Source organism: Perognathus longimembris, chromosome 17 (assembly GCF_023159225.1).
Source record: "Perognathus longimembris pacificus isolate PPM17 chromosome 17, ASM2315922v1, whole genome shotgun sequence".
Lineage (NCBI taxonomy): Eukaryota > Metazoa > Chordata > Mammalia > Rodentia > Heteromyidae > Perognathus > Perognathus longimembris.
Genome location: NC_063177.1, coordinates 45,846,501 through 46,311,183, shown reverse-complemented (window position 1 = coordinate 46,311,183; position 464,683 = coordinate 45,846,501). Strand labels below are relative to the sequence as shown.

The following is a 464,683-nucleotide window of genomic DNA, read 5'->3' as shown; positions in this document are numbered from 1 at the left end:
CCCACCCCCAGCCTCCCCGGCGGCGGCGTGCGTGCAGCGCCGTTGCCGTGGTAACGCCCCCAGCCCCACGGCTCTGGCGTCAATCATCTATCCCGCAGGTTGCCGCTCTGTGCTCTGTGGGTCCAGGTTGCGTCTTCTCTGTTAACCGCCGTTGTCTGGGCGCTGCAGTTCTCTGGCATCCTGAACAGGGAGTAAGTAGCTTGTGAACCCCTTAGGGGCCTGAGAGGCGGGGAAAGTAAGCGCAAAGAAAATGGAATTGCTGGAGAATATTCACAGAAAGATGTGACCATTAAATGGATAGGCATCACAGCGGAATGAGTCTAAAAGAGAATTAAAAATTTACCCCGGATATTTTTACACCCTAAAGGTGAATGGAGGATGTTATACAAACAAATGAGCACTATCTTTTTGTTTTGTTTTGCACCAACAGACTAAGTTCTGAAGGTCTTAAAATACAATATTCACTAATTCTGTTAAGAAATGTGACATCAAATGGAAAATGTGAGGGTTTTTTGTTGTTTTGTTTTCTCTTTTGCTCTTCCCAGGAAGTCTCATCCACAGCACTGCAGATATTGCCCTGTTCTTCGGCCTTCTTTTACATACCTAAAAGCTCCAAGCTATATATCTTTAAACACCAGGCAGAAACAAAATTTAAATTGTAAAAAGGCTTACTCTAAATCAAATTCAGCTTACCACTGTTTTTCATCTAAATTCACAACAGGACTCCATGTGCGGAATCTTTGCAATATGCACAATGTGATGCCAAACCTAACATTGAGCACAGCTTGAAGTTCCTTTTCAATTTTCCATAAAGAAAATAGAAGGTTAGTTCATTTGTAATAGTTACTCTCAAGTTTCCAAAAATAAGTCTACTTTTTTTCAAGGTGTTATTTTTTTTCTTTGTTTCCACCTCCTTCTCCCTGAAAGTAAACACCACTTGTTTCTCATTGTTTTGGAGAAAAATAAATCATACAGTCTGCTCTTTTTTTTTTCTTTGCCAGTCCTAGGGCTTGAACTCAGGGCCTGAGCACTGTCCCTGGCTTCTTTTTGCTCAAGGCTAGCACTCTACCTCTTGAGCCACAGGACCATTTCCAGCTTTTCCTGTTTATGTGATGCTGAGGATTCGAACCCAGGACTTCATGTATACGAGGCAAGCACTCTACCACTAGGCCACATTCCCAGCCCCAGTGTGCTTTTTTTAATGTCCAGTTTTCAAAAACATATTTGAAGCCAGGCACCAGTGGCTCATGCCTGTCATCTAGTTATGCAGGAGGCTGAGCTCTGAGGATCATGTTTTGAAGCCAGTTAGGGCAGGAAAGCCCATGAGACACTTATCTCCAGTTATGCAACAAAAGAGCCACAAGTGGAGCTGTGGTTCAAGGGGTAGAGTGCTAGCCTTGAGATAAAAATCTAAGTTCAAGCCCCAGACATTTGAATATGTTTATAGCAAAGGACTGATCCATAACCCAGATCATTTGCACTGAGAATCAAAGATACCATTGCAGGAATGTGATACTCAGTGAATACATTCTTCACAGGAGGTTATTTTTCTTCTGCAATGAATCTCTCTCCATCTCCCTTTGCCTCCTCCTCCACCCCCAACTTCTCCTCCCCTCCTTTTATAGGTGGTGGAACTGGGGCTTGAATTCTACATTTTGCACTTACTAGACAGACACTCTATCATTTAAACCACACTTTCAGCCATTTTTCATATTGATGATTTTTTATGGGGTCTTGTTTTATGCCTTGGTCAGCCTGAGCCTTGAGCCTTTTACTTTTGCTTCCCCATGTCACTGGTGATACTAGCCACATACCACTGCACCTAGCTATTGTGCTTCTTCACTATCTGGGATAACAGATATGTGCCACTGCATCCAGCCATTGGTTGAGATGGAATCCAATAAAATTGTATGCCCAGGTTGGCCTTAAATCAGAATTTCTTGACCTCCACTTCCCAAGTGGCTAGAATGACAAGTTTAAGGCACCACACCCAGCATGTATTTATTTGGCTTTGTTCATTTTTAAAGAATTTGACTTGAGATTGACGTAGATTTTCATATTTTTAAATTGTTTCAAAACTACCAGTTCCTCTGTACACAGTACGTATGCACAAAGCCAATAATATACATAATCTAATTTTATTCAATGACTCACCATTTTGCATTATTAAGCATTCTCATTATTATAACGAAATACTTGAATGATTTAGCTATCTAGACGAGAAACAATTTATAAATACCAAAAATTATTACTGATTATATAAACACATTAAAGATAAATATCAGAAGAATTCCCTAACTAGTAAATTCCTTAAATTGGATGGTAAATGACTCAGAACTTTCTATTTAGAGAACAAAAAAGTACAAATTAACTAGGCCCAGTGACTCACAACTGTAATCCTAGCTATTCAGGACCCTGATATCATAAGGATTGAAGTTATCCCAAGCAAAAAGAGTTCATGAGCCATGCACCAGAGGCTCATACCTGTAATACTAGCTATTCAGGAGGTTGAGATCTGAGGATTAAGGTTTGAAGCCAGTCCAGGCAGAAAAGCCTCTGTGAGGCTCTTTTCTTCAATTAACCACTCAAAAACTGGAAGTAGTGCTGTAACTCAGGTGGAAGAGCACTAGCCTTGAGCACAAAGAGGCTCATGGAGAACACCTAGGCCCTGAGTTCAAGCCTCACAGCAAAAACAAAAAAAGTTAATGAGACCCCCTATTTAGACTAATTCAATATGGGCACAGTGGCACATTCCTGCCATCCCAGCTATACAGCAAAGTATAAATATGAAGATCAGCTGGGTGCTCGTGGCTCACGCCTATAATCCAGCTGCTCAGGAGACTGAGATCTAAGGATATCGGTTCAAAGCCAGCCTGGGCAGGAAAGTCCATGAGACTCTTATCTCCAATGAACCACCAGAAAATTAAAAGTGGTGCTGTGGCTCAAATTGGTAGAGCACTATCCTTGAGATGAAGAGCTAAGGGACAGTGCCCAGGCCCAGAGTTCAAGTCCCACGGCCAATAAATAAACAAACAAACAATTAGGAAGGTCATGGGCCAGGACAGCCTAAACCAAACGTGAGATACTTTTTGAAAATTTTAATACAAGCAAAAAGGCTGGGAGTGTGGCTTAAGTGGTAGAGCATCTGCCTATCTAGTCCCAGTACATGAACTCAAGACCATGAGTTCAAGACCAAATATCAAAAAAAGAAAAGAATATAAGTTATAGTACAAATAGAAATAGATTCAATATAAACAGAGTAGAAACCAGTTTGGGAGGCATATTTTCTTCATTAATGAAAAAACAAAGTTACTGCCTTTCACATAAGGATTCTATATTCCTTCCTTATGCCTAGTTCTTCTGTTCATTCTACCTGCTTGGAGCAGGTAGAATGATAAAAATCTACTAACATAAACTCTTCCTCTCACTTCCTCAATAATACACAGATTGCCCTAGACAATGTCCATACAAACTAGCAACCAATTAATTATCTTAGTAATTCCAAATATCATATATATAATTATTTTTCTTACCAACCTGCTCCAGAACTAGGATGTAAAATTCCAACTTTGTACAGTGATTTCCAGGAAATTACTGAACAAGTCATAGCCTACCTAGAAGTACAAGAATGGTTCAGGCACCAGTGGCTCATATCTGTAATCCTAGCTACTCCAGGGGCTGAGATTCACAGAACTGAGGCTCAAGAACAGACCAGACAGGAAGGCCCATGAGATTCCATCTGAAAAATAACCAGCAAAATGCCAAGCTGGAGACACGACTTAAGTGGTAGAGCATCAGCCAAATCAAGCAAACAGACTAAGCATGAAGTCCTGAGTTCAAAGTCTGGTACCAGCAAAAGAGGAGGATACAAAAGACAGTTCTGAAGTCTGGATAATTGGTTCTGTCACCTATTAACTGTGGTCCAGATCAATAAAATTTCATATTTCTTTTATTTTCTTATGAAACTACTGGGAAGTATTGTATATGGAAAACATTTTTCCCATATTCATTCACAAGGACATTTCAATATGAGATATTTTTTGGCTCTCTTTTCTTGTTTTTGCAGTACTGGAGCGTAAACTGAGCCTTGAACTTGCTAGACACACACACACACACACACACACACACACACACACACACACAGACACTGGCACACAGCTTTATTTCTTCGCATTCTTTTTGTTTGTTTGTTGAGATCGGGTCTCAGGAATTTTGCCCATGCCAGCATTAGCAACAGTTCTGGTTAACTCATTATTTATGATCTGCAGTGTGTTTCCTTGCCCTTAACTTCATGAAAATCTGCCTCCCCAAAAGCAAATAGTACCCTCAAACCAAGGTGAAAGGATAATCTTTCCAGGCCCCCCCAAAGAGCATGTAATGTACACCAATTAAGTGACAGAGTAAAAATTTTGGATGTTGAAGAGCAAAACATCTTCAGAAGAAGCTTTATAGCATTGTAGGAAGAAATAATCAAGCATCTGCAGTAGTCAGGACAAAGATCATGAAATAAGATATTTTTGTGAGATGTATTAATGTGTACAACATTCTTTGTGACAGCACTATAGGCTATAAATTTGGTTTCAAATATGGATGCCAAGACCTACTGTATGTATATGTACATGTAGTCCAAGCAAAATTGAGTAAATTGGAGTATGAATCTGGACATTTATGTTTGTTTTTATCTCAGTGATATCCTTGGAATCATATTCTGACATTAAGGATCTATTGTAACTACTCACTACCCGAAGCTGCCAACAAAAATTCTCCTATCTTTACTCTTTCACAGTTCTATCTATGGTCAGCTTCATTAGTTTCCAGGTGGCTCAAGGAGGCAGATAAAGTCTTGGGTGAATCTAGCCAGCGGGTACCACAGGGAAAAAGAAGAGGGATGTTTTTCAACATACACAAAGGAGTGAGGTCAGTGATGGATCCTGGAACATCAGCAGATAAGGAAAGATTTGGGGAGGGGGCGGGGCATCATGTAGACACAACCCCAAGGACTCCAGTTTAGTTCTACTTCCTTGGAAATCCATACGTATTTCATTATGAAGATGTTCTCAAACTTAAGGAAGCATGAATTAGGAAGTTGGAACTGGGCTAGTCAGCTAATTGTCTACACTGTCCATGTTATAGCCATGAAGCGGTGATACAAATATTTGAGAGTATTTTTTAACCATATAACATAGCTAAAAACCATGTCATCATAAGAAGCAATGCTGTCATGGTAAAGGCAATGAATTTGGTAATTTTATTCTTCTTTCATTGGATTCATTGGCCAGAGACAAAAAAAAAAACAAAACACCCCAGGATGTTTAATTTTGAGTCTGAAGATCCTCTGAGCATGGTTTTACATCCCATGCGTCTGTTTTCCAGAAAGCCAGAGAACTGTGTTCTGTTAAGAGAGATAGAGAGAAAAAAACAATTAATTCAGTTTTAATTTTCTTTTTGCTGATCCTAGAGCTTGAATTTAGGGCTTGGACACTATCTCTTAGCTTCTTTTGCTCAAGGCTAGCTCTCTATCACTTGAGCCACAAATCAACTTCCAACTTTTTGGTGATTAATTAGAGGTAAGAGTCTCACAGACTTTCCTACTCAGGCTAACTTTGAACCAGATCTCAGCTTCTTGAGTGGCTAGGATTCCAGTCACAAGCCACCAGCACCCAGTGGGATAAGCATATTAAGAGTAACAGTCATGGGCTGGAGATATAGCCTAGTGGCAAGAGTGCCTGCCTCGGATACACGAGGCCCTAGGTTCGATTCCCCAGCACCACATATACAGAAAACGGCCAGAAGCGGCGCTGTGGCTCAAGTGGCAGAGTGCTAGCCTTGAGCGGGAAGAAGCCAGGGATGGTGCTCAGGCCCTGAGTCCAAGGCCCAGGACTGGCCAAAAAAAAAAAAAAAAAAAAAAGAGTAACAGTCATGTCTTAAATTTGTTAAATAACTAAGCCAAACCAAACACATTTTACAAATGTGTATAATAAATTTCATGATATAAAAGAAACTATTTAGAGTGAGGATTAAGTGAAGAGAGAAAATATATGTGCAATGATAAGACGCTCATTTCCAGGAAAGAAAAATGAAAGGTTTTGCATAACTCTGACAGTCAAGATTAAAAGGGAAAGGACTGTGATCAGCCCTTTACTTATTCTCTAGTACACCCACAGTGTTGCATCTGGCTGAACACCATAAGAAAGAGAAATACATCAACAGAGCTCTGGATTTTGTTTTCTTTTTTAATTATCTTCCTCTAATATTTTTCCTATTGGTTTGTACCAGTCTTATTTCATTTTGTCAGTTTTAGTATTTAACAGCTCACCAGGGTTCTGCTCTCTGCTGAGCAAGAACAATGTATTCAATATGGTTCTAACTCTGCATAAGTTATAATATTATTGGTTGAGTCTTTATTCCACATCACACATAACATTTCTAATACTCAAACCAGCCCCGTGAGGTGGGGATGGCTAAGCGGTTCTAGTTTCCTTCTTTCTCTACCTGGCCACTACTCAGACCTTTCCTCCTGTTAGCAACATCTGCTCTCAATTCTCCTCTTCCCAGATATGGAGCCCACAGCATTCCTGAAACATTTGCACACCTACATCCAACAATAGCCCCAGACTCTGGCTGTTTCTTTCTTCATAATAGAAAGATCCTGAAACCTTACATAGCATTTAGTTTGTAAATGCTAGCCATTGCACACTTGTATATACCCCCATTCATCCACAGTATCATCTTCCTTGTGATAGATTGCTCTAAAAATGCTTTGCACTAAAGAAAATTTTCAAATTAGACATTGCCAAAGGCAGGAAAAAAATCAATGAGAGATCTACAAAAACAGTTGCCACCCCTTATGAGTGCTTTATAGCTTGGATACAAGAGATGGTGGTTTATAATTCTTCATTATTACTTGGAATTAACTTGGAATCACCAAAGGTGGTGTAAATCACCTCAACATCCATTGAATGAAATGACAACTCCGAATTGTCAGGAAAATATTTGTGCAAATAGAGAGATTACAGGCACACCTTGCTTTGCTGGAGTTGATCATTTCTCTCCATCACTGTTTTGTAATGGCTTCTTACAGTCATTATGTAACCAAGTGCTCATTATGGTGAAGGACAAACAGAAGACCTAACTACACTTCCTAGTGTAGACTTACCCTTGAAACATTTGGGGATTTCGATGGTGCCATCTACGCACTGGGTCTCCTCTGTATAGCTACATTTCTTTTCCTTATTTTTGCAAAAGAAAGAAACCCTGTCACCATGCATCATTCCATTCTTAAATTGTTCTTGGAGCTTTACTCTCGCACCTTGGTAGAGCACAGTGGCTTTTCTAACAGATAATTTACAAGACGCTGAAAGAGAAAACATTTGTAGTCAAGACTTAAGAGTTCAATGAATCTTTCTCAAATAGAAAATAGCTTAGGCTAGTCACAGCAGAGGATCACAAGAGCCCAATAGCTATACCCTTATGAACACAAAAGATGATGCTAAGTGAAATGAACTCCATGTTATGGAAATGACTGTTATATCACTGTTGTAATTACTTTCAACATGCGATGTGAAACCGTAGCCTCTATTGTTGATGATCCTCTTGTATCCCCTTTCTGTGGTTGTACCTGCACGATCTCTGTATCTTATCTGAGTACATTGGAAACCATGTATACAGATATTAGAACTAGGAAACTGAAAGAGAATACCAAAATCAAGAGACACAGGGTAAAAAACACAAAAGATTACAAAAGCAATACTTGCAAAACTGTTTATCTGTAAATCTACTGAACAACTCATGGGGGGAAATGGAAAGGGGAAGGGGGGAGGGGGAATGAGGGAGGAGGTAACAAACAGTACAAGAAATGTATCCAATGCCTAATGTATGAAACTGTAACCGTTCTGTATATCAGTTTGACATAAAAAAAAGAAAAGAAAATAGATTCTGAGCCAGTAGCGGAGCACACCTGAAACAAATGGGTCAAGACAAGAAGATTCCAGGGATGTACCCAGTGAGCAGTCAGTATTGATGTGATTGCTAATGGTGCCAATCACTCCTGGCTTTGAGAAGACCTTTCCTTCCCTTACAGAAGACCACATAAGGTCACAGCAGAAACTCCAGATTCTCGCTTCAATGAAAAAGAATTTCTTTACTCAGACCTACACTGCTCCATCTAGATCTCATTGCTGGAGCTGGTGCATCACAGCTCAGGAGTTGTCCTTTCTGGAAACCTTGCCTTCACCCACAATGTGAGCCACTTCTCCCAGAGGTTTATGCAAACCTACCCAACCCTAACGCTGTTCTCAGAATTGGGAAGAGAAGAGCCCACAACCAGTGACAAGCAAACAGGGTGCCAGTTCTCCTAGACTCTTGCTAGTATTGACTCTGGGGGGATACTTCATGCTCCTAGAATTAAAATAAAGCCATACTGTGGCTAATGCCACAATCCCATTTAAAACGTAATCCACAAACCAGAAGCATTAGTACCAAATGTGGTCCAAAGGTAAATTCCAGCTCCTATCTCAGATCTATTAACCAGGAACTGATAGAAGAGCCAAGAAATCTATTTTAACACATCCTCTAGAAGATGCAAAGAACAGACACCAGGTAGTGAATCCTTTTTTTTTTTCTTGACAGTTCTGGGCCTTGAACTCAGGGCCTGGGCACTGTCCCTGGCTTCCTTTTGCTCAAGGCTAGCACTCTACCTCTTGAGCCACAGCACCACTTCCAGCTTTTCCTGTGTATGTGGTGCTGAGGAATCGAACCCAGGACTACATACATGCCAGGCAAGCACTCTACCACTAGGCCACATTCCCAGCCCAGCTAGTGAATCCTTTAGCTGTGAGGTCCTGGTATAAACTCAATCCAAGTAAGCAGAGAGAAACCAAGATGGAAGTAGTCATAGGCAGGGAGAAAACTAGCTGAAATTCCAACTTCCTGTTGCAGCCATCAGGAGAATCAATTGTATGTCATTTCTTCATCTCCCTATGTGCTTATATCTTTTTTATATAATAAGCACTGTTTCAACTCAAACTTACTTGAATGTGTGGCCAAGTTTTGTAACAAGAGTCTATACTAGACAGCAGAAAAACAAAGTTGCTTCTATAAAGATTTGAAAGCACATACAGAGATCCCACATGAACTTCCGCATCATTGGTGCTTAAGAAGGTGATGGCTTCTTCTAGGCGAGGGCCCACCAAGCTGGCTAAGCAGGAGGCTTCCCATGTACCAGTGAGACCTAGAGCCTTTGACATGCCAGCAAATGTGAAACAACTCTGAGCAACAAGTCAAAAATGAATACAACAAGAAATTGGCAAGTAACATTCACCCACTGGGTACATTTTGAAACCTTGTAGGACTTTACCCTGATTTCCATACCTTTACAACTCGGCTGGGCAGACCAGGTTCCCAGCTTCGTGCATTCAACTTCCTCTGGGCCATCCAGCGCATAGGTATCATGGCAACCATATGTGGCTTTATCCTTGTAAAGAAGGACTTGTTTTGCAGGATAGTTCACAAATCCATTGTCTGGTCTTGATGGAAATGGGCATTTTACTTCTAAAAGTTGATCCAATGAGACATATTAGCAATAATCAGCAGAACTTGGTAGTTAAGTTGTGAAAAGTTTACACGGTCATCTCCATTAAGCCATTGGGTCACCTGTGTCACTGTGAACCGAATGCAATTTCTGGGTATCTGTGCTTAATTCTGTGCCCATTCTTTTACACATTTATACATCTTTTATACATCCTAGATGTTTAAAAAAACAAAACAATGAAGTTCAGATACGTAAGAGATGTTTGCGACAAAGCCAGGCACTAGTGGCTCATTCACTCTGAAAACTGAGATCTGAGGTCTGCAGTTTAAAGCCAGACTGGGCAGGAGAGTCTATGAGACACTTTTCTCCAATTAAGCACAAAAAGCCAGAAAGAGAGGCATGGCTCAAGTGGTAGAGGACCAGTCTTGAGTGAAAAAAAAAAGCTAAATGACAGTACCCAGGTCCTGAATTCAAGCCCCAGTAATAGCACACAAAAAAGTTATCATTTATCACAAATTTTCACAATCTAAGATGTTGAAGAGGATCAAAGTCTTATTTTAGTCAACAAGCTATGATGTTAAAAATCCCAAGACTGTACTTCTTCTCATGACCACTTATTAGCATTAATTAGCTTTGAAATATTTGAACCTAATTATTCTTATTTTCCTTAGACTATGCAAAAAGGAAGCATGAAACATGTCCAAGAAAACCAGTGTTGCCTCCTAGTCTCTTGAAAATCCTTAACATTAAAAACCCACACTCATACCCCAAGCTACCCCAGGAGGGAGTCAGGAGCCAACAATACAAAGTCCTGGGAGGGTCATGTTTTAAGATAGCTAAGAGTTTAGACTCCAGAGTTTTCCTGCTTGGTTCAGTTTGGGTTCTGCCACACGTTGAGTGACAAAGAACTCATGGATCTATAATAATATTGAAAAGCAAGTAGATAAAAGGAAAGCTGCTCTCTGGTAAGCTAGCTAGTAAATGTAAATTTTAAAAAGGACTGAGAAAGTCTCCATTCTGTAACAACTAATGTCATAAGTGGTATCAAGGATCATCAGTGAATTCTAAAATGGTTGCCATAGAGCGGATTCTTGCATAGTCTCCAAGTTATCACTCACAGGGTGCTGGCTACTATGAAAGAAAAAGAGGTGCCTCAACCAAGAGATAATCTAGCACATCCCAGCGGGTAAAAGGATTGCATTAAGCATGAATAATAGTAGAGCAGCTGGTATATGTGTCTACTGATGTGACCAAAAGTTTGTTTCTTTTAAAAATCTATACCAGGGCTTGAAGTCATGGCTTTGAGTTCATTAAGCTTGTTTGTTCATGCTTTTTGCACAACCACTTGAGCTACAGCTTCAGCCCAGCTTTTTGCTGATTAATTGGAACTGGAATCTTGAGAATTTTTCTGCCAAGGCTGGCTACACTGAAATCCTCTGTCCTTAGCCTCGTGAGTAGCTGGGATTGCAGGTATAAGCCACCAGAGCCCAGCTCAGAATGTATTTTTAGCAAAAAATATTTTATTTGAATCAACAAATTCATTTATTATAATGTGATAATAAAAATAGCACCTACTCTTCAAAAATGTCAATGACAGATAAAAGCATGGAATCATAAGGACTAAGGAGGATAATTACATAGAAGGTATATTAATTGAACCTTGCATAGAATAAAATAACATATAAGTTTCTATCTTTCTGAATCCACTGGGAAAAACTATATCTGAACTAAACTGTTCATGATATTGTTATTCATCATTTTATTATGATGGTATAAATTATCATTAATAGTTCAAATGTGTTCAATTGGCTTGGGTACAGTGATACTGTATAATATCCTTGTTCTTAATATATCCATGCCTTATAGCTTGGCTGGGAAGACCATGGGGATGTATTTCTTGGTATCATGTTGCATATAGTTTCTTTTCACATGATTCATAGACAAGAAAAGTATCTGTCTATGGAGAGAGACAATGTCACATATGTTAACAACTGATATACTCAAGAGAACAGAGGATAACAAGAAGAAAAATAGAACCTGCTCTTTAAGATTGTGGGGACTTAAATGAGATGACACTTAAATGAGATGACAGCAAGAAAGCAGTGCCTGTCCCACAACAGTGCAAGTTATAGTTATTGATAGTTCGTCCATGTTCAAAGCCACGAATGTTTTGAATCACTCAATAGATTGAAATGGACACCAGTGTCTTACACCTATAATCTTAGCTACTCAGGAGGCTGAGATGTGAGGAACATGGTTAAAGCCAGTCTGAACAGACAAATCTGCAAGATTCTTATTTCCAATTACCAGTAAAAAGCTGAAAGTGGGGGTGTGAGTCAAGTGGTAGGGATCCAGCCAAGTGTGAAATCACAAGGTCATTGACTTCAAGCCACAGTATTGGCACAAACACACTAAAAAAATTGAAATAACTACCATTGAAATATCCACCACCCTTAGATGAACACTTTTGAGTACATGATGAACTCTATAACTTGTCTACTTGTTATGCAGTTGACGAACTCAAAGACAGTAATGACACATCAACTTGGAGAAGGACCATGAACATGTCGTGTTCATCTGGTTTTCTCCATGCCAAGCACACTGCCTAGTACATAGTATACATGCTCATTAATCATTTGTTGGAGGAGGTAATTTTAAGTATACCATAATTGTTGGGCTATTTGATATTTTTAAAAAATGAGTAACATAATTATTTTGTTCCACATCATTCACCTACCCCTGCATTCAGGTAATTCAGTCCAATTTCCATGTTCTGTGCAAGTAATGGTGTCATTTCCAAACATAGCACGATGTGGCAAGCATTCGAAGACTGCTGTATCCCTGTACAGGGAGTTGTTTCCAGCCGATGGCTTGTAAACCCGAAGTGTTGCAAACTTAGGTGTTGGTGGTGGAGGGCAGGACATGGCTGGAAATAAAAACACCTGTCATTTCTATCAAAAAATAATAGCTTCAAATATTCTCTTTTCAGAAAGAAAACAAATACAAATAAATTGTGATAAAAAAATGTGAATTTTGATGCAATAGAAAGGTTTACAAAAAATAGTCAATTATACAGAACAAATAGAAAAATGTGATCCCAAATCAGGTGTGTTGACTTATTAAAATCTAAAAAAATAAAATAAATGAAGTCTTGCCACAGTGGATTTGCCTTTTACCACTTTTACAACAGCACAGTGGTTGGGTTTCCACTCCACAGAGTCCTAACATTTGACTCCACTGTTAGTTCAGTTTGTTGCTTCTAGAGTACCTCCTGCCTTTGAACCCTGTGTGTATGGGGCTTACACACAGAGCTTTGTTGCACATCTGTGTCCCATGCCTGCAATGCTAACAACTCCGGAGGCTGAGATCTGAGGATCATGGTTCAAAGTCAGCCTGGATAGGAAAATCCATGAGACTCTTATCTCCAATATCACAAAGCTTGAAGTGGAGGTATGGCTTAAGTGCTACAATATTCACTTTGAGTAAAAAAAAAAATGTCAGGAATAGTGCCCAAGCCCCAAGTACACAAAAAATTAAATTAAACTAAAAACAAACATAGCTTCAAGGACCCAGAGATACACAGTAGTGGCTTATCTCCCTGCCCTGACACATAGGAATCTTGATAATTTCAGGGAAGGTATACTAATGTAAGATAGTGCTGACCAACATGTGATTTAACTTGAATTATCTGCATTCTTACTTCTCAATGTATGGTCCCTGGACTCGTAGCCTGAGCATTGCCTGGGGGCTGGTTAGACTCACAAAAATCAGAACCACCTCAGATGCATGAATCAGAATCCAGAGTTTAACAAGATGCTCAAGTGATTCATGTACACACTAACGTATAAAACAGGCTCATTCAGATTAGGTGGAAGCAAAAGTACCCTTTTTGTTAGTAACTGAAAAGGTGAATTAACAAAATTCGTATAAAGCTTCTTAAAAAGGAAAGTACAGGAACCATGACGATTCTTAGGGCTGGGTGAAAAACTCTACTTAATGAATCCTTAGGAAACTTTTGGGGGGACCAGGCATGCTAATGCATGCCCGTAATCCTTGCTAGGGAGGTAGAGGTAGGAGGATACTGGTCCAGTGATAATCTGGACCAAAGTGAGAAATTATACCTGAGAAATAAACTAAAAGGCAAAAGGACTTGGGCATGACTCAAGTGGTCAAGGCAAGTGTGAGGCTTGAGTTCATTCTCTAGGATCACAAGGAAAAAAGTCTGGAGCCGTTTGACTTTTCTGTTTGCTTTCATTAAGAAAGGAAGCTTTTAAGAACCATCGCTATTACTATGATGCATGGGCTTAAATAAACCACAAGTTAGGAAACAGGAGCACACCCCTCCCTAGGGAAGCAGACCCTGGGCATCTCCTGACTGCTTGAATAAACCACTAGAGGAATCTGTCAGAAGAGAGGATACAAGGCCCCTGTGTGGCCTTTTAACTTACTGTGAAGAGAACTTTCCTTGTCTCCATCCCTAGAACCATTCGTCTTCTAGCCTCTCTGTGAGAGAAGGGTCTGGCTGATGCTCAACTCATGATTATTAAAGAAAGGTATGTATGTATGTATGTATGAATGAATGAATGAATGAATGAATGAGGTCCTGGAGTGGAAGATTTTCATCCCACTGCTTACATAAATTCTCCTAGCCAAGGATGAGGAGATAGCTAGCATTCAATGGTAGAGCATTTGCCTAGGTTGCTTGAGGTCTAAGTTATAATCCTAGTGAAATTGTGGCAAATTCCTGTTCCATACAACAACCACAGATATACTTAAGCACTCGCCTAACCACCAACGGAATCTTGTAGTTAAACCCAGCAGTGATGGGCTCCAGCAGGTAGAGGACATAAAACGTGCTCATGAGTAAAATGCTCTGTGGTTTCAGAGTGGGTTGTTTCATCTTCCAAAATAGGATGTCTTGAGGATGAACCTTCTCCAAGAAGGCGATGAACCCCATGAATCCAGCACTGAAGGCTTTATGGGATTGCGCAGTTTCTGGGATGTGGGGCTTTTAGTGCTAACACCAGGAATTTCAAGACAAACAAACTGGCCATCCAATCCAGAATTGGGACCCATAGACTCACGAACACAGACAGGAAGTTCCGGACTCCATTTCCCTTCCTCGGTGCATTTAGCAGAATTCGTGCCATTCAGGTAAAACCTGCAAAAGGAAATTTTAACCTATCAAGCAGTAAAATAATCTATCATTGGCATCTCAAATGTACTAGGGAATGGAATCTAGGGGCTTGTGTGTGCTGAACATGAGCTCTACCATGAGCTCTACCACTACCACAGCTATACCCCAGCATCTACTGCTTTTTTTTGAGAGAGAGAGAGAGAGATGACACTATACTGTAAGACTGAACTTGAACTCTTGACCTTAAAGATTCTCTTTATGAGATCCTCTTCATGAGTAAATTGATGTCTTTGTTTGTTTGTTTGTTTTTGCCAGACCTGGGCTTGAACTCAAGGCCTGGGCACTGTTCCTGGCTTCTTTTTGCTCAAGGCAAGCACTTTACCACTTGAGCCACAGTGCCGCTTCTGGCCTTTTCTGTGTATGTTGTGCTGAGGAATCGAACCCAGGGCTTCATGCATACAAGGTGAGCACTCTACCACTGAGCCATAAATCCAGCCCCTAAACTGATGTTTGTGGCAAAAGCTTCTCTCTCTCTCTCTCTCTCTCTCCCTCTCTCTCTCCCATCTCTCTTTTTCTTTTCCCCTCTTCTTTTCCTCTCTCTTACTTTTTGACTCAAATCTTCATTCCAAAACAAGGATTTCCAGTCAAATGGTGGCCCAATGGACAACCAACATACTATTTACAATGTCTCAGTAGTGTCTTTTTATTCAGGGGCCAACCATAAGCACTTCCTTCCTGGAAATGTTGTACTGCATTGAGGGTTAAAAGAACTGTGTTCTACATCAAAACATTCCCTACATTTTCTACAGAATCTGCTTCTAAAGGCTACTAAGTTGTTCAATCTAGTTACCCTCATAACTAAAACCCAAGTCTTAGTTCTACAGTGTTTTAATCCTATGTCATGGTCTGGCCCCTGGATGGTAAAGAGATTTTGTCCAAGTCAATATGCCTCCATTTTAGTGGATCCCCTCAGATAATTAATTAATGAGGTGCATAAAGATTAGAGTGATTATTTCACATTGCATTTTAGATTTCTGTTTCTTTAGTTTTCCACTTCTTTCCCTACCCTCAATACCCCCAAGAAAACATATTCAAAGCAAGGCTAAAATTTGTACCCAACCTCTAAAAACTATAAATAAAACAGAGGCCAATCTTGAGAATTATCTTAGAGATACTGAAATGTGTTCTGTCAGCTGCTTCATCTCACAAGAAACCTTACCCTGGGTTACAAGTAAAGCTGATTGTGTTGGGATATTCAAAAGTTGTATAGCGTACAGATCCATGTTCTAGGATTCCAGCAAAGGGACACACTCTGGCTGTGATTTAAAGAGAAAAAGGTAAATTTCTACTGGCAGAATATCCCATGTACATAAGCCTATGTAAACATATGCTACCCTTTGATGCAATAATTATTAAGTAACTCTTCCGAGAAAGAAATTCAAAGCCACACAAATGATGGATGCATCAAGGAAATCATTACATTGGTATTGCTAGGAACAGAAGTTGAATATTCTAAATATTCACCAACAATGGATTGTTTTAATTAGACAAAGTAAATTGACCATTTAACTGTTATGTAGCCAATAAAATATGAATTACAAAGAGCATAATCAGTGTTTGTGATATGCTAATGAAAATAGAGAAACATTGAATTCTGCATACAGTGTGCATTACTGCAAAAATATACAGTTGAAAATTACTTGAAAATGTTCCAGAATTATTGCTAATATAAAGCAAAAACCTTCCTAGTGAGACTATACAGAATTTTCATTAAAAAGTATGTTTATAGGAAGGGGCAAAGCCCAGGCAGTGGTAGAACACATGCTTAGTAGGTGCAAGGTACTGGATTCAATCCCTGGCAATAACAATAATAAATTTTAAAGTTTAACTTTAGAATAAAAAAGCACACTGGCCATGTGCTAGTGGCTTATTCCTTTAATCTTAGCTAATCGGGAGGTTGAGATCTGAGGATCTCAGTTCAAAGTCATCCCAGGTAGACAAATCTGGGCACTGTTACTTCCATTAACTAGAAAATTGCTGGAACTGGAGGCATTGCCCAAATGGTAGAGGGCCAGTCACGAGTGAACAAGCCTAATGAGAATGCAAGGTCCAGAGTACAAGCTCCCATACCTAGCACACATGCGTGTGTGCACGCCTGTGCACGTACAAACACACACACACACCTACACTAAGATTACTTGCATGAACATATGTAATTGTGATAAAGGTCTTGCATGTCTATGTAATACAAATATTTAGAGATTAAATAAATCCATACAGCTATTTTTACTGCTTGACTTCTACATATAATTGTCAAATTTTAATCTGTGTGATTACTTAATATTTGATTATAAAACATAAGGTTTTATAAAAATGAACTCCATGAAATGGAAACAAGAGAGTTGTTTCTTTTCTTTTTTTTTTTTTTGCTTTTTGGTTTTTCTCCTCCTCTATCACTGTTTCTGATTTCTATTCTTTTTGTTTATAAGTTTATCTTTTGGGTGAAGGTAAGGGGGAGCACAGAAATTATGGGACAAAGAGTGAAAAAGTGCAGCACTGACACTAGACACTATGTTGAAAATGAACTACACAACTTGCTGGGGTTGGGGGGCTGGGTGGGAAAAATGGGAGAAAACAAGGGAAGAGATGACACTGTTCAAAAAGGAATGTACTCGTTACCTGATCTATGTAACTGTTACCCCTCTGTAAGCCACCTTTACAATATAAATAAATCAATTAATAAATATGGTTTTCATAGAACCATGTTCTGAGGAATAAACAAAGGCAACCACTTATTATAAAACAGTAGTGAAATGTATCGTTCATATTTTAATTTAGTATATGACATTTTAATATAAATTTGTGCATAAATATGTAATTTAGATGAAAAATATATTCATTTCAGTGACAATTAAATCTGCTTTCATTCTGAGGCAAAGCCCAAAGATACGATAGTCTCCCAAGTTTTGTTTGTTTAGGTGTTTTGGGCATCAATTTATAGTTCAGAATATCTCATTTGTCTATTAACATCTATAAATATTTCTCTCCCCTTTAATTAGTCCAGGTCTCTTTTTTAAGCTTCTTGAGTTCCAGGCTACAAACTTCTTTTTTCTACATAGCAACTATTGCACTTACTCTCCTCTCCCATGGAGAAATTTCCAGGATCTTTTTTTTTTCCACAGCCCCCAGTCCCTGCTGGCCCTCTGCACCCTGAGCATGATAAACTAGGTTACCCCCCAAAATGTCCCAGACGAAGGGAAAGCATAGGAGAGAAGATGCTGACTTACGTGTGCATTTCAGAGTGTTGATTGGCCACATTCCTGAGAGAGGACAAGTAAACCGTCTCATCCCTCCTCGAGACACATAGCCTGGCTTACAGGAGTACACTATCTGCTCTCCTGGGAGGTAGAATGTTTTGAATGGGACGACTTCAGCAAATGGCAACTCTTCAGGCTGGGGACAGGCTGAAAGTGAGCACAAAGTAGATAGTGAAGAAAACCAACCCAAGGTGGTGCATCTTTATAATCCTAGTATTTGGGAGGCTGAGGCAGGGGGATAGTGAGTTTGAGGCCAACCTAAGATATACAGTGGGGCAAAGAAAGGAGAGAGAGAAAAGGAGGGAGGGAGGGAGGAAGGAAGGAAGGAGTAAAAGGGGAAAAGAGAGAAGAAGAGAGGGAGATATTTATTGCCAGCAACAATACCATATGTGATACCTCATCTCATCTCAAGGACCACTTGAAGTAGGTATTATTACAATCCGCATATTATAAGTCAGTACACCAAGGCCTAAATTGCCTTAATGTAGAGTTAAGCATAGCGCTACTAGAGACTATTTTTGCAGTCTCTCCAGCACCCGCTTTGAATTTAAAGCTATCATCATTAATCACTGACATAGACTAGAGGGTTGTATATATTATTTTTTTCCAAAAGCAAAGGCACTTACTCCGTCCTGCATTCGCAACATGGCAGAGAAAACCGGAGAGCAAGATAAGCACTGGAGAAATCATTGTGGACGGTTCTCACTGGCACCACCAAAGTGGGTTTCCTCTGATAAAAAAAAAAAGAGCAGAAAATATAAAAAGAGTTTAAACATTAAACCATTTTGGTGGGGGTGTACTTTTATCTTTGTAAACAGAAGATAAAGTGTCATGACTGGGAAGGAACCCGGTGATCTTTAATCATTTACTCCACTTCTGTGAGATGTTGTGAAATTTTTGGTAAGTGATTCTCCTTTGATACTGCTTAATGGTACTTGTTATTGCCACTGGAAAAATTCTGGAAGCTGCCAAATTGCCCGGACCAATCATTCACCATTATTCTTCTATGTTATAAATGGATCACCAACTGGTTGGAGCTCCTATAGAAACTCAGAACAATCACCTGCTCTCTGTGTCTCAGTCCCCACCTTCCCGCATGCTCAAGTTTCTACTCACAGGATGTGAAAGAACATCTTTAAGGACACATTGGTAATGCCCAGAAAACTGGTTAGTAACAAGATCCTCTAGAAAGCTCCAGGAGAGAACTTGTAATTCTCTGTAAATCCTCAATTTTCTCTCATGTCAAATCCACACGTTAACATGCTCACAAAGTCCTGCTCAAGCAGCCACATCTGTCTAGACAGATTTTTAAGTCTGTGTTGGGGATTGGAAAGTTGATTTGAGACCACACACTAGAACTCAAAGCCAACAAGTTGAGTGGAAAGAGACAGAATGGGCTGACACTGATGATGTTGTGTAGGAGTGTTTTAATGGGACCTTCTAGAGTCCAGAGTTCTCACATCAGTCACTCAAAGGAATGAAACACACAATAGACAATGGTCAGGCCATATGTGAACACTGTGGCTCACAATCTCTGTAGAAATCAAGGTAGAAAGCCAAATGACAATCTTTGTAACAACTGACCCAACAAAAGAAAGTCCAACATGTTCCTCTAACCAATACTATAAAATGCCCTATCTCTAGTTAGCCTGCTTCCATTTTACTCCTGTCAACAACCAATCAAGGCATGGTGACATCCTGCCTGTTTTCTATTTTAAAGTTTTCCTATTCCCCTGCCTCATTTTGAATCTCTGCTAAACACAAGTGTTTCTGGGTCACTTCCTTGTTGTAGCAAGCTCTGAATAAATGACCTCTGCTTGTTCTTGTCGGGTAGACTTGGTTTATATCCATAGGTCTAAAGTTCCTTGAAATATATCACTTAAAAAAAGTTCATGTCAGGCAGTGGTTCTTAAATTATGCCACTAATGAACACTGTGTTCCCTGATAAGTGTGCTGCTGCAAACAGAAAATAATGGTAATGGGGGTCCTTTTCCTTTCGTCCTTCTAAGGAGAAAGATGCTCATTGGCTGGAAAAATCCCAGCTTCTGCTTTATTGTGAAGAATTCCCTCTGTGGGTGCGGAACAGAGAAAAGTAACGTTGTCAGATAGGCCATTATGCTCTACATAACACAAAGATGGAGAGGGGAACTAAGCATGCTCATCTTCAGGAAGAGAAGAGTTGAGAAAATGAAGGTTGAAATGGAGAAAAGAATGTTTTAGCAGAAGCTATAAATACAGTGATCAACATTAAGCAGAAAGCGGATGGGAAAAGGAGATTTTAATGTCATTTGCTAATAGGTATGTTCCCTTGCATAAGGGAATTTTCTAGAAGGGTAGAAATATGCTCCATTTTATTTTAGGTGGTTGTACTTGGATAGTTGCAGTGATCAAAGTTCATAGAAGTAAACATTTAACATCTATGTAAATAGTTACATATTAATTAAAATGTATTCTTTCCTCCTAACAAATACAGAGTTTAGAAGGTTCCTCTTCACGGGAAGATACCAACGAATTAATAAAGTAAGAATTAAAAGTTGTGAATTTGAAGTCATCATAAATCATTTAAAATGAGAACTATAATAATAAGAGAAGTAGAGGTAGGAGAAAAGGAGAGGAATGAAAGGGGAGGTAAGTAAAGAGAAGGGGAGGGAAAAAGAGGAAAGGAGAAGAAGAAAAGAAGTGAAGGAAGGGTATTGTACACACCTAAAGATTCCTAAAGACCTTGAGCAAAATGGCAGGGCCTGTAATCTTCACAAAGGCAAAATCTATAAAGGGCAAAAGGAAAGACTGAGGGAATTTAGAGAGACATAATAATTATTTTGCTATAAAACCCTGAGGGAGACATTTGGTAGATTTTGATTGAGGAAAATCTCTGGGTTAAGAATATATAGAAGTTTTTTTGTCCATCTCTGCAACTTTTCTATAAGTTTTGCATTAAAATCATTTGGAAATACAACTGAAAGAGAAAGCTATGTTCCATTTCTGTTTTACTTGAGTGTATTTCCAATGAGCTATGTTTATTTGATTTAATTTGGGTGTTGGAGATTGAACCCAGGGCCTTTTGTGTGCTGCGAGATTGCTCTGCCATTGAACTACATCCCCAGCCTTAAAGTATTCATAAATGGTACCTTCTGAGGCCTCATTCCATTGGTATCACACCCTAACAACCAATACAACCAGGATTGTTTCACTTTTTCCAAAGAGGTGCTCCTTCCCTCCTCACCTTACTCTCTTCCCTTCTTCTCTTCCTCTCTCCTCTTCCTCTCTGTGTCTCCCTGTCTGTCGTCTGTCTGTCTGTCTGTCTCTCTGTGTCTCTCTCTCTCTTAACATTGACACCTTGCTCTTACTTGCCAGCTACTAAACTTTGGAAAAGAATCCAAAATAATAGCAGGAGCATGAAGAAACAAGCAGATAAAAACAGACTGACAGGGAGTCACATGCACTTGTGGCTACCGTTCTTTTTGTTTTTCTGGCTGTTTCCTACAATTAAATTTTAAGATGATGGAAAATAATTCACACAGTTCATAAGGCAAGATGATTCTTAATCCTGAGTCTTTGCCACTTGAATATGTGAACTATACACTGTTCTCAGAACCTTTCCAAAGTCACTTATGGGCCCAGTGAAAGCCTTTTGCGGAGATGAGATAAATTGTACTTTTGAATTATATCCATCTTCTGGTTTGATACGCATGGGACCATTTTTTGTTGACTTTGCCATCTTCACATATTTCAACTCACATTCCAAAATCTGACCTAGGATAATAATCTACCCATTGATTGGTAATCAGTGGGTGTCAGGTGACATTTTCAAGACACATTTAAATGTACCATTGAAGGTTAATTTGGCAGAGCAAGTGGAAAAACTGGTAAGAAAAATGCAAAGAATCTTGGCAGATAAGTAGCTGGTTTGTATTGCTGGGGTTTACACTCATTGGAAAAGATTTGCAGCTCTTTTATTTAACACTCACCTTTTATGTTACATGTTATGTTATAGCACTAAGCAACCTGCTTAGGACTTAGATACATAGACATGCAAATACTTTGTTGAAGAACACATAGCAACATTTGTCTTACAAGAAACAGAAATTTGTGCATGAACCTCTTCATGATTTTATATTCTCTTCTTCCATAATTTTTTGAATTATGGTATGCAGAGATAGACTTCAGAGTCCAAGGTTCTGTATTCCTGAACCCACATTGCTTCATACTTTCAAAAACTTTCTTATTTACTTTACAAACATAGACGTTGACCACACCATTAAGCATTTAGCAACAGCTTAGATTTTAAAATAAATGCTTTCAATATTGTTTCTTTCTGGATTTAAATTCTAGCCAACATCTACTACCATATGCAAATATATTTGTTCCTACAATAATAAAAATCTGTTATTGATAATGCACTTGCAGAGAGGTAAGGAATATATCCCAGGGCTCACCAAAATGGTTAAACATGTCTAGAAAGACATAGTCAGCTGAACTCCTCTATGTGGATACTGGGTTTCTCTACACATAAATAGCTTTTACCTTAAAAAACAACTACTACTTGTACCCTGAAATTTCTAATTCCTTAATTTTCTAGTTTTCTTAATGTTGGTTGCACATTAGAATCTCCCAATTATTTTATTCTGTTTGAAAAACAAAGCATCAAGATGTAGGGCTCTAGTTTAGAAAAACTGGAATCATTTCTGGGAGTAAGACTATTTCTTTTCTTATTTATTGTCAAAGTGATGTACAGAGAGGTTACAAGTACGACTATTTTAAATTTAAAATCCCCCAGGTCATTAAGACTGCACTGACCATCCAGTCAATGTTTACCTAAGTCAAGTTCAAGATTTCACCACACACTCCTCTCTTGCCAAAGAAACATGATTTGTGTTACACAATGTCTGATCTCTTGTGAATTCCACACCCCTACTAAGCCCCTACCGAGCAGTAGTTTGTAGTGAATACTGGAATTTCAGAAATAAACAAGACCTCACTGTTACCTATAAGGAATTCATAATTTACTAAAACTGAGATACAAGACTATGAGTAAAGTAATAGCAGAAAATGTTAAGAACTTGTGTTCCCTGTCGAGTGAGGATGTAATGGTAAAGCTGGGAATTCTCCTTGTCAAAGCCAGGAGGCATAAATAGCTTGATGTACCCAACAGATACAAATAGTTGAGTATTTGCAGACCCTTTTAGATAAGGAATAGCCAGAAATGGGAGAGGGTTTTGAACTAGATGGCCTAGGATCTTGTATGCCACGTTCAGAAGATAGAACTCACCTTGAAAGCAATAGAGACAGGTACAAGGTCAGGTTTATATCTTTGAAAGAGTATTGACAGAAGTATAGAGCATTGGGGTGAGAGGGTAACAGGATAAGAGATCAATTGGAAGCAAGAAAACCAGAGTATCTCCCTGTGTAAATGAATGTTTCATTCATCACGGTGTGAACTGTATTCTCTGAACCAATGGTGCTTTCTGTGGTGCTGGTGCATGGCAGACATTTCTGTGAAATGTGCGATGGGAAATCAGCTACGTGTACATCCAACCATAGTGAATCAGAACCTACTCTACTGTCCTGAAGCACATGTTGAAAAGAAGGATCCCTCTCCCCCCCCCCCCCGGCCCAAACCATGACCTGGTGTGACAGAACAATGCAATCCTAGAAAAAAACTAAAGACAGAGACTGGAGGGAATTTTGCTAGGCAGAATCACCATTCCAGATTTTTAGATCTTAAATTACAATTAGAGAGAGGTGCCCAGATACACTGATGTCAAGCTATGGGGAAGAAAGTAGATGAAGTATACAAAGGACCATAACGTCCGATTTTTCATAGGATTATTACTAGAACTAGAAATGATGTAGGGAGGAGACTTCCAAAGGAGAGGAGAGCACCACCTAGCCTGGGTACCAAGTCTGTAATGTTACAAAACAAGAATTTTAGAACACATCAAGGCATTGACAAAGAAAGATTGTTAGTAAAAGCAAAGAAAGAAGAGTCCGCAATCCAGAAATGGATACAGGCCTATATGATAACAGTATAATAAGTGCTCTAACACCAGTAGTATTTATGGTGAAAGAAGAAAGAGTTGTATTCCATTCTCTATGCACAGTGTCAGTAGATGTTGTTCTAGGCAGGCAAAGATGGAGAGCTCCAATCTCTTCTCTTTTTCTAGTATGTTGGACTTGTTTTATTTTTCTCTTTACTTAAAAAATGTTATCAATAGATACACCAAAAAAATAAATTTCCTCATTTGAGGTTTGGCTCAAAACTGGCAAGGAATAAGTGCCCCTTTTGTTCTGGATTCTATGCCATTAACACTGTTTTATAGATTGGGCTCAGGGATGTGAAGGTTGGTCTGTTCATTACATTTGGGTCATTATGACACAGATGTTCAGCCATCCCTCTAAAAAAAGAATAGTTTCTGCTGGATGCCCCCTGCAAGACAGGTGTCCATCCTTGAGATCCATATTTTCCTTTGCAAACACTTTAGTAATCAGAGGAGTCATGTTCTCCAATATTTTGTTCCCAAAACAAGTGTCTTTCCTTAAGATCTCCTTGCTCCGTCCCCAGAGTGCACTAATTATTTGAACAAAGTGAGTAAGGTCAGAGGACAAAGCTGATCTTTTCCTTTATTAGTTTTCAAGCTTTCTTTTTTTTTGTTTGTTTTTTTGCCATGCCACGACGTGTGTTATTTTTATTAATCATACAAATAATTATCTATAGCATCCCAGGGCAAACCGAGAATTTGGCATCTAATGCGGGGGAGTGGCGTCCCCTCAGAGACCCACGGAGTGCCTGGGGTTCACAGTGCAGGCTGGTGGCTCGTGTCCACTTTACAGGTGACTTTTCCTCCACATCACGAGGAGTCTCCGAGATGACAGGAGGGGGGGGATGGGGGACCCTCTAGGTTCCCTCTGCTTTGCCTGTTCAATGGTCTCTTTGGTCGGCAGTGTGTTCTTCTTCTGTGTCTCGGTTTTCTTCAGTGTGGCCTTATCGAAGCTGGCGATTTCCCCCACGTCGAGCGTGTCTGCCATTTTCTTGGAACAGTTGGCATCCTCTGGCTCCGAGCCTGAGCTCTGGGTCTCCCACTCGGGGTGCAGCAACAAGAGACCTAGTTTTCAGTCTTTCTACTAAATGGTGTGGCTTTCTAAGGGAGTAAGGGGCCAAAGCAAAGAAAACAGTGTGTGTGTGTGTGTGTGTGTGTGTGTGTGTGTGTGTGTGTGTGTATGTGTGTGTGTACTTTGATTCAAGCTAGCTATTTATCCATGTCGGGTTTATCTCTGAATTTCTGAATGTTAGCTGTCATTTCTCTGATTTATCTTGCTTAAAGTCCATCCAAAAAAAGGAGACAAGTCCATCAGCAAGGAGGTAGTTAATGGTGCTATGGCTAAGAACAGAGATTTTTAACTATGGTGCACTTGTGTTAGAAACTTGGCTGTCTCTTACTAGCCCTGTCATCATGAGCAACTAACATGTGTATGGTTAAATATTTTCTCCAAAGTGTGGACCAAATAGGCTTTCAATGGTTGTCAGGACTAAGTTACCACACGCATACACATACACACACACAAACACACACTCAGAATTTTAACATGCCTGGCTCATAGGGAATGTTGGTTGAAATTTAGCTTTAAATTTTATTCTTCATACTAATATAAATGTTTCAGATACCTTATATAAAAGTAGTTGCTGGGGCTGGGGATATAGCCTAGTGGCAAGAGTGCCGGCCTCGGATACACGAGGCCCTAGGTTCGATTCCCCAGCACCACATATACAGAAAACGGCCAGAAGCGGCGCTGTGGCTCAAGTGGCAGAGTGCTAGCCTTGAGCAGGAAGAAGCCAGGGACAGTGCTCAGGCCCTGAGTCCAAGGCCCAGGACTGGCCAAAAAAAAAAAAAAAAAAAAAAAAAGTAGTTGAAATGCCTACACAAACCATTAAAGCTAATAGATCTGAATGAGACTCAGTGAGTTGGTACTCATTAGGAGAAAACACAACAGAACAAAAGGCTAAAGAAAGAGCTATGTGCCATTCTCTACTGCCAAGTATAAGTGGTGTTACACTAAGCAGTCAAATAGGGAGAGTTTAACTCTTTTCTTTCAGTAGGTTGGATTTTTGTTTTATTTTATTTGTACTGGTTTCTAAAACTGGTAACATTCGTGGAGAAAATAAGATAGGCCTGTATGAAAATCCACAGCATGAAGAAGACACGTAGTTGATGTGTGTTAAATGGCAATTACTTAATGCAGCTGCTTACCCAGCCTCTGCCCCAAAGGGCAGACAAATCACAGAAACTGACACTTCCTGTAACTCAATAGTGCCATTATCTCATCCAACCAACAGCCAAGTGATCATCAGAAATCCCAACCAATTCCTCATGATCCAGCTATTCATTCCCCAGCCACATTTCTCAACTCTACCCAGTCCTCATGTACAGATCTGGGGTCAGAACCCCTTCTCCTTCTTCCTATTTCATGTGAGGTCCAAGTTAGGCATAATGTTCAAACAAGACAACTGTGTCACTTTGGAAGAGAAGAAAGAGAACACTAGGATCTTTTACTCTGACATCATACTAGAAAAACAATGAGCAGGGCCAGGGGGAGCAGAACTGTAATTCCAGCACTTGGGAAGCTGAGGCAAGAGGACTGCAGTTTTGAGGCCTCCTAGATTGTATAGTGATAGCGTGACTCAAAAAAATTACAAAGGAAAGAAGGAGGAAAGAAAAAAGGAAAGGAAGGAAAGACAAAAGGAAAGGAAGGAGGGAAGAAGGGATGGGTGGAGGGGTGAGGGAGGGTAGGAGGGAAGAACATTTGAGAGAAACTGAAGAAAAAGATTGGTATGATCTTATCACTAAGATTCTTAAAGGGAATGAGGCCTGACAGATGAGAATAGAGTACTGAGAATGCATTTAGTAATGATCTGATACACACAAGAATGAGGAGGCAGCTAAAAAACCCAATGTGAAAAATAAAAAAAGACCATGTGTTTTAAAAAAATGATGGAGGAAGAAAACTATTATATGAAAGGACTTCAAAGTGCAACATGAACCAAATCCACAAAAAGTCAGGGAACTCTGCTGACTAAACTAAATCCAGGATGAGATAAAGATTGCAAAAGATGTCATGACAAGCAAGTGGTAGGGATCAGAAAGGAAAGAGAAGATGGCATTGTACTTTATAAAGAAGGGGCTCACACATATGGGAATTGTGTTTTTCTCTCAATACTCTATCATGTAAATCAATCTTAAGCTGGGCATGGTGGTATACGCCTGTAATCCCAGATATAAGGGAAGGAGAAGTAGGAGGACCACAGCCTGATGCCTGTCCTGGGTATAAAAATGAGACCTTACTGAACAACAATAACAACAACAACAAAAACTACAGCAAAAAATGGGTGGGGGCATGGATCACATGATAAGAGTAAGGACATGAGTTTAAACCCCAACACTATTTTTTAAATGTATAAGAATATATATATATAATATATATGCATATATATTATAGTTGCCTTCTTGAAAGGTTAAGCAAATATGTTTCTCCTTTGTAAAATAGGAAGGTTTCAACATAAAATGTTAGCAGCTGAAAAATACCCCAATCATTTACTTTTTTGTTCTAGCTTATCCAGTAAAAGAAATTATACTCACACTGAGAGGAGAAAATGGACACAAGGATGGAATAGAAGCTCAACCAGAAAATACTAAGACCATTGAATTGTCCAGAATGAATTTGGATCTGACTATCCAGGAAAGTATAATTCATGTAGCAAAAGCTTGGAACTGTGACCCTATGAACATTCCTGTCAGCAATCTTTACAGTACAGGATGGTAATAACATGTAAATTTTATCTGAAAAATATGTACAGCTACATTATGATCTATTAAGAACATGTATAGAAACAAATGCTGGCAAAATATTAAAAGTAGTTAAGTTGGGAGAAGTTTTCTTCTTGTTTTCCTCTATTTCTAAATCACATGTGTGTTTTTGGTGACAATTTTGTGGTGGGAAAAAATGGAATTTTCAAAACCAATAAACCAGAGAGATGCCTGAGCACACAGGAAGAAAAGCAATAGATCCTGACACTGAACACCAGCAAGTTCCACATAAATCTACAGCCTAATATCAAAACTGCTACCAGATACCTTCTGAATGTTTAGGTGAATGCAAGTGATCACTGACAAACAACACTGCCTCCCTCACTTGGGTAGAAGGTTATACTAAATTAATCCTTATTCTGTGTTTGACATAATTAGTAGGATCATAGATAAGAAGGAATGCTCTCATTTTAATCTCTAATCTCTCTCTCTCTCTCTCTCTCTCTCTCTCTCTCTCTCTCTCTCTCTCTCTCTCTCTCTCTCTCTCTCTCTCTGGTGCTGGTCTTGGGACTGGAACTCAGGGGACCTGGGAACTGTTCTCCAGCTTTTCTGCTCAAGGTTAGCACTCTACCACTGAAGCCACACCTTCACTTCCAACTTTCTTGGAAGTTCATTGAAGAGAAAAGTCCCACAGACTTTCCCACCTGTGCTGGCTTAGAAGCACAATCATCAGATCTCAGCCTTCCAAGTAGAGTTGCTAGGATTACAGGCATGAGCCACTGGTGTCCCACGGTATGTCTCGCTTTTAATACAGCACTTAATAGCCTATCTATTGGTATCCTTCAAGGCAAAATACTAGGTGTGTCCTAGAATGTAATACTACTGGTAGATCTGGAAGCTTTTGTATAAACTGTATGGTGAAAGTCACTTAATAATAGGAAACAACCAAACTCCATGGGGTTTTAGAAATACTACCTGGTATTAACATATAAAAGTAAAAAACTTGGATAATAATATGCTATCTTTTAAGGAAACCGAGGCCACAAATATCACCTCTGATCTAGTGTTTCTTGTGTTAAATTTAAATTTTTAAATGAAGTTTAAAAAGTGGGCCTGGTGGTTAATGTCTGTGTGGTCTAGCTACTCATGAGGCTTAGATATGAGGATCAATGTTCAAGGCCAGCTCACGCAAAAAATAGTCTAAGAGATTCTATCTCTAACTAACCAGCAAAAGAATGTTGAACTAGAGTAGTAGAAGAACCCAGCCACATGGGTGAATAAGAACTTGAGGCACTGAGTTCAAGCCCCAAAGCCCTTCAGGGTTGTTACTTGCTGTATCCCTGGTACCTCAAACAGTACCTGACACAAGCCAGGGCACCCATAAGTGACTGTCAGCTGACAGACTAAGTGAAGCAAGGCTAAAGTAGCAGGTCTACTCAAGGCCATTTCCCTGGCAACAGCTGACCATGAATATCCATCGCCACTCATAAATTTCTCTTTGGAAATTACAACTGCTTCCTGCCTCTTTCATATGGTATGAAATGAATCCATTCATTTAACCAGATCGTCTATGCAACAAAGCAGCACTCACGAAATCAGCATGGAGATTGAAATGGGCTGTAACTTCAAGTGAAGAGTGGGGACCAGAGGCTTAGATGGCACTGACATGGAGTCAGAGGGTAGAATGAGGACCGATGTGACTTGCTCAAAGAGAGGAAGAGCAGAAATGGGAAAGATGGAGAAAGGATTGGGTACGGGATATGTAAACCCCAAACAGGGCTTTAGGAGAGTGGAATCCAGATGAAGCCTGTTAGGATATGAATTCCTGTAAGCTGATTATTTTGAGAAGCTACAGACCCAAATGTTGCTAGCTCTGGAACACTTTCTTGGTGGGGAAATTTTTGCCTATAAAAGCTGTATTGATAAGAGCCTCTCCTTTTTGCCCCATCAAGGGCAGCCTAACTTCCCCACTGGAGATTATTAAAAGATGAAGAAGGCATGGACTAAATCTAAGTAACAAGCAGAACGCTGGCTTCTTAATGCCTTTCCAGCTTCTCTAGCTTGGCTTTTCCCTCCACATACTTCTGTATTGAAACCTGAAGTTAAAGTGTTTCTTTAATGTTTACTTACAAATATATTTGCTTATCTGGGGTTATTCCTCCCATTATATGTGCTTATAAACTTTTGTTTTTCTCTTATGCATCTGATGAAAGAATCCCAATTAAGAACAAAGAAAAGTAGAGAGAAATTTATTTTTTCGTCCCCTAAATGGCCAAATCTAATTTTATGGTCCTCTGTCTCTTGAGGCCTCAATTGAAGTTGTGAGTTAAACCTGAATAAACAGGTCAGGACTACACTGACTAGCATTTCTTAACCTTACAAGCTATGATTTTAAGCACATCAATGCAGTTTCTCATTTAGTGTTCCTCTTCAGCTAATAGCAAGACAGAAGAGCTTCATGAATTGAGGGGCAAGGAGAAATTACTTTAACCTCTCCTTTCTTCTGCATGTAGATGTTCATCCTTAAAATGTATTTATCAAACTCTTCATTTGTTACAAACATAAAACTCTTATGTCCTCATTTCACATTATTTGACTACTCTAGCAGGACTAAATTTAGATTAGAGCAGGAAACAAAATTTTATTTTGAAGTGACTATATTTTAAGTGTGGCCATATGATAGTATCTACCAAAAATAAAATCAACCTAGCAAGAACAAGGAAAATTGTATCTATTTGGGGATAATTAAGCTTGCAATCTGGGAAAGCACAGATTCAAGCAGTCTTAAAATTGTGCTCTGCAGTTTTGCAAAATGCCAGTTGTATTCATAGACTTAAACTAAAAAGGGAGTTGGAAACAGCATTGTTAGGATTTAGGATGGATGCTGGGGAAAAGTAAGCTTTCTTATAAAAAGGGCTGGAGTGCAGTCTCAGACTGTATTTTGGGGGAAAGGGCCCAGTATACCGAAGGTCAGCAGAGGTTAACAGTACCTCAAACGTGAACTTGCATGGTCTGTGGCTCAGTTTTAAGATTTAGCTGCTTATGTGCCTAGGATCAGACTAACAGTGGCCTCTGGGCTCCATTTTAACTGTCTGGAATCAATATTACTCCAGTTGGACTTTTCTTTCCTTGATACTGTTTGTTGGAGCTTTGCCCTCACCTGCTTACTGCTGGGTTGGTTTGCTTTTGCCCTACTTGTGAAAAACAAGGAGAATACAGCATACATAGTCCTGTCAGTAGAAACATTCTTGGATGTCTTTATTTTCAAATAACAATGCTCTACTTCTATTGAAATGCAAGCCTTCCAGAATACAAATTCCTCCCAAATTTCACCCACAGACATTAAAAACACTACTGTTTAAGAATCTTAACCTTCTCCAGAACTAAATTTTTGTTAGCAGTTACTTTACTGCTGATCCAATTCCAACGCAACCTCTATGGTTCAGTCCATGTATTTCCAAACTGTCCCATTTTCTTTACTAGCTGGAGGAGGAGGGAAGGGGGGGGGGCTGTGGATGAGCTGGGATTGTAGCTCAAGGGGTAGAGTGTTTGCCTCGCAGGTGTGATCCTGGGTTAAATACCCTGTACCACACACAAAAGGAAGTGTAAAATGTTACACGAGTATTCTAGTCAACTACGATTTAGAATCTCAGAATAATACAAGTGTTCAAATTTTGAACAGGTAAGATGCACATTAAAAATTATTCCCAGTTGGGCACCAGTGGCTAATGCCTGTAATCCTAGCTACTTAGGAGACTGAGATGCAAAGGACTTAAAAAAATAGTCCAAGAAACTCTATCTCCAATTAGTCAGAAAAAAGTAGGACTGGAGGCATAGTTCAAGTAATAGAATGGCAGCAAGCAATAAAGCTGAGCAAGCACGGGACTCTGAGTTTGAACCCTAGTACTGCTCTTCCAAGGAAGTATTCCCACATTATGCAATATAAATAATGGAGCTTAGTATATTTGCTTTTGTTCTCAAACAGCCACACTGTATCCTGTTACATGGGTATATACACAGTTTATTTATTCTTCTGTTACAGTCACCTGCTAAGACCATGCTCCTCTTTCATCTCTTCCTTCTCCTCTTCTTCCTCCTCCTCATTCTCTTTCTCCTTCTTTTCCTCTTCTTTGAAGCTGGAAACCCAAGATTTTGTGGCTACTAGGCAATTGCTTTATCATTCAGCCTTGTTCTAGCCCAATATATATTGTTAGATGCATTTCTCTGTGTATGTATGTATATATATATATGTGTGTGTATACATATATAGACATGTATATACATATATACACATGTGTGAGATAAATTCATCAAAACATAATGACTAGACTAAGGTATGTGCATTATTCACTTTTATATGTATTTCAAACATCCTTCCCTTAGAATCTGGCAAAGATTCTGGGATTGACTTTCACTGAGAGTGTAACAACTTCACACCTACCCATTGCTAAAAATGTCTAAGGGAAACACTGTAACTCATAATACCTCCTGGACATTTCCTTCAGTGAACACCAGAGGGCAGAGCAGACCCTAATATGTGACTTGCTGGTAAACTGAAGACTTGAAAACTCATTTGGTTATGTAGCTTCAGTAAATGAATTTGGCAAATGAGCATTAATGAATCTCTCTAGGTAAATGTTCAATTCATCATTGGTAGCAGATGGCTCCTGCTATTTTCCCTCTTTCACTTGAAGACACAGTAAAAAGATCTGCTTTGTAATTCTTATCTCCTGAAGCACTACCTTTTCTTCAGTGGAACAAAAAATGTGTGAGCAATATAGTGAACATAAATGAGCCATAAAAACTCTTGGAGTTGCTTTTATGTGTGAAAGTGACTTATTTAGTTCCATGTTGCTACAACAAGGAAATGTATGAACATATGTATGTCACAGAAGAATATTTCTTCAAGCAAATAAGAATGAATAATTAAAGTTGATGTATTTACTGTGATAAGGCTTCCATTTGGCAGAACACCAGCAAACCAATCTCACAGCAGAAAGACTTTTTTTTTTCTTGGAGAATGTCTCATTTGAACAGAATAAATATAATTAGAGTTGTACCTGCTTTGCAACTTATAATTATACTTTTCGCTGCAAGTGTAGACAGCTGCTCATACAGCCTATAGACACTCAGTGGAGAAAGGGCTCTTGATTTGTATAAGCTCACCTGCAAAACTCTTTCCTGTCTGCAGGATTCACCATTGTCTCCAAAGGCAAAAGGTTAATGAAACTGGCTCTTTATAGGGGCAGTATTGGCTCCCTCTTATGGTGCCTTCTGTTACTCTTCAACAGAAAGAAAATACCTTCTTTTTTGCAACTTTTTTTTTTTTTTTTTTTTTTGGCCAGTCCTGGGCCTTGGACTCAGGGCCTGAGCACTGTCCCTGGTTTCTTCCCGCTCAAGGCTAGCACTCTGCCACTTGAGCCACAGCGCCGCTTCTGGCCGTTTTCTGTATATGTGGTGCTGGGGAATCGAACCTAGGGCCTCGTGTATCCGAGGCAGGCACTCTTGCCACTAGGCTATATCCCCAGCCCGAAAATACCTTCTTGAAAGCACATAAGATAAGATATGCACAATTTTAGGGACAAAAGAATCCAATTGCTATATTTTGAGGAGACACTAAAAGTCCCAAAGCTAAACAGAAAAAAAAAATTCCTCTTCTGTCTTGATGAGTGATATACTGAGATTTATAAGGATCTATTAAGTGTTAGATTTTCTTCCAAATATTACATTTACTGTTTACTCTGCTTGCGGGGGGCAGGGGCACTACTGAGGCTTGAACTCTGGGCAAGGGCTTTGTCCCTTAGCCTTTTCACTCGACTGGAGCTCTACCACTTGAGCCATAGCTCTTCTTCCAACTTTTTGCTGGTTAATTGGAGATACAATTCTCATAGATGTTTCCCCCTAGGCTGGCTTTGAACTGTTATCCTCAAATATCAACCTCCTGTGCAGCTAGAATTGTAGCCTTGAGCCACTCATGCCCAGCTTGCTTACTATATACTTACGAGGCAGAAGTTAGTATGCTTGTGCTTCAGATAAGAAAACTATGGCTCTGGAAATGAAATGATCCCCAGATTAACAGAGCTACTGAATAGCTTAGTGGGATTTGGATTGTCTTTTAGATGAGTGGTTCTTAGCATCATAACAGGGAGGTTCTTTAAAAAACAAAATTCTTTGGACTCAACCTGTACCTATTGAGTCAGAAACTCTAGGAGAGGGACTGAACAGCCTGAATTTAATAAGTCCTTTCCTCCACCCCAGAAATTCAGATGCAAGTCTGAGAACCACTTCCCTAAACACATTTTCCACAACATCCTAATACATAGGAAAGACACAGAGAGAAAGGGAGGGATTCCATATGTGAGCATTTGAACTAGGCCTCATTATGAACCATGAGTCTTTTTTTTCTTGTGGTACTGATGATTGAATTGGTGAAGGCTCTGTCCCTGCTAGGCAAATGCTCTATCATTGAAGTGATGCTCTCAGTCCTTTTTTTTTTCTTTATTTTCACATAGGGTCTTTTGCTTTTGCCTGGACAGCCAGGATTATAGGTACATGCCATCATACCTAGTCCAGTGTGATTCTTTAAACCTTCACAACAGCACTACAGTTAGGGGTGTTTAAATTATTGTTTTATATTAAGAAAACCCCCAAAACCAAAACGGAGAAAAATGAAGTCATTTGTGGAAACCCCCAATACCAATAAAAAGCAATTTACACTTGAATCTACCTGATACCACAGCCTAAACTTCCATAATGCACTCTAAAGTTCTATCCTAAAAGCCATATCGATTAGCTAAGTATGCGTTTTTCCTGAGGGTACTCTCCATATACAATTGCAATAAGCTAGACCGTAGTTTCCCAGCCTAAATCCTGACGAATGATAACAAATGAGAGGGCTGCTGCTAGGAGATTAGAGAGAGAGAGAAAAGTAACAAAAGCCAAGAAAATAGTGTAGAAGGAGATAGTAAAAGCTATTAAAAAGGTAATAACTTTTTTTAACATTCTAAGGTTGTTTCTTTTCAGAGATTTTTGTAGCCAGAAGTGGCACTGTGCTCAAGTGGTAGAGTGCTAGCCTTGAGCAAAAGAAGCTCAGGGACAGTGCCCAGGCCCAGAGTTCAAGCCTCAGGATTGGCAAACATAAATAAATAAATATTTTTTAAAGCAGTAAAAGTTATGAAAACAAAAATAAAACAGGTTGGAAGTCTAGAGCTATTGTGTATAAAGATCAGCACTTTCATGATTCTTGAACCTCTATCATGGAGACAATGAATATGATAATGATGATCATGAAATCCACTGACAACAGATTGAGTTCACCGTACCAGCTGTATGAAGTGCATTCCAAAAGATCTACATGAAAAATAATGAGAACTAGCCATACGCTGGTGTTTATATCTGTAATGCTAGCTACTCAGGAGACTGCGATCTGAAGATTACATTTCAAAGCCATCCCAGGCTAGACAGTCTGTAAGACTCTTATCTTTAATTAACCAGAAAAAAAAATCCAGAAAGGGACAGCACTCAGGACATGAGTTTAAGCCCCAGTACCAGAAAAAAGAAAAGGAGAGAGGTAGGAGGGGGGTAATATATTGGCTTTTGATTCAAGATCTTACTTTTACTTTTTTTCATGCATAAAATTGCACGGGGGGGGGTGAGAATTTTGAAGGGGGAGATACTGATCAAGATGCCTTGTCTTCATGAACTGCTCTGTTAAATGGCACCTCCTTTGTGCAACTACTTAAAGACAATTTTAAAACATTTTTAAAAATTGTATCTACCAGGGCTTCCATTGCCTCAAACCACATTAGTCTTGGTTTCTTACTTTTTCCTGCTATCGGAAGTTTGTTCCAAAATTCATGTTAAAACTTAATGCCCCATGTAATAGTGCTAAAAGATGGAATCTTCATGGGCAATTAGCCCATGTGGCCTCTGCTTTCATGGAGAGGATTAGTGCTCTTGTAAAAAGCATTGAGAGAGACAGAGACAGAGACAGAGAGAGAATCTGGCTCCTTTTTCCCTTACCACCACCAGAAGATGGAGCACCAATGTACCGTCTTGGAATCAGAACACAAGTCCTCACTGGACATGGATATTGCTGCCACCTTGATCTTCCCAATCTCCAGAACTGTGAGAAATAAACTTTTATTGATTATAAGTTTACCCAAGCAGTGGTATTTCTGTTATAGCACTTCCCTTATTAAAGAACCTCTGCTGCATGCAGCTCTGAAGTTTGGAACTTACAGGTGGGAAATGGACAGTCTAGGGCTCTGAGCACAACCCATTTTCAGGAAGAAAATGTGAAGGTTAGATTTAAGTTATCAAGACTGCTAAAATAACAGACAAGAATTTGACCAGTCCCTTTATCCTTCTAAGGACTGTTCTAGAAGGGTGTTCGAAGATCATCACCTACAGTAGCAACAATGGCTGGGTTTAATCTCCTATCAAAGAAAATTTTTGTTTGTTTGTTCTAATGGCATTCCAGAATATTTTTCCCATGTGATACAAGGCTTTGAGTTTTACAAATGAAAAGTAAAGTTAGCCAATTACCAGTTTGGGATGTCTAAACTCAGACCCTCCAGCGAAGTGGTGCCACAGACATTCCAGAAGCCTGAGTGAGGTGGAGCAGGAAGGACCTCAGCATCTCTGGGCACAAGCTGCAAGTAGCTGGCATAGCCACCAACATGATCTCCACCATTCAGTGCTGCTACTGCATCCTACCTGGGTAGTCGATGAAGTCTCACCTGGGAAAGCAAAGGCTGTTCCTTTCTGCACCAGGCTGGAGTTATTACAGGCTTCTCTAGAGTTGAACGGAAGCAACAGGAGAGCAGCTTTGAGATAGCTGACTTAAAGTTCATCGAGGTGGGCTGCTGAGTAGCCACAGTAGCATGAAATTCAAGGGAACTCCTCAAATGGCTCCACCAGCAAGGGAGGATTTCGGGCTTTATAACAGTGTCAACCAAATGAATCCTGTAGCAAGTGAAGATCATAAGGCAGTACCATTTCCCGTGGTGACTGACATGTGGAGTGAGAAAGAGGGAGGTGTGGAATATATAACCATGCTTGAAGTCTACTTGGCCCCTAGTCTACAAGTTACTCTCAGCCTCTCCTCCCAGCTCTGGCTCACTTTGATCTATTTATTAACATTGTATGGAGTTCATGCTGTGTGTAAGGAGCTGTGCTAAGTGCTTCCCTATTTTATGGTATGTAATTCTCACAATTCTAGGATGTAGGTACCATCGTTTCTCCTTTTCTCACATATAGAAACAGAGGCTCCTGGTAATTAAGCCTCTTGCCTAAGTCATGCAACTTTTGAGCCAGCATTCAAACTCAGACATTCAGATTCCAGAATCTGCTTCCTGGATTCCTTGTCCTTTGGTCCCTTGTTCAAAGTAAGGATCTGAGGACAGGCAGATGTCCGTGTCAGCCATTGCCTGGGAGCTTGCTGGAAATGCAGAATAACCTGGTTCATCTGTAGAAATAGAGAGGAGAGTAGTGGTTACTGGAAGCTGTTGAGCTGAGTGGGAGGAAGAGAGGGGGAATTTGTTAAAATGGTACAATGTTTTAGGTTGGAAGAATAGTTTTAGTGTACTATTACACAGTAGGGTGACTGGTTTACCCTACTGCATTATATATTTCAAAACAACTAAAAAATTCTGAACGTCCTCACCATGAAGCATAAATGAGGTACTGGATAAGATAATACTCTGATTTGGTTCTTGATTATTATTCTCCTATGTATATACAAATCAGAATATCATACTATCTCCCATGCACTATGCATAATTGTTATTTTTTGATTGAGCAAAACAAAATTTAAAAAATTAGAATGCTGAATCTCCTGTCCCTCTGCCCTGCCCACAACTGGAGGAGAGTCTTGATTCCATGCTTATGAAAGCTAGAGTGGGAGGGATCCGGAACCACATTCACTTCCCACTGCTGCCCTCTTCCCACACCTAACTAAGCCCAGACACATCCACAGGCTGGAAGCTAAGTGCCTGGGCCTGTGGGGACCTGCGGATGCTGAAGGGTAGGGTGGGGATGGAATGGATGTACAACTACAGGGTGAGGCTAGTATCCTAGGAGCGGTGGGTCTACAGGGCCTCTGATCTGTGGCCCATTATTTCTGTGAATCTGGAGATGAGTTGTATTACTACTTCCTGAGCCTGGCAATGTTTCCTGATGTTAATGGGCTAAAGTGCTTGCTTAAGATGATTCTCTCTTCAATGCTGTAGTTATCATCAAGATACAGCCACCAACCACAGATCTGTTTCTCAGAAAATCTCAGTAGTGCGTAGAGTACCTCTCCTAATGAGCTGGAATTTAAATTCTGCCTGAGAATGACTGCCCATCCCTTACATTCCAAGGGATCTTGTATTGGGGGAGGAGGGATTAGCTGCCTTTTGATCTAGTGGCTCCTAACCCAGGAGTACACCCCAGGTTTCCAAAGGCTCCCCACAAAATATATCCCCTGGGTTCCTTTTAGATCCAGTAAATCAGATGGTGGTGGTGGTGTTGGTGGTGTGTAATCAGTTGGCATTTTTTGTTTTAATTTTCCAGGCACTGGGGTTCTGTCTTAGTGCTTGCCTAACATAAACCAAGCACTGGTATAAATCCCCAGCATCACACAACAAAGAAAAAAATATGTTTTTCAGGTACACAATCTCAGGTCTAGCAATAGAAAACAGGTTCCTTGTCCGTCTGCATCATCTGCGCCTCCCACCCTCTGTGGATTCCAAACCCCATGTATGCGCAAGTCTTTTTATTAAGATGATCTGGTATTTACATATAAACCCTGTGATCATCCCATATCCCTTACATCAGGTCTAGAGTCCTTATAATACCTGATAGTATGTCAATGCAGCATACATAGTTGTTACATTATATTGTTTAGGAAATAATAACAAGGAAAAGTTTTCCCATGTTCAGTACAGACATAATACTGGTTTTGTTCCATGATTGATTGAATTTCTGCAGATGTGGAACCTAAGTTCCACAGAATATCTATTCCACCTTCTCTTCAACCCCAACCCAGATTGCAGGGACTATGAGAAATCACCCTTCACACTCTCCAGCTTGTGTCTGGTCACTTCCAGGGATAAGGAACTCACTCCCTTGTGAGTTAGATAAGAAGACCTCTGTTTCTTTGGGGTCAGCTACAATGAGAAGATTCTTTTTTTTCTGGTCCAGTAGATTCGGTGGGGTTTGAACATATTTCTCCTGGTATGTTTACTGGTCATCTCATTGGTTTCTCTGGCTTGTATGATTTGAATCTTAAATCTCCCCGAAAGACCATGTATTGAAAATGTTTGATCACTTCCCTGTAATACTATTGGGAGGTAGTGAAAGCATTAAGAGTCAAGGCCTAGTAAGAGGAAATTAATTACTGGGGATATACACTTGCATAATGTAGCCACTTCCCTTCCTTCCCTCTGCTCCCCTTTCTTTCCTTCTCTTCCTTCTCTCCCCTCTCCCCCTTTCCCCACTCTTTGGCTTGGCTGGGGACATGGCACAAATGGTAGAGCATCAGCCTAGCAAGCATAAAGCCCTGAGCTTAAACCTTAGTATAACAGAACAAAATCTCTCTGTTTCCCAGCCACCATGAGGTGAGCAGCTGTACTCCAGCATAGATTCTCCACCATGACCCTCTGCCATACCACAAGGCCCCCAGACAAGAGAATCAGCCAACACAGACAACTAAAACCCCTGATCCCACAGTCAAAGTAAACCTTCCCCCTCGCAGATTGTTTATCTCAGATATTGTATCACAGTAGTGCAAGAAAATATGCTTAAATTTTTCTCCTGACTGTCATTCCTTTGAATATTTGGAGACAAAATAGGAGAGGAAGGAATATGGTTTAGAAACATGTTAAAACTGGGTTCCTGCAGGCAACTCTGTCTGGGGTAGAACAGCTGTATGTATGGGGACGACATTATGGTAAACAAAGCTAGTATGGAAAGGACAAACATCATTTGATTCCACTTACAGGAGTGGGCAGGTTCAGAAAGACAGGAAGCAGCAGCAGCTACTGTTGAAAGGGCAGGTTTCTGTTCCTGGTGAGAACAAGGTTTGGGAACTGGATTGTAGTGATGGACACACAACATGATAAGTTTGCTTAATGCCACTGAAGTTTCCTGGTAAAAATGGATACATTTGGTTGTGTATATATTACCACAATAGGAAGTTTTAATGTACAGCTCTGTCATTTACTCATTGGGTCATTTTTTCCACGATATAATTTCCTCATCTGTAAAATGGGTGAATAATATCTACCATGCTGTTGTGAGGATCTGACCACTTCAGCCAGATAGAAGATCCTATATGTCTCTTCACAGAAGCCTGGAGAGTAGAAATGCGCAGCTGGAGTGAGTAATGGGAAAGGTGAGTTGATAATATTTGATTTGTTATCAAATGAGCTGCCAGGCAGGCTCTGATGTCCAGGATGTGAATGGCTCAGTAACAGAGACTTGATTTGGGCTTCCTCATTATACTTCTCACTTGTCCCAGTCCTGAGGCTTTGCTCCCTTGGGTCAGATCCAAAATAAACTCCTGACTCTGAGCCTCTGGTTCTGTCTTTAGGCAGTCTAGATTCTGATGTAAAAGATAATCATTGAAATCTATTCATGTACCTGTTGTTTCAGGCCTCAGGGAGAAGGAACTTATGGTACCTACACCTTCTATAAAGACAGACAGGGACTGTTGCCCAATGCTCTGATGTAAAATAGAATAAGACAAATAATAAAAGCATTTTTAAAAATGGGGCTGGGAATGTGGTTTAGTGGTAGAGTGCTTGCCTAGCATGCATGAAGCCCTGGGTTCCATTCTCAGTACCACATACACAGAAAAAGCTGGAAGTGGGGCTGTGGCTCAAGTAGCCTTAAGCAAAAGAAGCTCAGGGACAGTGTCCAGGCCCTGAGTTCAAGCTCTAAGACTGGTACAAAAAGTTGATGCCCATATGTGGAGAAAGAAGACTGGCCTGGTCAATGTATACTATATTAACAGGAACCCCCTGCCCTTTTCCTGTTTAGTTCTCACCCAGCCCCCAAAAGTTGGGGTTGGAAGAGAGGCTGGTAGTTTGCCCAGAGTTACTTAGAAAATGCCCAAGTTGGCAGTCAGCTTCAACTTGAACATCTGTCTTTGTTTCATCTCTTTCTGCCCTCTTGCAGTACTTACTCCTCCCAGCAAAACAGTAATTCTCTAATGGCATCAAAGTGAGAATATCTCTTTGGCTCCATATCTTCCTGCAAATGAAGCCAATGCTGTTTTAATTCCAGCAAACTTTCCATTCCTGGCAAATGCTTGGCTCCTCTCACTGTCCCTGGATAGAACATCATTTCCATCTGCTTTCCAGCAATTGTTGGTTGAACACAGTTTCTTCATCCTCGGTGCAGTGCCTTCAACACAGTCCTTCAGAGCGAGGGTCATCTCTGTGGAAGAGGAACGTCCAAATAAGGAAGCAAGGCTTGGGTAGTAACTGTTTCAACCCATTCCTCAGTTAAAACTTAGCATGAGGGGCTGGGGCAAGAGTGCCTGCCTCGGATACACGAGGCCCTAGGTTCGATTCCCCAGCACCACATATACAGAAAACGGCCAGAAGCGGCGCTGTGGCTCAAGTGGCAGAGTGCTAGCCTTGAGCGGGAAGAAGCCAGGGACAGTGCTCAGGCCCTGAGTCCAAGGCCCAGGACTGGCCAAAAAAAAAAAAAACAAAAAAAAACTTAGCATGAGCCAGGCTTGATGGCTCATGCCTATAATCCTAGCTACTCAGGAGGCTGAGATCTGGGGATTGCAGTTCAAAGCCAACCTTGGCAGGAAAGTCCAGGAGACTCTTATCTCCAATTAACTACCAGAAAACTGGAAGTAGCACTGTGGCTCAAAGTAGTAGAGCACTAGCCTTGAGCTCGGGGACAGCGGTCAGGCCCAGAGTTCAAGCTCCATGACCAATAAAAACAAAAAACAAAACAAAACAAAAAACAACACCTAAGCATGACTTGGTAACAAACTCTAAGAACTCAGCCCCACCAGCAACCTATGGGATACTCCTGGGGCTGTAGATTATAAAGTCACTCAACTTATGGGCTTTAGAGTAGATGACTCACCCCATTTAAATGCCTTCTGGGGCAAAGTACCTTGAGATATATTATAAATGGAAAAAATAACTAGGTTTCAATAACAATGGGGAAAAGTTAAAAGTATCAGTATTTGATGGAAATATTGACTGGTGCCACAAATCTGAGTTTGAGTCCAGGCTCTGTTACTTTCCAGCTATAGAAGTTGGAAGAAATCAATTAACCTCTCTAAATCTCTCCGACTAAATGATGGAGGGTGTGTGTGTGTGTGTGTGTGTGTGTGTGTGTGTGTGTGTGTGTGTGTGTGTGTGTGTCAGTCCTGGGGCTTAAACTCAGGGTCTGGGCCCTGTCCCTGAGGTTTTGTGGTTGTTGTTTGTTTGTTTCCCTCAATGCTAGCACTCTACCACTTAGGCCACAGTTCTACTTCTGGCTTTTTTGGTGGTTAATTGGAGATAAGCCAGGCAGACTTCCAACCCCCTATCCCCAGATCTCAGCCCCTTGGAGTGAGCCACCTGCATCCAGTGCCAAAGGAGGTTTTGATGCAGATCAAAGAAAACAATGCTTTGAAAGTTTTGTACAATGTTAGCTTTATTATTACTGCTTCTGTAAATTAGGGCCACATGTATATGTTATATGTATATGTATGTGAACAGCAGGCTGATATCTGAAATGTGAGGGGAAATTAGTAATAGTAAAACATTACTAAATGTTGTAAAACATTTTTTTCAAAAGTCTAAGCATTGTGATAGATGAGATGGCAGGGCCTGAACAGGAAAGATAAAGGGAACCCAAGAACACCAAGTATGACAATTAGCTAAGTGCCTGTGACTCACACCTTTAATCCTATCTACTCCAGAGGCTGAAATCTAGAGAATCACGATTCAAAGCCAGCATGGTTAGCACAGTCCAAAAGACTTCATCTCCCAAGTAACCAGTAAAAACACAAGGCTGGCGGTGTGACTCAAGTGGTAGATTAGTAGCTAAGCAAGCAAACTAAATACATGAGAGGCCCTGAGTTCAAACCCTGGTCCTGGGGGGCGGGGGAGGGGCAGGAATTAGAGCTTAAATGCTATAAAATGGTGGGTCTCAAAATCTGGGTCCAAGAACAGCCATAGCAACCTAATCTGAGAACTTGTTCAGATTATAGACTCTCAGCCTCCCTTTCGCCTGACAGAACTATTCAATCAGGAGCTCCAGGGAGAGCCCTGAAATCTGTCCCTCATCCTCCTCAGATGGCTGAAATGTGAGAACCTCCCCTTCAAATTCACTTCGGTTAGTCCTAATGGGTATGCTTTATTATTTCCATCTTGTACTCCAGAAAAAGGAGGCTCCTAAGAGAAACCAAATGCTCCCCAAGTCTAAAGAATGTGTTTGATTTGCCAGTGGCCCTCCATTTCACTGCAGATTGCCTTTCAGAGGAATCACCTGGCTAGGACTGTCATTCTAGTAGATGATCGGGTAGGCTGGCACAAACTTCCCTGGCTGGCCAGTGGAGTGACCACAAGCTGTCAGTAAGTCGTGTCACTAAGAAAACAAAACCCGTAGAGCCCTACGTTATGCCCCAGTGACTCACCAAAGCCCCAGGCTCAGGCTCTGACTACGAGTGTTCCCTAGTGACCTTTAGTGCTTTGTGGATCTTTTCCTACTTGGCTCCGCTCCACACCCAACACTGGGTTCTATGCTGCCCCACCCGCTCCTGCCCTGCCTGGCTCCCTGGTGGAGCCTGCTCCCTAGCCTTGCCTCGGGATTGGGGATGACTGATCTTACAGGGAGCTCCAGGCACAACAGCAACCTGGTCATTTCTATCTTGCTTTAGCTAAGATATCTCTTTGCAGCCTGGCTCATGCTGGTGCCTGGGATGGTAAGGGTCTACCCTCCTCTTCCCCTTGCCCCAACCCCCAAAGCTCTGGACCACCCAGAGTCATTCCCAAGGCCCCATCGGGAGATTGTAGCCACCCAAATGAACTTGATGTCCCTTCCCAGGGACCCTGGAAGCTAGAGCAACCACCACCACATCCTTAACCTCCCAGGACATAGGAAGACACTAAGCTCAGCTGTGTTCGGGGTAAAGAGAGGATTTCATTAAGACGGAATTCCTGTACATCCTAGAGACAAATTTCCTTAGTGGTCTCAGGTCTCCAAGGCCCTACTTGGGTAAACAAAGAGCCCATATTGGAGTCAGGGTTCCATTCTGGCAAGCAAAGGGCAGGTGACCTGCTAGGCTGCCCTTGTCTCTTCAGCCTCTCTCTCACTGGCCTCTTCCACTGCAATGAAGGCTTCAGAGGGAATGAATTACCTCCACAAGACAGCAGCAAGGATGAAGGGGGAATGGAGTTGAGTGAACAGGAAGTATGCTCATGAGCTGGGGTCCCAGAGAGCTACAGGAAAAGCCAGTTTCAAGATAATTTTGAGGTTAGCCATGTTCTTATCATGAAGACCAGGAAAAGCTCCTATGATTTGGACATGAAGAGGTTATGCGTGACCTTTGAAAGGACAGGCTCAGTAGAGCCTTGGGTTGGGAATGAGTGTGGCGGAAAGCACTGAGCAGGGCTAAACAGTGAGAGAGAGAGGCGAGAAGGTGGAGGCACAGGAGCCCAGATTTCTCCACATCAGCAGTGTCTCTGTGGAGAGGGAGAGGCAAGGAGAGAGGAGAGTGAAAAGGAGAAGGAGGAGGAAGAGGAGGAGGAGGAGGAGGAAGAGATTGGAAATTCACTCATCACTCTCAACTTTTATTGGAACTGCTTCTTTTCTTTCCCTAGCTCATCTCCCTGCAAGAGTCGCTAACAGCAAAATCGACTGGCCTGAACTTGGTTTTTCTCTCTCCCTCTCTCTCTCCTTCTTCCTAGGCAAGGTGCTAATGAGGAATGAAATGGCCAAAAGCTGAACCACAGGAGGGGAGGAGAAAGGAAGCCCTTGAACCTGTGCCAGCTGAGTATTTGAGCACTGAGAATTTTTTCTACACCAAAAAGCATTTTGTCAAGTTTATGACTGCTTTTCCCTCTGGTCCTTGCTGTTCTATTCCTTGGCTTCTTTTTATTCTTTTGTCGTCTTCTCTCCCATCTTTGGTATACATTTTGTGGGTATGGATTTTACTTACTGTGCATCTACTATGTGCCAAGGAGACTGGACTTGGGACCAGCAGCCTTGGTGGTCATTGAGGAAAATGAAGCTAAGGTTAAACAGTACACACACCAAGGGCACAGTACTAAGTGGACTGCTGCAGGGAACTGCACCTAGATAGCTGTAGACTCCAAAACTCTTCCTCTCTGCTTAATTTCTTTTAAGGATATAAACAGTGGTAGCCAGGAGCTACAAAAATGTCCATTACTTTCTTGACTCCAAACTCACATGACAACTACGGTCTTGCAAAGAAAGGGCAGATCTTTCTAAATCAGCTGCTCCTTGGCTGTGGTAGAATTCCTTGCAGAATCCTCATGCTGTGCTCTCTGTCTAAGTCTCCTGTGGGCCTGTGCAGGCAAGTGGACACTCCATCAGCCCCTCCAGGGTCAGTCCAGCCACCTGTCCACAGAGACAGTGAGCGGCAGCCAAGACTCACATGTCTGTTTATAGAATCCCTCAGACAATGCCAAGAGAGTAGAAACTTTCATAACAACTTAGCATTGATAGAGTTTTTAATATACTTGGACATTTCCTACCATTATTGCTGTGATTCTTTTTGTTAAAAGTAGAAGAGGATTTGAGCCCTGCTCTGTATGAGGATGACAAGTATGATGACAACATCTGGAATGGATCTACTTAGAACTTTCCTTCAAAATCTCTCCTTCTTTGTAAGAGTGTTTTTGCAAAGGTATCTTACAGGCATGGTGGCTTGTGCCTGTAATAGTTACTCAAGAGGCTAAGATTTGAGGATTGTGGGTCAAAGCCAGCCCAGAAAGGAAAGTCAATGAGATGCTTATCTCCAATTAATCATAGAAAGAGCCAGAAGTAGAGCTGTGACTCAAGTGGTAGAGCATTAGCCTTGAGCAAAAAGAAGCTCAGAGACAGTGCACAAGCCCTGAGTTCAAGCTCCAAGACTAGCACCAAAAAACCCCAAAGCATATTTTATGCAACAAAGGAAGCCCAAAGTAATGGGTTCATGCTTTTTTGCTATTTTCTTTTTTAGTAATAGAAAACCAAATGCAGCCTATTTGTCAAACATTTATCAATCACTTCCCAGGCTGAATAAATGTTAAAAGACATTATTTGAGCTGGATACTGGTGGCTCATGCCTGCAATCTTAGCTACTCAAGAAGCTGAGATCTGAGGATTGCCATTCAAAGGCAGCTTTAGAAAGTCTGTGAGACTCTTATCTCTAATTAACCGGCAAAAAGCCGGCAGAGGAACTGTGGCTCAAGTGTTAGAGCATTACCCTTGAGCAACAATGCTGGGCGGGGAGGGACAGTGCCCAGGCCTTGAGTTTAAATCCTCAGTACCCATATGAGCATGTGTACACGTGTGCGTGCAACACACACACACAGAAAGTAAATAAAAGAGAAAAAAATCATGGAGTAAAGCACTAGTGGCTCACACCTATAACCCTTCTTAACGGATAGCTGAGCATGGTGACGTTGCCCATCATCCTAAGGCATTTTGAAGGCTGAGATTGGGAAGATCATGGTTCTAAGCTAGCTTTGGTAGAAAAGTCCACGAGACAACTATGTTTACCAAGGGAAGCTGAATGTGGTGGTGTGAGCCTGTTATCCCAACTACGATGAGAAGATGAAAATAGGTGGATTGAGGGTCCCCCACTTCAAAATGAGCCAATGACTAAAGGGGCTTGAGTATGGCTCAGGAATAGAGAGCCTGCCTAGCAAGCAGGAAACCCTGAGGCCAAACCCTAGTACTGGCAATATATATATATATATATATATATATATATATATACATATATATATAATATGAACTATATAAACAAAATGTAATATATAATATAATGTATTATCTACTATATTACATTTTTACAAATATATTTAATATTGTATATGTAACTTACAAATATCTAAGTATATAATTTGTATAAATATACTTTTATATAAATGTACTATATTTTGTATTAAATATTATTATATATTAACTATCAGCCAATAAAAAGCTGTATACAGTGGCTCATACCTGTCACCCCAGCTACACAGGAAGAGTAAATATGAGGATCGAATACAGATGGATGGTGTGAGGGGTGCAGGGTGGGGGGGAGCAAGGGTATATTTTAAAAACAACAAAAATAAAAAGGGATGAGGGTATGGTTTGAGTGAGAGAGCATGTGCCTGGCAAGGGCAAGGCCCTGAGTTCAAATCTCAGTACCACCTATACTTATCTAATGTACAACAGGGAGCTGGACAGCATATGAGAGTTTACCACCACAAAGCAAACATTTACTAGTTCTAAACTAGTAAACATAGAGGAATTCTTTTTTTTTAATGTGTTGTGTTTTTTTTTACAGTGTTACGAATTGAACCCAAGCCTTCACAAATGCCAGGCAAACTCCCTATCACCAAGCCACACCTCAGCCCAAGAAAATACTCTTCACTCATAGTTTCGTGGTACTCAAGATGCTTTTGGGTTAAAATCTCCTGGGGTGGCAAAATGATCAAATACTGTGAGTCCTCATTTTTATCACCAGGGCCCATCCTACTGTGCTGAGGTAAATTACACATTGTATGGACTAAGGAAAGGCAAGCAGCTAGCTGCCAACTTGAAATGGGCAGGAAGACTTACCTTACTTGTTTGGGGCTACACAGACGAGGTGGCTTTGTTCCCACTCTTCCAATATGTACATCCCATCTGCAGTGGCTTTACTTCCCCGCCAGATCTCCTCAACTGGACAAAAAGAAACATTTCCTTTTTCCTGAGAGGAAAACTTGGGAGAATTCTTCCTGTCAGAACACAGAGGTTCTGGATGAAAGATGAGAAGGACGCCAGCCAAGTATGGTGAGCCAGTCAGTAGATGGATGTAGGGCTTGGCTGTGTATCAGGCTGTAGGGCTCAACTCTCCTCTGAGGGTGGTGCACACTTGTAATCTCAGCTACTCAGAGGGTGGAGGACTCCATGTGAGACAAGGCCTGGGCAAAATCATGAGACCCTGCCTGAGAAACGAACTAAAAGCTAAAGGACTGAGGGTGTGACTTAAGTCAGAGTGAGTACAAGGCCCCACATTCAAATTCCATTACCTAGGCTAGTTACCAGTTGATTGAGTGGTCTTAAGATGGGCTAAGCAAGCTAATTATACCCCAATTTTCTTACCATATAAGCACCTACCATATATGTGGTAACGGTTGAATGAGTTAAAAACCTACCAATCAAGTGCTTAAAATAATTCTTAGAACGTAGTAAAAAAAAATTCAATAAATACTACATGTTTTATGATATTTTTTCTCTTGTTAAACTCAGTAAATAATGTAGTTACATGAGCTATAGAGGACGAAATCTGGTGTTCACCAGATTGCAGACAGTGTTTACACATTTGAAAACAGTGTATTACTGGTTTAAATGAGCAAAGAAACAGCACTGTCAGGCCTCTGTCTCTACCTCTGCCTCCCCCAACTCTACCTGTGCCAGCCTTCCCTGAGCACCACCACTTCTGAAGAAAAGAGTTCTCAACAAATAATGTGCTGTCTAGCTCCACTTGGTGTGCTTCTTTAAAATATCTCAATTTTTTCCTCTAAGGCCATGGAGCAAGTTAATAGGACAGATGTTTTTCTCTAAGATTAGATTTCTGTACAGTGTGTGTGTGTGTGTGTGTGTGTGTGTGTGTGTGTGTGTGTGTGTGTGTACTGGTACAGTAGCTTGAATGTTAGCACCTTGCACTAGTTTAGCTTGCTTGCTCACAGCTGGTGCTCCACTACTTGAAACATACTTCCAACCTAGCTTTTTGTTGGTTCATTGGATATGGAGTCCCATGGACTTTTCTGCCCAGGCTGGCTTTGAATCTCAATCCTCTAAGATTAGTCACCATGAGAGGCTAGAATTATAGGCATGAATGATGAGCAGCCAGCATCTCTGCTTACCTTTTTAGCTTAAAACTATTTTTTAATCACTGACACTCAAACAGTACAAAAAGCACTCAGTTTCCAAGGTTATGAATCTACTTTTAGTTCAAGTTTACTCTGACTAAGTGTTTGATATCTGCAGGCTCCAGATCTTGTTTAAGGGCAGGAAAAAAATGCATATACTGGCATAATTATAGGACAAAATTATAGGAAACTGTTCATGTGGATTTTAATGTCCCTGAGTGTTATTTTTCTCATGGTTTTGTTTTGCAAGAGAAGCATTTAATCTGGTTTGACAGTGCATGTCTGCCATCTCAGAATTTGGAATTCTGAGGCAGTAGTAGCATGAATTTGAGACCAGTGTAGGTCTGTAAGTTCTAGCCAGGTGAGTTTAATAGCAAGACTGTGTGTGTGTGTGTGTGTGTGTGTGTGTGTGTGTGAGAGAGAGAGAGAGAGAGAGAGAGAGAGAGAGAGAGAGCGTGAGATTGAAAGCTTGAATTAAAGATTTAAAACATATTGCTTCCTTAAGTCTTACGGTTCAGTTTGCAAATTGTATTCTACTTATAAATCACTTTAGAGATGTTTGAGCACAATAATAACAAACAACAATAAACCTTCAATTGTCTGGCAAAGATTTCCTTGTTAAGACTTCAAACTTAGCCACAAAGAAAAATAAAATCTTGTCATCCACTGCAAAATGGATAGAGCCAGAGAACATTATGTTAAGTAAAATAAGCCAGACACAGACAAGAACTGCATGTTCTTTGTCATAGGAAGAAGCTACAAACCAGTTGGCCTGAATGTAAAATGGTAGTAATGAGAGGTTGGGAAGAGAGGAAGAAGAGGAGGGTGGATAAAGAGAGATTGGATTTGATCCATGCATGTTGTGTGTACACGTGGGGATATCACATTGAGCCCCACTAATATATACAATTAAGTCATGCTAATTTTTTTTAAACTGATGACAGCTGGGCATGGTGGCACATGTCTATAATCTCAGCAATCAGGAAGTTGAGGCAAGAGGATCAGAAGTCTGAGGCCAGCCTGGCTATAATAGAGATACTCTATATCACTCCCCCACCTCCCCAAAAGAGCCTTTGGTAAAGCTTACATTAGTGGCATTTGAAATAAAAATTATTCTGTTTTATTTTTCTTAGCAGTACTGAGACTAGATCCCAGGGTCTGGCATATGCTAGGCAATTGCTTTACCACTGAACTACACCCAGAGCAATAAAATAATTCTAAGTGGAAGATCGCAAATAAAAGGAAAGCAGTTCAAAGTTAAACTGCTATTGGACAGAAACATTTTTATGTCTTTTAATTACTGTCAGATATGGCTTCAAAAGGCCATATAAAAACAAATATATTCTCTCGCTCTGTCTCTCTTTCTTAGATTTCCTAAATCTAAGGACTTTAACTTATAATGCTAGTGAACTGATGTGTTTTAATAATATTCATGGTATCTGTACCGCCCCAACTTAAAATATCCGTTTAAATTCAGTTCCCCATTTTAAATTCGAGTCAGAAATTTAATCTGCTAAAAACCTAATCTGCCAATGTCTCTTAAACACAAGTAGACATGTTTTGTTTGCAAATTTACCTCCCAAATACAGACATGGTAGGTTTAATTTAGTTTGCCATCTGGATAGCTCCGGGATATCACTGGAGAAGGAACGATGCTGCGTTGGGAGCCGGGCAGGCCGCCCCTCACTGGGGACAGCTAGCTAGCTGACTTCCGGCCTCAGGGAGGCCACTTCGGTGAGGCTCTAACAGAAGGGAATGCAGTCGGGGCTGTGACACCCCAGGTGACTTTCCCTGTGAGTGCTTGTTGGGGTTGGGCCCTTTTTTGACAGTTGCTCTGCTACAGATTTCAAACTATAGACAGCATAAAAATTATTTTAAGCTGAAGGCGTGTAAGAGTCAACAGATGTGGGAAGAGGATTTTTTTTTCCTTCTTCTGAATTTCCCTTATCTGTCTGAAAGCAGGTGCTCTCTAAAGAACTCTGCTACCCTAAATCCCCGGCACAGGAGTTACAGGACCAGGAAAGATGGTTCTTATCACTGGAGATCAGTCAGCACTGGGATAAGAGATGGCCTACAAAGACTTACCCAAGACCAGCTTATCCTGTCTTCTATCACCCTTCCAAAGAATCCATTTCTGCTTTTCTCTTTCTTTCTTTCTTTCTTTCTTTCTTTCTTTCTTTCTTTCTTTCTTTCTTTCTTTCTTTCTTTCTTTCTTCTTTCTTTCTTTCTTTCTTTCTTTCTTTCTTTCTTTCTTTCTTTCTTTCTTTCTTTCTTTCTTTCTTTCTTTCTTTCTTTCTTTCTTTCTTTCTTTCTTTCTTTCTTTCTTTCTTTCTTTCTTTCTTTCTTTCTTTCTTTCTTTCTTTCTTTGATAACAAGCTAGCCCCACCACACTCAGACATGTTGAGATGGAGTTTCAGGAAGTTTTATGCCCAGGCTAGCCTCAAATTGCGGTTTCTTGGTCTCTGCCTCCATGGAGCTAAGATTACAGTCTTGAGTCACCATGCTTGACTAGGGAACTATTTCCTTTTCTTAAGAGTAGTAGCTTGTGGGGCCGGGAATGTGGCCTAGTGGTAGAGTGCTCACCTCATATACATGAAGCCCTGGGTTCGATTCCTCCTCAGCACCACACGTATAGAAAAAGCCACAAGTGGAACTGTGGCTCAAGTGGTAGAGTGCTAGCCTTGAGCAAAAAGAAGCCAGGGACAGTGCTCAGGCCCTGAGTCCAAGTCCCAGGACTGGCAAAAACAAAAACAAAACAAACAAAAAGCCCCAGGACTGGCAAAAAAAAAAAAAAAGAGAGTAGCCTGTGAAGCTGTGGCTCAGCATAGTAGAGCCTATAATCCCAGCTACATGGTAGACATAGGATGGAGGATCTGAGGACATCTTTGGGAGGGGGGAGAATTTATCTGAAAAATAACTAAAAGCAAAAAGGGATGGAGTGTGGCTCAAGTAGCAGAGCACTCGCATCACAAAAGTGAAAACTTGAGTTCAAAACCCCTGTACTGGGCTGGGAATGTGGCCTAGTGGTAGAGAGCTTGTCTAGCATGCATGAAGCCCTGGGTCCATTCCTTAGCACCACAAAAAAACAGAAAAAGCTGGAAGTGGCACTGTGGCTCAAGTGGTCGAGTGCTAGCCTTGAGCAAAAAGAAGCTCAGGGACAGTGCCCAGGCTCTGAGTTCAAGCCCCAGGACTGGCAAAAAACAAAAACAAAACAATCAAAAAACCAAACCAAACCAAACCAAAAAAAATCTGTACCACTAAAACAACATCCAAGTTCTACCTACTTCTATGAATCAATTTGTTTTATGTACTTTTACATGTACACATGAAAAAAAGTGTCTTTTCTCAAGGTATCAGCCTTGTGTTAGTTTAATTCAGAGGCTTCCATCCAATTCCTGAGCCTTAGTAAGGTAGAAAGAAAACTTTCTTCCTCTCTGACTCACATCAACCACGCTTAACTATTTAACATATCTATTCAGTGCTCTTTTCCCTTCTATAGTCATTCCCAGTTTCATACAAACATGCTTTTATTTTCCTATTAAGATTTATTTTGTGCTCACTGGCCACCCTACTCTGCTTTTGGCAACCACATTCTGGCATCTTCAATACCGATCTCTCTCTTTCCTTTCCACCTTAAATGCCTTCCCTATCAGCTTTGACCCTGCCATCCCCTGATTACCCATGGAAACTACTCTGATCACCCTTCATCTCCAGTACCTATCTATAACAATGCCTGGGTGGGCTATAAAATGCTCATTTGTTATTTATTAAATAAGCCATGCTTCTGCAGACTTTTTAAAAATTCTTTTTACTTGTTAGAATTGTTTCTATAGACATTTGAATGGCATTCAAATGGGTTCTAGGGCTTTTGGGGGGTGTTCTTATTCTGGTCCTGAGGCTAGGCTAACCACAGACACAATTGCAGATGGTAGAGAATGCCAGATAATATTATGCATGCATTGTAAGCAACCAGGAGGTCGCCACTGCAGAACATTGTGAAATTGCTCCACGGAAGGGTATTATTTCATGCTACCCATTTATCTGTATGAAGCTCATTGGACATAATGTGCAAGTGGCCACCGCAGGACGACGGTGGTCAGATCTTTGATATGCAAAGTACATGCACACACCATGCTTATCAGAGAGGGGGATGGAAAGAATGTCTTACTTCTGAATTCTTTCACTTATTGGCATACTATAGACTTCTTTCAATATAATATGTCTAATAGAGTTCTACAGTCTTTGGTTTTTGAAGACTTCATACACACACACACACACACACACATTCTCTGACACTAGACACACATTTTCAAAGATACAACCACACAGGACATAAATCATCCTCCATTACTTTTTCCCAATCACTCACTTGTACTCCCTGGGCAACCAGTATTCTTTATGCAATGTGAATTTTCTGATTTGGGGGTAGGGAGGGGATGATAGGGATTGAATTAGGGCCTCCCACACATGCACTCTACTGAAAAGCTGTGTTACCATCCCCCAGATTTTAATATAATGTATAACTCCAGAAAGGGGGTACACACTTCCTTATCCCTCTGCCTTTTCTTTGCTTCTCGTTTCTTTATGTCTGAGAATTGAGCCTGGGGCCTTGTACATGTTAGGTATATGATCAACTACTGATATACATTCCTCCCCATATAGGTGGTGGTGGTTGTTTTTTAAATAAGGCTTTCACATACACACATCTGCATTTTGCTTTTTCACTCACATATGTGGAAGATATTTCTATCTCACTTTATGTAATTGATCCCATTTTGAAAATAGCTGAGATGATTCTAGCATATGAATGTATCATAATTGGTCTAGCTAGTCTCTATGACTAGACATTTAGCAATTATTTGTCATTAAAATCAATTTGGCCTATACGTACATCTTTCTGTCCATGTTCAGATTTTCATTTAGGATACATTCAAGAAGTCTACTATGTCAGTGTTTGATACATTTTAAATTCCAGTAGTTAGCTGCCAAATTGTTATGTCTGTGACAATTTTCAGTCTCACCAATGACACATGAAACTGTTTTCTTGTTCCTGCAGTGAAACAGTGTGCCCCACCCACTTTTAATCACAATAGGATTTAGTATGCTTTCTACATTTATCTTATTATGAGTCAGGTTGAGGATCTTACTTTAAGTACTACTTGTATTTCCTCTTCTGAAAGCTAGTTTTGTGGAGTTTTTTGCTTGCTTTGTTTTGCCAATCCTGGGGCTTGAATTCAGGGCCTGGGCACTGTCTCTGTGGTTGTTTTGCTCAAGACTACCACCACTTGAGCCACAGCACCACTCCCGGCTTTTTCTACATATGTGGTGCTGAGGAATTGAACCCAGGGCTTCATGCATGCTAGCCAAGCACCCTACCAGTAAGCCACATTCCTGGCCCTGAAATCTAGTTTGGATTTCTTTCTTTCTTTCTCTTCTTTTCGTTCCTTCCCTTCTCTTTTCTCACTCTTTCTCCCTCCCTCCCTTTTTCTTTCTTTCCTTCTCTCCCTCTCTCCCTCCCTCCCTCCCTCCTCTTTCTTCCCTCCCTTCCCCTCCTTCCCTCCCTCCCTTCCTCTCTCTCTCTTTCTTTCCCCTTGCCTCAACCTCCTCAGTTCTGGCATTTGACATATGCTACCAAATTCAGTTTATCTTTCTACTAGGCTTGTTATGCTTTTAATTCTTGATTCACATCTGGTAGGATATTTAGCCCTTTGTGGTTTGTTTTTTTTTCATTTGTACTTTTGAATTTTTAGCCTACTCTTAGTCTGTTTTAAGTAGCTGTTGAAAAAAAAAATACCAGAGGTCAAAATATTTATAAAGAAAACTGGTTTATTTGCCCTACATTTTTGGATGTTGAAAATCCAAGGTCAGATTCCATCTGTTCAGCTTCTGGTGAGGGTCTTCTTGATGAGTCAGGTGGAAAAGGAAAAGGGAAACCATCATGTGTGAAGGGGCTACACACCGGGATGGCCTTGGTTGGGAACAACTTTCTCAGTACTGATGCAGGAGTGCAGGTGATCACTGGGTAGTACCCTATGACTTTGTCTTTACCTTCCACTAAGCCATACCTCTTAAAGGTCCCATTTCCTTTCAACATTGGCCACTGAAGCAAACTCTTGGGAGTCAAACCACGCTACCACAATAAAAAAAAATCCATTTTTATCAGGCCATGTTACATGTACAGTTTAAGGAAAAGTAACATTGCAGTGTTTCCTCCTATATAAGGCATGCCTTTGCATTTATTCAAGATATGAAGTGGATTTAAGCAGGTATATTTTACAAAGGTAGTGATTTGGAGAAAGGGGGCAAGAACAGGAGCAGTGACCCAATGAAGTAGTTCTGCAGTGGCCCGGGAAAGCACTGGTGAGAGTGGAAGCCATGGCAGATGTGGGATCTGTCCAGGTTGTGGAGCAAGCATGAATGCATGAGGGAGGAAGATAAAGGGAAAAATCAGATGATGCCTGAGTTTTCCACGTTGAGCCACTGGGTGGCTAGTGATGCATGAGACAAAGGACGAGAAACTCCTGGAAGAATGGCTTGCCTAGAAGGCAGACCTCAAACCCCAGGGAGACTGTCTGCAGAAGCGCTTTCTAGAAAGATGTCACAGACTAGAACCAACTGTGTTTATTAAGGTACCTTTTGTGAATTTGAAAATGGTGCCTCTCGGGGAAGGACAAGAGTGCATGGCTTGTTGAAGAGTGACATAGATTTTTAGCTTCTTTCAGTATCCTAACTGGGCATTCTTTTGCTGTGAACAACTTGTGTGACTGTACCTGGAGACCTGAAACTCATTCATCTCTGACTGTGGCTTCTGGCTCACCAAGTCCTATGAAGTATTATCCTGCTGTTTAAGCTCAGTCAACAATGGCCCCTGTTTCTCAAGTCTATTTATTTCAAGATCTACCAGTCACTTTGAGTGTAACTATCTGCTGCCTGGTTAATTACACATTGGAGTAGTTTCCCAAAACTTTGACTTTAATTCATAGAAAGATGTCTTTAAAACCATCTTAGATACTATATACCTGAGAATCAGATATCAAGTTGAAAATGGCCTGGTCTATCTGAAAATAAACTAGTTGTATAAGACAAGTTTTATCTTCAAGATTATTCATCTTAAGCGAACTATGTGGGCTCTAAATAATTAGTTTGGTGTCTCAACTTTGATGCTATCCCCCAAGCCTCTGGAGGTCCCTTTGGTCTAAGTGACACTTCTCTAAAGAACCACAAACTTACTCTTCAAATGTAGGTGCTACAGCCTGGATTCTGATGAATTCTGTGTTCAGTCCTCCACTCCCTGTTCATATCCTGTACCTTCCCCATGAAACAACAGACTCAAAAATTACTAATGTTCAGGACTTCCCCAACCCCAGAGATTCGTACCTCCTTAATCTTTGCCACCATGGGACTTCTCAGGTAGGCTCCATGAATGAAGAGTGGTCCACCATTCCCATCAGTCCTTGGCAACTGACAATCCCCTACTCCAGGGTATACCCCTCCCTCCTTACTCAGTGAGCTTAGAGGTGGGTGATGGATGTATTCATGCCCAACCCAACTATCCATCAACCAACTCAGCTATTTCTCTCCATCCCACCCAGGAACAGTTATATCTGAAGCAGGGAGGCAAAGCCACAACCTCTCATAGCTTCTCATAGCTTCTCATAGCTTCTCATAGACCTTCTCATAGCTAGGAACAATCCCTTCACTCCACTGGAGAGAGCAGGCTGATGTCCTACCAGTCTGGTTCTTGTATTCCCTGCTTGCTCAGGGACTCATTCATCAGTATTCCTGCCTAGTCTCTCTCCCCCATCTCTCCAATCAGTGCCTTAAGGGATCAGATAGAACTTGTCTTCCTAAAATGTGCAGGGACCTCTATTTCAGGTAAAGAAGACTCAAAGGGAAAAGTTGTATTTCCACCATTTTACTTCATTTGAACCACAGTTATTAAGTAATAAACAGCACTCTAGATGCCTATTGTGTTTTTAAGAAATCGATCTATCTTTCCAGCATGCCTTGCTCTCCAGCATTCTTTGCTCTCCCATCTCTTCCCTTTTTTCCCAGTTGGCCTGGAAGGACCACAGTGAGTGATGAAATTTCTGAGCAGTTAGAATATTATCAAGCAGCTGCAATCGCTTTGTTTTTGTTTTTCTTCCCAGTACTGGGCCTTGAACTCAGGGCCTGGGCGTTGTCCCTTAGCTTCTTTTGCTCAAGGCTAGCACTGTCCCACTTGAGCCACAGCACCACTTCCGGCCTTTTCTGTTTCTGTAGAACTGAGGAACCCAGGGACTTCATGATTGCTAGGCTAGCATTCTACTGCTAAGCCACATTCCCAGCCCAGGTGCAATCTCTTAAAGCACCAACACTATTGCCCTAAGAGATTGTAAATGGGTCAATCAAGTGCAGGGTCCAGGAATGGGCAATCCATAGCTTATGCTCCCAATCCTTTAAAAAAAAATAGCCCTACGTGGTTTATATAGTTCAAATAGAAATCTAAGTATCTTAGAGAAGTCTTCTTTTAAAAAAATTCTTGAGATTAAACAGGTATTCTGTGTTCTCTTTCTTGGTGTCTTTAGTTCATGACATTGTTTTGTGAACTTGGTCAACCTGGCAATAAAATAAAGACAATAATAAAAGCGGGGAGGATGGCAGTTTCCCTTCCCTGGTCGCTTAGAATCCTGGAGGCAGATCTAATAAATATTCAGCAAGTGATTAGTTTGTCCATCCTCAGCGAGTCCCTTGCTATCCACTGCCAGCTTACTCTGTCACAGGCCGTTTTACTTGGTAATTTACAAATGTTCTGGCTGCACTCTGCACCTGCCAGCCTTGCAGCAATTAGCTGGAGGACGCAACATGATTTCTAAATTAAGGTCCTGGACTTGTAAAATCAAGAAAGCCGGATCATCAACACCGGAGCTCTGATGGCCAAAGAATACTGAGATAAATAACTAGGAGGAGTCCAATAAGTACCCTGCGTGGTGGCGATAGTACCTGACCTACAAACTGGATCTCTAATCAACACGCCATGTGTAGGTCAAAGATCGAAGGTGGGCAGGAAGTTAAAGACATTCAGGATCGCTCCTTCTCCAGCCGCCTGCACCAAGTGGGGAAGGCCTAAGGCTGAAAAATTACTGGCCCATCCTCGCCTAGTGCTCACCTTAGCCAGGTGAAACCTCAGGCAGGTGCGGGCTAATAAAACGTGGGCATCCACCGTGCCCTGCAATTACCCGTGAGTCCCGGAAGCCCGGGACGGGGCCACCTGCTGAGCGTGAGGAAGGGGAGGAGGAGGAGGAGAGCACCTGGGACGCGCGATCCAGGGGTCTCATTCCGGGGCTGGGGCTCCTTTGGGGTGAGCCCACGTGGCTCAGAACTTGGATCCCTGGAAGGAGAGAGAGAGTGGAGCGAGGAGGTGAACTGCTAACAGCCGGAGAGGGCAGGAGAGGGAGGAGGAAGATGGGGAGAGGAGGAGGCCCAGCAGAGGAGCGGAAGAGGAGAGGGGGGAAAAAAAAGAGGGAGCAGAGCGGGAAGGAGGAAGGGGAGGAAAAGGGAGGAAAGAAAAAGGCCGTTGGAGGAGGACAGACCCGCCCTGCCGGCTTCCTCCTCCGCTCCTAAACTCACGCTGGCCCGCGCCGTACTCTCGCTCCTTTCGAAAAGCGCTGGGGCATCGGCCACCCCGCCCCCCGCCCCCGAGTCCTCTGCACCCTCATTCCACCCACCTGCGCTGCTCAGCCCAGCCCGGCGCAGCGCAGCCGGGCCGCAACCCAGCTCCGCTCACGGGCAGCTGGCCTCGCGCGCGCCCCCGCCCCGGACGCGCCCCCGCGCCGCGCGCGGCCGCCTCGCCCCTCCAGCGCGCGCGCCCTCGCACTCCGAGCATGCGCGGTGGGCGGCGCCGCTCGGGGCCGCCTCGCCGCCCAGAGTAGGAAGCGCTAGCGCCGGGCTGTCAGTGAGCGTGAGGCTAGCGAGCGAGCGAGCGAGCAAGCGAGCGGCTCCGGCTCGGCTCCGGCTCCAGCTCCGCTCCGCGCCCACCCGACTCTCCCCGGCCGCCGCCGCTCCCGCCACCGCCGTGGGTGCGCTTCCTCTCGGCCACCTCGGCCACCGGCCCGCGGCTGTCGCCCGGGGGTCGCCCGCGGCCCCGCGGCCCTTCCGCTCCCGCCCGCCCCCGCCCACCCCGGCCCTCCCCGGCCGCTGCTCCCCGGCGGAGGCAAGAGGTGGTTGGGGGGGACCATGGCTGACGTTTTCCCCCGCCAACGACTCCACGGCGTCTCAGGACGTGGCCAACCGCTTCGCCCGCAAAGGGGCGCTGAGGCAGAAGAACGTGCACGAGGTGAAGGACCACAAATTCATCGCGCGCTTCTTCAAGCAGCCCACCTTCTGCAGCCACTGCACCGACTTCATCTGGTAGGTGCGCGCGGGCCGGGCGCGCCCTCCCGCCCGGCGGGGACCCCGGCGGCCCCGCGCCTCGCCCCCCTCCCCCCGGGGGTGGGGGGCCACGACGGCCGAGGCTCCAGCCCACCTCCAGTCCCGGCGCGTCCACTCCCAGGCTGACTCACTCGGAGAACTTGGAGAGCCGGCGCGAGTCACCCAACCAACTCTTGCCCGGAATGACACGCGGCGCGCGCGTCCGGCCGCCCGGGCCCCTGGCACACGCGCGGGCAGGACTCCCCGGGAAGTCGCCGCCCCGCCACACACCCCCCCCCTCCAGCCGCCGGAGGGGGCTGGCCCGGCTCCCCGGGGATGATGGGGTCCCTTCACGGGGCCAGGACCTCCCCTTTTCCTGCCTTTCCAGGCGCGCATCCCTCCCCCACCCTCCGTGTATACAGTGGCGGATCCTTTAGCCCCGGTGTAGGCAAAAAGAGAAAGAAAAAGAGGAGAGCCCAGAGGATCTGAGAGTTTCCTGGAGAAACACGCCCTGGAGTAACGGGGGAGCGGCGGCGGCGGCGGCGGCGCTGCCCGCGAGCCGTCCAAGTTGCCCGCGAGCCAGGCTGGGCGCGTTCTGGGGAGTGTTTGTGTTTCTCATCGGGCTGGGACGCCGCTGGAACCTTGGGGCCCTGCCTACTGTAGGCTGTATCTGCTGGGCAAGCAGACTTTCTCTTTTCTGTATGAGCCTCGGGAAAGAGAGAGACAGACAGACAGAGGGGAGGGGAGGAGAGAGAGAAGAGAGAGAAGAGAAGAGAGAGAGAGAAGAGAAGAGGAGAGCGAGCGAGAGAGACAGCAAACTGTTGAAAGATTGTCATGGGGGAGGGGGACCCAAAACCGAGCAGGCAAATGGCAGAAGGGCAGAGGGAGTCATTTAAAATAGACCCTGTCAACACGAGATTAGACCTGTAACCCTGCTGATGAGGACAGAGGGCTTATTTAAGAAAAATACTGTAATGGCAAATGGTGCCAGAGTTCAGGTGATTTCCAGCGAACGCCAGCATAGTTAACTCCAGGAGCTTGTGGGGGACTGGTAGCTGGAAAAGACTTAAGGGGTCTGCGAACCCTGACACACTAGGTGAAATTGTGTTCGTGCACAATTCTCTCTCACCTTCGCCTCCCGCCCCGCCCTCCCGCCCGTGAAAGAATCATAGCTTTCATCTAATTGTGTAAAGGTCACTGACCCCACCCCTTTCTCCTCCCCCAAAGGAAAAAAGTTTAGAAATCTGAAAGTAATGGAACTCTGGGTCCTTAGTTTGCATAGCAGAATCCTCCCCCCGCCCCCCCTTCCCTTAGGGCACCGTGTCCCTTCTCTTATTTGTGGGAATAGGAAGCTCCTTAAAGGACGAGCTATGGCCTTTTTTTTTTTTTTTTTTTTTTGGACAGTAGGAAAATTAACTCCCCTGGCAGCGGAGTCGCAGATGGTGACAGTGCTGCAAAGTGTACCCTGACAACAGCGATGTGGCACGTGTATTTTGGCTGAAAAAAGGATGGAGAGTTCTGTCTGATCTATCCCATCTGGAGAAAGGCATCTCCAACATAGAGTCCCGGGAACTCAGTACTAAGAAAGTGCTTATTTTTTCCTTTCCCATTCAAAAGCACACTTTTATGAAAAGTCCAACTCCCTCTAGGAGTGATTTCCACTGTGCAGTCAGCATTTGAAGCCATTGTGCTCAAGGAGTGGGCAGGTAATTGTAGATAAGGCTATTTAAAATGAGATTTTTTTCTTTTGAGCATCAATGCAAAGAGGATATTGCATTTTGCCAAGGAGAGGTCTTCAGCCTCCCCTGTCAGCCAGGAGACTGACTTCTGATTGCTTTTTCCTGCAGTAGGAAAGTTAGAAACAGGGCATGTAGTGTTGCCCAGGCTGACTAATGCTTGGCCACTATGTTTGCCCTGACAAACAGAGGAGGCCCGCAGCAGGTGTAGAGTAAAGAGGAAGATAGAGGTTTCATCTCTCCCTCCTCACTGAGCAGCCCCCATAGCTCTGCTCCCTTTAATATTAAAGCCAATGCTTCACAGTTCCCAGGGTTTCTCCACCAATAATATAGACTTGCAGTTTCATTTTTCTTTCAGTATTGCTTCTATGAGTTCTTGATTTACAGTTTTGTTTCAGTGTTTCAGCAATGACACTTTAAAGCTAAATATTTAGATTTAAGTCTAGATTTTGGGGGGAGGGGGGAAAGTAAAACAACTCTAAGTGATAGTATTTGAAGTGCTTTGCAAATTTCAAATGGTATGTAAAGCAAGAGTTATGACAACCAGAGAAAATTTTAATGCAGTTCATTCTGGTGGAACAATGTTTGCAATAGAATATCCACATCAAGGTTTTCTGCCTATGGAGTAAGCTCTGTAAAGCCATTTACAAGAACAAAATAGCCTCTGTATGCACTTCAGATGCTATTGGGTCTCAGTAAAAATTAGATCCTGATAATCACAAATGCAAACAGCAAGGATATTTCATAAAATCTGACTCCTTATGCCAAAATTAAATGTTAAAATATTACTATTTGGCAGTTTTTAGAGACATATAATTCTTTTTTGTAGATCTTGGGGCTTGAACTCTGGGCCCTGATGCTCTCCCGGAGCTCTTCACCTCCAGACTAGTGTTCTACCACTTGAGTCACAGTGCACTTCCTGTTTCTGGTGGTTAACTGGAGATAAGAGTCTTACGGACTTTTCTGCTTTGGCTGGGGCTGGCTTTGAACTGTCATACTCAATTGAAACCTCTTGAGTAGCTAAGATTACAGGTGTGAGCCACTGATGCCCGGCTCATATAATGTGTTTTAGACATGTAATTTTTAGTCATTTAATTTTGTGTGTGTTTGTAAGTGTGTGTGTGCGCATGTGCACACAATTGGTTTAGTGCTCTACTACTTGAATTACATCTCCACTTCCAGCTTTTTGTTGGTTAACTGGATATAAGAGTATCACAGACTTTCCTGTCTGGGTTGTCTTCCAACCTCAATCCTCAGATCTCGGCTTCCTGGGTAGCTGGAATTACAGGTGTGAGCCACTATAGCAAGCCACGTTTTAGTTATCATTAGAAAGACAAAAAATTCACTTTTTAGGAACAAAATTATACTATTGCCTTAGTTTAAAAAACTAAAAACCTATAAGCTCTTCATTTCAGTATTATAGCCAACAACTTTGAATATGCAGTCATATTCTTATTTTGGGTTTAAGTATCAATAGCAATGTAAAAAAAATTAGAAGGTTAGTGTGTTGTAATAGTTAAGTGGTCCATGATGGACAAGATACTTTTTCAAAGTTGAATTAGCACTGTAATCTAACAAAATACTTAGGGATAGCTTTCCTGTGAAGCCATTGGATTTCATGTTGAAAACCTTTAACACTGTAAAATGCTTGGTCATATGATTTGCTTTCAATGTCTTATCAACACAAAATATGCTAAGATGTTTGTTCTTGTTTCTGTTTTCCAGGGGGTTTGGGAAACAAGGCTTCCAGTGCCAAGGTAAGCTGCCTCCATGGGCTTCATTTTCACATACCTCATGACACAAGTGTAACCAACAGGAGTATTTCTAGTCATCCTTTCTTTGTGATCTACAACATGTGCTGTTTAGATAACATTTTCTAAATATGAGGTGTGTAAATTTAGGCCTTTACAAAACTCACATGCATTGCCTAGTAATCTGTATACAGAACTGCCTTTTTCTCAAAGAAAGGGGGGGAAACCCTATCCTGTAATTTTACTTTTGTCGAGAACATTCTTGTCAAAAATTGGCGTCTTTGTGTGGGTGTTAAGAAGAAAATGGAATCACTCTATATTCATTTGGCATTTCTTTCTAGCTCTTCATTTTTGTTGTTTTTTTTCATCTCTTTTAGGCTGTCCATCCGTGCTAGTATGGTTTTGCTTAGGTTACTGCCAGAACAAAGTTTGCATGTTTTAAGGTGATGCCAGTTGTGTGAGAATGACTGACAGCTCCAGTACTGATGCGTTATGCACTTTTTCTTTCACTTCAGTATCCAACATCACATATCCATAACACCCAGAAGGAAATCCATTCCTTTTCCTCTGATCTGTAGTTGCGTTTTTTTTGACATCATGTGTCTTAACTTTTTATACTCCCCAGTTTATTTGTATAACTACAGAAACATTTTATAGTTTGCAAAGGCATCGCAGGTTCATTAGGTTACTGTTTTGCTCCTCTGCTCATTGTCTATAGTATGTTTATTTAGTTCTGGTTACATTCCCCATCTGGGCATAGGTTTATTATTAGGGCAAGTGGAAAGTACATTCTAGCCTGGAAAATATTATCTTAACACTGTTTAAAATTAAGTGCATTAGAGAAAAGGAGCAGGGGCCAGTGTGTACTTTTATAACTGAAGTTGTTCTAGTTAGCTGGTTATCTTTTAAAACATTCCTGAAATTGGTGAGGCTTTTTCTCATACATATGTTAGATGGGGTCGGGGCATTTTGTGGTGATGATCACCAGTCTGCTACATTTCTTGCTTCCAGGGTGTACCCAAAGTCCTTGTTGAATAAATAATTTTGAGAGTTACATTGGGAAATAAGGAACATTCAATTTATTTATTTATTTATTTATTTATTTATTTATTTATTCTTATTTTATTTTTTGTTCTGGGGCTTGAATTCAGCCTTTACTGTTGCTTGGCTTTTTCTACTCAACTCTGGCACTCTACCTCTTGAGCCACTCCTCTACTTCCTACTTGTGGCTGGTTAATTGGAAACAAGAGTCTCTCAAATTTATCTACCTGGGCTGGTTTGCAACTGTGATCCTCAGATCTTAGCCTCCTGAGTAGCTGGGATTATAGGCATCTGACTAAGAACACTCCTTTTAAAAAGTGAGAAGAAAGGCATGCCGCACCAGTCTCTGTAAAAGATGAAAGGCAGATATTCTCCTTTTTAGGCCGTTGGGCCTGGAGCAAAAAACTGGTGGAGAGTGAGGGAAGGGATGCATAATCCAAAAAGAAATGTACTCATTACCTGACTTATGTAACTGTAACTCCTCTGTATATCACCTCTATAATAACAAAAGCTTAAAAAATAGTTATGGGCCTGAAGTTTATAAGTGAGATTTGGACCGAGAATTTAAGATGATTTAGGAGGTTGAAAGATGTAAATCTCTGGGCCAATGATACATAGTTGGACATTTGTGGAAACTTACAAGAAAGATATTTACTGAATTTACTTAAATATTACTTTCTCAGGAAAATATGGGCATATTGGTTTTATTGTACCATTTATTTTATGAGATAATTTACAGTAGGGTAGCTTTCTTTTAGAGCCACTGACCTGAGAAGGTTTTGTTGATAAAAACAGAGAGGCCGCAGTAGTAGGTTATGGGGCTGAACTGTGGCTTCGTCCGGAGAACAGGTTAATAGTCTCATATCAGCATAACTCCCTTTTTAAATTATATTTAAGAAATGATATTCAAAAATACTTGAAACTGTATAAAATTAAAAGTGAAACTGTATTCCCTTTTCTCTTCCTACTCCCAGGGATAACTTCTGTTCAAGACATCCATTCAGCTGGGTGTGGTGGCATATGTTTGTAATCCCAGCACTCGGGATGCTGAGGCAAGAGGATCTCAAGTTCAAGGCCAGCCTGGGGCTTCCATAGAAAGTTTGAGCCTAGCCTGAGCAACTTAGCAAGACTCTGAGTCAAAAAAAAAAGTTGGAGGCATAGCTCAAGTGGTAGAGTATCTGTATAGGATATCAGAACCCCTGAGTTCAAATCCTAGTATAACAACAACAACAAAAAAATCCAGTTCTTCAATTATTTACAAAATACTTTGGTGTTTTTTTTAAGAGAGAAGATTTTTCCATCACATTGGAATTTGCTTTTTTTTTTTTTAGTTAGTATAGTTGCATGTCAAAATATCAGTTCTTTCTTATTCTATTTAGTGGTTTATGGGGCCGTTAATTCACCCAAACTTCCACTGATGGGCATTTCAATTGTTACTGAGTTTGTTCTAGTACAAACATGACCACAGAGAGCATCCTCAGACACTAGGTATTTCTACCATAGATCTTGAGAAGTGTTTATATCTACATTTAAAATTTTAATGAGCATTGTGGAGTTGCTCTCTTGAAGGGTTCCAGTTTACATCTTCAGTATTAATGTGAGATTGTGTTTGTTCCTTTCCCTACATTTTTGCTAGTGAGGATATTGAACACCGTAAGTCTTACATTTTTGCCAACCTAAAGCTAGAAAAGACCTCTCATTTCAGTTTCTACCTCCTGGGTTATTGGTAAGGATGGACATAAAAAAAATATACTTATAGTCATTTGTATCTATTCTGTGAACTGCTTTACTTTACCTAATATTTAAAATTCAAGACTTACAAACTGGACAAATAAGAGAAGGGAGTATAAGTTTTTATACTGTTCTTTGCTTTGGTGAAGGATTTAACCTCAGCTTTCTTTAAATAATAAAAATCAGTTTATTTGTAACATGCTGTCTGCTTGTTACATTTTGTTTGGCATGTATCATCTGTATTTGACTCCTAATGGGCATATGCTAATCCATTACATCTGATTATCTGTTGTAACTTCATTAAGGATACTTTAACTGCTCAAATTCCATAATACAGTTATCCAGTATTTTCTGTTTTGACTGCTTTCTTCAGATCAATCTTTCTCTTAACATCTGATTATTTTAGAATATTTATATTTCTCTCTTAATGTTTCCTTCATTTTTCTCTGTGGTTCTGTTTAATAGAGTGTTATTCAGAACTACACTCATTCCTATTCATACTACCCTACCCCGTGGAGTTGAAGTTTGAAACTTTTTATATTTCTCCTATATCAGAGTTTTCTCAACCAGACAAAGCAGAATTTTGTAGCTACTGAGATAGGATGTTGCTTTGGTCAGTAGACAATATTGTAGCAAGTCTAATTTTTATCTTTTCTTTCTCTTCCCCTCTTATTCCCCCTTTCATTCTTTTTCCGTCTTTTCTCCCTCCCTTCCTCCCTTCCACTCTCACTTTTTCTTTCTTATTTCTATATTGTCCAAACATGAGTCACATGCTCATGTAGTAAGCGATGTGGCTTTAGCTCACAAGTTTGTCAGCATTTTTCCCAGAGAATAATAAGAAGTAGAAGAAAATAATAAATTAATTCTTAACCATTAGAACCAAATTTGTAATGTGTATAATTAAGAAAACATTATATTTTATAGGCAGGTGAATTACTAAGATTCTTTCTTGATTCTTCCCTTTGATTCAACACAAATGAATGCAGGAAACTTTTCTGGAGAAGTGCTTATTGGGCTATTCCCACTTTCCCTTAGTGGGTGCTGTGCCATTCTTATTGATATTGGAATGTAGGTATCTAATCCTGAAAACTGGTATTACCGAGGCAAATAATCGAGGAGGATCCTGTTGTAAGAACTTACTACCTGAAATGATGACACCCAGGGCCTTCAAGAAAGAGAAATAACAAAATATTTTTGTTAAGGATCCTTAGAGATAAACAAGTTTGCCCCTTGGTAGCTCTGAAATGACTCTAGTTACATGGATCAGATTTGCCTTTTGATTTCTGCTTACTGTTGGTTTTGCTTGAGGTACTCTATTTTATCTCTTTGAGACTAGCAGAGTGCTGGAATCCTTGCTCCACTTATTTATTTATTTATTTTCCACAGAAAGGGAAGTAGACTCGAGTGTTGTAGACATTGATAAAGTTGAGCTTAGGTCTAGAAGGCTGCTTTTCAGGCAGTCATGTCTGTCCTACACAGGCTGCTTCCAAAAGCAGTCATTATGGGTCATCTTGCCCTCTCCTACTGCTCACATGTTCCTGTCCTCTGGGGCAGTGGAGCTGAAACAGTTATCTGCTGCTTTTACTACTGGAAAAGGGAATGAGCCAACTCGATTGTTTTCCTTCCTCAGAGTCAGCAACACCCATGTGCTTCTCTAATTACAGTGGTAGAATCAGCCTCTGAAAATGTGACCTGCTTATTTGAAGCGCCAAGCAGTTACTTGCATACTTTGTTACATCTGGCTCTCCTCCCCATGTTTTCCTTACTTTTTTCTGGCCCTGCTCTTTGGTTTAACATCACAAATTGAAATGAGCTACTAGCCCAGGCTCTTTGGTTAAGATACCCCTAAAAGAAAGCAACCTAAGTAAGCCCTGCCAGTAACGACTGTCACCTAGAGCCTGTGTCTCTGACTGGCCTGCACTGGATTCTGCAAGGGTCTTCAGGGAATGAATTCCCATTTGTCTGCTTCTGTGATCACACTGTAGGGCAGCTGTGAATCTTTTCATTATTATGCTAAGAACATATCACATGTATTTTTTACCTGTGATTCCAGCCTAAAGGTCTGAATTTTTCAGTAGTGAAGGGCTAGAAAAACAGCTTCTCTTCTTTGCTTGTGACATTTTATTTTTTAACTATAATTTTATTGTTACTATTAAAGTATTATGTGGTGGAGGGGGTTGCCATTTCATAGGTCAGGTAATGAGTACAGTTCTTTTTGGATGATGTCACCCTTTCCTTCACTTTTCCCCCAGTTTTCCTTTTCCATCCCTGCTGACAAGTTGCATAGTTCATGTTCCACATAGGGTATACTGAACACCATGACTGTATTCTTCACCTTTCCTCCCTTCATTTCTGCACCCCACCTCTTCTGCCCCTATTAAAAGACAAGAACCCCCCCCAAATAAAACAACCACCACCACCACCAACAACAAAAATCTCCCATGTTTCCATTTCTCGTTTTAGGGTAGGTGCTGCCATTAGACCATGTGAATAGGGTAGATTTTGCTTTCTTAGAGGAAAATGAAAATTGATATTTGGGGGAGGAGGCAGAAAAGAAAAAGATTGCTCCTGAGTGTGAATGGAAGGAAATGAGACTGACTTAAGTGAGGGCAACCTTTAAACAGAAACAGGGCAATGGAAGTCGGGTTCATATTCTTTTAGGAAGCTGATGTCTAAGTGTTCTTATCTGTCACGAAGTGTGGGCATCAGGTGAGGTACAGGTTGGGCAGAATCGTGAGGATTGCCAGAGTGTTTATTCTTCCCAGGTGTCTTTTATCTGTCCATCTGTCTCTCTGTCCATCCACCCATGCACCCATTTGTCTAAGCATTGGATGGGTAATTTTCCAGGCTATATAAATGTTTGATGGAGGCACTGCTCACCCAATGCCATGAAGACACCCAGTCATCATGCTTGTGAACCAGAAGAGTATCCAACCACTTTTGAAGTCTCAGTGATCGCCACCTCCTAGTTGTCCACTGGGTTTGAAGTTAGTGCCTGGATTTTCCATCATCTTCTATCTTCAAAGCAGGGATTTAGAATTTGGTACCTTATTTCTGATTGTTTATCCACTGCCAAATTAAGAGTTCTTTTAACTATAGATAATCCCTTTGGAGCCATAGTTCCCAAAAGACAAAATCCATGCTGGAGTAGATACAACTTGAAACCCTGAGGGCTTTGCAAAAATGTCAGGCCAAAATATGGTGTTAGTCTCAAAATTGCCAAGAATGCGGGCTGGGGATATAGCCTAGTGGCAAGAGTGCCTGCCTCGGATACACGAGGCCCTAGGTTCGATTCCCCAGCACCACATATACAGAAAACGGCCAGAAGCGGCGCTGTGGCTCAAGTGGCAGAGTGCTAGCCTTGAGCGGGAAGAAGCCAGGGACAGTGCTCAGGCCCTGAGTCCAAGGCCCAGGACTGGCCAAAAAAAAAAAAAAAAAAAAAAAAAAAAAATTGCCAAGAATGTCTGAAGCTCAGAGAAAAGTGGAGTGGAGGTAGTGGGCAGGTACAACTTGTTTTCTTCTCAATGTCCCCTTTCTCATATAAATGCAATAATGCATGTTAAAAGTAGAGCTACTTAAGCTGGGCATTGGTAGCTCTTAATCTTAACTACTCAGGTGGCTAAGATATGAGCATTGTGGTTTGAAGCCAGCTCCAGTAGGCAAATCTGTGAGACTTATCTTCAATCAGCCACCAATGAAAAGCCAGAAGTGGAGCTATGGCTTCACTGTGGCTCCGTTTTTGCCTACTTAAGCAAAAATGCTCAGGGACAGTGTGTAGGCCCTGAGTTCAGGCTCCAGAACACACACACACACACACACACACACACACACACACACACACACATACACACACACGCCTACACATATAGCTGTTTGTCTAGTACTATTGTCAGATATTCCCATTCAGTACTCTGGACTTATTCTGAAAAAAAATTCTGATTACAGGCTGTGCAGTGGTTATTCATCCAGTGGAACCTATTTAAAGTTTTCTTTGGTAGATAAATCTCACATATATGATTACTTCTTTTGCTAGGATTGGGGCTTGAACTCAGTGCTTTGTGCAGTCAACTTGGCTTTTTTGCTCAATGTGGGTGTTCTATTTGAGGCACACCTCCATTTGTGGCTTTTCCCCCCTAGTTAATTGGAGAAAAGAATCTCATGAACTTTTTTTTGCCTCAGGTGCCTTTGAACTATTATCCTTAGATCTCAGCCTCCTATGTATCTAGGATTACATGTGTGAGCACCAGCATTCAGCTTTGTTTCCTTTTCTCTATCTTCATGATGAAGGGATTTCCTGCCCTCTAATGAGCATTTCTCTCTTCTAGATATTACTATTTGAGTTTACATTTGTAGACATCATAACTCTTTTAGCTTGTGGGTATGCTTTCCTTCACACAGAATCAGAGCAGTCTCTTTGTAAAGTATTATTAAGTTCAGAGTTGCCCATCCTGATGAATTAATTTCAACTCCTTAATGGGACATTCACAAGCTCCTGCCTCCTGTTCTGTTTCTTCAGGTTTACCTAAGGAGACTTTCCTTCTTATAGTTCTCTGGCTATTTTCAGTTTTGGTAGACTAGGAATGTTTCCTTCATTTTCCTTAAGCCATTTGCAAGTGACACCTGATTCATGTGCAAGTCTTACCCCCTAGTTTAGCCCATGCCTTTCCTGAGCTTCCTGCCATTTGGGACATGCTTCCTATCCTAATACCTTCCAGCCATGACCTCTTTACTTCAATGTTTCCCCTGCCGGCCCAATTGCAAAGAACTAGCCTTCTTTCTTTTTGTGTCCCCAGAGTTTAGTGCAGTTTTTGGACCCCATAGCCACTATATAAATATTTGTTGAGTATGTGATTGTGTAAATATTGCAACAAATATGATATGGATGCCATAACCAGCAAAACTGTAACTTCTGCTCAAGCACTATTCTTCCTCCTTCCAATTAGTTTATAGTCTAGAATTATGGCAACTAGAATAGATTTTTAGATGTTTTTTTAAATGGTATTCACTAAAGCTAAAAGAGATATCAGAAAGTTTCAAATTGTATTCTATAAATCTTGTGTAATGATGAACCTATAAATGAATACAGTGGGAATAGGCCACTTAGGTTCCTTGTTTCTATCTTTAGAAAAGTCTCCAGGCATCAGGAATGAATCTTACTGCCACAAATAAACAGGAACACACTGTGGGCTGTAGCAAGAAGGAGATGTCATGAGTACAGGGTGAAATATTCAAACCAGTTGCTAGTACATGTGTTTAGTACAGTCGTTTAGATGGTTTATTTTACTTTGAGATTGTTAACAGTTGGAGCCAAATTGTCATGCTCTAGGGGGAGAAGCAAATCAACTTTACTGATTCTTTTATTGTTGTTATTATTGTGTTGTTGTTTTTCAGAGGTTTGACATCAGAGCCTTGCCCTTGCTAGGCACTCTACCAGTTGAGCTATGTGCTTAGTCCTTTTTGCATTGATTGTTTTTCAATAAAGATTTCACGTTATGCTCCCAGCTGGCCTGGATGGTGTTCCACCTATTTGTACTTTGCCTGTCGCTGAGGTGCCATTGCACCTATCCACTGGTTGATGGAATCTCATGGAGTTTCCCCACCTCCCCTGCCAAGCTGGCCTTGGTCTGTGATCCTCCAGAGCTCCATCTCCCAAGTAGCTAAGACCACAGGCTTGAGCCACTATACCCAGAAATTCTGTTATTGTAAAACTTGTACCTGACAAGATTTTATATGATAAACTGGGGATGAGAATGGTGGCCAGTACTGGAGTAGAAGTGTCCTAATTGAATTATAATTCCTTTAAAGGTTTTTATTCCATTGGAAGGAAAGAAAAGCTTCATGAGCTCCCATTCCAAAAGCACCCCTTAAACTATGGGGACTCATCTTTGTTTTAGGAAGGAGACAGTTGAATTTCACTAGGCTGGAGGGGATGGAACTTTTGGGTTCAGGCTTTAACGGTTTTGTAGCAAATGTTCTTCAGAGCCAAGTGGAAACCTCTGCCTTACCCCCATGTACACACTTCAGAAGTTTGGGTTTCTACTAGGAGAGGAAAAAATGAAGCCATTAGGGGAAACACTGAACATTTCTTGGTGACCAGAAATTACTAAGCCTTTACTGTCCTCATCTGTGTCTCAGAATTTCCATGGCAAACCCTGTATTTCAAAGCTTGTTTTCCACTGAACTGTGAAGCCTTGTGTTAGATTTTAACCAAAGGCATGAACAGGATGGCATAGTATTAATAGTCAAATCTAGTCAAAATTGCTAAAAATCAATTTTAAAAAACCTCTATTAAATTGTACAAAGTAGGGAAATGATTTCTGGAAATAGTTTTCTATCAAGAATGGAATAAAGGCAAATGATTTGATTGTCAGCACAAGGTCAGAATTATTTAAGAGCATGCCTATAAAGTAAGATTAGCAAAAGGGCAGTTCATCTTTCCTGCCATCACTTTCTCTTCCTGCCTCCTGCCCCCCACCCAAGATCTATATATTTCTATTTGTGATATTTTGAGGGATATAAGATCCAGCTCATTTGTCTGGGGCAACTCTAATGACAGCTTAGGAAGTAACTAATTTGGGGTGGAACTATGAGATATGTTAAAAACAGTTTAGATCTGACTTAGGCAAAGTTGAATGAAGAGCTAAATAGGAGGGGAATCGAGCTCATAGCTGAAATCTGAGAACAAAATTCTGTTAGAAATTGAATTAATTATCCTCTTGGAGAAATTATGACTTTTTAGTTTTCCTGTGCAAAGGATGAAACTCAGGGCCTCACATATACTATGCACATTCTGCTAAATAGTATCCCAGCACACATACACACACACACACACACACACACACACACACACACTGCATAATAACTCATATTTGGTGGTGTTCAAGTCTTACAGAGTAGGGTTTAATTGTATTTGAAGCACAATAACCAACACCCATGTAGTACTCTCTGTTAGGCACTGTTTGAAGCGCCTTTAATTAATGCATTTGATCCTCAGTTAGCTTCAACGGTTCTGAAGAGGTAAGTAGAGTTCCTATGTTACAGATGAGGAAATAGGCACTGGGAGGTTTAGGGACTTGTCTTTGGCTACCAAGTTAGAGAATGATAGACTGGGATGCAAACTCCGGTCCAGTTTGCCAGAATATTAAACCCTGATAGCTCTACTGCCTCTCACAATTTCCTGTTTGTTCTGCTTTATTGTGGAGACCTTGAATGGTGAAGAGTGATTCTATTTGGTGGCATTTAGGGGCTACCTAACAGTAGGAGATAATGCTGGGTAGAGGACCTCCTATATATCATTCCAGACAGACCCTGCAGAGGAGCTCTGACTGGTTAATACTCCATCTAGAATTTTGTAGTATTCTAGTCTGAGTGAAATACTTGTTGAAGCAAGTGGGCAGGAAGGAAACATTGTTTGGGTTCATTATAATGTTGCTTTTGATTTGGGCTTTAGAGAATGCATATAATTTTCTTTGGTTGGGAAAATGGGAATATACCCTAAAATGAGGAAATAGCACAGTCAGCAGAGAAGAATGAGAGTGACTTGTGTGTTCTGGGAGCAGTGTAGGCCAGACAGAAGTCCTACTATTTAAGGTGTTGCTGGCCAGAATCCCCCAAAGGAAGAGCAGGTTAAAATGTGGGGGCTATTCTGCACTGCATACATTGTTTCCTCTTGTATCTTCTTGGTTTTCATTATGTTATATTCATGTTTCAGAAAAATGTCTTATACAGGAGATAAAGCAGTGTCTCCATGTGAAAGATAAATTGTATGGAATCTTGAAAAAAAATCTCACCTTTAGAAAGTGTGCTCCAAGCATCTGTGTATTCTGTGGAATCTGTTGGTACAGGTTGCAATGTCTTCTTGGGAGTCTAGATCTTAATACATGGAAATGATGACGGCATATGAGGTGCTCAGTTAACCTAGGTATGCCCATATACCATGTTAAGGGAAAAAATAAAGAATGAAAACATTTACGTTTAAAATCAGCAATATTATTTTAGGAACTGCCTATAACTTTCTTGGTCAGACTTTTTGGTTCATTATCGATAGTTCTTTTTTCTTTCCCTATAGGTTAATCTCTCTCTCTCTCTCTCTCTCTCTCTCTCTCTGTCTCTCTCACACACACACACACACACACACGTGCACGCATGCACACACATTGTGCTGGTACTGGGGTTTGAATTCAGAGCCTTGAGCTCTTTCTCAGCTGGCTTGCTCATGGTTAGGGCTCTACCACTTGACACTTGAACCATGCCTACAGCCTGCCGTATTGCTTGTGTAGGAGTTGGAGTTTGGGAATCTTGAATGATTTTTTTTCCCCTGGGTGGCCTTTCAACCTTGATCTGCCTGGTCACAGCCTCCTTAATAGCTATAATTACAGGCATGAACCACTGGCATCTGGCTCAAATTGATATAGTTTAACCATATCAGTGTATCAGAAATCTTTGCAAAGCAGGGATAGAAGTGTGGTGCAAGTGGTTGGGTACCTGTCTAGCAAGTGTGAGGCTCTGAGTCCAAACCCCAATACTGTACCTTTCTTCTTCTTCTTCTTCTTCTTCTTCTTCTTCTTCTTCTTCTTCTTCTTCTTCTTCTTCTTCTTCTTCTTCTTCTTCTTTTCTTCTTCTCTTCTTCTTCTTCTTCTTCTTTTTTTTTGGCCAGTCCTGGGACTTGGGATTCAGGAGCTGTCCCTGAGCTTCTTTTTGCTCAAGGCTAGCACTCTACCTCTTGAACCACAGCGCCACTTCTGGGTTTTTCCGTTTCTGTGGTGCTGAGGAATCGAACCCAGGGCTTCATGCATGTGAGGCAAGTACTTTACTGCTAATGCTACATTCCTGGCCCTGCATCAGTCTTTTGAGAATGGAGGTATTTTCAACTGGTAGAATACTCTTGTAACAACTAAGAGGCCTTGAGTTCAATGCACCACTACCACCAATAATATTAATAAGAACAAAAGCAATAATAATGATGATGATGCTCCTTTGCAAGGAAAACAGAGAACCCTGGCTAAGTGTTGGGTCTCTGGGTTGGAATGTAAGATGGTCTTTTATCTGGTCATGCTAGATATAAGTGGCACTGTTACCATGCTGATAGATGATCACAATGTGTTACTACCCTATGGGGAGCTGGCATTGCTGTCCCCACTTGCCCTACAGAGATACTGGAGCATAGATAAGTTAAATGGCTTGCCCTTGGGTCACTCTGGAAGTGAGTGGTGGAGCTGTGATTAGAAATGGTAAATGTATGTTTCATTGCAGTAGTTTTAGTATCGGAAGCTGTACATATATGTACAAATGGTTTGACTCTTCCCTCTTTCCACTTGACTTCTTGCCTTCAAGTTTTCTTTTTTTTTTTTTTTTTGTGCCAGTCCTGGGCCTTGGACTCAGGGCCTGAGCACTGTCCCTGGCTTCTTCCTGCTCAAGGCTAGCACTCTGCCACTTGAGTCACAGCACCACTTCTGGCCATTTTCTGTATATGTGGTGCTGGGGAATCGAACCCAGGGCTTCAAGTATACGAGGCAAGCGCTCTTGCCACTAGGCCATATCCCCAACCCACCTTCAAGTTTTCTAATAAAGCATTATTTGTGGTATTCTGTGTAGTAATTAGAGTAGTCAGGAACTCAAGAAAGCTTGGCTCACCCTTGTAAAGGGCTGCCTTAGTTCTCATCTGGAATTGTCTTAGGGCTAGAGGTGTGGCCTCGTGGCAGAGCACTTACCTAGCAAACATCTCTCCCTCCATACAAAAAGTTGTCTTGAAGTTAAATGGGCATAGATTAACTTAATATATTTTTTCATTCATTCTCACAACTGTGAATGAAGTATCATGTGAAAATAAAAGATTACTTATTTTATAATTTAAATACTTCAACTCCAGCCTTATCTACAGTGTAGAATATTGTTCAAAACACACTTATTTTCTTGTGTTCTGAATATGAAAGATTTTTATTAAGTCAATTGTTAAACTCACAAAATGGAAGGTCTTGTTCATGGAAGATTTAAAATCTGATGGGTGTATTTAAAATAAACTGATCATATTGAGTCATTTATCTAACAATTTTGAAATTTTCTTTTGAGTACTCTAGTTTTTTTATGAGGCTAAATTTGATCAGGGAAATGATTTTTATTGCTTAGTTTTACAATGATTTCCTCCATCTGGATGACTCCTTAATGCATACGATTGGCTTTGATTTAAAAATGAGGCTTTAATTTTAGTTTATCTCTGTGTAATGCCTATCTGTGACTTTGAAAATCAAGCGCTCATTAATTATACACAGCTTGGAAACATGCTTAACTTGTTTTGGGGTTTAAACTGAAGCTATGGATAAGAGCTGATAGATGTCCTGTTTTTATTTTCATCTTTTGCTTCATTGTGCAACTAGGCACCCTAGCCCCTGCTGAAACTGAGCTGCATGTGATGTAAATGAACTTGTAAAATCATATGTGATAAACTTTAATTATTAGGCTTGAGCAGGAATAGTTGGTATGGATAAGACACGGTGGTGGTCCTAAACAAATCTATTGAAATGCTGCGGAATAGCAATGTAGAGGCTCTGGGTTCTGTAGTGAAGGTTTCCAGTTAACATGATAATTTGAGGTGTATTGTGAGTGCTTTTCTGGGTGTTTTATTTTTCATTTGAACTCTAGAAAAAATAAAGCATCCATGATACTAATTTTGATAGTATCAAGGATGTTTTTGGTTGACTGGCCCATTGATAGAAAACTAGAAGGTTCAAGTTTTATTTCAAGTAGTACATCATTCATTAGCTAGCTTTTGGTGCATTTCCCATATATCCTTTTAAGTTGCTTTATGTTTAATATTCTTTAAGTGTTGTTCTACTAGTCTGAAACAGTATAAGGACATTGTCTTAAAATTTCAAAGAGGTAGAATACATTTATGTTGAATAGGCAAGCCTTTGGTCACTGGGAAGAACTAGGTAGTTCTCTTAGAAACTGCTGTGTTTTAATATTCTTGAATATGATAAAATTATGCTGATGTGTCTATACACTTCTAAGTACTGACTTTTTAAATTATTGGGTGAATCCCATAGTCACAGGGCCACGAGGAGCCGTTTTCTTAGAATCTGAGTTTAAGAAAGGACCATGGGGGTGGGGGTGGGGGGAAGAAAGGACCATGGAAACGTCTAGCCCAGGTTTTTGAATACAACTGTGAAATCCTGCAGTGACCAGGATCCCAGTAGCTACTTTCATCTACAATTCCCCACCTCCATCAGGGCCTTTGTATCCATTGTCACATTGTCCTATGTCCTGACAGCTGGGGAGCCATTGTACAAAAATAAAAATTTTTGTCATTGTACATTTAGCTGTGCTTACCTGTACTTTGGAGTTCTAAATGATTTTTAGTGGTCACTACATTTGTCAACCAACAGCCTCTATTACAGAACCAACAAGCAGGCATGAAGGGTATCTACAAACAAAGCAGGCACCTGACTTTTGCTGTTTTCTTTGAAAACTGGCAATACCTTCTAGGGACAAACATTATGCATTGTCCTTACCTCCAGGACTTTTGCTGAATAAATCGGAACTATGTTTTGCTTTTTAAAAAAATTTATAATGTAATGGCCTGGAAAAAATATATAAAGACTATTTAAGTATGATAAAATACCTGAGACTTTTGAATTTATACTGATGAAAATTCATGAACTCTTTTTTGAAATTATTTATTTTTTCTAAGACCATGGTCTAATTTTAGCTCTTACTATGATTTTTTGAAGATAGGCAACAGTTCTTGTGCTTCTTAATCTACTACTGGTCTTACCTTGATTTTATACCAGAACTGATTTTGCATTTTATCACCTAAAATATATACAGACAAATAGATTATTGCTTGGTTGATATGAACATGTGCATAGTTTTAGTAGTTTCCCAAGTAAAACTCAAAGGATGGGTTCATTTAGTCACAGAGTTTGTGTTTGGTAGGTTTGCCTTTGTTAGTACAAATAACTCCATCCTTATACTTCTGGACAATGGTATAAGCCAAATACAAAATTAAGTGTTTGTTTCATCTAATTTCAGTGTTGACTCAAGGTTCTGATCTTGGAAATATGGATGCAGATAATATATACACATAATGACCCATCTGATGATCAGAAAATAAGCATGAACATTATGAAAATTTTCAATATTTACTTTTCTAGCTATGAAAATCTTAACACTGTTCTTCAGAAAATTTCCTCCATAAGCTTGATTTTTAAGTTGCTTTAAAAAGTATTCCCAAATGATGGTTCTTTCATTTTTCTTGGTAAGTTTCCTTGGTATATGCTTGGACATTATTGGTCTAAGAGCCTTTAAGCCATGTTCTAAATTAGAAACTGGGGACAGTTATTCTGAGGGTAGTCTGAAGACAGTTATTGTCACATGATTAGATGTGCCTTAATGATTTTGAAATATTTTGATAGGACCTAAAGTGCCAATGGCAGACAGTTTCTATGTCATCTCCTTTAGTTCTCTGTCATCCTTCCCAAAGGGAAGTTAGTGAGTCTTTTGAATGATGGACTTCTTTTTCAGATAATCCAGCTGACTTTTATGAAGGAAATCTTTTTTGGCTCTGTGGTAGAGAAGATTTGTAGTCATTCTGTGGAATCTAATTTATGACAACCTGATGTGGCCAGGTTATACGCTGCCTCCAACTGGAATTCCTTCCTGTTAAATTTCCCTTCCTCTTTCTTCTCCTCTTTTTTTAACTTTAGAAAAAATAGATTTCTTTCCCCAAAATAATTTATCTTGAGCTAATTTAGACACAAAAAGTTAAAATAAAAGGCACATAGAATTTCTACATGTCTAAAGTTAACATCATACAGAGACCTAGTACACTGGTAAGGAAGAGGAACTGAGTGTCCACACAGAATTAGAACTGCAAACCTAACTGAATTCTGTCACTTTTTCTATCAATATCTGTTCTCTGTTCTAGGATCTTATCCAGGGTCCCATTGTGGATTGGTTGTTTGTTTGTTTTTTCCTTAGTCTTTGAGGCTTAACACTCTTATACTCTACTGAGCTTGTCAGACGACTGGGAAGTAGTAGATTTTGTGTTCAAGTTGTGTGGGTGTGGTACATCTAAAGCATGCATCAGTATTATCAGATTTCTCAATCCATGACTAATCAGACCCCCACCCCTTCCCACTATTCATTGCATTTGAGTAATGTTATTCGGTGTGAGGTCAGCTATGTCAGTGTGGTTGCTAGGTGGCTGTCTCTATGAGCTAACATTGCTACTCATTGACAAGAATTCTTTATATAAGCCAGATTAATAGGAATGGAAGCCACTGAAGGGCAAGGGTCTGTATTTTTGGGTCATAGGAGGGATGAAGAATTCATGGGGTTTCAGAGATCTGGAAAGTTGGCTGTACCTGGACTAGCACTGAAAACTCTACAAAAAGAATTTTGTGTCATTGAAATCTTTAATCTGCATTATGTAGCTTGGCCATTGGTATCCTCTGGCTATTAAGCACTTCAAATATGCAACTGCATTTTTTATTACTTAATTTTAATTCATTAGAGTTTAAAGTTAAATGGCTACATGTGTATCAGAAAGCTCCGCTTTAGGGTTTCCTTCAGGAGTCAAATTGGATCATATTTTAAAAACTTTTCATTGTAAAAGAAAACAGATATGCAGAAGACCACATAAAACAAATGTATGGTTTAATGGATGATCATAAAGCCAATATTCCTGTAACCACCATCCAGACCAAGTAGAAGAACTTGGGCAGTGTGCCATGAACCTGACCCCTCTTATGAAAGTCACAACTATTGTAGCTTTTAGACCCATTGCTCTGTCACCATCATTCTTATTATTATTTCAGTTTTATAACTCAAGTGCTATCCCTATGCATTATAGTTTAATCTTTCACTTTTAAAAATAATTGGAAATGTCCCTAAATCTCTTTTAATTGACAACTTCCTCCTTCAATTCCTTCTTTTGCTTTATTTGGGAAGCTCCTCAATTTTTGGACCTGTAGACTTTCCCATTGTCAAAGTTCTGAAAATTGCACACTCCTGGTAGAGTTGTGAGATTCTTGTGCTATTCCTTTGTATTTTCTTTAGGTTGGGAACTTGATCCAGAGGTTTAATTGACTGGACCCAGATCAATCTGGGTCATACAATTTACTAAGATACTTTTAAAACCCTACCTACTTGTTAGTTATATGCCTATTTTTAGTGTAGGTAGAACACTAATGGTCTGTGTTCTATCAAATAAAGTATCTCAAATTGGGAGCAGTTCATGTAAATAAGTAAGCTTATGTTAAATTTTGCAGTGCATAATCCATAACATGGAAGTGTCTGCTGCTCATGCTGCTCATGGCTTGTGGAAAATGATACCATCAGAGCTCTTTCTTAATATATTTAAATATATTCACTTGTCTTCTCTGCAAACTTTAGTCTTTATCAAGTACTTCTGTGGATAAGAGGTGTGTCTATGCGTGTGGGTGTATGTCTATCTTTTGAGGGTGGTAAGAAAGATTGTAGATGAGTTACTTGTTTAAACTTCACCCACATGACTATATAGACTGTCTTTTATGTTCTGGTCTTTTACTTTCCAACAAGAGATCAAAATTTATTTTAGAGTTATTTTTGTGCACTGAAGCATCTAGGAATAAGTGTGTGAGAGGGGAGGTGGATGTGATCTTGTGAAGAAGCAGAGGCTCAACAGCTCTTGGGTCAACTGTGTATAGAACCATCCTTGAGCTGTTGATGTGAAGGAGAAAGGTTTTCCTAAGAAGTAGAAGTCTAGGTGTTCTTATCACAGCATTTCAAATGTAACTGGATAACTGTGACTCAGACATAACACCAAAGAGTGTTTTTAGAAGGAAGCATGTCAGCACATATATGTTAATGTACTAAAATAAAGACCTTCTAATGTGATAAATGAGCTCTTGACTGAGAATTAGGTCATCTTGGCCCAAATCCAGGTTAGGCCTCTGTCCTCATATTTGTAGTAGAGGAGTTGGACTCAATTACGGGTAGCAACTATGTGATTTTCTTGCCAGCTCTCATGACAGATAACACTAATTAGCCACGCTTCTTGATCAACTTCAGAATTCTTCCCATCGCAGTGTTCCAATTCGATCTGTCATTCTTGGGTATAGACTTTCCAAGTTTCCTCTTGGCTCTTGCTCTTCTTGGAGGATGAAGAAGGTCCTTGGAAGCTCTAAATTAGTTTCCTAGTAGTATCTACATGCCATGGCCCTCCCACCTAGAATCCATTATAGAGACGCCCCAAACCTTAAAGAAAATCTGTACGGGGAATAATAAAATAATTAGGAGGAGTAGATCTTTGTGTTGTAGGAACCCTAAAGGGCAGAGTAATGCTATCCTCACTTCAGGAGTGCGTGATAAACATGGAGCTATGGGCTATTGTATCGTAAATGATGGGAATGTAGCTCAATGGCAGAATGTGAACTTAGCATGTGTGGAGCCCTGAGTTTAGGCCCTGTGAGTATATGTATATGTGTTTGTATGTATAAGGCATGTTGGAAACAAGTCCGGGTGCCAGTGTTCCTAAAACTGTTTTGAGTGCAGGGAGGGAGGAAAATTTTTCAGAGGTGGGTAGTATGATTTATTGAAAGCTCGCTTACAATCCCTTGAGCTAGCTAGAGAGCCCAGGATTACTTTGAGTTTATAAGACTGCATGCTTTTGCATGAACAAATCCTATTTGTGCAAATTTGACCTTTAAAATTATTTCCATTTCTGTCTCTCATCCCTCTCTCTCCTCTACCTCCCACCCCTTTTAAAGCTGGCTTTTTGCAAGAAGTTTTAGGCTTGATTTAGGGTCCCCAAGATCTCCATTTATTTGTGGTGGCTACTACCTATCCACATACCTAGTAATTCACATATTATCCACCAGGCACTATGAATTACTGGAAGTAATTATCGCACCTAACATTTATTGAGAACCCTCTCTGTGTATGGCTCAGCGTTAAGTACTTTACATGCATTTTTCTTCCTTTTTAATCTTTATAACCACATGGATAGGGCTCAAAGAAGGTGAATGGGCTTGAATCTTATAGCTAAGTGATTGGGTTAGTATTTGAAGGTAGGTTTTTTTTTTTTTTTTTTTTTTTTTTTTTTTTTTTTTTTTTTTTTTAGGCCAAGGTGTACTATGTAGTCCAAGCTGTTCTTAAACTCTGGATCTAATGTCTTAGCCTCCTGAGTGGTGAGATAACAAACACCAATCACCATGCTTGGCATATGGACAGAATTTTTTTTTTTTTTTGGTGGGGCGAGGAGTAAAACCCAGAGTCTCGTGCATACTACCAAGTTCTCTACCAGTAAAGGTAGACATTGATCACAGATTTCTTCTGTCTTCTAAATTTATGGCATTTTGTTGCATTTCATAAAAAAATCATTTTAAATGGTAAACTTGTCTTGGATTTGTACATTTTTTAAACAGCAAATCTTCCATCTTATCAACTTAGGTCTGAATGTTGTCTTCCCTACAGCTCTGTCCTCTGTTGCTCATTATAAAATATGGAAATATATCTGTAAAAACATGCTTTTTAATTTCCTGTCCTATATTCTGGTGATATATGGTGATGTTATAAAACAAGTGCAGTCAAGCCTGGAAAATGTTAGATGGAGGACATTTCAAAAGTATGGAGAAGGGGCTTACAGTTAATCAAAGGTGAATTCAATCCTATAACTTGGCTTTTCTGCATCCCTATCTGAGGTTGTAAGCTGCCAGGAGTTCCCAGAAATAGCTTTGTATTTCATGCTTGCTGTGCTTCTACTCTGTCTTTTCTTCTTGAGCTGCTAAGATCAACTATGTTGAACTTACCCAGAGTAGGGTACAATCTTGGCCATCACAAACACAGCTTGTCTTAGAATTGCAAGTGTACTTACATCTCATATGTCCACTAGATTTATATGTTGAAGCTTACTTATTAACTAGCTGTTTCATCTGTGAGAATTGATAAATTCTTAACATTATAAAGTCAGATACAATATAAGGGATATTTGATGAAAAAGGTTTCAAACAGTTGTTTTGTTCTTGATAATCAAGCAATTAAAAATATTCCTAGGGTCACAGGCAGTATTTCATACCTGTAATTTCAGTTATTGGGTAAGTAGAGGTCAAGAGTACAAAGGATTAGAGTTGGCAGCTCAGTTGGTAGAGTGTTCGCCAATGAGTGAAAGCAGTACCAAGTTTGAGTCCCAGTCTTAAAGGAAAAAGAAAAAGAGTACAAGGGATCGAAGTTTGAGGCCATCCTGGGCTGGGTGTGATGGTATGTGCCTATAATCCCAGCTATTACAGGGGGAGTGGTTAAGAGTATCTCAGTGTGAGGCTATATTAGCCCCTATGCAAAAAGCAGGAGACCCTATCCAAAAACAAACAAACAACAACAACAAAAACACTCATCATACACACTCACACTACCCGTAACTTAAGCTAAATAGCTGAAGGCATGACTCAAGTGGTCAGGTGCTTTTTGCTTACTAAACATGAAGCCTTGAGTTCAGACTCCAGTACTGTGAAACAACAAGAACAGTAACAAAAATCCTGGATGTTTCTATCATCTTCTACTTCAGTAACCTCTAGATAACTAAAGTCAGTGCTATAAACGTATGCTCCTTTACCCACATGACTCTTGTTCTTTTTTTTTTTTTTAATTCAGTGCCTTATACTCTTGCTTAGCTGTCTTGCTCATGGCTGGTACTCTACCACTTGAACCATGCCTTCTGCTCCACATTTTGCTAGCTAATTGGAGATGGAATCTCAGACTTTTCTTTCTGACCTAGCTTCAACCTGTGATCTTTGAGGTCTCAGCTGCCCTAGTAGCTAGGATTATAAGCACGAACCACTGATGTCTGGCATGATTTCATTCTTTTTTTTTATTGTCAAGATGAACTACAGATGGGTAACAGTTACATACTTAAGGTAGTGAGTACATTTCTTGTCATACTTGTTACCTTCTTCCTCGTTTTTCTCCCAACTTAACTCCTTCCACCACACCCCCTTGCATTCATCATTGTTTTTTACCTTCTCAAGGATGGACATTGTCATTGTCTAAAAAGCTTATGAACTATATGAACATTAACAATAAGACAGTTTCACATGTGCACATCTGAAGGAAGACGGGAGGAAGGCACAGAATGAGTGGAAAGCAGGCGGAAAAAGAATACAGTAGAGAGGGCCCAACAGCTGCAGTGGTTATTCTTTTTTTAATTTATCCTTCCTACTCTATACTTATCTCTGTTTGCATCTCTCATCTTTTTGGAATTCAGACTTATTAGATAGCTTTTATTTAAGTATAAGTATGACAAGGTTGGAGGAGCATTACTTTATATAAAGAAGTCTAAAATCCAGGTGATTGTTCATCAGTTTTTCTTAACATTGCCCTCTCTACCAGGTACTGAGACTGACTCTGGAGGAGGAGGGCAGAGCTGACAAACAGCAAAAGGTGGCATGTGGTCTTCCAAGGGGAAGAGCCCTGGGAACTAGCTGAGGCAGGTCACGACACTCTCCTGAGAGGACAGTATTAGAATGCACTTTAAAGGGTGAGAAGTTAAAACACTGGTGAGGAAGAGGAGATGGGTAGAGCAGCCAGCACAGACAGTGTTCATGACAGGGAGAGATTGAAAGATGCTCTGCTGATGGGTTGTTTGGAGTGTGGGTGGGCAGACCACATCGAAGCTATAGCAGTTTTTCAGAGGACTTTGATCAAAGGGATGATGTGATCAGAATTTTCCTGGAAGGGATAATATTGGTTATTTCTGATCAGAAATGGTCAGGAATGGATGTGGCTCTCCACTGGGATGCCATTTCTTGCTCTTCTGAGGGATCCAGTTCCCGAAACCATAGAGGCATTGGTAGAGAAACACTTATAAAAACAAGATCTGTTTAGGAGGTGAAATGAACTGGGTGAACAGGCTAAAGGAAGGAGGGAGGGAGGGGTGAAAAGTCAAGACAGTGGGGCCACTCACTATTGGGTAAAGTGTTAAATGAGAGGAACTTTAACAGTCCCAGAGGAAAGGGGTGATGCCAGGAAGGAAGCTAGATTTAGGAGTTGGAACTGAGAAGAGCAGCCAGGGTTGAACCAAATGAATAGCAAGGAATAGAGAACATGGGCAGAAGGCACAGAGAGAGCAGGAGGTTGAGAGGGCCGCGGCAGGCAGCATAGAGGCCCCACATTTGTCAGTGATGCCAATGACAGTGAGCCTGAAGAAGGAGAGGGTAGGGGGTAGCTATGTAAGCATGCATGAAACCAGAGCTTGTAGAAAGGCAAGGGAGGACAGAGGTTTAAGCAGGTGATACCTATTACTGCAGTTGGTTGGGATAGGGAGATGGGAGTTGTTTTGGTGACCTGTTAGTGTGGGAGCTTGCTTGTAACAGGGCACAGAGTGATGGAAATGGAGACAGCAACTCTGAGCAATAATTCCCTGAGGGTTGTTGAATTAATCAGATCACAGTGCTCTTCAGACTTCTCCCTTTCCACGCACTGTCTCTGGTGCTCTGGCTCCCTCCAAGGTCTACTTCTTTGAAAGGGGTGTTACCTAGCATTCTCTTTTTTTTAGAGCAAAAGAGGCAATATAGACCTTTGTTCTTTTCTTTCTGTTTTCTCCTGCATTTAACCCCCAGGCCTCACTGAGTTGTTCTTAGTCCACCTCTTCTCTCTGTGTCTTTAGATTATTGCTAGAGAAGGAACCAGATAGGCCATCTTCCCAGAGAAAATTGACATGCGTGTGATATGGAGAGATACCAGCATAGCCATAGTCCCTCTGTTTCCTCAGATACCACATCTATGTCATCAGTCAAAGAATTCCTTAATGACTTTTTTTTTTAGTTATACAGCTATAACATCTATTCACCCTAACAGAAGAGATAAAAGGGATAAAATGGTAAGCATGAAAGCATTTGTCGGTGTTTGAGAGATTTTATTAAGCTAGAATATTGTATTAGAGACTCAATTCCATTTTCAAGTATTTTGTTAAGAGGGTCTCAGGATGATTGTACAGAAAAAGGGATATTTGGCAGTCATGTCCCTTGAAATTGACTAGATTACAGAAATTAATAAATTAAGAGAGACTTTAAAATAGCATCAGGAGAAGCAATTCTGGACTGTCAGGGAATGTGGGTAAGGCTGTCAGTGATGGACTGAGGGCTTCCTATGTGGTAGCATTGGGGAGGAACAGAGCAGTACCCGCCTGCCTGTTTCCTTCTTTCTGCTCTTGGCCTGGTTATTTTTCTTCTAGTCTCATTCAGTGAGAATTTTGCTTGTATTGGTAACTGCTTTATGGATTTAATCCCGAGAGGGACTCCATGTATTAACAAGGAAGTGTGTATAAGACGATGCTAACAGGCCTCAAGCATGTTTAAAATTGATTATTTATTTATTTATTTTCAGTGCTCTTGGGAGTAATGTGTAGATCTAAATGTCAGAAAGAACGATGTGGAATCTTAACTCCACGGGTGCAGGTTTTTCAAGGAAGGGGTTAGGTTTCTGATGGCAGTCTTGGCAGTCAGTATTGGCAGTCAGGATTGAAAGACTGTGCATCCCACACTCGCTTCTTGTCCTTATAATTTCTCACTTAATCTCATTTTCCCAGTTAACTACGAACAGGTCCCTTTTGCACCTGTTTCTTTTTAACCCCCAAACACACTGATATGCATGCTAGCTTCTCCCATGGTAATTGGTACTACTTGATGAATTTAAGATCTTTACACATTTGTTCTGTTGTGATTCACAAAGTTCTATGGCAACGCATGAACACCCCCCCCCCCTTTCCAACCTTAAAGGTTTGACAATAGTGGTTGTGTTTGTGGTACCAGTCAGTGCACGACATCTTTTCCACACAGATCTGAAGGATTTTAGGGACTAGAGCCTGACCAAATCACTGTGGAGCCAGAGATAGTAAAGACCAGAGGGTTGGCCATGGGCTCTTCAGCTCAGAAATGACAGTTCTGCTTGAAGCTCATTGGCTGAGGCAAGTAACCTCCTAAAGGGAAGACCTGGATCATACTTGGAAGAACAGGAATATTTGAGGAGTGTTCCTATCTCTGTCATCTCCTATTATGTTCATTTCTATCATTTCTGACAGTGTTGTGGTTAGCATAGCTTCCCAGTTATCTTGAAATGAGCTTGATGATCTTGAAGATACACATAAGCTATACATAATCTCCTGTTAAAGCACTTACTTGTCTCTCTTACGGTTGAAGGTTTGATCAGTATTTTGCTTTTGAATCCAGTGGGGGCATATTAATTATTTTAATGACAATATATTGGGACCAAAGAAAGTAACTTTTGCCCCATCTGTAACTATATAAAATCAAGACACTGCTTGGAATAGGTTGTTGTAATTCTAATGATAAGTTGGTGTTCTTTTAATTTATTATCTATTTTTTATTTTTGTGCTACTAGCTATAGAAGTGAAGGTCTTACGTATGCCTGGCAAACACTCTACCTCTGAGCCAAGGTTCCAAGGCATGTGGTTGTGTGGTCATTCAGTTCTATTTTTTTTTTCTGTCCTGTCCTGGGGCTTGAACTCTGGACCTGGGCACTGTCCCTGATCTTCTTTTGTTCATGGCTATCAATCTACCACTTGAGCCACAGCACCACTTCTGGCTTTTTTGAGTAGACTTTTCTGCCTGGGCTGGCTTTGAACCTCAATCCTCAGATCTCAGTCTCTTGAGTAGCTTGGATTATACACGTGAGCCACTGGCTCCTGGCTATCAGTTGTCTTTTATGTAATTCTTTGATAGTTATTGATAAGTTTGTTCCCTCTGAGCTAGTTTTCAAGTTAGCGTGAGAGAGGAATGGAGAGAGAGAGAGAGAGAGAGAGATCCTTTCCTAAACGTTGTACTTGTTTGTATGTGGGGAGGAAGAAGCCTGGGCCCTTTCCATAGGTGCAGTGAGTGGGAGGAAAGGGGACAGAGCCCTGGTCATGATGAGCTATTCTGTGTCAGCATTCCCTAAAGACCCTCCCAGGGCTTCTGGACCACATCATGTGCTGGGCCCTGACAGGTAAGACAAGCAAGCCTGTAGGCCTTCCAGGGGCTCTTTACCATGAGGCTCTCAAGTGAAAAATATTTCAAAGTCTCACAACCTTGTCTTTGTGTTTGGGTTGAGGTTTAGCTCTGCTCCCCCCTGAAGAGTTGCCAATGAAGTGTAAAAAAAGTCTTTTAAGTCACACATGATTTTCTTATTAAGAAGGCCATTTATACTCCCTGCCTAGTAGGCATGTATGTGTTAAAAATATTCTTTGGATTCTGTCTTTGTCACATAAGAATATACTGTGACAAACAACTTGATGAAAAAACTTGGTAAAGGATCTGAGTAGCCATTTCTCCAAGGAAAGTATACAAATAGTCACAAGCACATGAAAAGGGGTCCTGTATCACTGAGCATTAGGGAAATGCAGATCCAGACCACAGTAAAATACCTTTCACACTCAGGAATGTGGCTGTTATAAAAGAAAAAAGAAAGTAGAAAAACAACGTATGAAACTGTAACCTCTCTGTACATCAGTTTGATAATAAAAATTTGAGAAAAAAAAAGAAAGTAGAAAAAAAGACAACAAAAACCAAAACCAACTAAATAATAACAAAGATTGATGCAATGTAAAGGGGCAGGACCTCTTAGGCTACTTGATAGGGATTCTTCGGAAATTTAAGCATATGAATAGCATATGATCCAGCAATTTCACTTCTGGGATATACCCAAAAGAACTGAAAACAGAGACTTTCACTCAACACCTATATTTATAGCAGCATTATTAATAGTAACTGAAATGCAGAAGCTAAAAGTTCAAATTTGAGTACTACCCAAAAGAAAGTTCCATAAGCCAAACAATGGTATATCAATGTTATATGTCTATTTTATTGTTCTTTCATTGTTGCTATTGTTTGTTCTTGAGGTTTGAGTGATTGATTCAAGGCCTTGTGCCTACTAAGCATATATTCTACAATGTGACCTCTACTCCTTTATTAAAACTGTTAATATTAGCAGTGTAATTGCTAGGTTCTTCTACCTCTTATCTATGCTTATTAGAGGCTTACTCTGGAAAAATGCAAGATTTCCTTTGGGTACTTGAGTAGGAGCAGGGGTTTGAGTACTTATTACTCTTCCTTTGTGGATTGACTCTGCTGATACATGTGCCCCTTTAAAGTTGATATAAATTAGTTTTATCAGAATAGTTCCTTCTTTTTTTTTTTTTTTTTGTCTTGCGGTTTGAACTCTTGGCCTAGATGCTGTTCCTGAGCTCCTTTTGCTCAAGGATAGCACTCTACCACTTGACCCACAGGGCTACTTCTGGCTTTTTTTCTGTGATTAAATAAATATAAGAGTTTGACATACTTTCCTGCCCTGGCTCTCTTTGAATTGTGATCTTCAGATCTCAGCTTCCTGAGTCACTAGGATTATGGGCATGAGCCACTGGTTCTCAGACCTTTTACTTTTCATACAGAGTAACACTCAGAATCCCGGAAGATAGGAAAGAGAGGTAGAGGAGGTTTCCCTGAGGGAACCCCAGGGAGCCCTAAGATGTGTCGGTGCTTGGAAAGCATAAAAGATGGAAGATTGAGAAAAGCTCAGTAACTATTGTCTATTCCCTGACACCATATGACTTATCTCTCAATCATTAAAATTTTACCATTTTCTCCTACTTTACAGTTGGAGAAATCAAGTTTTGGAGAGGTAGATAATATTTGTGTTGGACTCCAATTTTAAATCTGGTTGAGCAAATAGATCTGTCTGCTGTTTTTCTTTTTTCAAGGAAGTACCAAAAAACTTAATCCTGGCCTTTTGACTTTGTGTTGAGAGGGCTCAATTCAGTGGAGTTCTTGAAGAGTCTTCAATGGTGATATTTTTAGCCCAGGCTGATTAAATATTTTGTGCTTTTCAAAAGAGACAATTTCTTCTTTAGTTTTTGTTGCTAAAATTTGTGATCAGTATGCAGATTTGTTTGCTATATATTTTTAAAACTTGAGATTCTTTCGTTCTTTCCTCTTTTCCTTTCTTTATTCCCTCTCTCCCTCCTCCTTTCCTTTCCCTTCCTTTCCTTTCCTTTCCTTGCCTTGCCTTGCCTTGCTTTTCCTTCCTTTTTGCTTCTGTTTAAATTCCCAGCTGAGCAGTGGCTTATTATTCTGGAAAGGGGATTTTAGCCCTGTAAATTTCCCCAGCAGGCTGTCCAGTTCTCCTGTATTATTTCATAAGACTTTTTGGAAATTCTCTTGCAAATGCTTTCTAACTTGGTCTCACACATACTTTATCTTTCTTCTGTTCTGGGAGTGTATGGATTTGATACCATCCTCAAAGCTACCCGTCACAGCTCCAATTACCAGAAGACACAGACTTTCTTTGGTCATTTTGACTAAGCTTGTCACTTTTCATTCCTGTTGGCTCTAGAAGGAAAGTTTCAGCCCAGTTTTCACAATTGCCTGATTTGACTTACTCTGCCAAGGGGGGGAAAAAAGAAAAGGAAAGAAAGAGAAAAAGGAAAAAAGATCCTACTTTGGCTGTGAGCCACACTCTCCGTATCAGCACAAGCAGCTAACATCTAATGCTGCCTCCCTAAGTGGTTATTGTGGAGAAGTGATGGACAAGGCTGGCACAGGAGGTGGCCACAAGAACTTTTCCCACTGCATTAATTTTTCCTGGCTTCCAGGATAAATTTCCTTACACAGCTCTTCAATAAAGCAAATTTGGTTTGTAAAGGGCATAACATTTCCCTCACTAATTTTAAGCACATTTTTTTTGGGGGGGGGGTTGGGAGGGAGCTCTTAAAAACGGTTTAAGATTCTGCAGCTATCTCTGGTCTTTGGCCATGCTCAAAGAGGCTACATGGGGAAAGAGAGAGAGACAGAGAGAGAGAGAGAGAGAGAGAGAGAGAGAGAGAGAGAGAGAGAGAGAGAGAGAGAGAACAGTTTGTGGCAAAGGACTATAACCAACAAATAGTTTCTTTTTGCAATTTTAACTGGCTCTTCCTGGCAAAAGTCTTATACAGCTGTTCCTCTGAGACACTGACAGCTAATTATGATAAGAGATTTTGGTAGATGGCAACAAATTTCACAAGGTATTGCAATCCCTCCATTTTCATTTGTATTTCCTGATCTCAAGGTAATGGAAGAAATGACAAGAAGACACTGGCGAACATCATTCTGGGCTTTCTTGTCTCACTGGTTTTCTATTTTATCCTTTTCTTTATAAAATATTCACAGTTGCCACACTGAATCATCTGGTATTCCGTAGACATTTATTGAGGAGGCTGTGCAACTGTGTTGGGCAAAGAGATAAGTTGAAGAGTGGACAAAAACTTTGATTAGGACCATTCTTTGTGATGTGAAGGAATGGAGTGGAGAGTTCTGTGCTCTGCTCTCTGAACAGCATCCTGGGTGGTAGGTTTTTGCTTTGACTGGTAACACTTTAGTAGTTTAAATTTGAATTCCATAGTGTTACAAAGTTTCCAACTGGATATTTTTCACTTCTTTGTCTCAGAAAGCCAGCTCTGTGAGTTGGCTATTTATTTGTTCTGGAATTTAATCTATCTTTCTTTTAAAGTGAGGCCTTCTGAACACCCAGAGAAAGTTGAATTCTCTTGTGAAATTTCAAACAATTTTTTTGCTTAATGAATGACTTGGAATTTAAGTTCAATTTTAATAAATGCAGGTTTTTTTCTTACGTGACGCCTACAGTTTTCTAGCATTATTTGGAAAAAAAAAACTGTTCCCATAAAGGAAGAATTTTTTCGTCTTCAGTTTAGGTCCTTAATAATCGTTTGTCATTGCTACTTGAGAGGAACTTAAAATGAAAGAAATAAAACAGCTGTTCTGGTGCACACTGAGAGAATCACAGATTCTCCAATGTCTTGTTTGTTTCATGGCTCCTTTCTCTGTTGAAGACCTTTAAATGGAAGCTGTTTCCTTTTGCTGCATTAACCCCAAACCCTATCTGATTTTTTTCCAGTTGCTGAGCAGAGTGGCAATTGTTTCCAAAGGCCACCAACAAGGACCAGCGAGTTTTATGAAAATACCATCAGAATAACCCAGTATTAATAGCCCATCTCAAAGTCTGACAATTACGAGAATGCAAACCTAATCAGATTTTAAAATGTTTGTGTTTTAAATAAAATTATATAATAATGGTGAAAGTGAAAGCTCTAAATTATAACTTTTATGACATAACTTAAAAAGTGTAAGCCTCACCATTTGACATGCACTTTATTAATTCCAGGCTTAACAGTAAGGATCACAAATGTAAAATGATGTGGATTAGTTCTTTGTTGAACATGCCGTCATCTCATTTGTGTATTGCATTAAGCTCTCAGAGGGGACAGATCAAGAGGACATTTAAACCTTACAAAGAAGCTACAAATGTTTGTTTCAGGCATTGTCCAGTTAAACGCAATGGACTTTTGCTGGAAGATAATCTCAGTAATGGGAAACAAGTACTCAGGCTCTAGGGAACTAGGTTTTGAAAAGATAGATTAACCCTGGGCAGGGGACAAGGAAATATTGGTATCAGAACTGGCAGATTTTTTTTTTTTAATGGGACCCTATTTGGTTTAGGTTTCAGATATTCAGGAAGTTCTCAAAGCAGAAAAGGTCATCAGGAACTTAGTGATTCTGCTGTGTAAACAGTGATATCTTCTCAAATGATTAATTTGGCCTAATTGTGGCCTCATCAAGTTTCTTTAAGATTGAAAGAGCATAAATTATATTAATATACTCAATGGAGAGCAAAGAAAAAAATGTCAATGGGGTGCTGTGTGTGTTCTAAGCAAGTAGAGGCTGATGTGAATTAGGAAATCCCTTATGTAGAAGTGATTCACATTTAGCACTGATACACACAAACACACACACACAACTATTGACTTTCAGAAGCAATGATTTTGGTAAAATTACTTTGATAATTAAGAAGGTAAGGGAGCCAGTCAAAATCCTGTAAGGTCAAGATGGAACTTAGAAGTGAGTTCTTGTTAAATGAGGCACATGGTAAGAGTGAGGGAAGCCAGAAGAGTTCTTTGGGGACTAGAGAGATATGCAGAGTCCTCGTGTCCTCTATGTCTGCAAATTGGTTAGATATATTTTTACAGATCTGAAAATCACTTGTATAACCCTAGTAATCTCAATATATCTCTGTCTCTCTCTCCACGTATCTCTGTCTAGGAACCTGCTAGTTTCCTACTTAGTAGGAATCTTGGGATACTGCAAGACAATAAATAATCAGTAAGATCTTCAAATTAGGTCACATTACATCAAAACATGATAATGTTTTGCCCCTGCATTTAATTTCTAAGGTGTAAATTCTGCTGAATATTTTATTTAAAAAGTATATAATATCCTGATCTCTCTTTTTTTACTGTTTATTTATTTTTTCTTTTTTATACTTATATATTGTCAAAGTGATGTACAGAGAGGTTACAGTTTCATACATTAGGTCTTAGGTACATTTCTTGTACTATTTGTTACCCTCATTCCTCCCTCCCCCTCCCCCTTTCCCCCTCCCCCCATGAATTGTTCAGTTGTTTTACACGAAATGGTTTTGCAAGTATTGCTTTTGGAGTCATTTGTCTTTTTATCCTTTGTCTCTCGATTTTGATATTCCCTTTTACTTCCCTAGTATCCTTTGAGGGAGGGGGTGTAAAATAAAATGAGGTTTGGTTTTTTGTTTTTTTTTTTTTGCAATGTGTACATGGGTTTACTGCATGCAATTCTAGGGAGAATTACCTTGCATTGTGGATACTTGCAAGTTCTGAATATTTTACCTTGAAAGAAGTTTTCTGAAAGGTAAAAACACTTTTAAATAATACTACTGTTTTGAATTTTTGAATAGTTGTCAAACAAAAGGAACTATTTTGATAAGATAAATAATTAACTAAGTACTTTACCATGCCAGTATGATCCCAGTACAATGTATTAGTAGCTTACAGTTTAAATTTGAATCAGTTATCTTTGAATAATGTTAGTTTCTCTTATTTTAGAGTTTATCACATGTTGATCTAAACATTTATCATTGAAAATATACCTTGCAGGTTTTTGTTGTTGTAATTTACCAAGCAAAAATATAAATATGAGGCAATGTGTGAAATTGTGATAAAGATTACAAGTGAATTATGTGCTTACAGCTATTGTACAAGGAGTTCAAGATTTTGTATTATTTTAAAATGGGCTACAGATGTACTGAATGTGGCTTCAGAGGTTGCAAGCTATTTTGACTCTGTTTTGCAGTTATAAATTCAACCACTCAGCAAAGCTTTTTGGAGCACCTGGTACCCACAGACACTGAGGATGTGGCAGAAACTAAATTTGTTGTGCTCCGTATTTTGAGGCTGTGTTGAAATCTGTCCAATTTAAACCTGAATTAAAATAAGAAATTCAGAAATGGAGAACTGTGGGAGGCAGGGTGAATGTCCCAATCTATAGATGTGCAGGTAGAACTAATGGTAACTAACTGAGGGAAGTAAGGGAACAGGGCAGAATGTGAGAGTTACAAATCTAGGTACTGTAAAAATGAATAAAAGTCTAATCTGCCCTTACTTCCTTTCCTTTCCTCTCCTCTCCTCTCTCTTTCCCTCCTTCCCTCCCTTCCCTCCCTCCCTCCCCCCTCCCTCCCTCCCTCTCTTCCTTCCTCCCTTCCTCCCTCACTCCCTCCCTTCCTATATTTTTCTCTTTTTCTTTTGTGCCAATACTGGGGCTTGAACTCAGGGTCAGGGTTCTGTCCCTTAGCTTTTTCACTCAGGCTGGTACTTTACCACTTGAGCCACAGCTCTACTTTTATGTTTATTGATGGTTACTTGGAAATAAGAGTCTCACAGACTTCCTGGACTGGTTTTGAACTTTGAGCCTCAGATCTCAGCCTCCAAAGTGGCTAGATGTGAGTCACAAGTACCTAACTGTTTATTTGAAGTGCTGGGGATCAAATTCCAGAACTCAATGTCTTCTGCATGCTAGGCAACCACTCTGCTGCTGTGCTAATACATCCAGACCCAACACCTTTTAATCTTAAATTTCTTTAGTTTTATTTTGCTAGAGTCAAGAATATTCAAGCTCTATAAAAAGCAAAAATGGCAGGTGGAATAGGATCCCATTTTCATAAAAGTACTTAATTTCTACCTATGCCCATCTACCTACCTCTGTGAAAGATACCTAGGATGTCTTTTGCTTAATTTTAGTAGTATTCCTGCATGTTGCCACTTGAACTGGCTTATTTTTACATTGGCTTTTCTACTCTGTCTTGTAGAAATCCTTTAAAATATTTTATTCTTTTAAAATGGTACAGACATATAAAGATGAAAAAGAGATAATTTTATTTGTTGAGAATATGAATAATTTTGGGGGTACTTTGAATTTCCAAAATTAGAGGTTAGACAAAGGGGAAATCATTGTTTACTGTGTTGAGTGCTAGCCAAACATGTTTTGCGCATGTGTTGAGTGCTAGCCAAACATGTTTTACACACAGACCTGTTTTCTTTAGTAACTGGAAGGCCATGAAGGGGCTGGTGATTATGTTGGTATACAGGACATCTGTTCTTTGACATGCTTTTTTCCACAATACTTTTTTCTCCTCTGACTTGTTCCAGAGCTGTGTCACTTGGTTATCAATTATAGAATGGTGTAACTTTCCTTCAGTGGGAAAATCTTCCTCTGGTGTGTTGTTTTCTTGGTAAGCTACTGAAGTGATACAAATGGGTGCTGGGTGGTAGGTAGAAGGTGGCTCAATATGATTATTTTTAGGAGCTCATTTTAGCCTGCGATGCAGAGGTTCACATTGGAGAGTGGCTGGGGTGACCATAAATCTACCTGTTAGATGTGACTGACTCAGTGCTGCTATGGTTAGTGGCAACTTGGACAGTGGAGGTGGAGGCTGACTGAAGAGGCTGTGCTTGAGAAGTGGAAAGACTTCATGGGAAACCAGCTCTGTAGGGGGACTGAAAGGGGGTTCAGGATGACTCCTAGGTTCAGAGCTTACACAGCAGGGTGAATGGTGCTGTAATTTGCTGATACAAAATGGAAGAGGAGCTTGACATTCCTACATCTGAATCATGAGGCTGGGCTGGGTGACCTTGGGCTTCATATCAAAATCAATAGCACTGTAATGTTTAACATCCTATGTCTTTAGATGGGGCTTATGAAATGGGTTTTTGTGCCCTAACCCTCCATAATCTTTGGTTTATTTATTTTAGTTTCACATCAGCATTTCCTGGGGAGAGGTTCCTTTGCTATCTTTCAGGGAGAGCCATGACTCAAGAAAGGTTAAGAACCACTGACTAAAGCATGTTTCATCACAAGGACCGCTCAATAAATACTTGTCATGGACTCCTGAAACCCAAGAACAACACTGATGAGTGGAAATTTCCTATTCAGCTTTGCAAAAAGGAGACTGAACAAGACATCTTCCCCTACCACCTAGGACCAAAGTAATTTTTGTTCTTCTAGCAATTATTATGCACATGTTATTTCTTGCCATTATTATTATTACTATTATTATTTAAAGCTTAGTCTTCCTAGTACAAATAGTTAACAATATTAGCTCTTCCCATGCTAGGTAGTAGGTAATTATCTTGGTGAGATTAGTGTTGGCATTTTCATGTTACAGATGAGGAAACTGCGATTTGTAAATGGTAGCTAGCAAATGAGCAGAACTGGTATTTGAATCTAGTATATTAGATTCCAGTCACACTGCTTTCCCTAGTTGACAGAAGTTGATAGCAGAAGTCACTCCTGCCCTTTCTATCTTCCATTGTGCTCAGACATTTACTGAAAGGATGCAGGTACTGAGGTATGGTCAAGCCTGTTGTATGCACTGGCCTTCTGTATGCCTGAAATAAAAGTGTCCTTTGCTTTTCTCATTTGGCTCTTGTTCCTTTTATAAGCAAAATGCCCCACCCCCACCCCCATAGCTCAATTTTCTTAGGAACTCTTCTACTCTGTGTTGCTTTGGAAACAGTCAAGTCCACAGAATTGCAGAATTACTATGTCTAAGACACAGATTTGAGATTGATTTGTGTGTAACCACTTTTACCTCCACCAGTTTTCTAGGCTGTTCTTGATATATTTTCGTGTGTGTGTGTTTGTGTGTGGTTTTTTGTTTTTGAACTCAGAGCCTATTACTTGCTAGGCAGATACTTTTACCACTTTAGCCACAACCTTAGCTCTTTTTACTTTGGTTATTTTTGGGATAGAGTATCATGTTTATGTCTTGGCTATCCTGGACTCTGACCCTCTTATTTGTACTTCTCATGCATCTGGGGTGACAGAGCATGTGCTAACACATTATTGGTGGACTTTTTGCCAGGGCTGGCCTTGGACTTCAATCCTCCTCCTAATCTTAGCCCTTCAAGTAGCTAGGATTACAGATTGCACCAAGTTAGGCAGTTTTTATTGCATATGATGGTACTGTGGTGTGTGTGTGTGTGTGTGTGTGTGTGCGCGTGTGCGCGCGCGCACGTGCGCGTGCACGCACTTGAAAGTTGAGATTGAATTAAAAAACCTAGTTAGGAAGTTGAATTTCTGAAGTAGTCATTTATGTTCAGTCTGTGTAACTAACGGACAATTATCTTTCAGTTTGCTCTGGAAGTTGCTTTAATGATTTTCAGAGTAGTGTTTATGTATGCCATCATTTGCCTAATTAGCTTTATAAGGAAATCCATGAAGCCTCTTGTCATATTGCCAATAGGGACGACTTTCACTTCTTTGGCGCTTCCTTGAGGTTGGTTTCAGGGACCCCTTTCTGATCCTGGATGCTAGCTTTCCAAGTATGTGTGTGTCGGGGGGCAGGGGGGCTGGGGGTCTTCTTTTATCCTGGAAGCAAAGAGCAAGTGTGTGCCACTATCCTGACTGTTGCTGGATTTCTTACTATGAAAGTTTAGTTATTTTTGTCACAAGTAGTGGAAAGGGAAAATGAACTAGGCAGTAGTCTTCAAAGTTAAGATGAAGAGGGGCTGGGGATATAGCCTAGTGGCAAGAGTGCCTGCCTCGGATACATGAGGCCCTAGGTTCGATTCCCCAGCACCACATATACAGAAAACAGCCAGAAGCGGCGCTGTGGCTCAAGTGGCAGAGTGCTAGCCTTAAGCGGGAAGAAGCCAGGGACAGTGCTCAGGCCCTGAGTCCAAGGCCCAGGACTGGCCAAAAAAAAAAAAAAAAAAAGTTAAGATGAAGAAATCTCTCTGAACTTCAAGGAAATTTTTAATTGAGTAAAAAATTTAAGAGCACATGAAAATAGAATTCAGAGCTGTGGTAAAAAGTTCAAAAGTAGATATAGATAGCAACATTTTAACTCTGAAGAGGAGGCCAAGCACTCTGCCTGGCATGGCACAGATAGTTAGTTGATTTTATTGAATGGATATATAAGTAGGTGGGTGGATTAAAAACTCCTGAAATTTAATGTTTCTTACTGGCAAAGTTTCTGACTCTCTAACAACATCTAGAAGGGGCTAACTATGACTTGATGACTGATAAATACCATTAGAAGAAGCTATTCAACTAGTTTAGCATAAAAACTGTAGACCCTAAGAGATGATCCCTAGGAATAAGAGCAAGGCACAGTATGCATTTCATTTAAAACATACTATTTTGTTCCTCCAGTGCCTGGGATCAGCCCCTGGGGTCTTGGGCATCCTAGGCAAGTGCTCTACCACTGAGTCACATTTTCAGCCCACAGCATTATCTTTAAAAAGCCAAACTTGTTAGGAATATTATTTATGTCCTGTAATATCAGAAACCCACTTTTATTTGGATATACTAAATCAAAAGTGGACATTAAATTTTTTGGATACTAATAAAATTAAGCCAGTGATTCTCAAATCTTTCAGGTCTAGGATACTTCCATATAGCAAAATAATTATTTGGAGCTGAGCACTGGTAGCTCACGTTGCTCGCAAGGCTAAGACCTAAAGATAATGAGGCTGAGCTCTCAGGATTCTGGTTTGTAGTCAGCTCTGATGAACAAATTATATCTTCAATTAATGAGCAAAAAGGGCTGGGGATATGGCCTAGTGGCAAGCGTGCTTGCCTTGTATACATGAGGCCCTGGGTTCAATTCCCCAGCACCACATATACAGAAAATGGCCAGAGGTGGCACTGTGACTCGAGTGGTAGAGTGCTAGCTTTGAGCAGGAAGAAGCCAGGGATGGTGCTCAGGCCCTGAGTCCAAGTCTCAGGACTGCCAAAAAAAAAAAAAAAAAAAAAAAGACCAAAAAGTTGGACTTAGAGTTCAGACTCAAGTGGCATAGTACTAGCCATGAGTGAAAAAGCCTGAGAGTACAAGGTCCTGAGTTCAAGCCCCTCAGCACGTGCACGTGCTCACACACACACACACGCACACACACACACACAAACACACACAGATTCTAAAGAGTTTATATGAATTTTCATATCCCAGTATTTACTATATTGGAAATTTTGAAAATATTAATGGTAGTCCCTTTATATGTTAATGCAAGTTATGTAATTTTTGGTAAAAATACATTTTTTGAGAATTAATGAGAGTGGTATATCTTTCATCTCTCATGTCTGCCTTAAAGCACACTTGTGCTCTCAGCTGCTGTTAATTTCAAACTGCTGAGATACATTTGGAAATCCACGTGTAGCATAGATAGGTAATTGGAAAGACGAAGAGGCTTCCCATAGCCTTTTCAGATCCTAGATGATTGTCTTTGATAGTGACAGTTGGCAGCTGCTGGTTCTTAGGTTTACTTGTAATGTTGGTTGAGGAACCCTATCTGTTACCGTTGGTCTGTCCAGCATGTTGAGAGACTCTTTTACATATGTATGTAACCCCATTTTCTGGTTGTTTGGAAAACACTATTTCACTGAGTTCTGCAAGTCTCCTAAATGTTGACACAAGTCATATTATGTCTTACAAAAAACCCCACATGTTAATATCACCACCGGTCTCATTAAAAGAAAACACACAAAAAACCTGTAAATATTATGCAGTTATCAAGCTGACGGCAGAGGCAAGTTTTATAAAATTCTATTTTGCACTTGAAAGCTTAGGTTTATCATCAACAATAAATAGTCAGTGAAGTGAGAAGGTCCCTTCATTCATTTTCAAGAAAGCATCTACCTGATATCCAAGTGTGAAGAACCATCCCTTATCTTCTGATTGTTCTTTCCATGAAGAAGTAACTGTTCAGCTCAGGACAGCAATCATACTGGAATGTTTTATGTGTTTCACAAGCAGTAATATAAAATTGATATGTTATAAGTGCCTCATTGGGACCTTATGTGCAAGTGGCATTTTAAAAAAGGCTTGGGAGTTGCTGGTAGGAGAATTTAATACCTGTTATTGCAAGCTTGCCTTAATTGCTGTGAAAGCTTCTGCTGCTTGTTTTTGGTGTGCCAAAAGACAAATGTCAGCTAGGGAAAAGGCAAGTAATTGCTTAATATTATCCTGAAGGTAGCCAGATCATGAGCAATCTCATGGGTCTGTGAAGCATACTTGGACACCCACCTTGCCACCTTGTTTGTTTGTTTTCTCCTCTATTTATTTTGTGGTACTGGCAATCAAACCCTGGCATGTTAGATAGGTACTTTCTATTAGTGAGCCACATCTTCGGGTCCTTGAGAGACAGTGTAATTTAAGGAGTCAGAAACATCACATTAAAGTTCCTAATAATAAGCTGAATGTCAAGGGTTCAACTACTCAGGAGGCTAAGATGCAGAAAAGTCTTGGGGTCTCCATTCCACGTAATCAGCAAAAGAGAAACAGGGCTGGAACATGGCTCAAGTAGTATAGCACCAGTCTAGCAAGCAAATCAGGTAAGTACAAGAGCCTATGTTCAAAGACTCCATTTCCAATTAACCAACAAAATACAGGACTAGAAGCATGGCTTGAGTGATAGGGCACCAAGCTAGCAATCAAGCTGTGTTCAAATCTTGGTGCTGTAAAAAAATAAAATAATATTAAGGTAAAGCTGTGTTACCAGTTGCTCAAAATGAGAGAATAATTAATTCTAGTCAAGTATTTGTCTTGAGAAATCCATCCAAGGCTATCAACTACCTCATTTCCTTACAGTGTATGAAAATTGGATTGCATGACATACTTTAGTCTGTAATGGTAGGCAGTTGCAATGTTCTCAGGGAACTGATTGAACAGTGGAGGGGGAGGGATGATCTAACAAATGAGTCATCTACATGTGGATAATAGAGTTGTAAAATTACTCTCATCTTTCATCAGACTACTTGAAAAGTAACAAAAGTATATAGTTAAAAATTATAAGTCTCAGGGGCTGGGGATATAGCCTAGTGGCAAGAGTGCCTGCCTCGGATACACGAGGTCCTAGGTTCGATTCCCCAGCACTACATATACAGACAACGGCCAGAAGCGGAGCTGTGGCTCAAGTGGCAGAGTGCTAGCCTTGAGCAGGAAGAAACCAGGGACAGTGCTCAGGCCCTGAGTCCAAGGCCCAGGACTGGCAAAAAAAAAAAAAAAATTATAAGTCTCAAAAATGGTACTTTATGAGAACTTTCAATATGTCATTTAGCTGAGAATGTATCCAGGGTTTGGGTAATGGTTTTCACAAATACTTCTGTTCTGGAATGCAACTTTGTTAAGAGCTTCAGCATTTCCCTTACAAAGTGTTCAGAACTTACCAGACTCAGAACACAAAGAAATAAGGTCAGCTTGCAGTTTCAGGGAGTGTTCATTCTGCTTTTAATTTGAAAGTCCTTCTGACTTGAAGTGGACAGTCATCAAATAAAAAGATATTATTTTATACCTATGCCAGAAGGCATAGAGCAACTATTTTACTTTTGCCTCGAGGTTGGAAATAATTTGTGTTGAGATTTTTATGGTATAGAGAAAGGTTAGAATTCTTAACAGTTTCTGCCTCCATCTTATGAGGCTAAGTATGCTGGTACAGTTGGCAGGGTTAGACTTCTTAAGAATGGGAATGGAAAACCAGTAGCTGACCTGAGCCCAGACCCTGTCACATGGACCTGTCTCAGGAAATACAGAGCTGTTCTGCAGCGAAACTTTGCTAAGAACCTGGTTTCCATCTCCTGGCTTTTCATGGTTCTTTTGGCATGATGGAGGAGACAACAAATGACTTCCAGACAGCTTTGACACCACACAGAGAGTATGCTTGGGCCTCTCAGTCTGTCCATTTTGGTGCCTTCCTGTTGTCCCTACCTCCTGTTCTCTGCCTTCTTCAGGCTGCTGTCTGTACACACACCAAACTCATTCTCCAATGGAAAAATGTCTGGCCAGACTCCCCCAAACTGCTAATGCTCTTCTTGCCACCATGTGGCTTTGATTGAGTGTTAGGTATCCCTTTGGCTATCTCCAGCGCCTCTTATTAGGGCCTTCGTTAATGTCTTCTCTGTGTGAAACATGAAAATTGAGCCAGGGCTTCTGGAATTGGAAACTTTGGGTTTTTAGGCCACTTGTCCCTTATCACATGGCCCCATCAAGTTCTTTAGTTACACAGGTTAAAAAAAAAATCCACCCTAGAGGCCTAGTAGGTGGGTGTGGGGAAGAAGAGAGAGTAGCTGCCCACTGATGGGCAGTGAAACAAGATATTGTAACTAAAACTCTGGCCAGTGTCCTCAGGGTGATGGCCTTTCAGGTGCTGGTGAGACTCTGCTTACAGCAGGGGGTGTGTGTGTGTGTGTGTGTGTGTGTGTGTGTGTGTGTGTGTGTGTGTGTGTGTTCCTCTTTCCTTTGGGACTGGCACAGCGAAGTGGTCCTAGGGAAAAAGGTTGGATGCCCATTTGGTGACATGCATTTGAAAGAAAGACTCTGGGGCACAACCAAGAATCACCCAGGCAGGGAGCTGGGCTCCTTCCAGGGTATCTTTGGGCCTATAGGTGACAGAGAGGAGGGGCTTGATTACAGGGATGACTGTGTCTCTATTTCCCAAAAGAAACAGAACCATGAGGTGTGAATTCCTTTAAAACTCCTTTGGAGCATTAGTATTTGTGGCCCCTTCTTTGATAGCCCCTAGGGTCAAATGAGAGTAGGTAGGTAACTTCACAGTGGGTCTGGAGGTCCTTTTGTCCTCTTCCCTCCCAGGGTGTGGAACTTGACAGCTTTCTTTCTCTGCAATTTGTCAATCTGCCTGTTTCTTCTCTCTCCCTGTCATAGACCGTGGCTCTAAGTGTTTATCAGTTTCCTTTCTCTTACTAAATTGTAAAGGTTTGATGGGAAGACTGTGGTTGTCACCATTGCATGGATACCTGAGTGGGTGCAGCCAAATTTCTGGCCTTGAAAAGCATGAGGCACCAGCACTACACTGGTTTAATTTGCCTTTAAGGTTAGTTGGTGGGTGCCAACTAACAGGACAGAGGTGGTGACTACCAAGGACTGTGTCTTACCTAAATGCCAGCCTGGTTCTGGTGCCCCTGGTTCTGAGCCTAGTATGAGTTTCTTGGTTCCTTTGCCATATGCTTCATGCCTGTGAGACCCCTCCTAACTGGGATGATTTGAAAGTAAAACCTTTCCCCCATGGTTGTTAGATTTTATAGGCATCACTTAGGATTGGGAGACCATTTACATGAATACTTACTGAGCTGCCCCCATACATGTGTCTGGATTTAGAAAAGACTGTGGGAACCATAAAATAGACTTCGAAATCGGAAACAAATATATTTTAGTACATGCTGCTAAAGAAATATGTATTATAAGCTATTCCACTGGGGTTCGAAATCATTAGATCGTAGCTTGCGAATGATTTTAGCTTAAGATTATATCCTATTGCTTACAAATATAAATGCCTACTAAAACTAGCTGAAGCTATGAAGGCAGAATTCATGTAAGGACGCACAGGGCAGTTCACGGGGACAAGGTAGGAAGTACTCTCTGGCTGGGGCAATCTGGTAACACAAGGCCAAGGTATGACTCTCTATTGGCCTCAGTGAGGCCCCAGCTGCTCCTGAGTGTCATCTTGTTCTTCCCCATAGCAGCCACTGGGCTTCCTCTGCTTTCCTGCTTTTAGAGTCTCAAAGGGTAGCATCAGATCCCTAGAATACTGACTTCAAGTTTATATACTAAGTCTCAGTTCAGGTTTGTTCCTGAGAGATTTTGGATGGCCAAGACTGATCAGATGCTGACCCTACTCCTGTGAACTTGGCCCATGGGAAGAAGGCAGAGTCCTGGACATGGCTTAGGGGCTGAAGTGAAATCCCACAGTCCAGAAGACATTTCAAGGTTCTGAAAATAGTCTTCCAGGGCTACAAGACTCAGCTAGCCATAAGGCCCTATTGTATTACCTTGTATTTTCTTTCCCACAATTTCCCAGTTTCATGCAGTCCTTGAGAAGAACACAGTCTCTAGAGAAGACCCAGAAGTCTCTGCCACAGGGATGTCTAGATAGCAAGTCTATCAAAGTGGTAGGATTTCTATGGCCAGCCCAAGAACAAATGAAAGGGAAATTAAAGGGAACACTGCTTCATGTTCTTTCTGAGCTGTTTTGTTTCGGAGGCTTGGGATAGAAGAAAGAGGAAGAAAATGGTCTATGGGTTTGCTCTTGATGTTTCTCTCTCAGATGAAATAGTTTTACTCAACCACTTATGTCTCAATATTACATCATTTTTTTTCAGAACAAGGTATTGGTTACTATTAGCCCAGGCCTAGAATTTATGAACTTTCTGTCATAGGTTTTTTAGTGCTTGGGTTATAAGTATAATGCATGGCTCGAAAGAATTTCTTCTTCCTTCCTTCCTCCTTCCTCCTTTCTCTCTCCTTCCTTCCTTCCTCCCTTCCATCCTCCTTCCTTCCCTCCCTCCCTCCTTCCCTCCCCCTCTCTCTTTCTTTCTTTTCTCTCCATTCTTCTCTTTCTTCCCTCCCTCTCTTCTTTCCTTTGTTCTTCTGTCCCTTCTCCCTTTCCTTGCCTCCCTGCCTGCCTGCCTGCCTCCTTCCCTCCCCCCTCCCTCCTTCCCTCCTTCCTTTCTTTTTCTTTGTTAAGAAAAGGACTTACCATGTTGATCAATCTAGCTCAAACCCAGCTTTATATTATAGCCATGTACTACCATACCTAGCTTCAAAACTTTGCATTTGTGGCCCTTCAGTGATTTCTTTTTAATGTCCTGTGAGACATTTTATTCTGAAAAATATTATAGCTCATTGTCAGCTACCTGGCTGCAGCGAAGACTTCTGTTTGTGCTGTGCTCCCAAGAGATCTGTCCAACAGCTGGGTGCTTTGATTGCATTAAACTAACAAAATTCCTGGTTAAAGGGGTATGTCCTAGATTTCACATTGGAAATCCTTTCCATTAAGTATAGTACAAGCAGATCTTTCTGGACATTTTGTTGGAGCTTAAATTTTTGATGACTCACTTTGATTGTCATCTTAATTTTAATTTTTCTGATTGCTTTGGTAACCTTCTGCACAATGGCTATAATCTGATCATTTGACTCAGAAAGGGAGTTTTCTTTTCTTCTTAGCTCCTGAAAAGCACTGAGGAATTCCCCCATAGAAACAGAGCATGGAAAATTTGGGGAATGAAAGATTTAAGGCAGTGTCAGGTCCTTGTGGCTCAATCAGCGTTTTGTATCCCTGCTAGATGGTTTCAAGAATCTCAGAATAGAGTTAGGATATCACTTTATCCCTAGAACTGCCCCTGGTATTTAAGCCAATGCTGCCTTTACAGCTTCTAGAATTGGCTTTCTTTTGTCTTGAGTTAGCAACCTACAAAATCAAATAGAAATAGGCTCCTTACTTCTTGGCTAGTAAAAATCACCATTGGACATGTTGCACCAGCTACCTTGAAGTCCTCTTATATTTTAGGCATCAGATTTCTTCAAATAAATCTATCTTGACTGTTTTCTGGAAAGAGTTCTTAGCTGGGATTGTGTACTTAAGCACTGCTTACTAACTTGTATTCATGTTACTTTTTTTTTTTTGGCCAGTCCTAGGCCGTGAACTCAGGGCCTGAGCACTGTCCCTGGCTTCTTTTTTGCTCAAGGCTAGCACTCTGCCACTTGAGCCACAGCGCCACTTCTGGCCATTTTCTGTATATGTGGTGCTGAGGAATCGAACCCAGGGCCTCAAGTATACGAGGCAAGCACTCTTGCCACTAGGCCATATCCCCAGCCCCAACTTGTATTCATGTTAGTTAGTATGCATCTCTAGAGTTGGGAGCTGTCTCTGCACAATGGAAGTGTTGGTCTTTTTCAGTGATCTCCAAGATAATTCTATTGCAACATACCAGGATTTCAAGATTGAGAAATTTGATTCTTGTTTTGTTATGAGTCCCTTACATTTAGGGTTCTAACTAGGCAGAATAGTGAATTTCATCAACGGAACCTCCTGCAGGCAGTCTTTGCTCTCCAGGCTGTGATTTACCCACTGCCTAATATGGTCCCTACTCACTAATTAGTGTTGATTTTGTCCATGAGCTGAATAGATGAGGTGGCTTTGTAGGATGGAGCTGTGTTTTGAGACAGCATATGTCTGATGTCTGTCATTTGGAGTGGAAGATTAAAAGCCTTCCTATAAATTGTAAACTGCATGTCCTGGACAGGGCGTTTGGGTTTCTTCCTCTGCAGGACATTGCCTATAGGAGCCAGGGCTGTTTCTGTTTCTGTCATATTTGCCCTAGGAGTGCCTACTTGACTAATCAGTTTAAGCTCTTCCCTCTTAGGCCACTAATCCTATTTCTCCAGCCGAGAAGCAGCGGGATAATAGTAATGTGTCCCATAGCTATTAAAAGATGATATTGCCTTGCATATAAATAAAGTACTTATCTTTTTTCCTGCAAAAGGATGATTAAGCAGAAATTTAATTTTCATTTATGATTTTTTTGCCTTTCTATGATATTTCTTTATCTCTTCTAGTTTAGTCAAAGGAGAAACAATTTTTATTGTTGTTGTCATTGCTGATTAGATTCTACTTATTTTTTGCATTGTAACACTGGATGTTTTTCTTCTCCATGAGTACATTTTACTAGCCCATTATTAACTGTTGGTGATATGTGATGATTTTTTTGAAAAGAAAATAAACTGATTTATTTGAAATAAGCATATTTCAATGGTATTTGTTAGCCACAATGGTCTCCAAATTCCTGTAGGCAAAATTTCACATTCAGTACTTTTGTTTGTTTTTTTCTTCAGTGTATATGTGTAGATTAGGCCCAACCAAAACCAAAGTCATTCTAATTCAGTCGTGAACCAGCAGCCCACCCAGAAGCTTCTTAAACACTGCTGTATTTGCTAATGGGAACCTAGGGAGGTACTAATGAGAGGCTAGAGGGAGACTCTTCTTCCTGCCTGGAGGTTTACCCACAACCTTCTCAGGCTCTTCAGAATTCCATATACCAACTGCTTGTCCAGCAGTGTTGTTCCTCATAGGCTCTGACATTTGCTGATAGGGTATGGATTTCCACTATTCAATTTCAGTCTGCTTGTGGTGGGTGGGTATGTGGTGTATCTTCTGTCATTCTCTGGACTTTTTGTGTATCTGAAATGGTTTGTCATCCTTGTGCTCATGGTGCTCTCTATCAATTTTTCTTCTGTCCCAGAAAAATCTGCTCTTAGAAGCAGACCTAAGGAAGTACTCTTAAGAATGGAGATACATTTTTGCCCAGTAAGCCTATTTGTTGCATATGATTTACTTACAATAGCAAAAATATTGCATATAAACCTCATTTATGCCCAGTTTTAGGGGAAATGATTCGATGATGACAAACAGGTCATTTCCATGTATAATACAGCCTATTTAGACATTCTTCAGAATAACTACTTAAAGTGAATCTGGAAAAATGTTCATTAAAGTATCCTGTCACTTGTAACAAAGATAGTAAATTATAACATTGTTATAATTATGACTATTAAAATAGTCTTTGTCTTCAGAAATACTTGAGAGCCATGGTAATGAACTATAAGAGGATGGGAGACTTTTTGCTATTTTTTTCTAATTTTCTATATTGTCCAGTCTTTAAAAAGAACCCACATGGTTATATGTTTTAAAGTAAACAGAACTTGCCAAGCACCTGGAAATTATTGCCGTGGCAATAAAAATCATGGTTTAAATGAGCTCTTTAAGTGTAGAACCCCTGGCTTTTTTTTGCTCAAGGCTAGCACTTTACCTTTTGAGCCACAGTGTCACTGCCGGTGTATGTGGTGCTAAGGAATCGAACCCAGGGCTTCACGCATGCTAGGCAAGCACCCTACCGCTAAGCCACATTCCCTGCCCCTCTTGCAGAGTTTCCTTATGAAAAAAGAAAAAAAAAGTACTTTTCTCATAAGGGTTTGTGCTTATTAAATCAGATAATACATTAGACAGTAGATAATTATTATGGCGAACTACTTGTGGAGTAAATAGTATGCTTATTATTTTTTTTTTTGCCTGTCCTGGAGCTTAAACTTAGGCCTTGAGTGCTTGCTATTCCTGAGCTTTTTTGCTAAAAGCTAGCACTCTACCACCTGATCCCATAGTTCCATTTCTGGCTCATTTGGTGGTTATTTGGAGATAAGAATTTCACAGACTTTCTTGCCTGGGCTGGCTTTGAACTGTGGTCCTCAGATCTCAGCCTCCTGAGTAGCCAGGATTATAGGTGTTAGCATGGTGCCTGTCATAGATAGTGTTATTTAAAATAGTATTATTTAAAAATTCTTGATGCTAGATTATGAAGAACATAGTCTGAATTGTTCTAACTTGGAAAAGAAACACAGTCCAGCACATGGTACGTGGAAAGGGCAAATGGATAGGAGAATGATTGGAGATGAATTGCCTGATAAGCCATTCTTTCTGGTGAACATGAACACTGAGAAAAGGATAAAAAAATTATAGAGCATGACATCAATTAGAATTATATGACAATTACAACCTAATTGTCTTTTGTTTTATTCTTCTTCATTTAATGTTTTACAATTTATAATCATTTGAGCATTTTGCAAAGAAATTCAGGAAAAAGGTATTTGTTGATGTCAAGTATTGATCCATTTTATTGACTCTTCATCCTTCCCCTCTACATACATATCTCCCGCCCCCCCCACCCCCACCAGGGCCTTGTAAGTGCCAGGCAAATACTCTACCACTGAGCTATATCTCCCATGTTAAGGTAAAAAATTTATTAGTCTTGGGTTGGGATTTGTTGCACTGTTTTCCCTGTACAAGAAACATATAGTACTGTAATATTTTTCTGAGTATTGATCACACGCATTTCTTCCCAGGAGGTCAAAGAAAGTCTTCATAATTGAGTCATCTTTGGGTATTAGTTGGACTGATCACTTAACCAACAGTTTATGCCAATTGCTGAAAAATGTGTACATTCTTTGAGTCAGTGTCTAGATTCATTCATGTTTTGTCTATACTAGAATCTAGAATATTCTTGCAAATAGTAACAAATGGATGGTAATATATTCTAGTCTTCTCAATTTCTTAATGTTTCAAGACTAAAAGTAATGTAATACACCAACAACCCCCTTCTTTATATCACAGCAGGAACCTTAACAATTCATAGTACCACATTCAATGGTCAGCGTACAAAAGAATTTTTACTTATTCTCTCTTTCAGCAACGGGGAGCAAAAACCCATTTCTTATTCTTTGTTTTGCTCAAATTATTTCAAGGTCTCTTCATCATCGATTCATTTAATGATTATGATCCCAACAGTCCTAACTCCTACAAAGAAAAGTGGCTCGTATTTTCATACTAACAAGCCTGTTCTTCTGCTTGATTTCCATAGTTACTACATTGTGTCATTTTGAAGAGTTAGCAAGAAATTTAACAGGTTATTAGCATGAGAGTACCTTTAGCATACACACACACACACACACACACACACACACACACACACACACACACCATCTGTTAAGGAAGTATTTCAGTTTGGTGTATCAGGAAAGAAATCTAAATTTTTCCATAGATTAATGACGTTTAGCATAGTAATCATCATTGTATGCTTCCTTGTTTGGTTTCTTTGTTCCTCTTGGTTGACTTCGTCTCAAAATGAAAATGAAGTGATTTGGAAATTTAGTGTAAATATTAAAAAAAAATACCACTCCCCAAACAGTTCTGGTAAGAGCCATGTAAATGTATAAATGTGAATTTAGATGTAACAAAGAAATTTAGAGAACATTCTTGAGTGGCAGCAACTTTCACCCCCTAACAGTCAAAGCTTCTCTTTTAATTACTTGAAAACCTACAAGTTTATAAATGATTTTGGAATCTGTTATATGCTTATTTAACAAATGTTATTAAGGTTTCTGAGTATATTCATGAAGTGGATTTGATACACACAAAAGTTTTTCCTTTGCCTCCTGAGGACCTATCATAATGACATCTGTTATATCCCCAAAGAGATTAAGAATTGACCATATTAAAGCCTTGTCTGATTCCTAAATTGGCCATATGGGTCTCAAACTCTGGAGAGCTGTCACCTCTTCTGAAGCTCATTGTCACCTAAGAAAAGGTTTGGTGGTTTTATTTGTTAGAACACCTAAGGTGTTTGGTGTGTACAAATTATGATCAGAGTAAGTGGAAGGATGGTGATGTTGCAACTTAGTAAATTTTGTCTCAAATAGGAATAACAAGTCATTTGGGATGAGCACGAAAATGTTTCAGAATTTTTGAAGGCATCCTTTAATTAGTTGGAAACAGTAAAAGAAAATAGAAATATAGTATTGTGCATATAGTTGCCTATAAATTGAAACCACTTTAAAGAAGCTTGTTGCAAGTATTCTTTTTGGAGAGCTGGAATAATTATTTCTTGATGCATTTGACTGTTTAACTCCAGCTAACCTATGCCCATCATTTAAATGTCTTTTAATTAGCTCACTTTTTCCATGCCTTAAATTGAATCTCTACACTAAAACAGCAGCAATGGACAGGACAGCTTTTGAATAGTTAGATAATGAGGGGAGTTTATAGTGATATATCGGTTAGGAATATTCTGTATCACTCTGACAGCACAGACACCATTTTGTTTTTATTAATTAGTATATATTAAGTTGTACAGAGGTTTAGTTGTGACATTTCTATTCATGCACACAATGTGCCTTGAACAAATGCACTATTACTCTTCCTTAGTCCTCTATTCCCTTTATTTTTTATAATTTTTGTTTGTTACATATATTTAATAAATGGGTTTATTAAAAATTAATATGCATATTAAAACATTGGTATACATGCATATGCTTTCATCAGACTCACTTCCTTTGTTATATAGTCTTCTAGCACCCTTTCTTTTCCCCCATTTAAAATAAAACAGTATTTAGTGATTTTCATTACATTATCTTTATATGTGTCTGTGTGTCTGTGTATGTGTATAATGTAGTTTAATTATGTTTGTACATGAGCAACCTCTTCTCTCTCCCTTTGTCCTCACACTGGTCCCCCCCGCAGGACTCCCCCAACATCAGACAGATCCCCTTTGTTATTCATAACCCACCACCACTATCATCATCATCATTGTTATTTTAGGTCTAGAGTCCACATATGCATAAAGCATTAAATATTGGAGTTAAGCTTTTCTCACCTAGCAAGATGCCTTCTAGTTCCACCAATTTTTGTACAAATGGAAAATTTTCATTCTTTATTATGGATGAATAAATTCCACTGTGCATGTATACACCTTACATTTTCTTTATCCATTCATTGTCAAGCACTTAACCGATTCCACAGCTTGGCTATAGTGTGCAATGCTGTGATAAACATGGCTGTGCAGGTATATCTCTATTGTATGTTATTTTATAATTCTTTGGATAGATGTCCTAGAGGACATTTACATTTACATAGTGGTTGTACTATTTTATATTCCCACTCAGCAGTATATATGAGTGATCCTATCCCCCCAATATCCTCCCCAGAATTTCTTGATTGTTTTCCTGATGACCACAATTCTGACTGGGGTGAGTGAGAATCTCAGTGTCATTTTGATTTGCATTTTCTTTCAGTTGAGAATATTGAACATTTCTTCATGCTTTTAATAGGTCATCGTTATGAGAACTGTCTGTTTAATGCATTCCTCCATTTATTAATTGCATTATTTATTGTTTTAATGTTTTTGAGTTCTTTGTATATTCTGTGTATTCATCCTTCATCCTGTGAATAGCTTGCAAAGATTTTCTCCCGTTTTGTGAATTGTCTCTTCATTCTGGAAATAGTTTCCTCCAGATGAGCACAAGATTTTTAATTTGGTACACTCCTGTATGTCATTGCTTTTCATTTCCTGAGCAATTGGAGTCCTATTTAGAATATAATTTCCTATGCTTGTATCTTCAAGTGTTTTCCTGTAGGAGTTTCAAATTTTCATGTCTTACATTAAGAACGTTTATTTTCAGTCTCTTCACTACACACAAAATACGGAAGATGTGTAAACCCATATTCATCATCTCCATGATGCAATTTCTTGACTTCCCTGGCAACAGGTTGAATCCAAGTGTCATGTACAGCTGAATTGCTGGAAGGGCAGTCCCTAAGTGATATTTAGAGGAGAAAAAGTCTCAGTGATGAGGAAAATTTAGAGAATGAGTTTGAATGGGTGGTCTGTTCTTTATTATTTCTTCTTTTTTTATTTTGTAATTGGCCAAAGATTTTAATATATAGTGGATTTGTTTGTTTGATATGAATCTTATTATATAGTCCAGCTTCATTATTTGCAAGCCTCAGCCTCCCCATTACTAGGATTACAAGTACTCGCCACTATGCTCAGCTAAGATACACTGTTTATCTGTTCTTTTGTTCTGCTTTCCTTTTCATTTATTAAAATAAGAAAGAAAAGGAGACAAAGTTAGGCTTCTAGCTCTCAGTGACTGGTGACCATTGTGTTTTCACTGAAGATTATTTAGATGACTGATAGGCCTTGAACACTGCTTGGCTGGTTCAGGGCCGTTGATAGGATGGATGTTCCCAAAGGGCTTCAAATATCTGTGTGAACTTGTTCTTGTATACACTGGTAACAAATGTGAACAAAACCAAACATCTACAGGCTATTTGTTATGAAGCATGCTTTTTGGGTTTTGAATCTTCACAACTGAAAGGATCATCCTTGTTCTTTATCCTTCTCTTCAGAGGTGCATTCATTGGAATTGCCCCCCACCCAAGGGCATTGACTCGGCCCCTTTTCCTTGTTCTACTTTTCAATGGGTTGTCTTTTATTGAAGTTGGTCACTGTTGTTTTAATGTGTACAAAGATTTACTATGATTCCCATTAAGAAATCAAGTAAGTCTTGTACTTGTCTTAATAGAGTCATTCAGATAATCACAGTGCTAGTGTGTTTTCTGAGTCATGCATCAGCTCAGTCCCACTATACCTCTGTGGAATCTGGTTGACAGTGAACAATGTGAGATAATGTTTCCCACTGTAGAGGCCATGGCTTTGTCTGACCATTTCTACCTCAGACTCTGCTCAGTCACTTGCATGCTCTAGGTAAGCTGGGCTTTTAATGCTTTCATGCTCTCTGACTTTTGTGTCACTTTTGAGTTGAATGTCCCATACTTTATGCCTACCTAACAGCATTTGACTCTTCAGCTTGGATGTTCTTCTTACCTCTGCCCTGCCGTTCCATCATCTCAGTGTTTCTCTTGAGGGCCTGTGTTACAGTGGCCTGGTGTTGGTTCCCTATCTTCTCTGCATCCTGAGCTCTTTAAGGAGAAATCAAGCATCAACCCCGTCTCTCAAGATGGCATATAATAGATAATAGATAATGTCTGTTGACTTGTTGACCCTGACCTGATGGGAATCTTTTGTTTTTAATCTCTGCATCACCTAGAATGGTGCCTTGCATGTTTTTAGGTATCTCCATTTTTTTTCTTGTGATAGCATTCTAAAGATTTTAGAGATGCTTGGAATCTTACATGTTGAAGAATAGTCCTCAAGTGTTCAATAATAGACTGGGATCTTGTTCAGAGTATTGGGAATGTTCTTGAGTTCAATCCCAGTACCCCTCAGCAAAGTGCCCTGCAATTTATGTGTTTTTTCACTCCCACTAAAATTCATCCTGGTTTGCAGATATGTACATATGTATTAAGAAGCATTGTAAAATTTAGCACCAGATAGCACAAGATGTACAGTCTGTGTCATAATAATTCTTGTGTGTTTTATTGTGTAGTCATTCAACCCTGGTACTATTCTTCTATAAATTTGTTTGCAAGAGATATTTCTTTCTCATTACCTTTGTTCATGAATTTGCTAATCCTAGAAGAAAGAATGGCTGAGTAATACTAGTGTGAAATCAGAAAAAGGAAGCAATTGCATCATGCTCTTACTGGAATCTGTCCATTACGCTTGGTCAAGCAAACTAGCTACCTGAATGTAAAGGCAGCTCCTTACTTTCCATAAGTAATAAGTCATGACTTCTTAATGAGGAAATTTGTCTATTATTTAGTGAAGTCATAGTATTTGTTACAAGCAAATTCATTAAGTGAAAGCAGTGTTCCAATAAAGCAAAGTCAGTTTCTCAGACAATTAAGGAGTACATCTTTTCTGTACCCTGCACTGTGCTAGCCCCAAGGATAGGACAGAAAGAAATAAACTAGGAATAAGCTTTCTAAAGGTTATATTTTCATGGCCGCAGCAGACAAGGGATTATCTTCTAGTCAAAGGAAATCATGATCAACGTTGCCAGAGATGTAAAACCAAAGTGGTTTGGAGCCAAAGAACAGGAATTAAGGAAGAGATATTGAGTTTGGTTTTAAAGGAAGGAAACATTTTTATAGGTAGCAGTATAAGTGTATAAGTGCATCCTGAGAGGAGATGGACACGTGAGAGCAAAGTACACAGACATAGCTTGGAAGATGCCACATCAACCAGAAGAATAGCAAGAAATCTATGGAGTTCGAAGACAGGAAATACACGAACAGGGAGGATCTGGTGGCTCCCTGCTAGCCAGGATATGTTGAGGGGTTGTTTTTCTCTGATTGAGAATTTCCAGTTCTCCATAGCTATTGGTTGCTGTCCTTGTATCCTTGTTCTTTTCTTCACTTGGCCGATGATTATTCTGATTTCTCTCTCATGTCCCATCACAGCCAATTTCTAATTTTAGGCCAATTGGTGTGATTTTTGTTCTGCCTGGGTGCCTCAGTGAACATTTTCAAATAATATTTGCTGGCTTATGGGCTATTTCAGAACTGAAAAATGTTAATATCTAACTGCACCAGGTTTTTTGAGAAATAGTGGTTTCAATTGTATGTGTTAATTACTCCTTAGAGGTCTATCTATAAGAGTCTTTTATAAAAAATACATCCTGAATGTGAAGAGAGAAGAGAAAGGAATTTAACATTTTTAAAGCGGTATTTATCTTTGCATCTTCATGTTCCTAGAATAGACTCTTGCCTTTACATGCAAAGTTTTCTTGAGGCTTTTGGGGGAGGATCAACTGAACTAGGAGGATAGATTTTTTTTGGAAAGTCCCCCAAATCAGCCTTCTGTTGGATTTCTAGTATCTGCTGAGCAAGTATTGTGGGCTGCTAAGTCTTAGCATTTCGCAAAGGGGAAAAGGAATGGTTTATGAGTCTTGCTGGCTTCCTAAAACCTGATGCAAGAGGAGGAAAGAGAAACCGTATGAGTAGATGACTCTAGCCCTGGATTAAGTGCTTTATATGTGTGAGCTCATTTAATTCCAGTTCATCACTGAGGACTGTGCATTTCAACAGAAGATTGTGCTCTTAACCACTAACCTGCCCTCTTCAGTAGTGATTTTACTCTGCCCTTGTCTTCTAGCTATTTTCAAACTGTGGTATTTATTTCCCCCATGTGTAGATTCCAGAGCAAGTCACATGTCACTTTGAATGCTACATAAATGTTCTGTAAAGGAAGATGATTCTTCTTGATGGTTAATTGATTTTATTCAGTGATCTTATATCCCCAGAGAAAATAGATTTCTGTTTAATACTCTCTGATGATCACACACTCTTATTTAAACAGAAGTATAAAATTCATGACAAAGCTTAACATAAATGATTTATTATGCACCATTTAATGCTTTTTGAACTATGTTTTTTCCTTGTTGTTATAAATTGAGCACTGACAACGATACAACATTCATTTCCTTTTTTATTTGTATGAGAATAGGTGAATTATTGTCTTTTTTGAATGCCCAGAAAATGTGAATGGGGATATTTTTGTTATTAATATGCATCCAGGATATTCTGTACTTTGGAGATTTTTTCTATTTTTAACATTGTGGTAGCTACAAATCTGCCAGTTGAACTATGCCCACAGACTTTTTTTATCTTCCTAGTATAAAAAGCTCCATTTCTGTTTCTTTACTTACAGCATTTAAGATAGCTATCACAAAGATGACCTTTTAGAAGTCAAACAGATGACCTTTATTTTATGCATGATGCAACTTATAACACTTAAAAAAATTCCTCCCAAAGCCAAAAGTTTTATAAGATCTTCAGTAAATATAAACATTGATACTGGTGTGACCACACCTTAAGGAAAACTTAATCACCCCACCCTTCCTCCTTTCTTCCTTTCCTTCCTTACCTTCCTTTTGTTTCCCTACCTCCTTTCCCTTCTCCCCCTCTCTCCTTTAGAGATTAGGCCCAGGGCCTAATTTATTGAAAATACATTACCAGGGTGGGTAATGTAGTGTGGTAGTCTAGTAGGAACTAGACTCCTGGTTGGATCCTTAGTAAAGCAAAAAGAAGTGAACTAAGAACAAATTTAAAAATTGTATTTATGTGGTTATTTTCAGGGCCTGATACTGAAGGACAGTTGCTGAGTGGGTACTTTTTTTTTCTACTCTTAGGCATTTATTACAAAAAACAATATATCCACACATTGAGTTTTGTTTATAGAAATCTTGCCACTAATAGCAGTAATCTAGAAACTACAACAAAAGTACAACAAAGTTCCAACAAGAAAACCAGCCCATTAACTAGTGAAATAAAAAGAGTAAATTGTGTCATATTCCTGTAATGAAATACCACACAATAATACAGAATGGAATAGTGATGCAGTTATTAGCATATAACATATCTCCAAAACTTTATGATTTATTGAGTTAATGGACACATATCTTGTTATGCAGCCATTACATGAAATACTTGATTGGGTCCCTTTATATAAATAAAGTAAATAGGATAATGAGAGAATTCTGAAGAGATTTGAGTTGATTCATCAACTGTGCTGAGCATTTGAATGAGTTGTAGGAAGTTTGTCAAAGCTGAATAGGAAGGGAGATTTTGCAGTGGGGAGGCCTTGAGACCAGAAGGGAAAGGGAAGAGGAAAGATAGAAGGATCCCTCCTTGGGCAAGTTGTTCTTCTGTCTGGAGCTGGCTTGCTCTGTTGGCTGAATTCTTTGGGGAAAAAAAAAAGGGTGGACTTTTATTCAAGAAAATATCACACGTGTCCCGTGCGGATTATAAGATCAAAATAATTTAAGATCAAAACAAAACATACCTACCAATTATCAAAATCAGTCTTTCAAAAAGCACTTTATAGTGAGCAAAATTTTAAGTCAATTATTACCTAAATTATTAAATGATTTGGACAGGCCCATTTGGGGCTTTTATGCCAAGCTGGCCTTTATGTAACAATAATTTTCATGTCAAAGTGATGTTTCCAAATTTCTCTCTTCCCCTCCCCTACCTGTTTTCAGATAATTACATTGTCAGGGCAAAAGCAAAATCTTTTGAAAACACTGCGTTCAGGTGCCAGAAGCAGAGCTCTCATAGCGGCCTACAATTTGCAAACAAATTGGGAGTTTGATTAAGTTTTCACCAGGACCACGATGAGTTCATAGAATCTGGTTTGTTTGAAGGAAACAAAAAAGGTCCCAGTGTTCTCCGTAAAAATCTGCTATAGGGAAAAAGAAAGAAACCTGCTGTTCAGTCTCTGAGAATTAAGTGCCTGGGCCACTGGCCAGGAGTTCTCCACTGGGAACCTGAGCTAAGCCCCTGCTTGTGCTGGTGGATAAAAGACAGGTGAAAAATTAATGTCTGGAAGCCAGAATCTGTGAAATAGGTCTACAAGGGTGAGGTAGGTATCTAGAAAAGCCACTGTGTATCCCTACCAGAACAGTTAAAAATAAGTTTAAAATTTGAAGAATAGGCAAATATAATCACAATATTCAATGTACATGTGAAAATGGAACCAGGTAACTTGAGGGGATGGGAGGGGCTAGGAGATATCCAGAATGATGGAATGGGTGACACTGATCAAGATGCATTGTACTCACAAACTGACACATTGAATTGAAACCCTCTTGTACAACTTCTTAAAGAAAATTAAATGAAAAGATATAATTCTGAAAAAAATGAAGTTATAGAAATCTGAGGCTTTGCTCTTTCCGAATTTCTGTGGAGTCCTTAGATACTCTTAATAGTATGGTCTCTTGATCTGTCGGGTCTTGGGAAAAATAGATCAATAAGTTAGACAAAAGCAATCTTCAGTGGTCAACATAACTAATATCTGAACTCTGAAGACCTAGTTTGAATTACACTGTGTTCTGCTGGCCTTATGATATGGCCAATTTTCACTGTTTGTTGTGTGTGTGTGTGTGTGCGCACGCGCACGCGCGCATGCATGTGCGTGTGCACGTGTGTCAACTGTGGGGTTTGAACTCAGGGCCTGGGTACTATCCTTAAGCTTTTTTGCTATACCACTTGAGCCACAGCTCCACTCCTGGCTTTTTTTGGAGATAAGAATCTCAAGGACTTTCCTGCTTGGACTGGCTTCAAACTATGATCCTGAGATCTCAGACTCCCCAGGAGCTAGGATTATAGACATGAGACACCAACACTAGGCAGACTCTTTAAGTTTTTTAGTTTTTTGAAAAATATTGCATCGTTTGGTAGAAGTGGGAACAATAATAATTTTCAGTAGAGTACTCTTAGATATGCAGTGACATACACTAGAAAACTAGGAGCTTCTATGAAACAGTGCTGGATAAACTTTGCTGCAATCTACCCTAAGCAAATGCTTGAAAGGATCACTTGGCGATGAATGCTCATGTTTATAAAGCCCCTAGTAGCTGTGACTCCTTATACAGAGAGTAACTTGAGTGACTGGATACTATGACACTGTACTGAGGGGTATTGGTAAGTTGTCCAGACTGTATTGTAAATAATATTATAAACCCAGAAATGCAGCCATGGTATCCAGCCACTGGTATTTCGGCCAGAATGTCTGTCCTACAGTTTTAATTTAAATTACTGTAGCAGGATATAATTTGAATATTTTGGCTTAAGAGTTGGTTATTCCTGTGACTTATTACTTGGAGAAAACCTCAGTATGTGTCCATTTAGTGTTTCTCATTCATAATCTAAGGATAGAAAAAGGGTACACCTGGAAGATACCCATAAACACAGTTACAAAGTTAATTAAGCTTCACCCAAATGCAAAACTTTGTGATTCCAGTTTTAGAATAAAGGGGCAGGCAGAAATCTGAATCTTGTTCCTTTGGCTGGCCCAAATCATCTGACTCAGGAAAAGTTTCAACACTTCTAAGTTTTCGTTTCTTAATCCATTAGTTGAATGGGTTTGTTTCTGTGACTGTCTGAGCCCTGTCTTCACCATATCCCACTCTAGTCTATTCCATTCTCCTGTGACTGGTACCTGCCCCCTGAGTTAAGAAGAGGCATTTTCCAGGCATCTGGTCAGAAGTTGGTGTTACCAGTAACTCAAGGTGTATTGATTAGTACACCAGAAATTTTTCCTGAGGGGAAGCCGTAGTGAACAGTCTGACTGTGTTAAAGAACCTCTATGGTTTGGCCTCTTTTTCATGAGCTTCAGAGACTACACTGACCTCGTGAGGTCTGAGATGCTGTGGCACTTCCGTAGGATAGTAAATGAAAGTGGGCCCAAAGTTTCCTCACAGAGTAGAGTAGCAGAAGTATCTGGGGTGGGGTGAAAGAGAGACCTGGGAGAGTAAAGCCCAGAACAGGGCAGGTGATCTCTTCCCATCCTCTGACCAGAATTAATTCTCTGAAACTGACTAGTTCATGGCAATCATATTACAATAGTGGATGAAACTAGAAAGTTTTTAACTTGGGGGATTTGAGATATTTATTCACTCTTTTGTTTTTTACCTCTACCCTAAATATTCTAGTAAGATTTGTGAAATAATCTAACCATAAACACAATGCCAGGTCCTTTTTTTCTCTTCTTTTTCTTTTACTGTCGGGTATGGCTCTGTCCATTGTTTTCTGGGAGGGCACAGGGGATGAGTGGAGTGACCACCCCCAAATGATGGAGATGTTGACTTCTCCATCCTCTGAGTTTTCTGTGACCCAATCCTCAGCATCCTATACCCTATCCTTTAGGTCTTGCTGAGCTGCAGATGTTCTCCCAGATACCCTTCCTGCCCTCCACATGTAGAAGGGACTCCATCCCCACCCCCACCCCCACCCCACCATGGTCTGAGCAGTCTGTCTGCATCACTGTTGCTAGATGATCAGCTCTTGCCAGGAGCTACAGTCAGCCTCCCTCCTCCCACATGTGGCTTTTCACTAGGGTGAACATGTAATTTATCATCCATTCAGCCCAGGACCCTTTTAAGAGTGAAGGGAGGAGAGCCATTAATAATTAAGCTGGGACAACAGGCGTAAACCGGGACTGATGGGGATAAACATAGACATGTGGCTGCCTTGCTTGTCCCCCTGCCCCCCACTGAAGGCTCCTTGGTGGGTAAGGACAGTCCTTGTATAACTCTTTGGTCTCCACTGTGGCACAGATGTAATTAGTTTATTGAATGAGGCAATGAATAAAGCAGAATCATTTCAATAGGCTTTAACTAGGAACAGAGATGGTAGATAATCAGAGCGAGAACACTTTCTGAGTAGTGAGGTGCAATGTGTCAGAGAGGCACTTCATATGATTATATAATCCTTACAGTAACTCTCAAGGTTACTTTTTTTTAAAAGAAGATATTGATATTGATACTTAGAGATTTAGATAATTTGTCTGAGGGCAAATGTTAAGCCACTGAGCCAAGGGCTGAAACCCAGAGTTGAAGCTGACAGGTCCTGCTTCTCACAGATAGTGGCAGGATGAAGAGGAGGGATGCAGATCTTAGGGTAGGAGAGTAAGGTGTGTTCGAGGTCACTAAGGATTATATATAAGGCTATAGGCATTTGTGCCTTGTGAGTCTCAGAAAGAAATTGCTTCCTGTTTATTTCCACTAAGAAGAGCAAATTCATGAATTTATATTACTATAGTATAGCCAATAAAAGATACAGTGATTGCATTTATTTAGGTAGTTATTCTTTCCAAGTTCCCTCATCTTTGGCCCAAATGTAGGCTGAAGTGTAATCATTTGGCATGAGCAATAAAGCCAGAACTCTCCTCTCTTGATTCTCAGCAGTCTGATCTCACCTTGCAGTCACTGAGGAGGTAGAGAGTTGCTTACAATGAAGAGAATTGCTTGTTAGCTGTCCTGGAGTCCAGACCTACAAAGATCATTTTGAAAAGTATCTTCCTGAGTGAAAACAGGGGTGAACTTTACACCTAGCAGAAAACTGTCTGTCCTGGTGGTAAAGAGGCCTAGACTCGAAAATTAAAGTCAGCTCTGCCATTTTTAACTCTGCAACTTCAGGCAAGCCATAGATCTTGCCTTGCTCCCAGTTTTTCTCTCTAAGTCATGAGTAATAACGGCTCTAGCACAGGGGATTGTCCTGGGAGTTAAATCAAGCATGGTAAGTAAAGTCCTAGCACAAGGCCTGCCACAACCAACAGGGGAACTGGTAGATATAGCTCTACTTATCAGTTTGGGGCCACTGGATGACTTGAGCAAAGAGAGTTTACCATCTAATGACTCAACTCTGTAGTATCTGGTAGGATTACTCAAAAATTCTTCCTTAAAAGTGGTTCTTAGGGCTCAGGGTCTCCTTCATGTTCCCTGCCATAAGCCTAACATGTAAAAGGTATCTGTGAGTTTTGCTTGCCTCCCTCTCCCTCTCCTTCTCCCTCTCCCTGTTCCTCTCTACTTCTCCCTCCCCTTCCCTCTTTATTCTAGACCCTTCCCTCTTCACTTCTCCCCTTCCCCTTCCTTCTCTTTTCCCTTTCCCTCTCCCCTTCTCTATACTCTTTTCCTCTCTATCCCTCTGTCTCTCCATCTCTCTCTGTCTCTCCATCTCCATTGAGAGTTTAGTGCCTAAAATAAATATAGAAAAGTAAGAAGCTGTACCCAGGGGCTGAATTTGGAAAGATTAAATATGGAGAGAGACTTTGGGGGTGATAGAGATAGTGGGAAATCAGTATTTATGTATGAAGATAGTTCCTGCTGCACTTCCCTGTGTGTAACGATTGGAAAGGTATGTCCTCAGCATTGGATACTCCTTTTCAGTAGGCCTACATGAAGTGTTGGAATCCTCATTGGCCTGGGGGGGGGGGGGGCGGGACGCGGGACTGTGGTTCATGGACCATCCTTACAGTTTTCAGTCCAGCATGTTGAACACATACGAACTCACAACAATAATAAGATTAGAAATGTAAGTGCGACTACTTGAAAATTAGGGAAAAAACTTACTAAAACCTAAAGGGCAAGAAGAAGAGGGAGGATAAGGTGTGGCCCACACATATAGTAGCCTCAAAAGCCACAAACCAGGAAAAGTTAGGATTATATTTGTTGTCAGGGAAAAAGATTGGTATATAGTTAAGTGGACAAGCATGTTAAAGAGCATTGTTGTGAATGTGTAATAATAAAGCTGTATTTAGTGCTTTCTGCATGACAGGCACTTGGAATACACAATCTCATTTTACCCTTCAATGTAAGCTAGGAGTTGGAAATGTTATTGTTCCTGTTTTCTTTAGAGGGACATGTAACCTGGAGATTGAAAGTGAGTGACTTTCTGAGAGTCGTGAAGCCTTTGAGTCCCCCAAGTCTTTATGCTTCAACTATTATGCAAGATTCCGCTTGCCTTGCTGGCTTCATACTTCTTTTTTTCAATGAACTAAAGGATACACTCTAATATATGCACTATGTTTATCCAAATGTTAAGAACTTGCTGATTTTATTTTTTTTCTTCTTGCTTCCCTTAATTTTCTCACTTTTCTCCCAACCATCAGTTACTATTTAAGAAAACCAAGAAATGATCCTAATGGCTTTCTAAGTGTTGAAAGTTGGTATTGCTAATTACCACTTCCATGGGGACAAAGAGAAGCTAAATTAGCAGTGTGGGAAAGGTACCATGAAAATTCTTCCTCCTGTTTACGCTGTCTCCAGTCTATGGACATGGTACTTTTTTTTTTTTTTTTTTTTGCCAGTCCTGGGCCTTGGACTCAGGGCCTGAGCACTGTCCCTGGCTTCTTCCCGCTCAAGGCTAGCACTCTGCCACTTGAGCCACAGTGCCGCTTCTGGCCGTTTTCTGTATATGTGGTGCTGGGGAATCGAACCTAGGGCCTCGTGTATCCGAGGCAGGCACTCTTGCCACTAGGCTATATCCCCAGCCCCGACATGGTACTTTTATCTCTGGGTTTGGGTCATATCAAGAACTCAGAGTGTGGGCTGGGGATATGGCCTAGTGGCAAGAGTGCTTGCCTTGTATACATGAAGCCCTGGGTTCAATTCCCCAGCACCACATATATAGAAAATGGCCAGAAGTGGCGCTGTGGCTCAAGAGGCAGAGTGCTAGCCTTGAGCAAAAAGAAGCCAGGGACAGTGCTCAGGCCCTGAGTCCAAGCCCCAGGACTGACCAAAAAAAAAAAAAAAAAAAAAAAAAAGAACTCAGAGTGTGGGGTTCCACCAGAGCTCAGATTAAAGGTCCTTAGGATTTTAACATCTCATCAGTTAATCCCAGTTTGTAGGCTACCTTTCGAGTCCATAGACAAAGTGGCCTGTTGGTAGTGACTTTGTTTACAGAAGTGAGATCCATCCTTCTAGGCAGATGTCCTCCTGAGGAATGGTGACAACCCCTGGCTGGTGGCATAGGCCACTCTTTGGAGAAGGGAGGACTTTGCAGGGAGGACTTTGCCTGTGACACCTGTTTGGTGATGCCCGCCTCTTCCTGCTCAGGGCTTTCTCAGGGACTCCATTTCAACAGCACCCTAGCTCCCACTCAACCTCACCACCTCACCCTGAATGTCCACCTCTTCACTGGCTCTTCAAAGCACTGGGTGACACAGGGTGCTGGGTGACCCTGCCCTCATGTCCATATTGGATCAGGGCTGAGGTATTACCCTGAGACACTGTTTACTGAGGGCCTGCTACCCACTCGTGAGGTTGCTGCTAGTAAGGTGGTACTGGTGTTGTCTCATCTCTGGTGTTCACCTGGCCTCTTGCTCACTGGTTGCCATGGCACTAGCCTAGCCTAGAGGAGACTCCACTATCTAATTTCCTCTCTCATCTTCCAGCCCCCTCTGCTTCTCAGCCCCCTGAATTAATTAAGCAAGCAGGCAAACAAGTCTTGGTTGACCTTGTTAAAGGGCAGAGGGATTCCTGGTCTGTGGGGAGCCCCAAGGGAGGGCTGTAATGACATAATTACAACTGCTACTTTTCCAAGCGTCTGCCAAGTGCCCAGCACCTGCCATGTGCTCTGTTTTTTTTCTGTCCAATTTTCATCCCTCTGAGGGGTATGTGGTCTCATGGAGAAAGAGCTTAATGGAGGTGCTTATTGTCTAATGGGAGAATTCAAATTTCACCTGTGGAAGATTGCTACTCAGTGGAAGATATGGGAGGATTAAGCAAACAAGGGGAGAGAATGTGCAGAGCTGAGTTAGAAATCAGTCCAGTTGTAGGTTGATCATTTGAGGAAAATAAAGTCCCTTAACCTGGTTGAATATTTACTGCTGGCTCTATGGCACCCCACAAGGCCCTAAAGACTTGAAAGCATCAGCTTTACACCATAGTCGTTTTTGCATTAGATTTTCTGGAGTTAGGTCAGGATTCAGAGGCCATCCAGTGAGGGATGGTTTACACTTTCTTGGTTGGCTATTTTGAGAAATGGAATTAATGGTGCTTCTTGCTCAACTCTTTCCCTCTGAATTTTGTCTTGGCAAAGCCAGCTTAGGTTTGGAAGAAGCATCCTGCACAAACTGAAGTCCACCTGCTTTGTGTAAGCTGCCCTGGGGCAGTTCCTCAGGGTAGCAGGGATGGGTATATGTCTTTTCTGCCCTATCTAAAGTAGCAGTGTTTCCTTTGGGCTTCTTTCACCATTCATGTCATGTAGTGGGAAAACATTAAACTTAAAGGAAACATGCAATGCAGAGATAAAGATAGAGAGGCTCTGAGCCTGGTGGCTCAAGCTAGCCCTGAACATAAGAAACATATATACGGATGGGACACGTTGCTTCATTCTTGTAAGCCGGGTCCCCAGGAGAGTGGCAGAGGTGTGCTACTTGCCTAGCTGAGCTGTGAAGATCAGCTGAGGTCACGGGTAATGAAGTACTAGGCTCTTGTAAAGCATGATTTATGATTTGAGCAAAGACTCCATGGTTTATTCAATGCACATTTATTGATTTCCTTCAGTATGCTGGGTTCAGCGTTACTACCGCCTCCCCTCAGGGTGCAATCTCAGATAAGCAGCTCTGGCCTGATGGAAGGCAGGGTTGTAGGCCACCCTTTAACCTCAGTGTTGGAGAAGCATCTCTACCCTGTGCCCTCACCTAAGGATTTGGTACCTTAGATTTTGTGTTCCAGATGCTTAGTGAATGGTCCCAGGCAACTGGGACAGGGAAGATGGGGTCCACTTGCGAATCTTTATTTCAGGTTGTAGCATCACAACCCGGCTGTGGTAGAAAGCAGACTGAATTCTGGCTACACTTGGGAAAGGGGAAGGTCAGGCCTCTAATCTACAGACCTCACACAGCACCTGCAGGGGACAAGCCTCACTTGCCCAAGAAAACTGGTTTGGGAACTGTGACTGCAGGCCAGCTCTGAGGCTTAGCTCTGCCTCTGCAGAGTCTAAAGCCTCAGGAGTTGAGGCCAAGAAACCAGAATTTCCTCATCCCATTGGAATGAAGGAAAACCCAGGGATTTCTGTTATGGTTTGCTGTGGATGGATGAAAAACACGGTTAAGAATCACTGGTGGACAGGCTAAATCATACCTACCTGATATAAACACTGTTCTAGTTATTGATTTTTTTTTACTCTGCTATATGTGCATTTTTAACATATACCACTTCCTGCTTACAATTTCCTAAGCAGGTGCTCTTTCCACTTGAAGCACGTACCCAGCCCTTTTTTGCTTTAGTTATTTTTCAGATAGGATCTCAGCTTTTTTCCCAGGTGCTTTTAGAACCTAAGCCCTTAGACTATGAATTTACTACCCACAACTCCAGCGTAGCTGAACTTATAGATATGAAGCACATTGCCTAGCTTGTTCTTTGCAGTAGGGTCTTGTTAACTTCTTTGGCCCGGACTGGCCTTGAACTGTGATTCTCCTGATCTCTGCCTCTCGAGTAAGTGGGGTAGATGTGACCCACCATGCCTGGCCATATACCACTTTTTAAAGTAACAGATTTAAAAGGTAAGTCACATATCAGGTGGTCTTTAGAATATTCACACAACTGTGGAACTATTTACGCCTTCTAATTTTAGAGCAGTTTCATCATCACTCTAGAAGTTATCCTGTACCTAGAGAGAATCATGTCCCATTCTTTCCTCCCTCCAGCCCCTAATAACAAGGAACCTACTTTCTGTCTATGTGATTTTCCTTCTCTGGATATTTCATACAAATGTAATTACACAGTGTGAGTCTCTCTCTCTCTCTCTCTCTCTCTCTCTTTTTTTGCCAGTCCTAGGCCGTGAACTCAGGGCCTGAGCACTGTCCCTGGCTTCTTTTTTGCTCAAGGCTAGCACTCTGCCACTTGAGCCACAGCACCACTTCTGGCCATTTTCTGTATATGTGGTGGAGGAATGGAACCCAGGGCCTCATGTATATGAGGCAAGCACTCTTGCCACTAGTATCTAGCTTCTTTTTAATTGACATAATATTTTCATCATATTGTAGCAAGAGTTACCACTTCAATATATGGTTTGGTAATATCCTGTTGTACGGGTATACTACACTTAGTTTATCCATTTGTCAGTTTGTAAAGTCACGAGTTTCCATTTTGACTATTAAGAATTTTTGCTGCTGTGAAGGTTCGTTTGTGTACAAGTTTGTTTGCTTTTTGGTAATGTCTATTGAGTTTAGGCCTGGGTTTGACATTACTGATTTTGTTACCTCCATGTTTAACATTTTGAGGAATTGCCAGCTATTTGTTAAAGAGTCTGCCTCATTTTACAATATAGTATTGTAATTATTTTTTTCCATTCTGAAGGTTGTTTTCTCAAGTGTTTTCTAAGTGATGCTCTCTGAAACACAAAAATGTACATTTTGGTTACAGTCTTTTTTTTTTTTGCCAGTCCTGGGCCTTGGACTCAGGGCCTGAGCACTGTCCCTGGCTTCTTTTTACTCAAGGCTAGCACTCTGCCACTTGAGCCACAGCACCACTCCTGGCCATTTTCTGTATATATGGTGCTGGGGAATTGAACCAAGGGCTTCAAGCACTCTTGACACTAGGCCATATTCCCAGCCCTTGGTTACAGTCTTAATTGATCAATTTTCTTTACCATATATACTTTTCTTTTCATATCTAAGAAATTATGTGCAAACATAAGGTCATAACAATTTATTATTGTTTCTAAGAATTTTATAGAAATCCTTCAAAATTAAACTTAGACATTATTCTTAGAAATTGTGCTGTCAATTATAATCAAATTTGTGATCCATACTGATTAATTTTGAGATCCTTCTAATTTTTATTATCAAAAGTAATTTTTGGTTAGAGCTATTCAGGTTTAAAAGCAAATAAAAATCGCTTTGAGTTTATAAAGGGGATTATGATATTTACTTCTGTCCTGTTGTTGAAATTCCTAGTCACAAGATACCAAAATTATAGGTTGCATGTCTTCAGGGAACAAATAAATGCCGCTTCTACCTAATTTTATTCTGAAATTGAGCTGACTACTAAGATAACGCCAACTTTGGAAGTGTGTTTGACATTGCCCTCAGGAAACTATTCTAGAAGCAAGGAACTAAAAAATAAGAATGTGAACACTCTTGCACCCTTAGAGGGAATTTTTCAAGTATCATACTTAATATGAGAAACACTCAAAAGTGTGTGACTTGGATGTCTGCTTGCACTTGGCGGATTTTCATGGGTAAATAGAGTCTGTATAGCTTTACTGAGGGCATAAGTTAATTTTTTCTTAATTTCCTGTTTTGTTTTTCGTGCTGGTCTTGAGGCTTGAACCCGAGCTCTGGGTGCTGTCATTGAGCTTTTATGCTCAAGGCCAGTGTACTACCATTTGGGCTGCAGTTCCACTTCTGTCTTTTTTGGTAGTTAATTGGGGGGTAAGATTTTTTTTTCCCCCCAGGCTGGCTCTGAGTCATAATCCTCAGATCTCAGCCTCCTGAGGTAGTAGTATGTACTTCATGGGACCTTGTGAGAATTACATGAGTAGATATATATGTATGTATCTCTTTCTGTCTTTTTCTCTATGTGTCATTGATCTATCTGAAGCCTAGACTACAGCCTGATAGGAAATACTCATTAAGTGCTTATTATTAAATATTCTATATTTTTCTTATATTTCTAGGATGCATTTGAGCTACCAGCATAGTCAGTACTTCTCTCCTGATATTACTACTGTATATATTATTCTATAAATATATGTCAATTGATGACATATAATAGTAATAATTTACTAAAGGAACAATTCTGTTTTCATTTTATTACTTATTAATTAATTTATCTTGTACTGCTGAGGATTGAATCCAGGTTCTTGTACATGCTAGGTGAGTACTCTGATGGTGAGTGAATACTCACCAACTCGTGTGTGTGTGTGTGTGTGTGTGTGTGTGTGTGTGTTTAGGCAGGGTCCCACTATGTGGTATAGCTGAACTGGAAATCTAAATCCTTGTGCCTCAGTCTCCTGATTATTGAGATTACAGGCCTATATCACCATCATTAATATTTTGCAACATAACTCTCATTTAGTTGTAATAAGTTAGACTTAGAAAATGAATTACAGGACTAGCTGACAGAATAGGTTGGTATGTCTAGTCACTTGTCCTTAGTCAGAACAAGATTGAACTTTGTTGGGTCTTTGGTGAATGGCACACATGAAAATCAAAAGTAAAACCACAAGGGCAAAACATATAGTCCAGTATGAAAATTATCTTTGTTACTTATAAAGGGTTGCTAGGAATGAATTCACTCAGATATATGCTTCCTCTTCCCGACAAAATAGGGGAATGTTTCTGAACATTTTAGAGTCTCAAGGACTTTCTGTAAAAAGCTTTATTCAGGCCATTCATAAGTCAGTGTCTCTAGCTTGGGATTCTGCCTCTGTCCCCAAAGTGGGTTCCAGCTACAGGTTAGCAAGGAGAGCTTGTATGAGTAAATGAGCTGGGAATGTAATGAATTCAGCTGGTGATTAAGAATAAGAACCCTGTTGGCCTCTAGGTATAACTATCCAGTAGGCAGCCTCCGGAGGCCATGAAGCAGACACTTGAGGTTTCCAGCAGTCAGGTTGTCGGAGTAGCTTAAGGCCAGTATGTTTATTCTACATCTTGCTTTATTCTGCAGTCAACCAGAGGGATTTGTCACTGCACTTACTTAGCATAGAGCAGCAAAATAGATATCCATTTACGACCATATTGTGCCTTATAGTTTTAACATTTTTACTTCTGAGCTTATTGGAGTCTGAAAAATAGTTTAATTTGTTTTTATACCATTTTTTTTGAATTTTTCTCTAACTCTCTCTGGCCTGTAGTTTCCAAAGCAACAGCATTTGACCAATCAACATACTACTTTCTTCTTTGTGGAGCTCCATTTGAAATGGCCACTGGTGGCACAATGAGACATTTCATGTTTTCTTAGTCGTGAATAAAAGGCTCCAAAAACATGACAGCACATTACCAGAGGTTATAAAGGAGATGATGTTTTTTTCAGTTCCTTGATTAATCTCCCTATGGAAAACTCCATGTGGGTTAGTTTTGGGGGAAGGGAGCAGTACCAGAAAGGCACTCTTGGAAGAGCTGCCTCAGTGGAGATGTGATGTCATCTCAAGTCTTGGTTGTCAGGGTCAACAAAGCAATGAACCTCGCTTCTCCAAGAGGGATTTCTTTGTCTTGTGTGTTTGACCATGGTGGGAGACTGAAGAATTTCAGCTTTGACTTAAGATTTTGTCATTCAGTGCTGGCTTCTGTGATTACCACTTGCTTTTTAGTTTGAAGATGAAATTTAAGTACATAATAACAACAAAAGAGAAAGTAGAAGAAGAAAAACGTAGCTGAAGTCTAGTAGTTCTCAACCAGAGCGACTTTATCTCTAACCCTCAGGGGGCTTTTGGCAATGTCTAGAGATACTTCTTACGTGACTAGAGCTGGGGTATTACTGGCATCACTGAATAAGGTTAGGGTGCTGGTCAGCATCCTCCATTACTAGGCAGGAAGAATGGTTCAGCCCAAAAGGCTGGTAGTACTGAGGTTGAGAAATCTCACCCTAGCACAACAGCCCAACTTCTAATTGTGTTATGATGTTGATGTATTCCATTGGTTTTGATGTATAGTATACATAATTGTGTGCATAGTTTTCATATTGAGATCTCTTTATCAAGTACTCAATTCTTTTAAAAAGGGTCATTGTATAATCCTTAAAACGTTGCATCCTTTGTTTCTGCCCTATATTATTATTATTCCAATTTACTGCTATTACAGATGATGAACAAGTTTATGCATTTGGCCCTTTCTGAATTCCTAAGTATTTCTTGGGTGTAGGATCTGTAAGTGTTCATGTTATTATTATTTTTAATTTCTTCTCAAAGTGATGTACAGAGGGGTTACAGTTTCATACGTAAGACAGTGAGTACATTTCTCATGTTATTATTTTTAAGGAAAGGTAATTTTTTTATATTTCTTGGCAGATATTTCCGAGTTGTTTCCCAAAGGCACAGTACTAATTTCATAGTGTCAACAAGCAATGCACACACTCCCTGTTTGCCTGTGTTCTTGCCAGCACAAAGCATTAATGTTATAATGGGAAAAACACCTTTTATTTCTAATTCAATAGGCAAAAAATGGTGTGTCTTTGATCAGTAATGTTTTTCTGTGGGAGAAAAATTGTCCTTATAATTTTCATCAGAAGCCATTATAAAATGGTATCTTTCTATTCAACAAGGGTTTTTAAAAGAGTAATTTTCTATCGGTAGAATGATGCCTCTGCTACTTGCAAAGTATTTTATTAGGCAAATAAATCCCAGTTTCACCTTTCTAGGAGGGCTTTTAAAAGGGCCAGAATCATTCAAACCATCATGGAAAAGCCAAGTTAAATCCTAAGAAAGTAAGTAAACAGAACCCATCCAGGTTACAATTAAAATTTCTTTAGATTTAAGTGGGAACTCCATTGCACTTTATAGTTTTTATGAGTTATTTGTATAATTTATGGAGCACTTAGCAGTTTTCAGTGTTTCATATATACTGTATGCATCTGTTGACACAGGAAGCAGGCAGTAAATGTGTATGACATACGAATGAATAAATGTATATCTAGTGCATGGAGCATACAGTAAAGGTCACAAAGGGTTATAGCTAAATATTAATTGCCTTTTGATGTATCATTAGTCTTGGTTATAATTTACTTGTCACCGAAGCCTTGATTGAGGCCCCTTCCCCTAATAATATTGCTTTTTCAGTGCCAAGCCTACTTTATGGCATAATGATTATCTTCACTTTTCTTCTGTGGAAGATGATGATGATGGTGATGATGATGATGATGATGATGATGATGATGATGATGATGATAGGTAACCATTCAGCAACCACTAGCTCTACTTATATCTGTCTTTGCCTTTGCTGAAGTCTTAAGTGTAGTTGCTCTACACTAACATTGCAACAAGTTGCTCTTCCACTAATGATCAATCTATAGGTCCCTAAAAAATAGTTGTTTCTTTTTTCTTTTCTAGTTAGTAAATTCCCTCATTACTTCCTTCTACTTATCTATATGTTCAATCTTAGTATATAATGGCACATTGTATCAAATATTGATGTGAAAATAAGTTCATCATGTAGCTTCCTCATGGAAGGTATTCTGTAGATTCTCAATGGTCATTGATTGCCCTGTGCTTGAAATTTTCTCCCTTATTTCAACCATGTGCCCAGACTAACAGAGTAAAGGTTACTTCCTGCATGTTTAATGTTGCTTGACATTTGCATATGGGCAGGTACATCCTGCTTGATGAACACTGTTGAAAACCATCCGGATGATTGATACCAACTTGTAGTCAAACAGGAAAACATTCCTAGATTAATTTTCCCTTTCACTGGGCAGGGTTAGAGGGCAGATGAAAGTGAAATGTGAGGCCACAGTTAGAGGAGATGTCTTGAGCTGATGAATAATAGTTTAGCGGCTGTGTGGGCAGAAAAATTGAGGTTTCTGCAAGCAGTACCTGGGTAGGCAGGCTCTATTATAGGGTCAAATCATGTCTAATTTCTTGGCCATCCACACTGCAAAGGAAAATTGGAAGAAGAGAGAAATGAGCAGTAGGCAGCTGAGGGGTTCTTCACAAAGTGGAGGCAGGGCCCAGCATCCTAGAGTTCGTGACACCTCTCTTGCCTCCTGACAGCTCAATGAAAGGAGCCTATCCTTGTGACCTACCATAGGCCTGATGGTCACTGGAAATATGGCTTGAGAAGAGAACAGAGCTGTTAGGCTGGGCACTCACTCTCTCTGGCTTTGCAGCTTCTTAGTTTTTAATTATCCTCAGCATCTTCCCGGAGATCTCCTTTGCTCTAAACTGTGGAGCTCCCAGCTGAATTCCTGCCTGCTCCCCAGGAGAGCTCCACAACCATTTCACCAGCTCATTGAAAGGAATCCTAGGAACAAAGTGGCATCTAGAGAAAGCTCCAGTGTAGCAACTACACTGGGCCAGCCTGTGTTCCAGATATTCCAGATTGCTGCCACTTCACCTAGGGTCTGCACTCTCCTTGCATGACACTTAGCCCTCTTGTGTGACTCTGGCTCCTTTCCCAACTATTCCTATTTTAAAATGTCTAGAACCTTTGCTTCCTTCCCATCCTTCTTTTATTGGTGTGGGATGATAGCCTCCTTTGAGACAGGTATACCATCTTTAAGAAAGCAGAGCAAAAAAAACATATATGTGCTTGAGGAGGGGGAGGAAACCATGGAGTGGAGGTCAGTGCACATTTACTTGAGATCCCTGGACCTGGGTGAAAGCCCCCAACTCTAACTTCCTGGGTAGATTCGCAACATAAAGCAGGTAGAGGAAAAGTTTTCAGCTTTCCTCAAAATCACAGATGTGCTTTCATTGTTTTGTAGACACAAAGAATTCTAGAGACAGTTTGGATTTAGAGATAATCTGAATCAGCCAATATTTACTTTATATTGTATTGGTCCCAGTTCTCTTGGAGCAATTGGAAAAGGTAATTTCCTTTTTCCCAGAAAAATGTCCACACAAAAACCAGGCATTATCGGAGTGCTAGTGGCTCATGCCTGTAATCCTAGCTACTCAGTAGAATAAGTTGCTTGGAAAAATATAAGATTATGAATGGTGGATCATTTTAATTACATACACACATTTCTTGTACTCTGGGATATTTTTAATGATACCACAGATGTTTATGTTGATAGCTTTATAAATTTCTGGTCTCCTTTATGTTAGCCAAAACTGGGCTATATATTCCCCTTACAAATATATACAAATAGGAGGAGAAAAAGGAAGAATATTGGCTCCCATTCCACTTTTGGGTATTTTTAAGGGACACTGATATTTTTTCTTTAGAATTTCATTCTTTAAAATACTCATTTATCTTTGATTTAAAAAATTATTTTTAGATAGTTATACACTGGGTTTCAATGTGCCGCATCAGTTTATGTGTACATTGCATCAGTTGCCAATCAGGAAGGATATGGGCTGCACCATTCTATCTAGTGAGTCTTATCTCGGTAACCTTCAAACATGAGCACCAGGTCTGGGTAGCAAAGGGAACTGGACAAACTTGGTGCTTCAGGCAGGACATCAGACTCCACTAAGGGTTTTCAGTAGAATCTACTCCTGGGGTAAAATGTAACTTCCTACTTGATAGATCAAATGTACTGATGTTCACTAATGGGGCCTCTAGAATCTTCCACTCCCCTCCCTGTGAGTCCTAACCAGGGCTGCTCATGATCCCGCATCAGTCACCTGCCTGGTTCCACTCCTTTGGGAGTTTTGGAAGGAAGAGCAAATCATCACTCCCTTCTTGTTTTGCTGGTGTTGTTTCACCCATGTTCACATGCTTTGTGATTTGTTCTTGTGTTCCACAAATATGTACTTACAACATGTCTCTTTGTTCCGTCCTCTTCCTCCAAGAATAAATAGCTCCAGATGTGAATGGTGTCACTACTGTAGTTATCTGTGGCTTCCTGTGAGCCACGGGATCCTGGGGGCAGGTTGGAGGCTGTTGCACTGGCTGTGCCATCACAGCATCTGGTGGCAGAGCTTAATTACTTGGTGGAAGAAAATCTCTATGGTTCAGTTTTCTTTATCCTTAAGCATTCTTTTAGTAACAACACCAATAACAACAAGACAGTCCTTTGCTCTATTGAGCAATTGATAATTGAGCATGTATTGTAAAATTTCACTTAAGAATTTTTATTTTATTTAGGAACTTGCAAACTGACGTGAAAAATTGAAGTTTAGTGCAGGGAATACTCACATTTTCCTGTTCGCAGTGTGCCAGCTGATAACTTGGCACATTTACTTTACTATCTCTCCTCTCTGCGTGTGTTCATGCCCAGGTGCGTGCATGTGCTCACATAACATGTGCACATATACACTCGTACTCCTAAACTTAACTAAACCATCCTTAAATAAGCACGGCACCTCCTAGATTTTTCATTGTTAACAATAATTCAGCTAGGCCACTGGAAAGTGTCATTGTGGAAGTAATGCAGTGTGTTTGGCATATGGAGCAGGAAGAAATGACTTTTCAACAGGTTGGGCATTGGAAATGGCTTCTTGGAGAAGGTAATACCTGTAACACCTTAGCTGATTCATAAGCATAGACATGAGTTTGCAGTATCCACATCTGTGATGTCATTTACTGTCTTCTTGACAGATCATTCAACTTGTAATTCAACATTCAGTCTTAAAAGAGCTTTTCCTTTAAGATTCTTCTGTGGTTTCATACCAACCGCACTTCTTTCTTAGCCTCTTAGGGGCTGTCTCAAAAAACTGCCTTTAATTTTGCTTGCATTCACTGGCAGATTTATTAGTGTGTGTGTGGAGGGAGATTGTGGGCTAGGGATGTGTTTAGTCAGCAGGGTCTCCTAGCCCTACAAAATGCTTGTCAATAATTCGGGTTGGCTTTTCAAGCAGGACACTGGGGAAGCAAGGAATGAGAGGAGATGCCATCTTCTAGCCTGCTGCAACAGGCTCTTTGCCGAAGGAATGTAGAGTCCCATGGTGTGCATGTTTGGTGCAGTGGGTAATAAAAGCCAGTTTGGCTTTTCAGCGGGCCTGCTCAAGAGTAGCAGTGTAGAGAGGGACAAGAGACTCTAAGGGGGTAAGCAGCTCTAGAAAAGAGGAACCCTAGCATAGCATTTTGCCAGGAACATAATTCTTAGACATCCCAGATGGAACTGGAACTAGGACTCATCCCATATTCAGCAGTCTTATTCTGGGACTCACAGGGAGAGCATGTGGGCAGTTCATTAGGGATCAAAATGAATTTTTAAGGAAATATTCATCTCCAAGGTATTGAGATGGAAGGGAGCTGGCCCATATTGGGTGACAGTCACTAATGTTGGGTTAGCCATTTATTTATGCATAACCTAAGCATGGCAACAGGCATTTATGCTGGGTTCTAGGTGTAGAGTATTTAGCAGTGTTTCTGGCAGTTAATTTTTGTTTTAATGGGTCTTCTGTTCAATGAATGGGGAGATATGGTATATAATTAAAAGTAGGGCAATTTCAGATGGTGGCAGTTGCTCAAGAAAATATACACTTATGTTTGGAATCCTAGTTACTCAGGAGGCTGAGGTCTGAGGATCACAGTCAAAGATGCATGGATGGGAAAATGTAAGACTCTTATCTCCAATTAGCTAGCATAAAAACAGAAGTAGTGCAATGGCTCAAGTGGTAGAGCACCAGCCTTAAGCAAAAAAGCTAAAGGTCAGTTCCCAGGCCCTCAGTTCAAGCCTCAGTACTGACAGAGAGAGAGAGAGAGAGAGAGAGAGAGAGAAGAGAAGAGAGAAGAGAGAGACAAAGTATGATGCTTTTGAGCAGTGGGATTGAGTAGGGTTATAACACAAGATGCATGTAATCTAAAAATTTCTGAATACCATGATATAAAAAGAAAAGCAAGGGCTGGGGATATGGCCTAGTGGCAAGAGAGGTTGCCTCGTATACATGAGGCCCTGGGTTCGATTCCCCAGCACCACATATACAGAAAACGGCCAGAAGGGGCGCTGTGGCTCAAGTGGCAGAGTGCTAGCCTTGAGCAAAAGGAAGCCAGGGACAGTGCTCAGGCCCTGAGTCCAAGGCCCAGGACTGGCCAAAAAAAAAAAAAAAAAAATTAAAAAGAAAAGCAAGGGAAACCAATTTAAATAATATATTTTAATATAATCTAGTATGTCATAGTGTTATAATATGCAATCAGTAGTAAATTGAGTTGCTTTGCATATATTGACATGAGTCTTCTAAATCTGGTTTGCAGTTTCACTTAGTATAATCTCATTTTGGTTTAGGTATATTTCATTTACTCCTGAGACATACTTGTCTAGTGGTTTTTGAACAGTGTAGGCATAGCAAGTGGAGGGAGTATGAATGGAAAAATGGTCAAAATTGTCTATTTGGGATGAGGTGTCCTCTCTTAAAGCTCCCTCAGTTAGCTGGGTGATTATGGCTCCTATCTTCAGTTAATCACCAAAAAGCCAGAAGTGGAGATGTGGTAGGGCTCCAGCCTTGAGCAAAACAGCTAAGGGACATCTAAGGGACTGAGTTTAAGTCCCAGTTCCAGCACACACATAAAAAAACTTCCCTCAATCAGGGGCCATTCCTACCACTAATATATTTAGTCTTTTATTGGTTGCTGATTTGCTCATACATCATGTTAAATTATTATTACAATATCAACCTTTATTAGCTTAGGGGCTTAAGGGGTAGAGTTCAGGGGTAGAGTACTTTCTTATCATTCCTAAGCCCTTGGATTCTATCCCTAGCACCATGAAAAGAAACAAAATCATGTTCTTGTATCACCTTCTTGTGATTGTCTCTACACTATCTCTGTAATCTTATCTGAGTATATTGGAAACTGTGTATACTGGTATTAGAATTAGGAAATTGAAAGGGAATACCAAAATTGAGAGACAAAGGGTAAAATAAGAGAAACAACAACAAAAGCAATACTTGCAAAACTGTTTGGTGTAAGTGAACTGAACACCTGGGGGGGGGGGGGAAAGGGAGAGGTATGAGGGACAAGGTAACAAACAGTACAAGAAATGTATCCAATGCCTAACGTATGAAACTGTAACCTCTCTGTACATCAGTTTTATAATAAAAACTAAAAAAAAAAGAAACAAAATCAAGATGTTTCCTCCTCACTTCATTGACAACACTGCCCTTTTGTTTTATATTTATTTATTATTTTGTTGGTTGGGGCTTGAACTCAGGGCCTGGGCACTGTCTCTTAGCTCTTTTGCTCAAGGCTAGGATTCTACTGCTTAGAACCACAGTGCCACTTCTGGTTTTCTGGTGGTTAATTGGAGAGAAGAATCTCATGGACTTTGCTGCTCAGGCTGGCTTTGAACCATGATCCTCAGATCTCAGCCTCTTGAGTAGCTAGGATTACAGGTGTGAGCCACCAGTGCCGGGTTTGTTCATTTGTTGTTGTTTTTTTGTTTTGTTTTGTTTTGTTTTGTTTTTACAGTCTTGCTATGGGTAGTGTTAAATGGGATTCCCAAGGGACAGGCTGTAAGAAGAGCTAACAGTGGAAAAATTGCCATAAGCCTATAATCTTGAAGTGAATGTTTTAGGTGGGGTCTCTGGAGTGACACAAGTGACCTCGTTTCCTGTCCAGGAGTGTTGGTAGTGTGTATAAATTCTTCTTTCCAGTCCTTTTTCTGCACCTCAGCAAACAAACTCACCAACTGTGTGTTGAACCTGAAGTTTCCCACTGGGAAAAATAATTGGCACAGGCAGCCTGGTTATTTTTAGCATTATTTCAATAGAGGTTTAATGTATTTTATTGAATATAGTAACTATTAAGTTTAAAGGTAAGAATATGGTTAGAAGTATAGTACTCCTCCCACCTACTCTGATTCTTGTGCTTGTGTAAAATAGAATGAGAGTCATTTCCATTTCAGTTTTTCAGGTTCAGCTGCAAATCCAGGGGTTGCTATAGAGTCAATTGATGAAGGAGTCTTGGAACTGGAGTGTTTTGCATGTATGTGTGTAGAGGGAGAGGGGGATAAAAATCAGTGTTCTGGGAAGGGGTATGACAGAAACAGCTTGCAATCATAAACTGTTTTTCTTTTTCTTTCAAATTTTTATTATCAAACTGATGTACAGAGAGGTTACAGTTTCATACGTTAGGCAATGGATACATTTCTTGTACTGTTTGTTACCCTGTCCCTCATACCCCCCTCCCATAAACCGTTTTTCAACATCACTTTCTCTTGCCCTTGAGTGTAAAAGTAATGTATGGTTTTGGAGCCAATTTGGAAAATAAGAAAGGAAATCATCTGAAATCTCCTTTCTTTTCCTGGTACTTCTAGATATCTATTTTTATGATGCTATTTTTATGCAGATTTACCCTCTTCATTCACTCTTAAGAATATTTTCTCATGTTTTTATATATTTTCAAGAACATAATTTAAAAATGACTTGTGTAATAGTTTTTTTTTTCCTTATTGACATGGGTCTTGTTCTATTATCCAGGTTGGACTTTGTGGGCTTGTGATGGTCCTGCTTTAGTTTCCTGGATAGTTAGGGTTATAGATGTGTGAGTCATCAGGCCCATTTTTTTTCTGTCAATTGTTTAACCTTTGTGTGTGTGTGTGTGTGTGTGTGTGTGTGTGTGTGTGTGTGTGTGTGTGTGTGTGAGAGAGAGAGAGAGAGAGAGAGAGAGAGAGAGAGAGAGAGAGAGAGAGATAGGGTTTGAAATCAGGGCCTAGACAGTACTTAGGCTAGAACTCTACCACTGGATCACAGTTCCATTTCTAGCTTTGTGGGAGATAATTGGACATGAGTCTCAAGGACTTTCCAGCCTAGGCTGGGTTCAAACTGCCATTCTTAGATCTCAGCCTCTTGAGTGGCTAGGATTCTAAGTATGAGCCCCTGGTGCCTGCCTACTTAACCTTTAATTGACCTTCTGTTGTTGTTTTCTACCCCTTATTATTACAAATAATTCTGAAATGAGCACACTTCTCTATAAATATTCATATAAACATCTTCTGATTGCAATAGAAATTCCTAGAAGTAAAATTATTGGTTCTAATAAGATAGATATTTTTCAGAGCCCTAAGTATGTGCTGCCAAATTACTGTTCGTAAATGTAGTCCAGGTTTAATTCTCACTCTCAGCATGTGAGTGCTTTTTCTTCAAAGCAGATATTTTTCTCAGTGAAATTGAAGGATGCTGGATATGCAGGTCGCAGGTAGATTTCATCCCTCTTCTCCATACCTCTCCCCTCCCTTCCCTTGCCCCTTCCTATTCCTTCTTCCTCTCCCCTCTTTTGTCATCTGAGCCAAGTTGAGTACTATGTTGGTAACTGGTAACTACTTTGAAGACTTAAATCCATCAGAGTACCCCAAAGCTTCATGGTAACTTCAAGACATGTAATCTATTATACATTGTCAAGGGAGTGTGACTCCCTAGAAAGAAGGGTTATTCTTGTTAGCTATTCATGATGCAAAGCTGATGCTTACATCCCAGACACCACTGGAGTCTGCTTTTTGAGACATTCTTGTGGCCTGTGCGCAAGTGGGGAGCTCTTAGGGAGCTTAGGGAGCTTCTCAGAATAAGACACTGTGACATTGTTCAAACTTCCTCAAGGAGCTGTTCCCTACCATCACTGAAGTTTTTTTAGTTTAACTCTGTACCAGAGTGCAGACCTTGGTGCTTTCCTTTCATGATTAATTCTAGTGTCAACATAGGTGGCAAGTACTATTATTTTCTTCACTTTATTGATGATACAATTAAAGCTTAGTGTAGAAATATATTTTTCCTTAGAGTGGGGGAATAAATAGAGCTAGGAAGTGAATTGTGTCTAGAGCTGGAGTTCAAAAAGCCAAACTCAGTGTTCTTGAAAAGTGGAGGGACATGAAACAGATTAAAGGTAGAAGAACCCTTAAAACTACTGTAATTTCAGCTCATAGAGCACCGTATCTGCTGCGAGCAGACGACTTATACCCACAGAGGGAAGCTGAAGAAATGAGATGGTCATACAGAAATCTTGAACTTTGACCACATCTTCTTCAAGCCAGTAGTGTCTTAGATTGCCTTTAAGATGTCATGGGAGAAAAATCAAAGTTGATAAGTTGATGTTGGGTGCGTTTGAAAGATTTACTGAAAAAGATAAGTGCATATGAAATCAGAACTGTTTGGAATGAGGAAGGAATTTGGGAGTGGAGAACCATAAGAAGGAAAGTTCCCTGAGACAGTACAGGATTAGAAGCTGGAAGTCACATGTCTTAATCAGGCAATTTGAAAGCAAGACACAGAGGGAACATTCCCCATTGGGAAGGTATGTGTTAGTATTCAGGGTAGCCAAGAAGAAAAGCAGAAGCATATGTAATTAGCCAACAGGGAAGGCAGATGGATGATGGGGAGGTGGGTGACGTCACACTACTTGTATGGTCTTTTAATAAGTAAAATTATAGCATAATTTCATCCACTCATTGAAAACAAGGTTATACAATTAGGGTCCTGCTGCTGTTAAAAGCTTCTAGAGATTTTAGTGCACTGGGCAGACTGAATTATGATGTTTACTTTTTTAAAAAATCAAACTTGTTCTCTTTCCAGAGACTTAATTTTATTTAATGCTCATTTTTGTGTTTACTGGTTCTGCATTTTTTATGTAGATTAAGATCCAATTTAGAGATGAATATATGGGTGGTTTGGCTGGGGTGAGCATAGAGGGTGGTGGTGTGGGCACTGAGGAGCTGCTGTTGGACAGCGTTTTCCTGGGATTGTCTTGAGATTTTTATAAAAATTGTATTTCAATATCTCTGGATCATAATTTCTCTGAAGTAGTAAATGAAGTATTAGGTGCTCCTTCAAATTGTTTCAAAATTTCCAATCTATAGTTTTGTTTTTGGGGGGGATGTGGTAAAAGACAATGAACACAATATTTGCCACTCACTTTAGTAGTGTTTGTACTCAGTGTAGTAGTGTTAAATATACTCACATTTTTGTGAAACAGACCTCCAGAACTTTCTCAGGTTGCAAAACTGAAACTCCATGGACTTCAGACAAGTTCCCATTCGCCCATTCTTCCAGCCCAGGAAGCCACAACTCTACTTTCTGTTTCTGTCAATTTAACTTTAAATACTTCACGCAAGTGAGATCCTACAGTGGGCCTAACTGGCTTATTTCACTTTTCTTACTTTCTCCCAAGCTCATTCTTGGCATGGGGTGACAGAATTTCTTTCTCTTTTAAGTGCTGAATTGCATTCCCTTATGAATATGCTATAGTTTGTTTACATGTCTACTGATGGGCATTTGGTTCCTTCTAGCTCTTGGCTGTTTTGAGTAGCATTGCTATGGACCTGGGTATGCAAATATCTCTTTGTTTTCAACTTGGGTATATACTACAAATGGGGACTCTGTTTGAGTTTTTGAGGAGCCTCTGTGTTGTTTTCCATTGTGGTTGTGCCATTTTGAAATCCCACCAATAGTGCACACAACTTTCAGTTTCTTTACATCCTTCCCAATACTTGTCACTTTTTGACAATAGTCGCCTTAGTGGTTATGAGGGTAAACTTATGTTTCTTACATACTGCATCAAACTTTGCCTTGTGGTTACAGACAACTATTAAAATATTATGATTTGAGATTTATCTACTTTTGTTGTTTTAATACCTAAAAGGAGGATGATTAAAACACTACAGATAAAAGAGAAGTAGTGATTTAAACAATAACATACATCACACTTTTGTTGATGACTTGTGCTGAGAAATATTACCCTAGGGTTACACTGATGTCATTGCAACATGGTTTAATATTACCTGCTTTAAAACTCAAGAAGCTCATCCTATCCTCTGAAAGATGCCCACACTTCAATTAATCCCACAAAAGAGACATTATTCCTCACCTTGAAAGGGTAGGGGAAATGCCAAGATGCCTGAATCAGATGATTTATTGCTCTGTATACAACATATAGAGTACAGCTATAGGGACTCAGCTCTGTAGTATATGCAAGTTATAAATGAGCAAGCATTTAAAGTTAAATTTAAAAGTCATATTACATCATAGCTCAAATAAGGTGCTAGCACTATTTATTTATGAATTTACCCTGTGGATGAGAATTCACATCCTTGGCCAATCAAATAGAAAAATAAATCACTGGGAGTAGTATTTTACTTAGAAACCATTAAAGCAATTTAAGTGAAAGTTTTTCCAGGTATACAGACCCAACTGACAGCGGGAGGGTAAATGTAGATGTAGATGTGGGAATACCTTTATGAATGTGCCGGGTGAGATTGGGGGTGGGTGCATACAATACAGCCTTTCAGAGAACCCAGCAGCTGCCCTAAATCCATTTATGAGCAATTCAAGTAATAGAGCATTGCAGCATAATGTTAGTTTTCAATAATGGTGTTATTTAAAAGAAATCAGAGGTTTAAATGAAAGGCATGAAGAAATGGGGCATTATGAATTTGAATACGTAAGCCTCGCTTTTTAGTGGGTCCAGCAGAGTCCCTTATTATTTTACTTTTTTTCCATGATGCATTTCAGTTATTCAAATAAGAAAGAAGACATAGTCCAGGGAAGAGTCCTTTTCTTATGCTATATGGCTTAAGGCCTGTTGCACTTTCCTTCAACCTCCCTTTGCCTCACGATGCTGGGGTAACAGAAAAGTTCCCTGTCAGCTGCTGTTTGTTTTGTGTTTTAAGAAGTAGGACTGCAGGCAAGCACCAGACTAGCTACTCACCCAGGTCCTCAGCTCAAGCTCCTCAGTCTCTGCCCCACTGCATGCAGGGTGTCTGGAAGGACATCACTTTACTCAGAGACTGCATCTTATGCAGGAGATCTTATGCATCTTATGCTAGGAGATGCCCAAGAAATGTTCCTTGGTAGTCTTTACTTAGTCACTTTGGGAAAAGCATGATTCTCTTTCTCTCAATGTCTGTTTTGTCTGTTTTGTTTGTCATGGGGCTTGAACTCAAGGGCCTGGGCACTGTCCCTGAGCTCTTCAGCTCTAGGCTAGCATTCTACCACTTTGAGCCATAGCACCACTTCTGGCTTTCTGGCGATTAATTGGAAATAAGAGTCTCACAGACTTTCCTGCCCAGGCTGGCTTTGAACTGTGATCTTAGCCTCCTAGGTAGCTAGAATTACAGGCATGAGCCACCAGTGCCCAGCACTCCATGTAGACATAGGAACATTGAAGCAGGACTCAAACCAGCAGTGTTAACTCTGCTTTTCTTGGATTTACCCCCTCATTATCCACTCCACTTCTGAGATGCTTTCTGGATCAGATCCAGCTGTGGCTTCATATGCAAAACATCTACCTATATATCATGTCACCACTGGACCTGTTTCTTTATGTTCATTAATATTAGGGGGAACCCCTGCTCCCACCCCTCTATGTAGTTGCATTTGAATTTCACAGGTAGAGAAGAAATTTAAAGATTTAGCTGGCGTTAAAAATCTAAATTTAGAAGTTCTTTGTAGGCAAAGCATTATTTCTCCATGGGTTCGTAATCCAATAATCCAATCCCTGTTTCCTTCCATGTAAAATGAATCCTTCCCAATAGGTACTAATGCCTGAATGGAGTAAGCTGCAAGCCCTTGGCAGATGGCTCTCTGTGCTCTTCATTAGTAATGAAAAAGTCAAGCATTTGGGTAGGAGAATGTGCTTTGCTGGGTGCTGCCAGGTTTCCTGTGGCTATGTTCCTAGTAGCGGGCTTCAGGGGCTTCCTGTGGGCAATTATTACAGTGGCTGTGAGGAAGAATGGAATACATTATTCTCACCTCTTCATAAAAAAGAAAAAACGAGTGTGGCTTCCTTCCCTCCTCTCCTCTCCAGCCAGCTGTCAGATTTGAATGCCTGCCCCAGTTTTCTCTGTCATACATTGAGTTCGTAGGTTGAGTGATGAGAGCTGGCATCGGCCCAGTAGAATGATTGCCAATTGCCGAACATAACCAAAAACTTTTGCTACGAATGTCTAAGAAAACAGGATAGTAGATATTTGCCTCTGGGAGAATTTCTTGCTCATTTTAGCTATAATTTTTCCATTGAAAAAGGAGAAAAAGAAGCTTTGCATTAAAAAAGAATGTGATTTCCATATAGGTCTAGTCTCTTTACTAAGATGACTTGGTCTAAAAGAAAGTTTCGCGCGCACACACGCGTGCGCACGTGTATGTAAAAAATCCATTGTACAGATTCCAGTGACCAGTGACCTATGTCCAGTTCACAAGAGGGTATAGTTGAAATCCAAAACTACTTCCCAAGTAGCTAGTGACCAGTTTTGTAATGTCCAGAAAACGTGCACAAGCCCACACAGCAGGGCAGAAAATGCTGCCCAAGCAACTTCACAGACTGTTTTAGAACGTTCTTGGGTTTCTCAGTGTTAGAGAAAAGATGTGGCTCAAGGTGTGATCTGGCACTTGGGGCATAAAATTTAAGACCAGGTATCTAGTTCCTTGGGCTTGTGACTTTAGGTGGTTCCTTGACACCAAGGGAGTCAGAGCAAAGGGCCAGCAACCTTTCTTTCCTTTTTTTTTTTTTTTTTGATTTCTATATCATTTAATAGCTGCACAGACTTCATCCCTCATTTATGACACTGCTTCCTCCACTTCTCTGGGGTCAGGGTTTTCAGCTCAAAGGCATGGATGCACTGGAGCTCCTTCGCTAGGCACTCATTCACCAGCCGGTGTCTCTGAAGCAGTGGCTTCCCCTCAAACTTCGCCGACACGATGAGGACTCGGAAGCTGGTGGCGCAACGGTTGAAAGTCCTGTCCTCCGCTTCCTACGAGGCAGGAGAACGGGGTCGCTGCGGGCCCGCCCCCAGGAGCCCTCAGCCCGCCGGCCAGCAACCTTTCGTCTTCACTTATTGGCCATCTTTTACTGGATGGATGAGGGATATGAGGATGCATGCGTTTGTCATGCATGGAAAAGGAAGAACACGTGTCTACTTGCAGTGGACTGTGACTCTTGGGCCACTTTTTCATCTGTAGAGGACACTTCATTTTCAGGAAATCACTCTGAACATTATTTCATTTGTGAAAGTCTTTCCCAAGTGACTTCTAGTCAGTCATTGATACTTTGGAAGCAAAGCCTGGTCTTCATGTTTTTATATATTTTTCTCTTTATTGTCAAAGTGTGGTACAGAGGGGTTGCAGATTCATATGAAAGGCAGTGAGTACATTTCTTGTTCTACTTGTTACCTCCTCCCTCATTTTCCCCCCTCCCCCTCCTCTTTCCCTCTCCCCCAAGAGTTGTACAGTTGGTTTACACCAAATGGTTTTGTAAGTGTTGCTTTTTGAATGGTTTTTGTCTTTTATATTTTATACTTGTCCAGTCAGTATCTTGATTAGAGTAGTAATTATTTATGAAGTGTGATCTTCTTTTGTCTTTTTATTCATTCATTTATTTTATATATCCATCTATTCTTTATTTATTTGGTCCCAGGCATATGTTAGGAACTGTGTTAGATGAAAGCAGTATAGTTTGCATATTCACATTTGATGTTTGTACAGTTTTGCTGCTCTGAACCATGTTTTTCATTTCTTGGAGGGAAAAATAAGTAGATTTCTTCTTTCTTATGGTGAAATTGGCATATCAGTAAAACTGCAAAACATTGTGTTATTTTATGGTGCATTAACAGAATTTTACAGTTTCTCAGCTCTGGGTGAGTAAGCATTCACCCAAGTGGGGAAGTCCAGACCCATCATCTGTAACTTACATTTGCATTTTTACATTTATATAACTTTACAAAATTTGATATTAGTTTTATCATATCCATCTTTAGTGAAATTATTCATTTCATTTTATTTAAGCTAACAATTAGGGATGAGAAAGAGAAGATCAAGTACAAATCTTTTGTTTCTGGTAGCTTAATGACATGAAAATGATGACTGGAAGGAGTTTTTAAAGCCTCACGAAGTTTGCTCATGAAATACGGAACAAGCAGGGATGGGGTCCAGTGGGATCTGGTGAGGAGGTGGGTAATAAAATCGTTAAGGGCGTGCCTTCTCTTCCTCCTCAAAGGGAAGTCTTGGCTGTTTGCACTAGGTGTTAGTGGGCACCATGTGCGTCTTGTGTCTACTATATTGCACACAATGTAGGCAATACCCTTTTTGTCTTGGAATCTTAGGTGCAGGGCCTGTTCCATTGGTGAATTATAATTGATGTAAAGATTCTTCATTTTCTAGGAGAATGGCACTTAGGACACTGTCAGCTTTTGTATATCAGTAGCTCTGTACAATGAATTCTCTTACTCTCTCACATGTACTGTGGATATTAGAAGTGATTGGCATCTTAAAAAATCAATATTTGTATTTAGTCCTTTAGTGTATTTAAAATAGATAAAATTAGAACTCCTCAAGGTTCATTGATAGATTCTACTGATCTGTCTACCATTGTTGAGTTTGTTCCCTCCCTCCCTCTCTTCCTCTTTCTTTCCTTCTCTCCCACTGCTACCAGGTACTCGGTACACCTGGTGTCAGGCGCAGTATTAGGCTGGAGTGAGTGTGAGTACTGGCGAGCGCTTCCATAATTCCTTTCACAAACTTTTATAAAATTACCATAACGAATTCTGTGCCTTGGGTGTCTGGTTATTTCTTGTGATGCTAGTGAGTAAACCCAGCTTGTTAGGCAAGCATTCTACCATTGAGCTATTCATCTTTAAAAGGCATTCTTTTTGTATTACTGAAAATCATTTCTGTCGCCATCATTTCTTGGGGATGCTTTGTTGTTGTATGAGGGATACCTGTATATCATGTGTACTCTAAACACTGCAAAAGCTTCTGTGTATAATTCAATAATTCATTGTGAATGAACTCACAATGGGAACCCAGTTGTGGCTAGTCTGAGTTGCTTATCACAGAAAACTGTACTAAATTGTTAGTTTTTCTGGTATGAGGGATAGTTTATAGTTGTAAGAATTGCTAAATAAATATGCAAGCATGAGAAAAGTGCACCTGAGCCTTTGAAAGTGGTAAATGTTGCTTCTGGTTTTTGAAAACAGCTCTATAAGTTTGGTTCCAGTTCACAGACATTGTTAAGTAGCTGAACTCTTGAACTTCACAGCTAATGACTTCCTTAGATGAGAGCTTTTGACCGGAGGTTTGCTTGTCCTCTGGCTTTCCATCTTTCACCAAGCCAAACTTTGCATAGAATTAGTGTTGTGTTTATTATTTGAGAACTCTTTAATCTTCAAAAGCCTGAGCACTTTTTGTCTTCTTATAGCCCTTTAAATATTTTAAGAGTATCCACTGTAAAACCGTGAGAACCCATTCCGAAGTTATGTTAGTTCTTTTGTTCTCTAAAACCTGTGGTTCTCAAAGTGTGGTCTGTGGAACACTGGAGGTCTATGTTCACAACAATACCAAGGTAGATTTTCCCCCCCTTTTCATGGTGTTGACATTTACTCTATTGATGCAAGAGCCTTAGTGGGCACAGCTGTTGGTGCTTTGGTGAACGTCAAGGCGATGATAGCTCCTGTCTGCTCCGACAGCTACTGGCAGTGTTGAAATCTTCACCTCTCCAACCACTTACAGAAGTAAGGGGCAAAGCCAGTATGGCCCATATTAAGCCTTGACTCTTGAATCACATGGGTTTTGATATTTTTAACAAGCCAGTATGTGTATGTGAAGCAGGTATCGCTCTGCCTTCCATCCTCTTCCTCTTCCTCTTCCTCTTCCTTCCTTAGGAGCTTCTCATCCATCCCCATCTACCACTCTGATCAAGATGACTAGTAGATCAGGTTCTTCAGACTTGGGCATTAGTTAGATGTTTTCTTTATAATGAGCTTAGCTCATCATTTCAAGGAAAATAACTGGTAGTCTTTGGCTGGAGCTCAAAGTGTGAATGTCACTGCTCTAGGAATGTGAGTGAGGTTCCCAGGAGAAGGCAGGAGACCCAGACCCTTTTACTCTGCATCCCTGAGGGTGGAATTCTGTCTCCTTTATGAATTTCCCCAAGAACTTCTTACTTACTAGCAAGGTTGATGTGCTCGGAGTCTGGCTTCACTATTTCTTTCCTCTGCCTTTTGTCTGTAATACAGAGGGCCAGAAAAAAAGTCTTCCTACTCTCTTAATTCAGAATGCTTCACTTCTAGTCACCAAAACATGTAAGGATTTCTCTACGTCAACCATCACCAGTTCTTCAGGGAGAGTGGGAGATTCTAACCAATCATTAGAGACGGGAAAAAGCAGTGTTTTTCCTGTTCTTAAGTACCATCCAGCACCGTGTGTGTGTGTGTGTGTGTGTGTGTGTGTGTGTGTGTGTGTGTGTGTGTGTGTGTGTGAGTGTGTGTGTCTGTGTGTCTGTGTGTCTGTGTTTGTTTCCCATGCCCTTCACTGGGCAGGCACCCTCTGATTCTCTTTAGTTCTGACATTGCGTACTAGGAGGTAGTGTAAGATTAGGGCTCAGTTCCATAAGACCATCCTCCTATGCCCCTGTAATTCTCACCTGCCAACTGTAAATTGGGGTTCCAACAACCCTTACCTGGAAATTTGCTAAAGCAGCACACAGGCTTCAAGGATATATTGTTAGGACTACTGACTTGTTCTGAAGCCTATGGTAAGAAGCAGATCAATGGCCAGGTAGAAGAGAGGCACTGGGCAATATGTGTAGGAAAGGGATGGAGCTCTCATACCTTCGCTGGGTGTGCCCCTCCCCTTCAATGTGTTCTCTAATCCTGTCCCTTGGGATTATGGGAGGCCTCATTATGTAGACTTGATAGATTACATCATTGGCCCTTAGTGATGGGCTCTGCCTTCACCTCTTCTCTGCTCTTAGACGTCAGAGGGTGGGGTTGGAACGTCCTATCTCTAATCAGATGGCTATTTCTTTGGCAACCAGTTTCCATCCTGAGGCATGTCCTGTAGCCCTCAGAGAGTGACCTTAGTAGAACAGAAGATGCTCTTCTCAACCATGAAATTCCTAGGTATTTCAGAGCTCTGCATCAGGAGCTGGGGTTAAAGGCCAAATATTAGCATAGAAGATTCTCATAACATCCTTGTCTATAGGGATGTTAGGGCTCTATGTTAAGAAATGTAGGCAGACACCAAATATATATTTCTCTATGTGTGTCTGTGTGTGTATGTATGTCTATGTGTGTGTGTCTGTGTGTGTATGCCATTACTGGGGCTTGAACCCAGGGCCTATGCTCTTTGTTAAGCTAGTATTCTACCACTTGAGCCACTTCCAGCTTTTTGATGGTTAATTGGAGATAAGAGTCTCAGATACTTTTATGCCCAGGATGGCTTTGAATTGTAATCCTCAGATCTCAGCCTCAGATCTTAATCCTCAGATCTCAGTCCCATGAGTTGCTAGGATTATAGATTTGAGTTTGTCCCAATATCACAGCTTCTTCACAGGTGCCTAATCAGGAGGTTTGTGCTTATGTCACATAACCAGCTTGGTAGTGGGTCTTTCTGAATTTTTGCCACTTACTCTGGTTTCTGCTTATGTGTGTGACCATCTGGTTCAGGCAGATATGGAAGCTCATGGGCAGCAGGAATTGTAGTAAAGGAAACAGAAAATGTTCATGGACAAGGGAGGTTGATTAATTCATCCTGGTCTCCTGGCACAAGACTGATCATGTAAATACCAGAAAATGTGTTTTCAAAGACTAGTTTGTGACATAGTAATGTTAAGAAAAATGAAGGATACAAATGTCTATAACTAGAGTACAGTGGGAATATATTTAAATACCCCCAGCAAACAGGGCTGGAAGGAAGCACATCAACAGAGTGTTAAGTATTTGTAGATGCTGGCATAATTAATGGGTCATTTTAAAAATTACTATATTCTCCCACATTTTCCAAGTTTCCTAAAATAGGTTTTGCTCTCTTTTATAATTAGTAACTCAGACTTTTTTTTTAGCCAGGTATGATAGCCTATGTGGCTGAGATGAGGACAATCATAGCTTGAGGCCAGCTGGGGCAAAACGTTTGTGAGATCACATCTCCACTAATAAAAAGCTGTGCGTAGTGGCTCATCTCTGTCCTTCAGCTATGTGGGAAGCATTAGTATGAGAATGGAGACATGTGGTTTTATTGGCTCCAGAGGTAAATAATCCTCAAAAAAATAGTCCTTAGCAATCAGGTGGTAGAGCACTTGCCTAGCAGGTGCAAGGTCCTGAGTTCAAATACCTGTACTGCCAAGAAAAACTCCTTTTTAAAGAGGACAGTCTCTGCTGACCTCAAATTCACCAATATTATATATCTGACTATGATTGAGATATGTGCTGGGGCTGTGAATATGGCCTAGTGGTAAAGTGCTCGCCTTGTATACATGAAGCCCTGGGTTCGATTCCTCAGCACCACATATATAGAAAAAAGCCAGAAGTGGCGCTGTGGCTCAAGTGGCAGAGTGCTAGCCTTGAGCAAAAAGAAGCCAGGGACAGTGCTCAGGCCCTGAGTCCAAGCCCCAGGACTGGCCAAAAAAAAAAAAAAAAAAAAGAGATATGTGCTGTTTTTTAAAAAAAAATTCATTCACATTATTTATTGCCAAAGAACATTTATAAAGCCCTTTGTGTATACAAAAAAAATCCCCTACATTCTAAAATAAAGACATGCACCATTAAATTTCTAATTTTCGACCCTCTGCCAAGAACACATCAGGACCTAAAGACAAAAAGCATTCTGTCCTGTCTTGTTTCATTCATCCCTTTCAAGTAATCTCAATTGTATTTTGAATCCTAATTCTAATCAGCAGATCAGCAATTGCCCAGGATGAACACATAGGAGCCATGATGGTTAAAAAAATATACATGTTAGGTGCTGGTTTTGAACTTTAATTTTACAACATTCATTTAGACAATAACTAGGTAATAATAATAATAATAATAATAATAATAATAATAATAATACAAACAAGAAAATAAGTAACAGAGGACTTCCTCTAAATGTTCTTCTTCAGAGAGAAATCTATATTAAGTGTGCATTGGGTGGAGCTGGAGGGAGGGTAGTTTTTTTTTTTTTTCTCGAATTTTTATTATCAAACTGATGTAAGGGAGGGTAGTTTTGAGGTGACCCACACCTGAAGTGAATGCCCTTTGTAAGTTCACAGTGTTCAGGAGAGCTTGAAAGCTTGCTACAAACTGGTAGTTTCCCTTCAGTTGCTCAGATGTGAATTATTAACTTTCTGTCCAGTGGTAGCCCTGAAAGTCCTGAGCTATTCATTCAGAAATACCACAGCAGAGTCCAGAGGCTTTAAACCCACAGGGCCAGCTCCCAAGAGCGTTCTGGAAGCATTGTTTCTACTGATCAAAGATTTCCTTAAATTGATGTTAGAGAGACGTAAAAAGTTTATCTTCAAGGAAAAAAGGTTGTAAGCTTTCGGGTCCTTTCCTAGTCCAAAATATCTCCATGTCACTGAGTTTGGGGGAAAGGTCAGGTGATGGGGATTTTGCCAGGATAATATAAATGACAAGCCAGCTGTGCTCCCCAACTGTGTGTTACCATATTATTCTCCATGGTTCCCTGGGAATTCTGGCATATGCCTGGTACACAGTGAGCATTTCATTAAGGTTGGTTCAGTGGATGATGAATGATACTCTTCCCACAGCATGTTTTTTTTTTCTTTTTTTCCCCTCTCTGTTTTTTGCCTTACTAGAATTTGAACTCAGGGCCTCATACTTGCTAGACAGGTATTCTACTACCACATGAGTCACATTCTCCCTTTTGTTTTGTTTATGTTGGAGATAAGGTCTTGCTTTTTGCCCAAACCATGCTGGACCACAGTCTTCCTACTTTCTACTTATCCCTATAGCTACCATGACAGGCATGTACCAACAGAAAAAAATGGTTGTGGTGACTTCATATAGTCTTGGTTGGTTTTTTGCAGGATGGACACTTAGAAAAGGGCTAGGGATAGGGCCTTGCTGAAACGTGGAGCAAGAAGGCCCAAGATCCCTGTCCCAATGGGCTGGGGCAGGGAAGAGAAGATGACAGGAAGATGACAGGCAGAGATAGGTAGCCTGGGCACTGGGGAAACTACAGTGCTTAGCTGTCAGTTGTAGAGACCTCTTGCCCCCTCTTGCATCCTCACTTCCTGAGGGACATTGCCTTGTGTAAGCACTGCCCATTCTGGTGCTAGAAACTTCCTTGTGGCATATCTGTGTGGGATCTCTTCTGTCTGAATGTCACACTATCATAGTGAATCACTCTTCCCCTCCCTAATTTTGTTTTCTTACAAAGCTAATAAAAGATTAACTCATGAAGTCCACAGTACAGTTTACTATGCCACTAAAGTCTATCTGTTGTGGCTCCAATACCATAAAATAGACTGGCTAGATGGTGAACTTTGGTCCCTTAGGAACTGGTGCCTTCCCCTGGCCAGGTGCGGTGAAGGAGCTTTTCCTGCAGGAGTTATTCTCTTTCCCCTGCCTTGAATGCATCTGTGGCCTATCCATTTTGCAGCTGCATGCTGGCCCCTAGCCACTCCCACTGGTGGAGACTGGAGCTCTTTCTGTAATGGCTGTGCACCCGGGTTTTCAGTCCAGTAAGCACACAGCAAATGCACTTAGAATTTCTGCTGCTTTTCCGCTGCACACCCTCCCTGGTAAGGAAGGTCCTCATGCCTCCAGTGTCACCCTAGTGACGGCCATTTATTTCTCATTACTCAGGTACAAGTCTAAGACTTGGCTGCTTGTCAGGTGGTAGAGGTGAAAACCACAAATTGTTCTGCTAGGAATATATACTCATCTACTGAAGTTTGATTTAAATATTGTGGTCTCTTCGGCAAAATATAAATAAAATCTAGGAAGGAAACTTGGGAGGCTTCTTGTCTTATAGTTCTCAGGATGCAGGAGGCTTAGATTTTCTTTTTTAATGACTTAGTTTTTCTAGTTAAACTCTCGTTAGCTACTTAGCCTCTCACATTAGGAATACAAAACATGTTAACTTGCAAACAGCCTTACACACTGTGTATACACATTTTGTTGTTGCTTCTAATTTAACCATGTTGGGGTATAGTCTTTACAGAAACCACAGATTGTTCAGCACACCTTCTAGGAACTTCCTGGGAGCTGGGATCCTCTTTCAGATCTCTGTCCTTCCACTTGAAGGAAGACAAGGAATTTAAAAACTTGATGTAGAGGGGCTGGGGATATAGCCTAGCGGCAAGAGTGCCTGCCTCGGATACACGAGGCCCTAGGTTCGATTCCCCAGCACCACATATACAGAAAATGGCCAGAAGCGGCGCTGTGGCTCAAGTGGCAGAGTGCTAGCCTTGAGCGGGAAGAAGCCAGGGACAGTGCTCAGGCCCTGAGTCCAAGGCCCAGGACTGGCAAAAAAAAAAAAAAAAAAAAAAAAAAAACTTGATGTAGAGAAGCCATGACGGCTTGTAGATTTTTAGGAGTGAAGGAGTTCCAAAATCTCTGACAGAAAGCTGCCTACATGCAAAGAAGTCTTGTTTAGTTACAAAAAAAAAAGTTTGGTTGAGGCTCTAGGACATGATCAGAAAGTTCATATTTGTGTGTGTGTGTGTGTGTGTGTGTGTGTGTGTGTGTGTGTAAAAATTCCTCCATTATAGATTTAAAAAATTATGTTTAGTTATACAAAGGGGTTTCAATTCTATATGTAAGTTTGAATACAATGCATCTTGATCAATGTCATCCCTTCCCTTCTTCTCTCCCATCTATTTCAACCTCACTCATTCCCTCTGATTACTTGGTTCCATTTTCACATATGTACAGTGATTATTATGATTGCATTCTTCTACCCTGCTCCTCTCGTTCATTTGCCTCCCCTTGACATCCTCCGCACACACTCTTTATTTTATTTCTTCATTCACTTACTGACATGTTGCCCCAACAGTTCCTGAGATAGGAATAAACATATTTGGTGAAAAAAAAAGGATAGTTACTGTATCTGAAGATATGTTCCTAAAGATCTTGAGGTGTTGCATGAACTTTGGGGCAGTGAGAATCAGTATTCGGGACTGTTTTTTGGTGCTGATCCTGGAGCTTGAACTCAGCTGAGCTTTTTGGCTCAAAGCTAGTGCTCTAGCACTTGGACCACATTGCCATTTCTGGCTTTTTGGTGCTTAATTGGAGATAGGAGTTTCACAGACTTTCTTGCCCAAGCTGGCTTTGAACTGTGGTCCTGAGCTCCCAGCCTCCTAAGTAGCTAGGATTACAGGAGTACGAAGGACTTTGACAAAGTTGGATTTTGTTTTGTTTTGTTTTGTTTTTAATCGGTTTGGATAAAGAAGATCCCAGAATCATCTCCTTTAGCCTGAAGTTCTGGTACTTAATGATGTCATTGTGCCCCACATTCTTCCTTTTTCTGGAATCTCAAAATACCTTAGGAAAAAATAGAAAGGATTGAAATTGGCCTATTGATAATGCATTATTTTTACAGCTAACAAGGGCCATAGAAACCTCTGATTCTGGTCTGGCATGAGTGTCTGTGACACAGTCCAGATGTTGTTCCACCATCAGTTTCAGTGCAAGACCCAGGGAGCTCATTTGATTACTTATTCACCTTTAGTCACATGTAAATTGCCTTCTCTTGTTTTTGCTTTGGAGATGAAAGAAGGGAAACTGAAAGGGGTTGCTTGAGTCATTTACAGAGAAGGAACAACAATAAAAAGAGACTTTGGCCTTTGGGGGAAATTGTCAGGTGCTCTTTCCACTGCAAAAGAGAACTGCCTTCCCCCTCAGGTTTAGGTTTCCCTTTATCTGGAGGGACGGGGCTGTCCCTTCTCCTTCCCCACTCTCCCCTGCTGTCTATTTATGTGAGGATGTCAAAACTCAAGTCTTTTGTTAGCTGTATTGTACTGAGAATTTTTCAGTATTATAGGGAAAGATATTCCTAACATTCCTTTGTCTCCACCTTCCCCTTTTCCACTATTTTAGCTGTCACATACATGACACCCTGGGATGACAGGTTGGGTGGCTTCAACATAGAATTCATTTTCTCATAATTTTGGTCAAGGTTGTCGGCCAGTTGGTTTCTTCTTAGCTTTTGATTGACTGTCTTTCTGCCAGTGTCTTCTGAGGTGTGCTGGGCATGTCTGTGTCCTAATCTCCTCTTTGTAAAGACGTCAGTCATATCGGATTAGGGCCCATCCTGATGGCCTCCTTTAACTTAATTACCTTGTAAAAGGCCTGTCTCCAAGTAAGATCATATTCTTAGGAACTGGAGGTCAGGACTTTGACATCTGAATGTTATAGGGGATACAGTTATTGAGATCTCAGAACAGCTCAATTTAGAATTAGTGTGTCATGAATTGGAATGTAGCATTCACAGGGCAAGGATTTTGTCAGTTTCTGGTCATAAAGCTATCTAAAATAGAGAGTAAGCTTTCTCTATATGTTTTCTAAATGTTGTTGGGCCAATATATTATATATATATACATACATACATATATATGAAGGGTATGTTAGTTGCGAAATGTTTTAAATGGCAAAAAAACAATAGTGGCTCTTGTCAGTTTTAGGACTCTAAGCAGTAACCCTTCAATGGAAATTCTAATGCTGAAGACAGAGAGACACTATGAATAGCCCATCCTCTCTTTACAACAGAGCCATATTTCATAGCAGGTCCTCTTTGTTAGGAAAATGAAGAATGGAAATAGAAGGAATAGGCCGGCCTATTCCTTTTCTGTTCTCCACCATTTTCCTAACAATCTTTATATACCTTGTCATTGTATTTTAAATGGTGGTGAGATTATATATAACAAAGTTGCTTATTTACGAGTACAGGTGAGCAGCGTTTGCTCCTCGTTCAGGTGTTCTTTACCTGTTCTTTACCTCAGAGAAGCAGAGCTGTTAGAACTCTGAACAGTGCAGCATACTTTATCATGAAACTTGAGGGACATTGTCTAACCAGAGAGCCCGAGCAGTGTGGCTCTTGTCACTTGATATATCAAGCATGCCCACCTCCATGCTTGATGCAGCAATCATTGTAAATAGCCATGCTTCACATTTTTAACATCCCTTATTATGGAAATCTCTTGATGAATGGGAATTTCCAGATCTGAAAATTTGATAGTTTAGAAAAGTTGGACTCTATAAACCAGAGATTTACCAATATAATTAATAAAATGAAGTATTACATCCAAGAAAGTCTTAAGTTTGGGAGTATTGTTTACGTATGATAATTGTTAATTTTTTTTAAAGTTTTTATTATAAAACTGATGTACAGAGAGGTTACAGTTTCACACGTTAGGCATTGGTTACATTTCTTGTACTGTTTGTTACCTTGTCCCTCATACCCCCCTCCCCCCTCCCCCGTCCCCCCCTGAGGTGTTCAGTTGATAATTGTTAACTTGACTCCGACAAAAGTTTTTTGAGGGACATCACCTAGACATCCAATTTCTATGCCTACTGAGAGGGAGCTGTGATTGGGGCTTCTAATGCCACTTCAGTTTCTTTCCAGGTAATCTGCAGTAATAATTATGGTCTATTGGAGTGGCCTGTCCCTAGTTGAAAAATACAATCACATTATAAAGTAAAAAGAAATTCTTAAAGCACACTTACAGTTCTAGAATCTTTCAGGGGTGGTTTCAGTTACACAGGGAACACTTCTCTGGAGTTGAGTATTTTTAAGAGTTCAGTGTTTTAAGTACTGTTGACGTCAGTTTTTGTAACAGCAGCATGCTGTCCATTCCTCTGTGAATCCTTCACTGGCTCTGTGTACTTCCACTAATAGAATCAAGTACTTGTGTTTTGAGTTTTTTAAGAGCATTAAAACCCTTGTTTATTAAAACAATTCGCTTTGGCACTTTCTACCATTATGATAACATTGCTTTAGCAGAAGTAACAAGGAGCTATGAATTCTTTTAGGAAGGCCGAGGAGTAAGTATGGTTTTCCTCAAGGCCTGATTCTGAACGAAGCGTCTAGACTTTTCTCTGCAAAGGGCAGTTTCTCTACACATACTGCATACACTAGAATATCTTTCTGGAGAGAAAAAAAACAGCAAAGATCTGGCTATCAGGCTTGGTTTTCCTTAGTGCTTATGTAATATAAACTCCCAACCTAAAACTTCACACATGAAAAAGAAATACTTGAAATCAACTAGTGATGAGGAAAGAACTGGCACTCTGTCACTTGACCTGCAGCTCCCTCCACTTTTGGCTTTTTATGCTGATTAACTGCAGATAAGACCTTCCTTTCTCACAGACTTTCCTGCTTAGGCTAATTTCAAACTATGATTCTGAGATCTCAGCCATCTGAGTAGCTAGGATCTCAGGAGTGAGTCATCAACTCTGGCTTAGTGAAAATCACAGTTGAGGGCATATTCATATGTTCTAGGTAGAGAAAAATGGAGCCAGTATAGGATTGAGAGCAGAATTAACATTTCTGTGGTTGGTTAATCTGATTTGGAAATGAAGCAGTGTTGTGTGGAAAGCAATGATAAAAGGCTTAGAAAAGATGGATTTACAAACAGCAATAAATGTTAGCAAGGATATGATTGAGGGGAGAGTCAAAGAACCTTCATACAATGGTGGTGGGAATGTAAGCTAGTGCTTCTACGGGGAAATAAATTAATGTGGAGGTTCAAAAAAACTACGAAAAGATCTACATTATAACTCTGCCATACCATAATTGGGCATATATATCTGAAGAAGTGAAAATCAATATACAAGAAAGACATCCATATACCATGGTTATTGCAGTACTGTTCACAGTAGTCAAAGTGTAGAGTCAGCCAAAATGCCTAATTCAATAAATGGATAAAGAAAATATGGTACATACTTAACCATGCAACATTATATAGCCATAAAGAAAAAAAATGAAATTATATCATTTGAGCAAAATGAATGGAAACTAAAATCATGTTCAGTGAGATAACAAGTTAAAAATTCAAATAGTACATAATTTTTGCTCTTTCTGGACTATAAGCACACACATATACACACACACGGAACAGATTGACAGATTGTAACAATGGAACAGTTTGGGAGAATGTGGGGAAAGGAGGAGAGAAAAAGAGAATAATAGAGGGTGAATGATACTGAAATACTTTCACTCTGTGTATGAAAGTGACAAGGAATCTCAATGAAAGCTGTCAATCAACAGTGGAGGAAGGAATGGGGAAAGAGAGCTATAGAGGAGCTTATTTGGATTGCAATATAATATAAGCATGTTTAAAATACTGTGGTGAATCCTTTGATAAAATTAATATATAAAATCAATTAAAATGAATGACAGGAAAATAAAAAAAGCCATTGTGGGGGTAACGGGGAAAAGGTAAACAAAAAGGGTGAATAAGAAGAAATATAGGGCTGGGGATATAGCCTAGTGGCAAGAGTGCCTGCCTCGGATACACGAGGCCCTAGGTTCGATTCCCCAGCACCACATATACAGAAAACGGCCAGAAGCGGCGCTGTGGCTCAAGTGGCAGAGTGCTAGCCTTGAGCGGGAAGAAGCCAGGGACAGTGCTCAGGCCCTGAGTCCAAGCCCCAGGACTGGCAAAAAAAAAAAAAAAAGAAAGAAAAGAAGAAATATAGCCAAAGTAGTTTAATTAGATATATGAAAATAGAACACTGAAATCTGCTGAACTTCTAGTAAGAAAGGAGGTTAAGGATAAGGGAGATTATAGAGGAATTGAGTTTGTTTGAGGTATGTTTTATGCTTATATGGAAATTTCAAAATGAACCTCCCCTTTCACAACTAACATCTAATATATACTAATCAATCTTCTTCTTTTTCTTTTTCTGCATACTGGTACTGGGATTTGAAATCAAAGCCTGAGCTCTGTCTTTTGGCTCACAGGCTGCTTTCAAACCATGATCCCCAGGTCTCAGCTTGCTGAGTAGATAGTATTACAGGCGTGAACCCCTGGTGCCCAGCTAATAAACCCATTGAAAAGAAGATTTTGCATCCTGTTTTTAAACTCAGGAATAGACATGACTGTATTGTTTGTTTACATATAACTTATTCTTTTGAAAACATTCAGGTATCTGCAGTAGAGTAACCCTAATGCTAACCCTAAATGTAACCCTAAAATGTTAGCCTGTGAATAGGAATGGTCTTTTTTCCTTGAAGTAAAGGGGATCCAATGAAGGCCTTGTCCAAGCTAGGCAAGTACTCCACAATAGAACTACACCTTCTGCCTCAGGAACAATCTTCAAAGGATTTTTGATGGTGGTATAGTTCAGGAAGAGGAAGAACACTATTGTATGGATGAGGTAGTGTCATGTCACACTTATGGCTGTGTGAAGTGCCTGACATATGACCCTGGAGAGGACTGTGATGTTCAGTGTGGCCAATTCATACAGCAGCAAGTGGCTGAGCTGGCTGGAAAGCAAATCAGGTCTGGCTTGTTCGAGCCTGCTGCATTATAGATGAGGAAGATGTAGCAATGGAGAAGAAAACAGGGAGGACATTTCAGGTAGCACAGCAGACAAAGTGGAGGTATGTGAGAGAGGTGAATTTGAGCAAAGACATCCAGGGAACAGTAAGCAGACAAGACCCACTGAGGAGAGGGTTTGTGTTGGTTGAGAAGGTGAAAGGTTTGGGTGGCTACAAAGGGCAAGTGGTCTGGTTTGAGAATGAAGGGTACTGAGACACTGTGCGGTGACTATCTGCCCAGTGGACATTTCTCCCTCTTCTGTGCTGACAGAGCCAGGTTTTGTATAGGGGTTCAATCCATTCCCTGTGACTTGGGACAAACCTTGGGTGATGCAAGACAATAATGAGAATACTACCTGGAAGTGGACATTTGATTCCTCCTAGTGGAACAGGTAGCTTCTGGGGAAGGTTTCTTTACCCTAAAATGAAACATAAGTTAAAAATCCTGGGCTGGGGATATAGCCTAGTGGCAAGAGTGCCTGCCTCGGATACACGAGGCCCTAGGTTTGATTCCCCAGCACCACATATACAGAAAACGGCCAGAAGCGGCGCTGTGGCTCAAGTGGCAGAGTGCTAGCCTTGAGCGGGAAGAAGCCAGGGACAGTGCTCAGGCCCTGAGTCCAAGGCCCAGGACTGGCCAAAAAAAAAACAAAACAAATCCTGTCCTCTTCTGCTAAAGTTATGCATGTAGCTCTGGGAGCCATGGTAGTCATCTCTTAACCATGAGGAGAGAGCTAGATGGCAAAGGAGGCAAAGGAAACTTGGACCTTATTCTGCAATTAAGTGGCAAAATTAACTAACCATGGATTTTCCTGTTTCAGGTCTTGTTTGGTAAGATAATAATCTTTATTGCTTAAGTCAAGGGCTGGCAAACTGTGACCCATAGGCCAGAACCAGCTGTTCTTTGTAAATAAAGTTTTATTAGAACCTATCAATACCCTTTTGTTTCCATGTTGTCTATGATTGCTTTTGCACTGCAGTGGTAAGTTGAGTGATTAGGAAAAATGACATAGAAATCTGTAGGAACCTAAGGTATTTACTGTTTGGCCATTTTCTGAGCTTTGGTTTCAATCATGTTAAGTTAGCTTTTCTAATTATTCCCAAGCGCCCCCCCCCCAAAAAAAAAGAAAAAAAAAGATGCCAGTCTGGTTTTGTACATAATAACTGGAGTTTATTGTGGAAACAAGGACTCAGACAATCTTTTTGGTAATCCTTTACCTTCCATACAGAGAGGGAAAATCCTACCTGCCAGTAGGTAGAGGATTTTCCAAGGAAATTACAGAACCAGGGGGAAGTGGAAAAGCAAATTTACTTCTTAGGGGGAAAACTGCTTTTTGGAAGAATGGCTTAGCCTTCTAGTTTGTAATAAACGCACAGCCTGCCATTATTATTCTCACTGGAAAATTTATTCCTGTTTGTGTACCACTAATGATCAGCTTCCAGAATGTTTCTTATAATTGTCCACTGATTTGCCGTCCCTCTGAGAGGAGGGGAATATAACAATGCATTGGATGTCACCTCTGTTCCTTGGCCTACTGGGCTTATTGTTTTTGATACTTTTAGATATTTCAAATGTGGACCTTTTATATGCTTTAGTGCAATATTCATATTTATTAGGGTTGTTTAATAGGAATGTCATGAGTCCAGTGCAGCTGTGCAGGACAATAGTCATGGAAATGAATTCATTTTGTTTCTTTTCTTTCTTTTTTCTGATAGTTCAGATCTTTTCATATTTTTCTTGATGGGGCAGAAAAAGGTGCCCTCACGTTTTCTTTCCTTTGCCTGTGGGGAGACAGTTTGCATTCATTTCTTTTTATGCTTTGCAAGTCCAAGCAGGTCAGAATCAAACTGATTGCATCTGGAATATTGCAGAAATTTAGATTCAGCTCCCCACAGGCCTGCAAAGAAAGCATAGCTCTGGGGAGTTGTGGCTTCAGTCCCCTGGGCACCAGTATCTTTCCTGTCCCATTTCTGGCACAGACCCCTCTTCTGTGCCCCTATAGCACCATTCTGAATTCTTATTGAAGCAAAATTCATTCGTAAGTGGAGTTGATCATAGGATGAATGAGTTTGTAGCTCAGTGTTTAGAGGTCTTATATGTCTCTTCTGGTGCCAGTTTCATCTCTTTGCTCATGTTGTTTGTAGCTTTTAGTCTTTAGTGAGTATTGAAAGCCAATAATTAAATATATTGGAATTCTGTCTAAAACAAGACCAAACTGCCCTGGGAAAACCCAAGTATCCATGCCATGGAAAACCAGAGGTAGTGTTCCCCCACATTCTCTTTTCTTCACTTCCAGGACCATTCTCTCTTTGCTCCCTCAGTCTGAAGTGGACTCTGAAAGACAGGCAAGAACATTTTCGTGATTCATGTTGGAGAAAGTGACCATTGCTCAATATTTATAGCAACAAGGCAAATTTATTACTCAGGGAAGAAAGAGAAAGCGCATTTTCTCTCAGCAAAGCTGGAAGCTGATCCTTTGTAGGATTTTGGAAGCAGGAGTTAGTGATGCTTTGGGAAGTAGGAAGGAGTAGCATTGGGAAGGTCCCTGAGTGAATGTTATGCTGATTGAGCTGCTGACAAAATGGTGGGGGGATGCACAAGGCTGTGCACTGGGCTGAGCGCCATTGATGAGAGACTAGTAGTGTCTTGTTGCCATGACTACAGAGCAGTTTGGGAGTTTTTATCTTCTCCCAAGCAACCCCTCCCCCGCCCCATGCCACAGTTTACTGTATTTTGGTGTTTTCTTAAGTAATGCTTTAGGGAAGACCTTCAGGCAATATTCTCTGCATTATTGTAGGGTCTAGTTTTTATTTGCATTAACTATTTGAGGTGAGGAAGACAAAAGTGGTCATGTGGCTTTTCTTGGCTTCTGTACTGGTTCACATGTGAAACCTGGTTGTGTAATTCTGTAGATACTTGATCTTGATGGCTTTCTCTTGTGCGTGAGTCTTTTGGATATGCAAGTTGATGTTTGTGAGTTGGAAAAGGCCAGGCCTCTGGTGCCTCTGAGGCAATTGGCCTTGTTTTTCCTGAGTGCCTAGAACTCTAGGGCCAAGGAGCCCATCAACCTCTACATGGCTGCACCATCAACTTTTTAGGGACTTTTCAGTAGGTGCAAGGGCAGGGCTGTGAACTAGACAGGTCATGAGCTGGAGGTACCAAAGTTGAAATGTCCAAAGTTTCCAATGTATGCAGGTAGAGGGAAGTGACCAGAAAACAGAGAGATAGAGGTCCAGAATTCACAATTTCTGCTCCTAATTTTGGATATATCACCTGTGCCCTCTCTCCCAGAGCAGCAAGAAGAACTGTAGAGATCAATGTTCTAGTAACTGGGATAGTCTCAGAGGAATACGGTACATTTGCCTCTATATTGTGGTAGCACATGTTCTGGAGGAAACCCCAAAGCTTTCCCTAGCTCTGGCCCTGGCCCTGGCTCTGGCCCTGGCAGCATCTATAATGAAATTTCCTGCCTGGAAGTTTCCAGTAAAAAGAAGCTGAGAAGCTTCTTTCCCTCCTGAGGGATTATAAGTGTCTCCCCACTTCCCCTCGCATCTGTTCTCTGCAACACATAGAGAGGGAATTTCGTTTGTTGGCTAGTTTTAGAAGGACTATCTCCAGTTCCACTAGTTAAAAGATTCTTATGGGAGTGCTTCTGAAGCCTGCCTTCCTTCCTTCTTTCCTCCCTCCCTTCCTTCCTTCCTTCCTTCCTTCCTTCCTTCCTTCCTTCCTTCCTTCCTTCCTCCCTCCCTCCCTCCCTCCCTCCCTCTCTTCCTTTTTCCCTCCCTCCCTCCCTCCCTCCCTCCCTCCCTCCCTCCCTCCCTCCCTCCCTCGTTCCTTTTTTTGCAGTACTAGAATTTAAACTTAGGCTTTCTACTTTCTAGGTCTAGGAAGGTGCTCTACCACTTAAGGCCCACCTCCATCCCATTTCTGCTTAGATTACTTTTCAAATAGGGTTTTATCAAACCTTTTTTTTCTCCCCAGAGTCAATCTTGGATTATGATGTTCCTTCCTATGACCTTCTACTATAGCTGAGACTACAGGCCTATACCACCATGGATATTTTATTGAGATGAGGTCTTGCTAAGTTTTTGTGAGGGCTGACCTTGAACCATGATCTTCCAAATCTCTGCATCTTGAGCAGATGAAATGATAGATATTCATCATGGTACCTTGCCCCCAAACACTGACTCAGAATCTGCTATAGTGTACCTGAGCACCCATTCTTAGAACTTTCCTGCTATGCAGATGTCTTCACTAGGAGGCTGTGTTCTGGAACAAGTGGACCACACCAGAATGAATTTCCTGATCCAGAAGCAGGAGAACCAGGATGGATGCTGATGTCCAGCCTCCACCTTTTCAGCTCTTTTTCTTCTACAAAGTCCAGTGGGGATTTCTGTAACCAGGCTAAGCTTTTCAGGAGCCAGAGAGAACTGGGGTCAAATGAGTCATGCTTCTGCTTGAGCCTTTTAAGGTTTGAAGCCACTGGACTGTGGGAGCAGATAGTGGGCTGATGCTTTATCTGCACTACAGCAACTTCCTGTCCTGTGATGGGCTGTCACACCCTGTACTAAGGGCGGAGATAGGAGTGTGAACAGAAGGAAGCAAGCCCCTCTTTCCTGGGCTGTACAGTGTGACTTATCAAGTGCAGTTTATATTGGCCTCATTAAGACATGGTTGGCCTCACCACATTAAGAGGCACTTGAACCAGAGGAAATCGATGGCTAGAGGTGGTTAATTCATTGCTCTGACTTTATAAACTCTTTCCCATGTGACAGGAAGTGGGAAAACACTACACTTATATGCACTCACTGCTTCTGAAGTAGTTTTTAGCAAAGTTCTATGTTTCTTCAGTTGGCTTTGATGTTTTGGTGATCTTCCCCTTTGATTGGGTGATCAGAAAACATAGAATTAGAGTTGAAGCTGCTACTTTGCCCCTGGTGAGGCCCCAGAAATTTAGTTTTGGTATCAGAATGCTTATATTCAAACTGTAGATTATGGTTTGCCAGCTCTGTGGCCATTATAGGTTGCTTAACTTCTCTGTGCCTTGGTTAAAGTCATAACAATAAGTAGTCATGACCATGTGGTACTACAACCTGCCTTGTGAAGGTTATTGTGAAGATGAATACAATAAAAATAAATTCAAGGGGCTGGGACTATGGCCTAGTGGCAAGAGTGCTTGCTTTGTATACATGAAGCCCTGGGTTCGATTCCCCAGCACCACATATACAGAAAATGGCCAGAAGTGGCACTGTGGCTCAAGTGGCCAAGTGCTAGCCTTGAGCAAAAAGAAGCCAGGGATAGTGCTCAGGCCCTGAGTCCAAGCCCCAGGACTGGCCAAAAAAATAAAAAATAAACATAAATTCAAGTAATTCTGTGATCCAGTCCATCTCTGATTGTGGTAGTGATGTCCAGTGTGAAAACTGGAGAATCTCTTCAAAGAGGGCAGGTAGTATACATCCATGGTTAGGAGTTTGGACACTGGACTCCAGTCTTTTGGCCCAAATCCCAGCTCTAACAGTTATCACCTGTGAAATTATGGCCAGATTGACTTGTTTCTATCTTAGTTTCCTCATTTGAACACTAAGTATGGAAATAGTATTTACCTCATGAAACGGTTACAATTATCAGATGAAATAACACACATGCAAGAGCTGGAAGAGTACTGTGCACATAGCTAAGTGCTTAGTAAACCACAAGTGCCTTTACTATTAGCAGTAATCATACCAGTAAGTATAGAGTCTGACATGGAGTGAGGACACAGATAGGTTTGGAACAGAGTCATGGGACTGTGGATGATGAAAGCAAACATAGAAGTTAAGAAATGGAGGGTCAGTGAAAATGGAGATCGACATAGTACTTGGGGAACACTTCCATGGATTGGTAAGGGGATAATGAGAATCCAAGAAAGAAAGACACAGACAATGAGTAACTAGAGAATTAGGAAACAAATCAAGAGACTGTGTTGTCATGGAAACTAAGGAAAGAGCTATTGTTTTTTTTAAAAAAAGATATTATCCAAGTCAGATACATTGAGGTCAGAGTGAAAAACTGAAGGTAAAAAAAAGTACCACTAATTAGACCTAGATACTATGAAAACTACTAAGATCGTTCGGCTGTGGGATGGATGACTGAGAAACCATAGGTTAAGGGATATAGGACTAGAATGGGAGGTGGTGGGAAAAGGATGAGATGGTAGAGAAGAGACAGCATAACAAATGGATCATCCATTTCCTCATGAGAAAATGGAGATTTCTGAAGATGTATAAGCAGCAGCCAGTAGAGGGCAAAGAATGAGGAAGACTAGTTTGGAATAAATGTGGAAATGCACGCAGGCAGCTGACAGTATAATGAACATAGAAGAGGCCATTCTGGCCAAGAGTGATGAGGGAGGGAGTGTATGTTTGTACACACAGACAGTTAGGGAGGGATCCAAAGCACGATGTATGTAACTCTATGGATGTTGGTACTTCTTGTACTTCAAGAAACTTCTTGTTCTATTTGTATAAATGGTAAGTTTCCTAATCATACTTCTTCTAAGCATCGAGAAGAAATGTAAGGAGTTTTGGAAAGCCTTTTGTTTCTAGGAGGTCATATCTTCAGAAATTATAAAGTGAGGAGGAGTATAGAAAGGATTTGCTTTCCTAGTGCATTTGGTGTGCATTGGCTGGTCCAGAGTCCATGGTCAGGAGACCTTCTTGCTTATCAGCACCCAGCAGACTCCATTTAGAAATACAAAACCCTAGAATAACACTAATCCGGATACTATGAATCCCAGAGTCTGGGCACTGGTATTTAGTTTTGTCATGTTTCAGCAGATTAGTCAAATGATCCAAATGTTTTTTATAGACAGTCTTCGCCCATGTAGGTGAACTTGTCTTCAGCCCTGTTTCTGTTTAGTTTTCTGAAAAATCCTTCCTGTGTCACCTCTTTCGCTGATACATGTCTAGTAATATCTTCTGTATATGTGGTGCTGGGGAATTGAACCCAGGGCTTCATGTATGTGAGGCAAGTGCTCTTGCCACTAGGCCATATCCCCAGCCCCATAGTAATATCTTCTGATAGATTCTTTCATCTCTGGATACATGAGTAGTAAGTGGATCAAGTTATTTATTTTACTCCTGCACACTGGGACTATAGATGAGGTGCTTGGGGGCCATTTCCATAGGAGTGGGGTTGTGTGAGGAACAGAGAATCTCAGAGGACTGGGAACCAGGTCCTTAATATGGCTGGGTCAGTAGAACGACTAAGAGGTCCTTATTCTGAAAAGACTCTACTTCTCTCTGCCTGTTATCTGGTGTGACTAAGGTTAAGGGAGGCCCATAGGACTAGAGACAATGATACCCCAGGACCATAGTTCTGCTGGCAGTGTCAGTTGTTCAGCATCTCCATTCTCAGAGCATCTCTGTGGGTAAAGTGTCACAGTGTCTCCTGACAGTGCTAGCGCCAGTGTTTCTAGTGATTGATGGCTGCACTCATATGGTAGTAAGCTAAGCAAATAGTGTGTGAGTTCCCCAATCTGTGCCCTCCCAATCAGGCTCTTTTTCAGCCATCAAAGAAAGCTCAACAAGGAAGAGCTTATTTGCGTTGACTGTGAACGTTTAGTTATTCCACTTATATCAGATGATGAGGAGAAGGTGATTATGGGGAAGAATAGAGGGTGAGACATCCCCCCTTGGCAAAGAATATTTGTGACCATAGTACTAACATTGCCTGACATCTCTTGGGACGCTCAGTGCATGGGAGAACATTACTTCCACTCAACTCTCCAACAGCCTGTACCACTCCTACCCACATTTCACACAAGAAAATTGTCACTCCTGTCCTTTCCACATACAGCGTAGGCTGCCTGTTCCATTTCTTCTCAGTAGCTAAGTAGTCTTCCTGGGCCTCACATCGTCCTTTTTATATATGTGCTTGATGGTTCGAGATCTTTCATGTTTGAGATTTGTGGAAGCTCACAGCTGGAAACAGGGCTAGGTCTCTGATCTTCTAATTTTCCTTGGAGGGGATGGCAGGCTGTGGTGTAGTCTCTTGCTGTTGTACTTTTGGGCAAGGAGCAGAACTTTTCATCACTGGGCTTCCATGTATTTGAAAACTTTCCTACTTGTGACCTAAAGGAGCTGAAGAGCAGAGACAGCAGAAGAGAATAGGTATGGCCATGTTTCCACCACATACCCTGGAAACCCCTGAATCACTTCAGGACAGAGCCTGGTGATCTGTACTGCACCTTCATCCTGGGTAAAGGTCTTGGTTTTTCCCATCCTAAGATGTACTAAGACGATTGCTTCCTTTGTTTATTCCTTTGTTTTTTTCTTTGGAAAAACTACTAGGAAACAAAATTTTGGTTGGCAGTTTTTGGCTTCTAAGTGATTATGACTACCTTGAGTTGATAAGTTCAAGTCAGGATGAAAAAAAATAGGTTAAAAAAATGTCCAGGCTCTGTGGCTTGAAAAGTTTCCCCACCAAAGCTACAGGAAGGAATGCATTCACGTTCAGCTTGGTTACTTTTAATGAATTTGATTAGTCAGGAAGCTTCTAGAAATCTATTAAGGTCCCATTTTCTTGGACCCTGAAGAGGAAAGGGCTCCTGCCTTTATAGAATTTAGAGGTAGGCTGGGAGATGGAGAGACAACAAATGGTCCTATATTTATAGCTGTGATGTCCAGGATAGACGTGAAGATGCACGGGGCCCTGGAAGTGCCGTGATGATGGCTTAGCAGTGAGAGCTGGAAAGGGACTACGAGGAATAAAGTGGCTTCTCTTTCCACAGTTCAGGGGTGCCAGTCTCAGAGGATAGACCTATTTCCCTGTTCACTTATGAACTGCAGCCCCATCTGTTTGCCAGTATATTTGAAAGTATATCTTATTTTCATACAGCTCCCTGGACTCTTCTCTCAGAGCAGATGTTTCTGCTTTTTAAGTGGTTTCACTGTCACCCTGGAACCTGCAGGTGTTTCCTTCTGAATCACAAGTTATCGTCTGTGAGCCACTTTCCCAAGGCAGCTACCTAATAGCGACGGGGCTGAGGCTTTAGCTTGTGGCTACATTTCATGTTGTCTGTCTCAGAAAACTGAATCTTACCCAAGTGAAGATGGAACAGTTTTAGTTTGTACTGCAATGATTTCTCCCTTGCTCCCGATCCTCCTAACTACTGTGTGGGTGTGTTTATGCCATCACAGAAGCCAGTGGCATGATCTATGGGTGATGTGTTTCTTCAAATGAATCTGCACTTGTCTGTAAGTGTTTGGTTTATACATTCCCACTCCATACTCCACATTACTGGTCAGTGATGGAGAGAGGGAGGGATGACAATACAGGTCTATATCAATTGAAAGCACCCATCCCAGAAGACCACTCAGACACAGTCACGTTTAGAAAAAGGTTTTTTGCCAGCTGAGGCTGACAAGGCCACCTGTCCCACAGAAGGGGAAGAAATGGTGCCAGCCTTTTGTTCAGGGTCAAATCTATATTCAGGGGGGCTAGGAATGGGAAATATGGAAAGTCCCCTGCATGCCTGCACAGCTAAACCCTAACGATGGCACATCGCTGGGTGGGGTTTTCTGATTGTAACAGTTACTGTTAGATAATATTCCCTTAATGTACCTGGGGACTAGGAGTAAAACACGGCTCCGGGAAGTAAAGTGGGAGGAACGGCCAGGGCTAAAGGCCAGTTACAGTTAAGTCTGGCCAGATCAACTGGTTTTGTGGGAGGGGCTGAGGACCTGAAATGGAAGGAATGCTAACATCCATCAGTTTGACTTTATGTCCTCAGCTTTGCCAAAGGATATTTTTAATGTGACATCATAATTCCCATTATGATGTCAACCTTTTTTTTTTTACTAGGTCTAATTCCCTAGCTCTTTGCCTGGTCTCTTTACATCTTGGCTCCTTTCACTCCCTGTTTTCTTCTCTACAGGGTGATCTTTCACAGTCTGACCCCCCTCCCACTCCAAGCTACCTCTCATTCTTGCAAGTGGCTTCCCTCAGCCATTAACGTGCCCCACTCCTTTCTTCCTACTCCAGGATACTTGCTTGACTGTTATGTCACTTGAGTGCCCCTATCCACTGATTCCCTGCTTAACTCTATTCCTCCATTTAGCTCCCTGCTGAAACAGAGATTTTCTCTGAGCCCTCTCTGATTTGCTGTCATGTCACCCACAGTGTTTCTCAGAGTATGAATAATTATGGACACAATGAGGTATTTCTTTATAATTAGTTCACACTGCATCTCTGGCTAGATTATGGGCTCAGCGAGTGCCATAGCCCATCTTCTTCATTTGTCCCAGTACACAAGACACATAAAAGCTCAATAAATATTTATCACATAGTTGTTTTTAATATCTATTTTTGCTTTCTCTTACACACACACACAAACACACCGATACTTTTCTGTCTTTGGAGATAGCTGCTCCAAAGTTGGGTAGTTACAGGAAAATCTAGGTTCTTCTTTCCCTAAGAACCAGTAAGAATTGTCAACATTTGGGGAAAACATAAGTAGTAGTAATGTTGTTGACAAGGACATGTAAACAACTATTACAGTATCCCTGTCCATTATCTCTTGCTGGTGATTGTTTCCTTTGTGTTCTCCTTTCAAGGAGGAGCAACACATATGGTGTTGTATCCCATGGCATTCCCCTTTGTTGTTAAAAACTTAATTTCATGAACCAACAGTTGATGTTTGATGGTTAAGAGTCTCAAGACTTTCTCTCTCTGGTTTGATACTGGGCTGCCCTTTCTGGATTATTTCTGATAGTCTATTAAACTGTACAAGGATGAATAGGCCAGTCCCTCCTCACCAACAATATTCAAACTTGAGGCTACACAATAATGAATAGGAAATGAAACTTTGGGGACAAACTGGGATGGTGTTGCAGGTATTCATTACTCATAGGAAGAAACCTAGTCTTAGAACCAGATGCTGAAACATAAAGACGTCTTAGATGTCATTGTGTATTAAACAGAAGCTTGTTTGCTCTGGCTGTGGGAGATTCTCATGAGAGTTTGTGGAAAAAGAAACTTGACTCAGTAAATAACTCACTAAATAGGCCACATTCTTTCCTTCTGCTACAAGTGAATGTCTCAGTTATGATGAATGACAAATTGTGGCATGTTGGGAGTAAAGCAAGCAACGCAAAGCCTGCCATGCAGCCTTGACTGGAACGAGAGTCCAGGTCTTTGGTGACTGACTCACAGCTAAAGGGCTGCTGATGTGACGTGTGTGGCCCACTTAACAAGAGAGGAACAAACGACACAATAGATGGAGGACAGGGCTGAGGGAGAAGTCTAGCTAGTATTAAATTCCTGACCACCCATGATCAAAAGAGAAAGAATGCCCTCATATTGCTAGAAGCAGTGAATTAGGCTGGCGAGGTAGCAAGGGAGAAACCCAGAGATGGCCGGTGGCTCAAAGACTGACTTACAAAAACATGCAAGCTTGAATGGTCAGTCACATACTTCAGATACTGATGAACTGGTCCTGGAGTCTATGTCTTGCTTCATACTGGCTAGAATAAACTGGTTTCTTTCTGAGTGCATTTCTCAGTCTGCAAAGGAGCCAAGGATAAGACCTAACCGCATAAATTGCAAGACTTACCACTTTAAGTACACAAAGCTCCTATTTCTGGTGCTGGCACAAAGCTTGGTCATAGAGCTTCAAACAGAGTGAAGCTGGCTTGCCACCTTCCTGTAAAACCAAAGTTACAATGTGCTTTTGCATTTCAGCCTCCTGGAATCTTGATGTGTCTCACCTGATGGCATGTCATGGTATCCATTTTTCATTTTTCACAGGAGCATCTTATAGTACACAGTGTTTTGGAATTCCCAAGACCCACTGGCAGGTGACTCCTTGGGGAGACTTTTTGAGGTTGGTCAGTGGTGAGGTCCCAGGGCCAAGGGCCTCCTGCTTAGGACCTTCAGGGGACTCTCTTTTTCATAGAACATAGGCCATGCCCGTACCCCATTGGCTTCTTCTGGAGAAGAATCGAGGGGAAGGCTTTTCCTTTGTGTCTGCCTGTGTAGGAGCTTCATTTTAGCAGTTGGGATGTAAGTTATTCGAGGAGAGGTTCTCCCACCTAGGCAGCTCTTGTTTGCACCTGTGGGACAATACAGCCTTTAAGAGCAAGAACAAAATACAATTTCCTTTCCTTACTCATTTCTTTTCTTAGCATTTTAGAAAATCCCACTCAGTTTCTAGAGTCCTTGAAGAGCTCCTTTCTCCATGACTGAGAACATACAACTCTAACCATCTCCCCTCCTCCTTCTTTCTTTCCTTTACTTCTTCCCCCCACTCCCACTCCTGCACACACACACACACACACACACACACACACACACACACATTACCTAATGAAACCTTTATTTTTCTGCACAGCCAGCAGAGTTTGTAGCAATACAAACCTGTCCCCAAATTAACCACCTATCCGAATCATGATCAGTGTCCTGTGTCTGGTTTCTGAGACTCTTTTTTTTTTTCCAGTCCTGGGGCTTGAACTCAGGGCCCTGAGCACTGTCCCTGGCTTCTATTTGCTCAAGGCTAGCACTCTGCCTCTTGAGCCACAGTGCTACTTCTGGCTTTTTGTATATATGTGGTGCTGAGGAATCGAACCCAGGGCTTCATGTATACGAGGTGAGCACTTTACCACTATGCCATATCCCCAGCCCTGTGTCTGGCTTCTGAATGAAGTCTTGAGCAGAGCCACTGCCTCTGCTTCACGTCAAAGGGAGCTGTCTGTGGTTTTGAGTCCCCACACTTGAAGGTTCTTAAGACTGTTGTCAGGCCAGAACCCACACTGGGCTGGGAGGAACCCCAGAGCTCTGTTCCAAGCAGAAGAGCATCAGAGGTTTACACTGCAAGACCAGATGGGCACCCATGCTGATGTTGACACTTGGGAAGTAAAGTGTGTGAGGCTAGAGGCCATTCAGAACAACTACCTCTAGTGGAAGGCTTTTTGATAAGGAGGAATCCTCAATTGTTAGATTATTTGGGCTCAGGCCTAATTGAAGCCATTCTAGAGGCAAAATCTAATTAACTTTGACTCCTTGGAGGGCTTGAATAGCTACTTTTGAAGCAGTATTAATTTTGTGACCTTATACACGGCTAAGGGCTAAGGTCAGGATGGCGCACTCTATTCTTCATCCCTGCATTGGCTGATGGTGTGCTGGCCAGCACATTCCTCTTTTATGTTTCCATGATCCTGATGCAGGCAGAAGGAGGCAGGAGTGCTGTGCTTTGGGTGACATCCTTATCTGTCTATATTAAGACTTCTTTAGGTTTGCCTTCTGAATTAGGAGTTAGAAATTAAGGTGGAAGTCTACAGCCATACTACCCTGAACGTGCCCGATCTCATCTGATCTCGGAAGCTAAGCAGGGTCGGGCCTGGTTAGTACTTGGATGGGAGAAATTAAGGTGGAATTTTGGAGCCCAGGCAGTACGCCGCCCCCCCCCCCCTTGGGTCAGTCTCTCCTTGGATCCATTCCTAGGAAGCCAAGGACCAAGGTGACCATCAGAACTGGGGTTTAAGTGGAGGAACATCTCATATCTCAGCATCCTAATCATCCCTCAATTCTGCAGAAGAAAAACAGCTTAGATGGCAAGATGATCTGATGTGTATGTATGTCTTCATGAATTCTGAGGGTGAAAAACTGTTAACTTGTAACTTGTTGTGTCACTTTGTAATTTCTACAGACAGAATCCTGTATGGTTGAATACTTAATCATGAGAAAAATTTGCTCATTTATTTAATGTTATTTATTTACTTTTGGAGGTGAGGTCTCACTATGAGGCCAGGTTGGCTTCAAACTCATGATGTTCCTGCATAAGGCTTCCAAGTGCTGAGATTACAACCCTGTGCCAGCAAGTTCAGCCCTTTATTTTAAAGTGTATTTATTTAAAATATATTATAGCTTATTAATTTTGCAAAGTGATAGTTTCGCTGCTCTATTTCTGTACATATATAAATGTACTTTGATCATATTAACCTCAAATTAAAGAGTAGCTTAACATAACATTATCTTCTAGAAATACTTCACCATCAAGCCACCTAAAGTTAGCTAATAAGCTAACCAGAGTATCAATCCTTTATCTGTGGGGAGAGCTCCCTGAGAATACTTTATCAGGATGCCTTCTGAATATACCCCTCTCCATTCTTCCCCCACCCCCAAGAAAAAGTGGGATTTCTGTGCTTTCTGAGTGCTTCCTTGGGCTATCTGCTCAACAATTCGAATGATAAACTGTGGAAAGACATTTTCTTGCAGAAGTATGGGGGGGGGGACTGAGTTGTTAAAAGGGAGGAGTGACACAGATTATATACATTCATAAAGCACTGGAGGGAATTCAGACTCTCCCGCTAAACATGAAAGGAAACCTTGATTTAAAAGGTTCATGTGGCCATCTCCAAGCTCCTCTCAGCTTTCAGCTTTAAGGATCCTGTAGTCAAAGTTGGCCTCTAATAATTTTCAAGGTACTTTTCCTCCTTTGTGCTCTGACTCCACCTACTGTCTTTCCAGCTCCACCTGCAGCCCTGTGGTCTCATACTCAGTGCTGGGATAGCCTTCTTCTTGTTAGATAAGGAGCTTGCTTAAGATGAAACTCAAGGCTACCAAGTCCTAGATAGAACCGATCAACCCACACTTATGTTTTGACCTTCTAAAACATTGTGTATTCACCTGTTAGGTTGTGTAGGTATTTGATTTATTTCCTGCCTTAGTTGGGCCATGAGCTATATGTGGCTATCAGTGTGAATGGCTCAAATTGAATGAATAAATCCTTGAGTTGCCTCATAATGTTAGGTTCTTCAGAATGAAATCTTGGTGAAAGATGGCCTTCACGTTCTGTTCATTTTGTCTCTTTTTGCTCACAACTTAGAATCACACTCTTAACGGTTTTCTTGGTCTTACAGTGCCTCCTTAGTACTTCTGAACTTTAGGGAAACAAGGAGCATTAGTCATGTTTGTCATATTGCAATCTGTCCTAGTAAATGTGGTAATGCAAAAACAAGATCTAGTTCAAGGGAACAGTGAATTTTTTATCCTTGGAGCTTGGCAAAAGCTGTGAGTTGGTTTTGGAAATCAAGGTGCCTGATGGAAATTGATGAGTCAGTCAGCTACTTTATGTTCCTCTGGTCCCTATTTGGCTCACTGCCATGAAACTGCCATGTGTAGAAAGAGTGGAAAGAAAAGAAACTGATATCCTTGATACATTCTGTGTCTGTCTGCACCTACCTTTTACTTTGAGAATGGCTTGCACAAAAACCCAAATGTGGTGATCAGTTATAGCAGAAGCAGATCACAAGTTTGTGCTATTGGGGGCTGGGGATATAGCCTAGTGGCAAGAGTGCCTGCCTCGGATACACGAGGCCCTAGGTTCGATTCCCCAGCACCACATATACAGAAAACGGCCAGAAGCGGTGCTGTGGCTCAAGTGGCAGAGTGCTAGCCTTGAGCGGGAAGAAGCCAGGGACAGTGCTCAGGCCCTGAGTCCAAGGCCCAGGACTGGCCAAAAAAACAAAAAAACAAAAACAAAAAAACAAGTTTGTGCTATCAAAGGAATTCGCTGTGAGTTTCCCTAGCTATTGACATATAATTTAATTTACCCAAAACCCAGTGAAAACAAATCCAATAACATTCCAAACCTACAATTTTACCCCAGAAAAGTATGCTTTGAGAGAATAAGGTGACTCTATTTTTATCACATAATACTTATGTGGTCTCAAGTTTTTAAACTGACTGGCTTTGTCATTTTGGCCCAGTGTTTTATATTGCTTACAACATTTCAAAGAGGTTTTGAAGAACTCCATAAACTGAAAAATGTTACATGAGCTTTAAGGAAAATAAATAGGAACAGATATGGAGTTATTTTTCTTATAACTCTTTGGCCATATTGCATTTTTAAAATAGTGGGTTCTGGTGGCTCATTCCTGTAATCCTAACTACCTAGGAAACTGAGATCTGAGGATTTTAAGTCAAAGCCAGACCCTGGAAGGAAACCCTTACCTATAATTAATCATCAAAAAGGCTAAAAATGGAACTGTGACTCCATTAGCCTTAAGTAAAACAGGTTCAGTGCCCCCTTCCCCCTTCCCCAAATAGTGTACCTATAAAGTGGCAAATAAACCTAATATCAATCTTGTCTACCTTTTCTGAATTGATCCTTTCTGCCCAGGCAGTAATTCCACGTCACTCTTGCCTCTCCTCCCTGTAGCTGACCTTCTCTACCCTTAGTACTGTGCTAAATGCAAAAGCCAGTGCTTGTCCATCAGTCAGGTTCCATGTAGGACAGAAAACAGGCCTCTGTGGACCAGGCTGTGATCGCTGTAATGAGAACCTTGTCACCTAGTCAGAGCCCCACATCCATGGGGAGGGAGGCTGCCCTCTAGGTTTGAGATGATTGCCTTTCTAGTTTTGCTGCATGTACTTGGACGAGGTGATAGAGTCAAATCTGTTGTGTCCCATACTCCCTGTTATTCTTGGGGGGTAGGCAGTGGGTTGAGGTGTTTTGTTAAATTTTTCATCCAGAATTTTGCTTTGGAAGATACTTGCGAGTACATATTATACTTATTACTTATTAATTCAACATTTCTCATTCGGTTTGGGTTTCACTTCTAGGGAGACACCCTCTGGGGAATGTGATTGTTTTGTTTTTCCTTTTGTTTATAGCCCATGCCATTTCGCTGCAAGGAGTAGAGACTTGGCAGTGATGTCATTACTCCTCCATTAACTGGTAACCTTTGGCAAGATAGAAAAATCACTTGTGGAGCAGCACATCTATCTTGTGTGGGGAATCAGGCTGGGCACTCAAATACCTCATGTTGTGGAGAGGGGTGTGGCTGAGTCAGGTGCACGGGAGATAGGGCAGCGATGCCGCACCTGCCTCTGGTCTGTAAGGGAGAGGTAATAGTACCTCAGCAGTTACACAGGCAGAATGACTGGGTGCCATCCACTGCTCCTGAGGAAGGCCAGTGTCTAACATGTGTATGAGAGAAAGTGCCAGTCACAAGGGAGGTGAGACACAGAGCAACAAATTCCAGGACAGAGGGAGTCAGGAAGGAAGGGAGAGCTTATGACTATAAAAGGGCCCTAGAGCAGGCAGCCTCTTCTTTCTGTGGACTAGTCCTGACTGTGGAGACTCTCAGGCAGTCTCTGTACTGAGGGCCTAGGGTGGGAAGGAAGGCACCTGTGCCTGCTGTATGCAGCAAGTGCACAAGCAGGCTGTGGCCGCTGCTGTCTGCTTCTGTGAGTACCCAGTAAGGGGCTCCTGCAATGTAGCATTCTTGCCTTAAATAAATTGTGTTGAATTATTTATGAAAACCTCTGATGGAGTCTAACTAGTACAACATTGTGTGTTTTCCACTTTAACTCTTGATGAAGATGGTGTACTGCTTGGAACGGCTTCCTGAGGCTTTCCTGCTGAGTGATGTTTTAGAACTTTGCTGAAAGCAGAGTCACTGCATGTTCTTGCTCTCTCTGTTACCTTCAAGTGTTTAGTGACTGGAAGGAAAGGATGCAGTAGTGAGTTTCCAATGGCACAGGAAAAAAAAACACAAAGCAAGCATTTTCCCTGGATCCCTTTCTCTCTCTCTCTCTCTCTCTCTCTCTCTCTCTCTTTCTTTCTTTCTTTCCCTTTCTTTCTCTCTCTCTATCCCTCCCTCCCTCCCTCCCTTCTTTCCTTCCTTCCTTCCTTCCTTCCTTCCTTCCTTCCTTCCTTCCTTCCTTCCTTCCTTCCTTCCTTCCTTCCTTTTCCCCTTCCCTCCTTCCCTCCCTCTCTTCCTTCCTTTGCTTCTTCCATGTTTAATTGAGTAGGGGTGGGCAAAGTGTCTTACACTTGTAATCCTGGCTACTCAGGAAGTAGAGTCAGGAGGATAATGGTTTAAGAGTATCCTGGACAGAAAGTTAGTGAGACCTCATCTCAACTAGCAAACTGAATGTGGTGCTATGAGCCTGTCATCTCAGATATGATGGAGGTAGAAGGAGGAAGATTGAAGTTTGAGGCTGATCCTGGGCAAAATCTAAGACCTTACCTAACAGAAAGCTAAAGCGAAAAAGGGCCAAGAGAACGAATCAAGTAGATAAATAGAGCGCCTATGTAGCAAGCAGGTGGCCCCAAGTTCAAATCCCAGTACTGTTGTCAACAACAACAAAATAGGATGAAATTTAAAAAATTAGACACCAGTATCTGTCTTTAGAAGGAAGTGGAGTATTCATGCTAGTCTGTTGAAGCTACCTATTAAACTCTCTTAATACTTAAACTGTCTCTATTGGGTTCCTTGCTTCTTGGACTTGATCTGTAAGTAGAGATTCAATGATAGAAAATAATAGAAGAAAATGATGGAAGTCAAGGTCTGTGTATGTGTGGATTTCAGCGTCTTTCTTCTTATTTAAGCACAGAATTAGAAGAAGTACTTTTATACTTGAAGCAAACTAAGTGAAAGAGACTTTACAAAATGTTTCTCTCTTGGTTTTTAGTGTTGGTTTTGGTACCGTGTGGGCTACAGATGATTGAGGGAGTCCTAAGCCCATGGGATGGGAGGGGATTTAGTTTTCATGTTTTCTGTGTTGGAGGATGGCCAAGTATGTGGATGAGCTGTTGTCCTGGGGTTGTCTTGGACTTTGCTTCTCCACTGAAGAGCCTGGAGCAGGCTCCTTCATGGTGCTGGTGGGACAAGGTGAGGAAGAGGGGGTGGGCCTGTCCTGTGTCCACAACTCTGCCCGCCAAGCAGGCTCAAGAATCAAAGCCTCTGACACACTCATTTTATGAACCCTGGGCTTCCTGTACACTTTGGCTCCCTCTGCCCTGATGTCTAATAAAGACAAAGGCCAGGGGACAGAAATATCTTCCTTTTGCTTCTGGCAAATACCATTTTGATTCCATCTCAATCTCACTGTCCAGAAAATTGGATTGGAGGCAGGACGCTGCTGGGGAGTAAATCAGATTAGGGCTTCCTCCCCTACTGCCTCCAGCAGGCGGTTCATTTTATAGCCCGCTTCCTTTGTTTATATGAAGTGGTTTATATGAAGTCATTTATGAAGCCCCCTGTGTAGCAGAGACACTTCCAAACCGACCAGACTAACTCAAGCTTTGGGTGGAACCCCATCCCCACCCCACAATCCGCTGATCCTGGAGGATTTAGGTGGTTGTTTTTTTTTGTTTGTTTGTTTTGTTTTGTCTTAGAAATACTTCCGAAGGCTTCATTTTGTTTAGACTTCTGCACCTCTGGTCTTTCTGTTTGAGCTCCTCAAGTTGAGCTCAGTGGAGTCTTCATCTCTCACTCTTAGCTGATGTGGTTTCTGCTCACCATCCAAGCCTCAGGGAGGCCAGGTGCTGCATATGTCTTTCCAGAATCTTCTGTTTCCAGAATGCTTCTGGAAAGGATAATCCATTCTGGGGAGATTTACTGCAAGTCAATTAGGGGAGAGATGAGGAGGAGCTGCATAGTACCGCTGAGTGCACAGGAACCAGGAACTGTCCATATGTGTCCTGAGGTTTCCATTTTCTCCTGAGACCTTTGGCATTCAAAGAATCCGAACCCAGAGGAGTTGAGTTGTGTTTGCTCAAGTGGAAGCTCTGAGGGACAGGGTTCTGCATACCTCCAGATAAAACAAGCACCCCAACCCCCCTGATGAGCTCTAGAATGTCACTGTTCAGATCACAAGCACAGCTAGTTAGTTGTCCCTTAGAAATTATGGCACTTATAGTGGCAGGGCTTCCCCAAGGTAACAAAGCCCATTTGAGTCTCCCACTGTGCTTTGAGCGCCTAGTTATGCCACTGACACATGTAACCTTGTCTGTTTAGCATTCAGAAGTTCAGACTGGAAGGCCATTTTCCCCGTAGTGGCAGAGGAAATGAAACTGGAAGCCTCTGTTTTCCTCAATTCCCAATCTAGCCAAGAGCAGACTGGGCAATCCAGAGCCTGAGGCTACAGGAGATGAAGCCCATGGCTGGGAGAGGCTGTGGGGAGAGGTGGGGACCAGGGTGCCCGAGGCTCCCAGGAGAGCTACACCGTCACCTGGCCTTCCACAGCCCACTCTTTTATTTATTCCTGTGACCAAACTTGCTTTTGCTTTTTTCTCTGCACACTTGGTGGGCTTTGGGATGCTGGTAGTGCTTGGGGCTCAGATCCTGAGAACTTTCAGCATTTAAATGGATAAGTGCTGTCTTCATGCTTAGCTATGAGTATTGAATACAGACCCAGTTCTTATATAGACTATATATATATATATTTGTTGTTGTTGTTTTTTAATCTGAAAACAATTCTTTCATGTGCCCTAGTTTCAGGATGTCACTCTTACCAGAATTAATCTGAAATCTCTCACATTTATTACAATTAAATGAATTCAGCTTCCATTATAATTTGTGCTAGTTAAGACAGGTCTTCTGCCTTCCATGTTATTTGCACATGGCAGATATTAAGGCCCTGGGGCTCCTAGAGAAAGTAGTTTGGAGTCAGTAGTCTGAGGTGGGCAACACTGAGAGAAGGTTGGGCATGGGACTGACATGATGTCACATGGTAAAAATAAAGAAAGCAAACTTCATGGGCTTTGAGCATAAATGACTAGCTCCAGGCACTTGGAATTGGAGGAGGCCCTGTCGACCTGGGTTTCAGGTTTGAAGGTAGCCTCAAGGCAAGGAGGCTTCTGTATGGGATTCTTGCATCACTGACCATGGCCAGGGCCAGTCAAGGCGAGGAGCCTGACCAGGGGACAGAAGGTCTGGAGGGTATGTTCCAGGTGATAGGGACACTTGAGAGGACACGGAAGTCAGTGGAGGCCATGGGCAGAGAGGTGCTGAGTGGCCGTCGGGAGGTGCCTCCGGTGGCTGCCGCCACTGTTTTCTTCAGGTAAGAATATCTTTAGATCAGTGTGCTGAAAGCAGGGACAGCCTGTATTCAGCTTCTGCTCCTTTGGAATGTTCTTATTTTCTTCACAAGCTGACTTCATTCACTGTCTATTTGGCAACACATGACCGAATTTGGAGCCTAGTTCTTCTTGGCAAGAAAAGTTCATTAGTTTTAGTTGGCTCCATACACCCTGCACAAATGTGCTTGAAAAACTGAAGTACCTTTCATTGCCACACAGACACCATCACGTTGCCAGGATCAGCAAGTCCCTCAGACATGAAGCATGACCCTTTGTGCAGGTACTCTGGGACAGGAGAGTCCCCCAAAGCATTTTGAAGTGGAGCTACCAGGATGCTGCTGCTGAAATGTCGATGATGCTAAAGGGTGGATGAGTCTGTAGACTTGACTTCTCATTTCCACATTCTAAATGATTGACTTCACCTCTTGGACTCTGCCACACTGATCCATTTCACAGGTGATGGGTGTCCAGCTGTGCCAGTTACTCCTCCACCATCTTCATGGGCTTAGAGGAAAAACCCCTGCCGCAACATGTGGATTAACTGGGTTTTCACTTGTGTGGGAGTTTCCTTCCACACAATACCCAGGACCTCAGGAGTGGGGAGGAAGTTGAGTGCATGCCTTCATCTGCTCATTTCTTTGTCTGTAAATGAATGTATGAGTAGGGAGGAAAATCTCATAGAAGCCTCTATGTTGTAGGTCCTGCAGCTCTCACAATGTTCTGTCTCTCTTTTCCTCTAACTTTCCCTCTCTTCCTCTTTCCTTCCTCTCTTCTTCCTCTGCCTACTTGCCTCCCCAAATCTCTGCCTTCATCCTTCCTTTACTCTCCAAAATTCCTGTCCACTTGGAATCTCACACTATGACCTTATTTATAAATAGGCTCTTAGCAGATGCAACTTGATAAGGTGAGGTGGTCATTCTAAATTCAGGGATGGTTTACTTCTCAGAATATGCTGGGAGGACCCAGAGGGCCCACGGGGAAGGTGGCCAGGAAACAACAGAGGCAGAAGTTGGAGGGACGCGTGGAAAAGCAAAGGGAAACTAGGAAACACCAGGAATTGGGAGAGGTGCATGGAACAGAGCCCCATCCCCCCTCATCTCCCGCCCTACCCCCCCCCCGCCCCCGCCAGGAGGAGCAAGGCCTCAATTTTGCTAGGCAGGTACTCTATCAGTTGAACCATGTTTTTGGCCCTGTTAAACTTTAGTGGGTTTTGTTGTTGTTGTTGTTGTTTTAATTAGGCTAGGATTTTCTTAACCACAAGGTGTCTGCACTCAACCATTTAGGGAGTGAATTGCAACCCCAAGCTTTGGCACGGCTGAGTTTTTAAAGGCAAAAATCACATGTACCACATGCAGGTTGTCAGGCAAGTTAGGCAAAGCAAGAAAGCAGATAGATATACAGAAGAAGAATTGGTGGTCAGTGATTACAAACAGCTAAACTTTAGGTTCTTTTCAAATAAGGTCTTGAGTTTTTGTCTGGTGCTGGCCTTGAGCTATAGATCTATCTGATGTCTACCTCCTGAGTAACTGTGATTACAGGAGTGAGTCATCACTACCTGTGTCTTAATTAACTTAAGGTACACATTGTTGTTCATTGTGTTTCCCCTTGTCCAGTCTGAGTTTATGAGCTCGAAGTGGCCTATTCCAATCTCTCTCCTGTTTTAGTCTCTGCAGGAACCCCTTGTCCCAAGAGAACCAGAGTTGGAGTCTGATGCCTCAATGTTCTCAGCAGTGGACTGGGATCAATTTATAACACCTGCCCTTTAAAATGACCATACTGGGCCAGTTTCCAGCCATGGCTTTGTTGTTTGTAGGATGCTCCCTTTGCTATTGTTTGAAAGTTAGGGGCCAATTTCAAAGTAAATGAGTGGAAAGGGGCAGAGGAGACAAAAGCCAGAAAATTCTCTCCATCCACAGGCACAGACACGGCCTCCTGTCTTGAGCCACACCAGATTTCCATTCCCACTGAAGATTGCATTCCATTGAAGTTTGCATACTAGCCTTGCAGGCGCAGCTTTCTATGCTGAAAAGAAAGCACAGAATGGAGGAAGGATAGCTGACAAGGGTGGTTCCAGTGGCTTAGGCCTGGCTGGTCAGTCCAGCAGTGGCTTGAAAGATAGGGGCGTCCTTCAATATGGCCCCAGGGTGCTTGATATGTCTAGGATGGAAAACTTCTTGCCTGGAATGATCATGCCTATAAACAGATGTGCTTCAGATTTTGGAGATTTTATTTTTAAAATAATTTTAGGAAAATTTGCACTGACATTGTCAGTTGAGCATCTCTAATCTGTAAATCTAAAATGTATCCAAATCCCGAACTGCTTGAATGTCAGGTTGTGCTCAAAAAGGTGCCAATTTCAAGGCATTTGGGGTTTCAGATGGTCAGATTACACATGTTCAGCTTGTGTGGTGTTTCTTAGCAATGTGGGTGTGATGAAGTCTAGGAGACCTGATGGCTGTGTTCTGCTTCCAATTCCTGGAGCCTTGCTTGGGCCCTCTCTAGAATGGAGACATGAATGGTGCCCCCCTGGGGCTGCTGATGTAATTAAACATCAGTTTACGGGGCTGGGGATATAGCCTAGTGGCAAGAGTGCCTGCCTCGGATACACGAGGCCCTAGGTTCGATTCCCCAGCACCACATATACAGAAAACGGCCAGAAGCGGCGCTGTGGCTCAAGTGGCGGAGTGCTAGCCTTGAGCGGGAAGAAGCCAGGGACAGTGCTCAGGCCCTGAGTCCAAGGCCCAGGACTGGCCAAAAAAAAACAACATCAGTTTAGCACCTGACTGTGACCATTAACTAGCTAGCTGCACCGTTGGGAATCCCTGCTGGACAATAATGCTGCACCTCACCTTTACAGTGGGACAGGAATGAGGCCTGATGTCCTCAAGGGTTCTGTATGTGAGACTCTGTGTCCTTGCTCATGCTCAAGTTGGTTTGGAGCAAGCAGCTTGGCATTGTTATTATAATCTTTGGAAGTCATGCTGTGAATGTTGCCATTTCTTAGATGAAGCTGTTTGAGAGCTTTAGGTAACCTCCTGGGTTGGAGCATTCTCTCTAATTTCTGTGTGTGTGTGCACCAGTCCTGAGATTTGAACTCAGGTCCTGGATGTTGTCCCTGAGGTGTTGGGTTTTTTTGTTGTTGTTGTTGTTGTTTTGCATAAGGCTAACTAACACTTGAGATACTTCTTCTTCCAGCTTTTTTTTTTTTTTTTTTTTTGGTGGTTAATTGGAGATGGGTCTCACAGATACTCCTTCCTGGTTTGACTTTGAACTGCAATCCTCAGATCTCAGCCTTCTGAATAGCTAGGATTATAGGTGTGAACCTATAGGTGGCACCTGGCTATCTCTGATTTTTGAAAGTTGAAGACGCATTGAAACATAAAAGAAATTCTTCGTTGCAGAACCATACAGCAAGCTGTCTGCCTGTCTCATTTTGTCAGGATGAATCCTGGGAGTGCTACATGAAAATTAATCCACTGTCTGTTTTGGCCATTGGAATAAAGTATTTGAAATATTGACATAAGCACAAAGAAATCTACAATTTTCTGGAATGGAGTATAGACTGTAGTTAAACAAAAGTGGAGACAGCTGTCACAAAACCCCTAACACAACAGTATATACCGTTAGTGTACTCTTGTAAGACAATTTCAGAATCTTTGGAAATTTATTTTATCATAATATTTGTTACATGTTTGGTTACTGCTTCCTGAGTAGCTAGGATTACAGGCATGAGCTACCAGTGCCTATCCCAAAGTACATTATATATTCAGGTATGGAGATAGTTTAATAAAACCCATCCCTTTGTATAATTAATATATATGAATAAAATATTTGTGGGTTTTTTTTAAAGAACTGGAAGAGTAAGAAAGAAGTAACATTTGTTGAGTATCAACTCTGTGCCTGGCCCCTGACATGGAGCATGTCACCCCATCTTACTGAGAAGGAAGTAAAGGCTCAGAAAGTTAGAGTGTAGAAATTTCCCTGCTAGGAAGTAGTGGAGTTGGGATTCAAACCTAGTTCCCCACCCTCTGCACAACACTTAGCCGACAAGAAGCTATCTGACTTTACCCAGTCACTGAAGAGAACACTTAGGTTCATGCTGTAACAAGAGAACTGCTAGTGGGTTCTCATGGAAAGACCACTTATGCTCTCTGTCCCTGATAAAGAACACAGCAACAATTGGTGCAACAATCCTTGAAATTACAATTAGAATCATTTTCAAGTTTTGATGGGTAAAGGACAAATTTTTATTATCTTTTTAGAAAGTTTCTCTATGAACTATCTTATTTTCTGTTAGTGCTGCATAAGTGATTTTTCTTGATTCTACTGCTACTTCTCTATCCCAACCTTTGTTGGTAACATTAAGAGGCAAAAAGGGACACATGGTTTTATGCTGTAAGTGTTTCTGTTTATTTTCCCTTGTGTTTACTGATCTGACTCCCTTGGGAAAAAGTTTAAGCAAATACTTATTTGGGGCCTGTTGCTTACATTCTTCCAGTGTTTGAATATTTCTCTCTACCTGTATGCTGACTTTTTTTTAATGCTTCAGGCAAAGAAGCATGTGGCCAGCTGAGTGATGTCTCAGTATTGCACAGTACACGTGCAGAAAGGGCCTGATGAGACTTTGAGTAATCTACCCGCAGTGTCTAAGGATGAATCATTCATGACAGTAGGTTTTCCATCCCTCTCACAGGATGCAGGCCTTTCCTGCAAAGAAAGCTGTTTTCAAAAAAATCAACCTTTGCTTTCTCTCTTGTTTTCCACACAGTTTTTGAACTCTGAGTCCAGAAGAGTTGTTGTTTTTGATTAAATATAAAGAAGTGGCATTCTTAGTTTCCATTATTGCATGAAGTAATGAATTCTCTATATGAAATCCACAAAGGACATAAATTGTGGGCTTAGAGCTGCCAGGTGTTGAGTGGAATGTGGTATGTCTATTAATATGTTTGTGATCTGTATATCTAAAGTTATAGAGAAGTCTCAGTATATAATTACTTGAGATATTACCTAGGTTTCTGGTAACTGGTGCTTGTCAAGGTTTTGTGAGATAAAACCTTATTTTACCCTCCACATAATCCATCCTGCTAAGGCTTTTGGAAACTGGCTGAAGTTTCCCAAACTGCTATTGCTGGGTTTTGTATCAGTTCATGGAAGTGAAGCTCTGGGCTCTAGCATCTCCTTTGCTGTGCAAATAGCATCCTCAAGATTTGCCATGCCAAGATGGTTAGGATTAGCAGAGCAACAAAAGAAAACTGCATCTCCAAGCCATACCCCAGAGGTTTATCACAACTCAGGGTTATAAAGTATAAGCATAGGGAGCCTTCTCTGTGATCATATCTTTGTTGATCTATTTATTCTTGAAAAAAGCACATCCAAATATGCTTTTAAGGTCACCAGCCAAATTGGACACTTAGCATATCAACTAAATGTTAAAAATTCTCATCCAACCAGCCTTCTCCTAGTCATGTTTTAATCAATGTCTCCTTAAGCAGTATGACCTCTGTGTACATTGGAGCAGAGGTCAGTAACTTGCATGATAATAAGATGTCATACAGTGGAAAGCTAGTGTCATGGGAGTGACAAAGAGCAATTCAGAGATCCTTCATTTTCCAACATTTAGAATGAGGACATGACCTCAAATTCCTGTGCTATAAAATTTGCTCCAAGTAGCTTAATGCCAATTTTGGGCTTCAGGATTGAGATTGAGAGAGCTCAAGCAGTAGGGAGATAGTAAATGACTAAATTGATGGAAAAATTTCTGGGGACATGTATCTAGAGGTCAGGGTGTAATAGAACTCAATGTTCACTGGATGCTTTGGTTGGTGTTATGAGAGAGACTAAAGAATGTTAACTGGAGAGTCTTCTTGCCTTGGAGGAATTGTGTGGGTTCATGGCAGTCCAAGAATGCAATGGCAACTGGAGTTTTCTGTAATTGGCCCCTTGTGCAAAGCAGAAAGATATAGACACTTGATCTTTTAAATAAAGTTGACCTTGTTTCCATGAGTCTTTCAGGGTCCAGGTGGGACATGATGTGACACTGACATCAGCGATGAATATCTTGATTCACGTGGCATTCCTGCACACTGGAAAGGCAGAGTGGGGATTCCCATTGCAACTCTTCCTTCATAAAAGAAGACTGAAATTTCTCATGTCTTCACTTTAAATTTGGGGTTGGAGTTTGGTGTTATAGAGGAATTTTGTTCTCACTATAGCAAGAAATCTTTTAAAAGCAAAAGCTAGACTAGCATTCAAACAAAAATATGATAAGGGATTGTCTGGGCAGGTCTGTTTTCCCAAAAACACGTGGCTGTCCAAGCAACAACCGTTCTCTCTTGGAGCATCCTGGAGAGTTTCTCTGTTTGTAGGAGGTGGTGTGGGAAGTTCATCTTTGACATTGCATGGTGGTTAGACTTGTATTGAGGCTATTGTATGGTGAGTCTCCATTACCCCACTTCAGTCACACAGATGCTGAATAGAACCATGTCAACACTATGTGCCTGCTTTTGTGCACATCCAAATTTCTCATGGCTAGTTTAAAGAGTTTATTAAATACCATATGACATTGCTGGTTGATAAACTGCCTCAGTTTCATCATCTATAAATGAGAGGTTTAGACACCTTAAGTGGTATCTTAGTTTTCACAGTGAGAAAATTGCTTGGATTACATTTTACTTGAGCTGGAGAATCTGGTGCTGTACAGACAAGGTATCTATAATGACCATACCTGTTCTAGTGTATTTTTCTTCATATTTTTAAACAGCATCAACTGGTTCTTTAGGGGACTTTCATTCGGCTACGTCTAAACAGACACACACACACACACACACACACACACACACGCATACTACACCCCACAGTCTACTTTCCTACTCTCTTCCCAAACCAATCTCAACAAGCTTTACTGTTCTCTTATTTTAAAATGAGAATGGGGTCTACTGGTATAGCTCAGTGATAGAGTGCTTGCTTAGTCTACACACCCTGGCTTCTTTTATTAGCACCACAAGACAATAAAGTAAAAAAATTAGAATGAACTTTTGTTTGTACTTTTGAAAAATACCTTTGTCTTTGCTCTGGGTAATATATGTGACTAATCTCTTCTCTTAGCACTTTGTCTCTTCTTGCCAATACCTCTGTTTCTCTGAAATGTATTTGACCAAGCTGATTTTCAACTTAGTGCTTTCTTAGCTGCTTCTGGGAGTTGGGTAGTGTCATTCTGACACTTCTCTTTCCTTCTGTTCAGCTGTAAGGCAAGGTGAATAAGTGAGGTTTTTTTAAAGTTATTAAGCCACTGAAAAAAAGTATGCATTTTCTCTTTGACCTTTTGGCTAATCCCAGAACGCCTTTTTCCTCTATCTGGTGGTATGCTACATAGTTCAATATGAGGAAAGATCATGCACATGCAAAAAAGTTTGTAAGTTACTGGGAAGAAAGTAAAGTACCTTTTCTCGACTGTGAATTGTGGTTACATTGCTATGCGCTTCTGTAGCTGAGGAAACCCAGGTTTCATTCATGCTGGCTGTTCCCAGCTCCAGCTGCCTCAAACACACATTTGCTATCTTGGTTCTGCAGTGGGCAGTCAGCTGACTGGTCTGTTCCTGTAGATGCATTTTATCATAATTCATATTCTTTCTGAGATTCAATACTTTTGCAAGTGGCAGATCTCATCTGGCTAAGACACAAACATCCTGCTTTACTTGTTTGAGGATTTTCAAGATACTAGTGCCCTGTTCTGCAGGAAGATGACCTGGAATAAACTCCTGCAACTGTTCTTGGGAGGTCTCCAAACAGAAGGTGCTGTCTGAAACCAAACACCTTGGAACAAGCACCCAACATATAAAAGACTATGAAGTAGAAGGAAGTAGGCAGAGCTAATGCAGAAAGGCTGAAGACTTCACAAGTCTCTCTTTGAGGCTCTGCTTTTGAGCCTCTTTTTACTGGCAGAAATGTTGAGAGGAAGTAACTCAGCTTAGTTCCCTCTGGGCTGTCACTTTCAACTTGGACTTCCTAGTTAAGACCAAGAAGGCAACAGCTATAAGCAGGGGCATCTTAGCAGACTCTAGTAGACTAGTAGACTCTCTAGTCGCCTTCCATGACAGATGTCCTCATCTATAAGATGCCAGAGTTTCTGTGACCATAGTTTTCCTCCTCTTTCTGTGGGGGCCATGTTCCCATTGTTCATGATCTTAAAAGACCGGTAGGAACCTTCCCATCCCTGGTCATAGCTGCCACGGAGGGTTGTATGCCCTTTCTTTCCATGGGCCTCCTGGCATTTGATTGTGATCCACCATTTACCAGGTACCATTTACCAAGGCTTGCATGGAACCTAGCTCTCCTACTCGGCAGCTATGGTGATGGTTTTGTTAATGTAGCAGTAGACATGATGTACACAGTACTTTTTAAAAGTTTTGAAAATAAGAAAGGAGTAAATTATAATGTAGCAAACATAATCCCTGTATCAAATAATAGCTACAGTATAATACCATGGTAAAGGTAGTCTTGTTAATTAAAAATCTATCTGTGGAGAACTGACCTGCCACCCCATGTCATTTTTATGGGTTCATTCTAATTGCATGCTTCATAAAGTGGAATTACTAGACTGTGAAATTTTTCTTTTCTTCTTTTCTTTTTTTTGTCATGGGGCTTGAACTCAGGGCCTGGGTGCTCTCCCTGAGCTTTTCGCTCAAGGCTAACCCTCTACCACTTTGAGCCACAGCACCACTTACAGTTTTCTGGTGGTTAATTGGAGATAAGAGTCTCATGGACTTTCCTGCCTGGGCTGGTTTGCATAGCAGTGCTCAGATCTCAGCTTGCTGAGTAGGTAGGATTACAGGCATGAGCCACTGGTGTCCAGCTGACTGTGAAATCGTTTAAAAAAAATTTTATTGTCAAGGTGAAGTACAGAGGGGTTACAGTTACATATATTAGGTAGTGAGTACATTTCTTGTCCAAATTGTTACCTCCTCTCTAATTTTTCTCCCACCATCCCTCCTCCCCAATCCCCCCTCCCCAAATTGTACAGTTAGTTTACAACATATTGTCTTGTAAGTATGGCTGTTGCATTGTAATAATTAATATATGTCTATGGTAGTCCTAGCAGATGATCACAATAACTCAAGAGCTATGTACATATGATCACATAAGATGATGCTAAGAGAAATGATCTCCAAAATATGGAAACTAGTGGTTTATCATTTATGTTCTTATTTTCAATGTACTATGTGAAATTATTTCTTTTTTCTTCTGTTCATCTTCCCTATGATTTAGCCCTTGTTGTCACTGTATTTGATTCTGGTACCCTGGGTATTTTATATATGCCTGTCTGAATTATGGAAGGGAAGGGGAACATTAAAATGGTATGACTGTGAGATCTTTTAAAGGATATTTTGCATTGAGCTGCCTAAGAAGCTGCCTAATTCTATCACCTGTGTTTTTGAGGGGACATTTGGAATCAGGACAAGGAGCTGTCTGCAGTTACTTAAGTTTTCAGAATCACTATTTGATGCTGATTTGCCATGACTTCATTTCTGAAATGCAAATGTAGAGTCTGCATTAAGTCCCCCAGCCTCTACATACAGGCATTTATGACTTTTTAGGAAAAAGAAAGACTTCAGAAGTGGGTCAGAAGTGCCAGGGGACAACGGACAGTGTCTTGAGGAAACACTACCCTCAAGATTCATGCATGGCATATCCACACAGCTAGAGTTCTACAATGGGAGCTTTTTACTATAAGAGTCTACAATAACTTGGTGTGTTGACCTCCTTCAAGGTGGGGACTCCAAATCATGTGTCCCTCAGAGCATGCTATACATATTCATGTTTTTCTTTTCTGTCTTTTTAATTTCAGGAGTGGGAAAAGTAATGTCATCTGATTACTTGTCTTAGGAAGAAGTTTCAGAAATGAAACCTCAGGGGTCACATGCCACAAAAGAAATTTCCCTGACATATTTCAGGGCTTCTGCTTAATGGGCCTGAACTCATTTGCATTTTCATAGGGCACAAGCAGAGTAGCAGTTGGAGCTACCTGGTCCTACCCAGAATTGGAACCTGATCTGTGTAAACCAGGTAATTCCCCATGTGTCAACACAACTCTGACTTAAAGGGCATGATGAGCCCTTCATTTCAATACCAAGAGTTGCCCTTTTGAAGTGGCCTTGAAGGACTTGACATTCTAGGATTTAATTATTAGGGAAACAAGCAAAGACACCGAGATTCACTCTGAAACAAATGTTTAACCACTTGAGTAGAAGAGGAAAAAGAGTAAATTAAAACTTGAAAAGCAATCTTCTTTGTAGGCTGACTAGGCATCTCAAATCTCCAACAAAATTTGTATTTCATTAGACAGCTCTGTGGGGTGCATTTCAAGTGACAGAAGAAACATACCCTGGTTCAAACCTTCCTTTATGATTGACATATGTTTGGGAGCTTTGTACTTTTATTTATTTATTTGTCTAGAGTGTTCGGGGTTCTAGAACATGAGGATAGAGTAGATAAAAGATCATCAGCATTAATTAAGTCGTGTTCTTTATTTTCTTAAGATTAATTTTGTATTTTCTGACCTAATATTTCCTATCCCCAAAATTTCACTCCTGTCAGCAGCTTTTATGAAAGTACAGTTCATTTTATGTTGGAGACATTCAGCAAGCAATGTAACACAAACAAAGATTAGACACTCTGGTAGATCAAATAAATAGCCTTTGACTCAGTTAATGGGCATTGCTATTAGTTATAACCGCTGCTCACAACCGGGACTTCCTCTCTGAGAGGAGAGCATTGATGAAGTTGAACCATGTTTTCGTCTGTCTACTAATTAGCTTATGAGATCCTTGAGGTTATTTGTGTCATTCAGGGCTAGTCTGGCACATAATACACACCAGGGAAGGGTCATTGACTGGAATTGAGCCACACGGTGTGTTCAACACAGTAGAGTTCCAGGAAAATTCATCAAAGAGCGGACCAGTGTTTTCAGAAGAAAGCAAGTATAAAGCATATATTTCCAAACTTATGAATCTGAATAAGGACTTATGAATCTGAATATGTCCTTTTCTCTATCTGGACCATAGAGAACACAATAGTAAAGCTCTGCATGGTCTCATGTCTGAAATCCTAGCTACTTGAAAGGTGGAGATGAAATTGAAGTTTGAGGCCAGCCTAGGAAAAAAGTTCACAAGATCCTATTTTGACCAATAAAAGCTGAGTGTGATGGCACTTGCCTACCATCCCAGCTAAATGGGAAGTAATAATAAGAGGATGGTAGTCCAGGCTTGCCAGGGGGGAAAAAATGTAAGTTCCTATTAGAAAAATAACTAAAGCAAAAACGACTTAGGGGCATAGTTTATTTCATGTGGTAGAGTACCTGTCCAGCAAACATGAAAGTTATATTTTAACACTGAGTGAAGAGCTAGAGATGAAACCTGATTTCTCATGTCCATAGTTGGATATGTCTGTTATGGTGTCACATTTATGTGTCCCTTTCCTACATGGTTCCATGAAAAGTTGTGGTGGTAAAGTTGAACTTGGATGCCAGGCAGGATGTTCCTTACCTTTATTTAGTCCCTCACGAGTGATCAGGAGATACATAAGTAGTCTCAGTGATTTGGAGAGAAAGGATGATGCAGCAGAAGAGCCAGATTATGGTCAGTCATTTCCATCAACCAACTTTAAATTTTATTCCCAACTGATGAGACCTCCAGAGATACCAATGTAGGGTTGGTACCTTTTAGAAGTCCTTGTTTTTTTTTTTTTTTTTTTTTGCCAGTCCTGGGCCTTGGACTCAGGGCCTGAGCACTGTCCCTGGCTTCTTCCCGCTCAAGCTCAAGGCTAGCACTCTGCCACTTGAGCCACAGCGCCACTTCTGGCCGTTTTCTGTATATGTGGTGCTGGGGAATCGAACCTAGGGCCTCATGTATCCGAGGCAGGCACTCTTGCCACTAGGCTATATCCCCAGCCCCAGAAGTCGTTGTTTTTATGTTTCTGGCTTCTAGGGGCTGTGGTCAACAGGGAGAAAGTCAGATCTGCCCACAGCAAACCCAACCCTGTTCAGACAGATGCCTTGGGTTTGTTAATTGACAATGCAGTGTGGAAATGGTCTGAATCATTATTTAGAGCCCATGAATTCCATTAGCATTTCTCTAATTTTTTGTTTTTGTCTAGGGAACAGAAGTCCATTATCAGGTATTTCCACAAAATTGACCTCATATTTCCTTCCTGGGTTTAGTGCTTGATTGCCAGAAAGAAGTGAAGAGTCAGCAGAGTTTATGTTAAGTCATGGGAAGTGAATGTTTCCAAATTAACAAGACTCAAGAAGTTGCTGAAGCCTTTGGCCCATGGATGCTTTCTTCATTGAAGCCTTGTCTTGCAAGGGAGATTTTTCTTTTTAAGATGTCTTTTGAAGTCTTCCATATACCCTGCATGTAAAGTAGCAGAATAGTGAGTTTTGGGAAATGATGGTAGATGTTTTTAGTACTCAGAGAAACTTTTGCCTTGGTGAGGAGACATAGCATTTTTCTGCTGCCATCTGAAGTGCTTGAATTTGGACTTGTTTTCTTCTGGGAGTGATGAAGCAACTTTTGTAAGTCAAGACCATGAAGTATGGCAAGCCGCCTCTTCTTTCTTATTGTAGATGCCATTGGTCAGGACTAGAAGGAACTGCCTGCCTCTCCTCTCTACCCCTCCATCTCTTTTGTTACACTCTCAGATAGTTCTACCTGACTGCCTAGGTGGGCTGCATAACTTGCAGCTCATATAGTTTATACAGCTCAATCTCTTGACCTAGATGTTGGGCCATTGTTTTTCTGTTGCCTATTCTGGGTCCATCTGCCCAGGGTCAGGATCCTCGCTGTCTATGGTGGGTTTCATGCCTTGTGTTTTCCTGTTACCTTTCTCACTCCTTCATGGATGGCATGGGCTTGTGTGGTTTTACACAGATAGAACACTGTGCTGCCCATTTGTTCCTCTCATCTGGGTGTGTCTGTTCTTCTGAGTGTCTGATACCTGGACTTCAACATCTTTCTTACAACACTGGGGCTGAGGAAGGGGATTGTCTTCCTCAGGGGAGGGGGGACAGCCCCCTCTGTATGTCCTTTACCTTCTTCATGCATTTAAGTTCGTGTGAAATGGCAGGGAATGTTATAGCAGAAGCACAACATCACTAAAAATAGCAACTACAACAGCTAGTTATGGAAGAAGTACTCTGTGCCTGGTAGCTTTTGTCATGGGAAGTCTTCAAGCCAGGCTGATAAGACTTAAGTTCAGTCTTAACATTTTAACTGGGTAACTACTCTGTGACACAATTTCCTCTCATTTTTAATCAAGAAAATCCTTTTTTATATTCATAGTATCAGCAAGGGATATGAGGACAGTTAACTGCTATCATTGATCTGAATTTTCTCATGTGACTGATCAAGTTTAAGTGACCTAACAATAGACAATATAATTTCAAAAGCCTTCTGTAGTAACATGTTCAGACCAGGGAAAAATAACACCAATGGCGTGACTGACATGATCAGAAATCTCCAATGACATTGTCTCTGTTCCTTTGTGTGTATGTGCATGCATGCATGTGAGCATGAAAAATTGACAGAGACCCCAGACTGCTGGCAGTGCACCCTCCCCCTTGGTGCCCAGTTTGCTAGCAATGGGCCATCAGTCTCTTTGAAAGGCTATTGTTGTTAAGCAGATTAGAAAAGCACACTCTTCAGCTACATTCTGGAGAAATGGCTGCAGGTATCCATGCACTGGGGCTGCCATATGAGTTTAATAGTTGTAATGAATCAGAATGAAAAGGATCAGACTTTGCAGCTTTAAGAGCCATATTTCACTTTTAGCTTTAAAATGTACTAAAGGTATTGTTAGAGCCATACAAGCAAAGTGTTTTCCCTCTTCATTTTTTTCTAACATGTTCTTTAGTTATGTTTCATTATATTAGAAACCAGTCTACTCAAATTAAAGAAATGATTCATAGTAACTGTAGATTTCGCTCACCAGGATTGTGGTGGTCATAGTTTGGGATGACTATAGTTGTTTTTGGATTTAGGAGTGAATATAGAAACCTTAATATTTGAGTGCTGCCTGTTACACCGGTCCGCTCCAATATCTGAGTGCTTTCCCCAGGATTGATTCACTTGAAGCACCTCCCAGGCTCTGTTAAACAACTGGCACTGTTGTCCACCAGGACTGTGCCTTCACTTTCCTACAGACAGTGCCATCCTCTCTTTTAGGGGGCTGGGATCTAGCATGCTATAACTCCCATTCTTACTTCTTTCAGAGTTCCAACAGGATTTGCATCCTTTAGGGACAAAGAGAAAAACAAACAAACACCATAGTCCTTCCTTTAAATACCAGACCTGCAAATGTGTGCGAACCACAAAGCTATAGGCTGAATCTCTTCACTTTTGTGGATTCTCCATTCCTCTTAGGATATAGTTCTAAGAGTTTCATCCTCTGGTGTTTAGAAATCTAAGTCAAAGGAGCAGAAAGACACAACTTAGTCCTTTCAGTTATTTTTAAGTGTTTTCAGCTAGGATCTTGCATTTTGCTCAGGCCTAGCCTCACTTGTAAGCCTAGTTTGCACTTTGCCCACCTACCCATCCTGCATGGAGTAGCTGGGATTACAAGTGTAAGCCACCATGTAAAATAAGAGTAAAAAATTGTTATGTGGAATCCTTCCCTTCCAGTTCCATATACTATATATAGTCAAGGCAGTATCTTCTCTTACCTCTTTGCCAGCCATATGGCATTGTTAATTGTGTAATTAAAAAGCTTTGTCTATGCATTTCTTGATCAACCTCCTCTTCACTCTGTATTTCTGTGATTTAGAAGGCATTTGTTGGGATTTGAATTATCTTTCTTACTTAATGCCATCCCTATAGGAATAAGCTTTATCCATCTTTGGGTTTTTCCTTTAGTTGTGTATTTTAGTTTCATCTTTCTGAGTTTCTCCTTTCTTGTTCAGGAAACTTGCCCAAGGTGGTCTCATCAGCTTCCTGGTTCATCTAAAAGGGTTATGTTCTTATCTTGAGAACTTGTCAGATGATCTTTCCCAGGGACAGATGATTACATCCATGGGCACTGATTAATATCTATGAGATTGAATGTTATGCTCATGACTGTGGAATGAGAGATTTGAATTGCTGTAAGTGAACATGTAGAGGAAGTGAGGAGACAAGGGCAGTTGGATAAACTTCTCTTTATTTGTGGTGGGTCCTGAAATGTTTACTACTTTCTACCATCCCTGCAGAGGTCACTCACCACCTTGGTTAGGTTTATTCCTAAGTAATTTCTTTGAGGCTATGAGTGGGATTGGTCCATTATTGGTATAGAGAAAACTGATTTCTGTATGTTGATTTTTGTATCTTGTTACACTACAGAAAACATTTAGCAAATCTAAGGGATTTTGATGGAGTCTTCAGTCTTTTAAGTGTAGAATCATGTCTTCTGTAAGGGATAACGGACCTTCTTCCATTCCTATTTGTATCCCCCTCTTTTTGAAAAATATTTTTATTACAACATCTATTACTTGGATAAGGGGAGTTTCATTATGTTCATTGCCTATGTGTATATAATATACTCCTCTATGCCTCTCCCAATCTTTACATCCTTTTTATTTCTCTCTTGACATACTGCTCTGGCTAATGATTCAAACACTACACTGTATAAGAGTGAAGAGTGTGGATATCCTTTTCTCATCCTGACTTTAGAAAAATTAGTTTTATTTTTCCCTTGTTAGTTTGATATTGGCTATGGGTTTATAATCTATAGCTTTTAACCTCTGAAAATGCATTCCTTCTATCTCAAGTTTCATTAGGGCTTTCATCATGAAGGGATACTGAATTTTGTCAAAGGATTTTTTGGGCATCTATTGATGATTGTATGCTTTTTTGTTCTTGACTTATTTCTGTGCTGCATTTCATTTATTTATTCACATATGTTGAACATATACAAGGTTTTTTGGAAAGCATAAGTGTAAATTACAAATATTTCAATTATGTGGGTAATGGCTTATCTTTTTTTTTTTTTTCTGGCACGAGGGCTTGAACTTTGGGCCTGGGTACTATCCCTGAGCTCCTTTCATTTGAGACTAATGCTCTGCCACTTGAGCCACAGTGCCACTTCCAGCTTTTTCTGTGATTAATTGGAGATAAAAGTCTTACGGACTTTCCTGCCTAGGCTGGCTTTGAACCATGATCCTCAGATCTCAGCCTCCTGAATAGCTAGGATTATAGACATGAGCCATGTGTGCTTGATAATTTATCAAAATATTTTTAAAATCCACTTCAACTTACGTTTTCTGGCATGTAGTTTGGAATTTCAGTTTGTGTGTCTTGTAAGGTTGATTTTCTTTTGCTTTTTAAAGATTTTTTTCTTTATCTTTTAATTTAAAAAAATTTATCTGTTGCTTTCCCTGCCTTGATGTCCTTCTTTTCAGGAAGACTTCCCTTTCCCCAGCTGCTCATTGCTATTAACTTCAGGCATTGGAATCCTATGGGTACCTTCATATTTCTTTGCTGGAAGATCCTGGCTTTCTTGCTTTGTAATTATATGGTGTTCCACCTTCCTGATGCTTTCTTAGTTTCCAACATACTTGATAAAAGAGAGGTAATTAGTGTATTATGGCTTCTTTTTTAATTGTTCCCCAAGATAAGCAGAGGGGAATGCTACATGGGTAAAAATTTGCATCATAATATGAACAGACTTTGTCACAAAAGCTCAATATAATCCTGGCAAGAAAGCACTTTGTTTATGGAAAGTTCCAGCATGTACTTATCTCTAAGAATTAAAAAGAAACTACCACTGTGTTATGGTAGCTTCTAATTTCAGCAGTAACTTTTGTTTCATGCTTACTCCAAGTGTGCCTGGTCTTTGTAACTAAACTTCAGTATCCGTGCTTGGTTCTGAGACAGTCCGCAGTCCCATTCAAACACTGATAGCAATCAAAGCCAAACCAGAACATTGAATATGAAACACTTTCTCTCCAGTTCACCCACAGGAGCTTTGTAATTACATGGGAGCGCTGGATTCAAAGGGAGAATGTTTGCTGAAATGTTCGGGACAGCTCTGTAATTTCCTTCCATGAACCATGATCAAAAGTTACATTTTCTCTGTTGATATGAATCTCATTCCTTTCTATTGGTGCTCTGTTTTCCTTTGACCTACTGCTACCTGTCTCTACAATTTACATGAGGTAGCTCAAGCCTCTTTTCATTGTTTTGCATAGATGTTACAAAAACTCTGTCAGATGGCTGCCTTAGCTTAGAGGAGAAAAGCCCCTGGGCCTGTTGGCCTTTGGGAGCCTCAGCACCAGCATCATTTCTGCCTCAGCCAGGTCTTCTTTACTTACAAGCTGGGATGAGGACGCTGTCCTAGGTGCTCATAACCCATGCTAGATGACTGCTGAATCCCAGAGAAATCTGTGAGTGTTGTTGAATTAACTCCACTTGAAGCTCTTTAAAGGTTCTGAGCCACCTCAGTGCTCTTAAACTGGCCAGGGCCTAGTGCCATTTCTGAGATGAAGCTACTGCTCAACAAATCTGAATTGGCCGGAATCTAAGTAATCTAAATGCTTCTAACCACTGCTTCAGTTTCTTCCCACTGGTCCCCATGTATGACAGTGACCCTCTACCCTTGATCTGTAGTCTTTTTTCAGACTACTTCTGCTCTTGAGATGCTATCCCTTTTTGGATTTGGGGGCCCCTAGTGCTCTACTTGCTTTTCATCTAGGCCTGTCTGCTCTGCTTGATTCCTCTTCTTGCCACTTAAGCACTATTCATGAGGAATACTAGTTTCTTCCCATACCATCCCCCTTAAAAATCACATTCCATATTTCCTTCCTCTCTGCTAAGCAAATGCCTCAAAGGATTGTGCTTTATGAAGTCCTAGAGTCCTCTTGGGCCTGCCAGGCTTTGGCTTTCAGCTAGGAGCTACATAGGTACCTATGGAAGGAGTGACTTAATGAGCCACATTCAAAACTTCATCTTAAAAGTGGTTCAGATATAACTTGTGAAATTATAAAGACCAGAGACATAGAAATGGTTTCTTGGCCTTGCCTCTGACCTTGAGCTTACAACCAAGTAGCTTGTTTACTAAACAATATAAGCTGAGACTGCAAATACATGGAAATGTTGGCTTAAACCTATTACTGTTGTCTGGACCTGAGTAAGAAAAGGCTAGATATAGGAAGGAATAATCACCCTATTATGAGGCCATGCTATAGACCACCCCAAAAGGCCTTTCTGGGACATAGATTCTTTCTCAAGTCTCTTCTGATTCTAGTATTCTCAGACTCTGTGATATATTTCAAATTAGTAATACCCTTTGCAAAGACGGACCCTTCACATTGTTTCACTGGGCTTTTGGTCCCTTGAGCATTCTTTTTTTATTTATTTATTTTTATTTTTTGCCAGTCCTGGGCCTTGGACTCAGGGCCTGAGCACTGTCCCTGGCTTCTTTTTGCTCAAGGCTGGCACTCTGCCACTTGAGCCGCAGCGCCACTTCTGGCCATTTTCTGTATATGTGGTGCTGGGGAATCGAACCGAGAGCTTCATGTATAAGAGGCAAGCGCTCTTGCCACTAGGCCATATCCCCATCCCCCCTTGAGCATTCTAAGAGTTGGTTTTCTGGATGGTTGTAAACTTGTACAGAAGTCACTTTCTTATCTTACCATTAACAACCAAGGAAATGCTTGGAACAACCAGATGCATCATGGGACTGTGGTCATTGTGTGATTGCAGATACCAGACGGTGTTATTAAGCAGAACACACACAAAAAAGCCAATCGCGTGTATGCCAATCCTGGGGCTTGAACTCATGGCAAGGGTGCTGTCCCTGAGCTTTTCTCCTTAAGGCTAGCACTCTATAACTTGAGCCATAGCTCTGCTTCTGGCTTTTTTCCTTTGGTAGTTAGTTGGATATTAGAGGCTCAGGGTCTTTCTTGCCAGGCTGGCTTTAAGAAGCAGTACTCAGATCTCAGCCTCCTTGAGTAGCTAGCATTACAGGCAAGAGCCACAAGCACCTAGAAAAGGCAATGATTTTAACTTGGACTTCTGATTATACTTCTATGTTGAATCCTTTAAAAGTTCTGACTTTATTAAAACTCATTCATAATCATGAGCAACTGAGTGTATGCAAATGCCCCAGATATTTTTGAACTTCATAATCTTCATTTCCTATTAGCAATTTAAGTTTGACTAACTTTTTTGCTGTCATCACCTATAATCTTTCTGGGCTTTTATTTTTCCCTGTGGAAATCTTAACAGAAGCCTAATTCATTAGACTGGCAGTCAATCTTGGTTTCTTTGGATTTAATATTTACTGGTGATGCAAGCTGATTGGACAGACACACAGATATGCTGTCTCATAGAGCTGTCAGGGTAAAATGTCGCCAATCCCTAAGCACTTGCTCTCATTGAAACCATTTAATCTTTACTGATTGAATCATATACTTTCTAGAAATTGCATTGGTGTGTATTAATTTGCCAGGGCTGTCATAACAAAAGATGGCATACAGGGTGGCTTAAAGAACAGAAATTTGTTGTCCATCAGTTCTGAAGGCTAGCTTGTGGCAGAGAATCTGTGATTCACTTTTAGCTTTGCTAGCAAACCTATGATGTCCCTTGGTGTGTAGAAACATCACTCTAGTCTCTGCCTCCATTTTTACATGGCCTTCTCTCTCCTCTGTGTGTGTGTGTGTGTGTGTGTGTGTGTGTGTGTGTGTGTGTGTATAAATTTCCCCTCTATGTAAGGTTACCCATCACATTGTATTAGGAGTCCCATACACACCAGTATGAGCCCATTTTTAAAAAATATTTGGCCATGTTTGTAAAAATTCTTTTTTATAGCTTCTATTATGTGCATTTTCATAGATCCATGGAGGTAGAGAATAACAGTGTGCCACTTTCAGCCTCAGTAGTTGTGATCTTGTGCCAGCTGAATGTCATTCATCGTGCCTCTACATTTTTTTCTCACTGGAGTCCATGGAAGAGACCTTCAGACTTCATATTATTGTACTTGTATATTTTTGGGAGATAGAGACCTGTAACATGTTGTTCTTTCTCACTACTTACTACAGGGAAGGATGAGAAAACACAGAGTGGTCAATGAAAAGTGTTACAAATATTCCATGATTGTTTTTCACATTGTAACTGATTTTTTTTTTTTTTTTTTTTTTTTTTTTTTGCCAGTCCTGGGCCTTGGACTCAGGGCCTGAGCACTGTCCCTGGCTTCTTCCCGCTCAAGGCTAGCACTCTGCCACTTGAGCCACAGCGCCGCTTCTGGCCGTTTTCTGTATATGTGGTGCTGGGGAATCAAACCTAGGGCCTCGTGTATCCGAGGCAGGCACTCTTGCCACTAGGCTATATCCCCAGCCCCTGTAACTGATTTTTAAAAGTAGGAGATCCAGGGGATCCAGGTGATAGGGACTGAGAAGATGTGGGAGATACCCACTTCTTGACACATTTCTTTCTAGACTTTGAGCTCCCCTGGGGCAGAAACAAAACGGTAGCCATCCTTTATCTTCATACTCTGTATGAAGGGTACTGGTGTATGGTAGGAGTTCAGTAAATGTGTGGGATAATTGAAGAAGGGAGTGAATGGTGCTTCCCTAATGCCTTGTACATAAAGGTGCATGTGTGCGCACACACACACATACACACACACATGCACACACATACACCTGTAGAAACAGAAAAAGAATAGAAGCATTGCTTCTCAAATTCTCTAGGATGTGCTACTTGACATTTAAATCCCTTTGTTGCAATCTTGCATCCTTTGCTAGAACTAAGTTACCCTACATGGTGAGTGTCTGTACCATTAGCTCAATGAAATGAAATTGAAGGCTACAGCTTTCACCACCCTGTGGAAGTCCATTCTTCATGTGCACTAAACAAGAATTGTAACCTCAGTCCCAAGTGTTTGCACTACCTTCAGTCCTCCCCATCTCCAGGCCGTTTTCTGTATATGTGGTGCTGGGGAATCGAACCTAGGGCCTCGTGTATCCGAGGCAGGCACTCTTGCCACTAGGCTATATCCCCAGCCCCGACACTGTTCCTTTTTGCAAGTCCTTTTGAGGAGTAGGTTGCTGTTCAATTTAAAGCACACACATTTTGTTTAAGGGAGGGAAATCCCAGAATTCATCGTGGAGACAGACCTATATATGATAGGAGTTATATCTAAGCAAAAGAAACAAGTGCTGAGTCACGGGACTAAGGAAGTTTTAGACTGAGAGGGGGAAAGGGAGAAGGCAGAAGATGCAGTTGTAAAGCCAAGTTCAATTTGAACTCCTAGCAATTCTCTCCCAAGTCCCAGTATAGGTAATTCCAGACAGAAAAATAAAAGAAAAAGCTTTACAGTTCTCATTGGGAGGCCTAGTATGATACTTTGTATAGTGTTCAACAATAAATGCATCTAAGGTCAAGTAGAGGAAAACTGAAATGCATGATGGGTTATGGGCATTCAGATATAAAGTCGTACTGCAAAATTATGACACTTTGCCTGGTGCAGGTGGCTGATATCCATAGGCCTAGCTACTCAGGAGGGTGAGATCTGAGGATCACAGTTCAAGCCAGCCCTGGCAGGAAATTTCATGCGACTCTTATCTCCAATTAATCACCCAAAAAGCTGGAAATAGAGCTGTGGGTCAAGTGGTAGAGTGCTAGCCTTGAGCAAAAAAGTTCAGGGACAGTGTTCAGGCTCTGAGTTCAAGCCCTAGGACTGGCACACACATGCACACACACACACACACACACACACACACACACACACACACACACACACAGAGCCTTCTATACCCTGTGGAATTAAAAGGAATGCTAGGTTATTCAGGTGAATCTGAAATCAGTATGAAATTGCAACTTTTAATCTGAGTGTCATAAAGTAAAAATTTTCATTTCCCTTCAAATGGGTCTTGATAACCCCCCAAACATTTATTTAAGTCACAAGATTTTATTAATGCACATTTATAGTTGCTATTAGGAAAGCCTACCTTATTTAGTATTTGAAAGGAGGAATCTGGGAATAAAGATCGGAAATCATCTAGTAATTCTCTGTTCACGTTAGTGTAGTTGTCATCATCTGTATTCTCCCATGGCTTCTAGAGCATAATGTATCAGAAATGATCACCTCTTACCATCCTCATCTTTCTCCTTGTCTTGGAAGATCTTTGTATCCTGTGATTGCCTGGTGGAAGACTTTCCTTCTCTAACCTTTTTCCATGTCTCAGTACTTTTTTTGTCTTAATTTCCACTTCTCCAACTACTTCATCCTTCCCACCATCAACTATAACATGCAGATTTACTCAAGACTCTGTACTCCTTGGAATTCTCTTTTGTCATGCAGATTTCTCTCAAAGCTTGGTTTGTAGTCACCAGCTGACTTTTGGCCTCTGACTGAGAAGTTCCACCTGCTTGCTTGACAACCTTTACCTGGATAATTTTGTAGCACATCATACCCAACTTGTCTAAATGGAAACTTTTGTCTAGATGATGGCATGGAATAGTTTCTCCTGCAGTTGCATAATACTCGTGTTCCAAGTCCCCAAATCCATGTTAATTCTGACCTGTCCTTGTGTCTGCCCCTGTCATACCTGGTAGCCTGTCCATTCTTCCATTAGCATTTAGAATTCATGCTGTTTGAAGTACAGAAATCTTAACTCAAACTGGCACAAACAATAAAATCACATAATACGTGATCTTATATATTCAAGTATATTAAGTTATACTCAATATGGGAAGTTTTTGGTGTGAAGAAAGCAACATTTTTCATGGGAACTTAATGGAAACATGACTGATGATGTAAAAGTAAATGCCATGCCAACACCAAGATCTGGCTTCTTTATTTCTCTCTTTGTTCTTCTAGGCTGTTAGCTACATCCTGAGGCTTTGTTTTTGGTTGCAATGTGTGTAAGGCCACCTCCTCTGTTGCTCTAGCCAGTGACTTCTCTAACTTTCATGCCTCATATTTGGTCACTCAGTTCTCCATCTCAGAGTGTTGAATAAGGAAGTTAAGATTTACTTGGTGAAGTTACAACAAAAGAATTTGAGAGGAGTTAAAGGTGACTCTCCTAAAAAAGTAGGGAAGAAGAGTGCTTGCTAAGAAACAGGGGATTCCATGAGTCCAAGAAGAATGCAACTAGAGTGTGTTCAGGAAGGCTTAGAGGCAGAACCAGCACACCGTCTGACGGATGGCATGCTTCGTACTGTGTCATCAGGCACATTGATTTGTTTTCATACAGCTCTAACGTGTATCCTAGGAGAAGACTGTTTTCATTGTTACAGATTTGAAACCAATAATTTTCTTTTAACATGCAAATATAAGTTCAAAATTTCATTACTTTCCTAACAAAGCTGAAAGCGGTTGACTTGTCTTAGAGATTTTTCATTTCATTGTATTCTGATGTGACATTACCTCTCATTAATCCCTTCCAGCTAAGTAAAATTTAATTAAAATCATGTCACGTGATGGCAACCATTTATGTATTTAAAGAAAAAGAGCTCAAAGAAGCTCAAATACCAGGCTCCTATTCTAAACAAAGTCTGTTGCGTTTAGGGGGTTCTTTCTGGAATTGAGAATTTGTTATGTCATAGAGTGTTCGCCAGTAATTTTGGATAATCAGAAACTTTTCTGTGTGTGTGCCATTCCTGGGACTTGAACTCGTGGCCTGGGTGCTGTTCTGGAGCTTTTGTGCTCAAGGCTAGGCTGTAGCACCTGAGCCACAGCTTCATGTCTGGCTTTTTTTGGTGTTTAATTGGATATAAGTCTCACACACTTTACTTCCTGGGCTGACTTCAAACTATAATCCTCATATCTTAGCATCTCAGTAACTGAGATTACAGGCATGAGGTACTAGCACCTGGCCCTAATCAAGAGTTGTTTTCTAAGCATTTTTTTCTTCTTTTTAACATATATTAGTTTTACAAATGGGGATTGGTCATTGTGATACTTCCATACATAAAACATACTCCATCCTATTCATCCTTTCCATCTCTCCCTCATTTCCCCCCTCTTAAAACAATTTCATCAGGTTTCATTGTTCTATTTTCATACATGCAAATAAAGTATTTCAACCATATTCACCCTCATTCACTCTCTCCACTGGGATTTTTTTTTAATCTACATTCCCTTTTACATGACCATGACCTGAATTTGAAATGATTTGGACTTGAGAATGAAAGGAAAGGAAATTATGTTTAAAGGAGAAATGGAAAGTAGTCTATAGCATCAGATACTTTTCTCCCTAAACAAACATGACAGACCGTGTCAGGTGTGAAAAGGGCTGATCCTATTTTGTACATAGAGTAAGTGACAAATTCTGAGTAGTTTAGTAAGGGAACTAAAGCTCTAGTCCCAAGGTCTTCACTTCCATTATCTTATTTTATTTATTTTACTGTGTTCCAGTGCAATGGGTGGGAGAGATGAGGGAATACAGATCAAATGCTTAACGGTCCTGCAAGTCCAGGCTCTGAAACAGGCTGAATTGTCCCCATGTCCTTACTCTTTACTGACACTGATTTCACTTAGAAATTAATGGAGTGGAAGCAAATATTCTCTCTTACATGGGCCTCATGGTGTCTACCTGTAATCTCTGCTACTTGGGAAGCAGAGGTGGGAGGATGTTGAGTTCTCATCGAGCCTAGGCAAAGTTAACAAGGGCCTATCTCTAAAAACAAAATAAAAACCAGGAAGTAGCATAGCTCAAGTGAGAATGTTTACCTAGTAAGTCTGTGGGATCAATCTCTGGTACCACAAGAACAAAATTCATAAGGTAAATTTTTCTTGGTACGTTTTCTTGAGTTTTGACTAAAACTCAATGGTAAACATAAATATCACCAAAAAATTCACATAAACAGGACTACATGGACTTAACTTCTACTGTCTCTGACTTCCCTTGCCTCTTGTTTGTGATTTCATAAATATTGTTGTTGGTTAAGTAAATTTTTATTGTGGTAAAATATGTCACAAAATTTACCACTTAAACCATCTTAAATGTGTAATTCAGTGGCACTAAGAATATTTGCAGTGTTGTAAATGTCCACCGTATCCACTTCCTCAACTTTCAGTACAAGAAATGTACCCAAGGCCTAACGTATGAAACTGTAACCTTTCTGTACATGACAATAAGTAAGTATAAAAAAATCATTTCAAACAAGATCTCCTGATTTGCCTCATCTCCCATCCCTAAAGCTTCTCTTCTACTTTCTACCTCTGTGACAAGTGGAGTCATATGCTAGATGCTAAGGATTTGTACTATGGCTTTCCATCAAAATGACTTCCCTTCATATGACTATGAAAGTATATTTAGTGTTGATATGAAGACTCACTTTAGTAATGTGTGTGAAGGGACCAAACAAAGTGCCTGGTGAACAATAAAACTTTCATTAAATGTTCTTCTGTGGTCAGCCAGTAAGTCTCTTCTTCAGTTTCTCTGGCTTGTGTTACTCTCAGTTCTTAGCAACATGAATAATGATAAGGTTTATACATACCACCCTAGATCTATTCCATTAAATTCTTCCAAACTCTCCCATCCACACTTATGAAGCATTGCTTTTGTAAGTGTTACTCTTTGTTTAAAACCTTTCAGTGGTTTCTAAGGCTCATTGAAAAATATTCTGCGTTTCTTCTTGGCCTCTCAAAGTCCTTTAAGTGTTCTCAGTACTTGGCTCAGTATTTGAATTCCTCTTGGGATTTCAACTTTCAACAAACCTGTGGTCCTTTCCCACCCACTGAAATGACTCACCCTCTTTGATTGCCATCATCTACTAACATGTAAAGGGACACACATTATTATTGGTGAGAGAAGAAAATAGCACATGAGCAGAGACTATAAGAAGTTCTAATTTTATGCCATGCTTCAGTTCCTTTCTGCAACTATAACAGAACTCTTTAGATTGGGTGATTTACAAATAGCACCAATTTATTTCCTCACAGTTATGGGGACTAAAAGTCCAAAATCAGGGTACTGAAATCTGGTAAAGGCCGACTGGTGCCCTCATCAGAGAGAAGGAACATTGTATTCACAAGAGGGAAGTGAAAAGACCAAGAAACAACAAGGGTCCAAGCTTACCTTTTTTGATGTGTGTTAATTCCATCTATTACAGCTAAATTTTAAGTGCCCAGTCACCTCTCCACAGTCCCACCTCAACCCCACTACAACGGTAGCCAAACCATGGCATACAGTAAAACGTATGGCTCCCCTAAAACTTGAAAGATATTTTTGTTTCTTTAACACTTTTATTATGCAACAAAGACCAATAGAGTAGTAGAACTGACTTTGTAGCTTAATTTCAAGGGTTTTCTTGCTGTTTTGTTTTGATACTCAAGGCTTCATTCTTGCTAGGCAGATGCTATACCACGATTCACGTCCTCTACCCCTTTTTAATTTTAGTTATTTTTCAGATAGGATCTTGTTCTTATACCTGGGCTGACTTTGGACCACAATCTTCCTACTTCCACCTCCCAAACAGCTAGGAATATATACATACCATCACCACTCCTTTGTTTTTAAAATAAGGTCTTGCTAACATTTTTGCCCAGGGTGCCCTACAACCTTGATTGTACTGTCTCTACCTCTACATAGCTAGAATTACATACATGTACAATATGCCTGTTCTTAGTTTCAGGATCTAAAGGCAAGGGAGTCTTCTATATCCTTCACATTACACCATTTATAAAAATCTCTTATGTGATTATTACTTATTCATTATTATCACTCTCATTACTTATTCATTCCTCTAACACATAAATTTTATTGATTAATTAGTAGGATTCATTAGTATTAGTTATTTTGAGCTTGGGAAATATGTAGAAATTTTGGCTAGGCTTTTTAAGGACTCTCTCAGTCAATGATAGCATTGGAAGCAAACAGGCTGACACAGAAGATGTTGGTGTATACCCAGCGATTTTATCATTTCAAAGGGTTGTTTTCTATATATTAGGCTCTAGTGTCTTAATGATTTCCCTAAGTCCAAAATCCTGCCAAGCAAATTGTGCTGCCCACATTTAGACACACTTGTATGTTATTTATAATCAGTTACTTTCTTAGTATTTATGTTATTTCACCACAAAATATATTACATTCTCCCCTTACGTGTGTGTGTGTGTGTGTGTGTGTGTGTGTGTGTGTGTGTTGGTGTAAGACAGCACAAAGTACTTTAAATTTAGACTGCTGGTTTATACCTTGGTAAGCTGTTAGACAAGCTCAGCATCCTGTCTCCCTCAACTTCAGAGAGTAGAGGTCATGTTTTATGTGTCTTTGACTCCTGTCAGCAGTAGAATTTTCTGACTTTAACTATCCATGAATACAGTGAAATGCCTTCTGATTGCTGCTTGTCAGATTCTGTCTATATCAAAATTTAAATGACTCCTAATTATAAGTATCTCTTTGGGGATATATTAAATCTAAAGTGTTCTAATTCTTGTTTTCCTTTCTCTCTTCAGTTTGCTGTTTTGTGGTTCACAAGAGATGCCATGAATTTGTTACTTTTTCATGTCCGGGTGCAGATAAGGGACCCGACACTGATGTAAGTAGTCTCAAAACCATTATTTGGTGCTAATGTGGATTTCTAAGCTTTATTTTTTATGTACCCATACAACTTTTATTTTGGCACATACTATTAATGAGAAGACTTTTCAATTAGTTTCCTGTAACTTTGGCTTGTACTAATGAACAGATTTATCATCCATTGGAGCCCTGAGCTGCTGCTCAGAGAAATTCATAGAGGAAAATCATTGGCTTCTGTTCTTGCACTCTGGGTAGCAACATTGACTAGATCTACTTACTTTACGTTAATAACTCTAATGACAAGTTTTACAATGGGCATAAATCACCCGTTGATTTTATTTCTAAAAGTTTGTGAATTAATAGGAGCATTACTGGTTCTAGCCAATGATAAAAACCTAGCTTGTTTCATGAGATTCACACTGTATTGTCATGTTGATTGTAAGTCCTGCTACTGGTGAAAATAACTTAGCATCTGGTTTGCTGAGCTGTGATCTCTGCAGATGCCCCATACTTGCATATATTTGTGTCATTATTCTGCTCAATTAGTCTCTATTGAGCATCTCTCTTTTGTCTCTTACCAAAAAAATGAGACCAGCAAAAGACAGTGAGAATGAAAAGACAGTGAGAAGGAATGAGTTGCTTTTTCCTAGATCAATTTAGTTATTCATCCTTAAATCATGGGTATCAAGTGATTCCTACTTCACTACTTGTTCCCATCAGAAAACTTTGATTTTGAAGTGGCTTTCTCGGTGCAGGCAGGGTTCAAATCTTTTCTACCCTTCTCAGAAGATGATATTTTTCTGATGCTCTGTAGGATTCAGATTTATATTCTTGTAACTCATGTAATGAAGAGACTTAGTGCTTGACCCTCTGTACGTAGTTTGATTCAAATACTAATGGATGCTATGGGCTCCTGGCCACCAGGGTTCTAAAGAACCTTATAGGACAGGTAGCTTCAGGATACCTCACAGGTTTCCTAACTGTATCTCTTTGTAGACAAAGGAAACCAAGTTCATGAACATCAAATGTTTTCCCCACATATAAACAAAACTAATTAGTGTCATTGCCTTCCCTCCTCTTTTCCTTATGTTCTTTCTTTATGGAATATTGTCTCTATTTGGGCCATTTTAAATATAAAATAGATTGAAAGTACTATATCAATTTTTCTAAAAAGCTAAAGACCTATTACTTTTGTTTTGAAGGTGTCCCAAAGCATCATGTAATTCCTTTATTTTTTGTTCATTAGTCTTATCTTCATAGTCTTATATTTCTTCTTTTGTCATGTATCGCCTCCTATTTCTACCCCATCAAGAATGAAGAAGAGGTTAGGCTACAGTAGTTTTTGTAGAATTTTTGTTTCATCAGTCTCTTCTTTTTCCTGTTCTAATTTTTGTATTCTTTTGGCCAAGTATTCTTTGTTGAAAATCTATTACCTGCCAAATAATATTCTGAGCCTTGGGATACAAGCATTAGAAGAAAGATGTCTCCTTTGCCCCCAGAGACATCTTCTAGGGAAAGATGGACATTAAAATGTCACTAATTAGAATAGGATTCAGTTACACTGAGCAGGTTTACCTAAGGTACCCACTCTGTGTTGACATAGAAGCCTTTCTTATGGGAATGGAATTTAGGCCAAACTTTCCCAGTGAGTAATAGGCAAGCTAAAGGAACTCTGTGTGTGTGTGTGTGTGTGTGTGTGTGTGTGTGTGTGTGTGAGAGAGAGAGAGAGAGAGAATGAGAGAGAGAAAGAGAGAGAGAGAAATAAAGAGAGAATAGATGTATGTACATGTGTCTATTGATAATAAGGGGCTCAAGAAAGAACTGTTACAGACAAATGGAAAAAGAAGTGAGAAAGCCAAGATGTGGGAAGGAGTTTAGTGCATGAGAACCCAAGAACGTAGAACAAGAAAGATTTGGAACACAGCTTTGGGGTGTAGGTACAAAAAAGGTTCTAAACAGAGAGTAGTGAAACTCCATGTGCACCTTATACAGGCTTCTAAGGTCTCCTTGTAGGAAACAAACTGGGTGGGAGGTGGGTTGATGTACTGGGGATGTATCAAAGCTACTCTTTAGGACAAGGATCTGGGAGCTTGTTAGAGGTGGATGCAGGGAATATGGGTAGAATGAACACATTAAAGAACCATTTAAGAGCTTGGCCATTATGGGTGTAGGGAGATAGGGAAAGGGAAAGTGATTACCAGGCTTCGGGGAAAAATATATGAATGGATGGAGGTGCTTTAAGGGCCATGAGACTGGAAGTAGAGCATGCATTTGGGAAAGGGTGATGTGGCAGGTCAAAACTTCACTTCCTTGGATAAGTTCAGTTTGAGAAAATTGACACTAAGAAGGTGTGCAGAGCAAGTGTAGAGGCCAGAAATGAGGTGTATCCTGAAGATCCAGGTCCCTGTGCTTTAAGCCCGGGTTGAGTCCTTTGCCCGAAGGAGAGGTAAAAAGGGTTCAATCCCAGTAGAGAATACTATGGAACTATGGGCAGATTGGATGGGAGAGGAAGGTCAAGGAAAGAGACCAAGAAGGAGCAGCCAGAGAAGGGGGAGGACTTGAGTCTCTCTTTACAATTTTCTAGAGGCTTTAGAGCAAGTTGGTGAATTTGTAATGGTTTCTCTAAGTTTTCAATATTTCTCAAAAATAAGCAATGAGCAGTTTGCACAGGACTGTCTTGTTTACATGGGAAAGTCTTGGTTTAGATCATAGGTCAATTAATACATGTTAATTGTTAACAGTCTCTGTCATATTTAGCCTACTTTCTTGTTTGGTCAATCACCATATGGTCAACATATACCCTACCCACAGTGTACAGAGATAGGAAAACAAATTTCAGGGAATTGTTGCTTGATGTAGATTATAAGGTGAGCACATCTGTGGCCTAATGGAAAGCTAGGTTCTCTTCCTGCGCATATCTGTGCTCTTGACTGGCTGTAGGTGCTGAGGCCCACAACCTACATCCTTAAAAGTGATGATAAGAGATAGATTTTTTTTCCATAACATGTTGTAATTACTTTCAACATGCCATGTGAAACCGTAGCTTCTTTTGTTGATGATCCTCTTATATCCCTTCCTGTGGTTGTACTCACGCTATCACTGTATCTCATCTGAATACACTGGATACTGTATATACTGGTACTAGAACTAGGGAAGTGAAAGGGAATATCAAAATCGAGAGACAAAGGATAAAAGGAGAAATGACTCCAAAAGCAATACTTGCAAAACCATTTGGTGTAAACCAACTGAACAACTCATGGGGGGAGGGGGAAGGGGGAAGGGGGGAATGAGGGAGGAGGTAAGAAATAGTACAAGAAATGTACCCAAGGCCTAACGTATGAAACTGTAAGCCCTCTGTACATCAATTTGGCAATAAAAGAAAAACAAAGAAATACAGAATTGAGAAAAAAAGAGATAGATTTTTTTAAGTATAAGAATCAAAGAAGTACATGAGATATTTTTTTAAAAGCTACAGAGAACCATCTAGTCCTACCTGTCCCATCCACAAAGAATTATACAGAAATTTTGCCTCTTGTTTTTTAGAGTAAAGAAATTTATGATTAGGGGTTTTAGTGGCTGTGGCATGAGAGATGTCGTCTGTCTGCATGCAAGGCAGTTTCACTTACTGTAAAAATCTGCACATAAGTCTGTGGAGCCACAGGGGGAACAAAGTGAACTGTATAAGGGAGTAATTGGAAAAGGATGAGAATGCAGAGAGATATGTGTGAACATGGCAAGCTTTCTTGTTTTAACGTTAAAAAAAAGTTTTAAAAGCGTAAAATTAGAATGCTCAAGGAGATTAAGCTTTGATATAAATTAAATATTTTTGTTTTGTGAGTGAGGAGACTGAGATATACTGGAGAAAGCCATAAATAGCTTGGGTACCATTGTGTGTTGTCTCAGGTATTGAATGGATTTATGGCTGACTCAAGGAGATGGTCATGAAGGAAGAGAGGTAGGGACAAGAGAAAGAAAGAGCCTGGCTGATGGATTGTGGGTTGTACGGTTGGTGGAGCACATTGAAACTACCTGGTACATTCATAACCAAAGTAATTTGTAGGCATGTATGGAAGATGAAACCTCTTACTGTGCACAGATTTATACATATCTATTAAAAATAAAAAGAAAAGTTTTGACCAAATAGAAAATATTAGAGAGCATGAGAAAGACCAGTTAAGATACTGGAAGGATGAGGATAAATAAATAGAACTTAAAAGGAAAACTTTGCTCCAAGCATTTTTCCCCTTGAAAAATTAAAAATTTTGAAGGGAAGATTTTTTAATATCATGGAGAGGTGTTAAAATGCACCATATGAAATAACAATGCCTTCATTGAACCCACAGACCCCAAAGCATTTGCAGATTGGGAAAGAGAACTTACAGAGCTTGTGAAACCTATAAATAGTGAGCCTACTCTGCCATCTTCAAGATGAAAGGAATAGAAAAGGACTGAAAAATCAATCAGCAGAACCCAGATAACAGCCAGATGGGAAAAGCATTCTGAGTTCTTTTGAACAAATGCTCCTTAGGGCTCAAGGAGCAACCATAGTTGAAAAGAAGGAGCTTCTGTGTTCAGTGGAAAGAACTTTGAAGATTTTCAGGCCAATTTCCTAGCCCTTTGCTCAGTCTGGAGAAGCAGCCTACCCTGGGCAGGCCCTCCCTCTCAAGAGGGATGAAGAGGCCAGTGCTTCCTGGGCTCCAAGTGTCAACCCATACACACTAAGTGGACAAAAAGAAATAAGAAAGGCTTCTCAAGAACTAGCATTAGCAGTCAAGTCAATCTGGGGAACCAGTGCCCAGTCACTTGAAAGTGGGGATGTTGTGGTATGTGACTCACAGAACAAGTGTGTTCTTCCCATTTGATGATGAAAAGGCCATTGGAGTCTGGCCAGAATTTCTGTTTCAGGTGTGTAGCCTCTGAATGTAGCCCAGGGCTCTGTTCACTGCTCCCACATCTAAGATTTTGTAAGACAACCAAGTAACCTTTTTTTTTTTTTTGGCCAGTCCTGGTGCTTGGACTCAGGGCCTGAGCACTGTCCCTGGCTTCTTTTTGCTCAAGGCTAGCACTCTACCCCTTGAGCCACAGTGCCAATTCCAGCCTTTTCTATATATGTGGTGCTGGGGAATTGAACCCAGGGCTTCATGTATACGAGGCAAGCACTCTGGCCACTAGGCCATATTCCCAGCCCGCAAGTAACCATTTTTAAAACATGGTCCATGTTTAGAAATAGCTTCTTCTGGGCTGGGAATATAGCCTAGTGGCAAGAGTGCCTGCCTCGGATACACGAGGCCCTAGGTTCGATTCCCCAGCACCACATATACAGAAAACGGCCAGAAGCGGCGCTGTGGCTCAAGTGGCAGAGTGCTAGCCTTGAGCGGGAAGAAGCCAGGGACAGTGCTCAGGCCCTGAGTCCAAGGCCCAGGACTGGCCAAAAAAAAAAAAACAACAACAACAACAACAAAAGAAATAGCTTCTTCTGAGCTAGGGATGTAGCTCAGTGGTAAATGGCTTGCTTTGGGAGTGGCTTTTCTTCTTCCTTCACTGAATTAAGATGTGGATTGGGACACAGTAGAAATGTGACCTTGTTTTTCTTTGGGCATTAAGAGTAGTGAGAATTTGCAGAAGAGCAGTAAATGCTGTTATCCATGCAGCCACCATTGATCAGGTGCTCTTCCCTGCCATGGCCGTGATGATGGGGGCGGCGGGAGACTATGGAGGGTTTGGTGGGACTGACCTTTCTCTAGACTTCGTCCTCACACTTCTTAAAATCTTGGCTCACCAGCTCTGTCACTCATTCCGAACTCCTTCCTGTTTTTAGAACCATCTCAATTTATTTTAAATTATGCCTGTTCACAAGGCCCAAATTGCTAGAGAGAAAATTAGGCATTTGAACCTTTCAGTGCACATGCATGTATGTGTGTGTGTGTGTATATATGTGTGAGAATGTGTGGATATGAGTGTGTGTGTATATATATGCACACTCAATCCCTTTTATACTTCTTGTTTTCTCTGTGCTTAAGTGAGAACAAAGCTGTGAAACAACCCTCTTAGGGAATCTTACCTCCCTCACTTGTTCTCCTAATGCCACAATGTACAACCTGTTCACACTAAAATTTTTTAACCTGTAAATTGTAAGAAGAGAATTCATTCTTATGTGCTGTGTATAAAATAACACCAATGCCAAACAATTATTTGCTACATACATAATCTTTGGACTGTTTATTTTATGTGTTAGATATGGGGACATTTGCTCATGTGGTCATGGTGGACTCAACCAAAAGACTTCAAGAATCCTGAAGGGATAAGCTTTCCCTGCATTTCTGTTTGCATTTTTGTTGAGCATGCTGTTTTTATTTGCACTATGCATTTTCTCCAGTGTCCCTGTCCTATCTGGAGAGAGACTGTACACAGTATTTTTGTACTTCCTGTACAAAAACAGTGCAGTAGGGGGCTGGGGATATAGCCTAGTGGCAAGAGTGCCTGCCTCAGATACACGAGGCCCTAGGTTTGATTCCCCAGCACCACATATACAGAAAACGGCCAGAAGCGGCGCTGTGGCTCAAGTGGCAGAGTGCTAGCCCTGAGCGGGAAGAAGCCAGGGACAGTGCTCAGGCCCTGAGTCCAAGGCCCAGGACTGGCCAAAAAAAAAAAAAACAGTGCAGTAGACCAGAATTCAGATGACTTCCTGGGTCACTGCTACATCTCCTCTCCTGGGAGACAGCCGACACATAACCAGTAGTATCAGAAGTGTGCCGATGCCTGCCAGAATACCCAGAAGAGCACCTGATGAGGGAGTTAACTAACTTGCTAAGAGGTGGGGAGTCTTGCCTTGAAGAAGCCGAAAGCATTGACTGTCTCACTTAGGGATAACCCACGAGCAGCTGGATTCTGTTGAGATCTATACGTCCAGCAGGCAGAGCCACTTTGTTTTCACTCCTATGATCTCAAGAATTCTTTTATTCTCCACTGATTTCCTGTGTCTTAGAGACCAGTCAAATAAGAAAAGGCTGCTGCATTGCTTAAAATTCAACATTTCAGAGATTCATTTATGACAAAACTTAAAGCATTTAAAATAAATTTAGGAATACATTTTAGTGAATTTTCCATTTTTTTCCAAGTATGTTTTTACATCTAATATAGAAATAAGATGATTTTGTGAGCAAAGGCAGTTATACTTTAAAAAAATTAATTCCTGGTATGACAAAAGAAAGTAAGATTTGCAGAAGGACTAGTTACTACAAAGTTGTACAAGGTTTCTCAGAGCTCAGTAAAGAGTCCTTGCATTCCTGCCTGGTCACATCACGGAAGCCCTGTCTAGACCTTAATTTTCCTATTTATAGATGTAGACGTCAGGCTTGATAATCTTTAAAGTTATTTCTGCCTTAAACACCTTTCCACTGTTAAATGTTGCCTGAGGGACTCTTGGTGTGAGGGGTGCATAGGTGAAGAAAGCTCCTGCCCTCTCAAAGCAAGGTTATTTTCCAATTGCAACTATACACCCTGCAAACAGTAACACTATAAGACTGCATTGGATAGCTGCCATACTTGGGATAGAAGTCTATTCCAGTCCAGTTTAGAAGAGAGAGGAAGGAAAGGAGAGAGACAGAGGAACAGAGAGAGCAAGGGAAAGAAGAGAGAGACAGCAGGAAAAGGAGAGGGAGAAAAAGAACACACTTAAGTAACTAATGGGATAATAAATGGAGGCCTCATGGAGAGGGTGAGCTTTAAATTGTATTTCATTCTTTTGTGTGGTTTCTTTAGAAAATAAAATACTTGGGTAATATTTCTGTGTATATTGTGCTAGCCTAGGCACATCTCTCACAGGGCTACTCAGATGACCTGCAGCACAAGAGGGCCTGCATACAATGAGAACACAAGAAGGAAGACCTTCCATGTTCTACACTCGTGGTGGGAAGCCCCCAGATGAGCCTCTGAGGGACCCCCTCTGTACTCGCCCACAGTGCCCTTCCTCATGTGCTGTCATGCTGCGAGAAACCTGGAAAAGAAAGTTATTTCAGGGAAATAAACCCAACACAATAACTCCAGGGCTAATTCTGCTCTGCAGTGGGTGGATTCTTTTATGTACCAGATTCACAGTAACAGAAGTATTTCCTGCAAGGGAAGGGACTCCTGCTACATTTGTGCCAAATTAATTTAACTAGGAATTAAAAATAGTCTCAGAGTCTTCCATACACATCCCCAGTTCTAAGGAGCTGCAGGAGACAGCTTCTGGGTGCTGGAGCATCTATTGTTCTGATCCACTGAGTTCTAACCAGTGAGAAGGAAGGGGACCATGTATTTGCCCTGTGCTCTGTACTTACTTGATTAACTGAAAAAAAATGCCTGCAAGTAAGATCACTTATATTTTAACTAGTTATGTTGAGGCATGTTTTCTAGGGAGTCACCTAGGGGCTTTTCCACTTAGTCAAGTGGTTCAGGTTGCCGCAGTTTCAACATCTTTGGAATTAAACTTTGGAACTGCATAGAACGCAGTGGCACATTCTTTTTCCAAATCTTTACCCTTGGCAAATCATCAGCCTTTGAGAATGTGGTAAAAGTGTTTGGTAAAGCCAGCCAAAGTTCAGCGGAACCAGGTCAGCACAGGTGTCCCTTAAAGAGTGGGTAGAATTGATTCAGGTCAAAGAAAGAAAGAGGTAAGATGTTATGGTAGAAAGAGTTATTTTCTTAAGAAACATAAACTATCTCTGACAACAGGTCTGAAAGAGACTTTTGTGTGTGAAGCATGAAGAGTAATTATGTAGCTTCCGAGGTACCTGTAGTTAACTCTTTTCCTTCCTTCCTTCCTTCCTTCCTTCCTTCCTTCCTTCCTTCCTTCCTTCCTTCCTTCCTTCCTTCTTTCCTTCCTTCCTTCCTTCCCTGCCCTCCCCTCCCCTCCCCTCCCCTCCCCTCCTCTCCTCTCCTCCCTCCCTCCCTCTCTTCCTCCCTCCTTTCCTTCCTTCCCTACCTTCCTCCCTTCCTTTGTAATAAGCTTTTGTATTAGCGGTTGTGCTTATAAATGATTTTTTTCTAGAAAAATCTTAGGTCTTTTCTCTGAAAACTGAATAACCAGTACACAGGAAATAGGTGTCCCTCCAAAGAGAATCTGTCAGTGAGGGTCTGATAACCAATTTTTATTTGCCTTTGATTACTTGAATTATTTTTAGCTGCAGATGAGACTTCCATTGAACTTCCCCTATACCTAAGAATGGATATATGGACATGTCATCTGCAGGGGAGGCACACATGCATATAGGGCTTTCCTACTTTTCAAATCTTTGTCTTCACTCTTTGGAATTTAATTTTTAAAAATAGCAGCCCTAGGAAATGACTGTTGACTAGTTTAGACAAAAAAAAAACAGTTTTGATGGACACTTTGCTTATTTTTCTTGAGCCATCTAATATTGGACAGTACACAATGTACCAACAACCAAATTACCTGGACCTGAGTGCTGTTGTTAGAAATGATGTCTGATTTCCTGCCACAGAACAGAGAAATGCACTGCACAAGCTGTAATGTGTTTATGGTGTTACCTGACACTGAAATCTCAGGTATGTGGTGATTTTCTTGTATTTGTTCATCTTGTCTAATCATTAAATGTTTCTTGAGCATTTATTTGTGGTAAGTAGCATGAGGTGCAGATGTTAAAAAAAATGGCCGTTTCTTCCTCCTATGTACAGTGGAAGTTATGCCTACAAGTGAACATTATAATTGATATAATAATACTTCAGTGGATCACACACATAAATACATTAGGCCTATATTATTCCCATTGTGCAAATGTGGGAGTTAAGGCTTAGGTGTGGTGAGTTTCTGACTGGTGTTGCGTAGTACATAGAGTTCTGAACTTTTGAACTGGATCTCTTTTTTTCTGAACCTGCCCTCTTCCCATGAGACCACCTGATCGCTCAGCAAAACCAACTGGAGGGGCAGCTTTTTAATCAGTGAAGGGAGGCTCTGTGTTCCTGAGCAGAGTTTGGGATCAATGTAACTATAAGACAGGGAGGGGCTTGGCTCTTTTGCTCAAGGCTGACACTCTATCACTGAGCCATACCTGTACTTCAGGCTTTTTTTCTGGTTAATTGGAGATTAGAGTCTCAAGGATTTGTCTTTCTGGGCTGGCTTTGAACTTTGATTGTCAGCCACTGATGCCTGGCTGAGAAATCTTATCATCTTGAGATATTGACAGTGAACGCATCCACAGGAGATCCACTGGTGTTTTCATGAGGGCTGGAGCATGCCTGGTCACAGGGATGGTAGGAGCCTACAGCAGTGTCCAGACTTACTCTGGGTTCTTCTGGAGAGGATGAAGATGAGGGCTTTTCAGGACGTTGCATTTCTGCAAAAATTTGCTTCAAGTGGCTTCTCCCTAAGCTGAAAGCTAGCCCAGGGAACTGTTTGGCTCATGCCAGAGGCTTGTTCCTGGATTCTAGTGAGTCACCTTTTTTCACAAGCTGGACTCAGAGTGCAATTCAATTAGCTGGTTCTTTCCTGCCTTGGCTCTCTTTTTAGTTTTCATTGCTCAGCAAATTTTCCAAAAAGTGGCTCAGAAAGAGTCTAGGCCAGAGATGTGTATTTCCTGGGGTCTAGAAAAGGGAAGAAAGTTTCCTGAGGACTTCTCACTTGGCATTACCACTGTGCCATTTATTTATTTACAGTGGGGTCCCGGCTCCCCAAACTCTGACTTTAAGAGTGGCTGTGAGAGCTTTTTTTTTTTTTTTTTTTTTTTTTGGCCAGTCCTGGGCCTTGGACTCAGGGCCTGAGCACTGTCCCTGGCTTCTTCCCGCTCAAGGCTAGCACTCTGCCACTTGAGCCACAGCGCCGCTTCTGGCCGTTTTCTGTATATGTGGTGCTGGGGAATCGAACCTAGGGCCTCGTGTATCCGAGGCAGGCACTCTTGCCACTAGGCTATATCCCCAGCCCTGTGAGAGCTTTAGTAAGTGGGAGGCACCTGTTCTTCGCCATTTGTGTTACGTGGCACCAGAAGCTATGAACAAACTAGACTCCTAGTCTGCGAGTAAGAAATAGGTGGTAAGAAGGTGGATTGTTGCAGTTATTTTGTTACCCATTCATTGTACTTATTTTACAATCCAACATATTCTCAAGCAGATTTTTTGAGAATGATATACCAACCTGTGAGTTGTGAGGGAGTCAGCTTCTATGAGGAATATTACTGTCTTCATGTTTGTGTTGCCATGAGGTATTGGGAGATTCCTGATCATCTGAAGGCTTCCTAGATTCTCTCCGAGGAAAGACTGCCTGGTTCTTACATTAAGGAAGTCATATTGGACAAGTACAGCACTGTCCTTATTTTCTTCACTCTGGTATCTCCTTTCCTTTCCAAACTAGAGCTTACTCCTGTTGTTCTAATCCACATATGAAAAACCAGCTGGATCATCTCTCCCCAGTCTCCCAAGCCAGAGGCCTTAGGGTTCTCTGCGGTGTCTCCATCTCTTGTCTCCCAAATCTAATAGGTCTAAGTGCATTGGGCTCTGCCTTCACCTCTGTCTCCTCTCTACCTTCTTAGCTACCACCTGGTGAAGGCTTCCTGTGGTCCTAGGACTTGAACTCTGACTCAGAATTATTTTTCTTTGCCTAAAGATCTTAGATATTGGGCCCTAGATATTTTTTTGTCTAAAATCCTAGATATTGCCTCCCGGAAGTACTTTATTAGAAAAAAAATGGATCCTGCCACTCCTTTTTAACATTTCCCATGTGTTTCTACAGGGAGGCATACTGTGACCCTATGGACTATGAATTGAGGCTGTGTCCTGGGAGTTTTGCCAGGCAAACAGCACGAGTGTCTTTTCTTTTCTTTCTTTCTTTCTTTCTTTTCTTTTTTTTTTTTTTTTTTTTTTTGGCCAGTCCTGGGCCTTGAGCTCAGGGCTTGAGCACTGTCCCAGGCTTCCTTTTTGTTCAAGGCTAACACTGCCGCTTGAGCCACAGCACCACTTCTGGCCATTTTCTATATATATGGTGCTGGGGAATCAAACCTAGGGCTTCATCATGTATACGAGACAAGCACTCTTGCCACTAGGCCATATTCCCAGCCCCAGCACTAGTGGCGGTTAGAGGGAAGACGTCAGTGTACCCACAGAACCAGCTACCACTGCTTTGCTTATGTCCTGTTGACCAAAACCCAGAGTTGCTCTAAGGGTTCTTCAGAGAAACAGAACCACTAGGTGTGTTTGTATGTCCCTGAATATGGAGGCTACATCCCAATAATTAAAGGTTAAGGTGGCAAGTTGGAGACTAAGGAAAGCCAGTAGCATAGCTCCAGTCTGATTTTAAAGGCCTGAGAACCAGGAGGGATAATGATGTGAGTTCAGTCCTCATTTGAAGGCTGGCCAGCCTGAAAACCAGGAAGAGCCAGTGTTTCAGAGTGAGTGTGAAGGTAGAAGAGAGTGTCCAGGTTTGAAAGCCTTCAAGAAGGAAGAATTCTTTCTTACTTTGGGGGTGGTTAACCATTTTTTTAAAATCTATTCAGAGCTTCAACTGACTGGGTTAACCATTTTTTTTAAATCTATTCAGAGATTCAACTGATTGAATGGGACCTACTTTATGGAGACCCATCTGTTTTGTGTGTGGGAGTGTGTGGTGTTGATTGGTACTGGAAATGGAACCCAGGACCTCTGTCACATTAAGCAAGCACTTTACCAATGAGCTACACCTGTAGCTCAACTGTTATTTTGGATTGATATTCCTGGAAGTGACTAGTAATTATACAGCTGTTCATCTGGAGAGGTTTATAATGAATCACAATTCAAGAGGAAGACAAATGATTCAAATTTCCTGTATGCCCCAACTTTGCTGCCTGCATGACTATCCCATGCCTACCTGTGCTCTGTCTATGCAGAGTCACAAAACTGCTGTGCTTGTTCATGAGAGATGTATCACTTTAGATTGGTGTATGAAAGAACAGATTTTGCAATGTGCAGATTATATCTGAGTGGCATATTTTTGCATATCATGAAACACATCTAAATCATACCTTTTAGAAGGCAATTGGCTGGCTATTCCCTCTCTATAGTTTCAAGATTCTAATTTGTCTCTCATAATCTCTTGCAAACCAGGAAGCTTTGTAGAGTTAACATGGGGTATAAATGTTTAAAGCATGAATGTTTCATACTTGGAAAGTGATCTTCTCTGTGGAGGATGGTGATTTTAGGTTTCTAGATATTAAGCTGTATCATGACTCATTTGTTCTTAAACAAGTCGTTCTCCAGTTACTAAAATTAATCACAAAAGACCAGGGAAGCTTGAAAAAGAAGAGGAGGGCATAGCAGTTCTTAAAATTAGAAAGACAGGGCTGTTCTTTTTACATTTGTTAAGTTTGAATAATAAGCCAGGATGAAGGTAATTCAGTTTAACCATTTTTTTCCAGTGAACATCAGAAATTTAGAATAACTTAAGATACAGAAGCAGAAGTGGAAGAAAACGGATAGGCAAGTTGAATTTTTGAAAAGAAGCCACATACATCATTGAAAGGAATGTGGCAAATTTATTTAGATTCATGTGCTTGCATCTGGTCATATTCTCACAAAGTAAACTTCTGTGTATCTAGGAGCCAAACAGCAGGAAGTCTTTTTGTTGTTGTTGTTAAATTTTTATTGTCAAACTGAGGTACAGAGAGGTTATACTTTCATATGTTAGGCATTGGATACATTTCTTGTAACAAAAAAAAAAGCCTCTGGAGAATTCACAATTTGCCAAATGGTTATCCCCTGCACTGTAGCCAAAGTGGTATTCAGTGATCAAGTTGTGAATAATCTACTTAAACCCACCATCTTCTTGCCTCAACCATTAGAATACACACTTCTTACTATGATCAATGCAGCCCATCAGGCTTGTGATATGACTCCTGCTCACTCACTAACTGAAATGTGTCAAGGTCATCTTGTCCCCAGACCTTCTCTCTGCTCATCAATGTCATCCAGGTCTCTGCTGATAGGACACCTCCTGAAAGACACGACACATTTCCTTGTTATTGTCTGTTGCCCCATTGGTCTCTCTTCCTTTATGTACTTCATAGACTTGATCACTTGGGCATAACTTTATTATTTGATTATTCTCTATCTTTCCATTAACATACATGTTCATGACCTTATTTATCTTACTCTTCCATTTAATCTAAAATAATGCCTGGCACATATTAGTTGGATAGCTGGATGAATGCATCTAAAAGGAAGATAAAAAATATCCTAACAGGGGTTTGTTTCCTTCTAAGAATAAAACTACAAAAAAAAGTCTTGCCTTGGTGTAATTTTACATATTGTCCAAAGAAGAAGTGTATCATTCATAATCCTAATGTTTAGAATATGCGGTGACAAAATTATTTTGTTTTAAAATATATGGTCAGTCTTACTTGACTAGATTCCTAATTAACCACCAGATCACGAATTTTATCCAATCTGGATATGAGAGACAACTGTGGAAATTAAAACTTTGAGGATAATATCTATCTAATAGGATCTTAACATCCCAATTATGGCTGCATATTGGCTTGGGATCACTGTTCTCTTCCTTAGATCCCTGTGTAGCTGTTGGATTTCTCATACTGATACTCTTGCTAAAGGAGAGGGTTGTTAAGTAAACTGTGTTTCATCAATGTGTTAGAACATGGATAGCCATGAAGAATAAATGACTGTAAAGACATAGCAAAAACCCTTATATGATGCTAGGTGAATAGTTTTTAATATAAAGTTATTACTGTGATTATTGTAACTATGACAAAATTTGTGGGGAAACAAAGACTAGAAGGGAACATAAATTGAAATTGTTTGATAATTTGATTTTCTTTTTCTGAGTGGTGGTGGTGATGGTGGTAATTGTGTGTGTGTGTGTGTGTGTGTGTGTGTGACTGAACTGAATTCTATGATCAAATTGCTGAAGATATATTGCCTTCTGGACACACACTAACTTTACTCTGAGTGTGTGGTACATACATGTGCCTCCCCTTAGCTCTATCTACATAGAAATATTGCCAAGACTTCATCTCAGTACCACAAGAAGGATTCAATTACTCACATGATGTTATGATAGGTTTTGAGATACAACTGAATTAACTGGAGTTTCTTGATATTTTGATACTAGAAAAAGGAATAAGATATTATGATGACGTTTTCTTAACAATCCTTTTCCCCTCTAAACATTTTATAAATTATTTTCATTTGGAGGACTGTACTTCTAAGTACTTGGGTTTTGAGGCTCATTTTGTTGTGGTATGAAATATTTGGATCTCCTATAATTGTGTTTGATTCACACATAATGTTTTTATTATATAGCAAATCCTGAGAGTAGATATATGTGTTGGTTGGAGCAGCTATATAATAACCCCACAGTTCATGAAAGTAGCTCTGACTATCTACACTAGCAACAGCCTCCCATGAAGAGGGAGACAGAGCCCTTCTGAGACCACCAGACTTCATCTTCAGTGTGACATGTAGCAAGGGGCAGGAGATTTTAAGAAGGTGTTGCAAAATTGGCATTCATGTGGCACATACCTTGGAAATAAGAGAGCAGAAAGCTGGCATAGGGATCTAGCAAATGAACCAGGTATGTTCAGTATGAAGAGAGGAGTAAGTTGTGGGAGGTGATTAGAGCATCCTTCTATTTACTCAAGTGCTTTCCACGGTGTCAGGATGGTTGAGTGGTCTAAGGCGCCAGACTGAAGTGCTTTCCTACATTGAACAGTAGACTTGCCCTCAGAGGCCCAAGGGCTGGTCCAGACCCAATGGCAGATGTTACAAGATGTCACTACTTAGCATACATGCCCCCCCACCCACCAAGCAGAAGTTCCATGGAGTGGAGTGATGTTTTTAATCTTAGAACAGGATCCCTGAGAGATGTGACAGGAGATGCTAGTTTTGAGCTGTTCCCTGAAAAAGGTTATGCCACCTACATTCAAATTTGACATGAAGCTAGGGTGGGTATTGGATTTTCTTTTCAGAATAACCTTCTGTTCCACATGGCTGATTTTTATTCCTGGTAAGTTTTGGCATCTCTTAGGAGATATCCCTGGCCATACTCCTTTCCATGGAGTATTCCACAACTCTCCACCCCAAGTCCAGTTCTCCCCCTTCTTCTCTGTGAAGACTTCTTTGGAGACTTCCCTACCATTATGCTATATATAATTGTTTCTCTATCTCCCTTTGTATATTCTTCTGTTTCCCTGTCCTCAGTACTTACACAGAATTAGGCATGTAGCTAGCTCTCAATGTTTATTTAATTATCATGGAAATGAATAGAGATCTGTATGGTCCCACTTGAGTTAACATTGATATTGTACAGAATTTCTGCTTTACCTTTGTTGACACTCATACTCTTCTTACAGGCTGTCTTTGAGCCAATCGCTTATGGCCCTTAGCATAATGGATGGATATTTATAATCATAATTACACATAGTTCTTTGTGCAAGTGCCATCAACTTTTAATGTGCAACTTCCATGCTTGCATGAAAGTTGAAAATTACTCATAAGCTGTTTGTGTGTAGTACTTTATGAATTTCAATAAATGGGGGAAAGGTCCATTTTCTGTGCCGATGATTGTAATGTGGACCATAGAACAGCTGGGAGGCTGAGAGTAGATGTGTGTACAATAGGCCTCCAGATTCCCTTTTGTTTATTGAAATAGACTAACCTGGGAAGAACAAGGCAGGCTTTAAAAATAACTTGGTACACATGTAGGAGAAATAACCTTACCCCCCAGAAGCAGAGGGGAAAGAAAGTAGGTTCCAATGTAGTACTTCTTCTAGGATATTTTTAGTAAGAGGGCCCTTTCTTCTTGATGGTCAATAAAGGAAAATTATTGTAGGAAAAAAACAGGTGAAATGAAGGCTACCCAAGTTGTTAGTATTGTATTTTATTTCTATATTGTCCACAAAAAAGGAGATATAAGCAGAGGATTGGTCATCAGCACAGTAGAAAAGGAAAATATGAGATGTGGATTCTATTTGTTTATCATGTGTGCATGTGGTTTGGCAAGTGATTTGGAGGACTTTCTGTCTAACACCTATTTCATAAGACATTTTCCATCTTTATTTTATTCAGGAAGATATATGAATTTGGAAGTTTCTTGGTAGTTTTTAGCTTTTCAATGAGTATTGTTTACCACAGCATTTGAACTGTGAGAACTTCACTATTACTGCTATCAGAAAGGCTTGGTGCATTTTTTACAAATATCTTCTAGTAGGAAATTGATGAACCTGGTAACCTAATTTTAGACCTCCTGAAATTTGGCAGATGGATGGTATTTATAGTGTTCTGAATCAGTTCCTATTAGATGTTTAAAAATAGTCACATCATTAGAGAATACTCAAGAAAGACAAGATTTTAACCCCCAAATATGATACCCAGAATTTTGTTTTTGGCCTCCTAGAGCAGGTGTGCATTTTGGTAACAATTTCTAAAGAGGCTTTTGTTGTCTCTTCGTTCTCTTTCCTGTGTGATGCTGCTGTTGCCATGGAGACAGATCTTGAGGTTGCTTTGTTACACAGTGTAAGGCATTCCCTGATAGGGAGATTTACTGCAGGTCATCATCAGCACATTGTCTTTATTAAGTATTGTATATAAAACATCTTGTGCAAGGCATACAACTCTGTGTTTGGGGAGGTCCCACAAAAGATGCAGAAACTTGACACTCATGGATGGAACACAACATGGGGGATGTCAGCTACAGAAGTTTGGAAAGAAATCCAAGCAATGGGCACATGCCATTTCTATTCCAAGTGGGCAAGGACAGATTTTAGCACTACTTGTCCAGTTATAGCTAGCTTATTGAGAAGAAATGGTTTGAAAAAATTGTTGAGTGTTTTAGAAAGGAGTTGCTGTGTAGATCCTTGAGGTGGAAAAAAAGCTGTTTCCAAGTTGTAACATAGTGCAGTCAGGTGTTAAGAAAGTTGCTTTGCAATTAAATATTTAAAAAATAAAGTTGCTTTTGCAAAATATATGGCCTAAATGATTGGAATTGAAGATGGGGATGGATTATTGAAAGATGTGGCAAACTCCCACTGCTCTGGGATTATTTGTCTCAGTTTCCTCACCTTTCAGTTGATGGTGTTTCTAGCTGTTACTCTGAGATTTAACTGGGGGGAATGCTGATAAAAGACTTGTGCTAAGGAAGTAGTTCCTAAAGGGCTTCCCAGGCCTCCAGTTTCAAAATCCCTGGGAACTTGTTAGAAATGCAGAGACTCAGGTGTCACAGAGGTAGATTCAACATCTCAGGGGCAAAGTGGAGACCCATCTGTGTTTACTAGTCTCTTCAGATGTTACCCTGTGCAGGGGAGAACCACTCCTGGAGAACAACTTTCAGGGCATGGTTGGCTTTTGATGGACAAATGGGCTGAGGAATAAACCCAAGGCCTTGCACATGCTAAGAAAGAACATGTTGTAGCACTGTGCTATATGCCCATCCCACAGCATGGGTTTACCTTGGGTAAGATTGAGCAAGCATTCTTCTTGTCATGTAAGCTCCTGGCTATTCACTGAATTCATCCACTCTGCTATTTAAAAGATGCTGAATAAGGTGGCCATGGATTCTTGAACTTGGAAGATCAAGTTAGCTTTGAGTGAAAAACTCTGTATTTATCCTCCTATCCAAAAAGCCAGGCCAATTCAATTTACTGAAGTCAACACAGTTAGCAACTATTCTCCCCCTAAATTTCAGGTATCTAAAGGTGTTATTTATAACTGGCATACACTTTATGCTTAAGCTGAAGAAACAATTGACCATGTTCTTTTCTCGTTCTAATATCCTTTTTTTTCCCTTTGTGACTTGATTTCTGAGCTTTGCAAACCAAAAGATTCATCCCAGGCTTATCAGTAAAAGTAGAATGATTTTAGTACCATTTGCAGTTCCTATTTTTTAGAGACAAAGAAATTCTCTCCGGTTTGTCATTCTTTTTTATTTTTTTTTATTATCCAACTGAATTACAGAGAGGTTACAGTTTCATACATTAGGCATTGGATACATTTCTTGTACTGTTTGTTACCTCGTCCCTCATATAGACATCTATAAACATCATTGATCTTCCCCAGGTCTGTCATTCTTCATATTTTTTACTTCTATAAAAGCTTACTATAGGATATTTCTTTTAAAGAAAAAAAAAGGAAAATCTGCGGTGATTTTAAAGTTTTCAGCCAAGGCATCAGGAAAACATTAGGAGACTGGGACCCTTCATTTATGAGATGTTTCTTTCTTTCTTTTTTTTTTTTTTTTTTTTTTTTGCCAGTCCTGGGGCTTGGACTCAGGGCCTGAGCACTGTCCCTGGCTTCTTTTTGCTCAAGGCTAGCACTCTGCCACTTGAGCCACAGCGCCACTTCTGGCCATTTTCTGTATATGTGGTGCTGGGGAATCGAACCCAGGGCCTCTTGTATGTGAGGCAGGCACTCTTGCCACTAGGCCATATCCCCAGCCCTATGAGATGTTTCTGATACAACATGTCATGTGTCATCTGCAGGACTCTCTGGGGATCTTCCCACTCCATCCAAGCCAAATTGTAACTTATTTGGAACCTGTCCCTCTAAAAGGGAAAGTAACAAACATGCCTGACATTTACAGGATTTCTTTGGCAGTGTGCAGTTTTTCTTGCAAGTGAATTCACTGATATTGGAAGACAGTGTTTGACAGTAGCTAACTTGGTTTTTAGATGGTGTAGGAGTACAAATATAATACTAATGGAGTCTTGTGATGATGAGTATAGTGGCTATCAAATCACTCATACAGTTTTAAATCCATTTGCAATGTCCAGATATAAACAGAGAAAACTGTAGAGCATAACTACAGGCATATTTTTCTTTAATTCTTGATTGCTTTTACGGTTATTTTTTCTAAATAGGCAGTTTCTCTAGGATCAGAGAAGATGGTATAAAATGACTAGATGAGCAATTCAACTGCTTTCTAGAGAAAATTGAAATCTAAATTTTCTTTTTACTTTCCTGGCTAATTAGGACAACTAAAAGTAAACATCCAATTATCCAGCAATAAATCTAGTCTAACTGTGTCTATATTCTATAAAGAGTGCTAAGGTAGAAGAATATATATTAAAATCACGATCAGTATAGGACAAGTTCTGACTTCTTGCAGAGAATAAATTCCTGGGCTTATGAGTTTAGATCATGTGTGTAAGAAGAGAAAATGGGGTCAAGAATTATTTTATCCTTTTACTTGTTGGGAGGCAAGAATGCTGGCTCAGGAACTAGGGAGACCTGGTTTCTAGTTTTAGACAAGTCCTCAAAATACCTTGTTCTTTGAAATAAAATACTTGAGTGAAGAACTGAAGAACAAACATAAATTTAGCTTTGCAAAGAACACCCCTTCCATCCATGGTCCCCTGAGCTAACATTCAATCTCACACTCCCTTCTTACCTGTGTTTTAGCTTCTGTTCTACATGGTAGAGTCAGGAGAGGATTTCTAGCAGGAATCTTCTGAGTAAACCATAGAGGGAGGTAGACTAGGAGCTAGGAGGAAGGAACACATGCCACATGTCTCTGAGGAATACTGGTGGGCACCAAGATGGTAGGCAGCCCAGGTAACAGCCAGTGAAGAGAACTATGGCAGGTGCGTGTAGTGTAGTCCACTGCGCGCGCGCGCGCACACACACACACACACACACACATTCATCCTCTCTGTCCTTTCTTTTAAACCTGAAATTTGTGATTATTTCCTTTTACTATTTAGTAATGTCCTTGTAACTTTATTTCAGCCATGTTCTACTGAAAGGAGTTCCTGCTGATTGGAAAAGCCAAGGGAGAAAACCACAGGCAAACCACAAGAACTGAAGCAGGTGCTCAGATGAAGCTTGGGGACAGAATTACCAGCTCATGGTTGTGATGTCCCCAGGAGACTCACTTCAGTGTTAGGTATCAAATAATTGTAGAATAGAGGGGCCAAATTTCTTTTCTTTTTTCCAGTCTTGGTACTTGAACTCTGGACCCCGGTGCTGTCACTGAGTTTCTTTTGTGCAAGGTGAGTGCTCTACCACTTGAGTCACAGCTCCAATTCTGGATTTTTTGAGTAGTTTATTGGAGATAAGAGTCTCCCAGACTTTCTTGCCCAGGCTGGCTTCAAACCACAATCCTCAGAGCTCAGCTTCCTGAGTAGCTAGGATTATAGGCATGAGCCACCAGTGCCCGGCTTCAAATTCTTATCATATGAGTAGCTCTCATTGAATCCCAAGGATTCAATCCTTGGGATTCAATGTCCAGGCAGAGATACCAGCTGCTCAAGGCAAACTAGAAGTGGGGGGTGGGAGGGGAGGGATATGTGCTGAGGTGGGGGCACAAGGCAGTATAAGTTGTTTGGTTTATTTGCATAGTGATGAAAGTCCAGTGTCTGTCCTGAACTTTGGGAAAATGGTGTACAACTGGCTAGTTGGATCTGTCATTTGTTGATTTGTGATGTGTGGCTTTAAGGTCTCAACCTATCTTGCCAAGATGAACTCTGCTCCCATTCAGGGGTGTGATTGATAGACCCTAAGTTCCATTTCTTCATGCATTATGTTACTACTGCTAGAACAATTATCTGTCGCCCTCTAATTCTCAGTAGTATACAGAAATTGCTAGGGAGGACTTGGTCTATGGAGGATGCTGCGGGTTTATCTACCCTCTTAGTAACCCAGTTATGGAGGAATTCTGTCCTATACTCTGGGTACAGAAGCGAAGATGGACTCTCAGTGTGTTTGGCCAGATGCACCTAGGAAAAGTAAGCTTTGATCAGGTTCTGGTCACACAACTGTTTGGACTTAAAAAAAACAACAGAAAAAAAGATCAATCAATCAATATTAGACTGTGTGAAGGGCAGAATGTAGGGCTGTACATCTGAATCACCGAGATGTTTTCCAAAATGTTCTTTTTGGTTCCTAGTCTAAACTTAAGTAAGTTTTCACTGGGAAAGACCAGCATGAAAGCATGAATGTTAATTAGTCCTTGAGTTGATTCTTATCTTCACTAGCATTATGACCTTGAGCAGTTCTTTTAGACTCTCAAATCAGTGTCTTTAGGGGCATAGGACAAAGATTCCTATCTATTTGTGATGTTGGAGAATGAATTATGCGTTTATTTCAGCTGATTGCTCATCCCATCCATTAATAAATATCAACTAAGTATTATGCTTACTAAAATGTAGGTGCCAGGTGTTTTGAGGTATTATGGGAGTATACAAAAGAAATAGAAAAACCACTTCTACTCTACCAAAATTGTAGAATTGAGAAGACTGAAGAAAGCAAATGCATGGGCCTATACAGAGTACATTGGGTTGAAGCTCTGAGAAGACTGAAGAAAGCAAATGCACGGGCCTATACAGAGTACATTGGGTTGAAGCTCTGACTAGTGGAAAGTGCTAGAAGGATGCAGCCTAGATCTAAAGGAGGCCAAGGTAGTACTAGAGGATATAAAAGGGAAGAGGCTGGAGAGACATTTCAAAGCAAGCATCAGAGGGGCTCATAATGAACAGAATTGCCTTCTGATGATGTCATCATGTATCTAATACAAGACTCTGACTAATTGCTATTTATAGTTTCTTGTATTCAAAAGCTTGTTTATGCCACAAGTAAGCTGGGTGGAGTGGAAAGCACACAGAACTCAGAGTCTGAGCTGAATTCTTGTTCCAGCTCTGTTCCTAACTAGCATAGCTGGATGATCTTTCACAAGCCATGGGACACTGAGGCTACTATTTCCTCAGTGAGGACAGGTTGAGAGGAGAGGGTGTGCTGAGTGACATTCATTGCCCAGATTCAACCAAAACCTTTTGGACTTCTTTTCCAAAACCTTAATTGTGTATCCATGGTTGTTTTTTAATTCCTGACACCATGTGAGGTCCATTGTTTAATGGAAGACTTATTCTTGCTAATTTGTTGCTAAATTTCTTGGCAAATTTCACCAACAACATTTTATTTCTGTTGGGCTTATTTAGAAAGTATATTGCATGATGCTATTGATTTTAAACAAGCAGCTGTCAGTGTTGTTTTGGAGACTAATGTGGGAACATCCTATCACATCATTTCTGTGATCTAATTTTAAGAACGAGCAGTCTCAGACTTATAAACCATTGACGTCGGCCAGCCCATTCTTACAGTCAGCATTATCTAGGATGTCAGGCAGGCTCTCATCCTTCTCAGCTGCCATTACAGAACTGTACTGGAATTTTCAACCCAGAGTGAGGGAAGGCATCTAATTTCACATATCTTGCTGTCTCTCCTATCGAGCAAGCTCTCTTCTGTACATTAGGGACTCATCAGTGAACTAAACAGACATATGCATGTGCTTCTAAGATGTAAGGCCCACTGCTATTAGAATGGGAGATTAGCTACCCTGTCATTCTGGGGAGCAGTAACCTCTGATAGGTGTTTTTCTTTAGCCAAGGCCACTTTCCCTCTCAACTTCCAGGAAATCAAGTCGGGAAAACTTCACTGCCTTCTTAGAAAGAGATGATAGGATAGGTGGCTCCTGGGTGTGTGCTGAATAGCCACAAGTCCTCCATTCACGTTTTGTGTTCTCTTATAGCATGTCTTTGCTATTCTCCTCATCAGGACTGGATCTGTTTTTCTTCTCTTAGAAGTCTAGTGACTTTGTGACTTCCTTGGACCAATAAACTAGAGTACAGGTAATAATGTAGACATTCTGAGCATTAAAAGATCTTGTGATTCCCACTCCTGACTTTTCTCATGGAGCTTCTGTACCATAAGCAGCAGCCCAATTATCCTCCCAGAGGAGGAGAGGCACATGAAGCAGAAATGAGGTTTTGGCCCAGGGCCCCTAGACCAAGCTAGCACTATTCTGCCAGGCCTGTTAGTGAGGCTAGCAGACACACCCAGCCTTCTTGAAGCTGCCAGATGCCTGCAGTTGTATGAGGTTCTCCAGCTTAAAATCTAAAGATGTTCACTATCAGCATCAATGTAACTGATTTTTTATTAATAATTGAAAGTTGTAAAGATCTACATGCTTACTAATATAGATGTACAGATATCTGCCATCTGTTATGAATGAAATAAGCTTTGGAAGGGTGGTTTGGGAAAATGCCTATCACATCTTAAATCATTCCCTTAGAGACAAGTATTTAGAATCAAACCAACTGAAGTCAGGTGACGAGCTGTGTTGTGTGTTTGGTAGAAAAGAAGTTCTTGTTGATGAGAGTGGTATACTTCAGTTGTTGAATGGCAGATTTTTAGGGCATATGGATCTGTTTCATGTGGCTGCAGATAGAGCATACTTTGAGAGGCATGAGCCTAAGAGATGCCCTGGTAGGAATTTACTTCCACTCTGGGGACTAAGACTTATAACTTGACAAGAAGTATTGATGAAAGTCATGACTCAACTGTACCAGGAGTAGTGGGACACAAATAGAAAATGGATACCTACCTGTATCCACAAACAGAAACACGCCAGGGCCATTCCACCTCTCACACTTCGCAAAAGTCATTTAAAAAAATAGAAAAAGAACTGAAAATACTCTATTCACATAAGTGCTTCATAAACAATATTTTACTTAATGCCCTTGTGAGTAACACTTCCTGTAAATGAACAGTAAAAATCAGCATGATCTAGATTACAGTTACAATAATGATAAGCCATGTATTAAAGGAAATGGTTTGAAAATGACATACCACTGTGATGGAAAACTTTTGAAAACTATGTGTGCTAACTGTGTTAGAGATCTCTTTCCTATAGTAGATAAAAGCAGCTATATATTCTTAGAGAATATTGAGAAAATTTTTTAGTAATTAGGACTAGCAGAAAATACTTTTAAGTAAATATATAACTGAAATATATGTGTGTTTATATATGTTAGTATGCATATATATATTTCAGAGAATTCTTTCACAGATGATTTTCTGTGGAAGTGATTAGGTGGCTTTAAAATAAATAGGTGTTTTGTTATAATTGAAATCTGTTTACTTTAGCTACTGAATAAGCCATTCCAGAGGTCTAGGGTTTTTATTTCATTTAGTTGGTCATTTTTTTTGTGCTGGTACTGGGACTTGAAGTCAGAGCCTCACTCTCTCATTTGGATTTTTTTTTGTTTGAGGCTGGCATGCTTCCACTTGAGCCACATTTCCACTGTCAGCTTTTTCTTGGTTAATTGGAGTTATTAATTGCTTGGATTTATCTTCCTGAGATGGCTTCCAATCTTGATTGTCAGGTCTCAGCCTCCTGAGTAGCTAGAATTACAGATGTAAGCCACCAGCACCTGGCAATTCTGTGGCTTTTAAATAACCATTATGTTCTCTCTTATATAATCTAAGACCTGTGAGGGCCTGCTGGTTTCCTGGATTTAGCTGGGCCTGTTCTCTTCCATGGGTTTCTTGTCAAGCTTGAAATGAGGAGACAACTAGCCTGGGTGTGTTCTTCCAAGAGCTGCTGTCACAAGCCAAGAAGATGGACAGAAACAACAAGGGCTACTTCCTGTTGGGCTTATAACGTTGTATTGGCCACAGCCTGTTATGTGGTTAAGCCCAAAGTCTAGGGCAGGGAAATATACTCTACCTTTAAGGTATGTGTGAAGTATTAGGGTTAGTAACAAAGCTTACTATGCATCTGTGTGACTCCATAGGCATCTAGAGTTGTTAGAGCTGAACAAAGAGGTAAGCCCAGTTAGAGATGTTCAGGAAGCACTCTGAGAGGAACTTGGGTATATGTGTTACCTCAAGACACCTTTCTTGCTCCTATACCTGAGTTGCAAACTGCAGCTCATTGGGCCCCATCCTGTGGAAGACCTGGCTAGGTATATCGTGTGTCATTGGAACACAGCTGTGCCATTTGTTCAAATGTGTTACTTGCATCTGCTTTAGTGTGGCAGCAGTGCAGCTGAGCACTTGAGACAAAGACTACAGGGCCTGCAAAGACACTTTCTGTCTGTTCTTTTGCAGATAGTTTGGTGATCCCTGTGTTACATGATGCAGCTGAGTCGATTCGGAGAAGCGGTCAGCTGTAATCTCTACCTCGCTCCTTGTCTCCTATTCCAGTTCCTATTAGGGATTTTTCAGTGTGTCAGACATTCTTATTTTTGTATGATTTTATAAAATAAGGAGGCAAAGTCATCCTCGTATCTGGGTTTTGTTCCAGACAGCCAATACAGTTCACAACCACAAGTTTCCCAAGTTGGCAACTTGCAAATCATAGAACACACAGTGAGGGAGACAGTTGCTGCTTTTGCCTTTACTGTTAATGCTTTGTGACTGTTCAGGTCATTCACACTGCCAGATAATAGAGTGATTGTTTCTGCTTTGCTGAAAGAGAGTCTGATTGTGTTTTGTATAGAAAAAAGTACAGATCTGCTCTCCCAACCTCCCATGAGATGTGTTTTGGACCTGTATCTCTCAAACCTCCTGCTTTGGTGTTGTGTTGGGAAGTGGCTGCCCAGGTCAGCATATATTAATACTGCCTTTTATTTTCTTTCTCTTTCTCCTTTTTAAAATTTATTTTTATGATTCTGGGGATGGAAACCTAGACCTTTTGAATACTTGGCAAGCCCTCTACTACTGAGCTATGCCCTCAGGCCTCTTTTTCTTCTTGATTATTATGTTGCCTTTCTATAACTTATTAAATAATAATAATAAAGGACAAAAACTATCCATTATATCATACTGCAAATCCCATAACATATATTTCTAAAGGTTTTAATAACCGAGTGGAACTTTTTGGGTTTTAAAGGCAATAATCTTGCCCCTTTTTACAATTACTTAGTAATAAATAAAAGATTAAAAGATAAATAATTGAAAATCAGTAATCTTATTAGCTACATAGAAAATGTAATACAGCATTACATTACAAAACCTAATGTCCCAGATACATACTTTTTGTGTCTATACACACAAATGGTATACCATTACTGGGGCTTGAACTCAGACCCTAGGCACTACCCTTAGCTTTTTTGTTCAAGGCTGATGTTCTACTACTTGAGCCACAGCTCCACTCCCATCTTTTGGTTAGCTAACTGGAAATAATAACATTCCTGCCCAGGCTGGCTTTGAACTGCAATTTCTGATATCTCAACCTCCTGAGTAGCTAATATTACATACATGAGTCACCAGAGCCCAGCTCACAGATATATTTTTGCAATAAAAATGTATATATGCAGCAGCTGGGTGCTGATGACTCATGCCCATAATCCTAGCTACTCAGGAGGCTGAAATCCGAGGACTGTGGTTCAAAGCCAATTTGGGCAGAAAAGTCCCCATGAGACTATTCTCTCCAGTTAACCACTCACAAACTGCAAGTGGAGTTGTGGTTCAAAGTGGTAGAGCACTAGCCTTGAGCAAAAGAGCTCAGGGACAGCACCCAGGCCCTAAGTTCAAGCCCCACAACCAACCAGCAAAAAAAAAGTATATATGCTTGGTGGATAAATGATGGCATCCATCATCATGTCCTAGTATACAGAACCTGCAAATGAATATATTACTGATGTAGCAAGAAGTGTTTTGCAGCTGCAATTAAGTGAAGGATCTTAGGGGGAAAGATTTTTCATGAATTGTCTGAGTGGGTTCACTATTGTCACTAGTTCCTTCTAAAACTGAGGCAGAAGGGTTGAAGTCAGAACAGTATATAGAGGTTGTCCTTTGGAGATGGGGAAGGGACTGGGAACCAAAGAATATACCTGGTGTCATTACTGGGAAAGAAAAGGAACCAAACCGCCAGAAACCCTCACCAGTACTTTAGTTATAGCCTATGAGACTCATATTGGACCTCTGACTTCCAAAACCGTGAGGTAATAAGGGTTTGTTGCTTTAAATCACTGAGTTTGTAATATTTCATTACAGCAAGAATGAAAAGATTAATGCAGCACCTGAAAATGGAAGAGAAGATATTTTCAAATGATTTGCAGAAGGTAGAAAAAAATGACATTATAGTTGAGTAGTATGTATTGGTTGGATGGCTATGAGGTTATTTGGTGGGTGATTTTGAGTGCATTCTTGTTGGTTGCTTAAGAGGTAACAGGTGGCTTTTAAATGTTAGAGAAGCTGATAGGAGTGGAATTTGACATTCAAAATCAAACCAATGATATGTATGCCCAGCAAAAATGGTACTACAGCTTGAGTTTTGATGCATGAGTATGGAAAACAGCTCCAGCCTTAAGTATGAAGCCAAACTTTTCTTCTCCTCCTCCTTCTCCTTCCCCTCTCTTCCTCCCTCTTTTCCTATTATTTGTCTCTCTCATCTATCTCTCTAAAACCTGTGTCTGATTTTCAGTCAAGACTCTGAAATTTGATGTCATCTTTGCTTATTATTGGTATTTTTATATTTAAGGACTTTCCAAAAGTGAGTGCAATTATTACCCTAGAAGCATGTTTACAAACTTTCATCAAATACTATTAAGTGACAGTAGGTTTCTATATTATAGCTGTTGTAAAATACAGCAAATTTCTCCCATCTCTGGTCTGTTAGGAGAAGCAGCTGTTTAAAAAGATTTTGACAGCTCATTTCTACTAGCAATTGACTTGGGGGACTTTTGAGTTAAAGAACCATTTTCTAGTCTTACCTTCTCCTCTCTAGAGCCCTGGGACCTTGCGGAACCTAGTTTCTCAGTGGTAAAAGAAGCTTATGTACTTTCTATGCCTCAGGGAGTTACAGTCAGGGGCCTGAGCCACCATGGTCTGTAAGCTCCCTGCTTAGAGGTGGTATAATTGCAGGCAGAATCACCATTACTTAACACGCTCTGTGTGTGTGTGTGTGTGTGTGTGTGTGTGTGTGTGTGTGTACATAGAAGAGGAGAGGATTGCCTATCTCATAGTCTTTGCATTTCTCTCGAGGTAACAAACAGTACAAGTAATGTATCCAATGGCTAACGTATGAAACTATAACCTCTCTGTACATCAGTTTGATAATAAAAATTTGAAAAAAAATAAGATTTTGAAAATTCTCATTTTTTATGTGTCCCAAGCCTAGTTTTAAATATTTGGAGCAACAAGAAGATGATCATGATGGAAATGCCCTTCCGCAGGTCCTCTAGGGCTGCTGCTCATTTTAGTAAGCTCTCATGTTAAGTCCCTGAGTGCTGTGGTTCATAGCTTAGCTGGCTAAATCAGAGTCAAGATTCTCAAGCCTCAAAATAAGCTGCTGATTACTCTGCCTGATGTGCAGGCTAATCAGATGCACTTGATATTTCAGCTGATTCACCCCAGATATTCCCCTCACCCCTTCTTTTGATCTTTGTGTCATGCCAGTTCTGCAACATGCAATAGGGAAAACTGAGTCAGTGAGAGACAGAACTTCTGTCACCATGGACCAAATTAGGAATCATGCATGCTCCCTTGGCTTTCCATTGTCAGTATAATTACTGGTGGTAACAGTTCTTAGAAAGTAAATGAGGTTAATTTGGCTCCATTCCTGAGTTCAATTCCCTTTGATGGGTTGCTGGATATATAATATACTATCCTGAGGCTTATCAAGGAAGGATTTGAACCATTGGACTAGAGACACAAGCCAAGTACTTCCCCCCTCCAGTCAAGATTGTCCTTTGATTTGAGCAATTGAGAGAGAAATAAACACATGAATATACAAATTGAATACATCCCTTCCTTATCTCAAATGCATGGGATCCGAAATGCTTCAGATTTTGGAAGATGTTTCTTTGTTTTTGAGTTCTGGAATATTTTCATATACTTTACTAGTTCAGTACTAGTTTACTAGTTCAGTATTCTTAATACAAACACTAGACATTTGAAATGCTTAAAGCACTTCAGATTTTCAGTCGAGTGATGTTCAATCATGTTTTAACTCAACCAAAGAGACACATGCAGAAGTGAGTGGTAGAATAAACTTTACCATTCAGTGTATACTCCTGTTTTTTTTTTTTAATTTTCTCCCAAAGTAATGAAACTGAAAAATACTTGGACAGAAGAAAAAATGTCAACTAACACCTATTTTTTTTCAGCCATAAAGATGACTGGATATTAAAAAACAACAACAACAACAACAGCAGGAGCTTTGCAATTTGTTGCCTCTTTTACAATTCTTGCTTTGAGTCCTGGTTTCCACCAGAGGGGAAAAAAAATGCACCTTTTGCCAGTATCCTCTGTTCCCTGCTCAAGAGAAGTGGAGGAGGCAGGGACTCCCACCCCTTCTCCATTTCTGTTGTTACTGTTAGAGAGATCAACTGCATGTTTCTTAGGAACAAGCGAAAAGGGCTCCCTGACCTACTTAAAGGTGTCCTTAGCATAAGCGGGGACAGAGAATCCCAGAATTTCTTTTTCAGGCTTCTGCTGTGATTCCTGTGCCGCCACTAAGCTTGAGTTGCTGATATTCCTTCCCTACCTTTCGGAAGCGATCGTGCTAAGAGAAATGTTCAGAGATCCAGAAATATCTTCTCTGTGTTCCCATCTTGCCCTGCTGATGGAATAAACAGGACCCCCACCCCCCCTTAGCCCTTCAGCCTTCTATTTGGGGCCTTCTTATGTTTTCATGACAATACTTGGCAATTACTGAGTGATTACCTAGAGTTTGGTTAATAATTAGGATTTTTAGTAACAGTCTCTGCCCAAGTAGGACTCTACTGGCTCCTGTTTATTCAGTAAAGACCTGAACATTGGCTGCAGGAAAGCCCGTGATGCCAGGAAACCCATGCCACACAGAAGCCAGGCAGCAAGCTTACCTGTTCATGCGTTCGGGGAGAAGCGAGCTGCAAGGCCCAGTGAACCACATTTGCTTCCGGTTTGGAGCCATAAAGCCATTTCTTCTAAATGCTGTTTAGACCAGTGGCCTTCAAACTTGACTAAAGCTTAGATATTTTTTAAAAGGTCAGGTTAAGAAGAAGGGCTCCAGATTAATCCAGTACACATCTCTGGGGTAGGGCGAGTTGTGGCATCAATATTGTGCCTGAGCTCCCCAAGTGACTCTAATGGGAGAGGCCCTACCTTAAACACAACCAAATCCATGTGTCAGCATGAGGACAGAGACTGTGTTGGTGGCTGGTATTGAAAGGTAGGAAGAATTCTTGGGTGGTTGGCTCCCTGGGTGAATCTCATGCTTGTGGGGTTTCATGTCCCAACACTTGTTCTGCATTTTCATAAGTCACCATGTAATGGTCCATCCTGGGGAGCATAGCAAGCCACACACCCCCAAGCTTCCCTCCTATCCATTCCTTTTAACACCCATGGTCACAATCAGCTGGTCTCAGTCAGCCTTCAGCACTGCCAGTGGAGCCCAAGGATACCAGGACTCACGGATATCTGCAAGCTTATGTGGCATGCAGAAGGTAGAGCACTTTATTCCCATTGTGTCTTCCTACTATTCCCTCTCCCAAATCTCAGTCTGTGTCTGTCTGTATTTGCAGTAGTCGAGTCTGATTTCTCTGGAGAGGAACTGTGAGTGACTCCTGGGCCCAGGAACTAAGCAACCATGTCTTTCCCTCAGTGTGTGCAGCCACACACCCCCACACCGTCTGTGGATTCACTCCTGGATTAGTTATCTCCTTCATGAGGGAGTTCCGCTTCTAAGCACATCAGGGTGAATTTCCAAGAGGGAGAACCACATGTGGCTTTGTCTATGGTGATGCATTTTCTTCCCCCAAGTGACTCACTTCTGTTACAAAAAGTTAAAAAACAAAAAACACCCTTATGTCCCTTGGGTCTCTCTCTACCACCTTTGCTCAGAAAGAATTAAAGAAGCCATTTGGATGCTTGAAAAAAAGTCACACAGTAATTCATTATCTATGTAATGGTGATTGTTTTTCATCAGACTTCAACAACTTTTCTGTTACCATTGAATCAGATTTCATAAGCTTTATTTCTTTTTAATTGCAACCACACCACCCCCCTAATTACCCTCAGTTGCCCTGGGTGGGGACAGTATCTAGCATCCTCCTCATGGGCAGGACTCGATTTCTTCCCTGCCCCTGAACCACTGTGGGTGCATACACTGGTCTGGTGCTTTGTTGGCATAAAACATGTATACCTGCTTTCCTTCTTTCTGTGAAGGAATCTGACCTCAGAAGTACTTGAAACAGGATCATAACCTTAGGTATGTAGCAGCACTCAGTCCACACCTCTCTGACCAAGTGAAACTCAAAGGGGTGCCTACAAATTTGCAGGAAAAACATCAGTGGCTCTTTTTTAAAAATCAGAGTATTGGTTGTGTTTATTCTTTCCTACTCCTCTTAACCAGTGTGACTGCTCTTGACTTGCCTGAGAAGGAATGTTTCCTCTACACCCAGGTTTGTTCCAGATAAGGCAGGCTTCCCCACCCACTCCACAAGGCAACAGTGCATGGCCTGGATGCCTTGTTTTAGAGCATCCTTCCTAGGGCTTAGTGTTTTTCTGACCTGGTCCAGTTGGTGGCTTCATGTTAATTATTTAGGCAATGTATTGTGAAACAGATCACATGTAAAACTGGTAGTCACATGTTAACTGCTTGCTTTATAGTTAATTCTTCATTTGACTGGACAAATTAGGACTGTTTTATGTCTGCCTTCTGCCTACCACTCTTGATTTAGAGACCAGTTTCCCCCCTCTACCTAAGGCTTTTTTGTCCCTCATAGGTAAATCATAAGCACCCTGGAAAGATCCAGAAATGACTCCAGGTTGCCCCCATTCCCACCCTGGCCCAGCAGTCTCTTTGGTCTTGTTGACTTGGGAGCACTCAGTCATCTTTCTGCCCCTGCAGGGAAATTTGCAGCGTAGATGAGCCATTATCTTGGGATTTCGTGAGCACTGCATTTGGGAAGGGTAGGAGATAGAACTTTCCACATTGAGACAATGTAGAGATGGTGACCTTTCCCAACATGAAAATGGTAAATTTTTGTTACATTTAACTTTAACTACTTGCTATGTAAGGGGCTGACCAAGATTTTTATTAGAGACAAAATTTTATGTCCCCAGAAATACTTGGGGACCTCAGATGGAAACTGTGGGTGGGGACCTTTTGTGGGTTTTTTTTTTCTAACATGGCCCTTTGAATATTTATAACATCATTTGTAGGCCATGAAAAAGTATCAGTACAGTATAGGCAGATAGGCCATAAGCAGCCCACAAGAAGCATACATGACTGTCCTGTCATATCGTAAATTATTTTGTGGGCCTTACCAGGCGCTCAGGCTTGGTGTTACCAACTCCCACTGCAGTGCCTCAGTTCTTCATATTGGACAAAATTGGGGGCTTTGGCACATGAAAAAAATTCCACTGTCTGTTTTCCATCCTCTTAATGTCTGATGAAAGTCACTTTTCATCCCTTAATGTCTCACTTCCTCTTGGGTTTTTGTATTTTCAGCATTAAGTCACAGGTTGAACTTTCTGAATTTGGGGACAAATGTATTTGAGTGATAAACTTCTTACATGAAGAAAATAGATAAGCTCATTCCTTACTGGCATGGCATAAATAGGAATTGCTTGGGGCGGGCATGGAAGCCTAGTACCCTGTGCCAATTACATTGGTTCAAAGAATTCTGCTTTGAATATATTTTAACTTCAGAGGGACCAGGGTGTGAAGAGTGCATTTCTGCATTGTTTACTTAAACCAGTAACCTAAGTGATAATGATAGTATTTACTCTACACCCGATAAACCCAGTGCTGTTCTTCAAATCATCTTCAAACACCAGGACTGCACGGATGCCACCTTCTTTTCCTGTAAAGAGACTGTAGCTCAGAGAATATTCATGTCATCCAGGGATAACTAAGGGTTGTATGAGATTTTTTTTTTTTTTTTTTTGCCAGTCCCGGGCTTGGACTCAGGGCCTGAGCACTGTCCCTGGCTTCTTTTTGCTCAAGGCTAGCACTCTGCCACTTGAGCCACAGTGCCCCTTCTGGCCGTTTTCTACATATGTGGTTCTGGGGAATCAAACCCAGATCTTCATGTATACAAGTCAAGCACTCTTGCCACTAGACCATATTCCCAGCCCTTGTATGACATTTGAACACATGATTTGCAGTCTGATTTGCAAATTCACATTTCAAACTGCTCTTCACTGATAATCCCTACTGTGTCTTACATGCCTCATATCTTGCCAGATGGCAAACCTCACCAACGATGAGACCTACTTAAGATATTCTTGAGTATAAATAGACCATCTGTTGATGTATGTGTCCATCAGAGGGTGTCTTGCTTCAAGCCAGCACATGGCAGAATATGAAATATGTTGATGTCTTGAGCAATAGTTACTGTAGTATAGCTTCTCTCATCTGCCCCATGTTGCATCCAAATCTCCTCACCCTTACCCCAAACAGGCTTCTACCTGCTGGCAGTTATCCCCAACATCTCTGTGCCACTCAGCTTCTTTAAGTCTGGCGTTTCAGTGGACTTAGGGGGAGGGTATAAATCACCTGCTCTATGGGGACTTTTTATTTTTGTGACTTGGTGCCTGTTCCTCATTGGCTCTGTACCTTCCTTCTCAATTCTGGTGGAATCTCTCGCCACATAGTCATTCTCTCTGTCCCCCAATGGCTACAAAAATAGTTATAGTATCACTAAGTTTTATAACACCATGGAGTCTTCCAGGATATTTCATTCTTTCTAAAGATGTGTCCACACAATTGTGGAGTTGTTCATCTAACCCAGACCTCCAATTTCCTGGCTTTCTTTCTGTTATAACAAATACCTACATTTCAAATAAAAGTAAAAATTTTTCTGACCTAGATGTATAGGGTAGCCAGCATATACATGTATTTTTTTCTTCCTCCCTTCTCTGATTTAATATTTGTTGATTGTTGCCTGATAATCAATTGCTGATCATTTGCCTGAGCCATGGAATTAGCTTTATCCTGCTGTTAAGTTTATTATTCTTCATTTTGGTTTCTTACCAGGGTTTTGACTAAGGCTTTTTTTTTTAATTTATTTTTTACTGCATGTGCTCCACTTTTCCCATCGTGGGATTGTTCCAAGTCCCCTCAGCCTATTGCTAATCCCTGCCTTGGATACAACACCACACTGCATGGTATTTTCCTCATAGGAAAGGATGTATAATAGACGTGAGCTGTTCATCTAGGGAACATTCTAGGAAGCTAGCCCCTTCCAGCAACACCGTGTCCAGTTCAGACCACCGGACCAGGCATGACAGCTGGATGGGGACTTCATTCAAGGAACAGCCAGAAACAGACAAGATCAAAAACACTAAAGCTCATAAGGAAAGGCTTTACAAGATTACAGTGTGTATTAGATTGTGTACTCTGTGAAAAAAAAAGAATAATGCAAATTAAAATATCAGAAGTGTGATTAGTGCAGTGTAAACAGAGCTAACATCAGAGTCAGAAGACCTGGGCTGAATCCTGGCTTCTCTACTTACTGGTTCTGTGACATTGCACTTCTTGCTTATTCCCTTTGGGCTATAGAAGGGAAATACTGTCCCACAGTGACAGCAGTAACAGCTATAAATGGCAGTGGCTATTCTTATTATTATCATGGTTATTAGTAGCCAGGGCTAATAAGACAGGCTCCATCTGCTCTTCCCCATGGGAATTAGTTTCCCCACAGTGGATCAGGTAGGAGACTTCTGTGTTTGCCTGGGGCAGACATGGTGAGTGTGGCTGCTCAGCACCCCTCAGATCCTCCATCCTCTTATGCACATGAGAGTGAGCAGGCCTCATGACCAGGCCACAGATTGAATGCAGGATAACATGGAGGAGAATATCTTGGGTTTACCTTCAGCCTCTAAAATCCCATCGCTGATTCAGTGTATGAACCTTGGTGATCTTTCTGCCTTTCATCCAGATAATTATTAGAATCTCTGTGATGCAAGTTTTCATAACTCATTGTTGGAAACATAACTCTCAGAGAAGTCCCTCTGTATTCCTGAAAGTGGTTTTTATTGAACCTGGGCATGGGACCTCTTGTTTGTACAATGTGGCAAAAATCTTCAACATTCTCAATTTATTTTTTCCTTCCAAGAACTATAGTTCACCAAAATCCCCTCAACCAAAGTAAGATACTATTTTAATTTATGGTGAAAGTATTTGAGACCAGCAGAAGTGTAACATTGCAGGTAAGACGCATTGACAAAGTTAAAAAAAAAAAAAGAAATAGAAACAAACTCTAACATTACAGATCAGTTGCTCTAAGAATGAGTCTTTGGAAGTGGTGGTCAGTTGTACTGTTAACTTCCAAACACACCCTGATTTGATTAGATCTGTAGCTAGGATACTTAAGTTGCTTATGTGAGATACCACTTAAAAATGAACAACCTTGGGAGAATTTTGTGTCCACAGGTTTTCTACATGATCCAAATGTGTCATGAGAAAAAAATACATGACTCAAACTTGGATTCAGTTTGTACTTAGTGTATTGCCATTTTCTCCTCTCATCTCTGCTGTAGAAAAGTATATGTTTCCCTAAGTTGAAATATTCATCAACTCTCCCACTTTTGTAGCTATTTGCATTTCAATTAGGATGGGCCCCTATATGATACCCTTCCCCCTTTATTTTCTGGATGTTTCTGGGGGCTTTATTTTTGTAATAGTGACAATCCAGAGCCAGTCCCTTCTGGAAATGTATGACCAGGATAAAGAACACACTATGGGACCCAAGCTCTGTCACTTAAAACTGTGTATCTTTCAGTTTCTTTTTTTTTTTTTCATTTCTTTCTTGTCAGAGTTATGTACAGAGGGATAGTTTCTTAAACTCTGAGCCTTTGTTTACTCTTCTGCTAAGCAAGAGAGGAATTAAATAATGGGTAGACCTAAAGCATCTGGTAGAATGTCCAGCCAATATTAAGTGGTGGCTGCTGTTTTTGTCTTCCTCCTTCCTCACCTCATTTATTTTGATAGTCCTGTCCTGGTCTAATTATGGGCATTTGAGACTTTGGGGATGGTTTTCCTAGATTTGAATGGGTGTCATAGCTGGAGATAGTTTTGCATTTAGCCAGTAAACATTTCAGTGAGCAAGTTACTTGACAATATGACATGCCTGAATGGTGGGTGAGGGCTTTTCTTCCCTCCGAGGGAGGCAAAGCACAACCATTTCTGCCCAGAACACTTTCTCAGAGGCCCTGTGTGGGATGCCCTCATCCCAACACACAGGAATACCAGTACTTCTAGACTCTGTCCATTTCTCCTACAAGCTGTCAGAAAAGAACTTCCACACCTTCTGACCTCCTCAGTATTTATCTATGCTCACCAGTACACAAGCAAATATACTGAAACGCCATTCATCCGAGGATGAGTCTTCTCTGTCATTTTATTTCTGTGTAGAAGCCTCAGATTTTCACTATTATATACTTTGCTGTCTTCAAAGCATCAACTTAAAGTGTATGTGTGTGTGTGTGTGTGTGTGTGTGTGTGTGTGTGTGTAAATAATTGCTTCAGATGGAAAATATCTTCCTGTGGTGTAAAGAGAAGTCAAATCATGTAGCAAGAAAGAACAATTTTCCAATGTGTGACTGATTTGGGCCTTTCCCTTTTTTTAAGGCTGTTTATCCCATTGTTTCATTTAAGCTTTCAATCTTAATAAACACAGTTAACTTTCAGATAAAGATTTTCCATCAGACAGCCACACCGTACCATAGATGGTTCTGGCACTTCAGATTGGAGTCCTGAGTTTCCTTGGCCTGGATTAAGCAGCTCTCTCAGAGGCAGTCCTCAGTGGCACCAATTAAGGAAGAGTGAAAAGCATAAAACAGTTTTAGAAAAGGTCATCACACTTAGAAATAGAAATCCACCGTTGCTCATGCAACCTGAGGGATTTGGAGACAATTTTAAAAATCAATTAATCAATTTAAACATGTAGGCCACCATCTCGTAGAGAAAGTGCCTCTCCTGCACATAGGGTGTTAGGGAACTGCTGCGTTCTGTTGCCAAGATGGGTAAGCTTTCCCCTTGGGAACCCTAGGCCAGTCTGGAAGTATCTGTGGCAGGCAGCTTGAATGCTGCTATTTAAGAGCTGATGAAGAGGCAGCTTGGAGAAAAACCTTAAAAATAAATACTCTGATTCATCGTTGTTGTTCAGGCTTTCCAGCCAGAGCCAGCCCAGGGCTCCTGAGACAAAGGGTAACATTGAGCACAGAACCATCCACCCCAGTCAGGAGCCCTGGCTGTCATGAGGGGGTGGAGAGGGAGGCAGCTAACTGGGAAACCTGGAGAAGCTGGAGGCTGGGCAGGGAAAGGACAACATGTGTTCATTTTGTTTGGTGGGGGCAGGGAGTGGGGTCAAGAAAGCAGGAAATTTCCCTACCCCCTAAGCAGGATTTCTCCCAGTCCTGTGGCCCTGGGGCCACAATTCTTTGTTTGTCCAAGGAGGTACAATGGAAAGCCAATGAGACTGGAAAGCAGAATATCTGTGTTTTGTATAACTGGCAGACATGGAACTTGGGCAGGATAGTTGGTTGACCTTGTATGGAAGCTTTTGGTGCCTTCAGCAGCTTGGGGGTTCTTGGTTCTTTTGCATATCTCTATAACCTCCCCTCTGGAGATTGACTGTGATTGTATGTAACAAATGTGCACCACGGGGGTTAGAGATATTACGGTCTGACCTCCAGACCTGATGTATACCAGGCGCAGGCCCTTGTACATCTCTCTGTTTTTCAGCTGAGAAATGACAGCACATAGCCCAGCCCTCACTGTGATGAATGAGCACATGGACAAGGTATATGCAGGTGCAGGTGTCTGGGGGAATCCTGCTAAAGGAGGAATTGGCTCTTCCCCGTGGTTCCCACTTAAGTCCTAGGGTCATTACGCTGCCTATGGTAGTGGCCAGAGCTTTAGTATAGAGGTTTTGGCTCTAGTTGGAAATGTTGATGAGCAAAGATGTGAGAGAAAGGGTTTTTTAAAAAAACAAAACAAAAAACACTAGATTTTAATCAGTTGTATGCTATTTTTCAACAGCAGAGGTAAAGCGAAGTTAGTTGCAGATTGCAGTTCAGAAAAAAAAAACAAAAATCAACTGTGGGAAGTACTCTTGCTGGCCCTCACCCCAGTTTTTAAGAACTACAAAAGAGGCTGAAGGATCCTCACAGCACCAAAAGAAACCACAAGCCTTTGGAGGTTTAACCCCTTTATTATTGTTATTATTTTTTTCATATTCAGCTTACACTGATTTCTGAAGCTAAGAAAGTTGACTGGGATTCAAAGCTGGCGTGCCCTTCTGGGTAAACAGAGCAAATCCCAAGGCAGCAGGTGTGACGGCGGAAGTACTACAAGTAGGAATTGTCTGAGACATTGACCTGACTTCTAAAAGCCATACCTTGCGGCACTTGGAAAATGTGCCTGCCATGTATGTAAAGCTACAGAGGCCTTGTGAGGTGATTGGCTATGCCAGTTTAAGTAAAAATGCTGCTCCTCAGTACCACATTTACATATCTGGATTCTGGGGGTTGCAGAACAACCAACACGAGTCCTGTAAATATGTACAACGATGTTGTTTAAATCCCTTCTGCATCTGCTAAGACTTTCCCTCTGTGCTGCCTCCTGGTTTATCACTTAAATGTCAAAGCTTAAGCTTATATAAGCCCCTAAAATGTCTCTGAGTCCCACAGCAGATTTTTATAGATAGTTTGACCACATTTCTTCTCTGTGAGACTGATAACCAGCCACCATGTAGACCCCGTGGTGGGAGTTTAGCATCAGACACTCACAGAGGCCCTGAGATCATGTCACAGTCATTATGGTACTCTATAAAGCCACAGGGGAAAAATCAGTTCATGCTTTTCAAACTTACTGGTTAACATTTAAGGACTTATATTGTGTGGATTAAGGTGAATGTATTTTCCTAATCTTGAAACTATTTCAGAGCAGCCATAAGGAATTGTTCTCTATTAGACAATGTTAAAAATAGAAGCTTTTTTTTTCTTCATGCTTAGAATTTTCATGACATGGTTTGCAGTGGCTCAGGTTATAAGTTTGTTGGCATTGTCATGTGCAGAAGCTTCTGCTGGCTTCTATGGACATGGAGTGGTGGAGCTTGGCTTCAAGTGGCTCCCATGTGTGGATGGGAAGTGAGTGCTTGGAACACTAGGGCTGTGCTATGAGAGCAGCCAGAGCACAGAGGTTGAGATGAGGTACGGCATGTAATCAGGTGCTGTTTAATGATGATTCTATCAAAGACCAACCAAGCAATGACTGTGATCCAATGAGATGATAATGGAAATGTCATCATACGTTGTAGTTGTAACATTAATCACAGGTTGGTGATGCTGCTGGAATAAACAAAACTATTGTGTTGCCATTCCTATTAAAGTATTGAACATCTGTAATGTTTGGTGATGATAAATGACTATATTCATTGTACTTTTGTTATTTTAGAATGCATTCCTACTTACATAATTACTATAAAGCAGTATGGCATATTATCTTGGCAGTGTTTCTGGTGCCTCTTGATGAAATCATCTTCTCTTGTGCTGGACTTAATGTCATGTTGATAGTTCATTATGGCTCTAGGAGCAATATGTTGTAGCATGCAGCCTGGTGTGTAGGAGGCTATACCAGCTAGGTCTGTTTAAGTAGACTGTATAACGTTTGCAACAGCAGGAAATTGCTTAGTTATGCATTCCTTGTGAACAACAGAGTACCTTGGAAGTGAGAGCAGAGAGGCATTATTTCTGTCCAAAGAAGGCTTCTTAGAACATAGAGTTGATATGGAGGACCTGGAGAGATGTTACAGCTAGCTAAGTCTTGGAGGAGGAGATACTGTAGGCAAAGGTACACTGAGTACTAGCCTGGTGTTGGAAACTGTGAGAACTCTCAGTAGGGCAGGATTCTATTGAAGAGGCCATGGTAGAGATGAAGCCTGCACAGGCAAGTGGGAGGGGTCTGGAGATACTTGATTCATGTGCCCCTGGGTATTAAGTGTTGTATTTATTTTCCTTGGAAAACTTTCATTGTTGTTATGAAGTGAAAAGTTACAAATTAGTTGTGTGTATTCCATTTTACTGGATTGCATGTTTGACCTGCCATTTCTAGTGTATGCATGTAATCTTTGAAGAACAGGAATATCATTTTAAAGGTAGAATTTGCTGAGTAACAAAAGTATTTTCACGGCCAGAAGCGGTGCTGTGGCTCAAGTGGCAGAGTGCTAGCCTTGAGCGGGAAGAAGCCAGGGACAGGGGGCTGGGGATATAGCCTAGTGGCATGAGTGCCTGCCTCGGATACACGAGGCCCTAGGTTCGATTCCCCAGCACCACATATACAGAAAACGGCCAGAAGCGGCGCTGTGGCTCAAGTGGCAGAGTGCTAGCCTTGAGCGGGAAGAAGCCAGGGACAGTGCTCAGGCCCTGAGTCCAAGGCCCAGGACTGGCCAAAAAAAAAAAAAGTATTTTCAAATAACTTACTGTGCTTGCAAATACCTTGGAGTTCCAGATAAAGTCAATAATAGTTTCATCTATAGATATTTAACAAATGTTGAATTGTGCTGATATTTTAACTCAATTTTTAAAGCTTCCTATTTTGATAATTCCTACTCTTTTATGCTTGTTTATAGTCAGTAAAATGCTTAATGCAAGTTGCTTGCTTTAATACCTGATACCTTCTGAGTTTTCTCATCATCTTCTTGTTCCTTTCATATCATAGCAGATGTCTGTGAAGCAAATGGAGCTTAAGATATTTATATAAAACAGAATTCTGAAGTGAAGTGAGCCAGACCCAAAGAAACATGGACTCTATGGTCTCCCTTATTGGGAATAATTAGCACAGGTTTAGGCAAGTCACAGCAGAGGATCACAAGAGCCCAATAGCTATACCCTCATGATCACATAAGATGATGCTAAGTGAAATGAACTCCATTTTATGGAAATGATTGTTATATCACAGTTGTAACTACTTTCAACATCCCATGTGTATCTGTAGCTTCTACTATTGATGATGTTCTTGTATCACATTCTTGTGATTGTATCTACACTATCTCTGTAATCTTATCTGAGTATATTGGAAACCGTGTATACTGGTATTAGAACTAGGAAATTGAAAGGGAATACCAAAATTGAGAGACACAGGGTAAAAAAAGAGAAACAACTACAAAAGCAATACTTGCAAAACTGGTGTAAGTGAACTGAACACCTCAGGGGGGGAAAGGGTAAGGGGGAGGGGGGAGGGCGGTATGAGGGACAAGGTAACAACAGTACAAGAAATGTATCCAATGCCTAACGTATGAAACTGTAATCTCTCTGTACATCAGTTTTATAATAAAAACTTTTAAAAAATCTAAAAAAAAAAAAAAGAAGAATGAACGGAGGTATCTGCCATGCTATTTTTGTAACTGGTTCTGTTAATAAACACTAATGTTGGCAATTAAAAAAAAAACAAACAGAATTCTGGGGGCATTTTCTTATAGCATAGTTGGATTTTTACTAATTGAATGTTCTAGAGGATGCAGTATTTCATGGCTTCCTAGTGTCACTTGAATTCATGTGCTTTTTCTTTCCTTCCCCTTTCTTACTTATATGATGAAATACTGTAAGATGCTTAAACATATAAGTTCCTGTGAGATAATGCTTTTGATGGTATAAGGTACTCTTTTCTTATTTGAGACTAAGGGAAATCAGTAAGTTCCAGCTTATCTACTACCATAGTGTAAACAACAACATGGAACTGTACCTAACGCAGCCTCGGACAACAATACCAGACACTTAGCAATCATAAGAGTTGTCATATAGCCTATGTACCCTCCACCATAGAAGAGACCAGAGTGTTCGCTTGCTTATTACTAGTGTTAAATGTCAAAAGCAGTAAATAGGAGGTCAATGAAATGGTAGCTCCATTGAGAACATGACTAAACTTGAACAGTTCAATAATTGCACAGAAATAAGATTGCTCAAGACCACTTGGATTAATAGCCCTATATAGTTCACAAATACATTGTTATGGATTAAATTAATATGAACATTGAGTCATTTTAACCTTTGAGAAAATGTTAATGCATAATGATTTAGTCTGTTAAGGAAAACAAGGAAGTTACAGTTCTTTTTGGAATATTTGTACACACTTGGATTTTTATTAAAGAATCTAAAATAAATGATAGTATATAAAATGAAAATGCTGTTGGGAATATGGCCTAGTGGTAAGAGTGCTTGCCTCATATACAAGAAGCTCTGGGTTCAATTCCTCAGAACCACATCTATAGAAAAGGCCAGAAGTGGCACTGTGGCTCAAGTGGCAATGCTAGCCTTGAGCAAAAAGAAGCCAGGGACAGTGCTCAAGCCCTGAATCCAAGCCCAAGGACTGGCTAAGAAAAACAAAAGCAAAAAAAAGAAAAGAAAAACCAAACAAAATAAAATGAAAATGCTTATTTATTCGGAAAATGTGGACATTCTCCTTAACAAGAGTTAACTGAAGCCTTGTTATAGTACTTTCTGAATTGTTTATTCAAGGAAATAATTTTCAATATATATTTTAAAGTACATTATCTTGTGATACATTATACATATAAACTGACATGTTGAATGGTAACCCCTTTGTACAACTAATTAAAGATATTAAAAATATAATTTTTAATTGCATTTTCACAACTACTCTAGCTAGGTCACTATTATTTTCTCTGTTGTACAGTGTAGAAATGGAAAGTTACTTGCCTACAGTTACTTGCTTACATAATTTCAGCCAATCAAATATTTATTGATTGCCAGACAGGTTTTTTGTTTTTTGGCTTAAACCAGTGCTGGAAGAATTTTCTCTATAAGCTTTCCAAATGTTGTTTCTACTTGTCACTTGTCCAGGAGTTACATATAGAAAATTTATCTACATACTGAATGACTTGAAATTCAAGAAAAAGTTTGAATCTGAGAATTAAAAGCAACAACATTTTCTTGGGAGATGTTGTGAGGAATTCTGTCCACCCTGGGGAAAAGTTCCTTGTCCATTCAGTTATTAACTTCATTTGTAGATATTGGAAAATAAAGAGTTATTTTGATAGTTTCAAATATTGGCAGAAAGATATGGGCGTGTTTTTTGCCTGGCTGAAAAGTATACTGATTCCCACAGTGATGTTGGAAATAACGAACCCTTCAAGTTTGATTTGAACATTTACCTTGGCAAACACTATTTGCAAGCAAAGAAAACACTTTATGGCATTTTTAATACATTAAAGCATTTCACATAGGAAAATTACAAAAACACCTTTTAGATAATTTTGACTAGGAACACCAGAAGATATTAATGGCATATCATGGCTGCTTAGAAGCTTGTAAAACATGTTGCTGCACTTTTTTCCCCTTAGTCTTATACACAAATCCCAAGTCATTCTTTAAAGATGAGATGCTCAAAGCTTTTTTTTTTTTTTTTTTTTTGCCAGTCCCAGGCCTTGGACTCAGGGCCTGAGCACTGTCCCTGGCTTCTTTTTGCTCAAGGCTAGCACTCTGCCACTTGAGTCACAGCACCTCTTTTGGCCATTTTCTGTATATGTGGTGCTGGGGAATCGAACCCAGAGCTTCATGTATACGGGGCAAGCACTCTTGCCACTAGGCCATATTTCCAGCCCATCAAAGCTTTTTATTTTTTTTATTTATTTTATTTTATTTTTTTGCCAGTCCTGGGCCTTGGACTCAGGGCCTGAGCACTGTCCCTGGCTTCTTCCCGCTCAAGGCTAGCACTCTGCCACTTGAGCCACAGCGCCGCTTCTGGCCGTTTTCTGTATATGTGGTGCTGGGGAATCGAACCTAGGGCCTCATGTATCCGAGGCAGGCACTCTTGCCGCTAGGCTATATCCCCAGCCCCCATCAAAGCTTTTTAAAAATGCTTTCTGATTAGAGAAACCAAACCTACTCTACCTATAATGGGAGACCATGTTGATGACTTTTGTACAGGGAGGCTCCTTGAAGTGGATAGTGAAAAATTGCTACAAAGCCCAAATTACAGCTATTTACATTTCTCATCAGCCATGATAATAAATATAGAAAATATCCTGAGATAGAAGGTGAACCCCATATTACCTCAGGGCAGATCCAACCAGTGTGGATAAGAGAGCACTTACTTCTTCCACTCTTCCCCTTGGCAGAAATGGTGCTTAATGGCTTGGATTTCCCTCTTGACAAAGATGGGTAATGACTGAGGGATCCATTGCTATCAAAGCTCAGCATCCATACAAATGGATAGGTGCTGTAACAATTGAGCATTAAATTGCAGACTCTGTACCAGGCACGAAGGCACATTTCCTATGCAGGTATTTTCTCAGTCCCATTAAGACAAGGAGCTGTGGTGGGATGAAATATATGACACTCCTTCTGAAGCATATATATTATCCTTATCCCTAGAACCTGTAAATATGGTCTTATTTAGAAAAATGGTCTTTGCAGATGCCATTAAATTATAGATTTTGAGATGGATAGATTATCCTGGATTATCCAGGTGGGCCCTAAAAGTATTCTTTCAGTAGAAAAAGTATTCTTTAGTAGAAAGAATTGGACAGAAGAGCAAGAGGGCAGTGTGTTCTGGAAGGCTGAGACTGGAATGATGGGGGTCACAAGGCAGACAGAGTGCCAAAAGCCCAGAGACCAGTGTTGGAAGAAGCAAGGAGTAGTCTCCTGAGTCTCCAGAGAGAACTAGGTTTTGCTGCTGCCACTGGCTTCTGGCCTGGTGATGCTGATTTTGGACTTTGGGTCTCCATAACCATGAGAGAGAATACATTTCTATTGCTTTTTAGCCAAGTCTGTAGTAATGGAAATTCATACATGTACAATAATTGCCTCACAGGAGTAGATGTGAGGCTTAGAGATATGGATAAAAAGGCCCAAGGACATAATGTTGGGTGTAGGTGAAGTTGGGACACTCATATCCAGTCCTTTCTCCAGAGCCTGAGATGTCAACTTTGGCTACTGTCTTCTATAGCTGGGAATAACTGGATGGAAGCCAGCCAGGGTCTTACCTAGTGCTCAAGTCACTATCGTCTACCATGAGATAATGAGATCCAGTGGAGTCCCTTGTCCACTCACGAGATTAGCATGTTAGTCATGGGTAGGTGCTGTCTCTCCTAGGCTCAGGGTGGAAGTCACCATGGATTTGACTGTGTTTATAGTCCACCCATTTTTTAATGTGTGGTACAAAGGGAGCTGAAACCACAAATTCCATAAAAATTGATACTCAGCAGTTGTGTGGGTTCCATTTGGGCCTCTTCTAGTAGTTTCTGACTCAAATTATTTAAAATATTTGGTAAGAATGCAAACTACTTTCTGATGAAGGGGTGGGAAGAGAAAGGTGGGCATTTATGTTCTATTCTTTAAAATTATTTTAATTTATTAAGAGAACACTGCCTTATTTTCTCCTATGTTGCTATTCATGTGTTTTTTAGTAGAGGTGGAATGGGCAGAGTGACTCCTTACTAGTGATTGTACAAATAGAGTTCATTTGAACCCAAAGCAAAACTGAAGGGGATTTACAGAGTCCAGGAGGAATGAAGTTTTTAGGAGCATGAGCCACACAGCATGACTCCCTTCCCTAGTTAATAAATTCATCTCCTCTTTCCAATATGTTTCTCTTAGAGAACCTTGAAGACCTTTGTATGCTTGCACCTCTACTTGAAGCAAGCAGGAAGAATCCCTGGACTGAATTGTCCCATGCCTTTCCCAGTGTCATAAACAGACAGACATGCACTTTTGATGTGCTCTTCTTTTCCTTGGGTCATGAGCAGTAGCCATGATGGGAAAGGAGCTGTCTGAACTAAGAGGACCAGTTGTGCTAGACGTCCATCTGGTTCTGAGTTAACATTCTCGTACAGGGGCTTCCTTTGAGATGTCCCTGGTTATAGGTCCTTGGGGAGAATGCAAGGAGTTTCTGTACAAACTGTTGTCTTTTGATGACTGGAAATTCCATTTCAGCCTGAAAAAGATACAAGGAACAGAAGTGGAAAAGATTTCTCCCAGGAAATCTTGGGCCAGGAAAACGCCCAACCCTCATTAGGTCTCCTTACCAACACCAGAGATCCTTTAGTTCATTGCCCCCTGCTTAGTGCAGACGTGAGTGATGGGGAAAGTAGACATTTGTCCCCCCACAAGGACCCCCGGCAATGTTCTCTTTTCCTAGGGATATAAACATTATGTGTATTTCTTTTTAATGAAAATATATTTGGTTACCAAGCATACTAGCCTCTTCTGTTTTAAGACATATATAATATATACGTTATGTGAACAGTTATATAAATTTTGCATTGATATTAAAAAATCTTATGCCAAAAGCTAGTAGCTGAAGTTAGTAGATGTCTATTATCTGTTTCTTTGGATCAGTATCTGGACAGCATTGATATGACTGTCTATCTCATGTGTGCACCAACACCAGGGAGATGTCAGTATTGTGCTCATCTCTGAGCTTGACTAGAGAAGGATCCATTTCCCAGCCTGCTGTTCTCCCTGCAAGGGGGTGAACTGAGGAACTCTTTTGGTGGAAGACTCCCCCTCTCCCCTCTTCCTTGTCATGGGCACAGCTCACAGCATGAAAGCTAGAGTGAGCAAGAGAAGGCAGCCAAGACAGAACCCAGAGTCTTCCTACAACCAGAGCTCCTGGCTTATCAAGCTGTGTGCTCTGTATAAGAGCAGGCCTTCGCTTAACAGGGCTGGCTCAGCCTGTTGATTGTCTGCAGTCCCTGAGCACTTAGAAAACTGTTGAAACATAGCCCCATAGTCCTTATGACCCCAAAGTTGTCCCCTTAAGTGGACTAATAATTCATTAAATGCAGGAATTATGTCTTACCGTGTAGACAATATGGCATTTTTAACATAGGTGCAGCTGCCTTTCTTTCTGGATTAGTAGAGGTAGAAGATGGGTGGAGTTGTTCACTTTTCTTCCTGGATTGGTAGAGGTGGCAAATGGAGGAATTTGCTTTGTTGAATGCCTATTACCGTTTTTTGTGGCCCCATACCGCTTAGCTGCTGAATGTATGGGGCTTCCTTTGGAAGTCACCACCCACAAATACCTTAGTGCAATGGATATGCCTTTCTGTCCTACTGTAGAGCCACTGTGGCAGAATCCTCCTGAGTTGTACATGCCCCTACTTCCGGGGTGCCATTGAACAGAAAAGCAAGGATGCTGTTTCTTCACCCATGCAGTGGATGCTTTTCACACGTCTTATAATAAAATGTCCCTCCTTGGAAAGATATCCTACAGAAATCTAGCTCCTAGCTTCAGTCAAGAGATTTCTGGGGCTGGGGATATAGCCTAGTGGCAAGAGTGCCTGCCTCGGATACACGAGGCCCTAGGTTCGATTCCCCAGCACCACATATACAGAAAACGGCCAGAAGCGGCGCTGTGGCTCAAGTGGCAGAGTGCTAGCCTTGAGCGGGAAGAAGCCAGGGACAGTGCTCAGGCCCTGAGTCCAAGGCCCAGGACTGGCCAAAAAAAAAAAAAAAAAAAGAGATTTCTGGCAACATAGTGACTCTCATACCTTACTTGTCCTTTAAAACCACTTACACTTTGGAAAACTTCTCCACCTATATTCTTATTTGAGTGACAGAGACAAGAAGTCTTTTGGGGTTTGTTTGTGTGTTGTTTTTTAAAGCTATTTCTAGCCCTTTTGCTACAAACTACCACAGTTGACAAATAGATAGTTTCCATAGTAATTTCTGACTGTCCTTAGGTACAGAGCTTCCCACCCAGATGCTGTGCATGATTAAAAATGTGTGGAACCCAAGAAGTCATAAAGGAGCTCATCTGTCAGACCTTGGCAATAAATATTACTATTACATTTTTGTTCCTATCATTAAATGTAGAGCCTTGTGATTTTGCCAAGTGAATTTTTGCTGACCACTTTTTCTTAAGAAAGATGCTCTGTGAGAAAGCTGGCATCCATTCAGCTGGGCTCTGAATGTGAGAGCCAGCCAGGGAGCCTCCTTCTTTTCAGTGACTTGCCAGCTTGGGGAGTCGCTTTCAGCCACCACATTTCCATGTACCACCTTGAGGCTTTCCATTTTGTATGTATTTGCATCTTTCACTGGAAGGCACTTTAAAAATTCAAGATTCTAGTGTCATCACCAGGAAACATCTATTAAAATATGCAATTGCATTTAGAGCCCTATAGAAATGAATCTTCTGAACTCTAAGAATAACCTTTCTTTACTTCCCCTTCCGGAGGTCAGGAGGAAGAGGGTAAAACAATGGTCATGGGCATTCATTGGTAAAAGCTGTCTCAGTTCCATCTTAGCTCATGTATTAAAGAGACTATTGTCAGAGTTGACCCCTGCAGATAAAAAAATATATAGAAATATTTAGCCAAAGGAAGAGAAAGCCTGAAGACCAAGAGGCTTTTAAACCTCAGCTGTCTGTGGAAGAGGAAAAACTACTTGATGCTCCCCAGGACAAGAAGGGAATAAGGAAGGTAGTTTGGATCAGTGCGGGAACAAGTTATCAGTTCTCTAGAGCTGCAAACAAGCGTACTTTGTAATTTCATGAAGCTGTGAGCCTCTAGGCTCCAAAAATGTCAGAGATTGAGTGACCTCCTTCCCCTGCCCCATGACAGGTAGGAATGTCATAGGGAGGACTCCAAATCTCCATTTAACTTGATCATTTATGTGATTGATTTTTTTCACTTAAGGATACAATATTATCCACAGTGCCTCTGATTTGTTTAAGGGACTTGGAGAAGGACATAATGAATTATTCAGATTTCTCTCTGTGCAGCTAGTTGCACAAAGACAGACAACTTGATACAAATTACGATTCTAAAATTGTTAGTAATATATTTTATTCATGTACTTCACTTACAATGGAAGATTTCCTGCTGACATTTCTTAGACATATCACTCATGATCCCACAGTTATTCTTTGAATGGGTGAGAATTCCAATGCAAAAAAAAAAGAAACCCACCCATATTCTAATGGATTATTCTAGTCTTATAATGTTTCAGGAAAAGGATTACTCATTAATGTAAAAATAATGTTTTAGTATTCATTAAAATAGTATGTTTGGTATAATCATTGGTACAACTACTTTTTTATGTAATAGGTACCAAAATATGGTCCATGTTTTCTATAGGGATGGAGAAGAATTTTCTGAACAGTTTTAGCAAAAGCAAATGCCTCTTTTAGGGTGCTTCATGGTAGAGCCCACAGAGAGCTTGTTCAGCAGACACAATGGCTTTTCTGTCTACCCTTTAAATGCTTGGAAATGTTTCTCTAGTATTTCTTTTTCTCTTCTCCCTAATGAATAATAAGCTCTACCTTTGCATATTTCCTAAAGTCTGTGAACAGGTATTAGCCAGAGAGTGGTGCTTGGAGCTCATAGGCAGAATAACTAACCCCTAAATGGAGGTTTAGCTTCCACTAACCTGTCCCCAGGCTCCCATGCCACTTGGGTGAGAGATAGGATCCCCAAACAGCCAGCAAGCACACTCATTTGTTACACAGGGAGGGCTTCATGGTAGAACTTCTGCCTCTACATGCATCTCACTGCTTCCAGAAGTCAAGATATTTAAGAACTTCATACCCCTAACCAATATGGAAACAGCTCAACATTCAGGACTTCTAGGAAGCACCACAGAGCCCCTGCTAGATTTGATGCTAATGGTATACCAGTTATTTATTTAGAACTCTGTGTAGACATCAAATCATAAATTGGCATTTCCCTTTCTGATCTAGTTGAAGATGCTGACATTGAACATGCATACACATAGGTGTTTTATCTAAAGCACTCTAGATGCTATGTAAGCAGGAAAACAAAACAAATTTTCAAGAAAGATATAACTTTAAGAAAGGAGGATTTTATTCTTTTGGATCATGGCGTATGGTTTGCAAGGATGGGACCTTTACACTGAGACTCATAGATTGTATAGCATTGATCTAGGCAGGAGCACAGGTGATAGCATTCCAGGGGGCGGGGGTGGGGGGGTGGAGAGTGCTTTGAAGCACTGTGGCCAGAGAAGTGAGGTGCAAACTGAGACAAGTGAGCTGGACAAGTGGCAGAGGGCCACTGATTGAGCTGTAGAGGAAAATGCTGCCTGGGGCAGAGGAGGGGAGGAGAAAACAAGTATGTGAGAGAATGTGAGAAGAGCACTGGGTCAATGCTTTGCTTGAGTCAAGGTTGATGAAGTCCATACCTGGAGTAGGGCAGCAAAAGTGGTGTGAAGGGAAAGTCCACAGAAAGGTTCTGCTTTAAGTCCATTTGTGGATCACCTCACTCTCTGTGTGGCTATATACAACAACCCTCAGACTGGGTGTGTTTCTCAATTCATGACTGAGGCTAATGTATTAGAGGCAAAACAGACAGATCCAATATAGCTGGTGAGGAAAGAAAGCACCAAGAGCTCTGACCTCTTCCTTGGCGTTGCCACACATCCAAACAGGCGTGGCGTCTGCTCCTCTGGGCTCAAATATAAGAGCACAGAGAATTTTGACTCAGAAAGGAAAATGTTGTTCATATAAAGACACAGTCACTGAGAAGCAATGCTGGAAAGGAAACCATCCACTAAGGCAAACTTCCTTTTATTGAAAAATTTGAGTGATACTTTCATAAGTCTTCAATAAGTCCTTTAAGGGCTCATTTTTGTTTAAAAAAAAATCCTTTTAGAATTAATTTATTTAAGGATTAAGTCCATCCAAACCCCAGGACTGTTTCAAGTAAACAGCTTTACAAGTGGAATCTTAATGTTACCCAGATAATTTTCCTTGTATGTGCACTGTGGTAATTGGGTTCCAGTCTCTCATGTGAAAAGCCAAACAGCTTCAGATCTAATGAGTCCCGGCCGCTGGGGCAGATAGATTTTGGAATTCACTATTTATAGCTTCTTCAAGTGTCACTTTCGCCTTTTCTTTTAATAAGCACAGGGCTGTAATGCAGCCCACAGGAGTGTGGAGCATATAGATGAGCGAGCTGGGACGTCTCAGGCAAGTAATTCCCTGGTACCAGTTGGAGTTGAAGGTTTAATTTGGGCTGGTGGCTGCGCCTCGGAAATGAGGATTTGTTCTTCCAAATAAATGGCAGATCAATCTCTACAAATTGGAGAGCTGAGAGCATGGCAGTCCTTGGCAGAGGTGGGCTCTTCCTCCCTCAGTGGCTCCTGCATTAGGAGCGAAAGCAAGAGTTAAATGTCATTCCAGTCGCTATTAAGATATTGTTAAGGAGGCCTCCAAAAATGAGCAAGGAAGAGTACAATTTAAAATGTGAAATACAAACCCAAGCCCAAATCCATTGTAAGATTAGAAGCCATGCATAAGCGGTGTTGATCAGACTCGGGCAAAATTAAAAAAAAAAAAAGATCTTCCATGTTTTAAGTGTGCTAGCAGCCTGTTAGTTAGGGAGGGAATTTCTGGTTGTAGCTGAGTTTTTCCACATTATGAAAATGGGGAAAGCGCGCTGGGGCCAAGCTTTTGTAAAGGCTCTACTGAGGCAAGTTGCTCAGTCTCCCCCAAATTTCCATTTCCTTGTCTGTAAAGGGAACCCCAGCAGCACGCCATCTGCCCACCCAGAATTGTTGAGAAAAAAATTTAAAAGGCGATATATGAACATTCATTTGTCCACTGCATAGCCCATTCAGAGTCAGCACTTCCAGCTGTGCGTGAATTTAGAATCACCTATGGAGCTTAAAGATATGGTCAGCCCCACCTCTGACAATTTTCATTTTCTTGGTCCAAGATTTTCCAAAGCATTTAAGGTCATTTTGCTAGGCAAGCCTGGCTACAGTCTCATGCCCAACAGGTAGAAGGTGCTCTATGAAGCCAGAAAGCTAGCCTGGCTTTATCTTCAGGATGAAATCAGTAGCCCAGAGAGTCAGAAGTCCCAAATCAGTGCTCCCTTCCTACTACCTCACTGCTGATCTCTCCCAGGTTTTTTCCTGGAAATTTTCCCACTTAAATACCAGCTGCAGCGTGCTGGGTTTTGAAGTACTAACGAGTGTGCTGCCCAAGGAGATATCCTGCAGTGAGCCAGAGCGACTATTTTCCTCAAAACCTATCATTTTAAATGATTCTCATGCTTGTTAAATTAAACTGATGAGATTAATCTGATAAAATGGTAGCAAAGGTAAATGTACTGAATTGATTATTTTCACATTCATTTTAACTCAGTCAAGATGAATGCAAGATCCTGTTTACTGATAGAACTGGAGCTTAAAGTGCTAAGTATACAGAACCTAATGGCTTGTTTTAAGGCAGACTTCCAAGTTCCTTGTCAGTGCTGAAACTGACTTAGCCTATAGTTCATTCCTATACCTTGGAGCTAACAATGGAAGTGGACTGGAAAAGAGAAACCACATTTTACCCCTGGGGCTGATTCTTTTCTTTTCTCTTTTCTTCCTTTTGTATACCAGTCCTGGGGCTTGAACTCAGGTCCTGGGTGCTGTCCCTGAGCCTTTTTGCTTAAGGCTAGTGCTCTACCACTTGAGCCACAGCTCCAGTATTTTTGGTGGTTAATTGGAGAAAAAAGCCTCACTGACTTTCCTGCCTGACTTTCCAACCATGATCTTCAGACCTCACTCTCTGGAGTAGTAGGTGTGTCCCCCATCTCTACCTAGCCTCACATTTTACTGATATCGCTGAAAACAACTTTTATAATCTAAACACAGTGAATCTTTTTGCCTTTCATTTGGCATGCGCCATGTCCATCTCAAGGATAATATCTCCCTTGAAAATACAAAGCTAAAGATGAAGCCTAGTGTTTACATAGCATGCACAAGGTTATGGGTTAGATTCCCAGCACTGAAAAAAAAGTCATATGACTCATAAATTCTACCTTCTGGATATAGACCCAAAAAGAAGGGAGTGCTGAGTCTGTAGAGATATTTGTACACCTACACTCACAACAGACAAGAGGTGGAAGCAATTCAAGTGTCCGTGGGCAGGATGAATAGATAAGTTGGTTCGTGCACACAATGGAATATTATTCAGCCTCCACAGTCCTGACACATTCTACAGTGTTGAATGAACTTAAAGACATTATAGTAAATGGGAAAGCCAATCACTAATAGACAAATATCCTGTGATTCTTCTCCTACAGAGGTACTTACGTAGTCAACATCATAGTGGGTAGAATGAATGTTGATTGCCAGGCGTGATGTGGAAGGGAGGTATAATGAGTTAGGGCTTCATGGGTACAGAATGAATTTGGGAAGATGGAAAAGTCCTGGAGATGGATAATGGATGGTAAGGTTTTCAGAATAATGTGAATATGCGTATACCACAGCACTATACACCTAAAATAATATAAATGGAAATTTTTATGTTATATATGCTTTACCTCAATAAAATACATTTGAAACAAAGTAACAAAGACAGATGCATTTGTAGCCTTCTCTGCCTGCTCCAGAAGACTTCAAGTTTGAACTCAGTATTTTTGCCAGCGTGACAGCTGTAGTACTCTTCCTTCTTGCTCAGTGCCATAGATGGGAACAAAAGTTCCTAAGATTTGTTTTGGAGAACCTGCAGAGGGGGACCACAGAGTACAAATAGAGGAGAAAGTACTGAAGTGGTTTTTATTTGATTACTGTACTGGTGTTTCTCTGTGTTCTGCGATTCTTTTGTGTGGTCCATTCTACAAGCTGGTCTTCCTTAGTATTCCAATGTGTGTGAAACGAATGGTTATAATGCTGACCTTTTTGTTTCAATGGTTCTTGGGTTTGTACTCAGGGCATCATGGCTGCTAGGCTGGTACTCTGCCACCTGAATGATGTTCTAGCCCTGATTTTCTCTGTTTATTTGTGAGATAGAGTCTTGCTTCCTAGCCAGCAACTGGTTGCCTTGGAGCCTCGATCCACCAACCTTAGGCTTCCCACCATTGCCAGGATCACAGGTACACACCACGGTGTCCACACCTGCCATTCCATGGAGATGGAGTCTCCTGAACTTTCCTGCCTGAGCTAGCCTGGCACTGCAATCCTCCTAATCTTGGCCTCCCATGTAGATGTAGAGATGACAGGTATGATCCACCACATACTTGTATGCTAATAAAATTAAAGCCAGATATGGGTTGAGAAAGGATCTCATGAATTTTTCTACCTTGAGCTGGTGTCAAACCTGGATCCTCCTGTTCTTAGCCTTCCAAGTAGCTGAGATTGCATGTGAGACAATGGTATCTGACTTAATAGCAGACATTTTAAAATGTGTTGTATACCATAACCTCTGGGAACAGATATAAAAGATTTTTATTACCCCTGCCGTGGAAATGTCCAAATTGAGGACAGAGAACACAGTTGCCCAAGGCATGTGCCTGGGCCACTGGAGCCTAACCTAGGTACTCTGCAATTTTACGATTCCTGTCTCTAGCCACCTCTTCAAAGCTGTGGGGGCATCTCTGCCTCTATCTTCCTGCAACCTCCAGGGCATTCTGCACTGGAGAGGGTCACTCTGAAGTTCACTTTGCATGTGTCTTCTCCATTTACATTTCTTGACCTTTCCCTTTCTCTAGCAGCAATCCCCAGGGAGCCCTGTTTTCCCAGGTGCCCACAGAGCCTCATCCTGAGTTTTAATCTCAGGATGCTTTAGCACCACCTAATTGCCTTAAAAAAAATTGTAAAAATTGTGGCTCTGGAATTCTGAAGAGGACTTTCTGTTTTAAGTGAAATTGTTCTAGCAGAGACAGTTGGGGCTACAGTCAACAGTGGTTTCCTGACTTGCAGCCTTGTGTTGGTTCTATAAAGACTTTTTTCTTCTACTTCTTCTTTTTGTTTGTTTGTTTGTTTGTTTTACTGATCCTGGGGCTTGAACTCAGGGCCTGGGCACTGTCCCTGAGCCTGTCTGTGCTCAAGGCTAGTGCCTCTACTACTTGAGCCACAGCGTTACTTCTGCTTTTTCTGTTTATATGGCACTGAGAAATTGAACCCAGGGCTTCATGCATTCAAGGCAAGCACTCTACCACTAAACCACATACCCAGCCTAAAGTTTCTTCTTTTGCCCAAGACTAGAAATTGTTTTGAGGGTCTCCCAACACCTGTAAGTGTCGGAAAAAGGAGAAAAACCATGCTAAGATGTATGCTAATGAAATTAAAGGAATCAGTTCTTGGAAATATTTCTGTTTCAGTCCTTTATGTGCTCTCTTGTCTTGATAGAAAACATAGCAGGACATAGTTTTGGAACCTTGAGCAGTTTCTATTAATGACTAGCCAGTGAACCACTCATCTACCTACAATTCATGCTCATTGTACTGTGTTATTTGAGACTATCCTGAGAAATTAATGGCCCAAGTTAGCTGATAATATTAGCAATAAGATACAGAAACTAAGATGAGAGCCCCAAGAAGGATCACACCTGATCAGCTGTCTGTACTAACCCTGTGGATATTGGGGATTTGAATTTGAAGTGGATTCTTGTACCTGGGAATAAAGGAAGGATTGAGGGGAGGAGGATCCAGCAAATCCTTGGATACTTTATGACCTGGGCTTCTTCTACTGCCCTTGAGCAAAGGACCATCCCAAGTGGCTCCTTTCAGATCAGTTGCTAGCCCCTGGATCCCTCCTTTCAGAGAGTGACCCAGTCTCAGAAAAGGTGCCAGTGTGGGTGGGGCCTGTTGCTTTTCTCCAGGTTCCTTCTGTTCTCCGCTGAGGCTTATTTAATGCAGAACAAGGGAAGTGTACAGACTACTTGCTTTGGGAATCTTTTGTATGTATTGGGAAGCAGAGAACATGTTTTAGAAGAGTATGCTTTCTTGGGGCTGGGTATCTGGGTCAGCAGAAGAGCACCTGCCTGGCGAGCTCAAGGCTCTGAGTTCGGTCCTCAGCTCTGGAAAAAAAAAAAAAAGAAGAAGAAGAAGAGTATATTTTCTTTTAAGGATTCAGTAAAACACACCATGTGTTGAAAGGAAAACTGGCAAAGGCAAGATCTGTTTTTTAGAAATGACATTTCTTACTTTTGGGTAATGAAAACTTTTTTTTCTCCCAAATGTTGTATTTGATGGGCCTTTTCTAAAATAAATAAATAAATAAATAAAGGTAACTCTGGCCATCACATTTGCTTTCCTGGCCTCATTGCTGCCCTGCATTGGGTTGTTGTCTCTTAGTAAGTCCAGGAAGCACTCAGACCTGTGAATTTTCATCTATGAGCTGCTCACCAGTCGCCCAAGGACTTTGAAAGGGGATGTGTGGGGGATAATGCTTTATAAAAAGGCATTACATAGTTTAGAAGGGAAAAGAAATTCTAGGCATAGGTTATTGAAGGCTCAGTGGGAATACTAGGAAACATAATTGTCACACTATGTAACATGTAGACATTTGCATTGCAAGTGAGCACGTGTACTGTACTTAGCTGGTAAAATGTAGGGGAAAGTGGGCCTTTTTTTTATCACAACAGAGGTTTATGTATGTGATAGGACACACAGATACATGAGCCCAGTGGAGTCGAGTGTGGCCTTTTTTCAGCCTAGTATGAGAGTAGACACAGAACTATAAAGCAACTAACTTCTCCAAGTATTAAAGTGTGGCGAAGAACTGACAAGAAATGTGTGCTGAGATGACTTTAACATGAAATGGAAAGTATGTTGTATAATAGGACCCAATAATTTCTACAACTAAAGAGAGCTTCATGGCTCCTGGCTCCTAGTTCCTGTATGATGATGATGATACTGACCTCTGCTGGTGGGTTATTACTAAACTGTGGATAGCAATGATCTTGGACATGGGTCTATAAACAGACCAAAGATTCTGGTCCGTTCCTGAGGTTGAACCTTGCCCAAACCCTGATTCAGTTGCCACAGTCCCCAGTGGGACAGAAAATGACCCTAAATGATCTCAGTCTTTGTTCTCTGTTCCTGTCATTTCTAGTTTTCCTACCTTTCTCCACCCAGGACTTCGTTGTTTCCTTTCTTCTGTCGGCCATTGTCATCCCAAGATTTTATGAAAACAAAAAGTGGACCCTTCATATCTTTACAGAGAGGTTGGAATTCTGGTTCCATCCCTGTCTTCAGAAACCTGATACTCAGGCTTTGGGTGGGGAAAATATCAATGTAGTATTTAAGAAGTAGTTGAAGCTGGACAAGAAGGCACACTTCTGTCATTCCAGCACTTAGGCCGAAGCAGGAGAATCAAAACCTTAATGGTTGTTTAGACTACACTGTAAGGCTCTGTTTCAAGACAAATATTTTTATTTATTGTTTTTATTTATTTATTTATTTATTTATTTATTTATTTTTTGCCAGTCCTGGGGCTTGGACTCAGGGCCTGAGCACTGTCCCTGGCTTCTTCTTCTTTTTTTTTTTTTTTTTTTTTGCTCAAGGCTAGCACTCTGCCACTTGAGCCACAGCGCCACATCTGGCCATTTTCTGTATATGTGGTGCTGGGGAATCGAACCCAGGACCTCATGTATTTGAGGCAGGCACTCTTGCCACTAGGCCATATCCCCAGCCCCAAGACAAATATTTTTTTAAGTTCCTATTTTACAAATGAAAATCTGATAAGAAGAAGCTCCAACAGTCTGATATCATGCCCATGATGTGATGGCAGAGGTCACTGCATGGGGGAATGAAAAGGAATAAATGTTGAATATTTTCTTGGGAAAATATTTTAAAGTATAAAAACACTAAGCATAGAGGAAAGGTAATTTGTTGGAGCACATTAAAAAATAGCCTGGCAGAGTCATTGTTCTGTTAGTGATTAGCCTTTTCCCCAGAGGGCCCTCCCACAGCTTGTCCTGGAGCTACTGTGGGGCACTGTGTGAGAAGAAGCAGGCTGAGGGTCTGGCTCAGTATTCTCCACCAAAACACTGTGTTCACCAGGGTACCACAGGCCCAGAGGCTGCCCTGCAGAAATCCGATTATCTTTAACTCACTTAGCACACGGTGTTGCCCTGGACAGCTCTTTGAAATAGCTGATGTGGAGTTAATGAAGTTGGGATGTTTTTAAAATGAAATTTTCAAATTGGGCCTTGAGAAATATATAAGCAGTGCCTGGTGGTATAAAATGACATTATAATCACTTCATTTTGAGATGATTTGACAATCATTTCCTCATGCTCTCCTGTCTGCAGCTTCCCAGTCAGGGAAAAGAATAATTTTCTGTCTTGATAAAGTGATGGGATTGGGAACAAAGCCTTTTATCTTTGTCTTTGTGCCTTTATATTCTTGTTGATATTATGCAATATATTTTGGAGAATGGAATATTGGGAACCTGGAGTCTAGGGTCTTTGGGTCTCTGTTCTAGGTACATTCAAAGTGAACATATTCATATGAAAGCTCTGCCTTTAATTGCTGAGCAGAGGAGAGCAGGATGGCCTGCTCAATAAATGAGCTAAGCCAATGGGATATCTATATAAAAAATACAACCCCAAGTAAGACACTGCACAAAAACCAATTACAAATAGACTATCAACCTTATTGTAACACAATAAATGTGCCAGAAAATGACAGAGGTAGAATATATTTATGATCCTAGTGTACAAAATCATTTCATAAACAGAATGTAAGTAGCATTAGTCATAAAGAAAAAGACTCACATGCTGAACTACAATATAATTACCAGTTCCTGTTCATTAAAACATAAAGAGAATAAAAGGTAAGCCAAGGATGGGAGAAGGTATTTCCTATACTGCTAACTATTAAGGGTCTATGCTCTAGAACAAACAGAATACTCATAGATCAGTAGGAAATTGTAGTAGAAGGACAGTGTGCAATAGATTTTCACCCTTTGAAAAGGATGGTATAAATATGGACAATGGAGTTTCAACATCAGTCATCAGGGGAATGCAATTTAAAACTTCAATGAGATGGTACTTCTAGTCATAAGAAAGGCTATCATGAAAAAGGCCCCAATGCTCAGTGTTGGCCAAGACATGCCAATAGCATATATATTGATACAACCACTCCAGAAAACTTTTCTGACTCTTGCTTCTAGGTATGTGTTCAAAAGAGCTGCATGTATGCACGTGTACACCAGAAGTCACATACAAAAACGTTCACAGCATTATTTATAATTGCCTTACTGTAGAAGTAACTCGGCTATTCCTCACACTTGGAGTAGATTTTATATGCAGACCTATTGTGAAGTCTGTGCAACACTGAATGGAACATAACTGTGGTTCTCTCAGACCTGATATTGAGCGCATTAGTTACATGTTTTGTATTAGTCTATACATATAAAATTCACAAAGAGGCAAGACTCAGCTGTGGAGCTAGGCAGGAGAGTGCCATAGAGGTGAGTGACTGGAAGAGGCATGAGGGTACTTGTGGTGTCCTAGTTCCTTCTGACTTTTGACCAACTTGTATCACAAATTTATGTGCATTATTATTCGTGCATGTGCAGATTATTTTTCAGAGGTGCCTTGAAGCACTCAAGTTACTATGCAGTTTGTTTGGAGTGTTGTGTTCGCAGGAAGAGAGATGATGACAGCAGTAAAGAGTAGGATCGTGATATCGCTAAATCACTTACTCATGGTGTGAAACCCTTGGATTTAAATGTTCTTTTTTTTCAGGTTTCCCTTCTATTTCTTACAATTTTGGCAGCTTTCATATTAAAATTATATATAATGTCTTGATACTGTTGTAGTTATTTGGAGCTGAGTATTTAAATAGCTGTAAATGTCTCAACTTGAATAATGGTAATTAAATTTCCATTAGCAGATTGGCAGAATGATCTAGTGGGGTGTTCTCTGGCCAAGAGCCAAGAAGCCACGAGCCCTTAGTTCCAGTTTACCTGGGTTCCATTCCCAACCTAGAACAAGTCATTCAGCCATTCTCTGTAGATGCCCACCCCCCACAGTAATATTAAAGACACTATGGACATTTTATCATTCCTCTTAATCATTCTCTCAAAATGCTATGCAGGTAAAGTAAGAGTTTTGCCTTTTCGTGGACAATACTTGCAAACTAAAACTGTAAAGTAATAAATATGTTTGTGTGAACCACACATTCCAGCAAGGCTCTACTCCTGTTTACATGTGCTTTCTACACCTCTCTTTCTTTTCTTGTGGCGTGGAACCTGTGCTACACCCTCAGCCCCTGTTTCTTCAGTTTCTTACTAGATATCTGTCTACACAAGAAATGACCATGAAAGCATACTGGAAAGGATGGACGCAATGGAGGGATTTGGGAGAAGTCTTCATATATTGTGTTTTCTTGTCCTAATCCCTATCATTTTTGTGTTACTACATACATTTCTGTTTTCATGTTATTATCTGACCACATTGGATGATCCAATACCCAGGAAGGAAACAGATCTAGTAAACAATGGGTCCTTTACCCATGTTTCAGAGGTAATTTTCATCAGTATAGACAGATATGTTTACATTTAATAATTTGCCTGTTCACAAATCATAATGTGCCAAATTAAAAATAGGTTTGACACTGCTTCATCATTTTAATTCTCATTCTCATTAACATTTGGAATGCTCTCCTTGATGGAAGAAAATGTTCATCTGGGCTCTTTTAGTCAAATTAATTGGTCAAAAGAAATATGTCTGAGATGGAAGGGGGAGAAAAAAAGAAAATCTGTGTTTTAATCAACTTCAGCCTAATTGAACAAGCCTCCTAATGAATCCTTTAGAAATTGTTGTTCTCTGAAAATAGACTATTGATCTAGGCCAGTGGTTCCAAAACTTTCATTTAGCAGTAGATATATATTTTTGCAACTATAACTTCCCACAGGATCTTAATATACCAAGCAGAGCAAAGGCAGGCTAGCTACTCTGTTGGAAATGAGGTTTGGGATATATGGAAATGAATAGTATTTTGTTGTTGTTGTTGTTGTTGTTGTTGAATACCCTACTACTGAGATTTGAAGACTATTAGACATAGAGGAAAGTGGTCACTGTGGTTTCTTGTCATGGGACCAAGACGTCATGTTGGTGATGTGTCCTGTCACTCTTCTGTCCTCACATGTCACTCTATCACTGGGCTACACTCTGTTTGGAATTGATAGAGTTGGAATTCCCTGGCTGTGGTTTCCATGATGCTGTGACACGTTATGCTTTGACAAGTTATGCCCCCAGTAGCTTGATGCTGAGAGACTAGCCTTCCATTTGACTTTATTATTTCCAAAATGACTACTGTGCTATGGGAGACTGGGAAAATATCATGAAGTCTGAGAAAATATTCAAGGTTAACCAGGATTGCAGGAATATTCCTGGTACCCAAAGTGTCCAGCTAACCTGCCTTTACCTCTTACCCTCAATATACCTTCCTGATAGTCTTTTGATTCATATTTTAAAATATCACAGATTTTTTTCCTGGTTTCCTTCCACTTTTTTTGCTAGAGTATGAAAGGTGGGTATTTATCTCCTCTTGAGAAAATTTCTGTGAAAAGTGCCGAATTCAGTATGAGGGGAAGGCTCTACTCTTAAGCCTGAAGTGTAATATCCACCCTCCATCTTTCTGAAAAGATTTCCAGAAATGCTGGCCCAGGAACTTATAAACAGATCCACCTGTTTCTAGAAACCTGAGTTTAAAACCTGCATTCTGTCTACAGAGCAATTTTTTTCATGAATACCTTCTCACCACATTTTATAAAGAAACATTTGGTTGGTGGGTTGAGCCAATGAAGTAATTGTGGGAACGAAGAAAATGTTAAACAAACAAAGCAATAAGGCAGGTCTCTGTTCTTATTCTGGGTTCATCAGTGGTGGGCTATCATCCACATCTAAGCTCATGTCCTAAAAATGGCCCTTTCAAGAAGAGAATGCAAACAGCAGAAAGAGGGTTTCCCAAATGGTTCTTCTTACCCACAGTTCCAGAGTCAGCAGATAAACATGAGATGACTTGCAAAGTCTCCAAGCCTGTGTGACATCCACAGAACTCTTGGTCAGTTCTTATTCTGATAAAACTGAGGATCTCAGACCATTAATTTATTAGGATACAAGAAAAGCAGGACCAAAATGGAGCCATCCTCTTTTTAAAATCTGAGTTTAAATGTGTTTTTATTTTTAATTATAAGGATACTGCATAGCGATTACAGAAAAATATAACAATAACAAGAAGAATGAAGAAAAATAAAAGACCACCCACAATATATGCAGAACTAAAAAAATTACCTTCCTCCAAAACAAAACCACAAAGAACCAATAGTCCCCTCATCAAGTGGGCTAAAGACTTACAAAGAGACTTCTCTGATGAGGAAATGAGAATGGCCAAGAGACATATGAAAAAGTGCTCTACATCACTGGCCATAAAAGAAATGCAAATCAAAACAACATTGAGATTCCATCTTACCCCAGTAAGAATGTCATACATCAGGAAAACTAACAATAACAATTGTTGGAGGGGATGTGGCCAAAAGGGAACCCTACTTCATTGTTGGTGGGAATGGAAACTGGTTCAGCCACTCTGGCAAGCAGTATGGAGATTCCTCAGAAGGCTAAATATAAAACTCCCCTATGACCCAGCAACCCCACTTTTGGGTATCTATCCAAAAAACCACAAACAAAATCACAGTAAAGCCACCAGCACAACAATGTTCATCGCAGCGCAATTTGTCATAGCTAGAAGCCAACCCAGATGCCCCTCAGTAGACGAATGGATCAGGAAAATGTGGTACATATACACAATGGAATTTTATGCCTCTTATCAGAAAGAATGACATTGCCCCATTTGTAAGGAAATAGAAGGACTTGGAAAAAATTATACTAAGTGAAGTGAGCCAGACCCAAAGAAACATGGACTCTATAGTCTCCCTTATTGGGAATAATTAGCACAGGTTTAGGCAAGTCACAGCAGAGGACCACAAGAGCCCAATAGCTATAGCCTTATGATCACATAAGATGATGCTAAATGAAATGAACTCCATGTTATGGAAACAATTGTTATATCACAGTTGTAACTACTTTCAACGTCCCATGTGTATCTGTAGCTTCTTCTATTGATGATGTTCTTGTATCACCTTCCTGTGGTTGTATCTACACTATCTCTGTAATCTTATCTGAGTATATTGGAAACCGTCTATACTGGTATAAGAACTAGGAAATTGGGCTGGGGATATGGCCTAGTGGCAAGAGTGCTTGTCTCATAGAACTAGGAAATTGAAAGGGAATACCAAAATCAAGAGACACAGGGTAAAAAAAGACAAACAACTACAAAAGCAAAACTTGCAAAACTGTTTGGTGTAAGTGAACTGAACACCTCATGGGGGGAAAGGGAAAGGGGGAGGAGGGAGGGGGGAATGAGGGACGAGGTAACAGTACAAGAAATGCCTAACGTATGAAACTGTAACCTCTCTGTACATCAGTTTGATAATAAAAATTTGAAAAAAAAAAGACCACCCACAATTCAGAGAATAGATTGTTATATAAATGTTGACAAGCATTTAAAGCAAAACATGACATTATTCCTTGATTTTATGCTTTGCTAATGCCTTTAGCAGACAATGTCTAGCTTCCTAAATGTTATTCTTCATTGTGAAGGGCCATATCCACCCACAGATTATACTCTTAGTTTATAAAAATAAAAGATGAAATACAACTTATAAATAAATCATTAGAAAAATTTCTTCAGGGTAATAAACAGTGTGAAACAAGATCTTACTTATTAAATTAATGGAATTATAATACTTAAGCTTGGGAAGGGAGCTAAAAATGGCAATTTTACTTTCCATTGATATGTAGTCTACAAGTTGATCCGGTATTTTTGGAAATGAATTTGGTTAAGTATTACTATTCATAGCCTTGATCTAGTACCTTTGCTTCTATATTTACTTCCCTAAAGATAGAGTCAATATTATAAAAGTTATTTGCATTGAAATGCTGATTTCAGTGGAGTAATATGTTAGTCAGTTTCCTGTGGCTGTGACAAAATATCCATGATAACAACTTCAGGGAGGAAGGATTTATTTGAGCTTATAGTTTCAGAGGTTTTATTCCATGGTTAGGTGGCTCTGGCCTACAATGAAGCAGAACAACATCATGGAGGTTACAACATGTGACAAGGGGAGACTGCTCACCTCAGGGTGGCCAGGAAGGAGAGAGAACCAAAAGGAACTAGCACCAAGGCAAACCCTTTACAGACATCTCCACTGTCTTTAAATATGCCCTAAGGGACCTACTTCTTCCAGCTACATCTTGACCTCCACATTGCCATCACCTGAACTGTATATTCAGATTTTGAATCCACCGTTGGATTAAACCAAATTAGGTCAGAGTCTTCATGATCTAGTTCTCATGAGTTAGTAGTATGTGGAAAGACCCTCACAGAGGAGTATTTCCTAATCTCCTCGGTGTCTCCCTGAGTCCATTCAAGTTCATAATCAAGGACTAACCATCACAGTGATGATGCATTGGAGGTGGGGTGTGACTCATTAAGGATTGAATTAGAATGGCTGTCTATGAACATTGTGCTAAGCAAGCCACTTAGCTCTAAGTCTGTTTACATAATTTTAAATGGGTATAGCCCCTGCCTGAGAATATAAAGATTAGCAGAAAATCGAAGGCATCATACACTGAGCAGTGCTGTCTGGCACAGGGAAAACAGGTAACCAATGCCATCATAGTGGTGAAGGGTGGAGTCTGACTAGAGTAAATGAAGTTGTTGTGGTAGGTATTATTGTTCGTGATATTAACATATGACACTCAGAAATGCTTCATCACTTAATAATGGGAAGAAAGACTGACATGATCATGGTAGGTTTGAAGGCTAACTGTGAAGACCATGTCAACAGCATGTAAAGGCAGTTCTAACACTACGTTATAAGGCACCAGTCTAAGTGCAACATTGTGTCTGGAGGCACAAGAAGACAGCAGGAAGGGAGGTTGATTTTAGTCTGTGGTGATTGACACAGTATGAAGAAGCTTGGGTTTTAGTGTCAGGAAATTAACTCAAGGCATGAGAGAAACATAAGCTCCCATATGGTAGATGGCACTAAGATGACGGAAGAGCTTGAATAATTCTGGACCAGTCTGTGATTTGAAATAAGTATCTTTTGAAGTGCCAAAGCTCAAGACTCTTTACTTCAGCATGTAATTTGCTTCTTATTGATCTTCGAAACACACTAGAGGACTTTCTTCATGCTGAAATTGCATTTCTACTGTTCCCAGGACAAGAGAAATTTGAGACCCATGTGCAACTTGACCAGACTTGAAATTTCATTTTATTTGATTTCTCAGCTGGTCATAGATAAATTAGTGGATTCAGACCTCCAGAGGGAACACACACAGTTCCCTCCCACACACACCCAACTGTGTCCTGAGAGAGGAGCCCTCGAGACATTCTTACTACCTACAAAGAACTTTGGAAGCTTTATTGCTCTATTTTATCTCTCCATTCTCAAACCCTAAAGCTTTTTTCTCCATGGAAGGTGGTAGTGCAGTTTTCATCTCAACAGTCTCCAGACAAAGGGAATAAAAGATATTGGAATAGGCAGGCTCTTGACTTCAAAAATGTTCAGGTTCTGGAGATGTATCCTTTTCTGTTCCCAAAGCCTAGTTTCTAGGAGAAGGTCAGACTCCCTTTCCAGGGCAGAATCAAAGCAGAGGACTTGGAGGTCAGAAGCATGCCAGGATGTGTACTATGGCCCAGCCAAGTGAGCTCCATGAAGCTATCCCCCTTTTGTACCACAGCCTGGTTGCCAGAGTGACTTCAGGCTCCCCCTTGCTCAGGCCACTTTTCGTCCTTTTATAAGCAAGGGCTAGAGCTGTCTTCCTCTCTGATGGTCTCAGACCTGGAGCTCAGAAGGCCTGTAGTGCCAGTTATGGCTTAGCTTGGGGTTCCTGACCAGTTCTAACCCCTGGAGATGGTTCTTTTTCACGAGAGTGAAAAGTGTCTTCAAATTTTCTAGGATTTTTGTGTGTTGCTGTTAGTCTATGTATCTTTCTTTTATATTTGTGTCTATGTCTTCAGAGCCAAAGGAAAGGGCCTAAACCATAAGCATAGCCAGAATTCTTCTCTCATGCTAATGCTTAGACCCAGAAATGACATTGGGAGAGGGTGGAACCTTGGGGATGGGGGCTACCGCAGCCTGTTCTCAGTGCCACCTGAGTCATTGTGTTTAGCTCTGTGCACTCAGCTTCCGATCCTTTGGTTCCTTTGCCACCCCCACAAGCTGCCAGCACACCCCACACACCTGCTCTGCAGCACGGCTCTCCTTAGCATAGATCTTAGGTTACAAGTCTCCTCTGCCTGCTTTAGCTCTCTCTAACCTTTCCCCAGCTGTTCCCCCTCAGCTGCCCTGAAAATGCCAGATTCAGAAATTGTTTTTCTTTTCATTGGTCACAGGGAGGAAGAATCTGGATTTATAAAAAGCAAATTTCATGGCTGGGGATGCAGCTCAGTCTGTGGAGCACTTGTTTAGCAATCACGGGTCCTGGTTATGATCACCAGCACTGCAAAAAAAAAAAATCCAACACTCACTGTTGCCCCTCAGTATTGGCCTTCCATTGTTGTTCCAGCCCCAGCCCCAGCCTCTGGAGAGATACCACACCTGAGCGTCTACACTGGCTGATCTTCAGGAGCTCTCCAACTTTAGTGTTTGGGGAAGGAATGAGTGGGGAGAATCTTGAATGAGGTTCAGGCACTTTTGGAAGGGTTTCTTCAGGGCTGGATGATCTTAATGCACCTGCAGCATCTGGTCAATAAGAACAAAACAGTTACAGATCACAGATACATTTGTGGATAGTTTGGTTTACACAAACTATTCTGTCCTCCAAGACATGGATAGATAAGGAAGAGAAAGAGTAAAGTAGTAGTCCAGTTAGTGAGTGGCCAGTTCCATCCTTTCTGCATCTTAACCTCCAAGCAGACCCCACCCCTGCATCCGGGGACGGTATCCTCATCCTCCATACCTGGGACTGTTTTGACAACATCCTAGGTGTCTACCTGTCTCAGGTCCTGTCCCTTCACCCTCATTTGGCCTTCCCCCATACTGTGAGTTATATCCAGGTGTGAACACTTCTCCCAGTGGCTTTTCTAGGCAACCTACTGGGCAAGGTCTATGAGCTAGTCCTGGGGTACCGTGCAGCTCCATCCTCTGCTCCTTAACTCTACATACTCACAAGAAGCTACTTGCCCTTTTTGCATGGTCTCTCAGGAACCTCCTTGTGGATGAGCTGTTGCTTTCTGTCTGAAGGTAGATCATGTGCACATTCAGTACTGACCACCTAGATCAAGCTCTGCTGTAGTACTGGAAGCCAACTTTGTATAGACAAGCGGCTTTGCTCCTGTGGCATGTACAGACTGAGGCAAGACAGGCATTGTGTAAGTCATTGTAGCCATAAATCACATAATTAAACTTTGTGATACGAGCCAGGAACGTATACATCAGGGACAGAATTGCTGTGTCAGAATGAGATGATGTGTTTAGGTTAAATTTTGCAAAAGAGACTGAAGACATGTTTTTCCAGGACTAGGAAACAGGAAGGTCATGAGTAGCAGAGGTGGTTATCAGAGCTCAGTGCCTTCTGAGACTCTCTCTGTATGTGTCATCCTACATTAACTCACACATCCTTATGTTACCCTATAGGATAGATGCCTCTTCCATCCTCTCTGTGCAGTGGGAAATTTCAGCACAGAGACCAGTGGACATGTTCAAGGTCATATGATAGTGTGGTAGGATTCAAAATCAGATCATCTAGATACAAAGGCTTGAGTTAGCCACTACATTATCTTATTTGGCCTAGTCAAGCCATTTCTGGCTGGAGCTAACACCAGTGAGGTGAGGCTAGATGGCAGAGGTGAGGCCAATAGGCCACTCTACTGCTGGGGATTCAAGGTGAGTCAAAGGGAGGAAGCAAAGGGCAGAAGGACATTACGCATTTTAGGTCAAATCAGCAATTGTATTTTCTCCTTTCCTACATGCCCTTTAAGACCTCCAAGTGTCACCGTCTGCCTGTGACTCTCTCCTTGTCTGCACTGAATTTCCCCTTCATCAGGGAAGGTCATCTTGGCAGGCCCATTATTTCTCAGGATTGCCTTCTTCACTGTGAATTCCCTACAAGTAGGTTAAAGGAATGGAAAGGAAATAAATGTACATATCTAGGAAGCAAGACATTTGCTTAGATAGTAAGACTTTTCATGTTAATCTGTCTTTATGTGACTTCCATGCTGTAAGCTGCTGGTGGTTTGTACCTTAAATGCAGCAACTTACTCATGTAATGCCAGTGGCCTATTATTAAGGCTAAAATTTCCATTTCCTTCATAGCCTGAGTGACCAGGCCGTTAAGACGCAGATGACTCCTCCAGCTCCACATTCTTCCCAAGTCAAGAGGTTGCATGCTGATGTTACAGCATTCCTGCTGGGTCTCTGAGACCCTTGGGAGTCTGTAATGCTGGGGGAGCTGGACAGCAGGCTGTGACGGAGACCAGCTGTACCTCCGGACCGTCTCTTTAGAGAACCTTAGAACCCATGTGGTCCAACATTAGACCACTGAGCAGTGTTTGAGCCAGCCTCCAGAGTTCTGTGCTTCCTTAACATCTCCAATCTAAAACCAATCACGTTGGCTCCTACATGGTGAAATATGAGAGAAGTATCCATTTCTTAACATCAACTTTTTAGTTGACATTGAAATATACCTACTTCATAAATACACCCTATCCTAAGTGTACACTTGGATTTTTTTTTACCAATTGAATATACTTGAGTGAACTGTACCCAGATCAAAACACAAAACAAACCACCCTGCCCCACCTTCCTTGTATCCCTTCCTTGTAGCTCCTTCCTCACAAAGGTAGCTCTCCTCGCCACCAGATGCTGGGATTCAACCCTAGATCATATGCTGGGCACATGCTCTACCATGGAGATATACCCCTAAGTCCCTGGAGGTATTATCTGCCATCACTCTTGAACTATTGTGGCCTGTTTGTGAACTTTTTAACCAATAAAACTATATACTATCTTAAGGCAAAATTTTTTTATTCTGGTCCCCCCGCCCCACAGTCCTTGATTTATGACATTTTCCTGAACATAAAGAAATTAAGAGGAGTAGGAAAAGTTTTTCTCTTTAGAGGAAGCCATACAGTCATGGCACCAAGCCATACTTTAGAATTTAGGGATTGTATAAGGCCTGAATCCTTGAAACTACTGAAGGATAGAGTAGGAAAGACGCTAGAACTTATAGGCACAGGAAGGAACTTCCTGAATAGAGTCCCAGGGGCACAACAAATAGAGGAGAGACTCGACAATGGGACTACTACAAGTTAAAAAGTTTCTGCACAGCTAAGGACATAGCCACCAAAATAGAAAGACAGCCAACCATATGGGAAAGGATCTTTACCAGCACAGCAACAGACAAAGGCCTAATATTTGTCATCTACAGAGAACTCAAAAAACTAAGTCCCTCCAAGCCCAGTAAACCAATTAGGAAATGGGCAAAGGAGCTAAAGAGAGACTGCACAAGAGAAGAGATAAAAATGGCAAAGAAACATATGAGGAAATGTTCAACATCCCTGGCAGTAAAGGAAATGCAAATAAAAACAATGCTGAGATGCCACCTCACTCCACTTAGAATGGCCTATACTCTGAACTCAGGCAACAACAAATGCTGGAGGGGGTGCAGGGAAAGAGGAACTCTCCTCCATTGTTGGTGGGAGTGCAAATTAATACAACCACTTTGGAGAACAGTATGGAGGTTTCTCAAAAAGCTCAACATAGACCTACCCTATGACCCAGCCATACCACTCCTAGGCATCTATCCTGAACAACAGGTCCCAAGATATCAAAAAGACATCTGCACTTCCATGTTTATCGCTGCACAATTCACAATAGCCAAAATATGGAAACAACCCAGATGCCCCTCCACAGATGAATGGATCCAAAAAATATGGTACCTATACACAATGGAATACTACATAACGATTAGAACTGGTGAAATATTGGCATTCACAGGGAAATGGTCAGAACTTGTACAAATAATGTTGAGCGAGACAAGCCTAGAACACAGAAAACAAAGAGGCATGCTCTCCCTGATATATGACTGTTAAGGTGGGGGGAGGGGGAGACAGTAGAGACCAGGTCTGTGAAACCAAAAACTTCTTGTCAAATGGTATTTCCCACAGGTTTGGGTGAGCGACCCTACACTATGTAACTAAAACCAAACAACTACTCAACATATAAAGTTCAAAAATTGACCTCTCAGTGGATCACAACAGCTCAAAAGCTATGTATGTACATTCAAATAAGACTATTGTCGACATATTGTCTATTATTGACATTACATTTAAAGCCCTAGGCGAATTTTCTTCGGCGGAGGCCACGTGGCTATTGTGTATGTTCTTGGTACATTGTATATTGTATATATGTCTACTGACCTAGGGAAGGGAAAGAAAAACAGGATGTAAGATATCACAAGTAATATACACACTACCCTACTATGTAACTGTACCCTTTTTGCACAACACCTTGTCAAAAAAACCTTTTCTTTAATTAATAAATAAATTACAAAAAAAAGAATTTAGGGATTGTAATGACTTTACTATTTGTAATTTATCTGTATACTAGGACCTTGTCTCTTTTTTATCTTTTTTTTTTCTTTTTATGCAATAGTAGGATTTGTTCTCACAGCCAGAGCACGGTCCCTTAGCTCCACTTCCAGCATTTTTGTGGTTAACTGGAGATGGGAGTCTCACAGACTTTCTTCCTCAGATCTCAGCCTTCTTGAGTAGCTATGATTATAGATGTAAGCCAGTGGCACCCAGCTCCTTGCTTATTCTTTGTCATTAGAGCGAAGAATACTTCTAAGAAAGATTTCTAGACCAGTGTCCTGCAGGCTCTTTCTTTCTTTTTTTTTTTTCCTGAAAAGCACCCTATAGTGAATATTCTCAGCTTCACAGGCCACATGATCTTTGTTGAAACCATTTAACTCCCTTGTCAGGGTGCAAAGGCTGTCACAGAGGGAGCCAGCACAAAGGAGTTCACTCTTCTCTAGAGAATTTGATCTGCAACACTGAAGGATGAAGCCTACATGGCCACCATTTGTCACAAAATATTACTCCTCCAACCTTAAAACATTTAACCATATACCATATATATTCACTTTATCCCTAACTGAGAGGAAATTTGCTGAAGTTTTAAAACACTTGTCCGCATTCTCAGAGAGAGGCTGAGAACATTTTCTTAGGAAATGTAGATAGCATGGTCTCATAAAGCATGGAAACGCTGGCCCATCCTCTTGCTGTATATCTTTTGACAACTTGTGTAAGTTCTCTGGTTTTCTGTAGGATAGGAATAACTGGAAGGACATTTAGCTCTTCCGTACCACCCCCCAAGATGGCTGTGCTATATCCATGGACATACTTCCAGTCTGATCCATTCACAGAATATCCTAATTGGTCAGAGGACAGGCTGTGGTGCTTATTACAAGTTTAGATATTGTCCTTGGTAGTAGTAATGTCCCCTCTCTGCAGAGATCCTCTGTGCACTGTGCCAGCATCTCTGTCTCTGTCTGTCTGTCTGTCTCTCTCTCTCTCTCTCTCTCTCTCTCTCTCTCTCTCTCTCTCTCTCTCTCTCGCGCGCGCGCGCTCTCTCATTGCTTGGCTGAAAGGGGTACTTTACTTCCACATAAAACTTCCCTCCAAACTCCCTTCAAACTCTTCCATGTTCATTTGTCTATATTAAATAGTTTTCCATTTCCTAGAGGTCACCAGGATAGGAGAGATCACTGCACATAGCCAGCTTTAAGGTCAGTTTGCCATGTATTCTCCTTTGCTATCACTAATAACAGACTGATTAAATCTCTCGAAGAAAGAGAGAAGCCCCACATGAAAGCCTCAGCTGGGCTGTTAAGAATGTGAGTTTTCTCAACAAATGCTGAAGGGGATGCGGGGAAAGAGGAACCCTTCTCCACTGTTGGTGGGAGTGCAAATTATACAACCACTTTGGAGAACAGTATGGAGGGTCCTCAAAAAGCTCAACATAGACCTACCCTATGACCCAGCCATACCACTCCTAGGCATCTATCCTGAACAACAGGTCTCAGGATATCAAAAAGACATCTGCACATCCATGTTTATCGCTGCACAATTCACAATAGCCGAAATATGGAAACAACCCAGATGCCCCTCCACAGATGAATGGATCCAAAAAATGTGGTACCTGTACACAATGGAATAGCGATTAGAAATGATAAAATATTGGCATTCGCAGGGAAATGGTCAGAACTTGAACAAATAATGTTAAGGTGGGGGGGGGGGGAGGACACTAGAAACCAGGTCTGCAAAACAAAAAACTTCATGTCAAATGGTATTTCCCACAGGTTTGGGTCAGTGACCTTACATTATGTAACTAAAACCAAACAACTACTCAACATAAAAAGGTCTAAAATAGACCTCTCAGTGGATCACAATAGCTCAAAAGCTATATATGTATGATCATATAAGACAAGGATAAGCAAACTCTATTGTTGATGTTATATTTAAAGTTCTAGGTGAATTTCCTTTGGCATACGCCACGTGGCTACTGTATATGATTTTGGTACACTGGGTATTGTATATATGCCTACCTGATCTAGGGAAGGGAAAGAAAAACGAGCGTGTAAGGTATCACAAGAAATGTACACACTGCCCTATTATGTAACTGTACCCCTTTTGCACAACACCTTGTCAACAAAATTTAATTAATAAAAAAAAGAATGTGAGTTTTCTGTAACATTAGGTGTCCAGCAGCTGGTTCAGCCATAATGTTGCTGTGAGCATCCGCAAAATAATACATTAGAACCTTTCACACAGTCCAGGAGCAGAATAAACACTGTGTAAATGTTTGCTGTCATTGTTTTTTGTTCTTAATAAATAATATTATTGCTGAGTTCTAATGCTTGGTAAACAGTTTATTTCCCAGATGTATCATTCTAGAATGAGAGAAGTTATATATTAAATTTTAGATTGGGGGTGGAGCCAGTCTCACCAGGCAATGCTTGATGATCTGAGGAATTTTTATGGAATATCGTTGTCTTAAATAGTTCCAGACATCTAATCTTGAATTGTCCTTTTACTGCTTGAAGACTCGTAAAGATTGTGAAATGCAGGGGTTAAGAATGGATGCTAAAGTCTGAACTACTTTGCAAAAACTATTTATTCCTCTGAGAGTTAAAGCAACATCTCAGAGGAAATCACAGTTAATGGTTAGTTTCCTTTAAGAAAACATACTTACAGAATTATAGTACTTCTCTCACATAGCTTTTCTGGGAAATCAAACAACTCCTGAGTAAATGTTTAGTTAAGTGAGGAAAAAAAAGAAAAAAATATATATATACACATATACATCACTTTACATAGTTAGGAGAGGAGGAAAATGAATTTAACTGAGAAGTAATATTTTAAAATAAGAAATAATTCTGTTATTGTGGTATGGTCATGGTTAATAAGTATTTTTTAAAGATGGTTTTACCTTTTAAAATGGAAGGAAAAATACCCTGGAGCTATTATGGTATCTGCAGTTTTCTGCCACTGTAACTCCACACTGTAGAGGTGTGAATCATAAAATTAAGACCCGTAGGATAGCCAGGCACAGGGACACATCCCTTAATCCTCACTACTGGGAGACTAAGACTGGAGAGATTGAAGTTGGAGCTCAATGTGGTCAAAAAGTTTGTGCGACCTCATCTCAAAGAATAAAAACTGGGCATGGTAGCATGTGCTATATGATCCCAGCTCTTCAGGAAGCAGAAATAGGAGGATTATGGTGTAAGGCTGGCTTGGGCATGAACACAAGGCTATATCTGAAAACGAATTAAAGCAAAATGTGTGGGGGCATGATTCAAATGGTAGAGCACTTACCTACCAAATTCAGGTCCCTAAGTTCAAACCCCAGTACCACCAGAAAAGAAAAAAAAAAATCCATAACACAAACCACCCTGTAGAAGTATTCTGAGATGCCATAAACACCCATTGGAAAAGTTCTTGGCATTTGTGTTGTCAATTTGTTTGGTTGATTTAATTTGAGTTCCAATTAGAAGGTCTGGTGGGTGGGCAGAAAGAAACAAACACCTCTTTCTTCATACTACCACCCCATGCTGGCTTGGCTTCAGGCAAATCTGCAAGATTGAGATTGTTGGTTTATTAGTTTCCTAGGTGGAACAAATGACCGCACTCTGGCAATTTAAAACAAAAGAAATCTTTTCTTATAGCCTGGAGGCCATAAGTCTAAAATCTACCTGTTAGGAAGGCCATGCCCCTTCAACATCTCCAGGTAGAAAACTTTCCTGTCTCTTCCAGCTTCTGCTAGCTACTGTTTTACTTGGGTTCTGAGACTCCAGTCTGTCTCTTCTTTAGAAGGCTTTCTCTTCTGTGACTCCTATCAAATGTCCCTCTTCTTTCTAAGGATCCAATGACTGGACTTGGGGTTTTCCCCATATCTAGGATGACCTCATTGTGAGATCCTTATTTAATTATAACTATAAAGGCCTTATGTCCAGCCATGATCACATTCCCAGGTATTGGGAGTTAGGACTTAGACTTATATCTTTTAGGGTCCATTACTTAGCTATTGTAGTTGGCTTCACAAATATTTTAGGTACTACCAAGCCAAGTGTTCCACCCAAGGAGCCTCCCCACGCCTGGACCACTAGCCATGTCGGTAGAGGGAAGCTTTGAGTGTGGCTCTGGCAGCCCAAGTTTGAAGCAGTCCTTTCTATTACAAATCCCACCCAAAAGCAGAATTGTACCCAAAACAACAACTTTGAACACTGCATATGTAACCATATGACCATCATATAATAACAAAAGTGATCATAAAATACTGTGTTTGAACCTATACGTTACACTCAGCGAGCACCTTAGAAATCTTTCTAAGTTAATAGATACATCCCTAGAGTATTAGTATTAATGACTGGAGAGTATTCGAAGATTTTTAAAAATCCTTTGTCTTTAGATGTGTTAATACTGTAAGAATTTGCCTTCTACTGAATATATGTGGATGTTTGTGTTTAAAAACACTTTTATTCATTGTGGAAAACCCAATACCTGGAATTATTGAATTCCAGTTATGTTCTTTCCTCAGTCTTTTGGCTTATACCTCGTATTTTAGCATGATGAGGGCGGGGTGGTTGCATGGCTCTCTCTTTCAGAGGAGGCATCTTTCAGTCCCTGTTGTGTGCCAGGTATTTTCTGTGAGTGGGGAGGACAGAAATGACCACGGGATCCCAGTCCCTGCTCATAGGGGCTCATTGTCTGGTGGCCAAAAGAAGCATTAAGTCAGGAAGGCAGAGGGCTTAGAACCTGAGAGAGATCTCACTGGAGGAAGGGGAGCTCAAGTTGGTCTCAAGTTTAAGGGGCTGGAGTTCAACAACTGGAAATTCTCTTGCAGTGATACAGCTTCCCTCCCTACACAGCAGCTTTCTATCTAAATGATGTCAAAGGCTTTCCTTGATTCAAAGTGTAGCCCTACCTATATTTGAGGTGAGTCAAAGAACCTCTTATACTGCAGTTCCCACTGTCAGTCAAGGATAATAATGGCACCAGCCTTATCTGCCTGACAGATATGAGATTCAAGTGCATAATGGATGGAAACTTGGTTTGCTGATTGCCAAACCTTGTATCAATGTTGAATAAACAAACTCAATCATGTCGTCCTGGGGCAGGCACAAGGACATTGGATGAGTAAGAGCGCTCCAAGGGTTGTAGGGAGGCTGCTACTCCTGAATGCAGACCTTTCCCTGCCCCTACCCAACTTCCCCCTCAGCAGGAGAGCACACAGCCACAAGACCTGCCAACAGTGAGTGGAATCAGCCTCAGCAGGGCACGGGGCACCATGGACCCTGCTCCACCACTTCAGAGCTCTGTCACCTCATAAAAGGGATGCCACCTCCCCATACTGGATATGTTAATACTGTATCTCTGCATGAGGTGATGATAGAATTCTTGTGAAAACTGACAAAGGATGAGCCATATTAAGAGCAACCTTCTGCTCACAAACCCTCGGCACAAACCTAGTCATGCAATTTCATCAAACTGGCACATGACTCTCACTAGAAACTGAAACCTGGGGCAGGGGTGAGGAGGGGTCCCTACCCTCAAAAGGAAGAATGGCTACTATGGAACAGATAGTACTTTTTCATACCAGACAGGGGATTTTTTTTCTCTCCACTAAAATAGGAAAATGAAAGCTCTCTTTTAAAATTTTTGACGTTCAGCCCATTTGACCAGGTACTACCTATATGTTGGAGGGCAAATGGCTAGGTAGGCATAGCTGATATGAGAGAAAATCTTCCCAAGGTCAGGTGCAAGAAAGGACTGTAAGTCTCCATTTTGCCTGTTCCATTGACTCTCCTATTAAAACGTATCATGGAGTCATCCAAGGACACACCTTGCAGATGACCCTGAGTCTCCAAAGCTAGTCATATCACCTGAATGCATGATAACAAGTCATCTTGGCACATGTCCACTAGTAGGCTGGTCCAATGACTGCAGGAAGGTTTTGAACCCATATTTTCCACCTCTTGATCCCTGCTTGATGATGCCCAATAGAATAAACAAAGCTGTAGATTATATTTCCAGATGGCCTCTGTATTTTTAGCTCAGCAAAAATTTTCTAGGATCTCTTTATTTCTTTGCAATTACAGCCTGAGTGACTTTAATCAAGGGCAAGCTCAAGCACTCCAGGAAAAAAATGTTTCTTAGTATGTATTTGTATGGCATGATTGGGAAAATCATGTTCAGATACCATGCATGTATATTTTAACATTGGTGCATTTGTAGTTAAATTCTCTAAATCCAAGGAAACATTCTGCCCGTTCCTAAGAAAATGAGGAAATTGTGAGTGAAAATAGTGTTCAGTTCTACTTCTGGGAGACTATGCTAAACAAAACAGCCAGTCAGTCCTGGGATGTCATGCACTATACTATACAGCTGCATAGGTCAGGTGGGGTCACAACCTGCTGGTGACTCACTGATCCACATTCCTCAATTAAGAACTTAATAGAACCCTGTCTGTATTTTCTCATTAAGGGAATTCATATCTGTCTTGTTTCTTGGGGCTGCCATAAGACATCAACTACAGTTTGGTGACTGAAAGCAACAGAAAGGTTTCCACCACAGTTCTGAAGGTCACACAAGCCTAAAACAAAGTTGTTGATTCATTTTATTCCAGGACTTCCTCCTAGTCCCTACAGGTGGCCAGCCACCTTTGCCTTCCTTGCTCTACAGATGCATTAGTACAGTGTTTGCCTCTCTCCTTACTAAGACTCTTTGTCTCTGAGCCTTGTCTTCTCCTCTTCAGTAAGATCACCAGTTATGGCCAAGCACAACAGCTCATACTTGTTTTCCTAGATAACCAGGTCCCAAGCGTCCCTCTAGAATCTCCCTACTTCCTGCTCTGGATTTTGGGAACTAACCAGAAACTCTCCAGATGTTTTCTGTGGTAGAGTCAGTATAGGCCCAGAGCTAATGCTCTGTGTGCCTGTGCTGTGCTCATCCAGAATTCTGGCCTTCTATCTTTCTCATGCATCTGAGGGTACACAGAACAAGAGCCCCCAGAGGCCTCACGTGAATGGTTTCACATTTATGACAAAGAATGATGAGCAACCTTAAAAATATCATTTGAGCCAGGTACCAGTGCTTCACATCTATACTACTAGCTACTCGGGAGGCTGAGGCCTGGAGGATCTCATTACAAAGCCAGCTTGGGCAGATAAGTCTATGAGACTATGTCTTCACTATAAGCAGCCAAAACAGCAGGGCTGGAGGTGTGGCTCATGTGATAAGAACACCAACCATGCGAGCAATCCAAGTGATTGTAAGACCCTGAGCTCAATCCCAGCACTGTCCCCCAATTTATATGCTTAGATATACCTAGATATTTTATAAAAATTATTGAGAAGAATTTGTGAAATGAATCCTGTGTTCATGCAAACATGTTTATAACTTCATGTGTATAAAACATGTTTATCTTCAGGTAAACATGAAGATGTGCTCTTGAATACTTCTGCTGTAGGTTGAGGCAAGGAGAGAGAGAGAGCTAAAGATCTATCTATCTTTTCTTCTCTTTTTTAAGTATTTGTTTATTGTGGTCAAATATACAAACCCTAAAATTGACCACGTTAGCTATTAAATGGAATCAAGCACATTCACGTCATGGTGCAACACTCACTACCATCCATGTCCAGAGCTTTCTTTTTTTGTCTCCTTAAGTAAAGCTCCCTACATAGTTAGTTAGCATCACCTCCTCATTTTCCCTCTCCCAGCTGTGGTACCCTTTACTCTCTCTGAGTCTGACTAGCCCAGGCATCTCATGCACATGGGACTATAGTATGTGTGTCCTTTGCTGTCTAGCTTTATCTTTAGCATAGCATCCTCAGGAGTCACCCAGGTGTCAAAATCTCTTTCTTTTTTCAAAGAACAATTCTCCATGGCTTGTGCAGACTCCACTGTGTGTTCTCACTGGATGGGCACTGGAATGCTGCTCCCTTCTCTTGCTGCAGCATCCTCCATGCTCCCTCCAGCCCCAAGTGAACTTGCCTAGAACTGAGGTCTGCAGTATGGACCAGCTAAGTAAACAGAATTTCCAGTTGATTTTTTTAAAAGAAAAGACCAGATAACAATTTCAAATTAAAAAAAAAAAAACTCTGCTTCAGGTAATCTTTGGTGATGCCTATGAGATAAAGGAAGAACCCATTACTGAAAAAGTTAAGCTTAAAGTTACCATATGATCATCTCTAGTTAAAAACACCCAAGAGGATGGAAGACTAGGCTTCTGACTGAATAAATAAATAGCGAAAAGGTGGAAACAGCTCATCACTAGGTGTGATGTATTCATACTGTGGAGTGTGAAAATGAGTGAAGTACTGGCAGCTGTTAGGCTATTACACTGAGTAGAATAAGACAATCACAGTGGTCACATACTTTATTATTTCATTTATATGACTGTCAAGAATACTTCAGTCTGTGGTGCAAATAGGTTAGTGGTTACCTAACCTCTGCTTATAGGATGGTGGGGTGGGGGTACAATGAAGAGGAATGAGGAATAACTGCTGATAGCTTTGAGATTTCCTTTTGAGGTAAAGAAAATTAGATTGTGGTGAGTGTTGCACAACTCTGTACTGAGCCATTGAAAGAAATGCTTTAAATGAAAGAAATTATGGTTTGTGTGTTACAGTTCTGTGAAGTTCGTTACTGAACATTCCTTCCTGCCTCAAGTTCATGTTACTCAGTAAACTCTCCTCTCCATGTCCTCCTAGAACATTGATTGCTCTGTCCCCATTTCACCTTAAGGACTTGTAGGAAATCACCTATGAATGTTTAGTGGTGGGAAAGAAGCATCATAGAAGCAATGCTAATTATCAAAGTCACTGTTGACTGAGTTCGTTTTTTAATTCATTGTCATGCTCTCTCTCTCTCAAAGGTTCTAATGAATCCCCTCAGATGACCTGCTTATGTGGGCTGTTTGGGGACACCTTTCTGGCAGGCAGAGAGTCGCTGCCTGGAAATGGTCCCATCAATCTTCAAGCTTTGGGGGCAGCCAGGGTTCTCAGCAAGGAGCCTCACAGATCACCTGCCTCCACACTTCTGGTTACACTCCATCCATGCAGCAAATACCCTCTCAGTAGACATGATGAAACAAAGCTCTTGCTCTGATACCTTCTCTTTCCTACCCAAAGGCTTTAAAGATGCATGTCCTATTTCAGAATTTTACTACATCACTGGGAGCCTATGTGTTATCGGGCTCCCTTAATCAATGAGGAGTCAAAGCCCCCAGCTACAGCCAAGTGCACTGAGTGTTCCATCAATGGATTTCTTGCTGCTGAGACAATTATTAACACAGCAGCATGTCCCCAGCGGCCATTTGAGTAAATGTGGGTTTTTCTTCAGAGATGAGGTTGACAATGTAGTTAAATTGCGTTTTAAAGTCAAAACCCACAAAAGTCCAATGCTGGGAATCCCTCCACATCTTTCAGGAACTGGTGCATCCACCCAGCACTACTCCAGCTCCTGGGTGAAGACTCTCTAGTCCTTGGGCCTATGTGTGGACATGTGCAGCTATTGTTGGTATAGCTCCTTGATTGGAATTCCTCGATTGTCTACAGCTCATGCCACTGTCTATTAACCTCTCTGTTTAGGGGTGTTGAGAGGAGGAGGCCACCATTAGAATAAAATTCAATCAGAACAGGATTCTTGGGCTTATTTTCCCCATTGACTCATTGGTATTTATACTCAAGGCTGATGCATAGTAGACACTTAACAAATACCTGTTGAATCAATAAATATTAAAATGGTATAGTTTTCTGTAGTGGAAAAGAAAGAAAAAAGGGAACAATAAAATTTGAGGGGCATTATGGTGTCTATCTAAGATGGTTAACTAAAACTGTGAATAGACATGATGAAGGTGGTAGACTAGATGGCTGTGTGCTTCTCTGTCTCACCACCAGTGAGTTTTGATTTCACCAATCAGACCCAGAACATAGCCTAATATTCCAGTGGACTGAGAAGTTATCCAGCTCTCATTTGCCCTCAAAATATTTCCTTCTCTTTAATACATAAATATATACCTGGCTACCGATGTGCAGGCTCATGTACATGCACATGCACACACACAAACACACACACATGCACACACCATACACAGTAAGTCATTCATTGGTTTACAAAATAAATTAGTAGTGCCAAGTTTCTTCTTTCTGTGCCACCTCAAGTTGTTTAATCCTGTAGTCACCTTACTTGAAAAAGGAAGCACTACTGCATTTAACTGTTGTTCTTGAAATTGCTGTTGATCAATGGAAGTCAAAGATTATTCAATAAATAGTAGTAGTTTCGGATAATAATGAATGTAGATATTCATTTCATCCTGTGCATGAAGATAAAGTTCAGAGACATGAAAGTGTTAATTAAATGTTATAAAATAAACAAAAATAAAACCATGAAAGGATAGAATTTAAAAATCTAGTACCGAATTCATATGAATTTATAACAAGGGGAATATAGTTAGCCAACAGAAAATATTTCATATTACATAACAGTATAATCTAACCAAGACACTAAAATTAAGAAAATAAAGTATAACTTTTCATGTATTTAAGTGAACTTTTTGAAGCAAATACTGTTAAATGCTAGGAAAGATAAAGCAACATTTTAATTTCCTGGGGTATATTATAAATTGGTGCCACTCTTGAACATCAGTATGTTCATATATACAAAAAACTCTTAACATGTTTTTGGTTATTCTGTTTCTAAAATTATCTTGTAAGGGAAAAAAACCAAAACTATAAAAACTCATATTCTCATTGCACTATTATCTGCCAATGAATCAGGATACAAATTATAAGTACTCCGTGCATCCATTTAAAATTTTTACAGTCATAGCAATATAACAAAATCCACACAATATTAAAAGAAAAAGTTAAGATTCTTAATTTATATTTTAGTCTATAACTGTTCAAAAACTGACATATTGCCAGAAGGAAATACATTCAAATGATCTAGTGGCTGAGCTGTGATGAGATTCTGGAGAATTTGTTCTTCATTTTCTTATTTCATATTGCAGTTATATTTAAATGGGAAAACATTTTTGTCATAGACTCTATTTCTACAACGTAGAGTCCATATACTATTTATTAATTTTATGTAGATTATTTCAACAAATAAAGATCAGAATATGCAGGTTCCTTGACTGTCTTTCAAAGTAAAGTATTAATTAATCATTTATTATCATAATGAAGAAAATATACTTTAAGATACCATGGATTAAATTCTACTTTTGCCATGTTAGTCCAGGGTTAAATGATCCTTTTGCTTTTCTGATTTTCACAGTTTTATGGGAGGAAAAAAATCTCTCACACATATAAGCACAAACTTGCTGCAAATAGCTGATAAAATTACCTTTTGATAGCATATCATTTTGGGAAGAAGTCCCTCTGTCCAAAAAAAAACCCATGTAAAATAAAAATGCATTTTTCATATTTAAACACATTTGGTTTTTAAAGAGAACTCCTTTGTACAACTTAACATAATTTTAAAAAGATTTTTAAGAGAATTATAGAGGGTCAGCTTAGAAAGCACATCACATCCTTTTCTCTCCTGTATATCTTGACATTGATCCCCAGAAACAAACTCCACACTACAAAAGTAACAACATTTAGTTCATAAACAAACTCAATAGACTTAAGCAGATGTGCTCAGAGCTTCCTTTGCTATTTCCGGGGTCTGCCTTCTGTTAGCTGCGCTCCCATGCAGCCTGATTCTAAAGTGCAGAGTTGTTTGGGACAACTGTAGGACTAGCCAGCCCTCAGCCTCTGGTTAATTTTAATTCAATGAGCATTGCCATTTGTATGGCACACACTCTCTAGTTCAAATAATTTTAAAACAATATTCCAAAATGAGAACATTCATTATCTATTTAGGTAACTACATAGGTCCCAAAGTCTGCTCCATTTGGGGAACTTTAGGATTTATAATCCATCAGGCTTTCTTATGAGGGTTCTTTGCGTTGTAGTTGGAAAGTTAAACAGCTGGATTTTAAATACAGTTGTCTGTAGGAACTCACTTGTTCTAAGATGCTGCCTGAAGATTGGATTAATTTGAAAATTCAGATAGGTATTGGGACTCGTTTTCAAGATAAAATTGTCAGACCAAAGTGTTCACTGATTCAGACCTTAATGGGAAGGGCAATATGCATTAAGCTTTGGGCAATATCATATATTACCTCTGAATGCTGTCAACTGTACTCAGTTGGAAGACACAGGTATCTTCATTTTTGGAGTTTGAGAGCAGATTTTTTCATGTAGCTAATTATCACTTTGCTGGCAGTGGGGAAAGGGGGGTGGGGCTCATTCTGGTTACAAGAAAGTATTTAGAGCTATCAGATTTTTACACTTCTCGATTCTTGAAAATTGGTGTTTCTCCAAGGCCTTCACTGAGCAGAATTTTTCCTTCTTCAGAGTCCAGGTCTACCCTTAAGTTTTAACAAGTAATAGCTTCTCTGTCAATGGTCAAATACATTATAAATTACATTATATTATATACAAAGTACATTGTGGTTTTTTTTATTAACTTGTCTTAAGGATTTGTTGCTGAGTACCTTCTATTTGGACAGAAATGTATTGCTGGAATTTGGTAATTCAAGACTTTTCCAAGTTAATTGAGGGTAAAAGAATAACTCTTATGAATTAAGGGACCCACAGGTATGGCCTTAACATTTGTGTTCTTGGGAAGTAACCCCTTTGTACAACTACTTAAAGATAATAATAATAACAATTAATTAAACCAAATCTGTTTTCTCCTGCTATACTCTCAACGCATATACGGTCATCAGTTTTCCAGCAAATATTAGCTAGATGTCCTACAATTTAATTCACATCTCACTGTCTACTTGGAGTCAATGTCACACCCTGAAGGTTCATGGTTCAGTCCCAAAGACATCCTTTACTTAGAAAATCCATCACAAGTACTAGGTTTCCAAGAACTTCCGTCTAACTTAACTACAGAGCATAAGTTATCATGGCCCCTTTTTGGGTTTTATTATTTGCTAGAATGGCTTAAAGAACTCAGGAAGTCATTTGACCAAAGGTTTACCAGTTTATCATAGGATGTTACAAAGGGCAAAGGTAGGCACACAGGTGGAAGAGATGCACAGGACAAGAGCACAGGAGCTCCCATGCCCTCCCTGAACATGCTATCTTCCTGGTGCCATCTTGTTTGATAGCCCAGAAGCTCTCCAGACCCCACAGTTCAAGGAATGGCATAGAGGTCCAAGTATGACTTATTTATTCTAGTCTAGTTCCTCTGTTCTTCCTGGAGGATAGGGTTGAGGCCAAAAGTTCCAAGCATCCAATCATCACTTGGTGTTTCTGGGAACCAATTCATCCTGCAGCCCACCAAGAACAGACAAGTAGAAACAAAAGATATTCCTATCACCCAGGATTAGCTCTGTGTTAAGAACCAAGATCAAAGCCAAAGTATAGAAAAAATATTTTCTTTTCTTGCATCCCTACTGCCCAGGAAATTACAAGGGCTTTAGGAATGTATCAGGAACTAGAAACAGATTAAACATCCATCTGTTATTATATCACAGTATTGCCTTGCAGTCTATAGTTTTCTGTTTTGCTATCTCTTTCTTTACATTGAATAGAGTACAAAAAATAGAGTCTTGTAGAGTTACACATGGCTGTTGTCTCATTATTTAGGAAGCTGAGACAGAAAGATTGAGAGTTCAAGGCTAACCTTTGTTACAGTAATTTCTGTGTCAGCCTAGCAACATGGCAAGTCTGAGAGAGTGAGAGAGGAAGAAGATGGAGGAGGAAGCATAAGTGAGGGGGGAAAGAAGAAAAGGAGAGAGAAGAGGCATTGAATGTAATGTTAATAAAACTGATAGGATCAAGTATTTAGTTTAGGATAAAATTTGAATACTGAATTGAACATGATTCTGTGGCATATGTAGTTTGTTCAAACCTGATTTGTATAGACATTTTGAAATTTCACATACCATCAACTTCACCCATTTATGGTACATTCATGGAGTTGTGCAAGCATCACCATAATCTAATCTAAACATAGCTTCCTCACACTAAAGAAACTCCAAGTCATTCCCAGTTATTTCCCATTGCTCCATTCTCCTATCTCCTGGCAACCTTCTGCCACTATGACTTTGTCTGTGCTGGGTACTTAATATAAATTGAATAATGCAGTCTATGGACTTTTTGTGTTTGACTTCTTTCATTTAATATGTTCTCAAGATTGACCCATGCTGCATCAGTACTTCACTGTTTTAATGACCAAATAATATTCCATTATATGGATGCACCACCATTTTGCTTATCCATGCATTAGTTGAGAGACATTTGCATTGTGTCCATGCTTTGTGCCATGGTAAGTAATGTTGCTGTGAGCAATACTGGCTTCTAGTAGACTCAAGTTTTCAGTTTTCTTGAATGTATACCTAGGAAAAGGATGGTTAGTTCATATGGAAACTCTTCATTTAGCACTTTTAGGAACTATCAAACACTTTTCTGAAGCAGCTGTACCATTTTACAGTCCTGTCAGCAATGTGTGAGGATTCCAAGTTCTCTACATGCTTGCCAACACAGGGCTGCTGGATTCTAAATGTTTTGGTGGGTGTGAAGTGCTATCTTAGTTTGATCTGCATTTCCCCATTTGCTAATGATATCAGACATTTGAATATATCTATTGATTATCATATATCTTCATTGAGGAATATCCACTGCAACCATTGACCTGTTCTATATTAGGTTTATGTGCCTAATTGGTGAGTTATAAGATTTACTTTATTGTAAGCATTTATGAATAGGAAAATGAATGAAAAAAACTAAACATCTAAAGAAATATTAAACATCTAAGAAATATTGTGGACAGTTTGATTGACATATATTACATATATATTTCATATATCCTAACTTTTAGGGATCATTTTGGTAGTGGGAGTAAACTGACATTGATATTGAATAAATATAACACAGATATAGAATCCTAAATCTGTTTATAACTTCTTAGCATGAGCAGTATGCCTACTGGAGAAGTATTGAGTTAGTAGAGATGTGATATACATTGTGAATGTTTTTATATTTATGAATGCCTCAAGTTATATAAATTCAAAATTCATATATGCAGTTGAAAATATTTTACTGATTCTGCTGGAGAATTTTGTTGTTAGCTAAGTTGTATGGAAACTGAAGAGCTAAGTATCTCATTTGTGGCATTGTGAATTTTTCCAAGGGAGCAAAACCCTTTTTTCTTCCAAACCATTGAAGGAAATTATCTTTTCTGTTTTTAAATGACCATAATTGGATTTCTGCATCACAGACTTGTAAAACTATGGAGTATGTATAAAATCATGTTTATTCATTTGATTTTCTAAACATAAGTATACGAAACTTGATTATGTTAATTTCCAAAAAAAAAGAACATTAAGCTTAGAATTAAGCAAATATACAAAAGTTGCAATTGGGAACCAGGGTTGCTTATGTTTCTAGGATTATATCAAATCTTATCCCCAGATCTAATTAGCAACTGTTTATTGGTATATCTGACTTGCAACAGCTGACTTTTCTCACCTCAGTAACTAGGACATCATTGACAGAGGAAACGAAAAGCTGGCCATTAATTAGTTGAGCCAGTATCCTCGAGTCTGATCAAGGCTCCAAAGAGCAGTCAGAGATGGTGCAGCAATGGTTCTGAACCACAGGGCCAGAGGGAAAATGCTTAGCAGACTACATAAGCGATGGTTATTTTCAGATGCATGAAAGTGGATCACAGAATCATAAATACTGTCATTCGCCAGTGCTCTGTGCTACTGCAAGTCTGTGTCCATAATATTGGGTTCCTAGAGCTAGCCCAGCAAATCACCACAGACTAGTAGCTCAAAACAACAGAATTGTGTTCCCTCACAATTCTGAATCTAGAAGTGGAGAATCAAGGTGTTGGCCAGAGCAGTATTCTGAACCCTCTAGCGGACCATACTCCGTTGCCTCTACCTAGGTTTTGGTGTTCTGTGGCAGTTCTTGGCATTCCCAGCTCCCAGTATCCTCAGTGCAGTCCCTGCTGCTACTGTCTCATGTCCTCTCTGAGCACCTCTGCGTGTCCTCTTCCTATGAAGACACCAGTCCCAATCTACCCTAATCCAGTATGACCCCCCTCTTAATTTAATGAATTGCTTCTACAACAATCCTATTTCTTTCTTTTTAAATATTTTTTATTATCTTCAAGTAGTTTTTACAAAGGAGTTGACATTCACCAAAGTAGTTCGAAGACCCTATTTCTAAATAAGTTTACACCTCCTGAGAATCCCAATGGAAATGAATTTTGGAGAGGGAGTAGATACTAATCCGACCTGTACAGAAACCAAGCCATTTGTTTATTTATTTATTTATTTGTTTGTTTGTTTGTTTGTTTGCCAGTCCTGAGGCTTGGACTCAGGGCCTGGAGCACTGTCCCTGGCTTCCTTTTGCTCAAGGCTAGGACTCTACCTATTGAGCCACAGCACCACTTCTGGCCTTTTCTATATAAGTGGTGCTGAGGAATTGAACCTAGAGCTTCATGTATACAAGGCAAGCACTCTTGCCACTAGGCCATATTCCCAGCCCCACCATTTTATTTTTTATTTTTATTTTTTATTTATTTTTTTTTTTGCCAGTCCTGGGCCTTGGACTCAGGGCCTGAGCACTGTCCCTGGCTTCTTCCTGCTCAAGGCTAGCACTCTGCCACTTGAGCCACAGCGCCGCTTCTGGCCGTTTTCTGTATATGTGGTGCTGGGGAATCGAACCTAGGGCCTCGTGTATCCGAGGCAGGCACTCTTGCCACTAGGCCATATCCCCAGCCCACCATTTTATTTTTTAAGCACAACTTTTTAAATGACTACAGGCATTATTGAGTTTCCTTGTAAACACAATAATCAATCACATATCAGAAGTTGAGGAGGAGTATGTTTATAGGTTTGAGGAGGAGCTTCTCACAAAGTTAGAGAGGAATTGGTAATTTCGAAGTATATGTGTACATTAGGCCATTTCTACATATATTCTTTTTATTATAGTTGCTCAACTAATTGTGTTGGTGAGCAAAGAATTACGTATCCTACCTATCGTTCTCCTGCTTATTGTCTATCACATGCCAAGTGGCTCTTCTTCAGCCACTGAACCCCTGACGTGCAAAATCTTTAAACTACATGAACCTCAGTTTCTCATCTATAAAAGTGAACCAATACCTCAGTTACGACGTAGTGGTAGCTAAGAAATACTATGTCTGCTAGGCACCTGTGACTCACATCTGTAATCTTAACTACTTAGGAGGCAGAGATCTGAGGGTCACAGTTCAAAGCCATCCCCAGCAGGAAAGTCCATGAGACTGTATCTCCAATTAAAAAAAAAAAGAAAGAAAAAAGCCTGAAGTAGCACTGTGTCTTAAGTGGTAGAGCACTAGCCTTGAGCACAGAGGCTCAGGGGCAGTGCATAGACCCTGAGTTGGAGCCACAGGGAAGGAAGGAAAGGAAGAAAGGAATGAAGGAAAGGAGGGAGGGAGGAGGGAGAGAGAGACAGAGAGAGAGAGAGAGAGAGAAAGAAAGAAAGAAAGAAAGAAAGAAAGAAAGAAAGAAAGAAAGAAAGAAAGAAGGAAAGAAAGAAAGAAAGAAAAGAAAAGAAATACTATGTCAATTACTATTTCCTAAATGTCAAGTCCTCTTCTTTTTCTTTTCTCTTTATTATTATTACTGTCATTGTTGTTGTTGGCAGTACTGGAGTTTGAACTCAAGAGTCTTACATTAGCTATTTTGGAAGTATGCAACTGGTTTTTGTCATTACTGCCAGGGAACATTCAGGGTCAGGTGTATTACATATAACCATGTGCCCATAGAGATATTCATTGTCATTCGTGGGCATATCAGTTAAGAATAGGATGCATACACATATGCATATGTATACAATTAAAAATTCCAAATAATAGCAGCTTAATTGTGTATGTTCCTCTTTTGTAAATGGAGTGTGGAGTGAGTGGGTCAGGGTTTGTGGAGCAGTCCCATTGTCATCTGAAACAAATCTGTGCCTCTGTTGATCTGGAGACTGGCTTTCATGCACAGTCAGCCTTGCTCCAAAATGTCTGTCCTGCTGTATGCTGTGTCATGTAGAAAGGCAAGAAGACCACCCGCACCCCAGGAGAGCTGTCTTTCTGTAAACAGCTTCCACATAACAATTCCACAAATGTCTGAAGGTTTTTTGTAACCTGGGCCCCTTTATCCTCTCTGAATTGTAGAGCCAATAATGAGACTAAGTACTGATTAAATAAAATCTTATTTTTTGCCCAGAATAGGAGAAGTGGAAGATAAAGTGGTAAATCAACTTCTCCTCAGTTTAGGAAGCTATAGGTATAAGATAAGATAAATGAGAGTGAGAAAACCTAACAGAGGAATTTCTGGGAAAAGGTAGCAGGCATTGCCTGTGTTCAATCCTTTTATGGTTCTTTCCTGTCCTGGTCAATTTTCATGGTACTGGGTGTGTGTCCTTTTGCATTTAGACAGAATGCTAATGAAGTTAGAGGTCTGGTGGGCAGGCTGGAAGCTGCCTTAGATCCAGCAGGTTTGGTCAGCCATCCAGTGAGGGACTTCTGGTCTACAGGCATCCTGTCCTCAAAGGTAAACAAGATTGGAGTGAAAGGGAAATTCACCTGTCACCTAAGCAGTGTAAGATTAGGTGGGGTAACACTAACATCTCATTTTTCCTGTGATTACACTTGACATGAAGGAGGGAGATAATTGTTTTCTTTCCCTCCAGGTTTCAGTGTTCTCAGCTGTTCTCTTTTGAAGGAGAGTAGAGGAGTGGATATAGATGATGTAGATGACAGCACTATCTGCTCTCATGGAATTGTACTTCCTAATATTTCAAAGCTAGTACTTGGGGACTGAGAGTCTGGAATGAGAAGTTACCATATAAGGAGCCCTGATCCCTGGATAAAAACATCTTGCTGTAGAACAAGAGTTTTACAAATGATTTATGAGACACCTGTTCATACATAGAGAACTGTCTCTCCTTCAGGCACAAGAGAAAAATGAATAATTTACCTCTCCTTTTGGATCGCCTCCCACAAAAGGCTGTGGTCCTTCCACATCTACAGAGCCACTGGGAAGGCAAAGGAAAACGTAGCCAGAGGTGGCTCCTCACACCATTCCAGACATGACGGTGTGCAAAGAGAAGTCCATCAGGAGCTGTGACCTTTGGCCTATCTGGGATTTCATTGAATTATTTTCCCTCATACTGTGCTAGCTTCTCTCCCACAAGCTTCCCCTCCTGCACTCTAACGCCTCATATGGTGGGACAACAGAGGAAGCTGTGGATTCCCTTTAAGCTATTTGGTTTTGAACAGACAATGGCTTACTTATAGATCTAGAACTAGGGAAAATTGTTTCTGTGCCTTGTCAGCCATTTTGATGTGTGCCATTTTAAGCAATAGGCCATGCATCAAAGGGCACAAAAAAATAGACTCATATTTTCACAATTCACAGCTCTTTCTGTATGGGAACTTCAGACTGGGCCCTAACACACATCACCACAGCACTAGATAAATGTTTATGAATGTCCATTCTAGGAAGAATGAAATGGAAAACAAAATCTGTGGAAATGTACATATTGTGTGGAATTCGTGTACCATATTCAAGTGGCTCTGTGGGGCCTTACCCTCCATTCTTACACCAGTAATAAAGACATTGTACATTGAACCATAAGATGTGGATTTTAGTTCTACCTTGACAAACAGGATGTTGTAGAGAAAGTCCTTCCTTAAATATAAAACATGTATGAGGAGCAGTGACAAAGACCCTAGTGGCACTGAGTTTCGACTTCCCGATTCAGTTCTTCACTCAGTTCACCTTGCAGGTATTGACTGAGCATCTCCTGTGCCCAATGAGCTGGTGGGCACTGGATGCATGAAGTGAGGAAGGCATCAGACCAGTCCACTCATCCCCGGGAATGAGACAAAGACTGAAATTCCAGTTGCGTACAAAGAGGCATCTTCCCCCAGCTACCAAAGCCATTCCCAAAATGGCAGAAACTATTTGGTACAGTCCACGTTTTAATGAGACTGCTTTGCTCTGAGCTATTATACAGTTAATTAGATGATTGTGATCAGTGTCATAAGTTTATTGCAAAAGAATTCAACTGAGGGGAAAAAAGAGAGAGAGCATGGGGTTACAAGTTTAGGTGGTGAGGAATCAAAGAGATGGAAGGATGTTAGAGCTAGGAGACCCTCTTAAAGGCAATGGGAAGTTGCCACAGGCTACTTAGGGTGAGCCACAGCCAGCTTCTTGGTGAGAAGAAGAACTTTAGCTTTTTCACAGTTCAGTCGCAGGTTGAGAAAGCCCAGAATGCAAGGCAGATCAGCTCAGGATTAAAAAATAAGTAAACTCTTCATTTGTAATTCTGATTAACACAAAGTATTATAAAATATAGCCTCTGGAAAAGTGACAGAAGATGCATTATAACCTGTCATTCCCAGTCTTTTCCTAATGAAAAAATGCGAGGAGTCCAAGATCAAAGGAGACAGATGTTTGGGGAGCTGTTTCACCTCAGGTCCTAAGAGAGAGATGATGGGTTGGATTCTAAAATCCAATCTCTGGTCAGTTTTATGTCTTTTGACCAACCTGGTAAAAGGACTGCTTTCTTCAGGCTTGTAATCTAATTTCATGATTTTTTCCTCCTTTCCTGGCTCATTGGCTGGGTTTGAATCCACACTTTGTTCTTCAGAAGGGCCAGAGCCTGTCTGCCACCAGATGTCTCCTGTTGTTATCTGACTTAAACCAGCTTCATTGATGTCAAAGGGGGAGGATAACAGGACGATTGAGATCAAACAGAGGGAAAAATTGATGATGAACCTGAGGAAACAGGCCAAGATTTGTCTCTAATGGGCCTGTTTCTACCATTTGAGTGAATTATGCATGCTCTGGCCTGGAGCTGCCAGTACAGGCTGATCTGCCTCCAGCTAGAGAAACCCAGATAGATCCAAACATGGAAGAAAAGAAAAGCAGCTTCCTAACTATGGCCACAAATGGACAGATAGGCTTCCCTGGGACAACACTATATGGCACTAACTGCTGACCAACAGTCCATGTGCATGTGTGTGTATACATGTGCATGCATGAGCCCAGTGCACCCATGTGTTTGTTGGGTATGTCCTGGGGCTTGAACTTGGGTCTGGGCACTGTCCCTGAGCTTTTGTGCTCAAGGCTATCACTGTACCACTTGAGCTATAGGTCTATTTCTGCCTTTTTTTGGTGATTAATTAGAGGTAAGAGTCTCAGGGACTTTCCTGTCCAGGCTGGCTTTGAACCACAATCCTCAGATCTCAGCCTCTTGAATAACTAGGATTACTGGCATGAGCTACTGGCACCTGACAAGGCCTTCTTTTTTAAAGGCCTCCTAGTGAGCATTTGGAAGTAAAGTATGTTTATAACTGTCTAGGATGAAAAGAACTTCTTACGATAACCTGAGAGGTAAGCACTTCTTGATTTTGAACTGATACTGAGATGTTGTTTGGTCATGAGATGACAAGCTAAATTCTCAGGTTCTTCCTGGTGCCCATGAAGAGCTTAGTTGGCCCAACATGGTCCCGTATTTGAGCAGGTCAGATCAGAGGTAGCAGGTGGCACATTAATTTTTAAGTCAAGGATAACTTCCTTGTTGAAAGAGTCTTGCCCTATGGTTGTCGGAATGGCTTCCATTAAATGTGTTAGTTCATTTACTTACTTTCCTCTGTCTATGTGTAAATATATCATCTTTGCTCTCCACCTCTACTCTTTATATAAATTACAAGTATCATTTTGAATGGTTGATTGATAGATTTATTATCTTCAGAATTGTTTTGTGATTATTTTAAAGTCATGGTTTAAGACATTTTACATGATACCGACTACAATTCTGAGACTGCTCTAGGGCTTTTAAAGCAGACGTCAAGGCATAAGGAAATACAGCTTTTGAGACATAACTTACAGATTTTAATACATGAGTCTGTAGCTGAAACAATTTTATTGTGAGATGCGCTGTTCTTCTGAGCTATCTGAAATCTGCAGGGACAGGCTGGGATTACACATAGATCTTTACTCAGTATGTGCCCAATTTCTTGTGACTGGTTCTTCCTTTTCTCCTCGAATCTTTTCTCATGTTTCTGTCTTTGCTTCTTTTCTTTCTTCCTGCTTTCCTGTCTTCCTTCCTACCATTTTCATGGTTCTCCTTTAATAATCCCTAGAATCTCCAGTTCTTCCCCAGGCAATAAAAGAGAGGGAACCTATGTGAGTAAAGTTGATTCTATTGAGCATATTTAGCTCATTACTTTCCTCACGAACTGAGAAAGTAAGGCTTGTGGATTAAAAAACAAAAGTCCTGTAACTATGACTCTCTTCTCTAGAGCCAGGAGAATCATTGTGCAGAATGGGCAAACGTATGGTTCTTTGCTGAATCTCTCTCATGCACTGTTGGATTATGGAAGTGAGCACAAGGTACGAAGGGAACACAGTGGAGTTTCTCTCCTTACTCTATCCCTTCATCTCGGTGAACTAATCCAAATTAGTCTATGATTCCAACTGGCACAAGTTCCTCCAAGTGACTGAAGGCTTGAGGCACATCAATGAAAGCATTAGGAGCGTTTAACAGTGAGCAGTAGCTGGCTCCCTCCAAGTAGGACTGTTGCATGTTTTTCCCTTCTTCTCCTTCCCCCCACCCCCACCCTGGGGGAAGAAGTGACAGTTGGATGCCTGGCACTTCACATGGCCTATTTTCCCTGTGGAAAGTTGTATATATATCCATTAAGGCTGGTTTGTATATGCAACAGAAGGGCATGATAGGCCCTTCAAATGAATATCATTATCTCTATCTATGAAATGAAAGCCTAGGAGGGATGGCAATGTGGTGTAAATTCCTCAAAGCTATGGGTTTGGCAATGCGCAGCTGTGTGGAAACCATACCCTTGTCTTTCCCCACTCAGTGTCTCAAGGCAAAACCTCATTAAGCAGATGTTTGAAGAGGTTTATTATTGTCTCGTTTAGACCTCTTAAAGAGAGGGAGGAAGAAGCAAAAGTACAGGAGTGAAGGAGCCTGGGTGGGGTCCACAAGACAACTCTTTCCCCCCTTTCTTTGCCCTCCTAATCCCATGGTGAAGTTTAAGGTACCCGAGGAGAACAGGTTGCAATACTGGTGGTTGTTACTTAGGAAAAACCTCAAATATCTAAATATATAAGCATCCTTGGGATATTAAAAAAAAAGATCTTTCAAATCAGCCACACTGATTATCACATGTTCCCTTCAATGGCAACAATGAGGTCATAGAGGGGCTGGGGATATGGCCTAGTGGCAAGAGTGCTTGCCTCGTACACATGAAGCCCTGAGTTCAATTCCCCAGCACCACATATATAGAAAATGGCCAGAAGTGGCGCTGTGGCTCAAGTGGCAGAGTGCTAGCCTTGAGCAAAAGAAGCCAGGAACAGTGCTCAGGCCCTGAGTCCAAGGCCCAGGAATGGAAAAAAAAAACCAAAAAACCACAATGAGGTGATAGATAACACAGACCCATAAATATGTGTTCTATGTAGAATGGGTCCTGTATCTTTCAAAACATACACACTCAGCCCTCAGATATCATGACAAAATGGATAGAATCTGCTCATTTAACAGCCTCTGTTAGCTGCTGCCTATTTTTGGAGAACTTTGAAAAATACATCTCCCTCTTTAAGATGGTTGCCAAAAGGCTCCATTTCCAAATGGATTCCAAAGGATTGTCTCTTGTCAAAAAAAAAAAAACTTAGAAAAAATTTTAAAAGCTCCAGGTAGGCAAAGGAAAAAGGAAGGAGGTGCCTATAACAGACTAACAAGGCTCTCCTATAGCCAGAGCTGTGTCCCATGGCCACTAAGAGTCAGAATCCATGCAGATGGGAAGAAGAATAGATTTGGATAAGTGTCTGCTCTGAGAAGATGGCATTCAGGTGAACTGAGTAAAACTGAGTACTTCTAAGAAGGCAAACTTAGAGCATCCTCAACAGTCCCACTGACATCACACGTGGTTTGTGTCCTGTCTAGATAGTTCACTGTGGGCAGTCCACAGGAAGCATGTCAACGTCCCTAAGAGCTGGAATTTCTACCCAGCTCCTTTCTTAATTGTTCTGTGTGTGTTTTGTGAGGGGAAATAGATCTATCTTGCAGCTAACAAAATAGCCTTGAGGCTTGGAATATGCTTTATCATGGAGCATCTGAAAATAACTCAACTCTGAAGTTCCGTGATGAAGCGGTCCTCTGGCAAGAGGTTAAAAATAAGTCTTTATCCATCATCAGCACATGCTCAGCCAGGCTCTTTCAGTGACTCGATCCTAGTGTATGTGTCTGCTTTTGGCCAGTGTTAACCCCTGACAACTTAGCTTCAGAGGAGCTGAGTGTTCTCTGTAGAGAAGACTCAAGTTGACCTGAGCTACTTGATGTTCACTGAGTAGAGGGGCTCTCTTCTGTTCTTGAAAGTGGATTCATAGAGCTCTTCAGTCTTTGAAATCTTGGTACAACAGGGACCCACTAGTGTTTGAGTTGCATTAAATGACATTTTCTTAGCTTGGAGCCAGTGGTTCATGCCTATAATCCTAGCTATTCAGGAAGCTGAGATCTGAGACTTTCAGTTCCAAGCCGGCCCTGGCAGAAAAGTTCAGTCTCCAACTACTCAACAAAGCTGGAAGAGGCTTTGTATCTCAAGTGGTAGAGTGCTAGCCTTGAGCACAAAGTGGCTCAGGACAGGGCCCTCGCCCTGAGTTCAAGCTCCAGTACCCACAAAAAATAAAATAAAATAAATAAAAGACATTATCTTGTTTAAAAAAAAAGTGTCTGATTTGTAATTCAAGTATGTCTTTAAAGATAATTTCATCCATCGAGACAATTAAAAAATGTGAGTATTTCTTTCCTAGAGCCCAGCAAACCTCATTTATTTCTATTCTTTGTGGTCTTAGACATACTATGCTTACATAGTTAAATCTGTTACAATTGATTAGATACTATCACATATTGGATCAGTTAGCATTCAACAAATGTGTTCTACCTAGGAAGTAGAAATCTTTCCATGTCTTCTTTAAAACTCAAGTTCTTTACAAAAATCTATGGTTCTTGGAGTCAAGTTAAGAAAAATGTACTTTAACATATATACTTCATTGGTAGAGTGGGATATACTTTTCCAAACAGAGATCTGTAGGTGACCAAATATTTTCTTTGAAAATGTCACCAAAATATCAGAGAATGGTAAGTAAGGACAAAAACCAGTATACCCTCTACATGAATATAGGCTCCAAGCAATGGTCAGGAAAATCTCACTGGAAACCATTTGTTTAGATGTGCCAACATTAATATCTGATCCTCAGATGTATTTGCCATATCTTAACAGAAATTATAGCTAAATTAAGAGAAATCATTAGATCTGCTGTGTCTCAAGTTTACAAATCTAGCAACTTGGATGCGGTCTCAGACATAAAACATTCACAGGATTCTATCTCAACCAATGGCTAGGTACAGTGGTGCTTGCCTGTCACCCCAAGTTATGGAGGAAGCACAATGGCTAATGCTCAGTGGTGTGGGCCTAGTCTATCATCCCAGTGACAAAGGGAAGCACAGATAGGAGGATTGCAGCCCAGGACAGCCTAGGCATAGAGCAAGACCTTGTCTCAGAAATAAGTAACACATGAAGGGGTTGGTGGAGTGGCTCAAATGATAGAACATCTGCTTAGCAAGTATGCTGGCCCAAGTTTAAGCCCCAATTCAGACTCCTCCTCTCCCCCAAAAAAGAAAGCCCAATTAGGAAAAAGGTCTTCAAAGTATAGCAATATAGCAGCCGCCTTCCTGTAGACTCTCTTGAATACTTAGTTTTATGTAGTTAATTGGATGCAAACAATGAACATCTCCAGCTGTAATCTGAGCAATAAGATTAACAATAACAGAGGAAAGCTGATTACAAACAGATTTATTTACAACCAAAATTTTAGCCCAGCAGAACAGATGGAAAGCCCAGAGCATGGCCCATTCATTTAATTTGTGCTCAAGAACAGAACATTAGGAACAAAAATTTTAAAGTGAATTGTCAGGAGGTTAAGTTGTGACATTTACCTTCCCTTAGGATTATATTTTTCATCTTAGTTTGGGAAATGGTTATCTGCAGAAAATAAGATATCATTTACACTATCAGGTGATTAGGTCAATAAATCCAAGAAGAACGACCTTCTTCTTAAAACCGTTGGTGTATGAGAAAGCAAACTGCAAGTCTCTGACATACCCAGCCTGCTCTGCTTGTTTTCTAGAGGCCAGATAATAGACAGTTCTCTTCTCTCTGTCTTCTACTGGTGGAAAAGTCTCAATATATCCTGGTCCTTTGCATCAGAGAATCAGTTGTCAGTCAGATGAAAAGTCTAGAATTATCCTAAGTAGGTCACAGTATAACTATTACTTGATTGACCCCTTCTTAATCTTGACTTCAGCCAGGTGTTTAAAAAAAAAAGAGAGAGAGAGATGTACACCAATAGACCCAAGGTCTGTTTAGGGACCTCTAGAGGCTAATTTGCAGTCAGTTCATTTCACAGTATATCACCTGAGTTAGTAAGAAGACTCAAGACTACAGTTTGGCTCAAGCATTACTGTTGTCCTGGTCTTGTCCTTGTCCTTGGGCTCCCAAAGGTCTGAGATGTAGTCCCTGGTCTCCAACAGGTTCCATCTATTGGAAGGGAATTCAGGATTTATTCATCCCACAGTTTGTGAAAAACCTGCTTTCTGTAGAGACTGTTCTGTGAGTAGAAGTTGAGCAGGGAATAAGGCAGAAAAGGTCCCTCTGCTCATGAAATGTGCATTCTAAATGCAAATTTTAAGCAAGTCAAGACAAATAAGAAAACTAATTTCAGATTAAGTGATGTAAAGAAATAAACAAGAGAAGGTATTACAGTAGGGATCTGGAGGATCTAGAGGACTCTTTAGACAGAAGAGTCAGAGGAAAGCTCTGTAGGGAAGGGAGTAACAGATGAGCCAAGTCCTGAATGACAGGGAAAACATCTGTGAGAAGAGCTGCCACTTGGTTCTAGGTAAAGGCCCTAAGATGGAGACAAATGAAGTATGTATTCAGGAAACAAATGACACGTATCCTTTTTCAAATATTTAGAAAATGGCAGATGTCGCCACAACTGGATGGGGAATACTAGATGGTAGCAATCAAAGAAGGCCTCGGGGAGGGGGCAACCTGGAGAGGCTGTTTAGAACCTCTGTTGAGATGTGGTAGGGAAAAGGGAAGGATGGCTTTCCTAATGGAGAGAAATGTGCAATGTACCAAGATACCAAAGCCAGTTTGTGCAAGTTGTGGTGGGTAAGGATATTGGGCAATTAGTCTGTACCAGATTGTGGCTGGACCAAGTAGGCAATGGGGACCCACTAGAGGGTTTTGAGCAAGGGAATGACATGAGCTAGGTAGTGAATATAATAAGTCATCTGGCATCTGATGAGTTTGATGGTGGCATGGAGAAGGAAAGCCACTTGGGGCTGGGATGTAGCTTGGTGGCAAAGTGCATACCTAGCAAGTGTAACATCCTGGGTTCTATCTCCAGTACCAAAACAGAAAAGACAAGGAAGGAAGGGAGGGAAGGAGGGAGGGAGGGAGGGAGGGAGGGAGGGGAGGGAGAGAGGGAGGGAGGGAGGGAGGGAGGGAGGGAGGGAGGGAGGGAGGGAGGGAGGGAGGGAGAAAGCCACTTGAAGAATACAAAAGCATTTCTAAAGCCTGGCTTAAGATGGGAATATTGAGATAACAGGAAAGGGAGAGTTCAAGAGGGAGACTTTCCCAGACATCTCTAGAGTCATATATCCATCCCTACCATTATGGTAATTTGGGGAAGGAATGGGAAAGGTATCATGGACTTGAAAAAAGCATAGTAATCCTAGAGTTCTAAATTTGCATTATCCAGCTTAGTAGCCACTGGCTATCTATTTAAATGTAAATAAATTAAAAGTCAAGTCATTTTTTTAATTTAGATCCTCAGTTGGAAGTACCCTATTTTAGAGACTTAGATGACATAGTGTCTAATGAGTACTGCATTTGTCAGTACAGATATGAAACATGCCCATCATTGCCAAAAGTTCTATCAGTCCACAGCCAGATCATTAGTCTTGCAGGTAAGCAAACCCTTCTTTCTTTGGAAAATGAGAAAATCTCCCATGCTATTTCATACCAAAAACTACTATCCTGTAGAAATTTCTATGTGTGCTAAGCATATCCACTTACACATACCATTTAGGTTCTATGTGATATCCCCTTGGTTTGACTGCTTGTTTCTCTAGGCTTGACAAAGAATAATATGAAAGAATAATAGGGAAAATCCCTTTTCAGAAAGGGCAGACTGAGTTTCACTCATCATAGAGAGTGAATTAAAATCTCAGCTGGATTCTACGTCTTTGGCTCAGACTATGGCCGGTGAGGAGGAGAGGGTGTGCATGCTCGAAAACCCAAGTTCATCATCCAGGAAGTGACTGTAGGGTTCCTCTCTAGTCTATTGGAGACAAACTTGAAAACTGGCATCCTTGATGTCATTCTATCCCCTTTTGTGGAATTTATGGGATCTGTCTTTCTACTGAAGCATGGACATGTTTGTGATGGTAGGAATGGAAATAGGGAGGTAGTAAAGACGTTGTTGCCATTTGTGTTCATGTCCTGATAGACTACTTCTTGACATTTTTATCATTTTTTCTATTCTCAAGGGGAAATCGCCTTGTACTTTATATCCATTTGAGTTAGTTGGGAATAAAAAAATGTATCCTGTGTACCACTATTTATCCTGAAATCAGAATGAGTCTTACTGCCCAATATATTCCTAGGATCCAGTGCTGGCTCATCATAGAGCAAGAATGGGACCTATTGGCTGAGTCCAAAGTATAGTTTAAAGTTCTGATTTTACCACTCACTTGCTGTGAAATTACTTACTTTTCTGAATCCCTGTTACTTTGTCTTCAACGTGAGAGCTACCGAGTGATCTTCTATGGCCATATCACAAGATAAGAGGAAATAATTACAATCCCCTTAGAAACTACATGGACCTAAATTTACTGGCCTCCTTTTTTCCTCACCTCCCTTGATAGCTTCCTGTTGGGAATGATGGATGAACAGGCAAACAGATGGAGCACAGGAGTGTGGGTTGCCTCTAAGTTGGTTACAAAGACCACAGGCTACCATTTTGTTTTGTTGTATTTTTCTTTTCTCTCTAAATATTTCCTAAAGTTTAACAAGGAAAAGTAATTTTTAGACTATTAGCTACTATGATATTTCTGTATTCTCAAATTAAAAAGAACATTAGCCCTAGAAGACTACATGCAATGTAAGGCTGCTCTCCTCCTGCCCCTCTTTATCCCCGGTACTATTTCATAGTTCCCTCTGCAGAGGGGAAAGTGCACATCAGATGAAGTATTTGTCTTTGGAAACTCATGCATTTTCTGCCTTTTTTTTTAAACATAACTGTTTATGACTAGTAGGAATATCAAATATTCACAATGATATTTTGTGAGGTATTTGTTTTTTGTTTTAAAAAGAACAACAGAAAAATGAGTTTCAAATTTGCATAGTAGGCTTCTGCCTCACTAAAGGCAAGCTCTGCATTCTCATTAGAGCTGAATAAACACTGCCAGCGGGTTAAGATGTAGGATCAGAGGTCTCCGGGGAGGTATCTCAACAAGTATTACTATTTTTGTCCGTATTTTAAATGCAGTTCTGGAGGCATTGTTTGGGATGCATAGAAAGTCACAGTTGGAGGAAAGTGCATTAGTGTTGCCTCCTATTGTTTAAGAAAAGAAAGAGGGAGGGAGGACCTCATTCCTCAGTTCACTGTTTGTTCAAGCTCTACATCCACCTGTGCCCAGCAACCAAAAGCAGAGATGCTGGGACAGAAATGAGGAAGAAAATGCCAAGATAGACACAAAAGAGGCTAATGCTGGAGGACAAGAAGGACAATGCACCTGTCCTTGGGACAGTGCTTTACATGCATGAAAACCAAGATGGAAGGGGCTTTAACTCAGTTACATCTAGAAAATAACTGCACTACACCAATGTGAAACTAAGTGCTCAAGAACCTTAGAACAGGTTAGAATGACATGTCTGTGTGTTGGTTTCCTTTGTAAGATTTTCTACTTTATAGCTTGGGATCAATCATCCTTAACTAGTGAATGGTTGGAGATCTACTGCCCCAAAATGATAGAACCGTCACCGTTTCTTAATTCCGAGCTATAGGAGAAAAAAAAAGGATATCAATATAAAACACAGTAAGCTGGGTGCTGGAAGTTAATACCTGTATCCCTACCTACTTGAGAGACTGAGAATGGGAGGGTTTGCAATTCAAGGCCAACCAGGTCAGAAAAGTCTGTGAGGCTCCTGTGCCAAGGGGGAAAGATCAAAGAAATGTCAGGAAGGTTCAAAGTAGGTATATTGGGGCTCAAGGAAGCATCCAGACAGAAAGGTAGACTTTATCCTAAAAATAAACAGTGAAAACCAAGTAAGAGGAGTGGCTAGCTGATAACACACCAGCCTAGCAAGGGAAAACTACTGAGTATAAACTCTAGTATTACCGTGTGTGTGTGTGTGTGTGTGTGTGTGTGTGTGTGTGTGGTGTGTGTTGCAATAAACTCTTAAGGACAGAAGAGCTTACTGCAGTTGGAGGGAAGAAAATATCAGCTGTAAATTTGTGAAGATTCTTTGTGATTATTGAGCAGATGGGGGAAACCTAATGCATGGACAGATGCCCAAACCTAATAAAACAAAACAAAACACACACACAAAAAAAAACAAGAAAACCTCAGAGCTAACATATTACTTTTTTAGCTAAGATAGAAAACTGGTTACTTTTGAACACATCTAGAAGGCTCAGAAGCCATCCAGCATGACCAGTGCTCTTCTATCAAAGACAGACTCCAACTTAGCAGAGATGCATAGCTCTTACATTTAATATTTTATGTCCTTCTGTTTCGCTCAAGATTTCTACTTTTGGCTTTTATCCCAAGACATTGGCAAGACTCTTGTCAGGGTGTTCCCATAAGTAGTTCTGGTCATATTGTTTAAAACAATGGAAAATTAGGAATAGCTTAAGTATCTAGGAATTGGAGGTTAACTAAATCAATTATAATATATCCATATGGTGAACCCTTATGTAATTAGATGTGATATTGCTTTATATTTGATGGCATGGAAACATGTTTAAGTTGAGCTTTAAAATGTTTAAAATGTTAAAAGCTGTAGACCAATCTGTCTACTATGATCACTAAAAAGATCCTCTCTCCGTCTTCTCCCCCACCTCCATTTCTGTCATCTGCAACCCATCGCTCTCACCTTGATCTCCAAAATCTGTTTCTTTCAAATATGTCCTATGCAAATTCAACAAAACTATATCTAATTTTGTTACTGTGAATATGATTTACTTATGTAAATTAATGTGAATAAAAATGGAAATTAATTATAAATAACTACAAGAATATTTTACCATAAACTGTACATTTTCATAACATGAGGTTAGAACTAAAAAGATCACTGAACACCAAGAGGTAAATATATCTTTGACATGACTAAGAAAACGGCTACTGTCTTGGGAAGTATATCCAGGGAGTAATGAGTGACCTACCTAAAGAGTCAGAGGTATCCAGCCAGACACTGGTGTCTCATACCTGTAATCTGAGGATTTCGGTTCAAAGCCAGCCCAGACAGGAAAGTCTGTAATTTATCAGCAAAGAACTGGAAGTGGAGCTTCCAGCTCAGGGACTGTGCCCAGGCCCCAGGACTATCACAAAAAAAAAAAATTCTAATCAGAGATATCCAAAGAAGCATGGTACTAGTGGCTCATACTGGTATTCATAGCTACACAGGAGTCTGAGATAGATCTGGAATATTTCAGTTTGAGACTAGCCTGGGCAGAAAAGTTCCCTAGATTTCATTTCCAAAATAACCAGCAAAAAGCCAGGCAAGAGGTGTAGCTCAAATGGTGGAACACAAGTGTAAGCAAGCAAGTGAAGTGAGCAGGAGACCTAATTTCAAAACCCCAATACCACGAGAAAAGGAGGAGGGGAAGGAAGGGAGGAAGGGAGGAAGGGAGGGAGGGAGGGAGGGAGGGAGGGAGGGAGGGAGGGAGGGAGGGAGGGAGGGAGGGAGGAAAGCAGCAGAGGTACCTAAAGAAAGAACCTCCCCTATTTGGATTCCAGTCACAAAAAGACAGTTATCCTTTCTGGCTGTGTGTTTAATCAGATGAGTAAATACCAGCTGCTGAAGAACCTTCCTACATGATATACTTTTTCATGTCCATGATAAAAATTAAGTTCAGAATCTCAGGCATATTATCTCCAAATATTGGCCTCCAAAATTTATCTCAGACCATCACAGAACATCAGACAGAGTACCTCACACAATAATCCAGTTCCGTCTTAACTAACTTAAACAAAGATGGTAGGGTTTTTTGAGTCTCTTGAAGAATATATTTTCATTTACTGCTGATTTTTTTTCTCCAGCAAGTCATGTATACTTGGCCATGAATTTTTGTAGGAAACATAAAACTTTGTGCAGGGCTGGCAGGAGTCTACATAATTAAGATGCTTCCTCTATTTCTATTTTATTTTTCTTTCAAACTATGACACTGGAGCTAACCAGCTCTGTAATTAGCTTGAGCATCATTTGGTGCTAAAAAAAAATGCTATAAAACTTTCATAGTGAACAGATTGGTGGCTACTGAAGCTATGAGCAGGAAGTGACTAAAAGGAGAGAAACCTAAGCTTGGTGATGGAGGGCCAAGTCCTGTATCATTAGAAAGAACATGATAAAACCTTGTGGAACTATGCACAGCCGTGCACAATGAGGGCTTGTAAAAACTGGTGTAAAAACATCCACGTTAGGTTTGTCCCTAACATTAAACCCATCTGTTTCTGAGCCCTAATCATGTACTATGATTATGTAAGATGTTATCATTGGAGGATACTGGGGGGGGGGGGGCAGTGTGCAATGGAAACTCACTGTACTATTTTTACAACTTGTGAATCTAAAACTATTTCCAAATAAAAACTTCAAAAATGCAACATTTCAAAAATATGAATGTTTCCTAACAAGATTATCATCTTTAGGGTTATCATCAACCATGTTAAAGTAGCTTAACCAAATTGGGAAAGGTTGACAGTATTTCCTTACAGCAATCAGTATGACACTAGGGAAAAATAATGAAATAATGATTGGTCTTTGAAACAAAACTCCCATGCACTCCTAAGCATAAACAGTAAAGGAATAAAGGATTATGTTACCATCCCCTCCACTTTTCCCCTCACTTAAAAAGACCACAGATCCCACACTGCTATGAGTCTTTTAACTCCTCTCTAAAACAGAGCAGCCCAAGCTTTGCCCATGTGTGTGGGGGGGGGGGGGAATTGCCACTTGTAAGAAGAAATAACAGATTGTGTTGTTCCCTTCCACCCCTTACTCTTCTTTTCCTCTGCCATGGGAGTGGTATGTGCCACTTAGCAGGTGGCCTTTCATCCCTTGGTCCTGAAATGAGCAGACATCTGCTTCTCCCCTGTGGCCACTGGCATAGAGCGTGAATGAAAAGGAAATGTGGTGGGAAGGTGGTGAGATTTAGAGGTTGGTTGTTACGGCCTTGCCACTGCCAATCTCGTATAATGTCTTAACAGTGGGTGGTTCTGCTTGGCATCGCCAGCTTAACTATTTCCACTTGGGCTTAAACTGTCAAGCTTTCAAAGCTGAAACATCTAGCCACTGCTGTTGCTCACTACTACATAAGGAGAAAAGGCTTCTTAAGGGTCTTTGCAGATGATGACATTGTTCAAAATATTTGCTGTCGCTTCTTGAGAAGGTAGGATCCTGATTTATGGACTTCCAGCCTGGCCACATGTCTTGTGTAGTTCAATGAAATATGAGCAGAAGTGATGGAGCCATTCCAAGTAACGATGTAAGAGTCCTCGAGCAGCCCTTTCTCTTTATCCTCTGCTGTGAAAGGAGATGTTGCTCTTTCAGGAGTGTTCACAGCAAAGAATGAGGAATAACCGTTTGCTATATTTAGCTGATGAACTTCGAAGTGGTTTCTGTATGCAGCATTACCTAACTTCTCCCCAGTGAGACAGAACCTGAGTCCCACCTGGAGTCTTTACCACCTGACACATTCCACTGGCTTATATAGTTCAGTGTACAACAAATAATTTTTAAATGAAGTTAAGAAATTGATTTAAAAAAACACTAGGAAATAATCTTAGTGTTTAAATGAGTAATTTTAGACTTTAGGGTGTGAGCATTTGCATATTTTAAAATATTATTTTAGCATCAGAATTCCATACTATTCTTTTGGAATAATGGATAAAACCTTGCCATGTGTCAGTGCTAGAGAGGGTGATGACAAAAAAAATTGCAAAATAATAGAATGCTAGTCATAATACAGTTTTCAGTCAAACCTCCAGTTGAATTAATGACAGATCGTACCCAATATCTTATAGTTTGCCCATATGGTGCCTTCTTAGCAGATTGCTGGGGAAACTGTAGACAGAGCCCATTCATGGTCAGGTGTGACAGCTGTGATCAGTTTCACCAACATGCTCAGACTCTTCCTCCAACAGCATCTTACAAACCAGCTGAAACGTAACCAGATGTGTTTGGCTGGGCTTCCTACTCATTTGGATTACATAGAATAATGCATGAATTCATTTTTGTTTAACTTTAACCTGTTCTGATAATGTTAAAGTGTCCTCTCATGTTCATCTCTGAACCTGTCTGTGTCCACACACTTCCAGAGGCATATTACTTACAAATCTATCTAGAGAAAAGCTGTGTTGTTGTTTGCTAGTATCTTTGTTTCTATTCTCCACATGTCATTTTAGTTTATGTTTCTTTCGGTGACTTGCTCTTTTCATGAGACAATAGATCTTAGCTATCAGTCCATGTTGTTAAGAAAGCTCTAGCTCATTTGATGTAATGGCTATGTTGTATTCTACGCTGTAAATATATTACCTTTTATTTAGTCATTGCCTCACTGGTAGTGATTTATCTAGATTTTTTTTTTAATTTTGTGGCTTCATATTTAATGGTAAGAGCATTTACTTAACTGGGCAAAAGATCCTAGGAGTCCTTCTACCAGCAAAGCCTGTGTTGACAAGTCAGTCTGACTGCAACAGTGGCTGTTATTTAGTAGAACAAATTGGGGTTACATTACAGATCAAAAATGAATTTCTGTTACCAGAAGTCCTTTGGCTGTTTCTTAGAACAGGCAACATTTAACAATAGTAGTCTTCTCATAGGCAAAGTACATTCTGAAGCCCAAAGCAAGATAGGTTGGTCCCACAGCCTGAGGAAGGCCAGGTGAACCCCTCTTAGAACATGAGATAACATGTGGTTATTATAGTGATACCCAAGCGATATAAAATCACTGTTTTTATAAGACTTTCATTTTTTGCTAACAAAAAAATTAAAAGAGGAAAATTCTGTCCCTTAGAGTTAACCAAAATATAAGCCTGCTTCCTAAGAAGTTTTACTTCACAGTATTAATGCCAGCTTCGCCCTTGGAGCAGTGTTTTTGGTGTTGCTTATGTAGTCAGCATGTGGGTGACATTTAGACCTTGGCTTGGCTTACAAGCATGATTCACGGGAACGCGTCAGATGGTGAAAGCAGGGAATTTTCCTTGGTATTTAGAAGGAACAGCTTGAAGGAGACACACTGCTCCAGGCGCTTAAGGAAAGAACGCCCCAGAGCTTCACGGGGTTAAAAGCAGTCTTGCTCAAAATCTCTGAAAACCTGTACCCCAACCCTCAAGGGCAAGTGTTTTGGTCCTCCATGAAGTCTCCTAGGCATTTTGAGAGCATTCAGATATGGGTAGAAAATGTAAGCCAGGATGTCCTCCAGCCAAAACTCAGCCATTATTTTGCTCATCAAATTAAAAGGACATATGAAGTGATGTGTATGCACATAGACACATCCCTGTCACAATCAGACACTGCTGCCTGCCTCCTGAAGCTTGGGGATGTCAGTTCCTCTAGAGTCTTCTCTCTACACAATTGCTAGACTGGACTCCATCCTTATAGACTGTGCTTGCAAAGTTACCCAGAACACATTGCCTTTGAATGCCTATAGATGGCCCAGCACAGAGGCATCTAAGAAGTGCTCAGTCAACACCAACATCAGAGTTGGGTATGTCCACGGGCTTATCTTTATTCCATCCCAAATGGTAATGGTGGTGGTAATGATGGCATTCCTGTGGATGAAGAAAGTATTTGAAAAGTCCTGGTAGGAATGTTGAGGTTTTATTTCCAAGAAAGGCTAACTAAATTGCTATATTATAAAATTAAGAAATGAGAAACAAGCTAGCAGATGCTTCCTTGCATTTTTTATTGGTTGCTTTTTGGTAAGAAATCTGGATTTAGATTTGTGAGTTCGATTTCATTTGTACATATTAAAAAAAAATAGTTTCCCCCAGCTATACATACGGCAGAAATGTCTGAACTAATTGTTAATTGTCTCGCCTTTTATCATGTAATATTGGGCTGGTGACAAAGGCAGCAGTTTTCATACTTCACATACAGAAAGACTGCCAGTGCCTGTAGAAGAAAAAAGTAATATTTACATGTATTTCACTAAGAGGAAAATGCCATCGACTTAGTAGTAAAGAAGACTCATTGTATCCTGTCCATTTTTCTGTGGTTAAGCACTGCCAAACCTGCTGTAATTCACCCATGGGATAATCTGGTCTACACCTCGACCCCCCAGTGAGCCATGATAAAAGCGTTCTTTGCCGAGCACTTAGTGGTTGCTTTCATCCACATTTGCTGAAGGTCCACCATGTAAGAGACACAGATTTTTAGAAGATACCCACAGATCTCTGCACTCAGGTAACCTCACAGCCCCAAAGGAACTTCCTGTTTCTTTCCCCTTTCTTTCCTTTTTTTTTTTTATTGTTTTCCAAGAGCTCAGGGACAAAATTCATACTTAGCACATAATAGTCATCCTTGGTTCTATCATGGTTACTAATTTAGCAGTGTATTAGGATCTCTCTTTCCTTTCTTTTAATGGCCATGACCAGCTCTCCTATTCTGTTCTCTTTGTGCTTCTTTTCTCATCTCATTTCTCCTCTTTTCTCTTCTCTCTTCTTCTCTTCCTCCTTCACTCTCTGTCTCTCATATCTATCTCTGTGTGTATGTGCTTATATGATGAAAAAAATGAAAAGGAGGGTAGACAGAAACAATAATTGTTATGAGTGGCAGAATGTGGTAAATAGCATACAAGGACAACTACAAATGATCAGGAACATTAGCTAGGGGGAAAATCTGTTCCTAGTACTGCCATCTGCAGGAGCTTCTTAGAGGATCCTGGAGCTTCCTGCCTGCCTTGTTGGGTGTTCCAGTAGGTGGAGCCTTGGCATAAGGTGGTTAGACCAGGTGGAAGTAATTTCAAGTGCAGATACAAATGAGAGATGCTGGGATTTTGCCACCCAAGAGGAGGCTTGGGTGCCAGGGCTTGTAGACATGAGAGTCCTCTCATGACCCAGACTGGCTGCATACCTGGCTAAGCACTTAGTCATCCTGGGTTTTGAAATTACTTCATTCTGAAGAATGAGTTTGGGAACAGTGTGTAGAAGAACTTTCTTTATGCTACTTTTCAGATAGATCCTTGAGCTAATCCTCCCTCTACCCATCCACATGAGATCCAGCAGGCTATAGATGTCATGAACAAATAGCAGATGTTCCTTGGCTGTGGTTCTTCTGGCACTAGTGATATTTACCCAGCAAATATTACCATATTCCCTATACAGTACACAATATATTTAATTCATAAGTCTCACAATGAAAATCCTTGCCTTGGGATTAGGCACAGAAAATCTAGTAGCCCCTGAAGCCGGCGGTTAGGCTAGTGGTGTGGCAGCAGTTGCAGTTCCCTGATTGTGCTCATGTACTGTGGTTATTTAAGATGTTCTCACTAAGGAAAGCTAGATGAAGAACACTCAGGAACAGGCTGTACTAGATTTGCAAATTCGTGTGCGTCTTAGATGATTTCAAAGTAATAAGTTTTCTTCTTTTTTTGTTATTTTTTAATAGCAAGATAGAAATCAAGGAGACCCTCTAGAACACTTGTTTTTTACTTAATTTTAGCAGTGACCTCCTCCCTCTTCTGCAGGCTGGATTCCTCCTGGCAACCTTAGGGACCTGTGAAGTGTCATTTAAAATGCGGTCCTTCCTCCCCACATTTCCAGGGAATAGATAAGGAAATCGGGGCCCAAAGAAACAAAATGCTTTGTTCTTTAATGGCTATTGAGAGAAGCACAGAGAGCCTGGGAGATTTTTAGTTCCAGTGGCTCTCTGCAAATCATCATGAGTCACAGCTCTTTAGCAAACACCATGGTCTCTTTTGTCAGCCTAGGTGAGATTAATTAGACTGGGAGAGCTTCCATGTTCCTGCCTTCCGTCCGCTTCTCCAGTTCCTGTGACAGACTCACCTTGATGGTGGGGATGGCACATGGTGATCTGGGCTCACAGATAGTTTTATGTTCACTGCTCAGAGTGATTGTCAGATGACTTCCTTGGAAGGCTAGGTGCAGATGCAAGGAGCTAGAATGTAAAACCAAATTTAAAAAAATCCCCTGCCTTCTGCTTGCTTGGCCTCATTCTGACCACCAGTGAGAACTGACATTGCCTTGCTTTCCTGGTCCTTTCTTTCAGAACCATGTTACTGAAATACTTGGGGGAAAACCTTGGGTACCTTGTAATTTATCTCCAAAGATAATGTGCTAGTAATGTCTTATATCTGTCCCATGATTTTCAGGTTGCTAACCTTTTTCCTAAGCTTCCTGAGTTGAGTTTCACCCTTAGGGCAAACTAGACTTATTTCTGTTTTATAAATAAGTGACATAATTGCTCAAAGGTCACAGAGTTTATGTCAGTGCCAGGGTCAGAGCACAAATCTCCAGAGTACTGGTAAATAGGCTTTTTCACAAGAGACTCGTGTTCTACATAGAGGTCTTAGAAGTTATAAAGCATCTACACACCAGACAATCAACAAGCAGATAGTGACACCATTATTGTTGTGGTTGTAATTCATCACAGCATCTGTGGCCACACATGGACTGGGAGTGTGAAGGACTCTGGGGTTTGGTTGTTCTGCAGCCTTGTAGGAGGTAAAGCAATGGCTTTCTGCCTTGTTCCATCTCCTAAGGAATAGAGCCTAGCAATGCATATATGAATGAGTTGAGTTTCCTGAGAAGTAAAGTATGTTGTCTGTGCTTCAAGTCAGTAGAGATCTATATGACAATCAATTGTCAGGACAGCCATCCTGAGGCTTCCTGGCTCAAGCATACTCCAGAGGGCTCAGAATGAGCTGCCATTCTTTGTTTATTGCCAGTTGTTGATGCCTTATTTCTGCAGGGAAACTGGTCTCTTCCTTTCCCCCAGCATCTTCTTTGCCCTTCACCTTGTGGGACACAACCTTTCCTGTCAACATGAATACTGTTAATTGGTGCTGATGCTGGTCTGTTTTTTCAGTGTTCTTCCTCATGTGTGGGAAAATATTGGGCTGTTATAAAGGTGGAAGTCTAAGGCCCTATGCACTCTACCTTCACAGCTATTGCTTGATTGAAAAGTAATCTCTTAAGACACCTTGAGAGAGACATTTAGAAAGTAAACTAGTGACCGACTTCAAGAATATTGTGAGTCTCTGCATGTGTATTCCATTTCTACCTGTTAGAAACCCACAAAATGTCTGTCAAGTGATAGTCTGAAGCAGGAGTTCTCTGTGGTTAACATGCCTGCCAACCTTGGAATCACCTGCTGGGCCTCTGGAAGCACAGCCTGGGAGACTTCTCCTCCAGAGTTTCTGATTCTCTTGGTCCTTTGGAAGCCAAAGAATTTGTATTTCTAATGGGATGCAGGTGATATATGTAGAGATGACATGTTGAAACCCATTATCCTGAAACTGGAATTGGCAATTTTTCCTACAGAGGCCAGAGAGTAAATAGCCCAGGTTTTGTGGCCCATACTAGCTGTCACAAATACTCCCCTCTGCCACTGTCACCGCACAAACTGTGTTACTACATGAATGGAGCTGTATTCCAATAACATCTTACTTATGAAATAGGTGGTAGACTTTTTAAAAAAATAGTGTTGAAAATGTATAAATTAAAAAACACGAAGATGATAAGAGCCAGATCCTCATTCTGAATAGATCTCTGGAAACTTTTGAGATGAAGATCAGATGTAGATCAAGTCCCATTTCTGATATCAGTTTGCCATCTGGCTTTGGGAAGGTCATTAGCATCTCTGCAAAAGGAAAATAATAACATAATAATGAAAAATAAAGAGGCATGTTCTTTATCAAATCAAAATCTGGATAGTACAGTATTTGGTTTACTGTTCTTTTGACTTATCTACATAATTGAAGTATGTCAGAATCTTCCAGTTTATGCCTTTGAAAAGTGTTCATAATCAGTCACTGGCATATATGTGCCTTAGCACTTAGATCCCAAAGTTAACCATTCCTGCTTCTTCCATTGAGATAGAATCTGGTGGGCTTTTTTGCCCACCTGGCATGGAACCCCCATCTTTCAGATCTCAGCCTTCCACATAACTAGATGACAGGCATATACCACTGTGCCTGGCTGTTAGTTGAGAAGGAGAGGAGTGGCCTCATGGACTTTTCTATGCATGCTAACCTCTTACCATAATCCTCCTGATCTTAGCCTCTCAGGTGGCTAGGATTACAGGAACAAACCAAGGGCAACCTGGCTGAGAACTGCATACCTTGAAACATTATGCTTGCCCTTAAGTATATCGATGATTGACTGTAGTCTGGAAGTGACAGCTTTGGTAGAAGCTTTGTAATTGGGTGTGCACAAATTAGAAGGCAGGAACCATGGGAACATTTTCCATGAAAATATGACATAGCCCAACATCCCTTTAAGGATTATGTGACTAAAGAAAACTGAGCCTTAACAAAATGAGGCATGGACTTGGCTTTCTCCAAAACAGTGGCCCTTTCATGCCTGCAATGAGCATTGTATTTCTTCTTTCCCAGGACCCCAGGAGCAAGCACAAGTTCAAGATCCATACTTACGGAAGTCCCACCTTCTGCGATCACTGTGGGTCACTGCTGTATGGACTCATCCACCAAGGGATGAAATGTGACAGTAAGTTTTCTTTTCTGGTAGCTGGTGAGGCTCTGCAACTTAGGCCCAGGGCACTAGAATACTCTTGGCTCGGTTACGTCTCAACACCACCTCATCAGTAGAATTGCTTCAGATGCAGACCAGGCTGAACACTGTCCAAATTCTGCTTTAGTAAACTTCTTCCTTGCCTAATTATGAACCATAATAAGGCACTCCATTTATAAATGAAGTTAGTGGGTGCTGTCACTTTTTTTTAACATGTTAGAAATCTTCAATCCTTGCAAAATGCTGGCTAGTCAAACCCCAAAGAAAACTCCCCACCTCCAGTTTCTACATTTGGTTGGTTTCAAAATAAGCAAAGCAACCATAGTCATTATCTTCCTATGTCTCTAATTAGTGGGTGGCCTGTGGAAAAATCCAGTAGGCTCTCCCTAAAACTGAAGCTCAAATGAACATAAAAACTAGGATAACATCTTACTTCAGTTCACCCGTCCTGGCTGTTTATGGATCAAATTTATAGCAGCCTTGCTTGGGATGAAATCACTGAAGACCTCTGAGGAGGGCACCAGCCCTTTCCCATTCCTCCTCTTTTGTCTTTCTGCATCTCCATCAAATTCCAGGAGGAAAGGGGGAAAAACACTATGGAACTCTCTGCTTTGCTAATTCTTACATTATGAGATTCCCTAGGCTATTCATTTAAATGAAACTTCGTGTTTTTAGAACATGAAAAGGCAATTACTAAGCCTGTTTTTCTAATAGACAGGCAAATATTATGGTAATTGCAGCATATTCTTCTTCATTAATGGCTGTTATAATGGCCCGAAGCTTTATATTTGTATCCTACATGGAGCAAACACAGTCTATAAAAATCAATATGTAAGAACATTATAGGGTAGATGGAGGCTTTCTCAGAACACAGGGATAGTTCACCTTATGAAGTGGTACAATTTAACAGCCAGATGGAACGTTACCTTGTGGGCCATTAATTTCCTCTACTACAAGAAACTCTTGGGTTCCAAAGACAGGGTTTTCAGAGTTTCTGCAAGTACTAAGTTCATTTGTTAAACGTATGTCTAATGTTTTTGAAACTTGAAATGAAAATGAGCATTTGAATGTGTTACATGCCAGCCTTGACAAAGTGAGACACTGGAGCATTTCCATCGCCAGCCTCACTCATGGGGTAGAACTTGCAATCAAGTTTCCCCTGTGGTACCCACCGAACTGAGGCGTGAGGCGTCTGCTGTGCTGGGGAGGCTTGCTGAGCAACGGTTCACACCTGCATGCTCTCTTCTGTATGAACCAGGAATTCTGCTACAGTTTTAACAAGATGTTGAAATAGATGAAATGTTGAGGCTGCTCAGAGTTGTATTCCAATCTGTTTTATATTTCTTTATAAAATATGTGAGATTGGGCAATTTGTAAAAGAATAGATGTGTTTGTAGCTTAGAATTCTGGAGTCTGGGAATCCGTGAGCATGGTTAACAGGATGTGATGAGGTCCTGGTTGATACGTGTGGAGCTGCTAGCCCAGAACTTTAGTCCTATAAAAGCCACTAATGCCATCATGGGGGGGCCCACCCTCACAATCCTATCTAGTCTTGGATCATATCCCAAAGGCTCCACCTCCAACTACAATAATAATCCTATGAATTTGGGAGTGAAGTTTCCAATCCGCGAACTTTTGAGAAGCCTACAACCACAACACATATCAAGAAGCTTCCTTAGGGGTTTGTTTGGATCAGGGGGCTATACTGGTTGTCCTTGAATCGCCTTGTAATAAATAACTGGTATAAATTTGAATTTATTAGCTAAATATATGCTAATAGCATTCATCTTATTAAGATTCTGCTTTAGCTTTTCCTTAAAAATGGGTCCTATTACTGAAAAGTTTTGAAAACCGCTTACCTGGACAAGTGCTGTTTTGTCTGGTTTTTGAACTCTGGTGAGACTTCTCGAGTTTCTAGGGTTTCTCCTTCATGGAGGAAGAATGAGCAGATGGACTAAGTCCTCTGCTCCTACCTGAGCTCTCACAGCCCTGCAGGTTATACAGGTAGGTGTCTGTGAACAGTTCCTCTTCCTAAGAAAAGAGTTAGGAACCCCTGTGGAGACCACTCTCTTAGTTTAGTTAGAAAAGGAAATGATATCAGGGTTGCAAACGAGCTTCCCAAGATGAAAAAGCCACCTCCTGGTGGATCCAAGCTGGGATAGGACACAGCCCAGTGTTCTTTCTCCTCCATCACCACCCCTACCCCCCTATCCCAGGCACTCCCTGCTGCCCAGGTTCTTTCCACAGGCCCTGACATTTGTTTTTTCTTCAATTGCCTGTTCTGTCCAGGCAATCGAGGATAGGACTCCGGTTAACCTAAGCTAAGCCAAGGTACACGGTCTTAAAACAGTTAGCTCTGTAAAGAGAAGCCTAACAGAACACATATTTGTGAATCAACGAATTAATTATTCTTCCATCACTGTGTCCATTCTCCTGCTTTTAGTGTTTAATCACAGCAAACATGTCTTATGCACGATGCTTTACAGGATTTGCCATGTTCAGGTTAAACACTGGAAATGAAAAGGGTAGGAAGACTCCACCTGGACGGTTGTAGAATGACCTTGTTAGCGTCCCAGGCAGTGTTTGCGAGGATCCCGGTAACCGTCCTTTCCTCAGGAATCCCGAAGGTACCAGAAGGATGGAGCCGGAACACCTACACAGTTTCATGTTTGTAGTTAGTGCTCAGGATTCTTTTCAGGGTTTCTTTGGTTCATTGCAATAAGACTGATCTTTTTTTATCCTCCCCCTGTCTCACCCACATAATGTCAGCTGTAAGGAAGGGCTTCTGCCAGGCATGTATTTGTTTTACTTGGAATAATATTTAAATATTGAAGATAGGTTTAAAATATCAAACACAAGTTCCTTTAAAGAAAAAAAAAGCAATGTGCTTGTACCTTTTTGAAAATACCAGGTTACAGGAAAAGGAAATTTTAGGAATTTCCTATGTGCAGCCCACAGATTGTTACTTTCTCAGTGGTAAGCTCTGGGAGGCAGAAGGAATTCTTTGGCAAAAAAGTATCCTCTGTTTAGGACTTGCATTTGGTATGCTCACATGTACATAAGCTATTAATTAGTCTGTACTTTGTGCACATTTACCTGTGTGGACTTTGTTAAATATTTGAAACTAATCACTGAAGAACAAGCTGGGTATTTTGCTTTGGGGAAGACTGGAGTAAATATGGGATGGATATTTTAAGGATATTGCCACTCACACAAAGCCTGTGCTGGAAAGGACATCTGCTAGCAGTTCCTTATGTCACCAAAAACATTATAGCAGAGTATCGAGTTCGGGGCTAGCTCACTGTCACTTTTGCTTGGATACCAAAACACAGAGGAAGTGCCTCCAGCCCATATGGCTGCCTCACTCTTTGCTTCTTTGATTCACAGCCTGCGACATGAATGTTCACAAGCAATGTGTCATAAATGTCCCCAGCCTCTGTGGGATGGATCATACAGAGAAGAGAGGCCGGATTTACCTGAAGGCTGAGGTCACCGATGAGAAGCTCCATGTCACAGGTAAGGCCTGCCTGCCTGGCCAGCAGCAGCAGCTTTAGGTGAAAATCAAGGCCCCTCAAGGGTCTTCCCTGATAGACTGACTACCATAGCTGAGTCTTACTTACACATCTCTAGGGGACTCTGTATACCTAAATTCCCAAACACTCAGTGTATCAGGTCACAACCAGCTTTTGTGTGGATCCTTCTACTTGGATAACATGGTCAGTGTGTTCTCCCTCTAGTGACAAGGTGACAAGGAAGGTAATTAATCAAAATGCCATTGGTGAGATTGGAGATAGGGCAGGGAAGGCTGACGGATGGAAGATGAGGATGTGAGTGGCAGCAGGGTATGATGACCTGACAAATCCACCTCCAAGATGATAGCAGGAATTACACACACAGAATGAGAGAGAGAGAGAGAGAGAGAGAGAGAGAGAGAGAGAGAGAGAGAGAGAGAGAGAGGTCCTCCATGTTAATATGATGTCAACAGTTTAAATCGGTTATTTAGCCGTCACAACTGCTTGATTACTAGCCTCATTTTTCTGAAGAGGAAACTGAGTAACAGAGAGATTGGTAACACAACACTGCAGCATCCGTAAGTAAGGAGCTAGGACTGGAATATTTGCATCCACACCCTCTGCTTCTATCACTATTCCAAGTGCAGTGCACTTCCTTTGGGGTTCTTTGGGGAATGACTGTATGTGTTTTCCTTGACAAGTACATTTACCTCCATTTGATCAGCAAAGCATTAAATATCTATTTGCATTTAGGATTTTAAACTGTCACAAGTGTTGGAAAGACTGGCTTTAATGTTGTGACTTGTACATAATAGAATAAGCAGAAAATTTCTTTTCTACTTAAGAGAAAAAACAAAAGAGTAAGAGTTTCAGACAACGCTTACTTTGGGAACTATCCTCCCTTCTTTTTATTTATTTATTTATTTATTTATTTATTTATTTATTTATTTTGGCCAGTCCTGGGCCTTGGACTCAGGGCCTGAGCACTGTCCCTGGCTTCTTCCCGCTCAAGGCTAGCACTCTGCCACTTGAGCCACAGCGCTGCTTCTGGCCGTTTTCTGTATATGTGGTGCTGGGGAATCGAACCTAGGGCCTCGTGTATCCGAGGCAGGCACTCTTGCCACTAGGCTATATCCCCAGCCCTCCTCCCTTCTTTTTAAAAGCACACATTTTCTTCCTCTTCTTGTCCCCTCAGCTCAGAATACAGGGAAACAAAACAAAGGATCTTGACATGTCGCTAGGAGAGGGGTAACATAGCTTGCTTCTAGATACATCATGGACCAAACCAGCCAGAGCTGAAGAAGCTCTGCGAAATGAAGATGAAGCTCAATAAAAATCCCTGTTGTATGCACAGGTCACCTTTTGACATCTTGTGTTGTAGAGAAGTTTCTTTTTTTCTCCAAACCATCCCTGCTTTATCCTTATATTTGAGTCTGTGAGTCTCACCTACATTTCCTTTCAGTGGGCTGATGCTGTCACAGGCCACTCGGCATTCCTCACTCCTGACAACCCAGGCCCCTCAGTTCTGCACATACGCTCCCTCCTCGGAGGAAGTGAAGCTTCTCTGGGCCATGAGGTTAGCCTTGAGACCTCACTCTTGTTTCTCTCTCTTTTCTCCTAAGATGTCCACATTGTCAAAGCCATGCATGGGGCACAGGTAGCATGTAGGGGGAGAAGGTAAAACCTAGTCTCCATCAGTAAGAAAGAATTGAGGAGCATCAAATAGAATACATACTGTTGAACCTGGCTGTACATTTCCTTATCTTTCTTTACCGAAGCCATGGCTGGTAGCAATCGAATAGTCCCCACAGGTGAACAGAGTTTGATTATGGAGTTTACATCTGACACCATGTGGCTTGCTATAAGGCAAGAATGCCTGGTCGGAGTTTTTAAATATTTAGCTGTCATTCTTTGTGTTTCTGGGCAAAGCATACCACAACACTGTGTGTGCTAGACTTGCCCCATGCCTTCTGAAATAAAAACAGCAACTCCATCTTGGTGCCTGAATCATTCAATCTCTTCCGTGCGCTGAAAGAGTCCTGCAGGTGTAAAAACACATGGATGTGCTGGCTTTGGTGGCACAGGGTTGTTGCAGAGAAAAGCCATGTCTCGTCAGGGTGGGGCTCATATCATTCTCTTTGCTCCACCAAGAGTTGAACTTGGGGTTGCAGGATCATCTCTCATGGCATCATATCTTCAGAGATGAGCATGGGCGTATCACACAGGAAAACTAAGCAGTATAGCTAATGTCAGCCATGAAGGTCATGGCCCTTGAGAATTGGTTTAAAATTATTGTACAGACAAAGTTCCACTCTAGAAATGCAAATTCAGCAGTAGCTTAATAATGATAATGTCTTATTCCATTCAGGCTGCCCTACCAAAATACTTTAGGCTGGATAATATATAAATAATAGAAATTCATTTCTCTTATGAGAAGTTCAAGATGAAGGCACAGGCGGGTTTGGCTCACTCTTTGCACCATAATAGATGGCACCTCTTGTGTCCTCATATGGCAATGAGGAGAGAAGGGACAACACGCACTCTTGAACCTTTTCTATACAGAGGATAACCCATTCGTGAGAGTCTAATCAGACTAGTTGTTTCTCAAAATCCCCTGCTCCCCTCTCGCCCCCAGCCCTTTCATATTGGGGATTCATTTTCAACATATAAATCTGGAAACACCAATATTTAGGCCAGAGCAAACAATAACAGCAACAGCAACAACTAATACTTATTGAATACTTTCTACAGAGGAGCCATTTTCTAAGCACTTTTCATGTCTAACTTACTTAGACATGAAGCTGTGTGGAAGTTTATGATCATTACCATATAGATGAAGAAATCGAGGCACTGAAAACAAAGTAACTTTCCCAAAGTTTCATAGATTTTCACTGGCTAAGTATTTCAGTTTTATTTAGTGATAGAATCAACAAGAACTAGAAACTTTTTTAAATATAGTTATCTCTCTGAGGATGTAGTTTAGTGGTAGAACACTTGTTTCATATGGGCAAGGTCCTGCGTTTGAGTCTCAGTGCTTAAAAAAAAATAAGATAGTACGTGTATGATGTGTATGGAGGAAAGTCAATCCTAAATATAAAATGTAGAACTCAAGGAATTCAGAAATTGGTAATAAAAATGTCAAGGACTTTTTTTTTCTTTGTTAGTACTAGGGACTGAATCCAGGTCCTTGTATATTCTAGGCAAGCACTCTACCCTACATCCCTAGTCCTTAATTTTTTGAGACAGGATCTAGCTATGTAGCCCAAGGTGGGCTTGAACTTGCAAGCCTTTTGCCTCCACCTCCCAAGTATTGAAATCACAAGTGTGTGCCACCACACCTAGCTTGAAATTTTTACTTTGAAATAAGTTTATATTTTTGGAAGAGTTGCCAAAGCAGTGCAGACTACCTATACACACCCATCATACTTTGAAATAGTACCTGAGACATTTGTAGAAAAAGTAGTTCCTGTGTTTGTCACTGGAGATTCCTTTGTTTTGGTTTTTAATTTCAGTATGTAGCCCGGGCTAGCCCTAAATTCAAGATCCTCCTGCCTCACCCTCCAAATGCTGGGATTAAAGGCATGAACCATCACACTCAGCTAGATGTTGTTTTAAAAAGCCAAAGAGAAGCTATCAATCTTATGTTTTTCCTATGTGAGAGGATGATAACACATTCCAAGCAAAGCCTGAAGAGCAGTCCTGATAGATGTTCCCCTGCTACCATTGTCTGTCTGCAGATCCTCCCAACCAAGCAGTTCAAAAAAGAAATGCCTTTCTTAATAGCAGCTGCCACTTACAGAGTGCCTTTGTGTGGAGCTCCTGGTACTTATCTCATTGAATCTTCAGACTGTCCCAGGATATAAGTGTCATTCTTATTCTCATTTTTGGGATGAGCCAAACAGTTACAGAAGGGAAGGAAATGTTTCCAAGTCATGGGGTGGAAACTGCCTTTTCGTATCTAGGCTCTGAGCATCTCAAGTCTCTCTATTATGTAGAGACTCCTTTGGAACCCATAGTAAATCCATAAATGTTTTCTAAGCCCACATTCATCCCTCCATGATGTTCTTTGAGCATCAATGGTTATAGACAGTCCGCAGTACTTAAAACTAGGAGACAAACTGATATCACAGGAAGGAGTTATAGAACAATTCAAGTCCAAGTACACTTAACTGCCAAATTATGTGGCCCCTAAATAGCACACCACTGGAAGGTGCCCGAGGTATGTAGGGAGCTGGGGAGGAAGAGGCCCCATGGAGAAGGAGACTGGAGGGCTGTGGGTATTTGTTAGAGGGAAGGGAACTCCCAGTGAGGGCTTAAATGGAAATGTGAGAATTAGCCCGGCTTTAATGAGAACACAAATATAAACAATAAACTATAATGAGCAGAGCTGCCGGTCCAAATACAAGTGGATTCTTGGAAAATGCATTTAAACCTAAAACCCTGAGCAGCTGTGTTAATTGCTAAAGTAGCTCGGTCCCCATTTTACCTGTGTAGAAGTACTCAGGTAGAAAACAATTTCCAAAGAAACATAGAAACTCCCAGTGGGAGTTCTGCTTTGGGATGGAAATCTGCCTTTTGAAATCAGAGGTGAGTTTTCCCCTGGATGTGTGTGGTATTTATGGGAAAAGGCCTTTGTTTTTATGGTGTATTTTTATTTTATTGCCTTTGGGCAATGGTGCTATCAGAATCGTATCCCACCCCCCCCCCCCGCCCTTCCAACAGGCAATTTTAATAGGTTTTTTACATTCTTATGTGCTTTTTTCATTTGGTTTGGAGGGATAGTTTAAAAAAAAAAAGATTCCTCCTGGGAACCAGTTTTCAATTTAATGCTGCAAGTAAATTGGAAAAAAGAAAAAGTAGCATGTGCTTTACAGCTGTTTCAGGAACACGTCTCTCCCACAAATAGATTATTCTGAAGGAGAGTCAAAGTTTCTGCCATGATTTGGGTTGTTAATGCAGCATGGCATATGGAGCTGGAAGGGAGGACTTCCTCCCCATCTTTGGCTCCTTCTGTCCTCCTGGGGTCATGTGTGGCCAGTGTCTGGGTCCCATCTCCCCTGGTATTGAGACTTACCATCACGGCAATAGTGGGACAATAGTCCCACTGTGTGCTTTTACCTCTCTACCTCCTCAACGTGTTTGCTTCAGAATCAAGGAAATGAGCCTGAGCTTTGTGTAGGAGTCCATCATCCTTTGACTCATCCATTCCTTGTCCACTTCTTGAGCATGCATCTAGCTCTCTGCCAGGTGCTGGATGCAAAGATGATGAAGACATAAACCTCATTGTGGAATGCATGTTTTTTTTAGCTGGGGGTGGGAGTTAATCACAAGGCACATACTCAAGCCCTTAAGGTCCAATAAGGGATTAGGAGGAGGGTGCCTTAGCCAAAGAAGCTAAAGTCTTGGCTTCACACAGGCAGTTGCAGGAAAGGCAGGAAGACAGAGAAGGTTGACATCCCAGGCACAGATGTAGTGGGTTCAGAAGGCACCATATGTACCATCCAGGATGTCAGGAATTTCAAGTAAGTGATTGAGAGAGTAGGAGGGAAATGTGATTCTCTCCATATTCAAGAGATTAGGAGTACAGTCATCACAGGTTACAGATTGATCAATCCTAGGGCCCATGCATTGCAGGGCTTCAAGTTTAATACTTTTTCCGACAGGGAGATTTTGGTTGCAGACGTCTACTTTTCCACATAACAGGGCATCAGTCCTCTAGCCTGAGATCAGGCTTCACCCAAGGGTCACAGTGACCATAGGCTTTCTTTACTGGAGATGTTGATTGGGCACAGAGGTAGCCCATTGTTTACCTGAAGCTTTGTACAGTTCTTTTCCAAGGGCAGGCACTATGGAACAGAAATGCCAGTGTGAGGACACCCACCAGGAAGAGCTGGACCAAGCTATGCATTTAGTTGAAGGTAATTTCTGTTCATTAAAATCTGTGGGGTGCAGGAGTGCAGAAGAAGATGCTACTGCGGTCTGGTCCTTCAGTTTGGGATAGAGTGAGGGTGCCAGCTTACTCACGTATAATCAAAGTGTCTGTTGCTAGTGATGCTATACTTGGCAACCTGGTTAAGGTATTCCAAAAGTCTGTGAAATGTTATATATGTCAGGAACTTTGTTCCAGCTCGTCAAATATTCATGTGCTCTCTGGAGAGCAGCTGGAAGGAATCCCCTAAGTAAAGCACTGTCCACCCACCTTGGTGGTTCAGCTTCTCAGTCTGGAGTCTCTTAATCTACTGAGCCTCACATGCCACTGCCACTGTTCTTCCCTTTAGTGGACAGTAGACCAAATGAGACATGATTGTGTTTTGTGGCTCTGAACTGGGGCTGGTGCCTTAAACCCTACTTGTGCAGATCTCTCACATGGTCCCTGCCCTGGTTAATACAGAGCCTCCAGGGGATGGCTGCCTGGGACTTAACAGTATGCACTCTGCCGGAGTGCTGCGGCAGAGTTCTGGAACTTGCCCATCTACATGGATGGACAGACACTGTCCAAGATCTGGAAGCCACCCATGGTCTGCGTCCTGAGAGCTTGTGCATTTATACCCATTTTCCACATAGCCTAAGAAAAGAAAGCCATCTGAGCAAGCCAACTGTAAGCATATGCACATGTGTATAATAGGCTGTGTGGACAGAGTATTGACAGAAATAAGACTAACGGTCTCTTGTGCCAAGTGGGTCTCTTGTATGCTATACCTGTCTTTCTTTTGGGTGCCAGTCTTCACCTCCTAGGGTTTTCACATGCCTGCATCAAATACACCAGCTCAGGAATGATCTGTGTAAACTTCAGTTTCAAGCTTTTCTGTCTCAAAACAATGATCTATTTCTAAAAATAACATTGGCAAGCTTTATGTACCCTACATATAAGAAAAATCACTTTTAGTTTGGGCTTAAATACAGGTGGAAAGGGATCTTTAGTATAATAGGAAACTGCTTTTTATGGCAAAGTGTACTTTCTCTAGAAGGCTTTCCAGAACTTGAATTATGGTTTGAATATGAATTGTGACCTATAAACTCAGATTTTGAATATGTGGGCCTAGCTGGCTGCACTCGTTTGGAATGTTCTAGAAACTTTAGGAAGTGGAGGCTATAGGGAGTTGCTGAGATGTGTCTTGGAGGCAATACCAAGTCACCAGTCCCTTCCTTGCTCTCTGCTTCCTGGCTATCATGAGGTGAAGAAGCTCCTGCCATCGTGATATTCTACTCAAGTGCATGGGACCAAGCAATCATGGAATATACTCTCTGAAACCATGAGCCAAAATGAATCCTTCCTCCTTTTGCATGTCTTCTTGCCTATGCCAAAGAAACTCAGATATTGGTTCATTAGCATCCATCAATTCTGAGAGCACTGTAGAGTGCTGTTTTCCATGGAGTGATATTTAGCAAGCATGGACTCTTATTGTGTAGATGGGTAAGAGGGAACAGAAAGTTCTTTGTCTGCCCCACATCCCCAGGGAGGACTGGCTTCTCTTTGGCTCAGGAAGAAGTAGTAACAGCTGGGTAGGGGTGCTTTCTTTTGCTCTGATCTCTGTGCTTGAGCTTGTGCAAATTGCAGGTGCTAATGGATGGCTAGCCAGACCAAACACAAATAGTAGGTTCAGAAAAGGGGATATTAAGGACAAACCAAAGATGTTTCTGGAATCAACTGAGTGCTGACATCCTATGAGAAGAGAACCCACACACATGCCAGGCACCAGACCAACTAGATGCTTCCTGTAGGATGTTTCATCTTAATCACCCTTTGGGGAAACAGGTCATCATTATCGTCGTCATCGTCATCATCCTCTCTTGTAACTGAGGAAACTGAGACTTGGAAGTGCCAGGGACTCCAGGTCACACAGCTTCTAGTTCTCCAATACCCCCCTCTGTGCTCTGTAATATACCTGACCCTTGGTTCTGGCCCAGGGAAGGTGGTGTACTATCCACAGCCATTTCTTTAGTACAGACACAGCCCACACCATTGCTAAAATGATTGCAATTTCATGTTTCCATCCTGCAATTAATAGTTGAGGCTCCTCTGTGATGGATTTGCAGCTCCTGTAATTATGGTGGCACCACTGGCACCATTGTGGGTAAGGGCCCGTCATCACATCCTCCAGAGCCTCCATTTTCCAGGGTTTAGATAATGGCTAGGAATAAAAATGTCAACAGGGAATCTGGCTGAAGCCTTCTGTGCCTGACATTGATGAATTAAAATGGGCAGGAAAAGACAGAAACAAACGCCCCTTTAGGACACAGGCTGACAGTACCCAAGTTGGCTGGGCATGCTCATTCTCACTCTGCCCATATGACTTTTTCTTATTGCCCTGGTACTTCTCCTTTAGGGATTCCTCTTGTGCTTATGTTCTCAGTCTTTGAAGGAACAATGTCTAGCTGTCACTTGCCTTGAGTTTGCTGGTGCTCAATATGCAGGTATACCTTTTGCAAAAGAAAACAAGAACCTTCCTAGCTAGAAACACAGCAGTGTGCAGGTACTAGAATCTCCATTTATTCTGTGTCATTATCCCATGTATGTATGTTGCTTGCTCACAGATGCTTCCATGGCATATGCTTCCAGGTCATGATTAACATGTTTTCAGTGGATTTATCTACTCTATCTTCTTCCTTGGTTGAACATTTCTAAATATCACCGTCATGATTAAATGACCTACTCAATGGCCAGTACCTTACCTGTCTCTCCAGCCTTATTCCTTATACACCCTACCCCTTTCTACTCCATCTTCCAATTTAAAAAAAAAAAACACACAAAACTGTAGCCTCTCCAACATGGCCAATGGTAACCCACTGGGTATTTGGGTGCTTTCTACTCTTCAACTTTGCTTATGGCATTTCCTCTGCTCTCTCTCAAGCATTTTCTTGAGACTCAGTTCTAGTTACTTTCTGAAGCCTCTTCCCCACATTTTATGCCTTGCCTAAAATGGTCTACTTTCTCTATAGGGTGATATCACTTGTATGTTTATTTACATGTTGGACTCCCTCAGGGATAGGGAATGTCTAACTCATGGGTCATATAAGTCATTTGGTAGCTGACAGGACAGGTATGTAATGCTTCGTTGGCTGCCTACAGCCCATGTACCTGTATTGATAATTTTGTATGGCCTGCAAATGATATAAATATCCGAATGGCCCTCGGCCCAAAAAAGACTCCCCACACTTTCCAGATCTTAAGCCCTTTGAGGCTATCTCCTATACTCCAGTCTCCTGCTTCAAACTTGTGCCTAGCATATGCTTGTTGAAATGATGATGATGATGATAGTAGTGGTGATGGTGATGATAGAAATAGACAAAAGGTATAGCATTAAAAATTTGCTCAGATTTATAATGATTCATCTGCAAATGACTCCTCCCATTTTAACCCCTCATCTGGATTAAATTACAAAAATCCTGCTTTAGCCTAACTCATGAAGTCACATGCCTTCTGAGTTCTTTTAGAGACGTACATCAGCCAAGAAAAAAAGGTTGCATCCTGTTGTAAAGATGTGTCATTATTTGCATCCTGACTCGAGTACCTTGTCCTGACTTATTGATGGCATAGCTAAATGTCAACTGGGTACTAACTAGCCATGTGCCCTCCTACAGATGGTTATTCACGCTCAGTTCTCTTTGCAGCGATTTGAACATAGCCTTCCGTGCTGGGTGCTTAGTCATTGGATGTCTGTGGGAGGCAGCAGGATTTGGGTGAGGGGGGCAAAGGGTTGCCAATGTCATTTCCTTAATGCAATTTTTGCCTTCAAAGTATCCCAGAAACCATAGGCAAATGATGGGACTTCTCTTTTCCTGCTTAGAATGATCCCAAGCCCCAGATGCTTTGTAAGAACACTAATCATCCATTTGCTTGGACTTCAGTGACTCCTGCCACAAGGAAACAGGCCTTGAGTGCCTTGCATCCCTAGAAGGGGCGATGCAAATTATGTGTGAGACTTTTTTCAAGATTACCCCATTAGCATACAGAGGTACTGACATTGACTGAGCAGGTCATCCTTGTGCAGGATTTTAATTGCTTCTAATTATAGGATTATCATTTAAGTACAAGATTAATTGCCATGAAATTATTGCAAGGAACTTGATCTTCTTTGAGAAAGTCAATGCATTAGCCAAGTGAGGAATCTCTTAGAAGCTTATAAATGATGTGTTTTCAATCACTTCCATTGAAACTTTCTTTTAACTCTTGGAAGGAGGTTGGGGATTAAGAGACTCCCATTAAGGAGGAAATAAAATAATAGACAAATGTTCCCTTTTGGTTCTTCACCAATACTTCAACAGTATTTAGGAACCATTAGGTTCAAAAGTGGAAATGTCCCAGAATAAATGCAGAGATACTTTCTTTTCTTCAAGGGTGTGTCAAAGTTGTCCAGCAGAAAGCCTGAATAGCCAAATGAGGCTATTCTTGATAGTACCTTATAGTTCTTTCACCAGTAACTGTTTTGCTATCCTTTAAGGAAAGTTGTTCAGCTGTTTTATAAAGAATTCTCCAATTAATGCAGATGTACATGCTCTGATTACTGGCATCAAAATGGCAGAAAACATTAGGCTATATTCTTCCCAGCTTCTCAGCATTTCCACTTGGAAAGATGCAAGATTTCCTGAGAAAATACGAGATAAGTTAGCTCCTGGGGTGGTTCTAAAATATCCCCACTTGAATAGAGTGGGCTGTGGCCACCTGCAGGAAGCTCTGTGCCTGAGCTTCCCCACAGGGGCCTTTCTGAACTGAGAAGAATGGTACTTAGGCTCTACCTCCCATTTTCCTTTGTAATTAATGCAAGGTTTGCAGTTAATTAAAGACAGTCAGGGTCCCTTTTCAAAGTGAGGCAGGCATTTGTGTTGTTTCTTTTTTCTGTTTTCCTAGAACAATGAACAAAGAATAGAAAAAAGCAAACCTCCTATAAAACTTTTCAGAGTGATGCTGCCAGGGAAGTGGCATTTCACCAGCTTCAACTTAGTGGAGACAGACTGTACCAGTCACTCCTGCTTCTCTGCACACACAGCAAGTGTGCAAGAGATCAGAACTGGCTCTTGCTTTGAGCAATACTGAGCTGGTCTCTCTCTCTCTCTCTCTCTCTCTCTCTCTCTCTCTCTCTCTCTCTCTCTCTCTCTCTTTATCATGTTTTTATCAGACCACTCTTCTTGAAGCAGAATTCAGAGTATAAGGCCCATAGTTCTCATTTTGCAGATTATCTTAGTGGGTTAAACAGCTACTGAGAGACCAGGAGAGAGAGAGAGAGAGACACAGAGAGACAGAGAGAGAGACAGAGACAGAGACAGAGAGACAGAGACAGAGACAGAGAGAGAGTTGGTTATGATCCAGTCTCATTCCTTCATACTAATACCCAGCTACTTAGGATGATGCTAGACCTTAATTCAGTCTTTCCACTCCAAATCACAGAGACTTTATGTGATCCTAAGAATTTCTGGTTTTGAAAGTTACCAGTAGATGTTTGAAAAAAAAAATCTGGGCACATTTTTTTCCATTTTATACAACTGAATGGGTTTCTTTTTTTTTCAAGTTTTTATTATCAAACTGATGTACAGAGAGGTTACAGTTTCATACGTTAGGCATTGGATACATTTCTTGTACTGTTTGTTACCTCGTCCCTCATACCCCCTCCCCCCTCCCCCTTTCCCTTTCCCCCCATGAGGTGTTCTCTGGGCACATTTTAAACAACTGATGCTATGTGAGGAAAGTGTATACAGGGGACTCAATGATTGCACAATAACAGCAGTGAGCGGTTTCAGCTGATAGTGTAGCATTGGCTTTGGGATCAGATAGATTGGATCTGACTCCCAACTATATCTCTAACCAAAGCTGAATAAATATTAGGGATTGTTACTCTAGTAATGGAGTTTTGTTCAGGACACATTTAATCATCTAGTTAAATGAATTGAAGTGTGTCACTTTATGGATTAAACATTAACTGATTCATTCATAGTGTAGCTATAACCACAATGAGAGTCTAACCACAACTAAAAAAAAGTCTCATCCTGGACTTCATTTATTTTTCCTTCACCATGCCTACAAACAGACACAAAAACATACTGAGAAATCACCTTTCAGCCCAGAAGTGCCCTGTAAAAGGAGAGAGGTTGCATAGAAGATACTGAAAGATTTTTCTACCGAAAGATTTCACCTGACTGTAGCCCTATTCCCATCAGTAATCTCCCTCTGTCATACCATCATCTGCACATTCATATCAAGGCATCAGAATGATATGAACTCTGAGGTTCCCTTTAGTGTGGCATTTTGTAACCAGGAGAGTTATTTCGGAGAGAAAGTGCTACCATCCTTGCCATGAGTGGGCCTTCTCTGGAGGAAACCTAAGTAAAGTCAGAGACTCCGGGAACTCTGCAACTGGATGAGTCAAGTAAGTCTGGTTTGGTGATTTCTTTTTTCAAACAAGTTTGAACAGCAAAGGCCTTGTAGTGACATCTTACTTGAAAATATATCCCCATCAAAGAGCCCATTCATCTCCTTCTCCATGATCCTTGAAACCTGCCAAGCCCAATATGAAAGGCACTGATGGGAGTTCAGTCTTCTCACTGCTCTAACCAAACCTTAGACAACTTAATGACTAGATAGCATATGTGGGGTTGGGAGGGATAAAAACAAAACTCAAACCACTCAGAAAGAAGAGAGAAGGCCGGGTGCTGATGGCTCATCCTGTAATCTAGCTACTCAGGAGGCTATTCTCTGAAGATGCAGTTCAAAGCCAGCCCTGGCAGGAAAGACTGTGAGACTCTTATCTCCAATAAACCTATCAAAAACCAGAAGTGGCCCTGTGGCTAAAAGAGGTAGAGTGCTAGCCTTGAGCTGCCAGACCCAGAGTTCAAGCCCCACAATCCACAAAAAAACAAGCAGAAGAAGGAAGAGGAGCAGGAGGAAGAGGAAGAGGAGGGGGAGGAGGAGAAGGGGAGGAGGAAGAGAGGAAGAGGAGGAGGAGAAGGAGGAGGAGAAATGTGGGTTGTCTTGTGAAACCCAAGGTGGGTTGAGTTTTCTGTGGGCTGAAACTCAAGGTGGGCTGGTTTTCTGTGTGTCACATCTCCTTTCTACATACTACTGCCATTCGTCATCTATTCCCCACCGATCAACTGTTCCTGGAAGGCATAGAACGTGGGGGCAGGGCAAGGAAGTAACATCCCCCAGAAATGGGAAGGTAAGGGGTACTAAGCAGACTAAGCATGTATACTACCACAAGACTCAGCTAAGCAGGAAGTTGGTTTGGGAGCCAGGCTGCTGCTGTCCATTTGGGTGCCTTTTTCTTTAAATGTATTGTACCTCCACAAAATTCCTAGAGACCAGTGATCATGTCTGAGCTCCTATACAAAAGTTTGATATGTCTCAGTTCCTGTTGAACAAATGAACATGTTCCTGGCCTGGACAGCTTCCAGAAACAACCAAAAATAAGAAAAAAAATCACTTAGTGACATTTGTCCAGCTCAGAGTCCTTTGAATGGGGTCACAGTTGGAATGTAGAATAAGGAGGAGATGGTTGATTAGGGCTCAGGAACTGGACAAAGCCCTCTAGATTGTTTTGAGCTGTTAGCCTTTAGCTTTTCTCCCCCATGGCAGCTTTGTCTGTAGGCTATGTTGCTTGTTTGGCAGACCTGTGCCTCTCACCCCTACAGCTCCGCTTTCATGAGGAATTCCAACTGTGAGACTGAACTAGTTGGCAGCATGCTAACAATGCCTCTGAGTTCTTAGCCGCTGTCCTGAGGAAAGCCAGACTACTTGGCTTCCATTCATCAAAGGAAAGCAAGGTACATTTTATCCATAAATCACAGCCATGAGACCTCCCATGGTTAGGGAACCGATGTGACTCCTGCCTGGTCTGTAAATTGTGTGGGCATAATGCTCACAATGTTAGGGCCTCTCTCCCATCCATCATGAAACACAAAGATCGCAGGTATCCACCTTACAAGACTGCATGGGGATCTTTATCCCGTGTGCAGTCTCTGATTTGTGAGTTGTACAGTGGTTACCATCTTCCCATTTGACTTCCCTTCCATTTGGCAGTTTTGCCACTTCTATGATTATTTTGCCAGCATGACCCAGTGGTACAGAGCACCTTGGGAATTTAAGGATTTGGGAATCACCTCGGAGTCAACTGTGAGCCAGTTTGGGAGACCATGAGTGTACAGGAATGTCATTGATCCTACAGGTGCAGAGCTGCCTCGAGGTTGAATGAGCCACCCTTTTCTGCATATTGATGGAGATAAGAGGCTCTCATTCTTTAGCTGCCCATCCAGGAATAGAGCTCAGCTAGAGCACTTCTGGTAATGAAGCCCAGAAAATATCACTGGAAGCTGGGGCTACCACAAGCAAGCCAAGAACAACAGATTCTAGCTTATCGCCAGTTTGAAAAGTTTAGGTACTTGGTTGCTTGTATGAAAATATTAGAAAGTTGGTCTTAGTGGCTTTGTCTCCTAAGGGTTCAGCTTCTTCAGTCAGGAGGTATGGCATAACTAACAAACATTTTTGTCTTTGCCACACTGATGTGAATGCTTATGATTTTATTAGCAACTGCCTGGGAGCCAGCCCTGACTTAATTTAATTTAGTCTCCTGGGTTATTTCAGTCTGACGTAGTCTATTTTAAGCACAGATGAAAGGGAAGTAATCAGACTAGGGGGGGCAGGTCAGGGAGGGGCCTTCTTCTCTCTTCCTGGTTACTTTGGCTCAGCCTGAATCTTGGTATAAAAGGGAAGAACTTGATGGATGCATGTCAGCCCCTAAGTTCTCCTTCTTTCTGTTTGTCTCTGTCACCTGTGCCTGTAAGCAAAGAACCATTCTGCCAGCTCTGAAGTAGCAGAAGGATGCTGATTATGCAGCCAGAAATATAAATGGAAAACTGAATAATACCAGATTCCCTGGCCCCTCCTTGAGCAAACTGCATGTATCATGATATTGTTTGTTGTGGTGATGTTTCTCATCGTGATGGCTTGTCACTCTTCCTCTTTCTCTTTGCTGCTCTAAGGTTTGGAGCTAGCGAAGCAAGATGATAGAGTCTCAGTTTGGTCAGTGTCACTAGAGTTAAAATGTTGTTTTGGGACCCCTTTGGTGAGACTCAGAGCCAGAAAGTCAGTAGTATTTTGTTGTCAGGGACTGCCAGTCCATCCCTGAGTCTAGAGACAACGTCTCAAGGCTTCCTCATCATCCCTTGTTCATAGGAGGGTCCTGAGTTTGTGCACTCAGTTTGGTACCTACAATGATAAAGAATAAGAGGATTCCTGGGTCCCATTAAAGAGAGATCCCAAAGGCAAGTAGAGCATCCAGAGTTTTCTTTACACTCTGGTTGAGATAATGAGTCTTTGCTGGTTGAACTCTCTTAAATCTGGCATCATCAGAGCCCATCTTCCACTGTGTTCCAGTTATATACTCCAGCCCTGGAGGTAGAAAGATGACCCCTACCGGAGTTCAAGTGCCATGTGCCCAGAGTGCAGAAGGGTCTTATTGACTACAAAGCTTTATAGTGGTGCCAGGTTCCTACTAAGTGCTCAGAACATGTCCATGAGATACTGATTTCCCCGATGGTACTGATAATAGCAACAATAGTTAAGAGTAATTAAGTACTGTTTTGGTACCCAACATTATACCAAGGGCTTTCCTTGCATTGTCTCATTTAATAGTTAGGAAATACTGTGTTATACTCTAGCAATCTTTCCTTTATAAATGAGGAAGTAGATACTTAGAGGATTTGAAGAACTTTCCAGGTGACAACACAGAACTAGAGCATGAATTTACATGAAACATTTATATTCCATGTCCTGGTGGATTCCATGAGAACTCCATGAGTGAAAGGTTTTTTGGATACAGGATATGTAATTTGCTTCAGTGTAGGTTCAGAACTGCCCCCTCGGGCTGGGAATATGGCCTAGTGGCAAGATCGCTGGCCTTGCATACATGAAGCCCTGGGTTCGATTCCTCAGCACCACACATATAGAAAATGGCCAGAAGTGTCGCTGTGACTCAAGTGGCAGAGTGCTAGCCTTGAGCAGAAAGAAGCCAGGGACAGTGCTCAGGCTCTGAGTTCAAGGCCCAGGACTGGCAAAAAAAAAAAGAAAAAAAAAACAGAACTGCCCCCTCCTTGCAGTGGAGTAAAGATTCTCTGAGACAGAACTGTTTGGAGTATGCTCAGGTGAGCCATGTACCTGCCATGACTCATCCAAGACTTGCTAGGCCCACCATCCTCCAGGCTGGCTTTCTCAAAGCTGCTGCTCTTCCGTGTGCAGACTGCTGTTCCCACCCCAGGCATCTTAAGTCATCTTCTCCAAGGCCAACCACACCAAATCACTATGGTTAATGAGGTCACCACAGTGGCTGTTATGCACCCTAATGTTAGAGAATGGCAACACTGGATGGTGACCACTGTAGCCTTGTTGTAGGTTAGGTTAAAGCAGAACAAAAAGTATTTCTGTGCTTGGGATGGTGATGGAGGTAAATGACCAACACGAGAGCTCACCATTATAACAGATCCCATGTTAGGAAAGACAGAGTAGCATGCAAACAAAGGCAGGGGAGAAGGTGTACCTCATTCTACCCTTCCATGTTGAAGGCCATAAGCTTGACTCCTGCTGCCATCAAAAGATAGCCAGGCTCTTGGAGGCCAGTTCCAATGTAGCTCTGACTAGATTATATAGCAGGATATCACTTTATTAATTTAAGAGATAAATGCAATTAGTCATTTGCTTGTTGACAATCAGAGCATTGTCAAGACTCTAAAGAGGCCAATTTCCATGAGCCTATTTTATTGGTTTGCCATTTAAGATACTGTCCCATAGGCTATAAATAATAGAAATCTACATGAGTTGTGTCTTTCCTCCCCTTAGACAGACCACAGGGAACTTAGAATACCGCCCAGGGAACATTCCATTGTAATAGGGGTTAGATAAATCTTTAATGGACTCAGGCTAAGATTCAGTGCTTGTCTCAAAATAGAGGCAGATCAGATCCTATGGCCAGAAATACTGAAAATCAAATGTCTGGCTGCTGCTTCTTTGGCCAGTCTAATAGGCACTGATGATGTTGGCCAAAGATCTTCTGTTTATCTGGATATATTTATGCTGTGTGTAGGCTTGTCCTACAAGCCTAATTGTCTTTGGAACCTCCTCTTTAGGGAGCTCTTCTTTGATCCAGCATTGATGGATCAGTGATTTTTTTTATTCCCGAAGAAGAATCTTGCCTTCTTTGTTTTCTGGATCTCAAGTGCTATTGTTTGAATGTATCCTTCAATTTTTTTAATTTAATTTAATTTTATTGTAAAGGTGATTACAGACAGGTTACAGTTACATATGTAAGGTAATGAGTACATTGCTTGTTGAACATTATTACCCCTCATTTTTCTCCCACTTTCCCTCCCCCTGACTCCCCCCATCTTTTTATTTATCTTTCTTTTTAATTTGTTATTGTAAAGATTATGTACATAGGGGTTAATTACATAAGTAGGATAATGAGTACATTTCTGTTTGAACAGTATCACCTTTCCTCTTGTTTTCTTTCATTTTTTTCCCTTCTGTGCCCTCTTCCCCACAACTTGTATAGTTCATTTTTAACATAGTGTTTAATGTGTTTCACTGTTGGATTTGTTCACCCATTGTCCCACCATTTCCATACTCCCCCTTACCCTCTCCCAAACAGATAAGCTTACATATAAGACAAAATGTACAGAAATAAAAGACAGCAACAAAAGACCAAAAAACAAGAAGCAAAATAACATAAAACTACTTGTTTCCATTTCCTGAAATTCATTTTGTGAAACATTACTTCATATGATGATATGACCACAGTTATTAAACCTTTTTTGTTGTTGTTTGGTCATGGGGCTTGAACTCTGGGCCTGGGCACTGCCCCTAAGCTCTTCAGCTCAAGGCTAGTGCTCTACTACTTTGAGCCACAGTGCCACTTCCAGTTTTCTGGTGGTTAATTGAAGGTAAGAGTCTCACAGTCTTTCTTGCTAGGGATGACTTTGGACCAAGATCCTCAGACCTCAGCCTCCTGAGTAGCTAGGATTATAGGTGTGAGCCATTGGTGCCTGGCCTATTGATCTTTATTGATCCTCTCCTAAGATCTTCCTTTGGGAATGCTAATACATGCTTGGTGTAAATATAAACTTGTTCAGCCACTCTAGAAAGCAGTATGGAGATTCCTCAAAAAACTAAACATAGAGCTATGTAACTATAAACATAAACTAAACATAAACCTATGACCCAGCAACTCCACTCCTGGGCATTTATCCAATAGACCACAAACAAGAACACACTAAATCTACCAGCACAACCATGTTCGTTGCAGCATTGTTTATGATAGCCAAGATATGGAATCAATCAAGATGCTCTCAGCGGACAAATGGAATCAAGAAAATGGGGTATATATACACAGTACAATTCCATGCTTCCATCAGAAGCAATGATATTGTACTATTCATAAGGAAATAGAAAGATTGGGAAAATATTATATTAAGTGAAGTAAACCAGACCCAAAGAAACATAAGTTGCATGGTTTCCCTCATTTGTTGTTTCTAGAAAGTGCCTATAAATCTACAAGTAAACACACTGGATGGTAAAAGACAAAGAAAAAATACACTTGGACATGATAAAGTATCCTTCAAATTTTATGTGTTAGAGAATTGATCACCAAAGTCTTGTGTTAGTGGAAACTGGAAGGTCTGACTTTGGGCTGGTGACTGGGCCATATGGGTTCTGACTGGGAGATTTTCTTATGTCTAGACAAAATACTGTTTTTTTCTCACTTTCTTGTTTAGTTTATAAATAAATTGTGACTTCCAAAGCTAAAATGAACTGACTTGTCTTGGAAGAGTAAGTTCTGTAAGCTGTGGGCCCTAAGAGGGAAGGACATTGTACAGGTGTGGAGATGAGAAGCGCCATGGTCGTGGGGGGTCTCAACTTCAAATGTGATCACAGAGCTTTAGCAGTGGGTTATTGTCTTGGATTCAGTGAAAACACACTAATCATAGAACTAAAAGTCATGAACCTCAATTTGAGTAATAGATTAGTTCTCACAGAAGCAAATTCACCAGTGTATATGCAGACTGTGAATAGAGCCGATGGGGAATTCAAACACAGCATCTTTTGGTGAGTATCAAGCTTGAATGTGTCTTTCCTCATTTGAGTTTAAGTAAAGAAAGAAAACACACTTGCAATGCATGATTCATCTAAGAAATACATTGAGGAATAAAGGGAAGAAAATATAATCCAGGAAAACCAACATGATAGTGTGAGGTCCACCCCCGGAAGGGCTCCATGCAGATGCCTCACACCTGTTTTAAGTCTGCACTCAGTACCTAGGTAACTGGCATACCTGGAGGCAGTTACCATACCCTTCTGTGAGGTCACATCCAATCCACCTGGCTAGACCTCCCACCTTTTTCTATATAACCCCGGATCAACTCGAGTCTCCGCTCTCTTTCCTTTTCTCTCTTACTCTCTCTTGCTCTTTTCTCTCTTTTCCCCTTCTTCCTTCCTCTTTATCTCCCCACACCTCCATCTTGTATGGGCTAGCAGTTTGCTTTCCCCCCAATAAACTCCTTTCTTCCTGAATCATGTGGTGGGTTTCCTTTCTGGCAAACCTTACAGATAGTACATAACTAAAGGAAAGGGTGTAGCAGTGTAATATTTGAGAAAAAAAACACTGCACATAGATTTCAGTAGGATGCAAGAATAAACAATCATTAAAGTACTAACATTAAGTCATTTGAGTAAACAGGTAGAAGAAAATCAAACAGGATATTTTGAAATGACACAGGACTATACAAGATGAGAAGTGAGAAAGTGCAAAATATGTGCAAGTCATCTTTCAGTATGACTGAAAGGTAACAGGAGGAGAAAAGAGCAAAAGAGGCCTGGTTAAAAAACAAACAACAACAAAAAAACCGCAAATCAGAGTTGTGAGAGGACCCTGAGACAAGGCTCTTGCTGAATACAGGTAGAAGAACTAAACATGCTGGGTTTATAATCTCAAGCCTGTAATCCTAATCATTTAGGAGGTGAAATCAGCGGATTGTTGTTCAAGGCTAGCTTGGTGGGCAGGAGGGAGTTTTAAGACTCAGTCTCAACCAATGGCTAGAAGTGGTGCTCACCTGTCATCTCAGTGAGAGAAGGACAAATAGGAGGCCAGCCTGGCCTGGGTATAAAGCAAAACCTGTCTTATAAAATAACCAACTCAGGCTGGGAATATGGCCTAGTGATATAGTGCTCACCTCGTATACATGAAGCCCTGGGTTCAATTCCTCAGCACCACATATATAGAAAAAGCTGGACATGGCACTGTGGCTCAAATGGTAGAGTGCTAGCTTTGAGCAAAGAAGAAGCCAGGGACAGTGCTCAGGCCCTGAGTTCAAGCCCCAGGACTGGCAAAAAAATAAAACAAAAAAAAAAAAACTAAAATAACCAACTCAAAAAGAACTGGAAGAATGGCTCAAATGGTAGAGCACCTGCCTAGCAAGTTTAAGGTCCTGAGTTCAAACCCCAGTACTACCAAAAAAAAAAAAAAAAAAGGAGGGGACAGGAGGTACACCGGTGTCTCAAGTGGTAGAATGCTAACCCTGAACCAAAAGCACTCACAGACAGTGCTCAGGCCCTAAATTCAAGCCCCAGGACTGGTGTCCAAAAAAGGGGGAAGGGGGTGGGAAATGGAAGAGTGAGAATAGGATATAACTTGAGAATTACTATCTCATCCCAAGACCGAAAGAAGAAAAATTGAAGAAGACACAACCAAACATATGTTTTGAGCATTCAAACTAAGTAAATATACTCTGTTCTAGCAAAGTCAATGGAAGAAATTGTGTAACTATGAACATCCCAGAAAAAAAATAATTACAAAGAAAAGAAACTAATATTATTCCTTAGAATTACAAAAGACCAAAAGAGAACAAAAACCAGAGTGGCACAGAATTCTCACTGTCACAGAACTAAATCTGAAGAGCAAAGGAAACATCACTCACAGAATTTAGACAAAATTCATGGCCCCAAAATTTGTCACCTAGACAGAATGGCATTCTATCAGATTTTCAGATACGCAGAAGTCCAGACTATACATAACCTTTCTTGGAAAAATTACTTAAAGGCAAAGTAAAGAAAACTGCAACATGAAGTAAAATATGAGTCTCAGGAACAGGGAAGTTATAATATGCATAAAGATAAGCAACACTGTGATACTTATATAAGTCATGTAAAAATTTTAATAATAATTAAATATCCCAAAGTCCAGATAACTTTATAGCAGCAGGAATGGAAATAGAATGAGGGTGGAAGGACTCAGGACTCAGCATTCACAAATTTTCTTTACACCTTGGGAGGGAGCAGAAGACACTTCCATTCTTTCTTCTGATAACCAAAGAAATGCAAGATAAAATATATAGAATATAACATATAATACAGAAATGTAATATCTATAAATATATAGATATATAATATGTATGATATTTATATATACATATATATATATATGCAGACAAAACACAGGGTTCACAGACTGAAAAACAATCCAGTACCATGGAGAGGGAAGAATGATGACAGCAGAGGCAGCCAATGATGGTTGAAAAATGCGCTGGACTCATTCTTCCTCCTAACTGTACTTGAGTACCTAATGATGAGGCTACTCCTGACCTTTACCAGACCATAGTAACTACTGCTTCACTCTGTACCTGTGAGGTGATCAGCTTTTTATTTTCATGATTTTTTTCAGATAATGGAATATTTGTCTTTCTGTGCCTGACTCATTTCACATCACATAACGTTCAGTACGTCCATTCATCCTGTTGCAAATGACAAGATTCCATCCTTTTCATGGCCAAATAGTATTTCATTGTATGTGTATATAGACCATATTCCCTATCCACTCACCTGTTGTTGGATACCTAGATTGATTCCACCTTTTGGCTGTTAAGAGCAGTTCTGCAATGAACACGAAAATATAGGCAATTCTTCAGCATTCTAATTTTATTCCCTTGGGATACATACCTAAGCACGGGGTTGCTGGATCATACTGTACTTCTATCTTAACTTTTTGAATAACCTCCAGGTCTGTTGCACAATAAACTATAGCTAACAATACTGTATTATCTGGTTCCAAATATCTGGAAGATAGGATTTCAACTGCTCCAAAGAATGAAGAAATGCTTGAGATGATGGATATGAGAAGCATCCTGATCTGTTATTACACAACATACTATAACAAAACACTGTACCCCATAAGCAAGCATATACAACTACTGTGGTACTATGATATGACTGATGTATCAGTTCAACACAAAGCAGAACAAAATAAACCAAAGTCTAAGGAATGTACTAGAATTGGGCTACCTGTGTTCCTAGCCTTTCCCTTACAAGCTTGGAACCTTGAACTGAGTTTCTACAGAATCTCTGTAAACCTCTGACTTCCCCATCCACAACGCATAGATACTAAGCACAGTTACTACAGAGGTTGGTTTTTTGTCCAAAATGCTGACCACATTCCTGACTTGACTGAATATAAGATAACACTTTAAACCGACAGTTCCCAGGAGTTTTTAACATAAAGATTCAGCTATCTTCTTTGACTGGAGCTTATACCAACAAGAAAAGAATCCATAAACAGGATGACTAAAAGGTGTGTAGAGATTTATCCAGAGATCAGAAAACAAACAGCTCAAGTGGAGCTGCCCAAGTCATGAAGTTCTGTGTATGTGGATAGAAAGTGCTAAGTGAAGTGTGCACTGCTATCTTTTAAAATTCATTGGAAATCTAGAAGAACTGAAATACATGTAGGCTTGTTGAAAGGACTAGCAGGATGCAGAAAAAGATGAAGTAGTTGGTCGTAGAAACAAGAGTCTGCTATAAACAGACAGCAGTCACATGAACCAATGAAAAGGGTACATAGGGCTCATTCCACAGATGTTGTTTAGGAAATTGTCCAAACATTTGGAGGAAAAAAATTAATGAGACCTTGCTTCATACTGTATACTAAAATAAATTCCACATGGATTTGAGTTAAATATTTTTAAGAGGAGAAAATAATGAAAAAATAATTTGTGAATATTTAATCTCAGAAAGGGCAAGGATTTTCTTTTTAAAAAAGGAAGAAGTATAAACCAAAATACTTGGCAGCTTTAACAGCCTGAAAAATTAAGTTTCTGTGCGTCCAGGGCAGAATGAATTAAATCTAAGCATAGCTTTTGGCAAATATGAAAAAGGACTATTAGCATACAATTCTGAAAATCCTTTATGACTTGCAGGAAAACTAAATAAGAAGTAAGTCAAAGAGAAAATTAACACAAATGGCCAAATAACTTATGGGAGCGGGTTAAATCTCAAAAATAATCAAAATCCTAATGTCACTCATCCATTTTCTCACCACACCCTCCATATGAATTTTTAAATTATGTTTGACTATTTGTACTAAGGGGTTTCAATTCAACCAGTCAGTGTGTGATTACAGTGCATCCATCATTCTCCCCCATCTCAAACTCACACTTCCCCTCAAGTTACCTGATTCCATTTTGGTAAGACTTTGGTCTAACTTGTGAGAGAGTCATTTGGCAGTATGTCAAGAGTCCTAAGTGATTTTATAACCTTCAATCTACTAAGAATATAGCCTGCAAAATGGATCCAAAGTGTAGGTGGACATTTATTGCATGAAGATGCTCAGTTGCTATGCTATCTCTAACAGCAATTTTAAATGACATAGGTAGCTCCACAAGATGGAATGTCAGGTATTAAAAATGTTACACATTTTTATGATCTAAAGCTGTATCATAAAATGGTATGGATTCTATGAAAATCAATATTTCACCTTGTGTAGATACACAGGAAAGACTCACAATACACCAAATTGCTCCTCTCTTGTGCTTTTAATTTTCTTCGTTACACCTCTGTGTATTGAAATATCTACTACTTCTATAAAAGGAGAAATAGGGAGACTCAAAGAAGGCTAAGGGAATATAATAAATGCGCATACTTTGTGCATATCTGGAATTATTATAATGAAACTTCCCTATATTATTAGTGTGTGCTAATAAAAAAACATACTTACCTAATATTAATAGTTTCCTAGGTCCTTATGCAGAATAATATCAGTCTCTCATCACTTGGAAATGTTTCTCTCACAAGATTCTATTATTTCCTTTTGAAACACCAGTGTTATAGAGTTTGGGTAGAAAATTTTATCTCAACCCTTTATAAGAGGAAAATAGTGATCTTTCCCATCTCATACTACAATCCTCTGAATTTTGGTTGAGGATTTCCTGCCTCATGGCCTCATGTGTTCTAGCCACTGAGTTTCCTGTGAAAGAAATTCATCCTTGTCACCAGTGGGTACCACATGGAACCTTTGTTCAGTAAATAGATCCTAAAAGGTTACGTCTCTAGAGTTCCTGAATGCAGACTTGTGTATGGTCCCTGCTGGCTGAGCAGGTTGTGTTTTTGGCGTGTTTCATTCTTCTTGCCCTTCTCTCTGGCAATAAAGAAACTAATATCACTAGATTTATGAGTTATTGCTTTTTGACATAGAGGAGACAGACCTAGAACTTCTCTGAAGTTCGTAAACACAGAAAATATCATCAGACTAGATACAGTATGCTTAAGTACAAATACAGAAAGACAGAACTAAGACCTGCTATTGGTTCACCATCAATAATTGTTACTGATGATAACTTTGCTTTGAGTTTCCTGAAATCTAGAGAAGTTCCATGTGGTAATGGTTTTCTAAGAGCAAATGATCCTGTCTGACACAGTTTTCTTCAAAGCTAGAGATGTGTCATATTTCCTTTTTTTTTTTTTCCCTTTGGGCCAATCCTGAGGCTTGGACTCAGGGCCTGAGCACTGTCCCTGGCTTCTTTTTGCTAAAGGCTAGCACTCTGCCACTTGAGCCACAGCGCCACTCTGGCCATTTTCTGTTATATGTGGTGCTGGGGAATTGAACCCAGGGCCTCATGTATACGAGGCAAGTACTCTTGCAACTAGGCCATATCCCCAGCCCCTCATATTTCCTTTAGTCTTTCTGGTCTCAGAGACTCTGCAGAGCATTTAACTTTTTTTTTTTCTCAAGTGTCTAGCTCCTTGGGGTCTGGTTTTATTCTCCCTAGAAAGTCCTCACAGCTTTTCCCTTGTCCTGGAGTCCCTCCAAATGGACACTTTGTGAACTGCAGCCAAAAGACGCCAGGCTTTCAAGCTTGCTGTCTGCCTTTGCTCCTCAGTTAACAGCAATCTGTTGAGCACTCACGGTTTTGTCTCATGCAGTGTTAACCCTGGGGAGATGCCCTAGCCCCAAGCAGAAGTTCATCTATATAGATGAAAGTCTTGTGGGCTGGGCTGGGCTGGCAGGAGAATGGAAGGTCCAAGAAGGCATAGTAGAAGGATAGTAGAGCAGAGAGGGTACAAGGTGTGCTCCAGGTGGCGTGTGCCCAGGGGTGCAGTGGCATGATCCCAGAAGTACAGGGCAGGGGGTCACAGAGATGCATGTGTAAAGTAAATAGAACTTTATTCATAGCAAGGGAGAGGCTGCGCTAGGCAGCGTGAGTTCAAAATGGCAGCAAAGACACTGACTTCCTCGGTGTGCCAAGGGTCTCTGGGGGTACATTAAGTCCTAAACAGGGCATGCAAAGTACAGTTAACTATGTAAATTCCTTAAGTAACCCCTTGAAACAGATGCCAGCTTTGAATTGGTGATACCATCGTTTGCTCAGTGGAGTTGGGCTGGAATTGTTGAAGTAGATGGTGGAAAACTCAGGTTGTTGGCTTGTTTGCTTATTGGGAGCCTCAAAAATATTGTAACTAAGTGCCACTCAAGCACTGGTTGAAAACCTGTCTATTCTAAGTTGTTTTGTTTTGTTTTGTTTTTTGCATGTGTATGTATGTGGCAGTACTGGTGTTTGAACTCAGGGCCTCAGGGCTTGCTAGGCCAGTCACAGCCCAAGCCCTTTATTGTTTATGTTTTATGTAGTATCTTTCATATTTTCCCACAGCAGCCTCAGACCATGATTCTCCTTCCTAAGGCCTCCCAGATAGCTGGGAAGACAGATAAATGCTGCACACTGGATGGCCTAAAGTCTTGCCAGTTCTAATTCTTCCATCAGGTGCCATGCAAACAAGCCCACCATCACCTGTGGCATGTCCCATCTGTGCCAGGGCTTGTGTGTTTGCACGGTTTGGGAAGCTCCAAGTCAGAACCCCTAAACCAGACAGCTTGACCACCTCCATCACATCATGTGGGAAGGGCATTCTGCAAATCCTGTTCAGGAAGCAATCTGTCACCCAACTTGTTTCTCCATCAACATTTGCTGAGGAATTTTGGCTCCTGACAGAACTGACACAAGAGAACTGGCGGCCTTGTGGCATCATCAGAAAGGCCTAAAGTGAGGGTGCAAGCAAACCTCCAGAACAGTGTTTTCTTCCTAGTCATGCAACCAGGAGACTGTGGGCTCAGGGAAAGACAAGAGTTCTGTGGTCTGGTGGAGTGAATACCTCATCCCTTCTGATACAGCCCACCAGCCATTTCAGATGTTCTCAAAGTGGGCAGCTAGTGATTCCAATGGTAACTTGTTCATCAGAGCTTGCAGAAGGTCCTTGTTTATCCCTACTCTCCTTCAACAGGTTAGCTTTTACCCTTCAGAGCTCCTGGATACACATTCCTTTAATATTATGATTTCCAGAGCAGCTCCTATGAAGAATGGCCCCATTGATGCCTTGGCTTGTTCACTGTTTGCAGTTGGTATGGCTGAGTGTGGGTTGGGCTGGGGAAGACTGACCAGGGTGGAATTGTCATGTAGCAGAGGGTCATGGCCAGATTAGATGTACCAGGGAGGAGGGTGGAATGCAGACAGCTACACTGAAGAACATCACATAGCCAAGAGAAGAGAAGATCAACCCAGTCACATGTCAGAGACACAGCTTTGGAAGGTTCTGTGAAGACAAATGACAACAAAAGACACAATAGGTTCTGGGTTCTATTGGAAGACACACCCTTGCTCAACCTCCCCAGTTTAGAATAGTCCTGGCTCTAAGACAAAGTCAGAGTTTAAGAGCCTCAAATCTAAGCAGAAAGAATGATTTTCTCCTCAGAAACTCGCTATGAGACACTGGTACCTGGCTTCATGCTGTTTTAAGCTATGAATCTTGTGCTAACTTGTTCCTGTAGTCACAGGAATCAAATGCAACACCTAGTATTAAGGTTACTTATTAATTTTTGTTGTTGTTGTTAGTATTTGGTGGTACTGAGATTGCTACCTAGCAGTTTCTCCAGAAATGCACTACCATCAGAGCCTTATTAGACAAAGTGCTCTACTACTTGAGCCGCACTCCAATCCCTAAGGTTCTTTTCTTTTGCATCTTCCTGGCAACAGAGGACAGGCCAAGTGGGAGGCACGGTTCCACTTCTCCACTGAAGCTGGGTGGTCTTCACCACACTGGGCTCTGTGGAGAAGCCTACCTCTGCCAGTGAGCACTAACTACAGAGACCAAACATTTTCTGAACCTAAGCCCTTCCTCTCGTTCTTTTTTTCTTTTCTCCTAGAGAGGGCCAGAGAATGCTTGTTAACCAAAAAATAAAAAACCCACAGCTCTGTCCCCCAGCAGGCCTCTGGTTGCAGACACAGTTTGGCATTTTGAGCAATAGAGCAAGGAAATGACCACTGCTTCAAAGTGCATTTGTGCTGTTTTGCAGAACATCATTTTCCCTAGTTTCAATGTTTGTTTTGTGTCTTAAAAGCCTTTCTGTCAGTGAAAATTTACCCCACTTACTTTTCCACCTACAATCATTTTCTGTGTGTATGAGAGAGAGAGAGAGAGAGAGAGAGAGAGACAGACAGACAGACAGACAGACAGACAGACAGACAGAGAGGCTCACTAACCTGTATGCAAATAGGCAGAGCCTGCCCTTGGGGCCTCTTTGGTATCCGTGCCACTGGGTTCTCTTGAGTCCTGGGTCTCGGTGATGATGTGCTTTTACCTGACTCAGTCAGTAGCCTTCTGGTTCTGAAGCAGCTATTGGCATGTTACAGCTGTAGAGACCATTCAGGAATGCAAATACCATGTGCCACATGAGTCTGTGGTTTTAGAATTGCACCCTAGAAGCTGCTGTATTCAAGCTGCTATATATTTAAGTCAGGTGATAGAGTGTCCTTCACCTACTTCAAGGGACTGAAGTAGAAAACAAGTATCATTTGTCCATCCTTTTTCTCCTCTATCCCTGCTCCATGTGTGTTCACATAAACCTCTCTGCCCTGCCATCACTCACCTCTCCAGGGGTGGTGCTGGGTCTCTTCTACCCTGTCCTCATGGGCAGATCTCCCACCCCATCCTGTTCCATCTGGCATCAACTTCCCCACTTCTCTTGTGGAACTCTGTCTTATGGGAACCATTTTTATATGGTAACATGTGAAGGCAAAGGTTTTGAAGCCACAAGGCCACTTATTAGCTTTGTGTCATGAGCCGGTTCTTTTGCCTCTGTCTGCCTTTGGGCCCCATCTGCAAATGGTCTTGATAAAAGCATCTGTCTCGTTATTGTATAGAGCTTAGCACAGAGCCTGCTACCAGAAATGCACCACCATCACTGCCATTATGTTTATTATCTTCCTGGGTACCAGATCTGAGTTCATCCTCTGCCATGTGGTCTAATCTTTCATTCTCAATGGAGAAGGTATCCCTCTCTCCCTCTCTCTCTCTCCCTCCCCCCACTTCTCTCTCTCTCTCTCTCTCTCTCTCTCACACACACACACACACACACACACACACACACACACACACACGCACATGCTACATGCACAGAATCATATGTGCCTAAGCTGTAAAAGCAAATCTCTTGAAGATGAGGCATTCTATCAAGTTTCTCTGGCATTAAATCTATATTCAAATGTGATGACATCTTCATAAGCAATGAACGTGGAGGTCTAAAGTTGTTTTGAGAGAGCATTGTCAGTATCTAAATGTCATCCTAATAACTACTTTCTTTCATGGGTTGGAAGTCAGTTTTTATTAACCAACATGTGGCTCATAGTGCTGACAACACCCACTCTCCTGTCACCTGGGTGGGTATCGGCCCAGGCTCCGTCGATCACAGACACTAACTTCATCTTTTTCTGCACTCAGCTGCCCGCCCTCTCCCCCCAACAGTCCTGCCTTCATACATCTTTTGCTGCTGCTAATGTCAAACAAAGAAGACTTGCTGTTGTTTTTCTGCAGAATCAGAAACCTGATTTTGCTTGTGCCTGGTGAGGAGTGGGATTGTTGAACTTGTTTACTCTCTATTTTGCTATCTGGCAAGGGTGGAGATAAGAGGGCATCACCCGGTCAAGCTGGCATGAAACAATCCTGCCTTTTGAAGCAAGTCGTTGTTTTGAACCTTTGTCCTTTTTTTCTGGCTTTTAAGCAGAATTCACAAATAAGAGTATGCTTGGAGGGGAAATAAGGCAGTAAAAAAATAGAATATTATTTGCTAAAGCCAAACAGATCATTTGAAAAGGCCAGGATGTTGTCCAACTTAGAGGTACTTGATTTTTTTGTGTATCACCAAACAATGTCCCTGTGTAGTTCTGAGCCCTGAAAGGGTAAGGTTACTGTGGGTCAGTGCTGACAAGTCCAGTCTGCAGGCTACAGGATTGCAGCTGGTTTCAACAAAGCCTCGCGCTTATGTGCTCATGGATGCATCCTTGGGGGCCTCTTTCTCTATGTTCCCATTTTGACCTGTAAACAGTCAGGCTCACCCGGGCTTGACCACTCATTAGCTTTGTGTATTGAGCCAATTATTCTGCCTTTGGCCCCCTCTGCAAATGGGCTTGACAAAAGCATCTATCTCATAATTGTACCAAGTTTAACACAGTGCCTGTGGTACTTAGTAATCTCCCTAGAATTGTACTACCATCGCCACCATCATGTTCATTATCTTCCTGATTACCAGAGGGCCAGGGACCTTGGTTCAACCAGATCCAGCTTTGCTATGTGGTCCTGCCAGAGGCTACATGGCAACTCAGAGTGAGGTTGGGAACCCACAGAGGCTTAGAAGTGGGATAGAGCAAACATATTTGGTATGTTCAAGGATGTTAACCTTCACCTCACTTTTATGTTAGGAGGTGCTTTTTCCTACCATTAGATCGCATAATTAATGCTACATACAGTCCTTGGATTAAGAAACCATCTGGAGCATTCTCTGGGTACATCAAAAATTGCACTGAATTTTTTTTTTTGAAATCTCAGACTATTTGGAACACTTTACTCTAGTGGTCTGGAAATTCCAGGGCCATATGAATTATTTACATTGACATACTTACTCTCTGTACCCTGAAGAAACAGCCCAGCCTACTGGAGCAGACAGTGGATCTGGATGGTGGAGGTGGTAAAGACAGTGGTGAACGTAATAGTGCCAACATTATTTTAACCCTCCTGTTTGTGGTAATAGCAAATACAAATATATCCTTTGTTCCAGCTTCTCTTCCATTATACTGTTTTTCCATTTGATTTTTCACAATAACCTCATGGGATAAGCACTATTATTGCTCCTGCTTTACATATGAGAAATCAGATAACATCCAGAGTCACACAGCTAATAACTAAGGTTTGACCCCAACGGCCCATGATCTTGGCCTCTGTATTTTCTTCCATGAGCAGCCAGCCACCATTTATAGTGCTCATTCAAGCACCAGGAGCCAAGTGCAGACAGCCTCAATCTGTAGCACCCACTCAAACAACACCAGCCACACTTTGCCCTGAGCTTCCTCAGGCTCATCAAACCCTCACTGGATCCAAGTCCTGGAGGTACCACTTGCTGTGCCAGAGGAAATCTGGTGGTCATTGGTACTGTATCCATCTCCCGGTCCAGCAGCCCCTCAGCAAAAATCACTGGCCTTGTAGCTATGGCTACATTGTCCCACCTTCCTGGGGCACCCAAGGCTGCCCAGTCCTTCGAGCTAATGAGGCAGTCCATGTACCCTCAAACACACTTCACTCCTAAACATTTATTCATAGCACACATATCCTGGGCTTATCTGTCCACCTGTGTTAAGTAACTCTGGGTAGTTGTTTCTAAGGTTTTGTCATCTTATTTGACTGTGTTTTTCTAGAAATGGTATCTTACATTATCTAGAAATGATATAACCTTCGAAACCATGACTGTTTTTCTCAGTATTTGGCTCCACAGTTGATAAGTTCAGAATAGTTACCCCAAGCTAAGAGATCGGTGGATATATAGTTAATAATAGGTACTTTTATTAAAGTCCTGAAGTGATCAATCCTGGGGCACAGGTGTCTGTCTTTAGCAGATGTCCTCATCTCACAAAGGCTGTACCACTGCTGATGGGATGTGAGGAGATGCACTATTATCAGGCTCTTCCATGAGGCCCTGGGCCTTTTGGGGCAGACCCTAGGGCACAGAGTTGGTGCTTTGGGTTTATGAGCAAGAGAAATGTATTGTCTCTACTGTTATGCTTAAAGATCATCTAGCTAAGGTATCTGAATTGGCATGATAGAGATTTTTTAAAAAAGAAATCACATTTTCCATAGTAGATTCATCAAAGTAGCATGATATTTATGTGTATCTTAATTTCAAGGATCAGTGTGGCTCTTGTAGAAAGCAAGAGACAAGGAATAAGCTATAGGATGGTCACAGGGGCTGTTTTTCTTGAGCCCACATAGCTGTTGTCTATGGAGCATTCCAGACCCTTAATAACCTCAGAATTGGCACCCCCACACACACACAATTTGGCTTCTCACATGTGGGGAAGAAGGCTTTTGGTAGCACTTGAGATGTCTTTGGAGGGCTTTGCACTGACCTTAGGGAGCAGTAAGTTACATGAGAAAGTTGTTCTCAATTTTATTTCCATCTCGGATGTAATATGGAAGAAAACAGTCTAGTCTGGGGCTAGAATATCCTTAACATTTGTTAGTTTCCCTTTCTATATAGCTAAGAGAGTAGGCCTAGTGCAACTGTACCCACCAGAAATTCATAGCCCAGATTTTCTGTGTATTTGCTTTTATAGGTTCTTCCTGTACATGGCAATCTGCTTCCCATTTGCCTTAGTTACACCTCTTCCTTTTAGAATGTTGGATATTAAAAGGTGAATGATTTTAAAGGAAAATGTGAATGAGAGGTCAAGCCTACAAATGATGCCAAGAATGGTAGTCCAGTGAGCACATTCTGAAAACAGCTGCCCATGTACCCAACCCTGGCTTTGCATGAGATTGACTAGGAGCCAGGCCCTGGTGACTTACACCTATAATTCTAGCTATCAGGAGATCAAGGTTCAAAGCCAGCCCAGGTAGATAAATCTGTAGGACTCTTATCTCCACGTATTCAGCAAAAGAACCCTTTCTTGTGTTCGGACAGTGTCCCCACTCTTGGTTCCCTTACACTGATCACATCTCCATTTTCCACACACACACCCTCCTTTGCTCCTAGCCCCTCTTCCCAATCCACTCCCCCACTTTAACTTCCTCTTCTCCTCTGTTTCCTAGCTCTCCCTCCTCCAGACAGGAGGAGAACTATTATTGTTGGAAATGCCCTCCAGCATGCTACACTTTTAAGACTTCTGTTGAAATCACTCAGCTGCAGCCACTTTACAAAAGTTTCACATTCTATGCTTTTCTGTACCATTTGTTTGCCAAGTCATAAGCCTAAAACTGGAGTTATAGACCCCAGGACAAAACTCAAAGAGTTCCACGTGTCAGATCTAGCCACTCACCCCCATATGCCAAATAAAAAGATACGATAAAGAAAAGAGAAATTTGCCTTGCTGCGTTAAAAAAAAAAAAAGGAATAGAGAAAGAGACTTATTATATGATGCCCGCAGCTGAGAGAAGCCAGTGCTTCAGCTCATCTTTAGCCATCTTCAGAGCACAGACATGAGCTATAGGTTTAAGTAGACAAAGAATTATGAGGAGAATGTGAAAGTTGTGTCTAATAGCCCCAGTCACTGGGGTAATGAGGGTGGGCAAAAGTGGTAGCAGCCGCTATGACTGTCCATTGCCTGAGGCGTTGTCAAGTGAGGCCTTGCTACCGTGAGCATTGACACCTGGCAGGTGGTCCAGTCTCCTGTCCACTCCTTCCTGAGTGCCACAGTAGAAAGAGACCAAAGGAGAGAATGCCTCAGAGCAAGGAACACAGATAACAAAATTGAGGCAAGGATGCCTCTTTTCTCCTGTTTCTTATTCATCTGTGGGCCCAAGAAGGAGTCAGTCAGTACCTTTCAGCACAAGCAGCTTTTGAGCGGCTTCTCCATTTTGAAGATCTAAGCTTTGGGGGTTTTGTTTTCTATCAGTAATTGTGCTAACCATGAAGTGAATAGTTATTGATCACTGTGCACTTTACCTATATGAATCTAGATCATCCTGACTTATCTGGGCAGTACCATTCTTCCATTGGAAAATGGAGACACACAGAGATTAAATATCTTGTTCACAACCACAAAGTGGTAGAGCCAGACTTCATACACCCAGCACAATAGCTTAACATTCTCAGTGAATAGACCCCCCAATTGGGTTGCTTATAACCCTGATTCAGGTATCCTGGTCCACCATGACTCAGCTCAAGACACTGTTCTCTATTGCAGTCATTGACATTTTTGAGCCACTGTCTGCTTTCCATGATATTTGTGATTGATAACTATTTTCAGTTTAAATGATAGAATCTCAGCAGGAAGGCCACAGCTTCAAATCCTATCAAGGTTTTTCTCTCATCACCATTCAGAAGAAAACAGCCTTAAATGATGTTATATGTACTGGCTGCCAGGATTATAAAGTGAAGATGTAAAAATGAATACCCATAAAAATTTCTTAAGGGGCAGGAGGCAACCCTGGAACTCTGAGTGACTTTCATACAGGTCTTCATTGGCTTATCTGCAGCCTTGGTACTTGGCATTCCAGGGCCTTTCTGCCTTTAAAAGGTGTCATATTTTCATTCAGGGCTTTAATCAGGGAGTTCTGGAGAGTTCACGTGGTACTCATAGTCCCTGCCAGGGAAGATTTCCTGTTGAACATGAAGAGTTTTTACTCCTCACCTCATCTCCCCTTAGACACCACCCTGATGTCTTTGATTCAGCTTACTATCAGCCGGACTCTGGACAATTTGGGTGAGGTGAGTCTTCTTCCAATAACATTTTCTTCCTTCGCTTTTCGCAGTTCGAGATGCAAAAAACCTAATCCCTATGGATCCAAATGGGCTTTCAGATCCCTATGTGAAGCTGAAACTTATTCCTGACCCCAAGAATGAAAGCAAACAGAAAACCAAAACCATCCGCTCTACATTAAACCCCCAGTGGAACGAGTCCTTCACATTGTAAGTGCTTTCTTCTCCCCTGTATTGCATTCCAATCCCACATACCTCACCCAGCCAGGATCAGTATTCAAGATAACAAGGAGAGAGGTTTATGACAACAGTCTCTAAACTTCACCTCTTCCTGAGACCTTCTCAGCCTACTGTCATCACCTCTGTTTAATGGATAGTACCCTGACTTTCAAGATTTACATAATGTAAACCCCAAGTAGTTATCATTACTTTTTCTGTACCCAAAAGAAAAATCTGCTTAAGGTATTGCATATTATATACAAGCATCTCAGGTGTGTTTCACATATTGGAAGTCTTAGGTTCTTTTGAGGGCTAGGAGAGGGTAAGAGGCAAGAGTGTTGTAATTCCTACAACACAGAACCAGTGAATACTACAGACTATTGCTGCTGCAATGAGAAGATATGCTTGCCATTACCCAAGGAAGACCTAGACAGTGACATTTGACAGTTCTCCATAGAAACCTGAGAAATATCACTAGGCCTTGAAGTATCACTAGTACTTCAGAGATAGAAGGGCAAGAAGGAAAGAAGGAAATGGTAAGAGGAGTAAAGAAGTCAGGAGTGAGAGAGCACTGACAACAAGGAGCTCAAGCAAGTGGTCCTGTGTGGCAGTATGGGCTCAGGAAGCAATTTGTCTACAAACATCCACAGAGGGGGCACACTCTGCTCTGGAAAAGGAGCTAGTCTATTGGCTTAGCCTTTCTGAGCCCTATTTCTTCTATACAACTCTGAAGTTCCAGTGCCAAAGCAGTCACAATTTGTAAACAAATGGCCATGGCTGTATTCTAATAAAACTTTATTTACAAAAAAAAATTTTGTTAATCTCTGGACTTCGAGATTTAGTAGGCAGTTTGAGAGGCTGGTATTGGGGTGGGGGGTACAAGGAAGTGAATTGAATATACAGTTTCTCTATCTTAGCCTCAGATTACAAGCACATAGTGTTTCCCAAGAAACTATGATGGAGCTAACCGTGTGTGTGTGTGTGTGTGTGTGTGTGTGTGTGTGTGTGTGTGTGTCTTTGTAGCAAATTAAAACCTGCAGACAAAGACCGACGACTCTCCGTAGAAATCTGGGATTGGGATCGGACAACAAGGAACGACTTCATGGGATCCCTTTCCTTTGGTGTTTCGGAGCTGATGAAGATGCCAGCCAGTGGGTGGTAAGAAATCTCTGCGACTAAGCATGATTACCAAGACCACTAAGGGATGCCCCAATCTGGCCTGTCTCAGGCTCTGACAGACTGATGGGCTGGCTGGTCCTCTGTCCCTAGTCTTCTTCCACAGAGACATTTCTCAAACAGCCCCAGCCTGACTTCAGACTGAAGGAGAATTGTTGCTGAACTTAATCCACAGCCATCCTTCTCTCCTGTGTCCTAAAGGTACAAGTTGCTTAACCAAGAAGAAGGTGAATACTACAATGTTCCCATCCCAGAAGGGGATGAAGAAGGCAACGTGGAGCTCAGGCAGAAATTTGAGGTGAGGATCCCCACAAAACCCTGGGCCACACCTTTCCTTTGCCTGGTACAGCCTGACTTCTGGGAGGGCCCGATTCTTGTCACATACATTGAAAGACAAAAAGTAATTTCTCATTAGTACTTGTTTTCTTTACTTAAAAACACAAATGACATATGAAGTCGCTTTCCTTTACAAGTTGTTGGCATCAATGTCACAGAAATGAGAGCAGAGTTGATTCCTACCTAAGACACTGATTTGCACGTCACTGGGGAAACAGCATGTCCTGAGCTGAGGATGCTACTACTTACACAAAGGGTTCCCGCCCCTCCAAAAAGAAGGATACATTTGGAATGTTCCTTGGGAGGAGTTTTCCTATAATTAGACAATCAGGCCAGTATCAGAGACTTTTCCTTTTCCTTTCTGAAAGCAACAGTTTTGTTGTGGGAGATCAGTTCTGACAAATATGCTTTTGTGTTTGGGATTCCTTTTTATTTTTGTTCCAGATGTTTAGAAAAGGCCAGCCTTCTGCCCTTGTTGCTATGTAGTATCTGTGTTTCTCTTCTGCCCCAGATTTCATTGGCTATTTCCTCCCTCCTTGCCCTGTGCCCTGCTCTTTAAAAGTCCTTTCTTTTTTTCACTTACCAGACATCTTGCCCCATGGTGAATATTCTCTCTAAAGAGAAGTCCCAAATCACCAGTTGATTTTTTTTTCTACTTCTCTGGTGCTTTTGTTTTTTGCTGTTAGCAGGCATAGAGTCAGTGGCATGGACATTCTGTGTAATTGGTTTATTTCTTTTTTAATCTTTCTCTTCAGACTAAATAGGATTCCTTGGAATCGCCCAACCCTAGCACCATGCATGTATGTACCCCTAAGTGTGTGAGTTAGTGAATTGTTACTGAAAAGTTACACTAGTGGGGTGGAAATGGTCTCATTTTTGTTCTTGTGTTGTTCCCTGGGGCATACATAGGTCTGATCCAGAATGTTCATATTATTTCATAGTACTAATGATGTGTGGTTAAAGCTGATGTTCGTGGCAGATACTTCAGGTCCCGGACTATCTGGTTGATGGGTACTTGGAACATACATAAATGAAAGGAGTCATAGATAACATAAGTGAGTGGACCTGGCAGCACGCCTTGTGGTTGAGGAGACAGTGGAGAGCAGTGAGGACAGAAGGTCACTGGTGAACTCTAGCCTTGACTAAAAGTGGCAGCCATTCTGCTTGGGGCTAGCTGTCCTTGCCATGCACAGCCTCAAGCCCAACACTGCCAGATCTCCAGTTCAAGAGACACACTGAGCCCGGGTGTTCATATGACTTGTCCTGGTTTCTTGTACTATTGGAAGCTAAGTTAAACTTAATTAAACTTACTTCATGTGCGTCCAATATGAATCTACTGCATTAGACACTGGTAGGAGCCAACCATGGAAAAACAAGCCTACAGCCTCTGCTGCTAAAAAATATAGGAGAAAAAAATGAATAAAAGGAAATTTGTACACATACATACGTGTATGTGTGTTTTCCAAGGAATTATGTTCTTTCCAAAGAAGCCTTATAATATTTAGAAGAATTTAAGTGCAAAGTTGTATATGAAGGTTTTGCAAAGCATGTGCTCTGGCTCCCACACTCCCTCCCTCCCTTCCCCTTCTTTCCCTCTTTCCTTCCCTCCCTTCTTCCCTTCCTCCTGTGCCCACCCACCCTTCCTCTTGTGTCCTTTCCTCTCTACCTCACCCGCCATCTCTTTTTTCCTCATCCTTCATTGTCTGCTTCTACCCCTGCCCTGCTCCACCCCAGCTTAGAACACAGGCTAGAATCCCTGGCATTTTCTTGGTGTCCCCACAATGCCATCTCACCCCCATGGAGGATGGATCCTTGTAGAGTCTCAGGACACTGAGTACCAGGATCACTCAACTGTCTCAGGCAGGGGGGGAACCTGAGCAGCTCAAGAGAGCTGTCCTAAAGTCAGCTTGTGCTAGGTAGCTGCTCATTCAGTGTCCAGGTTGAGACTTTGGGCACTGGATGTGGTGGAGGGAGGAACAGTGTTGAGGTATCATGGGGATGTCACTCGCAGTGATGTTTGACATGTGGCTTCACTGATAGAGTAACATCGATCCCTTTTTGATGCTTCTTTTCTGTGGCTTCCTGGTTGTAGCCTTCCTGTTTTTCTGGGCAGTAAGTCCAGTTTTTTTTTTTTTTATAAAGGTCAAACTTCCAAGTTTAAAAAATAAAAATAAAAGCTATGGGCCAGAGGGCCTGAGGCCAAAAGCAAATTGTTTCTCTCTAGAGGCTGTGTGTGTTGCCAGTTGCTCTCTCCCTCCTGGGAGAGCTGAACTTGGCGGGAGAGCACTACCCCAAGGCTGGGCAGTACTGGAAGGAGAGGAAGGGGAGGGGAGCGGAAGGCCAGGGGCTAGGGGGTTGCAGCTCTCCTGTCCAGCCCCCTCCTCCCTCGCTCCAGTGAGATCCATGCTTAGAGCACATGCAGTAAACTGCACCCCAGCTTTCTCTTTATCTACCTTCCAGCTTGCATTCCCTAAATTTTATTCAAGCTGTGCTAGCTCATTTACTTAGCACATTTTAAACACCCAACAGCAAGAGACTAGGCAGTGAGCCACTCGATGATGGTGTCAGGAAAATGCTGAGGATGTTGTGATGGCTGCCATGCTACATTTAAGTGGAAAACTTGGGTAGGATTTTAGGCAGGTGTTCAATGCATAATGGCACTTTGTTGAGGCCTACAAATGTGAAAGTTGAAATTCTCTGGTCATGAGAGAAAGCCAGGGTCCTGTGTGCCAGGGCAGAAAAGCTGGAGTCTGCATTTGAGCAGCTGCGAGAGGCAGCCACCCTCTCCAAACAGGACATCAGCTGGCATCAGGGTGCAATTTGGAGAGCAAACTCCCTCCCTCTACAATTTAGATATCTGCTAGTCCCTTCCTCTCCATCTCTGTGCCTACAGCTTCCCTCTCTTTACCCTTCAGTCCACACAGCCACAGTGCTGACTACTTTCTGTCATTACTCCTCCCTCTCCCTAACCACTCTTTCCCACTTCCCAACCCCAGTTGTACCAGTCCCATCCAAGGGCACAGTTCTGTCAGCGAGCCATTGCCAATTGACACCTGGCCTGATGGCCAGGTTAGTCCTTTGGGGAGCAGACATCTCTCTGGGACCAGATCCTGTCGGTCGGGTTATTCTTTCCACATCCAGATCTGTTGCCTGGAGAAAGCTAACAAATGGATGTTTTCAGTCCTTCCCTAAAAATCAAAAGTCTATTCAGTCTGATAAAAGAAAAATCAAAACAAATGACCATTTGTAACTCTGACGTCTATATTAGGATTCATCTGATAGCCAGATAGAAATCCTTTTCTAATTTAAGTGGTTGATTCTAGAGTCTTGACAAAGAGAATCAGCTACAAGCAAAACTCTTGGAAGCTAAGGAAAATTCCAGTATGGCTGGAAAAGACCTTTACTCTGTAATACAGAGCAGTTCATGACCTAAAAAAACTATGCACACCAGAGCCTTGCCATGGTAGTCATGAGCAGCATCTCCAACTGCTGAGGACCTTAGATCTGTTCATGTTCATCTTTGCCTAAAGTATACATATGTCACAAATGAAATTATATATCTCTTCATTTCTTCAGTAAATGAGGTTCCAGTGGTGAATAAAACAGTCTCTCTACTCCCTGTGGAGTTTATCTTTCATATTCTCTGGACCCTGCTTCTCATCTTTTGGGGGATGAAGCAGGGAGCGTATTGAGAAAGATATGCTACCATCTTGTGCTGGTGGGCACTTTCTCAGAACCTTCCCTGGCTGCTGGGACAGCTAGGCCGTGTGTGTGTGTGTGTGTGTGTGTGTGTGTGTGTGTGTGTGTGTGCATGCGCGCGCGGGGGTGTGTGTTGAGACTGGCTCTGCAAGAATCATCTATAAAGGATCAGACTCTGACTATTACAGTCTTCACAGGCCACACAGTACCTGCCACATGGTGTCTGTCATGCTATTTACCTCTCCCACAGTAGCATAAAAGCACTTATAGACAAGGTATAACTAGTGGTCATGGTGTATTCCAAGAAAAACTTATTTACAAGATGTGGTAGACCAGATTTGTCCATGCACTATAGTTTGGTAACTAGTAGTTCAGTTCATGATCTGTGGAATTAAATCTTGGTGTTGCCAACTACAAACTGTGTAACCTGAGTCTTTTACTGTAGCTGCATGGGAATGATAGCTGTATTTACTAAAGAGCACTGTCTTAGTAGAAAGCCCCTAAAACATCGTACTATTCACATGCTACATCTTAGAATCATTGTCGTCAGAATATTTTATTGCAGAAAATGGCTTATTAGGAAACTATGGTTTTAACTTCTGATGTTTCCCTGAAATGAATGGCTTCATGTTGAAATCATCTTCCAGATAGTGGGCTGGCATGTTCTCTGCCCTGTGGTCTAGCCATATTATGAAGTAGAATTTATAACATTCTTTGAGTTTTGGGGAGGAGGGGGAGAGGACTTTTTGTTTGCTTTGTTTTTTGTTTTGTTGTTGGGGATTTTTTTGTTTCGTTTTGTTTTGTTTTGTTTTTTAGACAAGCTCTCTCTGTGTAGCCTAGGCTGGCCTCAATATTCTCCTGCCTAGGCTTCCTGAATGCTGGGATTACAGGTGTACCCTACCCTACCTGGGTACTTACCTGGCTGAATACATTGTTTTAATAGAAAAAAAATACCATGAGTTACATTCTGATGGCTTTCTAGAACACGATGTGTCTATAAATTGGGGGCTTATGAGTGTGATATGGTGATATCTAAACTATAAGATAACCTGTGAGACAAAAAGGTGTCAATGGTTGTCAGAAAGGAGACATAAGCTCACAAGGAAAAGTCAGCTTACAGTGACACTTCTCAATTCAGTCGTTGGATTTAGGGTCCGAATTAAAGACCAAAAGTGAGCACATCTGATGTGATTGATGTGAACCACCCCAATAATAAGCACAAGTGGCCCCATTATGATGGTAGCTACTTATAACTCATTAGAGAAATAATAGTGTTAAACAATAGAAATGTCACCATTGATTTATGACTAATTCCATTCATACAAAAGCCAGTACTTGTGATGGTGTAATGCTGCCATTTTGACCTTTTGAAAAATTCAAAGATGAGAATTAGCCCCATCTAGAGCTATGCCTGGGGAGTTACATGCTGTGTTCAGCTTTCTAATTAGAAAGGAAAGTGCTATTTTCAGACTGCATCTTCCCTCTCTTTAAAACAGTTCTAGAGTTTCTTAAAGCTACTTGCAGTTTTGTTACTATGGTTAATAAAGAACTTGCAGAATCTTTGTATTGGGTTTGTCAGTCAGTAGATTCTTTTCCTGAGTCTGAAAGGGCCAAGTCAACCCCTACAGTTAAAGTTGTCCTTGGGTACAGGTTGCTTATGCCAGTAATCCTAGCTACTCAGGAGGCTGAGACCTGAGGATCTCAGTTTGAGGCCAGCCCAGGGAGGAAAGTCTATGAGACTCTTATCTCCAATTAATCACCAAAAAAAGCTGGAAGTGGAGCTAGTGGTAGAGCACTAGCCTTAAGCGCAAAAGCTCAGGAGCAGCTAACTCCCAGACATGGCCCCCTACCCATCCCCCCAATAAAAAAAAATAGAAGGAGTTAGCAGATGAAGGAGTGAGTAGGGAAGAATTCTGGAACCTTATTCGCAGGTCTTCCTTAGAGCCTGCCCCTTCCCTACCCCCAGTTTTAATCCTGTTTTTGCCAACCCCTCTGTCCCTCAAATGCAGTATCCTCTTCCCTAGGATGACCTGCTGGAGTCAGACCTTTCTCAATCCCAGTACCTAAAGAGGCATCCAGCCAGGAGAGCAAATAACCCAGCCGATAATCTGTCTGCCTTGACCAAGATCGGCTTAGGATGAGTAGGGAGGACAGCATCCCCCATCTTTAAATTCCATACTTCAGTATTTAACACAAACGTAAATTTCCTCAATTTGCTCCAGTATCCCCATTACTACTTCTAATTTGTATTGTGATGGCTTTTAGCTGAAAATGGACTTTAAATGAACTCATTTCTACTGGTAGGTTTTTTCTCTCCTCTACATGTTGCTATCAGCTAATAGAAGTTCTAATCTTAAAAAAAAAATCAAGCAGCTTTCTTTAAAAAAGAAAAAGACTTGCAATCTAACACAAAAGAAAAATTAAAAAGCCAAAGGAGACTCATCAGAGCAAAGTGAAGAGCTCTTAGAGACAGCACACTTTGGATTTTAGGTATTGCTGGGTAGAATAGGCTTGTTGTCAGGATATAAAGGAAAATGAAGAATAAAAAAGGAAAGAAAAATGATGACCCATTAGAAAGCTGACATACTCATACTCATAAATAACTCTTTTGAGCATCAAGACCCAAGAAAGCAAGATGAATTTAATTACAGTGTCACTTGAAACTTAGGCAATGATTTCTGAAGCTTTCTAAAGAGAACAAGTTATGTTTAAGTATGAGATGGGGCCAGTGCTCAGTAAGCTGCGTTTTGACAAATGCCGTCCCTCCTTGCCCTTTCCTCTCTCATCCTCTCCTAGGGAACAAGAAGTGTGAGGCTGATGGTCAGTGATGCAAATGGCAGTAATGATGCCCACTGACCACTGGGCACCAGGCAGCTGACGGGCTGAGCATGGAATACCACTTTCATTGGAGAAGTGGAGTGATAGCACCATGTTTAGAAGCTCCCACCCTGGAGCCAGCCTCCCTAGATTCAAACCTACTGACCTTAGACAAATTACTTCTTTTGTTTTTATTGCTAAAAGAATATACAATTTAAGGTAGCTGGCCATCTCTAGGACTTTGCTGTCCAATTTAATAACTATTAGTCACATGGACTTTGTAGCATTTACAATGTTTCCAGTTTGATCTGAGATATATTGTGTGATATATAGTGTGAAATACACACTAGCTTTCAAAGATAAGGTCATATGAGAAAAAAAACATGTAAAATATCTATTGTCATTTTGTGTTGATTTATATCAAAATAATATTTTACCCACATTGGCATAAATATACAATATAGTGAATAAAACTACATTTTATACACATGTGCTATAAAATGTAGATCTTGGCCTCCTGAGTACCTTTGATTATTGGTATGAGCCACTAGCACCCAGCTAAATTATAATTTTAAAATTGTTTCTGTTGCTCCAGTCTAGTGAAAAAGATTCTTCCCATTGAACAAAAATAGGTTTTTCTTTGTGATATGCCAGACCCATAATCTTCTAACAGGTTTCCCTATTATGAATCAATTGTTTCTAGGAAACCTAGATTTGTGGATCTGTTTATCAAGATTCTGGGCCCATGACAAGGTCCCAGATAACTAATCATTTGAGGAGAACATAGTCAAGTAACTATATTATAGATGAGAATGTAAAAGGCTGAGAACATTTTGTGTCACTCAGTAATTTAATGTTGTACTTTCCAGCCATTGCCCTGGAAGTCTCTGTGAATTCTACTGAAATGTTTGGTTAGTTCAAAAGTTATAGGTGGAAAAAGCTTCTAAAGGCTAGAGTACTCACCTTTCCAGCCTTCCAGCCTATGTAAACACATAGTTGTTTTGCCTTTCAGGCAAAAGTAAGTGTCTCACCTAAGGGCTTACAGAAGACCCTTGGGCTACAGTAACTTTACAGATAATTTGGGAAACAGTAATATTAAGCATTGCTGGCTGAAGGACTTTATTTGAAAGACTTCTTTTAAATTATTCTCTACAATATCTGTTGTTCACAATCTAATACAAGTTGTCAGCAAAATGGCAGAGGAAGGACTTTCTATCACCAACTCATTTGACAATGATTGAGGGATAAGAGTTCTTCTGTGGAAGTCTAGTTGTCCAACAAAATAAAATAAAAATCCATCAGCCTAGTTTATGGGGGAAAAAAATCCAAAGAGAATAAGAATAGTGTTACATTACTGTGCTATCCAGCTTCAAGGCAGTGTAGTTGAAAGCCTAGAGAGACCCTCATGGTAAAATGAGAGCATAAATAATGAGTAAGCTCCTGGCTCCTCCCACCAGATGGGCTGGAATGATACCCAGAAGATCCACTCACCTCACCCAGGTTACTGACATCCGCAGAGCTAAGAGGCTGAGAGCAGGGAAGAGAGGCCCTGGGCTTAGTAACTTATCTGTGACCCTACTAGGAAGCCTACCCAGAAGCCCCTAGCTGGCTGTGAGCACTTCAGACATATGCAGAAAATATATAATGTATGCCTTTTCATAGTTTTTAATGTTTGTGACCATTCAGAGCCATGCCAGGGTCGAAGCCAAGATAAATCGAGGGCCATGAAGGAACCATTTTGTGGCAGTTGTGCTATAGATCCAAACTCTTGAGAACTGTGGCCCTGGAGAAACTGCCAGTTGCCTTCAGATCTTCCCATGTGTATCTGTTTTTATTTATTCAAGGGAAATGTTTGGAGATTATCTTAGTGATTAGCAAATTAATCAGATCCAGTACTGGGATGGTTAAGGTACTTAAATCCATGGAGATGAGATTTGGTTGCTACGTTATATGTGGAACGATCAAACAGGCACTTTTCTCTTCTTTATTCTTCTGGAAATTGGATTTTCTGAAAGCCTGTTGTCTTTGAAGACTTTATCTAATTCACACTGTTCTTCTCTGATGAGCAAAAGAAAAAAAAATAGTGCACTGGAGACCCTCAGATAAATTGTAGCTATTTGTTGATTTTATTGGCTCTGCTATGGTTACTATGGAAACTTGAGGACCTTCAAGTGACCTTTTAGACTCAAAACAGAAAATCAATTTGCCCCAATATGTATTCTGGGGGCAGGGGGATGTTGGGGCCCCGGGGATGTTGGGGCCCCTTAATAGCGAGTTAATTATTTCCTGAATTGTGAGATGTTAAGAGCTAGGGGAGATCTATTAAATGCACACCAGTTGAGATATTTTTTAATGTTTGTACTTCAATTTGATTTTAGAAGCAAAGTCTTAAGCTGAAATAGGACAATTCATTAGGTGATCATCAACAGACATTAACACTGCTGAACAAACTCAGAGGAAGCCTCTAAAGGCAATGGCCCAGGATGACGATCAATCTGTAATGTGTCCTCAGTTTAATTTATCTTAGAGAAATAGTTTTGTTGGGAGGAGGAAAAAAAAGATTGTGTATTCCCGTTGTCTATTCCATCCCAATAAATTCCTGAAGTGCTGCTAAGAGCTTTGTGTTTGTAGTGGTGGCCTTGCAGATGGGTGCTGCTAGTTGAAGGGACAGGGCAAGCCTAACACCAAATGTTAGAACAAGCTATGTACCAAGCTATGTGTCAAGGCTGTGTATCAAGGCCCTGATGCCCACAGAGGATGAATGAGGACCCTGGATCTTCCATCTGCTTCTAGAAAGGTGGACAGAGACCATATCCACTGGCACAACTATAAATATGGAGATTGAGCACTGACATGAATCTTTACAGCTCTCAGTCAGGCACTTCTCTTATCTACAAAATTAAAGCTTCTAAGATTAAAAAGCCTGTTGTAAGAGTGCTGCCCCACGTCATGCTGTTAGCTGTTTTCCTGTGGAACGTGTTCTAAAGAGACTGGATTGGTGCTGGTGGTGGATGTTCTTCAGGGTCAGAGCTGCCATGGCCCCTTTGGGCTCTGGGATCTGAGTTCAGAAAAACAGCCTCTCTAGTGCCCTGTGTCCAAAACCACCGCACCTCCTATGAACCTGAATAGTCCTTCTTGTGACTCCTTGATAGGAGTTCCTGGTTAAAGGATGTCAGCTTATTTTTCTCATTTCACACTTGAGAAAGGGAACTTAGGCCATCATGATGGGTTTTCTTGGATGGCAGTGGAGAGGTGAGGAGACTAAGCCTGATGCACAATATGTGATTAGCTGGTACTTCGTTAACACAAGCTGGTATTTCTAAGCCTGATGCACAATACTTGATGAGCTGGTATTTCATTAACACTGGTTAACACAATTATGTCTCCCAATGATGTTTTAATGGTAATCTCTAGTACTTCAAAATACTGAACAGCCATGTGAATCATTCAGAAAATCAAAAAAAAAAATGTTAAGTGAGTTTGGTTTTGAAGAACCATATTCAATGTACAAAATTGTTAGGAGCCCAGCTGCATGCAGACATGTAGCTTTAATAAATGCCCAGTTACTCCAGTGTGTTGATTGGCACCTAGCAAAATTTAGCAAAATTTCACCTGGAAATTCAGTGGAGTGTTTGATGTGTGGCCATGACCACTATAAATGCCACCAGGGAGGAAAGAGAAGGAACCTGGGCCCAGATGGCTTCATTCCAGTCTTTTCGCTGTTCACACAGTAATGAGCTCTATATACTTGGCCAAGGACCAAATCAAACCTGCCACTGGGAACCCCCAAATTACTATACCCCCAAAAGTTCACCTTCCCTGTCTCCTGCTGTGTTGGGGGTAACTGCCTGTCCTCTGTGCTTTCTGCCTTGTTAATGAAACCCACAGTGTGCAGTGTCCATGTCACGTTTCCTTCCTAACCTAGCAGTTTGTCTTCTCCCAGCTTTTAGAGGGATGGCATTCAAGGTAGCTCTCTTCCACTCTTTCCCTTCACTTTTTACAGGGATGGCATTAAAGGTAGTTCTCCTCTACTCTCTCCTTTTATCTTTTACAGGGACGTCATGCTCATTTCTTAAAGAACAGGACTGAGAGGTAGCCCAGCCACTCTGCCTCCTTTCTGACATGCTTTGTGTTGCTGCCTCATTTCTATGTTTCCTATGCCTCTTGTTAGGGCTCCAAGAAAAACAACAACAACAACAAACAGATCATCCTACCTGCAAGGAAATGTCACCTGTGTCCTGGGACTGCATCTGACACAGGCAGTGAAAATGGAGTAACATTGCTCACTCACACCTCATTTCAGGGTAGCATTGCTTGCTTGGCCATGAACTAATCTTCACCCCTCCCCCACACGCCCGGATTTTTCTGAAAATAAACTTGTCAGTAATCAGTCCATGGCTGGTCCCCAGGGACCCGTTCTCTCTGCTGACAGGCTGGACAGAAACAAGCAGGAATGCTTCTCTCACCACACAGCAGAGGCTGTGGGTGAGCAGCCCAGAGCTGTGCAGAACTGATGGCTTAGGGGCAGAGATGGAGGAGGTGCATGGCCTTGTTTCCTAGTAGGGAATATTCCTTTTGTAACCCACACTGCTGCAGGCTCTGGCAGATGAAGGGGACCCATGAGGATCACAGTAATTGTCCTAATGAAGGTCTTACTGACTCCTTCCTTGTCTGTTAACACAAACTCCCACCAAGGGCCTACCAGCTACATTGAGGAGGTCCCAAGGAGCATCTAATGTGTGCCAAAGCCATCTGTCTTCCCACCTTTCTTGCTGGTATGAGACCCTCCGCCCTTGAGTCAATTTGCAACTCAGCTGCTTCCTGCAAAGGGGATGTTAGCTAGTAAACCCATGCCTCTACCTTCTATGACTCCCCCTGCCTCCAGACCTCAGAGGAGTCAAGTACAAAGGTGTCCACAGACAGAGACAGGCACTACCCCTCTAGGCCCACTCCTGCCCTAGACCAGGCAAATCTGTGGAGTGCTTAGCCACGTCAGGGTGGAAATACTACCCACTTGTGAGCACCACCCTGGCCATGGCTGCATCTCTTCCCCTCTGCCCTGTCTTTGAGGAGGTAGGGAGAGGGGTGCTCTTATGACGTGGTGGTTGGGAATGGGTGATAGCTGTACAGCTCCCACCAGCTCCTGAGCCTGCCTGCCCCCTCACCCTCAGAGAGGGGCTTCTGTGTGCACAGGCTCAACTGGGGGATTTTAGTCCATTTCATAGATGTGGAAACTGAAGCCTGAGAGAAACTAGCAGTGTCCTGACTTTCCAGGCCACACCTGCTGAACTCGAGTTCCCGTACTTGCCCTCACAGTGACTGCTCACCAGCTTCCACAGGGGCTGATTGCCACAGACCCCAGAGAATAGCCCGGAGCCGTACAGCTGCTACAGCCCTTAGGTCAGGTGTCCCATTAAGTCTCTGGGTTTTGAAAACTGGTGTGGTTTAAAAAGGCAGCCCATGAAGACAGAATGAAATCGACTATTAGGGAAATCTTACGCTGAATTTAGTGACAGTCAGCCCCACTTTCAAAATGCTTTGCCCTGCCATGAGAAACATTTTATAAAAGTTTTAAATTGTGTAATTGAGCAAATGGATCCAGATTTGGGGGGAACAGAACCTTCCCGAAAAATCTTTGTGCCCGTCAGGTTTGAGTCCCTTTGGCTAAGACCAAGTAAACCCAGCTCATCTTTTCCCCAATAGCTGTGAGGCAATGGAAACAGGTTTCTGGACTCTTCTTCCCTGTGGATCTGGGTGGTTTAAGGGTTTAGTTATGGCTTAGGTGGTTTGAGGGTTGTTTGTTGTTCTTGCTAATTAGTAACCGGTGTCCTGTGCTTATTTACCTCCAGTTAAATTTCCCAGTAGTGATTTTTTTTTCACTGAATTCTGTTCTTATGTGATTGTCATTACTTCTCATTGTTTTCCAGGTTATTCTTTGCTTATAATACCTCTAACCCAGAAACGATGGCTCCCTCAGCCAAGCCCAGGCCCACTGGCAGCTCTATCCCTTCTAGCCTTCTGCTCCTTTCTAGGATCTATGATTTGCAGAGTTAAGAACAGTTGAGGGCTTAGGAAGAGCCAGGGAACACCAAGAGGTACAGAATTCCTTAGGCTTTTGTAGTTTTCTATAAATAAAACACCTAGCAATTCTAAAACCTACTTCTGAGATCAGCCCTCACCACGGACTCCCATTGGCTTTTCGCAAAGGTCTCACATGAGTGATTTACATCATTTCTAAAAAGGTACAGCTGGGAATATGTCACTTGTGTCTTGTTCATGACATCTTGCACAATGTAGTGGAACTTTGACTTGTCAGTCACACCAGTGAATTATGGGTGCATTTCTGCTAAAAGATCCCAGTCAAGATGCAATCGCTCTAGGAAATAACTTCCACTAGAGGGCAGTAAAGATTTGAAAATGAATGAATCCTAGTGCCCTTGCCCCCTCTCTCCACCCCCGCCCCACCCTTCAGCCATGTGCACAGGCATACACCTAGAAAATAGAAGTGAACTTCTTCTACCTCTTTTGTGTTAATAGATGAGGCTGTGGCTTTATGCTCATGAAAAATCCTTGGTTTTAAAGGGAGTCATCAAGCTAAAATACCAAGAAGTTCATGGCTTTCTAGGTCTGGATGGCTCCGTTGATCTATTCTTGCTTAGGGCCTCTGCTTTCTTACTAGCAGAGAATTCCCCCACTTATAGGCAATAATGCAGGCAGTCTGGAAAGCCATTTGCTTTGATGGCATCTGTGAGTTCGTGTGCCTCCCGACCCTCCCACTGCAGACTAGCAAAGCCGGCGTGGTGTGGATCTTGCCAGAGGGAAGCACTTTAGCAGGGAAAGGAATAGGTTTCAGGAAATTAATAAGTGAGCTTCTGTTTGAAAGACAACCAAAGGGACTGAGAGCTTCATTCAAACAGTAGAGACCCAAGTTCAAGCCCCAGTACCCCCTCCCCCCAAAGAAGAGAATTTGTAAGTGCCCCAGATGGTCTCATAACTCTCACCTGCTCACCTCAGCCCTGCCCTGGGCATCAGCCAGAGGGTGGACTCTGGTCCCCTGGTGGGAAGGGCATAGCATTTTGATCCTCAGAGATAGAAAGTTGTCTGGAATCCTCAAAACTGTTCCTTTGGAGATTCTGGGATCTAGCCCCAGAATGTGCTTAGCTGGTGAAACAGGTAGAACTTCTTCAAGATTAGCCAACCTGGCAAACATGTCAGCAGTCAAATGATAAATTCGAAAAACAGGAGGGAAAAAATAGATTCGCTGTAAAGAAAAACCACACACTGGGATACTAGAAGTATATAATACTTGGCAGGAAAAAAAAAAAACAAAGCACTTTTCTGTTTTCCAAACTGGGCAGAGTGCTAATAGGTCCCAGGTCCCACATTTCTCCTTGGAGTACGGCTCAGTTGTCATGACAACAGAGGCCCCGCTGGCTTCCTGTGACTTCGTGTTCACAGTGCCAACAGCCTAAGTGGATGTGTTCATAAAAATATTTCTCATTAAGAAAACAGCTTAATGTGTTTTCTCTTAAATTCTTCCTCTGCTGAATAAGTAAAGCTTGCCTGGCTGCAAAACTTTAATTTTCCTGTACTAGTCAGCAAATCAAGCCTCTCAGACGGATTGAATAGTAATTTAGTTCAGGTGCAGTTGAGGTTCTTCATTGTGGCTGTTCTGATAGATTGGCAAGGAAATAGTAGATTGTTGTTTTTAGCATTTAAGTTCAACTGCAAGTGAAGAATCATTCGAAGGGCTGGAGGCATGGCTCGGTTAGTAGAGTGCTAGCCAGTGAGCAAAAGCAGCAGGTACTGAGTTCAAGTCCCAGTCTCGGACCTAAAGAAAAGATGGTTTAAAACTCCGCATGATACATGCAAGACAAGGCTGAGCAAGCTGGAGCCCACCAGCCAGGTAAAACCACTACTGGTTTTTTAATATATGTTTTATTAAAACACAGCCACACATATTCACTCAGTCGTGCAGCTTTCCTCCCCAAACAGCAGAATTGCATGGCTACAACAGAGACAGTATTTGGCCTACAAAGCCAAACCTATTTCCAGACAAAGCTCACTGACCCTTGATCTAGAAGGAAAAGTACTAAATTCAGACTAGAGTTCAGAGAGGAAAGCCAATATGACTGGTCACGTAACGTCATTTTAGCTTGTTGTCCTGTTTACTGAGTGGGGGAAATAGGTGTCATGGCGAGTAGTTCATGAGTAACACAAAGGACATCCTCCATTAGCGGTCTCATTGGAAACCCCTCCCCAGTGCCCTCTTGGTCTTCTTTTGAAGCATTTGATCTCTTTTAACTTTAATTTGATCTCTTCTTAACACAGCAGAAGGCACAGGTGCATGCAATACATTAGATATAAAGCTCAATACTTGAAGGCTCTTGGTTATGTAGAATATAACAATTTCTATGAATCACACTCTGGTTTATGGAGTAGCACTGAAATACCATTAATCTTCTTTGTGTCAAGGTTGTTCAGATATGCCCTGAACCCAGAGTGTTTTCATTTTGCCAAAACAGATTTTTTTTTTAAGTAGGAGATATCTACAATGATTTATTTGCTAGCTACTGTGGCGGCCATTGTTAGCCTGTCTACCAATGTAGTCTTAGAAATAGGAAAAATTCATTCTAGGCCCTGGTGACTCACACCTGTAATCTTAGCTACTCAAGAGGATGAGTTCAAAGCCAGCCTGGGCAGGAAAGTCCATGAGACACCTATCTCCGATTAAGCACCAAAAAGCCAGAAGTGGAGCTGTGGCTCAAGTGGTAGATAGAGGGCTAACCTTGAGCAGAAAATCTAAGAGACAGCACCCAGGCCCCAGGCTCTGAGGTTAAGCCCCACATACACACAGAGGAAAAACTTCCCATTACTGTCAGATTCAGCAGCAAGAGCAAATGAACACAGCAAGCATCCAAGTTGTAATTTTCATAATACTCAGAGACACCATTATTGAAGGTGAAGTCACAAAATAAGTGAGGATGAACACACTTAAAGTGGAATGCGGTCACACAGAAACCCAGAGGTTACTCCTGCAAGACCCGGGGATCCAGCCAGATCTTGTGTTCTCACTGTAGTCCGGGTCTGTGGACTTGGATTCACAGATAAGCCAGCATCTCCTGTTAGAATTTCAAGGCACTGTTCTGTCTCCCTTTGAGTCTTCTGGGTCTGTTTGCTTCCTCACACAGCAAAGCCAGTGTGTATTCATTGTACACCACTCCAACCTAGCAGAGCGTCTACGGCATTAAGATAAGCCCTCCAACATTGCTGCTGCAGGTGAGGCTTGCACAGCTCAGCAGCTGTAAGCTAATGTTGAAACTAATGGAAAATGAGTCCCCCACTACCTTCCCTCTTTCAGATGGAATGAAACACCCCAGTAGGGAGCTGAGAGTGGGGAGTCCCTCAAAGGCGACACACAGGAAGCTCCTCAGACAGCAGTGTTTTTATGCACACATGCATTATGTGTGTAAATAAGCCCAGCCTGGGAGGATTTGGGTTTGCACTACCCACTCACTTCGTGTGATTTGCTTGATGGAATGCATCTTCAGTGATTGCCGACTATATGATGCTCGGGTGATGGGTCTGTGTTAGACACATCGTTAGCTGGGTATTAGTTCCTTTCCCCGCAGGGAGAAGATGCTGCCTGGCCTCACAGCATGGCAGTGCAAGTGGCCTCATGAAGCTAGACTGGACTAAATGCCAAGGCACCATCCTTTGAGGAACTAAAAACCTAGATTCTCAGTCGTTTAGTCTTAGCCAATAAAACATGAGGCATGCTTTGCTCTTAAGAGACAGAGACAGAAACAGAAATAAAGAGGAAAGGGGCTGGGGATATGGCCTAGTGGCAAGAGAGCTTGCCTCCCATACATGAAGCCCTAGGTCCGATTCCCCAGCACCACATACATAGAAAATGGCCAGAAGTGGCACTGTGGCTCAAGTGGCAGAGTGCTAGCCTTGAGCAAAAAGAAGCCAGGGACAGTGCTCAGGCCCTGAGTCCAAGGCCCAGGACTGGCAAAAAAAAAAAAAAAAAAGAAAAAAAGAAAGAGGAAATAAGGAGGAAGCGGGGGAAGGAAGGAAACTTCAACATCAAAGTAACTGTATCCTGTATCATAATACCTTGCATCAAAGTTGCCTTTTTCTCCTTGCTGTGTAATTTCGGTGTCATTTCAATAAGCCAGAGTCTTTCCTTGCAGCCATCTTTGCCCAGCCCTTCTCTGGAAATCAAGGTGAAAGCTGTGCTTCCTCTCCTGCTATCCCCACCTCTCCCTAGAGTGTGTGGCTCTCATGGAATGTGCTCAGCCTCCTGAGCACCTGCAAAGCCCACCTGCAGTCTCACTTAGCCCATTTTGTTTCTCTAACAGAGTGCATTAAAGGAGTAAAAAGATATATAATGCGGTGGTAGAATGTATGCTTAGCAAGCGAAAGTCCCTGAGTTCAAGCCAGGAGCCGGTGGTTCACACCTGTCATCCTAGCTACTCAGAGGGCTGAGATCTGAGGATCAGGGCTCAAAGCCAGCCTGGGCAGGAAAGTCCTTGAGACTCTTATCCCCAATTAACCACCAAAAAAACCGGGAGTGGCATTGTGGCTCAAGTGGTAGAGTGCTAACCTTGAGCTGAAGCACTCAGGGACAGAGCCCAGGCCCTGAGTTCAAACCCCATGGCACGCAGAGAAACAGAAAGATAGAGAGAGATGGACAAAGGGAAGGAGGGAAGGAGGAAGAGAAGGAAGAATAAGAAAAGAAGGAGGGAGAAGGATGGGGAGAGAGGTTTTCTTGCTGACTTTTACTAACCTGTAAGTCAGTAAGATTTGACTTACCAAATGTCTTCTTACTGATTTGGCATCCTTTACATCTGACGCCATATCTAGAACACATTAGACACACATTAATTTGTGGAGAGAGTCTCTTAATCTCACACAAGGACTCAAGTTCAACAAATATTCTCCTGAGCAAGTGCTCTGAGCCAAGCCTTCACTAGTCCTTCTTGAGAAAAAGGAGTAGAAAAGGAAGTTAAAAAAAAAAAAAAAAGACACTAAGCACGAAGCATCCCCAGGGGCTGAACTGAACACACTCATATTAACTCTCTTCAAGCCCATGTCACAGATGAAGTACAAGGAGCTCACCGTGACTGGTCCCTGTGTGCCTAAGTCAGGATGCAAAGCCTGAGCTCTCCACTGCTCTGCTCTGCTGAGCTGAAGAAGCATCCTCAGAGCCCAGAGGGAGACCTGCCATTGAGGGATGGAGAAATCGAATGCCACAGATCTCCATCCCCTTGGCTTCTGCTCAGGGCCTAGTCTTTCAATACCTTTCATATGTAACTTGGAAACAAGTGAAGTAGGAGCCAAGATAGAGAATAGACCCTCACAGGTTTTCATTGCTGGGCTGCTAATACCTGTGTAAGTAGACAGGCTCTCTGGGTACTCTTCCCTGAGCAGCCATCCTCAGAATCCTTCCAGCTTTATAGCCCTGTGGCTTGAATCCTGTTTGCCCCCTCTGTGTCTGCACAGGACCATGTTTGTGTTGCTGTAATGAAGGGTGTCAACATGCTTCTTCATGTGTCTCCTTGGGTTTCTGAAAACTCTGCAGTTAGGCTGTGGGCTTCAGCTTTATCCCCAGGTACACTGGTCACATCTGACTTACCTTCATGACAAGCCGCCTTATGTCAATGCAAGGAAAGCCGGGAAAGGCTCAGGGCTCTCTGTTGTTTCTCAGATAGCCCTGTTGGATTTTGGATGAACAAGACTTCTTGTGCAAGGAATGTCCCTTCTCAGAAACCCTTGTAAGAGCACAGTTTCTGCTTGTTGTCTAGTTAACTCAGACAGTGTAGCCTCTGGATAGGAGCACTTTGAAGCTTGACCTCACTAAAGATGAGAAAGCCCTCAAAGCCCTTGGTAGCTGACCCCATGCTCCATTGATTGCTTGAGAAAAAGAGTTCAGGTTGCAGATGAACATGCCAAGGCATACAGAGTCCAGATGCAATTATCTGCAACAACCTACCTGATCATAACTGCTTTCTGGAATAAAGTTGGTCTCCTAGTCAAAGAGTGCTGGCTATTGCCGGGCTCGGGTTGCCTCCCCTGGCGCGGGAGTTCAGGCTCTGCTCTACTCCAGTCGCTCCCTTTCTCACCCTCTCCCCTGGTCACCCGACCCGCAGGTAAGGCCAGAGTGGAGTGGGGGGCTCAGGAAAGACCTCAGGTGCACGCAGCCGTCCGAGATCGCTTTACCTCCCTCCTTACCCGTGAAGAAAGCCAGGCGTACGCGGAGCTCGGAGACACTTCGGAGAGCAATCCGGTTTATTCGGGAGGGGCTCACAGTAATATAGTAGTGATGACGAGGATTGAGCATGAGCTGGCGATAGGCTGGCGAGCTTGTCAGTCCAAGAGCAGCTCCCAAGGACCTCCCTCATGGGCTAACGTCACTTCCCATAGTACCGCCCTGTGTGCTCGCTGGCCCAAGGTGGGGGATGGTCTCAAAGCTACCCCTTCTGGTTCCGGACCCAGAAGGAGATAGGTGTGGCTCACCACACTGCCCCAGGGCTGGGGGAAGGGCGGCGTCTCAGGAACGCTCTCCTCACCCTTCCCCCCTTAAGGCCAGGATGAATCCCCAACAGCTATAAGTTGGCCTCTTCAAGTTCTGTCAGTCTTACCACTTCATGAACCATCTGTAAGTGAATGAATAAGAGAGTCTGTAGGTTCTAGCTATGTGCCTGGAATAGTCTTGGTCTAAAGACAGAAGGTTGAGCAAAACCCACCCCTTTCTTGCCACGGTGGTGAGTCTAGAGAGGAGGACAGGTAGATTAAGTCTAGAAAATGGTGGGTCTGTTGGTTGAGGTACAGGATTTGAGAATAGGGTTGTGGAGAAAGGGATCCCCAGGGACACTGACGAACAAGATCTCAGATGGATTTGGGGGCAAGCAGGAATTCCCATGGGAAGAATGTTTCTTCTAGGAAACTCCTAGGAAAGGGAAGGGAGTCAGCTTTGGGTGTTCTGGCAGCTGACTGAAGGCTGTGGCTAGCTGAAGAGACAGTAACTTAAGGGTCCTTAGGCTCACTCTGCAGAAGGGGCCTATAGAGAGCCCCCGACAACCCCAGATGTCATAGGTGCAAAAGCTGCAATCTTGGGGACATCTGTCTGCCAAGATTGGCAATTCCTGCAGGGTAGGGATGCGGGGAAGAACTGAGGCTCGACCTTGAAACTGAACAAGACATTGAGGCCACCACCCTCCCCAGCCTGAAGTCCAGGGTGATGTGTGTGAGGAAGAAAACAAAAGCAGAAGGGGTAGAAAGGGAACGAGGGGTGGGAGAAATAGGGACTGTGGGAAGATCACTCTGAGGCAGCAGCTTTGAGCAGACATGAACACATTCTACAACAGGGAAGATGAGGCCCAAGACCTGAGGTGGAAGGAGAAGCAGGCCAAAGCAGTGTTGAGATTAAGCCAAGAAAGAGAAAGAAGTTGGATTCTCCTCTACATCCTTCAAGGAACTTGCCTTTGTCCCAGAGCTGCTTTTATAAACTCAATCTTCCAGGGCTCTGTGTCCTTCCGCCACAATGCCTGCAGGTGGCAGCATAGAGGTGACTACTCGGGAAACACCAGGGAAATCACAGGGAATACCACTGTGGATGGAGCAGGCCTGGGCCACTCTTCCCTCAGAGGAGGCCCTAGCTAGGGAGGAATGGCTTCTTACTCTCTGGGCCAGGCAACGGCAGCAGGCCTCTGCCGTAAATGCTCAGGACCCTGCAGGACCGCAGCCTCTCTGCTTGCTTCTGGCTAAGAAGACAGGACAGTGGAATGGGCACCTGCGGGTCAGGAAGCCAGTGTTTCCTGCTCTGTCCACCTTCACCTCCGAGAGCAAAAGTCTCCCTTGATGCTTTCCTCCCAACCATCACAACTTGGTCCCAGACCAAGTCCAAGATGATATAGTAGTTGAGCTCAGAAATGCTCAATACAAAATGCTCTTGTCTTTTGAACCTTCCAGCCTGTCTATGGGCAAAATCTTGTCAAAGGTCATAGCACAGAACTCACCATATCAGGTTATGGGACCCAGTGAAGGCAGAGGAATCATCCAGGCTAGAAAGCTCTCTAGCTACTTGGAGGCCCATCGCCTATATCACTCCTCAGCCTGTATTTCCTGCCTTCTGTATTGGGGTATCACGGGAAGAAGGGGCAGTGGCTCAGTAGAATTGCCCCCTGAGTCCAGAGGGCTACTCAGAGCCCCAGGCTACAGGTGGAAACAGGGCATTTATCATAGGCAGCAGAAAGATTGCCTCCCCCATGTGAAAATGCTCTTCAACTGGGTTACAACTCAGAACCACAAGTCAACAGTGTGTCTGCTTTCCTGAATATTCTTGTCAAGTTCCTAAGAAAATAATCTCTGTGCTTCTTTTTAATAATATTAAGGGGGCTGGGAATATGGCCTGGTGTTAAGAGTGCTTGCCTCATATACATGAAGCCCTGGGTTCGATTCCTCAGCACCACATATATATATAGAAAAGGCCAGAGTGGCGCTGTGGCTCAAGTGGCAGAGTGCTAGCCTTGAGCAAGAAGAAGCCAGAGACGGTGCTCAGGCCCTGAGTCCAAGCCCCAAGACTCACAAAAAAAAATAAAATAATAATCGGGGGGGGGGGGCAGGTGTAGTAATGGAGTTTGAACTCCAGGTCTTGCCATTACTAGGCAGGTGCTCTACCATTGGGGCCATCCTCCAGCCCTCCTTTGCTTTGCTTTAGTTATTTTTTGGTGAGGTTCTCACACTTTTGCTTAGGACCAACATCGGCATGCCACCACACTCAGCCGACTGATAAAGTTTGAACTTCCCAACAGGCACAATCATATTGATACTTTTAGCCTTGAAGCAAAAATGCCAAAACCATCCTTCTTTCCTCTGTTGTTTCCAAGGCTCTGCTTAAATGGGTGTGTCAGTTCATAATATATGTACTAAAGCCATGAGATTGGACCTTCTAAAAAGAGTTGCTTTTAATGGAGAAAAGTGAACGTCAAACCAGGTACCAGTGGCTCTCATCTGTGATCCTAACTACTCAGGAGGCTGAGATCTCAGGATCATGGTTCAAAGCCAGCCAGGGCAGCAAAGTCCGTGAGACTCTTATCTCCAATTAAAAAAAAATTTTAAAGGCAGGACCCTACCAGGGTCCTGGCCTTGTCAGCAGCTCTCTTATCCTCTTATCCTTCGACAGGCATTCAAAGTGCAGAATCTGGGGAGGAATGGGATTGAACACCAACTCTAGGCTTCTCCAATGCCTCCATTGTCTAAGGGGACATTAGTCCTTAGGGGATCTCATTTGCCATCCCTTTCTACTAAACACCCTCAACAAGGAGCTTCCATCTCTCCATGAGAGTCACGACAGTGTGGCTCACTCCAGGGCCTTCGTGGGTATGAGTCTAGCATATACAAACTTCTTGGAGAAGCTCAAACGGTGGTCCTCAGGCTCAGAGGGCAGAGGGGGGGTTTGTGGGAACCAGATTCCTGTGTGCAATACCCATTCTTCACATAAGTTTCACTCTTGACTTCAAAACAAAGAAGAACCCTGTTCCTCCTGTAGTGCCTTTGAAAGCTGCCATCAGTTACAATAACAGCTTGTCACTGTGTCAGTCCTCTCCAGACCTTGTGCTCCCCCTTTTACCTGCTCCTTTATAAAGATTGATTGTAAATTGGAAAATATACAAATAAGAGAAACATCCACCCACACTTTATTTCCTCTATTATGTTATCAGTCTCAAAACACTGTTTTCCCCCAAGAAGTTACCTTTAGGTCCCAGAATTAGAATCCATCCACCCTTGATCAATTCCTGTGATGTAACTTTCAGTTGACTGTGTAGAATTATTCTATGTAAAGACTAGTCAGGGGCAAGTTTTTGCTACTTTACAGACTTTCTCTCAGGATGAGGATAACCACTGAAAATATGAACAGATCTTAACTCCTTCTCCTCACATTCCTTTTTGTTTTTCATCCCTCCTATTCCTCCCTCCTAGCTGGCCTCGAGTTTCCTTACAATGTACTGTTTACTGTTGTTCTTACCTTGGAAAACTGACTAAAGCCTTCTCACATTTGTGCTTGTTGTGTAGAAAGCCAAGCTTGGCCCTGCTGGTAACAAAGTGATCAGCCCCTCAGAAGATAGGAAACAGCCTTCCAACAACCTCGACAGGGTGAACCTCACCGACTTCAATTTCCTCATGGTGCTGGGGAAGGGGAGTTTTGGGAAGGTAAGATGAGGAATGGCCTACGCTAACAATATTGGGTCAAAAGGGATTCTCCTTTTAGCTTTTCCTGATCTTGTACACATTCCTAGATGTTCTGGTTAATTTTATTTAAAAAAAAACACTTTATCTAAAAAGCTATAACAAGTTTGTGAATGTCACAGGCAGGATGCTCCAAAATGTTGTTCAAATGAGAATTTTTACAACTAAAAGTCAGAGGTGACCTTGAAGTAAAATCAATGTCATCAATAAGAGATAGGGCAACTGGCCATGCAGCAGTGTGCTCACCTGTATTTGTTTGGCTTCTGTGACCAAATCTCATAACAGATCCAGGAAGTTTTCTTATTTTCTAAGTTCCTGACTTGTGAGATTACAAAGGCCAGTCACATTTTACCCTAGGAATGCTCTCAGAAAACATGGATAATTCCAGGAGGATGTTCACTGTTCCCTTTAGCAGCAAAAGGAGCACATCTATGTGGAAATAGCCCATACATTGGACAAATCTTGATGGTTTACGAGGGTGGACAAAGGCTGGATGAGTTTAATCTCTGCTGACACGCAATGTTTCAAAATTTGTATGTAAGACTTGTGTTATTTAGCTTTGCATCACTATAATGAGATGCCAGGGGCAATGAACTTATAAATGGAAATGGTTGATTTGGGCTCATAGTTATAGAGATTCTAGCCCATGATTGTGTTGCGCCCCCCTCCCCTCCATTGCTCTGTGCCTGCGGCAAGGCACACTTCACCAGCCAGGAAGCAAAGAGAAAAGAAGAGTCTGAGGTCCCACAATTCCTTTCAGGGACCTCATAAGGCCCCACCTCCAAAAAGATCCAACAACTCCTTGGAGAGTTCCTCAGGGACCAAGGCTTTACCATATGGCCCCTTGGGGGACACTTACATATTCAGGTCACACAAAAGTTAATTAATATTTTTCTGTCACACATTTATAAATTTTCATGAACTGTTGCTGAACCTGTCACCTGGCTTGGTTTCTCCCCAACCCGCCTTCATTACTCCCAGGAAAGATTTCTGCTTGGAAATATTCATCTTGTTTCTAATTTGTTCCCAGGTGATGCTGGCTGACAGAAAGGGAACAGAAGAACTGTATGCTATCAAAATCCTGAAGAAGGATGTAGTGATTCAGGATGATGATGTAGAGTGCACCATGGTGGAAAAGCGGGTCCTGGCCCTGCTCGACAAGCCCCCATTCCTGACTCAGCTGCACTCCTGCTTCCAGACCGTGGTAAGGATTCTGTGCTGGGTGTCGCTGTGATGTAGCGCCCAGCCTGCCCTTGGGACGCACCTGAACCACATTGTCTCTACATCACCAGGAAAAGGCAGAGCAGCACTCCCAAGTGGAGGGGGTGGGGCCAGTGCTCACCTCTCTGACTTCATTGATTTGGGACATTCGTCTCTGTGCTATCCTTTGTTTACAGACTTGGCTTTTAATTCAGCAAATACTTCTAACTGGCCTTCTGTGTCCTTGGGTTCCACATTCACGGATTCCACCAGTCACACAACAAAAATGTTATAAGAAACAGAACTACATCCATGCTAAACATGTTCAGATTCATTTCTTATCGTTATTCCCTAAACAAATAGCAGAAGAAGTATGTATGGCATTAATGGTGCATTAGATTTTATAAGTAGTCTAAAGATGATTTAAAATATGTGGGCAGATCTGTATAGGCCATTTGCAGATACTGTGCTGCTTTATATAAGGAGTTTGAGCATCTGAGGAGTTTGGTATCCTCAGGGGTCCTGGAACCAATCTCCATGGATACAGAGGGATGGCCAAACATGAAGTATCTGCTTTATGACAATCACTGTGCTAAGACTTGGGTGATTCAAGACCACTGGCCTAGCTGCCAAGCATGGCATTGGAACATTAGAGACTCAGTTTCCGTGATAGATTGTGTTCATCTTGGATGATACCCAGCAGGAGTAGCAACTCTGACCCACGAGCTCCAAGAAATATCATCAAAAAAATCCACAAGAGAAATACAAACATTAGTGTTAGTTGATATTTCATACATAATTTTCTAGGGACAAACCATGGTCATTCACTTACCTGTTGCCACTGGCTACTTACTTGATACAAAGGCAAAGTTTAGTGGTCGCCAGAGGTATGCAAAGCTTATATTTACTGCCTGATCCTTTATGGGAAAAACTTACTTACCCTGTCATAGAATAAAACTAAAAAAAAAAAAAAGAAAAAACAAAGCATTGATCTATCAGTTGTGGGACTGGCAAGTGCCCCACTGAAATCTACGCATTGAAATGATGCCACAGAGAGACACTGACAAATAGGCTCTTCCTTCCAGACCTGGTCCCTTCTCAACATGGTACAATAATCAATAGCTGTCATGACCGTTACTATTTTCAACTGCCTGATTCGTAGTCAGAAACCGACTTTGTGTTTTATGCCTGCCTCCCTCCCTTTCTCAAAAGTATTGGGGTTTGAACCCAGGACTTCTTACTTGCTGGGTAGGCACTTGAGCCATACCCCCAGCACCTTGCTTTGATTATTTTTCAGATAGAGTCTCCTGTGTTTGCCCAGGGACAGCCTCAGACTGAGACCTTCCTGACCTAGCTTAGATGACAGGCTTAAAAAATATCTTGAGAAGCATCTCAGTGCTTTTGGCTGATGGATTCTCAAAATCACAGCGCAGCTCTCTACACAGTGTCAGGGTGGTTGGTTGAGGATGCAGAGCCTGTGCTGGCCACTGTGTGGCAGCCTTGCATTGGTCCCTGAGTCAGTCAGCTCCCACCTACTCTCAGCCCCTCCCAGACTCCTGAGCCCAAGAATGCCAAGAGAGCTGAGCACCCAGGTAGGAAGAGCAGAAGCCCAGCCCCAGCTCCTTAGCCCAGAGGACACTGATTGAACTCCAGAAAGGTATGAAACAAAGAAATAAAGATGAAATCAAAGTTCATAACAGAAACTCTAGAGTGAAGTTCCCAGAGCTATTTCCTAGGTGTTAGCGCCAGCTTTATCATTTTCTTTTTTTCCCCCCACACAGCACTTTAATGTTTAATAACCTCCATGAAATGGGGATGTTTTCTAGAAGAGAACAAAGGTCAGCTTTTACCATGGTATACTGTGCTATTGCTATTAAGTTATTTCACTGTTAAATTCCTCAGTCTTGCCCATCTGCCCTGGCATAATGTCCTTATAAATATGCATACTCATTTGGCTCTATGATGTATGCCCTTCATGAGGCCAATGCTTAGTATACCAGTGACAGAGAAAATAAAAAAGCAATATTTGAACACATTATGGATGCAAAAGAACATTTGATTAGCCTCTCTGTTTATGGTCTTCCCTACCTAGTAAATATCATTAAGTATGTATAATTTACAAACCCAACCTAACCCAAGAGATGTTTCCAGAAGCATTCATTTAAACACATTACTGCATTAGTAGGTCATGCCTCAGAGACATTACAAACTGGCTTTTACGCAATTGCTTGAAGAAGCTCTGGTTTACACAGTGTGGATTCTTTTGTAGCCTCCCAAGCTTAGATATAAATTATGTGTGTAGGAGAAAAGGGGGAAATGTTTAAGGCCATTACTCTAATAAGAGGTATACATAACCAGAAAATGGACACATTGACAGCTGATAATTCAAATTCATGGAATGACTTTATTCCTCCCAAAACCATTTTACAATGGGGTATGTTACTTTTTCTGGGGGAAAAAATTGAACAGACCCACCAAAGCAGCCCCCATTTTACCCATGAGAATGCAAAATGGAGTTGCTCTGCTGCAGGTGGAAAGGAGGGGAAGAGAGACCCTTACTCACGTGTAAACCTTGGCCTATAGGACCGGCTGTACTTTGTCATGGAATATGTCAATGGCGGAGACCTCATGTACCACATTCAACAAGTAGGAAAATTTAAGGAGCCACAAGCAGTGTAAGTATTTCTTTTTGAAGTCCTGTAATTTGGGCAACCCAAAAGTTCCTTGGACATTTTTACCCAGGTGGAAACTTCTACTGGATGAAATGTCCAAGGGTGGTTCTGCTTATTTGGGGCTAGGCACTATGACTAATGGGTCGGGGGCAGGTGTATTGACAGTACTTATCTAGATGTTTGCTAAGGAGTTGTTGATTCTGTTTCCAGTAGATTGGAAGCAGTTCCTCCCTCATGGACAGTTACTGAGCCTATGGTGATTGTACCAGGAACTGGGAGTATGGAAAGGCTGAGATGCCATCAGCCCTCAGAGAGCCCAAGCTCTAATATAGCTACAAAAGCATGGCTGTAACTGTAGAGGTGTGCATAGGATAACAGGAAAGCCCCCAAGTTGGAGAACAAGAAGAGCAGCAAGTTCAGAGGTGAAAAAGGAGGCTTCCTCCATGAGAAGGATATGCAGAGCTAAGTCCAGGGCAAGGCCAGAGTCTCAGCATAGGCGGAAGATGGCAGGAGATGGTGAGGAGGAGGTAAGGGCTCTCGGTGAAGAGCTTGTGGGGAGGGTAGCCGAGGAAGAGGGCAAAGCGAAGGGGCTTCTGTGAGACTCGCTCCCAGTGTTTCATTGAAATGTACCTTGATGGGATCCAGGAGCAGAGATGGATATGAGGTGGCAGATTTATCCAGGGGTAGAGAAAGGAATAGAGGGAAGACTTCGATACCTGAAATGTCATCTCATTTTTTAGAGGCCAAGAAGTCTCAGGAACCCCAAGGGAAGTGAGGCTAAACAGATGATAATTTTATTTCTCTAAATGAGGTGCTGAGTGGGCATACATATGGGTTAATCAAGTCAGCCAGCGTGAAGAGGATTTTGGCCAGGGTGCAATCCAAAAAATAAATCAGAATTTGTGAGATCTTGTGACCTAGAGAAGAATAAGTCAAAGCAACCCAGGGAACTCTGGTAGCAAGCTTAAAGAATATAAAGGGAGATTTTTCTTTTATTCTTACTAAAAAAGCAAAAGCATTTCTAGAAATACCTGCCCTTATCCCCTCTCTTAATGTTGCGAGTTATAGAGCATTAAGATGCCTGCATTGAAAGATACAGCTCGATAGCCCAGAGCCATAAAAAGCAGACAGCAAAATAGCCGCCTTCTGCTCTAAAGCCACATAAAGGCACCTTGTCCAATACCTCTCGTTGCATTTGTAAATTCAGAAAGCCATGAAAAAGAATGCAGAAATCACCCATAATCCCATCTCTCCTGCCTGTTCATCCCAGCTTTTCCCATCATCCTTCAGAGGCAGCCCCGTAAAGACTTGGTCTTCATATGGGATTTCTTTTCCTCACTCACATAGACATTGTGTTTATTTTAAGCCTCCTGGGTGAATTTGCCCAGACGCTGTTTTGTGGCTCCTCAGACTTCAAAGACTCTTAAATGCTATGCAAATTTTAAAGCATCTTTCTGCATTTTATCTGAGTTCCAGATATTAACCTATTAATGATGTTGAAGTGATGGTAGTAGCTTCTTTTTATTATGAATTATTTAAAAGGGCACACTCAGGCGTGAATCATGGTGCATGTCCCATTTATCTCAGCACTCGGGCTATGAATAAAACAGCTAAAGCATTCATGGTGCACTAGACTTTGTCTTCTCAAGAGAAAGTATATTTTCAAACAGTATTCTCTCCACAAATAGGAAGATAGAAAATATCTCCACTCTACCATATGCCAGACATACAATAGTCCAACAGGTATCTAGTCCTTAAATGATTATATTAGCAATTATTTTTAAACATTAAATTACCTACCCACGTTCCCCCAATCAGAAATATAAGTCTTTCCCATTGACTTTATTAACTGTCTTTTGGGGATGAGTTGGAGTGGGGAAATGACAGAGGAAAGTGTCAACAGTTGGAAGAATTAGGTATGAGGTAATACTGACCCCAGAAAACCTTAGGGCTTTGCATTCTTCTATCTCTTTCATGCCTGAACTTGAGGCAGAAAAAAAAAAGTGAGCCAGAAATCTGAAGCATGCTTTCTTTTGCAGATTCTATGCAGCAGAGATTTCCATTGGATTGTTCTTTCTGCATAAAAGAGGGATAATTTACAGGTGTGTATGAACGCGCTCTGCAACTGCCCAGAGGAGAGGCTTGCCAGGCCTCTATGGGCCTAAGACTCTCTGATGGAGACTTCACAGATAAAATTGATAACCAGGAGCACAGACCTGTGGGGACCCACTTTTCTCTTCAGCTTCAAGGCAACCCGTCACCCTCTGTTCTCTAGACCTCAGAGATGTTCACTCTCATTTCTTCTTTGCACAACAAACCATGTTTTCCTCTCTGCTGACAGTGCCTTCCTCAGCTTTTATTTGGAGCAGAGGTCAGAGAGCAATGGTAACTGAGTTGCTATTACAGATACTCTGCAAGAAAAGAACATGGGGAACTGGGGAGAAGCTAGAGGAAAACTAGTCAATTCAATTGTTTTGGTCATTAGCTGCTGTGAATTTCTGGTGCTGGAGGAAGAATGCTTTCCAGTGGTAATTGAGAAGTAGTTAAAAGGACATCAGTACATGCAGGAAAAGGAGTTATCTGAATTGTTCTAAACCCCACATCTTGTCAGCCTCACTATGTGTCCAACCTCCAGGCAAATGACTAGAATCTCCTGAACCAGATAGACTAGAAAGCTCCAGATTTTTAGTCCTAGCCATGATTGGGAATCACTAATTGGGCCATTTAGTCGCTCAATTAATTAATTATCTGCCATATCCCAGGCTTTACACTAGGTTCTGGAGACATAAAGACAGGTGAGTTCGTAGACGTTATACTCTGGAGACAAGATGGCAGCCTTCTCTTTAACCAGCTCCAGAGTAAAGCATGTCATGTGTGAAGTGCTCTCATGCAAAGCTGTTCCTTGCAGGGATCTGAAGCTAGATAATGTCATGCTGGATTCAGAAGGACATATCAAAATCGCTGACTTTGGGATGTGCAAGGAACACATGATGGATGGAGTCACAACCAGAACCTTCTGTGGGACTCCTGATTACATCGCCCCAGAGGTAGGGATCCCCAGTTCTTGTTTTATGGACCAGCACTTTCAGTACAACCTAGTAAAGACTAAGTTAATGTGTGGTTCGTGACAGCCAAGGAGATTGAAGAAGACCGTGGAGACTGAGAGAGAAAACATTACATGCAGATAGCAATGTCTTACTTCTCAGAACTTCATTTTGGTTCAGTGTACACTTGCATGGAAAATGAATTTCTTATATGGTTGTGGTCAAAATAACAAGAGATACTGTTGCTATGGTAGCTTTTACTAACATCAGTGTGATTAGTGCTCCAAGCTACATGTTCTTGGCATCCAGTCTAGAAAGAAATGCATGTTTTGTATGTTTGCAGCCATGGTCCATACTTCTCTTTGATATAACACATTTTGAAGAATTCCCTTACTTATTTATGAAGCTTCCCATGTACCCATGATAGAACAGCTGACCAGCCTCAGCTCTTCATTGAACACACACACACACACACACACACACACACACACACACACACACAGACCTGTTAGCTGTTGGAAGCACTTCTCATGTCTGTTCAACATAAGAGCTACGGGTTTATCACACCCAGCAGTAGTGGTGGAAAGACAAGCTCAGATGTGAGAACAGTGCAAGATGTAAGCAGAACTGTTGCTCACAGACCATGAGAGCTCAGGTTCGCACACAGTCCTTCTTTAATGGCAAACTTGGGTTGATAATACACTCCACATAAGAGCCACTAAAGAAGGTCCCAGTAGACCCCCCCCCATTATTTGTATCTACTATGACCCTCAGTAGTAGTCATTATCCAAAAAGAGAAGTTAAGTTTTGTCCCTTAGGACTTTTTGTTTGTTATATTCCTAGGCAAACTGGAAACAGACTTCACTTAGAAATTTGAATGCTGAATTCATGGCCACAGGTACATAATTTACTAGGTTCCCTGCCATCCCTCCATAAGCCTACTCATTAAGACATCCAGGGATAAGGTGAACTTAAATAGTCATACTTTTCAATGGATGAAGAGAGGATGCACAGCAAACACAACCTGCTGGCTGACAGGTGCTAAGCAGGATATGCCTGGGAGTGGTGCGTGCTCTGGGTAACCCCCCAGGTGCCATAACAGAAGGATAGCACATCCAGGTATAAATGTGGCCAGGTATAAATGTGGCAGGTATAAATGTGTCCATTGAGACCAGGTCTCTGGCGATCAAAGAGAACCCCTGGTGTTCAGCATGACAAGGGACAACAGTGTCCCACAGGTACAAAATTCTCCATAAAACTAAAATTTGTCTATTAGAGTGACTTGTATTGGTGGCATTAGCCATTGAAGGAGGTTCCTTGCTGTATTAGCCATTGAAGGAGGTTCCTATTGCATGTGTAACAAAATAGCCACAAACTCAGAAGCTTAAAACACAAGTTGAATACAAATTTCTGGAGGTTAGAGGTCCAAAAATGTTATCAAATTGTTAGTAAAGTTAGTTCTTTCTAGAAGCTTTCAAGAAGACCCTATCTCTTCTAGAGGCTGCCTGTATTCCTTAGCCCATGATGCCTTCTTCCACCCATCATGCAGCATGCCATCTTCCAATCTCCCTATGACCTCTGACTGCAGATCCTCCAGCCCCAGTTCCCTTGTGAGCACCTCCAGGATATTGAGGATCAGTAAAGGTAGTAGTCACAGGTTCTAAGGACCCGGACATGGACTGCTTTTTGGAGAAAAGTGTCATCACTGAGTCTGTCACACTCATTTTGGTAGCTTTCTCTGTGGGAGAACCTCCCTCACCCTCTTACACCAGACATTTGGGCCTCTTCACATACCGAGAATAACGTGTTCTCATTCTACATGCCTTGGTTCCTGGAGCCTTCCTTCTTTTCTGCTCTGAACCAAGCGTAATAAAGGGAGTAACCACCATTTATTGGATGTGTGCTGGGCACCAGGTGACATATATAATTTTCCCCGCTTCGTCTTCATAGCAAGCCCCATGAAGGAGGTAATGTTGATCCCTGCCTCGGATGAGATGACTGAGGCAAGAGTCATATATCTAAGGGCTACATCACTAATACATGCCAGAATTCTGCTCCAACCCCAAGCTCAGACCATCTCTCAACCTTGCGTGACTCACCACATGAAGCCACTCAAACCTGAGTGACTTGCGTGCAGGCCTCATTCTGTTACTTATTATTTCTTAGACAAAGCCTTGCTATATAACTAAGGCTGGCCTAAATAACTAAGGCTGGCCTCAAACTAACAATCCTCTTACCCTGGCCTCCCAAGGGCTGGGATTACCTTCATGCCCAGCACAGAGTACATTCTGTAAGTTCACTGTAGCAAGCATGGTGGCTCCAGGGCTAAAAAAAACCCAAACACCTCAGACAGGCTCCCCACAGTTTCAGACGCTCACAGGATCACAGTTTAGAAGAGGTGACATCCTCGTCGACAAGAAAGAGTGACAAAGCTGTGTTTAGCTTGTTGACTCATTGGAAACACAAGCTTCAGTGCTCTGAGAAATTAGTCAATAATACCTTTGAGTTGTCTCACCTTTTGCCAGCACTTTTTCCTCCTAGAGTTAGCAAATTTGACATATTTCGCCCCCAAGGATACTTGCAGTATAGGGAAAGACCAAATAAGATCAAAGTTTCGCAATTTTCTCATAAAATAATTCTGTCCTCTGTGTAACTCTTCCTGTCAAGTAGAGGTGAAATAATTACCTTCGATGGCATTTTTCCTAATAAGCAAAGCAGAGGCTTAAATGTTTATGGCTATTTATTCTAAAACCTTGAAATTGATTAAAACCATAGCCTGTCTATAATGGGCAAAGATGGGCTGAGGCAGAAAAAAATGTCACAGATGTGACTTGGGAGTGCAGATGAATGCAGAGCGGCACTAATTAGAAAATGATTCCTACAGTAGTCATGAAAGCCTTTCTTAACTCGTGTGTGGAAAGAAGTTCCATGGTCCATGAGAATTGCTGAGAAGGATGAACGTTATTTATTTCAATCAGATGAATCTGGTTACAAGGTAACTATCTCATGACAGTCAAGAAACAGATTCTGCGTGAGAGTGGTTTTCTCTCTTCCCCTGAAGACAAGTGTTGCTTTTGGCAAGCATCCCTCTGTGCACCTGCTGCTGGGGGAGCAAAGTGTGTTCCCAGGTGCCATGTATGGCCATCCTGGCAGCCTTTGCATGGTGAAGCCTGGGCTGGACCACATGCAAAGGATCTCATCGTGGCGTGTTGACTGTCCAACCCGCACCAAGCCCTCTGAGCACATTTTAATTATCATATGTCAAGATCATACAGTGGGTGACAAAGGCAGAATGTTGACTGTCCAACCTGCACCAAGCCCTCTGAGCACATTTTATTTATCATATGTCAAGATCATACAGTGGGTGACAGACAAAGGTAGAATTGGACCCGAGACATTCAAACCACAGCATCCATTTTCCTAAGATGCCTTGTTTCCAGTATTACAGGAGACAGGCAGTTAACAACAAGAAATCTGCTGCAGACCATCTTTTCTTTGCCATATCTTAGAAGAGGCTGAACCACCCCTCCATCCATCTGACCAAGAGCCAAGGCCTGGCTGCTGGTCAGTGTCAGTCAATGACTCTAACAAATCCCTTTGAACACAAGGGCAGGTCAGCCGCGTGCAAGCCCCTGCCCACAGCATGGCACTGGTCAGTCAGAAGATTCATTGGCCCAGGGCATTGCCAAGAAGGTGCTTGGTTAGAAAGGGAAGCCTGGGGAAGGCCCACTAGCAGGGCCTTGGGGGGTTAGAAAGGAGTGACCACACTCCAGGAGAAACATGAACTATACAGGTGACCCAAGAGTGCCCCTTGGCCATGGCAGATGGCATCTCCATCATGGTGGAAGTCAGTGGGGAGAAACTTTGCAGGTGTGTTTGCCTGCCCTGGAGCCTGCTGACTAGGAGCAGATGGACCATGTCCCTCGAAGGTTGGGGATTGGATAATTCCAGCAGCAAGAGACCTGTCCTTGGGCATGGCATCTGCATCCCAGCCCCATGGGAATGCCATCCCCACAATGCTGCATTTTGTATAAAACTCACCGGTTACTCTAACCCCAGTATCTAGCAAGAAGAACATTTGCAGTGAGACTCAGTCAACAGGCTCATGGTTAGGGACCTCTCTTCTAAGGGGTCAAGGTCCCTTTTGTGGGTAGCCACATTAGGGCTGGAAGGGAGAAAAAAATTACAGGGGCTACAAAGAGGAAGGACAGGGAGCTACAGCCTTGGACGGTAAGTCAAGTGTTCATGAACTCAGAGGTGGCTAGGAGCTCAGAGGTCAAGAGGTGGGAGACCAGAGGTCCCTGCAAGTTTAGTTTGCTAGTGATACTGCATAAAGCTGAAAGCCAGCATCTGTGGTCAAGAAAGATTATCATTGGAAGAATCTTTGGGAAATGGAAGAGGGGTATCACTTCCAGGGAAGGCTAGCTGCAGAAAGAGGAAAGAGAGAGAAGGAAAGAAAGGAGGAAGGTAGAGCAGGAGGGGGAAGAATAAAAGGAGGAGCAGAAGCAGCTGCAGAGTAGGGGGAGAAAGACAAAGCAATGAGAAGGAAGGAAGTTCCATGAGGGAACAGGAATGGGGAAATATAAGGAAAGGAGACACCCCCTCCCAAGGGCAGGAAGATAGTGAATGGTAGGCGAGCCCCCAAGGTGGTAGGAAAGCAGTCTATTTGGAAAAGACACATCTTAATAACGGCCCAAGACCCTTTGTCCATCGGCTCCCTGTTGCCATTGAGATGCCGTGTGTTTTTCGGAGGTTCGTATGTTCGTTCTTAGTGTGGTAGTGTTGGGAGTTGGGTTGACCTTTAAGAAGTGGAGTCTAGTGCAAAGCAAGGACTTCCTCCTAGGTGCTGCCCTGGATGGGATGAATGGGGGGCTTCACAGGACTCCAGCTGGTTCCTAAGAGAAGGTTGTTATAAGAACAAGATTGACCCTGCTGTCTGCCTTCCTCTTTTGGTGTGATCTCTTCTGCTCACACAGCCCCCAGCCACAGCTGTCATATGACATAACTGAGGGTGTCTTCCACGGCCCTGGATACTGGTATCAGGTTCTTTTGTGTGCTAAATAAACCTCTGGTCTTTATACATTACCTAGCCTCAGGCATGTTGCTATAGTAACAAGAAGCAGATTTAAGATCTTTTCAAATCCTCTCCCCTTTTACTTCCTTCCCCAGTCTGTAGGCCAGCTGTGCTGGCTTCCTTTGTGCCAAGCGTGGGGAGCATAAAGGAAGCATTTGCCTCTCTGTCATCCAAGCCTTTCCTCCTCTTCTTCCCTCTGCCTGGGGTGTCCTGTTCCAGGCATCAGCAGAGCCCCCTCCTTTGCCTCCTTCAAGCCTTCACCTCTCATCTTGGGGAAGTCTCCTGTCCTGATGATCCTATTTAAACCCACAGCCCCACAGCCCCTCCCGGTACCTGTGTCCATCATTCCTCTCTAAAGGACTAAGATGCCATCAAAACATGAGTCTGATGGCACAGGGCACAATGCAGAGGGAGCCTGGGTTCTAATTAGCCATGAAAGAGGCCGATGGGTTGAGAGACATGAATGATTGAAGGCTGAGGGGATTTCAGCCCAGGTCCCCAAATAGCCCACACTGGCCCCCTGAGTTGGCATCCCAGAGACTATGAGCTGAAGATAAGGACAGACAAAAAGAACCTGAAACTTCATAAGAAGACAAGTCTTGCAGTCTACACAGCCAGGCAGCCAGGCGGTAAATTAGCACTTGCCAGGGAGGAGTGCAGATGAGATACCGAGAGAGGAAAGCCCAGCACTACATGGGCTCCCCTGAGAGCAGCCACCCACCCTCCGGGAGGACCGCAGGACCCACACCGAGTGTGGGCTGGAGCAAAGAAAAGTGCTTGATTAAAGAGAGAGAACAATAAACTCAGCATGGCCCTCTTTCTATCAAAGGCCATTTTCTCTCTCTGAAGGGTCACAGTCCGATGGCTCCATCAATGAAGAGAAAATGAAACAGTGCGTTCCTTTCAAGAAATATTTAAAGGGCCAAAGCCTGGCTTTCCTGTGGGGTCTTCCTTAAATTGGGTAATTCTCCTCCGATCTTTTCTAGGAATTATATAGGTTATATAAGCTCATATTTTTTTATTGCCTGCCTGCAGCTCTCTAAATATCTCATAAATCCCCTGACCCTCAAAGCCCATCAACTCAGCCCTGTTCTCTGAAGCCCTAGGCACCTTCTGGGCTACTGTGGCCTTGGAGGCAGCTGTGCCCCCTTCCTCTAGTCTCAGCCCCTCCTTCCAGTTGCATCCAGAAAGGACCAGCTCCTGGTGGACCTCTGGCCTGTTGGTGAATGCTGACAGAATCCTAGTCCAAGCAGTGCACCTTGTTTACTTTAGTTTGTTTAATCCAAGTCAGTTCTGTTCCCCAGATGATGAAACAGGGGCACAAAGAGATTTGTTCATTTTTCCCAAGGCCCCACTGCAAGGCAGCGAAGGGCTTTGAACCCATGGATGAGCAGCTTCCTCTTGCAGCCTTAGAAGGGGGACTGTGGCTTCTGGCTCAGAGAACACATCACCATATGGAGCCTAGAAGCTGCTTTCCCAGGCTGCAACTTGTTCTCAGAGCCCTGACCATGCTCTCGTGCACTTACCTTCCCACCGTGCAGTGTGCATTAATTGGTGCATTTACGGATTTGTTTAATCCTGGTTTTAAAAAAAAAAAAGTACTGGCCTGGAATTTCCAAGCTTTATTTCACTTCTTTCTGTGTAAAATTGCCTCCGCAGCGGTGAGGAAGAGGTGACTATCTTGAGAGATTACTAACATGTATCCATTTTCTCGCATGGAGCATGCCCTTTCATCTATTATCCTGTTTAATTCATACAGTAGTCCTCTGAGGCAAGTTATTTTACTCCTGTTTTACATACAAGGAAAACAAGTTTCAGAGAGGAAAGGTGACCTGCCCAAGGCTCAGCGATAGCATCTGGCAGAGCCAGGGCCCTGCCTGCCAGCCTCAGTGTGCAGACTCATTGCTCCAAAGCCATGGTGCCCGATTGCCTGCCTCTGTGTATCACTTACTGCTCTGTAGGCACAAAATGTATTCCTAACTCCGTTCATTCCATATTGCACAAGTAGTTAATTTGTCCTAATGTACAGTTAGCACTGTGAATAACTCTGCAGGTTCCACAGAAGAGGCCTGACTCAGGGTCCCTGCTATCCTCAGAGACCAATGACCAGGGCTTGACAGCCCCTTGGAGGGAGGTCAGATGACCAGTGGCAATATACTGCATTCTAGGTTGATTCATGTATTAATATTCACCCCCAGCGGGAAAACTGCTGTGTGTGTGTGTGTGTGTGTGTGTGTGTGTGTGTGTGTGTGTGTGTGTCCAGGCTTTTTCTTCATCATGTGGATGAAACTCTGGCTGTAGCTCTGATCTTTTAAGAACCAGGAGCACCATCCATCAGGTGAGCATAATCATAGCTTCTTCCCAAAGTACCACTTTGAGCAGTAAGTGAGTTTGGCTTGTAATGAGTTCAGCTTTCCCTCTGTTCCTAGTTGATCGAACAGGTAACAGTTTTTTCAAAATGATAGTTTCAGTGGATCCTACACACACACACACACACATTTTTAATGGACTTGGATTAGCTTTAAATGTGTATTACAAAATCCAAGGCAACCACTAAAAAGTAAAAAAATAAAACAGACATATAACTGATATGCTAAGAAGGAGAGAATGGAAACAAAAATGCAAAAATACTAGGTTAAAGCCACAAAAAGCCATAAAAGAATGGGAGATAAGTAGGAACAAAGTTCAAGGGTAAGAAACAGAAAGAAGAAACCTGACTGATTTTAATCCAGAGGTACTGTCTGTCACCTTGGACATCAATGATCTAAATGCAACAACTAAAGGGCAGAGATTGTCAGAATTGATCAAAAGAACAAAACCTAGCCAGATGCTTGACTCACCTGAAATCTCAGCTTTTTGGGAGATAAAGATCAGAAGGATCACATTTTGAGTCCTGCCTGGGCAAATGTAAGTGAGACCTTACCCTCTCTCCATCTCAATAAGCTAGATGTAGTAGAATATAATCCCAAGTATGCGGGAAAGTGTTAAAAAGAAGCATCACAATCCAGTCTGGTTCAAGCAAAACACTCAAGACCCTACCTCAAAAATAACTAAAGCAAAAAAGGCTGGAGTATGGCTTAAGAGGTAGAGTACCTACCTAGCCAATATAGGGCCCTGAGTTGAAACTCCACTGCCATTAAAAGGAAAACTATGTACTTTCTATAGGAAAACCATTTCAACAATAATAACATGTAGACTGAAAGTAAATGGATGGAGAGTTAGAGGCATAATTTAAACAGTAGCAGTAGCAAACATAAGTCAAGGAGTTCAAATCCCAGTACTTCCAAAAGAAAAGTAACTGAGTGGGAGAAATATACTAACACTAGTCTAAAGAACACAAGAATGGCTATGTTCATTTCAGACAAAGCAGACTTCAGATCAAGGAAAGTTATTAGAGCTGTGGAGGCACATTACATAATGGCAAAGAAATCAGTTCTCTAAGAAGGCAGAACATGCATTCACCTAGCAACAGAGTATTAAAATACCTAGGCAAAAACTGATTGAAATCACAAGAGGAATCGATAAGTCCACCATTGGAGCTGATCCACCAAGCAGAACTAATCAGTAAGGATATAGTTGAACTCAACATCATCACTACTCACTGAATGCACGAGACACCTACAGAGTATTTCAACAACAGCAGGGTATATATTTTTATCAAGTTCACAAGGAACATTCACCAAGATAGGCCACATTCTAAGCTATAAAACAATCATACAAATGTGTCTACTTGCAGATAACAGAGGAATTAAATTAAAAAATCAATAGCAAAAAGATAGCTGGAAAATCCTTAAATACATGGGGGTTAAACAACACAGTGCTAAATAATGAATGAGTCAAAAAATAAATTTTAAAAGAAACTTCAGTTTGAAATAAATGAGAGCAAAATCACAATTTGAATACTATAGGATGCAGTAAAGATGATTCTTTAAAATGTATAGCAATGAATGTGTATATTAGAAAATAAAACACTTGAGAGGCTAACAAAGGAGAATTGTGAGGTTGAGGCCAACCTGGTTTACATAGTGATATACAGCCTGTGTAGAAAGGAAAGGAAAGACTAGGAGATGGGAAAGGAAGAAGAGAGGGAAGGGAGGGATGAGAAGAAAGGGAATGAACAGAAAAATCTAAAATGAATTATCTCAGCTTCTGTCTTAGGAAACTATGAAACAAGAGCAAGTTAAGATCACAGTGGAGAAGTAAAGGAAGAGGTGAGATGGAATGGGTTGATAATAAAGTTAAAAAGGGTAACATTGATCAAGGGGCACTGTATTCATAGACTGTTGAATGGCAAGGCCTTTGTACAACTACTTAAAGAAAATTAAAATATTCTGAAAAACGAAGTAGAAAATAAATAATAAAAACAATGAAGAAATCAATGAAATTGTTTAAAAAATCAGTATAGGAAACAGTAAAACATAAAGCTGATTTTTAAGAGATCAGCACAATTGATAAGCCTCTTGCCAACCTAAGATAAAAGGACATAGATTACTAATATCACAAATGAAAGAGGGGCCATCACTACAGATTCCATATGTGTTAAAAGGATAATAAACACTATGAACCATGATACACCACAGATTTGAGCATCTAAATGAGATAGATCAATTCCTTGAAAGGCACAGTTCATCAAAACACACGTGAAGAAATAGGCTATCTGAATTAGCCTACATCTTTTTTAAAAATAAAGAATAACTTTACAAAACAGAAAGCATCAAGCCAAAATGGGCTTACTGATGAATCCTACCAAAAGTTGAGATTCTACCAACCAACTTTCTACAATCTCTTTCTGAAGATCAAAGCATATGAAACACTTTCTCTTTCTGTGAGAGCAGCTTTATTTTAATAGTAAAACCACATAAAGATATTACCAAAAGAAAAAAGAAACTGATGGACTAATGTCTCTCATGAAGGTAGACAGAAAACTCTCTCAAAAGGATATTAACAGATTGAACCCAGTGATGAATATTTTTAAATGCTATTTGGAGCCAGTGTTCCTAATTGCAGACACTCCCTTGTATTGTTTAGCGTCCCTCTAACCCGTTGTGGGAGCAGTCTTAGATGGTTCCCGATGATTGCTTTCTGATCTCCTAGTGTAAGCTGAATAGGCAGAGGTTGCTACCATGAACAGATCTTAGAGCCTTTCTACTCATTACTATTAGAGAAGTCATTTTTCTATTCTCTCCACTTTGAGATAAAGCTACAGTTTTTGTCTAAGTAGAAAATAAGTAGTTTAGACTCCCAACTTTCCAAGTTTTTTTTTATCTTTGGTAATACTTTGTAGTCCTTACCTATTTTTCCCAAAGATTTTTGGGTATTCACATCTATTTCTCGTATGATGGACTAATATTCTTGATCTTAGATATCATATTTTCATGTATTTATCCATTTCGCGCCTGTCTCCACAATTAGATTCATAATCCTTCATATCTAGCAGAGGGCCCAGCCCATAGCTATGAATCAAAAGGGAAGAGCTAGAGGAGGAGGGGGTGAGAAGGGTATTCTGATACTAAGAGAAAAGCAAGAAGCCTATGATTTTGCTGCTGTGGTTAAAAAAAAAAAAAGTACTTGCGTGAGGGGTGATTTTTTTTTTGGTCAATTTTATTCAATTTCATGCCACAATGCTTATATCACTGGCACATACTAAGCTAACAGTTTCTGAACCAATGAATAGAAGAGCTAATGTTGGTTGAGAATTTCCAGGTGCCAAAAGAATGCTTAATAATATATCACCTCTCATCAGAATGTTCTAGGGATTGGGTTTATTTCCCAGCCTTCAATAACTTTCAGCCGCCTGCCCTGCCTAGGGCTAGTTCTTATTTCTTTGAGTGATATTCATCCCATTCACCTGTAGCAAGCATGTGTCAGTGTATGTAATGTCATTAAGCACCCCCACCGCATACTGCCCAGTGAGCACTAGGATTCCAGTATGACAGCTGAGGAAATGGAAGCTCAGAGAGGCTCAGTGGCCTGCCCAGGGGTGGAAGCTCTTCAACGTCAGCACTTGTCTCCTACAGTTAGTCTCAGAGCCACAATGTACTTCCCAGTGAGTAGTCTGGTATTGGGCATGCAATCCAAATGAAATTTGGAGGAAGCATCTTGGAGGCGTGGTATGTCTCATCGTGTTTATCACCCTTTGGTCTCAGGCCTAAAGAAAGGGACATACACCAGCGACCTGGGGCATCTGTCATCCTGAACTGGTCACTGGCCTTATCCAAGCCACTTTGCCACTGTGACACTTAGGCTCCTTTCTAGAACCAAAGATGCTTTTCTAAATCAAGAGCCCTTTTGATGTTGTATCTAAGTAGCTGATGAGGTCTAAAGAGCATGGTTGGGCTGGATTCACTTGTTTCTCCAACACAGCCATAGACAGCATTTGTCTGCCCCGGGCTGGGTGCGGTCCTGGTGCTGGCTGCAGAGGAGCTGGCCCACCTGCAGGAAGGAACCAGGGGTTGGCGAAGGTAGATGGGCAATCTCTCCCAATATAATGAGCTGGGATGTAGCTCAGTGGCAAAGTGCTTGCCTACTAGGTACAGAGCTCTGGGTTTGATCCCCAGTGCCACAAAATAATAATAATAATAATAGCAATTATTATTATATGACAAGGACTCTCAGTGCTGTTTAACCCTGTGTCTGTAAGAAAGGAGATATGAGAGAGAACTCAGGATCTAGCTGTCCAGACAGAGCACTTAGGCAGGGTTGTTTTCTTCCTTCCCATATTGGGAGTATTTGGACATGTCACGCAGTGTTTTAACCATGCACACAAAGAAGACCTTTCCTGTCATATGTTCTACCCTTGAGAATTGATTGATGTTTTCCAAAATAACCATACCAATAAATAACCAATCCAAATAAAATGCCTTCTTTTTAATAAAAGGGGAAATGTTCTTTATTTCCTCTGAGAATAAAAGGACTTGAACATGTCTGATGTATACAGGACATTGTTTTGTAGTGATGGCTTGGAAAAGCCCTCTTTTGTGGACTCTGAGGGTTGATGAGTAAGGATGATGAAAATGAAGAGTGGAATCCAGTTCAAGTGCATGCAGAAGGGTCAACAGGCCTACTGTCCTTCCCCCCACCCCCACCCCAATCCTACAGTTTTAGAACCAGCGTTCCAAAGGAAGCAAACATCCTGCCTGCTGGCTCCTGTTAAGCATCTGGAACCCTTTTTGAAAAGAATCACCATTACTAGGCCAGCTCCCACAGAACCATAATGGGGCAAGGTCATCCATGTGGAAAGTGGTCAAAGGACAACAAGTGATCAAGACCACACTTGTCTCTTTCTAGCTGTATAATCCTAGTAAGCTACTTGCCCTCTCTATACCTCAAGGTCCCATCTCTGAGATGGCCTACAAGAGCTAAATGAGTTCACAGAGGTGAGGAGCCCCCAGCACAAAGCAACTGCTTTGTGATGATGATGGTGTTTCCAGCCATTGCTGTTGTTTTACCAGAAGCATCCAAACCCCTTCCCTGTTGTTGCCAAGCTGTCCCAGGCAAGAGCCATCAGAAGTCAGAAAACCCCTGAACTCCCTTGCTCTCTTCTAGCCTGGCAGAGGGTAGAAAACTGGGTGGCCTTGGAGCAGTGGCCTTCCAACAACTTTGGCCTACAGAAATGAGACACAGCATCCCATTCCCTTTCCTGCCCTGGTCCTGTGCCCAGGCTAGAAGCAGGCTCATTCACATCTCATTTTCCCAAGACAGGCAGCCATTTGTAACATCCTGACATCCTCTCCAAGCAACTGGCTCATGTGAGTATAATCATAGTGATCACTATGACAAACAGCAGTAAAACAGAATGACAGTGGCCCTGTTGGGGGTCTGTCTTCAAAGCCAAAGTTAAGCCTCCTGTGTGCTGAAGGAAAATCAGCCCACTCTAGCTGTTCTTGCCAAATCTGCCTTTCCTTTTGTGAGTTGTTCCTGCTCTGGGAAACCAAATTGCCATGGCAGCTCCTTGCCTGGGGGCTTCAGGATATCAAGCTGCCCATGCTTGGCAGCAAGCTTCCATTGGCCCAGAAGTACCAGAGACACCTGGGCCTGTCCCCATTGGGATCAGACCCACAAGCCTCTCCTCATGTCTTCTGTGCTCTGTAAACCTCGTCCTAGGCCCAAAGCTGGCTTCCAATGAGAAGCAGAGTGAGTTGTGGGAACTGGTAGAAACTGGAAGGGCTAGACCAGCACTGCCCATGATGCAAGCCAAAATTGCAAAAGGTTGAAAAAGAAACAGATGAAATTAAAATTTATTTTAATGATTTTATTTAACCCAGTAGTTTTTATTGCACAGTCTTCAAACTGTGATATGTATTTTACACCTAAAAAACATCTCAATTTGGAATCGCCGCTTTATAAATGTTTGGTAGCCTGCTGTGGCTCATGGCACCAGACTGGACCGGGTAGCTCTATTTAGCTCAAAAGAGATGCCATAACTGACAAATCAATCCCATCTGAACATCCACCTTCAACTGGAGAGATCTCAAGCACTGTTTATTAGTGTCCTGGAGTTGGGGTTGACCCAAGCCATTTATGAATAGTGTCTGATGGCTGAAGAGAAGGTATACTTGATTGTGAAAAGGAATTTTCAGTGGTCAAGATACTTTTGTAACACAGATCTTCAAAACTTCCCTGCATATAGCCAAGGGTGACAGCTGTGAACTCTGCAAAGAAATATCCCAGGTGCATTTTACATGGCATCCCGTTATCATAGTGGAAGGCACTTGCGGTGGTTCAGAGCAACTGTAATCTCAGTCCAGTGGCTAAGCAGGCTGACAGTGCGGGCACTAGAGAAGAAGAGCCCCTGATGCTTGGCATTTTGCTTTTCTAATCTTACAGAAAGGAGAGAGTGTGTTCTCAGCAGGGTCAAAGGGGATTAATATTGTAGAAATACAAAATGAAGAGCATGTTGGAGCCAAGTTGTAGAATGGGGGCAGGCAAGCAGCTGGGTGTTGTCATGGCTGATAGGATTTGTGACTCATTCTGACCAGGTGTAGGGCACTCACTCCTGGTGAGAGGTTTTTAGTCAGGTGTGGCTTTGTACTGCTGGAGCAGAGATGTGTGGTTGATACGACTGCTCATACTGTAGAATGTGAAATAAAGTGTAACTTGCTTATTCGGCCCTTCTGATCCTCCACCCCATTGTTCCACCAAAGAACTGGTGCTCAGGTTCTGCCTAGACCCACAGTCAACTCCCTGGAACACCAAATAACACGGGGTGCAGGGACCAGCATCAGTATGGCGACATAGGCAACGTTTATTCAAGTGCCTTTGTGATGTGTGTGTGTGTGTGTGTGTGTGTGTGTGTGTGTGTGTGTGTTCATACTTGCGCCTATCCTGGGGCTTGAACTCAGGGCCTGGGCACTGTTCGTGAGCTCTGTTGCTCAAGGCTAGCACTCCACCACTTGAACCACAGCTTCACTTCCAGTTTTTCGCTGGTGTCTTGGGGATAAGAATCTCATGGACTTTTCCTGCACAGGCTGTCTTTGAACCGTTGATCCACGACCTCAGCCTCCTGAGTAACTAGTATTATAGACATGAACCACTGGCACCTGGCTCAAATGTGTCTTTTTTTTTTTTTTTTTGGCCAGTCCTGGGGCTTAGACTCAGGGCCTGAGCACAGTCCCTGGCTTCTTTTTTTGCTCAAGGCTAGCACTCTGCCACTTGAGCCACAGCGCCACTTCTGGCCATTTTCTGTATATGTGGTGCTGGGGAATTGAACCCAGGACTTCATGTATACGAGGCAAATACTCTTGCCACTAGTCCATATCTCCAGCCCCATAGCTCATGTGTCTTTTAAATATAGTTTCTTACAATAGCTAAAATGATCATTTCAAACCTCTTTATACTTGCTTTATACTTGTTCTGCAGAAATAATAAGTCTTTCTGGAGATACTCATGATCTATTGTTAAATAAATAAACTGCCTATGGACCACCAGGTCGGCATAATCTCATTTTTTAAAACAAATATGCCCATGTATTTCACCTAAAAAATGGAATGGTTTATATATAACAATAACATATTGCTGGGTGATGAGACTATAAGCAATTTTACTCATTTAGGTTATTTTTCTTCCAACTGTCTTTAATGAGCATGTATGTCTTATAGAATTAAAAATAAACAAAAAGTAAGGTTGGTTTTTTAAAAAGAGTTATTTCACATAGGTTGAAAAATATAAAATTGGCATCAATACAGAGGTAAATCAGTCCAACATTTTTGTGAAAATGATTTGTCATTCTATCAAAAATTATGAAAATATGCAACTCCTCTGATCTAGTAACAGATTAGAGACTATTTTTGTAGGCTTTGTGTGTGTGTACTTGCTTTCTAAGTTTGCTAAAAAGAGCAAATGTAGTAAAAAGAACCTAAGAACTCAGTTATCTCCTTGTCAAGGAAATGAGCCCAAAGCTGCCACCTCCAAACAGATACCCCTTTGTGGATAACCATAGTTAGGTAAACTGTAGAGACTTGTATTTCTCATTCTGCACAGAGGAATACTAGCCATACATTAAGGAGATTGGGGTGGCAGATGTGTGGGAAGTTTTCCTTTGTCCTAATGAGCCATTTGATGGCATTACGAGTATCCTAAGACTATTTCAAAGTCAGGTTTATATATAAAATGACAGAGTGATTATGCTGAGTATCTTTAGGATGCCTTCACCTCCAATCCTGGAATATGATCTGTAAGTCTAGGAAGTCTGTGCTTGAGCTACGCTACCTATCTGAGAGGGAATAAGAGCCGTGTTTTAATAAGCCAGGCGATACTTAAAAATTGAAATCCATATTACTCCCTACTTTAAAGTGAGAAAAATATTCTACAGAGAGAGAGAAAGAGAGAGAGAGAGAAAGTCACAAGGTAGAAGGAAGAATTAAATGAGCTCCCTATGGAGTGTTGACAGCTGCCTGCATTTGATTGACTCCTTGTAAAACTGACATTTCATGCCCCATACCTTTCAGCCATAGATACATTTATCCCTAACTTGAAAGGACACTTTTTAACTGGCTGCCATGGTATTATTCCACCTATCAAAATTTTAAATAACCCTTTAATATGTCACCTGATAATGTAGACTCCTCTATCTTAACTTTTCCAGTTGTCTCAAGGTATCTTTATTGCAGCTGATTAGTTTGAATCAAACAAGGTCCAGGTACTGCATTTTATGCCTTTTTCAAGACATCAGGTATTCAGTAAACCAGATGTATATCATCCTACCTCTGTGAGCAATACAAGAAAACTGTAATTTTCACTTCAGTCATCCTTCCTCTTACCATCACTCACTGTCAACATTGTCCTTAGGACTTTTGGCAAAACTCAGTTACATCATTTAGTCATCTTACATATCAGACCCCAGCTCTAAGTGACCTCTCTTATTTTCCATTAAATCCAGCTCAGTGTCTGGATATTGTCCACCAGTGAAGGTAATTAAATCTGTTAGCAAATCTCTGTGTGAATCATAAGTGGAGCCCCGAAACTAGATGTGAACAGTGGATCACTGGTGATAATTCTCAGTGTGTCTGATTCAAGAGGTTCTCTTCCCTAGATGAAGAAATCAAAGACAGATTGTACCACCATCTCATCTGAATGAACCAAGTGTTTATGCACAAACACCTGTTTGACTTGCCTGCTCTAAAACAAGCTATGTGACTAACTGCTAAATATAATTGATGTATTTGTTTTCGCAGATAATTGCTTACCAGCCATATGGAAAATCTGTGGACTGGTGGGCATACGGTGTCCTGTTGTATGAAATGCTGGCTGGCCAGGTAATGCTCACCACATTCTATGTTTCTTCATTTGTTGCTGTTGTTTATGAGGTGATTAACTTCTCTGTTTCCACAGCTAGCAGGTTGTGCCAAGGTCATGTGGCTGATGTTGATCAGACTTCCCTGGTCCAAGAAAAGTGGGAGAAACTTCCCCTTGAGAATGAGTTATAATCCATGTCTTGGAAATGATCTGTGATCATAGAAGCACCAAATAGAAAGCTGGAGCCTTGAATGTACCAGGACCCCATAGCTCTTGTAGATTGGTGGCTATAGTTGCTTTGAGTTTCTGGTATCTCACAACTGGGCTTGGGTTTTTACTGTTCCCTTCAACTGTGTGGGTAGAGATTGCCTCTGCTGCTCAGGTGTGCTTAAGGAACACTCTGTTGCTTAAGGAAGAAGCCTGCTATACTTCTTTAAGTTAAGGAAGTGTTCCATAGGTCCTCCCGTCTCCTCCTAATTCACCCTTTGGCAGTTCACTGAAGTTTTCACCAAAATCCGGTGAGGCTGAGCACCCAATTAAAAAATAGATTTGGCTTAGATAAGCCAGAGAACCAAGTGCATTATTACCTGATGTGACAGTTCCTAATATAATAACTTTACTATCAGTATTGTCCCAGTGGGTATTAACTGCCTTAACAACCAACTTCCAACACAACACAACAAGTTCCTGATGCCTTCCTGGCCTGGTCCTTATGCTGTGGTGGGGGGTAAGAGGTGATTGACCCACACAGGTGGTCAGTGGCAGCTCTCTCTCCCATCCATTCGCTCAGACTCCTCCACTGAGCCCTCCTCATTCCAGCAGCCAGTAGAGAGAGAGTGAGAGGACAGTCACATTTTAGGACCAGGCCTGGAGGAGGAATCTGTCTTTCTGCCTGCCTGCCCTGGCAACATGGCTTCACTTTGTTCCAGACTGGGGTGGGCACCACAGGATGCCTGAGAAGCTCAATCAGGGAAGCACATTGGACAAGCACCTAGAAGATGTCTGACTTTCAGCCTAAAAACACTCCTATTGTGGGCAGCCTTTAGAATCCCCAGAACTCAAGTTCTAGTGCTGAGAAAGTTTGGCACCAATAAATACATCATGATTTGTGTAGGAAAAGTCCCCTTTTCTAACCTGCTGGATCCGTCTGCTCATTTATGTAATTTGGCAAATATATACTATGTGCACAGTGGTAAGAGTGCATAGAACAGACAAAAACTCTTGCCTTCATGAAGCCCACAGCTGAAAGAAAGAAAAAAAACACCATAGATCAGTTAGATAAGGACAACACATATTCATAAAGGAAGAGGAAAGGAATAAGGTATAAAAAGAAGATACAGACAGAATTGGATCAGGGATGAACTTTTAGCTGGGATGACCATAAAAGGATGAAGTTGAGACCCAAAGGAAATGAGTGTGTGTGTGTGTGTGTGTGTGTGTGTGTGTGTGTGTGTGTGTGTGTGCAGCACAGTGAGCAGGCAGGAGTGGGAGGCCTGAGGTCAGACAGGAAGAGTTCCTGTGGTCCTGTGCACATAGGTGTCATTGCAAGACCACTGACTTTTACCCTGCCCTGGAAAGCCATTGATGATCTCTCCTTTAAATTTCTACTGTTATGTCTCCTGTCTCTTAGCTAATAAAATAGTCTGTTAGCTATAGAAAGATTTAAGGTATTAGCCTACATTTGATCATTAAGGCCTCATTTGGTGTTAAGACTTGGCTGACCTAAGACAGTGGGTTGTTTGTTTAAGTTTTTCTCTTCAGTCAAAGCATTCTTCTTTAGCCTGACACCTCCATGTGTAAACATGGAAAAGCAGGTTATGCAGGATTGCTGTCAGTGAGACCTGCTAGGAAAACACAGGTTGCCTGCTTGTGAAGCTAATTTCCTCTCTTTACAATTTTGACAGTAACATCTGACTATGAATTACCAGCCCTTTGGGAGCAGTGCTGTTCATAAAGGCACAAAAGAGTCAGTTCTCCCCTTGATCCCACAAAAACTGTTCATCTTTCAAGCCCAGGAAACAAATCTTGCCTTCATTAAGAGTCACAATTGCATAGCTGGCAGCAAGTGAAATCATTGGGGCAGGAACATGGGCACTTTACAAGAGGTAGCACATGTCATCTCTTTATTGGCCAACAAAGTTGAGTTTGGGAACTCAGCCTGCAGGGAAGTTTCAGCCCTAGCCCTCCTTCTGCCTCATACCCCTTCCTCTCTGAGCCTTCCTGGGACTGCATTCCCTGCAGAAGCCCAGTGAAACCCACTCCAGGAAGGAAGTCCACTGGGGTGTATTCTGAAATCCTGCTTGCTTCAGGCCTCATTGCAGTCTGGCAATGAGATGATGCCCTGGAAGGTCCCTTTCCTTTGCCCATTCTCCCTGAAGAACACATCCCACACACCCAGGTGTTCCACAAACATCTAGAATGATTCCATGGTTTTTGATCCTGCTTCTCAGAACCAGTTAGCTCTAAGAATGTATCCCATAGCGCCTTCATAATCTGTTGAAGCTCATATGCTGGTATGGTGTGGGCACAGGTAGCAACAGCTTTTGTTCCCTTGAGCTTTCACCTACCAACAAGGTACCATTCAAAGCCCCTTCTTCCTCTTCCTCACTGGCTCCGTGATGCAAATGTAAATGAAAGCCTAGTCCATCTGTGACTCAGCCCACCAAAAAACGCTAAAACAGCTCCAACCACCCATGTCACCCAAAGTCTCCTCAAAGCTGCAGGGGCCCAGCAAAAGGAGTTGGTCCTGTTGTTGGGAAGGAAGATTAATTATGAAGTAGTTAGTGGGACTGTGGCTTCAACTTGTCTTCCTTAACCATAGATGGCTGAAAATGTACTAAAAAAAAAAAAACAACAAAGTAGTTTATTACAGTTTTCTTCTCATTTGGTTTATTTATTGTCAGCAGCCAAGAGAGCTGTTAGGCATAAACATATAGAGAACCCAAGTCCTTGTGGGTTACTTGACAAGTACAATTACTTTGGGGGCATAAATAGAACTTGCCCAAAACTCTGATGAAGATATTGCAGGTCCAAGTACTCACAGTAGGAGTCATAAAGGGACCAACACTCTCCTCTTTATGGCCTTTTCTGCTCAGGTTATTTATGCTTTGACTTCATTCCTGATGAATCAGTAATGGGTACTTTATCTCAGTAATTGGAACTTCAGCCTCAGTGGTCCACATGTGCTCTCCCATCCCCCACCTCAGGTTCTCAGTAATCTATAGTAAGTATGGCAGGATCCTCACTACTACTTATTAGCAGGTGATTTAGGCATCATTTCATCCACCATGGAGTGTTGCCCCTCATTTGTGTGTTTAAAACTCACAAGTTGCATATAGCTAAAGCAAGATGAAGGGTACGACCTATTCAGAAAATGTCTATGTGAACCCAAGACTTGTTATAGGTAGCTTAGCATGGAACATTGCGTCCAGATTTAGAGAAATTAAAAAAAAAATAACCATGGGAGTTGGAGGAAGTGGGGAGAGAAGCAATCTAAAATAGTCTTTCACTAAGTACCTAGGCAACATATTACCCCCCATTGTGCTAAGTACCCAGGAAATGTATTATGTCCCCAGGCTAAGTAGCTGGCACTCATTACAAGAAAGGAAAATGAGTATAATTACAACCTGTCACCACTAACCTGCCTTCACCACCAAGGACTGAGAGTCGGCAATTACCTGTAAGAAGGCTTCCAGGGTGAACTGGCAAGACAAGGGCATACACATGTACACAACCTCTGGTACATAATCCTACACCTGGGACATTATTCCTAAGAAGTAATTTGGAGGAGTGAAAAGCCCTATGTGCAAAGCTGTTTCTAGTAGCATTATTGTCAGGATGCAGTGCTGAGAGCAGTTGTCAATGTACCCAAGGACAAATGAATCAGGCTGTGATGATGTGTCGCCTCGGTGGTACTCAGCTCTGAATGCAAACACTGGTGGCTACAGACAAGTGTGTCTGCAACAGTCAGTGAAAAACAAGACCTCCGATTTATGTATGGTATTAGAAAACAATCCATGTACAGATAAGCCTATTGTTGTGTTTAGATGAAGGGAATGTGGATGCTCCTTTCATGAACTTCCTTTCCTGCGCCAATCTTACATAATTTTAATTGAAAACAGCACCCAGGAGCTTTTCTGAGTGTGATGCTCATTACTACTATTTACCAAAGACGTTGTGTCTTCCTCTCTTCCGGAACAAGACAGGATTGTACTTCCAGGCTCTCCAGCAATTGGGCAGGGCTCCCAACTGGTTCTGAACAAAGAGCTCTGAGGGGAAGTCGTAGAGGAGAATTGTATTTAGCGCTGGTGGGCTGCGCCTCCCACCACTGCCGTGGCACACCAAGAGGGTGGCCACTCTACCAGAGTGGGGCTTCGATGAATACACTTGGCACAGCCCTCCGTGGATCCCCAGTGATGTGTAGCATGAAAAAGAAACGAAAAGAGTTGTCCAAGTTTTGGAGATGTTCTAGGGGCTTGCTGACCTCACCTGTGATAGAGTCATGAGGTAGTCTCCTTCTTGAAGCAAGAGACATATGTTGTGGGCTCCTACTTATGTAAGATTCTTAGAATAATTAAATTCATGGACTCGGAAAGTAGAATGGTGGTTGCCTGGGGGCTTGAGGAAGGAGTGTGCTGGGGAGTTTGGTTTAATGGGTGCTGGGTTTCAGATGAGAAAAGGAACAAAAATATGCAAATGGATGTAGTGATAATGGCAGAACAGTGTGAAGTGGTGTAATAGGATTGTGCCTTTAAAAGTAAGATTGTGTGTGTGTGTGTGTGTGTGTGTGTGTGTGTGTGTTTTGCTGGGAGGGCCTTGCACATGGTAGGCTGTGTGATTTGGTAGATTCCAACATCCATCTTGGCAACACAGGAGGCAGAGTAGGAACAGTAGGTGTTTGAGTGGGTGCATTCCAGGAAGAGGAGCTTTCCCCACTCAAAAAACTTTCACCCAAGAACAGTCCTGTTCTAGTTCCACCAGGGCTCATCCTCAAGCACATGAGTAGCTAGAGAAGCAACAGGCCTGCATCTGTGAGGGAAGGTGACCCGCCAAATTCCCGGTAATTTATTAGGACCCAAAGAGCCTGTGAGGTCTCTGGCCTGGGACCAATTGCTCTCCACCCGGTGACCTGAAACAGCTCTGACCTCTGGGACTGCCCCATCTGTACTTTCAGAAATTTCCATTGCATCTGGCACAAAATGCGACTCATCCCTATAAAGCTCAGCAGGACAGCCCTGTTCCCAGCAGAGGCCTGTGCGCGTGCTGGCCCACCCACCACTGAGCACCTCCCTCCCATGTCAGTGTAGGCAGCCATCCTTCACTGCTCAACTCCAGGACCAATTGTGGGGCAGGGGCAGTGCTCATCATGGCTGAGAGCCTAAGTCTGAGTTAGCATCCTGGTTCTTCCACAGGAGTCCTCAACAGGAACTCATTGGCCTCCCCTGGGATAGGCCATTGGTACCCAAATGGTAAGGACAGTTTGAGGATTGAGTGGTGCACATCAAGCACAACCCAGGTTTCCAAGAAGAGCCTGAGATTACTATTATCCACCTTTCCCATAAGCCCATTCTTCTCCTCCCTTACTTCTTGTGTAGGGAGTAGGTAAAAAATAAATTTTAAAAAAGAAATGGAGGGGTAGATGCATGTCCCCTTCCTGAAGTGTAGCGACAGGACAGTCTCTAACCCTTGAGGCCTCGGGGACAGATGCAAGGTAAATCTCCAGACCTTGTCTAAGGGACATTTGTTTACCTGTGTTTGTTGTCACTTAGGAATCCTATTACAACAAGCAAGCAGCTTAGAGCAGCTCCTTGTGGGCAGGAGTTCCTGGGCTGGAGTAAAGTCCTCTTTGCTCTAGTTCTGAGATTCCCTATCTCGCTTGCAAGCATTAAGCATTCTCTACCCTCCTCTTACTGAACACAAAGCCCATCTGTGATCTAACTTGTTCATAATTAAATTTTTAGCACATAATTATAAGATTCATGGATTAATTACAATTTATTTATAAATCACTAATAGCATTACTCAAAAACATTTTCCCTAAAGATTGTTTTGGGGTTGCTCAAGGCAAGATAATTAAAAGGACAGAGTTAAAAATGAAAAACACAGTCACCAGTCTAATTAAAGATAATCAAATAAAGCCTCAAGTTAAGTGAGCTAACCCTGACTCCTGCAAAGTGCCAGGCAACCCGGTCATATTCTTCATGCTGGATCTGACCTGCAGGTACCATGTTAATGAGCTGTTTCTCCTAAGTATTTTCCTGTCTTTCCTCTTTTCTGGACTAGCCACCATTTGATGGTGAAGATGAAGATGAACTGTTTCAGTCTATAATGGAGCACAACGTTTCCTATCCCAAGTCCTTGTCCAAGGAGGCCGTTTCCATCTGCAAAGGAGTAAGTCCATTTGAATTCTTTCTTTGTGTGTCATGCACCAAGAGGCCTAACAGGGAAATACTTTTTTCTAACTTATTTTTTGAGACAGAGCTTAACTACGTAGCTCACACCTGTAATCCTCAGCCTCCCAAATGCTGGGAACACAGCCTTTCCCATAGTTCTGAGACAGAGTGTAGAAATGCCACAAGTGCAGGCCACTCGCTGCATTTGGGCACAGAGGGCAAGCCCTCGGGAATGTGGGGCACAGGAAGGCAGAGACTAAACTGAACTCCCAACATCACCAGGGGCTCAGACCTAGTCCCTTATGGAACTACAATTCTGTTTCTAGTCCATTTTGTAAAATTGTGGAGGTCACCTGTTGTAACTACAGACCCTTGGAAAGTTCGAGTTCCCACTAGTTCTAGTTCTAGGCTTCACTTGTATGATGTAGTTAGTTCTCTCCCACACCCCCCTTTTTTTTGTCAACTGTGGACTTGAACTTAGCCTGGGCACTGTCCCTGAGCTCCAGTGCTCAAGGCTAGCTCTCTACGACTTCAAGCTACACCACTTCCAGCTTTTTTGGCAGCTAATTGGAGATAAACGTCTCATAGACTTTCCTGTTGGGGTTGACTTCTAACTACAGTCTTCAAATCTCGGTCTCCTAGTTAGGTAGGATTACAGGCATGAGCCACCTAGGCCATAATTTTTCCCCTGTAAATTTTAATCTTTATTCATTTGTGTTTACAGATTCTGGGGCTTGAACTCAGGCCCTTAGACGCCACCCCTGAACTCTTTTGCTCAGGCTAGCTATCTACCACTGTGAGCCACAGCACTACTCCCAGTTTTCTGGTGGTTAAGAGGCAATAAGAGTCTCATGGCCTTTCTTGTCTAGACTGGCTTTGAACCATGATCCTCAGATCTCAGCCCACAGAGTAACTAGGCATAAGCCACCAACAACCAGCCTTCTCCTTTTTTTTTAAGATATACATACAGAAATGGGCACAAATCATCAGTGTACAGACCAGTGCTTTTTGTGAATTGACTTTACCATGAACTTGTGACCTGGCCAAGAAACAGAACCCTAGAATCCCCTTCCTGTCTCCTTCTACATTCACCTCCACATCCCCATCATCTTCAGTCACCCCCACATGCAAGATAATTAGGATTCCTACTTCTTACTTCCTGGATTAGTCTTGTCTATCTTGCACTTGGCACAGATGTGATTTTACAGTCCATGCTTCTGGACCTGGCTTCTTTCATTCAACATGGCTCTTGTAGGTGGGGCCACGAGGCTGTGTGTGGTAGCAGCTCCTACTTTTATATTGCCAAGTAGCATCCACAGACATACTTTGGTCTGCCCACCATTCCACTCCTGGTGGGACTACTTGAGGCTGTTGTAAGTACAGCTGCTATGAACCATCTTAGTCCTGCCTTTCTGTGAACATACAAACACAGTTCTTTCAAGGAAGTGTCTAGGAATGGAATTGTCGGTCATGAACTGACTGGTTTTTAATGGTTAACTTTTAGGTCACAAAATTCAGACTTAGTGAGATAGAGTCCAACACACTCTTTGGTGTTTTAAAGCTAGTTCAGTCCTTTGGGAAGCACTCATTCTGTGTGTTTTTAGGGCAGAGTGGTTGGCAGAGATGCTAAGAATAGCCTGGCTTCTTCCTTCCAAGAGTTCAGCTTAGCCTCTGCATCCTGTACCAGACATGATGAAGCCAACTATCTGCCTTCCTAGTTACTGTGTGGATTTTTCCAACCCATTGAATCTTTGATAGATCATTGTTTTTGTGTGTCAGTGCTAGGGCTCGAACTCAGTGCCCAGAAGCAGTCCCTTAGCTTTTTTGCTCAAGGGTTGCACTCTACCATTTGAGCCATAGCTCCCTTCCAACTTTTTGGCGGTTAATTGGAGATAAGAGTCTCATGGACTTTCTTGCAGGAGCTGGCTTTGAACCACCCATAGACCTCAGCTTCCTGAGTAGCTAGTATTGCAGCCATGAGCCACTGGTGCCTGGTTGATTGACTATATTTTGATATGAGCAATGAATAGGCATGTGATGCTGTGGGCTGCTGGCCTGTGATGCTTTAAGTTTATATAATTTTAATAATATATAGGGTTTTTTTTTTCAAGAAAAAAAAAAGCAGATCTGCAAAGGTCTAAAAGAAAGGGGTAGGGAGATGTCTATCTGATTTCTTCCTATTCCTTTTTGCTATGGGTTCCATTTTCTCCTCTTTCCTTACTGTGACAATAATTATAGAAAGATGGCATCCCTTGTGTGGCTTTCTTGGTGAGAATCCTGACCATGTGGAATGGTATCTGGGCAGCCCCACCTCCGAAGCTGGAAGCTCAGCTGGACCAAGAGAAGGCAAGTGCTGTCTGGGAAACTACTGCTAGCCAACCTTCTCTTTTTCTCTTTTTTCTAGCTGATGACCAAGCACCCAGCCAAACGGCTGGGCTGTGGGCCTGAGGGAGAGAGGGACGTGAGAGAACATGCTTTCTTCCGGAGGATCGACTGGGAAAAACTGGAGAACAGGGAGATCCAGCCTCCGTTCAAGCCCAAAGTGGTGAGTCCTGAAGAGCAGAGCTGAACAGTTCCAGGTGTGGCCCTCCCACCCTCCTTCTTAGACACTGGAGACATGTGACCTGGCCTTGGCAGGGGGAGAAAAACAGCCAGGTACCATCCCAAGATTGTGCTCCATCCTGGAATCTGAGCAGTCAGTGTTCTTGCTGGCTTTATAGAGTAAGGACAGACAGAGGGAGCTTGCATACTTGTCACCCACAATAGGGAAGCCACAGAGAGCCTCAGACTATTGTATCCCTATAGGGCGTGTCTGTGCTACAGAGGTGTGAGACTCTGAGGACTCCACACCTGGTGGAGCTGACCTCCGCTCAGATCTTGGGGACTCTGAAACCCATCTGAATCTCTGGTGGCTCCCACTGGCCCACATGGGCCTCAGTGTCTGCCACAAGGAAGGAGCAGTTCTGATACCACCAGCTTTATTCAGACTCTGCCTGTGTGGTTGCCACTCGTTTTCCTTTATTAAATTAATACCATGTAGCAGGCCCTCTCCATTGTTCTACAAGTACTAATTCATCTTCCCAGCAGCCCTAGGAGGTGAGCATTACTGTCTCAGGTCACAATTAAACACTTGAGGCCCAAAGAGGCTGAGTAACTTGCTGGAGGACCCACAGCTAGTAGGTGGTGGAACCAGGGGTAGAGTCCAATCCATTTCCATTGTACCATTGGTCTACCTCAGAGACAGCTTTACAGCTGATTCTGAGAGGTGGCAGTAACTCTTGTGTGCCTTCTTAATGTTTCCCTCTCTAAAGACAGAGTGAGTATCTTTAAGCTGTTAGCCTTCCCCCCACTGGTTCAGCCTACTGTATCTCCAGTAGGTCTCCCATGAGAGGCCAGGAGCACCCCTGGGGCAGCAGTGTTACTGCCTGTGCCACACACAGCTTTGTTCTCAGAGCAGCAACTTGCTCTCAGCTGGTCCCATGCACACTCTGCTCCCAGAATAACAGTGGGTGACAAGCCCATTGGACTTTATTTTTCTAAGACATTTTTAGCACCGACTGAAGACAAACTAAAATTAATCAGGTCAGTTGACTTCCTTCTGAATCATCACTTCAAATAGGCCCTTAGATATCTGCCACATGCCCCCCCCCCCCCAAACACCTTCTCCTTAGCCAGCACTGGACTCCAGGTTCTCTCAGAAGATCCTCTTCTTCAGGGCACAAAGCCTGGATCTGGGCCTTGGGGAGGGGCTGGGAAGACTGAATAAAGGAAGCTGCAGGTATTTCTGCAAAAAAAAAAAAAAAAAGTATTAGGAAGCTTCTCTGTTTCCCCTGCCTTAAATATCTGTCATTGTCTTCTTAAGAATGAGGAAAGTGACCCGATACCACCTTCAACGCAGCTTGTTTCTTCATAGGAACATAGAGACAAATATGGGCTCTGCTTTCAAGGTGGAACAAGACAAATTTACTTGTCACTTTCAAAAAGAGATGGGGTGTGCCAAAGCCAACCATAATATACACTTTCTTTTTCTCTATTCTCACCTGGATTTCAAAGGAAACTGTTTATTTTCAGAGTCTCCCACTTTTAATGGATACTTGGCCCTAAACTCATGGAGAAAAACCAGGGGTAACACTCAGGCAGCCAAGAATGTGAGCTGTTCTGCGTGGGTTGGGGAAGCCACTGGAAGCAAAGTGGTTCCTGTGGTGGACCTCTGAGTGAGGCAGGAGCATCATTGGATGGTGTTTTATTCTGGGAGTGCTGCTGGTTGCTTCGTTCCTTGGTTGGTTGGTTGGAAGGCTAGGTGTTTGGGTTGTTGGTTTTCTGGTTTATTGGTCTGTTGCTTTGACTGAGTGCTGATTACAACAGGGAAGAATAGATTGTATTTGGCTATAAAGGGGGAAAAAAGGAAACCAAACACACAAAAAGAAGCAGAAATTTGTGGATGAAGTTCCTAGAATTGGAGGTTTTTGTAGAAAGTTACGCTTGGTCAAGGCCCAGGCCAGAGAAGAGATTTTCTGCTGTAGAATCTGTGTAAGAGAAAGAAGGGGACAGACAAAATGCAGGGCCAGGATCCATATCAGTTTGTCAGAAAGCAGAAGTCAAAGACAAATCAAAGAGGGGAGAATTCTGGTCCCTAGGAGGGCAGCATACAACCCTGGGGACTCAGTTATCCCCCATCCTTCCTTCATGCCAATCTCAAGCCAGAGGCATTTCATGTAAGGGTACCTACAACAGCTCTGTCCAAGTAACACCATGCTGCAGCGGAAATACCGTACCAAGATCAGTTCATCAGCTAAACACCACATAGATGACAGGGACCTCAGACAAAGCTGCACACACACTGCAGTGAACTCAGGCAGTGGGAAAAATGGACCAAGGACCAAAGCTGTGCTAGGATGTGGCTTTCTAGCTTTGTTGGTGAAGTGAGTTCCCTGAGCTGGAGCTAACTGGAAAGTCAGAAGAAATTTCAGATAAATACAGAGCTGAGCCTTCTCAAATAGGCAGTTGTGCTGCTCCAAAGACAGGCATAGGACACTGGCCTCACTGTGGCTACTGAAGAACAGCCTGATAACATGGCTGCCAGAGAGCCTGTCTCGGAAGACTCTCCCTCCAAGCAGCTTTCGCCACCCTAGCTGAGGACTTTGTATGTCTTGGTGAGCAAATCACCTGTTTGCTCTTCCTACATACTCCTGACTCCCATGGAAGTAAGCCTTTGCTTATGGTGAAAGACCAGATATAGTACATCAGATGCTCATGGCTGTTGACTGGCTGCTTCTAATGACCTAATTTGTCCTAGTTACCAGTTTCTGGTGGCTCAGACTATAATCCTAACCACTGAAGAGGCTAAGATCTGAGGCCCACAGTTTGAAGTCAGCTCAAGCAGGAAAGTCCAAGAGACTCTTACCTCCAATTACTCACCCAAAAGCCAGAAGTGGAGGTGCAACTCAAAGGATGGAGCTAACCTTGTGTGAAGAAGTCAAATAAGAGCATAGAGCATGAGGCCGTAAGTTCAAGCCCCAGTTCTGGAATACACATGCACATATACAGTGATTTATACTAGTAGAATCAGGAGTCTATCATCTTTATTTTGGTTTTATTTTATTTTTCTTTTGAATTTTTAAAGAAAGATTATTCCAAAGCTGAACACCATTCACTCATGCCTATAATCTCTGGAGGCTGAGATCTGAAAATCTTGGTTCAAAGCCAGCCTGGGGAAGAAAGTCCATAAGACTCATCTCCAATTAACCACCAAAAAAACAGAAGTAGAGGCATGGCTCAAGTGGTAGAGCACCAACCTTGACTAGAAAAGCTCAGGAATTGTGCCCAGGGTGTGAGTTCAAGTCACGGAGCCAGCACCAAAAAAAGAAAAAGAAAAAGAAAGAAAGGTTGTTCCAGAATCACTGACCTCCTAAGGAAAGGTAGAGGTATTATATCATTGGACAGCCACAGTTCCTATTGAGAGGAACTAATGTTTCTGTAGTGTGCAATGTGCTTATCATTGACTGCTGAAGAGACATTGGCGAAATTAAAGTCTGAGACACCCATTGCACAAAGATACTTCATGGTGCTGTGATCCATCAGGAGGCTGTGCATAGGATTTTCTGTCTTACAGTGACATGAAGACCAGGTCTGCAGTGCAGCTGTGTCCTGTGGCCTGGGTTCCATATAAGGTCACACATAGGAGAGAACAGAGAGGGGATCGACAGACATCGAGTACACAGGACCATAGCTACCTCACCAAACAAATATGGAAGCTTAGAAGTCTGTCCTGAAGTGTCCAGTGGTGGGAGAGACCAGTCCTGTAGCGCCATATTTATCCCTAGAAGTTGACTCTATGCCACTATGAAGACCGATGACTTTCTGGAAGACAGGACGATCACTTGACAAGGTAGGGCCTTCCATGGGCTGCTTGATTTTATCAAACAAAAGCAAAGACAAAACCAGACAGCTGTGCTTTCCAGTCCTAGAGATGAAACAGCCACAAGCAAGGTGGAGCAGGCACAAGAAACATGGTGGAGAAGCCCCTGTTCCACAGATGAAGAGCCCCAGGCCAGCCTTCAGCAGATGTTCTTGCAGCAAACCTGAGCCATAAAAAGGAGACTCATTCATATTACCAAGACTCCATGTCAGAAGATGGTGTTTTTAAGCAGGATGTCACCTCTGATCCATCTTCACTTTCAGGAGAAGTGAGAGTATTCACCCGCCTCCCACAGCATGAGGGAGGCGAGGAGGAACCATAAGCAGCCAGGATACATGGCCACCCATGGCCACCTCAGCATGGGAAGGACAGTTTTTTCTTTTTGTTTTGCTCCAAGGTTAGGCTCAGTGTCACTTTGACCTTTGTAGGCTTTTATCCTGATTTATTATTCATGGTTACAACAGTGGCCAAGCACAGCCTTCAAATGTCCATCACCCTGCCTGGGACGAGGAGCAGCTTGTACAGCTATTGGAAGTGTGAAGTGAATGGACTTTTCTTCCCTGAATTCTATTGGCCATAAGGAGTAGATAGCTAGCTCATAGGAAGGCCAGAAGCAATCACTGTACGTTACTGGCTATTGGAGAAGAGAAATCCATCTAGAAAGCTAACACCTAGCAATACTCCAGAGCCCACAATAGGCAGAGTGAGTGGAAAACAGGCCTGTCTGTCTTAAGAGACATTTCAAGATACTGTCAAGGAGACATAGGAAAAAGATAGAATGACTTCATCAGGGCAGCAAGAATCACACAGAATCAGAACATTGAGGATGAGACGGGGCAGGAGCTCCCCAGTGAGAGGCTCAATTCAGAGGCTTCCCAGGAGCTTGCTTAGAATGTCGTGATGGTTTCATTGCCAAAGTTGATGCCATTCTTTTTCTTTAAAAACAATGAATTCAATTCTAGCTTCACATCAGACTTGTAACTGAAGCACTATAAAATGCTATAAGGCACTTCTATATTCCCTACCCACAGCCTCTGAAAGTTAACATTTTATCATGTTTGTGCTGTTCTTTTTCTATTCTATCTCTCTCTTACTTCCTGTATACACACACACACACACACACACACACACACACACACATTTACAAGCCACTTGAGAGTAAGTTGAAGATATAATGATATAATGCTTCCTTAAGCCCAAATCCTATGTATGTTTTCTAAACATCAAAACATCTCATGGCACAATTACTCTCATGGAACAGCTCTACCAAGTTAGTTATACAGAGCAGCAGATACCCTAGATATGAAGAGGGGCCTGCAGTGACTGTCTGCCTTGTAAGGTACCATGGCCACATCTAATCAGTTCTCTTGAGTGGCAGACAGATTTGTTTTCTTGGCCCTTCCTTTGAGTCTGTAACAGTAATGCTAATTACAATTGAGATTCTGAAGACTTAGGGGAGCTTTGCTGACATTATAAAACACTAACCAGCCATGGATCTGAGAAGAAATCACATCATGGTCTATTCAGGTTTGATTTAAGCCTTTAAGCCAGTATAGGATTGTATCTTTTACTTGGTGAATTAGAAGCAAGCTGTTTTCTCTATTCTTTGAAAATTACTCTCCCAGAATACGTTTCTGTTTGGAAGAGAAACTGGAAGAAATGAGACATTGTAAATAATAATCAGCATAAATAAGTAGTATTATTGCAAACTTCAGTGATAAGGGCTGGTAGAAATTACAGACACTGTCAACCTCAGCCATATGAACTGACAAGTACCTGCCATCCAGAGTCAGGATCCCCAACAATGACGGTTATTATACTGTTCTTAAAAAGAGGCCTAAGTAGCTGAAGTTGGCCATTAACACAAAGGATGTCCAAATGTAGTCCATGATTTCTTTCTATAGAAATAACTTCCTTATTTCATTTTCTAAAGAAAAAGACGACTGGTATCAGCTTCGCTAATGAAACCATTATGACACTCTTAAGTATGATTTCTTTCTATCGGAATAATAAGGCAGGACCTTTGCCCTCATGAATACATAGCTCTCACACCTACAAGAACATAGTCACTTAATGTAGGCTTACATCCTGTGCGAAGCCAACTCAACCAGGCTCTCTGAACCGCATTTTCCATTTCTGTGGGTACAAACAGGATGCTTAATGGTGTCCAACAAATCAAAGCCCTTCTCCAGGCCCTGACCACGGGGGATATTGGCAGGAAATAAAGGAAGTCCCAATCTCTTTAAAAATCATATTGCTATTAAAACATTATCTCTGTACAGTAGTAGAAACAGTTAAGCAATGGAAAATGATATAAATGAGGCCAGGCCTCTTATAGGTACTTTGGGACACAGGGATCTAGAGGATCACAGTTCAAGGCCAGCTTCGGCCAAGAGTTAGTGAGACTACATACCAACAAATAAGCTGGGTATGGTAGTTCACATTGGTGATCCCGGTGTAGGTAGTTTGAGGGTCACAGTCTGAGGTCAAACTGAATCAAAAGTGAACAAACAAAAAATAGAGATCTTATCTGAAAAATAACTAAAGCAAAAAGGGCTTGGAGACAAGGCTCATGTGGTAAAGTAAGTGCCTGGTTAGTGTGAGATATTATAGAGAGAGACAGAGACAGAAAGAGAAAGATAGAGAGAGAGAATATAAAAGGAAGGATATCTCCTCTCCTCTCCAAAGACTATCCATGATCTTCTATAAACTTACATGCATGTGTAACATACACGTAAGGTCTGGAGTTGTAGTTCAAGCGGTAGAACACTTGCCTACGTACATTAGCTTCAGGTTCAATCCCCTATGCCAGAAACATATGAGATTGTGCCATCATTTTCAATTTATGTCTTTCCCATAATGATAACCACGGAGGTTCCCCCATCCACTCAGGCGGGTCCGTGGCTCTTCACCCAGCCATTCCCAACTCTTGAGGTCCGAGGCCAGGAACTGACTGTTCTCCAAACCCTCTCCTCTGTCCATTCCTATTCTCCAGACTATCTGTACCAAAATGCACTGGCTTCAGTGGGCATCCAGGTCCTCGGTGAGCACCTTTCCAGAACCTTGGGTGACTAAATGAGCAAACTAACCTTGCTCTGTAACCTTTAACCGTGTGCTCCTGCTTGCGTGGGTCCTGCACGGAGACCGTTCCCTGAGCATGCCGAGCCCCATGGAGAGGGCAGAGTGGCCGGCCAAAGGCCCTCACTGGGGAGGGCTCTGTGGAGGAGAGCAGCAAGCTCTGGCCTCCCGACAAGCACAATGCGACATGCACAAGCTTGTTTCTGCTGTTGGTTATTTAAAAGGACAGTATGTAATTGTGATGTAGGGAGCTGTGCAGAGAAAGAGGTGATGTTCTCACTAACACCCCCACTACACCGCATGGTAGACGCCCCCAGAACTGGGAATGAAACACATGCGAGGCTTCCTCTGCTATGCAGTATGCCCTGCAACATCCAGTAACACTAGGAGACTCTTCCTGCTGTTCTGTTTTGCTTCTTCTCTACATTTACCCCAATTCTTTATGCTTCATTAGCCCTGTACTCTGCCCACTCTCCTGCTTTTGTTTGGTTTTGCGTTCTTTCTAACAGCCATTATTTCTGAGCTACCCATGTTCTCATGCCAGCTACAGTGAGCTTGTATTCTCCATGACTGAGGCATGGAGGCAGAGGGCAGGGCTGAGAACAGGACGGGTACAGCCCGTGCCTGGCAGCCTCTCACAGGTAAGCATCCCAGGCGAGAACCCACACTCTGTACCCCTGCACCCTGTCATGGAATGTAAGGCTTGGGGGTGGCCCACTCAACACACTGGACGTATCTGCACCATTCCCTGCTCTGAGCATCCTTACCAAGCCTGATTTCTCCTGAGTGCTTTTTGTGCATTGATGAATTTACCAAGTTGGTAAGAATGTCAAAATGACAAAGGTATCCATTCCTTAATCCAGAGATAAGGAAGGTAGATTATTCATAGTATTTTTTTGTTCATCCTTCAAACACTGATTCACTTGTATTTGTTGAGCGCTTGCTACATGTATTGTACCTGAGATTTCTCTCGTGCCACATCATCCACAAAGGCCTCACACGCACTACCTCCCTCTTGATTCAGCCTTGGAAAGTGTGTGGTCACATCCACAGGTACATGCCTGGGCTTTCCCAAAACTATGGCCTGGAGCTTTAGATCTCTCTGGTCTGGAATTCCATCCTGCTCTGCTCCAGTCTTCCCTCGAGTGTCAAAGATGCACAGTGAGCACAAAACAACATCTGGTCCTAGACCAACTTGCCTAGCTCCATCAAGCCAGGCCTGCCTTTTGCTGTTCTCTTCCCTTCCACTTTTGCCCCATGCCAGATGTTTGGTGATCACATCCTAGCTGGCAAAAAAAACCTTGGCTGGTAAAAGGTATAGGTAGACTTTGGAGTTGAAGACTTTATATGCCCATCCTAGGGGTTTGCTCACAAGCCATTTTAGCTGTTTTGTATGTCTGATGACCTAGGAACTCTCAGGCTGGGGACAGCCCATGCCCGCCTTTTGTCAAAGACAGCCACAATTATTGTAGAGGTTGTGAGGACCCCTGCTATCATTCCTTCACTTGCTTGTCCACAGGTCTTGCTAGATGATCCCCTGACCCTTTTGTCTCTGTGTCTCTTCTTGCTTCCTACTCTGCTCCAAAGAGACCCTGAGGCTCAATATCCACCTGGATGATGGTTATATGTTTGGATCCTAGGTGACAGCAGACCCTTTTCTGTATTGAGAATACAGTGGCTCTTGAATCTCTTGTCTGTCTTTTCCCAAGGATCTAGGAAGCTCTGGATTTTGTGATCCTTTCCTGAGCTTCTTGGTGGTGATGGTGGTATCTTTAAAAACAAATAATTCATCGCCTCCTCCAATGTCACCTAAAGGGGATGATCTGTCTCTGGGCCTACTTTTGCTAAGTGTGGAGAGAGGCTGATTTTAAAACATGAAGCAACCTTCATAGTAGAAAATAAGAAATTAGTTATGGTAGCAGAATTGGAGGATCCATGCTTCTCCTGTCCCTTTGTAAGAGGTGAAGACTTCTGTCCACTTTGATATCCCTCAGATTAAAGCAACTTTCTGAACTCATGTGAACCTCAGACTCAACCTCCAGGCTTTCTGTGACTTCCTTCTGCCTGTCTCACTAACCTACAAGAACAGCTCCCTTTGTCCCACTGTTCATGTTGTCTGAATATTAGTGGTTTGTTTTTACTTTTTGTCCTTATCTTGTCCTTGCCTCTGGTCTCTCCACCTAAGTGAGCCAGTTTAAGACACACTTTCTTTTGCTAAAATGTGACTTCTCTGCCTGAGTCAGGGAAAATTCCAAGGAAACTTAGAGTGAGAAAGGGAAGGAAAGTGTTTCCAATTTCAAGTCTAACAAAGCCACATTACCATTCAGTGTGATCGCACAGCAGTGATGAGATTGGTCTGGGCTCCATGCTTTCTCCTTAGCTCTGCTGTCAACAGCACAGTCATGGCATGAGGCTTCCACTGAACAGGTTTTTATCTTACTTTGTTACCGTACTTGGCTTTGTAAGCCATGGCAGCCTTAGGAACAGCCCTGCTTGGGACCTCTGCTGTGGAACTTGTCCTCCAAGAATCCATCCCTATCCTCAACCCTTTTTCAACTTTTAAGAACTCTCCTCTTGGAGAATTTTCTTGGTCTCACTCTCCTATTGGTTTTCTTTTCAGTTTTCCTTTGGCAGTAAAGCCATGGCTTTTAGAGACTTTCACACTGGACGCTGATTTGTGAGTGCCATAAAGGCAGTATTCAACAGAAAGGGTCATACCCACACAACCTTTTTACAGAACACATAGATACATCTAAAGCTATCCAAGTGGATGTCTAGCCAGAGCAGAAAGAATATTTTATCTTAGGTAGCTGTGTCCTTCCTTATAGGGTAATACATTTTGTTGTCGTTGTTGTTAGTCCCATAAATTCCCCTTGTTCTTTCTGTGGTTGATGAATATCCAGAGAAACACAAATGATGTTGAGGCACGTGGCCCCTCCTTTAGGAGTTCCAACAGTAGATTCACTCGCTTCCTTCCAGGCAGTGGCCTGGGTTCTGACACCTGAGGCTATAACATTCGCTTACACTGTTCTTGCTTTGTGCTCCTACAGCATCTACGCTCTTTCCTCACATGAGGCTGCCTCTTCCTAATTTCCTTTGTTTGGCCCTCACCTTCACATTTACACTGACCTGAGGATGGACTCATCCTCACATAACAGTCTGAATATATCCCAGAGTTTCCAACAGCAGCAGCATTGACATTTTGAGCCAATAATTCCTTGGAGGGAGGGTTGGCCTGTGCATATTAGGGTTTTTATTAGCATCTCCAATCTCTCCCCAATGGGTGCCAGGAGCACCCTTGATCCAAGTCATGACAGGAAAAAAATGGATCCCATGGGGGCAAAACATTCCCACTGGTATATTGAAAAGAGGTCTATTTCTTTAGCTCTCCATCATCACAGCAGTATCTGAATATGTTGCCCAGGGAAGATTGGCTTCCATTTGCTTGTTTATCTAACTGATGAATCAAACAGGGACTCCTGATTAAGCCCTTGGAAGAAGCATTGCACCCTTATTTATTTCATGAAGAGTCTTTTTCAGTGGTTCAGAAGCGCCTGTGCATGAGGGGTGATGTGAAATTACAAGCTCTGCCTCTGCTGCCTTTGCTTTGAAGTGCTTTGTACTCCTCAAGGAAAAGCATCATGAAAACCTGGAGTGTGAAAGTGGATGCTTTGCTGACCCCGTGCTGGGAGACAGAACTGGTGGGAGCAGTAGGCCTCCACAGAGTGACCAGAAGGCCCCACTACACCCCAAGCCCTTGCTGCTCACTGCACACACACACACACACACACACACACACACACACACACACACACACACACATTAACTGCAGTGTAGAGTGTCCTCGAGTTCAGAGTGGATGGCTGAGTCATAAAATGAAAATCACCCAGAAAGGAAAACTGTGGTTTATAAAGATGTTATGTTGAATTCAGGACATGCTTTCCAACTCAACAGGTTCTTAGGAACAAGTTGTATTTGATGAAAAGAAGGTGGGAAAGTTATATAAAACTACGTTCTCTAGAAACTCTCCTAGAAGCCAGAGAAAGGAGGTGAAAAAAGAGACCAGCAAGCACAGCCTGGAGATAAAAACTGGCATGGCAGTGTGTATTGAACCCTGACCAGGTGCTGGGCTCTGCATGAAATTGCATGTGAAACTTCCTAACATAAGCCTGTGAAGGAGATAACACTATTCTCCCTGTTTTACCTATGAGATAATTGGGTGGACTTCACAGATGACCTAGAGCTGTCCTCTGTTACAGATCCAAGAATGCCTGGCTGGGTTCAACTTATGCAAACTCAGAATTAGTACCTCTTACCCCTATAGTGTTACCAGCAGGTAAAGGGGCAATCATCTGTTCTAAGTTCAAAGTCATTATTAGTAATACAAGTGGGACTCCCAGCTCTTCCTGTCTCAGAGTCACCCTGGGATCCCAGAGACTTTGATATGCCACAGCCCTTCTGAGTGGCTGGAAAAGTGAGGGGTACAGGTGTCCCCAACTTCCAGGTAGTGCTACTTACACAGTGGTATACCCTGTTTCTAAGAGTGTCACAGGGAAGCTCTACCTGAAGCCTCCATTTGCACAGAGTTCTCTCTTGACGCCTCAAGGACAGTAATATACAAGGCAGACAGCAGGATTTACAGTGTCTCCCCAGCTACCCTAGGGCACCTGTGCAAACCTTCTCCAGCCTGAGATCATCCTGCAAATAAGCTCCATGTTGACCTGTCTGCCAGTTGAGCGGTTCTATCCAGATGTCCAGGATTGCAGCTGGGCCTGGGAGCCATCTCCACCCTTGCCACCATACTTACTCAATATTGTTCAGAGATCTTGGTTGAATGGTAAAGATACACCATTTTTGCTTTATGACAGATTTTATTGCAAAGAAGTAAAAGTGGAACAGTTACTCCACTCTCTCAGTTTAGGGGGTGCCTGCAATCCAAGCCAACAACTTGGCCTTTTCAACATGGAGCCATGACCATAGCCCTGTGCGTGCAACATTCATATGCATAGCTCTGCTTGCTCAGTGAGAAAAAAGTGAGAAGGGCTTGTCTCCCCATAGCTACCTTCTTGCCAACAGTGCATTTCCATCTGGAGTTTTCATTCTGAGGGTATGCAGATATTTACAATGGAGTCCCCGTATTGTTTTCTGTGCCTGGCTTCTGATACCAATAGGCCTGCAAGTCTTCCAGGATTTTTCCCATCTAACAAGTCCCAATTTCCCCAGCCACGCCCTTCCTCACCAAGTGTTCTCAGAGAGCTGTTCCCTGTGTTTTATAATATTTACTGAACTATCTTTTCTTTTCTTTTTTCTCTACAGTGTGGCAAAGGAGCAGAAAACTTTGACAAATTCTTCACACGAGGGCAGCCTGTCTTAACACCGCCAGATCAGCTGGTCATTGCTAACATAGACCAATCTGATTTTGAAGGGTTCTCGTATGTCAACCCCCAGTTTGTGCACCCTATTTTGCAGAGTGCAGTATGAAACTCACCAATGAAAGCAAACGCCTCCTTAACCCTCAGCCTCCCCATCAGTGGGAAATGATCCTTGACCCTAGCATTTTTAAGGCCATGGCCTTATGTCTTACTCCACATGAAGGCCTGAAAATTGTAGGGTAATTAGTCCACTTGTGATCAACTTTTCAGGGTCTCTCTCTTACAACCAAGAACATTATCTTAGTGGAAGATGGCATAATGTACAGTGTCCAATCTAATTATGTAGATGTCACATTTGGCTATATACCTTTCCTAGAAAATGAAGAGACTCTTATCCCCTTTTTGGTACGATTTGATATATTCTCTATCTGTGGATTTTCACCATCAGGCTCCCCAAACCAGAGATGTTGAAGTGAACCTGCCCTTGTCCAATGTACTGGAAACATCTTCAACCCATAAAACTTTTGGAATGAAAGAATGGGGAGCCCAGAGCATGAGCAAAGAGGGATTGGGGATGGCAAAGGCTTCAAGATACCTACTGCTTCTGTTCTTTGTGTTGATGGAAAGTCCAGAGAATCTGAGACCAGAATGGACCTAATCACTGTTCTCAAATATCATAATGAAAAAAAAAACAAGAGAACTTCAGATGAGTGTTGTTGGGTGACACTATCATCTGTTACCCTATCTGGTTGAAAACTGTCTCAATATTTGCATTCTTCTTAAGAGGCCAAATCATCTAAGGACTTTTCTAAATGAATCAGTGAAATCATTTCAGAACAAGGAGAACCCAGTGTGTATGTATGTTCATTTTAATCTCTGGGAGATTATTCTTCGATCCAGGGTGCCATTAGTAATCATGCCACCACCCATGAGTGTCGTTAGCCAACCCCCATCCCCACACACAATAATATTTTGCTACCTATGTTGTTCCCCTTTCTAAGAAGCTGAAATGTATGTCCCCATCCCCTTTTGTACTTATTTATTTAATAAGCTGAAGTGTCGTTTATGAAAGTACAATGTACAGTAACTTAAAGCATTGACTCTAGCATCTGTCCCCATTGGTTAATTTGCTTTCTTTCTCTAGCCCTTGATATCCACTTAGAGATGAAAAACAATACAGTGTGGTTCCCACTCCCAGCTCCTGTTGAAAGACACATTTGGAGCTATAGACTTGAGACACTTGGATGCTCATCAGCTCAAAGATGTTTTCTTGCTAGAAGGATCTTAATATGTTTTGCAAATGCATCATGCAATGGATTTTGCATGTTTATAATAAACCTTAATAACAAGTGAATCTATATTATTGATATAATTATATCAAATATAAAGAGTATTATAATAATTTTATAAGACACACTTGTGCTATATTTGTGATGGTTCATGTTTCCAATCTACTATTATGATTAAGTTTTAGCTTAATATTTGCTGCTGTGCATTCTCTTCCCCTCCTCACAGCACTGTATCAGATATATTAATTTTTTAATGTAGATCTAATTTCAAAAATGAATGACTATTTTACATGTTTAATTAGGCTTTTACTACATATGTGTATATGTGTGTGTATATGTGTATATATATATATATTTGATTCTACCTGCAAACCCAAATTTTGTTTGTGGGAATTATTTTTGAGATGATACTCTTAGTTTCTTAATGTTATTCTCCATTACTCTTCCTCCTGGAGATTCTAATATGCCTGGTAACATGTATTATTACAGCACCTAGGCTGGGGAGGAGGGGAGAGAGAGAGTTGTTCTTTCAGCCTGTGACTGTTGGTGAGTCTGTCTGGAAGAAAGGAACTGGAGGGAATCCTCTTCTCATTATGTGTACTTGAACACAGCAGAAGCACACAATTCATCATTCTGTCCCACTGTTTGCTCCAGCACATTTCACAAGACACCCTGTATGTCAGTCCCTGAACATAGCCATTCTCTATAGAACCCATAGCCTCTTCATAGTCTTAATATCTCCTTCTAGCTGTCACTAAAATTGGCCATACCAGTCTTGTGATGAGCACTAATTTGGCACCCCCTTCCCAGAGCAGGGTCCTAGGAGGAGCCAGGCCTCCTAATGAAAAGTGACTATCTGTCCTTCTAGAAAGCTGCTTTGTTCCCTTCCCCAAAGCACCTCCAAGTCAAGTTCTTCTTAGTGTCACCACTGAGCTGTTTGCCTGAAGTTCACATAACATACAACCATCAAGGGTCATTGAGGCAAGAGACACAGATGGTATTGGAAGGTGAAGTAGGGAATGAGCCAGACTAGATTAGAGTGTTTTTTCTGACATATTTGATGGACTATAGGCTTCTAAATTCAAAGAGTTAATTTATTGATTGCTCAAGAGCTGCTCGTCAGAGCACATTCTGGGGATATGTCAACATCAGAACACCACATTTGGGGGGACAGTAAAGAAACTGGCTTATAGAATGAACCTAGGAGACAAATGGGCTAGTCTCTTGCCCCCTGATAAACAAGCAACAGGGCTGATCCCCAGCCAAGGAGCAAGGTGAGCAAAATCCTAGAAGATCACCTGTGTTTGTGGACCATTTGTCCCAGTATGTCCAGCTGCGTGCTTGTTTCAAGCAAGCAGCAGTCTCGGGTTTTGTACTGGTTTGGGAGAGGGGGCTGACAGCCAACATAGAGTTCTAAGTTACTAGGAAATAAATTCTACCTCTCAACTGGCTTATCCTTAGAGAATGTGAAACAAATTTTCAACGAAATGACCCCGACATGGAGCCATCACTCTTCACGAGGAACAGCAGACTCAGGATAGACTATGGGGGAGGAAATGGCTAAAAAATGAAGTCCTCAAGAAGTGTTCATGATGTAGCCTATTTTGCACATTGCTGACCATGAAATTTAGACTAAGGCTGAAAATTTAAAGATCTGCCAGTTACTGCTGAATGGCCAACTTATGTGTATTACCATTATCCACACAATCAATTGACAACATTCTATACCACTGCCCCAACTCCACAGGCCTGGTGAGAAATGGAGTGGCTGGGAAAGGACTTCTGCTTGAATTTTCAGCAACTGTGTTGGAGGCTAGCAGCAGGAGATTCAGCCTCAAAGGTTCATTCCCTGGGAAACGATAGGAATACCTGCTCCTGACCACTGCCTGCATCACTAGAGCCTGTGGAGGAGGCTCTCACACAATCTGAGTCTCCACAGGACCCCTTGGGCTGTGACCCAGAAAGACCATTCAAATTGCTTTGTGTTATTTTCCACTGGAAGATGGCCAGTGCTCAGCTGCAGAGCCTCCCTCCATGGCTACAGGCCAATAGGCTGACAGCTCTGCTTGGGGCACTCCATCTAGAGATGTCCTGTGCTTGATTTGAATGGAAGTTGATTAATTGTGCTGCCATGTGCAGTGCTCAAGAGGTTAATGGGAGACCCACCCCAGGCAGGAACTATTGTAGAAGGTAGATGGGAAACCCTAGGAACCAAGATGATTGATCCTCTATACATCCAACTTGGAGTCCTCCGGCCTAGCTGTAGTTAATGCTGAATCACATCCTGCCTTTCTTAATAAAATGTATTAGACTTTATTTGTGAATTTCAGTAGAAAATTCGGGATGGTCAAGAGCTCTCTAGAAGCTTAGCCTGAAAATATTGGTGGATGAACACTACCTGGCCAAGGATTGTAGGTCACTTCTGTAAACTGAAGTCCATAGCTGATGCTGGTGACTTGCTGGTTGAGAGTAGTATCCTCATAAGAGCCACTCATTGCCAAGAAGAGAGAGGTGAGTGGAGGCTGAAGTCAGGCAGGATAGAGAAAAGTAGGATTTTGTTGCCTTGGGAGGGATTTAGCAGGAGGCTGCGGCATTTCAGAAGCTTTGCATTGGAGGTCGTTGATACCAATGGAAGGCACCATCTGCTGGTCTTCAAGAAAGTGTCTTTTGCCAGGGACACAGTCTGCTGCTCCTCAGAAGATACCCACCGAAGACCAACAACAGTTGTCAGCTTCTCAGCAACTTTGAGAAGCCCTTTTCCTCTCTAACTTCAAATGGCTCACAGTTATCTGGGAAAAGCCAGACCATCCACCAAACCCTGGAAGGCAGAAGGTTCCACTCTTTTCTCTCTCTGGCCTTCTGCTGAGAATTATGGCAACAGAGGATGGATGGATGGATAGAGGGATGGATGGATGGAGGGATGGATGGGTGGGTGGGTAGGTGGGTAAGTGGATGAATGGTAGAGGCATGGATAGATGTGTGGATGAGTGGATGGATGGGTAGATGAATGGATGGATGTGTGTGTAGATGGATGGATAGCTGTGTGAATGAATGGGTGGGTGAGTGGGAGGGTGGATGGATGGATGGATGGATGAGATGGATGGATGGATAGGTGGATGGATGGGTGAATAGATGGATGGGTGAGTGAGTGGATGGTTGGATAGTAGGTGAATGAGCAGATAGGTACGTGGATGAATGAATGGATAGATGGATGAATGAGTGTATGGATGGATAAGTGGATGAATGGGTAGATGGATGGATAGGTGAGTAGATGGATAGGTGGGTGGCTGGACAGATGGACAATTGGACGTGGATGATTGGATAGATGGATGGGTGAGGAATGGATGGATGGAAGGGTGGATGAGTGGATGGACAGATGGATGAGTGGATGAATAGGTAGGTAGATGGATGGGTGAATGGGTGGGTGGATGGATAAGCTGCAAAACAACCAACATTGCATTTTTGAGTAGGAGAAATAGGATTTTTTGCTGTACTTTATGTGAAAGTTACATTATGAAAACCTCAGGCAGGCAACAGCATCTGACACCATCTGACAGTCATTTTCACACCTTGGTCCTCAGGAGTCACCTGTTTCTTGTGTGCATATCACACGTTTCCTGTTTTGTTTTCGTCATCCTGCAAAGGTGGGGGGAGGGGCTGTTTTCCCACTGAGGACACTGAACAACCAGAATCACGAGATGGACATAGAGCAAGGGGCCAGAAAGTATGATGCCCAAGAGAGTTACAGGTACAGTGACAGGGGTGACAGCGATAAGGGAGAGAAAGGACATTCTGGTATGCATGGCTTACATGCTGACTTGACAAGGAGCATTGGGAGAAAAAAATTTAATGGTTTTCCTTGAACTGCTTGAGCTTCCATTTATGAAACACTCCTAACTGCCAACATTCTTGTCATGTCCTGTTTGGGCTGATGTGGCAGGCCTAGGGAACACAAGTACATTTCTGCTGTTAAAAAAAAAAAAAAATCTAGAAAGTTGCAAAAAGATGCCTGACTTCTATGTGAGTAAAATCTGTTATGTAGAACTGATATGAACTCCAGTTAATCTGATCATGTCGGGGCTGGTGGAGATTAAAACCATGCGCAGCTGTGATCCCTGGGCCTCACATCTGGGTGACCTGGTGTCCCTTAATAACCATGGCAGTCACTCTCAATCATCAAACAGACTTAGGATGAACTGACATTCAAGCCTACAAGTTCCAAAGAATTTTCTTAACACTGTTAATTCCGACAGAACAACTGACTATACAGCACTATTTGCACTTTTTTAAATAGAGAACTTTAATAAGTCAATTCTTTTAAAAATGAATTTGTAAAGCTACTAAAGATTTCATAAAATTCCAGTCTCATGGAGCCTGGTTCATAGGTGAGCTAGAGCACCTCCGACCTGCATTCTCATTCAGGATCTTCCTGTGCAGCTGGGGTATGGAGTTCACATTAGCAGTCTAACACTCTGTTTTTCAATAGGTACTGGGGATCACTGCACAGAGCTTTGAAATGGTCCATCTGTAGGAAGGATGGCTTGATGGTTCCCCCAGCTGGGGTCTCTAGGAGACCTTGGCTCTGTGAGCACGTCTTGTGAGGATGTGCAAGTGGCTTTTTCAGCTCTAGCCCAGCCCTCTCTGGTTCTCAGGTCTCTCGCACAGATGCCCTGTAAGGATTATGCTCATTCGGGCAACTGAGAAATGCTTCAGTATCCTGGGAAATAATAAGTGCATCTGCTTCACAACCACCACGCGTGTGAGTGGACACACTCACTTCCTAGTCAATTGTGTGAAAACCTTTTTTTTTTCAGAAATAAAATAATGGCTTTACACTTTCTGTTTAAACAATCATGTCACTGTCTCTGTTTAACTTTAGGGGTAGCTTGTCTTGCAGTTGGTGGTAGACTTTTGTTAATATTTTCCTGAAAGAATGTAATTGTGTCCCTGGGGGACTTAGTGGGCTATTCAAAATCATACGTAGAATGGATGCTATTTTGAGTCTCAAGATTTTCTAAAAAATTGAACTTTTATCCATATTATTAAGGTCTTTCTGGATGTCTTTTATAAGTGGTCAGGAACATTTGAAAATGCCTTTCCCATATTATTCTTTTTGTTTTGTTTTGTGAGGTCCATGCCATGTTGCAATCTTCTGGAAAACACCATACAAGATCCCTGATTTGTATGAAGGAAGAGACATGGGCTGGGGTTTTTCCTTCTGCTTTAGTTCCTATGGATAAGGGGTAGAGGCCATTTGGCTGTCAAATAGGGTTTGGTTGTACTGCAGGTAAAATGGATGTTTAAATTTCTGCATCACTTTCCTCAACTTGTATCACCTCTAAGCTTTGTTTGCATGATATGCTTTGTTAGATACATTAACTGTAGTTTGGAAGCAAGCGTGTATGAATAAATACAGCAATCATTCCTCAGCAGGCTCTTTTGCTTTTTATTGTGGCATTGAAATTATATCTCATCAAGTGTTCACCTAGTAATGTTCCACTCTGGACACGTGCTGTGGCTTTCCTCTTTTGATTTCAAGTAACTTTTTTCTTTCTCCTTAATCATTGCATGCATCCTCCAAGTGTGTATAGTAGCTCACACCTGTAATCCAGGCACTCAGGAAGCAGAGAGGACTGTGTATTTAGGTCATCCTAGGCTATGCAGTAAAACTTTGCTTCAAAAAAAATTTAAAAACTAGCACGTTTTGAATCGAACTCCAAACAATGACTGTGACAAATTAATGGCAAGATCTCCATCCAACAATCACCGATCAGATATTTGCCCTGGACCAGCCAAGAACCATGCCATGCCCTGGAGACACAGTAGAGAGAAAGGCCAGGGTGGGGCCCTGCCTCTATTCTTGTACCTCAGAACTGCAGGGGACACACAGCAGCTGAGGAGGACAGCATCCAAGGATGCTCTCAGAATGGAAGGTTCCAGAAAGAATTCAGCTCGGATCTGCACTTTTCTATAGAAGTAGCTGTGGCTCACACATCCTGTCAGCTAAGGTGTGCATTCAGCTCCATGGAGACTGCCACCACTGTCGACAGGCCCCCGCTGGCACTGACACATGGGGGGAGAAAACGGACCAGTTTTCCAATGTGGAACACTCAAACATGTCTAGTGCTTTAGAACATATTATTCATGAGGGATTGATCTCAAAAGGAAACACACACACACACACACACACACACACACACACACACAAAATAATAATGAAACACTGTCTCTAAAAAGCCAAGGAGCAGCCTTGAAAAAGTTGGTCTTTGCATGTTGCCTCACCTCCTCCTCGGAGGCTGTTCTGCGCCTCCGGCACTCACAGCTTCATCCCATTGCTGCCCATCCCCCCACTCGCCCACAGCCCACAGTCCACAACCCCGGGCCCAGTCTGCCCTTCCCAGTGTGCACTAGGCCCAAAGTTGCCTGTCCTGTGATCACAGAACTCCAGGCCTTATTCGCAGTGGATCACCAAGTGCCAGCACCCATAGGCTTCATGATCTGAACCTCAGGTGCTGTGTCCTGTTTACCTGTTAGCCACTGAGCGAGCCGCTCCTTTACAAGCAAGTTCCTGTATGAACACTAATTCATAGTGTCCTGGCCTTTATTTTCAGTGCCACTCACAAGAGCCCTACTCTGAGACATGCTGAGCTGGGTGCAGGCGGGCCACACCTACTGGAATCCTATTCAGGAGGCTGAGATCTGCGGGTCTCGGTTCAAAGCCAGCCACAGTAGAAAGTCCATGAGACTCTTATCTCCAATAAGCCACAAAAAAACCAGAAGTGGATCTGGGGCTCAAAGTAGTGAAGTGCCAGCTTTGAGTGAAATAGCTCAGGGACGGCACCCAGGCCCTGAGCTCAAGCCCACAATAGACAAAAGAGTAGTCTCCTTTCACGTTCCTCCTCTCTCCCGTTCCCCTGCCCAGAGGTCAGCCTTCATCTCTCAGGCCCTTCCCTGCACGCAAACCAGCAGAAACTCCTTAACATCCTCCCATGAGTTCCCACCACAGGGCCCTGCTGGGGAGGCTATGCTGACTCACGTGTACGTGTGTATGTATGTGTGTGTGCGCACGTGTTTTCCCATCAGAACGTAAGCTCTTCCATCAAGCCAGCTTGTCTTTCCCATTTGTTGCTTGATTCCAGCAATGACAACAGCATTTGTACAAAATTGGGGCTCCCCAGAATATTCATGGAATGAGGGAAGGGAGAGAAGGAGGAGGGAAGGGAGAGAAGGAGGAAGGAAGGGAGAGAGGAAAGAAGAAAGGAAGGGAGGGAGGGAGGGACGGAGGGAGGGAGGGAGGGGAGGAAGGAAGGAAGAAAGGAAGAAAGGAAGGAAGGAAGGAAGGAAGGAAGGAAGGAAGGAAGGAAGGAAGGAAGGAAGGAAGGAAGGGGTGCTGGGGGCCTAGCAAGATGCTTCAAAAACCCATTAAGAGGCCTTGATCCTTGCCTCAAAACAAGATATACTCACAACCACTACTAATGAGCTTTGCCTAATGAATCCAAGTTGTTAGTCTTCTGTTCAGCCCAGGATCTAGAAGCAATAGTTGCCTGAGCTTACACTTGAGAGACTGATTCATGCCCTGAGCTTTTTCAGCTGGGGATGAATTCATGATTCCACTAAAATGGTAATGTGCATGCAAGGGGCATCCACTTTCTCCATCTGTCCCCATCCTGAGAACAAGCTGGGCAGGGAGCAGGGCTCTGCCCGTGGGGAGGGAACAAGAAGTGTTTGGGACTCAAGGAAAGACGTGGATGTCTCCCCGAGATTCCTTCTTTGTGTGTGTGCCAGTCCTGGGGTTTGAACTCAGGGCCTGGGCACTGTCCCTGAACTTCTTTTGCTCAAGGCTAGCGCTCTACCACTTGATCCACATTTTCACTTCTGGCTGTTTTGGTAGTTTATTGGAGGTGAGAGTCTCACAGGCTTTCCTGCTGGCTTTCAACCGCGATCCTCAGATCTCAGCCTCCTGAGTAGCTGGGATCACAGGCCTGAGCCATCTGGCAAGATTCCTTCTTTAGAAAACAAAAACCATTGTATTCACAAGCTGACATGTTGAATGAAAACCTCTTTGTACAACTAATTAGCAATCACGTATGCAGAGGTATTAAACAGCTAATTCTTAAATATATTGCCAGCGGGTCTTTTTGAGGCACAAGAGGAGAAAATAGAATATTTAGAGAGGGGAAAGGGTATGCGGAGGGCTCAAGGACTCACAAACAAGTGGAAATTACAAAAAGCAGAAATATAAAACAATGGGCTGGGAATATGGCCTAGTGGCAAGAGTGCTTGCCTCCTACACATGAAGCTCTCGGTTCCATTCCCCAGCACCACATATATGGAAAACAGCCAGAAGGGGCGCTGTGACTCAGGTGGCAGAGTGCTAGCCTTGAGCGGGAAGAAGCCAGGGACAGTGCTCAGGCCCTGAGTCCAAGGCCCAGGACTGGCAAAAAAAGAAATATAAAACAAGATTGCACACATGCACATACGTGTGCATGCACCCTACACACATTCACACAATCCCTGGCTGATTACCAGGCACTTTGCACACATGCTCTAGTAACTTTGCATGCTTTTCTTTTTTATTTTTATTTTTTGTTCTTTCTTTTTTTGCCAGTCCTGGGCCTTGGACTCAGGGCCTGAGCACTGTCCCTGGCTTCTTTTTGCTCAAGGCTAGCACTCTGCCACTTGAGCCACAGCACCACTTCTGGCCATTTTCTGTATATGTGGTGCTGGGGAATCGAACCCAGGGCTTCATGTGTACAAGACAAGCGCTCTTGCCACTAGGCCATATTCCTAGCCCCTGCATGCTTTTCTTTAAAGCCTGCATCCACTGCCACCTCAGGCACCTAGTTACCTTTTCATCAACAATACCCAGGTGAACAAACACCAAATAAGATGACTCAGAGGGCGGGGATGTGAGCTGTTCCAGAAGCTTCTTCAAGGCTCACATGTTTCAGATGGGGAACCCAAGACCCAAGTGAACTAGCAAGCTGCTGGAGACATAACCCCTAGATGGCTGGTTGCGATCATGTTCATGGTCTCTCTGATCTTCCTGACTTAAGCTCAGGACATCAAAGATGGAGTCATCGTAGCTGATCTGAGGATTGCAGTTCAAAACCATCCTGAGAAGGAAAATCTATGTCACTCTTACCTCCAATGAGCCAGCAGAAAAGCCAGAAGGGGAGCTGTGGTCCAAGTGGTAGAGCTCCAGCCTTGAGTGACAAAGCTCAGGGACAGCACTGCCGTCCCTGAGTTCAAGCCCTATTATCAGCAACAAATGACAAAATGCAGGAAATGGGGTGCAGGACCAGAGCCCCCTCCCCTTGGGTGCCTTCTCTCCCTTCCTGGTGTGCCTTCCATCCCGTCATTACGAAAGAGATTTCCTTCTCTTAGCCAACTCAATACCTAGGAGACTAGATGCCCTTCTGTAACTGCTTCCCAAGTCCTCTCTCCCACCTTCCCCTTCTTCTCTTGACTTTTTTCCCTCCTTTTTGGCGCTGTCTGGGTGTAGGAGGCAAGAAAAAATAGCACTGCAGTTCTCAGAACCCAGCAGGTACCTCGCAGCTCCCCCTGCCTGGCTGACTCTTACCTGGAGAGGCGTGGAAGAGGAACGGAGGAGAATGGAGAATGGCGAGTGGGATGGGGGCTCACCCCTCCCCGCAGCCAGCCCTTGAAGGGACAGTCCTTTTTACAAGAGTCCAAAACAATACAAGAGGAGTATGTCACCTCCTGGGTAGGGGGACCTAGAATCAAACGCCTGATGTTTGGGCAGCCCACAGAGGAACAGGGGGGCTGAGGTAGGGCAGAACAAAACCATACTTTAAAGTTTGAGCTAATGATGGCTAGGTAACCAAAGTAGCCAATATTGTGAGGCCATGTCCTCCACCCCAATCCCAGGGAGGAACAAAGTAGCCCCCTACAACATAAGGGTTGCTCAGCTATGACTTTGGTGCATGAAACGTATTTTCAACTTACAGTTTCCATTTTTTTTTTTTTTTTTGGCCAGTCCTGGGCCTTGGACTCAGGGCCTGAGCACTGTCCCTGGCTTCTTCCCGCTCAAGGCTAGCACTCTGCCACTTGAGCCACAGCGCCGCTTCTGGCCGTTTTCTGTATATGTGGTGCTGGGGAATCGAACCTAGGGCCTCGTGTATCCGAGGCAGGCACTCTTGCCACGAGGCTATATCCCCAGCCCTACAGTTTCCATTTCTGGTGGGTGTGTTGGGATGAATTCCCAGTGTACGGACAAAGGAGCACTTGAGTAGCAAACTTCTGGGGGAATCAATCGACTTCCAGAGCAAAACCACATAGAAATATGAGGAAAGGCGGATTTGGGGAAAATAAAAGAATATTGAAAAGTGATCGTGGGCTGGGAGTATGGCCTAGTGGCAAGAGTGCTTGCCTCCTATACATGAAGGTTCGATTGCCCAGCAACACATATATAGAAAAAAGCCAGAAGTGACGCTATGGCTCAAGTGGCAGAGTGCTAGCCTTGAGCAAAAAGAAGCCAAGGACAGTGCTCAGGCCCTGAGTCCAAGGTCCAGGACTGGCAAAAAAAAAAAAAAAAGAAAAAAAGAAGAAGAAGAAAAGAAAAGTGATTGTAAGAATGACTAAGTCCATCAAGATCCCACTGCTAGACTCGAATTTGCATTTCCTGGCAACTAAATAAACTAAAGCTGAGAAATATAGAACCTCTGTCCCCAGAAACCAGGAAGCTATCCTCGTCCCCCAGGCCTTCCGTAGCATTGATTTCCAAAAGAATTTCTCAGGAATTATTTTTATGACATTGAAGAGACACTGAGAATATAATGAAATTGTTTCCTTGACTAACATGTTAGGTTTTTTTAAGCCATCTATGCAGTAGCAAGCTCCACAAGGCCCGTCTTTAGTTATTTGCATCAATTGGGAGACATAATTTTGAAATACAGCTCCCTGAAGGTGACCCATAGAAAAACTAGCGAGGAGCGGTGAAACAGCTAAAGGTGAAGCCCAACTCAGTCCAAGAAAAGAACAGAGAATTCCTGGAGGAGCCAGAATAATGAGATGCCACAATGTTTGGGGGTTTGTTTCTTTGTTTGTTTTTTAATCTGTCAACTTGGCAAAAGCTAAAAGCTTTCCTTAAAGGTTAAAACCTAATTTGGGCAAGAGTTGGGGAAACTAGCCTTCTCCTGTCTTGTGGGTGGGAAATCAATTGGTGCAATAATTTTGAAGGGCAACTTAGGTCTTTAAAATGTGCTTACACACTGATTTTTCTTTGGGGAGATTTTGTTTCTTAAAGTAAATAACCAAAAATGCACACCAAGCTTTTGGTAGTTGAAGTGTATTGTGCTGTGCTGTGTGGGTTGCAATCAACACAGATGGGCCCAGCCAGGGGCTGCGCTGGGAATCTCTAGATCACAAAGAGATGCAGATTTTCGCAGTCACTCATTTAAGCGTCTCAGCCATTCTCTTTTGGCAACAAAGAGTCCAGCTGATTCCCATATATTCTTCATCCTGCTTATATAACCATGATGTATAACAGAACCGGGACATTGGCAAACAAAAATGTTGTCAAACAGCAGGACTTGCTCAACTGAGAGAGAGAGAGAGAGAGAGAGAGAGAGAGAGAGAGAGAGAGAGAGAGAGAGAGAGAGAGAGAGAGAGAGAGTACTATGAAATTCTGCCATCTGTACAGACCCATGTAAACCCATAGTCAGTCAGGATATGGGACTGCTCTATCCAGAAAGAAGCTCACCTGCCCACTGCGCCCCAGCCCCTAAGAACCACCAGCCTATATTTTCCATCACTAGAATGGTGCAGTGTCAAGTGTGTGATACCAGATACCACCCTCCAGTATGTTTCTTCTTCCTAGGTCTGCCTGTTTTCTCAAAACTGCAACCAACCACAACCCTCCCTCCCCCGCCCCCCCCCCCCCGCCTCTGCTCATCCTCTCAGCTTCTGTGTGCACTGGTTAGTAGATCTCCTCCCTTAAGATTTCTTCCTGAGGGGCTGGGAAGAGTGCTTGCCTCTTATACATGAGGCCCTGGGTTCGATTCCTCAGCACCACATATACAGAAAACGGCCAGAAGTGGCGCTGTGGCTCAAGTGGCAGAGTGCTAACCTTGAGCAAAGAGAAGCCAGGGACAGTGCTCAGGCCCTGAGTTCAAGGCCCAGGACTGGACAAAAATAAAAAAAGATTTCTTCCTGAGAGAGGAAATCCAACAATCTAATGTACTTTGGGGCTGAGCCCCAACATGGACTGTCTGGGCCAGGGTCCAGTCCACTCATCTGTAATCAAAGGGGAATGGACTGTGACACACACACACACACACACACACACACACACACACACACACACACACACACCTCATAAATGGTCACCTCGGCCCATCCTGTCATCAAAGAAATGAACAAAGAGAGATCTCTGAGGCTGAAGCAGACGCATTGCTTTAACTGGCCTATCAGCCAGGCATGGTGGTACATGGATTGTAAGTTCAAGGCCAGCCTGAGAAATATAGAACCTTCTAGGCTCACTTGGGCCCCATTGAAAGACTCTGTCTCAAAAAAGGAAAGAAAAAAAAACAGACACGCAGATCTACCCCCCACCCCCCACCACACCCCACAGTTCACTGGGAGCAGTTGAAATGTCTGTGGCTAGCTGTGCTCTGTTGTTTGTGCGTAGAACCCCAGCTCAAGGCTGATCTGGGGTCTCCATGAGCTCTAGAGTTTGGTAATGTATGCTCATTGGTGCAAACCAATCACTGGAACCCCTCCTTGCCAAAGGCTGGTTTAGCCAAGCGCCTGTAGCGCATGAGACGGCAGCGAGGCCTCTTTAGCCTCCCAGAGGCCTGTGGGAGTCTCCTGGGTGAGGCCGGGCAGGCACAGGGAGACCGAGTCAGCATGGAGCCAGTGAGCGCCTCAAAGATCCTTCCCTAGGGATCAGAAACCCGCAGCAGCAGGAACCATTTACAGCAGAACACAACACCATAACTACGGAGAAAAGATGCAAGACCAAGGAGGAGACGCGGGGCATCATGAGGCTGGCATCGTTTGGTCTGAAGGCTCCACGTGCTTCCAGTGTCTCTGAAGGAGCCTGTCGCCCCACCCGCCTGACACTTACCTGGCCCCAGTGTTCTGCGCCTGGTCCAGGAGCTTCTGCTCTGTGGGCTCTCTCGACTTCCCCTCGCTTGGGGGGGAAGGGGCTTGTCCGCCCCTTCCTGGGTGGTCCATTATCGCTCACGCGGGAACGATGGCCACGGGTGGTGTGTGGTCGCAGGGTGCCCCAAAACCGCCAAGAATGACACAGACGCGTGGGCCCCTGGAGAAAACCTCTAGGGCTTCTGTTTATTCAAATGAGGAGCCTCCCAGATAGACCCCAAAGGCGGGCACGAGAGAGGGGCCCCTGATTGGTCCCAAGGGGCTGTCCCTCAAGTGATGTCAGACTTCCTTCTCTTCCGGTTAAAGACAGGAAGGGGAGGGACAGGCTGAGGTCAGCTGTGGCCCCTTAAAGGTGCAGCTGACCCCAACACTGCTCCACGACACAGGGGCTGTGGTTTGTTCCCAACTGTCGCAAGAAGGGCACGTGGGAAAGCGAGCGAGCCAGCTGTGAATTCCGCCAGGGCCTTGCCCTCTGCCCCTCCCCGCCCTAAGCACACGGCAGCGCTGCTTCCTTAACTTCAGGGTGTCGACCTCTTGACACTATTGCCACTTGGGGTTATATTGCGCTCTTGGGGGATACGATCCTGCCCTGCAGGGTGTTTCATAGCATCCTGACCTCAGCCCCTCCCCCATCTAAACTGCAGGTCTGCACCCCAAAGATGGGCTGCAGCGCTGCCTTTCCCTGCTGTCCACTGCCACTCCTCTCTCTGCTTGCCACATTGCGTGCTAGGCCCTGGGAGTTGGGCCCATGTGGAAGGCAGCTACTTGGGATGAGCAAAAAGTGGGGTCTCCCAGGGAAGAAGAGGAAGACGAGCTTTAATTTCCAACACAAGGGCGTCTCTGTCCTGACCTCGGCCTCCGATGCCCTGCAGAGCCAACCACAGCCAGAAACACATCCCTCCTACTGCGGGGAATGGCCAGCACCCCATCTCCAGCATGTGGATTGCATGGATGAATGAATGAATGAATGAATGAACCCCAATCCAGTCTTCATGTGCTCAGATCTCCACCCTGACCCACTGGGGAAGGGATAAGTGGAGGTCTCTCTCTCTCTCTCTCTCTCTCTCTCTCTCTCTCTCTCTCTCTCTTTCACACACACACACACTCAGAGCTCCATTTTGGAGCCTCTACTGGGGGACAGAGAGAGAAGAGAAGGCCTGGAGTCTGGTGATCACCTCTTTAGCACAACAGCACCTAGGCTGCCATTCCAAAGGCGCTGGTCCAAGCCAAGGCAGAGGAAGCAAGGCTCCTTCCTGTGTCCCCACAGCCCCCGGGGACTGCAACAGAAATCAAACACTTTCTGTGCTCAGATGCTCAACTTTCCATCACCATTCCTGTCACTGGTGGGGGCGGGGGGAGCCTCAGGATTTGGAGCTGGGGGAGGTAGTGAAGTGCCAGACTTTGAAGTCAGGCCCCATTTTACCACGTGAACCCCATTTTACCACGCGAACCCCACTTTACCACGTGAACCTGAGATAAGCAGGCCCTGTGAGCAGACCCAGGACAAGCCCATTAGGGCCCAGTCGGTCTAGAACTCTAACCGCTGGGAATGCTTAACTCTGACCACCCCTAGAATCGAACCCTGAGCTAATCAGATTTGTACCTGTATCCTAATCTTGCTTGCTTGAACACATGATTGTTGTAACTTTGTTTTTGCCTTTATAAGCCCTGTGTAATCGCAGCTCGAGGCTTCCTCCTAACCTCCGCTGTGGGTAGGACAAGGCCCGAGTTGCAGCTCGCTTGAATAAAGCCTTGCCTTGCTTTTGCATTTTGGAATGTCTGAGTCTCGGTGGTCTTCTTGGTGGTGGTTTCGCGACTTGGCACAACAGTAGGGAGTGGGGACAGAAACAGGAAGGGGTGCTCAATCTCCTAAACCAGCCACCCCCAGCCTCAAGCAGCCCATCCTGTGACTCATGGCTGGCAGAGGATTATTGCCTTAAAGTGGGACAGAAACCGAGCCTTGTGTTTTGTGTTTTCCTCTGGCATACTCTGCCAGGCGGCTTTAGAGCCCGGCCAGCAGGTGGCACTGGAGGAGGAGCCGGGCATCTTTTCCATCTCCACGTGGGCACGCCATCTGTGGGCTTCACCAGTGAGGACTTTGTTCTTGATCCCAGCGTCGAGAGGCTCTCTGTGGTGGTACCCGGAGAGAGAGCCGCCTCCCAGGGCCCAACCACCCCGCCAATCCTCGCCTGCTGGGGAAGGACAGCTGCAGCTGGTGGCAGAGTGACATGGTGGCATTTCAGAGCCAGCTCTGCCCCCTCGCCACCCCCATCCTCTCCACCACTACATCTGGCTCACACACCCCACAATCACGGGGATGGGTATCAGCCAAAGAAAGGGGGGAGGGCATGGGAACGAGTGCTGGCAAGGCTGAGAAGAAATTAGAACCTTCTCCTAGGGCTGGCTGGAAGGTAAAACGGAGCCGCGGCTGCAGAACACAGTCTGTCAATTCCTCACCCCCGATTACCTCCTAGAACTGAAAACAGGTGTTCAAACTAATATATGTCACCCATGTTCATAACAGCCCGGGTCTCAACCAAACGGAGGGGCAATAAAAATGCTCATCTCTGCCTGAGCAGTTAAACAAATTATGATATCTGTATGCAGTGGAATAGCATAAAGTCATAAAAAGGAATGGAAAACTGTGGCACGCTCAAATACACCATCACTCTCTGGGTAAGAAGCCAGAACAACAAAGCTCTATGTTGTTCCTGGGAATCCTGTGAGAATTGGTTTCAGCACACACACACACACCCCTCCCCGGCTCCAGGACACCAAATCCCACCAATGCCCAAGCCCCTTATACAAAATGGATCGGGCGGGAGCTGGGCTCCGCCTGGGATGGGGTTAGGGCTCTGTGGATGACACTTGAGGAGTGAAGACCCTGGAACTGCGTATATCTATCTGCCATCCGGCCCCCACCACTACCACTGCGGCTCCTTAGAGGGGCCGCCCCCCCCCCATTTCCTCTCAGCTGCTGCCAATCTCACAAAGCCACATCTCCAGTCCGTGTATTTCAAAGCTTTCCTCGTCTACTTCAAAGCTAGGAAATGGCTATTTATGGTGCTCTTTCTCGCCACCCCAGGAACCAGGTAACTGGGGAGGTGGCAGAAGCTTGGAAATACTTTGAAATGCTCTCAGCCTCTCCCCCACCCCGCCCCCATCCCACCCCCTCGGGGCTCTCACCTTAGCCTTGGGGACCCCTCCCCCACCCCAGGCTTGAAACCACCACAATCACCCTTCCCCTTCCCATCTGCTGGGCTTCTTTAAGACCCTGAACACAGGTGGCGTGAGCGAACTTCCTTCCTGACCCCAGCTGCTGGCTGATGAGATTCTCCCCACCCTGAGGCCCAGAGGCACCTCACAGAATTCCTGAGGCCTGGGCAGATGTCTGGGCTGATCAGATTCGGGGCACCCTTAGCAGAGAACTTCCTCCCGCCTGCCGGGCGCTGTCCAGGTGCTGACCTGTCCCCCAGTTCACCCTCAGACCCTCCTGGCCAAGGTTTCCTTGCCTCCGGGGTCTCCACCCAATGGCTTTCCCTGTCACTCTCAGCCGGCCAAAGCAAGGGGCGACGTCACTGTGGGGAGGGGTTCCTCGCCCTCAGAACTGTTTTAGAAGCCACCCTCTTGTGACCAAGGGGACGAAGAAGTGGAACAGCCGGTGTTGAGGAGCAGGGAGGACAGCGGGGAGGATGGTCGCTGGGAATGCCAGCCACTGCCTGGTCACCCGGCAGGGACACGGGGGGCCCCCTGGGGTCCCACACACGGAGTGTGCTCTCCTTGAGCAAGGAGCCCCACTGGAGCCTGTGCAGGGCGGGCTTGGGAGGACAGGAGGGGACTTGTCAGGGTCTGCGTGAGTGTGGACAGCGGGAAGACCCCGGCCAGGCCTGGCCTAGCAACTCCCAGGGCCGAGGAAGAACAGAGCCACCAGCCTCCTCCGGAAGTGCCACGGACAGACCCAGCATCCCTCGTGAGGAATGATGGGAGAATCCAGCAGCCATGTCTTGCTGCTCCAGTATTCCTGGACTTCCACTCCCAGGCCAGCCTCCCGATCACCCCAGTCTACCCTCTGCCCAGCAGCCCAGCCTTGGGGCTCCACTGCCTGGCCTGCCCCCTGTGTGACCCACTGCTGGGGCTGTGGCCCCCACTCTAAGCATGATAATGTGGCCATTTGTCAGAGCAAATACTTCTTTAAACCCCATTCTCTTATCCGGAAGTAGGGGGACAGGGAGTGTCATTCCCCCAGGTCACAGGGGCGTCCTTGTGTGTTAACACGTGGAAAGCTCTTGCAGTGTGATGGATACTGGCTGTAACTGTACTGTGAACAGACCTTCTAGAGGAGAAGCGCAGGGCGGAGCTCAGCGACTGTTGCTCAGGCCTCACCCATTCTGCCCGACCTGCCTCCCCGACCCCTGCCTTCACCACTGGGCCCTTTTCCTGGTCCCCACCTTCCTCCCACCCCCCTGACTCATCACCGGGCCCTTGGTTCCTCCCCCACAAGCACATACTCACCCCTGCATGCCCTCAGGCCATGCCCATGGCTAATGTGACCTTCGGACCACTGACACCTGGAAAGACAGGGTGGCCTGCTGGCTTCCACACATAGGAGTTGCAATGCAGGAGAAGGTGTCAGGAAAGGGGTGCCCTCTGACCACAGGACTTCACACAATGACCTTGCTTTCCCTCTTTCTTTCCTTTTGTTCTCTGTCTCCTTTCTTCCTCTACCTCCTTCTTCCTTCCTTTCTTTCTATCTTCTTGTGTCAGTACTGGGGCTCGAACTCAAGGCCTGGGTGCTATCCCGTAGCTTTTCCACTCAGGCTGTTGCTCTACCACTTGAGCCACAGCTCTACTTCTGGGTTTTGCTGGTGTCATTGAAGATAAGAGTCTTACACACTTTCCCGCCTGGACTGGCTTCAAATCTTGATCTTCGGAGCTCAGCCTCGGAATAGCTAGGATTACAGGCGTGAGCCACCAGTGCCCGACTCAACAAACTTTCTTTTTCCCACTGGTGCTGTGTCTATCGGAGTGGGAAAGGAATTCTATACCTCATCACCACGCAGAAATTCAGAGCCGTGGCAGGTATCCTGTCACCTGTCTCTGAGATCCAAAAGTAGTGACAAGCAGGTGGAAGAGTGGCATGGTGAAGACACAGTCACCTCCTCCATCGCTGCCGCCTTTCAGAGCCTGGACAGCTCCCAGTGGGGATTCCTTTCCTCCTCTTCCATGTAGGCAGACATTTCCTACACACACACACACACACACACACACACACACACACACACACACACACACATTCTACAAAGCCAGCTGTGCCTGCGAGGAGGTGGCTGTGTGTTTCTAATTAAGACCTAACGCATGAGGCCATCCACTTGCTCAGATCGGCCCTGGATTCAGAGAAAGCCGGGATTTGATGGAACTCCTCAGCCACCAGGGAATGCATGAATTATTGAAAGGCTAGAGGCTCAGGGAGGGAGAGCTGCTCCATTATTCATCAGGCCAGGAGTCCCCAGGTCCCCAAGCTCCACTGCTGGCTTTTACACCTACAGCATTTTCCCATTATGTCAACAGCAAACATCCCCGGGCTGCTGTGTCACCATGTCCCAGCCCCCACCTTCCCTCACCCCGCCCCCCTCGCCCGCCTCCTTACCTGCAGTCTGTGGCTATGCAAGCAGGGTGTGGGTGCTCGGCGCCCATCACGTCTGTGCCCCTGACCAGGCCTGATCACTGGCCTGAGGCCCAGACGCCCTCAGGAGCCAGGGGCCTTTCACGCTGGTGCCTGTCGATTTCTACAATTATACACCCGGCTTGTGCCTCCCCTGCCCTACCGTTTGCCTCTCCCGGTCAAAGACTTTGGCCAGTGCTGGCCGCTCCCTCTGCAGGAAGCCCCTTCCCAGGCCTTGGCCTCCTTGGTGAACTTGGATTTCTCCTTGAGAACCTGATCCCAGGATGGGAAAGACACATCCGTGGAGAGCCCTCTCTGTATCAGACTCCGCCTCCTGTGCTGGAGTAGCCCAGGCCGCTGAGAAACCTCCTGGGCCCCAGCCACACCATGGCAAGAGCCAGCACCAATGGGAAAATGCACAGTGCCCTGGCCAGAAACAAGTACAAATTTCAGGACAGCAAAAGCACATCAACAAACCGAACACAGGGCCTTCCTAAGACAGGACTGTGCCACGGCCACGTCACACACTCACGAAGCCCCGCCCTGGTTATAGAAGAGTACACTCAGGCTCAGAGAGGCTAGGTAACTTATCCGAGGTCACACAGCTCGCTGGGGGCTCTCAACCACCCATGTCCTACAGTCTCTTCTACCGGGGAGCACGGGTGCATCTCTGGATCAAAAGGGAGGACTTCCTTTCCCTAGCCACTCACCCCAAGCAAGCTGACCTTCCTACACACACACACACACACACACACACACACACACACACACACACTCCTCAGGTGCCTGGGGGCAAGGCCACTGTCCAGAAGAGATGGCCCTCCAGGACATAGGTCCCAGCCCTCCGCTTGGGAAGATTCATTACAGACCTCGGGGCACACAGCTCCTGGAGGTAGTGCTCGTTCTTGGTCTTGCCTTGGTTCCATGTGTTGGCTGGTTTTCTCTTCCGTCCTTGTAGTCTTAGGAAATTGCCTCCAATGTACAATCGCTCACCCAGCCAGCACTACCTGTGCACCTACCATGCGTCAGCTCTGCGGCCTCTAAGAGGCTCATAGCACAGTCAGGGAGATGGGCGGTGAACTCCGCACGGCCATCCTGGTGAGGGTCAGGCAAGAGGCTCCTGGCCCAGAGGAAGAAGGATATATTCATTCTTGAGCCACAGGGAGAAAACAGAATAAGCTTTTGAAGGATGCCCAAGAAGGGCTGGGAATGTGGCTTAGTGGTAGAGTGCTTGACTAGCATACATGAAGACCTAGGTTCGATTCTTCAGAACCACATAAGCAGAAAACACCAGAAGTGGCGCTGTGGCTCAAGCGGTAGAGTGCTGAGTTCAAGCCCCAGGACTGACCACTCCCTCTCCCCCCAGAAAAAAGAATGCTTGAGAGTTTGTCAAGAGGACAAGCCAAAGAAAAGTAATTGAGGCCTGTGGACACTCAGCCCAACTGAGGGACATGGACACCCACCAATGGGGCAAGACTCCACACCTGGGGTTCTGGGGACAGAGGCTGAGAAGGATGGCCCTGGAGATGAGTGAGGGAACAATAAAAGAAAACATTATGCCTGAAATGTTTCAGGTAGCCAGGAGTTGTTGGCTCACATGTATAATCCTAGCTACTCAGAAAGCTGAGCTCTGAGGATCACGGTTCAAAGCCAGCAGGGGCAGGAAAGTCTGAGCGACTTGTATCTCCAATAAGTTACTGGAAAAAAAAAAAAACCCTGCAAGTGGAGCTGTGGCTCAATTGGTAGAGCACTAGCCTTGAGCAAAAGAAGACCATGCCCAGGCTCACGCGTACCAGGACCTGTAGGTGCATGCACACACACACACACACACACACACACACACACACACACACACACACTGTTCATATGTGGTAATACCTTAGACCTTAGCCACATGGGGTTTCTGTTGAGCAGCTGTAGGGTTTGTAGTGAATATATTCAGTGCTGATGCCTCGGTAATTTGACCACTAAACCTGCAGAGGCTGCACTGCTCTGGCTACTTCGCAGTCTGCAGGAGCGTCCCGGACCTGCTGCTAGAGGAAGCTCCCAGCGGCCAGGCTTCAGGGTTCGCTGGGCCCTCTCCCACGTACAGGTCACTACAGAGCTGCACACGAGGTGTACAAAGAGGAGCCCACAGGTATCAAAGGGGGTCTGCTGCCATTTCTGAGAATGGGAGATGGGCAAATATTCCAGCCAGGAGCCATCCTGTCAGGACAGCTGTCCCTCCTCCAGCTGTGGCTTCCAGATTACCCGCCTGACCCCTTATTGCAATGAAAGAAACAGAAACGATTAAAAAGAGAAGGTTTGAAAACGTGGGGCCCACCAGGTATCCTTTCCTTTTTATAGGGTAGAGGAGTGAAATGTTTTGCTTAATGTCGCCTAAGGGGAGGGTGGTGGTGGTAAAAGCCCCCCTGGGCCTTCAAAATGCACCGTAGAGCCTGGGCTGTGGTTCTGGCTCTGTCAAGTGTGTATCCTTGGGGGCATCGCTGCCTCGGCGCTCCCAGCTGCGGAGTGGGATTGCTGGGCAGGGGGGAGGGGGGGGAAGGGACTCCCACATGCTAAGCGCCTTCATCAGCACGGGCAAACACGACCTGGCGGAGCTGTCTTCTCTGGGTCACCCTCACTGAAGTTAAAAAGCAGTGCCGCTGACCTCAGAAGGTAAATCTGACCCTAGGCAGGTGTTCTCAGCCACGCCCTACGCTCCCCTGCGGGCCCCACACCAGCACCCCAAGATCTCACCGCTTCCAGTGCTGGGCATCACCTGCAGGGCCCAAAGCCCACTGGCCGCTTGCGGTGCAGGGCTGGGGGACTGGGAGGGGCAGAGAGGCCCCGCCCCGGGCCCCGCCCCTCCCTGCAGGGCCACGCCCCTCACCAAGCCCCGCCCCCGGTCCTCCAAGGCCACGCCCCGGGCCCTGCAAGGCCCCGCCCCGGCCCCGCCCCCGCCCTCCTCTCCGGGACCGCGAAGGCCACAGTCACTGCGCCCAGCAGCTCCCGCGGACCGGACGGGGCGGGCGACGGCAGCCCCCGGAACCTCCTGCCCCGGGCGCACCGCCACCGAGGACTTCCCATCCCGGTCCCGGGCCGCCGCCGCTCGGGCTAGGTAAGATCGGCCGGCTGGCCCGTTCAAGGGGCTCCGGGAAGGGGTCGCTCCGCCCGGTGCGCCCGCCAGCGCGAGGCTGTCCCCAGTGCCGCCCGCGTAGCCGGCGCCGGGCCGGGCCGGGCCGGAGCGCGCGTCCCGGAGGCACCGGCGGGGGTGCGGCGTTTGGGGGGCAGCGGGGCGCGGGCAGCGACGCCCCTCTTCGCGGACGCTTCGGGGCTCTTTGCCCACCTCGGAGCTGCGGGCACCCTTTCCCTCCACGGGCTTGGATGCGGCCGGCTCCGAGGACGGACAATCGGATAACCGGGAGGGAAGGCGCCCCACACCTGTTGAGCTGGGCTGCGGGCCCCGCTCGGCACCGCCGGTGGGGTGGCCTGGCCTCCCGGGGGTCGCACCCGCCCGTGAGCCCGGGGTCGCCCGCGGTGCCCGTTCCCTGTGCCTGGCCGCCGCGGGGACGGCGCGGGCGCCCGGGCGCGGGGGGCGGGGGGGGCGGTTTAGGGCGGGGGAGGGGGGGTACCCGAAAGGTCTTCTCCGGGCCTCACGGAGCCGAGTGAGGAAGGGGATGGGGACAGGGCAAAGAAGGGGAGAGGCGGTGGGGACTCTGTAGCAGATGCGAGGAAATATCAACTCCCCCCCCCCGCGCCCGTGCACCCTAAAAAAGTCATCACCCCGATGCGCCTCGTTTTAATGATTTGATCGCTTTACCCTCCTCCTAATTTGGCAATTGATGGAGGCGCCGCGTGTTTGAAATTCGGAACGGAAATCAAATGATCCCCTCCTGGGACCCATAGGGTTTTGAAAGCCATTCGTTCCCATGCGCTCGGCTGAGGGGCAAAGAGGCTGGAGACTTAGCCCCTGGCTGCCATCGCCCCGGCCACCGATGTCCCCTTTTATGGGAGAGCACACTCTTGCTCTGAAAAGGGAAAGGCTTTGGCCACTTTGTCCCCCCTCCCCCCCCCCCCAGAGCAGGAGCCACACAGAAGGTCCTGGGAGGGGGGCCTTTGACAATCATCACATCCACCTCATCGCTGGGATCGCAAGCTGAGAGCCCTCTGTGCCACCTCCAGCCCGAGCCCCGCGCTGTCAACCCCATGGCTCCATGAATGAACAGCCTGGGTGTCCCTGGGGCTTGGGAGCACTGTCTGTAGCCCATGTCTTGGTTTCAGGACACCTCAGGACCCAGGCATCTTGGTGCCAGGTTGGTGTCCCTTCTTTGCCGACTCCATAGTCAGGTCCTCATGCTGGTGTTTCTTGCCTGCCTGCAGAGCTCAAGCTCCGCCTCGCTTCTCTGTTAATGAAGCCCCTCAAGGTAGCTGAGCGCATCTACCAACATGGCTGGGTCCCAAGGTGCCTAAAAATCGTGAGATCTGCTGTTTATGCTTAGCTATCGTCACCCCAAACTCCCTCTTGTGTGAAAGGCAGTGTGTGCACTGACTGAGGTCTGCAGGTATTAGCCACAGGGTTTTACTCTTTGTGTGTGTGTACCAGTACTGGCGCTTGAACTCAGGGCCTCGTGCCCTTGCCTGGCTTTTTTAACTCAAGGCTGGCGTACTACTTGAGCCACACCCCCACTTTTGGCTTTTTCCCTGTTAATTGGAAATAAGTGTCTCATGGACTTTTCTCTCTGGGCTGCCTTCAAATCTTGATTCTCAGATCTCAGCCTCCTGAGTAGCTGGGATTCTGAGATACACCGGCTAGGTCTAATTTGACAGAAGGAAGCACAGTGGGCTGCTAAGGGTGAGCTGTCAGCAGTGGGGGGACCATCCTAGGGGTGGTACCCGGCCCCATTGATCAATGATAGAATTTGGGGCCCAGATTTTTTAGAGTTTCTAGATTTGGAGGTGTAGAAGGGGCCATCTAGGGGAGAGGTCAGCCAAATTGCCCACACATGGGGGGAGGGGGGGTGGAACTCAGCAGCCTCACTGAGTGATCTCCAAACCCAGGTGGGCCACCCACTAACCAGGTAATGATGCCTCAGCCATAGGACTCCTCTGGGAACCTGGCTCGCGTGGGGTTGTGGGAGCAAAGCAAGGCCCCATGACCTTGTTCTTCTCCGTTCCAGGAGACAGATGCACCCCTCTCTGTGAATCCTGGGCTTGATGAATGACCGCCTGAATTGTCACTGGAGGTGGCCAGGACTGCTTGCCCTGCTTTGCTTCTGCTAAATCAACAGGGGAGATATTTAAGGGGGGGGGGTGACAATACAGGAAGTTACCCCACACATCCTTAATGTGGAGAGAAGCACTGTGAGTTTCGCAGCCCAGTAGTTCATAGAGGAAGCTCGGATTCCCAGGACGTGAGGGCTCATCAGCGCTGCCTCTGGGGGAGCTGGCACTTCTGCCCCCCAGGTTCTAGCCCTTCACATCCAGGCCTGCTCCCTGCACACTCCTGGCCCATTTCCAGGGGTTTGCTCAGCCTGCACCCACTCTGCCCTTCCGTCCCGGGTTTAGGACTTGTCTTGCTCTGTCAACTCCTTATGACCTCAGGGTACCAGAAGGAAAACCCCTGCCCAGCAAACATCTGCACCCCACCCTGAGCCGAGCCTCCCTGCCTGATGCTTAACATCTTCCCATGAGACATTCATTCCAGAAGCCAGGGACAAAGGAGCAGAGAGAAGGAAAGAAAAGACTGGGTGTTGCAGCAGAGAGAAGCCTGGACTTGGCGGGAGGTGGGGAAGGGGAAGCTCGGTGGGAGCACTCTGTGGGAGTGCAGGGGGGGGCAGCCTGTGAGGAAGCAGGTGTGGGCTGGTGCAGGGTGGGGGCGGGGCACCGCAGCCCCTCCCCCCCAGCACACAGCGCCCCGAGGGAGACCCGTGTTCTGTGCCAAGTGTTCTTTGCATCTGTAGCTCAGGCCTTCACCAGGGCGGCTTCAGATCGTCTGTGGCAGTTTGTCTGGTCAGCAGAAGGAAGAAGTGTTCTGGCTTCTGTGCCTCTCATCTCGGGTCACCTTCTGGAGGTGCAGAGGGCCTTTGCGTGTCCTGCAGGTGTCAGCAAGGAGAGAGAGTGAGGAGAGCAGGGTCCCTGCCAGCATGGCCCACGGACCAGGCTCAAGGCAGGGGCGGGGGTGAGGGACGACACTGAACAGTGGGGACCACTCTCCTGGCCCATGACGACCCCACAAGGAACCATTTATAGCTCATTGTGGGTGTGATGGAGAGCAGAACCCGGGCCAGAGGGCAGATGTGACAGCCCACCCATGTGAGCTCCCAGGAATGCCTGTTCCTCAGTCACAACAGCGATGACAGCCTCCGTGTGCTCCCATGACAAGTATCCGCTCAGCACCTGCTGGGGCCGTGGCATCCCGAGCTTGTGCTGGCGGGAAGGCTGTGCTGTACCTGTGAGGCGCACCTGTAATGGCCTGGTCTCTACTCCAGAGCGGTATACCCACCCTTCACATTGTGACAACCCAAAATGTCCCCAGATGTCCTCTGGGGAATTAGAAGGCCTGCTGTCAAGAACCATGGAGGGGGATAGGGAGGGGGGGAGATACAGAAAGAGAGAGATCAAAATCAATCCTCTTCCTTTGGGATCCACTGTCTATAAAGACATAGCCGAATAATAGAAATGCCAGAAAGCCAGAGCAGGGTCTGAGTTGAGGGAGTGGGGGTGGGGGGCTATATTGAAAAGGAAATTCCAGAAAAGCCTCAGTAGGCAGGTGACGCGTCAGCAGAGAGAGGAACCCCCACCCCCGAGTGAAAGGGGCCTCGGGGAGTGCTCAGGACCCGCCAGGCACCAACGATCGCAGATGCTTGTTCCCAGGCGGTGTGGCCCTGGAAGGCGACGATGGCTTCTTTGACTCGGTCATTCATCTGGGAAGAGCAAGACTACGGAGGTGAAGGGATTTGGGTGGTGGAGGTGGGCCGGGCACGTGCGTCACCCACGTTCTGCGCACACTTCGGGTGCACACGTGGCAGCGAGTCACGGCCGCTGTGCGTTACTCTTTCCCCCTGGAACGGTGATCCTTCCTGGACGGGGCTTGTGGGAGGACAGGATGTCTGCCCCGCATGCCGCGCTCGGCCTGCCCACCCGTGACGTGTGCCAGCCCCAGGGCAGACAGCCCTCCCGCTGGCTCCTCCCCGCCAAGACCACGCGCATGGTGCTGCAGAGGGGCCCCCAGAGAGACCCAGCCCCGTACCTCGGGAGGCCAGGGAAGTTCAAATGCAGCCTCAGGTAGGGGGCATCTGTGTGTCCCTGGGCCTTCGGAGCCATTCCAGGCCTGGGAACAAAGCCCGAACCAAAATGAAAGCTCCGTGTGGTTAAACAGGGGCTGCTGGTGCCAGCTCTGCTCCCAACACCTAGCCACCCCAGGACCTTGCACTTCAAAGTCAGAGTCTTAATTAACTCACTGGGCAAGTCCACGGTGTTCAGATGGCACAAGGCACCTCCCTGGAAATAGAGGTTTCAAAACCACCCAGGAGGGTTGGGAGAAGCGAGCAGCTCAGGAGAGCCAGAGACTGGCTCCCTAATAACTGCGTTCTTTTTGTTTATGCATTGTTGTGCCAGTCCTAGGGCTTGAACTCGGGGCCTGGGCGGTGTCCCTGAGCTCTTTGTGCTCAAGGTTAGTGCTCTACCACTTGCACCACAGCTCTACTTCGGGCTGTTTTGGTGGTTACTTGGAGATCAGAGCCTCACAGTCTTTTCCTGCTCGGGGATGGCTTTGAACCACGTTCCTCAGATCCGAACCTCCTGAGTAGCTAGGATCGCAGGTGTGAGCCACTGGCTGTAACACTTATCAAACAATAACTGTGATGATGGTGATAACCAATCTGTTCTTCCAGAACAGAGAGATGGAAGGGCTTTACTTCCTAGGTGTGCTTTTGTTTGGGGGGCCGGGGGGGCACTTCTACTGCCCTGGGGATGGTGCACTGGTGTTCTGTGGAGGGTGCCAGTAGATGTAAACCTGAGTGCAGGGGCAGGGGCAGGGGAGGGGGGTCGTGGCTTGCCAGAAGGGAAATGCAAGAGAGTAAGGTGGTGGCGGCGTTGGTGGGGGCCTCGTGGGCTGCTGCCCACACCCTGAGTTCCTGTGTATTCCCATCTGGCTTTTCTCACAACATTGTGTGTGTGTGGGGGGGGGGGGTCTGCATGGCTGTGCTTCTGTTGCTACAAATAAAGAAAACCGCACAGATGTGTTGCCTGAGGCTCAGGGGGATTGAACAGCTGTCCATGGTCAACCAATTCATAGTTGGCAAAGCCATGATTTGAACCCAGGTCTCTTCAGGACCCGTGTGGATGAGCTATTTCTGTGAAACGGAGAGCAGGTTAGGTACCTCGGGCTTGGTTTGGTGACAAGGGCCGTTTCCATTTGGGGCAGCATGTTTAGGAAACAGGAGCTGTAATGCCACAGTAAATCTGAATTGTCAGGGAAAAGAAGTTACCAGAATAGAAAACAGGTGTGACCACCCTCAGGAAAACGTGTGCCTGTGTTGTGGTTTGAGCTGATGTGGGGGCTCCCGGGGCCCCCAGTGCGCACACCCAGGCTGGTGGGTCGCAGGCCCGTGGGGAGGTCACAGGGCTGGGCCTGGCTTGGAGTCTGGACTTGGGTGAGTTTCACGGAGGGACGTGAACAGGTCTGTTCAGAGCCCTCTGATCTGGGAAGAGGGGTGGAGGCTGCTGCTGGTGCCCAGAAAGGAGCCTGGAAGCCAGCCCACCCGGGGGGGGGGGGGGGGGGAGGATGCAAGCCTCAAGCCACATGGGACCAAGGCCCCCTCCCCACTGAGGGAGTTGGCCCCGACCTTGTGGGGTCCCAGGCCATGAACCAGGCAGCAAATGTGTACCATCCGGCTCTGAGGAAACAGGGGATCACAGAGCAACCCTGGAGATGCTCACACTCAAGTTCTGCCCCCAGCCTTGTAGAAATGCGCCTCAGCACCGGGCCCATTTAAGCAGAACTCGGCCCTGCGGCCCAGCACGAGCGTGGGGTTGGAACCCAGGCGATGTGTCCCAGCTCCCCGGCCTGCCATCTGTGAGCTGGACGGGTGACGTGTGGCACTCGCTCGGAGCAGGAAGCTTGACCTCTTTGGGCCTCTGTTTCCCTCACCCTAAAATAAAGCAGCTCTTGCCCCAGGGCTGGCTGATCATAACATTAAGGGTGGGGACACAGGCGTCCTGCAGTCAGAGGCCCTCAGCGGCTCACTCAGTGGTGCTCCCCAAGATGTGAACAGGGTCCCCACTGCCCTGCCCTCTCCTGGGGGTCTGGCTGTGAGTAGATCCTAATGCGCCACTGCACTGGTGGTCCTGGCCCCAAAGCCCCAACTGCGGGTTGCGGTGTTCACAGCGTGACGGCAGCCCCTGGATGATTTCCCATGCTGGGCTCCACTGGCCTTGTGCAGCTGCTGAAGGAGACTGTGAGGTCATCACCACGCGCCTCGTTCAGGAGTGAAGGTTCAGAGGCACAGAGAGGGCAGGTAGCCGCTCCCCAGTCAGCCAGCTTAGAAGTGGTGGAGGCAGGATCTGAACCCCAGGGATTTCCCACATCGTTGGGGTGACAGGTGGATAAAGGGGTCTCATGAACGTTTTTTGGCTGGCATGGCCTCGACTCATGATCCTTCCGATCTCAGAAGCTAGAATTACAGGTGTAAACTACCATGCCCAGCTTCCACATGCTTTTGGGCTCCTTGGGGTTTGTAAAATGAAAACGTAGCCAAAACATTTAGCGTAGGATAGCTAGAACATTTTCATCACCTCCCCCAAACGCACCCCATTAGACAGTCACCCCCCAATCCTCTCTCCCTAAGACCCTTGCAACCGCTAATCTTCATCCCTATGGTCTGGCCTTCTAGGGACATTTCGTATACATGAACCCATAATTATACAATACATGGCCTTTCATATTTCACTTCTTCCATTCGGCACGTTTTCAAGGTTCCCCACGCTACAGCCTTTCATTCCTTTCCATGGTTGAATAATATTCCATTGTGTGGGTAGACTGCACTGTTTATCCATTCATCAGCTGGTGACCACTTGGGTTATTTCTGTTTGAGCGTTAAGAATAAGGCTGTTGCATGTGTTTGAACATCCGCTTTGTCTTCTCTTGGGGATTTTCCAGGAATGGAGTTGCTGGATCCTAGGATAAGGTAACTCCGTGTGTGTAACTTACTGACATCCCATCAAACATTGTCCCCACTGTGGCCTTTCAGCATGGCGACCTCCAATCCAACACCTGTCCTCACCCAATCCTCAGGCCAGGGTCTGGGCCCTGTGTTCTAAAGGAGCCCTCTCCTCCTCCCCACTGAGAGCAGGGAGGAGAGGTGTGGCTGGGGCTCCCTATTGGCATTAGCAGAGAAGACCAATTACAGCAAGAATCCCATTCGAGTGCAGGCGCCATTGTCTCCCGGACATCCTGGTGGTGTCCACACAGCTTTGCGCTGGTGGAATACCCCACACCGGCCGGCAGGGCAAGCCCAGTGGGGCCTCCTCTGTGCTGGCCACAGACCTGCACGCTATCCTGGCCTGATCGGCACACAACTCAATGAAGGGCATTCTGTTTACCGTCCCTTTGTAGCTACAGGAAGTAAGGTACAGAAACAGGAAGTGACTTACCAAAGGCCACTCTGCTCTAAGTGACGGAGCTGGGATTTGAACTCAAGAAGCCTTGACTCTTGTAAGATGGGAACTTGCTCTGGGTAGGTTCTTCCCACCTGTGTGTGCTGTCTGTTCTCTGGAGGCGTTGATGGCCTTTCCCAAAAGACAGAGGAAGGAGTCTTGGGCTGGGACTTGGATCTCTGAGGTAGAGACTGGTCTGGCACCACTGCCCCAGTGCCCAGCTCCAAGCTTAGCATGTGTTGTCGGTCAGACCTGGCTCGGCCTCTTCTCCCTCCTCAGTCTTCCCTGTGGACGCTTCTCTGACGCTTTCAGCAGATGTCACTCCATTTCGAGGTGTGCCCATGTTTTCTCTTTTTCCTACTCTCAGAAACTGCTAGAAGCTTCATGGGCAGGGGAGTTGCTGGTACTGGGCTGAGCCCCACATATATGGCCTCCATGTTTCGCCACCTTAGCACTTCCCAGCAGGAAGTATTATGGGAGCATTGTCTCACCTGAGAATACCAAGGAAGGCTCCCAGGAGAGAAGATGGAGGGCCCACAGGCTAACCAACGTTGCCAGGCAAGAACACACGGCTGGCAAACTGTGGTAGCCTGGGGACCATAGGCAGCCGGCAGCATACACAGCCCTGGTGACCCTGTGGATGTGGGCTTACTCCTGAGCAGGAAGCACCTAACACAGATACTGTGATTATCCTCACGGAGGACACGTCTCTGCACATTCTGACTAAAGTATTAGTGGCTAACACGACTACGATGCATGCACCCATTCCAAATCTGCTCCGCTTCGAAGGCATAGGAATGTTTGCCTGGCAGGGCGGACATGGGCGGGGTGGGGGGATGTTAATGGCCTTGCCCCTTTCTGACCTCTTCCCTCCAGGCCCGGTGACCCGTATTGAGGATCTGCTGAGCAGGACCCCGGGGTGGGGGGAGATGGAGGAGGCAGAATGTGGATTCCAATTCTCTCCTACCCCAGGCACGTTGATTGACAGCTCATCAACCTGGTGCCAACAGGCGAGGGCTGTCCATTCAGGGAACACTGCTGGGTGACCTCGCTTCAAGATCAATTAATATCAAAACCACAGCCAACATTTTTTTAAATCCCCCTCCTGCTTCTGCGGAGAGGAATGAAGCGGGAGGCAGGGTCTAGAGCCATCATTCTCCGTTATTGATTTCCTCTGCTGGCTCTCCCTCCCCCCCGGATGGCTGCGTTGGTCTCTGTCCTGATGAACGCGTTATTGTGGGCAGAACGAGGACACTCATCATCCCGAGTGCCAGCCAGCCTCAGTAGACACAGGCAGGAGGAGCAGAGCGCTGGGAGCCGGCTGGAGCTGGCCCAGGCGGGGGACTGCAGACCCCGGAAGCAGCCATGGCTGCCTCCCCATCCCCAGCGAGGGAGGGCAGGGGCTGGCAGCCCAAAGCCCCAGACCCTGCATCTTGGGGAACCCCAAGTCTATTCTGGAAAACAGAGGGAGTGGGGTCAACCTAGGAAGCTTCCCCTGCCTCTGCAGATGGAATGACATGGTCGCAGGCAGAAGATGGGACCCTAGAAGAAATAAGTTCAAATTCTGCCCCTCCCTCTTGGTTCAAGGAACTCTCAGCCTCTAATCTCTCCCTTATAAGACAAATATTGCCACCCATAATGCTATCTTCATAGGCTTGGTCAGCGGAATCAGAGAGGTCACAAACCCTGATGACACCACTCGGTACAGCGAAGGTCAGGGTCGATTCAATCAACAAACAGCTGTTGTGTGGCTTCCCCTCTTTCCTGATGACTCACCCCCATGTATTTCCAGGCCCTGGGAGTACAACCTCTGTGAGATTAGTTGATCAGAAGATCACAGTGACAGTATAACCATGAGATTATTAAGAAGATGGAGAAAAGCTGGGTACTGATGGCTCACATCTATAATCCTAGCTATTCAGGAGGTGAGATCTAAGGACCATGGTTCAAAGCCAGCCTGGACAAGAAAGTCTATGAGACTCTCATTTCCAGTGAATCAGCAATAAGCCAGAAGTGGAAATGTGGCTCAAGTGGCAACGTGTTAGCCTTGAGCAAATAAGCTATAGGACCTAGGCACCTAGGCCCTGAGTTCAAGCCCAGTACTGGCATGCGCGAGACCCAGGACTGCATTGCAGCATGAAGAGCAAGAAAACAACCTATGAGGCCCATGATAGCTCTCAGCTAGCCTAGCCCGAATCTGACCACACACAAAGCCCCTCGATGCCGGAGGGCGGGCTGCAAGCAGGCTCTGCCCAAGGCCCATCTTCCCAGGGGATGGCTAGGGTCGGAGCCTGGGATTCCCTGCCCCACCCTGGCTCCCAGCCTTGGGCGGCCACCGACAGAACAGGCCCAAGGACCCGGCAGAGCTCCGGGGAAGCCGGAATTTGCAGATGGAGGCCGGTTGTCCAGTAGCCCCCCCCCCCCCCCGCACTGCCTCGGAGCTGCCTGGATGTGAAGTGTGTGCATCTGGGGCTCACCTCACAGACTGCCAAGGAGGCCTGCCTCCCAGGACACCTCTACGCCCGATGCTGGAGTATCGGTAACACCTCCAGTTGTGTGGCGTGTGGAATAATGACAAGAAGTAGGCCTGCGCATGCTCAGTGCAAAGTCAGTTTTGAACAAAACATTTTCACCTGTGGCTGGTGTGGAACACCCCCCCTCCCCATTCAAGGGCTCGCTGGATGGTGGTTCGCTATATGTAGGTTGTCCATTTTTATATTGAAAAGTAATTAAAATGAAACCTTTGTTAACTTTTAAAGTTTACATATATATATATATATACACACACACACAAATATGACACACACACACAACCAGAGATATCATTTGTGCCCATTGTGGCATGATAGAAGAGACAGAAGAGGGTGACAAAGTGCAGCAGTGGAGCCCACTGGACACGGATGAAGGTGAACTGTAGGGGATGGCTATACCTTTAAGACCTGGGGTGGCTGGCCGCTGGCCCCTCCCAGCCCCCCGCCTCTCGGCGAGCACGTGTGTCGTGATGGCACTGGCTGACCCAGGGGGCCAAGCCAAGAGGCCGGGCCTCTGCGGGAAGTTCCATGACATCACCGTGATGGACATGCTTATTAGCCTATCGCTAACACATGGCCAGTCCCTCCCCTTCCCGCGTCACTACTGCTATAAGACTGTTAGCCCCTCCCTTGAATAAACAGACAGCTCTTTGAAGCTTCTCTGAGAGCCCACGTGCCCTGTGTCTTCCTTGGCAGGTATAGGGAGGGGGAGGGCCTCTCGCAACCACACGCTGACCGAGGCTGCACGTGGACCTCGCCTCCGCAGTTGATTCCTTCTGGCCAGAGGGTATGCGTTGAGGGCGATAGGGGACCACACGGAGGGGCAGACAGGCCCAGGACCTCTACACGGAAGGAGGTGTAGAGCTTAGCCCAGCAGTGAACTACACAACTCGTGGGTGGAGATGGGAGGGAAGGACTGGGAGAGAGCGAGGGAAGAGAAGACACTGTGCGGAAGGAAATGTAGTCATTACCTGACTCATGTCATTGTCATCCCTTTATACATCAATTTTATAGCAATAAAGTAAATTCATTTAAAAAATAAAATTTGAAAAAAATAGAGATGAGCACAAAGAGCCGCTCCTCTCCTCCACCCATAATTTGGGGTGGGGTCATAGAGTCTGGTCTTGTCCCTAGAGAAGAAGGGATGAAAATATTATTGAATTGGAAATATCTAGTTTACAAGAGTAAGATCAACCCCCCCCCCCCACACACACACACACTCAAAATAAGACCCTAAGATTTTACTGGTTTTACCAAACCTGTACGGAATTGGTCATTTCTGTCTTATAGAAACTTCTTCAGGAAGGAAATACAACTTTTTAAGATACAGTTCATATATAATAAAAGTTGCTGATTAAAGGTGTGCAATTCAGTGACTGGACAGAATTCTCTCCTGCACTTTCCTACCCTGTCCCCAACCCACTAACCTGCTCTCTGGAGCTGACAACCACAAGTCTGCTTTCTTTCCTAAAGCTTTATCTCTTCAGCAGTTTCGATACCACATATGATCTTTGGTTTCTTAACTTTACTTCAACAGAATGCCTTTAAGACGAATGTTGCTAGCTAACTTACATTCCTATTTCTTGCTATGTTGTACTCCATTAAGCCACAGTTTGTTTTGTCCATTTACCAATCCTGGAGGTTTATGTTGTTTCTAGCTTAGGACTGTTACGGGTAAAGCTTTCACTTGTGTGCAGGTTTTATGTGACTATAAGTTTTCATTCCTCTTGGCATCCCATAAAGAAACAGAATTGTGGCTTGTATGGAAAGTGCTTGTTTAACTATAAGCTAGAAAAGTGTTTTCTGAAGTAGCGGTGCCATTTTTGCACCCTCGCCTGAGAGGTGTAAGAGCTCTGGTTGTTCCAGATCTTCGCCAACACTTAATATTATCAGTCTTTAATTTTTTCTAGTTAACTTTCATTTTTAATTAATTAATAATTTTCAAAGTGATGTACAGAGGGGTTACAGTTTTATATGTAAAGCAGTAAGTACATTTCTTGTTCCAGCTTATGCCTCAGGAAACGCCAGGGTCCAGACTGTACCACCAGGTTCATCCAGTAGGGGGCGAGTCAACTTCCTGTCCACTCCCACTCTCCTGGTTGTCATTGTCTCTCACCAATAGGAGAGAGCTAATGACAGAGAGAGAGAGAGAGAGAGAGAGAGAGAGAGAGGAGAAAGGGGGAGAGAGAGAGGGAGGAAATAAAGGAGGTTCTTATGAAACCTTATTAAAATTAGTGAAAATAAATAAAGTAGAAAGAATAAATGAATTGATCTATAAGACTACTGCCAAAACAACTACTATTAATATTTTTATATTCATCATACCACAAGTTTAAAAATCCTTTTTGCAAAGTAGCAAATGAAGTGTAGCCATATCATATTGCGTTTTTAATTTAACCTTACCTTCCACCATGACCACATGAATGGATAAACCATAGTTTATATAATTTTCCTTACAGACAGGCATTTTGGTGGTTTCGAGTAAATACACATGTCTGTGTCTTTTTTTTCCTTACATCTATATTTATTTCCTTGGCAGCATTTCCCAGAAGTACAATTGTTGGGACCAGGAGAAATGAAAATACTTAAAATTCACACCCAGCCCCTCCCCTCCTCTCTGCCTCCCTCCCCAACCCTAGTAAACACTAATCCAGTCTCCATTTCTTTGTTTTTGTTTTTTTGTTTTCATTTCGAAATGTTACATAAATGGAAATAAATTACTGTAAACCCAATGAAACAAACTTACAGAAGAACCACAGAAACACTTTTTTTTCCAGTTGACTCACCTCTAAACTTGTACAGCTCAATGGAAATAGAACACAAGTCATAATAAAAATTAAAAAGTCATGGATGTGCCAAGTGCTGGTAGTCACATCCATAATTCTAGCTACTCAGGATCAGGAAGCTGAGATCTGAGGATCGTGGTTCAACACCAGCTTGAGCAAGAAAGTTTGTGAGACTGTTATCTTCAATTAACCACAAGAAAGAGATCTGTGGCTTATGTGGTAGAATGCTAGCCTTGAGCCAAAAAGCTCAGGGACAGCACCCAGACCCCAACTACAAGGTCCCAGAAAGGCAAAACAGAAGTTACTTATGAGATAATTTACATTTTTGTCATATCAAACTACAGAAATCCAGTGTGTCTTTTATACTTTCTGTATGTTCCATTTGGACCCGCCATGTTTAAGTGCTCAAGAGCCCTATGTGCTTAGTGGCTGCCATATTGGATAGCTTCGTTCTGGTCCAAGTTGGTTTGAAATCAAACCATGAGTGTGGAGTCTATATATTCCTGAGCTTGTGAGGCCTGTTTGGGCCAGTGGTTCTCCACTTTGGCTGTACATTGTCATTACCTTGGAAGTTATAACATTTTCAGTGGGGGGTCCCAGCCCATATCCAGAGGGTGGGATGAAATGGCTCTTGGAAGCCAGCCAGCATGGAGATTCCTTTCAGACTCTCTGGCTGATACTCTCAGATATCAAGGATCAGGGATACTGGTGTGAGTGCTTGGGGTTATGTTCTGCCCCATTATGCCATGTTGTGGGGTCCTGGGGGAGGTTTGGGACACACCATTCCCTTTCCTCCTCTCAGTCCCAACCTGACCTCTGAGAAAGCTGCCACTCTCCTCTCTGGAGGTTTCTGGAGAGTTCTGGACCTCAGCCTTGTAAAATCCTGAACCTGATACCCTACACCTATCTCTGTTTTATTGGAGACAGTTGTCAAGCCTGGTGTAAACTGAAAGGAGGAGTACGGGCCTCCTCACCCATCCTTCCCACCTTACAGATGTCATCTCCACATACTGGTATCCTCCACAGAGTGGAAGTTGCCATTTGCTGAGAGCCTATGACCTACCTATGTCATGTGATTCTCACAGCAACTCTGATTCCTGGATTATCGATGAGCCTCTACCAAGCAAGTTGCCCAAGGATCCGGGCTCCTCAAACTTGGAGGCAGGTGCAGGAAACAGTCCAGGGGGCCTGGCACTCCACGGGGCACCGCCACACTGGCCTCCAGCAGCCCAGCCTGATGGCACTGTGGACTGGGCCGGGAGCACGGCGGGGGCAGTGTTAGCCTGCTGAGCTTCACGCTTGTCCAGCCTTGTACTGACTTTTCCAGATCAATGCTCTCAGATCCCCAGCGGCTCTGAGGCCTGGGAGGTGGCATGGCTGACTGAGAAAGAGGGACAACAGCAGCCCCTTTCCTTCCTCGCCTTGTCACCAGCCGTCCCTCAGGGTCCCCTGTGAAGAGTGAGATTCCCCCTTTCCTGTCTTGGCCCTCTTCCCTCCCCAGACCTTTCATCCTGTCATCTAGTCAGGAGGGATGAAGATCTCCTTCAAATACTCTAAGCACCTGGAGTTCCTTTCCATAAAGAGTCGGGAGGCCTCTGCCAGGGCACAGCCTGAGGCAGAGGAAGGGACAGGAAGCCTCCAGGGGCCCGAAGACCACCCTCCAGGGCCATAAGAGCCGGCAGGCTTGCTCTGCCGCCTGGGTGGCCTAGGGCTGCTTCCCTAATGGCCACGCAGTGGGCACCACCGTGGGTGGCTGAGGTCGCTCAGGCGTGTGTTCATCTTAAGTCACAGGGAGCTAAGAAGCACGCAGACGCCTCAGACAAACACGCCGGCCCTTCGGACTTCCCTCTCTCTGTGCCTCTAGTTCACGTTCCCTGTCCTGGGATGGCGTGTACCTGGTGTTTCCTTTTTTTTTTGCCCTACTATTCAGGAGTTCAAGGGTGTTGTTCCTGGAGCCCCGATAACCTGCCCACCTTCCCTAGGAACCCCCTGGAGCAAGGGTAGCGAGGAGCAGAAATGCAGAGTGGCGGAGGGGAAGGGAGCTGGGGCGAGTGCCCTACATACAGGAATCGTGATTTACAGTAAAATTGCTGGAGGCAGGAAAAATGCTGCGGGAGGAA

The 464,683-nt window shown here is 42.3% G+C and overlaps 2 protein-coding genes, 2 long non-coding RNA genes and 1 other non-coding gene across 5 annotated transcripts; 3 read left to right on the top strand and 2 right to left on the bottom strand.

The window, feature by feature from the left end:
* Positions 1–4,993: 4,993 nt before the first annotated feature.
* On the bottom strand, positions 4,994–18,733 carry Apoh (apolipoprotein H). Its single transcript, XM_048367300.1, has 8 exons — positions 18,610–18,733; positions 17,954–18,130; positions 15,886–15,982; positions 14,614–14,690; positions 12,267–12,455; positions 9,370–9,549; positions 7,157–7,354; positions 4,994–5,392 (listed from the first exon to the last, which is right to left on the bottom strand). Exons 1-8 carry the CDS (start codon positions 18,671–18,673, stop codon positions 5,313–5,315), a joined length of 1,062 nt encoding a protein of 353 aa, XP_048223257.1. The 5' UTR covers positions 18,674–18,733; the 3' UTR covers positions 4,994–5,312.
* Positions 18,734–58,926: 40,193 nt separating this feature from the next.
* Prkca (protein kinase C alpha) lies at positions 58,927–430,744 on the top strand. The gene is given in 18 exon segments (XM_048367133.1): positions 58,927–59,087; positions 59,089–59,246; positions 62,708–62,739; positions 207,259–207,341; positions 319,361–319,472; positions 322,884–323,012; positions 357,099–357,255; positions 358,288–358,422; positions 358,642–358,738; positions 381,373–381,510; positions 382,577–382,750; positions 385,330–385,421; positions 387,458–387,520; positions 388,327–388,465; positions 405,209–405,289; positions 411,552–411,659; positions 414,066–414,206; positions 426,474–430,744. Coding segments are annotated over 18 exon segments (2,019 nt in total). The 5' UTR covers positions 58,927–59,072; the 3' UTR covers positions 426,639–430,744.
* LOC125366623 lies at positions 68,331–68,435 on the bottom strand. The gene has a single exon (XR_007213915.1). It is a non-coding gene; the product is annotated as a small nucleolar RNA U13 (small nucleolar RNA).
* On the top strand, positions 73,632–97,259 carry LOC125366445. The gene is made up of 3 exons (XR_007213840.1): positions 73,632–73,642; positions 79,676–79,680; positions 96,353–97,259. It is a non-coding gene; the product is annotated as an uncharacterized LOC125366445 (long non-coding RNA).
* Positions 97,270–97,691, top strand: LOC125366444. The gene is made up of 2 exons (XR_007213839.1): positions 97,270–97,376; positions 97,603–97,691. It is a non-coding gene; the product is annotated as an uncharacterized LOC125366444 (long non-coding RNA).
* Positions 430,745–464,683: the final 33,939 nt, after the last annotated feature.

Bases quoted from the DNA above. Each gene is read 5' to 3' on its own strand.
- Apoh (XM_048367300.1), bottom strand. From the start codon at position 18,673: ATGATTTCTCCAGTGCTTATCTTGCTCTCCGGTTTTCTCTGCCATGTT. The intron at 12,456-14,613 runs GTGAGTCTATGG...TTTTATTTCCAG, and splicing joins GGAACTTCCTGTCTGTGTTC to CCATGTCCTGCCCTCCACCA. The intron at 5,393-7,156 runs GTAAGTCTACAC...CTCTCTTAACAG, and splicing joins AATCCCCAAATGTTTCAAGG to AACACAGTTCTCTGGCTTTC.